At 45.3% G+C, this 569,336-nt stretch overlaps 18 protein-coding genes across 70 annotated transcripts; 10 read left to right on the top strand and 8 right to left on the bottom strand.

The window, feature by feature from the left end:
* The first annotated feature begins 31,395 nt into the window (after positions 1-31,395).
* SET (SET nuclear proto-oncogene) lies at positions 31,396-40,173 on the top strand. Its single transcript, XM_038375104.2, has 8 exons — positions 31,396-31,905; positions 33,469-33,526; positions 34,675-34,817; positions 35,396-35,499; positions 35,683-35,796; positions 37,630-37,800; positions 37,897-38,043; positions 39,234-40,173. Exons 1-8 carry the CDS (start codon positions 31,833-31,835, stop codon positions 39,255-39,257), a joined length of 834 nt encoding a protein of 277 aa, XP_038231032.1. The 5' UTR covers positions 31,396-31,832; the 3' UTR covers positions 39,258-40,173.
* A 7,595-nt stretch (positions 40,174-47,768) lies between these two features.
* PKN3 (protein kinase N3) lies at positions 47,769-73,406 on the top strand. Its single transcript, XM_038374915.2, is given in 22 exon segments — positions 47,769-48,005; positions 53,882-54,164; positions 54,800-54,954; positions 56,394-56,523; positions 56,646-56,791; positions 57,879-58,077; positions 58,354-58,545; positions 58,803-58,912; positions 59,562-59,705; positions 61,895-61,970; positions 63,134-63,323; positions 64,667-64,778; positions 65,759-65,835; positions 66,867-66,933; positions 67,629-67,720; positions 68,074-68,250; positions 68,340-68,402; positions 69,046-69,122; positions 69,815-69,957; positions 70,358-70,465; positions 71,348-71,428; positions 72,461-73,406. Coding segments are annotated over 22 exon segments (2,859 nt in total). The 5' UTR covers positions 47,769-47,981; the 3' UTR covers positions 72,674-73,406.
* A 1,126-nt stretch (positions 73,407-74,532) lies between these two features.
* On the bottom strand, positions 74,533-84,613 carry ZDHHC12 (zinc finger DHHC-type palmitoyltransferase 12). 2 transcript variants are annotated; one of them, XM_038375067.2, is made up of 5 exons: positions 84,373-84,613; positions 82,501-82,637; positions 80,031-80,117; positions 78,512-78,678; positions 74,533-77,000 (listed from the first exon to the last, which is right to left on the bottom strand). In XM_038375067.2, the coding sequence occupies exons 1-5, from the start codon at positions 84,590-84,592 to the stop codon at positions 76,691-76,693; spliced, it is 921 nt and encodes a 306-aa protein (XP_038230995.1). In that variant the 5' UTR covers positions 84,593-84,613; the 3' UTR covers positions 74,533-76,690. The 2 variants fall into 2 exon arrangements, with proteins under 2 accessions (XP_038230995.1, XP_043354810.1); XM_043498875.1 differs by having other exon boundaries at positions 84,090-84,537.
* Positions 84,614-91,399: 6,786 nt separating this feature from the next.
* Positions 91,400-115,755, bottom strand: ZER1 (zyg-11 related cell cycle regulator). Of its 7 annotated transcripts, XM_043498852.1 has the most exons (19): positions 115,506-115,647; positions 112,905-112,969; positions 112,108-112,167; positions 110,663-110,796; positions 108,113-108,399; positions 107,142-107,292; positions 106,310-106,746; positions 104,346-104,522; positions 102,963-103,077; positions 102,221-102,367; positions 101,648-101,821; positions 100,840-101,055; positions 99,192-99,233; positions 98,713-98,832; positions 97,668-97,783; positions 96,815-97,003; positions 95,564-95,661; positions 94,964-95,066; positions 91,400-93,226 (listed from the first exon to the last, which is right to left on the bottom strand). In XM_043498852.1, exons 5-19 carry the CDS (start codon positions 108,268-108,270, stop codon positions 93,169-93,171), a joined length of 2,301 nt encoding a protein of 766 aa, XP_043354787.1. In that variant the 5' UTR covers positions 108,271-108,399; positions 110,663-110,796; positions 112,108-112,167; positions 112,905-112,969; positions 115,506-115,647; the 3' UTR covers positions 91,400-93,168. The 7 variants fall into 7 exon arrangements, with proteins under 7 accessions (XP_043354787.1, XP_043354785.1, XP_043354789.1 ...); XM_043498850.1 differs by lacking the exon at positions 112,108-112,167 and having other exon boundaries at positions 115,506-115,674; XM_043498854.1 differs by lacking the exons at positions 110,663-110,796; positions 112,108-112,167 and adding an exon at positions 114,210-114,253.
* TBC1D13 (TBC1 domain family member 13) lies at positions 115,678-140,362 on the top strand. 7 transcript variants are annotated; one of them, XM_043498872.1, is made up of 13 exons: positions 115,881-116,000; positions 116,136-116,188; positions 122,487-122,560; positions 123,494-123,534; positions 124,056-124,117; positions 124,474-124,573; positions 126,131-126,213; positions 126,386-126,545; positions 128,845-129,055; positions 129,817-129,980; positions 131,862-132,022; positions 132,401-132,458; positions 133,458-138,419. In XM_043498872.1, exons 2-13 carry the CDS (start codon positions 116,136-116,138, stop codon positions 133,521-133,523), a joined length of 1,233 nt encoding a protein of 410 aa, XP_043354807.1. In that variant the 5' UTR covers positions 115,881-116,000; the 3' UTR covers positions 133,524-138,419. The 7 variants fall into 7 exon arrangements, 6 of the variants coding, with proteins under 6 accessions (XP_038231142.1, XP_043354806.1, XP_043354807.1 ...); XM_043498870.1 differs by lacking the exons at positions 115,881-116,000; positions 133,458-138,419 and adding exons at positions 139,583-139,638; positions 140,137-140,362 and having other exon boundaries at positions 116,129-116,188; XR_006276068.1 differs by lacking the exon at positions 115,881-116,000 and adding an exon at positions 139,454-139,567 and having other exon boundaries at positions 116,134-116,188; positions 133,458-133,945.
* A 395-nt stretch (positions 140,363-140,757) lies between these two features.
* Positions 140,758-148,310, top strand: ENDOG (endonuclease G). Its single transcript, XM_038374705.2, has 3 exons — positions 140,758-141,467; positions 146,568-146,677; positions 147,777-148,310. The coding sequence occupies exons 1-3, from the start codon at positions 140,946-140,948 to the stop codon at positions 148,093-148,095; spliced, it is 951 nt and encodes a 316-aa protein (XP_038230633.1). The 5' UTR covers positions 140,758-140,945; the 3' UTR covers positions 148,096-148,310.
* A 1,566-nt stretch (positions 148,311-149,876) lies between these two features.
* On the bottom strand, positions 149,877-159,911 carry SPOUT1 (SPOUT domain containing methyltransferase 1). 2 transcript variants are annotated; one of them, XM_038374700.2, is made up of 12 exons: positions 159,780-159,911; positions 158,486-158,528; positions 157,822-157,938; positions 156,761-156,920; positions 155,290-155,379; positions 154,694-154,743; positions 154,109-154,239; positions 153,407-153,479; positions 152,840-152,938; positions 151,777-151,879; positions 150,480-150,627; positions 149,877-149,956 (listed from the first exon to the last, which is right to left on the bottom strand). In XM_038374700.2, exons 1-12 carry the CDS (start codon positions 159,813-159,815, stop codon positions 149,882-149,884), a joined length of 1,125 nt encoding a protein of 374 aa, XP_038230628.1. In that variant the 5' UTR covers positions 159,816-159,911; the 3' UTR covers positions 149,877-149,881. The 2 variants fall into 2 exon arrangements, with proteins under 2 accessions (XP_038230628.1, XP_038230630.1); XM_038374702.2 differs by having other exon boundaries at positions 157,822-157,958; positions 159,780-159,860.
* A 345-nt stretch (positions 159,912-160,256) lies between these two features.
* KYAT1 (kynurenine aminotransferase 1) lies at positions 160,257-183,145 on the bottom strand. Of its 10 annotated transcripts, XM_043498863.1 has the most exons (16): positions 182,654-182,697; positions 181,870-182,008; positions 178,946-179,096; positions 176,392-176,514; positions 172,118-172,176; positions 171,357-171,507; positions 169,940-170,089; positions 167,529-167,615; positions 166,400-166,528; positions 165,550-165,670; positions 164,587-164,663; positions 164,177-164,266; positions 163,251-163,437; positions 162,625-162,701; positions 161,841-161,927; positions 160,257-161,293 (listed from the first exon to the last, which is right to left on the bottom strand). In XM_043498863.1, the coding sequence occupies exons 4-16, from the start codon at positions 176,473-176,475 to the stop codon at positions 161,225-161,227; spliced, it is 1,368 nt and encodes a 455-aa protein (XP_043354798.1). In that variant the 5' UTR covers positions 176,476-176,514; positions 178,946-179,096; positions 181,870-182,008; positions 182,654-182,697; the 3' UTR covers positions 160,257-161,224. The 10 variants fall into 10 exon arrangements, with proteins under 10 accessions (XP_043354798.1, XP_038230624.1, XP_043354797.1 ...); XM_038374696.2 differs by lacking the exons at positions 181,870-182,008; positions 182,654-182,697 and adding an exon at positions 183,001-183,145; XM_043498862.1 differs by lacking the exon at positions 181,870-182,008 and having other exon boundaries at positions 176,448-176,514; positions 182,654-182,994.
* A 37-nt stretch (positions 183,146-183,182) lies between these two features.
* Positions 183,183-213,637, top strand: LRRC8A (leucine rich repeat containing 8 VRAC subunit A). 4 transcript variants are annotated; one of them, XM_038374681.2, is made up of 6 exons: positions 183,272-183,474; positions 189,108-189,233; positions 192,990-193,361; positions 194,387-194,495; positions 198,918-201,081; positions 207,663-211,660. In XM_038374681.2, exons 5-6 carry the CDS (start codon positions 198,925-198,927, stop codon positions 207,936-207,938), a joined length of 2,433 nt encoding a protein of 810 aa, XP_038230609.1. In that variant the 5' UTR covers positions 183,272-183,474; positions 189,108-189,233; positions 192,990-193,361; positions 194,387-194,495; positions 198,918-198,924; the 3' UTR covers positions 207,939-211,660. The 4 variants fall into 4 exon arrangements, with proteins under 4 accessions (XP_038230610.1, XP_038230608.1, XP_038230609.1 ...); XM_038374680.2 differs by lacking the exon at positions 194,387-194,495 and having other exon boundaries at positions 183,242-183,474; XM_038374682.2 differs by lacking the exons at positions 192,990-193,361; positions 194,387-194,495 and having other exon boundaries at positions 183,183-183,474; positions 207,663-213,637.
* A 13,501-nt stretch (positions 213,638-227,138) lies between these two features.
* PHYHD1 (phytanoyl-CoA dioxygenase domain containing 1) lies at positions 227,139-246,375 on the top strand. Of its 7 annotated transcripts, none has more exons than XM_043498880.1 (12): positions 227,139-227,296; positions 228,454-228,612; positions 229,250-229,325; positions 229,523-229,570; positions 232,472-232,527; positions 232,696-232,758; positions 232,856-232,877; positions 233,749-233,877; positions 236,197-236,313; positions 236,695-236,821; positions 237,931-238,012; positions 244,261-246,375. In XM_043498880.1, the coding sequence occupies exons 1-11, from the start codon at positions 227,264-227,266 to the stop codon at positions 237,974-237,976; spliced, it is 876 nt and encodes a 291-aa protein (XP_043354815.1). In that variant the 5' UTR covers positions 227,139-227,263; the 3' UTR covers positions 237,977-238,012; positions 244,261-246,375. The 7 variants fall into 7 exon arrangements, with proteins under 7 accessions (XP_043354815.1, XP_043354814.1, XP_043354813.1 ...); XM_043498879.1 differs by lacking the exon at positions 244,261-246,375 and adding an exon at positions 243,130-243,330; XM_043498878.1 differs by lacking the exon at positions 244,261-246,375 and adding an exon at positions 243,162-243,330.
* Positions 243,329-245,106, bottom strand: DOLK (dolichol kinase). Its single transcript, XM_038374404.2, has one exon. The coding sequence runs from the start codon at positions 245,104-245,106 to the stop codon at positions 243,517-243,519; it is 1,590 nt and encodes a 529-aa protein (XP_038230332.1). The 3' UTR covers positions 243,329-243,516.
* Positions 246,376-252,389: 6,014 nt separating the features above from the next.
* On the top strand, positions 252,390-302,886 carry NUP188 (nucleoporin 188). Of its 6 annotated transcripts, none has more exons than XM_038374398.2 (45): positions 252,390-252,491; positions 256,568-256,622; positions 257,257-257,330; positions 259,521-259,605; positions 263,701-263,781; positions 265,619-265,663; positions 266,418-266,510; positions 266,632-266,751; positions 267,437-267,648; positions 268,188-268,302; positions 269,102-269,302; positions 270,438-270,527; positions 272,271-272,336; positions 273,276-273,395; positions 274,230-274,356; positions 274,518-274,673; positions 275,372-275,498; positions 275,949-276,036; positions 276,122-276,198; positions 276,703-276,817; positions 277,378-277,498; positions 277,695-277,761; positions 278,348-278,476; positions 280,363-280,419; positions 282,608-282,741; positions 283,457-283,563; positions 284,142-284,348; positions 284,950-285,119; positions 286,242-286,311; positions 287,285-287,352; positions 288,786-288,981; positions 289,742-289,819; positions 291,589-291,674; positions 292,198-292,343; positions 293,389-293,570; positions 294,957-295,157; positions 295,910-296,002; positions 296,228-296,386; positions 297,156-297,293; positions 297,824-297,898; positions 298,687-298,896; positions 300,328-300,459; positions 300,637-300,707; positions 301,152-301,281; positions 302,032-302,886. In XM_038374398.2, the coding sequence occupies exons 1-45, from the start codon at positions 252,466-252,468 to the stop codon at positions 302,200-302,202; spliced, it is 5,271 nt and encodes a 1,756-aa protein (XP_038230326.1). In that variant the 5' UTR covers positions 252,390-252,465; the 3' UTR covers positions 302,203-302,886. The 6 variants fall into 6 exon arrangements, with proteins under 6 accessions (XP_038230326.1, XP_043354779.1, XP_038230328.1 ...); XM_043498847.1 differs by lacking the exon at positions 252,390-252,491 and adding exons at positions 254,028-254,043; positions 257,620-257,800 and having other exon boundaries at positions 300,328-300,707; XM_043498844.1 differs by having other exon boundaries at positions 300,328-300,707.
* A 3,352-nt stretch (positions 302,887-306,238) lies between these two features.
* Positions 306,239-345,212, bottom strand: SH3GLB2 (SH3 domain containing GRB2 like, endophilin B2). Of its 8 annotated transcripts, XM_038374407.2 has the most exons (12): positions 344,807-344,967; positions 331,647-331,788; positions 331,116-331,244; positions 328,528-328,661; positions 327,934-328,026; positions 322,437-322,499; positions 316,633-316,656; positions 313,095-313,184; positions 312,377-312,477; positions 311,863-311,877; positions 308,859-309,108; positions 306,239-307,985 (listed from the first exon to the last, which is right to left on the bottom strand). In XM_038374407.2, exons 1-12 carry the CDS (start codon positions 344,867-344,869, stop codon positions 307,878-307,880), a joined length of 1,212 nt encoding a protein of 403 aa, XP_038230335.1. In that variant the 5' UTR covers positions 344,870-344,967; the 3' UTR covers positions 306,239-307,877. The 8 variants fall into 8 exon arrangements, with proteins under 8 accessions (XP_038230335.1, XP_038230336.1, XP_038230337.1 ...); XM_038374408.2 differs by lacking the exon at positions 311,863-311,877 and having other exon boundaries at positions 344,807-344,978; XM_038374409.2 differs by lacking the exon at positions 316,633-316,656.
* Positions 345,213-345,328: 116 nt separating this feature from the next.
* MIGA2 (mitoguardin 2) lies at positions 345,329-380,398 on the top strand. 8 transcript variants are annotated; one of them, XM_043498860.1, is made up of 17 exons: positions 345,335-345,500; positions 348,005-348,247; positions 350,019-350,084; positions 350,199-350,409; positions 351,859-351,971; positions 359,940-360,057; positions 360,491-360,624; positions 362,476-362,593; positions 363,404-363,504; positions 363,933-364,048; positions 364,576-364,648; positions 365,662-365,748; positions 366,522-366,620; positions 367,287-367,421; positions 368,403-368,456; positions 369,703-369,819; positions 370,600-376,172. In XM_043498860.1, exons 3-17 carry the CDS (start codon positions 350,064-350,066, stop codon positions 370,798-370,800), a joined length of 1,698 nt encoding a protein of 565 aa, XP_043354795.1. In that variant the 5' UTR covers positions 345,335-345,500; positions 348,005-348,247; positions 350,019-350,063; the 3' UTR covers positions 370,801-376,172. The 8 variants fall into 8 exon arrangements, with proteins under 8 accessions (XP_043354796.1, XP_043354794.1, XP_043354795.1 ...); XM_043498861.1 differs by lacking the exons at positions 350,019-350,084; positions 370,600-376,172 and adding an exon at positions 380,284-380,398 and having other exon boundaries at positions 345,329-345,500; XM_043498859.1 differs by lacking the exon at positions 350,019-350,084 and having other exon boundaries at positions 345,333-345,500; positions 350,214-350,409.
* A 2,219-nt stretch (positions 380,399-382,617) lies between these two features.
* On the top strand, positions 382,618-402,909 carry DOLPP1 (dolichyldiphosphatase 1). Its single transcript, XM_038374430.2, has 8 exons — positions 382,618-382,807; positions 390,652-390,752; positions 394,973-395,057; positions 395,324-395,423; positions 396,423-396,521; positions 399,336-399,464; positions 400,457-400,546; positions 401,228-402,909. The coding sequence occupies exons 1-8, from the start codon at positions 382,732-382,734 to the stop codon at positions 401,262-401,264; spliced, it is 717 nt and encodes a 238-aa protein (XP_038230358.1). The 5' UTR covers positions 382,618-382,731; the 3' UTR covers positions 401,265-402,909.
* Positions 402,910-404,827: 1,918 nt separating this feature from the next.
* On the bottom strand, positions 404,828-430,582 carry CRAT (carnitine O-acetyltransferase). Of its 2 annotated transcripts, XM_043498883.1 has the most exons (15): positions 430,216-430,490; positions 426,032-426,196; positions 424,329-424,592; positions 423,590-423,708; positions 421,353-421,406; positions 418,375-418,540; positions 416,872-417,046; positions 416,127-416,305; positions 414,976-415,076; positions 414,241-414,360; positions 413,550-413,672; positions 410,701-410,836; positions 409,547-409,609; positions 408,887-409,024; positions 404,828-408,228 (listed from the first exon to the last, which is right to left on the bottom strand). In XM_043498883.1, exons 2-15 carry the CDS (start codon positions 426,059-426,061, stop codon positions 408,013-408,015), a joined length of 1,884 nt encoding a protein of 627 aa, XP_043354818.1. In that variant the 5' UTR covers positions 426,062-426,196; positions 430,216-430,490; the 3' UTR covers positions 404,828-408,012. The 2 variants fall into 2 exon arrangements, with proteins under 2 accessions (XP_043354818.1, XP_038230356.1); XM_038374428.2 differs by lacking the exon at positions 426,032-426,196 and having other exon boundaries at positions 430,216-430,582.
* A 5,260-nt stretch (positions 430,583-435,842) lies between these two features.
* On the top strand, positions 435,843-477,812 carry PTPA (protein phosphatase 2 phosphatase activator). Its single transcript, XM_038374595.2, has 10 exons — positions 435,843-435,994; positions 439,875-439,975; positions 443,025-443,111; positions 449,551-449,676; positions 450,800-450,917; positions 453,146-453,245; positions 455,107-455,231; positions 457,523-457,623; positions 464,857-464,964; positions 473,916-477,812. The coding sequence occupies exons 1-10, from the start codon at positions 435,970-435,972 to the stop codon at positions 473,988-473,990; spliced, it is 966 nt and encodes a 321-aa protein (XP_038230523.1). The 5' UTR covers positions 435,843-435,969; the 3' UTR covers positions 473,991-477,812.
* Positions 477,813-497,023: 19,211 nt separating this feature from the next.
* IER5L (immediate early response 5 like) lies at positions 497,024-499,588 on the bottom strand. The gene has a single exon (XM_038374860.2). It carries the CDS (start codon positions 499,416-499,418, stop codon positions 498,318-498,320), a length of 1,101 nt encoding a protein of 366 aa, XP_038230788.1. The 5' UTR covers positions 499,419-499,588; the 3' UTR covers positions 497,024-498,317.
* Positions 499,589-569,336: the final 69,748 nt, after the last annotated feature.

Below are 569,336 nucleotides of genomic sequence, written 5' to 3' on the forward strand. Positions count from 1 at the left end.
GGCGCGAGAAGCGGGCGCGGGAGAGGGAAAGTACGACAGCCGCGCGCGCTATCGCGCTCCCTCTCACACGTGGCTGGTTTCGCCCGGCCTTCGACGGCTGTGCACAGGGATGGGCTGCCACGCCCCCAGGTGATGACCTTGCAGCTCTCCTGCCCCAAAACACGCTCTAGCCAGTGGCCGTGCAGCTCCATAAGTGCCTGAGTGATGGCCCTGCAGGTTTCCTGCCCAGTAACGATCTGGCGTGGTGGCCTATGCATGCCCGCTGTTGTAGCCATGCAGCCATGTTAGTCACAACATCCGCTGTGTGCAATATACACCTACCACCTCCTGCTCTGGCACAGTGTCCCGAGGGAACAGAGTAGCATGGGCTGTCTGAACTCAGCCCTGTACAATCTGTCACAACAGAAAAAGGATGTACTCTTGAGGGAGCCACCGGTAGCTATGCAGAAATGTCACTCAGAAATGGGGTTCTGGGGTCACCTGACTGTTAATCACTCATAATAATTGTGCTGCTTCAGGTTCTTTGTCCTTCTAAAGCCTAAACCCAACATGTAACATTTTCTGAAAGGTTAAACTGAGAGGCACTGGTTGGCTCCTAGAGTCGATAATTGGTTTTTGATATCTCGATTAGGAGTTCCTATCCAGGTGCAAGTGAATAACGAGCACAGGTCACTGCCATCTTGTTGCTATTTGAAAGGGCCTCTGCCACAGCTTCAAATGCTTCAGTTAGCCTGCGTCTCAACGAGCATTTAGAGAGCTTTTCAGTCACATTCAGCTAACTTGATTGAGATAGCACAGGGCTTAGGAGACTGGATATCAATTGTAAACAAATATTTTTATGTTCTGGAATTGCCGGTCATGGCTATGTAGTTACTGTTGAATTCCATTTTGCACTTAAAACATGGATTCAATCCCTTTGATGTGTTTCATCCCCAAATGTACAGCGCTTATTCTTTGAGTAATTTACACATAGATCAGGTTAGAAGGCAATTCAGTACCCTCATATGCTCAGCGCAGAGTAAGCGAACCAGAAGCTCATCTTTTCCTCTGCATTTTTCAGTCTGCTGTTTCTCTGCCACTCTCTGGCCTCTTGCATTGTCCCTGGTTCTTTTGGTTTTCTTGCTCTCTTCTTTCGCCTCGTTTTCATATGGCTCTTCTCACACACTTTACCCAACATCCCAGTAACACCTCCCTCCCTGATCCCTCTCTCCCCCTCAGATGGTTCCTACTGTTGTCACTGCACTTTCTTCAGCTTTCTTCTCTATGATTCCCACAAACAACTGCCATTCTCATCTCTCAAATTCCAACAGCCAAATCTGTCTTTCACGTCCAAATCCCAGCTCTAACCGTCACCATTCCCAACTGTCCCGGAGTGTTCTGGAACTTTTCTATTTCTAATGTTCCAGCCCTGTTTGCTGTATGAATAGCCGCCAAGAGGAAAGGAACATCACTGTATTTGGTCTCATTACGTCTGTACCATAGCAATTGTTAGTACCATGGGTGAGCATGCTTATTGGCAGTCAGAAATGAGAGGCAAGGGACTGAAAGAGTCATGGAGACTAAATTATTTTCTCCTTCTTAGGGGTGTCTCTCCAGGGCACTGTTGAAGCATATCACTGAGGAGAAACTGCCTCATTCCCTGTGTGAATCTCCTAAGATTCATTATTGTTGCTGTCTTCATCTTCAGAGTGGGTAAGTGTGGCTTGTTTTTTTCCTTCTTTAATAGCTGGCTTCAAGTTTAATCACTGGAGCCACTCTATACTGCAAACAATTATATCTTCTTGGATTGTCTCTGGCATAAACCATATATTTACCATTCACTGCAGTTCTTCAGATTTTCATATGAAGGGCTCCAAGTACCTAAAAACGTGGACATCTGTAGGAAAGCTACTTCCAAATGGGAACATCACAGTGGGAGAAGCCTCTCTATTCCTCACCCTGCATTTGAGTCTATGAATTATTTAGAGGCTTGGAAGGATTAGGTTTTTGATAGATATCAGTAAACATCTATTTCACCGTACACACACAAACTGACAAAAAGTATTTCCATCCATAATATCTGAAATATACAGGCAGGCAAAGTTAGAAAAATACTACTTGAAAACATATTAGAGTTTGATTTAACGATACATACTTTGTATATTTTGACACGTGACGCTGATGATTTGTATTTTAATGGTTAAAAGTTTGAACTTTCTGAATTTCAGTGTCTTCTGTCACTAAATAATGTTGTCTGACCACACCCTGTTGCCTGAACCTCCAATACTTTCCCACAACTGTGAACATTTAAATAGTTAAAAATAAAAAAAGCTTGAAAAATAAACATCAATATCCATTAAAATGTTTTAAAAAAAATTGAATTCTGTCAAGCCTGATCATTCAGTGTCCCTAAGTTCAGTGCATCTAAGGTCTAGTAAGTTGGGATGCGCAGTCTTGAATCCCAACAACAAGGCCAGTTCTTGCTTACAGACAGCCCCCCAACTTAAAGCAAATACTCACCAGCAACCACACACCACACAACAGAACCACTAACCCAGGAACCTATCCTTGCAACAAAGCCCGTTGCCAACGGTGTCCACATATCTATTCAGGGGACACCATCATAGGGCCTAATCACATCAGCCACACCATCAGAGGCTCGTTCACCTGCACATCTACCCATGTGATACATGCCATCATGTGGTGCCAGCAATGCCCCTCTGCCATGTACATTGGTCAAACTGGACAGTCTCTATGTAAAAGAATAAATGGACACAAATCAGACGGCAAGAATTATAACATTCAAAACCAGTTGGAGAACACCTCAATCTCTCTGGTCACTCGATTACAGACCTAAAAGTGGCAATACTTCAACAAAAAAACTTCAAAAACAGACTAACGAGAGATTGCTGAATTGGAATTAATTTGCAAACTGGATACAATTAACTTAGGCTTGAATAGAGAGTGGGAATGGATGGGTCATTACACAAAGTAAAACTATTTCCCCATGTTTATTCCCCCATCCCCCCACTGTTTCTCAGATGTTCTTGTCAACTGCTGGAAATGGCCCACCTTGATTATCACTACAAAAGGTTCCCCCCACCCCCCCCCACGCTCTCCTGCTGCTAATATCTCACCTTAAGTGATCACTCTGGTTACAGTGTGTATGGTTTCAGAGTAGCAGCCATGTTAGTCTGTATTTGCAAAAAGAAAAGGAGTACTTGTGGCACCTTAGAGACTAACAAATTTATTTGAGCATAAGCTTTCGTGAGCTACAGCTCACTTCATCAGATGAGCTGTAGCTCACGCAAGCTTATGCTCAAATAAATTTGTTAGTCTCTAAGGTGCCACAAGTACTCCTTTTCTTAGTGTGTATGGTAATACCCATTGTTTCATGTTCTCTGTGTATATAAATCTCCCCACTGTATTTTCCACTGAATGCATCCGATAAAGTGAGCTGTAGCTCACGCAAGCATATGCTCAAATAAATTTATTAGTCTCTAAGGTGCCACAAGTCCTCCTTTTCTTTTTGCGAATACAGACTAACATGGCTTCTACTCTGAAACAACACATTGTAGTTCCTGGGTGCTGATAAGAACATCCTATGAAACTGTTTACCTTTTACCAGAGCTAGCTAATTAGCATATGGGACCACAATATATTCATTAGAGAGAGAGAGAGAAATACTTGATATGTTTTGTATTTTTTCCCCCAAAAAAGGTCAGGAAGCAAATTCAGATCTGTATATGCTCCATGCAGTGAGAGGGAGCTAGGAACTCACTTCTCTTTTTGGAGGGATGGCCCAGTCTGTTATTCTTCCACTGCTACTTCTTGCTTTTTCTTTGATTCTGTTGGTTTCCCCTCTTGCTCCCTTCCTTTCACTCAGTTCTTCTGATGCACTCTTCCAAGCTTCCTAGTAATGCTTCCTCCCTGACTGCTGTTCTCTTCTCTCTTCCCCTCACTTTTATCCTTCTCATGTCAGCTGACCAGTTCCAACTGTTGCTTTCAAGTGCCATAGAACCTCCTGCTTCCAACAGGCTCTCTCTCCTCCCTTTCAAAGGGACATCACCCAACCATTCCAATCACTGTGTTTACAAAACTGCCATTGCTTTACAATTTGGTCCTGTGTAAACTGCACCAGTGATTAATAGTATATCACTCCTGTGTACCTTCCCAATCATTACAAGTCAGGGACTTTTTGCTCCTCTTCACTGTCAGATGTGACAGGGTGTAAAGTGATAGAGTAGCTCCTAAATCCATGGAAGGATGAGAGCAGAGCGTACTCCCCATTTCAGGCAGCACTGGTTCACCTTCGGTCCTTGCTTCATGCGTGTGCGCTCCCACGCATGCTAGATATTAGAGTTCAGGTGTATGTGTGGGAGAGTTAGTAGCAACACAGCCCCTCTGTAATCTGATGTTATTGTTCCTCTGTGTAAGGATCCCAACATTTAATTGCCTTTTTCCCCCCGTCTGATTGGTTTGAACACTTGATGTCACATATCTGCAGAGTTTGCGCTTAACATTTATGTCTATTTTGTCATATCAAGCACATTCTAGAGTCACCGATGCCAAAACAACACAAGTTCTTAAGAGTTTAAAAATTAAATATTCAGAGTTGTCTCCTGCCACAGATTTCCAGCATTATTCTAAAACTGTCATCTAAAGCAGTTTCAATGCTTGAATAACAATGGAATTATTAAAAGGTACATAGTACTTCTGACACATATCTCTTATCTGTTGATATTATCGGAGAAGATAAAGTGCTCATTTTGTGACAGTGACCAGCCATGCTTTTCTGAGCTCCGATTGCATCAAGATCACATTGAATATTACATGGCCTCATTTTTCACTTTTCTCTTTTGATTGTGTAGGGCTTGAATATGATACATAACATAATACAACTTTACTAAATCATGCTGCCCAAATAAGTATCTTCCCTAAGAGAGGTGAATGGGGGCTATGGCAGATTGGCAGAGTCAATATTCCTGCTCTTGTCTGAACTTCAAATTGGACCATGAAGAAATACTTACTCGTCTACATCATATTTTTCAAACACGTTTACTCTAGTGTTATCACTGGGGGAGCTAGGTTGCAGAGGAGCCTTCAGGATGGCAGGGGGCTAGACGCACTTTATCAGAGGGGTTAAGAGAGTTTATTCCCATCTGCCGGAATGCATCCGATGAAGTGAGCTGTAGCTCACGAAAGCTTATGCTCTAATAAATTTGTTAGTCTCTAAGGTGCCACAAGTACTCCTTTTCTTATTCCCATCTGCCTTTCTGTATGCCAGGACAAAGACACAGCCGGAATTATTATTAAACATCAGCAACATGCTCTACCTAGTTATTTATTCTATATCTATAACTGTGATGTCTCAGCACTGTACAAGACATACAGCAAGCCAGCTCTTGGACCAGATTTCACAGTCTGGATCCAACATCTCCCACAGGGTTCCAAAGTCTACATTCACAGGGAGCCACAATCTTTTAGAAATGTGCTGAGCCCACTACAAAAGAAAACCTGAGGCCTGATGACCCATCAAAGAATCGTAGAATATCAGGGTTGGAAGAGACCTCAGGAGGTCATCTAGTCCAACCCCCTGCTCAAAGCAGGACCAATCCCCAATTTTTGCCCCAGATCCCTAAATGGCCCCCTCAAGGATTGAACTCACAACCATGGGTTTAGCAGGCCAATGCTCAAACCACTGAGCTATCTCTCCCACCCCCCAAAGAAGGCCAGTGGAGTCCCAAAAGGGGCTGTATAGTGCCGAGTGATGACTGAAATTATGGCCAGAGAGGATTTAGGATGGGTAGAAGGCACAAATACAACGAAGAGGATATATAGTTAGCACCACTTAGGCACATGCTGTAGATTGTAAATATTCTGACAGTGCCAGTGACAATGGTGATAGCAATGGCAGAAACTTCCCTCCACCCTTAGTTTATTTTCTTACTCTAACAATTCGAAGTTTTATCTGAAGATCTGTAAGGGCAGTAGAGCTGGCAAGTCACAATTTCCTTAGCACAAAGGGCCACCAGCTAGAGCCGCAATCTTCCCAAGCCAGCCACGTAGGTTCTCATGGAGTCCAGAAAGGCAGTGTAGAATGACACCAGTTAACAGCGACAATTCCACCATACTACTCTGTGACTGGCATGACTGCCATCTTGGTTAAGGGCACGGAATTTACAGAATACCCAACGCTTCAGACAGCTACCTTGGTTAAGGGCATGGAACCTCAGGTCTGGGGGAAGGGACTAGCCCGACCTGCCATATTTGCTAAGGGCACAGGGTCTCTCTTTAGCATGTGTTGCGTGAGCCTGCCATTGTTCCCTCACCTTCTCTGTTTAGGGGGCATTTACCTCGGCTTAGACCCCGGGACCCAATGTGGGGAGGGAGCTTTCCAACTGTTCACAGGAAGTGAACAGGTAGAGGGGGGTCGGTGCCAGGAATAAAGATGGCCGCGGTGGGAGAGGCGAGGACACTGAAAAGAGGCAAAAAAAGGCAACAAAGTTCATGAGACCAGAGTTGGCAGCTCAGCAGCCTGCCTCTGGGAAAACCATCCCGTGCCTCCTCCTCAAATCCTGTAGAGGAATAGGTGGGGTGCCCTCCAGTCTCAGAGTGGAGGCGGCCCCAAATCCAACCCAAGAAAGGAGGGGGCTGCAAGGGGAAGCTCCAGAATCTGTCCTATGAGGCCCCTGCCCTTCTCTCTTCAGGAGCGGGGGGGGGGCTACGTTGTGAAGGATGTTTGAGGAGAAACTGGATATTCAGCAAATAAGGCACATAATCCTCTCTAATATCCATCCCTTAGGGATCCTCCACAGCCACAAGCAATAACAGTATTTTATCAAATTCAGCAGAACAGATACCTTAATGGAATTTGGAGATATGCCCACATTTCCAGTTCGGAGTCACACACCCAATTTTGGCTTAATTTTAATCTTTTTTTAATTAATCTTATTCTGATGATGAAGTATTTGTACTGTGTTTAAAGAGCTATTTAAATTCCACTCTTAGCTTTTTGGAATCTCACTCTGTTTGAATTGCCAAAACTGGGCAGTCAATGTCCCATGGAGAGCTCTATACCAGAAAGTTGTAGCCCTCTAACTATACCAGTCAAGTTAAAGCTTTAGAGGATGCCTACACTGCCCATGTTACAGCACAGCTGCAGCCGCACTGTGACGTTGGCAGTGTAGACACGCTTTATCGCCGGGAGACCTCTCCTGGAGATTTTTTAATTTTTTTTTTTTAAACACCCCGAATGAGGGGTGGTAGCTTTATCGCCGGGAGCCGTCTAAACAGGCACTTTTCAGCACCAAAACTTCTGTCACTCAGGGATGTCCTTTTTCACACCCCGAACGACTAAAGTTTTAGCACTGAAAGTGGAAGTGTAGACCCAGCCATACAACACCCTAGTGTAGATGCAGTTTCATCAGTATAAAGGTTACACTGCTTATATATGTGGAAATAGCTTTATACTGGTATAACTATTCCCATATGCAAAGGGGAATAAGCTATACTGGTATAACAACTGTGTCCACACTAGGGCTTATACAAGTATAACTATATCAGTACAACTTCCAAGTGTAGACCAGTTCTTTTTAACTTAGTGGTGGACACATGGGATAAATTCAGCCCTGGCATAAACAGATCTAAATCAATGCATGTACTTCATCAATGGAGTTCTTGCCACTTATTCCAGGGATGAATATGCCCCATACATAAGAATCAAGATATATGGGAACAAATTCAGCCAGGTCTATACTACAGATTTCTGTTAACCCTATGTCGGTCAATGGTGTGAAGAGGTGTCATCCCAACTCTGACCGACATACCTTTGCTGGTTGTAGCCCCTAGTGTCGACACAAACTGGCAAAACTGCGTGCGCTTTTACTGGTATAGCTTGTTCCGCTTGGTTTTACTATACCAATATAGCTGCATCCACAGCAGCAATGCTTTGCCAGTACAGTATACTGGTATTCCTCCTATTCCAGTAAAGCAGCAGTATGGCTGCACTTACAGACATGCCGGCGTAGCTTCAGAATGGACATAACTCCACTAAAGTCAAGAGATTTGCACCCAGTTATGCCATAGCTCAATTTGTTCTACTCTGGCAATCTAACAAAGAACCATCATCAGATAATAATTATACTTTATAGTAATATTTCACCCTTCTCTAGCATCTTTCACTTGAGAAAGATTAGCAAAGTAAACCTTCCAACACAGATATGAGGTAGAAATAAATATTATTGTATTCATTTTACAGATACAGAGAATGAGGGAGAGAGAGATTAAGTAACTCACCCAAAGTCAAAAGAAATCAGGGGCAGAACTGAAGTCTCCCAATTCCCAGCCCTGTGCCTTCTACCATCCATCTCCTCTGCTCCTCCTGATTTATTTAGGCCTTCATGAAACTCTAATTAGTAGATCTTTACAAAGGATGTAAATGTTACACACATATAAGCAGTGTAACCCAAACCCCATTTGAGCATGACACTTCACCACCTAATACAGTATTGGGAACAAAAGGACCACTCCTAGTTCACTAAGCCATTAATGAGGTCTACAGACATGTTTATAAACCTTGTATTTGCTATTGATGTAAGTCTAATATGCTGTAGAAACTCAGATAAAGTTATTATATTATGTTTGATATCTGCATGGATAGTATGGTGATGAGTGCAATATAAGAACCTATACAGAAAAGAATACTGCAACAATTGTATAAGTACTGGTTTCAGAGTAGCAGCCGTGTTAGTCTGTATTCGCAAAAAGAAAAGGAGTACTTGTGGCACCTTAGAGACTAACAAATTTATTTGAGCATAAGCTTTCGTGAGCTGTAGCTCATGAAATTTAAAATGCATCCGATGAAGTGAGCTGTAGCTCCCGAAAGCTTATGCTCTAATAAATTTGTTAGTCTCTAAGGTGCCACAAGTACTCCTTTTCTTTTTGTTTAAGTACTGTGTCTTCACAGAGAGAAAATAACAGGTACTAAATGGCTCTTTAATCTAATTAAGAAAGACATAACAGGAACCAATGGCCAAGAAGCTGAAGCTAGACAAACGCAAATTAGGTGCATTTTTTTTAACAGTGAGGATGATTAACCATTGGAACAAACTACCAAGGAAAGTGGTGGATACTTCATCTCTTGGAGTCTTCAAATCAAGATGTCTTTCTGGTAAACTCTATGAACTCACATGTGTACGTTTACTTACTCTGTGCCCCAGATGCTGCACCTCATGAGGCTACAATAATACTTTGTGCTTAAAACGATACTTTGCATCTGCAGATCTTCTCTAGCTTCATTAGAGAAGTGAATGGGATTCCCATTTTACAAATAAGGAAACAGGACGCACAGAGAGGTTAACTGACTTGCCCAAGATCACAAAGCAAGTCCCATTATTCTGTGGTAACATCCACTGTTTTACCAGTGCAAGCGTCTGTACATGGATTGTAATGGGCTGATATCATGAAAGCATCCTTCACCCTCATTTTCTCCTGAGTTGAATACTTCTAAAACCTGACAAAATCCAGACTGCAGAACTTCTCTTTAGATTTTCAGCAGGCCAATGTTAAGTATGATCTTAGCAATACTTTATTGCTCTGCTCCTATTATTGCTGAAATCCTAGAATAGCACTTGCTGGGAAATGCTTATTCCTCGGTACATCAGCATACTCTACTTCTTGAAGATGTTTAAGGGCATTGAGAATCTTTTTCTCCCAATGATTAAGATAATAAATAAATTTCCATATTCAAACTCAGCCACTCCACTAAAATATGCAAACTGGGTGTCGTTTACAGGGTTCTTTGATCAAAATGCAGTAAATATTAAGTACAGAAAGTAGAGTGCTTCTGAATCTCAGTTTATTGTATGCTAGACAACTTTGCTGGACAACTTTACTGAACATTTGAACCTAACTGGAAACAAGTATTTCACAAAAGTTCTCAGCAGTACTTAAGGCAAACATTTATAATTTAAAACAGAGAGTCTGCTGCAGTCATTGCTAAATTACCTTTAATCAGCATGATTTCCACATATAAAATATTAGTTTATTAATAATTATAGAGTATAAAATATATGCAATGCTTCACAACCATAGATTAAGACAGTGGTTTTCAAACTTTTTTTCTAGCAATCCAGTTGAAGAAAATTGTTGATGCCCGCAACCCAACAGAGCTGGAGATGAGGGGTTTGGGTGTGGGAGGGGCTCAGGGCTGGGGCAGAGGGTAGGGATGCAGGGGTGAGGGCTGCGGCCAGGAATGAGGGGTTCAGGGTGGGGGGGGCTCCGGGTTTGGGCGGGGCTTAGGGCTGGGGCACAGGATTGGGTCGCAGGTGGGGTGCGAGCTTACCTCAGGTGGCTCCCAGTCAGCAGCGGAGCAGAGGTGCTAAAGCAGGCCTCCTGACTGTCCTGGCACCACGGACTGTGCTGCACCCCAAAAGCGGCCAGCAGCAGGTCTAGCTACTAGGCAGAGGTGCATAAGTAGCTCCACGTGGCTCTCGCCCGCAGGCACAGGAGTGCAAAGACAGTGCTCGGGGTGGGGACAGTGCAGGGAGCCCCGTGGCCCCCCCACCTAGGAGCCAGCCCCCCGGCTGCTGGCCACTCCCAGGGTGCAGCACGATGTCAGAACAGATAGGAACTAGCCAGGCAGCACCACTGATGGGACTTTTAACGGCGCAATAAGCAGAGCTGACCAGAGCCGCTGCAACCCAGTGTCTTACATTCCCTGGTAATATGCTGCACATGTCTGAACTTCTTCCATAAGTATGAGAAGTGACCAAACAGCAAAAGGAAAGGACAAGTATCCTTTTAGAGAATGATGTTTTTGTTCTTGGGTCACTGGAAATCCAGTCTCTCTGATCTGCTTGAAAGTTTCAACATATCAGCTGTGTTTGAACAGAGTAATCAGCATTTCTTCTCTCTCTTGTGTGTGAGGCCACAAATGGCAACATCAGAAACATACAGAATTTTCTGTTTTGAGATGTTAATTCTGAACTGAAAGTGGGGTGGAATTAAGGGTATTTTAAAAAGAGGGATTTTCATCTGGCCTCACATTAACATATTGCTAATAGGTGGCATTATATTATATTATATTATATTATATTATAATGGACCAGATCAGCAACAGGAAACAGCAAGAGCAGGAAAAGACTGAGGAGGCAAACAAAACATGGAATGAAGGGGCATTGGGAGACATAACAGAAAGAGGAAGGGAACATAAGGGAGCTGAGGTGCGGGAATCAGGATATTTCTGCTCTTTAGGTCAGGGACCATCTCTTTGTACAGTGCTTAGCATAGAGGGGCCCTGATCTCTAGGCACTATTGCAATTCACTTCACAATTTTGGATAGGAGGGGAAAGTATGAAAGAGACAGTACAGATATCAATGGGGAAAGAGCAAAAACAGGGCTCTTTTTTGTTGCTAACCTTTGAGGTTTTATTACATGATTTTCCATATGATGTATTATAAATGTAACGGAATGCTAAATTTATTATATAGTTCAGCCAGTAGGTGGTGCTGTGCATAAAATACCTTATTTAAGCAAACCTCAGCCATACCTGGCAGAGCACTTATTAAAGGATCTTATAATGAACACATCTGGTCTCATGTGCATAAGCAAGCTCTGTAGCCAGTCCATATCTGATACAGAAGAAAATGAGATGGTTTCAGGAATAAATTAAGACCAGAAACAGAAGAAAAACAACAGCAACAGTTGCAAACAGAAGGAACAACAACAAAGATTGCAGGATCTCATCAACATGCACTCTTCAATGCCCAAGAGAACTTGACAAATCTTTCAGAATATACAGCCTGGAAACAATTTTTTGCAAGATTTAGTATTGCTATCAAGTTCTACAAGAAAACTGATGATATACAGGTATCTTCTTTAGCTTATGATCTGGGGAAGCAAGCAGAGCATATGTTTAAATCTTTTGACTTTACTGAAGAGTCACAAAAATGACTATGAAAGAGTTCTGGCTATGTTTGATGCATACTTTATACCCAGAGAAATGTGGTTTACCCAGAGAAATGTGGAGAAATTGTCAGAAGTTGTATAAGAGTGTGGCACATGTTGGCTGACAGCTGTGAATTTGGGCAAGCAAAACATGAAAATATCAGAGACAGGCTAGTTATTGGGTTAAGAGATAAAAACCTTTCATGCAGTGTATGCACAACTCTACCACACACCCTGGAAGAGACTAGCTACAGATTTATGCAAATTCAGCAGACATCATACCTGGTTGTCGTGGACTATTTGTCAAGTATATAGAAATAAAGTATTTGAAAGACATAACATGTTGCAGTATTACTGAAAAACTGAAGTGCACTTTTGCTCACTTTGCTATTCCAGAACAACTAGTGACAGACAATATGCCACAATTCACTGCAGCAGAATTTAAGTCATTCCAAATTAAATATGATCTGTTCAGATTACTAGCAGCCTACATTATCCACAAGCAAATGGAGAGGCTGAGAGAGCTGTGCCGACAGCCAAGAAAATCCTACAGTGGGAAGATCCGTTCCTTGCTCTTCTGTGTTTACAGATCAACATTAATAGCTGCTACTGGATATACTCCAGTACAACTCCTAATGGAAAGACAACTCAGAACTGTTTTTCCAACTTTGGAAAATAACGTATCTCCAAAGTGGCCAGACATGAAGGGAGTAGCCAAATTGATAAGAATTCTAGGAAAGCTAGAACTAGAATTCTAGAAGAGTGTGATGGTCCACTTTTACAACACGTTACTCAGCTAGAAAACTGCCAGATCTAGAACCTGCAAAAAGAAAAGGAGTACTTGTGGCACCTTAGAGACTAACAAATTGATTTGAGCATAAGCTTTTGTGAGCTACAGCTCACTTCATCAGGTGCATCTGATGAAGTGAGCTGTAGCTCACGAAAGCTTATGCTCAAATCAATTTGTTAGTCTCTAAGGTGCCACAAGTACTCCTTTTCTTTTTGCAGATACAGACTAACACGGCTGCTACTCTGAAATCTAGAACCTGGTTACCATGTTCATGTCAAAGTGAATGGAGATAAAGGATGGACAACTCAAATTGTCATAAAGAAAGAGAATTCAGCATCCAGACCATATGTGATTGAGACCAACAGCCACAGTGGAGAGTTCAACAGAAACCATCAACATCTACAGTTTGTTCCTCAGAAAGAACAATCAACAGAGCAAATGTAATCCACAAATGTAACCCATACACTTCCTGGGTATGGTGCTCTGTCCCTCTAGTGGCAAGACCACTTATCGATTAATGAATCTGATACAGCTTTAGCTAACAGCCATGTGGCTTTTAGCTCACGTAGTAGAGGCTCATGCATTTAGCTCCAGAGGTTCCAGGTTCGATCCCGTCCATCAATGACCAGGGTCTGTCAAGGTTACACAAACTCTACAGATGGCAGATGCAGAACAAAACAATAACGACTCAAGGATTTCAAACTAATCACAGCCAATTTGCATTAATGGACAGCCAGATAACCAAGTTATTATGTGTTCAGGCTACATAATTAGAAAACCAGAATGATTTAGACACACGCAACAGACTGATCCGTACGGAACTTCAAAGATAGTCTGATAGGGTATATTTTGTAAATGGAAGGAACACATAACTTAGAAGGGGCAATGTAATGGAATGCTAAACTGTGATATATTGTTCAGGTTATTATAAGTTATTTAAAACAATCTAAGCCATACCTGGAAAAGCATTAAAGGATCTTATGATGAACACATCTGGTATGTATAAGCAACTCTGTAGCCAGTCCTTATCTGGTACTGAAAAACATGAGAATAAATAGCATTAATTACCAATTTAAGTCACAGATCAATCAAGTTTGGTAGGGTTTGGGGGTTTAATCCTTTTAAATATTTTGGGCATTAATAACCTCTTCCTTTTTGCAGGTATTGCTAAACTCACATCCAAGCACCTACGTTGGAAAGGCGGCCCTTAATAAAAGGGAAAGACAAAGATTATATCCAAATGTAACAAGAATGGGAATGACCATAGGGGAAGCATGGTGTAGTGCTCACAACAATAGGGCACCAGAAATCAGGATCCCTAGATTCCACCCCAAGCTCTGTCACTAACTCATAATGTGACTGGGAAAGTTGCTTATCCACTCTATGCCTCACTTCACCAGCTTATACAATGGACACAATAGTACCTCACAGATTTGTTGGGGAGGGGGGTGAATTAACATTTGTAAAATAATTAGAAATCCTCAGAAGGAAAGTGCTATAGCAAAGTATTATTTATTATTATAAAAGCAGTCACCGCTGCAAAAGTATCATTTTTAAAAGGGCATCTAGAAACACATAGCCAAATTCTGCTCAGTTCTACTCTTGGAGTAATTCTACTCAGTCTATGTCTACATTGCAAGCACTATGGCAGTATAGCTGCAACTATATCATTGCAGCGCTGTAGTCTAGGCACTTATAACAACAACAGAAGGGATTTTTCCAGCACAGTAGTAAATCAACCCCCTTCAGAAGTGATAGCTAGGTTATTAGAAGAATTCTTCCGTTGACCTAGTGGCATCCATATTGGACTGAGGGCATCTTCATTAAGGCTTTTGACCTATATTTTGGTGTAGACCAGGCCTAAGGTTTACACTGCATTTACACTGATGAGAATAAAAGCAGGATTTGGCCAGTAGTTTCTGCCTGCTCTTAAGCAAACATTTGCTGATTTTTTGTTTATTTAAAATGTGCTATTTTAAATACTCAACATAGGATCTGAGCATAGATTCAGGCCTCATCTACACTTTAAAGTTTTACTGGCATAGGTATGTCAGTTAGGAGTGTGAAGACTCCACACTCCAGACCAATGTAGCTACTCTGGGAAAAGCCCTAGTGTAGATGCAGTGTTACTGGCAAAAAAATTCATTTTGCAAATAGACCTTATTTCATTTGGGAGACTAATATAAACTATATCAGAAAAAGAACTCTTTCTAGTATAAGCTACATCTCCACTAGGAGGGTTTGTAGGTATAGCTTCACCAGAAAAGCCTTTCTAACATAGACAAGACCTCAAAGTAGCTTCTGAAACTATAAATAAGAATATCCTACCTTTATTAGCCTCTAATTATCATTCACATCAAAGGATCTCAGAGCGCTTTACAGACTACACACACAAGCAACTCTACACAACTACTTAGCATCTTAGAATAATAAAGGAAGAATATCACACCGAGCAAAAACTACATGGGGGATTTAGGGAGGCAGAATATAGTAAATATCCAAACTGGAATATGGCCAAGATAACAATTTTAACATTCCTACTGCTGAAAAAATTGCCAAGTGATTTCTAATGACCAGAAATGGTTTTGTATTCCATCTGAAGAATCACAGGTTTCAGAGTAGCAGCCGTGTTAGTCTGTATTCGCAAAAAGAAAAGGAGTACTTGTGGCACCTTAGAGACTAACAAATTTATTAGAGCATAAGCTTTCGTGAGCTACAAGTGAGCTGTAGCTCACGAAAGCTTATGCTCTAATAAATTTGTTAGTCTCTAAGGTGCCACAAGTACTCCTTTTCTTCATCTGAAGAATGGGACACTGACCCAGCACTGAAAAGAAACAGATACTGAATCACCAGCACTACCACTTCATGCAAATTTTTAAAGGATTCCCATGCAAGTACTGACCCCAAGCTAACCTTGCTTAGCTTAGAGACTAACAAATTTATTAGAGCATAAGCTTTCGTGAGCTACAGCTCACTTCATCGGTTTTTTCATGAAGTTGACAGATTTCCACTCTATACGGCTAAATTCAGTGCCTTGCATAATGACAGGTTTCAGAGTAGCAGCCGTGTTAGTCTGTATTCGCAAAAAGAAAAGGAGTACTTGTGGCACCTTAGAGACTAACAAATTTATTAGAGCATAAGCTTTCGTGAGCTACAGCTCACTTCATCGGTTTTTTCATGAAGTTGACAGATTTCCACTCTATACGGCTAAATTCAGTGCCTTGCATAATGACAGGTTTCAGAGTAGCTACAGAGTATGCAAGGCACTGAATTTAGCCGTATAGAGTGGAAATCTGTCAACTTCATGAAAAAACCGATGAAGTGAGCTGTAGCTCACGAAAGCTTATGCTCTAATAAATTTGTTAGTCTCTAAGGTGCCACAAGTACTCCTTTTCTTTTTGCGAATACAGACTAACACGGCTGCTACTCTGAAACCTTGCTTAGCTTGTGACAGCTGGAGTAATCTAGGCCTACATAAACACTTCTAAATAGAAGCCATATAGTTGGATGATGCATTTGGAGAGTGACCTGAATGAAGTCTGGAGGTAAAACCCAGGAAGAGGGCTGTAGACTGGTCATGCCATTCAAAATGAAAGGTAGGTCTGGAAACATTTTAATGCCAAAAGGATGCAACACCTCCCCTCCCTGTTTTCCATTTGTTCCTCATTTTCACTTTGATCAGATGATTCAAACTTTCCCTATCTGTGCTACCAATGGTATAAACTATAATTTAAAGGCATTTTAACCTTGCTGCAGTCTACCCTACCCAAGTCCTTCTTATACCACAGCTTACACCATTGATAACACCAGTGCATCTGGATTGAGGCTGAAAAACAAACTTCCTCATGTTGTCAAGGCCTACAAGAGCTGATTCCAGTTTTGGGAAGTGGCAGGAGATAATTTATAAATGAATAAACTCAGGACATGTCTTTATACAGCTCCATTTCCAAAGATCTGGGCACTAAACATGTGTTAATGAGGACTCCGAGACTTCATAATTAATTATATTAGCATTTCTTTGTTATTCTCTAGGACACTAGCACCCAGTTGACATTTCAATGGCAGTCTGGTAGTTTTCTTTGTTATTATCCAAGACTAGAGTTATAACTTTACTCCCAGAGGGCAGTACTGCATGAAAATACGAAGTGTTTGAAGGAAACCATGCTGGGTGCTGAATGCATGTCAGTGAAGTCTTCCAGTTAAAAAAAAAAAGAAAAGGAGGACTTGTGGCATTTTAGAGACTAACAAATTTATTTGAGCATAAGTTAAATATGTTAGTCTCTAAGGTGCCACAAGTCCTCATCCTTTTTTTTTTTTTTTTTTTTTTTTTGAGAATACAGACTAACATGGCTGCTACTCTGAAACCTGTCATTATGCTAGTCCAGAAAGTCTCTCCTCAGATATGGACCTTCCTCTCCTCCCTTTCCCCATCCACTGTGCTGATCCCCGCCACTAGAATCCTTCCCCTAGGCTCCTTAGGAATAGCAATAGTTCAGAGTTTTCAAAATGCTGAATTCCACACATTCAAATGGAGGAGTATTGACTGAAAGTAGATAGCAATCTGGAAGTAGGAAATATTCTGACAAGCTTGACTTCCCAGTGCAGTATAAAAAACAAAAAAACACACTGTCATCAAAAAGAATCCCAGAAGTGGCAAATTTGATAACAGATGTACAGTACTAATGGGGAAAAAAGGTCTTCACTCTTCGTTTTGCCCACTTCAATGCAGAAAGAAAATATTTTCCAATCATGTCAGTGCAAAACCAAGAAACACATGATATAAAGGTATTTCCCTTGTACAAACGTGTGAGGGTTTGTGATATTTTTATTTGCAAGAAAGGAAGGATGATCTTGTCATAAAGGTGAAAGTGACTATGCTAAAATATCACTTTACATGACAGACCTGCTCCCATGTATATTCTGTCAAGTCCTATCAGTTTATGTTTACTTCTGTTTGCATTGCAGAGCTGTCCCAGCTATAGGATGGCAAGCTGAAAGACTGTAAGCTCTTTAGGGTAGGGACTGATTGTGTTTGTACAGCACCTAGCACAATAGGGTTTAGTCCATAACTGGAGCTTCTTGACACTACCACAGTACAAATAAATTAATAAATACTATAAATAAAACTATACTAGTGTTCACACAACACTAACAGAACTGTTAATTAAGTTCCACTTGTAGAATATTTCTTGATGGTGATATGTAAGGAAACATCATATTTAGTGGTAAAACTTGAAGATTAGGTGTTAGGATTCCTGAGTTTCAGTCCCAGCTCTGGTGTGGACACTTACCTACTCTGTGACTTAGTTTAATACTTTCCTCACAAAGGTGTTTTAGAAATTCTACTTTTAAATCTTAAAGTGCTTTGACATCCTAAGATGAAAGGAATCATAAGTACAAAGTATTATTATGGCATAACATTGTATATGTTAAATCCTTATCTTATATATTTAATACTTTCCCTTTTTACTCCTGGTTTGTCTTTTTTCCGATTGCACCTATCTGTTAGGGGGCTTATTCCTTCACCCACTTACTTCCCTGGTCCTTCGCGCATGAACAGAGAGCAACAATACCCGAAGTCTAAAGATGCAAACAATTTGATGTTTATTGGGGTGAACTTCCAGCAAGCATGATTCCAGTTTCCTTCCTTAGTGTCCCCCTTCCCAGCTCTGACATCACAGAGCCTTACACCTGTGTCCCTGTTCCCATTTCCCCCTTTAGCAAAACATGATTCCAATTTCCCCACCCCCATTCCCTGTTCCCATTTCCCACCCACACACCCACCCACTTCCTGACTGACTGCAGACTATGTAACAGGTTTCAGAGCAGCAGCCATGTTAGTCTGTATTCGCAAAAAAGAAAAGGAGTACTTGTGGCACCTTAGAGACTAACAAATTTATTTGAGCATAAGCTTTTGTGAGCTACAGCTCACTTCATCGGATAGTAAAACTTGAGTTCTGCTTAGCTATACCTTAACCAATCATTTTACTGATATTTAACTAACCAATCCTAACATATTGTAACATGATTATTTAACCAATTATATCCCACCATCTTAATTAGTTTACACCCAGCAAAATCAACTATACAGCAGACAGAAACAATCACAGAACCAGACAGAGATTATACAGACAAACAATAGGGAAATGGGGACTACAGAGATAGAACAACAAAGAAATGAGGATTTCACATCCCAACTATTGATAAGTGAGTTCTTGCCAGACAGGATGCTATCAAACTAAGTTTCCTTTTACATCTTCTAGGTACTTCCCTTTCTCTGAAGGTGATAGGCATTATCAGGACAGGATTGTATCCTAACAGCCCAATAGCACCTTATTTCAATGGGACTAGTTTGGAATGTGAAGAGGTGACCATTCGCTTCCCAGCTTATGGCTGCCTCTGCTGCTTAGCCAAAGATCTTAGCCTAAGCACAGGGCCTCAGACTGTCTCAGTAAGAGAAGGCCCTTACACCGGCAGACAGTGATTTTGATTCTTTCTTTTATACCACTATAATTAGCCAAGTGATAAGAATACACCTAAATTCTTAGAGCATAGGCCTTTACAGACAGGCCTGAATACATATCCTAACACTATCCAAGGCTATTGGCACACTGAAAACATTTAAAAGGTGTTGGACTGAAACTAAAGAGTTACAAATAAAACACTCACTCCTCACTGAGTGATGTTCTTTGTGTTTATTTTAATCTGATATTTCCTGGGTAGAAACAAGAGGATACTCCTCCACAGAGTGCAAATATCAACAGAATTTCTCTTTCTCTCTCTTTCCATAACAAGGGGAGTCTTTCATGAGTCCCAAGAAAACAGCTGCCCCTCTGTAAGTGGGGCGGGGGTGGGGAGAGGAGTGGAATACACATAGTATGATGTTCTTTTCTTCTTCATTGCTCGGCTCTAGGCCCAAGGGCCAAATTCTGAGATTTTACTCAATTCTTATTCAGAAATCAATGGGAGTTTTCCCGAGTAAAAGCTGAATAAGAGCTTCAAGATTTGGCCAGGACCAAAATCCTGGAAATTAAACATTTCCAATTCTTACTTGAAGAGAACTCAAGAGTTTTCTCCTAATTTTCTGTGGGGGAGCAAGTCATTTGAAAGTCTCTGTATGGGAAAACCCACATAAGGGCTTACTATGGTTCAATCCAGTACTTCTGGTCCCTCCTTTTCATAAGGACTAAATTAGCTAATATATTGTTAACAAAATTATGTGTGAGCAGCTGATACAAGTGTGTCTAGAGCTTTCTTTTTATTTCAGCATGTTTTACAAGTATCTAACACTAGTTTCCACCTGTTTTCTTCTGCTGAGTTTAGTCCTGAAATTAATCTATACAGCACCAGATCTTCTCCCTCAATAATGAGAGTTTATACAGTTGGAATTTAAGAGCCCTCCCTGTCAGAGAGAGCAGAATTGAAGGGAGCAGAGGAGAACTAGCTGTTACTCCTCCTATAAATAATCTCAAGGTCTGTCCACACATGGAAATTGTCCAGCATAGTGACAGGAGAATAAGTTATTTCACTAGAGCCATGCTGGAATAACTCCCAGTGTGGACAACAACTACTCCATTTTGGAAGACCTTTCTTACACTGGTCAGTTCCTCCAACAATATCTCTCAGAAGTCCACCTGTTATCAACACTCACTGTTGGAAGTAAAGCAGTTACTATAAAACACGGAAATTAAATGCAGGAACAACAAATCACAATCTTCAGATGAATCCACGTAAATGTCTCGTTTTCCAGCCCTTTAGTAGGAGCCTGAACACTGCCATTATAGTTAATGAAACACTCCCATTGTCTTTAATGGGAACTGAATCAAGCCTTTAATTTTCTGCAAAACTAGCAATTACGCAACTCTGCTGAGGATACAAGAACATCCAGCTATGTAAAGCCATCAAGTCAGTGAGGAAGTCAGAAATCTGCCCCTGCAAGTGAAATCAGTGCAGGTGCTAAAGAACCAAAAGAGCCATAGTTACATTGGTCAGTATGTCCTGCCACATTAAAGCTCTTATATTTCACATCCTGGATAAAGTTGTAAATTACATGCCCAAGAGAAAGATAGTATCCACATCTGGAAGTGGTGGAGCCATGTGTGGACTGCATGACAGCATTTAAATATTTCTGCATTAGAAACTGCAGCTGGATAGGACTGGCTTTAACAGCAGCTTCTGTGAACATGTCTGTGTACAAGTGTGTAGCAAACAAACATCAGTCACAAACACTGTGTAGCAGGGTACCATCTGAGACAAGAAACAGAGCAATCCAATTGCCCCAGATATAAAAAGGTGCAAGTTTAATAAAAGTCAGAGAGAAGGGAAGCTCCTCTATTCAAATGTCACCCATTCTCACTGTATAGGGCAGAGGGTCACAATTTTCATAGCATGGGCCACAAACTTGGATAAATTTTCTCCTAGACAACCTACCCCACATTCTCTATCACATAGACCACTTTCCCTCTTATTAGCAATCATACATCTTTGTAGCAACACAATTGCTTACATAGTAAAGTAACATAAGAAAAGCAGGTTTCAAAGTGGTAGCCGTGTTAGTCTGTATCAGCAAAAAGAACGAGGAGTACTTGTGGTACCTTAGAGACTAACAAATTTATCTGAGCATAAGCTTTCGTGGGCTAAAATCCAGTTCATCAGATGCATGCAGTGGAAAATACAGTAGGAAGATATATATAGATATACATACACACACACACACACACAGAGAACATGAAAAAATGGGTGTTGCCATACCCACTATAACGAGAGTGATCAGTTAAGGTGAGCTATTAGCATCAGGAGAAAAAAAAAACTTTTGTAGTAATAATCAGGATGGCCTATTTAGGGTAAAAAAAATTCAAAGTACCTAAGTCTCATGTTCAAAAGTCTCAGGCATGTAGAAGCAAGTCCCATTGACCTTCCGGGTCCCTTAGGTACTTTTGAAAACTATATCCTTACTGTATTTTAGCTGCCTCTTAACATGATTTAGCAGCTGAAAAGAAGGAGAACCAATACCAAGAGCCCAGACAGCTCTCCACAGACAACAAGCAAGTGACTTGAAATCAGACGAAGGTTTTTAACCATCAGAGGAGTGAAGTTTTGGAATAACCTTCCAAGGGAAGCAGTGGGGGCAAAAGATCTATCTGGTTTTAAGATTCTACTCGATAAGTTTATGGAGGAGATGGTATGATGGGATAATGGGATTTTGGTAAGTAATTGATCTTTAAATATTCAGGGTAAATAGGCCAAATCCCCTGAGATGGGATATTAGATGGATGGGATCTGATTTACTATAGAAAATTATTTCCTGGGTATCTGGCTGGTGAATCTTGCCCATGTGCTCAGGGTTTGGCTGATTGCCATATTTGGGGTCGGGAGGAAGTTTTCCTCCAGGGCAGATTGGAGAGGACCTGGAGGTTTTTTTGCCTTCCTCTGTAGCATGGGGCATGGTTGACTGGAGGGAGGCTTCTCTGCTCCTTGAAGTTTTGAACCATGATTTGAGGACTTCAATAGCTCAGACATGGGTGAGGTTTTTCATAGGAGTGGTGGGTGACATTCTGTGGCCTGCGCTGTGCAGGAGGTCGGACTAGATGATCAGAGTGGTCCCTTCTGACCTTAGTATCTATGAATCTATGAATCTAAGTGCTCCATACACCACTAGTGGTCCACAAACCATAGTGTTAGAGCTGCTGTCATAGGGAATATTATAGATCGGGTTTAGTTAGTTACGTTTAAAGGGGACTCTATTGAACCAACAAAAAAAGATAATTATTTATACTGAATCATTCTGCTGTATATCGACAGGTTTCAGAGTAGCAGCCGTGTTAGTCTGTATTCGCAAAAAGAAAAGGAGTACTTGTGGCACCTTAGAGACTAACAAATTTATTTGAGCATAAGCTTTCGTGAGCTACAGCCCAATGAAGTGAGCTGTAGCTCACGAAAGCTTATGCTCAAATAAATTTGTTAGTCTCTAAGGTGCCACAAGTACTCCTTTTCTTTCTGCTGTATATGATATTAATATCTCCTTGTTGACAGCCATGGCAGCACTGTGACATGGGCAGTGTAGTCACGCTTTATCACTGGGGGGAGAGCTCTCTCAGCGATAAAAAAACCCACCCGAATGAGCAGTGGCAGCTTTATCGCCGAGAGCACGACGCATGGCAATAAAGTGCTTTCTATACTGGCGCTTTTCAGCGCTAAAACTTTTGTCACTCAAGGGGGTGTTTTTTCACACCCCTGAACGACTAAAGGTTTTAGCTCTGAAAGTGCCAGTGTAGACACAGTCTTAATCACTAGGCCATCATCCTGCTTCAGAGATTCTTGTCATCTCACAAGTATTTAGATCCATGGGTTTGGATGCAACAACTATGAAGACACACGCAAGATTATTCAGTTATTATCTAATCATTCAACACTAATGTAAGCATCTGAGTGGGAGGGTCTATGGCTATTGAAAATGAATAAACAGTGGGGAGAGAAGCATTTGCCTGTTTAATATATGTGCCTGCCAAGCTGTCTTTCCAGGATCATGGAGAGTCCGTAGTTCCTGTGGCTGTCAAACAGATTACATGCAGCAAAAGAGCTGGAGCATCTCTGCCTGCTACTCAGAGTATACACTGATAGTCCCAGACTTCCCTCTCGCAGTAGCTTTAAGTGCACCCTTATATGCCCTTGCTAAGGTTTTGCAGCCTTCATCTTCTCGTGAGCTAAATTCAAGAGCCTTATTATTTTGTAACAAATTTTTTCTCATGCTGCAAGTAAGATCTTTGCTCCTGATATAGAGCCTGATCCTGCAAAGGTTTCAGAGTAGCAGCCGTGTTAGTCTGTATTCGCAAAAAGAAAAGGAGTACTTGTGGCACCTTAGAGACTAACAAATTTATGTGAGCCTAAGCTTTCGTGAGCTACAGCTCATTTCATCGGATGCATGAATGAATGAATGTATCCGATGAACTGAGCTGTAGCTCACGAAAGCTTATGCTCAAATAAATTTGTTAGTCTCTAAGGTGCCACAAGTACTCCTTTTCTTTTTGATCCTGCAAAAGCTCTGTGAAGCATGTTCCCAGCATGGATTCCACTGTTAAAACAGTTTCCAGGGCTCACTCTCAGGTGGCTGCATTTCTGGAGGGAGTGATATGAATCTTTTGTACAGCTGTTCTACAAACTTATAACATTTTTAAAGCACTGTGGGATTCTTCGGGATGAAATTCGATAAAGACGTGTAAAGAATTATATTTACAAAAAAAAATCAAATGCACAAATACAAAATGGGGAGTAACTGGGTAGGTGGCAGTACCGCAGAAAAGCATCTGGGGGTCATACTGGATCACAAATTTAACAAGAGCGAATAATGAGATGCAGTTGCAAAAAAGGGCTAATATTTTGGGTATTAAAGAGTGTGTTGAATGTAAGACATGGGAGGAAATTGTTCCACGCTGCACTGGTGAGGCCTCAGCTGGAGTACTGTGTCCAGTTTTATGTGCCATACTTTTAGAAAGATGTGGAAAAATTTGAGAGAGTCCAGAGGAGAGTAACAAATGTGATAAAAGATTTAGAAAACCTGACTTATGAGGAAAGGTTACAAAAACTGGGCAAGTTTAGTATTGGGAAAAGAAGACTGAGAGGAGGACTTGATAAGCGTGCAAAGCACAAAAGGTTTAAGGGCTTTTATAAAGAGGATGGTGACCGACTGTTCTCCATGTTCACTTAAGTAGGACAAGAAGTGATGGGCTTAATCTGCAGCAAGAAAGTTTTAGATAAGATAGTAGGAAAAACTTTCTAACTATAAGGATGATTAAGTACTGGAATAAGCTACCTAGTGTGGTTGTGAAATTCCCATAGTCAGAGGTTTTTAAAAACAGATTAGACAAACAGGTTAGGGGTGGTCTAAGTATACTTGGTCCTGCCTCCATGCAGGGGGATAGACTAGATTACCTCTCGAGGAAGGTCCCTTCCTGCCCTCCATTTCTATGATTTTTATATATGTACATTGTTATTAATTATATTAACATAATTTTAGTATATAGTAGAACCTCAGAGTTATGAACACCTTGGGAATGGAGGTTGTTCATAACTCTGAAATGCTTGTAATTCTGAACAAGTCATTGTGGTTCTTTCAAAAGTTTACAACTGAACACTGACTTAATACAGTTTTGAAACTTGACTATGCAGAAGAAAAATGCTGCTTTCCTTTTTTTCCCCCTTAGTTTACATTTAACAGAGTACTGTATTTGCTTTTTTTGTTTTGTTTTTGTCTCTGCTGCTGTCTGATTGTTTACTTCCGGTTCCAAATGAGGCGCGTAGTTGACTGGTCAGTTCGTAACTCTGAGGTTCTACTGTATACACATTTTGAGTGACCTAAATAATTCCATGAAGATGTACTGCTCTTACTTTTTCACACAACATTGTATTGTGTCCTACAGGTGGATTTGGCCTGCTTTATTCTTTCACTTGCCAAACCAACGCTCTAACAAAAACTGTCACCAAAACCGAGACCTAAACCCCATGGCAGAGTTCATGGTGGGTCATCAGACAGTGCTCAATTAGGACTTGTGATTGTAGAACGCTGGTTCGGCATCTCAGAAACTGAATATGGTGGACAGTTACAATTCTCTGTTAATCTTATAGCAACATAGCCAGCTATTGAAAAAATTATTATACAATTAGAAGGATTTCTTCGTTGAAGAGTAGATGAGGTTGGATGTCTGTCTGAAAAGGTTTTTTTTCCCTTTTCTTGAAAGCACAAATGATTTGGCTTGTAGTGAGTCAGATCCAGATTGGAATGACAGTCCCATTGCCCTGGCTAAATTTCAATTTGAGTCATTTCAGTCTGATTATATTTGTCTCCCTGAAGTTTTAATTGCATACCATATTATTTACTTCCTGTCCTAAATTAAAGAATAGTATTTCTATTAAACAGCTGTCATGACTCATGTTTCAGTGGTGGGCAAAGTGATTCCACCATATGCCTGTAATGCCCTTTGGGATCCTTTAGAATGAAGATCATTATATACCAGGGTTCTCAAACTTCATTGCACCATGACCCCCTTCTGACAACAAAAATTATTACATGACCCAAGGAGTGGGGACCAAAGCCTGAGCTCACTGAAGCCCCATTACCCCAGGTGGCGGGGAGAGGCCAAAGCCCAAGCCCAGTGGGGCCAAAGCGGCCTGTAACTTGAACCCCACCACTCAGGGCTGAAGCCCTCGGGCATCGGCCCTGAGCAGTGGGGTTCAGGCTTTGGAACCAGACCTGGACCCTAGTACCCAGCAAGCCTAACCTCAGTCCTGGCAACCCCACTAAGACGGGGTCATAACCCACTTTGGGGTCCCAACCCACAGTATGAGAACTGCTATTATATATCATTATTGCATACCATGAAGATATTATTGTTACAGGTCTGCACAAATTCTGCATCAACCAATAGCCAGCAGCAACTTCCAAAGAGGCCAATACCATACAGAAAGGCAGATGGGAATAAACTCTCTTAACCCCTCTGATAAAGTGTGTCTAGCCCCCTGCCATCCTGAAGGCTCCTCTGCAACCTAGCTCCCCCAGTGATAACACTAGAGTAAACGTATTGTGTTTGAAAGATATGATGTAGACGAGTAAGTATTTCTTCATGGTCCAATTTGAAGTTCAGACAAGAGCAGGAATATTGACTCTGCCCATCTGCCTTAGCCCCCATTCACCTCTCTTAGGGAAGATACTTATTTGGGCAGCATGATTTAGTAAAGTTGTATTATGTTATATATCATATTCAAACCTTACACAATCAAAAGAGAAAAGTGAAAAATGAGGCCATGTAATATTCAATGTGATCTTGATGCAATCGGAGCTCAGAAAAGCATGGCTGGTCACTGTCACAAAATGAGCACTTTATCTTCTCCAATAATATCAACAGATAAGAAATATGTGTCAGAAGTACTATGCACCTTTTAATAATTCCATTGATATTCAAGCATTGAAACTGCTTTAGATGACAGTTTTAGAATAATGCTGGAAATCTGTGGCAGGAGACAACTCTGAATATTTAATTTTTAAACTTTTAAGAACTTGTGTTGTTATGGCATCGGTGACTCTAGAATGTGCTTGATATGACAAAATAGACATAAATGTTAAGCGCAAACTCTACAGATATGTGACATCAAGTGTTCAAACCAATCAGACGGGGGGAAAAAGGCAATTAAATGTTGGGATCCTTACACAGAGGAACAAGAACATCAGATTACAGAGGGGCTGCGTTGCTACTAACTCTCCCACACATACACCTGAACTCTAATATCTAGCATGCGTGGGAGCGCACACGCATGAGGCAAGGACCGAAGGTAAACCAGTGCTGCCTGAAATGGGGAGTACGCTCTGCTCTCATCCTTCCATGGATTTAGGAGCTACTCTATCACTTTACAACCTGTCACATCTGACAGTGAAGAGGAGCAAAAAGTCCCTGACTTGTAATGATTGGGAAGGTACACAGGAGTGATATACTATTAATCACTGGTGCAGTTTACACAGGACCAAATTGTAAAGCAATGGCAGTTTTGTAAACACAGTGATTGGAATGGTTGGGTGATGTCCCTTTGAAAGGGAGGAGAGAGAGACAGTTGGAAGCAGGAGGTTCCATGGCACTTGAAAGCAACAGTTGGAACTGGTCAGCTGACATGAGAAGGATAAAAGTGAGGGGAAGAGAGAAGAGAACAGCAGTCAGGGAGGAAGCATTACTAGGAAGCTTGGAAGAGTGCATCAGAAGAACTGAGTGAAAGGAAGGGAACAAGAGGGGAAACCAACAGAATCAAAGAAAAAGCAAGAAGTAGCAGTGGAAGAATAACAGACTGGGCCATCCGTCCAAAAAGAGAAGTGAGTTCCTAGCTCTCTCTCACTGCATGGAGCATATACAGATCTGAATTTGCTTCCTGACCTTTTTTGGGGGAAAAAATACAAAACATTTCAAGTATTTCTCTCTCTCTCTCTCTCTCTTTCTAATGAATATATTGTGTTCCCATTTACTAATTAGCTAGCTCTGGTAAAAGGTAAACAGTTTCATAGGATGTTCTTAGCAGCACCCAGGAACAACAATGTGTTGTTTCAGAGTAGAAGCCATGTTAGTCTGTATTCGCAAAAAGAAAAGGAGGACTTGTGGCATCTTAGAGACTAACAAATTTATTTGAGCATAAGCTTGCGTGAGCTACAGCTCACTTCATTGGATGCATTCAGTGGAAAATACAGTGGGGAGATTTATATACACAGAGAACATGAAACAATGGGTATTACCATACACATTGTAACCAGAAAAGGAGTACTTGTGGCACCTTAGAGACTAACAAATTTATTAGAGCATAAGCTTTCGTGAGCTACAGCTCACTTCATCGGATGCATTTTGGATGCATTTGTAACCAGAGTGATCACTTAAGGTGAGATATTAGCAGCAGGAGAGCTGGGGGGGGTGGGGGGGACCTTTTGTAGTGATAATCAAGGTGGGCCATTTCCAGCAGTTGACAAGAACGTCTGAGAAACAGTGGGGGGACGGGGGAATAAACATGGGGAAATAGTTTTACTTTGTGTAATGACCCATCCATTCCCACTCTCTATTCAAGCCTAAGTTAATTGTATCAAGTTTGCAAATTAATTCCAATTCAGCAGTCTCTCGTTGGAGTCTGTTTTTGAAGTTTTTTTTTGTTGAAGTATTGCCACTTTTAGGTCTGTAATCGAGTGACCAGAGAGACTGAAGTGTTCTCCAACTGGTTTTTGAATGTTATAATTCTTGCTGTCTGATTTGTGTCCATTTATTGTTTTACATAGAGACTGTCCAGTTTGACCAATGTACATGGCAAAGGGGCATTGCTGGCACATGATGGCATATCACATTGGTAGATGTGCAGGTGAACGAGCCTCTGATGGTGTGGCTGATGTGATTAGGCCCTATGATGGTGTCCCCTGAATAGATATGTGGACACTGTTGGCAACAGGCTTTGTTGCAAGGATAGGTTCCTGGGTTAGTGGTTCTGTTGTGTGGTGTGTGATTGCTGGTGAGTATTTGCTTCAAGTTGGGGGGCTGTCTGTACGCAAGAACTGGCCTTGTTGTTGGGATTCAAGACTGCGCATCCCAATTTACTAGACCTTAGATGCACTGAACTTAGGGACACTGAATGATCAGGCTTGACAGAATTCAATTTTTTTTAAAACATTTTAATGGATATTGATGTTTATTTTTCAAGCTTTTTTTATTTTTAACTATTTAAATGTTCACAGTTGTGAGAAAGTATTGGAGGTTCAGGCAACAGGGTGTGGTCAGACAACATTATTTAGTGACAGAAGACACTGAAATTCAGAAAGTTCAAACTTTTAACCATTAAAATACAAATCATCAGCGTCACGTGTCAAAATATACAAAGTATGTATCGTTAAATCAAACTCTAATATGTTTTCAAGTAGTATTTTTCTAACTTTGCCTGCCTGTATATTTCAGATATTATGGATGGAAATACTTTTTGTCAGTTTGTGTGTGTACGGTGAAATGGATGTTTACTGATATCTATCAAAAACCTAATCCTTCCAAGCCTCTAAATAATTCATAGACTCAAATGCAGGGTGAGGAATAGAGAGGCTTCTCCCACTGTGATGTTCCCATTTGGAAGTAGCTTTTCTACAGATGTCCACGTTTTTAGGTACTTGGAGCCCTTCATATGAAAATCTGAAGAACTGCAGTGAATGGTAAATATATGGTTTATGCCAGAGACAATCCAAGAAGATATAACTGTTTGCAGTATAGAGTGGCTCCAGTGATTAAACTTGAAGCCAGCTATTAAAGAAGGAAAAAAAACAAGCCACACTTACCCACTCTGAAGATGAAGACAGCAACAATAATGAATCTTAGGAGATTCACACAGGGAATGAGGCAGTTTCTCCTCAGTGATATGCTTCAACAGTGCCCTGGAGAGACACCCCTAAGAAGGAGAAAATAATTTAGTCTCCATGACTCTTTCAGTCCCTTGCCTCTCATTTCTGACTGCCAATAAGCATGCTCACCCATGGTACTAACAATTGCTATGGCACAGACGTAATGAGACCAAGTACAGTGATGTTCCTTTCCTCTTGGCGGCTATTCATACAGCAAACAGGGCTGGAACATTAGAAATAGAAAAGTTCCAGAACACTCCGGGACAGTTGGGAATGGTGACGGTTAGAGCTGGGATTTGGACGTGAAAGACAGATTTGGCTGTTGGAATTTGAGAGATGAGAATGGCAGTTGTTTGTGGGAATCATAGAGAAGAAAGCTGAAGAAAGTGCAGTGACAACAGTAGGAACCATCTGAGGGGGAGAGAGGGATCAGGGAGGGAGGTGTTACTGGGATGTTGGGTAAAGTGTGTGAGAAGAGCCATATGAAAACGAGGCGAAAGAAGAGAGCAAGAAAACCAAAAGAACCAGGGACAATGCAAGAGGCCAGAGAGTGGCAGAGAAACAGCAGACTGAAAAATGCAGAGGAAAAGATGAGCTTCTGGTTCGCTTACTCTGCGCTGAGCATATGAGGGTACTGAATTGCCTTCTAACCTGATCTATGTGTAAATTACTCAAAGAATAAGCGCTGTACATTTGGGGATGAAACACATCAAAGGGATTGAATCCATGTTTTAAGTGCAAAATGGAATTCAACAGTAACTACATAGCCATGACCGGCAATTCCAGAACATAAAAATATTTGTTTACAATTGATATCCAGTCTCCTAAGCCCTGTGCTATCTCAATCAAGTTAGCTGAATGTGACTGAAAAGCTCTCTAAATGCTCGTTGAGACGCAGGCTAACTGAAGCATTTGAAGCTGTGGCAGAGGCCCTTTCAAATAGCAACAAGATGGCAGTGACCTGTGCTCGTTATTCACTTGCACCTGGATAGGAACTCCTAATCGAGATATCAAAAACCAATTATCGACTCTAGGAGCCAACCAGTGCCTCTCAGTTTAACCTTTCAGAAAATGTTACATGTTGGGTTTAGGCTTTAGAAGGACAAAGAACCTGAAGCAGCACAATTATTATGAGTGATTAACAGTCAGGTGACCCCAGAACCCCATTTCTGAGTGACATTTCTGCATAGCTACCGGTGGCTCCCTCAAGAGTACATCCTTTTTCTGTTGTGACAGATTGTACAGGGCTGAGTTCAGACAGCCCATGCTACTCTGTTCCCTCGGGACACTGTGCCAGAGCAGGAGGTGGTAGGTGTATATTGCACACAGCGGATGTTGTGACTAACATGGCTGCATGGCTACAACAGCGGGCATGCATAGGCCACCACGCCAGATCGTTACTGGGCAGGAAACCTGCAGGGCCATCACTCAGGCACTTATGGAGCTGCACGGCCACTGGCTAGAGCGTGTTTTGGGGCAGGAGAGCTGCAAGGTCATCACCTGGGGGCGTGGCAGCCCATCCCTGTGCACAGCCGTCGAAGGCCGGGCGAAACCAGCCACGTGTGAGAGGGAGCGCGATAGCGCGCGCGGCTGTCGTACTTTCCCTCTCCCGCGCCCGCTTCTCGCGCCGTCCTCGGCGCCTTAGCACTGAGCTCCGTCCGCTCTCTGCCTGCGCGAGGCGCGGCCAATGGGGGCACAGCGTGGGGCAGGCGGCGGAGGCGGGGCCCACATGGAGTCTGATGCGGCTGCGCACAAAGCTGCCCGCCCCTGGATGTTCAGGACGGAAGGGGGTGTCTACGCCTGCGCATTACAGCGCTTGTCTCACATGCCCAAGAGCGGTGTTTTCTGCGCTTGCGCTGTACGCCTCCCCTCCCCAGCGGCCGGGAGGGGGGATTGCTGCGCGTGCGCAGTGTGGCCTTCGTGCCCCCGTGCCCCGGAGGGGGGGTTGCTGCGCCTGCGCACAACGCTGCCCGCCCCTCGCCAGCAGTAGCAGCAGTAGGAGGAGGCGGCGTTGGTCCCGGCTGGGGCGATAGCGTGAGGGTGCCCGAGCGCCGCCGTTGCCCCCTTTTATCCGGGAGCCTCAGGTCCGGGCCGAGGAGGAGGAGGCGTCCCGGCCGCGGAGGGAGTCCGAGCGGCGGCGGCAGCAGCAGGAGTCTGTGCCCGGCCCCCCCTGCGCTCAGTCCCGTTACAACCCCCTCCCTCCGCGCTCCGCAGCCACCAACATGTCGGCGCCGGCGGCCAAAGTCAGTAAGAAGGAGCTGAACTCCAACCACGATGGGGCCGACGAGACCTCAGGTGAGGCCGGGACGGGGGAGGGAGGGGAATGGCGGCGGCCGCCGCGGCCTCCTCCCCGCACGGCGCTGCACCGACCGCCATTTTCCCCAGCCACACGGGCCGCGGCCGGGCCGGAGGCGGGAAGAGCGCGGGGTCGGCCGGGCGGATGTGCAGGCCTCAGCCGCGGCGAGAGGAGGCCATGTTAGAGCCCTTTTGTCTGTCCTGCCCGGCCTCCTTCTCCGCGGGCGGGGGGCGCTGCGGCCTGCGCGGAGCAGCGGGACCCCCCCTCCTGGAGCAGCATCCGCGGAGCCTCATTGTGCTCCGCCGCCGCCATGATGCTTCGCCGCCTTGTGGTCTCGGAGCCGCTACTGCTGCATGGTGCTGCCCGGCCGCGCAAGGCGGGGATGGAGCGGCGCTTTCTCCGTGGCTGGCGGGGCCCGCCCGACTGGGGAGCCACGCGCTACTCGCGCAGCGGCGGGATGCGGCTGCCCGCCCGTCCCCACGTGCGATGCGAGCCGCCCGTGTGCAGCGAAAGGTCGGTACTCGGTTCCCCGCCCCGTGGCGTGGGGTTTGCCGCCGCCGCCGCCGCCGTAGGGGGAACTTGCCGGCGGTAAAGCCTGTCGGTTCCCCCACGCACGGATCTTAGCCTGTTTGGCTGGGGGTGTGGAGGTGCTCATGGCAACGAGCCTCCAGGCCAGCCGCTCTTGGCTGTGCCCGGTTCCTTTCACACACGTGCTTCCCGCACCTGAGTTTTCATATGTAATGGGGGCGGGGGAGAGAAGACGAGCCCAATCTACCCATCTGCGGCCGCACGGTGGGGGTAGGGCTTGGCTCTGAGGCCCCCACCGGAAACAAGTACCCCGTAACACGAAATCCTCTGTGTTCGCAAAGTAGTCGGGAGAGGGGTGCCTGTTCCGCACTTTTACAGCTGCTTCCCGCTACCTTTCGTTAATCTTAAAACACTTTAGGCAAACAGCCATTGCTTAATCAAGAGCTCCAGCAGCCTCCGCCGAGTTAAAGTTCTGATTCGAAAATAGCCACTTCATAGTGGTTTTGAAAAATTTACCCGAATCTCTTCCGAAACGTGCCTCTTAATTGTGGAAAACGGCATTTCCAATTGTACTATTTTAATTAGTATTTTGTATCTTTTTCTTTAGTATTTGGTTCACTTAACTGATTCAATTTCTGTAAAAGTGTTCAGTTCAGAAAGAATGATTTGGTGTATAATTTTAGTAAATTATTAAATTATTCTTGTTTCAACAGATGGACTATAAAATACCAAGTGTATATGACTATATATTGTGAATTAGCACGGTACCTGGTTTGAGCCCTTTAAAAAAAAAAAAGCAAAGCTTTATAGCAATCTTCAGAGACTGTACTTAGCAAGTTCATTTAGTAAAAAGTGGTAGTTTTACAAGGTCTGATGAGCCTTGTTGTATCAAGTGGAAATCATTTAAATGCCATCCAGAATAGTGGTAAAAGTTGTGAAAATAAACTTTTCTGATTGTTTCTCAAGTGGTGTCATATATTATTGAGACTTCTTTTCAGTAACTTATGGAGTTTATGGATTTATTTGTCTTTCAGAAAAAGAGCAACAGGAAGCAATTGAACATATTGATGAAGTACAGAATGAAATAGACAGGTAAATTTTTTAATAAGCTTTTCAATAACTTATGTTTTAGGAGAACTGGAAAAAAATAACTTGTAATAAAAATGCTTTCACAACTGAAGTAGTGTATGTACCATAGTTCTCACACTTTCTAAAAATCTCAAAAGTATATTAGTGGTTTGACATGATTAGAAATAAAAAGCATTTATATATGATCAAAAATTTGAAGGTGCTATCTTGTTTCCTATATAGCTGTGTACAAGTAAAGTAGCTGGGCCTTAAGATAGAACTTGACTTTTAACACTTGAAACACATTGTGATGACTTTAAAATGGCTTTGACGGTATAGATCTGGCCCTCGTTGCCTTTTGCAGGTTAATACTTATTTTATTTTTGTAAGATTTCATTTCTTTGTGAAAAGCAGAACTGAAAATTGACTTAGTAAAATATCTAGATTTAATTTAAAAGTGCATACACCAAACTCTAGGCTCTTGTGTGTGTTATAAAATTTATTGAAATTTACATTGGAGCAGTAAGCTATCTTCTCAGGTCACTGCCGGCTTAGGCCCCGATGCCTGCAACCTGTTCTTGGCAAACAGACACCCTTCCCGCTACCCTCCTAAACTGACTAATGAACCTCCAAGTGGACATAGGAGTCTGCCCGGGAGGAGCATTTGCAAGATTAGGACTTTACTGTGTAACAAACCTTTTTCTTTTCTTTTTTTAAAGAGTTCTGTGGTCTTAAAAGATTCTCTTTGTGGCACACAAACTTATTTTGCTTGCTTAACTTGTTTCTCTAGCAAATAATATGAGGGGCAATGAGATTGAATCTGATCCAGTATCGTGTCAAAGTTCACCAGTCTTTCTAAACTAGATACTTAAAAATTTAATAGTGTGCTGCTTTTCAATTTAGAACCCAACCCTGCAAATGCCCCAGAGCATAGTGTTTACTAGTGGTGTAGTTTCAGTCAAGTCAGTGGGATTACTCCTGCTAGTACAAGCTAAATAGTGTTTGCAGGATTGGGCCCCTTGTTTTTGTTTGACATATTTCAGGCAGGGTTGATTAGTTTGTTTTAATAATCCATTCTAGTTTTGGACTATCTACTGATTTTGCACCTTGTTCAAACTTCAGATCCCCATGCTGTAATACAGTTGTTAATGTGAACCTTTCTTTTCCTTTAGACTGAATGAACAAGCAAGTGAGGAAATTTTGAAAGTAGAACAGAAATACAACAAACTCCGCCAACCATTCTTCCAGAAGAGGTCAGAACTGATCGCCAAAATTCCAAACTTCTGGGTAACAACATTTGTCAACCACCCACAAGGTATGTTCCCAGTGCTGCCTTTTTTGGGGGGCGGGGGGGAGAAGGACATCAAGGAAGTTTGTTACATTATGTGTGCCTTTTAATCCCTTGGTTGAGAAAATTGCTCTTAGATTTTTGTTTCCCCCGATTAACAACACTGGCTTCTGTTTGACTACATGCCTAGAACTTCCTTTTGAGGCGATAATGCTATCAAACAGAAGCAGTTTATCCATTTCTACTTCTATTGTCCCAAAGATTTTCTTCCACTTATGTTTTGAATCCAAGAACAAGCTTGATCGCCATTATTAGGACTCCACCACTATACTTTTTACCATTCTCTTAAGTGAAAGAGAATACACCTTCAACAACCTTTTCAGTGCTCTTTTATGGACTGTATTGCAGAGGGTACTTGATAGTGACCTCTGGAGAGCTGACAGCCAGTGGCTCTTTTGAGCTTCCTCTAAAGATGGGCTGGGACAAGTAAACAATATACCAAATGTCCTACTAAATCAACTTTCTGTGACAATTTCTTATAATGTTTGCTGCAAAATAACCTATATAAATAGCTTTGTGATGCAAGATTCCTAATTCTACCATAGTATCTGCACTGTTGGGGGAAGAAGATGAGGAGGCACTGCATTATTTGACCAGAGTTGAGGTGACAGAGTTTGAAGACATCAAATCAGGTTACAGAATAGATTTTGTAAGTATCATAGACAGTCTTCGTTTAATGTTGTGCCATTTTTATTTACATGTAACCTATATCAGAGAACAGTAGCATAACTTAATATTTCAAAACTTATAGTACTATAACATTTTTTAGTTAACATATCTGGTGTGCTATAGACAAGTATGCAATCCTAACTTTATTCTTTCCACTCTACAGTATTTTGACGAGAATCCATACTTTGAAAATAAAGTTCTCTCCAAAGAGTTTCATCTGAATGAGAGTGGAGATCCATCTTCAAAATCAACTGAGATCAAATGGAAATCTGGGAAGGCATGTATCTTTATTGGGGGGGGGGAATTAAATCATTGCTCCACTTGAAACAGCGGCAGTGAGTGCTCAGTGCTTTGATGCAAAAGAAAAAACACACGCAGTCAGCCCAAGGATATGGTGAGGCTGCATTTACACTGAAGCTTGTAGTTAATTCTCTCACTTTGTCGCACACCAATGGAAGTGCTAGTGAAGACCAGTTGTCAGTATTTCTACAAGCATGTCAGTTCAACTGCTCAGAGTAGGCCTAGAAATCACAGTGAAGTGTGTGCTTTAAAAAGAAAACAAATCCACGCTAGCACTCCCAACTTTTTTAGAAAATTCTCCCACAGTTGATCTAACATCAGTGCTACAGTTCTCATTGTAAACAAAGCCTAATTTAAACTTCAGGTTACAACTACCTTTCCAATTTCAATATTATTATGCTAAAAGTTTGGGTGGCCACTTGGTCTTTGTAAGGAAACTAACAAATCTTTTTATCTAATGAGTTGTTTTTCTTGCATTTGCCAGTTACCATCTATATATAGTTAATGCTTTCTTTGTAGTTCATAAGTTATATGTACATCTTGTCGAACTTCTGAATTAGGAGCTCATTTCCTGCATATCGGAAAAGTAAACTACAATATTGCAAATGAGTCTATTTGAACCTGTCATAGTTGGATTAGTTGGAAAACTGCATCATGCTTCAGTCAAAATTTTAGCTTTTTCCTCTGGTGTTCTGGGGTCTTCCCAGCAATAACTTTCATCTTGCAGTACCTTAAGGTCATCCAGCTAATATTTAAAACAAGCTGAGTTATTGCTGTCCATAAAATTGCATAAATAAGTATATACTGGGCAAAGTGTCTCAACAAAGCAGCAGCTAGAAGTCCGTACACATTAAGCAATGAAGTAAAAAGATCCAGAGTTACCTCTGAAGTCATGTTTTCCAGATGTATAAGACAGGACACTACAGAGGTATTGGTCTCAAAGAGGTGAGGTTAACTTATTATTTCCTCTTGCTAGTGAATATGTTGTAGTAGCATAAAAAGTGAGTTGAATGTTTTCCCCTTTGCAATTGCTACAAAGGAGAAACAGGAAGTTTAACAGGGGAAAACTCCAAGGATAAAAGTCTTAAATCCTTAATCTATCTTTTTTATGAAGAAAACAAAGCATGAGCCCATCCTAGGGGGAGAGAAAAGGAAGAGTGGAGTGTTAAGACAATGTCTTATAAAAAGGCCTAGAGTAGTGGTGGGCGGCCCATCAGAGTAATCCGCTGACGGGCCGCAAGACAGTTTGTTTACCTTGACCGTCTACAGGCAGGGCTGCCCGCAGCTCCCAGTGGCTGCGGTTTGCTGTTCCCGACCAATGGGAGCTGCAGAAAGCAGCATGGGCTATTTGAGAGCTGCTTAAATTGTTTGTGCTTAATGTTAGCATTTAAATAGTTCTAACAAGTCTTTGAAATTAGCACTTCAGTAAATGGTTTGAGTCATATCTTTGCCACTGTGTGGCTGGGAACATTAACAAGGTAGTCTTTTTGAATTGTCAATATTTCAGGGGAGAAAGCAAGAAATAAAGGAAGTGAAAACTTACATTCTGAGGAAAGTAGCAAAAAATTGAGGGCTTTTTTTACTAGCACTGACCCTATTCATGAGAAATGGTAACTGAAACTCATAGCTATGTGGTGTCAACTGGTACATGCCCTTGGGGCTCTGTATAATCTGTCTCCTATACTACTTGTTCTTTTTCAAGGACAGGTGTATGTGGTTGCGTAGATAAGCAGGTCTCCAAATGCATCTTGCGAAACATGGTCAGGAAATTCTTTCAGGAAAATACTTAACTTTGTCTCTTCTTTTTCAGGACTTGACAAAGCGCTCAAGCCAGACACAGAACAAGGCCAGTAGGAAGAGGCAGCATGAAGAACCAGAAAGTTTCTTTACCTGGTTCACTGACCACTCTGATGCAGGTGCTGATGAACTAGGAGAAGTCATCAAAGATGACATCTGGCCAAATCCATTACAATACTACTTGGTACGTGTAGAGTTGAGCTGTTTGCCACAAGAACACTGTTACAATGTCAGAATTAATTTGATCAATGCAGTATCATTGTATATGTTTCTAATTAAGGTTCCTGATATGGATGATGAAGAAGGTGAAGGAGAGGAAGATGATGATGATGATGAAGAGGAGGAAGGGTTGGAGGATATTGATGAAGAAGGAGATGAAGATGAGGGGGAAGAAGATGAAGATGATGATGAGGGAGAAGAAGGAGAGGTGAGAACACATTGTTTTCAAATCCAGGAGATGAATAGTCCAATTAGGAAATTCTGTTTTAGGAACAGCATTGAATTTATCTTGTTGATAAATGTTAAGGAGTTATTGACACACTGTACAGTCTGCTGTTATGTTTTTCAGAGGGGAGTTCGTATAGGTGATAACAGTTCTTGCAGCTTGAGCAATGATTTTAGTGTACTTAGTTGGTGTGGAGGGGACAAGTATTGCCTTTAAGTTGGAGGTGGATAGCTTTAGGAAACTCATTGGCAAAAATGAGGAAAATTGATCTGTTTTTGTGTTATACCCTAGTTCATCCAAAAGCCTGTTTTTCTTTCGGCAAACTGATTTTTATTAGTGAGTTACTGGGTATTTGAGTGCCAGTTTTAACCTTATTCCATAAATAGCCTTTTTTTTTTTTTTTTTTTTTTTTTTGTATGCATCCAGTTTTACCAGGTTTCACCTATTATATACACTTTACTCTGGACTGTTGCCAATTTTTCTGTAAATGTGTCCTCATTTTGGGAGTGCTAGGGATGACCTCCTCACCTCTGCTACTCTCACAATCTCCAGTGATTTAAAGTTTGGAATTAGTTCTCACCCAGTAACTGGGAATGTTGCACTGTTTCATTTGTTACAATTAATTTATTAACCACATTTGGCTTTTGTTATTGAGGTACATGAAACTGCCTTTGAGGCAAACAATGGGGAAGGCTTTGGGCGCTGTGCACATAGACACATAAGGTGCTTGATTTTAGATGCAGTAACTAAGCTCTGCTGAGCAATATTCTTGTTAGTATCTAAATAGTATTTTATTTCATCTTGTAGATTATTTACGTAGACTTTTACTACTCTTTAAGACTGCCTATTCAAAGCTCTGGGCAGTCTCTTCAATATTCACTAACAAATAGTTCTGTCAATTTTCATCCAAATCATATGTCCCAGCAATAACATGGAGATCAAACCTTACCCAGCCTTACCTATTTCCATATGGAGGGGGAGAAAACATGAGCTTTTCAACCAATCCTGCAAAAATAACTGCACAACACTTTTTGGAGTGATCAAAAATTCTGGTTAATTGCTGTTTGAAAGTCCAGGGCTGTCTGGAGTTTGAATGTACTGACTCCCGTGCCTTCCCTCTCCCCATCCTCCAAAAAGTGACTAGATTTTAACTGTTTCTTTTCTTTCAACAGGAAGATGAAGGAGAAGATGACTAATTAAACACTGATGGATTCCAACACCCACCCCTCCTTTTCTTACCTTTTTAATTTTTCTCCAGTCCCTGGGAGCAAGTTGCTGGGTTTTTTTTCTTTTTTGTTTGTTTGTTTGTTTTCCCCCACCCTTGTGCTCAGTCGCCTTGTTCTCTGAGGGTCTCTTTTCTCTCCTCTACACCATGGTTCACCGTTTATTTTGGGGAAAATACCCTGAGCAGAATACAATGGAAAAGAAAATCTCTACCAGTTTCTGTTCCAAGTTCATTTTTATCCCTTTCTGTCTCAAAACAAAAACTGTTTATGGAATCAACACACCATGTTCTGTGGGAAAAAAGAAACCTTCTGCTCCCTTCACTCTGCTGGAAGCTGAAGAGTGCTAGGCCCTGTGTAGTAGTGCATAGAATCTAGCTTTTTCCTTCTTTCTCTGTATATTGGGCTCAGAGATTACAGTGTCTCTATGTGAATATGGACAGTTAGCATTTACCAACATGTCTGTCTACTTTCTCTTGTTTAAAAAAAATTAAAAAACTAAAAAAAATGGGGTATAGAAGGTCAGCAAGGGTGGGTTTCAGATGTTTGGGTGGGTTAAGTGGGCATTTTGACAACATGGCTTCTTCTCCTTTGGCATGTTTATTGTGATGTTTAACAAACATCCTTGCAGTTTAAGATGACACTTTTAAAATAAAATCTTCTCCTAATGATGACTTTGAGCCCTGCCACTTGATGGAGAATCAGCAGAACCTGTAGGATCTTATTTGGAATTGACATTCTCTATTGTAATTTTGTTCTTGTTTATTTTTAAATTCTTTTTTTTTTTTTTTTTTTTTTTGGTTCACTGGAAAGGAAAGAAAGATGCTCAGTTTTAAACGTTAAAGTGTACAAGTTGCTTTGTTACAATAAAACTAAATGTGTACACAAAGGGACTAATGGTCTTCACTTAACAGAATATGTTTCTGATTTTTCTTGCTCATTTTTCCATATATTATCAAAAAAACATTTCTGTAGTTTCTAATTTAACACCTGTTGGTATGTGGTCAGTATATCTGTATTGCAAGATAACCTCATGGCTGTATGGATTTAACCTGAATTTAAATTGTTAGATAGTTTTCATATCTGGAAGAAGTGTTTACTTTAGGTGTAACTTACCCTAAATTATCTGATACTATCAATAAGTTGCTGTCAGACTGCCTATCAATCATTGCTATAAATAAGCAGTCATTACTGTAATCTGCACATTGTTTCTCTTTACTTATTTTTATATTCCATAAGAATGGGTTGTGGTTACATTCCTCTTAAGTTAAATTAATGGAGTCTTTAAATGTTCCCTCTTGCACCAAAAAAATCACCTGATGCTCTAATAATAAAGAAATTTGCAGATTTAAACACTCATTAGTGATGTAAGAGATACCAGAGATCTGTGGTCTCCAAGAAATCAGATCACTGAAAAGACCATACAAACTCAAGTTAAATGATCAAAGGCTAATGTTTATAATCCATTTGGTAAATAGCTTTCTCAGTTGAGATGTTAAATCGGTTTCAATTACACATTCGGGCTGATTGTACTGCTCTTCAAAAACAGAAGAATCTTATTCTGTTAAATTACATCTCACAAGGAAGTGGTTATTTTGCGTGTGGAATTTCAGTGCCATACAACCTCCAATGTACGCTGTTTTTATTTTCAAATATGTGAGCTAATAAAATACAACCTGTTTTGATTTAAAAGTATCAACTGCCTAAAATCTACATCTAGAACTAACCAGAATAGCAAGTGGTAAAGTTGATGAAACCTGTTCTAGCAATAATTAGCATTTATACAATTACTTTAAAAGTAGAATACCCTATAAACTAACCTCATTTAATGGATATTTAAAATCTGTATAGGACAATTTTAGTATTAAATCATTGTATAGCTGTCTTTTCCTAAGGGGTTCTCAGGATGGGGGTCCTCACTCTTATGGAAAAAAGTTTGTTTTAGCCTATCATAGCAGCACGTGTATTTTGTGATGCTAGAGAATTAGTGCTACGGAGTAAGGTTTATTCTCTTGAGTGGTATTCCACAGTGGGGAGAGGCACTCCTTAAAAGACAGAACCAACTCACTTTGTTCAGTGACAGTTGGGTTGGACCTACTGCCTTAGTCCATGTCCATTTTTTGCATCAATTTTAAATAACTCCATCTTTTAACCAATTTAGTTACATTAGTGCTAAAACGGTAAACAAACTGTTGCCCTTCATCTTGTATAGCCATTTATGTAGTGCACAGTAAAATGCTACAAGACTTAACTCTAAATTATGCTTATTTAGGGAGAAATCTCTATGCTGTCGGAAAGAGTGCATAAACTATCTTCCCCCCCCCCCCCCATATTGTAAGACCTATAAAGTTGCATAATCCGCTTCTCTCCAGGATACACACAATAAGGTGGTACAGCTGAATACCAAGGACAAAAAGTAAGATGAGGGGGAAGTGTGATCAAATGCCCCTCCAAGTTTGAAAACAAAAACTGATTAGTATGATACAGGTGGCAAAACAATCTCACTATTGTGCAGACAGAATATTGGTTTAAATTCCTGGTGAAACTAGGTTGCAGTTCTATTCATCACAACAGTAAGAGTAAATAACCTTTGAATTGCTAGTAATATTACTTTTGTTCTAGTACATTTTTCCCCACTCCTAGTTGATAAAAAGTTTAAGTTGAGTAGGGGTTAAAACACTTTCCAGACTTAAAAATACAGCCCTAGGTGCCCATCCAGTGCTCTACGCAGCTAGTTGGAAAAACTCCGTCAAACATACCTATTTAGAAGTGCCTATTCTTTGACCCGTTTCATTAAGCTTAGTAGATACTTGTAGTTACTTCTGTAATACGCTGATAGGTACGTTTTCAAGGGATAGAAACTTTCTTGTAACAGGATCAAATACAAGTTCTGCAATTTCATAAATTAAGACCGGAAGAGGGATCTCTAGTACATTCCTTAAAACCTTTAATCATTTTCTAAGATAAACTATCCTTATGCATCATCTTGGCAGATCATTTATCATGAGCTTCTCAACAGAGGTAAAAAGAAAATGCATCCGATTAAGTGAGCTGTAGCTCACAAAAGCTTATGCTCAAATAAATTTGTTAGTCTCTAAGGTGCCACAAGTATTCCTTTTCTTTTTGCAAATACAGACTAACATGGCTGCTACTCTGAAACCTGTCAACAGAGGTAGGAATTCTCCCATTCAAGCTAATGGAAACTGGTTTTAACCTCCAGTATGAGAGCTGTCTAAGTTAATGGTTTACAATTTAGAAGTTGAAGCATTTAATAAAGTTTTAGCACATGTATTTAACCAGTATGATAAGAAAACATATGGAAGAGCTTCCATATTCTTATGTTTGAAGTTTAATAGATAAAGGAAGCAGAAGTGTCTGCCACTCCTGTAAACTCTAATGCCAGATCTTAAACATATGTACATGGGAAATGTATATAGATTGTAGAATTAGTACATTTAGCACAATTGTGTTGGGGGGGGGGGTCATTCCAAATTTATAGCATCTCACTTACTTATTTTCTTATTAGTCTGTGTGTGAAAATGTGAATACCAGATTTCCTCTATCAACAAGCAGAATGGTGTGCATGTGTATGAATGATTAGAAATTGAGGCCTATATTTATTCATTTATTTTAACTTGCAAACACTTTACAGTTCTGTTTGAAGAGAAAGTGGACCAGGTTAATAAATTTTTACTGATGCAACACCCAAATTACACCAAACACTGTAGCCCCTGTCTATGAATTTTAAAACCATAATGCAGATCTTTGTTGGCTTGCAAGAAGATATTTTTATGCCTTTATTTCTGCTGTAACAATACTGTTAGAGTTTTCAGGAAAGCATTTGCTGTGACTGGTAAATAGATTAAAGGACACTCAAATGTCATTTTCTGGGAGAATACCCTCAATAATACATAATGATTTTGGAAAATTCCTTTTCAATATTAGTTGAGGGTATTTTTCTATACTTAATATTTATAAAGGTTAGTAAGGACCAATTAAGGGCCATATCCTGTACCAGGCTGTGTTATGGGGTAGATCTTCCAATTATGAAGTTGTTTTCTTTAGTGGGGCTCTGTGGGCTCAGGTTAGGGCTACTGGACCCTCTGGTAGGATGTAATAAAAGGACTATGCACAAAGAGCTGTCAGTTGCAAAAAGTAAACATTTTCTAAGCTTATAGTATTTTAGGAGATACTTGTCGGGTACCAAATTTTTAGAAAAACACAATTTCTGAGATTAGTGTTCTCCCTTTAATTCGTTCAAGACCAGGGAGAGAAACAGTTGCCAAAACACCAAGTTTCTACTACACTACTTGCCCTCCTTTTCTTTATTAGACACGGACTGAAAAGCGTGGTTTCACTTTAATCATATTTAAGCATAAATAAGCTTTCCTAAGGCAGCAATTTGTCTGTGATCAGAGTCACAAAAGTATCATCGGAGTCTTTGAACTCCACATCGGTGACGTGGGGTCTCCAAGGCCTAGGCTGATATGCGCATCCTATTGGGGTGGAGAAAATCAAGCAAAGGGGAATGAAGTTAGGAACCCGACCACTACAAACAAACAAAAAAAACTCACAGTAGAACAATTCCCCTCCCTTCAGTGAGATAAATTAATTTGCTCCCAGTCAAGTCCTCAAGAGTTTAGCTTCTGCTACTGGTGTACCATCCTGCCTGGACCTATCCCTCCTCCTATCCACCCCCTCCATTTTCTTCATTAAATACCCTCCACCAACCCCAAATAGTCCTCCTCCGTGTTTCAAAACATCCATGAAAGGAGTGGAATGGTGATTAGAAGAATTGGTGTTTCTCCCCCGCCCAGAGCACAAGTGAAAGAAGTTGCAGGGCCTCAGCAACTGACAGAACCATCCTTTCACTCTTCTCTCTAATCGCAATCGCTAGGGACAAAGGGACCCAGTTCCAAGACAGGACCTTAATCCCTGCCCCTTCTCCAGGAAGGTCCCCCAAAGGGGGGTAGGAAACTTAATCCAGAGACCATGTTTGCAGAGGTCTCAGAGGGACCCCGGCTCCCCTGCAGCTCTGTTCCCAACAGCAACTTGGACGTTCTTAGGAGGCAGTTACCTAGGTGTGCACAGCACCTGGGGCAGCTGGCCAGCATCCAGGAGTATCCTGGGAACCAGAAGTCATCCTCCGCCAGCCAGTGCTTGTGCACTAATCCCTGACCAGGGTGATCACTGAGTACCTCTCCCTAGTGGGATCCTGGAAGAGCTGCACAGGCACTTTGCATTTCCCATCAGTGATCGTCAGGTTCCTGACAGGGAGCACTGATTGGGGAGGAACTTCAGGTCCCAAACCCCAGTAACCTCGAATTCGCACACTTGCAGAGAAATAATTCCTCTTTCTCTTCCTCCTCCTCCTGGTCCTCAGGATCATGGGGGTTGTGCTTTGATGCTTGTCCTGGGGCACTTAGTGGCTGCGAACCTCCCTGAAGCAACCAAGGGAGAGCAGAGGGCTGCTAGCAAAGCCTGCATGCATCCTCCTCTTCCAAGCTCATACATGCACAAGACCTGAGAGTGAATAGCTATCTAGCTCCCCTTCCTTAGGACTGATAGGCTATTCATCTGATTGGTCCTTATTCAGTGGTCCAGTTCTCCAACATTATTAAACCTGCTTCTTGGGCCCTCCCATTGGCTGTTCCACCTGGGGAGAATCCAAGACCTGGTAGGAAAGAATGGAAAGATCCTGTAAAGCCAGAAGCAGAGAGCACAGCACTTTCCACAAGCTGGAGGACCAGGAAAACTAATCCTATTCTCTCCCCAGACTCCTACCCAGAGCACTCTCCAGCCTCTGACCATTCAAAATGCAGCCAAGACCCCTACCTGCTGTGAAAGGCTTTGTCTGCTGAAGATAAAAGCAGAATCTCTCTGCCCTTTCTACAGTTTCTGATCCTCCGAGTCTGAATCTAAATCCAATAACTTGACTTTTTAACTTTCCAATAATATTTCCTTTCAATGGACACAGTTTAGTGTAGAATCATATAGTACAAAACAAACAAAAATACTGTACCTCTGTTACTAATCAAGCAGCAGCTGAATAAGGGTTAGCACACATCTATCATTGTTTGCTTTTGTAATTTAATTCAGTTTGGAAAAAAATAGACTTCAGTTTCAGTTATACTTCTTGTTCCGGTCAGTTTAATTTGCTAGTTCTCATACTGTAATATTCAGGCTGCAAATCCTATAGGGGAATGCTTAAATTAAAAAAATCAATTTTAATTTAATTTAAAAAATAACTGAAACATTTATGTTTATATCAGGTTTTGTACACACTTTAAAAATAAATAAACATGGGATTATTATTAACTGAAAATATCCTCTAATTGTAAAAAAGAAAAGGAGTACTTGTAGCATCTTAGAGACTAACAAATTTATTTGAGCATAAGCTTTCGTGAGCTACAGCACACTTCATCGGATGCATTCATTTATTTGAGGATAAGCTTTCGTGAACTGCAGCTCACTTCATTGGATGCAGTGAGCTGTAGCTCACGAAAGCTTATGCTCAAATAAATTTGTTAGTCTCTAAAATGCCACAAGTACTCCTTTTCTTTTTTGCGAATACAGACTAACACGGCTGCTACTCTGAATCCTCTAATTGTGTAGCCCATATTCCAGCTGTTAAGTTGTGGAAAGTTGTGTATCACTTCAGGACAGAAATAACCTGTTTAATGGAATAACAAACAGCATTACACGTGGCTGGCAGCAGGAAGAGATCTTTAAGCACAGGGCTCTACCACTTGAACTGAAGGAGAATGTCCTTTAAGTGTTTGGAAGGTAAGCTCTAGGACTGCAGTAAATCAATTCTGTTTTTATCTATGAGGGCAATGCGACAAACACACATTGATCCAGAGGTCCAATACCGCCAAGAATCCAGAGCCACATTCCTGGACCTACAAGAAGAATTATGTAATGGAAGAAAGAGTCAAACGTTAAGTACTGAAGAGGCACAGTTTACCTTCCAGATTTTAACATCTTTCCAGACAAATAATTTTCCTAAGATGGAGTTAAAATCTATCTTATTTAAGGAGAGATTTTAAGAGGACTCCTTTGTTTTCTCATAAAAACAAATTTTAGGAAAACTGAACATTAAAAAGTAGTGTTACACTTAAAATTGATTGTACTTAAATTGAAGAGTACCCTGTCTTTTTTAATCAGTGTATCAAACTACTGCCTTCTTTAAATCTGTCAGCAGTTTATAGATACAATTAAGCCCTTTATATGTATTCACCAAAGGAGAACTTTATTAGGCTCTCCCCAAAAAAAGTATATGGAGTTCCAAATAGTGTTGTTATACTGTGAGACCCTTTGCACAGACACATAGCTACCATATGTATGGTTCACTCTGGGGCTGCAAAGTGGTGAGGCCTCACACATATATCATAGACAGGTATGTACAAAACTAAAGCCATATGTACTCCAAACTAGCTCCTCAGTTCCACAAGAAACAGAACCAGATTGTGCTTGATCCTGCAGGTTATACAGTAGGGAAAAGGAAGTGTGGGGATTGTGCTGTAGTCGTATAAGGGAAGAAGGTACAATAAGTCTTTTTTCCCTCTTGTGTAGGTGCATAATCCCTCTGTGCAGCAGAAAGCAGTTGATAGACTGAACTGCTGCTGGGGCAACTCTCCCAAAAGGACCAGAGAGAGAAGGGGGCATGCTCTCTTCTCCATGCAAAGCTAGGTTTGCAGAGCGGAGCACTGCACACTTCTCCATTTCAGAGGATGACTAGGAATTCAGGCAAGTCAGATGAATGCATGGTATAGCCTTCTTCCACCAATGCAGTCAGACTTTTAAAACCAGTCTGTTTGTTAAGATGTATGATGTTTGGAGTCACAGTCTGGCAATCCTCACAAAAAATTCTTAATCAGAATTCCAGACACAAGAGTGCTGAGGGTGGAAAGCTGGGAGATAAGGGCAGAGTTAAGGTTTTCTGACCTTAATTGTGCAGGTACATACTTTTCAATGCTCTTTTAAAAAATGTAACTTTAACATCATGTGTCCAAGTATGTTTATCTAGAAAATGGCACCATTGCCCTAAAGGTTATTTTTTCTCCCTGAAAGAACTGATGAATGTTTACAACCTTAATCCATCTTAACTAAGTTTTTGCCTGGTAATGTGTTAATATTTAGGAGGCACCATAGAGCCTCTTCCCTATTTAATTATTGACTCCTTCCCTCTTGGATCTCTGACCCCTTAGCAGATAGTACTGGATTTACACATCCTGTCAGGTGTTCTTCGGATTCCTGGATCAAGGGAAGGTGGAACAGGATTGCTGGATAAGTAGCGTTAGACCTGGGGGATCGGCGCCAGGTGAGGTACATTGGCTACGCAGATCTCCAGCCGGTGGGACCAGATCTCTGAATCCCTGGCGATGGGCACCCGATTGCTGGGTCCATGGCAGGTGACGCTGGAAATGTTGAGCTCTGTGCCTGCGATCGCGGTGTCCTAGCAAACGGCGCGGATCCAGTCCGGGCGGGCAGGGGATACCAGATCTCGCCGGCCGGGGGCGCTGGATCCCTCAGTCTCAGGGGGCCGCCCTGCCTGCCGGCAGGTGGCGCTGCAGTCCCCAGTGCCGCCAGGGGGCGCCTGCTCCCTGCGCCATAACGGCGCTTCGCTGCCGGGCTTAAGGTTGAAGTTCGAAAAGCGCCGGTTGCGAGCCCGGGGGCCGCGGGGTAAGAGGAGCCATGGCGGCTGGGGAGCCCCGGCAGGTGAGCGGGAGAGACTTGTCCGAGCGGAGATTCCGCCGCGGGGCCCGAGGGCAGGAGACTGGGCTGGTCCGGAGCCCAGAGTCCACGAGCTGGGGATCGGGGTGAGAGCCTGAGGCGAGGAAGAGAGTCCCGCGGGCCGGGGGAGAGGGAAGAGGAGAGTCGGCCGGGCGGGCGGGGGGAGAGCCTGAGGGGATTTGGGGGCGGGGGAGGAGAGTCCCGTGGGGGCGGGGGAGCCTGAGGGGATTTGGGGGGCGGAGGAGGAGAGTCCCGGGGGGGGGGGGAGCCTGAGGGGATTTGGGGGGCGGAGGAGGAGGAGAGTCCCGCGGGAGGAGGAAGAGCCTGAGGGGATTTGTGGGGGGGGGAGAGGTCCCGTGGGGGCGAGGGAGCCTGAGGGGATTTGGGGGGCGGAGGAGGAGGAGAGTCCCGCGGGGGTGGGGGAGCCTGAGGGCATTTGGGGGGCGGAGGAGGAGGAGAGTCCCGCGGGAGGGGGAAGAGCCTGAGGGGATTGGGGGGCGGAGGAGGAGGAGAGTCCCGCGGGGGTGGGGGAGCCTGAGGGCATTTGGGGGGCGGAGGAGGAGGAGAGTCCCGCGGGAGGGGGAAGAGCCTGAGGGCATTTGGGGGGCGGAGGAGGAGGAGAGTCCCGGGGGTGGGGGAGCCTGAGGGGATTTGGGGGGCGGAGGAGAAGGAGAGTCCCGCGGGAGGAGGAAGAGCCTGAGGGGATTGGGGGGCGGGGGAGGAGAGTCCCGTGGGGGCGAGGGAGCCTGAGGGGATTTGGGGGGCGGGGGAGGAGAGTCCCGTGGGGTGGAGGGAGCCTGAGGGGATTTGGGGGGGCGGAGGAGGAGGAGAGTCCCGCGGGGGTGGGGGAGCCTGAGGGCATTTGGGGGGCGGAGGAGGAGGAGAGTCCCGCGGGAGGGGGAAGAGCCTGAGGGGATTGGGGGCGGGGGAGGAGAGTCCGTGGGGGCGAGGGAGCCTGAGGGGATTTGGGGGGGGGGGGAGGAGGAGAGTCCCGCAGGAGGGGGAAGAGCCTGAGGGGATTGGGGGGCGGGGGAGGAGAGTCCTGCCGGGGCGAGGGAGCCTGAGGGGATTTGTGGGGGCGGGGGAGGAGAGTCCCGTGGGGGCGAGGGAGCCTGAGGGGATTTGGGGGGAGGGGGAGGAGGAGAGTCCCGCGGGAGGGGGGAGAGCCTAAGGGCATTTGGGGAGGCATGGGGGGACGACAACAACGAGATTTCACATTTGCAGAGGGACAGTAATTTAGAAGGGAGAGAAAAATTGGCCTCTGGAAAAATCAGCTAGTGTCTCCTCCAGCTCTTTCCCATTGTCACCTCCAAATTCTCCCTTCTTGGGGGGCTTTTATCCCGTCCCCACTCCTCAGGATGGCCACCTCCCCCCAGGAACTCATCTTGCCTTCCACCCCTACATCCACTCAGGGTTCTCAAATGTTCTCCTGGCTTGCTTGAGAAACTGGACCCCTTAGGAGTCCCCAGTTCCCTTACCCTGAGGCCTTTTTTTCTTTCCATGAGGCTGCGGTTTCTCCACCCAATATAAAGCAGTCAGTCTCCCATCCTGATCTATTGTGTACAGCCCTCTTTCTGCTCACCCCAGTGTATGTGGGGACACATTCCTCTCACCAGATTAGACCCTGTGATTTTCAGAACAGTCCGTGTTGGCTCTGAACAATGGGGTTATCCTGCACTGATGATGATTATTGGGATAGTGTCTAAAAGCCCAGGTTGGAGATTAGGGTTTCTTTGTGCTAGATACCATGCATATACACAATGAAAAAATGTTCCCTGGCCCAAGAAGAACCCCATGAATATGGGCTAAATTTGCTACAATGTGACTAAGGGAGGAATGCAAGTGTCTGACAGGTGTGAATGTTAAGCATATGGTTTAGTTATTTAGGATGGCAAAAGGGTTTTTTATAACCAGGAGAAATGGGCTGAGATGGAGAAAGGGAAAATGTAAGGTAAATAACAGGAACCGTTTTCTGGCAGTGGAATGCATTAGGTTGTGGAATACTCTTCTATGGGAAGTGGTGTGTGTGCCCCATCACTTTGGACATTTTAAAAACTAATCAGGGAAAAAATCTGATCTGGAAGTATTATATATAGTCTCATTCTGTGGGCAAGTTAGTGACAGAAAGGTCAGAGAGGTTTAATTTGATTTGTAAAAATTGACAGAATCATAATGTCACCCACTTGCTGTCCCCCATGGCCTGTCTCCAGGTCCTCAGGTTGGTGGAAATGTTGATATGTTGTTGGAAATGGGTTGAATTGGGTATAATTCAAATGCCCTTTCTTCCACAAACACAATGGTGCTAAATATGACAAACCTAGAACAATTATCTAGATACGTATTTTAGAAAATGCTTAAAAATTAAAATTATACTTTAACACAGGGGTGCATTGCTTACATATAAAATCCCTGGAGAATCCACTATAAAGAATGTTTCTGAAACAGCCCCTGGGGCAAGGGAGTATCTGATGTAATAACTAGGTCTTTCCTTCTCTCTGATTTTTTTTATTTTTTGTAAGAGGAGGGATAATGTCTGCATAATTCAGAGTAGTAAAGGGGACCAGATCCACAAGTGCTAGAAGTTGATTTATCCCAAACTGGGTGCTGTACTTTTAACTTTTTAAAATACATTTAGTGTAGGTGAAAGCTGCCAGACTCAGGCTTGGTCTAAACACAGAGTTGCACCAGTTTAACTAAAGGCGTGATTTAAAATCCCTTTAGTTAAAAAGGTGCATCGTTGTATGTGGACATTCTATATCAGTTTAAACCTTCTGTTGGTTTAGCTTGCATCTGGTGAATGCTGAATTGATATGAGCGTCTATGCAGGGGTTTGCACTGATGTAGCTGAATTGATGTTTAAAGTGATTTCAGTTAAAGCAGTGCAATGTCTATGTGTAGACAAACCCTCTGGCCCCAGCTCTGCAGTGGGTCCTGTGCTACTGGACTTCATTGCAGGTTCAGAGCTTAACAGCCTAGGAGGCTAACCTTCTCTGGGATCCACAGAACAACTGCAGCTTGGGCAGTGTCAGCTTCTTGACACCCCACCCAGCATTCCTAAACCAGCTTTGCAAAACGATCATAAAGCTCAAATGCAAATTCTGCTGTCCTACCCTTTTCTGTGTTGATTGACTGAATAGTATTTTATGTCCCCTACTGCAGTGTTCTCAACCTTTTCTTCCTGAGGCCCCCAAACGCTATAAAAATTCCTCCCTGCCTCTCCTGTGCCACAACTGTTTTTCTGCATATCCAGTAGCTTAAAAGCCAGGATTGGCATTAGGGGATAGCAAGCAGAACAACTGCCTGGGGCCCCATGCCACAGCAGGGCCTTCACAGCTTTGTTGCTCAGGCTGCGGCTTCAGTGCCGCATGGTGGGGCTCGGGCTTTGGCTTTCTGCCCTGGTTTATTTTGGTAGACCCCCCTGAAACCTGCTTGCAGCCCTGCAGGGTGCCCCAGATCCCTGGTTGAGAACCACTGCCCTAGTGCAATCACTGTTAACACTAGGTTTCAGAGTAGCAGCCATGTTAATCTGTATTCACAAAAAGAAAAGGAGTACTTGTGGCACCTTAGAGACTAACAAATTTATTAGAGCATAAGCTTTCGTGAGCATCCGATGAAGTGAGCTGTAGCTCACGAAAGCTTATGCTCTAATAAATTTGTTAGTTTCTAAGGTGCCACAAGTACTCCTTTTCTTTTTGTTAACACTAGGTATCTTTTGGCCCACAGAGGGTAGAAAGAGCCTGTAAATCACAATGCCTTAGGGTATATGTCTTCTAAATCTACTGTATTTGGAAAATGGACCAGGCAGATAGTTGACTTTCAGCTATGTGTTTGGCAGGGAGCAGGGTGGAGGAAACTTGCCCTGACACTGGCCACACTGTATCCATTCTGTGGGTAAATGAAGGATGTCAATTTCCAGCACACTCAGTCCAGTATTTTTTGCCAGCACTAAGCTCACACTAACCAGCTACCCTATAGGTTTGTCAGTACAAATGTACGGGTAGGACCAGAAAGGAGTGTTGCATATACCTATCAATATGGTTTGGGAAGAGGATAAATAGGCACACTTTTTCCTAATATTTGTTTAAAATGTAATTTTAAAAAAATCAAACTCCTTTTAGTAACTTTCTACACCCTGGACAAAAGACTTTCTGATTTCCTGACCTAGAGTTGGTATGGTTTGGCTGAGTGACTCAAGGGCTCCATGATTCAAGTTCCTCTTGATGAAACCTTTTATTATTTGTTTTCAGGAATTTGGCTAGATTCCTGGCCTTACTAATTGGGTGAGAACTTCCTGGAGTCAGGATGTTAATGCTGAGCTACTTTGTTTCATTACCAATCCCAAAGTCTCCTTTTTTGGTTGTTGAGTCTGTAGTGGACCTGACATTGGCTTAAACCACTAGTAAAAATAGAATTCGTTCTCGCTCTCTCTTGTTTTGCTACTAAACTGAAATTTAATCAACACCTGATTAATGAAGAAATATGGAGAGCCTGCTTATAAAACTAGCTGTGTGATGGGCAACACAGTAACAGCATTACAATGACTCAACAATTGTGTGTTTCTGAGCTGTTGGCACATACCTTGGGTGAATTGTAAAGTCTTAACCACCCGTGACATGCACCAGTGACCTGATAATGCAAATCCTGATGTGGTTTGTTACTATATTTATGGTCTAATATTAAAGAATATGACAGGGAGAGAGGACTCTTAGGTTCTGTTCCTACCTCTGAGATTGGGGAATTTACTGAGTGTGGCAGGAACTTTATTTTGCTGCTCTTCATTTTGTATAAAAGTGAGGATCATGGTAAATAATTAATCAGTCTTGGGCTACATATATATATGTGTGTGTGTGTGGTGTGTGATATTTATTTATTTTATTTTCTTTGATTGCTATGGAGCCCTTTAAAACCCCTCCTTCTTTTCTAGAGCCCCCTGCGTGGAGCTGCTTACTATGTCATCAGCAATGGGTGGAGCCAGGAGCAGGTCTCTGTGGATAGGTGTCTGTGTCTGGCTGCCGGTGCCTGGGTGGGAAGCCTATTCATGGGGGAACATGGGGAAAGTCTGTGCTATCTAAGCTGTATCTTGTTCTGGGGCTGTAAACAGAGCCTGTCAGTCCAGAGCTATCTCCAGTACACCTTTCACCAAAACAAATATGTTTAAAATTGACTTAAAAAGCAAAGCTAAGAGCAGACTTTAATGTTGCCAATCAATTTCAACGTGAGCAAAATTTTAAAGAAGCCATACTGCTTGCAAATCACAGCTAGGATTGGGGTTGGGACAACAAACTGTGTCTGTGTTTTCAGATATAGCTTGTACAGCTGACTTTTTGACTAATTTACAAACAGATGTCTGGATTAATTTATTTGTCTTCCTCAGTGATGAAGACTTGGTCATGCATTCACTGAAAGTTAGAGTATGGCTGTAACAGCTCTAAATGTAGCTTTGGACAACTGGCAGCTCAAGCCATATTCAAATAAAGATCTGCACCTGTTATATAATGCCAATGGAACTCAGAGTCATGATCACGATAAGAACAAATTACAGCTTCCCTTTGGTACTCATTCAGGACACATAAATATAAATTGATATTAAATAACAAGAAGACAACCTTTGTGAGGACTCATCTCATTTGTGAGTTAGTGCCAAGTTGGGGTATATTAAGATCAAAGATGGGCCCCAAACTGCAAAGTTAAAATTTAGATCTGATGTTCCTCAAAAATTTGTTAGTGATTGGAATCAAGGTTTTGGTCTGAGACCTTTTGTAGTTGAGATGAAGTGGTAGAACGCTATTGATGTGTTGCACAATCACTGTTTTGCTATCACATAATATCTCCAACTCTCTCCCCTTTGGTACTGGTTTTAGGGCATCTATCTCCTGCAAACGAGCAATGGGGTGAACCTCATGGATCCAGGGTTCCAGCAGAAACTGGAGGGTGAGAAGGAAGTAATTCGTCGAGCTATCCAGAAGGAACTGAAGATCAAAGAGGGGGCAGAAAATCTGCGCAAGGTGACAACAGACAAGAAGAACCTGGTGCATGTAGAGCATGTGCTGAAATCTTCCAATCGGAAACTGGAGCAGCTGCACTGGGATCTCCAGGAGCTTAATGCCCGGATTGTGGTAACAGAGAAAGGGGAGAGCAAAACAGGTAGGTCTTAGTACATAATTGTTGGGCATGATAGCTTCAGCAGTAAACCTCATTATAGCCAGTGCTTTAATTTTTTTTTTTTTTCTATTGGGGGGTAGTATGATGGGAAGGAAAAATCTCATCCATCTAGGAGAGGAATCTCAGCTGGTTCCTGCTTATGTCCAGGTGAGATGAACAGTGTAGAGGTATTGAAGTTTGGAAAGTTGTGATTGACACTAATTGAGATGAAAGGAGGTGATGATATAAATCAGAATGCGCAAAGGACTGATTGAGTATGTTGGACATAGGATCACCTCCTGAACTTCATCTAGGCAGATGTACAGAGCTTGGAGAGAAAATAGGGGCTTTGGGGTAGAATCCAACATGCAAGTTCCTGACAGAGGGGTGAATGTGAGATTGGAAGTTGTTGGTATTCTCAGTTAGGGCCCGATCCTAAGAAGCCAGCAGTTCTCATATTGGGTCAGTAGTAGGCTAGGATACACAACTGCTGGGAGAATTTGTCCTTCTATATTGGCCGTATATTGTACGTGTCTTTGAAGATGAAAACCTCATTTATACTACTCTCCTCATCTCATCTATTACCCTTTGAGGGAACCATGAGAAGGAGGGTAATGGAATTCGCTGTTGTTGCACAGATGGTTCTATATCCCCAGACCCTTGTCTCTGGGAAAGGAACCCAAACCCGGTGGCAAGGAGGATAGAGGCTCTGAAAAAGCAGCTGCACATTGAGATGAAAGTGAAACAGGGAGCTGAGAACATGATTCAGATGTATTCAAATGCAACATCAAAGGTAAGCATTGCTGAGTAGAAATAAGCAGGGAGCATGTCACTTTGGAACAAAATTTCTGTTAAAAGTGCAAACATACAAAAATCTTTATTCCAGATCTGGGTGTGAAAGGGAGATGCTTTAAGGCAGAGTTGTTTTAGGTTGCATGACTGAGCTCATCTGTGTGTTCATGAGCTGATGCACAGCCCTGTGACAGCATGGTGTACTATCCTATGGGGGAACAGTGTTATGAATGCTGGTTGTGTTAGGCTTATTGTCACAGGATGTCACTGAGGCAATAATTTACTACAGTTCAAATCAGTTTGCCTGCTGTGAGGTTTCTTGCACCTTCCTCTCAAGCATCGGTGCTGAACATTGTTAGAGACAGGATTCTGGACTAGATAGACCAGGGGTCTGATCCAGTATGGTAATTTATGTTCTTAGACTTCAGATACCGATTATGCTTCTGTTCTCTGATATTAGTTACTAGTATGAGACATTAGAATGGCTACCAGCATCTAACACTGGTGGTAGTGCCACTAGATTAGAAATAGATACAAAAAAAATCTCAGAAGTGGTCGATCTTGTCAGTCATAGACATGGAGTGCTGCCTCCAGAAAAGTCAATCCAGGCTTTGGGAGGTGCAATAGAGGGAGAGGAGCCAAAACATCTGACCAAAGGTAAGAAAATAAAATGCTTTGGAATATGAGCCTTAATGTGTGACACTATCCCACATCATCAAGTTTCTGATATAATGTACCAAGTTGGTGCAATACTGTTTATTTCAACAGAGACTTTAAGATAGAGCAAAGTAAATGGTATCTTTGTTTCAGAGTAGCAGCCGTGCTGTAGCTCACAAAAGCTTATGCTCAAATTTGTTAGTCTCTAAGGTGCCACTTGGTATCTTTGTGTATGAGTTATTTAAGAAAGAGCTTTTGGGGAATTTATTGCTTTCTTATTCATCTTTTTGTGTTTGGTATAATCATATTTAATATTCTGGAGGAAAATAAAAAATTTTAATTAAGAAGCTTAATTTAACTATATGAGCAAGATAAAGAACGTAGATATTCTGGTTTATTCCTCACCTCCACCCATACAACTCTGCCAGCACAATTGACTAGTGAAGCACATATTGAATCATTGCAACATCAGCACAAACTCTTAGTTGAATGTACCCACAGGGCAGGACACTGTTACCTAGCAAACTCGTCACATCTTTCATAGGTGTCACAGCATTTCACAGATCCCTCATCTGTATCTACCATGGTTGGAAATAATCAGCCCTGTTGCTTATGCATCTTTTTTGCACAATTGGGCATTGTGTGAAGTTTTAGAACTTTCTGGGATCCCTTGTAAGGCCTTGTATGTTACGGTGCCCCATCTTTGTCCTTGTCTAACACATCATTAAAATCCATTTCTCTTCTGTATGGACCTCCCTAGCCATCTGTAATCTGTCTTGCCAGGACCGGAAGCTGTTGGCAACAGCTCAGCAAATGCTCCAGGACAGCAAGACGAAGAGTGAGCTGATTCGCATGCAGATTGTGAAGGTATCTCAGTCGGCAGGTGGAATAGAAGATGCAATGGATCCAGCAAGTAAGATGCTTTGGATATCTGACATCACTCAGAGAAGATGTTGCTGAATTATGAAGGCCCAATGCCTGAGATGCTAGGCCACTTGCTTGTCTGATTGTTATATTTATCGCCAACCTTAACAGTGAAGGTGGGGGCCACCATCAGTCTCCTGGAGCTACGCATCGAGGAACTGCGGCATCACCTATGCATTGAAGCTGCTGTGGCTGAGGGGGCAAAAATGTGGTGAAGATCCTGGCAGGGGGTGCAGGATCGCAAAGTGTTGGCTGAAGTAAGCACCATTGCAGTATTGCTACTTGAAGCATTGGGGGTGACTTTCTGTATGCTGGATAGTAACCTTTTTTCAGAGGAAAAACAGTATTACGACTGTTGCCCATGAATGGCTTAGCCTTATTCTGAACAATGACATGGTGGCTCCCTATTTCAGAGTCCCATTACACTGGTCTAAATCCACCCAGCACTGCCATAATACTGCCGTCCCTGCTCATAGTGATGTTGTGGTAGGTGCTACTCCCAGCAACTGTAATAGTAGAAGGTGATAATTCCCTTGTATAACTGCTGTTACTGGCTGTTTGAGAGATTGTGTGCTTGTCATTGCCATCTGATTCGTTGCCTGTAATATGCAATGACTTTTTTTTAAAAGCCACATATAAAGCTCCCGCATCGTATGCTGTTCTTGTGAGAGATGTTACATTTCCAGAACTTGCCAACTGACTTGCATTATAAAGCTAGGACGGAAAAAAAATGAACTTGTAATAAACTAAACAACAATCTCTCTTATTTTTCTAATGGTCAGAACAGGAAAATGTGAACCAGAAATTTCACTCATTTGCTATGTAACTTTGGGCAAGTCACTTATCCTTTTTGTGCCTCCATTTACTTATCTGTACAATGAGGATAATACTCATCCCACAGGGCTTTTGTGAGCCATAGTTAATGTTTGTAAAGAGCTTTGAAGGTCTCAGATGAAAGGCTCTATATAAGTGTGAAGTGTTAGTTATAGTAATTATCCAACTTGGGCATTCTTTATACCAGCCATTTTTAATTGGAAATCTCTTGGAGTCCAAATTGGTGTCTGCTTGTAGTGCACTGGCATGTAAGAAATCAGTTTTGGATTTTTGATCCTAGTCTGTTCTTTGAGTCGGAAATTCCGTGGTGGGAGCTTATTCAGGGCAGAATCCTCCAGACCCTCAGCAGCAATGACTTGCAATGAATGAGTGATGCTGACAGTCCCTTCTTGTCCTTCATAAGCAGGATGGGGAGTTGGGTCACTTGTGAAGTGTTAGTAATACCAAGATCATGGCAATGGCTATTCATTCAAAGCCGGTACTAGCTTTTTCTCTGCTCCTTGTTACCAGGCTCAGGGTCGTTTGCAAGAATCAACTCAGAAGATTGATTTGCTGCGCTTGTCCCTGGAGCAGCAGCTTAATGAGCTTTCTTCTGATCACCCAAAGCGGGCACTCATCAAGCAGGAGCTAGTGAATGCTTCCTCTCTGGGAGCTCCACATGTCAGCATCCAGCCCTTCGCTTCATTGATCAAACCCACAGCTCTTACAGGTACTGAGGCTGGGGGGGTGGGGAATATTTCTTCCCTATGTACCCATGTCATGACTGTGGTGGTTTTTGTGATGTGGACACTTTGTCTACTAGGAATTGGCCCAAGTCCTCAATTTGTTTCATGTAGGCCACCAAAAAGCTGTCAGATTGTAACGACTTTAATCGCTACTGAAGGCTGGACAGCATCAATCTAAAGTTTCTGACTTCCTATGTGGACTGACTATAATAATAATTTCACTTTTCTTGAGAATAACACTCTTTGGTGAAATTCCTCAGGTTCATTAGAAGTGAGACTGATGGGGTGTCAGGATCTGTTGGAAAAAGTTCCAGGACGTTCACGAGTGTTTGGTTCATCTCCCAACCATGGGAGCCCAAGTGACATGAAGTCCCTGAACCGAGCACGAGCTGGGATGAGTATTCATGGCCGCAGTACTGCAGCAAAGCACTTGCGGAATGAGGAGCTGTGTAGTGAGTATAATATTCCCTGGTGGATCAGTGATGGTGTATTCTAATGTGCCTGCCACCTTTCAGTCTGGTGTGAATGTAGTGAGAGGAAACTTGGCTCCTGAAACAGGGGAAGAGGCTGAATCATTTGGTCTCCTATCCCTCTTAGTGATCTCCTGTGGTGGAAATCTGATTGGAGTGTGTGGTTACCTCCAGCAAGAAGTATATTCCAATTTATGACCATATAAAAGATTGTAACCTACACTTTCTCCTTTGTCCAGATGAGGTGCTTGCTGTGCTCAAAGTGGACAATAAAGTGGTTGGTCAGACAAACTGGGGCCCAGTTAATAACCAGGCTTGGGACCAAAGCTTTGTCATTGAGCTGGATCGGGTAAGATTATATTTCTGTAGGATGATAGGAATTCCAGGATCTTTTCAGTCTTGTCCTCAGAACCCTGTATTGTATCCCTTTGTTTGTTCTTTACTTAAGTGAATTATTTCTGTGGATTGGTGATTTACCTTGTCATTCAATTTTTGATCCATCTCTTTACTGGGACTGATAATGTGGCCTTCTCCCCAGCCTTAAATCTACTCTAAGTACAGGTTACCTCTCTGGTATAGCTTCAGTCTGAGCATTTGATGCCCCTCTTCTGTCTCCATTGAGCGCCATGCTCCATCTTTTACCTGCAATACAGCTCACTTCAGGATATTTGGGATGAGGTTCAGTCTTATGTAGGAGCAAAGTCAACAAATTACATCATGAAAATGAGCTATCTTTAAAGAAAGTTGTAGCTGCTGAAGGTCTGAAAGACCAAAAAGGTGGGAAGCAATAGGAATCATAGAATGAGGAACTGTCAACTCTTCCTTGGAGCATGTCTCTTATACACAGCATTATTTAGCTGCATGGAATTTCTACAAGGAAGGAAAAGGAACTAGCATCAGAGCTAAGGTGGAGTTCAGAATATGTAGGTTATGGGTGTGTGTGTCTGCCAGGCCATTGGCCTGATCCATTACCAAGCTCTCTGCTTCTCTTCTTCCAGTCCCGGGAGCTGGAGATTGCAGTTTATTGGCGTGATTGGAGAGAGCTGTGTGCAGTGAAGTTCTTGCGCTTGGATGACTTTCTCGATAATGAACGCCATGGGATGTGCCTCTCTCTCGAACCCCAAGGGTTGCTTTTTGCGGAGGTAAAGGCTCCAGATTTTACCTTTCTCCTCCAGAAGAGTCACTGCTCCATAGATTGAAAGAGGAAAACAAGTTTTCCTGCACTTTCGACTCACATTGATCTCTTAACTTAGAATGAACTAGTCATTAAACTGAACTAGTTGAATAAACTGAAATAAAATATATTCTTTCTGCATCTGTTGAAAAAGTTGGTTTAGCACATTAAAAAAGACTGGTGAAAGATACTAAGGGCTTGTCTACATCAACTTTCTCACTCGGGTATGAAAAACACTCCCCTGAGCGCAGCAAGTTGCAGCACTGCAAGCACCAGTGTAACAGTGCCCCAGAGCTGAGAGCTAGCCCCTCGTTGAGGTGGTTTTTTAAGAGCGCTGGGAGAGAGCTCTCCAGTGCTGTGCTGCACCCACACAAGCACGTTTAAAGCGCTGTCGCAGCAGCGCTTTAGCATTGCCAGTGTAGACTAGCCCTTAGCCAGTGACTTTCACACCAGTCAGTGATATGACTTCTTTAAAACTTGGCAGCAAACATTACTACATAATATTATATGTTTTTATTTAATTGTCAATTATTTTAATAAATTTAAGCCTAACATAGATTTCCATAATGTAAATGTAGTTCTAAATAGGTTTATTTTTAAAAAATAAACCTTTATTTAATTAAATTAAAAAAATTGATTTAAAATAAAAATCTGTTTTAAAAAACAAATTATTACCCACCCTAAGGAGTGGCCTTGTTGCTGATACAATCTACACTCAGATGGTTGAGGACAAAACAAGGAAAGAAATAGTTTAAAAAGATGAGTGTGTTTATAGCCGAAGTGACCCTTAAAGGGCCCCACTGTAAGTATCTGGGCACTACATAAAACCACAGTCTTTGACTTGCTTTTGTTCGGAGTCATCAGCAACGCTTACATTAAAGAGGGTGGCTTTAACGATTAGGTTGAATCACTCAGACTGTCTGGAACCATGGGATCAAATCCCATCAGGTTGGGCTCATCCCTTCATCTTTTGAGATAATAAAGTGCATGGAACTCAATTTGTTACGAGATCTCCGGGTAACCCTTAAAAACCAGAGTCCTGTCTCCTTTGCAGGAGATAAAAGATCCCAGGGCATCTTTCCTAAATTGGGGTCTGACCTAGTCTCCTTAGCCAAAATTCCCTTCTTGTCATCTTGTGTTGTGGAGTGACTGGCTACTGCTTCCCACTTTGGAGGTAGCTGCATTTCAGCAGTGCTTTATGTATATAATTTGAAAAGTACACTGGCATCAATGGGATGGAAGACATCTTAGAATGTAGGAGTAGGTTCCCACCAAATTCACGGTCCATTTTGCTCAATTTCACAGTCATAGGATTTTAAAAATAGTAAATGTCATGATTTCAGTTATTTAAATATAAATTTCATGGGATTGTAATTGTAGGGGTCCTGACCCAAAAAGGAGTTGGGGATGGGGTCACAAGGTTATTGTAGGGGGGGTTGTGGTACTGCTACCCTTACTTCTGTGTGGCTGCTGGCGATGGCGCTGCCTTCAGAGCTGGGCAGCTGGAGAACAGCAGCTGCTGGCCAGGAGCCCAGCTTTGAAGGCAGAGCTGCCGCCAGCAGCAACGTAGAAGTAAGGATGGCATGATATGGTATTGTCACCCTTACTTCTGTGCTGCTGCCTGCAGAGCTGGGCCCTCGGTCAGCAGCTGCCACCCTCCAACTACTCAGCTCTGAAGGCAGCAGCACAGAAATAAGGGTGGCAAAACCGCAACCCCCCTAAAATAACCTTGCAACCCCACACCCTTCCTGCAACTCCCTTTTGGGTCAGGACCCCCAATTTGAGAAATGCTGGTCTCCCCTGTGAAATCTGTATAGTATAGGGTAAAAGCACACAGAAGACCAGATTTCATGGTCTGACATATTTTTCATGGCCGTGAATTTGGTAGGGCCCTAATTATGAGCCAATCATTCTGCCTCTGTCAGCTTCTCTGTACTTCATGTTAATGGATACTTCTAATTTTAAAAATTCTGTTTTTTTTTTTTTTAAACATAGCACCTGAGGGGAGTAGATAGTATAACTCAGGCTGGAGTCTGCCTTCATATGTGACTCCTAGTTTGCTGAATGGGTGTGAATGGTCTGTTTGATCAGAAGGCTAAGCATGTGTCCAGGAGGGAAGTGAACTGCCCTGTAGAGTCTCCTCTGCTTCTCTGGCAGGTGACCTTCTGTAACCCTGTGATTGAGAGACGGTCCAATCTGCAGCGCCAGAAACGCATTTTCCCGAAACAGAAAGGTAACCAGCCTGTGAACTGACAGCCACTCCAATTAGGGGCATGTATGGTTATGTGGTTGTCGGTGCGGGAGATGCTGCAGCACCCCATGGCTTGAAGTGGTTTCCATTATATACAGGGTTTACAGTTTGGTTCAATGGCTCTCAGCACCCCCACTGTAAAAATTGTTCAAGCACTCCTGGTTTATGGTGCTTTTTGGAACGCTTCTGGGTTAATGTATGTGTGTAGGTGAGATCTATTAGAGCATGGCAATGTCTCCACTCACCAGGGAAGTGATGGAAGCATGGCTGTAACATGGAACGTATATGTAATAATATTGTTTACATCCATGCCTAACATGATTGTGTCGGGGCTATGATTAGTAGTTTCTGAACAGCGTTGTTGCTAGTAGGATCCAAGTCTCAATCTGTGTGTTCTACCACCTATGCTATCGCTGATAAGTGGCAGTGGTGAGAGATTTCCCAGAAAATTTAGATACAACCATGGCGTGGACAGGAACATTGATTGTCTAACAAGGCTTTGAAGCTGACATTTCAGCGAGGTGAATGGGTTGGTGGCTGGCACAGATCATGTGCTCTTTTTCTCCCAAGCTGGAGAGAGAGAGTGAGAATTTATATTCTGAAGGCTCTTTGCAATTGGAAAAGCTCGATTTTTTTTTTTTAAACAACTTTGATTCTGCAGGAAACAGCAAAAATCGTGGAAAGACCTTAAAAACTCAGAATCCACAATTTATTTTCACAATTTTTCTGTTCTCAGGCTATGGGACTTAAATTCAGTATGGAAGTGGGGGTGGAAAATAAGAACGTAGCACCTTCACATTATCTTTTGGCTAAGTTGTAGTAGAGTATCACTTTAATATCTGGTACATCCTCTGTGTGAGGATTATACCTTGCTATTGCAAGAGTCTGGATGTGATGAATGGAAGGTCTTTTTCAGCTCCAACTACTAGGACCTTATGAATACTTTCCTCTTTAGTTATCTATGAGTCTGTCAGCTGTTTTGATTGTCTAGGAGATGTGATTATGGTGCCTCTTGGCCCACCATCCCCAAATTGGGCCTCTTTTTGGGGTGAGCAAATGGCTGCCTAGATGAACTAGGTAGGTCAGTGGTTCAGGTAGTGCTTGGCATGGTAATCTCAGTAATGTTTGGATTTCTCCTTCTCCAGGAAAGGAGTTTCTCCGAGCTTCTCAGATGAACATAAATATTGCTACCTGGGGTCGTCTAATGATGAGCATTCTCCCTCCATGTAGTTCCATGAACACGCTAAGCCCCCCACTTTGTACTCCCATTCGTACAGACTTTACCTCTCCAGTGGTGCTGCAAACTCAAACTGATTCACTGGCCATGCTGAGCAGGTAAGTCTTGTTCCAGTTAATGCTACATGGCAAATAGGAATGGGCACAAAATTAAAATTTGGTGAAACTCCACAGCGTGGTGAAAGACCTTGGTGTGAAAGGTCTATGTAGGAAACTCAGTGTGGGCTATTAAGAAAAAAATACTGGCTAAGATGGTGTGAACTTTTATGGAACATTCAGTATTTTAGGGCCACCTCTGATTTATTGTTGACCATTAGACAGATTTCCAGAATCATGGTGGTTCTTTGAGTATATGCCCCTATGGGTGCTCCACCATAGGATGTGCATGTGCCTGGGCACTCTCAATTGGAGATTTTAGCTAGCAGTGTCCAAAGGTCTGTGCTGTGCACTATGCCTCTGCATGTTCCTGTGCAGGGGCATATAGGCAGGCGCAAATCTGTTCCTTCTCAACTGCCCTCAGTGTGTATTTTAGCTTTTAGATTTGCTCCTCTAGAAGAGGATATTTTTCACTGGTCCACTAGCCCTTGTAAAGGAGGAAGATCAAGTTGGTTATTAAGCTAAGCTTCATTGCTGTGACGCAGTCAAACAATAAAAAGAAAAGGAGTACTTGTGGCACCTTAGAGACTAACAAATTTATTAGAGCATAAGCTTTCGTGAGCTACAGCTCACTTCATTGGACGCGTCCGATGAAGTGAGCTGTAGCTCACGAAGCTTATGCTCTAATAAATTTGTTAGTCTCTAAGGTGCCACAAGTACTCCTTTTCTTTTTGCGAATACAGACTAACATGGCTGCTGCTCTGAAACCAGTCAAACAATAGATGTCTACTTTAAATTCTTCATCAGATGGCCATTTTATTTATAGGCATTTCTGTAGCTTTCGTCACTCATAATGTCAGAGTGCTAGGTATCCTGACATGAGTATAAACACCAGCAGAACAATAAAGGCTTATTTTCGTACAGTTCATTTTAAAGGAGCATACTACCTGTTGATTTCTCATAGGCTTGAATCCCAGGTGTGAATCAAGGAGTCTTGCTGTCCAGTGCATTTAGGATTAACTTAAACCTTGCTTGTGCAATTCTGGCACTGCACTATAGTGTCTGCTGTACCATGGCCCTGGAGGTTTTTCGCCTTCCTCTGTAGCATGGGGCATGGGTGACTTGAGGGAGGATTCTCTGCTCGAAGTCTTTAAACCATGATTTAAGGACTTCAATAGCTCAGACATAGGTGAGGTTTTTCGTAGGAGTGGGTGGGTGAGATTCTGTGGCCTGCGTTGTGCAGGAGGTCTGACTAGATGATCAGAATGGGCCCTTCTGACCTTAGTATCTATGAATCTATATTCTATTCCACAGTGACTTCTTTAAAACATTTCTTCCAAATGCAGTGACTATCCAGTGGTTAAACTGACATTTGGCGAGGAACCTCCCCCTAAGCCTCCACGCCTTTTTTTGACAGCAGATTCCAAAGAGGTTGCTCCATCTCCTGCAGACTCTCCGGTAAGGATCTGGGTTGATAGAGAGATTTTTGTGTTTTGGTCAGGTTTCTTTAGTGGGTTGGGCCCTGCCCTTTCCTCTCAAATGCAAGTTCTTTTTGACTTGTAACTCTCAGGAAATTAGTGACTCCTCGGGCAGATGTTGATTTAAGACTGGCTAATATCCAGGGATTTGGGGTCCAATCGGGTGACTGGGCATTGGGCTTTTGATCACTCAGAAGTGGGACAGATCTGGACTCTAAGGGGAGGAGCTCCATCTTCCTAATCCTATAAACTGCCTCCCCTTGCAGAAAAAAAGTAGCAGGCAGGTCACCTTGGGATTTCAGGCCAGAAGTGGGGAAGGGGTATCTGTATGGGGAAAGCAGGGACACAGAGCTTGCAGGTGCTGTAAAACAGGAGGGCATGTAAAGCTCTCCTCCTAGGTGACCTGAGTGGGAAGGAAGAGGGGATCTCTTTCACTGAGGGGAAGGAGCGTCGCTGGGGGAGAGGTAGAGATGTGAGTTTTCAGTGCTGTAATAGTTAAATACCTGTGCCCTGACACATACCTACCGTACTCTTCTACTTAGTGTGCGCCCATAGATCAAAGTGCATTCTCTCTGGTCACCAGAATTATCTAGAATTGCACTGAGACATGTGAAGTGATTTTCTGGAAAACCATGGTTCATCATAGACTTTTTCAAATGGTTACCCACACTGGGGTCTGACTCCAACAGGGAGATAAAATCTTCTTCTTGCATTGCTCAGTATGTAGAAATGGTCTAAGTAGCCAGAGATAATCTGTGTTTGTGTGCTCCGTGGGCCATATTCCACTCATAACAGAGATAATCCCTGTTTATATCACAAGAAGACCATTCTCTCTGGTCACTGCTGGGTGACACGATGGAGGCTTGGGTGTGGATTTTCCAGTCTGTTCTGATCTGATCCAGTGGGCCTTTGCAAACACCATTCCACAGAACTAGATGTGGTGACTTTCTCTCCATTCAGTGTCTGAAGAGGCTACATGTGGAAGAGAGGACTCGCAGCTCCGCTGTAACAGAAACACCAAACTGGGCTTCTCAGAGGTAATTGTGGACAGCGTGGGGCTCTTTTGCACACAAGAAAAGGGGATATTGAGCTGACATTTTTTTACCACCAGTCTTGAGTTCTGTTAAATAGGTAGTATGACCTCTAATTAGGAAATTAATTTCTCAGTAACGGACTTTTCATACTGTATTTATAGAGTACATGTAAAACTCTGCATTTTACCTTATTTATCCAGATGTCTGCATAGCATTATCTGTGGTAATGACCCTTGATCATTACCTTATTAACAGGCTGTGCAGTACAATTGAGTGAATCTTTCTAATAGAAGGTAAAATAATTTAACTGCCCTCAAATGGCTCCTCATTTTTAAGCATTTTAAATTCTCTAGGGCTTAAACATGTGAGCTATTTAGCTATACCTCTCTGAATACTAAGTAACATACTTCAAAAGCATCCCCAGTAGACCCCACTCCTTGTTTATTATATTAATGTAGCTATTTGAGATAAATACATACATTGACATACCTGCCTTCTCTCTGGGAGGAACATTTGTATCTTTCTAGTCTAGATTCTTAGCCCTTCAATTCATGCACAGAGGAGAGGGAAACTTCTGCTCCTAGCAAACAATGTTCCTAGACTAAGCCTTTTAACTGCTTTTTTATTTTTTCCAAGAGGTTCTAGAATCTAGTTTTAGTTTCCTTGGTAACAGCATGTGGCCAGCATAATGTTTCATGGCATCTGTCCACTCAGCTACACATTTTGTATCCCCTTTTGGCCCTCTAACACCCCCACTCTTCCCTCATCACTACCTACCCCTATCTAAGAACTAGAATCCTTCTCATCCTACCAGCACCCCAGACTTGGTCTCCTCCCATACCCCACCACCAACTTTTTGTTCTTCTATTGTTGTCCTGACAGCACCTTCATGTTTACGTGGTCTTGTCCCACCAGCTATCTTCTAGCTTCGTTGTTTCCTTAGGCTTGGCTTCTTACTGTGTAAACCTCCTTCCCTTTGGTATCCATTTCTGACCTTCGAGTTTACTAGTAGTGCTTTTTCTGTTTGCCTGCAGGAAGAGGGCTGTTCAGCTTCAGGATTTTCACTGCATCGCCATGCTGGGACGAGGGCACTTTGGGAAGGTAGAGTGGGAATAAGGGGCTTCCTTGAGGGGGGTGGGTGGAAAGCTGTTCCCCTCTCTTTTTCCACCTTTGCGTCTCATAGTTTGTGAGTGGAAATGTTCCAAAAGGGGAAGAGGCTCATTCCAGTGTAAATGGAAAAATCAGTTCCTGCCCCGCAAGGAAACAGTTGATATTCCTATTAATAAGAGGGTCTTTAGGGTGTTTAGGGATTCCAAAGTTGGAGATAACCTTTAAGGGCTGAGGATCCTCTACCTAGCCTCTTTTCACATAGCCCATGTAGTTCATATGCCTCTAGCTCCAGAGCTCATCAAGGTCATTCCTTGGATCATCCATATAGCGGTCACTGGAGAACAGCATTAGGTGCTCTTCCTCCCCAAAGATTGAGCTCACAACTCCTGGGTAGTTGGAGCACTGAGCAATTATAAAATCATAGGACTAACCTTGACACTCCAGATTTTAAAAATAGCATAATTTAAAATGAGTTCTATCTGGAGCTATTCACTGCAAAGCATTCAGGAAAAATAAAACCCTCCTTGGAGTTGCTTGGCCTTGGCTTTGACAATGACTCTCTGGAATGGATGGGAGCAGTTTGTTTAAGTACCTGCTGGCTGTGTGGGTGGGAGTCCAAATAGCCAGATGAGAGAATCTCAGAATGACTAAGAGTGCTGGATTATTGGCTTTTTATTGTCTTTCAGGTGCTGTTAGGTCAATACAAGGCAACAGGGAAGTTGTACGCTATCAAAGCCCTAAAGAAACAAGACATCATTAGCCGAGATGAGATTGATAGGTCAGTCTCTGTCCAGAGGGAGCACTTCCACCAGAGGCTGTGAGATCACCTCTCTAATCGTGTCAATCTCAGCACTAATGTGGTAGTGGATCCCTCTTAAGCATCAGAGGGTTAGAATCAAGACTTGGAGGAAGCTTATAATGGTGTTGGTCCTGGCATCCAGAAAAATAACACTCACCTGGGGGGAAGAGGAGAAAACTGGAGTTTGGGAATGACACAAGATAAATGTCATCTCCCTTTTTTGTTTCTATAAATCTAAGTGTAAAAATATCCCCCTCTCTACTTCCATCTCCAAACATAGGCTTCTCTGCAAAGCTTTGGCCATGACATTTTCTTTCTTTGAACCCCGACAGCTTGAACTGTGAGAAGCGAATCTTTGAAGTGATCAATTCCTTCAGCCATCCGTTCCTGGTGAACATGTTTGCATGTTTCCAGACGCCAGATCACACATGTTTTGTGATGGAATACGCCCCTGGTGGTGATCTCATGATGCACATTCACTCTGATATCTTTCCAGAACATGTGACGCAGTGAGTTAGCTTGTTTCAGGTTTCAAAGTACCATAGATGTTTGACTTGATTCTCAAGTCTCTGTAGTGAAATCTCTTCCTCTTTCCCAGGTTTTACACAGCCTGCGTAGTGCTGGGACTCCAGTTCTTACATGAGAAGAAAATTATTTACAGGTAACATAACAATAAAGTGTAAGAAACCCAGCAACCCAAATATTAAATTGCCCATTTAGCCACATGTGCAGTTTGCAGCTTGCTGCCATGCTCGGGTTTCTTTAGCACTCTGTCCACCTAGCTAACTCAGTGACATTTCCCTCCCACCGCTCCTGCCATCACATTCAAAAGTTAAACTGGATCCTTTCCACAGTTGACTGGAATGAGTTGGCAGAAATAGAACACATCCAAACCTGTGTCTGTATTGACCATACCAACTTACTGTTAACTATGCCGGGGAATGTCATTAAGAAACTGTCTGTCAGACATACTGCCAGTGGGCCATCCACCCTGAAGCAGTGATGAACTGGGGCGAGGTAAAGTGTGTCCTCTTTCCAGGGGCATCCTGGCAATGGGGCCTGCTATTAGCAGGACACATCCTCTGATAGCACAAGCCCCTCCTTGCACAGAGCCATTTCCTGATACTCTTAGGAAAATAAATTAATAAATACAATAGTCTGTGAAGAGCATCCTCTAAGGTGATATAGTATTTGGGAAAATGCACTCTCTATTCATTGTTGATTCTACTTTCCTCGTCCGAAGAGCTGGGGTTATGTGCCAATTCCCAGACTTCACCCCCCATTCTCTTCTCCTCTGCCTGCAGGGACCTGAAGTTGGATAACTTGCTCTTAGATGCTGAGGGCTTTGTGAAGATTGCAGATTTTGGGCTGTGTAAGGAAGGTGAGCAACTTGGATGGTACCAAGACTGAGCCATCACCCTTGCTGGAGAAACTCAGGTTCTAGGGTTTGGTAACATGTTCACAAGCGCAACTAGTGGAATTGCTGGGCTAACACAATTGTGTTCAATCCCACTTAAAGAAATCCTTCCTATCTGACCATTATGAAGTTGGGAGCAGTTCCTGTTCTTTCTCTCTGGGTAATTTATAAAGGGGGTTACAATGCACTTGACTGTTCTGAGGAGCCAAGATGCAGCATCATGCAGTTTTTCCTGAGGAGGGCCTCGTCCTTGCTATGTGGTCATATAATAATTGTGGCTGCAGGAAGTTTCTTTGCATTGCTGTTTATGTAAACAGTGTCTTTACATTCCTTCTTGCGCCTCAGCTTAGAAATACTAAAAAGACAAGCTGCTAGAGTCCTTAGTGAAGATTCCATGCTTCCTCAAGAGTAAATGGACATGGGCGGGCAAGAGTCCTGCAAGATCAGAGGCAGATCCCTCTTGGAGTAATGTATTAATGCCAGTTCTCCTCTCTTTGCCCACCTGTCTCTGCTATTCTCAGCCATGTTGTCTATTGTCCAGTATCACCGTCTCTGCTCTCATCACCTACATTGCCTGTTATGCTTCCAGAAAATGTGATGATGCATAACCAATTGAGAATGTGTATGGTGTGTTCATAAAGACATTTTCTCCACAGGGATGGGGTTTGGGGACCGCACTAACACTTTTTGTGGCACCCCTGAATTTCTGGCTCCAGAAGTCCTGACAGACACCTCATACACGCGGGTAGTGGACTGGTGGGGGCTTGGTGTGCTCATTTTCGAGATGCTTGTTGGTGAGGTGAGACCATTTTCCTCTGGGGAAAGAGAGAGGTGGGCCTCACCACATGACATGAGTGGTCACGGGCGGGGTGCACCTAACTGCTCTTTATTTATGTCTTTAAAATAATTTAAGTGACTAAAAGTACAACTTTGGGTTCCTCTTGCATTAAAAGTATAATTCCTCTAATTGCTTTTGTGGTGATTTGAAACCAGCTACAACAGCCTAACATTCCCAATTCTGTTCTCTCCACTAATGATCCTTAGTATTTATATCACGTTTTCCTCATGCATAGCACTTGCCAAACTTACCTAATCCTTCCAAAACTCTGAAGTATTATCATCCCCATCTCACAGTGCAATAAACAAATAGTAGGATACAGATACTATGCATGTCAGATAACAACATGTCTCCACTGCAGTCTCCATTCCCTGGAGATAATGAAGAGGAGGTCTTTGACAGCATTGTCAATGAAGAGGTCCGCTATCCACGATTCCTTTCTTCTGAGGCACTTCCCATACTCCGAAAGGTACTGCAATGGGATCTCCCTGGTTTTACTCAGGCCTCAGCACAAGTAGAGCCAGAGAGACACTCTTCTAACTAGATGGCATTTCCACGTGTGTGTGTGTGAGTGCATGTGTTTGTGCGCTTCCAGAGGTGTCCACATATCCTATAGGGAACCCTTAAAATACACACACACACACACACACACACTTTTATTTCTTAATTTCTCATCCTTGACACCTCCATACACACATGCCATCCATATAGCCATTGAGGATTAAGCAGGGTTCCTATTGGAGTCTATCCTGCCAATTCTCAAATGGACAGATGTTAAATAACTCTAGGGTAGGGATATCAGATTCATTCTGAGAATAGGGCTGAATTCCATTTCTAATTATCAGTGGGTCAGCATATACAGTTATGGCTATATGCTACCTTGAGTCCACAGTGGATCACCTACTGATATAAATGGGTGGTTTACAATGGACTAAACTTGAGTTTAGTGCTGACTAAATGGAGTAATGGTCTCAAGTTGCAGTGGGGGAGGTTTAGGTTGGATATTAGGAAAAACTTTTTCACTAGGAGGGTGGCGAAACACTGGAATGCGATACCTAGGGAGGTGGTGGAATCTCTTTCCTTAGAAGTTTTTAAGGTCAGGCTTGACAAAGCCCTGGCTGGGATGATTTAGTTGGGGATTGGTCCTGCTTTGAGCAGGGGGTTGGACTAGATGACCTCCTGAGGTCCCTTCCAACCCTGATATTCTATGATTCTATGACTGGTCATGGCCCTGCTCTGAAGGGAGCAAGTGGAAGAGACTGGATGGTTGCTGCTCTGTTTTCTCTCTGGAATAGTGTTCATGTCCCTCCTTGTTCCATGTGTTGAATTTGTCTATTGGTATTGCCTGCAGCTTCTCCAGAAATGTCCAGAACGTCGCCTTGGGGCAGGAGAGAGGGATGCAGAGGAGATTAAAACCCAGCCCTTTTTCAAGGTAAGAGCTCAGTCCCCTGTGCACCTCTGTGCTCATATGTCTGAGCTGCAGAAGAGCTATTTGCTTTCTGTTGCTATAGAGGCAAACTCGCCTGTTTCTTTTGGTCAAAAATGAGAATCTCATCAACAGCTTTTCTGACACATGGTCACTAAAGCCAAACAATTATCTCCATAATATATCTTTTAGAACCTCCTGATGGAAGACTGTATTTTCTGGTACCATTAGGCTTCCAAGCACAGGATCTTTATTTCAATACGTGCAGCTCCAAACTGAGTCTTAAATGTCCCTCTCCTCTTAATTTCTGGCATACAATCAAACATCTCCCCTATAGCATAGGAATTCTCTTGCTGTGGGTATACTGATGCAGGTACCATCATACAGATTGTCTGGCAATCACAATCTCTGAATTCTGGAGGAAGGGTTGAGCAGTTAGAATATAAAACTTGAACTGTCAGAGTGTTCACAGAGGAATATGAATGCTGAATAGCTTAGGGTGGAGAGGATGCTATAATCTATACATTATGAAGGAAGGCCACTGAGGTACTAACACTTTGAATACTGAAACCAACTGTATAAAACAGTTGAGCTTTATCAATGTCCAGGACTATCCTGCCATAAATGCTAGTATTTGTAAAGAGCTATGCCAGGCCCTATAGTAATGAAAACACATCTTTGGGTAGCCCCTATACAGAGAACTGCTTAATGGTCTCCTGATAAGAGCGTATGGTTCTAATTTAGTTTTGTCTCTGCTGAATAACAGTCTGAACTGTAGCTTTGTTTTTTGGCTGATATTCTGAAGAGCAGCCTTAAGTTTCATGGAAGACTGATTTAGGAGTGATCTCTCTCTTTCCTGTGGTGCACCTGATTTTGGTTATCTTGGCACTTCTGTTTTCTAGCCTTGTAGAAATCAGGCATGCAGCAGCTGATCTGGTAGGGAGGAAGGATACATAACATTACTATTTCCTACGTACTATCTCACAATTCATTAGTCTGTTCATGCCAATCTGGTTTTGTAATTTCCTCTATTTACAGGAGATTGACTGGGATGCTCTGTTTGCCAGAGCACTGAAGCCCCCTTTTGTGCCCTTCTTAAGAACTCCCACTGACATTAGCAACTTTGATGAAGAGTTTACTTCCCAGAAGCCAATCCTGACTCCTCCAGATGAGCTCCCTGTCCTGACCACTGAGGAACAGGCTGTCTTTAAGGACTTTGACTTTGTCTCCAGACACCTTCTGGAAGTCTGATTGCTGTGGTGTAAGGAGCCTATGCAGACCATTACTACAGAGAGATCCTAGAGAGGAACTTGGCACTGACTATTGGAAGGTCAAGATAATAACAGGCAAAGATTATTCATAGGTCTGGTAATATTAAGGATTGTAGAAAGCAGACTGTTCTGCAAGCTGGTTGCTCTACTACATTGTTCAGTGTGTGCACGTGCTAGTAGAGAGTGTACTGGATGTGAGCTTTAAGAAGGTTCATGCTTGCTGGCTGTGTTTGAAACAGTACCTGGCTTTACTCTGATGCCACCGTTGGATAGCTGTGGGCACTTACAATTTAAACTGGATTTAATTTAACAACGTATCTTAATGAAATAGAACCTTCCCCCCTTCCCAAACAAACTCCACTACCTCTGCAGCAGGGCCTTGCAAGTGGTCTAGTGTTCTCAGCACTGGATGATCAGCGGCAGAATAACTGGCACTTTCCACTTATTTTCCAAGAGAAGAAATGATTCTCCTTTGCAAAGGATTTAAACTTGTGTCTTTCATCCCCCTGGCTTGTTAGAACATCTCAGGAGCTGGGAGAACACAGATCTTCTGCTTAACACAGAGAGAGAGTGTTCTTTATCTCTGTAAATGTAATGTTAATACGTTTTCCCTTTCCTCCTTCCTTTCATAAGAGTCTCTGGTCACTCCAGCTGCTTGGATCTGTCCCCTTTGTATGTGTTATCCTTATTGGGGCTGTGTATGTCACTTTAATGATGGCAGGCAGGTTATTTCTCCACAGTTTTTTTTTTACCTTACTATGTATATGCTGTATTTTTCCTCAGATAATATAAAATGTTGTGGATGTTTATATTGGGGAAAAAATAATAAATATTGATTGTTAAACAACTCTGGCTAGAAAACAGCCTAAATATAGAATAATTTGTATCAAGACCAACTTCATTTGGTGCCCAAAATGCAGAAGTGTGAGTATGTATATAGAAATTAGTGGGTGTGAGGTTCTTATAGTAGCAGTGCTGTAACAGGCACTTATAATTACTATTTAAACATTACGTTCTGACTGTGAAATGGTTTTGCAGAGTGCTGTTGCCTCTTCCCAGAGAGTCAGTATGACTAGCAAGTCAAAAATAGCAACTGTTCTTTAAACACTTTCCAAGTGATAAGTATGGGGAATGAGAGTCATTCATAAACTACTGGGACAATTATAACATGGTTGCACTTCACAGTGCAGACTGAACTGCTACACATTTATGGTTGTTACTATGTGCAGGGAACAGAACTTTGGCTTGTGGTTTTGGCTAGTAGGCTAGAGAAGAAATATCCCTGCTGAAGGCTAATGGGAACATGTAGATGTTGCTTTTTCAACCCTCCATCTACAGGGATAGACTTTACCAGTAAAGGATTGTGCTTGTTCTGAAGACGGGATCTGGGCATAACCAGAGAGGAGTCCCCATTAAATCAAGATTGGCTGAAGTGCTCAAGGAGTTACTTAGGTAAGAGCTTTAATATATGTACTTGTGTGGAAGAAAAACAGCCTACCTTGATCTTAGCTCATCCATTCCCACAGTAAGGTATAACTACTGCTTAATCTCTTGCAAAGGGAAATTGACCCACACTACCAATTATCTCCTTCTAACTTTAAAGCCAGTTTAAGGCAAGATACGTGCTATACGGTGCCTTGTTTAAACAGCCATTGTCTGCTCACATTTGGCCCAAAATGTGTGTGTAAAAACTTTTACAAAATGTCAAGACTGGCATGTTTCCATGATTTTTTTTACATTCTAACGGAGATTAAAAGGTACAGCATAGTGCTACTGCAGGAGAACTAGATGACTCTATGCTGAGGGTTAAACGTGAAAAATGTATAGAGAACACCAAAAACTAGTTTTAATCTTTTAATGATTTAAATTTGACACAGTTAAGAGCATTTAAAAATGTAAACTGCAAATATCTTTCAATGGTAGCCTAGACATTTTTTGAAACTTCACCATCCCATCAAAAATATCTAACTTGTGTGTATTCAGTTATTTTTTCCATGTGATAGAGCCAACATAGCTAGGTGTGAAGTGAACTCTAGTCTGACAGATACTTCATCAACAGAACTAAATTCACCATTGAGAGGATTCTGCAATTAGATGTACAATCCAGAAAGACCCCATCTTGACATTCACATACCATAGTGCTGATAGTGTGTTCTGCCCTGTGCAAGACACAGCCCCAAGGAACCTGCAATGTTTTTCTGGTGTCCGACACAAACATAGACCCTCCTGCTGTCTGAGTTGCTTTTTCAGAGTATAACAGTATTCTAAGAGCGCTTACCTACCTTGACACCTGAGTGCAATCTGCCAATGTGATACCCATCTATTTGGCTCTTGTGTCAAGTGCTAACCCCTGAGTAACGAAAGATACTAAGGCACCAAATAAGTAAGAGTCTTTACAAAACCTGATTATTAGAAATATTTTCAGGACGAAGATTCAATGCAGAGGGCTCTCCTTTTTTGAGGCTGGGGACTGACGCATGATCTTTGCAATGCCATATAAGAACTTGTAATTAAACAGGTTCATTTCACTGTCCATGCTGCTTAAACTGAAGAAATTAATGTCATCTTAAATAAAAATGGAAATCTTCCCAGTATCTTTAATACAGTACCTGCACCTACTTTAATACTTTAAAAATAAAGAGGAGACTTTCTCCTTTTGAGTTAAAAAGTAAAATAAGTTGAAAACCTTACAGTAGTAAATATGATAGTGAGGAAAACAACATTAAGACATGGATTTAGCAGTACTATTACCAGCAGGGCAAGGAAATGAGGATTCTGGCTCCAGCCCACTGTTACCAGTTAAAAACCATCTCAGGGCATACAGAAATATCTCCTTCACTGCCACTCACCCATTTACTATTTTAATTTAAGAATATATAATTGGAACAATATTGAGGGAGGCTTTTCCCAAGCAAGCTATAGGTGAGTTAGAGCTGAATAAGTGAGATGCACAAATAATGCAGTTGACAAATGTTATTTTTCTGTTCAAGAACGGTTTAAATCTGAAGTCTATATTCACTGAAAACTCATGAATTTCTGTATCGAATAACTGAGTCTATAGTCTGTTTTAAATGTGCATTTCATTGTTTAAGTCAATGGTATTGTTTTGTTGACTTGTATCTAAGTAGCCACCCCATCACAAAGCATACGTTTAACAGTTCAAAACCTGAATTTGGTGCATAACAGCTTTTTCTCAGGTATATTAGCAGTTGTAAAGCTCAAATCTTGGTGGAAGGCATGAATCTCCTGAATGCAGTCAAACTGAGGTTTGCTTTTCATTGTCCAAATATTCATTCAAAACTTTCCACTATTTTCCCACTAAGGCACATCGGTCCCGACAGTAAGAATTATCATGAAGAAAGGCCACATTGCCTAAGCTGATTCTGGCCTGACTTATCAATAATGAACTTTTTCTTTCTGCTGCTATTCCCTAGAGTGGATGTGGCACCAACTGAGGAGGGGAGACTGAGGAAATAAGTGAAAGCAGCTATTCAGGAAGTCCCTGCATTTGCCTCGAGGTTTGATGAATATGATTAGCAAAAAGAGGTAAAGACTAGCATGCATATTCACTCAGACCAGAAATCATCCGTTCCTTGCTGCCCAGAACCAAGTCGTCCCCTTTTAATAGAAGTTATTTTACTTGGATATGAAGAATCATCATAGAGCCATGCTGTCACTTATTCTTGTAAGCAGACTTGCTCCTGCAGATGTGATAGTTGTACAAGTTGCATGGTTCATTATAGACTAAATTCCCCCTCCACTGAAGCATTAGGAAATGGGTTAAACACAAGTGCTTTCTCTAATAAATCACAGAGGTTGTTTTTAAGAGTCCTACTCTAAATTCCTTTCTTAAAGCCCTTAGCACAGATGCACCATGACAAGCAGCCTCTTTCAACAAGAGGACCTGCATTTCAGCTCACACTGTAGTTGTACTTTTCCCTCTTGTAATCAAAATTGGATTACATCATTAAATCCTGGCTGAGTTTACATTCTATAATTAAACAGGGTCCCTATCCTCCTGAAAGTATATTTTCTCCCACGTAACGAGGCGGCAGGCACAGAAGAATCTCCAGAGGTTGAGAATGACACCTTGGTCAAAGGGATTCTCTGATTCACAGTGTCGGAGGTAGGAGATGCGATGGTGTGACATGAACTCCCAGGTGGTTGTGTTACATGAGACCAAGTACAAGTGTGAAACCAGTAGCAGCATCACTACAATGGTGAATATGGCTATCACAAGGAAGGACAGGAGAAGGAAGATGTTGTGCTGCAGCCACTCCCAAGACTGTTCGAAGTAAAGGCCTGACCTTTCAATTAAAAGAGAAACATGGCTAAAATCACACTGGGTTAGATTATACAAATCAGCTTGATTTACAAATACTGCACTCCTGATTTGCATGCTGATAATATTTCTGCAGTGTTTTACAGCTTCAAAGCATTGTACAAACTTTGACAGCAGCTGTAGCACCAAGACTCAAAACAAAGCTAAGTTCTAAATACACTGGAACAGAGATTGGAAAAAGATCTTGGACATCTATATCTCTACAAATTAAGTTCTCCTGACAATTAGTGTCCACAGGCACTGCCCAAGAAGAGCTGCATGAGAACAAAGCCAGGATACACTCATAGAAGATAGGTTATGGGGAGTTTCACTTGCCTGCCATTTAAAAATATAGGTTGCACAATAATTGAGGGAAAGTTAAACAGTGACCAACAATGCAAAATTACTTTATATTCATTTAGTTTAAGCTTAAAGCTAAGCCCTATGGACTGCTACAACCCAAAATATCAAATTGCATAACTAATCACCTCATTTCTGTCAACTGAATCAACAGTACATCACTGTTGAAAGTCCCACAGTGTTCGTACAAAGTGGAAAGAATGGCAGCTGACTTTAAATGGAATATATCTACTGCCAGATGCCAAAGCCTGCTCCCCTCTTTTTCCAAGAGTTTTGATGTTGCTGTTACCTCTGGAAAAGCCAAGGTTGTATTGCAAGTGAGACTAATGCCCCGATAAACGAGGGGCAGAGTCTGTCCTATATCTCTGGTTTTAAGTGCTGTAGCTCAGGTAACTATTTGACAATTTAAGTCAAATCACATTTCCAGCTTTTTAAATGATTCCCCCATTCTAGAATTGCCTTGTCCATTTGCTCCCACTGCCTGAATGGACTCAGGCTTTTTAAGCGTTAAGGCAATTGTTCTCAACCAGGGGTATGTATACTCCTGGGGGTACATCAACGCATCTAGATATTTGCCTAGTTTTACAACAGGCTACGTAAAAAGCACTAGTGAAGTCAGTACAAACTAAAATTTCATACAGACAATGACTTGTTTATACTACATTATACACTGACGTGTAAGTACAATATTTATATTCCAGTTGACTTATTTTATAAGTATATAGTAAAAATGAGAAAAGTAATTTTTCAGTAATAGTGTGTTGTGACACTTGTAGTTTTATGTCTGATATTGTAAGCAAGTAGTTTAAGTGAAGTGAAACTTGAAGGTATGCAAGGCAAATCAGACTCCTGAAAGGAGTACAGGAGTCTGGAAAGGTTGAGAGCCATTGTTTTAAGGAACACCACACCCTCTTGCTTAAGTGGATATGTTAATCCTCAGTGGCAATAATCAGAGTGGTGCTGTGAGGAAAGCTGGTTACAGTGTACAGGCAAGGAGAGAACATACCAGGTTAACTCCAGCCATTGCTATCTTGCTCTACATTCAGCAGGATTTTGGAAGGTCCAGCTCTTATCAAAACTCTCCAAGACCTCAAAGACAAACTGTCCCTGCCAGAGGCTGCCACTTAAAGTTCTTACCATGCAACATGAAAGGCCCACAAGAGAACCACAAGCTGCACAGCCAGGTAGATTATAAAGAGTGGATGATTCCTCTCTCCTACGCAGTTCTCAATCCAGGGACAGTGATGGTCATAACGACGTACACAGTGCCGACACAGCTGGCAGTGCTTGGCTCGCATTGGTTGCTGTGGAATAAGCAGATACTAAGAATAATCTTCCCCTATCCAATGCCCTATTTCATAGAAAATAGCTGGGAAGTCATCCAGGCCAATCCTCCTGCAAAGTGAGACAGTTCCCTCTATTCTCCCTTCAAAAACAATTATTTTAATACTTGTATAATGCCTTACAAAGAAAATCATCCCCCTTTTACAGATGGGAAAACTGAGATTAAATGACTTACCCATGGCCAGTACTTTGCTATAAAACTTTCCTTAACTAGCTACAGAATAAAGCTGCAAACATAGAAGGAAAGGTATTAGCTGAAACAAGAGCTCAGTACAGTGAACTGTGGATATTTAAGAAAAAGGTGACCAAAGTCTGACAGTGAAAAACTAGGGCACCTGCCCTTCAAGGGAATGTTTTGAGTGTGTATAAGAAAAAGGTTTTTGTGTTTTTTTTTTTTTTTTGTCTTCAGGGGCACGTGGATGAAAGGGTAGGAGAGAAGTATCCACTCCTCTCCTGATATTGGGAGGAGGGCTGGTCCAAGGACTAATGGGGAGGCATAGTTGGGGAAGGGATGATAACAGGTGACATGCCCCCTTATTGAGGTACACATATGGTCTGCCAGTCTTATTTAGTTCAACAACAAGCTGGCTGATAGCTCTTTCTGCTGGTCCGTTGTCAGGTATTTACAGAAGCTGGAACAACCCTGGATTGTATAAAACTGACAGAGACTGCGACTGAAAACAGGCATTTCTGGGCTTCAGGGATGCATATTCAAGAACTAATTGGATGAAGGAGAAAGAGAGCAAACTATGCTTTTTACAGTTAAAACTAGCTTTTCTTTGCTCCTAAGCATCTAAACAAGCTCATACCTGCCAGAAATCTGCTCATGCTACACATTCCACCCAGATGAACTCTACCTTTTCAGTTGAAAGTGTCTTAGTAAAGTCAAGTCTTTGAAGATTTAGTGAGGCCTTAGTTGACATGGCAACAAGGAGGCAGGAAGCAGGGTTTTCCCCAATGTGGAGTAAGAAGAGAACAGTACTTTTTGTGAACTGCCAAGAATATTTGTATTAATCTTGAAAATTAACAGTTTCCCATTTAAAAATGTTTAGCTACACACTCTGCTTGAGTCACCTTTCATCTCAGGATTGTACCTGAATCCAAGTTTCTAATTCTGTCTGCTCCTTGGCTTTTCAACCAAGATAATACTGTAAGTTTACAAGAAATGAGTGATGCCTCCAGCCAGTTCAACAGGTGAGTGATGGCTAAGCATAATAATGTGCTGGGCAATAACAAAAGATAAGTAGCCCAATGAGCACCAGCTCACCAAGCAGTTACCCCAGTTCCTTGACCAACTGCCGTACACACATACCTTCAGCATGCAGTATCCACAGCGCCGCAGCCAAACATTGCTTGGAAATTGAGGCATCATTACTCTTTGCTCTTCATTCATCCCTACCTACAAAAAGGTGATAAGAAAAAAAGAAGGGACCTAAGAATATTTTGATATGCCAAGCTAGGGGTGATTCCCAGTTTGTACATACCTCCACACACTAGCTCTCGTCAAGCTAGCATGAGTATAAATCAGGGGTAGGCAACCTATGGCAGGCATGTCGAAGGCGGTGCACAAGCTGATTTTCAGTTGCACTCACGCTGCCTGGGTCTTGGCCACCGAACCCAGGGGGCTCTGCTGCCGGCCTGGAGTCCTGGCCACCAGCCCGGGGCTCTGCAACTGGCCCCAGCCTGGGGCTGTGAGGGGTGCAGACAGGGACAAGAGGGGGCACAGCTCAGCACCCCAACCTTAAAAGTTGTTCCAGCGCCACTGTACTGGGATAATTTTAAGTCCTGATTTGCTGTTTACATCACTATCATGCCACGTGGAACAGCGCATTGCGTTTGACGTTGACATTAGAATATACATGCAGAAACAGGAATCAGAATTTTCTGACATATTTCAAGATTTCCAGCAATTTGGCCCAATGCTTCCTTTTATAATTAAACCTGAAAAGTTCAACGAACGCGACTTGGATTTGTCTGTATTTCAGTGGATGGGTGTTGAAGATTTTGAAATGCAGCTCATTCAGTTAAAAAGCTCAATTGTGGGCATCAAAGTTTAGAGATTTGCGGAGTGCACTTGAAGCTACTGAGAGAGATTATGGGGCATCTATTCTGACCTGCTGGACATCCGTGCCCATGTTTAACTGTTTGAAGAAGATTGAGTTTGCAATGCTTTCAGCATTTGGATCCACATACCTGTGTGAACAGATATTTTCACACATGAAATCTGTCCCTCTCGGAGCCAGTTAACAACTGGTCACTCAGAAGCCTGTGTGCAGCTTAAAGTATCCAAATACGTGCCAGACACTGGAAAACTCAGCAAGGAAAAGCAAGGGCAAGGATCACACTAAACTGAGGGGATCTGCATTTTAATTTTATTTTTAAATGAAGTTTCTTAAACATTTTAAAAACCTTATTTACTTGACATACAACAAAAGTTTAGTTATATATTTTAACAATTTTAGAAGGTATTACTGGCACGTGAAACCTTAAATTAGAGTGAATGAATGAAGACTTGGCACACCACTTCTGAAAGGCTGCCAACCCCTGGTATGAACAGTAGCACAGCCATAGAACACAAGCAGCAAAGACGCAGTTTAGCGGGGCAGAGTACAAACCCGCCCGAAACTGGTATTTGGCACGGCTGCTACCTATACTTGCAGTAACTCGATAAGAGCTAGCTCAAGTACATGTACGTGAGCTGGGAATCACACTTGTTGCTCATAGTGTAGACATCCTAAGGGCGAGCAGCAAGGTTGATTTGTACTCCAGATTCTGGAGAGAGGGATGTAAAGTATCTCAGCAGCCATTAGTCAGCTGTCTCTTTTTTATACAGTATTATAGTCACAACTCTCTCATGGTTTAGGAACATTAAACACAGAGAACAATTCCTTGAGAAGTACAGAAGCTGATAAGAGACAAAGGAGATAAACCCAACACAGTGTATGACAACCTCAGCAATGCAGGGAATCCCATGAAATCCTACTTAATACATTTGATACACACACATAACTGTTCAGAGAGTGGGGCTATTTTAGCCATTGACAACCAGACAGTGTGTGGAGACAGAATGAAACTTTGGCATGGAGCCACATAGGATACAAGTAGTAATAAGACTGCTCTATCTGCCTCAAAATACAAGGGAAATGCATTTGCAGTATAAGCAGTGCTAGTTGTTATATATACAGATCAAAATTCACTTAAGTTTTGGAAGATTAAAGCGATAATGGATATTAAATTGCTTGTACAAGGCAAGATAAGGTGTCCAAGCACATTAAAGAAGGATACATATAAAATACCTGGAGATATTGCCTTCTAATTAAAGCACTCATCTGATTTTTGTACAAATAGTTCAAGAGGGATACAGTAACAGAACAATTACCTTGTTCAATAAATACCGTTGTAAGGAGTACTTTCCTTCCAGCTTGCACCTCTTTCCTGGTTTTCATATGCACAGCAATTGGCAGTAGTGAGGGAATATAAGGCAGCTATCTCTTCTTTTCAGTAAAACAAAGTGGGAGAGCACGCGAGTGTTAGGGGAAATTCAGAAAGGGGCATGGTGTGATTCCTGAGGCTCACTTTATAGAACCTAAACTCTGTGATCTCTTCTGCTTTTGTACACATTTTAAGAGTCCTCTATCCTAAATGTCAAGAAGTTTATATTGCATATTCTTATCTAGTATGTTGCAAAAAACCCCAAAATCTACAGGTTTTATAATCAGGAAGGTTGGTTCCCACTTTCCTTCATTCAGTCAACTATGATTCAGGCTAACAGAATGATTTACCTTCTCTTCTTCATCAGACTCAACAAAGCCTGGATCCATGAGAGACACTACAAAGTACAGCAAGACAGAGCATAGAACCAGTAAGACAAATATCAGTGGCTGCAGCAACTCTCCATGCTCTTCCTGCTTTCGCACATCTGAAAGAGTAAAGAGAAGGAGTAAGTCCATGTGAAATGTTTGGGGCAACAAGTTATTCTCCTTGTCCTTATTAGCTATAGGATTCAAAGTAGGGCTGAATTCCATATTAACCGTGGAAAGTATACCTCAACTGCTCAGGAAGTCGGGACCCATCACGGCTGTCTCCTCTGTAAGGGGAACTATTTACAGAGAGCCCTTACAACATACTTAAAAGATCAGCAAACAGCTTCCCATTGATTTGCAAGTCCTTCCCCAAACTCTGTCTGTACTTCAGTCTCTCTTCACCTTCTCCTGCTGTTCTGCAATGTGCTGTATAAAACTATTCTAGAATTATTATGATAGCTGCATTTCAAAAGTGTCCATCACTGCAGAATCTAGGTGCCAGAATAAGATTCAGGGTCATAAAGAATTCAGTAAAAACAGTATTTATATATGAAAAGATGAATAGTGATTATGTTAAGCATTATATTAATCAAATACCACAGAAAGTACTTTTTATTATAAACCATAGGTTTTCCATTATGCTGTGATTAGACTAGATTGTAAACTCCTTGGAGGAGTAGGCATCAGGTCTTCTCAAATGTCAAATACTAACCCTCCTTCACACCCTACAAACAATAAGAGTGAGGTTTCCCCCTCTATCTGAGTAGGACAGGGATCTAGTTGTATTGGGTAGGGATATAGCAGTTTCCTCTGCTCTCACTTCCCCAGCTTGGAGGTAATTTTTTTTCCTGCCAGATATGATGGTGCACTATTGCCAACTTCAAGTGTCCAAAAATCACAAGTCTGGCTCCATCAAAACATATTTTTAAAAATCTCTTATTTGAAGCTAATGAACAAGGGCGGCTTTCTGGTTTTTGAGTCTTCAGAGTTCATATTTTCATATTATTCTTCTAGCCCAGAGGTGGGCAAACTACGGCCTGCAGACCACATCCAGCCTGTGAGACCATCCTGCCTAGCTCCTGAGCTCCCGGCCCCTCCCCTGCTGTCCCCCCTCCCCTGCAGCCCACCAGTGTGGCTTGTGCCCGCCCATCTCCCAGGCTTTCCAACAAGCCTGTCCTGCTGCTCTGAGCGGCATGGTAAGGGGACAGGGGGAGGAGGAGGTCCCAGGGGGCAGTCAAGGGACAGGGGGCAGTCGGATGGGGCAGAGGTTCGGGGAGGGGGGTGGTCAGGAGACAGGGAGCAGGGGGGCTTAGATAAGGGGTGGGGTCCCGGCAGGTGGTTAGGGGTGGGGGGGTCCCAGGAGGGGGTGCTCAGGGGACAAGGAGTGGGGGGGGGTTGTGAGGGGGCAGATAGGGGCAGGGCCAGGCTGTTTGCGGAGGCACAGCCTTCCTTACTTGGCCCTCCATACTATTTCACAACCCTGATGTAGCCTTCAGGCCAAAAAGTTTGCCCACCCCTGTTCTAGACTATGAGGGCCAAACACTTTTTAAAAACGAAAGCTGTCTCACAATCGCCTGACTCCAGGCGATGGGGCTGTAAGAAAAGCAGCCAATAGCGCGAGCTTTCCACGAATAATAATGAATAATCCTGAGCTGGCAAAACTGGGTGAGCTGGAGAGGGACCCAAAAAAGCAAGTTCATGGCAGCAGCCAGCCCCCGCCGCCCCAGATGAGGCCGACTTCAGCCTGGGGTCCGAGGGGCTCATGTCCGGTGCTTAGGCAGCGGCTCTCCCCGGGCGCGGGGAAACCCGGGGCGGCCCGAGGCTGGCGGAGAGGAATGCCCCGGGTCTCACCTGTGCGGTGCAGGAAAAGGGCCAGAACGACGCCCCAGCTGAGCCCCGTGTGCGCCGCCCTCCCCAGGTAGCCGCCGCCCCATCCGGCCCCCTGCCCCATCGCCGCAGCACAGGACGGGGGGCGGCGTCCGCGCCCCGGCTCCAAAGCCGGAAGGGCGGCCCCGGCCCAGCCGCGCCGGATCGCAGGGCGAGGAGCGAGGGCTGGCCGGGTGGTTGCCATGGCAGAGGGGGTGGGGCTCGAGCGGGAGGCCGCGGCGGGGGGTGGGGCGTAGCCCTTAAACCGCATTAACAGCTGTAAAGCCGCGGGGGCGGAACACGCCCGGGGGCGGCCCGGCCTCGCCTCGCCTCGCCTCGCCCACGACCTGCATTGATGCCTGCGGTGGAGGGGCTCCTTCCCTCGCGCTGTGTAAAAAAGGGCTGAGCATGGCCTGCAGATCGAGGGAAGTGATCGTTCCCCATCTCTTCCGCGCTGGTGAGGCCACATCTGGAGTACTGCCTCCAGCTTTGAGCCCCCCCACTACAGAAAGGATGTGGACAAATTGGAGAGAGTCCAGTGGAGGGCAATGAAAATGATCAGAGGGCTGGGGCAGGTGACTTATGAGGACAGGGTGAGGGAACTGGGCTTGTTTCCGCTGCGACTGCAGATGAGGAGAGTGAGGGGGGGGATTTGGTAGCAGCCTTCAACTACCTGAAGGGGGGTTCCAAAGAGGATGGATTTCAGATTAGCAGCCATGTTAGTCTGTATTCGCAAAAAGAAAAGGAGTACTTGTGGCACCTTAGAGACTAACAAATTTATTAGAGCATAAGCTTTCATCCGACAAAAGCTTATGCTCTAATAAAAGAGGATGGAGCGAGGCTGTTCTCAGTGGTAGCAGATGACAGAACAAGGAGCAACAGTCTCAAGTTGTAATGCGGAAGGTCTAGGTTGGATATTAGGAAACACTATTTCACTAGGAGGGTGGTGAAGCACTGGAGTGGGTTACCTAGGGAGGTGGTGCAATCTCCATCCATAGAAGTTTTTAAGGCCCGGCTTGACAAAGCCCTGGCTGGGATGATTTAGTTGGTGTTGGTCCTGCTTTGAGCAGGGGGTTGGACTAGATGACTTCCTGAGGTCTCTTCCAACCCTGATCTTCTATGATCTCAACCAAGGCTCTGCAAATGGATCTCAGGCCAGATCCCAGCACAATTAATGCTTTTTATTTAAGCAGGCATTATAGGAAGCAAAAAACGTAGGAAGCTATCACAAGATTCTGCTCTCTCCTGGCAATGGTGCTCATGAAGGTCAAATGTGCATTATAGCAACTTGCAGCAAGGACTGGGCATCATATACCCATAACTAGGGAGTCCCCCTAAAACTACCCACAGGGATGCTTGAAGCAAGGGAAACAGGATTTTCAAGACCCTGCAGCAGAGCATTTGGAGTGAAAAGTGTAGCTCTGTTTTGTGAGATGGTCTCTTAGGCAAAACCAATTGGAATATATGCAGATGTTATACCAGTTGCTATCCATTCATTCATGATAAATTAAACACAGACTGCACTGGGTCAGCCAGACATGAATTAGCTCAACTCAGGCAGTCAAATCAATACAAACAGAGCTTGTAAAATGCCTGCTACAGCTCATGTGTGAGGACCCAAAGCATTGTATGGGTTTTACAAGCAATGATCTGTCCCAACACCTTTTCACTTCTAGTGTAGACCAAGCCTTGCTGACAATGATTTTACACTGTCATTTTTTCCATCCATCACAGCTAGAAAAAAACAACAGAGGCTTGAAAGTACCATTCTTCTCCATGCACATTTTATCCTCCTCCACATGGCAAGCAGCTGATTCCTTCCTGTTATTGTTTGAGTATAAACCAGACTGTTTATTTTCCTTCCTTGGTTGTACATCAGCATTCTTGATTATTTCAGGCCATCTGTGGAGATATAGTGAGTCAGTGCTTTCTCCGCTGGTCCCTTGACAGTAAAGTGCAAACTGTTAAAGGTGGTCAGGGTTGACTATAAATAATTTATTTGGGACAGCAAAGCTGAAATGTTGAAAATGATATTTAGAATCTCTAGTTCATTCCCCATCATGTTTTAAGAACCTGAAAGCAAATCCAGTAATCTTTTTGTATTGGAGAAAGCCTTCCAGGGGTAAGACTGAGCCTGTACTAGTGCTTTGATGATGATATTAGTTAAAATTATGGAGGAACCATCATAAAAATATGTTTCTAACACTTTTGGTTGTGCAGCAAAGCTTCTCACAGTGACCCAGTGCAGTAGTCGGGCTCTTCTTCCAGATAGACAAGAGAGGTGGGAACTGCCTTCAGTTAATCTCAATGGGGTATTGATCTGAAGCCTAAGGATGGCAATTTTAAATAGCAACAACATTAACTATTTCACTGCTGATCCCTTTAGCAGACACGTTCATCTTCTGTGTGACTGCAGGGAGCGCCCCCTAGTCTGATGAAGGGAACTTATCTTTCACCTTTGTGACTTAAACTATACATTGAAACCCGTAGTGTGCTATTTACCTTGCCCTGCAGCTTTGAAATTGGTACAGAGTTTGAGGCTTTCATCTACCTTAAAGTTTCAAAACAAAAAAAATCACCAGATGGATAAAATTTGGACTTAATTCTAGAAACTATCCTATATTGAATTGGACATGAGTGCGCCAGGGTTCTTACAGTATAAAATCTAGATTCTGATGGCATCTACTCAACTTGGAATTTTACACAAACCACATCACAGCTGGTAGAGCGCCTCTCTCAGTACATACTGAATCACTGCACTACTACATTTCCAGCTCCCTAGGGACAGTTCAGATTCATACTGTTCCCCCTTCTCACCCTGCCTATCCAGGGCCTGCTGAGAACCTGGCACTCCCACTGAATTCAATGGGAGACGAGTGTACTCAGGAGCTTGCAGGATTGGGTCCTTTAAGGAGAAAGTCACAGTGGCACTAAAGCAGTGTAAGAGAGTCCTTCCCACAGTCAGCTTCCCCACTCAATATAGTTATGCCCATGAATACTGGGCATATCCACTGCAGATAAGCCTGGTGACACTCTGCCAAGCAATCTGTATTACTGAATATTGTTGTGATTTTCCCATCCACCTCACTTCATAACAATAGTCTTCTTCCCCCACCTGCTCCCAGTGACAAAAAAACATCATATCCCTTTGGAGTCATGAAAGCAAAAAGTAACTGAACTGGATCAACACACAGCAGTTCCTTCCATGTTTAATTAGACACATAAACCATATTCACAGACAAAGAAGCAAGAGATTGTTAAGCACTAGGTTTAATACAGAACAGGTATCCCTATGGAAACAACGGAAAAGTTAATTCAATCAGAATTGTAAGGAAGCAACAGATATGCATTTTAATTTAATTAATTAATTAGCTTGGTTTCACCATGTACACGTGTTCAAACCAGACCTCTCAACATCAGGCTGATCAATGGACACAGTGAAAGCAGAAGTTGCTTAATACAACAGAAACTTTTTTAAACAAGGAAAAAATATTTGGTTAATTGTTAGCCTTATTTAAAACATTTATTTTTCTTTTTTTACAAGGAAAAATGACAGACAGTCTCTCTCAGTGACAGGTATTTGGAGTTAGAATTCAATCTGTAAGAGAGGTGTTTGCAGCAGGAATTTTTCCATCTTTACTTAAAAGCGCTGCCTTCCTAGCCAGCCCCCAATCTTGCTTTCCATCCATCACTGATAAAACCATTATTCCTCTTGTTTTATACACTTTGGTTGTCTTGGAGACAAGTGGTTCCTACTACTTTGAAGTCTATCTTTTCCAGCACAAGCCATCATTTAGCATCTCTTTGAGAAAACCCTTTTGCATCATTCCAGAGGCCACATATTTTCTTTGAAATTGAATCTTAATCCAGTGTCCACAGCCTGGTGGCTGCTGCCTCACCCCCACAGTAATTATCTTCCTGAGGGGAAAGTGCAGCACAACCAGTTCTGAAACTGCCTTAAGTGAGGCTCCACTAATTGGATCGGAAGGGCTTCATATAGAAAAGTGAGGTCAGCAACCCTCCTTACACTCACTTCCCTAGAAAGAGAGACAAACAAGTGACCCAACAAGATGCCTAATCCAGGCAACAGGAGTTAAAAAACAACCCTCTTTTGCCTGTGTGTTCACTGCACCACCACCAGGTGCTAGGATGTACATACCCTAATCTTCAGGGCTGGGTGTGCTTCAGCACAGGAACCAGAGTGCTCAGTTCCCAGGATGGAAGTAGTTAGGCCAGTAGAGGGTCTGGAATAGTTAGAGTTATTATGTGAATGGGGAAGATGAACTATCGGTAGTGTTAAGTGTTCATGGTCTCAGATGATCAGTGCTGCACCTGTCTTCTTAGCCCTGTACAAATTAACTATTCTTGTGCTATTAGGTGTTGCTAGTTAAGGCTACACATCTTGATGGGCCAATACGTAGAGGCTATTGCTCCTACAAGACTTGCTAAGGGCTGAACACCTACTGTAAAATGTCTTTCCTGTTGATTGCAATGGAAATGGAGGGCACTCAGCACTTTGGAGGCTCAAGGCTATGACATTGTCTCTGACAAGGGAGACCTCTAGCCAGGGTGCTGGTTACCTAAACTCCAGGTGGAGGGTCCCTTGTCAGTGCTGTCTTTGCTGAGAATCACTGATTTAAGCACTCATGTTTGCCCTGATGTTTAACATTCAGTGAAAATTGGGGTTGTGTAGAGGAAGGGGGTAAGCCTCAGCCTTGGGAGGATACTGTGAGAGGAGTCTCTCTGCCACATCGTTTAATTCTGTGTGCCTCAGAAGTCACTCTCCAGCTTTATTTCAATTGGCAGTGACAGTCCCTGTCTTAGTTTTCTGACTTGGCTCTGAGCAGTGCTACTCTGGTTAACTGAAATTTCCAGCTAAACAAAGGGGTGTGTATGTCCTCAGGGTTGCACTGAGGAAGCTTTATCCTGGTAGAGCAGGAAAGCCCAGTAGGATTTATCTGCATAGGCTAGCCAGCAAACTCGGGGCAGTCCTGAAAATTCAAACTCCCTCTTTTGTGAAGGGGCCAGGTGTTCCCAGAAACAGTCACAAAATCAGAATTGCACCGTGTTGTGTGCTCTGATGGGAGATAGCTGGTGATGGCAGGTCTGTCCCAGGATGGGCCCATGTATAATAATTACTTAGCACCTATTCACCTCCAAAAATGCTTTACTGTCATGGATTAAGCCTCACAGTGTCCCTAGGGAGCAGGCAAGTAAATAGTTATACCTACTGTTTTACAGATGGGGAAACTGAGGCACACAGAGTTCAATGACTAGCCTAAGGCTACAGAGACAGTACTAGAACACAGAAGTTCCTGGATCCCAGGCCTGTGCTCAGACAAAACCCTTCTCTCTCTTGTGCAAGTACCTGTCTTGTATAGATCCTGACTAGCTTATGGATATTGCCTCCCCTACTCCTCAGACATTTACAAACTGTATAGACAAGAAATCTCCTGTCAGATTAACCTGTGTGAACCTATTAGTCCTCACAAACACAGACTGACTTTGAAAAGATTTTGCTTACAGTTCAGTCTCAGGCCCATCTCCACACCCAAGAGGATCTTAGCAATCGTGCTAGGGTCTGTCTCTGAAGGGCTTTTCCTGAGTTAAGGCTCAGTTCTTGTTTTGGCATTTACTTCTCAAAGATGGAGTGACCTCTCATCAAAGGTTAGATGTGGAGGCATCAGACAAATTTAGTTCATCTCCTGCCCCCATCCTGCCTTCCCCCACACCAGCCTCTGCCCTGTCCTCATCCTGCCTTCCAATCTTCTTAAGTTATTTTAAAAGCTAGCCTAAGGGCTTGTATCCAGTGACTGTGTCAGCAACACTGGCAATAGCAGCAAGGATAAAACAATTCTAGCTAGGATGTTGGGGAAAGGAATGTGTACAGATGGATGATCAGAGGATAAGTTGTACATTAAAGAGCGTCAGTGAGCAAAGAGCAGATGAGACTGTTCCCTGACCAAGCTGGGCTCGTTAACACCATTCTCCACAAACCATGCCCCATATCTCCTTGGGCCTGGTGGAACAAGTGCCAAGCCAATGCAGATTGCAGTACAAGATCTCAGTCACATGTGGGAAGAAAGTGGTAGATGGCAAAGCTGAAGCAGGTGTTCCATCTCTCCCTGCATTCAGAAGTAGGTAGAGCAGATAAGTCGTAACAGGAAGGACAAGCCACACTGTGGGAAGCTATGAACTAGGAGCAGTGTTCAGCTGGATCCTCCTTAACTTTCCCATTGAGTTACTGATCCCTCTGGAGGTCATTTACCTCCATACAGTGACTGGCTTCTCAGGAAGCATGGGACATAATCAAACTGTGCAAAAACAGCAGCTTCCTGTAGATGTGTCCCGGAGCTGGTGGTCACACCTTTGTCCTCCAGGCTTCCACACCCACTTGTCAGATTAAAACCCTGGTTACAACACAGCAGACCCTGACACAATTCAGTCTCATAATAGATGGAAACAAGCCATGTTTTAACTGTGTTCCTAAAACACAGTGCTATCCTGCTAAAATCCAAGGCTAGACTATGATTAAAGCATCATTTGGTTCTGGCTACGCTGCAAGGCCAAATCCTGCATTAACCGTGGTTGGGAACTACCGAGCGGTATCAACTCCACCAACATAGCAGTTGTTAGTGCGCAGAGGGGACCCTATCAAGCTCCTTGTTGCTCTCACATCTGTGGTACTCCAAAAGATGGGCAGAACTGTAAGTGCTTTAGGCTATCTGCATTAGCCTCTGAGCACGGAATGGATAGTTACATAAACAAATGCTAAACCCATGCTCTCCATGGGCAGGGAGACAGATGAGCAATGTTTGTAGCTCCATCTAGTTCTGCATCTAACTGAAAGATTGACAAGCAAGAGCATGTACAAACACTTTGAAATCAGCTCCCTGTCCCAAAGCTTATTCAGATGCAAGTCCTTGGGGAGGTGGGAAAAGGGAAATACATTTTAAGCAAAGAACCTCAAAAGTACAATTTGTCAAGTTTTCCAAAACATATGAAAACAATCAAAAGTGACACAAGTATATATATCTATAAGTTTGAAAAGTACTTACAAGGAAAACAAGCAAACAAACAAAGCAAGCCCACCATCAAAACAAATGACATAGGGTTAAAAAGGAAAAAAAACAACAACATTAACACCATCTGGGCAGAAAAACTAAACCTCTCCAGGGCAGCTGGGTTCTGTCATTTAAAATGTCACTTAATGGCCCTAAGAATTGTCCATACCATCCACAATGACCGCAGCATTTACCCTGAACATTAGGAGAACCTCAGCCATAGCAGCGAATCAAATCACAGCGCAATGGATAGGAGGAGAGAGCAGAGGAAAGACAGACAGGCTTATTGTGCTGTCTCAGTGGCCTGAAATGTCCCAGCTCAAGTAGGCCAAATCTCTCCTGGCTGTTCCTGGGTACATAGCCATTTCTACGGGAAGAAGATTATCTTAACTGTGAAAGAACCAGGACAAGGAGAAGGGTCGCAAGTTTGGGTTCTGCAGGTTGCACAATGTGCTGCTGGGGGACCTAGATTTCAGGCAAACCTTGGCAAGTCATACAAATGAAGACCCTGGGACCATTGTAAATCAGGCATTGTGCTGCAATGTGTTTGATACACAGTGAGGCTTGAATCCCCATTTAACGTGGCAAATGTTGGCCCAGACTTAAGAAAAGAGAGAAAACTCCCAATCCCTCACAAATTCCAAAGTCACCAAATCATGCAGTAGTGACTGGCCTGGGTCCCAGAGAGAGTTGGCCATGGGTGAGGGGAAACTCACCCTCTGGTGTTTGCAGCCTTTACCATAAAACACAGAAAACACAATTTAAAAAAAAAGAGGTGGTAAAAGGCCTTGCATGGAGAGCTGGAGAGATTAGCCCCCTCTGTGAATGAACCTGATTCTTCATTCCACAGTATCCCTTGCAGGAAAACACCCTCCATTCTTAAGGGCAGGACAGCTGGTTTTTCAAGCCTTTCCTTCACTCTGTGGTGCCAGATGGTTGAAAGGTACCACTGTAGCGCTACTGGGCAAAGTCAAAACTCCTGGCTTTAAAGGGTTAATGGGAATGCTTTACAGCAAGGAATTTCCAGATTCACTTGATACAATCCATCAAGGTTCCACTAGTAGCACCCCTGTACAAAAACTGACTGAAATGGCTTGAAAGCTCTTTCTCCCCTTACTATTCTACTGACAAATATTCGGATTCCTTTGGTCTCAATCTCTTAGCATTATTTTTCCCCCTCGAGGCAAATAGATCATTGATCAGTGCCTACAACCCCACTGTAGAGATGTGGCCATGATGCTGGACTAGCTGTTCTTGTGGACATGACAGGACCTCATGCAATATAGTGAAGGGGAATTGTCTAAAGGTGTGAAATAAAAAAAGGTCACAATATCAATCACACAGCTAGATCGTCAAGCTCACATTCATTTGAGGCTTCTCATGTGGTCTAAAAAAGGTCAAAAGATACATTTTTTTTGTTTTTTATACAGAAATCATATACACAAAACGTCAATCCATACTTCATAACGAAAAACCTACTAATTTAAAGAAAGCATTTGTTGTGCAAAAGGTCCCCCCACCCCACCCCTGTGCACCTTCATCTACTGAGGGTCTCTCTCTCTCTCACACACACACACCCATACACATACACACACACACACACACACACAGGTTCCTTCCAACTGCCAAGTTGGTGGGAAAGAGTCCTCTCTATATACAGTGAATTAGAGAGAAGCTGGATACAGTGCTGGCAAGAGGCGTTGTTAGATCATTGCCTCTATCTGGAAGTGTCCATGTTCTCCTCTTTAAAGTTACTGCAGTGCTCTATAACTTTCCTATGGACAAAATAAGGACAAGGAGAAAAGGTTTAGTTCAAAGACTAGGAAAATAATGAAGTGGGCCATAAGCATAAGGCACTGTCACCTACATTTAAATGTAGTGTATGTATCGGGGAGCCTATCCTGAGACATGCATCAACCCAGTACCTGTGTTACAAGTATATCTCAACAAAAACAGCTCTAGTTACACACTTACAACCAATCCCTTCCAACATTAGTATACATCAGTGGTTCCCAAACTTTAACAGCCCGTGAACCCCTTTCATTAAATTGTGAAATCTCGGAAACCCCCTTCTAAAAATGAACATTTCCAGGGAGTTAAGTTTAAATTTCCTCCACACTCTGCGAGCTCCTGCTGCTGGACCCCGTTGACCGCCCTGGTCAACTGAGCTTGGGCTGCAGGACCTGCTGACTGCCGGGACTTGGGCTGCCAGACTCAACTGCCTGTCCCCAGTTTCCCTGGGGCTCAGGCTGCCAGCCCCGTGTGGAGTGCTGGGGTTCAGGCGGCCGGCTCCCCCGCTCACAGGGGCAGGGCTCGGGCCACCGGCCCCAACTGCCCGGCCCCACACGCCTTGGGCTGCCAGCCCTGCAACTGGGTCCCACCTGCTGCCTCCAATGCCCGGGGTCCTCTGGCCACCATTAGTGAAATTTTTCTGGCGAACCCCCTGTAACATTCTGCAAACCCAGGGGTTCGTGAACCCCAGGTATACATCCAGATCCACACCTGTCCATTTATCAACCTACCCATTATTCACTGGCCATCACACCCTCATCTCCCATCCAAACACTTTTCTGTCATCAACACATCTAATAATCTGCTCATCCAAACATCCATCATTCACCTACTTTTCTGTCATCTATCCTTGTACCCATATGTCTGCAATTTAGCTATTCCTTGCCATCTACTTACCATGTTATTCATACACTTTCCATTCACCATTCTTCTATTGTCCCTATCATTCATGCATCTAACCCATACACAATTCATCTACCCTATTATTCAATCTCTTACTCTATCTTCCATAAACTTCATTAATCTCCTCCACCATTTATCATTCTTTCAGCTACTGGAAGTGTCTGTCACACATACACAATACACATATTCCCAGAAAATATCCACCTATCTTTTCCATTTTCCCTATATCTATCAAGTCATAGCTCTCAACTTGCCATGGATTAGATGTATACAACTGGCTTTTAAAATCTGAAAGAATGACCTAAAAGGAAGGTTCTGATATCAAACGTCAGAGGAAGAAGCTTGGGAAAATGGTAGATTCATTTTACTATGTAAGACATTCTCCATCAATTTTGTCACGTGACTCAGCTCTTCTAGTGTAAATGATGTACAAACAGTATGTAAAAATGTATAAACAGTAAGGTAACACCAAGTTTGAGGGACGGAAATAAACGGGACGCTATCCTCATAATCAGATCTAGTTAAGAGGTATGGCTCTACTATTCATCTAGATACCTTCTAGGAGTCCATTGATACCTTACTGTCCTATCCACCGAACTCATCCACCCATTCATTCTTGTCTATTCCCCATCTATGAACAACTCTCAATTCACCTATATCCTTCCCATCTTTTCTATCTACTTATACACACTACTACTATGTTCTCTCCATCCCTAATCACATACTCATTGGCCTATATTTGATAGCTTTACTCTCATACTTATATATAAAAAATCCTAAACCAAGACTGCATGTTTAATAACGTATTGGTTTCCTACCGGGCCATTTCCTTGGTCTCCTGCCGTGCTGAAGCCATCTTAATCACCTCCTTCAGAAGGGGCATTCCACCTTCTTTGATCAGCAGGGGGCAGTACTTGTCAGCTGTAAAGAAGGGGGAAATAGAACCCTGGGAATCTTCACTCCTACTGGGTCAAATCTCTACATTCTGCAGCCTGACTCTTCTCCCAAGGCAATGAGCTCAAATCAAGAGGAGATAGAGAAGCAGTGAGAAGGTTGCTGGCTGGTAAGCCATAGGGTACAAGTTTCTCTTTCTAGTGGCTCTTAGGTGCATCCAATCTGGTTTCTATCGGAGATAGAAACCAATTCAGCACTCAAGCTTGCTAGAGTGATGGAAGCTCCAGAAGGCTGTTCTCATGCACTAAGTCTATGTTGTCTTCTTAGTTCTGGCTTAGAACATTCTTGGTAACTTCAAGGATCTGCCTTGGAGTTAGCCACGTACTCTGCATTAACCTACAGGTCTCTGAAAATAGTTTCCCTTGACTTTTCGCCACCCCTGCCGTCTAACAGGCACAGTGTATGACAATTCATAGCCCCAACCTTTTCACTGCATTTATAATGTTCTCTATGGAGGGACTTACGGTAAACAGAGACAAGGTTATAGAGAGCCCAAGTAGCCCAATGCTGGCTGACAGGAGAGATCCCTTGCGGAAGGAGTCGAAGGATCGGTTCAAATGACCTGCAACGAATATTAAAGAAAAAAATGAGAAACCCAAAAGCTGCTGTTTCAGCATCTTTTCCTGCTTTGGTACTGGAAGCTTCGCAGTCAGAGCTAATACTTTACCCAGCAGTAAAGCTCATTGGCATATCAGCTTCCAGTATCAAAGAGTCAGTCATAGTTTGTGGTACTGACAGGCTCAATCCCTGCTGTTTAATACTACCATGCAGCACTGAGAACCAGCTCTGAAGGATTAAACGGGGAATTAATTTATATCCTGTTCCAGTCACATTTCCTTAAGAAAGCTGAAATTCAGCAGTGCTGATCACTCTGTAGATGGGCTACACTTAAAGGGCCTCTATCTACCCTAGGCCAAGGTACAGCTGAGGGGACACTAATCATTGATAAACAGTGGCTGCGCCATTTGTTCTTGCAAAAGTGAAGTGTATCTACACTGCAAATCAGGTGTTGAAATCACACTTGTACAGCATCCTCACCAGCAATTCATTCCATCTGTTGTTGTACTAGTGCATTGTGGCATTCCAGAGTTCCTGACGAAGCTCTCACAGCAGGAGCCTTAGGGTTATTCCACAAATCACTGTAACATCTGAAGGGAATTTGGGGAGGCTTGTCTAAACATCCCCAAAGGCAGACTGAAGGCTGCAGCGAACCGTTTCGTGGAGACAGGGACATTCACCATAGCTGTACCTTTCATTAGGAATCGGAATTTAACCAACAGCAAGAGAGGGGTTCCTTAGAGAAATGTTTTTGAGCAGACTAAAACAGTAGGATTCCATGTTTCCTGCACAATCCAATTCCACCAGAAACATGCAAGACAAGTTCTAGTCCTACTGTGTTCCCTCAAGAGAAACTAGATATCCAGACTATTTTAATTTTCTCCATATTCTGCTTAGAAGTGTAGCAACTGCCTGTCCAGATTAGACCAATGGTTCCTCTAATCTCCAGTGGTGGCCAGTACCACATGCTTCAAAGGAAGTTGAAAAACCCCAACTAAAATAGTATGTCCACGTGGGAAATTTCTTCCTCACTCCAGGGAGAAATACTACACTTGATTAAATCTCCACCTTTCTTGCAGACTTCAGCATGCTTGAGGTTACTTCTTGGGACAATCCCCACTCATGGAATAAATGGGCCAAGATCCAACATCCCTCACCTGTAATTGATATTTCTTCTGGAGTTAATGTCCCAGCTCTGGATGGCTGCCCACATCCTGTCTACTACTTCCTCTCGGCGTGGCTCACAGATACCCCAAGCCTCTGGACCATCAAACATGATGTGGGAGAGAACCCCACATGCGTTGTAAGATACCTCAATCCCATCTGCTTTGCTCTCCAACAGGTTACTGCCAAGATAGAAGATAAGATAGCCTTATGCAGCACATCAGGGACAAAAAAAACTTAAAAAGAAAAGGAGTACTTGTGGCACCTTAGAGACTAACAAATTTATTAGAGCATAAGCTTTCGTGAGCTACAGCTCACTTCATTGGATGCATTCACGAAAGCTTATGCTCTAATAAATTTGTTAGTCTCTAAGGTGCCACAAGTACTCCTTTTCTTTTTGCGAATACAGACTAACACGGCTACTACTCTGAAACCTGTCATTATGCAAGGCAAAAAAAAACTTAGTATGCAAAGAGTGCAGCCCCTGTGAACTTTAACCAGAGCTCATCAGATCAGTCCAGTTAGGAGATTATGACTTGACACAGCAACCTATGCAAAACAGCTTGACAAACACCAGCTTCCCAAACTGGTTTTATAGATCATACTTTGTATTTAGATTGCAGCCATCCTCTGAAGATTCCAAAGCACTTTACAAACTGGGCGAGTTCCACTATGCTTTTTTCGTTTTGTTTAACAAGGGGGAAAACTGATGCACAAATGGTAAGTGACTGCCCTATGTCACACAGTGACTCAGTGGCAGTCTGGAAGAGCAGCCAGGTCTCCTGGCTCACAGTCCATGGCTCTAACCATTAGACCATACTGCTTCTTGATCAGTGATGCACCAACCTGAACACACTGATGAACTGGGAGGTCATGAGCTGTGGACGGAGCTCTTTCACCTCCGCCACATTTCCCAGAAGTCCCAACATGTTACGGTGCAGCTCCTGCTTCTCTGGGAACTCCTGAGGAAACAAAGAACATGTGTAAAACAAAAGTATGACCATTGTGACTGATGATGCAGCAAATCCAGGAAAGCAGACTATTTCCCAGCAATCAGGAATGGAGCTCTCCTCTTGGTGTGGTGAGGTTTCTAGCATTTAAAACACATGACAGGTGGGAGAGAACCAAACCACTGCAAAGCAAGCGACAGTTCTCCACTGCTTGACATGGCCACTAGAGGGAAATGCATCTCCAGGGACAGGACAGGGAGTGGGAGAGAGAGTAAATGAGGTAGAAGTGTGCTGTTTCCTTGTGCTCATAGGATGTATGTATGTGGAGGGGGAATGGGCAGAATGTGTATAAGTCTTTTCTTCTTTCTATTTGTGCAACAGATGAAGCTTTCAGCAGGGATCAGATGAGCCAGAACTCAGTCCCAAATGTGACAGTGGAGAGCATTCCTAAACAGTGGTATGCATACCATATTTCTGGGGGCTACTCATGAGAAATTGTGTAATGGTGGATTTTATTTATTAAATTATTTTATTCATTGCATTTTCATAATAGGCTACTCAGTCGAAGCTTTAAAACTCTGTGGGAATTTGTTAAATAAAATAGGATAGTTAATTTACTTCAAGATGTACCAATGAGAATACAGAAACAGAGATGTTGATTTACAGAACCCTCCACTCCAATCACCATATAGCGTGGGCTGAGTTCCCAGCAACTCAGAACTTAGTCAGGGTTTTTTTCAGTTGTACTTGTCACACTATATCTATATGTAATAGTGAAATATGGACAGATGGCTAAAGACAGGTAGTGTTAAAAAGAGCACACAAAAAATATCAGCAATGAGAAGGGTAGGGGTCCACAGGTAGCTGGTAGATCTGGAAGGGGGTACACAATAAGAAGAGTTTGGTAACCTCTGGTGTAGAGGATACTGGGCAGCACTTACTTTCAGGCACTCCAGGAAGAGCTTCATGCCACTGTAGTTGAGAAACATCTCACAGTTATCGGGGGTTTCGTCTGTGATATTCCACAGGGCGCTCCAGGAGAACTCCATTACCTGATCACACTGTCGAGCCAGAGGGAAGGAGACAGTAAAACAGTGGAATGGAGTATGTGACACAGGCAACTGAAGACAGAGTGCCTGTAATACAGGAGCCCAGTGCAAACTAATCAGAAGGATGGGGAACTGCTGTCACCTTGGAAGAGACCAGTTTTTATTGAGTTCAGACCCACCAGCACAAACATTACCATTATCCAGTTTGTTCAGAGGAGCCAAGTCCCCACAAGCCTCTGGGGACACCTGGAAAATTGCTGGTGCAATGTGACTGGATTCCTAGCACCCTTGGGCTGACCTCTCCACCTCAGGATCAGACTGAATATAACTGGAGTATATTTTGCTTACAGATTTTAAGAAGAAACACTTACTGTTTTATCTACCAGCTTCTTCTGAATCAACTTTAGCATGGTCTGTGGGCAGAGAGAAGAGGGCATGAGAAGTGTAAGAGCATGTCTGGGAACAGGCCAGGAATCACAGAGATTAAAATAACATCAAACTCAACCCTTGCATAGTCTGGCACAGCTCTCACCGAAGTCAACGGCAGTTATGCTTACTCATGGATTGGATTTGGCTCTATGCATCTGGAATCTGATTCACAAGGTGTAAACACCCCTCCCATCCCTTCCGAGATTAGTGTTATTTTCTCTGGTTCAATGGCACTGTATAAACAACGATTCCACTGGTTCACACAGCACAGTATGACGGATGACCTGTACCATCCAGATAACAAAGTCCCTGGCCTAAACAGCTAAATGCACAAAAATGCAGAATTCGGTACAGAACAGCCCAATGAGAAATAAATAGTCTGGTGTGTGCTCTTTATAGCTTCATGAAAAAGATGGGTCCTTAGAAGTTGGTGGACTTTAACTGGGATGCTGTTGCAAACTCAAGGGGGAGCATGGAAGGAGCCATGAAGTCAAGAGTGGGTGAAGGAGACCAAAGGAAAGACAGGGAAGAGCTTGGGGTATAGGAAATTTTGTTGGAGGAGATGAGGTCGGAGGTATGGGAGAGGACCCGAGCAGAGTCTTGAAGAGGAGGATAAGGAACTGGAATGAGGCAGGAGAGTTAAAGCCAGGAAGAGATTATGGTTATGTCAAAAAATGAGCAGAGTGACTACCTGTAGGGACTTCGGGGGACTTGGAAACCACCCAAAACTGTGTACATACACCTATATGCACAATTTCTGGTCCATTACTTGGACAGTGTTGTCTATCAAGTGAGACAAAGAAACATGTCCACCCAATCTATGTAACTGAAGGTGTGAAGGGAGGTCTGACTCTTGGCACACTGGAAGTGCTGTCCATGCAGTAACCACAATGGAAAGGTTCTGCATATTTTATTATCTCCAAATGGGCAGCAGCTTTTCCTATCTCTGGGGAGGCAGGAGAGCCTTCCTGACCTGCTGGGCCATTTTGTATTGAAAAGCAGGGGCAAGGTTGTTACTCAGACATGTCCAAATGAAAACCCTTACATTGTTCACAAGAGGATTGTGCTAGTTGCAGAAACAACTTTTTTTTATGAGGAGGAAAACAATACTGCCCAGTGTGAAGCCTACCCCATCCAACATTACTTTTCTTTGGGATGGTCTACCTTTTACTGATGGAGAGACTGGCACAGAGAGGTTACAGGGCTTACCCAAGGCCACATGATAAATTTGTAGCAGAGCCAAGATTAGAACTCAGGAGTCGTGACTCCTGGCTTTGTGTTGAGATCATGCCTCCTCCCCTGCCCTCAAACAAACACTAACTCTAATAGCACATCAAGGAAGCAATAACTTCTCCTGCTGGCACGTTTTCAAGGGGCTCAGCTTAAGGATGGTGAATTCCATGATAGGACAGCACTGCTAGGACTCTAGCTTTCCTTGACTGCAATACTTTTCTATGACCCTCGGGGGCTGGATTAGTTACTGGACCTACTCCACTGACACGTCCAGTGGAAGTCTCAGAAAGTATGTTCACACAGGACTCTAGCCCAGTCTGGGGTAGGAATTAGCAGCCATCCTGGGACCATACCAACCATGACAAACCCCATCTTGCCCACAGCCTCCTTATGGTCATTGTCCACTTGGCAGACCAAGGCATTGCAGAGGTGTACAGCGATGCGCTGGATGGACTCATCCTGCCGAGTAGGGTTCAGGATGTTCAGCAGCAGCTCGTTGACACGATGGTACTGGAATTCCAGCTCCTCTGGGATGCTGAAGTTACACAGCGTCAGGCAGCAGTTCCGCTGCACCTACCGGGGGGAAGCAGAGCAAGCTGTGGGTGGGCTGAAAAGACGGATCATCCTACAAGTATGTGCAAAACCCCATAAGCACATGTACAGATGCCACACAGCGTTGTCACTGTCTTCCATCTCAACACAAACACCACACACACATGCATCACTCTCCAACCCAACACCACACTGCATATGCACTCCCCACACCATAGCTTCACCAGCCTACAGCTCAACCCTCTCACCGCATGCACACTGTCCATCTGCTACCCAACCCCACCACCATCTGCACAGTCCACATGCAATCCTAAGCCAGTCACCTTTGCCACAAATACACATGCACCATTATCACCTCTTTCTTCCCCCGTATTACTACAGAACAACGTCGCCATAACATGTACAATGTAGGTCCCACATAAAATTGCACCCACCCACCCATAAAATGAATTCATGACCAGATATAGGCAACGGCTTCTCTAGCGCATGCCGTGGTACACATTCAATAGGGTCAAAGCGCCCAGAAGGTACAAAGTACTGGAAATGGCCTATTACTGGGAGAAAGGGAAGAGGGAGAACAGTGAGAGCATGGTGAAGTTGACTGAGCTCTTACTGTCACTTCCTGGTAAGACTCCATGCCATTCAGCACCACCTGGATCACCTGACGCCGCAGCTTCACGCTCTGCTCCATCCGATACTCTGAATTTGTTAGGTAGAAAAGGGCTGCGCTCCCAGTCACCTGGATGTTCTTATCGTACTTGTGACACTTGAGAGCTGTGATCACTAGCTACAAAGAAACAACGGGAGCTTTTAGTGCCATTTAGTCCCAGCTGGGCCCTCATGTAACCGTTACCATTACGCAGGAAAAGACCAATACAAGCATTCAAGGGACGAAGAGCACACAGGCACAGCTGGAACAGTCGTTCAATGAGATCATAAGACACCTCCTAAAATCAAGGACCCTATTTCCATCATGCTACTGGAAGTTCCTCTTTAGGACCCTGATCCAAAACCCACTGAAGCCAAAGGAAATGGGAATCTTTCCTTTGACTTTAATAGGCTTTGGATCAAGCCCTAAGTCCTGGGGAAAGGTTTGATTTTTGTGCTGTAAAATCCCCCTCCCCCTAAATCTGACTGTGCTCAAGGGAGCTGAGCACTGCCTGTGGGTAAGTGCCTGTGTGCTCACCTGCAGTGCTCTCAGCAGCTGGTTGCAGCGCTCAATGCGGGCGATATCAAAAAGGAGATTGATGGCCCGGGATGTGATTTCGGGCCGGTGTTCAGTGTATGCCTCGATAGCATTCAGCACCTGCTCTTCATTCTTGTCCCCACTCACCTGGCAGCAAGGAAAGAAAAAAATCATGTCCAGAGAGGAAGAGACCAGCAAGGGAGGGGGTCGTTCAAGAGAGAGGCCAGCAAGAGAATGGGGGATCCGCAGGGAGAGGAGTCTGTACGTGGCAGCTCAAATGGTGCATGCACTCTCTCAGCCCTTTTCTATACAGCTAGCAGGATTCATTCTGATGAGGCCCAAGATATCAGCACACAGGCTGAGTTACCTCTCAGCCCAACCTTGCAGGAAGTGGTTCCTGCAGGGCAGGGTGGTATCTCTTTGCAGAGTTATATATGGCTACTTCTTCTTAAGCCTCAGACACCTGTTGTCGAGTGCCCTTTGTGCTACAAGCAGGGTGGGGAATGGACAGGGTGCATGTGTGTCTTTACCAGGATCCTAGGATCCTTTCTAAACGGCTGTTTTTAGCCCTCACATACATTGCATGGGGCACGGACCTTGCACCACTGCAGCATTCTTCCAACAGGGGGACCCAAAGTTCAAAAGGCACATGGATCACTTCCACAGAGCCTGAGAGCTCTGATATGCTGGCAGACTCTCTAACTTCAGACCCTTTTTGAGAATTTTCCCATTGGCCCTTTACCTTGTAGGCTGGAATATGCGTCAGACGGCAAAGAGAGGTCTCAAAGAGGCCCAGGAACTGAAGCGGTCGTTTCAGATCTCTGAAGGGGGCAATACTGCTCTTTGATGGCTCAATGCTGGGAAAAGAAGAGATTGTCCATGTCTGAGCTCTGCTTATTCAGCTGCCTCCAGCACAGAGATAGTTACAGAGCTTCCTGCCTGCTTTGATTACGCTTCACAACAAACCAGAGTAACTGGGTCTAAATTCAGTCATATCCCATCAAAATCCTATTTAGGGTTTCTTAAAGACAATCGCATCTTTAAAGGCAGTCACATCATACTCCTCGATAGGACCTTTCATCACAGATGATCCCTACTGGTCTGCACAAGAAGTGAATGTGTCCAACAGAAACGACGGTAGGAATTCAGGCAGGGAGACTATAGTTACCCAAGTTTGGCTAGGGATACAACTGATTGTTACAAAAAGGGCGATGGGATTTCTAATGATCATAAATAGTCAGGAACCTGATTTTATGTCTCCTCTGAAGGATCGCCATCAGCTCAACATCCCTCTCATTACAATGAAGCATTGGGTCGGAATTGACTCAGAACACTATCAGCAGTGATTGCTGCATCACCGCCGGTATTCCTTGAAGATCTACAGCCAACGTTCTCCACGAATTCTGTAAAGAAGCCAGTGCTACGCACAGCAGTTTTGCTTTCACACTGTAACAGCTCAGAATATGGGAGGGCAAAATTCCTGGCTGATTTGGAGCGAGAGATAAGAGTGCTCCCTGTAGATGGTGGTTGGGATTTTCAAAGGGGCATAAGGAAGTTAGGCTCTCATTGGGGATGGTATTGACAAATCTCAATATTAGCATTGTAAATTTGAGCTCCTTAAAATACTTGCAGTTATTTCAACTGCAGAAATAATTCTTTGCTAACACTTCTAAAAACTGTTGTGTAGTGAAGCTGATGTAGGAAGCTGTGCTCCTCCCCTGAACTCACTGCATTTCAGTGGTGGACAAGAGTTATTTGAGTACAGTTTGTGGTCTTTTTGGAGGGAAGTGGATGATATATAAACTATTTTTACAGCTGTCAGTATGTGGCTAATGTATAAGGAAAAGGACAGCTGCAAAATCTATGTGGATGTGAATGAAAGCCAGGTAGGATTAATTAACGACTGTTCTGAAGCTCTCATCCATGGTGATCAATCCCACTTGGAGAGAGGTTTTAGAGTCACTAGAAATTGGTGACAAATCTCTTTTTCTTGTTGTTATTATTAATAATTCTAAAGAATTCTAAAGCCCAAGAGAGAGATTTGTCTTTGCTGCAGCTTTCAATGAAATTTCCCCTCCCACAGATCCACAGTGACCTCCATCCCTGCCTGGCCTTCTAGCCTTACCTTGTCTGACCCACTTTCTCCTCAATGCTTGAGATGGTGCAGTTCTCCAGCATGGTGTGCCCTGAGATATCTAGTGAGGAGAGGTTTACCAGGTTATCCACAAACAGGCTCAGCACCCGCCGGGTCAGCTTGAATTTGTAATAACTGGACAGGCGGTCTCGGGAAATATCCAAGTGCCTGAAAAATGAGAGCAAGCATCTAAGAGTCTGGAGAGCATCACGTGGGGCTTCCCCCATCCTTCCAGGTCAAACCCAGCCCTGCAGAGACCATTCACAAGCACAAATGCTGGTTTTCCAAGATACAGGGATGTGACTCTGTGGAACTAGCAGCAGGATGGAGTCCTGTGTATAACCTAAGTGCACGCAGTACCCTTGGATTATACACCAACAAATCCCTGGTGGGGCCTGTCCAAAATGGAGTATAAAGAATTACTCAGCTAAATAACCAGAATGGCAACTACTGTAGGCTGAGCAACCTACCTTCCCAGTCTTCATCTTAAACAGGCATCTGATCATTTCTCTAACCATGGAACTGGCTACATATCTTCTACCTGGGGCTCAAATTGCACCAGATCTTCTCATCCCCAGAAAGGTGTGTTACCTCATCTTCCAAAATGAATGACAAAAGCTCTCTGATTCCTCCCTTTGTCTCTTTCTTTTCCAGCCTGGATATTGTTGTATCCATGACACTGTACAGAGATCTTAATAATCTCTATTACACCAGCACCATTGCCCTACACTTTTAAATGTTTGATGTTATATGAAAAACACAACATAAAATTAAGTTAATAAACCATGTAATAATAGTAATACACTTCATCAGTACAACTGCCTACCCACAGGGGGCATGTGGTGGCTCCAGTACCCCCTACTGGACAGATGGTCAGGTACGTCCTTACCAGAATGTGTGAGAGATAGAGAGAGGGACTGGGTTGCACATTAGTGATTAAAGATTTAATAGGTTGGAATTTTCTAAAGGGTGTATGTGACTTAGGAGCCTAAGTCCCATTTTTAAAGTGACTTGGGCACTTAAGAGTTGAAGTTAACAAAAATCAGCAGGACTTAGGAGCTTACATCACTTTAAAAATGGGACTTAGCTCCTAAGTCACTTGGATGCTTTTGAAAATTTTACCTCTGGTGCTTCTCTGACACGTCTAATGTGTATGAACATGGTGCCCCCTAGTAACCACAGCCTACAGAGACTATAAGTGATAAGACTGTGGAGAGGCTCCTTTAATTTGAATGGTGAAGCCCTGTGGTTTTGGACCAGAAAGTCCTGCATTCTATTCCTAGTATCAAATGTGCAGTTTCGCTGGTGATTGTGGTGCTCGATGTTTGCAGCTATGGAGTCATGTGACAGCACTAATTCTCACTGGTAGGCCAGGGGTGCCTACTTTGGATGACATTGTTTCCTGGATCATCCTCTTTCTCTAACTCTGCGCTCAGAGCAGTAAGATCTGCTGCTTATTTCACATTCAATGGACTTTGGTGGTGCTCAGTGACCAGATGATTCAAGCCAACCACTGATTGCTAAATTTTTCTCTTATCTGTGAGTCAGGCTTAAACATTGGACTTCCTCATTCGATAAGCAACTTATGGGAGTCAGTTTTGGTTTCACACTGCAATTATTGCTGTGATACCAACATCCAAGTGTGCCCACAGACCAGGAGTAATTTTGACTGAGGATCAGGTATAAACATAGGGAGCCCCCTCTGAGTGCTTGATCTTGCTGTCCTTATGCAGGAAAAACCTCTACGGGCTTCAGCAAGGGCTTTGAGATGCAAAGGAAGTGAATGATCAAGTGCCTTTGAGGGAAAGTTCAGTTCTTCCACCACCACAAACCTAAGATCTGGGATGGGGAAAATGCTCTCAGAAAATCACCATAGGGGCTCACTCCTGAGCAGCTCTGAGCACCTGCAACTCCCAGTGGAGAAAGAACAAGTGAGGAGGGAGGCATCTGCTGACCTGAGCTTGCGGAGCTGTGAGATCACTTGGATGTGCTCCTCTGAAAGGTCCATGTTGTAAAGCACTAAGGAAACCAGACTGTCCTTCCACTGGGTCAGAAATGCCACATCATTGAGCTGGATCCCAGAGAGATCCAGGGCAGTGAGGGAGGCCAAAGGCCGAAGCAATGTCTCCACGTTCACCCCCTCAGTCATACGGCCCAGGTTCAGGAAGCGCAGGCGGCTGAAGCCCTCGAAGGTAAAGTCCTTGACCAAGACTTGGCGAGTAGGGTTCACCAGGCAGTCGTCTTCACAGCCTCCTGGGTTCTCTTCCTCGTAGAAGAGATTACTGCAGCCAAAGAGGCTAAGAGAAACTAGAGTGTGGCTGAAGCTCAGTAGGGTCTGCAGGCTCTTGGCTGTCAGCTTCTCACAGTTAATCAGGGACAGCTCAACAAGGTCCTGGAAGCAAGAAGCCAAAATGTTAGAATTACTTCATTGTCAGTGTTCCTACACCAGTCCCTACAGCAACTCTTGCTGGGAAAGGCTGGGTCTGGAGTGCTCAGCTCTCACACAGCCAGTGTTTCCACACTGTTCCCTACAGTGGCTCCTTCTGGGAGCAATTAGGATTAGGACTAGAGTCCTCTGAGCTCCCACAGAGCCAGTGCTCCCACTCCATTCCCTATAGCAACTCCTGCTGTGAAAGGCTGGGGATGGAGAAGCCTCAAGTTCTCCCACAGCTAGGATTCTGATAAAGCAGGTAGTAAGAAATCTATGGTTCTCCCTGAGCATTGTGAGTGGTCCCTGCTGTGGGTTGCTGTAGAGTGACAGCCAGGAAGACATAAATGCAATACCACCTGCTTTCTGATGGCTTCCAGGTCCTGGTCCTGCACTACATCCTCCCGCAAATGGATTCGGGCTAGCCTGGTGCTCCGAGGATCTGAGAACAGGGTGAAGAAGCTCTCATGGGGTTCAAAGATGCTGTCTGCATTCACCAGCTCCACATACCTATGTGAGAGGTAACAGGGTTAGCTCATCAGTGGGGTTGATATAGGCACACCTGGGAGGATTTTCATCACAGCTATAGCCACAAGAAAGCGTGCGTGTGTGAAAGACTCTCCCTCTGATCTCCTGGGATAGCCCATGGGTGGCCTGTCCAGGGAATGCCCACTGACACCACGGGCATTCCCTGGACAAGGCTGGGATGGTGGTGGAATCTGCTGACTTTAAAGGCCCTCTATACTGTAATGCAGCATAGTGGTGCCTAAAGCCAATGGAGAATCAAGCCCCAGGTCTAATACCTCACTAATATAACAATCACACTTGCATCTCAACATTTTCTTTCCTACTGTTGTTACAAGTAACACCCAAGATTCTTGGAACTGAAAGAGATCCAAGAAAATAAGTATTTTTCTTTATTTTCCACCCTGGGGTTTGAATTTTTCAATTTAAAAAACAATGTTTCCCCTTTTTTCCCCCACTACTTTTTCTAAGCTACTAAATCTTTCTGAGTTTGTTGGAGCTCTCCCTGAAGGACCAGAAAATGAGATAGACCAGGACCCCATTGTGGTGGGTGCTGTATAAACATAGATCTCTTTCCAACTATCAGTTTTCCCTGCCATGCTGCCTGTAAGGGCACATCCCTATTTGTTCTCCAGTCAATCATAAAGCTTTCCAGGAAAAACAAGCTAGACAAAAGCTACATTTCTAATGTAAGAATCAAGCAGAAATAAGTGTAAAGTGTATGCATCTCTCCCCTCGAGTCCTGACTTCTTCCCCAGCTTCCATCCCCGATGGACAGCAGCACCTACACAAGCCAATCACGTACTCATTGACGAGCTTGTCACAGATCTCACTCGGCAGGAAGACATCGGGGTGAAGCCGGAGAGTCTCGTTGTCCAATAGGTAGCAGAGGGTTCCCTCCAGGTTGCGGAGGCAGTAGTCTGTGCATAATGTCATCAGCGACTCTGGGCTGTCAGATGCCATCTTCAGGGAATAGCGGTGGTGGGCAGGGGGAGCAGGGAACTCTGGCAGAAGGAAGCTTTTCAATTCAAGGGATCCCTGCCCCCCAACCTCAGAAGATTCCCAGCTGGATTTACAGTGACATTAGGACATCTGCAGGCAGACGAAAGACAATCAGATAAAAGAAAAGTACTTTGGAAAGTACCCTGAAAATCTGCCAGTACTTAGGGGGACACTGATGGCTAGGTTCATGGACCAGTCTCCTGTTGATGGCAAAGAGAATTGCAGATGTCTGGCCATTTGCAAATAATGCCCTTAACCTCTCTATGCCTCAGTTTCTCCACCAGTAAAATGGGAATAATAATCCCCAAGCTTCCCTGATACTATAAAGGTTAGTTAGTTAATGGGACCCATGTTCATTAATTAGGTTAAACATTATAAAAAAGCTTCCAAATAGTGAGCTGCATCTGTCTGAAGATGAGCCTCTTAGAGGGAAGTGGGGGAAGCCACATTGATTGAGTCACATAAAACTAGACTGAGCAGATCACTAGAAAATATACTCTAGGGCACAATCCAGCACGCAGACTTGATGGGACCTAGCAGCTTGCCCCATCTCTAACATCTAGGATTCTATTATTTTCATTTCAGTTAAACTACTTTGCTTTGTACTTAATTTGAACCTTCCCCTGCAGTGCTGAAAGCTCCAAACCCACAGCATTATACCAGCACCCCAGAAGCAGGATATGAAACTGAGTAGAGACCAAACTGATTGGTCTACTTTTATTTTCCAAGCTGAGTGAAATGCAAAGTGTACATAGGAGAGAAAGATCAATCTTTATAACTTCCCTCCATTTTATTTCTCTGAGGTCTTGTCAGTAACAAAAGCCACATTCCTGCAATTGTTCCCTTATGGGCAGACTCCTACCTCTGCATAAAGCCCTAATGAAGCCAACTGGACTCTATGTGAGTGAACCCCTGCAAAGTCAATGGGGCTCCATGTAGGCACAGAGATACAGTTACAAGAACAGGGCAGTGACATTATTTTTAATACAATGAAGGGTCTGATCCTGTAGTCACATATACGCATGAATAATATTACTTGTGAGCAGTCCCATGTGTAAGCATTTGCAGGATCAGGTTCTCAGAGGAGCTGGGGCTTTAAAGCTGACCTGTAAAAAGAATTGGGCTGTGGGCTTTGTTTTACTTTACAATGGATAAAGACAGTCAGAAATGTTTGAGGGTTTTTCCTGTTTGTTTTTCACCTAAGAAATATCAGAAATGCAAAGTCTGGTCTTCCCTGCTGTTGCAGGAGAACTTCTTGGGAGTCTCAGAAATGTTTATCACATATTATTTGAAGGAGGATGTGAGAGAGAGCACGAATGAGGGCAAATCTTTAACATAAAACATATTTTTGCTGAAATTTTCATTAGCTATTGGAGTTAAGTGTTTTAAGCAGCTGTACTAAAAATCCCTTCCCTTCTCCACTGCTCAGCTTTCACTCTCTTGACTCTTGGGATGGCCATGACAGACATCTGAATTTCTAGTGTAAAATCAGAGGCACACACAAAACCAAAACTTTTTTTTAAATAAACACTTTCAGGCCTTCTTTATACATTGTATAGAAGCAAAAAACAGGCACTAGAAACCTTGTGGATACTTTCAGCCAGAAAGTGCATGAGATGGGTGGTTATTAGATAAGGTTGTACCATACAGAAGTTTTGTTAGCTGTTGCCATCTAAACATCAGAAAGAAGTTTCTTGACAAGTGTTGAAACTAAGGGCAACAGCTAAAAAGGCATTTGTGGCATCTTCCCCTTCAGGGGCAGACATTTAATCTGCACCCTGTCTTAACAGTTTCAGATTGCCTATGTTGCTCCAGGCCCATCTGTACACCCCTGAGGATTGTGTCCCAAGCCACCCTCTCCAACTACCTGGCTAGTTGCTTCCTAATAAGGCACAACTCCAGACCACACTCTTGATCCACAGCTGCACTCTACATCTGGGAGGAAAGGAGAAGGCTCCTCTGTGGTACCCTGTTAATGGTGCCTCATGGACCAGCCAGCAGGGGGTCACCGAGCAGCAGTTAAAACATCTTTCTCTCCCTGCTTCTGCTTCCAGCTTGAGCCAGACCAGGATATCACCCACAAAGCGATAGAAATCTGCTCTCTCTTGAATCCTCTGCTGTCTTCGTTTCCATACAGCACAGCATTTGCATCATGTTTAGTGTCTCATTTGGGTTTTTATAGAGGGCCTTGCACTGCTTTCTTGTGTGTGCACAATAAACACTGAGGTTACATGCTGCATACCATCACTGATGTGGGATCTTGTACCCCCATCTTCCTTTAGCTATAACTTTTCCCACATGGGAAAAGCAAAGCGATGAAAACCCGAGATGACCACGAGCACCAATAACTTACCTGGGTTGTGCCAGAGACAGAGTTAGGTGCCTGAGACCGTTCTTCTATAGCAGCTTTCATCAAAGGTTCTCAAAGCACTTTATAACCATGAATTAACCACCAGCACCCTGGGAAATAGAACTATTCTCTCATTTCTATAGATAGATGGGAAAACCAAGTCACAGAGAGTTGAAGCAAATTCGTCTGAAGTTATGCATGGAATCTATGGCACAGCTGGGAATAGAACTCGTATCTCCTGACTCCCAGGCCTATGCTTCAAACCCAGGGCTATCACCTAGAGCCCCCCAAATAATTACTGACAGCTGAGGTGCAGAGTTAGCTGATTCCACCCCCAAAGTACTGTGCAAGTAGTGATCATAGCCACTGAGGAGTCTGATGGCCATGCTCCTTCTCTCCAGTCCCACCTCTGCTGAGCAGCTGTTGCTCTGGAAGGTGTTGCAAAATGTCTTTAACATCCAGTCTTTGCTTTTCCTCATGGGATTCCAGAGAGCAGCATACTCAGTGCAGAAGGACAAAACAGCAAACATATTGACTCAGTCTCTCTCCCTGTCCCTCCTCTCATGAGGATTCATTCCTTAAAGGATTCCCAGGCTATTTTCTTCACCATCACCATGTTATAACTAACTCCAACTGCATTTTGACAGGTTTCAAAAGAGTAGCCATGTTAGACTGTATTAGTAAAAACAACCAGGAGTCCTTGTAGCACCTTAGAGACTAAGAAATTTATTTGGCATAAGCTTTTGTGGGATATAACCCACTTTGTTATATCGCACGAAAGCTTATGTCCAAATAAATTTGTTAGTCTCTAAGGTGCCACAAGGACTCCTCGTTGTTTTAACTCCAGTTGGATTCTCCACTGTAGCCACTGCCCCACAGGAAGGCACCAGTCAGATGGATCAGGCAGGTAGATCAATCAGGAACCAGCCCCATCCCCTCAAAAGCTCCAGTCAATTAGTCTGCTGCTTTGACCATGACTTCAGGGATGAGGTAACCACTCAGATTCAGGAACTGAATGGTCCCCATGGGAGACAGGAGCACAGCTGTGGCTTAGCTTTCCTATCAGCCCAGGCTCCAGCCTTCTGATCCCTCCCTTTGCTTCAGGACAGATTTCTGTGCAACCTAGGTGGCAGCAGGAGTTGCAAATCAAAACTCCGTTCTTCTTTCTGTGTCTCATTAATTCTCCTTTAGAGAATGCACTTCAGTGCCAGGAACAAGAGCCAAACAAGTAATTAACCCTACATGGAAAACGACTCAAGAAAAAAGGCAGAGATCAGCAGAACTGCTCTTTGTTTCGGAACAGCCGTCCACCTAGTCTAGCCCTAGTTTCCACAGTAGCCTCTTTGAATCAAATCTGGGCCTGGTGTAAGTGGGTGCAACTCCACTGACTTCAGCAAGAGCAGAAACTATGGCTGAATTTGGCTCCTGTATTGTGGATCTGCTTGTACCTGATTCTCAGCATCAGATGATATGAAGTGGTTTGTGTCTTCTCCTTTCCATGAACATCCCTGGAAATAAAATATCCAGGCAACGGGCAGAATCCCCTCCCAAAATTTCAAATGCAAAACTCTCATCTTAACCTACTGCATTCTGACATAAAACCCATTTAATAAACTATCCGGTGGAGAAGCAGGTTGGGGTCTATCTTCTACCCAGAAGCTACCTTGTGCCCAAGGTACAGAAATGTTTCAGAATGAGAACAGTTAGAAATGGGCTTTACAGAAAGAAAATTAAACCCAGCAATCAACAAAAATCTTTTATAGGATCTGGTTAATTCAGACGATGGTAATGGGAGATGCAGCCTTTCACTTCTAGTGATGGTCTTGCAGGTCACACAATTCTATTCCGGGCCATGTTGGTAGCAACTGAATGTCATTACCTCCCAATGGCGGCTTGATGGCTCCAATACCCCGGTGATGGGTGCAGTATAAGGAGCTAAAGGGATGTGAAATGAGTTGGTGGGTCTCAGTCCAGTTCGCAGAGGACACAGACTGTGTCTTTCTATATGTTTGTATATCGTCTAGTGCAATAGGGTCCCAATCCTGATTAGCACCGTTGAATGCTACTGCAATGTAATCAGATGACTCTGATATTTCATAGAACTGGGGCGCAGAAACGATCTGTGCTTTAAGCCCTTAGCTTCCAAGAACCACCACTATTACCATATGCAAAAGGCACCGCACTCTAATCTAGGGGATAGAGATTAAACTGTCACAGTAAAGCATCACTACAGAAGAGCACTCACCATTATGTGTATTAGAGTAGTGCCCAGAAGCTTCAGCTGAGATTTGGGCCCCATTGTGTAGGACACTGTACAAACACAAAAATAGAAGATCCTGCCCTGAAGTTCCTAACTAGGAGCACAAGGGGACAGGGAGTGGGGAAATAAGGGGATCTCTGATGGGAACACAATGTTGCATGCTTTTACTAAGAATAGGCGCCATATTTGTAAGCAAACTAGAGATACTGCCTAGCCATAATCATAAGGTGTGGGCTCTTCTAGACCACTCAGCTGGCTGGCTGGTTGTCTACCTGGCTACCAGATTGTCACCCATGGTTTCCAAGGTGGGCAATTAACTGCCTGGTATGTGTGAAAGGTCAGGGATGTGTGTGAGGAAGATGTGCAGAGGATCCAAACAGTGACGCACTCAGTGACCAAGAGACCACTATAACCCAGCTGCACAAGTCGAGTACTGATTTCCCACCCTGGCAGATCCCCTTCCATCTTGGAAGAGGGTAGATCCAAAGGGACAGAGTTATTTAAAACAGGCTTGTTAACCAATGTGCCCCATGCTGGCTAGAGCCATCAGCCAAGACACCACCCTCTTAGCAGGTTTCAGAGTAGCAGCCGTGTTAGTCTATATTCACAAAAAGAAAAGGAGTACTTGTGGCACCTTAGAGACTAACAAATTTATTAGAGCATAAGCTTTCGTGAGCTACAGCTCAGCATCCGATGAAGTGAGCCGTAGCTCACGAAAGCTTATGCTCTAATAAATTTGTTAGTCTCTAAGGTGCCACAAGTACCCTTTTAGCATTCATCAAAATGAAGAAAACTGAGACACAGCATTCCTCCACCTCCAGTCTCCCAGATCCAAACAGCCGCTTCTGTGGGTGCTGCTCCTCTATGAGATACATCTGCATTTTTAAGACATTCCCAGCTTCACCCATATGTGAGACCTAGTGCTGCTGTTTTCACACTTAGGAATGCCTGTGTTAGAATTTGTATCTTGGACTTCAGATCAATCCCTTCTTCTATTACAGGCTCTCTTCAGCCTGGTACTCGAGGCTAGGCCAGATTCATTGTGGCTCAGTGCCAAGATGCATAACCTTCATATTTGCTACTACAAAGATGACTGGCAAGGCTTTCAGCATCATGAGTTTGCCGACAAAGAGGGCATAACAAATATTAGCATGAACAGATCACAAGGGATTATTTAAAATAACGATTGAATGTAAATCCAGAGCTCAGCATAGGTTACATTATGAAGGAAAACTGCATGGCTCATTTAAATTGCATTTACACAGCACTTCACAGTTCCAGAGCACTTACCAAGTACTAACTGATCATCCCAACTGATGCAGGAGATATCATCCCTATTTTACAGATAGGGGAAATGAGGCACAGAACAGTTAAAATATTCATAGTGTGCTGAGAATTTAGGAATTCTTTGGTGCTCATCCTTTGCTCAGACCACACCAAACATAATAAATCAGATAGATTATAAACAGGGAACAGGTTGCCATTTGTATATGACTATGGCGCAGATACTCCTTTTAAAGTTAAAATACAGTACAAGATTGTTGCTGCTGTTTGCAAAGGTCACCCACCCAGTAAAACATCTCCAGAAAAGCCTGTTATGATTCGCATTAACACTGTGCATCACCAGATCACAATGGCCTCCAAAGGTATTTTGAGCTGTTTCACCAGCCTGCAGAATGGTTCCTGTCAAAATCAGGTCTTTCTGTCCCTTGAAACTCCCTTCTGCGATACTACCTACATCTGCCTCTCCGGAAGAGCTGCTGTGCCTCTTCCCAATCTGTTTCAAAGGTCACCCCATAAAACAGCTTCATGAGAGCTGCCACCCTTTTACAGGTTTCAGAGTAGCAGCCGTGTTAGTCTGTATTCGCAAAAAGAAAAGGAGTACTTGTGGCACCTTAGAAACTAACAAATTTATTAGAGCATAAGCTTTCGTGATGAAGTGAGCTGTAGCTCACGAAAGCTTATGCTCTAATAAATTTGTTAGTCTCTAAGGTGCCACAAGTACACCCTTTTACAGGATCTCTCCTGCAGGACATTGTATTCCAACATTGTCATGAATGAGTCATTTACACAAGTGCCCAAAGTCATTTTGGGGCTGCTTTAATGCCATTCAAGACGTGCAGAGGTGCCACGGAAATCGGCTCTATAGCTTAGGTGCAGATCATGGATCCTCCTCTGTCATGTGTCAACCCCAGGAAAGGAGGAGGGTCTTTGCTTGCTCCTTTCCAGTGGGCACGGGTCTGGCTGGGTATCCCTGGTAATGGGGGGACGGTTACCCCTCTCTTAGGGGGTCACCCAGAATGGGGAATCACGTCTCCCGAGGATCCAGAGGATACAATGCTCCCTCCCATGCCGCCCATCCCCGGTGGGTGGATGGTCAAGAATCCTCCCCGGGGCAGTGGTGGCTGTGACAGGTCCCGTCCCTCACCCCGCGCAGTGGGGTGGATCCTAGGTCTCTGACCCGCGGCAGCTTGGGGATTGGGGCCCCGCAGTGGGTGGATCCGGGATCGGGTCCCCCCCCCCCCCGGGCGCCGGTACCACTAGCCAGCCCCGCATGCTCTTATCTCCGATCTCCCCGGCACGCACCTGGCCCGAGGCCCCTGCCCGGCTCCCTGGGTAGAGGGGATCCAGGTTCGTTCCGGTTCCGGTCCCCGGGGGCGGGGGTCTGTGAGTCCTCCTCAGGGTCCGCTCCCGCCCCCCTCCTCCCCAACAGCCTCCGCTGTCAACAAATCCACCCGTCACTTCCGCCAGCCGGAGCCCGGAGCCCTAGACTGCCTTTCCCGGGAAACAGAATCCCCAAGCAGAACGTTCCGCTGCCTGGGCAGAGGCCAGAATTCCCCCATCCCACCCCACCTCGGCGGCCCCTTTCGCCCTAACCCCGGGGAGCTGAAGGGTTCCAGACGGACCGGAAGGGTGACACCTCCCTCTGTGCCTTATCCCCTGGGCACCTGGGAAATCCTATCGCATTGCAGCCTTCCCTAACGCCACAAGATGACATCACATCATGAGAGTTTCCTTGTGCAGCACGGTGACATCATGGCACAGTGAGATGACATCACAGCCTGATGGTGTCCCGGCGTGGTGAGAGGACATCACGCTGAGATGGTGGCCTGGCGTGGAGACATACTAGTACCTAGCTCTTACTTACATCCAGTTTTTTATCAGGAGATCTCAAAATGCATTATAAAGGAGGATAATATTATTGCCATTTTACAGATGGGAAAACTGAGACACAGATGGGGGAGCGATTGTCCAATGTCATCCAGCAGGTCAGTGGCAGAGCAAGAAATAGAACCCATAGCTCCTGAAACTCAGTCCATTGTCTTGCCAACTAGGCCACATTGCATTTTAGCAGGATGGGTGGGAGGAATAGCTCAGTGGTTGGAGCATTAGCCTGCTAAACCCAGGGTCGTGAGTTCAATCCCTGAGAGAGTGATTTAGGGATCTGGGGCAAAAATTGGAGATTGGCCCTGTTTGAAGGTCCTTTCCAATGCTGATATTCTATGATAATATGATTGCAGTGTGGAAGTATGAAATTGTTTCAGTGTTGTGTCAGAAATACAGGATGTTGGGATGATGTTGCATTACATTGTATCTTACCACAATGCTGTAGCATTGTGCCACATTGATTTTTATTGCAGTGTGATGACATTCTATAGCATGTTAACTCGGGCTGTCAAGCAATTAAAACAATTGCCCAATTAAAAAAATTAATTGCAATTAATCTCACTGTTAAACACCCAATAGAATACCATTTATTTTAAATACTTTTGGATGTTTACTACATTTTCAAATATATTAATTTCAATTACAACAGAGAATACAAAGTGTACGGTGCTCACTTGATATTTATTTTTGATTACAAATATTTGCACTGTAAAAAAATATATTTTTCAATTCACCTCATACAAGTACGGTAGTGCAATCTCTTTATCATGAAAGTCGAACTTACAAAAGTAGAATTATGTAAAAAAAACTGCATTCAAAAATAAAACAATGTAAAACTTTAGAGCCTACAAGTCCACCCAGTCCTACTTCTTGGTCAGCCAATCACTCAGAAAAACAAAGTTGGTTACAATTTGCAGGAGATAATGCCGCCTGCTTCTTATCTACAATATCACCTGAAAGTGAGAATGGGCATTTGCATGGCACTGTTGTAGCTGGCATTGCAAGATATTTACGTGCCAGATGCGCTAAAGATTTGTATGTCCCTTCATGCTTCAACCACCATTCCAGAGGACATGCTTCCTTGCTGAGGGGTTCTGCTTGATAACGATCCAAAGCAGTATGGACTGACGCATGTTCATTTTCATCATCTGAGTCAGATACCACCAGCAGAAGGATGATTTTCTTTTTTGGTGGTTCGGGTTCTGTAGTTTCCCCTTCGGAGTGTTGCTCTTTTAAGACTTTTAAAAGCATGGTCTACACCTTGTCCCTCTCAGCTTTTGGACAGCACTTCAGATTCTTAAATCTTGGGTCGAATGCTGTAGCTATTTTTAGAAATCTCACATTGGTACCTTCTTTGCATTTTGTCAAATCTGCTGTGAAAGTGTTCTTAAAATTAACATGTGCTGGGTCATCATCCGAGACTTCTATAACATGAAATATATGCAGAATGCGGGTGAAACAGAGCAGGAGACATACAATTCTCCCCCACCTAAGGAGTACAGTTAAAAAAATAATGTGTCAGTTAAATTTGTAATGAGCATTATCAGCATGGAAGCATATCCTCTGGAATGGTGGCCGAAGCATGAAGGGGCATAAAAATGTTTAGCATATCTGGCATGTAAATACCTTGCAACAACAGCTACAAAAGTGCTATGTGAACGCCTGTTCTCACTTTCAGGTGACCTTGTAAATAAGAAGCAGGCAGCAGTATCTCCCATCAATGTAAACAAACTTGTTTGTCTTAGCGATTGGCAGAATAAGAAGTAGGACTCAGTGGACTTGTTTTACACTGTTTTGTTTTTGAGTGCAGTTATATAACCCCCGCAAAAAATCTGCATTTGTAAGTTACACTTTCACAATAAAGAGATTGCACTTCAGTACTTGTATGAGGTGAATTGAAAAATACTGTTTCTTTTGTTTATCATTTTTGTAATAAAAAAATATAAAGTGAGCACTGTGCACTTCGTATTCTATGTTGTAATTGAAATCAATATTGAAAATTTAGAAAAACACCCAAAAATATTTAATAAATTTAAATTGGTATTCTATTCTTATAAGTGTGGTTAATCGTGATTAATTTTTAATCACAATTAATTTTTTTGAGTTAATCACGTGAATTAACTGCGATTAATTGACAACCCTAATGTTAACATTGCATTTTACCATATGATGATGTTGCATTTCACCACAGTGACTTGTGTTGCGGTATGATGACATGCTGTGACCTGATGTTATCACATTTCTATATCATGATATTGAGTTGCATCATGATTATGATGGTTTACTTTGCACCATAATGAGGTGGTGTGATGTGAAGAGATTGCATTGGAGCATGATGTTGTTGTAGCTGAGGCCTGGCCTGACATGAGTAATTACCACATGGATGTTGTGATGCAGCATAATAAACCTTAAGATACACGTTACTTCCAGCTGTGATGACACTTTGGTGCACATTGCTGCATGACACAGTTACATTTTGACATGTTTGCTTCCGAGTGAGGGATAATGTTTCTGCCAAGCATGACAATACCGAGTCATAATATCATCCTGTAGCACTGTGTCTTGTTGACTGACTGTCTCAATATGCCAAATTGATTCACCCTTAGCACAACAATGCAGGGGATGGAATGAGAAATATTGGCCAAGGATATAAAATCTAACACCCCAGCTTTTGAGTAGTGCCTCAGGATCTTCAACATGCACAGCAAGCAAGATCTTAGCTTTTAAATTCATGGTCAAAAGACTTCCACAGAATAAACTGCCTGGAATGCATTTTCAGATACTTCCAGTTTAATTATATTTTGTTCACGAAGAGCAATGGATTTCTCATCATCATCTTCATTGTGTTCCTTCAGTGAATGTGACCATGAGTTCATGCTGCCACAGCAATACTTTGCCATCAACTTCAGCTGCTATATGGCTTGAGCGCAAAATAGGAAATGATCCTTTCCTTAGGAATCTTTCTGGATGAAAAGTGCCATGTGTGTAGTGAAATCCTCCACTATTGAAAAATAAATATATATTTATATGTTAAATGTGATATATACCCACAGATGATGTCAGAGGATTCTTTGAGCCAAGAAATGAGTGAATTCTGGCTGCGCAGACCAGAGTTGACAGCTGAATTTAAGAAAGGAACCAAAAAGCTCCTGAATTATTAAAGGAGGAAAAATCTGGGAGAATTCAGTGAAAAAAATGACCTTACAGAATGCAGACTGCCATGCAGTCCCAGCTGAACTGAATCATTTCACACCCTAGTGGAAATTCTAGTAGACTCCATTCTGATCCTTCAGTGAGTCTCTTGGTTTCGTTTGAAGGTCTAATAAGCTCATAATGTAGTAGGCTCCATTGTTGATCTCTGAGCTGAAGCCCCCCTATTTAACAGCTGTGTTAACCCAACAGGCCCAACAGTGTTTGGCACCTACAGGCCCTTTTCCTCCAGCCTGTGACAGAAGCTGATTAAAATGATCCACACACAGATTCTTCAAAACCTTAATTTTTCCTAGCAAATTTTGGTAAGCCCAATTAGCTCCATCTGTGGTTTGGGAGAAGCTGCAGTATGCTCTCTGTCTCTCTCTCTGACACAGAGACTTGTTTCCACTCTAGCTGCTGCTAACAACTCACTCAACCCCCTTTCCTCTTCTAAGCCTGAGTCCTTTAACTATTTAGCATCCCTTTTCATCCTAGACTTTGGCCTAGAAAGAAAAGGAGGACTTGTGGCACCTTAGAGACTAACACATTTATTTGAGTATAAGCTTTTGTGAGCTACAGCTCATTTCATTGGATGCGTGTAGTGGAAAATACAGTGGGGAGATTTTATATATACAGAGAACATGAAACAATGGGTGTTACCATACACACTGTAACAAGAGTGATCAGGTAAGGTGAGCTATTACCAGCAGGAGAACGGGGGGAGGGGGGGGCTTTTGTAGTGATAATCAAGGTGGGCCATTTTCAGCAGTTGACAAGAATGTGTGAGGAACAGTAGAAAAAGTAAACCTTGCTAGTTTGATGGAGCCAGGAAGTGGGCATCCTCAATTAATAGCCCCCATTGTTTTCTTAAGGAGCCTTATTTCTGTAATTGTTTCTCCCACTTTCTTCTCCCCTAACAGCCTCCTTTGATTTAACTTTATGCACTCAAACAGGTAAACGGAGGTGTATATATTTATAAAAAAACAATACACCGATCTCCCTCATTCTTCATAGGCCCCAATCCCACACAGGGCCTGGAGGCTCTACTGTAATACAAATCACAATAGTAGTCCTGTCATGACAGCCCACAAGCCAGGTTTGAATTCAGACGGGACCAGGGAAAATGTGTTCCCATCCTCTTTCTGACAACATTTAAATGAATTCGTTCAATAGCTATCGGGAGAGGATTCAAAAGGAAAGCCAGTTCTCTTGCTAGCCAAGTCCTGTGGACAAGCTGGGCACTGTGGCTGTATCCAAGGTGAAAAAGAAAAGGAGGACTTATGGCACCGTAGAGACGAACACATTTATTTGGGCATAAGCTTTCGTGAGCTACAGCTCGCTTCATCGGAGGCATCCAATGAAGCGAGCTGTAGCTCACGAAAGCTTATGCCCAAATAAATGTGTTCGTCTCTAAGGTGCCACAAGTCCTCCTTTTCTTTTTTGCGAATACAGACTAACAGGGCTGCTACTCTGTGCCCAAGGTGCTTAACGCCCCCTGCCTCAGGCTGCAAGTCTGTAATTCAGGTGACTTCTTCCCTTTCGGGCTGGTCCAGGCTGCTGCATCTAAATCGCTCCCCTCCATTGCAGGCTCCAAGGTAGCATAGTCTAGCGCCTCAGGGAGGGAGCCAGGGCCCAGCAGGTGAGGGCTCTGGCTGCGGGAGGCGGGGCCAGGCAAGGGCGGGGCGGGGCCAGGCAGGGGGCGTGGCCTCTCACCCAGGCCCGGGGCGGCTATTTCCGCAGGGCCCCGCCCCCTCCCCTGCTCTCCTTCCCGCCGCCTGGGGCCAGGTTTCCAGCCGGACCGTTTATTCGGGGCGCGCGGCCGCCGCGGCGGGGGGGGGGGGAACCGGGAAGTCACCATGTCGAGTCTGCACAAGAGCAGGTGGGGGCCCGGGCCCGCCTTTCCCCATCCCCGAGTCGGGCCGCTGCCCGCCGGGGCCTGAGGAACCCTGGGGGAGGGGGCTCCGGCCCCGAAAGCGGCCCCCTCCTTTCTCTGGACGCTGGTCCCCCCCCCAGCCCGCCCCCTCCCCGGGGCGAGGGGTCCCCCCTCCCGGCCGAGGGGGCGCCCCCATAACCGAGCCCTGGGGCAGGTGTGTTTGGTCCCCACCCTCCTGTGGGGGAGGGGTGGCCTAGCCAGGAGGAGGGGGAGGCGGCTGTGGGTAAGACCCCCCCCCTTCCCCTATCTCCGAGGGGGGCTCTGCTTGTGGTTGGCGGCTTTCAGCACCGTGTGGGCTGAGGAGTGAGATGCTGGGGTGGCTTCCCGGCGGGAGGGGGGGCACTTCAGAAAAATTGGGGTGTGTATGGGTCAAAGTGGTGTCGGCAGATAGGTCTGTTCTATGTGATTCTGTTCTGCACAGTTGGGGTGGGGGAAATGGGGCATACTGACCTATGAAAAGTTCGGGTGCTCCATAGCACATGATGGCTCCTGCCTAGGGCAACAAATCTGAGCCAGAGCACAGCATTACAGCCCGTTTGTGATGTGTGGCTCTGCGTTTAACGGAGCTACAGGCTTTCTTCCCTTTGGGTGCAGCTTCACTAATGCAGCATTGTGGAAGTGCTGGCACCAAAAATTAGGGGGCTTTGAGGATTATTCAAAGGTTCCCTAAAGCTGGAATGTCCCAGCCTTTCGGTATGGGTGTAAGATGGGAAACTTCAGTATTTAGAGACTGAGGTAGGCACTATTACATATGGCTGTTCGCTTTTGTAGTCTGCCTCACTTATTGTACTTGAAACTGAAAAGCAGCTGTGATTAAAAAGTCCTTATCAGAACAAAAGCAAAGCATGTTTTTGTAACTATCTACAATGTATGTTTTGTAATGTAAGTGCCCTTGAAATAAGTAATCTTGAGTGCAAGCCAGGGATAAGATTGATTCAGTGAGAGAGAGCGAGTGCAAGCCAGGGATGAGATTCACTCAGTGAGAGACATCACAAACCTAAACTCCGGAGAACTATACAGATTTCTAACGGTAACTGCCTATTCTGAGTGTCTAGGCAAGTCCTCAGTGTATATATCTGTTATGTCTAGCTGTAACCAATGGGGACAATGTGGCAGGAGCTTTGATGCCTGGCTGGCAGAGGTATTTGTGCTGTGATCATTTCAGGAAAGCAAGATGCAATATAATTCTGATACCTTCACCTAATAACCTGACTCACCCTTGAAAGTCTGTCACTTTTATATAATTTGTGTGTATGGCCATGCTTCTTTTGTAGGATTGCAGAATTTCAGGATGTCCTTGGGGAACCCAAGATTGTTCTGCAGAAGCTCCGTGAACTCTGTTTTAGTGGTAAGTGACTTCTGCAAAACTTCGTTGCATGGGCAACCATGAAGCTTCTACAGCAAGAATGTCCAATCCAGGCCTATATTGACAGTTCAGTAACAGACTTGGCTGTTGCACCTATTTTGCTGTAATAGGATTGAGCGAGTTGTAGATACTCAGTTCAAGATGTAACACTGAGTGATGGGGCCTGTAGTCTCTAGGCTTTGCATTGTGGGTCGTATTTTAGCCACACTTGGTCTGAAGGTCTACACTCTGAAGCCCTTGATACCACAATCATGAGTGCGGTGTAATGCCTAGATGGTGGTTGCTTTCATCCAGAGCTGCTACTATCTTTCCAGAGGATAAAAAGAATTTGAAATCTTAAGCATAAAATGTCAGTCTCCACTAGATGATTAGCTAATGTTAAATAAGCAAACATCATCTGTGCTACCACTAAGTTACCAATGTCATAAATGTTTAACAAAGCAGAGCATGTCACAAATCAAAGACTAAGGGATGTGATTAAAAGAGTTACCAACTGTTTGAATGATTTAGAGGCAATTTTAACTGTACAATATAAGGTCTCTGAAACTTCAAATGCAGACAAAAAACTCTTCTTCCTTCACTCCCTATAAAATATCCACTAATTCCTTCACTCTAGACACCATCTGCATATTTCACCTGAAGCATTCCTTCCTTTGCTCCATGGACCATATCACTTTTTCCCTTATGCTTAGCCTAGTCATCTTCCCTTGCAAGAGCCAGATATGCAAGTCACTTTTTAATTGCTGTATTTACTTCTTTTGGTATGCCCTAGAGCTTCTCAATATCTTTGTAAAACTCCTTGCCAGCTTGAAAAGTGCTGTGCTCCTGTTTGCTTGGTAGCATCAGCGTAAATGCTGCATAATGCGTGAAAGGGCTGGGACTAACTTAATTGACTCTGCCTGATGTATTTCACAGGGATTCCTTTTGATGGTGGGCTGCACTGCCTCTGCTGGAAGGTGGGTTTTGCTTGGGGCTTTTCTTGTCTTCTGTAAGTTACCTTCTGGATTGTTTGATTCTGCAAAGTTTTGGGCATTTAAAAAACACAACAAATTGGCTTATCACGACCTAAGAGGCTACTGTGAATCAACAGCTCTTGGCTTGCTGAACAATCAGGGAAATTTATTCTAGCTAATCTGAAATGCTTTTGTGGGGGAGATCATTTGGGCAGGTTGTTGGGTGCGTCTGTACAGCTTTTGTGCATGTACAGCCCCCACTATTGAACCCAGTGGGGTTGAGCTGCTGAATTTGCCACTTAAGTGGAAGGAATTTGCTATGCCTTTTTGCAGGGTGATGTTAAAATGTATCCTCCAGACATTGATGGCTACAACTTGATAAAGTACCAGGCATTCTTCAGGAAGATTCCATCTTCCTCAATGAGCCAGTTCTCATTCCGGTCACCCCCTCATTTGTTTTGCTGAACTTCTTATTGTTAATACCTTCTGCTTCAAGGAGTAATGTGTATCTTCCTTCTGTCCAGATCCTCTTGAACTACCTCCCTTTGGAGAAGGCCTTATGGAGCACCTTGCTGAAGAAGCAGAGGTGATGATCTCTGTACTCTCCAGCCCTAATATCCTTGTGGAGTAGAGGCCCACAGCTTCTTAGCTGTCATTAGCATTGAAAAAATATTCCTATTTCTAAGGGAGCCTGTAAAATTAGCTACTTTTGTGTGGAAGGAAAAAAGTATTGCTCCCCCCATGTTAATTGTACAGACTGTCCCGGAGGTTAATGTGATGACCTTTCAAAGTTGAGCTGGACAATTCTCGTAGAAGAGTTCAAATGCTCCCTTTCTGAGCAGGGGGGCACAGAGGCACCTGTCTGGGTTCAGGGCGGATGTCTTTTGTTTCATTGTATTTATCTTCTAGTTTCTAACATGACTTCCTCCTCTCCTTGTTAAGGGAGCTGTATTCCCAATTCCTGAAGGAAATGATTATCCAGCCTGGGATAGCAAAAGCCAACCTTGGTGTCTCCAGGGAGGATGTGACCTTAGAGGACCATGTAAGTATAGTTTGGTCTTCATGCGGAAGGCAGTTCTTGTAAGTTTCAGATGGATCTTGGGATGATCCATGGTGATCCTTCCTGCTGGCTTAATAGAATAAAATATTTTGAAAACCTAGAAATGGGGTGCTGAGCCCTTATGAGGGTGTCTAGCTCAGTGACATCCAGACTGAAAAAAGCTGAAAAATACTGTCCTAGGGTAACTTATCCTTTCCTTTTTCCCTTTCCCACCGCCATCCTCAATGAGCTGCATGTCTATAAAATAGACTTCAGATGGGAGTAAAGGATCAATATGATTAAAGGCTCAGTGGAGGGAGGTCACAGCGTGGAGCTGCTAGCAAAATGAATCTCTCCATTTAACCTGTAAAATCCTCTCCATGGATGGAAGGCAAAATGGGCCAGTCTGAAACCAGAGTATAAGAGAAGCAGCATTGGCTAGTGGTTAGACTATGGGATTGGGAATCAAAAGACTTTTATTCCCAGTTCTGCCACTGATTTGCTATGTGACTCTGATGGTCACTTCACCTCTCTGTTCCTCAGTTTCCCCTCTGTACAATTGGGTTAACAGTAATCCCCTTGCAAAAGTGCTTTAAGAGCCACTTATGAGAAGGGTTATTACACTGAAGGATCCATTTTTATTTTTTTAAGTGGTCAGGGAAAAGTGCAAAGTGGGATAACTGCTCACACATCTCTTCTCCTACCCCAGCCTCTCCTGTTAGTAGCCAGTCATCTATGTCAGTGTGATCTTTGGAAGGGTTCATACTGTGCCTGGCATGTCTGTGATACTCTGAGCTTCAACTTATTTGTTACTGTGACCTTTGAAGTTCTTGGAATGTTTGCTTTTTTGTGTTGTTTTTTGCCTCAAATGCCTTTCAGATGAGTGTTACATTCCATTAGTACAGTTTTGGAAAGTCCTATATTTGAGCTAGTCTTATGTGTATGTTGTGATGTCCTATGCTTAGTCTATTCCACACTTCCCCGGTCTTGGGTAAACTTGCATTAACTAAACTTTGCACTAATCCACCCAAGCTGGTAATGTTTCGTCAGGCTTCTCGGAGTTCAGATAATCATTACACTGTTATCGCTTTAACTATGCAATGCATGTATACAGTGACAGTACCTCTTATAGTGGTTAACATGGAAAATCTCCCTTGCACTGATTGGGGCTGTAACCAGAATTCCTGTTAACACAGGTTAGTGAAGCCTGACTGCAGCAGTGAATCCACTAAGACAGGTGAGAATGGATTTGGGAGAGTCTGCTCATACTGCTCTGTGCTGGTTGAAAGTAACCACATAATCTTCACTGGTCTACCAGATGTGTGCTGACTCATTTGAGGTGGGCCAGTGCCCATAAAGTATCAGATGCCCAGAGAAAGCACCCCCATCTGTCTATCAAATCAGGCTTTAAACATGGCTCTCACTAGAAAGGCAATAGCACAATTTTCCTAATCAGTGTAGGCAGAGCCAAAAGGCCTCACCTCAGCTTTCAGCAGTGACAGGCTCGCTTGTCAGTAAAACATGAACTTACCATGTTTTATGTGACGTCTTTTTGTGCAGCCACTCAATCCGAACCCAGACAGCCGATGGAACACTTACTTCAAGGACAACGAAGTGCTGCTGCAGATAGACAAGGATGTCAGGTGTGTGTAGATAACTGGGCTCTCTAGAAGGGAGGAATAACAGTGCAATTTATGTACTTGCTGCATCAGGAATACAGAATATTTCATGTTATCAGGCCTGTTCTGTTTCACATGGCACCACTCTGCTTCTAAAAACCCCTTTTAATTTGGTTTCCACCTTTTTCTATCCCAGGAGGCTGTACCCTGATATGGCATTCTTCCAGCGTCCAACTGACTACCCCTGCTTGCTAATCCTGGACCCCCAGAATGAGTTTGAGACTCTCCGCAAGCGGGTGGAACAGACGACACTCAAGTCACAGACAGTGGCAAGAAACCGGAGTGGAGTCACAAATGTAAGATCTGACAAGAAGCTTTCCCTGTGCTTCTAGGATGGGGGATGAGTATGTTGTGATGGGGAGAGGGGAGGTGTGTGCACTTCCGTGGCACACTTGCCAAGATAGTTGCCAGGCTGGCTTGTTAAAGATGCTCTGCAGTTATTCCTTCCTCCACTTCTACATATGGTGTGGGTTCTTGTATTCCTGCAGGAGGGTGACACATCTCCCCTTTCTCCAGAGGGATGGGCTTGACTGAAGAACACTTCTGATAAAAGTTCTACAGCTTCAAGCCTCTCTCACTTCCTACCTGCAGAGAGAGGCTAAAATCACCCTGGTTTGTGGACAGGGTGCTAACAGTTGCTAGTCAAGTTGGTCCTGTCTAACTGCAACAAATGTCACAAGCTCAACAGTGATCCTATATGAGTCCCCCATATCCACTCACAAGTAAGAGTACACATGTATAGCATACAGTTCCAGGCAAGGAAGAGAGTCCTGCAGATCTTGAACTGCTCTGTAGGTGGAAAGGAATTATCCTTTCTCCGTGTGTTGAGCTCCTGAAATTTCCTGCTTATCCAACAGGTTTTATTTCTCTTTTTATTGATTACATGGTTCTTCCATACTGTGCTGTTTGGCATGTTTGACAGCACAAAGGGAATTGAAGGTAGATGTGCTGCTTTCTCTCGAATTGTTTTTTGTTCTGGCTTCTGTTGGAACAGAATCTTTTCTCTTGAGTTCACTGAGCTCCAAAGGAAGTGTTCACAGCTCTTATTGCCCCTGATTTATGTGTTCCCCTGGTTGGGCTCTAAGGGACCAGAGGGTGTAATAATCGAGGACAAACTGATCTAGTCTCCCAGAGCCTGAGATGCAACAAGCCAATACGATTCATACACTTGAGACAGCATTGCAGTCAGCTGCCATTTATCTTCCTTATGCAAACATCACTCATAAGAACATAAGAGCTGCCAGATTGGGTTAGACTATAGTCCATCTTGCCCAATATCCTGTCTCTGACAATGGCCCATACCAGAGGTTCAGAGGGAGTGTACAGAACAGGGCAATTTAAGGAGTGATCTACTCCTGGCTTCTAGTAGTCAGAGGTTTAGGGTCACCCTGAGCATGGGGTTGCATCCCTGACCATCTTGGCTAACAGCTACTGATGGACTTATCCTCCCTGAACTTATCCTGTTCTTTTTTGAACCCAGTTATACTTTTGGCCAGGACAACATCCCAGGTTAGTTGTGTGGGAAAAGTATTACTACTTGTTTGTATTAAATCCGCTGCCTGTTAATTTAATTTGATAACCTCTGGTTTTTGTATTGTGAGGAAGGGTAAATAACACTTCTCTCCATTTTTTCCATACTGTTTGTGATTTTCATAGACCTCGATCATCTCCATTTATAGTTTTTGTTTTTTGTTTTAAGCTGAACAGCTCTAATGTTTTTAGTCTGTCCTGGTATGGAACCCAATTTATATCCTTGATCATCTTTGTTGCCCTTTGTACCTTTTGCAATTCCACTATATCCTTTTTGAGATGGGGCAAACAGAACTGGAGACAGTATTCAAGGTATGGCACACAATGGATTTATAGTGTCATTATGATATTTTCTGTCTCCCTTTCTGTCCTTTTCCTAATAGTTCCTAAAATATTGTTAGCCTTTTTGACCACTGCTATGTGTTGAGGGGAAGTTTTCAGAGAACTAATCACAGTAACTCCAAGATCTTTCTTGGGTGGACACAGCTAATTTAGACCCCATCATTGTATACATATAGTTGGGCTTATTATTTTTTCCAAATGTGCATTACTTTGCACTTACCAGCATTGAATTTCATCTGCCATTTTGTTGCCCCATCACCCAGGCTCATACCTGCCTAGTGCTGCTTTCCCTACATGCATGTTGCACTTCCCAGCATCATTCTAGAACAGATACAATAGCACTAGTGAATGATGAATACCTTGCTAATGTGACAGATCACTTCTCTTCCTGCCTTTCTAATATAGTATGTCCTCTCTCACATGGACACTGAGCTTGTGTTTTTGACTCAGGGTAACTGTCCATTGCTGAATTAGTTTTTGTTCTTGGAAAAGACTTGCCATCCTGGCTTCCTTTGTATTTTATGGCAGTAAGTCTTACAACTGACATGGCCACCATCTGGATTTAAGGATTAATTACTCCCTGGAAAGGGCATTTGCTGTTGGTTAATGATTATCCAGGGGAGCTGAGTGCCTGAAGTTAAATGCCTGTGTCATGGAAAACGTATTGCCTATGCAAATTGGGTGCCAGAATAATTTTTCTTCTGTGTTTACCTTACCCTTCAGGTGAGTTCCCCTCTTAAAACATCTGCTCCTAATTCATTGAGTGAGTATGAAGTTCTGCCTAATGGCTGTGAAGCTCACTGGGAAGTGGTAGAACGAATCCTGTTCATCTACGCCAAGCTGAATCCTGGGATAGCATATGTCCAGGGGATGAATGAAATAGTGGGGCCTCTTTACTATACCTTTGCTACAGATCCCAACAATGACTGGAAAGGTAAGAACTTAGAGTGCTTGAGTGACTTACACCATTCCTGGCAGCAGTTGTTGCAGGGAATGGTTATCAGAGCAGATGAGGAGGAGACTGACAGGCTTTCCCCATACCAGGTCCCTGATGAAAGGGGTGGTTCTGAGAGAGTGCTTGGAAAGAGCCTTCTGGGAAGTACGGGAATCCTCTGATGCACTTCTGTGACAGCTTGGGAAATCTATCTGTCGAAAACTTATGAATTCTGGTTTTATGAACTCTGTGTCAATATGCTCCATGTATATTGGATCAGACCTTTGCTAACGGGGACTGTCAGGTGCTTCACAGACCCTACCTACAGAGAGCTGTTAAAGGATCGTGCAGACTCATTAACATTTACTGTGGCCGTACAATGAGTTGGCTATAGGGACTGGCTGAATTGCAAGAAACCAGTTTTTCGAGTGGGTAGTAATCGAGCAACAGATAACCTGAGGGGGCGTGGAGGGGCTGATCAGAAAGGTTGCATGACAAGGTATTGGAAGGCTTGGGAGAGCCGATGCTAGCTTTCCGGAGATAGGCAATTGGACTGCATGGTCTGCTACTAAGAAAGTTGTTAGACATGGGGTTTGTAATGGAGTGTGTGCCTGCTCAATCCCAGCAAGCCAAGAACACATGGGACCCATGGTTGGAGTTCAGTATCACATGCTGGTTAGTGTCTAGCAGGGGAAGCTTATCAAGGTTGCAACAGCTTCCTTCTGCACTTCTGTTATACTGCTCCTGTGTGTCTCTTTCAGAACATGCGGAAGCAGATACGTTTTTCTGCTTCACCAATCTAATGGCTGAGATCCGGGACAACTTCATTAAGAGCCTGGATGATTCTCAATGTGGGATCACTTACAAGATGGAGAAGGTTTACTCCACCCTGAAGGAGAAGGATGTGGAGCTGTACTTGAAACTGGTGAGGAATCAGACATTCATCTTGCCCCCCCCCCATTGGAACGAGGAATAAGATATGTGGTGGATCTTTGTCCTATTTCCAGATAGAACTTGCTCTCCATCTTAATTTGTAACAGTGCCCAGGTAGTACAGTGATGGCTGCGTAGAAGTGGTATGATACAACTAAAGAGCTTTTGTTCTCAGGGATAGGTTATCTTGAGAGTGATGCAGGGTTGAGTATCTGTAGGACAAACTGCTCTTGCCACATTGAGCATCTAGCCCAGGTTATATTGATGTAGCAAATACTTTGTCCTCTTTTTAGAGGTGGAAATCTGTAACTTATTTACTCTAAAGCTGCTAAACTGTGGCAGAAAGAGGTGGTTTGCCCAATATCTCTGGCCACCTGGGTCAATGGCTTAGCTGGGAGTGGTGAAACTCACGATCTCCTGAGTCTCTGGACTCTGCTTTTGTAATTAGGCCAAACACACATGCTCTTGCAAAGTACCTTTACAACCTGGAGTTACAGGTTTTTTCTCAGGGAGAACAAATTCCTGTACTTTACTTCTATTGCCATCATATATCCCAATAGCATTCACTTTATAAATTACATTGAAAAATTATGGCAGCTCAATAGTAAATCAAAACTTGGTAATAGTAACGCTATCCTGTATATGTAATAACGTTACCTTCCTGTAGCACCCTTCCTCCGAGGATCTCAAAAACACTCTGCAAACTCCTAATGCTCCTGTGAGGCGGGTAGAGGCGGTTGCAGACCTTATGGAATGCAGCAGTTGTCTAACAGTACAGCAATGCAACACAAGTTTAGGATGGGAAGTGTAGAATATTGTTTCTTAATGAAACTGAAGGGAGAACTTATGGGAGGCAAAATGTAGTTACGAGAGTAAGAATCTGGTGAATGTTAGGCTTCAGCGTGTGTGTGTGTGTGTGTGTGTGTGTGTGTGTGTGTGTGTGTGTAAAATGAGATCTTAATATGACTTCATGTGGTCATGCTCTCTTCTGTCCGCACATTGTCACATCCCGCCATGCTGGTTCGGGGGAAGAGTGTCATCTATTTAGTCACTAGCACCACTTCCTGCAGGCCCCCCAATAGATGTTCTGTAGAACTCTCCCATCTGTAGAGTCCTGGAAATCTGCAGATATCCGCAGACCATGTTTGGAAATTGATGCAGATCCAAATTTTGTATCCAAGCAGGGCCCTACCCATCTGAATACTGAACTGACTTGATCTTCCTGAATTTGTGAAATATGTGGACCACAGTAAAAAGTAGCTAAAAGCTTTGAGTTTCAATCTATTGGCTGCCAGTGTAAACTGTGTCTGGAGAACTCTGGTCTGTGCGGTTTTTATGCTAACCTTCCAATAATCATCTAATCACTAGGGGATTTTTAGAGTCATTGAACGGAGAGGAAGTACTTCTGATCTAAACCCTTAGGGGAAATGAGGTGTGTGGGACTTTTTTTTTTAAAGGAGAAATGAAATTGAATTAGCTTAAATGTCTGAATTGCAATTTATGAAAGTAATAGTTCCTACGTTCCATGACTTAGAAACTTGGGCATGATTTCTGCTATCTGAGCCATAGACACTGAAGATATATGATGTATGGAGAGCTGTCCTTCAGAGCACTGTAATTTGGGGATGGGGTGGGGTGTTGTGGAGAGGCTTTGAAAGGAGACATGGAATAGTATCTCATAGCATGAGGTTAACGAGACTTTGAAGCAGAGAAGTGTAACTGTAAAGTACGGGCAGATTTCTCCGTATTGCACTGCAGGATGCTAGCCTATAACCAGGTTACTAAGAGGACGCCAGGGAGGCAGCAAACATCCGTCTGTCTTTTCCAGTTCACTACAAGCAATTAATTACTGACTCTGTCTGTCTATCCAAAAGCAAGAGCAGAATATTAAGCCCCAGTTCTTTGCCTTCCGTTGGCTGACGCTGCTGCTGTCCCAAGAGTTCCTGTTGCCAGATGTCATCCGTATCTGGGACTCTCTCTTTGCCGATGACAACCGCTTTGATTTTCTGCTGCTTGTCTGTTGCGCCATGTTGATGTGAGTGCTGTGACAGCTGACACTGAGGATGTTGACTCTAGTGTGCGCTCCCCTGCCCCACAATTCACATCTTGTCTCCTAAAGCTCAGTCTCCTCCATGCTGGGCAATGCAAATATGGGCTGTGTGCTCCTCCACCCCATTCTGTGCTTGAATCCACAGATATAGGAGCCTCTCTTGTAGGCAAGAGATATGCCAAGGGGGCTCTGATGAAAGGATGTAGCCATTCTTTTCACAACTGAAAAAGAAACAGGGCTGTTAAGGAAGGGTGGGAGGCATGTGGTGAGCCGTACACACCTTAGTTGCTGACTTTTGGGATATTTTTGGACAAGGTACTAAAGAGGCAAAAAGTACTTGGATTAACATACCCTCTCTTTCAGACTAATCCGGGATCAATTACTGGAAGGGGACTTCACTCTGAACATGAGGCTGCTACAAGTAAGTACTAAAACACATCAGGAATGCGGAGGAGGTGGAAGAACTCTTTAAACAGGAGATTTTCCTCTTGTACAATACTTGGATATGATAGAGGCAGCCCTCCTGGAATATTTTTACCAACCCTCTGCTGATCATAATGAAACCATGTTTGGAAAATCTAAACACTTAGCAAACTTCATGGTGTGATATAAGATCAAGCATTAACTTCTACTGCATGCTCCCCTTAATTGGAAAATCCTGTGAAGCCACTCCTGGCCAATAACTCTTAAGAACAATACTTCTATTTACTGGCTGTGCCTTTCAGGTGTTTAGGCTTCTTGGGATCTGTCTGATGCTGCTTCTGATGGTTTGCTCGTCTAACAGCAGCCTTCGCCTCCATAGCTGATTTGCAGAAAGTGGCTGTATGGCTACCTGTTCCTGGCTGTTAATTTGCTCTTTCAACTTCAGTTATAAATGCTGGACATCTTGCCACTAGCTGTAGGTTCAGTGCCTGCTCCAGAATAGAGGATTCCTTCTCCTAACTCCTTGGTCAGTCTAGTAACATGTTGGGCCATCAGCTGCTCAGAGAGCAGCATTACTATTAAAATGTTGTCTCTTAATTAGGAGTCTCTCAAAAGAGGATGAAAGGCCATGTGTTGGAAGGGACCTGATTAAGAGAATTCTAATTTATTACATACAATAAAATGTTATTTTGGATCCTTGCATCCTTAATACAGACTTCCATAATGGAGCTAGTCATTGCATAAAGCCAACTTAACCCCACACTCGGGACTACCAAAATAATCTAATGTTCTGTAGGATGTAAAAGACTGATCAGTTACAAAACATAGAACGAAATTGTTTATTCCAGGTGACTTTAACTATGGAGGTAACATCTAATTTATAAACACCAGGGCATTCATTGGGCTGGCCAATGATATTGCAGAGTCTCTGCCCTGTTAAAAGGTAGAATAGGTGCAACGAACATGAAGGAAATAAATCAATTCCTTTTTAATGCAGGATTATCCCATCTCTGATGTACGCCTGATTCTGAAGAAAGCGAAGGAGCTTCAGGACTCCAAATAGTCCATAGCCCTGGCAGTGTGCGAGAGAGAAACTGTGCAGTAGTGTATCCTAGGAGACTCCCTCCTACATGTGGTGCATCATCAGAGCCCCTACGATCTCTGCTGGGCATTTGGTTTTGTGTTCCAGTAATTGGCCTTCTTGAAGACTTACTTCTACTCAATTAAGTCAAAGACTGCCTATTTCCCCAGCTAGTCAGGTCCTGCACTCCAGGTTTTCCTAATCTCAGACAACTCCACACTGCCTGAGCAGTGCTTTGTATTTTTTTTAATGACTTTAAGTTTGGGGAGATGGAAATTGTTTAGCTACATATCTCTCAAAGTCTTATGAAATGAACTTTTGTGATCATAGCATTATGGAAACATGTTCATGCACAGGAACTTCTGAATTAGGGGAAGGGACAGGCTGGGACCAGTGGGATTTCGGTGAGTATAGAGAGAAGAACGTCTTCATGTAAATACCACATGTCTCTTTGACATCATGCATCCTGCTGGTTTGAGTAGCTGCTGGATGCATCTTACCATCTCCTTTGGGTGCACAAAAAAAGTCCAGTTTCCTCCTGGTGAGTGGCAGATGAGGATTCAAAACAGCAGAGTCTCTTCCATGGGAAAGAGACTTTAAGAAGCTGGGATTGGAGAATGCTATTACCGCTGGCTGCTTTGTGCAGCGAGATTTGCTGTCCAGCAGAGTCTGCCCCAGGATTGCCTTATCAAGGAGTTGTCTCCTTGGTGCTGACTTGACTTGGACATTGGAACTAGATATGTGGTTTTAATCGGTGTAGTTCAAATAAACCTTATGTTACTCATAGCCTTAGAGCAAGGTCCCTGCTGCTGCTGCTGAGACTGCTTGTCTTGAGCTGTGTTCAGTGCCGCTGCTATGGATCATGCTTTACCCTAATTCAAAGGCAGGATATCTAACTTCAAGCAGGCTTATGAAGTACAAGGGAAAGGCCTCCAGTCCTGTGCTGAAAACATAGGTATCTTCAGAGGAGACTTATTAATAGGGATAATGATGGTTTTGCTCCTAAACTGAGTTTTTTTGCATAATATTTCCCAGAACACTCCAAGCCTTCTAACTAAATCTGGATAAACTCTAGTCCCGTAATCTTCATGTTGTCCTGTGGTATTCTTTGCTGGGAAGTGACTCAAACTCGCAGATCAGATTAACATCAAGGCAATCTCTGGATGTGATCTACTGGAGCAATTCAGTGGGAATACCTGGACCCTTGGGAGAGTCTCCTTTCTTGTGGGCAGTTCCTGAAGGAGGGAGAGCCACATGCCATGGGGTCAGTAATACAGAGGGGGATATTTATTAATGTACTCCATTCAGATACAAAGGAGTGGGCCAGGTCTGCATAGTTTGAGATTAGTAATAGGGTAACCTGTAGCCTGCAAATAGCTTTGGAACGATCGGAACTCCTGACCCACAGTTCGAGTCAGGGTAGTGGCTATGGAAGAAACTTGAGTAGCTAAATATTCCAGCTGCTGCAAGAGCTCCCAAGCAAATGCTAACCTGAGGTGCTTTACTCTCGTTGTTAGTGAAGTGCTGGATTGCCTCTGCATAGCTGTCAATGTAGGGACTGTTCTGTATTTATATAATCTTAAGTGTTTTGAATTATGTCTCTTTTTTATTAGAGGTCAATTTTGTGCTTTCTCAGAGGGCTGCTCACCCTGCTTATGAGACCTGGTAGCAGTCTAGCCATAATTGTACCATAACTGGGGGGCTGTCAGCCTTCAGATGTCAGGTTCATGCTGTGTTCCAACTCCTAAAGCCTGGTCAAAGTTCTGCGTAGCTTAGTGAATTTCTAGAGGGACAGTTTATCTTTATGTTGGTGTTGGAGCTGTTAGCAGCTCTGATCGTGTCTGACGTTTTTACTCTTGTGCGCCAGTGTTGCTTCAGAGTAGCAGTTTCTGTGAATCAGAATAAATGTGCCAGTAATGAGGATGCAGCAGAATCTTTCTGTTTGGATGTGGGGGTGGAATTTTAAACAAAGTGGGTGATGGCCTCCCCTTCTATTGAAATCCTTCCAATGGGATAGATTCTTTCCATAAGAAATGGGGCGGTTGAGAGAATACTGTAGCTATCACAGTTTACGAGCAACTATGGCTTCTCCCCATGCCTTTTAATCAACGTGTGTCTGTTGGGCAGCGGCTGTTCCAAGAGAACATGTGATCCATCTACTGAACTCCCCTGTGCTAGAGAGGCCAGTACTAAGTAGCCTTTTGTAATTGTAAAGACTATTGCTGCACACAGGCATTGAACTGGATGATCAGGCCCTTAGGCACAGCACCCTCTAGAATCATTGAGGTTTGCCTGAATGAGGACTGTAGGATTGAACCACAAAAGTGGGAAAACTTGTCCAATATGCTCTGGCTTCAGAACTGCCCAAGATGTCCTTCATTAAAAGTCCCTGTCCCCCCATAATTTATTTATCTGAAACTTACATATGGTCTTTTGAAATGTTTCATGGTACCTGGGCTGTGTGGGTCACACTTGCCTTAAAAGGAATCCTCCCCATCCTTCACCAGTACCCACATACACACTCATTGGCATGTCAATATGGTGACGGTCATGGAGTGTAACTTGTTTCTTTTAATAGTGGGTGAAAAATGGTGGTAGTCTGAAGAGTAAAATTTTTAATACGCTCTGAAATTCTACGTAGGTGTCTTTACAATATTCATTTGCAATATTGTCATGAATTAGGTCTAAAAGTTCGGCTTGTGGGTGGATTGTTTTTCAGTCACAACTCTTGTATTAAATAGAAACCCTTTACAACTGTAGGGGGAATGAGAATGTATTAAGTTTCCTATTTGGATTTAAATATTCTCCTGCTGTGTCTGCAACTCAAATGTTGCAGCACTTTGTTGGTGTATGAGAACTTGAAAGTGACTTTGACTATACTATCCTCTCTGCTTATTCATTCTGGAGGAAGTGAAGAAAGCAGGTGAGTGGCATGAGTTGATAAAAATTTCAGATGGTTGTCAAGGAAATGTCTTTTAAACCTGATCACCTCCTTTTTAAAGAAGGGAACTAAAAAAAATCAAATGGTAGCCTGGTTTAGGGCCAAAGCCAACTTCTGCTGAAATCAATCAAGTCTTTCTATTGATTCTGTTGGGAGCTGAATCAGGTGTTTAAGGAACAGTACCACAGATGTGAGTGAAGAGGCTTGGAACTGATTCAGTTGTGTAGCTTTCTGCATTGCTGTATGAGATGCTTGATTTTGGGTCTTGCTGCTGTCTTCATCCTCCCAGCTGGCTGGGATGCACTGCTTAGGATGGGGTTGTAGTGTCACCACACAAATCCTGTCTATTCATTTTAAAGAGTGACAAGTGGTTCTAAATGGAAATCTCTGGATTGGGGTTGTGGCTGTAATTGACGATGAGAATGGAGATCCTCACCTTTCAGTAAAGGGTTACAAATGGCACCCCAGCAGAAAACAAATGGCAGAAATGCACCTTAGATGTCTGCCTCAGAAGAAGCTTTTGGCTGTCAGCCCAGACTCCTTAGTTTTTGCTGCTCGTTTTGATTAAACTCCATTTTTGGGGTCTCCTTCTCTTTGAACATCATAGGGCTAGAGAGTTTTATTTATGATGGTTTAGTGAGTTGGAGCTGAACGTCTGTAAAAGGAGAGGTTCTCTAGTTGACAATGAAACAAAAGGTGTGACAGCATAGAAGGTGTGAGGAGGAGAATGAGGGGAGCTCCCACTGTAGTTCCCAAAGTCAAGACTAGGTAACTTGTAACAACACACTCTGATACAATTTGTGAGGCTGTTTGTTTCCTACTTGAAAAGGCCTCTCTTCATTAGTAACCTAGATCCCTTATTATTCTTTAAACCTTTGGGCAGTGGAGGGTTTGCTGTGTTGATATTCTAAGGGAGGGAGGTTGTTGAAAGGACTCATTAATTTTTTCCAATGGTACTTTTAGGTTATAAATATGGCTGACTCTTACTGTAGTGTGGGGCTTATTGTTCACTTTATGGAGCAAACAAACACTATTAGTTGGGAGGAAAAAAATTGACAGTAACTGGGAACCTACTGTCATCCCTTCTGATTAGTTACCCTAACCCTTATTCCTCAAATAATTTTAAAGCTGGACAGTATTAACTAGCCCATTGTCTGCTATCTTTGTGCATATAGTGGCTGCCACAGACCTGTGGGATTCATGTCTCCAGAGCCTTCTCTGTGACAGGAGCAGCTGTGAAAATTTTAATGCATAGTTGCTCTTCCTTGCAGTGCTGTGGTGTTGGGGGGGGGGCAAATACACAGGAAGAGATTTAAATACCTTAATCATTGAATTCATTAGCTGCTCACTGTATACAAATAACTCATAAAGAGCAGGATCATTGTCACTTTGGTGGAAGCTTTCCTCTATCGGGAGGAAAGGCAGGAAACTAAGCTGGCTGGATCAAGAGATGGGGATTGGTCATAAGGAAGAAGGCCAGCACCATGTGCCTTCCCTCCTTGTTTCCACCCACCCCCTCTGGAATCTTTTAGCCTTGGCAACTGGGAAGAAAAAGGAAATGGGATAGTGAAGAGAATAATCCTGAGGTTGGTCATGTTTGTTGGGGAAAGGTGGAACTGGTGGTGTTTTTTTTTTTTTTTTTTTTTTTTTTTTTCAGAGCAAGTGTTGTTGGCTAGATTAATTTGTGGCTGGAGTTTTGAGGTCCAAGCTTGAATTATTTACAGATCAGCAACAGGTGGAGTGAAAGTCAGAAGCTGCTATAAGTAGCACAGTGCTGTTCAGGAGTACAAGGGCTATTGTTCCTTTTAACTGACCATTTGGTGACTTTTTGTATGTTTTAGCCATTTAGAACTTTTTTTTCCTCTAAAATGCCCTTTTGCAAAAGGGCAAATCTGGTGATTTATACAAGTTCAATTTTTTCTCTTTGGCTGTTTTTAGAAAAAAACAAACACACACTTCTAAAAAGCTATGGAGAACACATCTGTATCTCATGCTTTTTCCATGTGTTTAAAGTTTTTTTGTTAAACACTATTGATTTTGATGTTCCCTTCAGCTAAACAGAGGGTTGTATTGATGTTATCTGCTGTCCATAACAATATGAGACTCCCCCTAGCCACAGATTGTGCTCGGAGTTAAAGCTGCTACATGTGATTTATTACAATATTTCTAAATACCCTCTTCCATAGTAACTGAGGGATGAAACAACATGTGCTAGTTAGATGTCAGTAGAACTAATCTCAATCCACTCTATTCTGGGAGTCTGTCAGTAGCACAGGGTTCTGCATGTATAAGCTAAATCTACCCACCACCACTGCCTTACTCTTTTTCTTAGCAAGATTATCCTATTTGGCTTGTTACTCTGAGCCTTTGTCTATTTCTGCAGTACGATGGTATCTAGTGAGATAGGAAGTGGTGGTGGTGTGTTAAAGGAGGTGGTCCAAACTTGAATTCACAAGGCCCAGAGTGTATCCTCTGATTATCTACAGGTAATATGCTTAGCAGGGAACAAGCATTTGCAGACAAAGCTGTTGCTTGGCAATATTTCTGAGGCTGCACAAATGTTCCTAAAAGGAAGGCCTGCTTCAGGGTCACTGATTTTGCACTACAGATCTAAGCATCACTGTACAAGCCTGGACAGGTAGAAGCGAAAGCTGTTTTTCTGTTCCCCACCCTCCACCCCTCCAGGACAGTTGCCACAAATCCAGTGGAAGGAACATGCTGGTACCTCTAACTGAAGAAGGGAACAAAAGATCCCTGATATACAATGCCATGTAGAAGGCTAGGAGGTGGATCCTTTACAACACAAAACTGGTCCTGGTGTTTATTACCTTTGCTTTTTTATTTCTATAACTTCTCCCATGAACTACAATTATCTGTCTGTAATTCTTTTTTCATGAATGCTGTTCTGTTGATTTGTCATAATAAATATTTTTCTTTGCAAATACTGATAAGATCTTTTTCTTTCCCACAGTCTCCTTTGACAGTGTCGGTACAAGGAGTTGTCTAATGTTTGTGGGGGGGTCACGCTATTCATGGTGTGAAAGTGGGCTGAAGAAACTGAAGTAGGAAAAGAAACTGTTGTAGTCTCTTTATGCTTTAGGAGCTGAGAAGGAGAGGAGATAGACTCTAACAGATCCCATCCAGCTCTAGCTACAGGTAATGCATCTTAGGTTCCTTGTAAGAAACTAAGTTTTCTGTACTTGCAGAGAAAAACTTGAGAAACATACCCAAGTGTATTCTGAATGGGCATAGCGGAGCAGGCTAATCAAAGGAATCCACCATGTATTTTATATCTCCATTTTAAGAGGTGTGGTTGTTAGTGCTAATTGCAAAAAGAAAAGGAGTACTTGTGGCACCTTAAAGACTAACAAATTTATTTGAGCATAAGCTTTCGTGAGCTACAGCTCACTTCATCGCATCCGATGAAGTGAGCTGTAGCTCACGAAAGCTTATGCTCAAATAAATTTGTTAGTCTCTAAGGTGCCACAAGTCCTCCTTTTCTTTTTGTGAATACAGACTAACATGGCTGCTACTCTGAAACCTGTCGTTATGCAAGTGCTAATTGTATAGCTGCCTCCCACTGCCTCTAGGTACAGACTTGGGTCTTCTGAACCACTGTACTAAATACTGATTATTTGTTTTTCTTCCCCCAAGCCACTACAAATGGGTAAAGGGAGGCACAGCTGTGAAATGACTTATGCCTAAGGCTTCGATTTAATCATGGATTCCGTGACTTTACTGGGCCTCAGTGACTTCTTCAGCTTCAGCAGCTGACGCCAGGGCTGGAGGTGCCCCCCCTCGCAGCTTCCCAGAGGATGTATCCTCCCCCAACAGCTGGCGTTGTGTGCCTGGAGCTGGGCCTCTGTGCCCTTGCCCCGCAGCTGTGGCCAACTCTGGAGGGGGGGGGGAATATGCGCCCCCCCTGTGGCTGCTGGGGGGTAGGGGGGCTCAGCCTGTCATTCTCCCTCGCCCCAGCCCCCCGGTTATTTTCAGTGAAGTCACAGACAGGGCCGGGGCTCCCCTGAATTTTTGTTGGTTGCCCATGACCTGTGCGTGACTTTTCCAGCAATAGCCCGTGACAAAGTCGTAGCCGTCCTCCGGCCTAGCCCGAGGCTACGGCAGGGCCTGCTCGGCGTGAGCCGCGTGGACTCCCGCCGGGGGCGGGGCTTGTTCCTTATTAGCCCGGCACGTGCCCGCGGGAGCTTCCCGCCCCGGGGCTCAGCGCGTTAACTCTTAAGGGGGCGCTGCTTCCGCTGGCCCCACCGGGGCCTTGCACGGGGCCCAGCCGCGCGGGGGCCCAGCCGGCGGCCGAGTGTCGCACCTGCCTGCAGCCGGCTGTGGGAGCAGCTGCTCCCCTCAAGCCGGCGGCTGCGGGTTCCGGCGGCGGCCCCTTTAAGGCCCCGCTTCTCCCTCGGGCCGAGGGAAGGTCGCCGCCCGGCAGGCGGCGGCGGCGGGGCCCAGCCATGCAGCGTCTCCGGGGCAGCAGGTGGCTGGTGGCCGGGGCCGCCTTGGCCGTGGGGGTGGGGCTGGGGCTGGGGCTGGCGGGCGGGAGGCGGCAGGGCGGCGGCGGCCCGCCCGCGGCGGGTCTGCTGTCCCGGCTGCCCGTGGTGCCGGTGGCGGCGGCGGCCGCCGAGCTCTCCCCGCCGGCGCCCGGGGCCGCGGCCCGCGGCGAGCTGGCCAAGTACGGGCTGCCGGGGCTGCCGCAGCTGCGGAGCCGCGAGTCCTACGTGCTGTGCTACGACCCGCGGAGCCGCAGCGCCCTGTGGGTGCTGGAGCAGCTGCGCGGGGCGGCGCGGGGCGGCCCCTCCGACCGCGCCGCCTGCGACTTCCAGGCGGACGAGTCGGTGCACGAGTATCACCGGGCCACCAACGCCGACTACCGCGGCAGCGGCTTCGACCGGGGCCACCTGGCGGCCGCCGCCAACCACAGGGGGAGCCAGAAGGCCATGCAGGACACCTTCTACCTGAGCAACGTGGCGCCCCAGGTGAGGAGCCCCCGCCCCGGAGCCTGACGCGGAACCCCCGGGTCCCCTAGCCCGTGAGGGAGGCCCCCGGGGGGCTGGCACCGGCGAGGTAGCGCTTCCCCTCCCCCGGTGTCGGGGACCCGGGTGTGGCCCTCCTTGGAGTTCACGACCCCCTAAAGGCAGCAGTGCCTTGGGAAGGAATCCTGAGATCTTCTAAAAACACTCAATGCTGGGTTGTTTTTATTTGCCCTTTATTTGTTTTTATTGGGGCTTTAGGGAGTCGCTTTTCCAGCCTTTTTTCTGCAACTATGATGGCTAGAAACTTTTTTTTAAGGGACGCTGAGGTTCTTATGTAATCATATGACTCCAGGAGCTGGGGCTTTAAGGAAAAACGGGGAAACATGAGAGCTGGCAACACTGCCAGGTTCCTCCCCTTAGATGGGGGAGAGGGACACCACCAGACTGAGTTGCTCTGCTCCTCTCTAAGGAAAGGGGGTCTGCTCCCCATGCCATGTGAGCAGAAATCCCTCTCCCTGAAAGGTGAAGAGGGACACCATAATTGAAGAGGCTGGAATAGAACACAAGAGTCCACTTCACTTTTAAAACTGCTTTTTTTATTTTTACTAACTTCCAAAACACCATGTGAGTAAACATCCCACATTTTCGCACACAGTGCTGTATAGGACTGACCTTAACTACTAAGGTGAACAGTGACTTAAGGGTTTGACCCCAAACCCACTGAAGTCAATAGAAAGCAGTGTTGCCAACCTCAGAGCTCTAATTTTAGCCAGTTGTGTGAGAAAAAAGCCCCCAAATTGCCATTTCAAAAGAATGCATAAAAAGGGAAGTGGGATATACCAATCTTTCTGGACAGGAGGCATAAAAATGTAGGGCTGGAAGGGACTTGGAGAGGTCCCCTAATTCCCCCCCTCCCGCTACGACAAAGATGGGCAAACTACGGCTCGTGGGCCACATCCGGCCCACTGGACCGTCCTGCCCGGCCCTTGAGCTCCCAGCAGGGGAGGCTAGCCCCTGGTGTCCCCCCTCCCCCACACTTACGCTGCTGTGCTGGCTGTGCTCTGGGCAGCGGGGCTGCCAGACATGCCGCTCTGAGCAGCATGGTAAGGGAGCTGTGGCTGGCGGGTCCCAGGAGGCAGTTGGGGCAGGGGGTGTTTGGGTAGGTGTGGGAGTCCTGGGGGGCCTGTCAGGGGGTGGTTGGATGGGGCGGAGGTTCTGGGGGGGTAGTCAGGGGACAAGGAATGGGGGGGTTGGATAGGCATGAGAGTCCTGGGGGGCCTGTCAGGGAGAGGGGTTGTGGATAGGGGTCGAGGCAGTCAGGGAGTAGAGAGGTTTGGATGGGGTGCAGGTTCTGGATGGGGCAATCAGGGGATGGGGAACAGGGGGGGTTGGAAAGACGTGGGAGTCCTTGGAGGGCCTGTCAGGGGACAGGGAGCAGGGGGGTTAGATAGGTGGGAGGTTCTTAGGGGGGCAGTCAGGAGCCAGAAAGTGAGAGGGGGTGGGTGCCAGACTGTTTGGGGAGGTACAGCCTTCTCTACCCGGCCCTCCATACAGTTTTGCAACCCCAATGTGGCCCTGCCCTATGATGAGGCAGGACCAAGTAAACCTAGACCAACCAACCTTAAAAACCTTCAGTGAGGGGGATTCCACAACCTCCCTTGGAAGCCTATTCCAGAGCTTAATTACTCAGAGTTAGAAAGTTTGTCCTAATATCTAATCTAAATCTACATTGCTACAGATTAAGCCCATTGCTACAGATTAAGCCCATCTTGACCTACCTTCCAGGAGAGAGTGTCTGCCATGTGGGAGGGAGGAAGTCTATACAGGGAGAGCGGGTTTCTCCTTCCTAGACAAAGGTAGGAAAGGGGAAGCCTAAATCCCATCCCTCCTCCCCCCAGCAGGATGGGGTAAACTGTTGCAGGAGCAAGCAGAAACTAAAGTGCTGAAGTAGCGAAGCCCAGTGGAGTTTGGGGGAACCCATGGTCCCTGCTGAATGGGCTTATAGGTGGTTACCCACTAACACACTCTCTCTCTCAATATGAATGACAGAACTGTGTTACTCGTGGCCCGGAAGCCTAATTTCATCCAGCAAACTCTCACACAGTGCAATTCATTCTGGACGTAGCTGTACTTTTCACAAGCGTTAAGGGCTTTCCCACTGTCTATTGCTTGAGTGACCTGCTCAAACATTCTCCCTCTTCTGAGAATTACTTTTGCTCCAAATCAAGGAGCGGTGTGTATGTCAGTGGTGTGTATGTACTTCAATCCTAAAGTACAATCTTCTGGCGGGCTCTTTTAGGATAAGCTCTCCTAGATCAACTTTCCCGGAACTCCCTATTGATGACAGAGAATCAAAGAATTTGACCGATGCTAATCTTCCAGCCAGTAGTGTGACTTCTGATTCTGCACTATGAGGTGTTTGATTTCGTTAGTCCAGGATTTACTTCAGCTTGACAAATACCAGTGAATCCCTCCCCCTGATGTATTATGGGACCCTAGTCAGCTATCTTGGGATGGTGGCCCCCATGTGACCACCTAAGACCCAGTTTGTGGTTAGGTAAGCAAACTAGGACATAACTTGCTCCAGCTTGTTGTCCGTCCATTGCCTGGAACACCTGCTTAGTATCAGGCTCCTCATCTGTTGATGGTTTCTTCTGACTTTCCAAGTTCTACCACATATATTCTTACCTTTCTTTGGCTCTACTAGCTGATGCTTTACCATCCCCACTTTCTTGGGAACGATTTCTTGTTGGAGGTTAACTTTCTACCTCCCAACCGTAGCTCAGTTTTTCCAGCCTCCAGGGCATAAATGCTGCCTGGCAAATCAGAGATCTTTTCTCTGCCTCTCTGGGCCATTCTTCTGCTCACTACTAGTGCCTTCTGGGCTGGAGTGAAAATTTAGCTCATGGGGGTTTTATGCGACTCCTAAATCAACTCTGTTCTTTCTCTCACGTAGGTTGGTATCTTCTACAGCTACTTCATATGAGGGTGCTGGTCTGTATTTACAGCACCACTAGCATTTAAGCAAACCCACCTCATTTCTCCATAGAAGGACCTGTAGGTGTTATCCTTACAAAAATCTTGTAAACCAAAGGGCGGGTTTATCTATGCATAGTAGTTGATTAGCCTAAGGCATGATTTTTCAAAGTTCTGGCTGCTGTTTGGGGATGGGGTTTGTGGTTATTGTCCTCTTTAAAAACCTAATTTTATCATTTTCTGAAACACCTTCAAAATTTGCTAGGGAAGTTTTGACCATAGTAATATGCTCATGAATTTGAGCTCCCTCCGTCTGGGAGTCAAATTTATCAATATTTAGCTTTCTCGAACAATTCTTTTCCTTCTGGGCCTTCAGGTATGGGGTGCCCTTCCCTGGAGGACTCCAGGAGCCTTTACAACCTCCACTTAAGAGTACGCCTTTCTGACAACTCATGGTTCTTGTCCTCAATCCTTCTACATTCTGTAATTTTCCTATCCACCCTACTGTTTGTCCCTCTGAAGGCCTCACTTGATCTGTTTCTACCCATAAGCTGTAGAAACTAACCTTTTGTTTTTCCTCTCATAATTTCATCTCTTTTCTTTGACCAATTCTCCATCAATATTCTGTTGAACAGAATGGAACCACAAGCATTACAGGAGATAGGATCGTCCTGCAGTATAGTACCTACCTGCTGCCACATCTTTAATGATTTGGCTAAGGGTTTCTTGTAACCGATCGAAATCTTGTCTCCCCATTTTGAGGGGTCAGACCCTTTTATCTTTCTAGTTAGATAGTTTACAGTGAAGGAAGTTACCTCAGTTTCATGTTTCAAATGAATTGGCTGACACTTGTTAGTTAATTCCAATCCCTAAACAATCTCACAATCCAAATTTCTCTCTGTGTAGGTACGTAGATGGCCACCATCAACAGAGTTACTAATGGCATGTCTAGGTGGGGAAATTTACCAGCAGAACTATACTGGTACAGCAGTTATAGTGCTAGTTGTAATGGTATAACTCCCCCTGTGGACACTTATTCTCTAATAGGAGTGTCCACATGGGAAGTTGTACTGGTATAGCGAGGTGTAGAGAAGCCCTGGGTGCTTTGCAATCTTTAATGTTGTTGTCATCCTAACATTCCTGAGATTGGGAATAATATGCTTCCCTTTTTACAGATGTGGAACTGAGGCACATAGTTACACAGGAAGTCTGTGTCAGAATGGGGAATGGTTCTCCTGAGCCCCAAGCCAGTACAGGGGTTGTGAACTGCTGGACAAACCTGCCTCTGTAAATAGAGGATCATCTAAATTAACTCAAGGGCTACATGTATTTCCTACCAAACTAAGGCCCTGATCCTGCAAACACTCCCATGCGTGCATAGCTTTACTCATGGGAGTAATATCACATTGAAATAAATAAGATATTCACATGTAAAGTTAAACACAAGTGTTCACGGCAGCCTGAAACTGTATCTCTGGCCAAGGATTAAACCAAAGTGACTTCAGATATATAAAGCATTTCTGTGAGATAACTCAGGTTTATGCTTCACAGTCATGCTGAAAATGATTAAAAACCATCAGATAGATAAACTACCCTATAAACTGTGTGGCTTAGTAGATGGACTACTGGACTGGGCTACCCAGTCCAGTGCTTTAAGGCCAGATGGGACCACTATGATAATTGAGTCTGACCTCCTCTATAGATGCAAACCAGTCTGAATTTTTCTATCTTGTTATACCTTTTGTCTGGTAGATTGAAGAGCTCGTTACCAATATTCCCCCTGTAGGTAATTATAGACTGTGATCAAGTCATCCATGCACCTTCTCTTTAAGATAAACAGATTCTCAGCTCCTCACCTGACTCTGGATCCTTTTCCTGGCTCTGCCTCTGGCCTGCTGGCTGACTGTGGCAAGTTATTTCATGGATCTCTGCCTCAGTTCCCCTAACTGTAAAATGGGGGTGATGATACTGAACACTTTATAAAGTGCTGTGAGATCTAATAAAGCTATTATTTTTATTAACTCAAGCTGGAAAAAGCTTAGGACGTGAGGTGCACGGAAGAGAGAACAGAGCTCCGACTGACTTACATACTTGACTTTTTCCTGGCTGTATTGTTTTTGTTTCTAGGATCCTCATTTGAACCAGAAAGCCTGGAATAACCTGGAGAAATACTGCAGGAGTTTAACAAAGTACAACAAGAATGTATATGTCTGCACTGGCCCACTCTTCCTACCCAGGTAAATACCAGAGCTGGATTGAAACTGAACTTAAAACATGCATCATACAGGGAAATTAAGATGGGTTAAGAATGTGATTTATCATGCTCTCAGAAATAGCAATAGATACTGTTTTAAACACTCCCACATTTTCCATGTATGCAGGTAGGAATTTAGTGGGCTAGTTTGTTATGCTTGGGATTAGTTTATACATCTTTCAATTGAATAAACCCCTGTAGGGTAAGATCAGATTTAAAAATTGGATAGAGGAACTCTGATTACCTGGGTAGGTTTAAAAGGTAAATAATTTAACTCTGATTTATGTTCCATCAGTGCTTTCTTTTTGCATTTAGTTTGGGAGAGTGACAGTAGCTTAGTCATCTTGCGCTGTATTTCATAGTCAGTTTTACAGTCTGGCTGTCTTGTTAGATCTGGTACTAGTAGTGCCACAGGCTGCAATAAAGGGCTAATCTATCCTATTGCATAGTCATGTTTTCCAAATAAAGGTAGAATTTGTGACTGCAATCACTTGAACAGACTCAGTTAAACAAGGACCAAATTAGATATGGTGAAAGGGGTGATGGCGAGTGGAACTTGTTCATTCCTGTTTTACTATGTGTAGTGTCTCCCAGGTTAGCTTGGGGTCTAAATCCTGCTATAGCATTTAACTTTAAATCAAGAACTGATGTCTGTTTCTAAAAGAGATACTCTAGCTCAACTATGGGCTTTATGCAGGAAACACTGGGTGAAATTCTAGTCCTGCGTTATGCAAGAGGTCAGACTAGATCAGGTCCCCAGTGTGGTGCCCGTGGGCACAGTGGCACCCATTGGGTCAGTTGTGTGCGCCTGCAGGACACCGTGCTGCTGAAAAGCATTGCCATTTCTCAGCAGCATTTCAGTGGTGGGGTGTTTGGCGCCCACCACAGTCTTTTGGGAATAGGAATGTGCTATTCCCACAGAAAGGTTGGGGACCACTGGACTAGATGATCATAAGGGCTCCTTCTGGCCTTAGTCATGCATATATTGATCTAAAGCCATGGAAGACAGTCTGTGCTCTGAGGGGTTTGTGCTCATGAGTACTAAGTAAGAGGCAGCAGTAAAAGAATCTTGTTTTGTGTAGGATGGAGGCAGATGGGAAGATGTACATCAAGTACCAGGTGATTGGCAAGAACAATGTGGCGGTCCCCACGCACTTCTTCAAAGTACTCATCCTAGAGAAGCTCAATGGAGAGATTGAGCTGCGCTCCTATGTGATGCCTAATAGCCCTGTGGAGGAAACAATCCCACTTGAACGTTTCCTGGTTCCTATTGAGAGCATCGAGCGGGCATCTGGGTTGCTGTTTGTTCCTAACATCTTGAAAAGAACAAATCGTTTACAAGCCATCATGCCTGGACACACAGCTGAACTCACCCAGGGAACTCATGACAGAACACTCTGAGGTGAAGGCATCCAGGGGAAGGGACTTAACTGTAGTAATTATTTTTCAGGGGTATGTATGGGCTCAAATTTATTTTTTTTTCTCCCCCAGCTATTTTTTCATGGGCCTGCAATAACTAATAGGGTGGCCTGTTTCCTGAGGATGCAAATACCAAAGATGCTGTACCCTTGGCCCTAAAAATGGCTGCTGGAACTTAATAAAAAGTCAGTGCAGTATTTAAAAGTGCTTTTTCCTCTGCTGTGCTTAATGGGTGTATCTCTAGACCCTGCCCACAAAGCCCCATTGCTATATTTACTCAGTTAGGTGGACACCAAAGGAAATGCTCTTACTGAGCTATGCTCTGAGTATGAGGCACAGGGAAACCACTTGGTTCCCAGAATTAACTTAGTGCTGCCCCATTCTTTACTGTTATTCCTGTGGAACAATGTATTTTGTGCCATTTTCACTGAAAATCCATACTATGGATTAGTTTCTTACTAACAGCCAGTACCAGGATGGTATACTGGACTCTTCCAATTATTTCTCTGTTCCTCATTGTTTTAACTTGCAGACTTAATGGACTCTGCCTGTCCTTTAATGTAAGCAGCTTTTAAGGCTCGGGATTTCAGGTATGGAGCCAACTGCCCTCAGGAAAGCTCAATGCTGTCTTAAGTGTGAGGTCATCGCTTGGTGGCTAGTGTGGCATGGCAGCTTACAAGGCCCATGATCCTAAAGGACCCTATACTTCCTGTAAGCAAGTTAACTTTGTAATAGCAACAGCCTCCTCCCAAAAAGATTAGACTTGACTAAGCAGCTATAGTATTTACATCCCTTTTACATAAGGGAGCTAGACACTTTTCTGTACAGGTAAAGGAAGGAGCATTTACAGTACAGTGTAATGGGTTGTATACCTACTGTAGTTGGGCCAACAGCACCCTTGTTGATTGCAAGAAAGTTTTAGCACTAGTGAAAGACTTACATCAATAAGAGGTTCAGGTGGAGTACAACCATAGGGTTAGTTGTGACACGTCCACTAGGAGGAAAGTCCCTTGCATTGGCTAGATCTCCAGAAACTGATACTCACAAAGGAGGTGAGTACCTATTACTGTAAGTTTAAATGGTCATGGTACTGTTCAGCCTTGCAGCAAGAGAGTTGCTCTTCAGTCAGGCAGAGTGACTTGAAAAAGGGGCACCTCCTAGCCACAGAAGTTACACAGCACCATTTTGCATCAGTTAACTTGGAGCTGCCCCACAGTGTCCAGAAGCACTCTACCTCACCATTACTCTTGAAAGGCCCAAAATGCTCATTAGCCACTTAGACCATGCTCTTTAGGGGTGCTGAGAAAACAACTCCTAGTAGCTTTCAGCAGGCATTCAATGCCTTTGCCACTGCCCCCACTTTTAAAAACTCCAGTGCATTAAATATGACAGTTCTGTTTTATTTTTTTCAATACCTCTCTTGGTGCTGCATGATCCACTGACAGGCTTCCCATGCTGTTTGGTCTAGGGAGTGTGCCCCCCCCCCCCCCAAAGAAGCCACAGCCAGTGCTTAATCTGAGTCCCAGGTTTGAGTCAATGAAAAAGCTGTAGCCATTTTGGTAAGGGTACTGTGGTTTTCTTGGTCACTCTCAAAGAGGCTGGAGGGTGGCAGGCTACCCTGGGGACTTACCCATCACCCCCAGCAGCTCTTCCTAGGTTTAGGGTTAGCTTAACTTGGAATGAGCCATCTGAGAACAAGGAAGAGTGCTGGTGCAGGGGAAAGCAAGAGAAGGTAGGTTCAGTTCTGTACATCAGTGTTTTTCCCCCTTCAGCTACCATGGGCTTTCCTCACAGCCTCATCTATGTGGGGTCTCAGTGCAGATAGAGAAATCAGTAGTGCTTCCTAGAACCAACAACAGAAAATAGGATCAGATCCACTGTTCAAAGGATGACACTTCAGCACACATCACTTAATACAAACAAGTTTGATGATTGTTTGCAGAAGGGTAGTAGTGGGATTCATGTACCTATAACAGATATGGCTGCAAAAATACATTAGCCAAGCCAGATTCACTATTGAACTTTTAGCCTCTACAAAGAGCTTAATTGCTAAAGGGCAGTTTATAAGCTCTTTGGACCTGGAATCTTTTTTTTTTGGGGGTGGGGGTTGTAAAGCACCTAGCACAGGGGACTCCTATATACTGCATTACCACAAAAAATAGTATCTCCCCCTTCAAACACTGCACCTAAAGATCTGTTTTAAAAATAAATAAATGTATTTTAGAAAGACCACTTGTATAACTGGAGCTAGGAGGGTACTACCTAAACCACTTAGTTCACAGCTAACTGAGACAGCTTCCCTTTCTTAGAGGGAAACACTAGTAGGGGATTGATCCTTAGGACGAAGGTGCTGTCATGCATCATACCTCTGTCCTGATGGTGCGGCTGCCCTGGCTGGGACATGTGTTTAGGTAAAGGTCAAACAAGACACTTGGGTCAGTGCTCTCCAGGTTTGGGTCACCATCTACACTAGCCTCCAGGCCTTGGAGACCTCCAAATACTATTAGAACATGGCTGGAAGAGAGCAGACACACACAGGTTTATAGAACAGGAGAATCCTGGATCCTACCAGCAGTACTGGGTCAGAAGAAATTAGTGTTGCCCCTGCAATCTTTAACAACGCTACTTAACTCTTACATAGCATTTTTCATCAGTAGATCTCAAAGTGCTTTACAAAAAAGGTCCAGTGTTACCATCCTCATTTTACAGATGGTCAAGTGCCCCCATTTCCCTAAGGTCACCCAGAGCAGGCTAGTTAAGAGCTTTTAAAAGCTGTATGCAATCTGTTGAAGCCAGCAAAAGTGATTCTGGGTCTTTGAATGTGCTGTAGAATAAGTTCAGAACATAAACAGTGTCTAGTTCTCCCAATACACTGAACAAAAACACCATTCAGCTACATAACCAAAGCAGAGAAAAAAGGAACAGATAGCCTTGGAACTAAAGCTGCCCTTGCCCCCAACTGTCATCCAAATAGCTGCAAAAATATCCTGAACTGTACTCCACAATGACAGCATCCAGTGAACTAATTTAACTCTTGCTTTGACAAATTTGATCAGAAGATCCAACCCATGGAAATGCTCACGGTTTAGTTTTGGCCTGGTGTATGGGGAATACATGTATGGAAAGAATATCTGAGCAGGTAAATCAGGGCTTATCACACATACAGCCCTGCACCAGCACAGCTGCATTGCTGTAGTGCTTCACAAAGACACTATCTACCCCAATGGGAGAGCTTTTCCTGTTGGCATAGTTAATCCACCTCCCCAAGAGGCAGTAGTTGTGTTGACAGGAGAAGCCCTTCCATCAACATAGCACTGTCTGCACCAGGAGTTGGGTGGGTATAATTCCATCACTCAGGGATGTGGAAAATCCATCCCTGAGCAACCCAGTTATATAGACATATGTATGTTCTGTAGCTTGATCTACACAACAGAGCAGGTTGGTGCAAATCCCACCACAGTGAATGGGAATTACATGCTTGCATCCGAGGACATGAACCCTACTGCTGCAGAGGAAAGCCTTGCCAGGGAGAATATTCACACAGCAGCACTGGCTACTGCAGTTATCTCAAATGCACTGGTTGTTCTACTGCAGGCATCTTGCTCTTGGGGCTGGTTTGCCAGCGGAGGGATGGGATGAACAGCAAGGAATCAGTCCAGTTACCTGAAGGAGGGGAGAGTTGCCTGGTCCACACAGGACCCTCGCTCAGAGGTTCCAATAGAGAGATCATAGCCTTCTTTAAAAGGGCATTCAGCAAAAACAGCACCTGGGAAACAAACAAAAGGAAAGTAGGTGGTGGCATCCCCTGCTTTAGAGGGTTCTAAAACAGTAGTTTTAAGCATTTCATATTTTATACACCCAAAGGTTAGTAACTAAGAATTGCTTCTACTGCCTCCTACATTTTAGTGGTATCTAGTAGTTGTACTGTTAATTAGTGTACAAATCACTCATCTTTCTCACCAAGATGCCTCCAAATTCCATCAGCAGAATGGCACCATAATTCCTCTTTCAATCTTAGTATCTGTCCTGAAAAAATATTGGCTCTTACATCAAATGCTGAACCAGCCCCCGGCTGGCATGTCTGCCAGGAATCACTCAGTGGTTACATACAGTAGGGTGATACCTCTAGTATTCAAATCTCCTACTTCTGAAGGGGCTCTACAGGGATCTTGTAAGTTTTGGAACCTGGTCTGCGGAGGAAGGTCCCACTGATCAGCGAGGGAAAGCAGAAGAATTACTAGGGCTCTTAGGAAGCTGTGACACCTGAGCTATTGGTGCTTAAGGGTGAGAATGTGTAACTAGCCAGGGTCGGTGCAGAGTATTATCTCTTGCCTGCATTACTATGATGGCGATTAGTTTCCCTTCCCAACAGTCAAATTCTATCAATGTTCAGATATTGGATCATTCCCCATCTTCTGCATCAATGAGTGAATTACTAAATCCAGGGGGCAGAGCAGGTGAGTACAGGCTCATTACCATACAACCTTATAGGGTCAAGGAAACTAGAGATGGAAAATACCTCTTAAATCATCAATGGCAGCACATGGGCCCCAAGAAAATGGAAGAGGATGTTAAAGAAACAAGCATCTGGCTTTTGCTGCAGGTTTGCAGCAAGTACAACTAGAATCCGTGTAGAAGTGTGTATGGAGAACTCAGAAAAAGTAGATCCAGCTACTGCTGCCCTGGCCCCAGCAGGTAGGTGACAGAATGCTATGTAAATACTTACTCAGGCAGGAGGCTAAGCGGATATTGTAACCCCAGTACAGGCCAGACACAGTCCGTGGATGGTTCGAGGACACTACAGTGCCTTTCTGTATTTTACTGTCTGAAAGCAAAGCCAGTGGGTTAGCATTGGAGAACTGCAGTTCTCCAGACACTGCTGGAAGTCAACCAGCAACACCCTGTGCCATGTTCCCAATGCTCTTCCCTAGGGCATAAACAAGCTCCACTCCTTAAATTTATAAGAAAAACCTGTAAGAGTTTAGTCCATTCAGCTCTGTCTATACATTGAAGCTCAAAATACTGTTGAGTTCTAAACAGCGCAACATTAAGATAGAATAAGTTAGTAATTAACTCTCAAACTGAGGGGCATGGAGCAAGTAATTATTCACTATAACTGGGTATAATGATTCCTGAACATGTTTAAAGACATCGTGTCTGCCACATGGCACTGCCCGAAGGCTGAGGGAGTTCAGTGCAAAGACTAACTTCTGCAGGACTAAGGCTATACTACAGATCACATTAGTAGTATTACCCGTCTAGCCTGTCCAGAGGCACAATGGTAGTGGATTACCTGGATTCTGCTGCTTGTCCAGTTGAACAGTGACTCGAAGACCAGACTCTAGCTGTCTGTCTATCTGTACCTCCTAAAATAATACAGCACAAAGGGTTTTAGATGCAAGGACACCCACCCACAAGAAAACTACAGACGACAAGCAAAAACAAAACACACACACACCAAACCACTTTTGGGAAAGCAAACTACACTATCAGCCAAGACCACAAGTTCCACCACTGAGCAGAGCTGTTCAGTTAGATTCCACACTCTGTATAGTGGGGAAATGGACTCTATAAAACCTACAGCCCTCCAAGACACTCGGTTGGCTTAGAACAATTGCAATGGATGATACATTTCCAATTCAATATGTTGGATAACAGAATAAGTATTTGTTAATTCAGGCAAATGCTAATTGGAGGATTTTGCCCTACTGCAGGACTCTAAGAGGCACTGACACCTCTACCAGGACCCAGCAGAGGGTGCTATCAACATTAACACAGAAACCCTGATCAGAGGGGAGACTGAATGAAATAAAAATGGGGATCAGGAACCATGTGTTGCTAGAAACTGTGTTCCATTCCATGGTGGGATATGGCCCTTCAAGAAACTCATTGGTAGCTTATTGTCATCCCAGTCTGATTGTACTCGACCTTGAAAGGAATGACTGATAAATGGAAAAAATTTACTCTGGGTATCTAAGGGGCAGACAGGCCATACCTTCCTCATCCCACAGTTAACGAAGGAGCCTTTGCCTGGCTTGGTGGGCCGGGCTAACACCACTCCTTCTCGGTATTCCGATTCCTCATCTAACCGCACATGATGAGGGCTGTCCAATGGGTTCAGGAGCCCTGAAAAACAGTACAGAGAAAAGTGTGGGGGGGGAGGGGGCGGATGGGGATGTATTGAAGGACAGATTGCACCTGGAGGCAGATTATACAGGGATTCATCCTGATTCTCCAGTCTCCGCCCCCATGCTCATCACTCCCTTCCCACTGATGAAAAACAATGAAATGGTCCACATGCATGCATGGGCAGAGAATCATCCTAGTTATGATGAGGAACACAAGTGTATTCTCTCGGACAAGGAAAAGCCTTAGCAACTGCCACTCCTTACAGACCATAAGAACACTAAGGCCAGGATCTCACAAACTGGAATGGCGAGCAGGATGCCCAGGTAAGTAGGTATGTAGAGTGGTGGGAGCCCCATGTCTATTTACTTCACGGGGGGGGGGGAGGGGAAGAAGGCGGCTTGTGCCTTAGGGATGGGAACGAGGTGTTAAGGGGACATAATCCCATCCTTACCTGCAAACTGTAGATCCTGGTGTTTTGGGAAAAATGATTTTCTCAGGTATCTGTTCAGAGAAATTGAAGTCTCAAAATTGTAACAAGCTGATTTCAGGCTTCATTTTAATTTCAGATTTCCAGCTTTAATCAGGAAATCGGTACCATATACCCTGGAAGGCAAAAGCTCCTACGGAATGTAAATGGGGGATTAATACTAATACTGATCATTTTCACCCTACACATTTCTGCAGCTCTTTCAGTTGCCAAGAGCTTTTATTTCCTGGGAGTTTAGCTCTGAATTCTAAGCAGAAGTCATGGCATCCTAACACTGGTAATGCACAGTAGCCCTTTTTCCCTGTACAGATCTCATTCTTCCATATACTAAAGGTATACCTGAACTCAAGAGTGTGAACATAAGTGAATCAGAACAGAATCTATCTCCAGATAGCACAATATAGGAGTATATAAAACGTTGGCCCTCCACTACCCAACACCACCCAACACCTGCTCCTGCAATCTTTGAAAGATGTGTTCCATAATGCCATGTTAATAAGCTACAGCATTAAACTAAGATTGAATCTGCATGGTGTGCAAAGCCATAATATTGGTCTTACTGAGGACACTCCAAATATTGTAGAATCCGAGCCAGCTGCACGCAGGCCTGTCCTTTCTTTCCAATCCCGTCAAACTGCCCTTCCACAGTCCTGAAAGAAAATGAATGCAGTCTGTGATCTTCCAAGACATTTACACAGCCCCTAGAGTGAGTAGACTTCTACATGAGGCCACATTCCATTCCTATTTAATTAAAATGTATACAGCTACAAACAGGACTTTAAAAAAGTGATTCAGGATATAGAGTCCCTTACCCTTGTTGCCAGTTCAAGTCTGACCCAGGTCAGAAAAGAACTTACATTATAAAGCAGCCATCAGATGCTAGATGGTCTGTGAAAGTGATATCAGACCAGTTCTGACTGGATGGTTGTTGGTCACAGAACGGTCATCCTTGTTGTTAGTCTAGGCCAATGACTGGACCCTCCAAGTTAGGGAGGAGGGACTATGTGAAAGCATGACATTCTGCTATCTAGTCTGTGTGGGGGATAAACAGAGATTGTTAGTTTCCAGGGCTGTCACGACAGCATCTTTTCTCAGCACTACAAAATTTCTTCCTATAAACCTATATGCAGGGTTTCTGTAGCTGTGCAAGTCCCAGGATATTAGAGAAACAAGGAGAATGAGGTAATATCTTTTATTAGACCAACTTCTGTTGGTGAGAGACAAGCTTTCAAGCTTGCAGAACTCTTCTTCAGGTTCCTGTACATCTAGTATGTGTTTGTTGCATGCTGGTGAGATCCACGCACTTCAGCGTTTACATGAAACCTACTCGCTCATATGCGACTTAAGTGTCCTATGGAACCAAGCTATTTCTTGGTTTACATATAGGGTCCAAATTTGCTCCAGCATTGGGCATTTTTACCTTTATCACAGATTTAAACTATAAACCGGGCGCTGAGCTACTTATGCCTTGTCACTTGGTCTGTATGGTTAAGTAGTCACAAAGAACCTAAATCTGAATGGATTTAGTGCTTCTCAAAGATGGCAAAGTGTCAGTCTCCAGAGCCATTTTCCCCACACACTGGAACTGCTCCATCTAGTCCTTTGTTTTTTTTTTTGCTGAGACTGTAAACAAAGACGCCAATTGTTTAAACAAATGCAATCTGGACACCTGTCCACTAGCACCTGGACACACCACCAGTTCATCTCACAGGCCACCGAATAGTCACCAGGTGATGGCTTTTGGTCACTACTTCTGTAGACTCAGTGCAAAATCGTTATTAACAACCCCCTAGAACCATCCAACCTATTTTATTTCAGTCGTTAATCTTGTTGTTTGGGGAATAGCCACTGCTGCACCCCAGTGCCACACACACACAGACAAGACTAATGAGGGAGATCTCATCAGATGACGCATTTGACAGGGAGAAGCCACAGCTCTGTTTCCTGCTGGCCTTCATTTGAGAAAAGATACACAGAAACTGGAAACACTGAGGGACAGGTTCTTCAGGGAAGACAATGGGTCACCCTTACCTTGAATCTTCTCCTTGCTCATCAAACACCACAATCTCATCCACACAGAAGATGGCACAGGCCCTGGCAATCTGCCCAGCAAGGTATGTCCGCAATTCTGGAGACTGTGCATTGTTCAGGATGGAACCTGGCAGAGCTATGCTAACTGTGTAATGACGTCCTAGAAAACAAGAGTGGGATCAGACAGAAGAGCCAGAGGTTGGCAGTTCTACTCCCATTTGTGCTGCTAAAGGGACAGCATTAGCTTTTGGTTCTTCCATTTTAAATTGTAAGCTCTTCGGGGTAAGGACTGCCCGGTGTTTTCATGGCACCTGGTACAAAGGGGCCCCAATTCATACTGAGGCTTCCACGCTACAAATAAGATTCCAAAGCACTCCGATACAGTGTGTTTTACAGAATAAGGGCCCCACTCCTCTTCCACAGAAGTCAATTGGACTTTTGCCATTGGGTTTAAAAGGAGCAGGAGAGGGCACCAAGTCTGAAGTATTGACTAGACTCTAGAGAACTGATCAATGGACACACAGGAATTTTATAGAGGATTGTGCAACAGGCTAGCTAGTTTAAAAGTAACAGGGACTACTGCATTCTTCCTACATGAGTACTAAATGCTTCATCATTTTGTACTGTTGAATACACATTTGTCTTCCTCTTTTTGGCACAAGAATGGAAGGAGGATACAACAAGGAGGGATTAAGGGATACTGCGACTGAGTACAACGAAACCTATATTTAGCAACAGACTTTTGCTGGTCTCTTTAGTGGCTACTTCTTAGAGGTGAAGCAGAATTGCACTCTGTACCCTTGAAGACATTTAGGAGATGTCTTAAGACAGCAGGTTGTCTATTGAGTGGTCTCACATACACCACTCACTGTACTGAATTACTGCCTACCTGTGTATTTGAACTGGTATGTGATTATACCAGTTTGTGAAAGTTTAGCAATAATACATCCTTTTCTGCCTATACAGCTGAGATGTATCTCAAGCAACTAAAATCAGCACCTCACACATTAGATTCTCCCAGCCCTCACACACAGCCCTTCTCATCAACTCAAGGCTGTTACCTTTGTCTTCCTTTGCCCTTTCTTCTTCTTTTTGTTTTTCTATCACCTCCTGCATTCTTTTCTTTTCCAGTTTTCTCAATAGCTTTATTTCCTTCCATTTTTTCTTCTCTTCTTTTTCTGAAATGGAGAATAACCATCTGGTTTAAATAAGAAGAGACAAAATAATGTAATGGTTTATCACCAGAATTCAGGTAAATTCAAAAACCTACTATAGTTAGGGCAACTAGACAGGACCTGGTGACAGCATGTGACAGCAGAGAGAGACAGGGGAGGTAAATAGGAATCAAATATGACATCGAGGTTGTACACCTGAGTGCCACGCTATCAATAGTAAGGCAGAAAGGAGTGTTTGTCTTCTTTCCTGAGACAATCAACAAAAATGCTAAATCAGGTCTAGTTTTTTGTAATGTGAAAACACATCCAGTAGAAATTTGGCATGCTTGTCACTTCACACATGCTACCACGCCAGTCCTCAGATGGCAACTTCTTTATCATGAGCCAGCCTAGTTTGGATTTGAATCATTGACCCACAAGTAAAAGGGCTCTGGATTTCATTAAGAGCCTGTCCTCCAGCTAGTCAAGCTATTTGATGGATGTTTGAAGGTTTCTTTCTAAAAGCACTGGAAATTATACACATAATATGTACAAAAAAGTGTCTCCTTACTTTCTTGTTTCCATTTACGCCAGTTAACCTTTTTCTCTTTCTCCTAAAAAAGAAAGAGTAAACTATTTACATTCCATCAGCTGGCTAACAAGAATCACAAAACTTATCAGTACAACAAAAATTCATCCAGATGTAGAGCTATCTCAACAAGCAAGGCATTGGGAGAGACAGGTTAAGGAAGTGATGATGCCTCTAGAATCAGAGGTCCCTCTCTGCCTTGTTTACAGAAGCAGCATTAGGGCCTTTACTCCAGTTAAGTTGTGCACTCTAGCATTCAAGGGCTTCTCTACACTAGTGAAATTTGTACCCATTTTCATGGTGTAGTAACATCAGTATAAACTTTTAAGGTAGGCATATTGTACTAGTGCAAAACAGGGCATGTAAACATACCCGTTTCACAATGGTGTATTGCATCCAAGCAAAGGGTTTGCACAGAGTAGCTACATTTACACCGCCTTCCTTCCTTCCCAACAAGCAAAACACAGTATAGATAGGGCAACACTTTCATTTCTGGCCCTTCTAGGACATGTCTACATTGCACTCTAAACCCAGGCATTCGGGACCTGCACTTCCGGTGTTTCCAAGCCCTCGCTTTGAGCACCCTAACGGCATCATAAATCTGGGTTTACAATTGCTGGACCCAGGTCTGACAACCATGCGAAGGCATCCATACTGCACTATACAGACCTTCTGACCTGGGTCTGTCGCTTAAGCTGCATCCACACTACCAGATGACAGGGTTTGGAGCAGGTCACACTGGGACCTGGGCTCAGCTCCCTGGCAGGACCTAAGACCTGGGAGCTTGCTGATCGGAGTCAGACAGATGTGTGTGTGTGTGTGAACAGTAGCAAGGTGGGGGGGGGGGTGAAGCTGGACTCGAAGCTGAGCTGCTGAGCCCGAGCTTTACACTGCAGTGTAGACACACCCACACGTGTCTGCGCCCAGAGCAGCAGGCGCCCTCGGCACAGCCCCTGACCAGCCTTCAGCGGGGAACGACCAGCCTGGGCCCAATTCAGATCCCACCCCCGCGTCACTCCGGCCCAAGCCCCCAGTGAAGACCCGGGGCTCCCTGGTGGCAGAGCAGGAAGCCCCCCCCCCCATACGGACCCCGCCCGGGGAGACAGCCCAGCACATGGCGCCCCCGCGGCGCAGAGGAAAGGGGAGAGCGCGCAGGGCTGAGGGGGCCCCCCCGGAGAGCGGGCCCGCGCTGAGGCACACCCCTCCCCCCGCCACCATGACCCGCCTCGCGGCCGTTTAGCGCCACCCACCATTTTTCCCCGCCGCCATAACCCACCTGCAGGCCTCGCGGCCGTTTAGCGCCACCCGCCATTTTCCCGCGCCACTTCCGGCCTTCGCGGATTATTATTGGACGAAGGAACGTCCCAGGCCCCGCCTCTCATGCCCCTGCCCAACGGCCCACGCGGATGAGTCACGTGACAGCGGAAGCGGGTCCTAAACAGCGCGGCCGGGTGAGGTGGCCATGGGCCAGCCCCGCCCCCGAAACGACTCTGTCCGCCCTCGCCCGCCTGGTCTGCTAAGCTAAGCAGGGTCTAAGTAGTTCCACCCGTGGATGGGAGACTCTGAATGACCAGGTGCTGTTGAGTCCTGGGAGGAGGAGGGGAACTCAGCGAGATAATGTCTCCACTAACTCAGCAGGCCTGTATGGCCCTAGTATGACCATAGACTCTGGCTCCAGGCTCTAGGGCAGGGCCATGCATACACAGGGATGCAATGCATAAGTAAGCAGCAGTCATGGCAAAAGAAAATGCGATTTTAAATCCCATTCTTTTTTATTGTACTAATCTAACAATTCCTTTATCCTCACGCTTTTGAAATATACAGGAAAGTGATAGGTATTTTAAGCTAGTTGGTCAACCTCCCTTGGCCTGGTCAGCAAGGCGAATTCTCTTCTCAAGCTCTGTCCCCAGTGGACTTTTGTTGGTAAAACTTTAGTCATTCAGGGGTATGAAACTTCCCCCCTACCCCCGCACAACAAAAGTTTTACCATGAAAAGTGCCGGTGTGAACAGTGCTTTGTGGGGAGGAGAGCTCTTCTGCCAACAAAGCTACCGCTGCTTGTGGGTGGAAGTCTTTTGTCGGTGCAATAGCTCTCTCCCACTGACAAAGAGCAGTTACACTGTGCACCTTTCAGTGGCACAGCTGTGTCGCTAAATGGTGCGTAGTGTAGCCATAGCCTCAGTGTCTCTGGTGCAACCTCCATAGCTTCAGCAGAATTGCAATGGTGTAAGAGCAGAATTTGGCCCTTGTCTGTAATTCAGCAGTGTCAATGCAGCCCCGCTGCATTCAAGGTAAAATATTATTGATGACCAGAGCAGATGAAGAATATTATGGGCGGGAGAGGGAGCCCAGCAACTATTTTTGCCTTGTTTTTTAGCTGCAGGGAACCCAGGATAAATAAGTCAGTGAAGCTTTTGAAAGTAAAAAGAGGAAATAAAGTTTTGCCAGTGTATATACAGGCTCACAAGTCCCAAGGAACAATAAAACCTTTTCGCTAGTGGACAGCAATGAGAAGCTTTGAACTAGATCTGAGGGCTGACAAACTTCTTGCCCATGTGCATGATAGAGAAGGTGACCAAAATCCAATGATGCAATAAAGTGTTAAAATAAAGTCAGTAAGCAAAGACTCTATAGCCACGATGGCTGCATCAGGGAGAGCAGGACATAGCAGTAGATCAGGGCAGAGTGCAGGCGAGCCTGCCTGGTATTCTGTCCAAAGCATTCACTGGCCCGTTTTCTCCAGACTCCATTGTTGCAGTATGTCTTCTGCTGCCTTCAGCGTAGCTTCCTCCTGAGCAAACACCAGATTGTCAACCATACCAGGCTCCATGCCCACACCCTCCTTCTCCACACTGAATAATAAAATACAGTTATGTAAGATTTATATCCCCCGTTTCATCCTGAAGGATCACAAATGCTGTATATACAGCATTACTAAAATGCAGCCACTGCTGGGACAGAGGGCAGCAGCTAAGCAGGCACATCAATCTCTAAACAGTAATAGAGGATGAGAGGAACTTTTGGCCAGATGCACTGGGGTGAAGCTCTACTCTTATTCACAGTGCACTAGGATCTTTAGTGATCATGAATGAACAGAACCTGGATTAGGATCTCACATGAAAGACACTCACAATGACTTCATTTTATCTACCTCTGAGGGCTGAAAAATTGAGGCAGTCCTGCCAGACTTTGAACCTGTGGTTCCTGGTTATTGTTTGGTATTTTAAGCCCCAAGTCTTAGCCACTTATTCTTTCTGGCATAGGCCTCATTTACAGCAGTAGCCCTGATCACTACCTGAACTTACTCCCCTTCTTTCATGTTGCCCCAGATGCCTCACCTTCACAAAGCAGAAGCGGATGAGATGGTCAAAATTCCTCTTGTGTGGAGTGCTGTAGAAAGCGGAGACTGGAATGGCAGCTAAACCCTGTGAAGGGGAGGGAGGAAAAAGAGGGTGCATCCAGGGTTACTTTTTTCTCAGCTTCTGCACATTGCCTTGTGCTACTCTCTGATCAGAAAAAGACCCAGTAAATTCATTGCTCCTGGACACCCCAGGTTACTGAGCAGACATGAGCCACGCTTCCAGCTGCATGCTTTTCAAGCTCAGAGTCAAACATCTCAACAGAAGCCATCTTGCCACCCAGCAAACCAGGCATTATCCCTCCCGCCTGCACCCTGTGTCCTTGGCGGACATATTGGTGGCTCAGCCTCCGTGTCAGGATGCTCACAGAGCCAATCGGCAAGATGAGGGAATGACACGGGCAGCAGGGTGTAACAAGATGATCATTTGGTGCAGAAGGACATCACAGAGGGGGCATCATACCCTGACTTCTGAAGGAACATGGTGGAGGGTGGAGATATAACCAGATGGCTAATCTAGGGGATGCCATTAATGTGCTCCTTTGGTATGAGACAGGACACTAGAAGGTAGAGGATTTGAATTACAAAGGCCATGTACTTGACTGGGTGGGGCAATGGTAGCAAGCCTCAAGTAACAGGTCCAGTGATTTCAAGTCAATGCTCCACCATCACAAAATCCAGCTCCCTCAAATCAAACTGGAGCAAAGAGAACAGGGAAACCTTCCCAGAAAACAAGCACCCTGGAGCGAGACAGAGGCCTTTACCTTGTTTATAATCATCCACTTTATAAACCGAGAGTCGTAGGGTTCATCAGAGTCCGGGAGGTCAGGTACTTCACTTTCTGCAAGAGACACACACCAGAATGGGCAAGGGGAATGATGGAACAAATGGGACACAGATGGATTTCCCAATTGAGCCAAGTACCCACATGGCACCAGATGCCATTGTGGGCAAGCACAGTAGTGTGTCCCCTTGAGGGACTTGGGTTCGAACTCTGGCTCAGGTCACAGGTGAAAACATATATGGCCATTTCATCCTTACCAGTTTAACAGAGTTGTCAGTCTCTGCTCAAGAGAATCCCAAGGCCAGGAAAGATCCTCGCACAGAGGTGGTCACAGGCCACACACAGGTGAGTTTGTAGACGTGTGGGAGACATGGCATAGCACATTCTCATGCTGTGCCCAATTTTGATCAGTGCTACTAGATCATCACTTCATTAAGCAACAAATTCCCCACCACCACCTGCCATTGTCTTTCCTTTCTCTTCCCCACTCAAAGTGAAGAAAATGGACCAGGCTTTATCTTATTCTAGACTCTGCAACACCAAGCTGTGAGCTCCATCCCTTTAATGTGAAGGTCAGAAGCAGATAAAACATTCACATGAACTTACTGAACTCTGAGAAGTCTGCCATCAGGAAGTAGGTGCCCTCAGGGACAATGGGTTTCATGCCCCCGGCAACTAGACTCCGAACTAGCCAGTCCCGCTTCTGCTGCAGCTCCTGAGCCAGCTGAACAAAATAACTGTCTTGCTTCCCATAGTTGTCAAACTCTCTTTGGAATGCCTGAGCCACTGCTTCCTAGAGAGAGAGTGGGGGGAGAGGGGGGTAGATGATGGAGAAAGACCCAGGCAGAAAGAATCCCCTGTGTGCACTCAGAGCATCAGAAGGACCCCTTTCCCCAGACAAAAGCAGCAAAATGCTCAGTTCGCGGTAGCCTTACTTGCAAATTCTAGAAGCAGCCCATGAGCTGGGGTTTTCGCTTTTGTTCAGATGCATAGTAGATAACAGGTGGGTTAAAACACCAGGCCTAGATCAATAAAATCTTAGCTTCCCACCCCTCAACAGAAAATCTCCTCCCCCAGCTCTGGAGACAGCCAATACTGTGCAGAGAGCATGCTTGACAAGTTGGAGTTACTCTGTCCCCTGCCCTCCAGGCATGTTGTGAAGTGATTTGAGAGGAAGATAACCTGGGTCACAATGCATCATCTTGTCTGTTTCCTGGGCTGACAATGACCAGCTATGCCTCCGGCTGTTCATTTGCCACTTCCAAACCATAGACAGGAGGCTTGAGAAAGGACATTGGAAGAACACCAAACCTATTATACCACCCCAGGGACTGAACAAGCTTTCTGGTTCTGCACGTGCTTGGGGAAGTTGCCTCTTACCTGGATGGTACGTGCGAGTGGGCTCTTACCTCTAGGCTCTGCACAGTTGTGGTCTGGGGAGACAATTACCAGATCTCTCCCTGGAGGGACTCTGCGGCTTGCATCAGACATCTGATTTGAGGCAATGCCTCTCCAGGTGTATGGCCCCTTACCTGAGCTGCTGTCGGACAGTGATACACAGAGTTCTGGTGGACAGTTCTGAGGTGTTTCAGAAGGCGATCAGGCCCCAAAGTCCAGCCAACCTGTTACAACACAGAGATGGGGGGATGTTTCAGATTTCCAGGTATCTTAGACCTGCTCCACTTTATTTACATACTGCCACTTCACACTATATTCTGCACAAGACCAGGTCCATTTGTAAAGCGTCCAGTTACCTCTGATCCCTCCAATTTAAAGACAAACAGAGATTCCCCAACAATCAGAGAAATTTCAAGAAATAGAAGAAATGGGTTTGATTTCAGGGAGACTGCCCTCAGCCAGAGTCTTACACTGGAACAACTGAATCAGGGGGAAGAAAGGTTTTATGTGAGGGAAATTCCCCTGCCACTCCAGAATCCATCACCTTCCATCCTGTGGTGCTGAAGGTTTTGCCAGCACTTCCAATGGTTATTGTGCGATCCCACATGCCCGGCAAGCTGGCTGTCAATGAAACAAGAGAGAAAAAAAACAGCTGGAAGATCACACAGCAAACAATATAATTTGTCCTTGTATTGTATTTATGACACTAGGGTATCTTTGTGCCCATTCCAATCCACACAGCCATCTTGCATTTATAAAATGCCTTTCATTCAGATGGACCCCAAAGCCTTTACAAGCAGACAGCCATGTTTTCAGAAGGCATTTTTTTTAAACTAAATTATAGGTGCTTCAGTTTTGAGATACCCAACTCAGGGCATCCTAGGCCTGATTTTCAGTGCTGCTGAGCACACGAAGCTTCTAATGACTTCACCCTACTGCAGCACTTCAAAAATCAGGCCCGGCCCAGAGTATCAAATTGGCTACCCAAAAATGGAGGCACCCAAAATCAATAGCCACTTTTGAAAATGTTGTCCAATTTTACAAACTAGAAGTGAAATCCTGGCCCCACTGGAGTCAATGGGAGTTTTGCTATTGACTTCAGTAGGGCCAGGATTTCACCCTGTGAGGCCATTTCTCCACTCGCTCCTGACTGACTCCAGGATCAGAAACTCCACTGGATTCAAACAGCTGAGATAACAGTTGGTTAACAGTGGAGGCCAAGACTGAGATGCACTGGAAGATCTCTGAGTGGGGACCCAGGCATGGCATAGCAGGGAGTGCTGCAGGCCAGGAGATAGGTAATAGTGGCAGGGCTGTATGACCCTCACTTAAATACTCAATTCACCCTCATATGTTGTGGGACAGAGCAAGTGAAATAAACGTGACTGGTCACTGTCTCCCCTCCAAATACAGCAGCTTTGATAAATGCTTCTCTGTGCTCCCAAAGGAAAGAGCTGCAGACTGAGAGGATGCACAAGCTGAGACACAGACAAGCCATGCTCCTTACCAATCCGGATGTGCTCCTTCCCATCATAGACCATCCATTCGTACACTTCATCACTGAAGCACAGGACATCGTGTTTCACGCACAGGTCTGCGATGAGCTCCATCTCCTCCCTGGTGAACACCTATACCAAGTAGGCAGAGGAGAAGGGGCAATCAGGCACAGCATTTCTGAGCTCCACAACCCCACAGTGGGTTCTCAGGCTCAGCCCTAGGAGGCTTGTGGGCCCCAGACCAGCATCTCAGCCAGATGTTCTCTCCCTGGAGCAGGCAGACAATTGGCAGGAACGGGAGACCTCCACCAACAGGAGTGCCACTCTCACCATCCTTGTTACAGTAGCAGCATCCACCCAGACCCAGTGACCAGGCTCTCCTCAGGGCACTTCCTCCTCCTCAAATTACCCAAGTAGGACTATTCCTGCTGGCTACAGGCTGAGGTGCTCCCTCCCACCCCCAGACAGCTGTGTGTCATCTCTGGAGATATTCCCTGTCAGCCGGGAAAGACGATGCTGCTGTAGCCCATCTCTCCTCGCAGTGAGTGTAATGTGCTAATGCTAGGTCACCTGACCAAGGGAGGCTAAAAGCTATCCCTCCCTCTCTCCTGCTCCTACATTCAAAGGCTGCTGATACAAGAGCTGCAAAGTGGAATCATCAGCGGATCATCTCACAAACATCCCCCAGTTTCTGGAGCAGCCAGATTTTCTGAGAATCTTCTTCAGAAAGAAGGAGCTGACTGTGGGACCCCATCCAATCACTGACTCTAAGGAGACACCCAGCACAGGCTTCCTCATGTAATTGTTTTCAGGGTCCCTACAGAGGGAAGGGGGAGCTCTCCCAGCTGCTAGAGGTACTACCTTCCCCAGCGGGTTGTTGGGTGAGTTCAAAACGATGGCTTTGGTTTGTTTGGTAAATTTGGAAGCCAGCTCTGCTGGATCCAGCTGCCAGTCTCCACTGGACATCAGTTTTCCAGCTTCTTCAGCTTTCTGGAGAGGACAGTGAGGGAATCATGATTAAAAGCAACAAATGGTTAGGTACCTGGGGCAGCCTTGCCCCCTGCTCTGACTAGGAATCTCTCTGAGCTCTTAACAATAATACATTGCCCATCTCCAGCCCCCTCCTACTGACCATCTCAAAGCACTCCGTGAACATTAATGGATTAAGCCACCTCACAAAACGCCTGGTGAGGTAGATGGATGTAATTACCATGTTTTACAGATGGGGAAACTGAGACACAGAGAGGTGCATGGCTTGCCCACAGTAACACAGCAAGTCAGTGTAACAGAAAAGAATAGAACCCAGGAGTCCTGCCTGACTTCTAATCCTGTGCCTTAACCTTCAGTCCATTCTCTTTCCCTCTCTCTTTCTGTTTTAGAATAATGGAGGTTGGGTAGTCATGAGAGGTTGGAAACAAATCCACCATCCTCTCTCCAGCCAGGTCAGCATGCATATACTGTTTCCAATACTCAGGGCTTTCTGTCAGGGAGTTGCTGAAGTCTTGAGTTCCAGGTAATGTTCAGGATCAGCCTTATGCACAAAGCAAGAGGCTTCTTGGGACCTGCTCTTTTAGGGACCTTCTCTATTTACTGCAAGGTCTTCAACCCACAGGCTGACATATCTGCATCCGTGGCAGCAGGACCAGAGAGGAAGGAAAGTCCCCTCTATCAGGACCCTGACAATGGGATCATTGTGGAGAAGAACAAATGATCTGGTTCCCCATTTCCAGCAACTTGGGGCACCACAAATCGTGGCATTGGCCCTGATGAAACTGCAGGCCCTATTGAACCTGACCTGGGTTCTTATCACGCAGAAGCTAGTTCAAAGCCAACCTTACCACTCCTACCATCAAGTTTCATTCAGGACACATGTAAAGCTGCCTCTCACCCTCGTATGCCATTTCCATTCAGAGACGTTGGAGAGAAAGAGAGCAGCAGGCTTTTTAAAGTCTGCAGACCTCATAGCGGCTTTGCTTTGATGCCCACTTACTGATCGCAGTTGTATGAACACAGGAGTGCCCCCAGCCATCTTCACCATTGGCTCATAGCAGTCAAAGAACGGCTCAATGATAATCACCTGGGAAGGCACCAGAGGGAGTGTCAGAGAACTCACAGTCCTTCTTTGATCAGTGGTGATGAATGCAGGGAGAGGTTGAAGGGTGTTACCTATCAGCTCTGTGTTCTTGGGGAACCAGAAAAAGAAAAAGAGTACTTGTGGCACCTTAGAGACTAAAATTTATTAGAGCATTTATTTATGCTCTAATAAATTTGTTAGTCTCTAAGGTGCCACAAGTACTCCTTTTCTTTTTGCGAATACAGACTAACACGGCTGCTACTCTGAAACTTGGGGAACCAGGACGCAGTACCCAGCCTGACTCATGAAAGACCCCCCCACCTCCCACCCAGCCTCTGCTTGAATCAAAACCGATTAGAAGAAAGACTTACAAAAAGCAATGAAAAGACAGTGGGAGACACACCTAAACACCTGGGATAAGGGTGACAGGATTAAGGAAACTCCCCTGGCCTCATTTGCATTGAAGATGGGACAAGGAGGTATCTCCATTAGCATACAGAATGGAAAACAGAGACTCCAAGGAAAGAACTGCAGGGAACTCTGGGACCAGAAAAGCAGGGAAGCACTGCATGATGGGGGAATCTCTGCTCCAGATGTTAATGAACCCATGCCTGCACACACCCAGCTCAGTAGTTATCAGACCAATTCTAGTAATAAATCCTGTACTGATATCCAAAATAGTGAAGCTCCCTAACTGCATTCTGAGCTTCCTCCAAGGAACACCGCCCATAGCCAGGAATGATCAGTTCCTATTGTCTAGCCTGAACAAAACAACTTTGGTATACTCCCTTGAGCCATCAGTTTACCCACAAACAAATCTAGTGTTCTCCCTTGAACCATTGTTGTTTCCCCTACAAAAATCCCTACCCATGCTCAAGTAAGTGTTCTGATGCTTGGATCCAAAATCTGCATCTGTATCATTGGGTCTTCTCCTGACTGATCATGCTGGGGGCTCTGCCTGTCTCCAGCACTTTGGACCCTCAGCTACCACCACCGCCTGGGAATCCCGATGGATTCAAGCTTCATGGCATTGTGAGAAACCAGCTTTCTCTTTCTCTCTCGGTATAGCCTTCTGATCCTGACTTGTGTGATCAGTTATATTTTTCTAAACCTGACTTTTATAATCAAATTTAAGTTATATTTAATATTATAACTGTTTTGTTTGTTTGGCTCCCCTATGGTTATTATCTGGCAATAAATAACTTTCACAGTTAAGCTGGTTGCTTCTCTCTCTCTCCCCATCGTGGGTGTTTTTTGGCTTCCTCATTCACTCTGCAGCAACACTCCTTATACCTAAGCTAAAAGATCTCTGAAGCGCCCAAAAATCCTGTGGGGTTTGCTCATCAAGTGGGTTACGACCAGAACAATTGTACCATGAAAGTGGGGATAGGGACGTGCTGAACCTGGGACATATGAGGGTGGCAGCTTGAAAGTGCTGCTCGACCCAGCCTGCTCAGGCATACTCTATTCCAGTGTGATGTCCATGGCATATTGAGGGTGACAGTTTGGAGGTGCTGTTTGACCCAGCCTGCTGAATCCAAGGGCCTTTGAGGGTGACAGTTTGGATATGCTGCTCAACCCAGCTTACTGAGTCCAGGGGCATATAAGAGGTCAGCTTGGGAGTGCTGATTAACCCGTTCCTTTCAGACATATTCTATTAATGTGTGTGTTTGTCTGATTCTGGAGCTGGAAGAACCCAGCTTTGGGGAACCTAGGTCATGTAGGATAGCTCCACTGGGAGGGAACTTACAGCAGGGAGAAGTAGAGTTCCATATGAGAATACAGTGACACAAGCAGTACGTTAATAGATTTACAGAACACTTCCCCCTCCCCAAAGAGTAACCCTAATAAATGAGCACACCCCAAAGTAACAGGCAAATCTGGTAACAAGGGGGCAGAAGACTTCACTCCCAGCTCTAAGGTCATTACTTTATGCTCTGCATCTCAGATTCCAGAGAGGCTGGGTACCAGAAAGGAGAACAAATTGAGTAGGGGAAGACTTGCCACTCATGGAAATGAGAGTGTTAGTGAGTGCCCATTGGGAGATCTGTCCTCTAGTGAGAGAGTGTAACAGCTGAGGGCTGAAGAGGACAAGGATCCACAGAAACGTGGGTTTGGGTGTCCTGCTCCAGAGGCAAGGTTTGGACTAGCATTCCAGGCTGCCCAATACAAAGAGAAACAGGTGGGAAGCCCTTCCTCAGTGTCTGGGGAGCCTCCATAAATGAGTAAGAGCCTCCAGCTTCCTTCAGATTCCACAATATGGTGGGGTCAGAACAAGTGCATCTGTCGGGATTTAGCTGTGCGACAGATGGAGAGTCCTTGATTACCTCATCGCCTTCATCAACCAGAGCTTGGAAACAGCAGAAAAGAGCTTCGTATGCCCCGACCGTCACCAGCACATTGGTCATAGGATCAAGTTCTTGCCCTAGCAGCTTCCCAAAGAAGCGGGCCAGGTTCGTCACCAGTGCTGGATGTCCCTGTAGCAAGAAGTCAGGGAAGAGAGTCACACAGCTCCGCCTGGATCATTAGGACTTAGCAAAAAATAGGAGCAGGACTTTGTTAGCAAGGTAGCTGAGACAACCCCCCCCACCCTGCAAGTGTAAGCTAGCCCAAGGACAAAAATGTAATGCTCACTGGAGTTTGTAGCCCGGTCAGTGCTAAAAACATTTAAAGGAAACATTGGTTGAGCTCCCTCCCTTCCAAGTGGCTCAGGGTCCTTGTAGGCCAGGTTATTAAGAATAAGCCAGTTCAGCTACCTTGAACTCGCTGCGCTAACCTCTCAAGAGGGTGCAGATATTAACTTTGCCAATTATCCCTTTTGCTGCTGACTCCCACCACAGCCTCTGTGCAGCAGTGGAACGCAGAGGTCTTTTTGGAGATGCTGAGATTCCATTGGGCTATTGGTATTTCCTAGAGGAAGGGCAGACATCCGGTCAGGGTTGGAGGCATTTTTTGCCCCATGTGATTTGCATGGTAACAACTTCACTGCTGCCAAATGAAACTTGAGGTTCCGTCTAACTTTCTTAGGTAGTTATATGGCCCCATCACGTACTATCTGAGCACCTCACAACACCCCTGTTAGGCAGGGCTATGCTATTATCCCCATGTTGCAGAAGGGAAACTGAGGCCCAGAGAGACTACATGACTTGCCCAAGGTCACACAGGGAGTCTGTGATTGAGTAAGGAATTGAACCTGTCTCTCCCAAGTCCCAGACCAGCACTTTAACAATTGGATCTTTCCCTCAACAATAACCTCAGTAAATTTTGATATTGTACCGGTGGAAGGCAATGCTCTTGTTTAAACAAGGTGGAAATGGACTGTTCAGTCAATGGAGCAATATAGTCAATGGATGATTCCAGGGCAGTTTAGAGTGCTGCTAATCTCCCTTTCCTCCCACAGCCCCACCTGCAAAGTTCTTGCACAACTGCCAGACAGCATGAAACTCCTTGGATGGCGAGTGGACGAGGATGTGGGAAGTGGGGGTTGAGGTGACATTGCTTCCCTACTGCCCCCTCCCCTTTTCAAAAAGAACTTTCAGCTCCTGCACCACTCTGCTCCCCTCCCCTCCCAAGAAGAAGCCAATGATTCCCCAGCTCCACTCGGCCCAGCCAAAACGTCTGTTTGCTCTGCACAAGGGAGTTTTTCAAGCCTGGGCCTATTTAATTCCACGGTGAGCTGTAAGGGGCAAAGTCAATCAGGCAGCAACATCTGCTCTAAAAGAAGGAAGTGGATCTCTCACGCACAAAGGCCCGGGTGTACTGGTGCAGCATGATGTTCTCCCCACCAACGGCCTTCATAAACGCCTCCTTCACAAAGTCTGGCGGGGGAAAGTCAGGGAAGCCCTGGCCAAGGTTCACATTTGGATAAGTGGCAGCCAGTTTCACAAATTCCACCCTACAGAGAGAATAACAGGGTTTATAGAGGGTCCCAGCCTGCCCACGCTGGCACACCACTCTTCCTGCCAGGAGCCCTTTGTCTGATAAATTAACAGAATAGCTCTTCCAGACGAAGGATATATACAGGGAAGCAATTCCAGTGCCTAAGACTGCATAGGGCCCATCTTAGGAGACTACAAAGCAGCAGCAGCCCACCTACTGCCACAACAGCCCAGCTGCTGTAACAGAAAACTTAGGGGCCTTTTCTAACGCATCCTTAATGATCACACTGCAGCTAAGGAAAGTTACAGAACACGACCCAAAACTATTCCCTAGAGCCACCTCTATGTCTAAGGCTGCATTGGATTCTCCTTAATTTGTCCCCTCTTCCAGGATGCTTACCCATAGCTATTTAGATCTCTGCTATGGAACCTTGTCTAAAAGCTTCTTGAATATTGAAATATACTTTAGCCACTGAGAATCCATTACCAAAGCACTTAATCTCTGCCAGATACTCCAAGGGGTTAGCATTACCTCTCTTGCCTGAGTCTATGCTGGTTATATCTTATATCAGACTTCCAGGGTCTGCTCCATTGAGAGTTGCCCAGCCCCAAGTCATGCAGACTTACCAGATGTTCTTGTCCACTCCTTCCAATCTTCGAGCTTGAACCAGCCTTGACATTTTTGTCTGCAGAGGGAAGAAGAAAAAGTGTTAAAAGCTTTCACTAATGCCAAGATGAAATCCATATCCAAAGAGGCCAGTACCTCCCTCAGAGCAGCCGATACCTTAGAGTTTTGCCCAGTTGACCACAAATTGTGTGTTCTTATCCAGGTTTTCATAATCATTGACTGGGCAGCTGAGAAGAAAACTGTAACAATGATAGTTTGCCCTAGTGTAATGTCTCCCATCTGAGGTACAGGGACTTTACAAGGAAGCAAGATGAGAAAGATTGAAATTGGCAGAGAATTAACTTTCATTTTCAAGTTTCAGAAGAGTTTAGAAAACCATGAATGTACAAAAAAAGGATGTAAATTCTGACCAGGCAGCTGGCAGTGTCCTTTTAAACCTAACGGCAGAAGGAATCTGAGCCTAGATATATTGGGCCAGCTCCTCAGCTGGTGTAAATCAGCAGGTGAAATGAAAGGAGCTATGCCAAAATACACTAGCTACAAATCTGGCCTATCATTTACAGGCTGCAGTTTCTTACCTTCAACTGTCCTCCCCTCAGGCTGTAGGGAAGATCCTTCAGAAGGAACCTCCAGTTCCCTACGGAACACTATTCTCCCCCTTTCTGCATGAACAACTTCTGTTTTTATTCCTCAATATCCATATCCTGGACCAGCCCCCAATTGTACTAGGCGCTGTACAAACACAGAACAAAAAGATGGTCCTTGCCCCAAAGAGCTTACAGTCTAAGAAAAGAGACAGCAGTTGGATAGATGGGGAAGAACAAAGAAACAATGAGATGACACTGGTCAGCATGATGGGCAGTAGTCCCAGCAAACCATCTGCCTAACCAGTGTCAATTTTTTTGTAGGCCTTAGCAAAGGAAAGTTGTAAGGAGGGTTTCAAAGGAGGATGCGTTGGCTTTGTAGATGTTTATGGGGAGCTCTTCCCACGCATGAGGAGCACCACAGAGGTGATTCTTGAGAATTTAACAAGCGGGTGATGGTGGCTGGGATCATTGGCTGACTGAAGGCGGGAACTGAATTTTCAATAGTGTATGAGAGATGAAAGGTAGCATGGGGGTCTTGAAAGGGTCTTGAAAATAAAAGACAATTACCTTAAGTTTGATGCAATGGAGAAAGGGGAACCAGTGAAGGGGTGCAAAGAGAGGTGTAATATGGTCAAAGTGAAGAGCTAAGAAAATGGTATTTGTGGCAGCATTTTGAATTAATACGAGCAATGCAAGAGAATCACAGAAACACAGGGCTGGAAAAAGAAAAGGAGTACTTGTGGCACCTTAGAGACTAACAAATTTATTTTAGCATAAACTTTCGTGAGCTACAGCTTATGAAAGCTTATGCTCAAATAAATTTGTTAGTCTCTAAGGTGCCACAAGTACTCCTTTTCTTTTTGCAAATACAGACTAACACGGCTGCTACTCTGAAACCTGTCATTATAGGGCTGGAAAGCACCTCGAGAGCTCAGCAAGTCCATTCCCAGAGGGTGTTGCAGTAACTGAGATGCAAGATGAAGAGAACTTGGACAAGAGTTTTAGCTGCCTGGATAGACAGAAGAGACCATATCTTAGAGATGTTATTAAGTAATTCATTTGTGGCTGGGAAGCCAGGGAAATTTTGTGCCCCCATCCAGGTTCTCTGCCTCTGAATGCTTGATAGCTTCCCAGCCAGAGAATAAATTTCCCCTCATCACCTTCTCTCTGTAGTTTCCCAGGGGGTGCATTATTATTTGGAAAGTGTCACAATGCACTATTACCTCACTCCAGAGTCTCAAGACCTTTATACAGCTTCAGCCCTCATGAGGAATTTTACAAGTAAATCATTGGACAGCATGGTCATCATGATGACTCTGCCTCTGGTGGGAGCGCTGGGCTCAGGATCTATCATGAATAATGCCTTATGATGAACTTTGAGCTCTTCTATAGCTGCTAACGCACAGTGCCCTGGGTATATAGACTCACTAGCTGTCTGCATCCCTTTGCAAGATTAAATGACTTAGGACAGGGGTGGGCAAACTTTTTGGCCCAAGGGCCACATCTGGCTATGGAAATTGTATGGCGGGCCATGAATGTTCACGAAATTGGGAGTTGTGGTGCGGGAGGGAGTGAGGGCTCCAGCTGAGGGTGCAGTCTCTGGGGTGGGGCCAGAAATGAGAAGATCAGGGTGTGGGAGGGGGCTCCAGGCTGGGGTGGGGGGTTGGATTGCAGGGCAGGGGGTGAAGGCTCTGGCTGGGGATGTGGGCTCTGGGGTGGGGCTGGGGATGAGGGGTTGGGGGTGCAGGAGGGTGCTCCGAGCTGGGACTGAGGGGTTTGGAGGGCGGGAGGGGGATCAGGGCTAGGGCAGGGGGTTGGGGCGCAGGAGGGGGTCAGGGGTGCAGGCTCCAGGCGGCACTTACCTCCCAGCCAATGGGAGCTGCAGGGGCGATGCTTGGGGTGGGGGCAGCGTGCTGAGCCCCCTGGCTGCTCCTACACATAGGAGCCGGAGGGGGGACATGCCGCTGCTTTTGGGAGCCATATGAAGTGGGGCAAGCCCCTGACCCCGCTCCCCAGCAGGAACTTGAGGGCCGGATTAAAATGTCTGGAAGGCCGGATGCAGCCCCCAGACCATAGTTTGCCCACCCCTAGCCTAGGGGAAGACCAATGAAAGCCTTAGAACCTCTCCTGTACACTTGCTTTTAGCTCTTTCTGGACCAGCTCATGAACATGAGAGTTGGTGAGATGATGAAGCCTGTTGCTGTTTCTAGTGGGAATAAAGGGAGCAGGGGCTAATAGAGGATACTGATAACCCAGCAAGTAAGAGTAAGTTTAAGATTAAACATTAACAATGCTTGTGTTCTGTCTTGTTTCACTCATTTACAAGATAAAGTTCTAGGTGGCAGTGCAGGTGCTTGGCCAAGATTCAGAACATACTGCTTCATTAGCAAGGAAAAGTGATCAACAAATCAGTAGGAATACATTACCTTGAAGTAAGAAACTCCAAGGCTCAGAAATCCCCTCCAAGCCCCCTAAGATTTTGAAGGAAGATAAGAAGCCCTCCCCACAACTTTTCCCTATACTGGCTTCCTCTTTCCCCAGCCCCAGTTTAGACCAGCCATTCCTCCAAACCTGCCAAACAGAGACCTCTTCACTTCAGCACAGACACCACTAGGCTGAAGGGCTTGTCTGGAACTTCACTATGACTGTCCACCACTTTTGGAGGCAGCATGGAGAAAGGATTGCTCAGCTCACCTGTTGGCCTCTGAAGTTAATTCATTTGGAGGGAGGGATGGATATCACTTTTCAACAGCACTCAGAACTCCCTCAATTCCCAAATTAAGTAACCTATTTCCTTAGCTGCAGTTGAGGCAAAGGGGAGGAAAAGATGTTTTTATGATTAATGCATAGGAATGGGAGTCAGTAGATCTGGATTCTATTCCCGACTCTGCCACAGATCACTGTGAGATCTTGGGCACATGACTTCACTGCTCTGTGCCTCAGTATTCCTGCATAACAACACTTCCCTACCTCAGAGGGGTGTTGATATTTGTAAAGGGCTTAGAGATCCTTTAATGATGCAAAGAAGTGCTAAGTATTATCATCTCTGCAAGAAGGGGCTAATCTTCTTGTTAGATGCACAGAGACATCAAGGATTCACTCCAAATTAGAAGTACTGACCTCGTGCTCATTAGATGAGTGATACTCAGACCTCAGTTGTTCAGGAATCAAATTAGCAATCAACATTACCCAAAAGAGCCACAGTAGTGTGAATTCATTGTTTCATTTATATAGCACTATATATATATATATAAATAAATTCTCACAGCAATAAGTTAATAACTTAGAGCATGTTGATAACTTAACTGGTTAATAACATAGTAAAAGCATCCTGACTGGTTAATAACTTAGGCTGGTTAATAATTAAATCACACAGTGTTTTAATATCATGTGTTGCAAAGAGCCACAGGAGACACATTAAAGAGCCACGTGCGGCTTGTGAGCCTCTGTCTGAGTAGCACCACTTTAGATGTTCCTTTTAAAAGGGACACACAAAAGTAGTTGGGCAAAGAAGAGTTTCCATTAGTTATTTCTGTGATGCCATGTCTGCCACTGCTGTTGATGCCAGTTCACTGGGAGACAGAGCTTTGTACTACAGGCTTGACGGGGTTGTAGATCTGTTGAAGGCATCAGCTAGGCATTGGGCTAAAAAACCCCAGAGAAATGCAGTGCTGGGTATTCAATACCTTGTTGAGGTACCAGCTAAATCTAGCACCGTTCTTCCTTCTCAGAAAGTAGTGACCCAGAGACAGTCCAGATCTCCTGAGCATGCCACTGCAGCCACTGACTCCAGTCCTAGAGAGAGAAACCTGCATTTCCCCCAAGACAGAAAACAAAGGGATGAGATCATCACTTCCATCATTGCAGATACAAAGTAAGGACTCCATCTAACTATGGAAACCTGCCCAGGTCTCTCATTCAGCGCTAGAGCTTTAGTTATTCTACATTCAGATATCAGAGTAGCAGCCGTGTTAGTCTGTATTCGCAAAAAGAAAAAGGAGTATGTGTGGCACCTTAGAAACTAACAAATTTATTTGCGCATAAGCTTTTGTGAGCTACAACTCACTTCATCGGATGCTTATGCTCAAATAAATAATCTCTAAGGTGCCACAAGTACTCCTTTTCTTTTTACATTCAGATAAAGTCTCTTGTGTGTGCTCCAGCTGCCCTGTGGGGAGAGGGAGGGGGTGTGTGTGTGTGTGTGTGTGTGTGTGAGAGACCTGGCAGGAAGGAGATGCTTAACACTTCTTCACTTTACACTTTAAAGACAAACACAAGATTGCTCTCTGGTTCTGTGACACATGCAAAGCCAGGATCACATAGTAAAGCTTAGCCACTTACTCCTCTCCCTTTTTCCCCCACCAATTCTATGCTCTCACCAGATCTTGATGCTTCTTCCTCTACTTCAACCCATCCTTTTCTCTTCCTTCCTACTAGTTAAGGACAAAATCATGGCCGTAGCCCTACCATTTCTGAGAAACCCCCATCACCCCAGCTGCCACAGCTCTTAGCTATTCAATTCCAATTTCTATCCCATTTAATAGGAAATCTGCTTCCTGCTCCAGTGGTTTCAATATTTAGATTCAACTCAAAACCTCAAACAAATTAATTTTCATTTCTGATGTTCCTTTATGTCAGATCTCCTCTTCTGTTGTACAGCAGTCTTAAGTGTACGATACTGATGAACTAATATAACCTTGGCTGGCTCACTGGTTTGGCAAATTAATTTAAGTCCAGTCCAAATAAAATGGGTTGCTTCTGTTCAGAAAATACAAGTTCCTTTATACTGATACAATGCAGATTAATTCACATAGCTCTTAAACAGTACACTAAATCAGGGATTTCAAGATGAGGAATTAACTTGAAATTACAAATAGAATCATTTTCTGTCCTAAAGATAGGACAGGAGTCTCCACTGCTTTCCCACCTTACGTTATCATTGACACAACTGCAAGGTGGGTACAGATTGCTATCAAATAAGAACAGTAGCATTGTACACTCACTTCGCCCAAGACATTCAGGACAACAATGTTGCATAGCATTGCTGGGGACTGTTAAATGGCTGCTTTATCTCTCTGCAGAGAGTGTTTGGATTTCCGGTGGGGGGGGGGGAGTGAGAAAGAGAGAGACACTTTGGGTTAAGATGAACTATATATTAGACATAATCATTAAGGTGCTACAGCTTCAGATGATGCAAGCTGGTCTAATGTCATGGTAATAAATGGAGCTATGCAGTTCATGCCACCTGAGGATCTGGTCCAAGATGTGTCTACAGATCTCCGCACTCTCCCTTCCTGTTATAGATGGTGTGCAAAGACTTAAAGATATCATTGAGGATCCAGTTTTTTCAAGTTAGTACAGGTCTGGGATGCTGAAATCAGGGTGGAGAAAGATTCAGAGGACTGGGTTACACTATTGTCACACAATTTTGAGGCTCTCCAGTAACCTACTCCGTGCTCAGACAGTGAAAAAGGAGGAGAGGGAAAGGCTACTTAGGTGGGTGAAGACTCAGGATTCCCCTTTAATTTAGGCATATTTTATTCAACCAGAGAGTCAGCTTAGCTCCCAAAGAAGAATGAAGCAGGCACGGGACTCCTCTATCATTGTGAAGCAGTGCAAATCTGAGCTGGGAAGCTGCACACAAAGGGGTTATGTTATAGCAGCCCACAGCCTAATAAGGTCACCCACAGAAAGAAAAGGAGTACTTGTGGCACCTTAGAGACTAACAAATTTATTTGAGCATAAGCTTTCGTGAGCTACAGCTCACTTCATCGGATGCATTTGGTGGATTTTCCCCACTGTATTTTCCACCAAATGCATCCGATGAAGTGAGCTGTAGCTCACGAAAGCTTATGCTCAAATAAATTTGTTAGTCTCTAAGGTGCCACAAGTACTCCTTTTCTTTTTGCGAATACAGACTAACACGGCTGCTACTCTGAAACCTGCCACAGAAAGAGGTCATTATTATTTCCTATTGCTCCTTTGTCCTTCTGTTTCTTGTGCTCCTTCTTTGCACCAGTGAATCAGCAAAAAGTAAAAAATAGCGCTGTAGTAACTCCTGCTCTAAAAATAACCCAGCATGAGGGACTCAGTCCCCATGATTTCCTATCCCCTGAGAAGCAGCAGGGTAAACGTCTTTACCGTAAGATGAAGAAGGAAACACGGAGAAGCAGCCAACACATACAGACCGACAGTCTAATACAAAGCAGCTCTTAGAATGGGAAAGGTAAATCCACTTACTCCAGTCTTACTCTGCACAGTTCAGTACATAAGCACAAGTCTAGTCTTCTTTCATTCTCATTCCCCACTCTCCACCCCCACTTTCTGATTGCTTCAGCTCCTCTTGTGACTTCCTGGGAGGAGCTGAGGTCTGGAGCGCTGTTGGGAAATGCTGCAGAAGGGCAGAAGCAGAGGCAGAATTAAGTGGGGGAAATCTTTCAGGAGCAAAAAGATCTGAGGGAACATTTCAAAAGTGCCAATGTGGCTTAGAAGCCAAAGTCTCATTTTCCAAAATGATTAGGAGCCTTGGGCTGTTAAGTGCCTAAGTGCTTGTCTGTCTGCACAGCGAAATTTCCTGGCATAGCTATCCTGGAATAATTATAAATCCCTGGGTGTATGCACTCTATTCCAGAATAAAAGTAATTTTACTACAGAATACTCTGCTTTATAAGTAGGCCCTCCAAGAACATGTACAGGAAGGAAGACAATATTTGGCATTCCAGGAGTTTGTCAGGTTAAAAAACAACAACAAATAAGCAAAATTAGAAAAACAACAATATATTTTCAGGGCTTCATCATAAAGAAACAAAGAGGACACAAACAATTCCTCCTCATAATGTCATATTTGAACAAGATATAGATATAAATACCAAGGAACTTACTCGTATGCCTGTGCACCACTGCCTTCTATTGGATAGAATAATAACTACTCAAATGCACATCCTAGCACCCATAAAGCTAACTGCTAGCGCAGCACAGTTGTTGGATCATATTAAAGAAGTTCTGTATTAAAATCACAAATTAGTTTGATTCCCCATAGTTTAAATTCCAGGGTATTACTAATTAAGAGGTTTCTTGGTTTTTGATACTGTTTCTCTCCCTCTGTGTGAAACTTGCAAGCTGTTAATTGTGTTAGTAGATTCTAAGACAATCTGTTCTCAAAGCAATTTTTTGTAACAACAACTATTCACGCAGAGAGAGACTCAAAGCAATACTCTGTAACAATAGAAACAGCACCCAGAGACGCCCCGCCCTTTTGTTGAATTCATCTCGCTTTGTTAACAATTTTGATTAAAATAGAGATAGAGGATGTATGTGGATGGATGCTTGGTGTGGATAATAATTGAATGATCAGGGAGGTGCCAGCCTAAGAATCCAGTGTCCATGGGCTGAAGAAGGTGTCAAGTGGAAATAACCAGAGGACCCCCGGAGGGCAGACTGGAATCCACCCAACAGCCTCAAGAACGGGAGAACCAAAGAACAAGATAACATCTGGCAGCACGGAGTCGTCAGGAATGTGCCATCTGCTGATTGATTCAGCAACAGCATGATGAAGCAATTCCCATAGACTGGCCTAGGAAGAAATTCCTATAAAAATGGACTCTAGAAAGTGAGAACTTTGGGGTCTGATTCTGCAAACCAACTTCCAGGAGCATCAGATGTGCATCTGACAAGGCCCTGCTCCCTCCTCATGTCCAGGCCACTTGGCCAGTGGCTTGGCATGAGCAACTCTAAGGCTGGTAACTATGATAACAATCCTGCAGAATGTGTGTGTGTGTGTGTGTGTGTGTGTGTGAGAGAGAGAGATATGAGATTGAATGGAATGTTATAGCTATAACTAACGGCTTACTATGATTCTTTCTCTATTTACAATAAATATGGTATTTTGCCTTTTCCCCTTTAATAAGATCCTGCTGGTTTTTATTTTATTGGTATAACACAGTGACAAATGAAAGATCCTAAAAAGCTACAGATTTGTTATATTTTATTATGGAAATAATAGCTGGCATAAACCAGTTAATATCTACTACTCTCAAACCCTTAACCACTCCAAATTTCATCTTTTGCACTAATAAGATTATAATGAATACCTTTCATCTTTCCTTTATGAATTTTTTAAAAAATTACTATGCAGATCAATATTCTAAAATGAGTCAGTCTAGTTAAAATAAACCTCAGTGAATCAAGTACTGTGCCTAGAAGCCTGCTTCTACTGATGTTACAAAATTACCATAGGACATAATTGCAATTCAGCAATCGTGTTACTATTCAGGGTGCAGTACAACAAATGTTACGTTACCAAGTGGCCTGACAGTGGCGAGCTATTGTAATGGAAATATAGTGGGGTTTTAGCAATGTTCCATTTTGTAAATGGATGTAGATTAGTCTTTATATGGTCCAGAGGGAAAAGCTATAGAATCTACATCTTAAATTAATTCCTCTTTATTACTGCAAACTCTCTTTAAAAAACACTCATTTTACCAACTTTGTATTTTGAAACCCATTTATATGACAATACCAACTAGTGTTACTCTAGCTACTGGTAACTGACACACATACACTGTTGTATGTAGTGTTGTTGTAGCTGTGTTGGTCTCAGGATATTAGAGAGACAAGGTGGGCAAGATAATCTATTTTGGACCAACTTCTGTTGGTGAGAGAGACAACCTTCTGAGCTGAAGAAGAGCTCTGTGTAAGCTCGAAAGCTTGTCTCTCTCACCAATAGAAGCTGGTCCACTAAAAGATATTGCCTCACCCACCTTGTCTCACACATACTGTATATCCATCTATTTTATTAGTGATCATGCTGCATGCAATAGTTTATCTCACTTGGGAGTCTCTGGTCCTGATTATCCACTGCCCTGCACTTTGTGCAGTTATTTACACCAGTGCAAAGTGGATGGGGAAAGTGGGAGTAAAATGCTACCAGATCAGAATGGTAGTGATTTGTTATTCACTTTGTGCTGGTGCAAATGAGTGTACATGGTGCAAGACAGCAGATAATCAGGTCCAGAGAGTGTAGCATACTCTCCCAAGTTAGCCAAGCTATTGTCTAAAGCATGATCACTAATAAAAGAGATACAGTTAGTTTTAGACATCTAACAGTTTGCGAAGAAATGGGCTGATAAAGAACAAAAACGTTTTTGTGCTATAAGAAATATTACCCTATGAAAGTTCAGAATAAGTAAGTGTTTGCCTCCACCAATGAGCTGCACTTTGGATTTCGTCTAGAGCTCATGAAGGAACCAAGGCTGATGTAAACTGCAAAACTTCCATTGATTTCAAAGGGAACACAACCTAGCCCTAAATCAAAACCAATAAAGAACAGATTTACCAAGAAGCCATTAGATCTCATAATGGGAACTATGCAGCATCCTCACATCTACCAATTTGAAGAGGAAGCAAGACAAAATCAGCCAGATAAACAGGTTACTCTTCAGGGTAGGGTCCGTTTCCTTGTGTCTTATACAGCACTGAGCATGCTGTGAACACTTAACAAATCAAACAAACAAACAAACAAATAAATAATAATACAACTGCATCTGCGTTTTCTATGGTATGTGAGCTCCTCCTTAATGTCACATAAGTCACAGAAGTCTGAACAAAACTCTGAGGTTGTCCTTGGGTCCTCCTGTCTTTGTTTCCTACTTTTCCTCTTTGAAAGATGACGAGTTAAACTGGCATATACTGTTAGTCACTGGGCACCATCCCCCACTTATCAGACGTACATGCTTTAACCCTGATTTGCTTACACTTAGAATTAAATTAGATCATTGTAACAAACCAGATTATGACTAGATAGTAACATTTAACACTGATAGAGCGCTTTTTAATCATAAAATACTTTACAAATTATAGGGCCACAATCATCCCTGGTGTGACATTGCAGAAGTCATTGCAGTGGCTCTGAAGTCAAGAGAGTAACACCAAGAATTAATTTGTTCCTACCTGTGTACAGCACCAGTGAAATGCAGCCACTTCTGGGAAGAAGGGCAGCAGCGGGCATACAGAAGAGAAAATATTTCAGCCAAGGGTGTTGCTGCAAACCCTGGCTCTTCTGAAAGCTGCCCTGGGATCCATGTAGATCACAACCTTGATTCTCTTATCCGAAATACTTGCACTTGGTGAGCCATAGGATACCTGGTTCATCCACCTTGGAAGGATGAAGGGCTGAGTTGGCCCTGGGAGGATTTGAACCCATGATATTTGAACCCTGAGCCTCTCCCCTTATAGGACTCCACTGACCCACACAACCCAGTCTTTATGGCCTTAAAAATAGTCCCTGTTGCACTTACTGCGAGTGCAGGCCCAGGACACTCAGAACCTTTGGCTCAAGGTCTTGGGAAAGTGGAGGCGTCCCTGGGATCTACCTGGACTTGTTGTTTCGAAGAATTGAGTCACTGTCCCTTTAAGCCGCCACGACCGACGTAAAGATGGCGCTGCCCTTCACAAAAATGGCTACACCCAAGCCCCTCCGCAGCCAACAATAAGACGCGCCCTCTACAAACATGGCGCCCGCGGCTTAATCAACGCGCCCTGCACAAAGATGGCTGCACAGCCCGAGCACGCCACCAAGGGCCCTGCATAAAGATGGCGCCGCCCCATCCCTCCTTCCTCCCCCGCCCAGACCTGGTTCAGGGCGCGCGGGAGGCGCCTTTGCCGGCCGGCCGGGTGAGGTCAGTTCCGGGGCGGAGCAGCTCGAGTGGTGCAGTCAGGGACAAACAAAAGGAGCTGGAGCGAAGAGGCCGAAGCCGGTCTGGCGCTGCCAGGTGGGTGCGGACGGAGGACGAGGGCTCCTCCGCTCGACAGCGGCCGGGCTCCTGCGGCGCGCCCCCGGGGCTGGGCTGGGCTCCCCTTCCGCGCAGCCCGGAGAGGAGCCCGGCTCCCGGGGAGCGGCGTAAGGGGGTGGGCAAAGAGCGGGGTTAAGGGGGATGGGAGAGGAAAGGAGGCGAGAAAACGGGAGGAGGTGACGGAGAGGAAAGGAAACTGAGGCAAGGGAGAGAGGTGACCTGAAGGAGGGGTCGGGACCCTGGGGCCAGGGGAAGAAGGGGAGGTCGGGACCCTGGGGCCAGGGGAAGAAGGGGACCTGGGGGGAGGAGGATTTGGGGGCTACAGTTTGCAGAGTCCCCCTCTCCTCTGGGTTTGACTTACCTGTAAGGCTGTTCTTTAGGAGCCGGTTGCTGTGTAAACGCTCTGCGGCTTACTGGGCAATCTCACCCCGAAGCTGTCCCTACCTGGAAACCTGCGCTGCTAGCTGTTGAGGATCTTGTATTGGTGTGGGGGTGACTGGCGACACGCCCTCCCGCTAGCTGCTGTAGGGTTGTGAGTGGGGGAGTGGACTCCAGCACCGTCAGGGGGGCACCTAGGGCCATGTGCGGATCTGGGTGCTGGGTGGGTGAAATGACCGCTGATGTGTTTAGGGGTGGGGGAGAGAAGGGAGGGAGCAGGAAGCTGTCTGAAAAATGTTCAAAGACATGGCTGGGTGGGTCCTTGCACCAGAAAAGGAGGTGAAATATGCAGTGTGGCTAAATTCCATTGCATTATAGCTGAGGTCATGACTGTCAGGGTTAGAGGGGGAAAATGGCTGACTAATCAGATAATTAATTTGTTTCCCCCTTGTTTATATGGTTTCTATGTCAGGCTCTTGTGAAAGCTAGAGTTTATTAGGTGGTGGTAAACTGGAAAAGGGAAGCGAAATAACTGGGAAAGTCTGTATTTATAGGGTTAAGCAAATGAGAATTCAAATGCGTATAGGTGGCTGTTAGTCTTAATGTTTAGCCTGGGCTTTGAAAGACCCCTTGGTGAGGGAAGGAAGTCTGTTCTCCACATCTCTCTTGGCAATACTGGCATCAAGAGCTTGACTGTGTTGCTTTTCCAACCTGCTTTGTAGAGACCAGCTCTCAGAATTGGGAGGTGGGGTTGCTATAGTAGCTTATAATAAGCAGAGTAGGGCGCTGTGTGGACTGCGCATCATATGTACTCAAAGCAGAGAGCTCAATGACAATAACAAGGTGCCCTGTTGCTGCACCTGCCAACTATGCTGGGGTAATACTAGTCTTTTTTTGCGGGAGGAGATGCTCTAAATGGAGGTCAGTAAAACACTTTAAAATATTTGAAGTAGCCAGTCATAGCTGAAATTGAGAAGCTTAAGAAATGCAAGAAACTATGGGGTGAAGACTTTGGAGGATTCCTTTTAATGATTTTATAGGAGCAACCACATTTATGGCCTACACCCACATTAAAATAACATACTGTAGATCAGGGGTTGGCAACCTTTCAGAAATGGTGTGCCGAGTCTTCATTTATTCACTTTAATTTAAGGTTTTGCGTGCCAGTAATACATTAACGTTTTTTAGAAGGTCTCTTTCTGTCTATATATTGTATAACTAAACTATTGTCATATGTAAAGTAAACAAGGTTTTCAAAATGTTTAAGAACCTTCCTTTTAAAATTAAATTAAAATGCTGATCTTATGCCGCTGGCCTGCTCAGCCTGGGGTTCCAATCACCTAGGCCGGCAGCAGGCTGAGCAGGGCCTGTGGCCGGGATCCCGGCTAGCAAGGGGCCGGCAGTCAGAACCCCAGACTGGTAGCGTGCTGAGTGGGGCCTGTGGCCAGGATCCCAGACTGGCAGTAGACTGAGCAGCTCAGCCTGCTGCCACTCACCCTGCTGCCAGTCTGGGGTTCCGTCCGCTGGCTCCTGCCTGCCAGCCAGGGTCCCGGCTGCTGGCCCCACTCAGCCTGCTGCCAGTCTGGGATCCCAGCCCTGCCCATGTAGAGTGGGTACCTACCTTCTCCCTGGTTCTAGCCCATTCTCTTTCTCTCTGCACTGAGCTGAGGGTGGGGGTGCACTGAGCACAGGGCTGGGGGTGAAGGAACAGTTTGGGGTGCAGGGTCTGGCCAGGAGCTAGAATGAGGGAGGGGGCTCAGGGTTGGGGCAGGAGGTTTGGGTGTGGAGTGCTTACCTGGGCAGCTCCCATTTGGTGCTGAGGGTGGGGGTGGGAATGTGGGGGGTGCAGGAGTCAGGGCTGGGGGTGTGTGGGGGGATGCAAGAGTCAGGGCATGGGGTGGGGGGGCTGGGTATATGTGGGGGGCGGAGGAGTCAGGGCAGAGGGCTGGGTATATGTGGGGGGTGCAGAAGTCAGGGCTGGGGGTTTGTGAGGAGGGTGCAGGAGTCAGGGCATGGAGTGTGGGAGGTGGTGTTGGAATCGGGGCAGAGGGCTGGGAGTGTGTGTGGGGAGTGCAGTGGTCAGGGCAGGGGATGTGGGCTAGGGTCGTGGGAGTGCTCCAGCTCCCCGCCTAGAGCGGCTCACGGCAAGGGGCTGGAGGAGATGAGCCCTGATTCCAACCCCCTTCCCCAAGGCCCCGTCCCCACCTCTTCTCCGTCTCCTTCCCCAGAGCAGCAAGTGGCTCTGCTTCTCCTCCTCCCTGGCAAGGGCCATCAGCTGATCGGTGGCAGGGAGGGAGAGAAGGGGCAGGAATCCAGCATGCTGGGGGAAGAGGCGGGGGAGGGGGAACTTGCCTGCCCTGCAGTAGCAGCCAGCAGGACCAAGCTTCTTCACCTTGCCCCTGCTGGGATCGGGGGTGGAGAAGAGCGGGCTGGGGCGGGCAGGATTTTTAATGACATGCTGCTGCCTGCCAGGGGCCTGGCCCTGGCCATGCTCAGCCTGCTGCCAGTCTGGGTTTGGCAGCGGGCTAAGTGGGGCCAGCGGCTGGGACCCGGCAGGCAGCAGTGCGCCATTAAAAATCGGCTTGCGTGCTGTCTTTGGCACGCATGCCATAGGTTGCTGACCCCTGCTATAGATAGATGATTGTACTTTATGTGAATTGGGATCAGGAAATGCATTGTTGGATTATCTTTTAAATAACATTTTTCCAACTACGACAAAATACCAGATTAATCATAATGCACAGGATAAAGAAAAATGATTTGGATTAAGGAAGGGAGGGGAAGCAACATAGCTAACGCAGACCCTAAAGATAATCATAGACGTCTAAAACGTCAGCCCAAATGGCTCTGAATTTTCCAGGCATTCCCTTTCTGCAGAATTTCTGTTGTCTATTAGCAGTCAGGGCAGCCATATCACTGAGTCAAGCATCAATGTTTGGTGGGGATCAACTATTCCATTTTTGCAGGATTAATTTTTTAGCAACCAAAGCTGCACATTGGAACCATGCTGCCTTGTTATCAAATAACCACCAGGTATCAGGAATATATCGAATAAAGAAACTTAATGGGGAGGGCTCCAATTTAGTGTCCAATATCAAATTGATCCTTTGATCCATCTCGTACTACAAATTCTTGATACGGGGCATTCCCAAAACATATGAACTAAAGTAGCACCAAGGGAATTACATTTCCAACAGCAGTCAGCATTTGAGGCCCATTACTATTAACCTATGGAGGGACCAGCATATTTGAAAACATCTTTTTTGTGAATAAGATGTAGTCTCAGGTCTATAGTTGCTTTTGTAACATTAGATATGATTGTATTCCATTGGGTCAGAGAGCTGTGTATCAAAAATCTCTGTTCTAAGCAACTCTGAAATTATCAATCTTTAGCTGAGTTTTTTGGGGCTAGACAGTTGTAAAAGGATATCGCTGGCCAAATAAATCCAGGAAGTTTCCTCCAACATAATAAAAGTTCTGGAGCTCCCAATGCATCCAGCCCAAATATGTTTGTAAATTAGATCCAATTAAATTTATTTATTTCTAGATCTGAAGCAGGGCAGGCAAAATTGTTGCTGAAGACCCACAAATGGTTTAAATTTATTGCTGTCAATTAGCTGCATCGCAGTTATCATTCCTCACTCCATCCAATGCCTCCACATCAAGGTTTTGCCGTTAATTAAGGATAGCACTGCTCCATAGGTGCATTTTACCATGAATGGAAGCAGAGCTTTCTAGCCAAGTTTGACCAAGCTTGCTTCACACCTATTATTGTGGGAGCTCTGGAGCCATTGAATTTATACTAATTTGACAATACAGTGCCTGAAAAAGGGAAAGGATATATTAATGCTCATTCAGTCTGAATCCAAGTTGGGGTCTGTGCAGTCATATCTAACAGCCACAAAGATGCCTGGTTTAATAAGAGAATTTTTCAAGGTAGAAAAATTAAATAACTCCAGAGATAGGAGGCGCTCTGATTTGTTCTGAACCAGTCTAGGTTTCTTACCTGCACCCCTAGAAATGTTCTGAAAATATTATTGAATTTCTTAAAATAAATTTGAGGAATAGAAATAGGGAGACTCCTCAGGACATAATCCTTGGATTCTTGAGTATCTTCCCCATTTCCTCCTTCAATCTGATTCCTCACCATCAGGCCTCTTCCAGCCCTGGATTGTATGCCCTCTCTTCTTGAGCTGGACATGCTCTGAAGTCATAGAATATCAGGGTTGGAAGGGACCTCAGGAGATCATCTAGTCCAACCCCTGCTCAAAGCAGGACCAATCCCCAATTTTTGCCCCAGATCCCTAAGTGGCCCCCTCAAGGATTGAACTCACAACTCTGGGTTTAGCACGCCAATGCTCAAACCACTGAGCTATCCCTCCCCCCAACTCCTTTTCTGTTTTGTCACTGCAGTAATGTGTTGAAGATCAGCTCCTGAAAGCTAAGTCCACCTCCTTGCCTATGGTTCCACCCCTGCTTCCCACAAGCAAAAAAAGCTAAAAATCTCACTCTGATTTTTGTAAGTGGTGGCAAGTTGCAATCATTGATCCAACCCCCATTTTGGTTGGAGTAATAGAAGTATAATCCTTTTTGTAGCTACTCAACTAAAGCAAGTGGATTTGTTACTGAACACTTGTACCTGGAAACAAGGACAGTAAAAAGAGTGTGAACTCTTACAAAGATTTGTCAAATAGTGGTGTTCAGAGTGGCTTCAAAGTTGGCTGGCTGAAAAGAACCTTAGCAGGCAGAGAGGCTGATATGGTGAGGAATCCTGTTCCTCCTCTACAAGGCCTTAACATTTGTAGCTCAGAAATAACTACACTAGTTTCATGGTAAAGAGACCTAGAATATTTATAATGAAAAGAACAAAGTCAATGCTGCTGGAAAGAGGTGAACCTCTTAGCATCAACTAGACTCAATTAGGTTGTGGGATGCTAGTAAACATCCAGGATTTTCTTAAACGTGCTTGTAATACCTGCTTTCTCTGTTATATTCTAATAGAGCTTGGAGAGGATCCTTCCTGATAGCTAGCCAAGTTGCCACCTCCTAAATTTCTACTTGACGCTGATATTTCCAGCTTTCTTAGAGGGTCTCTTCCTGGATCTCTGTGACCACTTTAAAGCACTTAAATACTGACATACTAGATACCCTTTCTCAAGGTCTTATCAGAGTTAACCTTGGGGCCTCTTAGACACTGGTACTTTCTCTGCTGATAAGACTTTGTTTAATTTCAGGGAAGCTGCTCCCATGGCGCTTGGGGAATGCAGTGTTTCTGTGCTCTGTCAGGATCCAGCACATATGGACATCATCTTCTTCCAGCACAGAGAACTGAAGTGCAGATAGCAGAACCCAGCCACAGGGTAAGATTACGGCCTAGTTCCTAAGTGGGGAGTTGTAGTCATATGAAATTCCTGGTGGCACCAGTTGAATGTTGACTGTCCAAGTGAAGTTTCAAAATATGAGTGCAGAGATGACATGCCTGGCATGAGACCAAATGGAAATGATGTGCGGGCCAGATGGTGATGGAGACCGTAGTAGTGGGCTGATTATAGGCTTGTTACCCATTAGGCACTGCTTGAAGATGGAAAGAGTAATGGAACTGAACACCATTCAAGTTACAACTTGATTGCTACGTTTAACTAAGTGTCCACCTCACAGTCATAGGAACCTGAACCTATCCTCAGACTAATCGAGTAGATGTCTATAGGCAGAACGGTGTTGAACCACTGCATTACCATACAGGCATCTCTTGGTCCATTCCTGGTAATGCACTCCATGTGGAGGCATGAATTGAGGCTGCTGTGGCAATGGCATGCTTTCCACTCTGGTATGAATGGTTCCATGCAGCTTAGCAAGCAAACTCTGTGGTCAGTCAGGGAATGTCTAATCCTCTTCATCCATGAGAGCGAATGCAAAATCCTCTGCATATGTTGATCATGTTCTGAGCTGTTAGGGACTATGCGATTTTGTAGGAGATGCACAGCATCTCTAAGTGATGTATCTGATGTTCCACTGACCCTAGTTATCAAAATGCATGTAGCTTCTTTCTGAATAAACCATAAATACCATCATGGCACTCAAAGTCCTTAACCCTTATTTTTAACTGTTACCAATAATCTGCATTAAACAGTTGCTTAATTAATCCTGCTAAAGGCTGAGGGTGTGATAACCATGTTCTGGACTATGGACTTCTAATATTATATTGAGCACTGGGTGTTGACGGACTAAAAATCTGTGAGATGATCCCTTGCCCAGTAAATTACAGTATAGTTCAGATGAACAAATTACAGGGTGGCCATCATGTCATCCAATCTTGGAGCACTGCACTGGAGAGCTTTCTTTCTTCTCCTTCAGTGGCTTGTTGGGCTTTGTGGATGGATTTTGTTAAAAGGGGCATTGAATGAAGAGAATTGGTTTGGCACTTGAGGGAAGTGTTCCAAGCATAAAAGGTGGACTCGGAAAAGGATACGAAGGGAGCACTGCAGTATAGGTAGTAAAGTTTATAGAAGTTGTACATAAGTAACATTTTTTGTTTGCCCCATGGTTTTTAAAAAAACAAACACCAGATACAGATCACCAGCTCAGCTAGCACCTTATAGAATGGGTAACTGGAGGCAATGTAGTGAGCCTCTTGATTGCATAACATCTCTCCAAATGAGTCAGTTGAGGTGTAGCACAGGCTTAATAAGTACAAACTGTTATCAAGTCAGATTTATGACCGTCCTTCTTTATAGGAAGGAGGCAGAGCCTATCAAAAACTTTTGGGACACTTTTAAACTATTTTGTGTATAGTTTGTATTGTGACTCGGAATCCAACTGAGCTAGCTAGGCTGTGCAACCCTTTTTAGTTCTTGTTGGTATCAAATTGTTTGAGACTAAAAATTACTCTACCATGCCCACCCTGTTGTAAGGAATAGGTGCTATTTTTACATACTGAGCATCAACGTTCACTGCAAAATTAACTTTACATATTGCATGTAGTGCTAGTTCAGAGGTGAGCAAACTACGGCCCGCAGGCCACATCCGGCCCGTGCAACTCTTCTGCCTGGCCCCTGAGCTCTTAGCCTGGGAGGCTAGCCCCCAGCTCCTCCCCTGCTGTGCCCCTCCCCCGCAGCCACGCCACCAGCGCAATGTTCTGGGCAGCCAGGCAGCACAGCTGCAGAGCTGCAGCCTGACTTGGCGCTCTGGGCAGCGTGGCTGTAGCACCACCAGCCACCTGTGCTCCAAGCAGCACGGTAAGGGAGCAGCAGGGGTTGGATAGAGGGCAGGGGAGTTCAGGGTGGTGGTCAGGGGGTGGGGATGTGGACAGGAGTCAGGGCGGTCAGAGAGCAGGGAACAGGGGGGCTGAATGGGGGCAGGGGTCCTGGGGGAGCAGTCAGGAAGGAGGGAGGGGGTTGGATGGGGTGGGGGGTGGGCAGGGGTTCTGGGGGCAGTTAGGGGACAGGGAAGAGGGGTGGTTGGATGGGGCAGGAGTCCTGGGGGGGGGCAATCAGGAATGAGAGGAGGTGTTAGATGGGCCGGTGGGCACTCAGGGTACAGGGAGCAGGGGGTGGTGGATGGGGCAGGAGTCCTGGGAACAGGGGAGGTTGGATGGGGTAGGAGTCCCTGGGAGGCTGTCAGGGGCCAAGAAGCAGGGGGGTCAGATAGGGGTTGGGGGCCAGGCCATGCCTGGCTGTTTGGGGAGGCACAGTGTCCCCTAACTGGCTCTCCATAAAATTTTGGAAACCTGATGTGGCCCTCAGGCCAAAAAGTTTGCCCGCCCCTGTGCTAGTTGCTTTTCCTCAAGACCCAGGCTCTGTGCATAGCAAGGCATTGATACTGGCCTTGGTAAGATGCTCTCTTTTACACTTTTGTCCTCATTGACTTCTGGGTGATCCATGTGGGGCAGTTCAGAACTCTGATAGCTTCTCACTAATGAGAACAGGTTTGGTGGTGGTCAGAATTTGGTGTCAGTTGCTGGATTTAGAATACTTGGAATCTGTGTTCTGGAATACCCATATCCTGAATGCAAGACTTGTAGGACAAATAGGTGATCATATGATTATTCCTCCTCCTTTTTTGAAAGACTGAGGTTACGTATCACAGGATAGCTGGTGTCTTATTTCTCTTTCCACTGCTGCTGTCTGTCCATGCCTGTTGTAGCAGCCTTTCTTGAGTTTACCACTGGTTATCCATCCTGAGTGGATCTCTGGTCATGTTATCTATCAACCAAGAGAGATTTTTGCTTGTTTTCTCTGCTTATAGTTTAAAAAATCTGTTGCACTCTTGCTTTCCTTCTCATTGCATTCATCTCCATGGTCGAACTATGAGATCTGAATAGTCTCACTCAATGACTGCTTGGAGATGCCATCTCAAAGTTTGATACTTGAGGCTTCCTATTCCAATTTAGTGATCCTGTCCTTTACCTAGAAGTTAGTCACACAGTGCCAGTCGGTTCTCTTCATTCAGTTATTCCGAGTGGTCAGGAAAAGGAGACTTAAGGGCTGTCTAGGTATCTGAACAGCACAAATCACAATTTTGCCTGGTGCTTTTGAACGTTGGTTGACATTACACCAGTCCAAGGTTCCCCTGCCTGCTTCTTGGGTGTATGATTTATATGGAGGATGGAGATGATAAACCTTGTGAATCTTACTCTGAATTTGTTACAACATGGGGTTTAAACTGAGAGGTTTATATTTAAACTTCTCTGTGGTGCTTGAAAGCCTCAAAGTAATGCAGAGATCACTTCTCTGCCAAAGCACACGTAGTATCCTGCTGGAATAAGATGGTTGAAAAATTCCACTGCCCTTGAAGCACTTGTAATCCCCATAGCTAAAAGAAAAGACCAGCTCTGGATAGCCTGCTTCAGTCACTGATTTGTATATTTATAATTCATAAGCTCACACAATCTAGCGCTTGTCTCTTTGGCTTGCATCATTCTAGTAAGTCATCAGAAGTCACCCTTGTTTGTGCAGCTCTGCATCATGCTGATATGATTGTTGCTCCAGTTTGGACTGCACTCTTATCACCAATTCCATGGCTCACTTCCTTCCAGGATGGGGTGGAATGCCTCTGAAAGGCATAAATCAGGTCATGTGATCAAAGCTCCAACCTGAATTTTCTCTGTTCTCCTGCAGATGTTCTTCGCTGTACTTGTCAGGGCAGGCTTGCTTGTGTGCTGAGTCAACCATGAGTCACATGCTGCTGAAACAAGAACTTGCTGCCAGTGCTGACTCTTGAGGGAACTGTCTTGCTGAAACACTTAGGCAAATACTCTCTGGGACTGGATTGGGATTATTCCTCTCCTCCCCAGTCCTACAGGGAAATACAACTCCTCAGTCAACCCGTTTCCTACCCACCATACCAGCAACTCAGGAACTGCTGAATGTTCCATGCCATCGGTGACAGGCTGCATGAGAATCTACCCATCTGGCTTTCAGCATCTGGACTTCACTTGGCAGTAGGACTCCTGTGAAAAATGCAAATACTGTGTCTGCAGCCACTGCTTAGTAAGGGCAGTTTATCTATGTGATTCAGAAATGGTGATTATGTGGTTGGGAAGATGAATGCTGCATTTTAACCTGGCTGGCTTGTGTTGCTGTAGCTAAGGATCTGTCATTCCCACAGTGTAAAACACAAAAGTCCAGGGGATTAATTTAATATCATTCTGGGCTCAAATTTGGCACCTGGTGTCATCCTCAAAGGGAAAACCCAGGATCTTCAAGCAGAAGGCTGACTTGCTACCTTCGGTCTGCACCCTTGAGTTTGAAAATGGAATATCTGTGTTAATGCTTTACTTTTCCTGGCTGTTGGTGTAACACTAACTCTTTGGAATAGAGTCGCTCTAATTCAAAAAAAGAAAAGGAGTACTTGTGGCACCTTAGACTAACAAATTTATTTGAGCATAAGCTGTAGCTCACGAAAGCTTATGCTCAAATTTTAGTCTCTAAGGTGCCACAAGTACTCCTTTTCTTTTTGCGAATACAGACTAACACGGCTGCTACTCTGAAACATCTAATTCAAAATGCTCCATTTTAAACCTCTCATTTTAGCTGGAATGAAGGGTGATAAGGAGCCTCCAGAACTTGTGTTATTGAAGGAATTGTCTATTTTTGTCTCAATTGGAAGGGTGGAGGAGGCTATTTATCTCCTGCTGCTTTAAGCATCCTTCATTTTTTAAAGTGCTCCGAGACAGGATGGATTACGTTACTTAGTTGGTCTCCTCTGCTGCCAGTTTTCAGGCTTCTCCAGCTGGGCTCACTGCTATCCTTCTGCTTGGAAAGCTTTTCTGAAAGATGGCTGGAAACTTGGAGCTGCTTCCAGCTCCTTTTTTCTTTTAACTCTGGGGCAACTAAACATGTGGTGGTGGGAAATCTCCAATCCTGCTTCTGGCCTGAGGAGGTTTTTTTTTTTAATTGGACTCTGGTGTCTGAACAAAAGGGGCTTTGTGCTGCTGTCCTCAAGATTTTGGGGAGGTGAAGAAGCGGTAGGAAGGGAAGAGAAGCTGTGCTCTGCTGACTATTTCTTGTAACAGGTCTGTGGCTCACCAGCAGGAAGAGCTGTACTCTTAAGAGGAATACATCCTTTCTCTGGTTCAGACCCAGGCACAATCAATCTTTATATCTCTGTTTCTCTTCTTGGAGGTAAGTAATCCTATGGGGCAGCTGTTCACTTCTAGTTTCCAGCCCACGTTTTGGGAGGAGAGCACCTTACATTATGAGTATATTCAAAATGGGCTAAAGATGGAACTGAATTATTGCAAGGGCAGAGAGGCAGATATGATTGCAGTGCAAGCTGGGTTCCTGTATTGTATGCTGCATCTTTAAGGGTTAGGACCTGCTAGGATTTAAGGGTTCCTGGAAGAGACAGCCTAGGAAATTTAAGGTGACTTATCCAAGGACATCCTGGCTCTCTGGTCTGTAGTCACAGCATTTTTCTTGTGGTTACATAGCTGTAACCAGGGAGTGAGTCTGGTCAAGTGAAGGGTCAGATAATGAGCCAGCTTATCTCACTAGTTTGCTGAACACATCCTCCAAGGAACACAGTCAGCTTGAATCAAGGCTAGCTACGTGCTGCTTTGTAGGGCCTGAGACACCCAGAGCTTCAGATGTGCAGTGTGTTGTGGGTTTTTGTTTCAGTTGATACTGACTGAGTCTACTTGCCCAGGGCATCCCAGCTCTTGTCCTCCATGATAAATGCCTTGCTGTGCGTCTCTGGATAAGAGATGGCAGTGGCATTTGGTGACACTTGTGTCTGCAGTGATCCCTGTGGTATGGCAAACCAGTTGTGAAAATCCATTTTTGCTGAACCCATGTCATAGTAGCCAGTGTAGCACTATCCATACAGCTCTGTGAATCTTCTACACATCATAGGCTGGTGCACTGTAAGTTCTTACTAAAAGATTTAGAATGATTATTGTAAATGCAATGTTTAGTAAAGGAAATGAAATGTTTCCACAGCCAATTGGTTAGAGAGGTGAATATGATGGATCAGGACACCACATTCAGATGAACTTGTGAGGGCTAAAAAGACTCCATAGCAAAAGGTGCTCTTTCATCTAAATTTGGAGGCTGATGGTGATGTAGGGACCCTAGGAAGGGGTAGATTTATGGGGTGGGCTGGCATGTGGATTATTAGTCTTGTTGTGTGCTTACACTTGAGTGAGGATGTAGTCTGCAGCCTTTCCCCTACCTTAGTAGAAGCAGGAGAGCTGCGTATCCTGGAAACAATCTGTGAGGTGGCATTGAGTGAGCAATAGCAGCAACCAAAATACGCTTGGAGCTGTCAAAGAAGTAGCCTGTTCCTTTGGAAAAGGTTACTGGGGGGACAAGGGGAATGCTGCAGTACTATGAAGAATTAAAACAAAAAAGCAGCTTTGAGGCAGATTACCCTTGTGAGATTATTTCCCTCTCCAATGTATGCTGTTTCCACAGCCTGCCTTGCATATATACTACTACAGCCAAAAGGTTTCTTTCCTTTGTTTCTGATACGTGAAGGACCAGACATCTAGTGGGTCCAAGCCAGCTGTGAGTTTGCAAGCACAGTGAAGACTAATTTGACTTTAAACGTGAATTAAACTAACTTTCTAGAGATCACTTTACTACTTCCCTTAGCCTCCATCAGCAGAGCTCACAATGGTGTAAGTGCCCCGTTTCTCAGCTCTTAGACTGAGAAGCTTCTGCAACTGGAGATGTACAGGGAGGGCACACTCGTCTTGCATCAGTAGACTTGCCACTGGTATTTACTTCTCCCCCATCTCTAATGAGACAACTGAAACCTGTCCTTAAATCCTTAATTATCTCTTCCCAGATTGAGGCTGTCAAGGCTCTGTCACATGGATTGTGGAGTGGCCTGGAGAATTCACATCCACAGTCTTTAAGTGCATGAGATAAGAGGCTGTTTGGTGCCATTAACACTCAGATCCTCTCTAGCTATATATCCTGAATGTTGCCGCTGGAACTGTCACAACCTGCCCCACTTTACCTCTCTAGGCTGATGCCAGTCTGAGTGTACTCAACTGCTGGATCCCATCTGCTTCTCAGCCCCTGGGTCTGGGTAATGACTAGTCACTGGTCCTAGCTCTGGGTCTCTCAGGCAATCTCCTAGGTGCAACCCCCATGTCGTCTGACACCCTTCTTGAGCAGTGGCACCCCACAGTCCAGTTACCTTAGACCCTGAAACCAGTGCTCCATTTCTCCTGAGCCCCAGTTGCTTAGACAAATTCCCAGATCTCCCCCTAGCTGTGAGAGCTCTGGTTTCTCAGTTAACCCCTTAAGGATTGTGGCAGGAAATCACAGAACACTGGCTTAGCAAAGGAATTACTTCTAACAGCATGCCATACAGCTACAGACATTTGGAAAATAAGTCCTGAATGCAGCCCCTAGGTCTGATCTCAACCCTCCCTTGAGTCCTGAGTTTGATCAGCATCCTTAGGCTAGGCAGCTTCCTTCTCCTCCAACCTTTTTTAAAATAAAAAAAAAAGGCAGTGAACTGACTTGGCTTAGAAAAGCACCCCAGTTTTAAAACTGTCCATCTCTTGCCCATGTGCTTCAGCTGTGGAAATTCCAGGCTTTAGCTCCCCCTCCACTTCCATGTAATGCCATTTAAAGTCAATGGCCCTACCAGTAGAAATCTTTGTTCCAATAGAGGGAGTCATTCAACTTTGGTGGCCGTTGATTGCTATGTCCTAGCTTCTCATAGCCTGTCTACTAGATATCAAACCCCGATGCAAAATAGATGATCAAATCCAGGAAAGAAGGCTGAAATGTAACATGAGTCACACCACAATGACAACAGCGAGTAGAGCCCTTGAAACAAAATGGGATTGTCTTTTTGCCCAATCCCTCCCATCCCAAAGCCACCTGAGGGGAAGGGGGTCATATGTTACTCTCCCATCTTCCCTAGAATCTGCACTTCAAGGGTGGTCCGGTAAAGCCTGCAGCTCCTGCTTGTAGCTTTCCCAAGCAGCAACAAATCAAAATTGGCATCTTACCATCTATTGTTCTGGAAAGATATGAGCCGCAAACCAGGTGCTAAAGAGTTCTACCTGCAGACTCAGGAAAACCGTGCTGTATCAGTTTACTTTTGGAAGGCTTACTTTGCAGCTCTCTGGGTTGAAAACGCTTCTAAAATGCAAACTTAAATTCAGAAATGGATCGCTTCCATGCTCCATTAATCAGAATGTTTCCAACTTGCCACTGGAGGCTTTTGGGTTCTCCCCCCCCCCCCCCCAGCACCTGTGATAAAGATCCTCTGAGAAAATATTCTTCTTGTAAAGGTGCCTTCACTGGTGGGAGGAATGAAGGGGCTGGGTCCCTGTCTCCAATATCTTTACTATTTAGTTTCCCTCAAAGTGGCTGAAAGATTAGTGCTTTGTCACTCCTGATCTTTGCTTGTTTCCAGCTATTTTGTGGCTGTACCACTGCTTTCCCCTTACACCTAGAACTGAGCATGATGCTAGGAGCTCAATGAAAGCTCCTGAGTGATGGACCAGGAGGCATTATAGTGAGTTCAATGTTACCCAGGCTGGTCCTGGGGCATCTTCAGGGTTTTTTGTAGTTTACAGGCTTAAAATTCAATCAAAAACCCTCTACATCACTGAACTACAGTGTAAGCTGCATACTAATGTCTCTGCTTCCCAGAACTTGTGTTCCCATGTGATGCTTAAACCCCATGAAGATGTGTCCTGTCAGGTAGGAATGGCTGACTGGAGAACTTAATTTAATTCTCTGTTAATCCTCCTCCCTTCCTCATCAAGTTAATGGCAATACAAGAAAATGTAGAGAAAATATACATTGGAATCTTGTAACTGCATCCCACACAGAACAAATAACTCAATCCTTTTGCAGGGATTAGTGTATAGAAAAGTGCAAAGTCCTGCTAACTGGAGGGGAAAAGCATGACATCCAGCCTTTCCCACTGTCCCTGTTTTCTCTCTCCTCTGTTTCCTCAAAGATGATAGTGAACTTCCTTAGTGAGGCAATCCTGGCAAATAGTTCTCTATTTTCCATGCAGTTTCAGACAACTCACCTTTCCAAGCTTGTGGGACAGCAGCACTCATGCAGAATTGATTTTTTTTTTTTTCCAGCATGTTCGTGCACTCGGAACATAGTGTGAACATAGTGCTTCTGAAAGGTGGCAGGCTCACCATCTAGAAACTGCATTTCTTAGCCATGGAATTGGTGTAATAGTAGGGCAAGCCTCTACATGCCAGACTATCAACATAGCTAAACATGGTCCTGGTGACTATCTCTAGAGGAGAGAGAGTCCTTGGTCCCTCAGACTGTTAATTAAGGATGCAGTTGTGGTGGCTTATGATGGATACCAATTTGTCAGGAATTAAGACCACATACTAACTTCACACAAACCTCTAAGCAGCTAACTGCTTTTGCTCATTATGGAACTTCATTTATTTATCTCAAAATTGGACTTGAAATTGTGTGGGGGTTTTTTGACTGAGCCAGCAGATACCTTCTTTATATAATCTGATCTCCCTGCTTTCCTTGTCTTCACTTTAAAAACAAACTGTTTTCTTCTAGTAACATCTGCCTGTGGCTTCTTTTTAGGTGAACCATGATTCCTGTCACTGAACTGCGCTATTTTGCCGATACCCAGCCAGCATACCGCATCCTGAAACCATGGTGGGATGTCTTCACAGACTACATTTCCATAGTCATGCTGATGATTGCAGTGTTTGGAGGGACGCTTCAGGTCACCCAGGACAAAATGATCTGCTTGCCCTGCAAATGGGTTACCAAAGACTCCTGCAATGACTCTTTCAGAGGTTGGACAGCTGCAACTCCAGACCCCACTTACTATAACTCTAGTTTTGTCCCATCTCAGGACACTGGGCCTACAGGGATCCGATATGACCTAGACCGGCACCAGTATAACTATGTGGATGCAGTGTGCTATGAGAATCGCCTTCACTGGTTTGCCAAGTATTTCCCTTACCTGGTGCTGCTACACACTCTGATCTTCTTGGCTTGCAGCAATTTCTGGTTCAAATTCCCACGGACCAGCTCAAAGCTGGAGCATTTTGTGTCTATTCTGCTGAAGTGTTTTGACTCTCCCTGGACAACAAGAGCACTCTCTGAGACAGTGGTGGAGGAGAGTGATCCCAAGCCTGCCTTTGGGAAGATGAATGGCTCCATGGACAAGAAATCTTCCACAGTCAGTGAGGATGTTGAAGCCACTGTCCCCATGCTACAGAGAACAAAGTCGCGGATTGAGCAAGGGATCGTTGATCGCTCTGAGACGGGCGTCTTGGACAAGAAAGAAGGGGAACAGGCCAAAGCGCTTTTTGAGAAAGTTAAAAAGTTCCGCACACATGTGGAGGAGGGAGACATAGTCTATCGCCTCTACATGAGACAAACCATCATCAAGGTGATCAAGTTCATCCTGATCATCTGCTACACTGTCTACTATGTCAACAACATCACGTTTGACATTGACTGCAAGGTGGACATCGAGAGCCTGACAGGTTACCGCATGTACCGCTGTGCTCACCCTCTTGCCACTCTCTTCAAAATCCTGGCCTCTTTCTACATTAGCCTGGTGATCTTCTATGGACTGATCTGCATGTACACACTTTGGTGGATGCTGAGGCGATCCCTCAAGAAATACTCCTTTGAGTCCATCCGGGAGGAGAGCAGCTACAGTGACATCCCTGATGTCAAGAATGACTTTGCTTTCATGCTGCACCTGATCGACCAGTACGACCCCCTCTACTCCAAGCGATTCGCTGTCTTTCTGTCTGAGGTGAGTGAGAACAAGCTGCGGCAGCTGAACCTTAACAATGAGTGGACCTTGGAGAAGCTGCGCCAGAGGATCACAAAGAACTCTCAGGACAAGCTGGAGCTGCACCTCTTCATGCTGAGTGGCATCCCTGACACAGTCTTTGACCTTATCGAGTTGGAGGTGTTGAAGTTGGAGCTCATCCCTGACGTTACTATCCCACCAAGCATTGCTCAGCTCACCAGCCTTAAGGAGCTATGGCTCTACCACACGGCTGCCAAAATTGAGGCCCCAGCCCTTGCCTTCTTGAGGGAGAACCTGAAATCTTTGCACATTAAGTTCACAGACATCAAGGAAATCCCTCTGTGGATTTATAGCCTAAAGACCTTGGAGGAGCTCCACCTGACAGGGAACCTGAGTGCAGAGAACAACCGTTACATTGTGATTGACGGACTAAGGGAACTGAAGCGGCTCAAGGTGCTTCGGCTAAAGAGCAACCTCACCAAGCTGCCGCAAGTGGTGACGGACGTTGGTGTGCACCTCCAGAAGCTCTCTATCAACAATGAGGGAACCAAGCTCATCGTCCTCAACAGCCTTAAGAAGATGGTCAACCTGACAGAGCTGGAGCTGATCCGCTGCGACCTGGAACGCATCCCACACTCTATCTTTAGTCTCCACAACCTCCAAGAGATCGACCTGAAGGACAATAACCTCAAGACCATTGAGGAGATCATCAGCTTCCAGCACCTACACCGTCTCACTTGCCTTAAGCTGTGGTACAACCATATCGCCTACATCCCCATGCAAATCGGCAACCTCACAAACTTGGAGCGCCTTTACCTTAACCGTAACAAGATAGAAAAGATACCCACCCAGCTTTTCTATTGCCGGAAGCTGCGGTACTTGGATCTCAGCCACAATAACTTGACTTCCATACCAGCAGACATTGGGCTACTGCAGAACCTGCAGAACCTAGCTGTGACAGCTAACAGGGTAAGTGAGGAGGGAGTGTGGTGGAGATGCATGGATTGGATAAGGCTGCATTCTAAGATTCCTGCTGCCTGCTATGACATGTATTGGAAGCATTTAACTGCTACAATGGGGTGTGCAATATCTTGTCACTACCACTATACTTAACCTTTGTTCCTTGTCTGTACACTTTTCTTAGGATGAAACTTTGCAAAACAAACCCAAATCTTCAATTCGGTTCTCTTTTCACTGTTGGGTAAATTGCAAACACAGCTGTTTTGACTGCTCTTCAGCAGTTTTTCCCCTTCTCTGGTTTAACTGAAATGGCTTTTAAAAGACAACTTAGTTTGTTTCATAAATCCTGGCCTTTTCTTGTGGTTTATTTAATGTAGATTTTTAGTCTTTGGATTGACATGGGACTTTAGACTTAGAATAGAGAACTGAGAAATTACACTTAAGAATGCAGCACTATGGACTTAAACCATTTGCATTTGTAATATAAAATGAGGCAATTAGCCACCCATGTGTGTCTGCACAGGACTGATGTCAGGGTGTTTGTATGGTACTATAAGTGTACATAGTCTCTACAGAACACATTGAGACAGGACCTTCCTTGAAGAGTTCGCAATCTAATATCAAATACTTCCTCCATGAGAAGCTTGCTTGGGAGATCAGCATATAGGAGGCTTTGTGAAAAGTGGCTTGCCACACAGCACTGGGCTACCTATTGCCCAGGAAGTGACTGTTTCAAGAATAGGGGGCAACATGAATACAGGTAGAAAGCTGAGAGTGGGAGGACAATGCAAATGGAACACTTAATGCGAAAGAGCAGCATAGGAAATAAGGGGACGTGGGATGTAACTAGCTGCCTGTATTTTGCAAAAGAAAATAGGTAAAGGTGGAGCTGTGTAGAGACTTAAAGGTGTGGTATGCTACAAAGACCTTGATCCATTTCTTATCATGTAACTCTCTAATATTAATCCCATAGGAATTTCCTGTAGATAACTGTTTGTTCATTAGTTACTCACTGGGCAGGTAACAGCGCTTTGGAAACTGGTATGTGCATGATCTTAAAAAAAACTGACAGACATGCAGCAATTGCTTTGTAAATTACAAACCCAGTAGATGCTGTTTATACATGTTGGCTTATGGCTGCTCCTATCCACACAGCTCACGGTGTAGAACCACCTGTTGACAAGTAGTCGGACTCTGAAGGAGCCCTTCTAGTGTCTTGTACAATTAGAGACACTTATTCTGTTTAGCCTTTTCTCTAACTACCACTTTAAAAGACCTTTTGTGTGTAGTACCATAAGCAAACTCGGAACTGAAATAGCTGGGTTGGTGCACTGTCCTTAACCTGTATCGTGCACTCAGTCAGGCCGGGTCTACAGTACAAACTTATATTAGTATAAGTACATCTCTCAGGGGTGTGGAAAAGGTGCAAGCCCCTGATTCCCATTGCCCCAGCAGGCGTGCTGGACAGAGTGGGTGGGAGTTCAGGTGTGCATGTTTTTATGGGGCACCCCATTTTTCTGGGAACCCCTGGCCAGAGCATCTATGCCCCTGCCCCTGCAAGGCCAGCTGGAGCGGAGGGAGAAAGGCAGATGGATCGCTCCTACTCCTCCATCCCCCCCCATCACTGCCCACCCACCCAAGTGTCCCCTGCTACCTACGCCACTGCTGTACCAGCAGGTCCCCAGTATGTGTCATTTTGGATCCGTCGCCCTCTTCAAGAACACAACCCCAACATATACCAGGGCCCTGCTGTAGTGCTGTCTGCACCAGGTCTTAGGTCAGCCTATTTTGATAAGGGGCTCTTTTCCTGGCAGCATTGTTAATCCACCTCCGGGAGAGGCAGTTGCTATGCTGACAGGAGCGGCGCTCTCATCAGCGTAGCAGCATCTTCACTGAAGCGCTACAGCGGCACTGCAGCGTTAAAGGCCTGAGGGCAGGTCAGATCTTAACCTGACTAATCTCTGACTGATACAAGTGCATGTGTACCTTCAGACTACAGCAAATGTGATGTCATCTCCTCATGTAAATCCAGGCTCTGGTTTAACACAGTTGCAGTTTTTCTTTCTAACTTGCAAGCAGAAAATGTATTGCAATATGGGATCAGGAAGTTACCTTGGTCCTAATGAGCTTCCACTTAATTGCTTAGGAGCAGCAAAACTTGGAAGAGATGATCCGATTGTGACGTGCTGCTTGATGTTGCTATGACATACTTTCACTTCAGTAACTCCTCCCAGTGGATTATCCTGTAGTTCTGAACCTGGGTTACTTTATAAGCAATTTACAGTATTTTATATATGTTGAATTAAAGGCTGCATTTGGCTTATTTATATTTTGAAGATCCACTGATGCGTTATAGAAACTAAAAATACTCGTTTCTTTCTGTCCACAAAACCAAGGAGGCTTTGTTGCTAGGGCCATGAGAACAAAATATTTTGCAGCTTTAAAAATCCATTGGATTATTTATTCCCACCGGAAGTCACAAAGAAGTCTGGTAACATAATTGCACAAAGAGCAACCAGCCGAGATGCAGGATTATGAATTCAGATGGAAATATGCAGCAAAATCCTGTCTCTTATGAGGATACCTAGATTTTTCCAGTCTGAAATAAGGCCTCTAAGGCTTTAGATACAACTTGACAAGTCAATACTGTCTAATTGATGTTACCAAAAAAGTCTTTTATAGGGAGAACTCTGGAGGCAAAACCACTTACAATTGTATTTTAAATTGTAAAGGGAGCTTCTAAAATTCCCACTAGCTTTTGGTGGTTTTTCAGTAGACACCTTGCTTCTAAAAGTGACATTGCAGCCCTGGAGCCAGACAAGTGGTGCCCATTCTGCATTAACTTTGATCTCTACCCTTCAGAAAAATTAAGCTAAAGAGCTAGTGTTTAAGAAGCCATTCTGTCTGTTAAACCATCCTTAACGCCAGGTTAAGCTGTGGCTAACCCACCATCCCTGGCATTGGGGAAGGTGTGAGGCATTGTATAGCCAGTCACATTTCAGCGATAGGTTTAAAAACTAAAATCCTCCTCCGTGAGTAGGAGGCTTCAGTGTAGCTTCTGTCATCTGATGCTTGCTGGATGCCACACTAAGCAAAGTGAAGGAAGCTTTTAAGGCTCTATTTTAAGGTGAACTATACAGGTTTTGAACGGTACTATTTTTTTGGTAATTGTTCAACAGCCCAGGTCACACAGGGATAAGACAAGATGTGCATCCTCTGCAGTCTGGGGGTGGAGCTTCTCTTTTGGATGAAAAGAAGCTTGAGGCAGCTTTGTTTTTGCAATAAAATGTGGAACCACCCATCTTGCTCTTCCAAAGACACTAATGCAACATGAAGGCTAGAAGCAGCATTCTCTTTTCTGCCTAGCCCCCTGTCTCCTGGAGATCCAGTGGAACAGCTACTCAACTCTTGTTCCCTGCAGACATGCAGGCAAGGCCACAATTACCCTTGGGCTCAGGAAGCCTGGTTATTTACAGGCAGCAGCAGAAAATGCAAGTGCTGATAGAGTGGCATTTCCTGACCCTAAGAATTCTATCTCAAAGGTCCCCTGCTAGCCCAGCAGCCCTAGTAAATAGCTACTTCTGGAGCTGACTAGGACAACTCGGTCTTTCTGGGAATCTGGTCCAGTTGTAACAGAACTTCCTTCTTTGATAAAGTCCACTCCTGTCACTTGAAAACAAGTGATTGCGTCTTATTAGTTCTATGACTACCAGGCTGAATTTTGCAGCTTGTACAGAACAATGGTTCTAAATAACAATGGCTGAATAAAGCTGCTGTTTGTTGCTGTTGCCGTTCCATTGGCTCTAACTTATTCAGAACTTTGGCTGTTTGTTAAAGCCTCTCTGTAGCCAATGACTGCTCCAGGCAGATCTTGTGTGCATAATTAAAGTTAAAATAAGAGTGCAATTATGTTTTTAAACAAAGGATAGGCTGAGACTTTCACTGAATAAAGGGGAAGGTCATGAATTGATGCCTGAATCTATTGAACCAAACCTCATAAGCTTTTATATTTCTATTGCTAGAAATCTTGCTGGAAGAAAGCATGGCTGATTTAAAAAAAAAAAGTCTACTATAGTGTCGTCAGACTACAATACCATGACAGTCTGATTGGATTAGTAATCTTCCTGTCTGATACTTGGCTATCAGTGCACAAGTCGGGGGGAGCCAGTCGTGCTGGGTATTAAATTTCTCTTGTGTTTTGACCCTGTCAAAAAGTTGAGTATTGTGGTAGTGCCTAGAAGGTCCCTGATCAGGGCCCCATTATACTAGGTGCTGCGCATGCACACAATGAAAGCATAGTGCTTGCCCAAAGAGCTTTCCTTCTAAGTAAAATGAAGGAATAGAGGGATACAACAGACTGGGAAGCATAAAAATCTAGCATTCCAAATAGACACTAGAATATGTATATGACTGGAAAACCTAATGCATGGCTTCTCCCCTCCTTCTCTAGCATACTGTGGATCAAAGATGGGCTGTACAGGTCAAAATCAAATATTACACTGAATTCCCATCATCCATTTCTTTTAATGGCTCTATAGCCACTTAAATGCTCACAAACCACTAGCCTGCTGTTCTCCATTAGTAAATCACTCCTAGGAACACAACTCACCATATCAAATTCTGCTACCATTCCATTTAGTGAAGTTCCTAATTTCCCATCCAGGGACAATACTTGATACTTCAGAAGAAGACAAAAATGCTGTCACCCTGTTTCTGCCAGGCTTTTAAGGGGAGGAGACTGTTTGCAGCCCATCCTCAGGATTAGAGCGGGACAGCTCAAGGAAGAAGCAGAATGTTGCCTCCCATACTAGCAGTGGGATCAGAGTACTAATGCTTCCATGACCTGAGGGAGCAGATGTTTGAAGGAGAAGCTCATTGGCCACCTGAATTATTGTTTGGACCTATGTGCTACACAGAAGAATAAGACCTGTTCTCTGCCTCAGTTACAATGCAAATGATCTCTGTTCTTGCAGGGTAGGTGCTCCAGTGAGAGAGAGAGAGAGAGAGAGAGAGAGAGAGAGGGGCTAGGAGGAGGACCCTAGCAATGTGTGTCCATATAGTACACTTGGTGCCTTTTTGCTTGCCTCTGATCTTGTAGATAGAAAATGAGTGGTGGGGAAGGGCTCCCTGTGTATTACAACTGTCCAGATAACATAAGGCAGGGCTCCCCAGGCTGTTTACTTTGGAGCAGCTAGAAAGATAAGAGGTCACTTACATTTCCTTCTTTAGAGGACAGAACTGGCAGGCTCAAACTACCTCAGATGTTTCAAGGTGAAAGTTGGGTCAGTCTTTCGGAACTGACAAAGCTGTGCCAGTTAAGTTCTGGGGGCAGGGAAGGGGGAAAGCTGGGAGAGCAAGAGTCCTCCATTAGAGAGAGAGAGAGAGCTACATTGGTCTCTAATTCTGTAGGAGAACTACAGAGTGGTGAGCTGTTCAAATACTTGGCACGATCAGTAATTGCAGTAGTTAGGGGTACTGTGGAAAGCACTGAGATGTGGTTATGAAACTGGATTATAACCAGGGGATGGAGGGATGTGCGTGCTGCAGATCATAACTGAACCATGTAGGGAATAGCCTGACTTGTGTTGGGAATAGCGAGGTGGTGGTGTTTTTTTGCAGGTGGTTAATTGACTCCATTTTTAAAGTTTAGTAATCTGTCATTTTACTTTTATTATACTAGCACCCTATGGCCCTGATCAGGATCAGAGCCTTACGGTGCTAGGTGTCATACAAACATGGAAGGGCTGTCAATGTGAAGAGCTTAAACTCCAAGTGGGAGAACCAATAATAGATGAATGGATTCTGGGAGGGGACAAAAGAAACACTGATGGGAACGCATGGCTGTACAGACTAGCTGTGAGGTGGGTTTCAGATCTCCCCTGCTTCTGTCAGTAATCTATTCGGCTCTGGCCTAGCCATTTTCATGTGGCAGGTTACTGTAAATAGTATGGTAGAAGAGGATTTGCATGAGGACAAGGTAGTAGCTTTACTGTATCTTGGGGAAAGCATTGCATGCATAAAGGTCAGCATAGAAGAAAGCAGAAATGTATTTGAGGCTGGTGCTCTGTTTGGCTACATCATGGTATAACATGATTTTGGCAATTAATTGATCTTTATTCCTGGTAAATGGGCCCAATGGCCTGTGGTGGGATGTTAGATGGGGTGGGAACTGAGTTACTACAGAAATTCTTTCCTGGGTATATGGCTGGTGAATCTTGCCTACATGCTCAGGGTTCAGCTAATCACCATATTTGGGGTCGGAAAGGAATTTTCCTCCAGAGCAGACTGGAAGAGGCCCTGGGGTTTTTTCGCCTTCCTCTGTAGCATGGGCACGGGTCGCTTGCTGGAGGATTCTCTGCACCTTGAAGTCTTTAAACCATGATTTGAGGACTTCAATAGCTCAGACGTAGGTGAGAGGTTTATTGCAGGAGTGGGTGGGTGAGATTCTGTGGCCTGCATTGTGCAGGAGGTCAGACTAGATGATCATAATGGTCCCTTCTGACCTTTAATCTCTATGAATCTCATCTGCTTGCCTTGCCTTGCCTTGGATGAGCACATCACATTTGTATCTCTCTGGTTTCTCCTTTCAGATTGAGAGTCTCCCACCTGAGCTCTTCCAGTGCAGGAAGCTGCGGACCTTGAATCTGGGAAACAATGTGCTGCAATCACTGCCATCTCGGGTGGGCGAGCTGACCAACCTGTCCCAGATAGAGCTGCGAGGGAACCGCCTGGAGTGCCTGCCAGTGGAGCTGGGGGAGTGTCCTCTGCTGAAACGCAGTGGGCTGGTGGTGGAGGAGGACCTGTTCAACACCCTGCCTCTGGAGGTCAAGGAGCGGCTGTGGAGGGCAGACAAAGAGCAAGCCTGAGCTGCTGACAGGAAGGCAGGGAAACCTCTGATCAACTAGACAGGAAACAAAAGGCCATTCCATTCCAATTCCATCTCCCAACCGCCCCAGTCAACACCAGACTAGCTAAGGAGATCCTTGAATAACCAATGTGACTGGGAACAAGGCTGCTTGCTCCCTTGGATGCAGGATGGGGGAGGTTTGGAGGTAGGGGGTGACCAAGGCAGAGTGGGTGGCTCCTCTACAACAGCAGGAACAGAAGAGGTGCTGCTGTTCTGCAAGACGAGAAGTGGGATAATGCCAAAGCTGCCATGGAGTTAACCAGAACTGCTGGTGGAGCCAACTTAGTTCAGAGTAACTGCCTCTGACTATCGGGGAGAAAAATGTGCTGATCCAGTTACACTGCTGCATCGCCCTAGATAGGGCTCTTACATGCATCAGGGCCTGAGGATGTCTTAGAGTCAAAGGACAAAAGTCCAGGGAGCCTCTTTAAACTCCAACTCTACTTTACTTTGCTGTGACACTTTGTATAGTTCCACACTACTTGCTGATTTGATCAGTTGGGGCTTCTCTTTGAGGGCAGTGGGGATGGCACAGCTTTTTTATTTATTTATTTTATTTATTTTGAAAGATGCTGGTATTTTTTTTTGGTAATTTTACCTCAAATATCAACTTGGATTCAGGACTAAAGTTTTTTTTTTAACCCAGTTTCCATCTGCTGGCTTGAGGTTGCACAGTCTTTTCAGATTCCAATCCTTTTTGCTGACCAGTAGATCACATAGCCTGCTTCCCTAGCTGGTATTACTGGAGGTATTGCCTAAATGAGCAGTTCCAGAGTGTTACCTAGATTGGGCTATCTGTAGGCTGAATTCCAGTTCTGTTTAGTAAATGGGACAGGAAGGATGCAGCTCAATGCATCAGATAAGACGTGGGTGGAAAGCAGTAAGACTGTTTTCTGCAAGAAGCACTGAGGTACTTAAAACACTTCTTAAAATCTAAAGTCTTTGAACTACTTTTTTTGTTCCCCACCCCCACCACCCCTCAGCATTTTGTCTGGGGTGTTTAAAAATACAAACACACTGTTAGCCAGTGTTAAGTACAACTCAAAATAGAGGAGATGGTGCCTGTAGCAGAGAGAAATATTCAACATGCTTCTTCCCTACCCTTGCTGTGGATTTTTTTTTGAGGTTTTTGCCAGCATCTTTTTATAAATAAAATCTACAACGCTGCTTGTTTTTGTTCCGGTCTGTTCAGCTCTTGATTTTCAGCAGCTGTCATTCTTGCTGCTCCTCTTGGCCTATGTGATCACAAGAGGCTAATGCTGATTGAACTTGGTGCTTGGGATGGTAACCCTGTTCTTCTCTCTGCCCCCCGTTAAGAAAGAGCATAAGAATCCTCCCTGGACTGGGTTCCTCCAGCCCCCTGGGAGGGGAGGCCCCACAGTGAGGGGAGAGGAATCTGTGTTGAAACAAGGCTAATTTATGACTTCAACAAATCCCCTTCTGCATTTGCAGAGGCAGCCTTAGCTTAGCGATAGCTACTCATAATCATGTCCTCAAACCAGGGTGGTTAAAGTGTGGCTTACATTTCTACCAGTCACCCCAAAGCCACCTTGTGTTCATTAGAAGGGGAAGCCTATAGACCCTACACCTCCTGTAATGCAGTGCTCCACCTTGCCCAGCTGCTTGGATCCTCCAAGACTGGAACCCTGCCTGTTGAGATATGTAGTATTTGCAGGCCCTGCCTGCTGAGATGTGTAGTATTTGAAGGCATTACCTACATATTAAAAAGGGGGGTGGGGGGGGGACACTGTGTTCATCTGGGTCCTGGCAAGCTGCTACTGAAGCCCTGCGTTGGGCAAAGCATAGACACACTCTCTCTCTTTCTCTCTCTCTCAGATATTCCGGGCAATAACAAACACTACAGCTTCCCTTTCTGCATTAGATGTAATATACAAGATACGCACACTAGAAATGCTGAAACAATATGTTAACTAGGCTCTGGATTTGTTGATGCTCAGATGTTTAAATAAAGCTACATTGAAAGCTAGGAAAATTTTAGCTTGTTTATAGAAATGCTTCTAAGAAGGGTATAAAATCTGCCTCCCTTAGTCCATTCATCATGAAAACTCAAACAATCCAAAGGGATAACACAATCAACTCTTGTTTGCATGTTTTCCCAGCTCTGACTCTTTCCAGAGGAAAAGGTGCTGTAAAAGTTCTTCTGGATGACAGGTTCACATTTCTAACCATATTAGTGTGTGTTGAAATTACAACAGAGATGGGGCTATTGGTGAAAGGAAGAGATCTGGGTATTTCAAAATGTACCGTATCAGAGATCAAACTGGGATTTAGAAGTGTGATACTGATAATTTGCAGTGTGGGATTTACCAGTCATGCTAGGGTTTTGTATTAACAAGGAGGGCAGCGAACCTGCTGGGGGGACTTGAGACTTACTCAGAAAAAATGAGCTGTTTCAAGATGCAGTACAAAGGCTGCTTTGAACTAACACTCCATGGTCAGAGTAAAGACCTTTCAGATTGGGGAGGAAGTCTGTCTTTCCTACTCTGCCAGATGAAATCTGGTGTCTGCAATTCTTTACTGAGCCCTGAACCAGTTCTGGGACTGTATGATTAGGACCCATCTACCCTACAGCAGTCATGGTACCTAGCTAGTTGTAGCTTACACAGACCTAACTGGTCCTTGGACTGTGCAGAGATATAACATTGCTTATGGAAAGTGGGCTAAGGGTCCACACCTGGCTTACCTGGCTCTTCTGGCTGTAGTGAAGGTGGGCTCTTAGTTATATTTAGGTCCTGAAGTGTTTGTATAAATAGTCATACTGAACTCTGGAAAGTATGCTATAAAGTGTCTAGAAATCTGCATGGTAATATGCAGGCCTCCTGAACTGCTATATAGCTCATCCTTAGGACAAACCACCATCCTGCTAGAGGGAGGAGACTTCCTCTTTTTAGAGTTTTATTTCCTACTGTTTTTGAAAAATAAGTATCTGCCTATGTTTGATCCAGCTCCACAAAGCAAATGTAAGACCAGTATTGATCATGCATGGAAACATGAGCTGCTTGCTGCACTTTAAATATTTCAACCAGGACTGTTACAAGAGGTCTAGATAGCTTCCCCCATCGGGAAAAATCAAAATGAATAAAGAGTTTTTGAAAACTTGTCATAATAGAAACCAAGGTTATATTGAAATGCCTCATCATGAATTGGTGAACTGGCTGAGATGCACTTTTCCTCTTCCTTCAAGCAGATGTTGGACCTACACTAGCAGATCTCGGAGGCATGAGGTGGAGAAAGCTTGAGAATTTTAAGTATAGGGTCAAAACCTGAGCTGCTGTGCACCTACTACAGTTGCTCAATACTTCTCCAGAACTTGGCCCATAACAGGACAAGTTCTCATTTCCAGTATACTTCCCTTCCTCTTCCTGATCACTCAACCCTTGAGTGACATAGCAAACATTCTTTCCCAGTTATAGGCACATCAATCAATGCTCCATTTTTTTTTTTTTAAAGTGGGCGGTCGTGTAGAAGCTGAGTTGGGCTGAGACTGACCTGTGTACTATCCTAGGAATCCTGTTCAGGTTACATAGACCAGTGAGGAGCTGGTTAGTGGCAGTCTTCTCAAAGGATTCTAATAGTAATAACCAAGATCATCTGTGTTAGCTGCTAAACTAAAAACAGAACTTGAATTAAAGCCAAATGTCTCCTAACAGCACTACTGAGTTGAACTAGTTCTTGGGGGCCTCTATTTATCCCAGGTACACTTGTGCCACAATAGGAACCACAGTTCTAAGCTTTTTGGTAAACTGAATTCTAGCAGTTATGGTAAGTGGCCTGATGTTTAAGTTGCAACTAATAAATTTGAACCAACCAAGGTAGCAGAAGCTGAATGTGTTAAATCTTGCTGTGCTTTGAAACAATGCACTGGAATGTCAGTTGTGGTTTTGGGTTTTGTTTTTTTTCTTCTGTTGAACTTACCAGTTGGTCCACTGTTAACCCACAGGTGGAACTAATTTACTGTGCCACTCTAAACTGTTTCATCGGTGTTGTAGGTATTCTTCATTATTTTTATTTCTACATTGTATTAACTACTTTGTCGCTCCCCTGTAGCATCCTACCTCAGAACCTTTTTCTCCACCACTTGTTCTGTGCTCACTTTCATGTCTTAATTTTAACAAAACCAAACTCTTGATGTTTATCAGCATGGACAACCTTTTAAGATCACTTTCAGTCTCTGAACCACGTTTAGGTCCTCAGGTTTTGTTCTAACAGATGAGAGTAGGAAACTGGAAGATATATTCATGTTTTGCAGCAGATGAGGTATGGGGAAAATGGGCTCCAAAATCTTATTGGATTGAACAGTGGTGAGGGGGTTAAGCCTTTTCCATTTCAGCCACTTCCTTTTGTGAAAGGGACTTGAGTGAATAAATATTTTGAAAGCTCATTTAGTCTCTGATTTCCATTCTCTTCCAGCTCTTCTGAGGTAGGATGAATCTTTTGAATATGTGGGGTGCCTGCTTTAGAGATGCAATAGGATGATTACTCTAGTGATGAGTTTACTCATACTAGAGTTATTCATGTGGCCAGCTGTTCTTATTGGCTCTGTTCTTTTCCAACAACAATCTTTAAAATGTTAGTATGATTTCTATTCTCTTCACCGGAGAACAAAATGGTCATATGCCTTAAATTGTAACATCCCCTGTGCTGAGATGTTACTCAGCATTTGCAAGAGATTGAAAACTTCAAGTACTAACATAGGCTTTAATCTCATTTAGTACTGTTCAGAAACCTTTGGCTACACCCTGGATGCTGCAATCTTGCTGGCAACCATCCAGTTTAAAAAATGCTAGATCTGACAAAAGAAAATGGGTTCTGTCTATCCTATCTGCATGGAGTTGAGCACCAATTTGGCAAGTAATATCAGGGGGAAGTGCACATTCCCTCCCCACTTTCTCCAGCTGGAGACTAATATATATTGCTTTGAAACACTTCTGAAATTTGACTCATTAACTTGCTGTTTAAAAATAGCAGGTAGCTATATATAGCCCTAGCTGAAAGTGGGGTCTAGCATGTCAAGATGGAGTAAAGCTGACTGGCAAGAAAAGTTGAATGTGGGATTTCTAGAAATCCCACATTCTCCCCTGTTCTGCTCTTTCAGGAAGTCCTATGAACAAATGGTGAGCTGTGCTAATTGCTCTTGTCTAGAGCAAACTAGTGTGGGCTGTGTGGAAAAAAAACAAAACATGACAGGACCTCACATTAAGAGTGTCTGTACAGCTGATATGTCCCCTGTGTGATATGTCACACAGGGGACATATCACACTATGGGCTGTGTGAAAAAAACAAAACATGACAGGACCTCACATTAAGAGTGTCTGTACAGCTGATATGTCCCCTTCCTCAGAGCATAACTCATGTCTTAAACATTTCACACAGCTTATAAAAGTACTCTCACAGTTGTGGTTTGGTGTCCCCCACACCCTGTATGGCATTTCAGAATTGTGAGTTAAGCCTTAAGTATGTTGGATTATGTTTAGGCAGGTAACAGCACCTCAAGTACTGAAGGCTGCTATGCTTTCACTGAAAGACTTGTAAGATTGGACACTTTAACAAAATAAAAATTTTAACTTTTTATTTCCATTTTCCCTTTATTTTTGTTCCTCTAAAGTACTTTGGCAAATACAGCATTTAATGTTCCAAGATATGACTCCTGCTATTGTTTAGGAATGATTGTTCCCTACTTCCCCCTGCAGTAAATGAGCCCTTGTGGATTGGGGGACTCATTCCAGGTACTGGAAAAAGAAAATCTAAGAGCAGACTTCACATGACTATACAATGAATGGTTGGAGTGGGATGACTACACAGTCCCTTACATACTTTCCCTTTGTTTCTAAATGATAGGCAGAAAGTAATATAAATAGTTGGATCACTGATATTACAGTGAATGTAGAATTGGTGAGTGCAGTCTATTAGTGGCATCCTATAGCGCTGACTTGGATTTTTTTAGGGAGAGGATTTCTAAAAGCACTCTGTTCTTTTCCCATTGACTTCATTCCCTGACCCTTTCAGAGGAAAGGTCTGCAGAACAAACAAAAAACTTCTGCCAGTCAGCGTACAAATATTGCTCCTACCCAATTAACTGTATACCTCAGCATGCAGCACATCTACCTGCCTAAACTGATGTACGCACGCATGCATGCACACACACACACAGGAACTTGGGTGCTGCTACACTCCCTGGCTTGAAGTGGTTTCCATTATATACAGGATTTACAGTTTGGTTCAATAGCTCTCAGCATGCCCTGTATAACAGTTGTTCCAGCACCATTGGATATAATCTTCCACTCTTTCTGATGGCTTCAAAAGCAGTAGACGTCACTTTAACAGCTGAACATATTTTGGAATACATTAGAACTAGACAATAAATTCAGCCCATATCTTTCTGAGAATTAAAGTGAGTACTGGGTGTGTGTAATAAATATCCTCTTCTGTTATGTTTGTAAAAGTAATGGGTTTTGCCCTGTTGCATTTTTACAAGCAAGGGAAATTGTTGACTAGTATGCTACTGGCCCCATTTCAGGGGCGGATGTAGATCTTTTGGGAAATGTGTTGGAATGAAAACTCATCTTATTCAGCAGCATAGCTGGGTTTTAACCAAATGCTTTTAGTAGCAGAACTGAGCTGAGAAAGGGGAGAACAAAGATGGCTCTTTGTCATATAAAGCTCAATGGGGCTTCAGAACCCCTTTGGCAGTTTTCAGAGTAGCAGCCCTGTTAGTCTGTATTCGCAAAAAGAAAAGGAGTACTTGTGGCACCTTAGAGACTAACAAATTTATTAGAGCATAAGCTTTCGTGAGCTACAGCTCACTTCATCGGATGCATTTGGTGGAAAAAGCAGAGGAGAGATTTATATACACACACACAGAGAACATGAAACAATGGGTTTATCATACACACTGTAAGGAGAGTGATCACTTAAGATAAGCCATCACCAGCAGCGGGGGGGGGGGAAAGGAGGAAAACCTTTCATGGTGACAAGCAAGGTAGGCTAATTCCAGCAGTTAACAAGAATATCAGAGGAACAGTGGGGGGCGGGGTGGGGGGGAGAAATACCATGGGGAAATAGTTTTACTTTGTGTAATGACTCATCCATTCCCAGTCTCTATTCAAGCCTAAGTTAATTGTATCCAGTTTGCAAATTAATTCCAATTCAGCAGTCTCTCGTTGGAGTCTGTTTTTGAAGCTTTTTTGTTGAAGTATAGCCACTCTTAGGTCTGTGATCGAGTGACCAGAGAGATTGAAGTGTTCTCCAACTGGTTTTTGAATGTTATAATTCTTGACGTCTGATTTGTGTCCATTCATTCTTTTGCGTAGAGACTGTCCAGTTTGGCCAATGTACATGGCAGAGGGGTATTGCTGGCACATGATGGCATATATCACATTGGTAGATGCGCAGGTGAACGAGCCTCTGATTGTGTGGCTGATGTGATTAGGCCCTATGATGGTATCCCCTGAATAGATATGTGGACAGAGTTGGCAACGGGCTTTGTTGCAAGGATAGGTTCCTGGGTTAGTGGTTCTGTTGTGTGGTGTGTGGTTGCTGGTGAGTATTTGCTTCAGATTGGGGGGCTGTCTGTAAGCAAGGACTGGTCTGTCTCCCAAGATCTGTGATCAGGGTCGTCCTTCAGGATAGGTTGTAGATCCTTGATGATGCGTTGGAGAGGTTTTAGTTGGGGGCTGAAGGTGATGGCTAGTGGCGTTCTGTTGTTTTCTTTGTTGGGCCTGTCCTGTAGTAGGTGACTTCTGGGTACTCTTCTGGCTCTGTCAATCTGTTTCTTCACTTCAGCAGGTGGGTATTGTAGTTGTAGGAATGCATGATAGAGATCTTGTAGGTGTTTGTCTCTGTCTGAGGGGTTGGAGCAAATGCGGTTATATCGTAGCGCTTGGCTGTAGACAATGGATCGAGTGGTATGATCTTGATGAAAGCTAGAGGCAGGTAAGTAGGAATAGCGGTCAGTAGGTTTCCGATATAGGGTGGTGTTTATGTGACCATCGCTTATTAGCACTGTAGTGTCCAGGAAGTGGATCTCTTGTGTGGACTGGTCCAGGCTGAGGTTGATGGTGGGATGGAAATTGTTGAAATCATGGTGGAATTCCTCAAGAGCTTCTTTTCCATGGGTCCAGATGATGAAGATGTCATCAATGTAATGCAAGTAGAGTAGGGGCACTAGGGGACGAGAGCTGAGGAAGCGTTGTTCTAAGTCAGCCATAAAAATGTTGGCATACTGTGGGGCCATGCGGGTACCCATCGCAGTGCCGCTGATTTGAAGGTATACATTGTCACCAAATGTGAAATAGTTATGGGTCAGGACAAAGTCACAAAGTTCAGCCACCAGGTTAGCCGTGACAGTATCGGGGATACTGTTCCTGACGGCTTGTAGTCCATCTTTGTGTGAAATGTTGGTGTAGAGGGCTTCTACATCCATAGTGGCCAGGATGGTGTTTTTAGGAAGATCAGCAATGGACTGTAGTTTCCTCAGGAAGTCAGTGGTGTCTCGAAGATAGCTGGGAGTGCTGGTAACGAAGGGCCTGAGGAGGGAGTCTACATAGCCAGACAATCCTGCTGTCAGGGTGCCAATGCCTGAGATGATGGGGCGTCCAGGATTTCCAGGTTTATGGATCTTGGGTAGCAGATAGAATACCCCAGGTCGGGGCTCCAGGGGTGTGTCTGTGCGGATTTGTTCTTGTGCTTTTTCAGGGAGTTTCTTGAGCAAATGCTGTAGTTTCTTTTGGTAACTCTCAGTGGGATCAGAGGGTAATGGCTTGTAGAAAGTGGTGTTGGAGAGCTGCCTAGTAGCCTCTTGTCCATACTCCGACCTATTCATGATGACGACAGCACCTCGTCAGCCTTTTTGATTATGATGTCAGAGTTGTTTCTGAGGCTGTGGATGGCACTGTGTTCTGCATGGCTGAGGTTATGGGGTAAGCGATGCTGCTTTTCCACAATTTCAGCTCGTGCACGTCGGCGGAAGCAGTCTATGTAGAAATCCAGGCTGCTGTTTCGACCTTCAGGAGGAGTCCACCCAGAATCCTTCTTTTTGTAGTGTTGGCAGGAAGGTCTCTGTGGGTTAATATGTTGGTCAGAGGTGTGTTGGAAATATTCCTTGAGTCTGAGACGTCGAAAATAGGATTCTAGGTCACCACAGAACTGTATCATGTTCGTGGGGGTGGAGGGGCAAAAGGAGAGGCCCCGAGATAGGACAGATTCTTCTGCTGGGCTAAGAGTATAGTTGGATAGATTAACAATATTGCTGGGTGGGTTACGGGAACCATTGTTGTGGCCCCTTGTGGCATATAGTAGTTTAGATAGCTTAGTGTCCTTTTTCTTTTGTAGAGAAGCAAAGTGTGTGTTGTAAATGGCTTGTCTAGTTTTTGTAAAGTCCAGCCACGAGGAAGTTTGTGTGGAAGGTTGGTTCTTTATGAGAGTATCCAGTTTTGAGAGCTCATTCTTAATCTTTCCCTGTTTGCTGTAGAGGATGTTGATCAGGTGGTTCCGCAGTTTCTTTGAGAGTGTGTGGCACAAGCTGTCAGCATAGTCTGTATGGTATGTAGATTGTAATGGATTTTTTACCTTCAGTCCTTTCGGTATGATGTCCATCTGTTTGCATTTGGAGAGGAAGATGATGTCTGTCTGTATCTGTGCGAGTTTTTTCATGAAGTTGACAGATTTCCACTCTATACGGCTAAATTCAGTGCCTTGCATAATGACAGGTTTCAGAGTAGCAGCCGTGTTAGTCTGTATTCGCAAAAAGAAAAGGAGTACTTGTGGCACCTTAGAGACTAACAAATTTATTAGAGCATAAGCTTTCGTGAGCTACAGCTCACTTCATCGGATGCATTTGGTGGAAAAAACAGAGGAGAGATTTATATACACACACACACAGAGAACATGAAACAATGGGTTTATCATACACACTATAAGGAGAGTGATCACTTAAGATAAGCCATCACCAGCAGCAGGGGGGGAAAGGAGGAAAACCTTTCATGGTGACAAGCAAGGTAGGCTAATTCCAGCAGTTAACAAGAATATCAGAGGAACAGTGGGGGGTGGGGTGGGAGGGAGAAATACCATGGGGAAATAGGTTTCAGAGTAGCAGCCATGTTAGTCTGTATTCGCAAAAAGAAAAGGAGTACTGGTGGCACCTTAGAGACTAACAAATTTATTAGAGCATAAGCTTTCGTGAGCTACAGCTCACTTCATCGGATGCATTTGGTGGAAAAAACATAGGAGAGATTTATATACACACACACACAGAGAACATGAAACAACCTGTTTCATGTTCTCTGTGTGTGTGTATATAAATCTCTCCTCTGTTTTTTCCACCAAATGCATCCGATGAAGTGAGCTGTAGCTCACGAAAGCTTATGCTCTAATAAATTTGTTAGTCTCTAAGGTGCCACCAGTACTCCTTTTCTTCATGGGGAAATAGTTTTACTTTTGGCAGTGATTATCTTTATTCACTAGCTCTCTACAACTTTGAATGATTGAGGGGGAGAAAAGTTAAAAAAACAAAACATGACGGGTACGAAAACAACTTCTGCTAGCAGGAGTGTAGGAGGGTTGCACTGAAGTGAGGTGGGGAGTCTTAGGGAAACCTGAAGTAATATCTTCACTGCAAAAAAGTATTTCGTTTTTACCTCTAGATAACTATCTCATTGTAAAAAATCTAGTGGACGCAAGGCCACAGGCAGGCTTTAATCTTACTGAAGCTAGTCAAGGTCAACCTAATACTCACACCAGCTGAAGTTTAGATCAGCTAGCTATGAGGAGGTAAAAATTAGTTGTTCCTGTCTCCACTACAATTTTACATTAAGACAGTTATCTCAGTATAAAATCACCTTTGGTGCAGTAAAGACAGCATGGGCTGTGCAGCTACTGAAGCTTGCAAATACACCTATTCAAATGCTTACACTTGTTTAAAAACAAAACTCGAACTAAATTCTTTGTAACTTTGCACATTTCCAGACCCATATTACCACCTCCCCCCATTGTTGTTCTCCCCATCATCCCCTCTCCCCATAACTTGTTCGTGATCACATCCAGGTTCTATGCTCCTGCTTCCTATGGTTGCTAATGACCCCACTTGTATGCAAGGTCTTGGAACAAATTTTGAAAGAGGAAGTAGTTAAGGATATACGGGTGAACAGTAATTGAGATAAATTATAACATGGTTTTACAAAAGGTAGATTGTGCTATACCAACATATCTTTCTTTGAGAATGTAACCAATTTTCTATATAAAGAAATGCAATAGCTCTAATCTACCTGGATTTCATTAAGGATTTTGATACAGTTCCACAGGGGAAATTAAAGTTAAATTGGAGAAGATGGGGATTAATACAAGAATTAAAAGATAAGGGTAAGGAAATGGTTAAAGGGGAGACTTCAATAGGCCATACCGAAAGGTGAATCATCGGGCTCGAGGGTGGTTACTAGTAGAGTTCCTCAGAAAGTGGCCTTGGGACCAATCTCATTTAACATTTTCATTAATGACCTTGGCACAAAGTGGGAGTGTGCTAATAAAACTTGTGGATGAGACAAAGTTGGGAGGTATTGCCAATGTGGAGGAGGACTGGAATATGATACAAGAAGATCTGGATGACCTTGAAAACTGGAATAATAGAAATGGGATGAAATTTAATAGTGCAAGGTCATGCACTTAGGGACTAATAAGAAGAATTGTTTGCTATAAGCTGAACATATGTCATTTAGAAGTGCCAGAGGAGGAGAAAGAGCTGGATGGACTGGTCAACCACAGGATGACCATGAGCCATCACTGTGATGTGGCCATGAAAAAGCTAATAATAAAATCCTAGGATTCATCAGGTGAGGTATTTCCAGTAGAGGTAGAAAAGTGTTATTACCATTCTGTAAGGTTCTGGTGAGATCTCATCCAGAATACTATGTGCAGTTCTGGTCTCTCATGTTTAAGAAAGATGAATTCAAACTGGAACAGGCAGCAGAGGAGGGTAAGTAGGGTGATCAGAGGAATGGAGACCCTACCTTACAGAGGAGACATATGGAGCTTGGCTTGGTTAGCCTAACCAAATAAAGGTTGAGGGGAGATATTACTCTCTATAAATACATCAGAGGGATAAACACCAGGGAGGAAGAGGAGTTCTTTAAGTTAAGTGCCAATGTTGGCACAAAAACAAATGGATATAAACTGTCCAACAACTACTTTAGGCTTGAAATTAGACATAGGTTTCTAACTATCAGAGGAGTGAAGTTCTGGAATAGCCTTCCAAGCGGAGCAGCGGGGGCAAAAAATCTAACTGGCTTCAAGACTGAGGTTGATGAGTTTATGGAAGGGATGGTATGATGAGATGACCTACAATGGCATGTGGCCCATCTGCGAATGCTGGTAGCAAATATCTCTAACAACCAGAGATCGAATGCTAGATGGAGAGGGCTCTGAGTTACTACAGTTAATTCTTTCCCAGGTGTCTGGCTGGTGCGTCTCACTGACCTGCTCCGGGTCTGAGTGATCTCCATATTTGGGGTTGGGAAGGAATTTTCCCAGGTCAAATGGGCAGAGACCCTGGGGTTTTGTTTTTTTTCCTGCCTTCATCTGCATTGTGGGGCATGGGTCACTTGCTGGTTTGAACTGGAGTAAATGGTGGATTTTCTGTTCCTTGAAGTCTTTAAATCATGATCTGAGGACTTCAGTAACTCATCCAGAGGTTAGGGGTCTATTACAGGAGTGGGTGGGTCTGTGGCCTGTGATGTGCAGAAGGTCAGACTAGATGATCAGGATGGTCCCGTCTGACCTTAAAGTCTAGTAGCCTATTCCTGTAGTTTTCACTCTGCTTACCCCAAGACTCCTGGCAGTCCAAACAGCAGCAATGTCTGCCAGAGCTCTGAGCAGCTTAGCAAGCTCCCCTCAGCCAGTTTAATTGGCTTTCCTCCCAGTGGTATCAAGAGGAATTATTATTGTAACAGAGAGGAAATTAGTATAATCACTTCAGTCAAAAAGGCATTTGAAATGTTCATGCCTGACCTACTGCTAGATTGTTCATACTACAGGAGTCACTGGGCCTCCCCCAGCTATAAAAATGGGATCATTCCTCCCTCCCAGGGTTGCTGTGAGCCTTAATTAAAGTGCTTTGAAAGCCTCAGATGGAGGGGACGATATTAGTGCAAACTGTTATTTCTTTTCATGGGTGTGGGAGTATAGTGAGAGGAAATGGTGCAAGGTTCTGCAATTGGATCCAAGGGAGCAACTGGATCCAATTGCCCCTGGGCCATGAGGCTAGGGGTCTGCCCACACATATCAATTGCAGGATTGGGGGCTTAATGAGGCCAGCCAGCTTCCATCAGCCACTGCCTCGAGTGTTAGACTGCTGGGAGAGGAAACTGTCCCTTTAATCACTGTGAAATCCACATTTAACTCTTCCCCCCCCCTCTCCCCAAGAACTCTACTCCTGGTGTCCCCTTTGCCCTCACATCTGCTAAAAGAATGAAAGGGATACTGACAACTTGAAAAGAGCAAAAAAACAAAAACAAAACCACTAATTTCTACCTGTATCCTTTTTTGTTTCTCCCTTAATTAAAGTTAACAACTAAACTTAACTGAAAGGAGTCAGCAAAGACGACATTTTTCTTTTTCAGCTTATGTACTTTGTGCACTTCCCCCTAGCTGAAGAGTCCTTTATAAACATCAAAAGGGAAGAAAATAAAAACTAACCCCTCTCCCCGCATTCTTTTTAAAAGGAATTTTAAAGAGGCATGGTCCTTAAAGGCCTCCTCTATCAGAAAGTACTTCCCTTCTAAATTAGTTTTAAAAAATTCATATTGATGGTGTCCTTTTAAGAACAGAACAAAAAAATTTGAAGGCAAAGGCCCATCTTCATATAAGCTTTTCACACTCCCTCATTTTCTAGTTCACGCTTCCCTGTATTTTGTCCTTTATTAGATGGTGCTGCAAGCAGCATTTCGGGGCGAGTAAGTTACAGGTTCTTTCAGTGAAAGTCTTGAATGTTTTCTAGAAGAGTCAAATATATTTTTCTCTAGATAAAAGGCTTAAGATCTCCCTTTCTGCACCAAAAGGACACCCATTACATAGTGAAGGATGCACTGATGGTGAATAAAGAAAAGGAGTACTTGTGGCACTTTAGAGTATGATAAAACCCATTGTTTCATGTTCTCTCTGTGTGTATATATCAATCTCCCCACTGTATTTTCCACCAAATGCATCCGATGAAGTGAGCTGTAGCTCACAAAAGCTTATGCTCAAATAAATTTGTTAGTCTCTAATGTGCCACAAGCCCTCCTTTTCTTTCTGCGAATACAGACTAACACGGCTGCTACTCTGAAAACTGATGGTGAATGTCTATGCTGGGTCTCTTGTATCTCTCAGAAGTAGTTAATATTTCTCTCACACTTTGTTTCAGCCTCTGTGGCCTGCCTAAAATGACTACTCCTATACAGCTGACACTGAAGGGCTGTGCATCAAGCAACAAACTAAAACAGCCAAAGAGCAGCTGTGAATGAAGATGCCACACTTGTCTACCAAGAAGCCTGTTGAATCTTCAATAACAGCCCCTCAGCATTAGCCCCTCAGTTTAAGCTTTGTAGTGTTGAACTTCACTGCCTAAGTGCATTTTAGTGCTATGTGCACTACACTAGGAGGAAAGAAAACTCTTTAAAGGGCTTGGATTTCCACTCACTTAAATCCACTATCCAGCTCTTCAGTGGACTTTAGTTCTCTTCATCCTATTCCCCATCAATGTCTGTTGCACCTAGAACTGAATCTGTATTTGTCACCTCCCAACTGCTGTAGATTCTGTTTGACGCATTAAAGCTCTGTGACTCTCCCTGAATCTAAGAGCTGAATTGAGTTTCTCATTATGCTTATGCTGTTTTTCTTCCCATTAAAAGACAAACTTTTGTATACGCCTTATTTCTGAACTGCACAAAAGCCCAGATCCACACAAGTATTTAGGCTCCTAATTTCCCTTGAGTTCAATGAGACAAGATGGGTGAGATAATATCTTTTAGTAGGCCAACTTCTGTGGTGAAAGAGAGACTTGAAAGGCCATGTCTACACTACCACTTATGTTGTCAAAAGTTATGTCTTCGGGAGTGTTAAAAAAACCACCCCTCTGAGTGACATAAGTTTTGGCAGCATAAGTGGCAGTGTGCACAGCGCTATGTCGGCATATAGCTACCGCCTCTCAATGGGGGGCTTTAATTATGTCAAAGGGAGAGCTCTCTCCTGTCGGCATAGATGGCTACACAAGAAATCTTACAGCAGCACAGCTGCATCGATACAGCTGTGCCGCTGTAAGGTCTCTAATCATAGAATCATAGAATATCAGGGTTGGAAGGGACCTCAGGAGGTCATCTAGTTCAACCCCTTGCTCAAAGCAGGACCAATCCCCAACTAAATCATCCCATCCAGGGCTTTGTCAAGCCTGACCTTAAAAACTTCAAAGGAAGGAGATTCCATCACCTCCCTAGGTAACGCATTCCAGTGTTTCACCACCCTCCTAGTGAAAAAGTTTTTCTTAATATCCAACCTAAACCTCCCCCACTGCACTTGAGACCATTACTCCTCTTCCTGTCATCTGCTACCACTGACAACAGTCTAGATCCATCCTCTTTGGAACCCCCTTTCAGGTAGTTGAAAGCAGCTATCAAATCCCCCCTCATTCTTCTCTTCCGCAGACTAAACAATCCCAGTTCCCTCAGCCTCTCCTCATAAGTCATGTGTTCCAGTCCCCTAATCATTTTTGTTGCCCTCTGCTGGACTCTCTCCAATTTTTCCATAACCTTCTGGTAGTGTGGGGCTCAAAACTGGACACAGTACTCCAGATGAGACCTCACCAATGTCAAATAGAGGGGAACGATCGTGTCCCTTGATCTGCTGGCAATGCCCCTACTTATGCATCCCAAAATGCCATTGGCCTTCTTGGCAACAACGGCACACTGATGACTTATATCCAGCTTCTCATCCACTGTAACCCCTAGGTCCTTTTCTGCAGAATTGCTGCCGAGCCATTCGGTCCCTAGTCTGTACCGGTGCATGGGATTCTTCCATCCTAAGTGCCGGACTCTGCACTTGTCCTTATTGAACCTCATCAGATTTCTTTTGGTCCAATCCTCTAATTTGTCTAGGGCTCTCTGTATCCTATCCCTATGCTCCAGCGTATCTACCTCTCCTCCCAGTTTAGTGTCATCTGCAAACTTGCTGAGGGTGCAATCCTCACCATCCTCCAGATCATTTATGAAGATATTGAACAAAACAGGCTCCAGGACAGACCCTTGGGGCACTCCACTTGATATTGGCTGCCAACTAGACATGGAGCCATTGATCACTACCCGTTGAGCCTGACAATCTAGCCAGCTTTCTATCCACCTTATAGTCCATTCATCCAGCCCATACTTCTTTAATTTGCTGGCAAGAATACTGTGGGAGACTGTGTCAAAAGCTTTGCTAAAGTCAAGGAACAACACATCCACTGCTTTCCCTTCATCCACAGAGCCAGTTATCTCATCATAGAAGGCGATTAGATTAGTCAGGCATGACTTGCCCTTGGTGAATCCATGCTGACTGTTCCTGATCACTTTCCTCTCCTCTAATTGCTTCAGAATTGATTCCTTGAGGACCTGCTCCATGATTTTTCCAGGGACTGAGGTGAGATTGACTGGCCTGTAGTTCCCAGGATCATCCTCCTTCCCTGTTTTAAAGATGGGCACTACATTAGCCTTTTTCCAGTAGTCTGGGACCTCCCCGGTCGCCATGAGTTTGGCCAATGGCTCTGCAATCACATCCACCAACACCTTTACCACTCTCGGATGCAGCGCATCCGGCTCCATGGACTTGTACTCGTCCAGCTTTTCTAAATAGTCCCGAAATACTCCTTTCTTCAAAGAGGGCTGGTCACCTCCTCCCCATGCTGTGCTGCCCAGTGCAGCAGTCTGGGAGCTGACCTTGTTCGTGAAGACAGAGGCCAAAAAAGCATTGAGTACAATAGCTTTTTCGACATCCTCTGTCACTAGGTTGCCTCCGTCGTTCAGTAAGGGGCCCACACTTTCCTTGACTTTCTTCTTGTTGCTAACATACCTGAAGAAACCCTTCTTGTTACTCTTAACATCTCTTGCTAGCTGCAACTCCAGGTGTGATTTGGCCTTCCTGATTTCACTCCTGCATGCCCGAGCAATATTTTTATATTCTTCCCTGGTCATTTGTCCAATCTTCCACTTCTTGTAAGCTTCTTTTTTGTGTTTAAGATCAGCAAGGATTTCACTGTTAAGCCAAGCTGGTCGCCTGCCATATTTACTATTCTTTCTACACATTGGGATGTTTATTCCTGTAACCTCAATAAGGATTCTTTAAAATACAGCCAGCTCTCCTGGACTCCTTTCCCCCTCAAGTTATTCTCCCAGGGGATCCTGCCCATCAGTTCCCTGAGGTTGTCAAATTCTGCTTTTCTGAAGTCCAGGGTCCGTATTCTGCTGCTCTCCTTTCTTCCCTGTGTCAGGATCCTGAACTCGACCATCTCATGGTCACTGCCTCCCAGGTTCCCATCCACTTTTGCTTCCCCTACTAATTCTTCCCAGTTTGTGAGCAGCAGGTCAAGAAGAGCTCTGCCCCTAGTTGGTTCCTCCAGCACTTGCACCAGGAAATTGTCCCCTACCCTTTCCAAAAACTTCCTGGATTGTCTATGCACCGCTGCATTGCTCTCCCAGCAGATATTAGGGTGATTGAAGTCTCCTATAAGAACCAGGGCCTGCGACCTAGTAACTTCCGTTAGTTGCCAGAAGAAAGCCTTGTCTACCTCATCCCCCTGGTCCGGTGGTCTATAGCAGACTCCCACCACAACATCATCCTTGTTGCTCATGATTCTAAACTTAATCCAGACACACTCAGGTTTTTCTACGGTTTCATACCGGAGTTCTGAGCAGTCATACTGCTCTCTTACATACAATGCAACTCCCCCACCTTTTCTGCCCTGCCTGTCCTTGCTGAACAGTTTATATCCATCCATGACAGTACTTCAGTCATGCGAGTTATCCCACCAAGTCTCTGTTACAGCCTTTCTCAGAGCTCTTCTTCAGGCCTGAAGAAGCTTGTCTCTTTCACCAACAGAAGTTGGTCCAATAAAAGATATTACTTCACCCACCGTGTCTCTTATATCCTGGGACCAACATGGCTATGTCACCTCAGCAAATATTGATTTCAATGAAAGTTAGGAGCAGAGCTGGGCAAAGAACTAAGCGGCGGGGGGCAGGGGGAGGAGAAGGAAGGGAAATCCCTGATTGTTTGGATAGCAATCTGGTTCCCAAGTATTCTCTATCACAGAGGTGGGCAAACTATGGCCCACGGGCCACATCCGGCCTCCGGGACCCTCCTGCCTGGCCCTTGAGCTCCTGGCCCAGGAGGCTAGCCTCTGGCCCCTTCCCTGCTGGTCCCCCACCCCCGCAGCCTCAGCTCACTTGCAATGCTCTGGGTGGCAGGGCTGCGAGCTCTTGCTGTTCAGCACAGCTGCAGAGCTGCGGCCTGACCCGGTGCTCTGTGCTGCACTGTGGCGTGGCTGCCTGTCTTGGTGCTCTGGGCGGCGCGGCTGTAGTGCCGCCAGCCATCAGTGCTCCAGGCAGCAAGGTAAGGGGGCAGGGAGCAGGGGGGGTTGGATAGAGGGCAGGGGAGTTTGGGGGTGTGGATAGGGGTCAGGGCGGTCAGAGGGCAGGGAATAGGGGGGTTGAATGGGGGCAGGGGTCCGGGGAGGCAGTCAGGAAGGGGGGGTTTGGATGGGGCAGGAGGGGTGGTTGGATGGGGCAGGGGTCCCGGGGGGGGGTAGTCAGGAATGAGAGGAGCGATTGGATGGGGCGGCAGGGGGCAGTCAGGGGACAGGGAGTTGGAGGAGTGGGTGAGGCAGGGGTCCTGGGGGGGGCATCAGGGGACAGGGAGGGTTGGATAGGGCAGGAGTCCCAGGGGGGACGTTAGGAGGCGAGAAATGGGGGGTGGGGAGGGTTGGAGGGGATGGGGGACGGGCCACGCCTGGCTGTTTGGGGAGGCGCAGCCCCCCCTAACCAGCCCTCTATACAATTTCAGAAACCTGATGTGGCCGTCAGGCCACAAAGTTTGCCCGCCCCTGCTTCATCACATGCTGTTGAAAGGATCACGTGGAGCGGGGGAAGTTAGCTGGCCAGGGCGCTGGAGGAATTACTTCGTACTGATGTAATCAAAAGCTTATGCTCTAATAAATTTGTTAGTCTCTAAGGTGCCACAAGTCCTCCTTTTCATTCTGGGTCTGAATCTGTAATGGCGTTTGTAACCGAAGAACAGATCCAACAGGTAAGGGAGGAGAGCAAGGAAGTACTGCATCCAGCGAGGGAGGTGGGGTGTGTGTGTGAGAGAAGCAGGCTGACAGTGCTGTACTTGTGAGAAGGGAACAGATTTCACTAACCCACATTCCTGTCCAGTTAACCAGCACTTGTGTTTAGCAAAGTTTTGCTTTGGGAACCGGTGATAGCTAATACAGTATATAAAAATGGAGTAGACTGAGCACTTATTTAGGACTACAAGTGGCTCCAGAAACGTGGTTTGTCCTACAGAGTTCCTATTTGAAGAGTTACTTTCTTTCTCACTCTCTCTCAACTATGAGGCAAATTTCAACTTTAAGAATAAGGCTGTCAGAGGATAACCTGCTGTTTTTTGTTTTGTTTTTTTAAATAAAGGGGCAACGGTTCAAGTCTGCAATGTCCAGAGAGCTAATTTCATTTCATAAGGGATTGATCAATCACCATAAGAAATCAGCACACATTCTTAGTTAAATTTAGAACAAGTACTTTTTCCAACTTCTCAGTAATCTTGTTCTAATCCTGAAACAGAACAAAACTGCGTTGTTCATTTTGGTAAAGTTTGTGTTTAGCAGTTACTTAATTTCCTCCTTTGGGGAACAGAATTTTAAGCCATGAGGACAGTAACAAATGCATATTTCATTTGGTTTCTGGAGCCTGCTGCATGTAGGAGTTGTAATCACTTTCTCCCTAACTGCAGTCTTGTGAATCTCTTACTGAATTATTTGTTTTTTTCCAGTAGAAATCTCCTTTTTTAAAAAAAGTGAGAATACAAACATTACTCATTAAGGAAATTATTAAAATGAATCTGTAAAAAACTTGTATAATGAGAAAGGCTGGTTTGTGTGGGATTGGAGGGTCAGGCAATAATGCAGATTATTAGATGCGTATTAAAAGAAGTCCATGATACGAAGTACAGTGTATGAAAAATGCACCTTGCTCTACTGCATCTCCACTAGCAGAGAGGATCTCCATGAATGTAAGTCTGATCTAGCATCTGGACGCAAAGCCCAAGAAAAGGTGCATTACATCAAACTGAAGAAGACTGACAGCCAGGAGGTGCACCTTTATTGAATATACCTGCTGTCTACTAAGTGTACCACAGAATGCTAGCCACACTGTCCCCACCTAAACTCTAGTGTTCTCTTCTAGTTCCATGAAGATGGTTTCCTTGTTTTGGAAGAGTTTTTCACCACAGAAGAATGTGATGCCATGAGGGAGCAAATACATAAGATTATAGCCAAGATGGATGTGCCACCCCACTGCCGTACAGAGTTTTCCACTGGTGAAGAGGAACAGCTCCAGGCACAGGTACAGATAGGTGCTTCAGATAGAGGTGAGAAAGGGCAATCTAAATCTCAAATTACTCCTGAGGTGGTTAGCAAAGGGCTAGTTTGTAACACTAGGCAGTTCAGGAAAAAGGGTTTTGTTCTTGCAAGGAGGCATATCTGAGCAGGTGGCTGAGAGCTAGGTACTGCTGAACTACAATCTTGCCTCTGACGACCACCCTCTCTGGTGCCTTGGGCAACATTTTGTTGGTGGTCTCAGGGAAGGCCAAGAGAGGAATGGGTCACAGAGGCTGAACGTGAAGAGTTCCTGCAGAAAATGGCTGAATGTGTGAAAGCCTCTATTGTTACTACCTATACTATACTGGTTCCATGGTTAAAGAATATCTCAGTCTCCAGGGCTGTCAAATCAACACTTCTCACAAACCAAAACCCTTCTGTTCACCCTATATTGGGTGCCTGCAAAAGGCAAGCTGGAGCCCAAGAAGTTTAGCACAGTGAAAAGCCTCTGTGTGAATTACTAATGTCTTTATTCTACTTTATTCTTCCTGCTCTCTTAATGGGGAGAAGATGTAGGAAAGTACTAGCTCCTTGCTGGAAGTGTTCACCGAGATATACTCTCTAGGATATTACCATTGGTGGGTCTCTCTTGTCTCCGACAGGGCAGTGCAGATTATTTTCTAACCAGTGGAGACAAGATCAGATTCTTCTTTGAAAAAGGAGTTTTTGACGAAAAAGGTAAAAGTTACCTACCATCGGCTGTAATGGGCTTGGGGGTGGATGGGAAGAAATGTAAGCAATCTGCTAGTGAGCCAGGAACTTTCTTAAAGGGATAAGGTGGCTGAATGACTATTTGGGAGAGAGGGGAGTTCTAGGCGCTATTGTTTACTCTTTGTTTTGTTGCATCCTCTTTAATTCAGCACTTTGTTTCTTAGGTGACTTTCTTGTTCCAAAGGAGAAATCTATAAACAAGATTGGCCACGGTATGGATGAGCTGTGATGCTTTTGGAGAGAAAATATGGGGTGTATTTTCCAGAACTAAGCATTCTTTCAGACTTGGCTATTGTGAATAATGTCAGCACATTACAAAGAAACTGTTCTCCTGAGTTAATGTTCTAGCTAAACATGGATTCTGCCTATGGTATTTTACCACTAAAACAAGACATGTAGATGTAAATTCTCTTGCCTTGACTATAGCCTCCTCCTCTCTGTTCTATTGCTTTTGCCATGCCCCAGTCCACTGAAAATTATTGAAAAATCCTCTCCTCCCACTGTGGCCTCCCCTCTTTGCCACCTTGCTCTGTCTCTTTCCCTCACCAGCATCAGGTTCAGGTTCATCAGATTTAACTCTAAGCCTCTGCTCAGCTTCACCCTGCCCACATACCAGTTTGCTTCTTCCTGTGCCCCTTTTGAATCCTTCCACTCTTGTATTTGTGCTTCCTTCTGTGTTACCCCATGCTAGGAAACCGCCCTGTCCTTTGCCAAAAGGCCTCTCATTTCCCATTTAAATCTCTTTTCAAAAGCCACTTGTTCCACAAGGCTTTTATAGTTTTTAAAAAGAATCATTGACCTATATTGGCTGAAGTTCAAACTTGCGAATCTCTTATGCAACAGATTGTTTGAGCTGTTTTGTTTGTGTCCAGTCTAGGTTGTTAAGATCCTTAGAACAGACTGTATCTTCTCTGTTCTGAGCACACTGCTGGCGCCCAACAAGCTGGGATTCTTCACTGTGACATTGCCAGCAGTTTCTCAATCTTACAGGTTTCCAATGTGTCCTATTTCCCCTCTTCCAGCTGCTAAAGAACTAGCCGTATCCCTTTTGTTTTCAAACAATACCCAGAGAAAACATAACGGGGTTCAGCATTTTTATCTCACAAATGCAGGAACCTTGCCCAGATCTTTCTCCATTAAAACTTGAAAATCCAGTATCTGATATCACAGTCCTGCAGTCTCTATAGGGAAAACAGTGTCCCTAAAAAAAACAAAACAAAAAACACACAACTCTTCCCACCCTCTCTTTGTCCTTTGCTGTACTGGAAGTGCTCCTTCAAGAGGAAACAGAAAACAAAAATAGCATCCTCCTCACTCAGGCTCAACAGCAATTCCAAGAGGAGGATTCATTTTGACCTATTTTTCTGCAATTTATCCACTTATTTTCTGTCTAGCCACTTTCTTGCTCTGTAGCAGTCTCTGCTGGGTTGAGTAAGCTGACTAGCAAATTCTGTCATCTTTAAGAGTGATCCTGAATCCAAAGCATTTGTTTCCAAGTTAAAAACGCTAGGGCAAGTTAAGGCATTCAAAGAGCACCGAATTTGTGCTCCCAGTTCTTAATTTTACATATGATGAAAATTTGATGCCCTACGTTTCATCTATGCAGAGTTTTCTCATCATGCTATATTCAAATTCTAAGAACTGTAATACTCTGAAGGACACATTCAGATAATTGACTGAGCTTGTGAGGCTCAATGCTCAACTTGGTGGCATTTCTGTCTGTCTGTAATGGGACAAGTTTTGAATGCAACAACTGATCAATTCCAAAGTTTCCAGGAACGTTCTAGGCTTCCACTGCCAGAACCCTACTGATTTGGAGGACAATCGGAAAACTGAAAGGGGGAAAATGCATAGATGGAGCCCCTGCCATCTCTTTAGCATAATTACAACTTCAAGCACTTCTGATATTGTCTATAGATCAAACAATGGATTGTTGGCACCCACTAATGCCTTCAGCCATAACAAGTCTGTTTCATCTGTCACTGTGCCCATTCTCCCTATAGTTCAACATGCTGACAAGCTGACAGACTTCTCTCCCAGACAAATAATAATGGTGTGTAGAGGGAAAGGGGAGCAAGAACACAGTGCCAGGCCTGGGAGGAATAATGGGGGATCCTGATATAAGGGGCTCACAGAACCCCTGCTGGAGGGAAAATTAGGGGACCCTTGTATGGAAGGAAGGGGAGATAGAGGGCTCACAGCCACTGCCATTGGTGGGAAGAGGAGTGGGGACCATACAACCCCTGGTGTGGGAGACTGGGGGACCCTGGCATGGAGGGGAAGGTGGGAATTGGAGCACACAGAGCCACTGGCATAGTGTAAGTGGGACTGGATTGCAAAAATAACTGATGGCATGCGAGGAGAATGGAGGACCCTGATATGGGAGAAGAGGGGAAAATGGAGGCCACTCAGAAACCCTGACAGGAGGGAGATTGGAGGGGTGTTGCAGGGAAGGCCTGAAATAGAAGGGGATGGGAGAGCATCACACAAGGAGCTTGCAGATAGAATGCAGAGATGCCTGGAGCGTGCACTGAGTTCAGCCTATAGAAGCAACAAATTGTGCAACCCCTTAGTAGTATTCATTTATCTTAGGGTTGTGTATAGTGCTCCCCATCCTAATATCTAAGCTCTTAGTATCTGGAGCTCTGTATAATCTATTTGGTTTTCCTTCAGAATATACCCCAGAAATCTCTTCCAAGTTATTTTTTTGGTCATAGACCATTATTTTCATGTAGCCGTAGTTTGTTGTAAAGGACTGATTACCGTATATCTCTGTCCTCTAAAGAAATTCATTATATGATTTGCAAATGTCAACAGCACTTATGTGTTATCTCCATCTGATGAAATATTTTGCCTAATTTACAATCCATATAAAAAGCTTGAAACAAAAGGAATTTGTCTAACCCAGACATTTTAGCAAAAGGAACAGGGCAGACATGATGGGCACTGTGCACACTAAACTGATTCCTGAAAGGGATGCAGTTTGAGCCGGACCGACTGCAGTCTTCCCCTTCAGAACGTAATACCTGTCATTGTGCTTCCTCAGAGTTTAAAGGGTCCCTTCTGGAAAGCAGTTCTAGGATTTTCACTAAGTGACAACTTCTTTTCCTCAGCTTTGCATGTTTACGATCCCATCTTCAAGCAAATCACTCACTCCTCCAAAGTGCAGGTGAGTAGTAGCTTGAGTCACTTGAAAGAACTCAACTATGTGATAGTTTAGTTTAAAAACTGTATGATGAGCCCTCTCCCCCTGAAAGGATTTATAAAAATTCTTAGCAAGCATTTGTTAAATACTGAGCAGAGAACTGCGGTGTTATAACTTTGGGATATTCCACAGGAGTTGGGAAGAAAACTGGGCTTTGAGAAACCAGTAGTTGTCCAGAGCATGTATATCTTCAAGGTACAGTAACCCCAATCTCCTATTTACTCATGAAAGAAGCCATTTTCATATTTTCCAGTTTAACATTCTCCTCTTCTCTCTATTTGTCCTCTTCCAGCAACCTGGCATTGGTGGTGAAGGTAAAATTCATACTACATCTGTACGAGGCTGCAGATATTATGTACAGATACCAAGGTTTGGAGGAAGGGAATTCAATTAATAGGAGAGGTGGCACAAACTAGTCATTCAGTGAGATTTTTCAAAGCTGCCTAAAGGTTTGGATGCCCAGTTCCTGTTAAAAATTACTGGGAATGGGGTGTGAAAATCTCACCCAGGGTTCCTTTCTGTTTCTGTATGGGCAGGCAAAGGGCTAACTTACATCCTCACCAGGTTGAAAGGTGACCCACTCTCATGTGTTATGATTGCAGTGGGGGCGACTCTCGCAACACACTTGAGATTTCTAAAGTAGTAAGATGTCAGGAAGATGGGAAAGGACAAGTGATTGAAGGAATTTCCTAACTGTATGTCCAGTTTCCTTGTCTTTCAGGGATTGCTGTAAACCAAAAGCAATTCCCATAAGCCTCAAATTTGACTTGGAATATGTTATCCTTGCAGTACTCCCCTTAGAATAAATGGGACATGAGCTGAGAACTTATTGGGAAGGGGACAGTATCAGTCTCTCCCTGCACACTATCATTAGATATACTCACCCACCCCCCACCTCTACAGAGGTGAGATTCTCCAGGTGATGGTGTTTGTCTGTCGGTCTGTGGAGGCTGGTGGCGATAGCAGGCACGCAGCCAGTGAACTTCTGCATCCCTGTGACTTGGCTGAAATGGAAGCCAGCGCTGTCAGGAGCGTGCATACTCACTGTTGTCACTTCTAACAGAATTCATACTGCAGTCACAAGAGGGCAGAGAAAGGAAAGGCAGAAAAGCCCCAGAGACCTTCCATTACTCTTAATTCAACAGTCTTTAAAATGTAAGGTAACCAGGTGTCTGTTGGTTTCAGTGAGACCACACCAGGATGCCACATTTCTGTACACAGAGCCGCTGGGCAGGGTTCTGGGCCTCTGGTTAGCTCTGGAGAACGCCACGCAGGAGAACAGCTGTCTCTGGTTCATCCCTGGCTCTCACACCAGTAAGATTCATATTACTCTGCCATACAGTGAAACGCACCCTAGTCTCCTGGTTAAAGGTGGAAAGTAGCACAGATTGTACTGTGTCCTCTGAATCATACAGTGGTTACGTGACCACATCCAGCTAGTGGGGCCACCATCATGGTTCAGGGAACCTTTGTTTAAAGCAACATCATTCCTTTTGTACTTTTAGGGGCCAAATTCATAATCCCATTTTTAGCAGGCTGGCTCAAATGACTCATTTCCTTTGCTGCTGGTCACTAGACCAATGATCTGCGATTTAAATCCAAAAACATTCCTGGAAATCAAAACTTGACATTATTTCTGACTCTGACACCAAATGCCCAAGTTTAATGCTGTACTATACCCATACAATCTACTTAAAGTACAGAGACAGTGGTACCCACAATATTATTCAATTTTTACTTATTAAATCCAGACCTTGCAACGTTAGGATCCACTGCTGGTGTTCCTGAAATCTTTTCAATTTAGTATTACTGAGTAACTTCCTTCAGCAAGTATCTGACCCTTCCTTGTTCAACAAGATTTGAGCCCTTCACAACTACTCTTTGATCCTTCCAAAGAATGTCTTCTTTGCAGTGCTACAGACCCTTACTTCATTCCAGAGCTTCCTACAGCAGCCTTGAAAATGCTTCTCCACCCTGACCTGGGCTGGAAGGAGCAGTTTCTCCAGGTTCCCTCAGGTTAGGGATAAGGACAGTGAAACCATTTTGCTTATTTTTGTTTCTTTAATAAAACTTTGATGCTGCACTAAATTATTTATATTGACACCCCCATGACCCACCCCCCAGCTTTAAACACAGATCCCTTCAGGATATATACCCATTAACCTTTTCTGTTGTCCTGGGTCAAGTCTAAGAATATTGCTACCCCAGCTTGCTCTGTGTAAGAGGAGGAAGAATAAAAACCTTGCACTTACCCCCTCAACACTGGTCTAAAATTCATCAAACATGCAAAACAAGAATGAATTGGATAGCATACATGAGATCAGAGAACAACCAGTGGACTATGGCAACACATAGATGAGGCCAAAATCAAAATAAGATCTGTGTTTCCGCTCTCTCTCGACAGATGGAAGTTGCCATGGGCTTCTAACTATTGGTGCACATTTTACACTTAGTATATTTTGTATATGTCTAGCATGGGAACTAATTAGCTCCAGGAGCACTGTTTATCCATTTCATTTCAAACTTTAATGTGCCTTAAAACAGGTACAATCCTCAGGTCTCTCTTAAAAATACATAAATTTAAAAAAAAAAAAATCAAGCAAAAGACATTCTTCCCTGAGAAATCATAAAGCTTTGCACTTTGTTGTACATCACAATTTGTGCCTAAACTCAGCATAAGGCTCTGTAGCTGCAGTTAAACATCTGTACTGTTACAGAAAGGAGAGCGATGCCAAAGATGCGTTTTGCTTAAGTGGAGGACTCTGCTCAGAAAGCACTGCATGTTTTTGCAGATAAGGCTAGCACTTGTTAACGTGCCAGGGCACAGATGAGAAAGCAGACAAAAGACAGCAGTGTTAGTTTCTGTACTGCCAGATAAACCTTAATCTTTTTTTCAATGAAAAGAGAAAATGAGCAAGGAAAGAATTTTCATTAGTGAAATGATGGAGGGTATATACAATGAAATGAGAGGTTTAAATTTTCCATTCAGTGCAGAGGCTATGATTGCAGAGGTTAACCAGAAAGTATTGGTAGCTAACAGTATTTAGTAGATATTACACATTTTATAGGATCTGCTAACTGAAGAAGCCCTCCCAGAAAACTCTATACTAAAATATATATATATATATAAAAAGCTGTGTGTAAGCTTTTATTCTTGGCGTATGCAGAGATTATTAAGCACAAAATAATATTATGCTGAGCTTTGTTAAAGTAATAAGCAACTATTACAATTGATGCAAGATTGTTAAACTAATTAGGTGCAGATGCCCAAGAACCTCACACAGTAGGTGCAAAATGCATAGGAAAGGAAAAGTAGGGATCATCATGAAATAAAGGCATTTAGAGAGTTTCCTGTGCATGACAAATGGGGTATAAATATAAGGAGAAGTGAGTTAATGCTTTGGAACAGAGCAAAGATGTCCTTTCTCCAAAGCATGATTTCTAGACTGGTAAAGTATTAACTCTTTCCTGTTTGTATTGTGCTGATTAATCTTTGATTATTAAACTTGATCAAGCTTTTGTTATTTGATGGATTAGATAGTCTAAAATTGAATCTTAACACGGGTTTATTTACTGTCAGGTTAAATGATGATTATTTTTTTTTAAAAAGTTTTGTCTACTGTGGAATTGCAGATGGCATCACACGTAGAATGGTCCGAGCCCCGCCGGGCACCATACCATGCACACAGTTCATCGGCTCTGAGCAGACTTATCAAGATAGCCAGTTTATTCCTGTGCCCATCCACAAAGGTAAAGATTCATCTGTAGAACCAGTGAAAATGCAAGAGAGATAGATGCAGTGACACACGTTCAGTTTTAAACCACAGGCCCAGAGGGAATGCAATGATGTATTGCCAGTGCAGACCTGATGCCCCAGCTGCTGCCAAAGGGTTACGTGAAGAGTCCACAATGAAAGAAATGGATCTCGTAGAACCAAAGCAACAGTATGATACATTCCTGGAGTCTTCCCAAACAAATTCTTACCATAGGAATCAATGGGCTGTATTCCCAAGTCTGACTTTTGTCTCGTTATCATGACGAACCTTTCAAAGACAGCAACAGCTCCTCTTGTATGGCACAGAGGAAGGAGACATTCAAAATGAAAGACAGATGTGTGTTTATTTCAAACAGGTGGCCTCATTCTTATCCATGGAGAAGTTGTCCACAAGAGTGAGATGAACAGGTCAGAGTGGTCCCGCCATGCGTACACTTTCCATCTGATGGAGGCCAAAGACACCACCTGGAGCAAAGAAAACTGGTATACAGAGATCCTTGAGTAGCAAAAAAAACCTGCTGGGCATGGGAGGCTTTTTAAAGCTGTAACCATTTAAGAAGCTTTTTTTCCCCACTCAACAACCCCAGCTCTTATCACCCCATTTTTGTGTTACACCTACAGGGTGATACACACAACTAGGTTCCCTCTATATGGCTCAGAACTGTGCTAGCTGCACCTTTGAACACCAGTGTCAATAGCAGTTTCCCAGGACAATTTCCCTGGCCTGTGTAGCCAAGGATTGTTTTTCTGCTAGCCATGTTATAACAGAGCTCTAAGGTCCTCCAGCAAAGGTGCAGTAGAGAGTCTTACAACCATTCATTAAGCTCATAACACCCCTTCAGGGAGGATAAATACTAATATCTGTAGTAACTGTGAAATTACCCACTGCCACAGAACAGGATCAGCTTGATTCCTGCCACATACAGAGACTCTCTCTTTGTGCAAGTCTTCTCCCAGTAATAGAGTTGCAGAATGACAGGCAAGGATCTCCTGGAGGCCAGCATGGGAGAACAATCCCTTTTAAGAAAGTAGCATAAACAATGAAGAATATGATCCTCCCAGCCTAAACTGAAGCTTTCATAACGAGTATACTGATGAAAGCATGAAAATGCATACATCTGACAGAGATTAAATGACTTATTCAGGGTCATACATGATATCTGTAGCATAGCTGGAAATGGAACCCAGATTCTGGTCCTGTCTTGATCACAAAACCCATTCTCCTTACAGAAGTATGCAACCTATGTCTGAAGCACCTTCTGGGTACAGAGTTAGATTAGAAAAAAGTAATTAAACAAACACACTGGGGAAAGAGGTAATGATTTCTTAGAGTAAAAGGTGATGAATGCAGATGGAAAACCAAGACGTGAATCTCGGCTTAGGGACGTTAAGAGTTTTGTAGAGTTTCCTCGTGTAGCAAGGGACTGAACATACTGGATTGGATCTGAGGAAGTGCCTGTTAAAGACTTCCCATCAGAACTGTTCATTTTTGCATCAGTGGTACCCAAGCTAGAACTGATTCTGTGTCAGGTAGACCTGAGACTGATTCTGGAATTCTGTTTTTACTTAAGTGTTTTCTCTTCTCTTGTCAGGCTTCAGCCAACTCCTGAACTGCCTTTTTCAGCTCTCTACACCTGAAGCTAACGTTGGCCATTGGAGTCAAATGGTTGATTAGCAAGTAGATTCCATTCATCTTTCTCAGCCACCTGATGCTGTTCTCTTCAGATACTTCACCCCCTGCTCTCATCTCCCAATATTCATTTGTCCTCAGCGCAGAAGGAGTAGCTTCAGCCTGTGTGCATGACAGAAGAATCTTCACCCACACCCGTCCAGCGCTGGCCTTACTCAGAGCATCTCTGCTACGTGTACACTACTCATAGGGAGAACAGTCACCTAAAAACCACTTTTGATTGGGAAATCTCTTTAATCATATGAACTATTAAGAAGCAACTGTACCTCAACTCTGGGACCCGCCAAGAGGCACCTCCTTTTCAGGATACTCAAAATCTCAGTATTTTCCCCTTGTACAACCTAAGCCAGGAAGATTTCTATTATGTTTATTCCATCTCTGTTGTATTACCCTCAGGTGTACAGAGTCTTTTGGAGGTTATGTAGAGGGGTTTTGTTGTACCACAAAAAAGTTAAAACCTACCCTGCTGCAATAGCAATAGATTAAAAGAAAAGTCTAGAATGGGTAGACCAAAGCAGGGAGCCTAAATTTCTTATTTTTCCTTTTAAAATGCTAAGTAAGAGTTACTGGGGAGTGGTATGTGAGGAGATAACACAATCCCTAGACTTGTAAACCTTTACTCCATACATTTTCAAGGAGAACTGAGTAACTTTTGATGCATATTGAAGTTAATGAGATGTGGGAATATCAAGAATAAAAATACAAACAATTTCTCTGTTTGAAGATGATAGTCCCTGAAACCTTCAAAAAGTGTTAGACCACAACACATAAGGGTAAAGATATACAGTGATTATGCTTTTAACTCACAGCATGCAGAACAGATGCTAGCAAAGAGCACATAATGTCACCCTTCTAGGAAGTATCATATATGGGCTGCATTACATCAATCTGAATATTCTAAATAAAAAAAACTCATTTAAACAAAGTGACAGAGTCCATTTTATGTTCCTACGTACCCTTCTAGTACTATCACTGAATAGTCAAACTTTAGCTTTTTTCAGCAAATCTATGAAGAGTTACTAAATGAAGAGAGACAGGACTTTTCTTCACAGTTTCAGTTGTGGTGGAATATATTTTATAACAAATAACGAAGGATGCAGTTACGTATTTTTTTTTTTAAAATATATACGGAAAGAACAGCTACTCTTTGAAGTACCCATACACAAGACTGGAAATATGCTTCATAAATTTTCACATCACCAGTATATTATATAATTGACATACCCACAAAAGCCAACTTCCAAGCTCATTACAGGGATGCTCAAGTAATATAGTTCATAGTTATCGAATTCACTGTGACAGGGAACAATAATATTTCACACTTATCTAGTACTTTCCCACCACAGATCTGAATGCTTTACAAACACTAAATAATGAATCTTTACAACACCCCATGGAGGTATTATCCTAGTTTTACAGATGGGCAAATTGAGGCACAAAGTGGGAGTAGGTCTGATTGTGGAGCCCTTACTCGTGGGAGAAGTCCCAATTACTTGAGTAAGTGCTCACTAACATGAACAAGGGCTTCACTATTTAGCTCTCAGTGACTTACCCCAGATCACACAGCAGGCTTGGGAACAAAACCCCCGGAGTCCTGATTCTTATGTTCTACCCTCTAAACAATATTCCCTCCTATTTATTATCCTTTGAATGCATAATATCAGTTTTTATTTTAAAGCTGAGCTATCAAACATTAAGACAATAGAAGCAACATGCAAATTAGAGGAAGGAGGGATTGGAAGGTGGATAAAACTGGTGGCAACATTATAAATGGGATTATATAGGCAGCACGAGCTCTAGAAACATATGCAAATATAACAAAAACAGGAAAAAAGACTGAGTAGCAGTAGTAAATTTTATTAATAATTAGTCTCCATGGGTGAATTTTGTGTTCAGAGAAATTGCAAGAGCATGTATTGTGGATCAGTTTAAACCCTTAACATCAAGGGTTTTATTGCTAAAATTAATGCATAGAGCCCAGCAGTATCTTCATCATTTCAACTTGATTTAAAAGTTTTAAAGTCATCTATAGAAATTAATGTTAAGCCTTTATCTTAAATGAAAACTAGATATTTTGCTTATTTTAAATAGCATTAGCATTTCTAATTGGTGAAAGCCATTTACCTTAAAAAAAAGAAAAAAAGAGAGACAGCTGTACCTGACTATATGGGGTTCCTATGCAAATATATCTCTGGACTGATATTTAATACACTTGGGAAAATACACAGAAGAACTTCAGACAGTTTCTAAGAGGTCACTTGAATAGAATAATCTGTCAACAGAACAGACACCCTCAATGGTGTTCATAAACTAGATGAAAACAAAATAGTGCAGATGATCTTGCATTGTTGCAGGTGGAATGTACTGAGTGACCTAAGACATCCTATTGTCTCAGGCTCTGTATCAGATTAAAGCAGGTTAGAAATGGATTTCTGCGACACACGGCTCCAAGCCTTATTGCTACATTACTTTTTCTAAGCATGATGCCTGCCTCTGGTATTTGTCTCAAATACCAGTTGCAACGAAGAAATAGATTAAATTCTTGAGTTTATTTATGGTAAAAATGGCTCTTAAGTAATGGCTGGGACTTTGCTGGGTGGAACAAGAATGCTAGTTTTAAACTGAGCAGCTAAAAAAGGTTCTGTAGGTCAAACAGGATTTTTTGATGCATCTGAAATCACTGCAGTAGCAGGAATGAGTATGCTGGGTAGGGATAACAGTGGTAATCTTGCTCAGATTCTATTAGAAACAAGAGTCTGATCTTTCCTACCTTTTTCAGACCTTGTTTTGATGTCAATAAGCAGGGGACAGAGTAATCTTCAGTTCATCTCTCTTTTCCCTTCTGTGCTCTGCTCAATGTGATTTGAAGACAGATGTAGAAAGAATGTCCTACTCTGTCTCACAGCTGGAACGTGAGAATTACTAAGCTGTGCAGCATGTTGGATTCACTGTTCCTAAAGGTCACTGTACTCTTGCACCATCCATCTCTCCAGGGCTGTTTCCTTGGAGCAGTGCCTCACAGCCTATTGCTCAGTTAATCACAGTCATTTTCTGACTGTTCTTAAAGTCCTAGGAGAGATTCTGTGCTGTGTGTCTCAGGAGGCATGGTCCAGAAAGAGAAGGCCCAGGGAGTTGGAGGGTGGGCAAATGTGATACTCTCTGGGTTGTTCCAGGGGCCAGTGCATCCCAGCATGATTGGAGGTGGTCTGACTCTGCAGCAGAGAATAACCAGAGCACAGAGTGCTCTCTGGGCAATCCTCCTGCTAACACCAGCACACTCCCAGGCCCAAACTTGGGGCCACACAGGATGGTGCTAAGCTGCCTAGTTTGCCCCATGTTGCCCTATGGCTGGGGTTCTACCCCAGGGAACCAGTGTGGCCTCTTTACACAGCAGAAATGCCATAAAGATGCTGTAGTAGGGACCAGAATCAACTTCCCTGGACAAGAATTCTTGCAAGCAAACACCCTACCAGGTACTCTATGGGAGGGTGGAAGAGGCAGGATATAAATCAGCTTAATCTGGTCCTAATGGAAATTTTGCATGCTAATGAGAGAGGACTCCTAGAAGTAAAAATGTTTCAAAGGATTAAATATACAGAAATGGAAAGGTTTGACTATAAACAGTGAATTGTTTTAGGTATACTGAGTTATAATCCTAATTAAAGGGGCAGCAGCAGGTAGTTTTACATTTTAATAGAAATGCTTTCATGGATGATTTTTAATGAAAACCATTTGTCTGGATTTAAATGTCCCCCCTCTCCCTCCTTATGATTTACAGACCAAACAATGTACCCTGTACTAGTGCATATATGAAAACCAGAACATTACTTACTATAAACAGCTGTCAGAGTAGCAGCCGTGTTAGTCTGTCTTCGCAAAAAAAGAAAAAGGGAGTACTTGTGGCACCTTAGAGACTAACAAATTTATTTGAGCATAAGTTTTCGTGAGCTACAGCTTATGCTCAAATAAATTTGTTAGTCTCTAAGGTGCCACAAGTACTGCTTTTCTTTTTTTTTATATACAGCTGTGAAACTGACTTCAGGTGATTTTCTTTGTTCAAGCTGAGAGAAATGCAAGAAGTAAATCAAATTGTATGAGTAGCAGAGAAGCACATTGGATTGTTAAAATACTTTGTTTTAATAATTTAATATTACTAGTAATACAAGAAAGGATTTTAAATTAGTTTTAACCTAACCTCTCTTTAAATTGTATCTGGAAATGGGACTCTTTTCAATGGAGATTAATTTTTTAATGTAGCTTTTTTTTAAATAAAAAAAGAAGATCACATATAAAGCAAGTTTTGTTCAATGTAATTTCAAGAGATCAAGAGCATGAAAAAGGTAGAACTTGGTTTATTCCAGAGAACTGGCAAGTAAATCAAAATTTTAGCCACAAAGGCTATTGTTTTCACCCTGCAAGCCTATCTATCCATGCTCCTCCAATAAACTAAGTTTGAGATTCTCTGTATTTGAATAATTTGTTAGTCTCTAAGGTGCCACAAGTACTCCTTTTCTTTCTGTATTTGAAATTACTTTAAACAGAATAAGCATTAGTGCTGTTTTTACTCTAGTTGGCAGAGGTCTTCTAATTTTGCATCAGGAAACGAGAGATGACGTGGCAGTCTTCATACAACTTGATCCTATGCTACAGGTAGTGCACACCCTCACTGCAACAGCATGCTTTTACTGAAAGAGGCAGAATTCACATGTGCAATAATACAAGATACCAGGACTCAACCCAGTGGCAAGCCAATACAGTGCACAAGCTTTGTAGGAGCCTGTGCTGGTGAACAGAGAGACAAGGTGGGTGAGGTAATATCATTTATTGGACCAACTTCTGTTGGTGAGAGAGACAAGTTTTGGAGCTACATGGAGCTCTTCTTGAGGTCACCAGAAGAAGAGCTCTGTGTAGCTCGAAAGCTTGTCTCTCTCACCAACAGAAGTTGGTCCAATAAATATTACCTCACCCACCTTGTCTCACTAACATCCTGGGACCAATATGGCTACACCACCACTACATACAACTGGTGAACCATGTCTATTTCAAACTTCTAAGGTAGCAAAACCAGGAAAATACAATGACCCCATCTCTTCCTTTCTAGTGAACTCACCTTTCCCACCCTTTCTGCTTCAGTGCATCCAGAAGAGACTGGAATGGAAATAAAATCACTATGACTGTATATCTAATTCAGCATCACCAGCTATACGAAACACAGTATCACGTGGATGGTTTCCTGTTACTCCTCTGAGAGGATGCAACAGTTAGTGCTGCTTTAGCTATTAAATAACAAACAAAAAACAAACAGAAGCCTTTACTTTTATTGTAAATTAGGAGTTGAAGAACTATTTCTTTTCTGAAAGTAGCTGTTCTACCCGCTATACCAAATATAGCATTTCATACCAAACTGGCTCTATTGAGCTTTCAGCAGGAATGCATGGCTCATTACCACCCCTAGCTAGAAAGGAAGTCTCTGTTCCTGGCAAAGTCTCTAAGCCATGAGCAGTATCTGGAGGTAGAGAGGTAAGAGCAGATTGTCTATCTGGGTAGTGTAGGCTTCCAAAAGGGAAACTAAGCTGATAGACCCCAAAATCCAGGCATAGCTGGTGTTCAGGTTCACTCTGCCATCAAATATCAGAATAAGAGCCACAGCAATGATCTGAGCAAAGATGGCAGTCACTGTCCCTTCAAACGTCTTCTTTGTCCCAGGCCATTTGATTTCCCCTATTGTACTGCCAAAAATTGAGGCTATTGTGTCTCCCACCCCTACTGCCAGTACCCCAGAGTAGGGAACCAACGCTCCTGCCCCAGACAGGGTACCTTTCGGAGCACAAGGCCTGGGGAACAACCACACTGGAAGGGACATCCCAACAAGTAGGTAAATGTGAGTCAAGATCAGAGGTCCACTATCTCGTTCATCCAAAAAGAGAGTGAGCAAGTGCCTGAGTGTTTGGCCAAATGGCTTGATCCTGAAGTATCGTATGTACTCTAAAAGGATAAAGACTACCAGACACAGCACTGCAGCAATGTAGAGAAGCTGGTGGTCATAAATTAGCCCAGGGATGTAAGTAGCCACTACGATGAAGTGGAAATATTTTCTGGTTATGGTTGAAGCTTGGTGCTTTTTAGATTCAGATGATCTCTTGGAATTCTGGTAAAGAACCACCATGCACGCAGAGGCAGCCAACAGGGTCCAGTACACAAGGAGGTAAACTCTTGTCTGTGTCTGAACCAGAAACTGGAGCAGCCAGACCAAGGGATTCCTTTGGATCAGATGGTAAAGCCAAGGCATGAGGACCCCCAGTCCCAGCACTGCTGTCATCATGTGGAAAAACATGGAGGATGTCCAGGTTCCTGAATCCATGAAGAAGAATAGAGCAGTGAAGAAAATCCCAAGAAGGACCACCCCAGCCACTGCCACTAGAAGGACGAAGTCTACAGGATCCCCTCTGCCCTCTATCATGTTCAGTGAGCGTTTAATGAGCTGTTTGAGGATGAAACTTATACTCCCAAGGACTAGTAATGCCTCCCCAGGAGTAAAACATCGAGGTAATAGATAAAGCAAGATCATACTGAGGTAGACAAAAATAAGCAGCACTTCCAGAACCTCTATCACTTCAGAAACAGTTAAAGAATACTTCATGGTATAGAGGATTATACTGCCAGCAATGCCTGAAAATATGCAGGTATTAGTTGGCACAGGCCTTGTGATGCCAACTGCTATAACAGATAGGAAGAGGGCTACCACCATGCCCGTGGAGGCCACAACTATGCCAAAACGTTCAAAGTACACAATGCCGGCAGCCTTGCATCGCTCCTTCATCACAATCCCCAGGAGTGGGATGACCATACTAGCTGGTAGGAAGCCACTGTTAGCTGTCGTCCGAAACTGGAATACGGCCCCACCCAGTCGGAGTAGACGGTCCCATTTAAATTGGACATAAAAAGCCTGAACAGCAAGAGCAATAGCACACCAGGAATACCGGTCCCAAACTACTGTGTGCACACACAACACAATGATGAACACGATCAGGGATTCCAAAAGCACTGGTTTGTTTAACATGGTTCCAGTCAGCGGCATCCTGTGATTTCAGAATCTTTACAACTGTCAGATTCCAAAATTTTCAATACAGTCCTTGATCCATTAGTAAACGTTCACTTTCATCCTACTGCAACGCCTATAAAGATAAACAAAATAATAAAATTAAAGCAACTACTAGAACACCTGTGGCCTCTTCCTCATTATTTTTTTTCTGAAGCTCAGTTGAAAGCTTTGATTCCTGTCATGAGAAAAATAAAATCAAGATGGAAATAAGTCACCCAGCATTTTCTACTGCTTTCAAGAATCAGAAAACTCAGCTTGCAATGCCATAGCCAAATCTCACAGTATTTTTATTCACATGCAAATACTAAATACTTCTATTGCAGTGCCAGATTTTTCCTCTCTCTCCTAAAAGTAGAGAAGGAATGCTTTATATTCTGCAAGGAGTGTATACAAATACTAAGTGGCAGCACTCACAAGAACTGCATTGGAAAGGGCACTTGGACATCGCTGCAAGTTAGATAAAGACAGAAGAGCTTGGTGATGAGTTTGTTACAGAATTAAGTGAAATTAATGCACCCACATGCTATGGTGCTATATAAAATAAATATTAAAGAAGAGATGAAAATATGCATGTTACATAGGCAATCATGTTATTGATAGAACTGACAATACTGTTTCTACTACAAGCAACAGTTGATCTTTTAAAACATACCAATCATAATAAAAAAAAACCCACAGTTCAAATTAACTGAAACACAAAACAAACAAATCAGAAGCAAAAATGATATAAAAAGGAATTGACAAGGTCAACTTGAAAATTGGTCAATTAAAAAACAAAAAAAGTTAAAGGTCACTTCAGGTCTTCCCTTTGCCTCCAACTCCTTTCTTCTGATTTTCTGAGGATTTAGAGTCACATTGTCCTATTTTTAAAAATATTTTCTCCCCAGTGTTGCTGTGTAAAAGGGAAAAGTAATGCTACACAAAGCACACAGTCATATATATAATATAAACAAACTGAAGAGAGATGGTATGTTTTCTCCAAAATCTTTCAAGTTATAGTAATCTTAGGGGTTATTTCTAATTTTGGTAAGTAAAATTATTCAGACATAAATGTGACAAATCTAATGTCCCTTTAAAATAGCAATTCTCCAGCATTTTAACCCATCTGGCCTTTCTCCCCTGATTAACTAAAGTTCTTTAGTAGTACTAAATAACTTGGAATTTCTATCCAAGCTGATACTTTCTCTTCAGTTATAAGTATTAGCAAAAGATCCTAAACAAATGGAGAAAACTCAAAACTTGGAGGAAAAAGCCTCTGTGATGGAACAAGACATTAAATACTCCAGACTATGGTGCAAACTTCCACTCATCTTCATGTACATCTGTCCACCTTTGCTTCAGAGTATCTCTCCTTCCATCTGCTATTAGCTTTATGACTCACTGCTTTACTTATTGCACCACCTTCTTTACCTCACTGTTTGTTCTCTCAAATAAGCAATAAGGCTTTCAATATATGAGTGCAGGAGAAGATATCACAGTCATAAAGAAAAAGAAGTGGTCACATGGGTCTAAACTGGACAGATTCCACTGTTTTTTGGAACTTGGTTGATCTTGGCAGGTCTAGTGGTAGCTAAGGACCAAATACAACATATTTCTGTCTACAAAGGGACTACACAGTGTCCACTGTACCTTTGTATGAAGCTGCTTAATAAATTTTGTTTGTTTCTAAAAGAGAAGAACTGCTGGGCCACATTTGTTACAGAGGGGACAGCTTGCATGTATCTAAAAACACAGCTCAGACTCAACCTGAAAACTGGCCACAGTGTTCTATTTTACTTTAGAAAATGTTCTGGAGATACAGTTTATACATATTCTTCCAACTCAGTCTGAGTAAATTTACATTTAGATGCTTAAGGAGTGGTTTACGCATCATTACAATTCTGAGGCGAGGCATTTGCTCCTATCCAGCTCATCCTCTCCCTACGCTTTGCCTCAGCCTCTTTCCCTCTCCAATTCTTGTTTCCCATTTGCTTAAGGTTAGAGTTTCACAGTCTTAGCTAGTCAGTCTCTTCTGCAGAGATTAAACAAAACCAATACTTTTTGTCATTATTAACATACATTAATTTTTCATCCAAGCATTAACAAATCTTATTCATAACCTGCAGTTGTTACCTTTAAGAGACCCATTTGTGTTTGGCTAATATCTTTCTCTGTGTTTAAGTCTGTTCAGATTTCAAACATGGTAACCACAGATTATAAAAAAAAATCTACTTATATAAGGCTCTGTCATTTTTTAGCAGTGAAAGAATTTCCAATACTTTATTTCTCCATGTCACTAGTGTTAGGAGATCTGTCCTTTTTCAGGAACAAGCTATCATGCATTTGGCTGCTAGTAGCAAAGGTGTTCTCAGTAGGGCCTTTCCTGACTCAATGGCCTCTTTTGGACCGTAACCTAATAGAATCGCTATAGGTTCTGTGGGTAGCCTAACTTTCGTTATTTTGCAAATTCTATATGCTACTTTCCTCCAAAATACCATTATTTTAGGGCATTCCCACCATCTATGCAGAAAGGTTCCTATATCTTCACATTCTCTCCAGCATTTGTCTTAAATATATGTATATATATTTTCTTGAGCTTAAATGGAGTGAGGTACCATTGAAAAAAATATTTTGTAATAGTTTTCCTTAGTGGAAAGTAGTTGAGGTTTTTGCTTTTCTATTTCTACTGTTCCAAAGGAATATCTGTTTTTAGATCCTTTTCCCATTTTTCCATAAAGGTAGCCTTATCTCATAGATCCATCAGTAACATTTTGTTATACCATGAGGAGATCAGGCCCTTTAAAGTGGCCTTTTCCTGTAATTCATGTTTCTCCCTCTTTAACAGTTTCCTAAAATGGGCTTCCTGCATGGGATATGCTATAATGGCTGCAAATAAGTCAAGACTGATATATTAATATTCCTCGAGTTCTTTGATGGTATTAATTTCCATATTTTTATCATTATGGATTAGCTGACCAAGGGTTGACCTTTTCACTCCCATACATTATAGATTGGATTAGATAACCTCAGTTGAAACTCTAGATTGCTTCTGATGAGTTTAAGTAGGGAGGGGAAAGGAGCTACTTCTTTTCTGTATCAAATTCCATATGTGAGGTGTAATTATGACATTTGGATTGTTTCTCTTGTGTTCATTTAAATCTTTTAGGTAACAAAAAATAACAAAACCCAACAATTTACAATCCTGATTTTTCCATCTAGTATTTATGGGTGTCACCATGGTACCAGGCTGAAAGTGATCTTAATTGAGCTATCCAATAATATTTTATTACATTTGGTACTGACAATCAATGACCAACAATTTCAATGCTGTAATGAATGAAGCAGCAATGGGCATCCTTGGAAAACACCGTAAGATGACAAAACCTTAGGTCACAAATGAAATACTACAAATGTGTGACATTAGAAGGGAACATAAGAGAGACAAGAACAGCCCCGAGGGAGCTGATAAATACAGAGTGATTGGCAGAAATATCAAGGAAGGAATGAAGGTGGCCTAAAATTGAAAAGTGCATCAATAATAAAAATAGCAAAGGAGCCTTCCAGATTGCAAGAGATCTGCCAAAGGAAATGGACCAAAGCTAACGCAATTCAAGACAAAGAAGGGAACAGTCTTACAGAAGAAAAGGACATTATCAATAGGTAGACAAATTACTGCTCTGATCTGTACAACTAACAGACAAATGGAGATCCTAGTGTCCTAGACCACCAGATTCAATAGAGGAGGATGACTTTCCAATACTGCGTGAAGAAGTGGCGACAGCTGTGAAATCACTCAAGAACAAAAAGGCTACAGGTATTAACAAAATTTCAGCTGAACTGATGAAATTCAGAGGAGAAATAGTAATAGATGTACTCACCAAGATCTGCAACAAGAACTGGCAGACTGGTGAGTGGCCTTCCACATGGACACAGTCACTAATCATCACTCTGCCAAAGAAAGGCAACCTGCAATTGTGTCAAAATTACTGGACCATAAGCTTAATGAGCCATCCCAGCAAAGTGATGTTGAAAGTCATATTGAACAGATTAAAACTACAAGTGGAGAATATCATCGTGGAAGAACAGGCTAGCTTTCCTTCTAGTAGAAGTACCAGAGAACAGAGCTTCAGTCTTTGTATTCTATTTGAGAAGTACTTACTACATCAGCAGGACATCTACCGCATCTTCGTGGACTTCAAGAAGGCGTTTGACAGAGTATAGCATGAAGCTCTCTGGGCAACCACAAAGAAGTACAATGTTGGTCATAAGCTTATTATTACCATTAAACAACTGTAAGACAAGGCCAGCAGTGCAGTTCTCATCAATGGCACAATAGGAGAGTGGTTTCGCACCACTCTTGGAGCCCAGCAAGCCTGCCTTCTTTCGCCCACACTGTTCAACATCTACTTGGAGCGCATAATGACTGATGCCCTAGAAGATCACGTATGCACAGTCAGGACTAGGGGGTGAACAATCTCAAAACTTCGGTTTGCTGATGACATTGGTGGCCTGGCAGATAGCGAAGATGAACTTGCCAACCTTGTGAAACGATTGGATGAAACCTCCACAAAATATGGCATGGAAATCAGTGCAGAGAAAACCAAGCTGATGCCAAACAAACATGATGGGATCAGCTCACATATCTCTGTCAGTGGACAAGAGCTGGAGACAGGGAAACAGTTCAAGTATTTGGGGACAATCATTACTGATGAAGGATCAAAGGCAGAAATTCTGGCAAGAACTTTGCAAACAACAGCAAAGCTAAAGTCAATTTGGAGGAACAAGAACATCTCCCTGAATCCAAACTGAAACTGCTGCATGCACTGGTCATCTCCATTTTTCTGTATGCATGCAAGACATGGACTCTTATGGCAGAACTTGAACGGAAAATAGAGGTAGTAGAGAAGAGATACTTCATAAAATCCTGGACATCTCCTACTTCGACTATGTCACTAATGAAGAGGCCCGCAACATCATCACCCAACGTGCTGGGTCATATGAAGAGCTCCTGACAACTGTGAAGAAGCGCAAGCTGAAGTGGTATGGCCATGTAACAAGATCATCTGGCCTATCCAAGATCATCCTCCATGGGACGGGACAGGACAGGGGAAGAGAAGAGGTAGACAGAAGAAGAGATGGATTGACAACATAAAAGAGTGGACAGGAATGAACTTTATGGAGACTCAAGCTCTGACACACAGTCATCATGGTTGGAGACAATTGGTTGATTGCTCATCCGTGATGGTGCCCCAACGACCAATGCAGTTATGGGAGTGGTGATGATGATGACGATGACTGACAATCCTTTTTTCAGAGTGGGTTTATGCAGAGTTTTATTTGATCTTAGCATTATAAGTTTAATAATCCTTGTTTGAGTTTCCTCTAGAGGTTTTTGGAATTTATATTAACCGGCTGAAATATTAATTTAATTTTTGGCAACCAATATATTTTTATTGTTGCTATACAGCCAAGCTAAACTAAACGTATTTTTCCCCCAATCCAACAAATCATTTTTCAGTTTTGAAACAGTGGGAGGAAAATTAATTTCATATAGTTGATTGAGGTTAAGAGAAGTAGTCTGTGACAATTCTCCCTCACACAGGGCCAATACTGGCTTTGAGCAGTCTGTTTAATAGGTCCTTACCCTGTTTTCTGTCAGTGGGAGAGGGCAGGGAAAACCCTATATGCAAACCAGAGGCAGAGGAACAGTTATTGACCAACATGGACATTGAGCTCCAGCCCCTACAGCACCACCACCTAACTACCGCACCCAAACGGGCAAGTAACTAGTTCTGATGGTGAAAGCACCTTGAGAGGGCTGAAATCCCATGTATGAATTTACATGTCTACTATTTTAATGCAGCTACAACATAATTTGAAAACTACATGCCTGTAGATGTGTAATGAGGGCAATTTTATCATTATCTCCTCTTGTCTCAACTGTTGCCATTCCCCTCTCTATGATCTCTCCAAATATGAGCTCTTCGAACTCCAGCATGCTGGGGGGGAGGGGGGGAGTCCCACTTGCTCACATACAGAACAGACCATGTTATTCTCATATTCAAACATCTACTTTTTGTTTTACGGACTTGTCCCTATTTGCCTCATGGGTCCTACCTCTTTATATTTGTTTCAGTTAGTACAAGCCTCCTTTTCTTTCATTTAGTTGCATGACTTCTTTACAGTTCCTGACAGCTAGAGCAGATTTAATTTCTCTCTGCACCTTTGATATTCATCTCACTTCACACATCAGCTAAAATAGAAAACAATTTCATTCTTAGACATACTACTCAATTTCTTTCTCTCTCCACTTTCTACTTCGTTATTCAACTCCTACTATGGTACTTTGGGACACTATACGGAAGACACTATGGAAAACAGAAGTGTATTTATGTGTTCAATGAAGCAACTAACGGCATAAAAAATAATCCACTCCACCTGGAAGGTACGGCCACCTGGTATAAAACAAAGTATCACTGTATTAAATAACTGAGCTCCCAAGACTCAGCTTTCCCATCTGTTGGAAAGTCCATAGTGTGTCTTTTCTCACTGGCTTATATAGGGTTTCACTAGGGGTATGTCTTCCCCGCAAAAAGAGGGGTGTTCTTTACTCACGTTCGCCAACTACCTCCGGTTAAAATAGTAGCGAAGGCACAGCAGCTCGGATTTTCGCTCGGGTAAGCAGGTCGAGTTCAAGCCTACAGGGGAGTTTGGGGTTGAACTCGAGCTGCTCACCCGAATTAAAATCCAAGTGAGTAGCAAACTACGGGTCAGGGAGAAGACTCGGAGCAGAACAGACAAAGCGACCCCACCCCTTCAGGATCTTGCACCATAACAGGCTCACCTCCCCGGTATACGTCTCTTGTTCACCTTCGCACCCCACAGGGGGCCCATGTATAACACAACACCCGCAATCTGCCCCTGTAGCGGACTCGCTCCCCCTCAGAGCACTCCTCTTACTCTCAGACACCCCACGGAGCCCCGCAGCGCACCTAGCCCCTATCTCGCTCCACGCTAGCCCTGCGCTACCCTGAGCTTTGCACCTATACGACTCTATAGCAGCCATCTCGAGTCCTGCACATTCGCGTACAGCAGGGCCCCCTATAGCCACCCCCACGCTACATTTCCCTTGGCCCCTACAGGGGAGGCTTGTTGGAGTTGTCGCCATACAGCTTCCCCCACCCCCGTCTATGGCAGCTCCCTCACTAACTCACCCCGCTGGACGCCGCCATCTTGCGGTCTGAGTCTGTCACATGATGGGGGACCCTTGGGGCGAGGGAAGAGCGGGTCCCCGTCACGTGATGCAGGCGCCAGGCTGGTGCGACGGGTAGCGGGTCACGTGAGAGGGGAGCGAAGATGGCGGCCGGCGGGCTGTGCGCGAGGTAGGGGAACGCGGGTGCCGCTGAGGGAACTCCCCGCCACCCGCACACACCGGGGATGGGGGCCGGGCCGGGCCGGGCCGGGGAGCTCGTAATTAAACGGCAACCGGGGTAGGGGGGAGAGGGAGCAGGTCCTGCCCCCTCCCCAGTGCACCAGTCTGGTGTTTTCCCCCCAAAAGAGGCTCCTCCCCGTGACCCCCAGCCCATCCGACAGGCTCCTCCCCGTGACCCCCCCCCCAATCCTGACCCCTTTCAACTGCTCCCCAAGCTGCCCTTCTCAGGAGAGGCCGCTCCCCGTTACCCGCTCTAGCGGCTACTTCCACGGAGCTCTCATCTCTTCCGAGAGTCCCCTCCCACTCCAGTGACCGCCTCTCACCTGAGGCGAATCCTGCCCTGGAGCAGAGCTCACCCGCTGCTGCAAACGCACCCCCGAGCCTCTGCACCCAAGCCCCAGGGAGCGGATCGGGTCATGTGCTGGCCCTTTCTAAGAAGTTGGGGTCGCTGATTGGATGGCCTCGTTGGTGCCCTCAGATTGGCACAGACTCTGTTCTCTGCCCCCCGTAAGATGGAATCTGCCCTGGCACCAGAATCCCTTCTCCCAGCCTGCTGCGTGGCTGGTCCTGTTACCGCATCCCACTGGGCTCTAATGAGACCCGCATGCAGGGCTGCTCTGCTAGTGGAAATCCCTGCTCTGTTTCTCACCTGTCTAGATGAGCTGGCCTAGGGACTTCCTCCGGTCCTGTTTGCAAATATCAAAACAGAGGGTTCTCCGTGTGGTCATGAAATCTATATGCACTTTGTGAACTTATTCCATTGCGGAGCTCTTGGAAATAATGGTGTATGGGGGCTGAGGAGGACTATAGACCCCAGGTGTACTTAGGGTATAACCTACTTCTATTTGGTTTTTATTTGTCCCCTCAGGATGTAATGAACACATCCCTGTTTGAGACCTTTTCCTGCTTAGTGAGTGTGTGAAGGGGGACTGGTGGGGTGTCGTTGTAGAGCTCCAGGAAACGATCTATTTTTACTAAAATAACATCAAATCTATTTCAGCATTTTACCACAACAGATCATGGCCAAGTTGAATATCAGTTTTCATGCAATCCTCTCCACCTTCCTCCTCTCTGTAATAAAACAAGTGGTTCCTGATCTCTTAGGGCCACTGCAGCAATTTATTAGACCCTTAATATCCCAACCATACCAGCAAGACCTCCCATTTGGCTGTGGACACTTATTCTCTGGACCTTGGGCTCCCCTAAATCTTAGTCTTGGATCCTAGTCTGATGAGTTAGAGCATGTACAGTTGAACGGAAGGTGGAAGTGGTGGCATAAGAGAACCTGGCCCGGAGGTTCAAGATTAAGTTGTCTGAATGGAGTATGGGAGAGCCTGATGGTACCAATCACCAAGTTTTTGTAAACACCTAACATGAAAATCCCAAGTAAACTACAATCCAGCTATGATATGAGCTGGACCGGAGAGCAAACACTTCAATAATTAATGATGCTGATGAAGTGTAGATCTGCCTCATCCCTCCTGATTTAAATGTTTGGAAAGGTAATATGTTCTTTAGAAGTGACAGGAACTATTTGGGAAGATGGCACAGGGATTAGCAGTGAATTAACATTTTCTTTGTGACAGGTTTCAGAGTAGCAGCCGTGTTAGTCTGTATTCGCAAAAAGAAAAGGAGTACTTGTGGCACCTTAGAGACTAATAAATTTATATGAGCATAAGCTTTGTGTTTCTTTTGTTCTCTTGCCTTTTTTAAAAGGCTAAGTGCAAGTATGATTTAACAAAAATAGAACTACTCTTTAAAGGGGTTTTGCTGCCAATTTGAAATCTCTATTTACATCAAAGTTTGCACATCTCCAGAAGGGGACACGTTGATTGAGTTGTTGTATGTCTATACACAACATTCCTGTGTGTATGACAGACACAAAAAATTATGTTACTCACTTTGCTTTGCAAAATGTGATGCAGTATAGTCTGTTCTTAGAGCTTTAACTTCCAGAAGTTTACAAAGGCTTGAGGCCAGAGATCAGATTTTTACATCACAGGGATAGTTTTATGAGTGTGATATTCTGGGAGCTGATTTGCCCTTTTAAATGAACACTACATTTCCATAAGTCTATGAAATATACATAGGATTTTTTTGCTCTGAATAAGATGCCTCATGGGCCACTTTGCACAGAAGATGTCCTCATTGTTTTGGAAATGCTTTTGAGTCTTACTGGAAATGAGTACTGTAACACCTCCAAAGTCAATGGAAAGAAAGCCTGACTCCAAGTAAGATTTTTGTTGTGTTATTTGGATTATTGTAGTGCTGAATCCCCAGTTGGAAGAGAACCACTGTTTTGCTCTATGTAAATATATAGTAAGAGAAAGTCAGTGTCTCAAATAGCATAGAGTCTAAATAAGTAAATTTGCCCAAATCAGAGGCCTGTTTTAATCACAGAGAAGGTTTGGCAGGAGTGGAAATGAGACGGAGTTGGCTCAGCCACATTGATGTTCTGCATTACAAAGATTCCTTTCTTGGGAGAACTCTATGATCATTCAGTTCTCTGCATAGAGCAGAGGGATTGCACCCATATTTTGTTGCTTAATCATATCAGGATATGTTCTTTAGCAATGGATTCTAGTGCAATTCCAGATTTAGGGCATGTCTGTATGAACACTTACTGCACAACAAGCTGGCGTATAAATCTGTAGTGCTCCAGTGTGCCACGCTTGAACTGTCTGTGTGGATTGTGTTGCTGTGCACAAAAAGTTCCCTTGTGCACATTGACGTTTTGCGATTTGACAGCAGTATGTCAATGTGCAGTAGAGAACCTTTAGTACTCAGCAGAAGGGTCCACACGGACAGTTAGTGCACAGGATGTTGGAGAGCTGTAGATTAACACCCCAGCTTGCCATGCAGTAAATGTTCATGTAAACATTGCCTTAATTTACTCAAAATAGGACTCTTAACTTCCCAGGTCTGTTTTGAATGGTAGCAAATCAGGCTGCAGATATTTCATTCTTTAAGTCTTACAAAATAATGCCTCTGGTGGCTTTTGGTACTTTCTCTGGAGGTGTAGATGACTTCAGAGCTGCCACTTTCATTCTCTGTTATTCTAGATATCCTGTGAGCTCATCTGCTGATTAGGTTCTCTAGAGGGTAATCTGAGAAACTGTCAGATGAGCATATTTCACATAACCTGTTCATCTCTAGACAGACCTTGCATAGCAGGCTTTATTGCTTAGTTTAGCTCCTGACTTGGATTACATTGCCACCAGAACATCAATTCCTTAAACTCCAGAAAGCGGTATTTTGGAGGTTGCTGTTTGCACAGCTGTTTTAAATAGATAGATTTTATTCATGACATTTTGCAGAGTTGCACCTTCCTTTCTGAGATCTGGTAGGATAAGGATTTGATCTGAAATACTTCCTAACACAGACTGATTGACTTTTCTTCTGTGTTCTTAGTGGGTGAATGGGACACAGATACAAAGAAGAGGCTTAGTTTAGCTAAACTATGCTGAGTAGTTCTGGCAAAGTTTGTGCCTTTTGGGAAACTGGTGGAATTTCTCACCTTACTTTGATATTGTTCCACCCAAGGAGGAAGCTATGAACAGCAGTGAACAAAACTGAATGAAAGATCTCTACATGCTTAATTTGCATAATCACAGGTTTCAGAGTAGCAGCCGTGTTAGTCTGTATTCGCAAAAAGAAAAGGAGTACTTGTGGCACCTTAGAGACTAACAAATTTATTAGAGCATAAGCTTGAAGTGAGCTGTAGCTCACGAAAGCTTATGCTCTAATAAATTTGTTAGTCTCTAAGGTGCCACAAGTACTCCTTTTCTTTATGCTTAGTTTGGTTTCCTTATACTAACCATAGGCATCCAGGTAGCAAAACTGGATTGAACCAATTACAGTAGCTGATATAAATGTGCTTTCCCTTTGGTTTAGGTTTGCTCATTATCTCTTACCACTTTATCTGCTCTAAGTGAAAACCAAGTTTAAAAGCTTGTAGGCTGAACATCAACCTTGAGTGATGTTTAAATTAGAGCAAGAACTTTTGTTTTTTCTCTTTATTTACAGGAGCAGCAGAGAACTCTGGACCATTCTGCTGGGCAGATCGGCTTTGAGGGAACCTGTAAGTAGAGGTCTTGCTAGGCAGCTTTACTTGTTACTGAACAGACATGTGCCCTGATAACCCTTCTGTGCTGTGTGAAAGTGGCTGAATGCTAGTGAATCATGTTTTGCTGCTCTGCCCCCTCTTCACCCCCAAAATATTCTTACTGTAAGTTTTTTGTTCCTCTACTTCCATTCCTTGTTTATTCTCTCGTTAGCTGCTGCAGCACTGGAATGGTATATGTGCAAAGGTGGTTCCCTTTCTGGAGTAGACACAAATGCTGCTTTCCAGACTGGCTGGCTTGGGGTATTCATGAGTGGAGTACCCTGCTTCCTTACTCTTGGGATGGAGTCCATGATTTCAAGAATGTTCCCAGAGGTTGGAAATCCAAATCCATTTCTGAGCCTAGCCTGCTGTCTCTTCCTTCCCCTCTCCTTCCCACAGTTAGGCAAAGCAGCAAGCTGTTCTTTCTCATACAAATCTACACCTTGAATCAGAGTCTGAATCACAGATGTTCTTCACGCTGGTCTTGTGTTGTTGCTGTCCTGTTCTGTGCGTGGTGTTGGAATTTCATTGCTTAGTTTAAATTGAACAAATCTGATATTGGGCAGAATAAGGAGATTTGTCCATTCAGTGTTGTTTTATTCTCTTCTAGGTTCAGATTGCAGCAGAATTGAACAAACATTGGCAGAGGCTGCTAGAGGGGCTTTCATACTACAAACCTCCCAGGTACAGTAATTGGTTGATGTTAGCATCTGATAATAGGCGCCTAGATACTACTGTGATAGGTGCATTAGATAAATAGGCACTGCTTAGTAGAAGAACGTGCTGAATATTTCCCAGTGATGCAGCAAAAATATATTCTACCCCCTTCATATGCCAATTACTGCCATGTTGCAGGGGGTTCATTATTCACATGGAGAGGAGAAGTTTAGAAGGGGTGCTTCAGTGCAATTAATATTATTTTGGCATGAAAATAACATGTGTAGAAATAACACAAGTTCTTGTCTTCTCCCAGCCTATGTTAGATACCTGTTCATCCCAGCCTCTTGCTGAGTTACAATAATCGTGTATCAGAATCTACAGTGCAGTAATAGAGCCTCTATAGGTTACCTAAAGATGAAGCTTCAATGCAGAGGAACGACTCCTCTTGATACTGAGTCTGCTCAAAATGAGATCCAGATTCTCACATTGAAAGAGTGAGAGTGATTATCTATCTATGTTTATTATAGCTGTAACTGTACCTTGGTTTGTGCATTTTTGTAGTCACTTGGCATCTTCATTGATAAGAGCGATGTCGTCAGCAAAGTCTAGATCAAATAGCCTTGTATTATTCCATTTTAGGCCATGTGTACAACTGTCGCATTGTTTTAATCCATAGTCGATGACTAGCATAAACAAAAATGAAGACAGGATGCACCCCTGCCTTACATCTGTCTTGATGCTGAATGGCTTACTCAATCCATTTTCTGTTTTAATTAGCATTTTGACATGGCGTAGAATGCCTTCATAATGTTGATTAATTTTGTTGGAATTCCATATTGTTCCACAATTTTCCACATTGTTTCTCTGTTTACATCATCGAATGCCTTTTGAAAGTCCACAGAATTGATGGCAAGACTGCCTTGGAATTCAACTGTGTTCTCAATAATCAATCTCAAGGTGAAAATAGAATCTGTGCATGATCTCCCTTGTCTAAATCCAGATTGTTGTTCACGTAGGATGGTATCCATCTTTCCTTTCATTCTGTTCAGGAGGATTGCTGCTAATACTTTTCCTGTGACAGATAAAAGTGTTACTCCCCTCCAATTTGAACAATTGTTTAGATCGCTTTTCTTTGGTAACTTGATTAGGATACTGAGGGTCCATTCTTCCAGCACTTTCTCCTCTGTCCATATTTTGTTGCACAGCGAACAGATGACTGATTCCACGTCTTCGCCTCCCTATTTAAGCATTTCAGGCTGAATGCCATCCAACCCAGATGCCGTGTTGTTTTTCAGCTTCTGCAATGCTTTTTTTTTGTAATGGAGAAGATAGGTTTGAGATATAATGCAAAAAAATGTAAAGTCATGTTTATGGGGACTATAGGGACAGAAATCAGAATTGAAGAAGAGAAACTGGAGAAGGTGAACAGTTTTACGTATCTTAGAAGTACCAACAGCCAAGATGATCCTAGTTCCGAGGAAATAAGAAGAAGAATCAGGAAGGCAAACACTGCATTTGGAAGACTCAAAAACATCTGGCAACTCGTAAACATCTCCCTCAACACAAAACTGAACAAAGCAATTGTTATAACCGTCACAACATATAGCAGTGAGATATGGCAACTTACCAAGAAAGATACGCAAAAGCTGGATGCATTTCATCACAAATGTCTGAGAAGAATATTGGGAATAACATACAGAGGTAGGAAGATGAATGAAGAAGTGAGAAAAATAACTGGACAAATCACCGTCTCATAAATAATCTACAGAAGAAGACATCAGTGGCTGGGACGTGCTGAGAACGCTTACCAAATACCGCCCTTGAATGGAAGCCAGAAAATGCAAGAAGAAAGAGAGGAAGATGGCGAATAACATGGACATGAATAGTTCTGGACGACATCAAGCACCTCAACATGAAATGGGAAGATTTGGAGAGAAGGGCAGTTGACAGGCAAGGATGGCAAATGTGAGTAGTCCAATGTGTAGCAAAGCATGGGATGGACTAAGGTCTAACCGTTCCTTGCATTGCACATGAAGTGAAATGTGCCAAACAAGTCCTGCACTTTCTATTAAATATAGAAAAGCCAGAACAATCACTGAAAAGTCTGATTTTAAACTGACAAAAGCCGGGGATTTTGGAATTAAGCCTTTTTGTTTTGCCTCTTTGTGACTTTAATGCATTTTCATGACTAAAAGGATTTTTTTCTTTCTTTAGTGTAAGTTCAGCCGAAAGAATAAAAGCTGATAAAGATGTGGCTGCTCCACTGAAGGAACTGGGCCTGAGGATCAGCAAATTTTTGGTGAGCAGTGGTCCAAGGCAGCTTAATTCCTGCCCTCACACTCAGAATGCAGCCAGAGATTGGGTTTGTGCTTTCTGTTGTTGACATAGTATATCTTATCTCTGAAAAAGATAACTGAAGTGTAATCTTTTCTAATTTATCTTCTGCTACCTGTATAAAGAGTTACTTTCTCTATGCTAAAAGAAAAGGAGTACTTGTGGCACCTTAGAGACTAACAAATTTATTAGAGCATAAGCTTTCGTGAGCTACAGCTCACTTCATCGGATGCATTTGGTGGAAAAAACAGAGGAGAGATTTATATACACACACACACAGAGAACATGAAACAATGGGTTTATCATACACACTGTAAGGAGAGTGATCACTTAAGATAAGCCATCACCAACAGCAGGGGGGGGAAGGAGGAAAACCTTTCATGGTGACAAGCAGGTAGGCTAATTCCAGCAGTTAACAAGAATATCAGAGGAACAGTGGGGGGTGGGGTGGGAGGGAGAAATACCATGGGGAAATAGTTTTACTTTGTGTAATGACTCATCCATTCCCAGTCTCTATTCAAGCCTAAGTTAATTGTATCCAGTTTGCAAATTAATTCCAATTCAGCAGTCTCTCGTTGGAGTCTGTTTTTGAAGCTTTTTTGTTGAAGTATAGCCACTCTTAGGTCTGTGATCGAGTGACCAGAGAGATTGAAGTGTTCTCCAACTGGTTTTTGAATGTTATAATTCTTGACGTCTGATTTGTGTCCATTCATTCTTTTACGTAGAGACTGTCCAGTTTGGCCAATGTACATGGCAGAGGGGCATTGCTGGCACATGATGGCATATATCACATTGGTAGATGCGCAGGTGAACGAGCCTCTGATAGTGTGGCTGATGTGATTAGGCCCTATGATGGTATCCCCTGAATAGATATGTGGACAGAGTTGGCAACGGGCTTTGTTGCAAGGATAGGTTCCTGGGTTAGTGGTTCTGTTGTGTGGTGTGTGGTTGCTGGTGAGTATTTGCTTCAGATTGGGGGGCTGTCTGTAAGCAAGGACTGGTCTGTCTCCCAAGATCTGAGAGAGCGATGGCTCGTCCTTCAGGATAGGTTGTAGATCCTTGATGATGCGTTGGAGGGGTTTTAGTTGGGGGCTGAAGGTGATGGCTAGTGGCGTTCTGTTGTTTTCTTTGTTGGGCCTGTCCTGTAGTAGGTGACTTCTGGGTACTCTTCTGGCTCTGTCAATCTGTTTCTTCACTTCAGCAGGTGGGTACTGTAGTTGTAGGAATGCATGATAGAGATCTTGTAGGTGTTTGTCTCTGTCTGAGGGGTTGGAGCAAATGCGGTTATATCGTAGCGCTTGGCTGTAGACAATGGATCGAGTGGTATGATCTGGATGAAAGCTAGAGGCATGTAGGTAGGAATAGCGGTCAGTAGGTTTCCGATATAGGGTGGTGTTTATGTGACCATCGCTTATTAGCACCGTAGTGTCCAGGAAGTGGATCTCTTGTGTGGACTGGTCCAGGCTGAGGTTGATGGTGGGATGGAAATTGTTGAAATCATGGTGGAATTCCTCAAGAGCTTCTTTTCCATGGGTCCAGATGATGAAGATGTCATCAATGTAGCGCAAGTAGAGTAGGGGCATTAGGGAACGAGAGCTGAGGAAGCGTTGTTCTAAGTCAGCCATAAAAATGTTGGCATACTGTGGGGCCATGCGGGTACCCATCGCAGTGCCGCTGATTTGAAGGTATACATTGTCACCAAATGTGAAATAGTTATGGGTCAGGACAAAGTCACAAAGTTCTGCCACCAGGTTAGCCGTGACAGTATCGGGGATACTGTTCCTGACGGCTTGTAGTCCATCTTTGTGTGGAATGTTGGTGTAGAGGGCTTCTATATCCATAGTGGCTAGGATGGTGTTTTTAGGAAGATCACCAATGGACTGTAGTTTCCTCAGGAAATCGGTGGTGTCTCGAAGATAGCTGGGAGTGCTGGTAACAAAGGGCCTGAGGAGGGAGTCTACATAGCCAGACAATCCTGCTGTCAGGGTGCCAATGCCTGAGATGATGGGGCGTCCAGGATTTCCAGGTTTATGGATCTTGGGTAGCAGATAGAATACCCCAGGTCCTGGCTCCAGGGGTGTGTCTGTGCGGATTTGTTCTTGTGCTTTTTCAGGGAGTTTCTTGAGCAAATGCTGTAGTTTCTTTTGGTAACTCTCAGTGGGATCAGAGGGTAATGGCTTGTAGAAAGTGGTGTTGGAGAGCTGCCTAGTAGCCTCTTGTTCATACTCTGACCTATTCATGATGACGACAGCACCTCCTTTGTCAGCCTTTTTGATTATGATGTCAGAGTTGTTTCTGAGGCTGTGGATGGCACTGTGTTCTGCATGGCTGAGGTTATGGGGTAAGCGATGCTGCTTTTCCACAATTTCAGCTCGTGCATGTCGGCGGAAGCAGTCTATGTAGAAATCCAGGCTGCTGTTTCGACCTTCAGGAGGAGTCCACCTAGAATCCTTCTTTTTGTAGTGTTGGCAGGAAGGTCTCTGTGGGTTAATATGTTGGTCAGAGGTGTGTTGGAAATATTCCTTGAGTCTGAGACGTCGAAAATAGGATTCTAGGTCACCACAGAACTGTATCATGTTCGTGGGGGTGGAGGGGCAAAAGGAGAGGCCCCGAGATAGGACAGATTCTTCCGCTGGGCTAAGAGTATAGTTGGATAGATTAACAATATTGCTGGGTGGGTTACGGGAACCATTGTTGTGGCCCCTTGTGGCATATAGTAGTTTAGATAGCTTAGTGTCCTTTTTCTTTTGTAGAGAATCAAAGTGTGTTTTGTAAATGGCTTGTCTAGTTTTTGTAAAGTCCAGCCACGAGGAAGTTTGTGTGGAAGGTTGGTTCTTTATGAGAGTATCCAGTTTTGAGAGCTCATTCTTAATCTTTCCCTGTTTGCTGTAGAGGATGTTGATCAGGTGGTTCCGCAGTTTCCTTGAGAGTGTGTGGCACAAGCTGTCAGCATAGTCTGTGTGGTATGTAGATTGTAATGGATTTTTTACCTTCAGTCCTTTCGGTATGATGTCCATCTGTTTGCATTTGGAGAGGAAGATGATGTCTGTCTGTATCTGTGCGAGTTTTTTCATGAAGTTGACAGATTTCCACTCTATACGGCTAAATTCAGTGCCTTGCATAATCACAGGTTTCAGAGTAGCAGCCGTGTTAGTCTGTATTCGCAAAAAGAAAAGGAGTACTTGTGGCACCTTAGAGACTAAAGCTGTAGCTCACGAAAGCTTATGCTCTAATAAATTTGTTAGTCTCTAAGGTGCCACAAGTACTCCTTTTCTTTTTGCGAATACAGACTAACACGGCTGCTACTCTGAAACCTTTCTCTATGCTGAGGCTTTTGCTGCAGTTTTTCTTCTCCGATTCCCAGCTAGACACATACTTTTTTGTGCAGTGAGAGTTGGTCAGGTCAAGTCATATTTCTCACAGGTATTTAACTAAAACAATAAAAGTATTAAATTCTGAAGCTCAGTTAAGTTTAATAAGCTGTTTTAATGTTCAGTAGAAGTGAATTTAAGGCTATTTTCAATCCTGATTATTCTAAACTAAGTTATAAGCAAGAACTGAGGCAGTAAGCTAAAATTTTCCAAAGTGACTAGTGACGTTTGGGTTCCTTACTATTTGGTACCTAAATTGTGACTACCTAAAAAGCTGTTTTTCAGGAAGTGCTTACCCTTTGAAAATCGTGATTTTTTTTTTTTAAGGCATTTCAAACTGGACACTCAAAATCCCATATCATGTTGGAAAATCCTGACTAATAACCGGCAGAATTGGGTTCCTTCTAATCAGACGTAGAACAAGGTGATCACTTTATGATAGGACCCGTATTTAATTGATCCATTATACTCCTGCTGGAGCTGAACTAGCCACATCTATATTATTTGAAAACGTACATGTTCTGCTTTCAGAGGAAACCAGTTTAGTGACACTTTTTGGAAGAATTTATTCCAAATTTATCCCCTTATTCCAAAGGGAAGAGATGCCTGAATATTTGGAGTGACTTTACACCTTTTGGTAAACTTAGCTGCCTTGTCTTATTCCTCTCTGCATCTCTCTCTTGTTTCAGGGGCTGGATGAAGAGCAAAGTGTGCAGCTATTGCAGTGTTATCTTCAAGAGGATTACAGAGGGACCCGGGATTCACTTAAGGTCTGTAGTAGGTGCCTGCATCATGCTACTGTCCCTTTTCCTCCTTAACCCCAGTGGTTCATTGACACACATGGTTGTGCATGATGCTGAAATCCAGATTTGGAAATTATTTTGGGACTTTTTCCCCCTTAATTTCTGATGTTCAGTACATTACAGAACATGAGGTGTCTGAGGTCCAGGTCCAATCTTCTAGTATATCCTGCCTGGTGTGAGTCTGAGATTTATTTGAACTGGAGGGAGGTTACTAGTGGAGTTCCTCAGGGATCAGTTTTGGGACCAATCTTATTTAATCTTTTTATTACTGACCTTGGCACAAAGAGTGGGAGTGTGCTAATAAAGTTTGCAGATGATACAAAGCTGGGAGGTATTGCCAATTCAGAGAAGGATCGGGATATCATACAGGAGGATCTGAATGACCTTGTAAACTGGAGTAATAGTAATAGGATGAAATTTAATAGAAGTGTAAGGTTATGCATTTAGGGATTAATAACAAGAATTTTAGTTATAAGCTGGGGACACATCAATTAGAAGTAACGGAAGAGGAGAAGGACTTTGGAGTATTGGTTGATCATAGGATGACTATGAGCTGCCAATGTGATATGGCTGTGAAAAAAGCTAATGCTGTTTTGGGATGCATCAGGAGAGGTATTTCCAGTAGGGATAAGGAGGTTTTAGTACCGTTATACAAGGCATTGGTGAGACCTCACCTGGAATACTGTGTGCAGTTCTCCCATGTTTAAAAAGGATGAATTCAAACTGGAACAGGTACAGAGAAGGGCTACTAGGATGATCCGAGGAATGGAAAACTTGTCTTATGAAAGGAGACTCAAGGAGCTTGGCTTGTTTAGCCTAACTAAAAGAAGGTTGAGGGGAGATATGATTGCTCTCTCTAAATATATCAGAGGGATAAATACCGGAGAGGGAGAGGAATTATTTAAGCTCAGTACCAATGTGGACACAAGAACAAATGAGTATAAACTGGCCACCAGGAAGTTTAGACTTGAAATTAGACAAAGGTTTCTAACCATCAGAGGAGTAGAATAGTTTTGGAATAGCCTTCCAAGGGAAGCCTTCCAAGGTGGCAAAAGATCTATCTGGCTTTAAGATTAAACTCGATAAGTTTATGGAGAGATAGTATGATGGGATAATGTGATTTTGGTAATTAATTGATCTTTAAATATTCAGGGTAAATAGGCCTAATCCCCTGAGATGGGATATTAGGTGGGTGGGATCTGAGTTACCCAGGAAAGAATTTTCTGTAGTATCTGGCTGGTGAATCTTGCCCATATGCTCAGGGTTTAGCTGATTGCCATATTTGGGGTCGGGAAGGAATTTTCCTCCAGGGCAGATTGGAGAGGCCCTGGAGGTTTTTCGCCTTCCTCTGTAGCATGGGGCATGGTTGACTTGAGGGAGGCTTCTCTGCTTGAAGTCTTTAAACCATGATTTGAGGACTTCAATAGCTCAGACATAGGTGAGGTTTTTCTTAGGAGTGGCTGGGTGAGATTCTGTGACCTGCATTGTGCAGGAGATCAGACTAGATGATCAGAATGGTCCCTTCTGACCTTAGTATCTATGAATCTATCTATGAATCTTAGCCATAGGAATGTATTGACAGGTGTCTAAGAGAGAGGGGTAGGGGTGAAAAGGGGAAAGAATGAAAGGAGTGAGCAGTAAACTCATGCTTGCAAGTGAGAATCTGTGCTCTGTAACTCTGAAATCTGTCCTCTCACAAGAAATGATGTCTTGTATGCCTTTCATTGGTTTTAGTATGAATTTTTTGGTGACTAGTGTAGGTGCATTAAGGCCACTTCCTTATTCTGTTGTGTTTTGATTGCAGACTGTCCTGCAGGATGAAAGACAGAGTCAGGCTCTGATGCTGAAGGTCAGTAGTTTTCATTTTTATTTTCATTTTAAAAAGAGGTATTGGCAATGAACTAATTTTGTTTGCTATTGGTCAGGAAAAGCTGGGAATGGCTGAAGTGTCCCTTCAGTGTCAAGAGCAAATCTGGGGGGATTTGTCTAATTCATCTGTGAAGTAGTAGTAATACCTTGCTCTTTATATAGCGATGTTCATCAGCAGATCTCAAAATGCTTTACAGAAGAGTGGCTGGCCATAGACTAGAACAGCATGAGCAGTTACTCTGTACAGGGACCTTTTGGCTGTGTTGACGGAAATTGGACCATGAAGGAATAAGCACTCCTAGGATATCCACAGCTTTGCATTCATGTGCTCAGTTGTCATCCTAAGAGATGACTTTGGAAAGGGGACTGAAGATCACATCTATGTAGTTATGGATCCAAGAGGATAAAGAGATTGAAATCTCATCTCTCCTTGTTTGCTCTATCTTGTTCCTTTCTTTTTCAGTTAGCAAAGGAATGACAGAACCTGTTTTAATATATGAAGGGGGTGTGCGCGAACAGGCAAAAGAGTGAACTGGATGCTTTTGTCAGATGACTTAAACTATCTAACTGAGTCAAGCCATTATGTTGACGCGTCCATTGTAGGTAGTGTATGGACGTAAGTTTATAAGCATAGTCACTGCAGTTTGGTGGGAGGCATCAGTGATGAGATAAGGGGAGGGAAGAGAGAGTTAGACACAGCAGCAAGTGATGCTGATGACATTGTGTTTTCACAGCTTGCTGACTATTACTATGAAGAAAGAATGTGCATTCTGCGCTGTGTCCTCAACCTACTCACTTATTTTCAGGATGAGAGGCACCCCTACATGGTGAATACTTGAACCTTTTCCTGAATCTGATCTCACTGTTAAGTGACGCACTGTTTGTCTGTCTATGTATCTAAAAAGCTTATATATGTATATGTGTAATGTTTGGGTTATTTTTTGAAAGGCACAATACTCGCAGTGTGTTGAGAAGCTGGACAAGGAACTGGTTCCTAATTACCGAAAACAGTTTGAAGATCTATACAAAGCAGAAGCTCCTACATGGGAAACACATGGAAATCTCATGGTATTTTGAAAATTATCAAAAATTATCCTTTATCAGAGTTATACGTTCTTTCTTCACTACATTGTTGGCTAATTAGTACAAAGTGAATATGCTTAAATGAAATTAACAAGGACATTTCCAGCCTTCTAAGGAACTTAAGGAAATTGTGTCCCTTTGGTAATACTCTGAACACATTTAGTTTCAGGGGCTAGGCTCTAATCTTGAGATCTGAATTCTGATCCCCTTTGTTAAAAGCCCATTGAGCTGTCACTAGACCACCAGGGTTTTGGAGTGGTGCATAATCTGTTTTAAGCAGCCAACTCTGTTTACTCTTAGTAGTGTTTTATTTAATTTTTAAATAAAACCTGCAGAATTGTGAAACTGAATCACCTGGCATCCTGGCAACTTGGGTAGTGTCTCCTGGGATAGGGTAGGTGGTTTTCCTGTCTTCAGCTATGTGGGCTGCATAAGGATCACATAATCCCAATGTCATTGATTTTTACTTAATCCCTTAATGCTATATGTTGTGGGATGCACCAACTGCCATTGAGGGGATGACTTTTAAACAGCGTTTCCAGTGTGACGTAAGAGCAGGTTCTCTCACTCTTGGAGCAGACTGATTTGCCCCAGCCGCTCTTCATTTCAGGTTGCTTCAACTGACATGCTAGTTTCAATATATAACGGTAGGACTCTCCTCCTTGTACAGACAGAGCGCCAGGTGTCCCGCTGGTTCGTGCAGTGCCTCCGCGAGCAATCCATGCTCCTAGAAGTCATCTTCCTTTACTATGCATACTTTGAGATGGCACCCGATGAGCTGCTGGCCTTTGCCAGGCTTTTCAAAGAACAGGGATTTGGCTCTAGACAGACCAACCGACATTTGGTGGATGAAAGCATGGATCACCTGGTAGATCGTATTGGGTAAGTATTGTGTGTATGTATGGGATTAGTGTGCAATTGAACAAATCTCTTGTTCAGTACAGAATATAGATGTATTTCATGATGGTGCCCTCCAAAATCACTATTTGTGTAAACTTTGGCTGCTTATGACCTTTGGTTTAGTTTATAAAAGGTTTCTTCAGATTGGACTGAGAATCAGCCAGTGGCTATCTGGGCATTGAAAACGTGCCATGTGGCATGTAAGGTGGTAGAAATAGGCAGAGGAAGAGAGGCCATCTTCAAATCAGAATAAATAGCTTTCCTATTTTGTGACTATTCAACCAGCAGTGGATAATTTTGAAGACCTAACTTGTCATTTGTTGGCACATCAAAATCCAAGAATTTATATTCTTTGGATTATTGCTCTTAATTTCACATAATTTTTTGCTTTATCAAGGGATTAATAGGTAAATGTAAAGCTGATGGACTTTTCCATTATCCAGCCTTTACTTCCCTCTTTCCTACTGAATCTTTAAATTGAGTTTCTTTTTCTTGCTTCTTTCCCCTGTCTCCCGTTCCAGCTACTTCAGTGCTCTTATCCTGGTGGAAGGCATGGAAATTGACTCCCTGCATGAGCGTGTGTTGGATGATAGGACAGAGGAACATAAATTTGCCAGTAATGGGCGTATGCACCAGGTAAACCTTCAATAAGTCTCTTGACATTTTGAGCTCCTCTGTAATTAAAGATGGTTGTGATTGCCCAAGGTAGAGCTGCGGGAGCTCTGTAGGCAGGACTTTTCTGTGAGATTCTGGGTTTGCAGATCGACTGAACTAACGTCTACATTACAATATGGGGCAAGTAAGAAGGAAATGAATTATTAATTTCTATTTATCTCATAAGAAAGTGGTTTATCTTCAGAGTTTCCCTGAAGGTTTTAGGGAAGGGTAGGGAGGAGCTAAGACATGGTCTTCACATGGACATCAAAATGGGGAGAAACTAAGTATCTGTGGTGTAGTATATTTCAAAGGTTTTCAGGGAAGAAAATACGTGGGAGCTAGAAAAGCAGAGAGAGGTCATTAAGTTAAGGAGGAAACCACTGGTTTTGCTCGTGCTCTGACTGATCTTTGCACACGTGACCTGGAATTTCACATTTGTTATAATTTCACTTTGACACTTATAACAAAACAACAAACTTCGATTTAAACAAGGGGCTATCCATTATTTTCATTAGAGTTGTGTGTCCTTTATTTTTGTGACCCTCTCACCTCCTTCCTCAAAGTGTATGAATCAGCCTGACAGAAAAAACATGCCAAGCAGTTTCTTCCTGAAAGTACAACTTGGTCAACTCTATAGATCCTTGTTTTTATACAAGACATTTATCTGCATGACTTAGGTGATTATTGGAGCTAAGCCTCAGTCAGCTGAGTGCTTGCTGGGTCAGGGCTTCTTTCAGTCTATCTTGATTTCTTTGCTTGTATCCTTTCTTCTGAGCAGGAAATGGACCATCTGCTGCTGACTTTAGGGGACATCTCTCATCATGCCCCTGTGCTCTTGGCCTGGGCTTTGCTCCGTCACACAGTAACCCCAGAGGAGTCGACTAGTGTGATCAGGCGAATGGGAAGTACTGCTATCCAACTGAATATATTCCAGTACCTCACAAAGCTGCTCCGATCACTTAGCAGTGGGGGAAAGAATGTAAGTTTCTCATTGTCATGTTTGTAGTCTCTTCAGGGTGAGGGGGCTCTATGGTATTGGTAGTGTGAAGATGTGGGGGACGGTAGGTAGGTTAGGCCATTGTTTTTTGTAAGTCCAATTCCAGCCCTGAATAGAGCGCTTGGAGAAGTGTTGGCCAGAAAGTGACATCAGTTTTGTTGTTTCAGCTCTTTTCTGTGTAGAGTGGAAGTTAAACGAAGTGTTTGTAGGTTTAGAAGGTAAATTAAAAATGTATTTCCCCAAGTCATTCTGCTAGGGACTAGATCTGGCCGGAGAAGGTCCAGATCTGGCCAGTGATTGGAAAATCTGCTCTTTATATATATCTGTATGTGTGTCTCAACATTTCAAGAGCTTTGTGAATTGATGCATCTTGGGTCTCTCCTGTTCTGTGCCTGTGGAACACAATAATTTTGCTTAGTCTCCTAAGGACTGTGTAATATTTTGGTCTGATTCTGTTTGTTGGGGTTAGTTTGGAGGTAGCTGTGTGGTGTTTAGTGGACTGAAAGACGGAAGATCAAAGAGGATAATCTGGTGGTCCCTTCTGGCCCTAAACTCTATAACTTCATGAGTGTTCAGTACTATTATACTTATGTTGTTTATTAAGTTGACTCCACAGATGCACCAGCAATTGCAGCTTTTGGCTTCTGACACCATTTTCCAGTTTCACTAGACACTGTCGTTTACAAGAACAAACTATTTCAAAGCTCCAGTAGCTGTCAGTCAGCCATACACTGGGGGAAGAAGAGCCCTCCCATTTTTCTGACCATTGAGTGTTTCTTGATATAATTGTTTTGAAGAGGATTCTCGGCCAGGGTGGGGGTGGCAAGGTGGCTTTAGACAGATTGACTCATAAAAATGTAGGTGGTTTTGTGTGGCACTTCACTACCTGCTGTCTTCCCATAGATACATTGGCTAGTGTCCGAGGTGGGGAGCTGTGAAGCTGGTGATCCCCTCTCTTATATACCTGCAGAAAGGGACAGTGGCTCAGAGACACATGTCCATGATGTGCTAAGGAAACTGAGGGCTGTTGCATGTGTTCTGTAATGAACTATATCTGGTTCTTGAATAGGATTTATAGTCTCCACTATCACTCACTGACCTGTCTTTTGCATTATAGTGTACTGCCAGCACAGCTTGCATGTGTATTTATGGGCTGCTTTCCTTTGTTCTGACCTCGCTGGAATTACATACACTAGGCAATCAGCAGGTAAGTGTCAAAGGCTTATTGTGTTCCTTATCTTATTTATTATAACCTACCATAACCTAACATTCAAAACTGGCCACCTGTACTCTGGGTGCAAATTCTGTGTTTGGGATTGTATCCACTGCACAATTTAGGTAGACCGTTCTGAAAGTGTGGCCCACTGTGTTTTACTCCAAGTGCATAACACAAACTTTATGGTTCTTCCAACTCTGAAAACTGTCAACATCTCTGCTGGGTACTGATTAAAGATACAGAGTAGTGTTTCTTACATTTTGATGGGCCAATGGTTTCAGAGCAAATGCTGGAGTACTGGTCAGAAGGAAATGGGGATAAGAGATAACATAATGGCACTGAGCTCCTAGGGTGTGGAGGACAGTATACTCTCTATTACTTCCATAACAGATTTACCATATCCCATGCCAGTCAGTTCATTGGCAGTGAGTGTGGTTTTTAGAGACAGTTGATGTGTATTCAGGTAAAATTGGCTTATATATTTCCTCCTATTTAGCTTAGGGTGTGCAGTTCCAATTTAGGGAATGACTGATGCCACACTGTTTGGAGTGGCTCACAACTGTGAGTGCCTACCTCAGGGCTGAATGTCAAAAGCAGGACAGGTTTCAAAGAAGCAGCCATGTTAGTCTGTATTCGCAAAAAAGAAAAGGAGTATTTGTGGCATCTTAGAGACTAACAATAACACAGACACTAAACTGGTGGTATGTTCTGTAATTAAATTGCATCAACTCAGTACCAAATGTGAACTCTTGGATCACTGTAACAGTCTTATAGTGAAGTCACAGACAATCTATCTTGCCACCCAGACAAACTGGACTTAGTGATATATGGTCTTTTATGTCAAAAATCACAAATATCCAAGTTACTTCCAGTCCCCAGAGACCAGTCACTCACTCAGGTCAAGTTGCATTCTAGTTCTCACACCAAAGACAATGCTAGTAGCTAATTCTGTAGTAAACTAACTATAGGTTTATTAGCTAAGAAAAGGAAATGCACTATTGAGAGGCTAAAGCCGGTGAAATATATGTTTTAGGTGAGTCACAGTCTATAATTCCAAATGGTGGTAGAGATGTAATAAACTACTAGTTTCCCAAAAGTCTTTTCAGGGTACCCATATTGCTCTGGATCACTGCTTTGCATCAGGTACCATTCCGGGTCATAGTCCAAACGGTCCAGAGATCCCGGCTCTTTCCCTGAATCCATACTTATAGCTTCTTCTCACAGAAAATAAGCTGACAGTGTGCTCTTTCTTTAATTGGTGGAGAGAGTCGAGTGCATTTAGAATCTTTGATCTCTGATCATCACACACAATGACCACTTGCCTTCAAATGCACACAGATTAGTACTTTCCTGCTAAAGTTCTTCATCTGCATTACACAAAGCTTTTTTCTCATTTGATGGGTTATTTAATTACAGGAGTATGTACAATGTAAATGTTTGCTATTACATTATAACAGGATACAGATAAGTGAAAACAATACATGTAACATCCCATAGTTTTCATGAAGTGTAAACCTCAAATACATACTTATACAATTAAGAACCACTTTAATCTGCACTAATACACAAGTGAATTGGCCTGGGAGTTTAGCATGAGCTAGCACTTGGTCTGTCAGCATCACAAATGTTACTGTATTGAATCCTGGATTCCAAAAGAGGTGACAAGATTTGGTTTGGAAGGAAACTGTCAGTATAAAGTAATTTTCATTTCTCCCCACCCTCTTTCCTTTGAAGGACATCATTGATGCAGCCTGTGAAGTTCTAGCGGCTTCCAGCATTCCCCAGCTCTTCTGGAGGACTGTGAGTACTTTGGGACTTCTTTGGCCTTTCCTGCTTGCTGTCATACCCTGTTGAAATATGCCCTTTTAAGAAAGAAATGGGGTGTTCATATTCCCTTGGTTGTAGTTTCTAGCAGGGCTTGCAGAGCTAGTTTCCATTTGCATCTCTTATATGGCTTGTCCTTAGCCCCTCCCCCCATTTTGTTAAGGTACAGTCTGTGGCTGCATTGTTGATCCTGAAACAAGTCGTAATTTACATGGTAATTTAAGGCATGGCTGGGATTGTGTGGGTGAACATTTTGCTTCCGATTGCAACCAGCTACATTAGAATTAAATGCTAGAACAACACTGTGTGCTGATATTGCTCTTGTGACAGAAATGGCTGAGATGTAGTGGTGTCAGAGATTAAGTCACTTTCCCTTGCATAAAACCTCTAATCATGCTTCATTACAGATTTGCTCATCCATTTCCATTTCACCTTCCTACATTATACCCTGCACTCTCTCTCACCCAGGGGCATTAACACTAGTTGCCCATCACAGCAAAACTAAGGGCTGGAGTGATGCTTTTGTTCATGATTAATAGTGGGTGTATGTTCCATAGAGATGAAATTAGTGGTCTTTTGAATAGATCTATTTGCTTAACGTTTAACAACATGAGGCAGGAAATAATGGAAACCAAGCATCTCTCATCGCCACCTGCTCTGATCAGGGAATTTGCTTTGTTAATTTGAGAAGTTTAACTTTCCACTAAGGGTCAATGAATGATACAAATAGTTGAGTGTTGTTTTTTCTCTAAACCTTTGAATGCTAGGATTTGTAGATGCAACAGGAATATTTCAGCAGCAGGAGCTCTAAGCACATCCCTCGCTAAAGTTGCTTTGCTGCATTGACCCAGCAGAAGAATCATGTTGATAATTTTTTGTTTAGTAACAGTTTTTCTTTTGTGTCTCCATGGCCAGGAGCCAACCGCAGGTCTGGGTATTATCCTGGACAGTGTGTGTGGGATGTTCCCACATCTTCTTTCTCCTCTTCTGCAGCTGCTCAAAGCCCTTGTATCGGATAAATCTACTGCAAAAAAGGTATGGAACTAGCCTGAAATCTGGAAGACAGTTTATATCTGGACAGAAAAGGAACATTGTGTCTGACCCTCTCCTTTTGCTTTGTACACACATGCAATCCTTGATGCCTTGGGTAACAACCATCAACCTTTTGGCCAAAGAGGTCTGGACAGGACTTTCTTCTGAGCCTGCCAGAAGGGTTGCTGTTGCATGATATAGGGCACACACTCGCTCTAGTACTGAACTTGCTGCCTTCATAGCACGGACAATCCTAGGGATCAAGATAATAGGAACTGAGCCCAGGTCTCCCACGTGGCACTGTAGGGTAATGTTGCTTGGGCCTCAAACGTATTTTATGCTTTGGAACTACCTCCTGCTCTGATGATTAATATGATGGTTCAGGGAGGCTAACACAAAAAACAAAGTTCTGAGTATAACTCAGTTGCTGTTTTATGATGTGCAATCAGTATACAAGAGTTCCAAGTAATTTAGACACCAGATGATAAACCGGGGAAGCAAGGATTTCATTGCAACTTTATGGGAGCCACTTTGCCAGAACCCAGAGCTGAAGCGCTACTCACAGATTCTGACAATTCCCTTGTGTCAGGATGCTATCTTTTAGTGCTTTACTTGTAATTAGTTCCTGTCTTCCTGATTCACTAGTTCAGAGAGGAGTTATTTGGGCAATTCCATGGGGACAGGATGGTGTTATTTCTGCTTCAGTAAGAGTTGGCATGTTGGAAACAGACTATGCATTTCAAGTAAACTTACCTATCCCTAGAAATGGCCTGGCTTAATAGTTCCCTAGAATGCTCTAGTTCTCTGGCTGTATTCTGTAGCTCTCTCCGTTTGCAGGTGTACAGTTTCCTGGATAAAATGTCCTTCTACATTGAGTTGTACAAACACAAGCCTCCTGATGTGATCTCACATGAAGATGGCACCCTTTGGAGAAGGCAGGCGCCAAAGCTTCTCTATCCCCTGGGTAAGGAAATATGGTGGGTTCATTCACCCTTGGAACACTTTCAGATCTAGTCTTTTATTGACCAAATTGCTTGCAGGTTTTAATTGTGAAGACTGGCTTCTGATCACATTCGGAAGCTTCTGACTTCGTTTTTGTTTCACTTTTTCCTCCCCCTCCCTTAGGGCTGGGCCAGACAAACCTACGAATACCTCAGGGAACAGTGGGCCAGGTGATGCTGGATGACCGGGCATACTTAGTACGATGGGAATATTCCTACAGCAGCTGGACGTTGTTCACCTGCGAAATTGAGATGCTGCTCCATGTTGTATCGACAGCGGGTGAGGCAAGATGGGAATTGGGGCGGATGTTACGGGGGAGAGAGGAGTGTGACACATTAGTAACATTAACATAAGATGAAAAAAATCAAGAGTAATTTCAGTGGGATTGAAACAGGTCCTAGGCACATTCTCCACTTCCACTGGAACAGTCTGCCGCTGAATGTTCCAGAAGGGCATTGTGGCTGAGTCTAACACCACATTGGTGACTGTGACAAGGGGAGGGAAGCAAATACTAGAGAAGAAGAGTAAGGAGAACTGGAGAGATAGGAGGAGGAAGAAAGGAGAGAAAGAAAGTAGGAGAGAGAGGAGAGAGTCAAATACTCCTTTCCAGGAGGTGGAAAGGTTTCATTTTTTGTATCATACTGCTTTCGTAAAAGATATCAGGAGGTGGTAAGCGCTTGTAGGGAGCTGGACATATTTAAGATGAGAGAAAAATGAGCATGAAATATACCCCCCCCCCTCACATTTCTGTCATTGGTCATTTGAGGGACATGGTCCCAGTTTAATCAATTTCTGTATTGTACCCTGGAAAGTAGACGTTCCTTTCATTAGAGATATGGAGTAATCTGAGAAGTAACTTACTGAAGGTTAGGACCTCTCTTGTAGAGATCATAGTAGATCATCCAAGGAGTGGAGAGAGAGAGAGTAATGCTGCTTTTGTATCTCTCCAGATTGTAATACTAGTTTTCTTTATCCAGATGTGATTCAGCACTGCCAGAGGGTCAAGCCAATCATTGACCTGGTTCACAAGGTCATCAGCACTGATGTGTCGATAGCAGATTGTCTTCTGCCGATCACATCACGGATCTACATGCTGTTACAGAGGTAAGTAGCTGACTAGCAGTGATAGCTAAGGCACCCCTAAAGTTGCTAGAAATGAGAAAAATGGTCAACAACAAATTTTACCAAAGGCTATTTAGGAAGTCTGTCACAGAGCTGGGATTAGAATTCTGGAGTTCCTGCCTTCATGTCCTGTGCTTAGACCACTAGACCACCTTGCCTACACACAACCGTTGTATTGCTTTAACTATAATGATATAACAGTACAACTCTCCCTAATGTGGATGCAATGGCACCTGATATAGCTATCCCTGAAGGGAAGGGGAATACCCTTTACCAGAATAAGGCACCTATATAACTCTGTCCACACTAAGGGTTGCACAGAGTTAACTATTTCCTCGGAGAAATCACAACCTCTCTATACCAGTATAAAAACTGTGTAGACCAGACCTAAGTTCTGAAGATTTTATCTATAATACTCTGGGTTTTTCCTAGGTTAACAAGTGTGATCTCTCCCCCGGTGGATGTTATTGCTTCTTGTGTCAATTGTTTGACTGTATTGGCTGCCCGCATGCCAGCTAAGGTGAGGGTATACCTTCTGATTTTTTTGAAATGGATATATATATATATATATGGGGATATATTCAAACTGCTCTCTCCTCTTCTAGGTTTGGACTGACCTTCACCACACAGGATTCTTACCATTTGTTGCCAATCCAGTTTCCATTATGAGTCACATGATTAGGTAATTCAGTTTTCTCTTGTGCCTTTGCTTTCCTTGATAATATGCCTTATGAGTAAGTGTTTCACTAGTGTGAATTCCAAACCTTCTAAAATCCAGACACCTAATGTTCCATTCTTACATAATAAACTGACAAAATCCTTATTCTAAATTCAGTTCCACTGAATCACATGTGACTATAAAGTGTTTGAGCTCCTTATATTTTCTATAAGTAGAAAATACATTTAGACACACCCTCTGATCATAAATATGCTTAGCTTTGCAGCAGAAGCAAGATTAATCAGACATATAAAATACAAGATACTGCCCTTAAGGAGAAGTAAAATACTTCTTAAGTGGAAGGGTGATTTGTCCTGAGCTTGGTGAGTCACCTTTTCTCTACTCAGGATCATTCCCCCATGTGTATTAGTTAATGGGATCCCCCTCCCCACTGCACATGTGTGCACACCTCTCCATCATGCTTGGTTCCTATTGTACATACAATGCATGCTCTTGCTCCTTCAACAGTGCAGAGGGAATGAATGCTGGGGGCTATGGAAACCTGTTGATGAGCGTGGAACAGCCTCAGGGCGAGTATGGTGTCACCATATCCTTCCTACACTTGGTCACAACTCTTGTCCGTGTAAGTGTTTCTGAAATGCTCCTACATTTTCAGGCAGCAATAGATTACTACTAGCTGAGGACGATGAAGATGAGGTAAAGGTGTGTACTGAATGTATTAGGTTCCCTTGGGTGGGCCGCCTCTGGTATCCACTTGACAACATACCCGCCTTTTGTGCTGGGGCTCCTGCTTTTCCCATGTTTTGGTCTTTCCAACAATCATCTTCAAGTGGCAAATTGCACTCGCTCCCCAATCAGGGTGGTGGGAGTGCTCAGTCTCTTTCAAAACCCATTAACATTGCTCTGTGTAAGCAGGAAAGGAAAGCTCTTTGCTGCTTTTCCTCTTCTAGAGATCCAAGTGTGTTTACCTCCCTAACACATCTGATCTTCACTTGCTTTGAAGTGCAAGAGAATAGAAATTGCTCATAAACTTCTGTCCCCATGCTGCATTGTGCAATACTGCTGGCAGAACTGTTCTGGCCCCTATTTCTGTCTTTGGAGTGTGAGCATTAAATGTCTTCCAACCAAAGATTTCACACCTTTGAATTAGAATCGGAACTGTAATGTTGCTGTTTTTTCTAGGGACAACTTGGCAGCACCCAGAGCCAAGGGCTAATGCCCTGCATTGTGTTTGTGCTGAAGGAAATGTTACCAAACTACCACAAATGGCGCTATAACTCCCATGGAGTCAGAGAACGAATTGGTAAGGATAGCTCTTCAAGGGAAGCAAAGTTGAACTCAGTCTAGAGAGAATGTGTCTTTCTCTGTTTTTTTTCCCTTTCATTATAAATGGCTAAGTGAGCACTTGGATTTATACTTTATAATGTAATGGTACCTATTGCTTCTGAACTCAACAACTGTTCTCTCTGAAGACTGAATCGATTCTTCCTGCTTTTCAGGGTGCCTAATCCTGCAGCTCATCCATGCTATTCTGAATCTCTGCCCTGAAATGGATCCTCACAGTGGGTAAGGAGGAAGAGAATTTCATACATCACTGTATATGCAACAGCCCCATTTACAGTGCAGAAGATCTCAGTCACTGTTCTTTTGTTTGCAACCTAGAATGTGAAATATTAAACTGGCAAGAGTATAGTGTGCTGCTTTGTAGTCTTGATGCCCCCTTGCTTACACTGAGCCCAGGAAAATGCAGAAAGGGGTGGGAGAGAGGGCAAACCCAGATGGTCATCCCCGCTGATGAGGGGAAGGAAACAGACTTAATTTTATTCTGCTTCAGATGTACACATTCCAGGGCCCGTTAGACTGCCATCCACTTCTCTGTGGTTGGTGTGCCCACTCTGAGGGTTTGCACCTAACATATTGGAGAATGGGGGAGAGATGAGGTGAGGGGATGGTATAGAAATTGGAAGAAGTTACTTTGTGTTAACTTGCATGGTGGATTAGTAGGACCTTTCTATCTTGCGCATTTCTAATGTGCTCATCCCTGTAGTGTTTGGGCTGATGCTGGTACTGATAAATGTTGAGTGTATCAGATCAGGCAGAGAACCTTTCCTTTGATTCCTTGCTTTCCATTGTCTGTGTTCTTGTCTTGCAGCAATGCTCCAAGCCTGCAGTCCTTATGCATCTTCAGCCTGGCCAACACAGATGCAGGACAGGCTGTTATTAACATCATGGGCATCGGTGTGGACACCATTGATATGGTCATGGCCTCGCAGTCCTGTAGGTGAGTCGCATGTTCCACTCTTCCATGGAAGAAGCAGCAACAAATAATACTTGAAATGTGGCTTTACTGGGTTACATGTTGCTGGGACTCAGTGGAGCTGCCAGTCAGGGTAACCATCTCTGATCAAAATTCTGAAAAAAATTATCAAGAACCTGCTGCTTATTCACAGCTTTCTGTTGCTGTGCTTATTCTCTTTGTATACATTCCCTAATTCCTGCAGTTGCTTTTCATTTCTGATTTTGCTTAGCCTAACTGAGTATTGCACTATGGAAATGAGATGTGGGTATGCTTGATTGTTTCACACTTGCTTGTAGTAATGCTGTTATAAAGAAATCACTAGATTCAGCATATAAAAGTACCAAATGAAGTAAAAGGCAGGAAAATTGTAGCAAAAATTCCAATTTTCGTGCCTCCAAATCATGCCTGAGTCCAGTACAATCCACTAGCTTGAGTAAACTATTACAAAGTTTGAGTTGCAGTGTTAGAAAGTCCTTGTGGTTTCTTGATTAATCAGTTTCTTATATGTGGATTCCTGAAGGCAGTTCTGGGGGCTGCTTCACAACTTAAACCTCCTCCCCAGCCAGTTATCAGGACAGTTACTTCTGAACACTTCAACAATGGTTAAATGCCTGTATTTATTAGTGTGTAACTAAAGGTCCTTCTGTGCTTTGAAAAACTCTCTCTAGCCCTTAATAATGTGCTCATGGGACCCACCCAGCCTTTCTGGCTCGGGACAGTTAACTCTTCAGATACTTTAACAAATCTGTTGGGGAAAGAGGGAACCTAGAATACAATGAAAACAAATAGAAATATTGAATTAGAGGTTTTTCACAGACTGATGCCACATGACTGCAGTACAGATAATCTGTAGTAGAGGCTTTCAGACTTCTTAGTCTGGACCTCAAGTGTGTGTGCGTGCGCGTACGGAGGACACCTGTCCTTCCGATTGTGATCTTGTGGACCCCATCCTCTCTCATTCATGATAGCATAAAATCTCTCATGAGTATAGCAGTTGCTTATGTGGAAAAGTAACATTAGGAAAGTATCTAAGCATTTTAGCTGCCTTTAATGTGGATTGCCCTTTGTGAAGAAAGTTAATCAAGCTGCTTACTTTGGCTCTTCATTTCATCTAACCATCCTATCTGTTCTGCTCCTCCTCCACCTGCACCTCTGCACATACTGCTTTACCATGTAGTCCTCCTCCCCTTCACATTCAGGAAGCAAGGAAGAGAGCCAGAACTGTGTGGCTTGCTGTCTCTCCACTGATCACTAGCAACTGCTTCCCAGACCACCAGTGGTATACAGAGGTCAGAGATCCTCAACTCTTTGATCTGTCATAGAGACACATGACAGTGCTATAGTTGGTTATTTCACAGTAGCTGTCTGATACTGTCTCATCACCCTGTTCATACAGCTTGGCTCTTTTTCCTTAGCCAAGTTTGGTTTAGTCAAAAATAGTTCCTTAACAATAGTGTTCTCCCTTTTCTCTCCTTAAAATGACAATCACTTATTTATATGCAGCGTTGTTGTAGTCGTGTTGGTCCCAGATTATTAGGGGGACAAGATGGGTGAAGTAAGCTTTATTGGACCAACTTCTGTTGGTTAGAGAGGCAAGCTTTTGAGCTTAAACACAGCTATTTGGACAGTTACCCTACATGTGTATCAAAGATAGCATGCATCAGCAGTTATGTGTGCTCTTGTTTACCCGTCTATGCCAAGGACATTTTAATCTTTATGATACTCTTGCTTTTATACATTAGTCCTTGAATTGTCCTGGCTGTGCCTCTGTATTTCCCCTTTCCATGCTTCCTGTGACTTGTTTCTATAAAAATGAAGTAGCATGATCTTAGAAATTTTAGATTTATTTTACTTGTTTGGTCCAACAGTTATACTCACTCATTGGAGAATTTCAAGGGAATTGCACGCATTGCAGATTTGTGGAAGTAAGTGTAATATTATGCAAGCCAGAACCCCCCCACCCTTCCAAAAAACCCTTATGTTCAGAGAACATGCAGTGTCTGACTTATGACGAAGACTATCTTATCTCATCCTCTTGTCCCTGTGTATTATAGCCTTTGTAATACGTAAGATCACCCATAATTTGGAAACATACATGACATTGGCATGGTGGGATGGGTTAAGGATAAAGCATCAGTTTCAATTCTGAATTGCCTCCTTGTTTTCATGGAATTATCTAGACATAGTAATAACTCTATCGTTCAAATTGTAACAGCTGCCATTATAAGTCTGATCTTGAACTTGGCTCTCCTCTGTGTAACTTTCTGTAAATTTTCCTTTCTTCCTGAAATTTCTTTTCCATAGTCTCTTTGCATAGTAGAATCTTTTAGCAAAGTTTTGAGGTTAGTTTCTTACTTATGGGAGTCTGAAGAAATAAAGAAGGGGACTCAAAATTGTTACAACTTGTTTTGTCTTTTCATAACTGAAAAATGGCTTGGTCTGAAAACTTCACATTTGTTTTACATGCTAATTTTCAGTTAGAACTGACACACAGGACTGTTACTAACAAGCTGAAGTGGAAAAGCTCGTAATGACGAAGGGTCAGATTTTAAGGCTTTAAGTATAAGATGATTTCTGTGACAGGCTTTGTGGCAGTTGTAGGTAACATGGCATGTATCTGCAGAGTTTCATAAGAGGAACTAGTTAGAGATTTGAAGAGGTTATAAGCTCTGCCTGTTGCCTGAAGGAGATCTCAAGCAAATCACCACAGACAGCGGAGGAATTGGGTCCTGCTACAGCAGGGGACCTTTGCTCCCTCTTTGTCCCAAACTAAGCAGCTCATAAAGCAGCTGTCCAGCTCAGGGGAAATACTGGTCTTCATACTGAGACCCCATCTAGCCACCACCCAAAACTGTGTGACCCTACTTCCAGTTTCACTGTGAGACACTGAGTAACCCTCTGCCCCATGTATAGCAACCTCATCTTCCTATTTCCTTGCCATGACCATTCCCGTCTTAACGTGCCTGCTCGTTCCTAAAGATAGGTTGTGATGAAAAGGGTTAGGAGGTTTTAAGGCTCATCCCTTCCATCTCTGCTTTGTTCCAGAACAAAAGGGAAGGGGGAGCCTGGGCTTGTTAGGAGGAGGTGAGATCTGTTGGGAGATTGTGGCATTAATCTCTAAAAAGTTGTCCCTAAACAGATGAACTTTAATAAGGATTAAAAAGGTTAATAAAATTCAAAAACCTGTTTTTTCTTTGTCTGACTGGTTTGGACTCCTTATAAGTGAGACTAATGGTAGAAACAGCCCCTTGCTGATTTGAACATCTACTGTGAAACCAAAGGCCATGTGGATCCTCTAACATCCACTGATATAGACAGCAAAGTTTAGAACCTTCAGGAGTACAACGTTTACAAGAGACTTCTCATGCTGCACTCATTGGAATAAAATGTGTTAACAGCCAGTGGAGGTTTCTGCTTTTAAAAAGCCATCATAGGAGAAAAAAATGTACTCTAAAGGGTGGGTTTATGTTTCATGCAGAAACAGGTGAAACTTTCATGGGAGGGTGAGCAAGATATGGGGAGAGAGTTACTGTGGGTGAAGGAATCTTAACTTCAGATGTCTTTGCTTTCTAAAGTTTAAGTGAATTATGTCTCAACCTTAACTGTATTTCAACAACTTTTTTTTGTCTGGTAATTAAGTTTTTAGCTTAATTTTTGTTGGTTTTAATTTCCCTCCTCCTACTCCTTGGCAATAATGGACGATACAAGAGTTTTAAATTTTTTGGGTTATTGGATCTGACTGAAAACTGCTTTTTGCACTCCTCAAACTTAAAAACTTATGAGCTAATTTAACTCCAACCTAAGGAAGAAGTAAAATCACAGTTATGCACCCCAAAGAACAGCTATGCACCCCAAAGACAAGGGTTTAGAACAGAAACACTCTCAGGCCCTTGTGCTACTATTATAAACTCAAGATTGGTTGTGCAGTAGTTTTTTGCATTATATTGCAACACTTACATGGTAAGTGAGAGTAAGTGGAGTTCTCTTACAACCTTTGCTGTTGCATGATAGAACCACAGAATATTGAATTTGCTATTTGAATACTGTACAGCTTATGAGCATCATTTGAGTTGATTTTAATGTATTCCTTTTGGTTTCTGTTTGGCAACACAGCGATGAGTCACTGGGCCAGGGCCAGCTGCTGATCCAGACAGTAAAGCTGGCATTCTCGGTCACCAATAACGTCATCCGGTTGAAATCCCCTTCTAGCGTGGTATCCCCACTAGAACAGGCACTTACTCAGCATGGTATGTACCTCTTTGTTGGCCAGCCCAGGCAGTAGTGTCTGTCCCTCGCACACAGATAATGTGTAACTTGCTAACATTGGATAGAGGTATGACTTCTCTGAACAGTGCAGTTCTCATCCAGCGTACTTGTGAGGGGAGGGTGCCAGAGGGCATTCTCCTCCTCCAAGGGATTAGCCAAAGGACATTTAGTAAATTCCCTGTAATGTGGACTAGGATAACAGGTTTTCCCCTCGCATTATAACCTTTACGGAACCCTCTTATGCAGTGATGCTGGGTATGTGACACTGGGCTCACTTTTGGGAGGGTAGCAGAATTGTTTTTCTCTTGCTCTTCATCCTCTAGGATCTTGGTGGCACTGATGCTTCTGGTTCTTTGCAGTTCTGAGAGTAGTGTGGAAGCTTTGGACTATATTCACATTGTTGGCTCACCAGGACTGCTTTCAAATAGCCACCTACTGTTATTTTCACTTCTTTTGTTTACTGCTTTCTAACATGAGACAGTGCTGAACAGTATGGTAAAGCAGCTGCCAGTAGTACCTATGGCCAGACCCGTCTGTTGTCCTCTTGGAAAGCTGAATTCATTCCCTCTCACTCCCTTTCCATTCTAGTATAGAGTACAATGCTGCTACTGATAGTTGCTGAATAGTCTCTCTCGAAGAGCCCTCATAGGAGACTATTCCAGTTTCTCACCTGTGATTTAATTGTGTTCTCACCAGGTGCTCATGGGAACAATCTGATTGCTGTCTTAGCCAAATATATCTACCACAAACACGACCCAGCACTGCCACGCCTTGCCATCCAGCTGCTCAAACGACTTGCTACGGTAAAACTAGTTTCTCACAAGTGCTTTCCCATGCTTTCCCTTTTTGTTGATTCCATCACTTAAACTGTCTCCTGTGAGTGTTCTTGCTTTGAGATATCCAACCTTGTCAAAAAGGGACCTATATTAACAGTTATCTAGGAACCCTGTATTAAGACTTATTCTTTACCTATTGTACTAACACTTTTTGGTTGTTAAAATCTGAAAGCGCCTCTGGGTTGTATTTAAGCATTTAAATGTTGCAATTTTGGGGATATTTATTTTAACATGTCTCAACCCAAATCTATGTAGCTGTCTGTCTGTCTTCTTAGGTTTTGCCCCTTTCCTTTTGAAATAGACAAGGAATGGAGCAGAATTCCTAAAGAGGCAACCAAAACTCAGAACGATTTGACAAGTTTCTATATTTTCCATTAAAATCAAAATTATTTCTTGATTTCCTCTCTCCCATGTGCCTGCGCTCAAGGGTGAGAATTTTCTGGAATTTCAGTTTAAAACAAATATCACAAGCCTCATTTATATATTGAGAGGAAGCACCATAGTGTTTATCTACATGTTTTTAGTGTGTTTCTTCCCTTTTGCAGGTGGCTCCAATGTCTGTTTACGCCTGCCTGGGGAGTGATGCTGCTGCCATTCGTGATGCCTTTTTGACCCGCCTGCAGAGTAAGATTGAGGATATGCGCATTAAAGTCATGATCCTGGAGTTCCTCACTGTTGCTGTAGAGACACAGCCTGGGCTCATTGAGCTCTTCCTGAACCTGGAAGTGAAAGATGGGAGTGATGGGTCAAAGGTAAAACAGCAAGTGTCTACATAAGGATTTACTGGAGTAACAGGATATTCCTATCTTTTCATGTGGCTTGGAGCTTTCCTGGCTTTGTTCCTTATTTTAGTAAAGATCTCTAAGGCTTTACTTTGTCTTCAGTATGAGTGTCTTTGTCATACACCCCGAGGCGCCTTACAAGATATTGAACATTGGTTTTAATGCTGTGTAGCCTGATTCTGTGATGAGAACCTTATGACCTTCTGATCAATTGGTAAAAAGGTTCCCTTCGACCAAAGAGAAATCTTCCTGTGTTCTCCAACGACTATGCAAGTGCCTCCTGTTTCAGCATGCTATTTAATTGTACCTACAAAATACACAGGAAAGTAAAGCTTTTTTTCTGCCCCTTGAAGTAATCTGACTTATAAAAATAATTTATTCCGCTCTTCACTGTCTTTTTAGAAATTCCTCATAGGTGTTATATATTACATGTATGTGCATATGAAACACACACCTATACCATGTGCTCAAGCTTTACTTCCCTGTGTATTTTGTCGGTGGAATTAAATAGCATACTGAAACAGGAAGTGGTTGGATGTAGATGTTTCTCATTTTCTCCCTCTTGCTTTAGGAATTCAGCTTAGGGGAATGGAGTTGCCTCCAAGTGGTCTTGGAACTGATAGACTCCAAACAGCAGGAAAGATACTGGTGCCCTCCCCTCCTGCACCGGGCCGCCATTGCATTCCTTCATGCCCTGTGGCAGGACCGTCGGGATAGTGCCATGCTGGTCCTGAGGACCAAGTGAGTCATTGCTTTTCTATGCTGTCTTTAGATGTGGCCTGTATGCCTTGTTTCTAGTGTATAACTTTGGCTGTTTTCAAAATGCATTTTGTTTGAATGGGCTCAGATTACCAAGCTCTCCAGATCTCTCTGTATGACTGCCGTGTCCTCAGTATTTACCATACCTCCAAACTTTGTGTCATCGGCAAATTTTATTAGCAGTGATTTCATATTTATTTCCAGATCATTGATGAAAATGTTGAATAGCATCAGGACTAGTACCATTCACAGGCTGATTGAGAATGGGCTGTTTTAAACTCTATTTCAGTGAATAGAAATAAACATATCCCACCAGTTCTGACAGGTTGGAGGATGCCTTTTAACTGTAACTTAGATACTGGTGGTCAGACTCAGAGGCTTCTCAGCTAACAGCTGGTTAGACCTCTTCCTCCAGTCTCCTGGTAACCTGCTTTGCAGGCGAAACATTGGAGAAAAATTCAGTAGTTAGGGATGCTTATGTTAGGGAAAAATTAAACTTTCTGTTGTGAAGCACATATGCACAGTTCTGTTGAAGAAACCCTCCTCTTTCAGTGTGCTCTGCACTGCCAGGTGAGTAGTGTTACTACATGTGTGAAATATCTCAGACAGTGGAATTTGCAGTGAAAGACTGGCAGGATCAGACTGTTCCTATCAGATGTGCTGTGTAGGTCTCGGTTCTCAACCAGGGGTACGCAGAGGTTTTCCAGGGGATACATCAACTCATCTAGATATTTGCCTAGTTTTACAACAGGCTACATAAAAAGTACTAGTGCAGTCAGCGCAAACTAAAATTTCCTACAGACAATGATTTGTTTATACTGCTCTATATACTATACACTGAAATGTAAGTACAATATTTATATTCCAATTGATTTATTTTATAATTATATTGTAAAATGAGAAAATAAGCAATTTTTCAGTAATAGTGTGCTGTGACACTTTTGTATTTTTATGTCCGATTTTGTAAGCAAGTAGTTTTTAGGTGAGGTGTAACTTGGGGGGTACGCAAGACAAATCAGAGCCCTAAAAGAGGTACAGTAGTCTGGAAAGGTTGAGAGCCATAGGAGAAGTATGGTAACTTACAGTATTTTTATGTGTTTTTAGGCCAAAGTTTTGGGAAAACTTAACCAACCCCCTCTTTGGGACCCTTTCTCCCCCCTTAGAAACATCAGAGGTGAGTTGTTTATAAGGACTGACAATAGCTGTTTTTTTCTGAGAAGTGAGTGGTGTGTGCAACTTCCTTCCTTTTGCTTGTTGTCATCTCAGAGGAAATATGGTTAGGTAAAGCACAAGGGGGAGTTCTGAGAGTGGGTTTTGTTTCCAACGCTTGCATGGATTAGCTGTGTAACTTTGGACTAGTCTCCTGAACTCTCACTGCCTCTGTTTCACCATCTGTAAAACAGAGATAACATCTACCTAACAGGGATGATGATGCTTACCTCCTTAATGTTGATAAAGAACTAGTACACTAGATGTGCAATATAGTGTATGTATATACGTGTACAGGATATTTTGCTCCTGTTCCCAGACATCTGAACAATCTCTCCTCCTTAGTGGGCCTATCTCAGACTGACTTGGGTTCCTGAGGATTTTGCTATTCTTCTGCTTTGGAAACTTCTGTCTTCCCTGTGAAAATCTTAATCCCCCTCCATCCAGCTGCCATACAGATTTGAATATGGTGCTCTTCCCTTGTTGGCAGAGTAGATGAGCACTGTCTACTGAGGCAGCTGTTCTTACATAAGGCCATTTGATCCTTACTCCCTCCTAACTAGAGAAGATGGCTGTGGCACTCTCATGGGAGAGACAGTTCTCATAGGAAAGTGCCATGCCATTCACTCTGCCTCTAGGTGATAAGCAGGCCAAGTCTTGCTTCCATCCCTGTCTCAGCCCCAAGGAGGCCCAGAGGGTTGCCTTTGTGCTACTCATAGGCCCTGTTGGCATAATGCTCAGGAATCCAAGGGTAACCGGAAAACGGGGGCCACTTGAACAACACAAGGGTGCTTGATTGATAGTGTAGGTGTCCTGTACTTTTTAGAGTATGGTCCTCAACACTCTTTGTAGGACAGTGCTTGGGACACAGTGCTGCCAGATTTGACCTGGAGCAACAGATAACCTGCTCATGCTCTGCTTTTATTCCCTCTTTGTAGCTAAGTGTCTTGGACACTTGTGCCTTAATCATGAAAATCATCTGCCTGGAGATCTACTATGTGGTCAAGTGAGTCGTTGACAATCTGTCCTGTTCTAGAGTTTTCAGTGATGCTAGGGGCATCTGAAAGTGAGGGCAAAGTCCTGCACTGTGTGTGGATTAAATCCTAAGAGATTATCCATGTTTGAGGGGGAGGCAAATTGGAGCTAACAGTTCCGTGGAAGTGCTGGATGGACAGTCAATAGTTTACCTATGGCTGCTGCAGCTCAGAAGAAGCAAGTTTGCCTCATTTGATTTGAATTTCATGCAGCCATCTATTAGAGGAATAGGTGTCATGAGAAGACTCTCTGTGGCCTGTAAATGTGACATACTGGGTATGGATCTCAAAAGAGGAATATCTGTCCTGGAATAATGAGACTTTAAATATTTTTAAGCTCATTATGGGACTATTCTAGCCACACGTAATACAGTGAAATGTTCCCATCATACACTGGATGCTTGGACTAAAATTTGGACAATCTAGCTTTTCTCCAACTCTGTAGTAGTGCATAGTATTGAATTTGTGTCCATGACGTTTATGCCAGAAAATTTTACTTTGCTTCAGTAGGATTCTTTGGATAGAGTGGGGTAATCATGTGTTTTAGAAAAAAGTTTCACCATTTTAACCTCTATAATTATAGCATGACATCAATTTACTACTTTAGCTTTTTGTAATGTTGTCTGTGTCTTTTTTGGAGGGTGGGGCAAGGACATTCTTCTGTTGGGCTAGCATCGCCAGATATGGTATTTTATGGTATGGAGGTAATACGACATAGAGTAGCCCCTATTAAGCATATTTAGTTTGATGAGCTTATTTTTTGTTTGAAGTGTGTATCAACTCTGTAAAATAACACTGAGGGTGTTCAAGTTTGTGTGTCTGACTTCTAAATCAAACTTCCTCAGCTTATAAAGGAATGGATGATTTTCTAGTTTCCAGATTTGCAAAACATATCCTGAGGTTTCGAAGTTCAGATGTGTTTTCTCTCTCACAGTCCCACCAGAAATAAAATTCTCAGTAGGATTTAAAATTAAGTCTGAAACATGATCCAGAATGGGTTCCAGCTTCTTCTCCCAGAGCTGCGCTATTCTGCAGAGCTAATAGGAAGCAGTAACTTACTTTTATCCCTAAAGTCAGCAGAATACACAGACAGGGAGCTGATTTGCTGAGTAAGAATGTGACTCTCTTATATACTGACTTCCCTGAATGTAACTACTGTTCTGAAAAGTCAGGAATAAATAAAAATCACATGTTTAAAAAGATGAGTTGTTTCTCTCCAGCGGTCACCCTTCTTCCATACCATTTAATGCAATCAGTGAGATCCCCTTCTGAATTCACTCTGTGTGGGACAGTCTTGCCCCACAAGCTGTGCCCATAACTTTCCATTCTGAATATTAGAAGGAGCGTGTTCTCTGATTAAAGAATAAATGAAAATGTATCTGATTTCTCTTCTTGGCTTTGTCAGGGGCTCACTGGACCAGTCCCTGAAAGACACTCTGAAGAAATTCTCCACAGAAAAGCGTTTTGCTTACTGGTCAGGATATGTGAAGTCATTGGCATTGCATATGGCAGAGACAGAGGGTAGCAGCTGCACCTCCTTGACAGAGTATCAGATGCTGATCTCAGCCTGGCGGATGCTGCTGATTATCTCCACCAGTCACGTAAGAGCCATCTTGACTAATAATGTTTTGAATAGATACGTGCCCTGTTGTTCAGGCCACATGTGGTGCAGTGAGGGATCAGGCTGTTGGCTTTTGTTTCCGTTATCTTGTATATGTACTCACAATCTGAATGGACACCAATACCATACAGCAGAATTACCTCAGTGAGTTTTGTTTTGCCAAGTGATCAAAACTAGCATACTGTATGTGTGTGGCGTGGGAGTGAGGGGATGTTGCATCATTTCTATAATAAGTGTAAAGAAAGCCAATAACACTGTCTATACCCAGAGAGAAAAGGAGTACTTGTGGCACCTTAGAGACTAACAAATTTATTAGAGCATAAGCTTTCGTGAGCTACGAAAGCTTATGCTCTAATAAATTTGTTAGTCTCTAAGGTGCCACAAGTACTCCTTTTCTTTTTGCGAATACAGACTAACACGGCTGCTACTCTGAAACCTATACCCAGAGAGATGCAGTAGATACTTATAGTAAAGTGTGGTGAAGATGCCCAGTGTATACTCTGTTCCCAATTACCTGTCACTCAGTGTTGACTTTTTGCCCCTTGCTTTTCTAACAACTAGTAATTCTTCATTTCTTTCTCTATAATTGAATCATCCAGCAGATGCAAAAGCCTATGCCACCTTGTAAATTAATAACAAATACAAAAAGGTGGGGTTGATGTTGGATTGGAAAAACGAGGGTGTGTGTGTTGTTGATGTAACTTTCACTATGGTGTATAATTAGTCTGATCTGTCTCTAGGCAGATATAATGCACCTGACTGAATCTGCAGTTCGGCAGCAACTGTTTCTGGAGGTGCTAAGTGGGACCAAAGCTTTAGTAAGTGTTTACATTTCAATTTGTAGCTCTTCAAGGAATCTGTTTCAAAACTGGGCACACAATTGTCCAACTCCTTTGTGGAGCTCTAGTCCTGTATCTATTTGTGGTTCTGATTTTCCCTGATTCTGTGAGACTAGACTGAAACAAGAAGGTATCTCTTAGAATTACTTTGCTCTCCATAAGTCTTTATTCTCCAAATTATATATGATTTTCTTGGCCAGCGGGTAACACTGCAATTAGTGCTATCTAGTGATCCTGCAGCGTTGCCAGCTGTTGAAAGGCAGGCATGGTCATTGGCTGGACCCTGTGTACTCATTCCAGCTACCTGCGGTGTTGCTTGCTATTGAAGGCAAGGTTGATTACCTACTAGATCAGAGGTGGGCGAACTACAGCCCGCGGGCCACATCTGGCCCGTGGGACCCTCCTGCCTGGCTCCTGAGCCCCTGGCCTGGGAGGCTAGTCCCCATCCCCTCCCCCGCAGCCTCAGCTTACTGTACCACCGGCACAATGTTCTGAGTGGCGGGGCGGGGCAGCGCAGCTGCAGAGTCCAGCCTGACCCAGTGTACTGTGCTGTGTGGAGGCCTGGCTGGCTCCAGCCGGGTGGCGCGGCTGTAGCACCACCAGCCACCGGTGCTCCAGGCAGCGCGGTAAGGGGGCAGGGAGCAGGGGGGTTGGATAGAGGGAAGGGGAGTTTGGGGTGGTGGTCAGGAGGCGGGGGTGAGGATGGTCAGAGGGCGAGGAATAGTGGGGTTGAATCGGGGCAGGGGTCCCGGGGCGGGGGCAGTCAGGAATGAGAGGAGGGGTTGGTTGGGGCGGCGGGGGTCAGTCAGGGGACAGAGAGAAGGGGTGATTGGATGGGGGAGAGGTCCCGGGAGGGCAGTCAGGAATGAGAGGAGGGGTTGGTTGGGGTGGCGGGGGGCAGTCAGGAGTGGGGGTTCTGGGGGCAGGGAGCGGGCAGGGGTTCTGGGGAGGCTGTCAGGGACTGGGGGTTTGGATGGAGCAGGAGTCCCTGGGGGGGGCCATCAGGGGGCGAGAAGCAGGGGCGGGCGGGGCCCAGGCCTCGCCTGGCTGTTTGCGGAGGCACAGCCTCCCCTAACCAGCCCTCCATACAATTTCCGAAACCTGATGCGGCCCTCAGGCCAAAAACTTTGCCCGCCCCGTGCTAGATCTTCAGTTGCTTCACTGGCTGATGATGACTATAACAGATGTTTCTTTTAGGTGGATGTTTCACCTGGGAATAATTTCCTCTCTTTCCTCTTGAGATAGCAAGAGGGAACTGTGGTGCATAGCTTTACGCCAATTAAAAATAAGTGTGCCACAGCTTCCATTCCACGTAGGTTGCAAATTGAGATGTAGAATTTATAAACGGGGTCTTGCAGTTGATCCGTAGAACACTGTGACCTCACTGCTGAGAGTTAAGTTCTGTTGACCAAATGGGCTAGCACTTAGAATGTGCTGTTAATATCTATGACTCCACACACCTTTCTTAGCAGTCGTGGGGATGGATCTCTGCTCCCATAGCTCTGTGGAAGGACATATTGAGTCGCATCATCTTAATGGGGATAGTACCATAAACCTCTTTATGGCTCTTTGTGCACATATTCTGTTGACTACCTGCTCTGTACACAAATCTGCTTGGAATATAGCAGCTGGGCAGGGGTGGGGTCGGGAAGCAAGCTCTCAGTGCTCTGAATGTCTGTGTTGAGCCTATTCATCTTTCATTCATGTGTGAATGTTGCAACTGTAACTGTTGGGACATTTCTCCTTAGCTGCTGGTCCCCATGTCAGTGTTGTGCCTGCAACTGGGGTCCATGCTGTGCACCCTTCTGCTGATCCTGCTTAGACAGTGGAAGAGGTAGGTGCTCTATTTGGATAACTCTTCATAAGTAAGCTAATAGTCACTGATGAATGTAAGAACTTGGAAGAAGATGTCTGAGTTGCTGTGTAGACTGAATTGTCATGGTGATCGGGGAATTAAAGCAATACCTTATTGTTGTACAATACTCATTATCTTGCCAGGCCGTGGCTTCGGAGACTGTGGAATCGTGGGATTCACATTGAGGGTGGCATTGATGATGGATGCTGCTGCTGAACTTTATTGTTAAATAGTGATTCTATGCTTTTGTGAGTTTACTTTCACTGTGGAAAAGTGGGACAAGGAAACTTAAATTATAATGAGCCTGCAATCTCACTGTATTTCCACCACACATTTCTGAAATGTCCATGAGGAGACCCTACTGATGACTTAAATTAAGCAAACTGTATCTGTGCCCCTACACACACATCCCCTAGACATGATTTGCAGAGATCAGTCACAGCCAAGATAATAAGTGGGGAATCTTGTCTCATCTGACGAGCTCTCCCTTTTTCGTTGTCAGCGAGTTGGGTTCTGTGGATAAAATCATAAACTCCTTGACGCAGATTCTGGAGGGAGTGCTGCAGGCAGATCAGCAGATGATGGAGAAGACCAAGGCCAAGGTGTTCTCTGCTCTCATCACTGTTCTGCAGATGAAGGAGATGAAAGGTGAGAGGGCCTGGCAGAGGTTATGAAGATCAGAGCTGCAACCACTGGAAACACTTGTGTCCCAGTCAAACATTTTTGAGTCAGGAATGCACACATTGTTGGCTGCCAGTGCAGGACAGTGACTATACTTGGTAGCAAGTGGGATTTTTCTGTTTAATTTATTTTATTATTTGTATTATGGTACCTCCCAGAGAAGCCCAGTCAGCATCCAAGTCCTGTTTTGCTTGGCGCTGTACAGCACAGAGTCAAAAGCACTCCCTGCTCCAAAGAGCTTACAGTTTTATCGCTTAATCCTTTTATATGGCCCTTGTCCCCACAATGTGAATGCTGCAAGGCCCGTCTCTATGCACTTTTGGGGAAGAATTCAGGTTGATCATGAGAGGGCTTAATTTTAGTTATATTAGCACTTGTGCCCATCAATGGGTTATTGTCAGCTATAATGATAGGGAAGGGTGATGCAGTTCATAAAGTTGGAGTATGTATATGATGGGAATTGAATATTTTAAGGACTCTCAAACATGAGCTGGGTGTTCGTTGAATGAGAGAAATGTAGGAATTGCTAGACTAGACCACATCCATGGTCCTTCAAGTCCAGTATCCTGTCTCTGACCATGGCCAGTACCAGCTGCTTCAGAGAAAGGTGTAAAAAACCCTGTAATGGATAATTATAGAATGACTGCCCCACTAATGACTGGTTTATACTCTGAATTATAAGAGGTTTCCAGCCATTTTTTCCCCCCCAAGAGATCCAATTTATTATGATTGTACATATTGTCATTATCCAGATGAATGTCTAATCCCTTTTTGAGTCCTCCTAAGCTCTTGGCTCATTTGGCTGGCTTTCTTAGGTCCCTCTGGAGTTCCTCACAGTCTCGTGTAGGTTATAAATAGATATTTGTAGAATAATGAAATGCAAAGCGAGTAAGTCCCCTCTCTGAGAGGTGGAGGCCCCAGCAGTGCTACCAGTGCAGTAGTTAAACTGAAAACAGAAGTGCGAGGGGGATGAGTTAATCCATTGTGTGCTCTGTGTGTGTGTGTGCCACAGTGAGCGAGATCCCTCAGTACTCCCAGCTGGTGATGAGCGTGTGTGAGACCCTCCAAGATGAAGTAATTGTGCTCTTTGATCAGACACGACACAGCCTCACATCTGGAGATGCTGTAGATGACAAGGACAGCATGGAAACAGATGATGCCTGCAGGGGTAAACACAAGGACCAGCGAGATGGGGTAAAGGCATCATTTGCCTGCTCTGCAGCCATGTTCTCTTTTTGTAAACAAAGTTACTTGCAGTGTCCACTGTACCATAAAATGCCCCATCTGCATCATATCACTAGGGAGAAAATGGAGTGTCTTGATGCTTTATTTTGCCAGATAGGGTTTGCAGGCTTATTCACTTCCTGGTGGCAGAGCCCCTGTGATTATGTCCAGACATAGGGGATAGGTTATTGAGACATGCGTCTCTTGCTATACTACAAGTTCTGGGAAAGTGCTCTTCAGAAGTCTGCTTCTTCTTGTGTGCAAGCCTGTTTGAACTTTAATATGAGGTTCCTGAAAACACATGGAGCCTGTTCTTAGCAGGCATCTCTTCAAAAGTATTTAGTTAACACCCTCTGATTTCTCTGGTATCTACGGGAGTGTTTAAAAATATTCCCTACCATGTGTCTGCTGACAGTGTACATGGCTGGCTTGTTTCTCTATAATGCAAGTCAAAGACCTTGCCTCCAGCCCCTTGCATCTCCTATACATCAGACAGGTCAGTTATTAGTGGCAATATATGTACCTACTGGGATAACAACCCCAGGAGAGCAAATCTGGAAGTCTGATTGTATCCGTCTGTCTGTCCAGCATACTGAATTTACATTTGCCAAGTAGCAGATAGGTCTGAACTGCCCTATAGACTACAGTAAGTGGGATACCAAGGAGGATTGTGGTCTTTTTGTTGGAGTTGGGGATTTGGGGTCAGGACGCCTGGGTACCATCTCTGCTATTGACAAGCTCTGTAACCTTGGCTGAGTTACTTAACCACTCTGTAAAATTAATCTTATGTTTACTACCTCCCAGGGCATTGAGACTATTAATACTTAAAATTTGCTTTGAAATATTCATGAAAGGTTTTATAAGAGCAGTGTGTGGTGGTGGTCATACAAGCAGTTAGGATACTCTCACCTCAAAGGGGGAAGGGTGAACCCTTGAAATTGTGGGCTCAAATGTGCGAAAGTCTTCAGTGGCCTCTGTATAAGTTTCACACCTCGCTCCTTTGTGATCCATTACCTCTAAAGAGACTGTGGGTTGGTCTTGACTGCAAAGGACTATTGTAGCTGTGAGTCTGGTGGTGTCAGGTCTCCCCTGAGTACATTACTGTATGAAATTGATTGTTACTGCTTCTCTCCCAGATCTGCTTTAAGGAACTTTGCTACTATGCAGCCCCGTAAGTGTGCACAGTGCCACACCCAGGGTTTACTGATGCCATAATTCATGTATGTGAGAACAGTTACAACTTAGATCCCATCTACCCATTTGTTTTTGGACAGTCTTTTAATGTCTGTCTTTCCTCCCTATCCCCTGCTCTGGGATCTGTCCTGTCCCATTCTCCCTCCTTCCCTGTTGCCGCAGGTGTGTGTTCTAGGGCTGCATCTGGCAAAGGAACTCTGTGAAGTAGATGAAGATGGAGATTACTGGCTGCAGGTTACTAGGAAGGTCCCTATGCTGCCTACTATCTTCACTGCCCTAGATATCAGCCTGAGAGTTAAACAAAACCTTCACTTCACAGAAGCCTCATTGCATCTACTGCTGACCTTAGCCAGGACACAACAGGTGAGAGAGAGAGAGAGAGAGAGAGAGAGAGACAAATGAGAGCTTCTTGCCGGATTGTTGGCTCTATATTTAAAATGCAGTTCATCTCATTGCACTGTGTGTCGGCAGCATCACACTCTACAGCTGAGCAGTGCATTATGCCTAATGGGTGCCATTAAAGCCCTGCCAAGGGGGAGGAGTTAGTTGTAGGTCTTGTACAAAGAGCTGCTTGGTATTTCCTTTCCTTGCTTTTCTGGATAATGGAATGTCTGTGCTGGAAGAACAGAACCAATCCTGCCCTAGTGTAAACCTATAATTCAAAGCAAGTGCTTTCCCTGCAAACACCCCCCTCCCATCCAAATGTAGCCAGTACAACCAAGACAGCACTAAAATGCAGGAATCTGTTCTCCCTGTAGCCATAATATAAAGCAATACTTGTTTATTGAGACCTCAGCACTGTACAGGGGGAGGAGTATATAAGGTTCCTTTCTTACAGGAGCTTTCAGTCAAAGACAGAGGGGACACACAGGGTACCAGGAGATGAGGAGGTGTGTTCACCACACAGCCATGTTGGGGGAGGGAGATGTTGTTTTTCATTTTAATGAAAGAAAAGTGGCATTGTCTGGGATGATGGAATTCAGGTTTCTGGGCTGCAGGGAAGAAGTGTCTGAAAGAGAAGGGTAGATGTGTAGAAAACAGAAGTGCTAGGGGCATCTCCCCAGGCTGAGAGAAAATGGTGGTACCTTTGACAGTGACTTTTCTGTGTTGTGCAGGGTGCAGCAGCTGTGGCTAGTGCTGGTGTCACACAGAGCATCTGTTTGTCCCTCTTGAGCGTATACCAGCTCAGCACTAATGGAACAATTCAGGTGAGTGGTGCTTCCTCTTAATGTGGATTTGAAACTCATTGGGAAAGCTGTGGCCTGCTTACCCTTTACTGGCTCTGTACTGTAGAGCAGTCGTGGGAATAGAAGAGGCAAGCACTGTCATGTGGCCCTGGAGCACTCTGATGCCATTGTGAGGAGTGTGGGTGTATCTGAGGGAGCAGAAAAACAAATAACTATGTGTCTTGTTGTTGTGGCTGGTCTGTTCAGACACCTGCTTCATCTCGGAAGTCTCTTGACGCCCCATCCTGGCCTGGGGTCTATCGTCTCTCCATATCATTGATGGAGCGCCTTCTTAAGACACTAAGGTATAACTTCCTGACAGAGGCACTGGACTTTGTGGGTGTCCATCAGGAGAGGATTCTTCAGGTATGTCCACCCCTTCCCCTGTAATGGCTCAGTTGTCATGTATGTAACAGTTGCAGCCAGAATGTGCTAGACACAGAAGACACAGTCCCTGCCTCAAATAGCTTACATTCTTCAAAAAATAGGTGAAGAGTTGGGGAAAGGGATACACAAGCAAAGGGGTCAGGCAGGTGATGGATAGATGTCTTGGTAGCTGTTAGATCCTGGGTTGTTAGCACTCATTCATTGCTCTTACTCTTGGGGGATCATAATATTGCTACAGCTGTTTCATGCACTCACTCAATGCAATAACAATTGTGGGTGCTGGGTGAGAGCCTAAAGTCTGTAACCATCTGGCTGGAAAAGGAGAACTGAAAACTGTTCTTAGAGGTGACCTCGCTCGGACTCCATCAGTTAATAAAGTGGTCCAGTGTCCACTTAGGTGGGTAGCTTGAATATTGAATACTTAAATCCCTGTAACAGCTGAACTTTGTCAGGGCAAATTTGCTGAAAAGCCCTGTTCCTAAGTAGATGCTGAATTGTCCCTGTGTTAGCAAACTTCTTAGATAAAGAGCTCTCTTGTTTTGGGGCAGGAGCACCTGCTGACTGAAACTGGCTAACTTGTAAACCTCAATGCTAACTTGTAAACCTCAGAATGTCACTGCTGTCTGTATTGGAGCTGGTAATTCTCCTGCTGATTTCTCCTTGTGTGTATTCAGCTCTTCCTTCTAAGTAGGAGATAAGTATTTTTGTGCTCTGTCCATCATGGTCTGGATCATTTCTTTCTCTCCAGTGCCTGAATGCAGTACGGACAGTGCAGAGCCTGGCCTGTCTGGAAGAAGCTGACCACACTGTTGGCTTCATTCTTCAGCTCTCCAACTTTATGAAAGAGTGGCATTTCCACCTTCCACAGCTCTTGAGGGACATACAGGTAGGATCCAGAGCATTCCCCTGCATGCCACATTTTCCCACACACTGCCTAGCACAGCAGGACAGAGAATGTGGCTAAGGGAGAGAGCTTGTAGATAGTTCTTTCATTGAAGCTGTTCTAATGGGGATCATAACGGCCATTAAAGGCAGGCAGCTCTTGATCATGAAGAGTTTCTGGACCTTACAGTCACACAGCGAGGTACAATTAGTTGAGTCGGAGAAATTGACTGGGAGTTGGAAGTGACAACTTTTGGAGGATTGACTGTCTTCGTGCATGTGGGTTGGAACCTCAGGGTCAAGAGAGTTAAGGAAAACATTGGTAAAATCTGACAACCCTGCTGTTGCCCATTCTCTGGGATGAAAGGTTCTATTCAGACTGGATTTTTAAATTGTTAGGGTATACTATTAGTATAATTTAGTCTTGTGAGGGGACTCAATAATGGAGAATTTGGATGCTTGTTTAGGCTGCAGCTGTGGAGAGTGTCAGCTATGGATGGATCAACTTCCCCCCCTCCCCGCCTCTCGTTTCAGGTGAACTTGTGTTACCTCTGCCAGGCTTGTACCTCCCTCCTGCATAGCCGCAAAATGCTTCAGCACTACCTGCAGGTGAGGATGGGGGTCCCTGGAAAACTGAAGGGGGGAGTTCTGGCCTTGGGTCCCTCACCCAGAACCAAGCAAAAGATCAATCAATATCCAGTCATTGTTTCCAGTGACAACTGCTGACCATGACCAGCCCGGGAACCAGGGTTTAGTTAATTATACCCCTCCACAACCAAAACCTACAAAGAACAGCTCTGAAATAGGAGACGTTTTGTGGGCCAGTCATATTAAGCAGAATATATCTGACGTGGAAACCGTAGCCACTGCTTGAACTCTTATTAGCTAGTTCCAAACTACCAGCTGTGCAGGGTGGAAGCTGTGTCCCAGCAGTTATTGTACAACCCTGCCTCCTAAGAATGGGGAGACAGCAAGGACTTTGTGTCCTTGGGTTGATTTAAAGTGGTGGTGAAATACGGCTCCTGCAATTGTGTTATCTCTAGATGGAGTTTGGGTGCGAAGGTGATGCACTTCAGGCACCACTTGTGTTGGGGTTAAGGTTCTTTCTGTGAACATTTTGATTAGAAAAGCCCTTTCCAGAATGTGGTCACTGAACACATCTGCACACTGTACCCTTGCAATAAAGACAAGGCTGCTCCTTATGATGCAAGCTAAGCATAGACCTCAGGCTTCTCGTAGGTTGCCAGCATGGCCCTTAGCCGGCCAAAGCGTGAGTATCTTGCTTTAGGGATTCCTGTTACTGGTAACTTGTTTTTCTGCAAAGCTTAGTCTTAAACAGCAAAGTTGCGTGCGTGTGTGTGTGTGTGTGTGTCTTCATTTGACTTCCTTCTCCACAGACAAAAAATGGTGACTCCCTCCCATCAGCTGTGACACCTCGAGTGCAACGCACCCCCCAGACCTCCTCCAAGCATCCAAGCCCTGAGTCAGAGGCAGCCGAGCAGAAGGCACTGCGTACAGTGCAGTATGGCCTCTTGAAAATCCTCAGCAAATCTCTAGCTGCCCTACGCCACTTCACCCCCGACATCTGCCAGATCCTCCTTGATCAGGTACAGGAATAGGAGAGTGATGTCTGTGGGGGAGGGAGTTTGAAGCACCCTAACTGATATTGTGGGGGTCTCAAGGGAGCCATAGCCTTCCCATTCATACAGGAGACTAATCCCTCCCCCTAAAACACACAGAAGTCCCCATGTGCACCCCAGACCACCTAAACTGAATTGCAAGGTACATCCCTAGATCTTAGGCAACCAGAACGAGTATTTTATTGCTATTCGTCAATGTTTGTGTGTTTGATTCCATCTCAGGTGGTGAAATAGGACCTTTGCACCTCTATTTACCACATGAGTCTTTTGATTCTAAAGAGCCTAGTAGCCAGATAGCTCTTTGGCATGGAGAAAAACTCATGTGCTATGCAGATGATACGATAGTGTCCCCTCCTCAGACACTTGACTTGTCTCAGTGTGCAGGATAAACTGAAGGTTGAGACTCGCTTTTCTTATTGCCCCTCTAACACCTTTTTTACCCCTAATACCTTAAGCAGGGTAGTGGCCACACCCAGACCTTTAGCACTCACATTAATGAAAACAAAATGCTGGCCCCAGCTGTCACATCTGTATCTGCCGGCTGTTCTTTGAAAGGTGGAGCCCAAAGCAGGAAGTCAGGGTCCACGAACCCTAAGGAATCAGACACGGATCAGTCTGAAAGGAAGTCCTGTCTGCGCTTTCCTATTGAGAGGTGGAGGTGCAGATATTTTCATAGCTTTCACTGGGATTGTTTAGCACAGTTGTATGTGTGAGAGAGAGACACCCACACACATCCCACCCAATTTACCAGAGCAGACTAATGCTCCAGCTAGTCTTACATCCTACTCTGGCAGTTACACATGCCTCACGCTTCACAAAAAGGCATCTTCCCAACATCCACTCTGCTAGCCGAGTATGGATCCATACTAACACAACGTAACCTAGAGGGTAGAGCACTGGACTGGGACCCAGGAGATCTGGGTTCTGTTCCTGATTCTGCCTCCTGTTTATTGAGTGACTTTGGGCAAGTCACTTCCCCCTTTGTGTCTCTGGCCATGTCTATGATGCGGCGGGGGTCGATTTAGTGGGTCTAGTGAAGACCTGCTAAATTGACTGCAGAGCGCTTTCCTGTTGACTTCAGTTCTCCAACGGAATGAGAAGATTAAGGTAAGTCGACGGGAGAGCATCTCCCATTGATGCAGCACCGTGTAGACACCATAGTAAGTCAACCTAAGCTATGTCGACTCCAGGTACGTTATTCAAATAACTTAGGTCGACTTACCGTGGTAGTGTAGACAAGGCCTCTTTCTCCAGCTGTGAACTGGAGATGATGATGAGACTGACCCTGCTTTGTAAAGTCCTTTGAGATCTATAGATGAAAAATGCTGTATAGAAGCTAGGTGGTGTTACAATGCGTTCCTGCCATTTGGATTCACTCCTGTCTCCTCTTCCCTCCAGTCACTGGACCTGGCTGAGTACAACCTTCTCTTTGTTCTGAGTTTTACTACACCTGCCTTCGATTCAGATGTCGCTCCCTCCTTTGGGACCCTTCTGGCCACTGTCAACGTGGCCCTTAACATGCTGGGAGAGGTAGGAGTCCCAATTCAGGCTGTGAAAGCCGAAAGGGCTGAGAAGAGGCACAGCAGTTGTGCTGTTTTCTGCGCTCTGGTCAGCTGCTGTTTTAAGGAGGAGTGGGGGCTGACCCCGGTAGCTCTCCTCCCTTCTGCATCTCCAGGCTCTAATACAACTTTCCTCTTCCCCCTCCAGCTGGATAAGAAGAAAGAGCCCTTCACTCAAGCTGCAGGGCTGAATACACAAGAGGAGACTAAAACTCTTAAGTAAGTTTCTGGATTCCTTTACTTCCCTATGGCTGAGGAACCGAGGCCCAGTGCTCTTCGCCTGACCCAGAGCATAAGCTGTAGGTATAAGTGTAGCTTCTGCCCACCTTCTTCCAATTCCATGTGCAGCAGTTCAGCTTTCCCCCTGCTCCCTCCGAACACATAACCCGGAAAGCAGGCAGGGCTCTTGGGAGGCTGATATCCAAGATCATCCCATACTGATTCAGCTATTGGTGGGCACAGGAGAAGAGGTGGTGGTTACTTGGTACCCAGTCCACTGTAGCCTAACTTACCTGTGTTTTAGGGTGACTTTTCTATTGCTCCAGCATGTAACCAGTTAGCAGACAGTAGCTCATGGGTATGTCTGTGCTGGAGTACAATATTCCTGCTGTAGTGCAACGGCACTCTCTTGCTCCTGCTAATTTGTGGTGTTTCCTTGCACAGGTCTTTGCTCATGTTTACAATGGAAAACTGTTTCTACCTGCTCATCTCCCAGGCTGTTCGGTATTTGAGGGACCCAGCAGTGCATCCACGAGACAAGCAGCGGATGAAACAGGAACTCAGCTCTGAGTTGGTAAGCATTGTGGAGCTGGTTTCCTGCCTTTGATGCCTTGTGCTACATCCCTCTTTCTCCTTTTAGCTCATGCAGACTTGTCTGTTGTGGTGCCCAAGGGCCATCCCTTCTCAGCGATAGCCTGGCCAGTCTAATGGAAACAGATGTGCCCAGAATCCCAATAGATTTAGTGCTTGCAATTAAAGTATTCAGACCTTTCTACCATGGCTGTCAAGGCCATGTAAGTATCCTCCTGTGTGTAAGGCTCAGTGATACTTTAGAGGATAAATACACAGAGCTGCATAGAATCTGCAGGAGAACAGATGAGACTAAAACCCAGAACTGGGTAACAAACTCTATTCCTGGATTTGTCACATAATAGAATACTCTTTGAGCAGGGGCAAGCTGGTTAAATATGCCAGTTTTCCCAGGCATTAAGGGGTAATGTTGACTTGCCTCACAAATATCAAGAGGCTTAAATCATGGTGTATAAAGCACATTGCGAGCCTCAAATTGGAGGTGCAGTGAGAATGGGACAAGGATTTAAGATGTGCTTCTGCAGTGCCTACTTCTATCTTGGTTTGCCCCTTTGGCTGTGAATGATGCAGTATAGGTAGAGGACCATTAGTTCTTGACTGGTCAATGGCAGCCAGTTCCTGTCTACAGTAGAATGCCTCAAGACCTCCCGCTTTGGGTCACAAAGTCAGGTGGCACAGTCTCCCAGGATTCCTGTCCTGGGGAAGCTAACTCATTGTGCGCTTCTCATTTCAGAGTACACTGCTCTCAAGCCTGTCTCGTTACTTTCGCCGGGGCGGACCCTCTTCTCCAGCCAGTGGGGTTCTTCCCTCCCCCCAGGGAAAGTCTGCCTCCAAGATTGGCCCTGAGGGGCAGGAGCCTTTGATTCAGCTGGTACAAGCCTTTGTCAGACATGTGCAGAGATAGGTTATGTGCTATTGCTGCTATTTCAGGATTGCACCAGAACTATTCATTTCCACAACAGAAGGCATCATGCTCCGTTGGGCTCATAACTGAATTGTAACATCTGCTGGGGAGATAGATCCTGTTGAATGCTTGCACCTGAGCAGGAGAGCGAACAAAAGAAGGTCCAAGAATGTTGTCCTGTTCAAAGAACTTCTGAGTCCATGCATGCTCCTTGCCTGCTGCTCCACCTGCTAGAGTGATCTGGCTGGGTTTAAGTATTGACCAGTCAAAACCTTTATTTTTATAGCTTATACACAGCGGTCGGGTCGGGGAGAGGAGGCAGGTTTTTAACTGTTTTCCTTTGGGCATTAACTCTGCTCTTAGTACGAGGTGCAATCTTCCTCTCCCCATCAGTACGAGTCTGGCACAGGGTCGTGAGCAGCCAGCAATTCAGAGACCAGCTTTCTATTGCTATTTTTGTATCAAAGGGGTGCCAGGCACTGCTGCTGGGTTGGCAGAGCAAGGTAAAATGGTGTGTGTGTGCACCCATCCCCCTCCTGCTGTTGATTTGCGTGATATGTACATTTCTGAAGACTAGAAGGCCGCCTCCTCCAAAAGGTTTTTAAGTCAGAAGTCCACAGCTCGGGTCTTGCATTTTTTGTAACTGTGCCCTATTTATACTGATATTAAAACATTTATAAACAAGTTGGACTTATGGCGCTTTGTCTGGGGCACAGCAGCAGCTCCCTGCAGTAGACTAGGGCTGTCTGTTGACTTAAGACTCTCAATGGTGTATGCAGTGTAATTGTAGGTGTGTCAGTCTCAGGATAGCAGAGTGGCTCAGGTAGTATCTTTATGGGACAATTTCCAAGCTTGCCTCTTTCACCAACAGAGATGTGAAGAGCAGCAGTGTAAGCTTTTCTCTCTTATGTCACCCACAAGTCGGTGATATAAAAGCGATTACCTCACCCACCTACACTTTCACAAGGCAGTTCAGATACCTGTAGTATAAGTGCTAGCTGATACCAGCACTACACCCTGGGTTAAGTTAAGAAGTAGAGGAAAAAGCCTTGTGTGTGAAGCTACTACTGTATGTTTTTAATTGCATCACCCCTTAATTTAACCCCAGGCCCCTGCAGAAAGGTGGGGGATGTTTACTACAAGTGAGCAGGAACCTAGTTTCGTTAGTGCCTTTTAAAAGACAATTTCTCCCTACAACTGCACTGGGGGAGTAGTTACAGGAACCTGCTCCTCCTTTAGCTATGTGTACACTGCTGTCAGGAAACGCGATTGCAGCATGTGTACGCATCCCCCACTAGCTTGAGTAACAGCAGTGAAGCTACAGCAGCATGGACTAGTCCTGTCAGCCTAGAACCCTGGCTAACTCAGGTCTGTCTAGACAGTCCTACAATTACCACTTCTACTTGCAGTGTTGACAGATGTTCTAGTCACTGTTAAGTGGGAAACCCAATAAAAATGGTTAAATTTTATCCCATTAGTAAATCTTAGTTCAGGATTGGTTCTGTGCTTAACAATATACCACTATTGTCCTAACTTATTTGCAGCCATGAATGGTATAGCTTATAGCTAAGGCTATGTTTGTGTCATGGGTACTTTTAGTAAAAGTCATGGACAGGTCACTGGCAGGCAACAAAAATTCACAGCCCATGGCCTGTCCATGACTTGTACTGTATACCTGACTAAATTTTGGGTTTGGGGAAGGGGTGGGGTAGTGTATGGCCCAGGACCCCCTTGGGTGCTGAGGAGGAAGTAGGGGACATAGTGGCCCAAGACCCCCACTGCTGGGGGGGGCAGTGGCCTGAGATTGCCACAGCCAGCTGCACTAGCCCCTGTAGATGTCATGAAGGTCCCAGAAAGTCACAATCTTTGACAGACTTGCAACCTTACTTATATCTAGGGAAAAGTCCTAGACTAAGTTAGTGACAATCATTCCAGGCATTTAACTGCTGCCATCATCTCACCCTGAGTTTACCAAGATCTTTTTTTACTGCCTTAGCAGAGATGTGAAGGGGGGGTAATAATTCACAAAAGGGAAGTGCTGTGGCCAGTGAGATAGGGGAAGATCAGACTAGGTGAGTGGTCCTGCAACATACAGACTAAGGCCTAGTCTTATTTAGACAACACTAGTACTTAACAGGTGCAGCTGAATAGGAAGAGTTAACACCAACAAGTTCACAAGAGGAGCTAGCAATAGAAACATGCCTAGTGCATAGAGAATCAACTCTAAAGGGGCAAGCTTGGTGATTAGGGAAATACTGACAGCTGTATAATCAGCCTCTGCCTGCTTCTCTCCCTTTTTACAGTGGAAGACAGGTGGCTCATGCTTTTAGTCCACCTGACAGTTTACAATAGAGAGCACACTTTATGGTTAATGACTTTCACCTGTGGAGTTAAGTATTTATTTTCTACAAGGAGTGGTGCCTGAGGAATTTATAGCAGCTGTTTTAAACAGACAAATGAAATTGAACATTCATTTTAGTCTGGGTCAGTGAAATAGCTGTAAGTAGGGCTGGTACTAGACAGAGTAGCTTGCTACTGTGAACAGTATTTAGAAGTAGATTCTCATGAAGTTACTTTGAATATGATGGTTTCATGACCCCTCAGCTGCAGGATGGTCAGTCTGAATTATTCAGAGAAGAGCAATGAAGGGTGACAGAGTTTCAGGGTGTCAAGAAACTAGAGGAATGAGATGAAGGCTTAGGAAGTCATAGAGCAGGTTACATTGCAACAGTCCACTAGAAAAAGTTAATCTTTCAACTAATATTGAAAACTGAACAGTGAATTAATTGTATGTATAAAGTAGATGGGGGAAAACAAACCTGTATCGCTTATTAAGCTTAGTAGTTTTGCCAGGTTGGCAGTAGCATGCACCTGCTCTAAAGCAGAGAGCCAAATATTAAACCAGGGGCACAAGAGCACTCTTGCATGTTCCTCCCCCCAAAAAAACACCTGATTCTGAATTACAGCCATAAAGCCCCCAGGAGTGATCCTGGGCATTACTCTAAACAAACAGCATGTATCACATGATGCTTTGAGTAGTAACTGGTTCAGCTTCTCTCAAAGCAGCTTTTAACTTTAAGGCACACAAACTTATGCCCTGTGTATGCCTGTTAGAGGCAGTACTTTTCTACACAGCAGCATAGCTGTTAACTGGATTGAGGTTTGCTTAGTCACTTTCACATCTAATCAAAAAAAGTAGGGCTCCATTGGCAAGGAGGAAGAGTCCTTGAAGCTGTTCAGAGGAACAAGATCAAATATTTGTTCTTAGCATTCAGCCCGTGCTTTCAATGAAGCTGTTACTTTTGACTTACCTGTGCCAAGAGCCAGTACCTGTTGGGAGAGGCTTTTGCCATCATTAGGAGATATTCAAGGCAATACAGACTACAAGCCATATTATGGCTTTAAGTCTGGCTTACTGCTGAGGAACAGCCTAAGATGGGAAGTTAGCACCTGTGTCCATGGTGGTCACAGGGATCATTAAAGGCTAAGAGCAGCTTGGCTTGGATTGTCCACTTGATTTTTGTATTTGTTAAATGTGAGACAAACACTTAAGGAAGCCAAGTGAACAAATAACAGGGTATTCTTGGAACTTCCCCAATATGAGGAAGGGATAAAATTTAGGATAAGTCAGCAACAAATACAGTGCTTATATTGGCAATGAAGGAATAATCAAGCCCAGAACAGCAAGATTGGAAATGTTACCAGACCAGAGTGTGGCTGCTGTATTCTTTATAAACCACACCTGTGGTCTGGACTAGGGAAGCATAGCTTAGAGATAGCCACTTATTTTTTAATTCAAGTTAACCTGCCTAGTTCACTTCTATACCAGAATTGACTCCAATGCTACAAGGGGAGGGGTAGACTGTGCCTTCCCCAAACCCCACACTCAGAGCAGAGTGCAGAACTGAATGCTATTAAGGACGTAGCCTACTCCCACAAGCAGACACATTAAAACAGTACTAGCACATCTGGAAAGCTTCACATTGAACTTTAGTTTAAGCTAATAGGGTGGGAGATAAAAAGGAGAAGTGCCATAGAGGATTCAGAGTCTTCTTTAATCTCAAACTTCTTGTGACATCCAAGTAACAATATTGCACTCTTAAATTACCCCACTGAGTATGTTCACTGGAAAGTGAAGCAGTATGGAACCCACACAAGATTCTGAGACAGGAGGGCAGACTGGTTGTTTATTGGCAAATAAATGCTGAAAACCAAGAGCCCTATATACACAGGTGCTCTGTGCCCTATTACATTAGGATGGTCACAAAGCAGTTGAGTGCAAGAGATCAATGGATAAACAAGCAAGTTAGTGTCTTTCTAGACACTGGGGGAGCAGTAGTGAACAAAGATCTTGGTGCAGTTGAATGCTTCTACACAGGGTTTGAGCTGCTAAAGCAATTTTAGCATCTAAATCCCTCAGCTGTTGAGCTCATCACCTCATAGGGAGAGCTTTCAGACCAAAGTGCCTTTATTACTTCATCCATTCTCCTTGGTATTTGTGATGGTTCAACTGGACAACAAAATGGGAAGGAGGGATGAGAAAGCAGAACCAATTACTACCTGTTGGCATATGAAACAGTAAAAAGCTCACTGTGAATATACAAAGTATAAGAGGACCCATCCCACATGCTGTGCTAGGATGTGCCAGGTCTGTTCACTACCAGCTGGATGGGACAAGAGCATTTAAATTAATCTCATTGTTAAGACAGACTAGCAGGCTAAATGCCACCCCCCACAAAGCAGGCCTGGAAAAACCCCCATCGAGAAGATTAGTGAGCCTGAACACAGCAAAAGCTTTTTTTAAAAGGCTTGTAAGCTCAGTCCATGCCCAATTGCTTGGAGGAAATGCAAGCAAGATGCACATTCCCTTGCACTGAAAGGTGGTTTAGTTCTTGCAGTACTGGCCTTGGGTCATTAGATTAGTGAAACTGGAATAAAGTTAACTAGTCATTCTGGGCCAGGCAGCAGCCATCAAACACCATTATAGTAGCCCTGCTTGGCATTAAAGTCCTGCTTTATTGTTCCTCCATGGGAATGGAGTGCTTTGTAAGAGAACAATTCCCCATCCAGAGACATGCTATCCAAATACAGCAATATTCCATACAGCGCCTCATGGCCTTGGCCTCTGTTCTTGTTAGAACATGCCAGTGTTAGCATTTTGAAAAAGACCCAGTGCCTCTGCCCCACTGGAATGCATATAATGATGTGGCCCAAGCAAGAGTACCCTGGTAAAGAGCCTCTGAGAAGACAAAGGGAGGGAGGGGAGACAGGTGCAAAGATGCCCAACACAAAAGAAAATAGTTTTGGTCTCAAACACCACAAGCAGCTTTTGAGGAGAAGAGACAGGGCTGGTTCCTGGAAAGCCAGCACAGTTAAACACAAGCAGGGCAGGGGAAAGGGATCAGTAGAGGGAATCTCAACACCACATGACCCTTACAACTAACCCTCAAAGCAGGCTGCGTGGACAGTTAAAATGAATTTAGCTCCAGGGGCCTTGAAAGGTGAAGTGACCCTTCCTCCCCCACCCACCAGCTAGTCATCTCTTCCTAATTCCCATGTTAGTTGTGAGTGAGTTGACCCTGAAGAGAGCAATGGTCTCATGAAGGAATTGGCATTAAAAGTGCCAGGACATGGAGCGTTGCATTTTGCTTGTAGATTCTCCTTCCTGGCAGCATTTAACTGAGCAGTTCTAAGTAGGTGACAGGAACTTTGCCCTTCTGGTTGCCCCTCTCCCCTATGAGCCAATCTGGATCCATCCCTGGCAGGCTGTACACTGTGATCATCTGGGAGAGGGGAAGAAGGGAAAAAAAAGAATTAGATGAAATCTCATGCCTCAGATGGAGCTAATAGAATTAGGTTTGTGATTTATTTTATTGCCTGCAGTACCCATCTAGTTCCCCCTAGTGTTTCCCAGCATCTTTAGTCCTTTCCCCAAAGCCCACTTTGAGTTAATCCCACTAGTAGACTCTTGCCTGGGAATTCCCCAAGGACCTTTCAGTGGCTTCCAAGTTCGTATGTTTAGTCATGGCAGGACTTTAAGCCACCCCACATTGTCTCAGCCAAGCACACTTGTGTCAGTCTGCAGCACTGCACTCAGACATTCCCCTTCACTGATGGCAGTAGGGAGTTGAGGCATTGCCATGAAGTTGCTTAAAACTTCAGCCTGCTCTGAACTATTAATGTCTTTCCATGACTTTTCTACCCATGCAGGGGTTGAGGACTGTCCCATTCAGTCCTCAGCACCAGAGAGTTAAAGAACAAGTGATTGGCCTTTTTATCTAACCCCCTGGGCTTGGTTAGGTGAGACAAGGCAGCTGAAGGAATTCTTTGGGTAACATATCCAGACCTTCATGCATTAATGGCAAGAGAGACTTCAGGGGGATCAAAAGGAAGCAGCAGGGGTGTAGCCATCGGGTTGACCTATGGCATTGCAGAATTTGTATCCATTCTCTTCTCCACTGCTATCATTCTACTAATTGCAGTAGGAATTAGTCCCAATTTACACTGGTGTAAATGAGAAGCCAGGCTCACTTACTAGCCCCACTAGTGAAATGGCAGGGGAGTTGCTAGTCCCAGCACCAAGCCCTCATGCAGCACTTCTGTGCAGCAGTGCCAGACGGAGTGCAAGTAGCTGAGAGTTCAGGGCAGATACCAACCTCATCTGCTAATAGCGCCAGCTCACGGCTGTCAGCTGCTTCGTAATCATAGAGAACTCTGGCCTTCCGGGTCCCGCTGGCTGGAGGCTTGACATCATTCAGGTTCAGTGCCCCCTCAACAGCTGTGGCAGGGTTAGGTGCCCTGCCTACGGTGGGCACAACAGGAATGGTGGCAGCAACAGTAGTGGGAGAGGTGGTAGCTGGGGGAGGCGATGTGGACCCTGCATTGCCCACAAATGTACCTGGAAATCTTAAAGAGGAAAAGGCAAGTTAGTGAGGCTCCAGCATTGCACAAGAGAGGTAGCCTGTTGGTTCATGATTCTGACTAGGTAACTGCTCCCTAAGGGGGCTCTAAGCCATCAGCCAGGGTAACTAGAGATTCAGAAAGGACATGCAGAACCTTCTGTTGAGTGTCCAATCAGGCAGCTCTGTTTGTTTCTCTCCTAATGTTCACATTACACAAAATGTGCTTGATTGTAGCTTATGGGGACAGACTTGTCACTGAGTCACACTTTGGAGAGCAGTGTTAATGTTTACAAGAGTGTAAAAGATGGTTCTCCAGTCCATTGCAGTACTGCTCTACAGCATGGCCAATGCACCTGAATCCTCAGCAGCAGCACTGGCCATCCTCCCCCTTAGGAGGCTCAGCAGAAGCCATCCCCAGAGGGACTGAGAGAATGTCAATAGTTTTAACCCAAGACAGATTTGAGAAGATTTCTTGTGGTGAAAGGGTAAAGTGAGGCAGTGTGGACAAGCAGCTAGAGCACTGGACCAGCACTCGGGAGACTGGGCTCCACCAATGGCTTACTGTGCAATCCTGGCCAAGTTACTTGGTCTCAGCTCATTTGTCTTCCACTTTTTGTCCACCTAGATTGTAGTCTTGTGTGCAGGCAGCACCAGCACAATGCTCCCTACCCCCAAACCTTAGCTTGGGCCTCTAGGCTCTACTGTACTAGATCAATAGAGGGGTAGTTTAATAAGGTTGTGGATCTCACACATCCATTAAAATTAAACTGCACCCATGGCTGGTCATGTGTAATGTGCCATTAAACTGCTGTTAAAGTGTTAGAGAGCAGAGAATTCATTTAGCTTCTCTGCCAAAAATAATAGTTTGATGTAACAAATCAGAAGTACTGTCCCAAATTGAGGTGTCAATAGAAGAGGCTTTAGAACCGATTAATTAAAAACAGTAATAAATCAGGACCAGATGGTATTCACCCAAGAGTTCTCAAGGAACTCTATGAAATTGCAGAACTACTAACTGTAGTAAGCAACCTATCACTGAAATCAGCCTCTGTACCAAATGATTGGACGCTAACTAATGTAACACCAATTTTTTTTAAAGTAAGGGCTCCAGAGGAGATCCTGGCAATTGCAGGCTGGTGAGCCCAACTTCAGTACCAAGCTAATTCTGCCAATTTGACAAACATTACTTGTCAGGGAAGAGTCACAGCTTTGGGGAGGCATGACTTCCCTTTACAAATCTATTAGAATTCTTTGAGGGAGTCAATGAGCACATGGATGCAGGTGATCCTATCACTATAGCGTACTTGGACCTTCAGAAAGCCTTTGACAAGGTCCCTCACCAAAGGCTCTTAAGGAAACTAAGGTTTGGTTACACTACAGCTTAAATTGACAAATTATGTCTCAGGAATGTGCATTAGTCACCCCCCCAGTGATAATTTATGCTGATATAAGCGTCAGTGTGGACAGCCCTATGTTAGCAGGAGATATATTCTCCCACTAATATAGCTACCGCCACTTGCATGGGCTGGAGTAATTAAGCTGTCAGGAGACAGCCTAAGTAGCCATAGGAATAAGAGGTAAGGTCCTCTCATGGATCAGTAACTGGTTGACTAATAGGAAACAGGGTAGGAATAAATGGTCAGTTTTCACAATGGAGGGAAGATGAACAGTGGGGTTCCCCCAACCCCCAGGATCTGTACTGGAACCTGTGCTGTTCAACATATTTATAAGTGATCTGGAAAATGGGGGTGAACAGCGAAATAGCAGTGTGCGCCAACAATACAAAATTATTCAAGATAGTGTAGTCCAAAGCAGATGGCAAGGGTCTCAAAACTGGGTGGATGGGCAACAAAATGCCAAATTAAATTAAAAAAAGGCACACTGGAAAGAGAATTACATCTATACATACAGAATAATGGGTCAAAAGCTAAAAAGTATTTTAGGAACTACTAGGAAAGGAACAGGAACAAGACAAAATATCATGCCACTATATAAATTCATGGTGCACTCACACCTGACTATTATGTCTAATCCTGGTCGCCCCATCCAAAAAAAAGGGGATCGTGGAACTGGAAAGGTTCAGAGAAGGGCAACAAATGTGATTCAAGGGTATGGAATAGCTTCTGAATGAGGAGACTAAAAGTATTAGGGCTGTTCATCTTAAGAGTGCTAACTCTCTGGGGGAGGGGGAAGATTACTGAAATTATAAAATGATTCACAGTACAAAAACCAGGGGTCACCTAATTTAATGCAAACAAGAGAAAGTACTTTTTCCTACACAATGCACAACTAACCTGTTGAATGCATTGCCAAGGGATGTTGTGATGGTCAAAAGTATAACTGGGCTCAAAAAAATAAGATGGACAAGTTCATGGAAGATAGGTCCATCAATGGCTATTAGCCAAGATGGTCAGTGATGCAGCCGCATGCTTGGGGCAGCCCAAAATCTCTGACTACCAGAAATCAGGAATGAGTCATTTCATAATTGCTCTGTTCTGTACGCTCCTTCTCAAGCTCTGGGATTGGCCAATGTCGGACAGGAGACTGGGCAAGACGGATCATGGTATGACCCAGTACAGCAGCTCTTACATTCATGCTCAGTGCAAGACCAAGTCATGTTCAGCACCATTTCAGTTAGATGCTCTTGGTGCCTGTGTGTACTAACAGCTATTCCAGAATCCACAGTTAATACATGATTAACATGAACAGAGAAGATGAAGAGCTTTCCTGGTTGTATCATCTAGGGCATCTTACTTACATTTCTCCTCTGGAGCTGCAGGCATGGAAAGGAAAGCAAAAAGTCATTCTGCAGCAGACCACCTGGTCAAGTCAGACTGCACTGGCTATTAGCCAAGGAATACCCCTCACCCCCACCCCACAGCCAGCTCTCCAGCAGTTGCTCTGACAGTGCATGCAGCATATACAGAATATATAGAAGCTCACTGCATGGGTACAGAAGTTAGACTTCAGTGGAAAACAGTTCTACTTGCAATCCAAAGAGCTACTAATTCAAAGTGGCTCCAAGTTGCTTATAGGTCCATTTAGAAAGGTGAACCCTGAAATTAAACACATAATAAAACCACCTCCCTTTGGGCCTAGGCAGCATGATCATGATTCCCCATTATAAAGGTTGCTCAGAGGAGCTCTCCCAGAAATAAAGCTTTAAGGGCCTGATTTTTAAACCTAACCTCAGGTTTGTGTGTGGGTGCAGAGATGGAGAATGCCAAGACCAGGAAATGATGCCTCAGAGGCAAGGAGGCCCCATCCCATACCTGCCCAACTGCTTCTGCAGGTCCAGCATGTACTGGTAGCCCTGAGCATAGTAGGTAGTCTGAGATTCTACAAACTCATGAAGACAGCGAAGGTGATTCACCTGAAGGGAGAAGACAGATTGTCAGCTTGTCTGTTTGTGATCTGGAGCCAAGGTGCAGCGGCACAGAGGAACCCCTCCCTACAGACAGACATTTCCAGTATAGGGAAGTGGAAGCAGAGACGCATGGGCAGCAAGGTGCAGGATAGTATTTAAGATTTGATCAAGAGGTGTTTTTGAACAGAGGCTTCCATCTAGGAGTTTGGGACTCGGTAGGAACAAGTGGATGGGGCCTCTTCAACTGGAGCCTGTGCCTTGTGCTCTAGCCAACTGAGCACAGGGTTAGGAGCCCAGCTAGTTAGTCCCCACAGCTCAAATTACTCCCTCTAGATAATAGGAAGAGCCAGGCTTCTCCACCTTGGCGAAGTGCATTGACACCTGCAGAGCTGTATGTGCCAGGTAGAATTTGGTTATTTTTATAGCACAATGTACAGGTCTCATTATACCCCTGACTTGAGCACTCTAGGTTTGCACTAAGGCCTCAGTTTACCCCATGAACTTGGGCATCACATTTGGGTTCCTCCCAACCCTCTACAGAGAGGCTCAGCATCATCCCAGTATCCTTCTAGAAGGACACTATTGGTCATCGGTCTCAGACCACTTGCCCCTTGGGAACTCACATGTGTGCTGCTGATCCCCTCCAGCAGGAGGCGCGTCACTTCTGCCTGCCGATCAAAGTCAGTCTGGGCCACCCGGAGCTCATGTTCTGCCTGCAAGACAATGAGAGCATGAGGTGTTTCCTGGGCTGCAGAGAGGAAGGCTGAGTCCAGCTTCCTCTCTCTCCTGGAACTAGCTGGACACCAGCTATAGACTCTTCCTGTCACCCGAAGGAGAGAAGTAGGGACACATTTACAGGTGGCTACTGATGAAATGCCTCCTTTTGTGGAGCCTGACATCAGATGCATTGATCCTGGCATGCAGCGGTGCAGAGCGCCCCTGGACTCCCTGGGAGCCGTGCTTGCTCAGCACTCTAAACACCTGGCTTATGGCAGTGGTGGGACTGGGCTTCCAAGAGTCAATGGCCACTCTTGAAAGCTAGGTCCCAAGCCTCCAGCAGAGTCTGCAATGCAGGTTTATAGCCCATCACCTCCTAGATCAGGTCTTCCCCAGGACAGTGGCAACCTGGAGGCCATGGAGACTAATCCATGATGGGAAGCAGAGCAGGTGGTGTAACCCTCCCACCCCACTGAAGTCAGAGCATGGGCAGGCCTTATGGATCTTGAAGCATCCAGAGGGCCAGTCCTCCACTAACCCCCACCCCATTGTCTATGGTAGAAGAGCTCCACTTAGAATTGGACAGCCAGTGCATCTCCATGGAGAGGGTCACTATATGGAAGGGCACCTGGCAGGGGATGCGGCTACTGAGAGAATCTCTCAGTTCTGCTCCTTCTGCCCCCAACCTAAGCCTAGAGAACCACAGGGATGGAGGGGTTTCCACAGCCCAGCTGGGAGGAGGGTCTTACTCTAAAATTGCCCAAGAACTGCTGGGGGGGAGTGTTTAATGGGTAACTAAGAATTTAACACTAGTCAGACTCCAGAGACTTCCAGGGAACTGCTCTGAGCTCATGTTAGCACATGAGCTACAAGAGACAACTCTGCAGCAGAGGCACTGGGAGGAAACACCCACTCACCAGCACTGCTGCCCATGTGGGAGGAGAGATTGTACAATTAGAAGAGGGCTTTAAATGTAAAGGCCAAAGCCCTGCCAGGCAGAGTGATTAATATGCAAAATCAGAGCCATAATTGGCCTTGCAGACAGCACACTTGCAAATTAATGGGTGGTTTGCAATGCGGGAACCATGCCCAAACAGATATTGCGAAAATAGCATTCAGTGCAACTAGTGCAGGCGGAGGGTTTGTTTTGGGGCTGGGGTGAGGGGAGGACATACCTTGATAGGAGAGAAGTGGCGCACGCTAGCAAAGAAAATGTGTATTCTCACCCAGGAGGAGTCTTTGTGAGCTTCGACAGTGCTACCTGGGCCATGGCCAGTTTCCTCTTAGGGCTTGAGGACATAGGGAAATTGACCAGAATAGCTCTATGCTTACACTATTTTGGAACAGACCCCCTTTCCCCTTCCTCCCCCCCTCCCCCAAGTAAGTGTCCACAGAGGGAGATATTGCAGGATAGTTCTGCTGGTCAGTTTCTCTACTTAGTCAAGCCCTTAATAGGTTTTTTAATAGCTTGAGGCTGGAGCTCAGTAGTATTTCCTAGGATGGGTCACCTCCTCCAAAAGAAGTCCAGTGTTTATACATGCAAATCAAGCTTGGTTTTAAACCAGAAAGCTTGCTGGATCCAAGGCAGTGGGCCACAGTGTTACTCTCTAGCACAGGGGTTCTCAAACTGGGGGTCACAAGTTATTACATGGGGGTTTGCGAGCTGTCAGCCTCCACCCCAAACAATGGTGTTAAATATGTAAAAAAAGTGTTTAATTTATAGGGGGTCCACACAGGCTTGCTGTGTGAATGGGGTCACCAGTACAAAAAGTTTGAGAACCACTAGCACAATGTGGGTTAGAGTACTCCAACAAATGCTCTTTAAAGAAGACTGGTCTCTATTTTAAGCCAACCAGATTCAGAGGATGCAAGAAACTGTTCAAAGGAAGAGATTTAGGGAAAAAAATTAAGATTTGAGGGAGCATCAGCAGTGGTGTATTATGCACCTGCAGTGAGACCTTTGGGAAGTTGGCTATAGACAGCTGAGCATTCTGCCAGGCAACCCTGGCTCCATTCCCATTGGGCAGAGCCAGGGATTTTGTTGGCAGGCAGAGGTGACAAATCATGCCACATAAGCCACAGAGTTTGCTCTCACACCCAGCGATTGCGGCCAGCAACAGGGGCTGTGTGTGTGTGTGGGGGGGTGTCTTTTCCCATCCAAGATCTGGTGATATCTTGGGGACATCCTGACCTGGCTCCACACCAGCATGTTTGCCTAGAGATCTGAGGAACATTAAGAGTTTTATCATATAGGGAAAGTTAGGGGGCTAGTAGCTAGTTCATATTTTGGTGCTGAACATGACCAGTTACATGTGTCTAATGGAAGAGACCAGTGGCCCTGATTGGTACCAGGTGTGGTGCAAAGGAATTATTAACACTCCTCCTGCACAATTCTACCAATGCATTTCAGCCCTAACCAGCTTGTTCAGTCTGCTCTCTAGAGGATGCGATCATAGCAGGCCAGGCTCCCTAGCCATTTGGGGCTCTGGACACATTCACTAGGGATTAGGTTAAAAATGCAGAGATAAACAAGAGCACTCTGGATGCCAAGAGATGAAGTATCACCACTTTAGATACCTACCTAGAACAGAAGGTCTGTGACCATGCTCAGATCTCTATTCAGCACCCTACCATTCCGAGGCCCTATACAAGAAGGTCAATACCCAAGTATGTGCGGTCACATACCTGCCGCATCTCTGCCTTTTTAGATTGTGCATTTATGCTGCTGAATATACAAAAGGAGCAATTCTGGTTTATTGTCCTGGCTTGGGGGGGCATGTATGTGTCTCCTACACAGAACCATCTTTACTCTGAGCCAGAGTATTTCCCCTCACTTTTCTGTGCCAGACCAAAAACTTCTCATAAAAGGACCATCTAGGGTGTTTGTGGGAATTCCTTCCTCTTGGTTACTTCAGTCTAGACTCAAAGCTCCTTGTCAAACTCAATGCCTCCACAACAAATAGAAGAGATGGCTCTTAACGGTGCTTGTATATTGAAGTGGGAGGAGTTTGTGCTGCAGAAAAAGAGCTGAACTTACCATTATAGTGCAGTGGCTCAGCTGCTAGCATGGCAGCCCAGGGAGCACCCAAGACGGCCTTGTATTATACAAAGGGAGCCTAATTTTTCCAGATGCTGAGGCCTTATTTGGCAAGGCAAATGGGCAGGACCTGGAGAGGTGTAGATGTGGTCAAATTGCTTCCTCTCCATTCCTACTAGCAGTAGAGTTAGCTTGTTATAGTTTTCTTCATGACCTCCCCATTTAACCCCAGTGGGAGGCACCCAGGGGGCAGAGCTAACATCTCTGCTTTCAGCCTGCAAAGATCAGTAAGACACCCTTGATCAAGCACCCCCTCCACATTTGGAGGAAGAAATCTGCAGTATGTGCGTTCTGCCTCCCTTCCCACTCATTAACATTTCCAGCACTTTTTTTGCCTGTGTACTTACTTTTTCCACCTCGTCGCTCCAGAGCTGGTGGGGCCACAGAGCAACAGGAAAGGAGATCAGTGTTGGAGACTTCAAGAAGCACTCGGCAACAGCAATTGGTGGGGATACTTCAAAGATGCAGCAGGCTACCTCCAGGAACAAGCCAGCCCTTCACCCAGCAGCAGCAGCCTTCTGCCCCAGACAGGACACCTCCTTCCTCAAGGAGCCCATTTTGCACTCTCCTACCTCCCCTGACCCATATCCTCAAACTCAGGAGATGTCTAACACATGGAAGATAGTCAGGAATCAATGTGTTGAATTCATAACCCACCTTATTCTGGATTTCCTGTGTGGATGCTCTTATTGCAGAGAATCTCAGACTAGACTACATTAAACCAGAACAATTTAACAAGACTAGCTTTCCAGAATGACTCCTCATGTAGCCAAGCCTTAATGTGACTCAGAGGAATCCTCGTAGTTGTGTACAGCACCTAGTGCTATGGGGCTCCTAGACAGGGAGTGGGCTTCTACAACACAAGTATGAAATAAGCCCTGGACAGAACAGAATGCAAGAGCTGGGATGGGCAGAGGTGGAGGGATGGATAGAGTGAAGATCTCTGAACAGCAAGGTCAGAATAGCTCTACAATGCAATGATCTGCACCCCTGAAGCTAAGGTGGGGCAGGAGTTGGAGAGCTTCTTCCAGAATGCTGGTGGGAGTAGGGGGGCATGGATGTAAAACTGAGCAAGGTCTGCAGTGAGACAGGGCTAGTGCAGACAATTCACTGTGGCCTGAGGGGAGCATGTGCAGCCAAGTGAGTGGTTGTGACAGTTTAAAGGAGTCCCTCACCTTATTGATCTATAGCTTGGGAGAACAGGAAAAGCTACATGGAATCCAGGCTGGTCCGAGGTTCTGGCTAGTTCAAAGCATTCCATGGGGTGGGGGGCAGATATGGGTGTTTGTAGCCAAGCTTGTCCTTCATAGGAGGAAGGCAACATTGAAACCCAGCTCCCTTCCCAGGCCTGCTGGAGCTTGCAGCTTTGCCTCTGTCAGAGGAAGAGGCTTGCCCACTCCTGGCAGGAGTCATCTCCCATCCTCCCCACTAACTCCTGGGGCAGGGTAGCAAAGTCAGCTGCTCTGGGATCTGGCTTGGAGGCATGAAACATAACAGTCAACACAAAACAAAAAACACAGCAACAGGAGAGGGAAGAGACCAGGCAGAAAAACATATTGATCTACCCCAGAGGGTCCTTGGCCTTGTCTTTCCTCATGGTGAGGAGTTTCCCGCTCCAGCACAGCCACACATATTACTATTGACTAATAGGGAGGGGTGATACCAAGGGAGCTGAGACAAGAACTGCAGCAAGCTGGGAGAAGGGTCTAGGGGCCTGGAAGCCAGAAGGCTGAGCTCCAGCCTGGTAAAGCCTGAGATACTGAACTGGGACCTAGTTCTGGGGACTCCCTACCTAGGAGTGTGACTGAACTGGGGCTGGGGCATGGAAGACCAGTGTGTAATGACTCCAAAAAAAATGGGACCCCAGGAGGGGAATGTTGTAATTACTCATGGACTGAGTTCATGGGCCCTAATGAAAGAAATTAGCAGCAGCTGGCCCTATTAGGATGCAGCACACTCCTCCTGGCATTTGCTTAAGCTTGACCACCCATAACATTACCTTGATGTAGAGGAATTTTAAGTTACTTTTGTAGCTACACTGTATGCTGTCACCACTTAAAATTTCCTGGTCAAAAAGTCCCAAATCCTCCTGATGTAGAAGTGAAGACCCTTTTACAGAAAGACTTGGGCTAGAGTGGCATTTCCAGCAGTAGAGGGCCTATGATTCAAAACTGCTATCTTTGTATCTATCCAGTAGAAGGTAGTGGTACACGCGTACTAGCCCATCTCACGATAATACCCTGCATTGAAAGCCAGAGCTGTTTGTGGACAGTGAGTGACTCCAGAAATTTGACAGCTCCATGGGGCTCCAGTGCCCTGTTCTAGCACTCCAGTCTCAGACACAGGTTTGTCCATTGCTTCAAGTATGTGCTCTCCCTCCCTTCTAACCCTATGTATTAGTGCACTAGTCACCAGTGCTAGTCTTTAATCCAGCTTTGTGCTGCCTAAACCAGCCCTGGAGAGCTTCCCCCACCCCATACTTGGGGGGGGGGGGAAAATCAAGCCCTATTCCAATAGCCATATGCTCTCATCCCAACCCTGGCAGCCACAGAAGACAGTGGGGGGGGGGGCCAGGGCAGAGTCCATGTGTGGACCTCATGCAGGCTGTTAAAGCAACACAGGGAAGACTAGCAAATACTCTTTAAAAGGCTTCTATCAAAAGGCAGTAGATGGAAATCCAACTCTAGCACACATACATCAGTACAGGGCTTATGACATTTGTTTAGCCTTGTGGAGCACACATCTTCTGCCTCATGAGGTTTCCACAAGCACCAGCCCTCCCTTCCACAGGGTTTAGGTGGAGATCCCCTACCTAATGGGAAGTATTATTCTAAGCAGGAATTCATGGGTTAATATTCTCATTCTCCTATGAGATCTGTCCAGCTAGAAACAGCTACTTGCTCAGGAGAGGCAGTGATAGATCTCAGATTTGTGCTGCTCTTAGTAGGGAAGGTCTGACCTCTCCACCCCACCCATATACTATGTAAGTGTACCACTGCCCTTCACCAGATAGAATCTCTGCCATTTGCTCACGGTTTTGAGGAGCCCAACTGGCTGAGCTTGTGAAGTTACCCAATTAGGACCCTGTACTTCTCTGGAGTGTAAGAGTTCCAAGCAGGTGTGTGGCTGTAGGCAGTAATGCATTTCAAAATGTCTCAGCAAGGCACCAGATCCCTCCAGCGCCATTATGGGCAACGAGTGGCACAGGGCTGATAAGAGACCAGGAGAGGCAGAATGCAGTGCTACCTTAACCTTTCTACCCCCTCCCACACGGAGGGACAGCTCAGCTGTTTCAGCAGAAAACTCCAACTGACGTTCTCAGAAGCCTAGCTGGAGCCCAAGGAATGCTCCTTCGGGCTATGCAATAGGTTTTCCTTAGAGCCTGTCCTAGGGGTACAGAGCATGGTGGGAGTAGCCAAGCCAGCATCCTCCAAGAAGGGAGACCTGATCCATTGGAGTGCAGATTATTCTGCAGTCTAACAGAGCAAGGGAGAAAAGAGCTAAGGAGCAGCCTACACAGCTCTCAGGACACAGCTGAGAGACTAGGGGTATGGTAGCCTAGTTATTAACTAAAGTTTTCCCTAGGCACATCCCTTTGGAGGATCAGATGGGAGGAGGTCATCCAGGACCTTTGTATGCCTCTCTCCCCCAAATAAAGCCATAGACTTTTAAAGTCTGAGTCCAGCTCTGTCCAAGTTGCATCTGGCTTGCCCAGAATGTCTGCAGTTTAGAGTCATGAGAAACTGGGAACATGCTGACTTATTTGCTCATGCACAAAAACCAATCTTGTTACCTTCTGGAGACAACAATCCCCCCCTCCAGAGAGGAGGGGGAGAAAAATGCAAGATTAGCTGCTACAACTGCAGGAGTGAAAGGGTTATCAGGTCACAAACATTAGAGGTGCATGGGAATTCGGCCTAGAAAAGATGCAGAGTGACAGCACAAAGAGTTCCTTCCCCACTGGGATGCCAGGCCTTTTGGGATGGATGCTGGTATTCCAAGCTGGCTAGAGAAGCCTCTAGTTACTAAGGTGGCCCTGTCTGCACTGGGCAGGAAAGCTCAATTAGCATCTTTCCAGCTAGCCAGGGTGGACTAAGCCTTCCTAGAGGTACCACCCAGTATCCCTGCTCAGTGCAGGCAGGGGCCAAAGTGGCACTTCCTCTCCATCCACCTTCTTGTTGCTGCCAGCTGAGGCTACTAGTTGCAGAATAAAATGCCACAAGCACTTGCATACACACAGAACAAGCAGCCAGAGCCCTATCACTGCAACAAGCACTTCATGGAATAGAGACACTTGCCAACCAACTCACTGGGCTAGGAGTGAGTATGGGCAAGGCCCATGTACAATTCCACTAATAGGCAAATACAAAAGAAAAATCCTGTAGGAGGAGTTTTGATTTGACATAGTACAGAGTTTACGACCAAGCCTTCTATTACTTCAATTCCCAGGGCACACTAGTCTCAGACCTGGTCTTTTAAATGGATTGAGCTGCTCACTGCAGAGCTAGTTCTGTGCAGTGCTGAGCATGTTGTGGATAAGTCAATGGAGTTGCATCAGAGAGGAGTTTGACCTGAGCTTTGAGGTGGGGAGGAATTCTAATGGGCCAATGCCATGATTAGGCATTGCAAGCCAAATCTGCAGTTAGAGTCTAATCTCTGGCTGCAAGTCATGGAAATCTAAGACACGGATAGGTTGTGTCTTCCAAGAGTCTTGGCTTCTCAAGTCTCTGGTCTGCAGAAGCACAGGGCATGCTCCAGTATTTTGATCTGATCAGAGATGCCCAAATGCTAGTAAGGAGCTAGTCCTGTTTTGCCCTCTGCTCTCCAGTACCCAAGCTAGTTTTAATCACAATGGAGGTATTTTGATTACAAGTCTCACCCTTCACCAAGGGAGCCAGAGCTGTGAATTGATTGGAAGTGCCACTCTAGAGGAGAAAGGAGAAATCTGCAGCAATTGCTCACTCAGTCTCTTCCATAACAGATTCTTAGCTGGACAGTTACTGAATTGGCCTATTGGAAACAATGTTGCACCAGCATCACGATCTAAAAAGGTCAGGGCAGATTCCCTGTGGTACCAACACTGATGTTTCAGCCCAGCCACTTCTCCCCAGTTTGGGTATTGCATATTAGATATGCTGAACTAACAGCTGCTAAATCACTCCCATGGGGCTGTGGTTTGCTTATGCATTGGGCTTCCCCATTTTGGGCCTACACAACCTGTCCTCCAACCTCCCAGTCCCAGGTCACTCCAAGGCTGACAGGGCATCAGTGTTGTTTCACAAGTGGTTCAGAAAGCGAGACAGTCACCAAGTTTTCAACATTTTAACAAGAGATTGGATATCATGCAATGGGGAGCCTTGAGCAAAGCGCTGGACACTGATGGTTCAGCCACACTTGATGCAACATGCTAGAGAGGCAGTGGGCAACTCATCCACTCCCAGCTCAACTTGATGTTGTCATCTAGCCACCAAGATCTCCCACCAGCCAGGGACTCCTGATGTGGGGGAACCAAATCAGTGAGAGAGTTTTGAGGCCATTTCTCTTCCACTTCAAAGACAAAGGCCTTGTACTGTTGGCTTGCCATCTCTTGTACCACAGGTAGTAAACAAGCATTAGGAGTGGGTTTGTAGGATTACTCCTTGCTTGATCAATTTAACTAGAAGCCTTCTGAACTTCAGTATGCTGGTGGCAGTCCTGATCTGGTCAGGGAGCCACATACACTATACTCCACCAGGGCAGCAACCTTGCATTAGCCCCACATGGATGGAATAGTCCATGGGGGGGAGGGAGGAAGCCAGCTCACAAAGGACTATATTCCTCCCTCTCTCCAGTTCCTGGAGATGCAACCAAAACACTGGTAGAGGATTCCCCATTTGGGCTGGGAAAGAACAAAGAGGGCCAGTAAAATATTCAGCTGCCAGTCACTGACACTATCTCCACCCACAACTTTCTGCCTTAGCCATCAAGCTTTATCTGCAGCACATCTCTGCTCCCACCACTAAGGGCAACAGTCAGGTATGAAGGAAGGAAGGAATCCTGGGCAGCCCATTTCACATTAAAATGTTGAAAACAGCATAATGCTGGGTCAGAGTTGAAATTGGGTTGGGAGAGAGGTTAGAACGTAGATGTCTAGAAGAGCAGGTGATCTTACCGCTGATGCGCTGGCGGAGAGAATGTAATTACGAGGTCTAGTCTCCTGAAAGTCAGGCACAGCCTAGGGAGGGGGGGGGAATAGAGTTTCATGTACAAAATCATGCAGAAGAGTCAATGGAAATCAGTCCTCCCTATGAATGGGGAAAAGGGCTGGCAGTGCCCTGAACGTTAGCTCCTAAAATAGTGGAGGACACATTTGAGGTCTCCTAGAGGGCTGTGGGGTGTGAGGTAGCCTGACAACTATGCCTTTGCTGCAAGACAGACAATTAAAAGCTTCCAGCTGAATTGAGGGCCTTGCATACACCAGGCTCATTTGTCAATTAAGTGACCAGTTACAGATCCATTTACACCAACAAGTCAAACCAGAGTCGGAGTGCTTTGAGCCTAGCCCTAGACATGAAGGCCATTTGTTCCTGGTCTGGCTGACTAATGTGGGAGGATTTTAAATGGTCTTGCTGGACCTACAGTGAAGATTCAAAACACAATTCCAAGCCCAGTGCATATAGGGCCTTAGCATCTCTTGTACTGACTCCAAGGTTCCTTCTCACCTGCAACCTATGGATTCACATGTTACGAAGGATGAATATGCAGCTAGTTCAGCCACAGAATGGGGGTATGAGGAAACTCATAACTGGGCAGAGTCTGCTCTAGTGTCCTGCATTATGTTCATGAGGAAGTGCACTTACTCTATCCATGATATTGTTAGCATGCACCATGTGGAGACATGGCCTCATCTACCAGCTCCATTCCCTCCAGGGTCTATTTCTGCCAGAGGCACCAAACCTCTCTTCATTGTGCTCACATCTCTGGTATTAGCACCTTGAGACCCATGCTTTTAGTGGGAAGGAAGGATACACAAATCAGCCCTCCACCTCCACCACATCAAAACCTCCTAAGAATCCCACCTTCATTGTGCACAGGAGCATATCTGGTCCATCGCCTTGCTGGCAGAGGCTCTATTCAGTAGCATTTGCAAACTCTCTACCTGTACTTTATGGAAGTGGGTGGGGAGAATAACCAAGCCATCTTTGGCCATAGCTGGACCCCTGCTACTGAGACAGTAGGACAGGAAGATTAAACTGCAGATTCTTCCCTTGTGGGAATGTGGAAGATGCCCAAGAGATGACCATTTCATGCCCTATATACCATGTTCTCATTAGCCACTTCAGCATCACAGAGCAGCTGTAGTTTGGATTGGGGTGGAAGGCACAATGTATCCAAGACTATTAAACTGAAGGCCATAGCAAGAGCAGCTGGCTCTAATGGATTGAGTGATCCGATGAAGTGAGCTGTAGCTCACGAAAGCTTATGCTCTAATAAATTTGTTAGTCTCCAAGGTGCCACAAGTACTCCTTTTCTTTCTTTGAGTGATGTCAGTTACTCCAATATAAGCTCCTCAATTTCTGATTTGCACAAGCATAACAGATCAGAATATGGCCCAGCAAGTTTTGATCATGCAGCAAGCTGGTGTGCGACAGTCATATGATCCAACATTTCTAACCCCAGCCAGATCTCTAGTTCTCTGGGCCAAGTACATCCCACCCATGCTAGTCTTTTTACTGCACACTCAGCTCGACTTAAATGAATTGGCCCAATTTGCTCAATTAGCAGCACCACTGAGCAGATGCACAACTCCATGAGATGCAAGGGCCGATTCAATACACAAGAGGATGCAGCCAGCCTCTCGTCAATAAGGGATTTTATCTCATGGGTTTTATGGGGGTGAGAACAACCTAAGCTGAAGGGGGTAACAATTAAAACAACCAAAACCAAGAAATAAATTAGCTGATTAGGTGTTTGAGCAGGGCACAGCTGACCAAATCCACACTCCCACTGGCCAGATGTGAAAGTTAGGAGGTGCTCCTCTCCAGAAGACCAAGTTTCTTATGCCTCAGTTTTCTGGGTAAAGAAGCCAAGTTGAAAAGATCTCCCCCCACCCTCCATGGCCATCCCTTTGTCTCCAGGATAGCTTCCTTGGACTCCCAGAATTGGTCTTTCAGCACATGGTATGGAGGAGTCAAGCAGCTATCATGCCCCTGTACACTGGCAGGGTTCATTTGCAAGCAGTGATCAAAAGGGAGCATGAAGACTGGATGAATGCTCTTCTCCCCCACATCCCAATGTTGTGGTGGGGAAAAAAGAGGGTAGAGCTCTAGAGCTTAAGAAGGGACAGTACAGCACTGCAGACCAAGTTCAACCACCACCCATCATTGTTTAATTTTTAGATCCTTCTTTCCCCAAGGAGGGAGACTTGTTCTCCAACCCCACACTCAATGTGGAGCCAGAGGTAAGAGCCACAGTCATGTTTGTACATGGGACTCAGCCTCCTTTGAACACTGCTCACAAGAGGCTTTAATGGAAACTGACTACACACTCCTGGAGGGGCTGTAGAGAACCAGGAGGTTTCCATTGTTTTTTGGGCACCCTTTTGTCAGGCAGCCACAAGCCCAGACTGCTGCTGGACGCAGGAGTGGAGTGGTTTTTAAATGGGAGAGGGACAATGAGAGGCACTAAGGAAAGAAGTCACAGCACTATTAACACAGTTAATACTCACATCTCCCTCACACTGAGCAAAAAATTACAGAAAAACAAAAACAAAGGTTAGTGAACAAAAACACCATCAACATCAAAGACAAGCAAGAGCCCCACAAAGATTAGAAGGGACACAAGCCAACCCATGAGACAGAACAGCAACTCTGATTCGGGGATACCAGCTTCAGAGGTTCAGCACCAAGAGAAAACAAAAGCTGAGGGGAACAAAGTGGACACGCACAAGATCTGCACTATCCAGAGGGGGACATTAGCACGAAGTTGGGAGGGAGAGGAGTTATCCAGGAAGGGTTGTTTGACAGTGGACTTCAGGTCAGGTTTTAAACATGTTTATCAACCTGACTGCACTAGAACCAATTGCTAGTTAATGTACATTTAAAACTGGACTAGAATCCAGAGACAACATATCCCATGTTGGCACTTTCTGCCCACCTACTACAAGGGCCTTGCACACAATAGTGACAGCCACAATAAGAAAGCACAGAACCCTACCTGGACTCAGCCGAGCTATGGGAAATCAGTCTCCATAAACTGGGCTGGATAAGAGGATTCTTAACTATGCTAGTAACCAAGGTGGCCACCTGGGTCAGGATTGCTCATCTACAAGAGACGACGAGTTATGTTCCCAGGAAGCAGGGTTATGCATGTGCATTTCTAGGGTTGAGGGTACTTGGGACTCAAGCTCAATACCCCAGCAACAAGGTTTGTGATCTCCTGTAATGTGGTTTGTTGTAGCTGTAGCACGTAAGGGCAGATGCCTGACCAAAAGTAGCCCTACCAGAGCATGGATTACTGCTATACACCAGCAGAGCCCTGGACAAAGCCTAAGCCAAAGTCTTTTAGGGCACTGAGCTACTGAGTCATTGTCCAGAACTTGTGCTGCCTGTACAACTGAAGAGAGGAAGGAAGGTCTAATTCTGCTCCAAGAGAACAAGGCAGGAAAAGAGAAGGGGTTAGCATTTGCTGACTAGTAATCAATAGCTTTGGGCATCATGAGCTGGATGGGGTGTGAGTAGAAGGATGGGGAAGTGACAGACTTTCCACCATACTCGTATCTGAATTTGGACCCATACCAGTATTCCCCATTTACCTCTTTGAAACCAAGATCATGTCCCTCACCCCACCCCCTGCATGTCTTCACATGGGGAAATTGGCGTTTCTGAAAGTTGTATATCTGGGAGAACAAGAGTCACCTTAAGTGGTAGTGGGGAGATGGAGGGCAAGTTTTCATGCAATCTCAGATATTCCATGTTGGGTGGAACCACAAACTTGGTGACTAAACAATCTGCAGAGCAAGAGGAGCTGGCTTCAGTTAGGGTATTGATAGCCTCAGGACTAGAGGATGTGTTCAAAACCACCTTACCCAGGGGACTATAGAGCACATGTGTTCTCAAGTGTTAGAACTGGGACAGACCTGTTGACTGAATGCCTTTGATATTACCATAGCTACCCATGCTCCTCAGTTAGAGGAGGCCACCCAACAGGAACCAATGCTGGAAAGAGGGAAGTAAAAGTCCCTAGGACATAAGTATCTGGGACATGTGGAGAAGCCAAATCAAACCTAGCTGCATTGATGGCTGGCATGATGGGTCAGGCCAGGACACCCATTCTGGTATTTTGTAGCAGGAAAGAGCCAGACTGGGTGACAAGGATTCCAGCTTGTTCTGACTGTGGCCATTAGTTCACTGGGTAGAGCTTGAAGCCTCACTGCAAGACTGAAGGCTTGAAGTTGTGTGTGGGGCATATCCATGTGTCCACTTTTAACTTTGGCTCTATTGCAGATCTGTTGATCAGGATATTCTGAGGGGCCACCTACAGCTGCATCTGCACTAGCTTTTCCTTCCTATTTCCCCAACATGGCACTACTGCTTGGGCTGCTCTAGCAAAGAGCATTTGTGTAGTCAGCACCCTGGTGTTTTAGCCATCATGTGACCCAGGTGCAGGCACAGGCATCTGGTCAGAAGAACATTTGTTGGAGATTCTCTCCAATTGCTTCCATAGTTCAGTCTGAGTTCAAGAGTCCGAACAAGACCCCCTGCACTCCAGTGACTGGACCTGGAGTTTGAGTGGTATTTGTCAAGCCCTTCCCTTCTGTTTCTGTAACTAGAGATTCTTGAACTAAGAAAAATTTACCAGCTAATTCCCAAGCCAGAGTGGAGCAGCCAGCCTGCATTTTTTTCCCCCCCAGCTAGATTATCAGTGCCAAGAGAGACTGCCAGCAGTCTCATCAGCAAGCGAAGCAGACACGACTTGGGAAGCCCAGGGAGCAGCTATCAAGAGGCGCAAGTACAGTCACTTTCCTGACTGTGCTTCACATGCTCCTTATTGGTGGAGCCCAGGGCAGGCTAGAACTTGCAGGTGGAATGCTGCTCTTAGTTTTGAGCCCTCATTTGAGATTCCAGGACTCCTGCAGGCTCCCAGTAAAATTTACAGTTAATCCCCACCTCCCCAGTGCTTTCAGTTGATTTTCTAGGGGAGAGCCCCAGATTCAGCTTGGAGTCCTTATTTTCTTACTGGAATTTTACAAGCCTTCTGACAGGACAGTGTCTCTGGTTACTGGCACAAGCTTCAAAGAGCAGTCCAGGAGTGCTTAGAGGCAATCCCTCAGAACAGCTGGGAACCTGGGTCAGCTAATCAGACAGCAGGGTTTCCTCAAGGACCAGACTAGACACTCACCATTTCCAAAGCTCCCCAGCACAGCTGTGCCCATGAACCATGTCTCCCCTGCAGACAACAGGTGCTGTACAGCCAGTGCCTCACCATGCTGAGTTGTTCCCTTCCCCCACTTGTGGGAAAGTCATCCATACCCCTACCAGATGCAGTACTGACAGAAGAGCAGGCAGTACAGACCAACTCTGGGTCATGAGAGCACTTGGCACTCCCTCTCACATGAGGGCCAAGCCCTGGTGTACAGAAAGGAGGAAAGGAATTACAGGAGAAATTACCGATGCTTTTGCCTCAGCAGCCTTGGCTTTCTTCAATCTGGCCTTGCAGGCATCCAGATCCAGACGGCGGTTCTCCAGGATCCTCCTCTCTTTCTAGAAAAGGAGCAGAGGGACAAATAAGGAACAATGTGCTTAGAAATGATCTTTCCTGCCTATGAGAGAGTGTGAGAAGCCACCTAGGAATCAAGCTGATTTGTTTGGCAGCAAGAAAGGTAACAGCAGATGCACTGGCACCATTGGTAGGAGCTCTGGATAAGGCTAAAGGACCAACCTTTGAGAGCAAGAAGCAGCTTCTGGTCTGGCCAGCCTGGCTATAAAGGGTTAATTTATTGTCCTATCATCCCCACAAGGGAGGCAAGTAGCCCCATTCCTCCCTTCCCACACACAAATGAGTGAAGCCAGTGGGAGAACTGGGATTAGAACTCCTGAGTTTGTAGTTCTTATTCCCCTACCCTGACAGGGTTGGAGGGGTGGGGGAGTCCTCTGGCCTTGTTTTCACCCTTCTCCCCAGTTTCCTGAAAGGGAAGAATGAATGTAGAGACACTCTTCCCTCCTCCCCACCATTAGTCAGCTCCCCCTTCCTCTCCTACTCACAGAGATAGTTCGCCAGTCCCCTTCCAGGAAGCTGCGCAGAGGATTCAGGAAGTTGATGGAGGCAGAGTGCATAAAATCACGTTCGGCTCCCCCTAGGCGCTTTTGGGTCTCTCCAACTTTGAGTAGGGTCTTCCCTGCAAGTTGCCAGAGCCCAGATGGGAGAGGCATTAGCTTCAGCAGGTATTGGATTAACACTATGCCTTAGCCTTATCCTAGTTGCCCAGCATGTTTAGGTTAGGATGCTCTCACACAGTACATTGTTCAGGTGTGTACACTGTGGATCAACTGTGCTAGCTGGCACCTAAACCAGGTGGTTATGGCTCACTGCTTGCTGACAGCCAAGCCAATCCTAGCCTAGCCAAGGAGGGGGCAGGATGTTCAGTCAGTGCTCACTGTGATCTGTGACAGCTGAAAGTTAGAAGAGAAAGTCAATGTTTGATTTCAGAGTCTATGAACCTAAAAAGCAGTTGGGTCCCTCCAGTAGGCTTAGGGTTCTCTGTTGGCTTTGAGGCAGAAAGATGTGTTATTGTGTGTTTTGACATTAACACATCAGGGCTTCTGGCTAATGCTACAGGATAGCAAATGCCAAAGTACAGAGTTTGAGTTAGCATCCCCATCCCCCACAAAGGAAAAAACAACAGTTTTTTAAAAGAACTGTGCATGGTTCCCTTCAGGGTTTGAGCCTTTAAGGCTTACAGTTTCAAGCCCTCATGGTTGTGAAGAGGTTTTCAATTGTAAAAATGAAAATGAATATTCTGTAAAGCCTCTGCTCTTGGAGTCATATGAGGTGGCCACTCAGACTGTGCCAAGTTGATTGAGACAGCCCGAAAGCCAGGAGTAAAGTACTGAGATCTGCAGCCATTTTGTCATATCCTTAGACATTTCACCTTCCAACTACTCACTGCTCAAACACAGTAGTGCAGTCTGCAGCTACTGCCCTGCATTTACTGCATCCTGCCAGGACATGCCAACTCCAGTAGCTACCCTGGTAAGTCTCCACACTCCCTCTCCACCCTATCAGGTAACCATTCAGCTGAGAAGAGTAATATGGGGAAACTCACTGGTTCCCAGCCATTCTCTCTGAAAAGTTTGAGAGAGAGCTAGAAATTAGATCTTCCTACTGCAAAAGGAGAGGCCCTTACCGCTTAGGCTAAAGGAGACTCCATTAGCAATACAAGGTCCATGATACTCAGTTCGGCTATTCCAGTTATGTGGAAAGCAGTGCCCCACAGTGGCCTGCTTGCCTCCTTTTAACTAAAAGTACGGGGGGTAGGGGGTGTGTCTAAACCCAGCACCAAGGGGGAGAACATTACTCAAAGCACAAGTTAGAAAGTGAAGGGGTGGGGGCGTAGGTTGGAGGGAGAGAGCAGATAAAATTTGAGCCACCAGAATAGACTGCAAGTAGGACTCACTGCAGCTTTAAATGCCATCTTAAAGATGGTCTTTAGACACCACCTGTAATCTGCTGCTCCTCCAGGGAGCTGCAGCTCATTTCCAGCATATGGAGATCTCTGGCTCCAGAGATGAGTAGATTTACTTAGAGACTTTGCTCCCAGCATTAGACCTTATGGAGGGGAACTTGTGCCAATTTGTCTGTTTGCCCCATCTGTTAATTGGCTCCCAAGCCCTGAGCAACAAGCAAGCAACTGCTGACCAGATAACTATGTGGAGGAGGTAGAGAAGAGCAAAGGCTGAAGGAAAAAAAATAGTTTGTTCAGTGGAGCCAAGGAGAATTGAGACATGGCTTGAACCAGTTACTGGTCCTCTCTTCAATTCAGAAGTCTGGTAATGGCCCAGTAGAGTCAGATTGGAGATCAAATTTTTAATACTATGGATGGGGAAGCAACCCTTTGGGTCACATGACCACTATTAGGGAAGTGAATGGAGCAAACTGATTCACTTGCATATCATAGCCCTTCAGATACCTTTGGCCCTGTGTAATATGCATGGCAAAGCTGCTGGAACATGCATTTAGTTACAAGGTATTCACTCTGGAAAGCTAATTTCTAGAACCATTGGCTTTTCCTGGGAGTTCTGCCACTCATTTCTTATTGTCTATAAAGGCACTAGAACATTAGGAGCTGATCTTGCCCAATATCACTGCTGTGGCACCTAGGATGTAGCAACTTGAACCCAGTTGTGTTTAGGTAGAGGACAGAGACTGAAGCCAAAGCAAGAGTTTGTGGATAAGAGCTTCCCCATCCCAATATAGAAATAAAAGCAGCTGTGCACAATCACCATCTGAAGTGCTACAGCAAATCCAGCTTATCCACAGTGCATCATGTGTTCCATCTTAGTAGCATCCAAAATTCTTCTATTTGAGAGTTTATCACCAAGAACCTATCAGCATGTCAACATTCCAGTTTGGTGCTTGCTTACACAAGTGTATTAGATGGTACACAGTGAACACCATAAGTTTTCCCCAGAAGCCTGCCAGTGTTAACTGGCATTGGAAAACAGAAGGCATCAGGTCTCATATCTTTGGGCTGGGTGGGGAGGAGAGAATAATTTTAGGCACTCCAGTAAATTTGGAAGGACTGAACCAAGCACATAAGACATTGCCCACTTGCCAATGCCATGTAACTCACCATATGGAGTCCCTGGCCCAAAGTCATTGGCTGCCTCCACCATGTACTGGGCCAGCAGCTCCCCATTGGTAACACGAGATGGCACCTTCCGGTCTAGTTTCTCATAAAGGAATTCTTCCACTCTGACACCTGGAATGAGAGTGCTGTCACAAATGCAACTAGGGAGAGCAGAAAGGGAGATGCTCCCACCCACAGAGCCCTCACATGACAATAGCCAGTATAGGAGGCCACCATGCTTGAGACAGAAGCATGAGTAAAAGGAGAAAGAGGGAGGTCAGTTCTCATTTCTTGCCCTCTTTGGAATCTATGGGCAGGTTAAGGCTACTGAATGCCAACCAGATATTGACATACTCCATCTTTCTGCCTGTCCCTGGGGATGGTTGTATCTTTGCAAGCACCACCCTCAGATTTCCCCCTGTAGATCTGATTCAGCAGAAATCACTAGCTGTCGGGAATTTCTATTAACTCCATTGCTGTTGTGCCAGTTAGAGCACCAGCACTGTGCAAACTTGCCACAGAATCAGTGCTTACTAGGGTTTGGCTGCAGCAACACCTCAGTCTGATGCAAGATCTTCTCAGTCCAGTTCTTTGTGCAGTCTGCCTTGGCCAGAAGGTTTTCAAAGTGGGCATCTAGTTCAGTCTTCTCAGCCTGGCCCAGCTTCTCCTCTGTGAACTGCAGAAGCAGGGGAGAGAGAGAGAGAAAAGACATTCTAAGGTTTGCTCCACTGAAGCCAGGGTGCTAAGCCATTTGAAGAGGTTTCGTGAGACCTGCCACATCTAGTAGGTTAGACATGCCCCCAAAGAATGTTCAGGGAATGAGCCCATTAAAATCCTCATTACAATTCTAATGCTTTTTTTTGTCTGTAGATCTCCAAGAACCTTACAGGTGAGGGCAAGTATTGTGTACTGTCAGCATGGTAGAGAGCATTGCCATTGCTGAGTGACTGGTGGAAGAGCTAAAAATAGAACCTGGTCTGACCTGCATTTAGGACTAGCCTACCTCCCTTTAGGAGTTAGTTATTAAAATCCAAATTAATTGGAGGATAGAGTCTAATCAGATTGTTTCACAGTTTACATGTCAAGCACTAGATAGTTTGTCCCACAGATATCACATTCCTTTATGAAGAATTAATGTGCTCCAAATTTAGGGCCCACTTCTGCAACATGCAGGCTTCCCCCAACTCCCACTAATACTGAGTACCTTGCAGAATTAAGCACTAAGTTTTCAAGCACGGGGAGAAGGTCGAGAGTCATCTCCAGAGTTTACCAGCCAATGTTCCCAGATGTGGAAACTTTCTTACTGAGGTTCTACCACACAGAATAGTTTAATGTCTAATTTTATGACCAGGGAACTCACTTGCCATATTCCACATGCTGCTTCAGTGCAGCATCCCACCCCAGCTCCTTTGCCCAGATATTCTGGGCAGCTAATAAACCCTTCAGGCCAGCGTCCTGGGGAGAACTCTCAGCCTAGAGCAGGGGTTCTCAGACTTTTGTACTGGTGACCTCTTTCACACAGCAAGTGTGTACATTGAGAACCATGAACCCCTGTTGCTGGCCCTCTAATTTACTTTCTAGAGTATCAGGACCCACTAATGTTATTGAAACATTGAAAATACCTGGTACAATCACATGACAAGATTAAGGACATGGAACCTTGAGTACAATGACAGTCCTGCCTGATCCTCCCTATTCTACCACCCCTTCCTGGCTGCTTCTCAGGCTTCTGTCTCTTTAGCCTAGGAGAAGAGCCTGAAGCTGGGAGTCAGACTGGAAGGGCCTGAGCCAGAAGGCAGTGCTCTGAAGTAAAAGCAAGCCAGAATTTTGCAGGCATTAGCTTGAGCCTCAGCAAGAAGCACAAGGAGTGTATGGAACCTGGAAAGGAAGCCTGGAAAGCAGAGGGGCCTGATAGAAGCAGGGAATGCTGGGTGTGGGCAGCTAAGAGATAAAGGCTATAGGAGATGGTGATTCTCACTGGAATAGGCCTGAAAGACAGTTGAATAGGGAGATGAGACAGAAGGTACCAAGACAGTGGGAGGCATGGGTTCTCACCATAGTGAGCCCAAGTCAAGGTTTGATCGAATGCTGGGAGTTGAATGGGACTAGAAGTACTGGAGGTGGGATTTCTTTGAGTAATCTGTTTAAGATCCTGGGTGAAGACTTGGGAATCTTGGTATACCTGAGGAAGTGAGACTGAAGGGACTGGAACTTTGGATATTGTTGTGGGCTTTGAACTGGAGAAGCCTGGAAGGGGCGGGAACAAAAGTGTGACTGGCATGAGGGCCAAGTCATACAAGGCAGACTGCCCCAGGGCCAGAGTGACTGTTGGGAGGGGTTGCTAGACAGGAAAGTTGCTACACCATACCCAGCCTCAAGCTGAAAGGAATTCACACTTCCACATGTTGACTAAGAATTTTTCCTGCTGATGGCAGAATCCATATCTGCCTTTAAATAATCTTAGCCAGAGTCACCATAACAGCAAACTAGGGCTCCTCTGATATTTGGCTCTAGGCTATCAGCACTTTTTATTAGAGCTTTTAGAGATGAGGACACTGGGGAATCTTTGGCATTCCCCTGCTGAGGCACTCCTCCCTTGCAACAGGAGAATTTCTCATCTCAAATTTAAGAACCTGAATGAAGAGTCCCCCTCATTCCCAGAAGGGCTAGAGATACCTGTGAACAGCTTTGTGGGGAGAGCCCTACTTCTATTTCCAAAACAGTCTCTGCTTATTCTCCAGTCTAGAAATTCCTGCCAAGCATCTGCACCAAGAGGGCTGGTGTGTTTGATTGAGGTCTCAAAAGCCATTTATGGTTTTTAGGTTGGTTATATACCTGCTGAAAAGTCAGACCTCTTCCAGAGACAGCTGGCTTCAGACAGCCTGCAGATGAATGGCTGTTGCATTCCCTTTAGCACTGCCTCCTCTAGGCTTTCCAGTGCTTTGGGACTTCACCCATTACTTCCACAGGAAAGGCATCACCTCCAGGTGTCATTGCACATTTACAGCTCAGGTGCTACTTCCTTAAGTAAACATCTCTTCCCCCCCACCAGTCTGCTCCATTTGACAGAGTAGTAGATTGACTGCTCATGGCCCCATACCACACAATAGCTACTGACACTTAACACTAAGTCCTTCAATTCATGCATGCAGAAAAAGTTGAACAGCCTATTTTGTTTTGCAGTTATCCTTCTCATATGTGCTGGATGACTGTTGCAAACCCAGGCTCCAGAAGGAAGCAGGGCAGCTGGGGAATCTGACAGAGCCTGTGACTCAAGTGTATGTAAAAAAGTGAACTTTCAGATTTCCCTGAGAGTGTTGCAACACACAGTAGCAAGTTCAGAGGCAATGCATGATTTGTCATTAAGTGGATGAAAAGGCATCCAAGAGACTGTAGTTCACATACAGCAGTAATGGCTACTTTAATTTGCCTATTCTTGGCTCTGCTAGTTGTGTCCCATTTTCCCCCTCCAAACCTCATACGTTTCTTTTCAGGCCCCTCAGGATACAAGTTACACCAGCTGAGACTCCATTACACTAACAGGGCCAGATTGAGGGCTGGCACATACCTCCTAGGTGATACACGGCACTAGTGTGAGAGGAAGGTGCAAGTTCACTTACTTGAATCTGAACACCTAAGAATTGCACTTACCCCTGAAATCTAAACCTTGCTTTGGGGCCTGTATCTACTCAAAGCATCTCCCATGTGAGACTACTTCTAGAAGACCCAGAACAAACAGCATCTAGAAGCAGCTGTGCCAGTATCCTATGACTGCTGCACAAAAGCAGCGGGGAAGAAAACAGCACAGACATTATCTACAATGCAGTAGATTTCCCCCTGCCCTGGCACTGCTCCCTAAGGATGTGAGGTCTAGGGATAACCCATAACTCCTGAAGTCCAGCTGCTAGATCCTTCTATATCCATTTACTGGAACCTGATTGTAAGAGGAACTGGTCCCAGGCCTGAAATAATTCAGCTACCTCCTGGGAGTCAGTGGGCACTGCACACTGCCAATTGGTACATAAGGATCAGCTGATTGCAGATATTTCTTTTTTCTGTCCCCCAGGATGATGCTCATGCACCTCTGACCCAGTTAAGTATCTGGGCTTGTTTTTGTGCAGGGAAGCCAACATGCTAAATGAATAATGCAGTGCAGTCTTCCACTGAGTGCTACTCTCACTCGACCAGGGAAGAGAAGGGTCATGCTGCATTCCAGGGCCTCAATAATTCATTGAGGGGTTGGGTTTCCTATTGAGGCTTGGGCAATCAGCAGGAATAATCTGTGCATTGTTAGTGCTTATGGAGACAGAAGCACAGTGAGACAGTTTATGGGACCCCTCAATTGGGGAAAGCCTGAATGAACCATGCATGTTAGGAAGAGGGCCTAGCAGGCTCTGCACAGCAGCTAGAACAGCATTCAAACCCCTGGGGACAAGAACTGCAGCTTGCTAGAATCCCCATCAATTCTTGTGATAGAGATAGGAGATGCTATACTTGCAGCATGGGAGGAAGTCCTTTTGGTGTTCAGTAGTAAGGTATTAGACCAGGTCCTAGAGACAGGTTCTGTCCACAGTCCTCATGGCTCAGGTAGCAAGACAATCACCTGTGGTCAAACATGGGATGTACCATTTTCTTTGGTCAAGTAATTTAGTGTTTAAAAGCTTCCCAAGGTGGGTCAGTGGCACCTACTCCCTGAGCTATACCTGCACCACATTAGTCATACACTGGCGTATGCAAGGCCTTGACATTTACAGCTTTAGCTGAGGAAGTTACAATCCCTTGGAAAGCCACACTGCCAAGCATCTGTAGAAGATTTCTGCCCTTTCCTCCTTAACATGGTGCTCCGAGAACATCTTGCTGTACAACACTCAAGAGGGCAGGCCCATGTGAGAATGGCGAAGATGGACTGAGATGCAAGGCAGAGTTAAGGTCAATGCAGGAATCTTAAATTTAGATTTCTTTACTTTTAGTGTTGAATTATTTTACTGAGATAAGGTTTAAGGTATATTCCCCACCTTAAACCTTAAAACAAGAAGCAGCTTAGAGGCCTTTGAAATTGAAAATGTGGTTTTCTACAAGCTACTGGCAAGTAGAACATGTGACAAGGCTATATCTTGGAGGTCCTGCCAGTGGGTTTTACACAGTGCCTGTGACATTGTGTAAGCCAATTGCCCTTGGCTGCTGTACCTCTGCTATTTCAGAGACCACCCACAGAGGATTAATAAAGTTTGACACCTAAAGAAACTAATCTAGGCAAGCTTCATACAACATAGGCAGTTGTAGTAAGGAAGCTTCACACTGCACTCCCCCTGTGGAGCACCACTTTGAAAAATGCTATTGCAGCTCACAATATGCCCTCAAACTGAAGCCTAAACCCAATTTGTATCAAGCTCCATACATAGCCTTCTTAGCCAACCGTGAGTCAGAGCAGAAGAATGGGATCCAAATGAAGTGCTTGTGTTGAAGTGATATGAAAGCCATTAACACTAGGCTAGTCTTGCAGATGCTGGTATAGTGTTAAATCCATTTTAAAATGCCCCTTCAATTTTTTTTTAAGTCTAATTGAGTATACATTGCCTATTTGTTACTGTCAGAAGGACCATTTGTGTTGGAACAAAAATAGACGGATAAGAGGCTGACCAAATTGCAAAAAACAGTAGCCACACAAGATCTACTTGATCCTGCTTAAAAGACTGTCCATTGAAAGTACTTCCTATACTTTCTCGTCATTGATGTTGGGAATGGGGATGTCCTTTTCAAAAGGAAAAGGACAAGAACTGAGCCTCACATCTGGCTGCTAGTATTAGTTGTACTACTGGGAGTTAGTGTCTGAGTTTATGGGTTAATGATACACATTATGCATTATTTGAACTTTAATAACCAGTTTCCATAAATATAAAAAAGTAAAACCAGGTACATCTGCTCAAGTAATTATTTCTAGAAACCCCTGAATAGAGAAACATCCACTTTTGCTACCTTGGCAGAGAGACTAACACCAGCCACTTGTCTGCTTTGATGTTCAAAACAGTCCCTTTTAATATTTGAGATTCCCATTTCTATGGCAACAGAGCCCACTTACAGATCAGTCCAGGGCCTCACCATCTCTGAGAGCCAGCATGTCTATTATTCTGATCAAAGGAAAATTAACAGAATGAACTGTTTGAAGACAGTCGTCAGCAAGCTGTGCCAGAAAGCATCTCCCACATCCAAAGCATCCTCCAGAATCCCAGTGCACTGCATCCAGTCTCTGGAGCAGAAAAAGCTCAGGCTAGTCCATGAAGCTCAGGTGGTTGGCAATTGTGATGCAGGAGCACAGCATGGACTGTGGTACAACTCCATGCCAGGACCAGGCCTCATGCACAGTGAGGCCAGTGCAGTACTGGAAGGTGTTGCACTGTTAGGGCCCTCCATCATCCACAGCAGAACTACGTTAGCACTAGAGTTTAGCTATAAGTACTGCTAGCAAGATTATGGGACTGCCGTGCTCAGAAATTTTATTTTAAGGGGGGAGGACAGATGTGTTATAGGCAAAACCCTTTGGATCACATGGTGCATTGGACCCATTATATGATGAGTCCTTTCCCAGTCAGTCTACCCCCCTCCCCCAATTTATGGAGCAGAGCAACACTTGATTATGCTGCAGTGTTAATTGGTTTATTGTTTCTCAGACTGAAGGCTTGGTCAAACTGTAGTGCAGTCTTTTACCAATTACATAACCAACACAGCTTACTGGTCTGCATGCCAACAGAGTAAGATCACACCTGTGGAGCTCAGCTCTGCAGGAAGGGAGCCTTTCTGGACTGTGCAGTCAAGCTAATGACATGGGGGGGAGGCAGGCAGTGACATAAGGGACTCCCTCACAGCAAGGGAAGGCAGCTGCCAGAGAGCTTCTGAGCCATTCAAGAAAGGAACCCCATTTGCTAGCAACTGTCTTCACCAGCAAGCCTTCCACTAGTCTTCTTCAGCCTCCTATTCCAGAGAAAGGCCAGCAGGGCAGGTCACTCCCTAGCTGCTGTGCTGAAACTCAGATCTAGGAGCTGCCTCCTGCTCTGTCTTTCTAAAGGGCAATAGCATAACAGTCAAATGTGGCCCACTGAATGTTGCCTTATAGGGAAAATGAGGAAGGAAGAGACTCACCCAAGATGCAATAAAAAACAAGATGCCAAGAAGGGGACTAACACGTAAAATTTACCTTTTCTGCCAAGATGCTGCACAACTTCAGTACTGCTGTAGCCACCTCTGCTTGAACTTGCAATATCTGGAGCCCATGGCTTCATCTGCACTGGGAAATTTACAAGCCCTCCTTGCTTCAGAGCACAAGGCAAACAACTTTGCCTGTGTGCAGGAATCAATGGAGTTCAGGGACCTGTTGTAGCAGTAAGTTCAGCAGAAGTTGGTCATAACTCTGGTTGAGCTCAGCTGATTTTGTCTATGTCATGAGGCCAGACTTTTTACACAAGACTCCACAAACAATTTGATGGGGGCATGGTGCGGTTGTATTTGACGCAGGTTCAGATAATGGTTTTCACATTATGGACAGAACCAAGGGGTATCCACCCTTAAGGGGGAATGTTAATGAGTTCCTTTCCCACATTCTAGTAGGGGATGGAGATTCTATGGAAACAGGAGTTAAAGATCCACTGTCTGGCTAGATGTTCACTCTCAGCCAGACAGCCTGTAACATGAGTGATAGCCGAGTACATAATGGCTAGTCCATTTGCCTCCCAGCCACTGCATTTCCAGAAACATTTTGTTAAATGCCTTGAGCAGCAGGAAGCAACACCAGGTGCTTTACAAAACTGAGTTCTAGTCTAGCCAACTCAGAGTCCCTTCCCCAGGAAGTTTGCTGTGCTGAAGAAAGGCAGCTACAGACCTGCTCTCCTTTCCACTCCCTCAACCATAACAAAATAGCAAAGATAAGCAAAGATACCTGGGGGGGGGGGGGGAATCACGTTACCTCTGCTCACAACCATTTACCCCTTTGTGGGTGTATATATCTGCCTGTCTGGCACCATGATGCAGGAGTCTATGCTGTGACTAGCTTTTCCATCCAAATACCAGGCCTCTACTTGGACAAGTCAAATGGGACTAATCTCACTGGTATGTTTTAGGGGGAGGGTTTTTCCATGAGCACTATTCAACTCACCCTATCTTCTCCCACCTACCAAAAACCTCACAAAGTCACTCCCCTGCTACCAATTGCCCTATGCTGGTTTCTTTTAATTATGCCTGTAATTAATGTGAATATTCATATGCAAGATATTAAGTGGGCGTAGTAGCCAAGAAATGATTTATAAACTCTTCTCTGCACACTAAAAATCACTGATGTGAAGAGCTGCTCATCCCTAGGCTGGCTCCTTCCTACACCCTGTACAAGTCTTTGATAAATGATCTTTATAAGGCCTTCCAAATCTAAACATGACATATCTTTGCAGCATTTCTCCTTCCTTTTGTTACCAAGATATTTGCATGAGAACAGGATTGTTAAGCTTTCCATCTGCTCCTTATTCTGTACCTGAACTAACTATTTGTCTTTTCACTGCATCTGACTCATTGCCATAATAGACATGTTTACAATCAACTAGCTTCTTGAGGAGCCTGCATTCTTGTTGACCTGATGAGATTGAGCTTACAAAGAGCTCTTCATCTCTCTCACCAACATAAGTTGGTCCAAAAGATATTACTTCATCAACCTTGTATTATATCCTAGGTCCAACATAACTACACCACTGCATGCATTCTCCTGTTGAAACAGGCAAGTACACAACATACTTACCCAACCCCCTCCAAGTTAAGCGATCAAGAGCGCCCATGTGCTACATCAGAACTGTCTTAAGTTTCAGTTCCTTTAAGCCAGTTTAAAAACTGAACAGAAAGTTCCACAGACCCCTTTTTGAAGGCTATAGCTGGCACATGGGAAGGAACAAGCTTCAAATAATTGAGCTGAAGCTAGTCAAGAAGAATGGAGTCTTACCACCCACTACACTGACTGGGGTTGTGCAACTGGCTACCCTTATAGAACCAGATTTTGTTCAACTAAGGACCACTCTGAAAACATGCCAGGAAGCAAATAGTAAACCTAGTTTGCCAAAGCTGGGCCATGTTTCAGTCAGTTACCCCAGCATTCAGTGCTCACTCAGATCAAGCAGGATCACTGCATGCCACAGCCTTTCTACAGCTGTAGGAAGGGAAGTCAGACAGTCTGTTTTCACTAACAAGGTCAGCTCCCAGACTGCTGTGCTGGGCAACACAAAATGGGGAAGAGATGGCCAGCCCTCTGTAGAGATAGAGGTGGTTAGGGACTATTTAGAAAAGCTGGACGTGCACAAGTCCATGGGGCTGGACGAATTGCATCCGAGAGTGCTGAAGGAATTGGCGGCTGTGATTGCAGAGCCCTTGGCCATTATCTTTGAAAACTCGTGGCGAACGGGGGAAGTCCCGGATGACTGGAAAAAGGCTAATGTAGTGCCCATCTTTAAAAAAGGGAAGAAGGAGGATCCTGGGAACTACAGGCCGGTCAGCCTCACCTCAGTCCCTGGAAAAATCATGGAGCAGGTCCTCAAAGAATCAATCCTGAAGCACTTAGAGGAGAGGAAAGTGATCAGGAACAGTCAGCATGGATTCACCAAGGGAAGGTCATGCCTGACTAATCTAATCGCCTTTTATGATGAGATTACTGGTTCTGTGGATGAAGGGAAAGCAGTGGATGTATTGTTTCTTGACTTTAGCAAAGCTTTTGACACGGTCTCCCACAGCATTCTTGTCAGCAAGTTAAGGAAGTATGGGCTGGATGAATGCACTATAAGGTGGGTAGAAAGCTGGCTAGATTGTCGGGCTCAACGGGTAGTGATCAATGGCTCCATGTCTAGTTGGCAGCCGGTGTCAAGTGGAGTGCCCCAGGGGTCGGTCCTGGGGCCCGTTTTGTTCAATATCTTCATAAATGATCTGGAGGATGGTGTGGATTGCACTCTCAGCAAATTTGCGGATGATACTAAACTGGGAGGAGTGGTAGATACGCTGGAGGGGAGGGATAGGATACAGAAGGACCTAGACAAATTGGAGGATTGGGCCAAAAGAAATCTAATGAGGTTCAATAAGGATAAATGCAGGGTCCTGCACTTAGGATGGAAGAATCCAATGCACCGCTACAGACTAGGGACCGAATGGCTCGGCAGCAGTTCTGCGGAAAAGGACCTAGGGGTGACAGTGGACGAGAAGCTGGATATGAGTCAGCAGTGTGCCCTTGTTGCCAAGAAGGCCAATGGCATTTTGGGTTGTATAAGTAGGGGCATAGCGAGCAGATCGAGGGACGTGATCGTTCCCCTCTATTCGACACTGGTGAGGCCTCATCTGGAGTACTGTGTCCAGTTTTGGGCCCCACACTACAGGAAGGATGTGGATAAATTGGAAAGAGTACAACGAAGGGCAACGAAAATGATTAGGGGTCTAGAGCACATGACTTATGAGGAGAGGCTGAGGGAGCTGGGATTGTTTAGTCTGCAGAAGAGAAGAATGAGGGGGGATTTGATAGCTGCTTTCAACTACCTGAAAGGGGGTTTCAAAGAGGATGGCTCTAGACTGTTCTCAATGGTAGCAGATGACAGAACGAGGAGTAATGGTCTCAAGTTGCAATGGGGGAGGTTTAGATTGGATATTAGGAAAAACTTTTTCACTAAGAGGGTGGTGAAACACTGGAATGCGTTACCTAGGGAGGTGGTAGAATCTCCTTCCTTAGAGGTTTTTAAGGTCAGGCTTGACAAAGCCCTAGCTGGGATGATTTAACTGGGACTTGGTCCTGCTTTGAGCAGGGGGTTGGACTAGATGACCTTCTGGGGTCCCTTCCAACCCTGATATTCTATGATTCTATGATTGTTCCAAGTTCCCAGAAGGATACTTGCATGCATCTGCTATTTGACCTCGTCCAAGAGATGATCTAACAGAACCGATCTAGTGCGACTCCAAGAGCAGGGATCACATTTCTATCTCAGAACCTTGCTTTGCTCTCCAAGAACATGGGGCAAAACCCAGCCATTTTACCACATGTATGGGCACAGTTAAGACCATCATTGCAGAGCTAAAGCGTCTCCTTCAGAGTTATGATCTAACAAATATTGCACTACAGCACCTCCAAAGCTGCTCAAGCTACTGTCAGTCATCCTCCTCCCTCTTGCTCTGCCACCCCTTTTCAAGCCACCTCTGTTTAAAATGTGAAGTCTCTGGGATAAAAAGTCTTTATGAAGTGCCTTGCACATTTCCAGGTACTGCATGGACAATAAGAAAAGGAGGACTTGTGGCACTTTAAAGACTAAAATGTATTTAATGCTCAAATAAATGTTACTCTAAGGTGCCACAAGTCCTTTCTTTTTGCGACTACAGACTAATACAGCTGCTACTCTGAAACCTGCATAGACAATAGGACTTTGGCATACTAAACTTGTCAAACAAGGCAGCAGCCTGCTGCCCCTTGCTACCAAAGGGGATGTAGTTTACTTAAGTTCTTCCTTCTCAACGCTCCCAGTTTGTTCACCACCATTCAAGACACAGCCCAAAGCTTGGTATTCTTTGAGCACACCCACCCACCCCTTTTTCAGAGAGTGGAATTACAATTCAGATATAGAATACAGGCAAATCACCGATAAAGCTGGTGTTAACAGTTTCTCTCTGATCATAACCCGCACTTTACAGTCTCTTCATTGCATGATTTGACACTTACTTCGCCTTTCTATAGGGCCCTCCATGCAAGAATCTCAAGATGATTTACAAGCATTATATGGCTTTGGTGCAACTGCACCTGCAATGATGTTGAGTTCTGAGTACCCCATTTCCAGAATGGTGGATTAAGACCAGAGGTGGGATAAGAGTTTGAAAAACAGCAACAAAGTGATGAGCAGACTAACTTAGAAGGAAGTACCAAGCAAGCAATTTGGTGGTAGAAAAAAAGAATAGGAACTCAAATCTCACCCATATGCTCTAGCATTAACCAGTTTCCTCTCCAATGACCTGAGGCCCACCACCATACAAAGGAGGGTGCCAGCCTTTAGGAGTTTTGTTCAAGCTGCTCTTACTCTGGGGCAGGAGAAATTCTTCTTGCCTGCTTGAAGCAGACACCACAGTCCTACCACAACTCACATGCAGGGACTCAAAGCTGCTTTACAATAGAAAAGTCACTGGAAATGCTAAACTGAGGTTACCCTCCCTATTTCTCATTACAATCCTAGCCCTCTTTTTCTGGCATTCAAGGGAAGCTAGAGAGGCACCTCCTTCAGGGGTAGAAGAGGATTTATCTAGTTCACACTTTCATAGATTCATAGATACTAAGGTCAGAAGGGACCACTCTGATCATCTAGTCCGACCTCCTGCACAGCGCAGGCCACAGAATGTCACCCACCACTCCTATGAAAAACCTCACCCATGTCTGAGCTATTGAAGTCCTTAAATCATGGTTTAAAGACTTCAAGGAGCAGAGAAGCCTCCCTCCAGTCAACCATGCCCCATACTACAGAGGAAGGCGAAAAACCTCCAGGGCCTCTCCAATCTGCCCTGGAGGAAAATTCCTTCCCGACCCCAAATATGGCAATCAGCCAAACCCTGAGCATATGGGCAAGATTCACCAGCCAGATACCCAGGAAAGAATTTTCTATAGTAACTTGACCTAGAAAGGTGTAGACAGGAATGCTAGTGCCTACCACATAGGTAGCTTCCCCCATAAATGTTCTCAGTCATTCCATTATTCCCACTGACATAAGGGAAGCAGTCACTTCCCTTTGATGCACCCCCAAAAGTCTTAGAGTGAACGTTATATATGCTAGTCTGTGGTGGAGGCTAACAGGAAGAGTCTCCCCTACAAAACCCCTAACCATAATTCAGGATGCCGACTAGGATGGAGAAGCCATAGGACTAGAGGACAATGTTCATAGTCAGGATGCTTATACAGGAGGCTCTTGGTTTTTATGTCCCCTACTTCCCCCCCCCCACTCCTGCCCCAGCATTTCTAGTTATGGGTCTTGCCAAGAGCAGGGTCATTCTACGTGCCAGGCATGGGGAGCGAGAAGCCCATTGTCATCTTTCCACGTACTCCCAGGCTAGGCTTCAGAGGCAGGGCAGAGTCGCGTAATGGGCTCACGTCCCCTTCAGGAGCAGGATGCCCTGCGGCATAAGGGTAACGAGAGAACCTACTTGACACACACGCCCCCCCCCCCGCCGAGTGCGGGCAGCGCTGCAGCCGTGCCCCAGAGACCCCCCCCCCCCAAAAAAAAGGTTCAGCCTCACACTCGCTCTCCTTGGGAGCCCGCCCCCCCGCACACCACGGGTTCGAGCCAGAGGTCTGCCTGCTGTAACCCGAGGCAAGGCAGCTAGTTGCAGGGGGCTACACCGCACCAGGCTGCCGAGCAGGGGAGGGGGGGGACCCCGCTCCACCCGCTCCTAGAGGCGACACAGGTTTCTCTCCGCCGTCAGCCCCTCACGGACCAGCCGGACGCCCCAGGACTGAAGACGCCGCTTTCCAGCGAGGAGGGGACCCGCCGCCAGACTGCAGAGCCGGCGGTGGCGGACCGCGAAGGGGGGGGGGCGGGGGCGGAAACCCCCAGAGTCGGTTTTTTCAGGGGGGGAGCCGAAAGCCCCGGAACAGCCTCTTCTAGGACCCACCCCCCGTGGGGATGCGCAGCCGGAGGGACCCCCGCTCCCCCTCCGCGCACCTGCACGGCCCGGCTGAAGAAGACCCCCGCGTCCGAGGCCAGCTTCTTCATGTTGAAGTCCATCCCCCTCCCCGCGCGCGCCTCCGCTCCAACGCCTCAGCCGGCAGGGGAGACTAGAGCGAAGCCGAGTCAGCCTTCGGCGCACCCGCCCCTTTATAGGGCCCAACGACGCCCTCTGGCATCCTCGCGGCTGCCTCTTAAAGGGGAAAGCACCCGGCCCGCCACCCCCTGCCGGGCGGCCTCGCTGTTGTCCTGTGTGCCATGGCAGCTTCGTGCAAGACCAGGCCTAGGCCCATGGACGCAGCGCCGGAGTCCTATTGGGCGGCTGTGTGGGCCCTGAGCTCTGGGGTAAATAAGGAACCTCAGGTCCCCGAGGATGCCGCTAGCTGACGCTGCCCCTTTAAGAGAAGCCCCTCCCCTTTCCCTCTCAGCGTGCCCATCACAGTCAATCAACACTGACATGTATGCCGTCCCACAGGGAAGACTGCTCTTTGCTGCTCAACCGCACGCTCCTCTGTCGCCGCTGCCTGGCCAGGGCAGCCAGCTGATTGGCCCGCCCCGGGGCGGCACGCTGTTCTGATTGGCTGGCGGTAGGCGGCCTCCTCCGCGTTCCTCCGCCTGGTGGCTGTCAGGTTAGGCTGCGGCGCGCCGGGGAAGGAGACGCTGCCCTTCCGAAGCCATGGGATGTGCCTGGGTGAGAACGGCTCAGCCAGGGCTGCGGGCTCCCCCTGTTGGGGGTGGTAGCGCCCGGGGTGCCGGGGGATGCGGACTCTTCCATTCGCGCGGCGGGGAGGGTTATTGTCTCTCTGCTGTAGGGAGGACTCGATGGGGCCAGAGGCAATAGGGACCCGCGGGGCGAGCAGCCCCCCAGCACCTCTCGGCCCCCTGGGACAGTGGCCCGGGGGCTGCCCAGCGCGGGGCCGGGGGTTCGTGCCGTGAAGCAGCTCGCTGCGCTGGGGATCGGTGGCTGGCCGGCCGGCCTGGGGTGCGCCCTGGGGACGGGGCTGTGCCCTGCTGGGGTTTATCATGGAGCAGCCACGGAGATGGCTGATTTGTGCCGGCCTCGGTGGGGTTTGTGCCGCTGCAGCAGTGGCGGGGAGGCAAGGGTTAGACTCCAGGGGAGCGGGGTGGCTTAATAGGGCAGGGAGGTGGACACGCTGCACCGTGGAATTGATTCTGGGGCTAGAAGGAAGCAGCCAGAAAGGAGCAGCTTTGGAGCAGCGTCTGTGCAACACTGAAAGTTAGGAGGGGGCAGCAGCAGCAGGGTTAGGTTCCCACAGTGGGGTTCATAACAGAGCACTGCAGGAGATGCCCCCCACTTCTAGAGTTTATGGGAGTTTGTGCTGGAGAAGCATCTACCTAAGGGCTTATAAGAGAGTACCCAAGGAGATTGGTGATCCATGCTCAGGTTTGTATTAGGGCACCTCAGGCAATATCAGAAAGGGTTTCTGGGGTATGGTATCTGACTTACTGTATCCCTGAAAATAGTTTGCTTTGCATCCGTTTTAAATTTATGCTTTATAAGTAATTGAACTCAGCATCCCACAATAACGGACACAAGAAATTAAATCACCTTAAATGAGTACAATAGTAATAAATCAAACCATAAAACAAAGTAATTCCAGAAGACCTGACCCTTTAAAATCCTTAATTTTCTCAAAAGGCATATTAATTGCCATAAGCTTGTAGCCCAGGAGGGTATACTGCATTCTTTGTTAACTTATGACATTCCAGTAGAGTCCTAGACAAAAGAAAATAACTGTCCTATACACTGTTGGTTATGCTTTCTCTGCTGATATAATTGAAGCAATATGTGTTGCTGTCGCCTGTGTTACCAGCCTCCAGAGATGGGTATCAGATAGGTTTTTTTAAGTTTGAAAATAGTAAGACAGTTTTTGGCTGTTGGTCTCATTCATGCTGTTGCCCTTTAGGCAGTTGTTACAGTTGTGATCCAGTTATTATTCTTCATTGCTGCTATCAGTATTTTTGGTGTTCTTTTCTATCTAATTCTGCCATTTGAAGGTCATGTTGTGCTGTTCCAAACAGATTTTCCTTTTACAGTCCGAGTAACACCACTGCGCCTCAGCTTATGCTGTCTGAGGCAATGCAGAGAAGGCAATCCACGCTTTGATAGCTTGCAGACTGGAGTGCTGTAACCCATCACTCCATGGATTAGCAGATGCATGTGCTCAAGTCCTCCATGTATTCAAATTCTCAAGTTGTTTTCTTGGTGTATATATTGACTAAATTTTGTATTTAACACAAAATTGTTCTGTTGCCATGGAAAACATTTCTATCTGTTTGGACCTGTGTATTCTAGACCCTTCTGACTTCTCACTTTCATCTGCATTTAAAAGCTATGCTTATGCATAACTCAGCTTCCAAATCTGATCGGCTGCATCCTGGAGGCTCCAAGATCTTATGTCTAGGTCATTGGACTTGGCTACTGTGGGCTAGGAATTGTTTTACTGAACTGGTTTAAAACATGACAAGTTTGGCTTGTTAGTGAGAGACAGGGGCCAAACAATGGAATAATTGGATTAAAGAACATGCTTTAGTCAAGGTACAGACCAAGGCTATAATATTTAACACATTTTGGTTATACGTGCTGGCTGAACAATGCTTGTTCAAAGCTAGTTTGTCCACAACTGTACTTAAGCATAGTTTAAATGTGGCTGTGGTTGAATTGGCGGGTGGTTGGGCACCCTGGCTGTGGCCAAAAAGTATTATAATTATATTCTATTAAAAATAAACAAACCTGTTGTAGCTTAGTTCTGTGCCTGAGCTAAAGCAGTTTTGTTTCAATCAGGTTGTAATGTGACTTGGCTGCTGTCCCATTGGCCGGAAAAACTGTATTTAAACCAGTTGACCCTGATCTACTATAAAAGCCATTCAGCTAACATACTTCCTCATCCCTCGTAGATTGGGCCATTGATCTAGTCTAAAAATCTTTGGGGTCGCAAGCTCCAGAGCTACTTGGATTGGGAATTCTCATCCTTGTTTTGTTTGAGAGGCAGACATCACTGTTTGTAAGAATAAGCTGAATATCTCTTTTCTGTGGTTTATCCCATTATAGTTGTCTTGCTATTTTAAATGGATTGTAATGTGCTTTCAGATGCATTGTATGGAAATTTCTTTATCACAGGAGATTGTACTGTTCTTGCTACTATTTACCGTATATTTTCCTCTTCCTTGCAGAGAGAAAATTCCCTGTTGGAGACTGATTCTGGAATCCCGAGGCACATTTTGAAACAAAGTTGGATTTCTTTGTGAACTCTCTGAGCAGTTCCCATAGTGTCCTTCCCACACACTGACTCCTGTGGGTACTCTGAGCCTCATTCAGACATGGCCTTTCAGAGAACGGAGGGAATGTCCATTATCCAAGCCTTAGCAATGACAGTGGCAGAAATCCCTGTGTTTCTTTACACGACATTTGGACAGGTAAAAAAAAAACAAAAAACCACAGCTGGATTTTCTGCAGAGTTATTTGGGGTTTTCTTTTACAGGCTGTCTGCAGCAGTTGTTTTGGAGGGTGATGAAGAGAAATAACGGGGTGGTGCTGGGGCAAGAGAAAGGGAGGATTTCACACTTGCTATGGGTGATTGCACTTGTTTGAGGGAGTGCGGAAGGAATTGGGAATAGAGGCTTTTTCAAGAGGTCAGGTGTCATCAGGGGAGGTTTGGGGAGCATCCTGCAGATGAGAGGGAAGGAGGGACACTTGTTGGGGAAGCTTTGAAGGTGGGTTTGGCAGCAGGGAGGGGGGGTGTTGAGAGGAAGGCTGGTCCAGTAGCTAAGGTCATAATCTATGCCTTGGGAGACCTGGGTTCAATTCCCTGCTCTACCTGCATAACTCTGGACAAGTCATTTAGCCTCTCTGTTTCTCAGTTTGTCATCTGTAAAATGAGGATAATAGAATTTCCCTATCTCACAAGGGTGTTGTGAGGATAAGTACCTTAAAGATTGTGAGGTGCTCAGCTACTGCAGTGATGGGGGGGCCACATAAGTATCGAACAGAGAGGGGAATTTAGCTGTGAAGTAGGGAAGGGTAACAGGAAAGTTGAGGGTTGCAGGCAAGTATAGTTATATGCTGGGGAAAGGAATGGGCGCTGTACAGAAACTGCTCTGTAGAGAATATTCGGTGTATATTGCTCTGTGTTCCAAGAGCCAGAGTTTTTGTGGAAACACCAAATTTTGATAACTCATTGGGCTGGTCATAACTGTACTGAATTTTGTTTTAAAAAGATCACCTTTGGCCAAGTAGAAGTTGAAATTTTAGTCCCAAGTGTAACAGCTAATTTTATAAACTTCTGAAAAAGTGGGGGTTATAATTATGGAGGTGACACTGTCATAAACTCCAAAATTGCTAATGCCACATGCTATTCACCCCACTTTTCTCTGTACCAAACAGAACCTTTGGCTCATCTTTAGAGACACTCAGATATAGTTTTTGTTTTTGTTATAATAAATGGAAAATATACTAATGCAACAGTAGGGATAAGACTAACTGCCCCAAAATTAGGAAATCCAGAGAGCTGAGGTTAATAACAGTAACTGTCTCACCTATAAGTATTACAGTAAGTGCTTTCCTAATAATAAATGTACTGCTATTTTGCATTTATTTAAGATTTTATCGTGAAGACTTAACTTGACTACATTGAGCTTTAAATCAGGCCCTAAATGGCCCAGACCTAACCCACCTCCCAGCTGTCTAGGCCTTCCTGGACATGCCATCTACCACTTCTTAGTCCTCAGAATGGTGTCTCGGGTACCTCTGCCTGGAAAACGATGGAACTCATTCAGAACGCTGTAGTGGGACATGTATATTGTCCCCTCCACTCCCCATCCCTCTTTAGCTGGACGTAAAATAATTTGTAGCATTTGTAGTCTAACTGATATGTGCGTGGGTGAAATCCAGTCCCCATTGAAGTCACTGGGAGTTTTTGCTATAGACTTCAGTGGGGCTAGGATTTCACTTCCGGTTGTTAGTCTGGACCTAGAATCTTTTGAGCAGGATCGCTGAGGCAAACTCCTTCTCTTGTGAAAAATGCCATGGGATCTTTAATATCCACATAGAGAAGGCAGCCCCGGAGGTTTCAAGATCTCATCTGAAATGATTATACAGAGAGAACTGCATGTAAATCTTACAGGACTCTAATTCTATCTACAGTCTATCCAATAAGATATTCTCTCCTTCACATCTTGTCCTGAACAATTTAGCATTGCTGGGCACTATTGAACAGTTGCTGCGTTCTACCCCATGGATGTCTGCATTTCATTGGTGGGTAAATCAGTGCCTGTAAAGCACCTTTTGGTCCTAGCTGTCCTGGATTAAAACTGCTATACAAATGGGTGGTGCAGGTGGTGTTACATTGTTGCTCTCTTGTGTTTAAAGTCTGTCTTCTCTCAGCTGAGGCTCTCCCCAGGCCTGAGGAAGGTGCTGTTTGCTACGGCTCTTGGGACAGTTGCCATAGCTCTTGCTGCGCACCAGCTGAAGCGGCGTCGACGTCGAAAGAGACAGCTCACCCCAGAAAAGTGTGGCATTAAGCCTGGAGGAGTCCCTGCCCTCTCTTTACCAACCAAGAAGGTCCCTTCAGTGAAAAAAGGTTGGTATTGCAAAAGCAGATGCTGGGGGAAGATGCAATGCAATGTTAAAGGAACCTTTGTGTAAGCATAATTGGCTGGGAGGAGAAAACTATAGGACAGAAGCCCAGGTAGTTCCAAGCAGATGGGTGGATCAGGTTACTAAAGTGGTTCAAAACACTATACAGAGGAAGAATGAGACTGGGAGGCAAAACTAATCGGACAGTAGCCTAATAGGAGCCACAATGCAGAATAGATAGCAGAACGGGCAAAATCATTACCCTAGAGCACAAGTGATTGAAAAGCGGCTGCAGGGCTTTACAGTGCGGTTTGCTATTGCCATCAACTTTAATACAAAAGGAGACTATCTACCTCACTGTGCAATACTTTTACTCGATGTGTGTGGCTCCATGCATGCAGTGATCCACAACCCACATCTGTGTATTGATCTTGGTGACCATGATTGGCTCCATTTGATGCCTATTAGGTGTGGCAGTGGGTTTCTGACAAATTGGTAATGTCATCTGCCCAAAGCATGAGCATTGGCAGCCCTGCCCTGAAATCACTTTTAGCAGTCCTTGGAAGCAGTGAAGGAGGCAGTGTAATCTGGAGGAACGAGGACAGGACTGGGAGTCAGGAGGTTGTGTTTTAAACCCAGCTTTCCCACTTACTTGCTGTGTGACTTGGGCAAGTCACTTCACTGCTCCCTTGGTTCCCCATCTGTAAAATGGGACTAACAATTACCCAGCTACTGCAGGGAGTGTTGTGAGGATTAATTATTGTCTGTACAGCACTGTGAAATTATGAAGCTCTATAAAAACATTAATTACAAAGTCAAGCAAGTTTGCTGGCTGTATCCTGGTAAGTTTGCTGCTGTGTTTATACTAATGACACTTATTTTAATACTGTACATGGCAGGAAAGAAGTGAGGCATTGATGCATATTATTTCTCCAATAACACTTTCCACTTGCATATGTCCTTTCATCCAAAGAGGTGAATAAGTATTCATAGTTCCATATTCGATGGGGAAACTGAGTCAGGGGTTAAGTGACTTGCTCAAGGTGACAAAGCAAGTTAGGAGGGAATAGAACCCTGACTCCCAGCTGTAGCTATTAGAAATATGCTTCCTCCTCCTTCTGCACATTCCTTAACTCAGCAGATCTATGCTCTGTCACTAACTAATCACAGTTCCCCTCATCATCCAAGGCTGCAATGAAGCCATTTTGCTTTGAACCAGATTTTTATGTGACTGCTACCTTTCTCACCTCACTGAGAACTGATTCTTCTGGAGATGGCACTGCCCTCTCAGCAGCCTTCTGGAGACCCTGCTTCCAGTGGTGCTAACCTGGGGCAGCACAGGACAGACTAGAGTGAGCTACATCACATCTGATTGCATAGATTCCCTTTTCCGATTGCTGTAAACAGAGTGGGAAGACCTAAAGGCTTGTTTTTACCCCCCTTCCAATTACAGGATACTCCAGCAGGAGAGTACAAAGTCCTAGCAGCAAGAGCAATGACACACTCAGCGGGATTTCCTCTATTGAGCCAAGCAAACATTCCAGCTCCTCCCACAGCCTAGCCTCGGTAAGAAACCCTAACACCATTGCTGGGTGCTCTAACCAGCAGAGGAAGGAGACACACCTACCTGCCTACACTTAACAATATTGGTTTCAGAGTAGCAGCCAAAAAGAAAAGGAGTACTTGTGTCACCTTAAATGTGTTAGTCTCTAAGGTGCCACAAGTACTCCTTTTCTTTTTGCGAATACAGACTAACACAGCTGCTACTCTGAAACCTGAGTCTAACAAATTTGAGCATAAGCTTTCGTTTGTTATTAGTCATCCAGGACCAGTAGAGTGGGTGGAATTTACTTGTCCTGAAAATAATTTGTTTTATGTCAGAGGTTTTGTAGCCCTGTAGGTTGAAGTATTGGCCCTTAAATTCCATCATTCTGATTACCAGTATGCTTTATTCCTCACCCCTCCAAATGTCAATTCCAATAGGATTTTAGTGGCTACTGATTGGAGATCAGCCAGAGTTAAAAACCAATTGTGATACTGTACCTGGCCATTTTGGGATGTCCCCAATGACCAAAGTAAGAAAGGGAAAGCTTTATAGCAGAGAGAGTAGATGTTGATCCAACATAAGCACTGCAGCCTGCACCACTGTACATTGTCAGATCTCCCAGCAGTATAGCTCCATTGTGAGTGCAGTCTGGATGCCAGCATTTCTATCGCCGTGTTATCTAACTCTACTCAGTACAGGTCTAAATGATGCTGCGTCCTGTCTACACTAGTGCTCCCATGAGTGGGGCTGTGAAACAGTGGGAGAGTTGCTGAAAGCTGCCAGGGTAGACAAGGCATTCGAGTGGAAATTACTTGTTAGATCTACTACCAATCCAACTGAAGCATAGGAAGATTTAGGCAGTGAGTTTGTAAAACCTTAGTTTGTAAGATCTAATTTTCTAGCTCCACACTAACTCCTTCAATTCTCCTGTCAGCCTCTCCCTTTATCCATAGGAGAACTGGTTATATAGCTCAAGACTTTTCCATCTTTTTGCCCATTCCCAGCCAACAGCAGAAGTTACCAAATAGATGTACATGTCATTTTTCTTTGTCTCAGAGAAAGGGTGGGTGGGAATAAACCCCTGCCAGATTTTATTGTTATTTTGCACGGATCACAGCTAACTGGAGAGTGAGTAAAAAAGGCTTTTGCACAGCCAGGGCCTAGCTCAAATAGGCAAGGCAGGGGGAAGGGGGCACACAACAGCCAGTGATCTCATTCCATCGCCTTTTACCAAGCCAATGGCAAAGCAGCAAACTGAAGGAGTGGGGGTGGTGGGTAGGCCACCCCCCCCCTTTCCCATGGATGTGTTTCTTCTCTCATTCCCTGGTATTCTTGGTTTCAGAGAAAGGATGGGTGGGAACAAACCCCCCTCCCATGTTGCCAGACTGCACTGTACCCAAATAATTGGGCTAGTTAATTTGATGTGGTGGGGGAGAATAGCAGAAAAATGATCTTCCACTGAAAGCTAGTTTTGGAACCTTGACCTATTTTATTGGGGAAACTTAGGGTGAAACACTTCTGTAATGGGTGAATACAGAGCCACTTCAAGATCCACTTCTGATGTTTGTGAGAGACATGAACAGGGGTTTCTACATGGTATATATTTGCCTCTAACCTAGGGATATCAAACTGACTTGGGGGGAGACCTGAATTCCATTTTTAAGTCTGGTTCATAGGTACAGATATACATTTAGGATCAGATACTTGGCTCTATTCACAGCTCATCTTCCACTGATGTCAAGGGGAGCTTGCATAGAGATCAAAGGTAGAATCTGAATTTATGTAGTAACTAAATTTTTACTTGTGATCATTATGTATTAGTTCAGTACTCTATTGTCACATTTAGCATTGCTCAGAGGGAAATGTTCATTTTTAATACAACAGCTGTTTCTGCCCTTTATTTCTTTTCTGTCTTCTGTGTGTGTCCCTCTCTTTCCTTCCCCACTCTTGTGTCTTTCTTTCCTTTTATTCCCTTTGCATTTCCTTCTCTGCAGTAACTCCCAGTTCCCACAGTCTGGGCTTCCCTTCCACCTCCTTACCCAATGCATCTGACAAAAGGATCTGCAATGATAAAGCTAACTCTGGCCTTTAAGTACTGTCAAGATTACAGTCTAACAAGATTAATGGGTGGTGTGGAGGGAGTTCACACCTCTTGGAGTGGCTGTTTCAGGCTGCCTGTGGATTCAGGCTTGCACTTAAATACTAGGGACACATTTTGAAAGTCTTTGTTATTTCTTTACAGTCCTGAGGGTTAGAAACCACTTTTTAAATGGAAGTGGAGATTCTTCAGAATCTGCATATGTAAGGTGGCTAGATCCTGTCTGTGGACCAAGGGTTTGACACCATTGCTTTAGCCAAAGGTCCTGAAGATGGGGAGGGGATAGTGGGTGAAGCAGTTTCTATTCTTATCTTCAGAAATTCCCACCTTGTTAAGGTGAACAGGGGTGGGGAAACTAATCATTGGTGCTATTGTTTGGTGGTAGGTTCCTGTAAGGCTGCTGAAGTGCAGGGGCAGGCTCTGCCATCTACATTTACCAGCAGTCATTTCATAGTAGGTAGACTGGAAGGGAGATACCAGATAGAAGCAGGAATGGAATCTGAAACATGGTGAGTGCAGTACCTATTCAGAGACAGCCTGCAGAGCAGATATATTCTCTAGCATACTTGGACTCAAAACCTTGGGCCTCAGTTTTGTGCAAATCAGGGTAAGTGGACTCCATCTACAATAGAAAAACAATTTAAATGCAGTTTGACTTCTTTAAAACATACAATTTATAGTTAGTGACTTCTGAATCTATATTTTTTTCATGTACAGTCAAATACTCTTCAAATAAGTGAGCCGTTCTGCTCTCTAGCATTTTTTTGGCCAGGGGAGTGCAGGGCTGCTGAGATTTCCCCCTTAGGCTTTGTACTAGTTGCTTCTCCAGTGCTACTCTGCTGTTCTGTAAATCAGGATTTACCAACGGAATGAGTTAGAAAGCACAGTAAGAAGCTGATTTAAGAGATGTGTAGGTTCAAAGAGAGAAGAGAATTCACTTTAGACAAAAACATACCCTAACTTCTGGTAAGCTTGACGACTCCTCCACTCCCCGTTTCCCTTTGACAAAAAGTCTTCCAAGACTCTAGCTAAATCCATTCTATACTTGGTGAGTTCCTGGGAGAGTTGAGCCTTTGTCTTTTTCCTTGCAACCTCCAGAAGTTCAGGTTAAATTTATTTCTATGGAACTATAGTGTTAGCCAGGCTTTGGGCAATACTGATCATTCTTTCTGGTTTTCTTGACTCTGGAATTAAGGATACCTTATCATTAAACTGCTGAGGTGAGTTCCAACTCATTTGGCTCTTGAAACTCCATCCTTGAGCTCTGAAGACAGGAGAGCAGAATTAGCTTCTCTAAAACACCATACCGTATTCCCGAGATCATATCCTCCTCCTCACATGGCATCCCCTAGAGCAGCAGTGCAATATAACCACCTGGGATCCATACTTTTCAGTAATGCAAAACATAAATTATAACATAATGGTTCATGAGAGATGGGTAACTAAAATCACATCTGAATTGCATGTGGGGAAGTGAAGTGGTAATCAGAATGAAGTGATTTTTAAATCTCATATTTTATGACTTGCTGTGGCTAGAAACAACTGCTGTACAATCACATGCAATGTCAGTATCCTACAGCCTTTAAACCAGCCCTGATGGCTTGCAATATCAGATCTTAACATGCTTTTATGGCACTAGCCCAGCACACTGAACTAAGACCTAGAATGTATGTCTCTTGCTTCTGCTCAACCCCCAACTACAGAGGCAGTTTAAGATCTATTCGGGTCCTGGGCACAAAGAACGTTGGGGGTGCCAATGGGGGGCAGAGGGTCCCTAGAAGGGAAGATTACAAATATAGGGAGCAAAGGAGCAGTGTGTATATATATATTTAAAAGAAAGGGGGGATTTTGGCTGTCTAAAAGGCCTATTCAAATAGGGAAGGAATGAGTCTGAGTGAGGGTGAGAGGGGAGCAGAGAAAAGCCTAGATAGCTTATATATAATGTATGGGGCTGGCAGGAAAAGTCTTTTTTTAAAAAAAAAAAAAAAAGGCTATGGGGGAAAACCAGGTATTTAATGAAGACAACAAAGGAACCGTGGATAGTTGCTGAACTTTATTTTACTGCCTTTTTTTTAAATGAGTTAGAACTGCCTATTTTATTGCAACTGGTTTAATAAAGAAAAACATGTAATGATTTAAAATACTTCAGTTATTCCTGTTTAACTTAGATACAAGATGTAAATTTTCCCTTTTAAGTGGTTTGAGAAGCTGATGTAGTCAGAGCGACTGAACACAAGCTATTGAGCCAGTAAAATGAGTTCTCTTCCTTGCTAGGTGATCGTTTGCTTGTTGCATAACTGCATTATCTGAGTTTCCACATCATAAAAGTATTTTTACTTACTTATCTCCCAGCAAGGAGTGAGGATTAATTAGTTAGCTTTTATAAAGAATTTTAAGTTTAAAAACACTAACTATAAGCTACATATTTATTGGAAAAATACTAGATTGTAAGCTGCTCAGGGTGGGAGCCTTGGCTCTTTACATGTCAAAGAATCAAACACTATAAAACAATATAAACTAGGCAGCATAGAAATAAATATGAATGAAAATAAATGATTAAGTGCACTAAAAATGTGGCTATCTTAAAGTTTCAGAGTAGCAGCCGTGTTAGTCTGTATTTGCAAAAAGAAAAGGAGTACTTGTGGCACCTTAGCGACTAACACATTTATTAGAGCATAAGCTTTCGCATCCGATGAAGTGAGCTGTAGCTCACGAAAGCTTATGCTCTAATAAATTTGTTAGTCTCTAAGGTGCCACAAGTACTCCTTTTCTTTTTATCTTAAAGTTGTCATCTTGTCAATTGAATTAATGACCTAGCTGATACTTGTGTCAATAGCTTTGGAGCCTGTAGTTTCAGGTGAGTGAGTGGACAGTTGCAGCTGTCTATACACATAATACAGGATTATGCCAGAGAACTCTGCCTAAATGCCAAATATTGGAATAGCAGACACATAAGGTTTTTTATTGAAATAATATCTATTGGTAAGTGTTGGAAACTGGCAGTTAGGACTCTTGAGTTCTCTAACTAACAGTTATACTTGATTCACTTTGTGCTTGACTGTAGGCAATTCACTTAACCTCTGTGTTCACTATATCCATGTGTAAAATGGGGGGAGGGAGAGGTCTTGGGAGTCCAGCTCCATGCAGGAAGGAGAGAGGCTGGGATGGGGCGGCCCAGCTCCATGTGGGAAGGAGAGGGGCTGGGGGGAAGGAGAGGGGCTGGGGGGGCAGCTCCACACAGGGGGAATATGCCCAGTGCTCACCCTATCACAGCTCCTGTGTCTGGCCTGGCCAGAGGCAGGGTCTCAAGGGGGAAGAGGAGGAGCAGGGTGGCAGGGCCCTGGGGGGAAGGAGAGGAGGCAGAGGCAGGGGGGCAGAGTTCCAGTTTGCAAGGGGCCCCCAGGCATGAGCCCATTCAGTAATCCACCATTGCCCACTGTGACAAAGCTCTGTCCTTGCCTCCGTGGGTCCCATATTTCCTGGCGGATTTTGCTAGCCTCAGAGGCTCACTGTGACCCTCCACGTAACCCTTCTTTCTCTAGGGACAAGGGTCACGGTCTATTGAGCCATTTTCATCATAAGCCAGCGAGGGAGGTGAGGAGAAGTTATCCTTCCTTGCACAGTCCCTGTTGTCTCCCAGCCTCAGTGATTAAAACAGGGGGAAAAGGTGGGGGGGGAGCCCAGGGCCACCCTCTACTCCAGGCTCCAGCCCAGGGACCCTAATAGTATCAGCTATGGTAGCTGACATGTACAATTCCCTGGGCTACTTCCCCCACAGCAGCCCTCACTTCCTCAAGTTCCACTTCACCCTTACCTCAGGGCCTCCTTCCTTGTGCCTGATATGGTGTGTACTACTCAGCCTCTCCAACAGCACAACTTCCTCCCACAGCTCCTGACATGCACACCCACCTGACTGACTGGGAGGCTTTTAACTAATTTCAGCCAGCCCCTGATTGGCTTCAAGTGTCCCAATCAACATAGCATTCTCCCTGCCTTCTGGAAAGTTCTTAATTGGCCCCAGGTGTCTTAATTGACCTGGAGCAACTTCCATTTCACTTAACCTGGTACCAGGGATTTGTTTAGTCTGGAGCTAATATATCTATCTCCCACTACTTTTCTAGCCATCTGGCCTTGCCCCGTCACACCATATAGGAACATTTGATTGGAAAGAACAGAATGGAGTTAATCTCAGGCACAAGTTCTCTCTCTAGTATTTTTCACTGATAACCTGCTCCCTCTTTTGTTTGCAATTGCTTCCCCATCTATTGCCTTCCTCTTTAAGTGTGGCTTGGGGCCACCATTTATTTCCATGCAGTCCTTCCTCCCTTCCCCTTCTTGTAGCAACTGTCTTGGTGTTCTCTCCTTCCCTTTTTTATCGCCCTCTCCAGCATTCCAGGCAAGCATGCCAAGGATATGTCTATACTTTGAGCTCAGAGTGTGATTCCCAGCTCAAGGACATATACCTGTACAGCCAAATTTAAGCTATGCTTAAGTACCATTGTAGAAATTAGCTTGGAACAACCATTGGTCAGACAGCATCTGTGAACAAAATGTGTTAAATCTTCTGGCCTAGGTCAGTACCCGCAGTAAAGCATGTTCTTTAAACCTTGTTGTTCCATAGTTTGGCCCGTCACACTGACAAGCCAAACTATTGCCATGTTTTAAACCAGTTCAGTAGAACAAGTCCTAGCCCATAGTAACCAGGTCCAATGACCCAGACTGTAGATCTTGGAGCCTCCAGAGATGGAGCCAATCATATGTGCCTATGGTCTCTGATGGGCACCTACTTGGGGTGGCTAGCCCCTCCTTCTGCAGCTACACTCTATTGTTAAAAGAACGAGGAGTAGTTGTGGCACCTTGGAGACTAACGAATTTATTTGGGCATAAGCTTTTGTGGGCTAAAACCCATTTCATCCAGATGCATGGAGTGGAAAATACAGTAGGAAGATTTATAGATATATATATATAGATAGATAGATATATACACACACACACACACACACACACAGAGAACATGAAAAGATGCGGGTTGCCATACCAACTCTAACTCCATGCATCCAATGAAGTGGGTTTTAGCCCACGAAAGCTTATGCCCAAATAAATTTGTTAGTCTCTAAGATGCCATAAGTATTCCTCGTTCTTTTTGCTGATACAGACTAACACAGCTACCACTCTGAACTCTATTGTTAGCACTTGATCACAGCTAGTGCAGATGTATCTCCTTAAGCTGAGGAATCACCCACCCCAGCTCAAAGTGTAGACATACCCCAAAGTGAGCGTGGCTTGGTCATTGCTTTGTAGTGGGGTCAGGTAGAGGGTATTGTACAAACACTGCTTTCGTATCTATGTTTAAAGAGATTATCAGGCTCCTGGCTGGAGGAGGGTGATACTCTTCACCTAGTGAATGGATTTTGTCTGTTGTGTTAGGACCTGGTGAAGCATTGGGGGCCCTCTGCAGCTCCCTGTGAAGTAGCTGTTGAGCACCAATGTCTTGCACTAAACTTTATGGACACGCAGAACTAGGATGGATTTGGATTGCACAGCACCGATATCCCTGCCATCTACATCTTCAGTATTTTCACCTTGGAAAAGCAAGAGATAACTGAAAATAAGCCTGAAAATTGCAGGAGAGACTGAGGCCATGTCTACACTATGGGCATGACAACAGCACAGCTACGGCCCCATAGCTATGCTGCCATAGTGTAGATGTTTCCTACAGAGATAGAAGGGTTTTCCATTGCTGTAGGTAATCCACCTTCCTGGCAGCAGTAGCTAGGATGATGGAAGCATTTTCCCATCAACCTAGCTGCGTCTACACCATATATCTACGGCATACTTGAAGGAAGTTCTAAAAGGAGCTGCTGTTCTTTCTTCTCTCTTCACTGGATAGATAGTGGTTGTGAACTCTTCCAGCCCAACACCAGCATCTACAGGGCCCTGGGAGACGAGAGCAATGGAAGATCCTGGAGCAGCTGGCGACTCTAGTGCTGAAAACCTCTATATTCAAGGTAAACAAAAATTAACCTTAACCTGAAAGACTACTCTCACAACATAAAGGGATTAGGAGTACTGTCTCCATGTTCATTTGGTCCTTGCTCCACCAACAAATATAAACACTGTCTTCTCCCGTGCTTAACATCAACATTGTTCTACCAACTAACTGTTGTTCACCTGGAGAAATCAGTTTCCTCTCCTTGGATGAGGAATGGTGATGATTTCATTGAATCCTAACCCAAATTAGACAACCTCCAGAAGGGAAAGAAATATCTGTTACTGCCTTGTATTCTATTGGTTCAGGCTGCAAATGGGTTTGGGACGAGACTTCCCTCTTCTCTTGAATACTCTACCTCACAAATGAGCAAGGCGTCTTATTGGTTGCTACATCCTTTTGCTGTATAAATGGCTCTGATTTCACTGCTTATGTTCTGTTGCATTGCCCAGGGATGGAGCTATTTGAAGAGGCGCTGCAGAAATGGGAGCAGGCATTGACTGTAAGGCAGAGAAACAACACTAGCACGCCAGTCTCTTGGGACAACAAAAAACATGAAGAAACTATGTCTGAAAAGTTGCCTGAGGTACGTACCAACTTCTCTACATTATCCAGCGAGTGAACGGTTGTGAAGGGCCAGATTGGATGGGAGAAGGGGAGGTCATCAGTAGGAGACTAAACATTGAAAAGCAAGTTTGGAGGAGAGTGAACTAGACAAGGGAGTATCTGGTATGGCTAGGACCTATCCTTAACCACTTGTAGTTTCATGATACAGCTTTGTTGGACTTCGAGAGGATGTGTTTCTAACATTTTTGGCTAAATTTTTTTCCTAGTGAGTTTTCCACCAATTGTAAACTCACAGTGACTTACGCCAGAAGATTTGTTGTCAAACTTCAGAGTTAGTCATTGTTAGGAAAAGAACATGACAGGGCAGCTTGTGTGGTCTAGTGGCTATGACGCTGCATTGGGACTCAAGAGACCTGGATTCACTTCCTGGCTCCACCACAGCTTTGCATCTTTATGCAAATCACTTACCTCTTTGTGCCTCCATTTCCCCATCAAGAAAATGGGGATAATACTAACCTCCTTTGTAAAGCACTTTGAGATCCATAGATGAAAAGTGTTAACAAAGAGCTATGTATTATTAATTATTATTAAATACAGCAACAAACTAGGTAAGAATAGTTTGTCTTGCCCAATGTTATTTCTCTTTTTAATGCCTTTAAAATGGAGGGTCTAGCTAGGTTGGTTGCCAAGATTGTACTGAACTGTACTGAAATGGAAAAGCTAACTAGTTGCACATTTGTCTTACTAGAGGAAAACAAATTTGTGAGGATGGACAACTATCTCAGCCATTAGAGAAAGGGAAATTTAAGAGAAAATACATTCCAAAATACTCACTTAGAAGAAGAGAGTTGCAGGCTTATCCAGTCACCTACAAAATGGACAGTCTAAGGTTGCAATTGGCTGTCTCCCCCAGATTTAAAGGGTCAACTACCATAGGAGGGAGCATGCTGGGAAAGGCTCTTATAAAAGGGTACACCCAAAGTAGAACATTTTAGTGGTGACTAAATAGCTAAAGAGATAGCACCTGCAAGTAATGAAAGAGGCTAAATTCTGAACTCTGTAGAAGTTAGGGATACTGCTGTAACATATCCTGAGATTCTTATAAAACAGAACCCAGTGTCTTCATTATGTGGGATGTTTATCTTTTGTGTTCTATTATGTTTATGCAAGTTAAATCTGGATTCTTTTTGATATTTGCTGTGTGTGCTTGAAGTGTCCCCTTGTGTTTCTACAGCTAAATTAAGAGTTGCTTCATAATCAAAATAGATCTGGTCGTTTTATTTAACTCTTCTAGCTGAGGGCTTAGATCTCTATGGATGTGAAGATCTAAGCAAAGTATAGTGAAGGTAGACATTGTGTAAGCTTTTCTTTCACCCACTCACTGATCTTACACAACTGTGCGAACAGCAGACTTCACTCCTGTCTAATAACATAGTGAAGTTGATCTGCATTATTCTGGTGTCTGGCCTGTGAACAGAGCAAACTAATGCAGACTTTATGGAATGAACAAACCTCTACTTGAGACTAGACTGAGATCATTGAATTTGTCCTTGTGACTGATAGCCCATTATAACTGTTTCTACAGGTGATAGGTTAATATGCTATTTCCTCTTAAATGGATAAACAGCAGAAGGAAAAAGTTGTAATTTGGAGTAGATTGCATTCAAGCTGCCCTGGTTTTATTGCAAGTTTAACCTGAAGTGAATCTTCCATTAGTTCAGTTCATGAACTTAACTATAATTGGTAAATCATAACTGTTGACGCAAAATTTCACTTCAGTACTTTGCTGTAAGCATCTCTAACAGTGATCAATTGTGCTATGTCAGCAGCACAACTGGCTATTGAGCGATAGCGTCTGCTTATGTTTAAGCAGGAGTCCCAGAAAAAGGAGTTTGCAGAGAAGCTTGAATCTCTCTTGCACCGGGCATATCACCTTCAGGAAGAATTTGGGTCAACGCTCCCTTCAGACAGCATGCTGCTAGACCTGGGTAAGGTGGGTCTGGGAGTCAACTATAGGTGCAGCCATGAGAATATGCTAAAGCTACACCGGGGAGTAGAACTGAGCTCCAGAGCATCTTAATAGGAGATGAGTATCAAACCTTTCCATGAAATTCTAATTTTTTGTTTGCCAAGGCTTCAACAAATTCCTCCTGGCAGGGTAGGGATGGCTGTTACAATAGTGTTTGAGTTTAATGGTGTTATAGAATGGACAGATAAGAAGATAAAACACCTTGACTTGTGTGCAACCTGTGAACAACAGCAGTGGAAACATGCAGTGCATTGTAGTCTACCAGCTGCTGGTCCCGGGTTTCAAATTATGTCTTTGCCTGCTAGACTGAGGAAACTAATGAATCTAGCTCCGAGACCCTTTTTTTTTTTTCCTAGTTGTAGATAAAAGTTGGTGGGAGAAAGACTTAAAGAAGAATACAGGTTTCCAGTGGAAAACAGTATTTGAATTAGGAAGCCATTGGCTTAGTTCCATATTATTTCTTAATAGACTTCATGTACCATATGTCTCTCCTGAAGGCCCGCCAGATCTCTTTAGTTGAGAATGTCAAGGAAGTGACAAAAAGAAAAGGAGGACTTGTGGCACCTTAGAGACTAACAAATTTATTTAAGCATAAGCTTTCGTGAGCTACAGCTCACTGCATCGGATGCATGAACAGGAATTTCAAGATGGCCACAAAGGGGCACTGCTGCCACATAAAGACTTGCATATAGGGAAAAGTGTGCTGGGTGGGAGGAATGGAGTTTTAGCAATACAGTGCTAAACATATACTTTTCTCTGCCCCCTCCAGAGAGAACTCTCATGCTTCCCCTGACAGATGGGTCACTGAGACTTCGGACAGATGACGAAGACAGTTTGACTTCTGAGGACTCCTTCTTCTCTGCTGCAGAGGTGACTCAAACTCTATCCTTTGTAAATAAACCAATCAAACATTACTTAATTTGCTGCATTGGGAACTTGCCCATGCTGGTGGTTCTGCCATGTTCCTAATGCTGGGTAGAGTATGAAGATGGCCATGTGTTTATTTCATTTAGCAGCATGTAGTAGTAGCTAGAAAAGTACTGTAAAAGCAGCTGCAGCACTCGCTATTATGGCTTGTACTACAGATGTAGTAGAAGAAGGAGTTGGGCCATGCTGGGGCTAAGGAAGTTGTGATCCAATCAGAATTCGAGTTCCAGTGATGTCTGAATGTCTTGGTGTGAAAGGGCGCATACCAATGCCTTCTCAAACTGATTGACTGTAATCTCTTGTTTCTGAAGTCCAGGATTTGCACAGATATAACAAAAATTTTCTTCTGACCTCTTCTGCTTTCTCTGCAGCTCATTGACTCCCTCCAGATTGGGAAAATACCTTTTCAGCTTTCCAAGCCAGCAGCTGCATACGAAGAAGCTCTACAGTTGGTGAAAGAAGGGAGCGTTTCATGCAGAACACTAAGGTGAGGTGCTAAAAGGAGTCTTCAATCCGTATGACAAGACTCCTTTGACTAGAGGTATGAACTCCTCAGGTTACTTAGTAAGAGCTTGGCATGGGGGTTAGAATACAATTTTGAGAGAGAGAGTTTTTTAGCACCTTCTCTGCTGGCTTGGAAATTCCAAGGGGGTTTTAAACTAGCCCAAGACTTCAGATAGTGCTTGGGTTTGTTTAATTTGATTCAGGCTGGATACATCCTCATATTGTGAGAAACACTCTTAAGATTACTAGTTTCCTGGGGCAGTGAGCTACAGCACCTTTCACCTCTGGGTTGTTGACTCAAATCTAGCCATGGAATGTAATGATCAAAATGACTATCTGAAAGTGGCTCAGTGGCTTACATGAAAGGAGCTAGTGGTTTCAGTTAGTGCCTACTGAGATTTTCAAAGGGGCCTAAGGGAATCAGGAGCCCAAATTAGGAACATCATCTCTGCCTCTTCAGGAGACTTGTTTTGTTACTGGAGTTTGTAAGATCTTGCTTTCCTCTCTTAGGACAGAGCTTCTAGGCTGCTACCATGATCAGGATTTCCTGGCAAAACTGCACTGTGTCAGGCAGGCATTCCAGGTAGGAATTTTCTAGCTATCAGAACTCCGTTGCATCTGCACTTGAGAGGCTTCCTGACTGTTAGAATATGTGTCACTTCCAGTATCTGTCCTTGTGAATTAAAAGGGGCTGTCAAGCCTGTCCTAGACACTGAAGTCCTCCACTTCTACAGAACAAGTAAAGCATAGAAAGCAGCAGTGCAAACTTCCCTTATCCTACATCTTCCCCAATATGTGTTTCAACCCTTACTCTAGGAGTGAGAGGATAGTTCAGGCTCTGTGCCCATTCAAGATGTGGCTTTGTAGCCAAGGCAGATTCCAGGTTTGCATATAGCAGTTCTTATAATAAAGTTCTTGGCTATTTGGGAACTGTCTGGAGACTACCAAACTTGCTTCACCCAGGCTGCTTGATGGTAATTGGCCTGGAGTTGAACCTGGGTGACTGAGGCATAAAAGACTTTCTATCTCCAGCCCCCAGAGTAATATCTTTAGGCTGCAGGTGACTGTGTACTTCCCAGATCCTTGCATCATCATAGTGCAAGAGCTCACATACTTTTTTTTTTTTTTTTTGTCTTGCCACTCCCAGACTTTTCCAGCATTCTATGCCTATATCCTACAGGAAGGAAGTCTTTTACTTCTTCTTCACCTTTACTGTGTGACCTTCCATTTTGCTTTTATGCACCTCACCTTTTTAAGCCTTAGCACTGTGATGATCCTCTTTCCAGCCAGGGAGGACTGGATACTTTTTCTTTACGACATATCTGAATAATCAGTAGTTGATATGAGGAGTTGCTGAGTGACTTGAAGTTACTAGATCAACTAGGAGCACAGGCTTCATAGAGTTCATTGCCTTGGGCTGAATAGATTCCACTATTTAAATTCATGTCTGCTCTCAGGACAAGGAAAAAATTGAAATCCACATTCGCCTCTTTCACTAGTGTAGGAACCCTCCTATTGTCTCCTGTCTCCACTGTCATGGAATAAGGACTTATGTTTACCTAATCAGTGAAAGATTCTTCTTTGGTCTCTTTATAGGCTCTTCTGCAGGATGAGAGCAACCAGTTGTTTTTTGGGGAGGTTGGAAAGCAGATGGTGACAGGACTAATGACAAAGGCTGAGAAGGTAGGAGGGCATGAGTGTGGGAGACCACTCAGTTGCACCTTGTATGAGCACCTTATAGACACAGTTACTCAGTCCCAATTTCAAGCTAATCCCTGTGATTTCCCCCTCCCCCGTCTTTACTGCGATCACCCACTTGAAAGGGAAAAAACAGTTCCCATGTTTGCCCTCTCTTTACTGGTTCTTCCTGGGAGAAACTCTGTATGCAACCTCCCCTCCAAAGCCACCATCACTGATGTTGAGGTTCATCAGTGCGAAGAGGTTCCAGGGGGCTCCCAGCAGATGCCCACTGGGAGGCAGAAGGGGAATCAGGCACTCTGTACAGTGCATCTGTTCTGTAGAGGTCAATGAGTGGGAATCTTTAACGTGGCATTTATTCATTAAACCAACCTTTAGAACAGTAAGACTATGCTGCCTTGCTAATGCATGGAATGGTAGCTTGTTACTGGAATCAATTAGTCATCTATAAGAATGTCTGCATAGATACTTATATAGCTTTTATCATAGTATCCAAGTGCGTACAACATACAAGCCTCAAGTGGTGGTGGTCTTGTGGCCACCACACCTTCCAGAAATAAAATCCTTCTCTTTCTGCAAATGATTGTTGTCCAAAAAATTAAGCGAGTAAGTAAGTGTAATTAATTAATTACACTTAATTATGTGTAAATCATTGTGACATATTCAGATCAACAGGCTAGAGAAATGCTTTATAGTAACCTGAGACTGTGTATCGCTTCTATTTGTTCCCATTGTCTCATTTTCCTTTTCTCATGAAGAACCCCAAAGGTTTTCTGGAATGCTATGAGGAGATGCTACATTACGCACTGAAGCAAGACACCTGGCCAACTACTCAGCGGGAACTGGAAGGACGAGGGGTTTGTAGAGGAACTCTCTCTCTAGAAAGATAGAGCAGAAATGAAAGCCTGAAACAATGTACTAGAAGGACCCAACTGCGAACAGAAGTTCTAAATTAAATACCTTGGTACTCACCACTTGGTGTCACTGGACCCCAAAGCTACAGTGGTTAACTTACAACTATTTTGCAATAGTTTATGGGAGGGGAAACTCCAGCTCAACACCAGGAAGTTAAATTGTGGCAACTAAAACTATCCAATATTCCAACTCTTTCTCTGCAAATGGCTTTGTAGTTAGGCCTGTAACACAGTGAGTAGGGAAAATACCTATCCAGGGCTGTAGCTGCCTTCAGTATAACTTAATACAACAACAAAAATCTGATATAAATTCTTTCTGAACCTATTTCTCCTGAGTGGCACTACTACAGTTGTAAAGCTTGCAGCTGTATTTGGTTTCAGTTGGTTTTGAATCTGCTTATCCGTAACACAAGACTAGTAGGGCAAACTCTTGCTGGTTTAAACTTCAAACCATTGAACTGAAATCAGTGGAGTTGTGCCCTCTTACACCACTGATCAGTTTGGCCCTTTTTTAACTAAAGAATTCATAATTCGTTTTTCAGATGGTCCCTCTTGGGTCTGAGTTCCTTTCTATAAGCTCTTGTCTGTGACTCGTCTGTTCTCTGGCAGGTGGTGTGCATGAATTTCTTTGATATTGTGTTGGACTTCATTCTCATGGATGCTTTTGAAGACCTAGAGAACCCTCCTTCCTCTGTCCTAGCCGTCCTGCGCAACCGCTGGCTCTCAGACAGCTTCAAGGAGACGGTGTGTTCAATGGTGGTTCTTGTTCCAAATTATTATTTCATTATTAGAAGGACAAAAAAAAAAAAAAAAAGAATCAGGCTTTCTGATTACACAGAAGTCTCTTAAAGTAACGGTCCTCTTTTTCTGTCCCTCTAGTCAACACATGAATTGGCCAGTCTCTTGATAGATCTGAGTAATTTATAGGGAATCTGTGTTCACTCTAGCAGGTTCATTCCTTTAGCAGTTATTCTCTGTAATAACATTATGTTAAAGAATAATGTGTGTAGACAGCAGACACTTAGCCATCACCTTCCTAGCTATTAAGGAAATAATACTTTTCCCTGCTTTGCAACTGGGAGGGTAGTGGCTCAGTGTCTACTGCTTTGCAGGTCTTTTTCCATTGGAGACCCTACCAAAGTGAACCTTGAGTATTAATGCATTTTCTTACATCTAGCTGTCCTGCATACCTTAGACTGTCTAATCTGCTGGGAGCCCCAAAAAACGTATCTGGTTAGAAACCATGGCACTCTTACTGAAGTTCCTATGATTCTGGTTTCCAGTCTTGCTTATTGAAAAGCAAATCTCAATATTCCAAATTAACTGCCTACAATACTATACAGGAGCAATGGGCACAGACTTCACAAGTTAATAGTGTTTTCCCTTTTACATGGGCTGTTTCATTGCTGGTGAAGTGATGGACTAAAATTCTGTTTATGATCTGCATTCTGGAGTAACTGCCGGCCTCCTTCACTGGATGGTATTAGGGGTATTCATAAGCACTGTGGCTGATCTGGAATGGATTTGAAGTGATCAAACGTGCTTTCAGTTTACATAAGTTTAACTTTGGAATTTAGCAGAGACCCTATCTGTCACTTGGTAAAGGGCTGCAGAATGGTGGGAACAAGTAATGCTCCATGCCATAGTGATGGCAATATATTGGTAAGTTGCATCCTGTTCTCTGGAAAGGCTCACACCATTAAATGATGGGTTTTTTAATTGCAGGCCCTAGCAACTGCCTGCTGGTCTGTTCTGAAAGCAAAGAGGAGGCTTCTAATGGTAAGTAAAACATAAAAATAAGGTGTTGTAGGTGAATGTGTGAGAGAGATGGCGGGGGGAGATACTGCGGGGTGGGGGGGAGGGAGGAGGAAGGAACACAAGGCACCTGGTTGTCACCAAGATATGATCTGGACCCTGGTGAAGCATGAATCTAGATGTAATTTTTACAAGAACAGACTAAAGTGTCCTATTACCCATATCTGAAACAGCAGGAGTCCACTGACACCGTTGCTGAAGGGACCTCCAAGATACCAAAGCACTCTTACTGAAGTTCCTATGATTCTAGTTTCCAATCTTGCTTATTTAAAAGCAGATCTCAATATTCCATATTCATTGCCTACAATATTATAGTAATGGCCACAGACTCCAAGTGAATAGTGGTTCCCTTTTATGTGGCCTGTTTCTTTTTTGGTGAAGGATGGACTAAGGCTACTTATCTGCACCCCTGCTGGCAGCATTGCTGGGTGGTTGGCTGATTAGATTTAGACCACTGTATTTCCCCTTTTCGTTAACTCTCTGCTGCTTTCCAAACGTGCCCTCTCATCACAGATGAGCCTAGGAGACTGAGAGTCAGGATCTCATTGAGTTCTAATCCAATTCTGCCACTCATTCCCTGGTCTCTGGGAAGTTATTTAAATACAGTGCCATAATCAGTCAGTAAATGAGGATAATGCCTGCCTCACAGGGGTAATGCAAGCTTAACTAAGATTTGTAAAATGCCTTGAAGGTGTACTGCTCTAAGTAACTATTAAGTACTGGTGCTGTCATGTGGCAGCATCTCCAGGTCCTTACTGTAGTACTAAAAATCATTCAGACCACAGGGGACTTAAATTACTTCATCTAATTTCTTGTGTTAAAGTGGAAAATTAGAGCTCTTGAGCAGTTTCAGGACCATGAAGATTGCCTGATAGCTGAAGGACTCTTGCAGGCCTCCGTTGTCTTTACTACTTTCTCCATCGAAGGGCAGTTTAAAAACAGCAAGATATAGAAGTTCTGTAAGATTTCAAAGTATCTTCAGTACTTTGGCTGAATAAGTCTCTTTTGTAGCTTCTCTTTCCAACTTCAACCTCTTAAATGGGTGGACTGTAGCAGTTGTTTTAACAGTATGTGGTAACACAGCGCTGCCTTGTCATGCACAGGACATCTGCATTTAAATTATCAGATGAGGATGCCTAATGTAAAGTGGATTAGCTTGTAAATTCTCTCTCAGAGCAAAGATGAGATCTGGATTTCTTTCCCATGACAGGTACCAGATGGCTTTATCTCTCATTTCTACTCCGTATCGGAGCACGTCAGTCCTGTTCTAGCCTTTGGTTTTCTGGGGCCCAAACAGCAGCTGTCTGAAGTCTGTGGTTTCTTCAAGGTAAGCTGGCCCTCTGTACCTTACTTCTTTATATATTGGTTCCATCTTCTCGAATCTATGACCATGTATTCATTGAAGGGCCTCTATTGGAGTAACACTAAGGAACTTGGCTTAGTATAATCTGGTTTGTCTTTGCTTTTTTTAAATCAGCAGCCTGCATGATAAGATTTCTAAGAATTCTTATTAGAACTTGCTGCTAACTATGCTACTCCTGTAAGAACATGCAAAATGAGACACTTAACAAAATCTGTAACTTCAGAATAGATTAAGGGCACACATGTATATATTCCATTTTAATGTATTTCTTATCAACTCAGAGGTCAGCCAGAAGCTTAAGATCATGTGGGGCCCATATTTGATCTTTATATTCTAAATGTCTCTGTTCTTTCTAGATTCTTATTTGACTCTGCCTAATGTGGAACTTTTTTCTTAAATGTTAAGCTTACAACACCATGGCCATGAAATATTACCACAGAGTGCGATCACATTCCTGACTCCAGGGGCTCTGCTCTGTGCTCCCTCCCTCCCCTATTTTCTTCAAGGGATGTCAATCTTTGTCTCCTAAAACAAAATTTCCGACCTCACAGGAAACTGACAGGGTTGCTTTAGCAAGAGAGTTGGTACAGTCTGAAATAGACCCTTTGTGTGTCTGATGGGAAACTTGCAGAATCCCATATGGAATATACTCTCCTAGGGCTAGGCAACTGACATGTATCTGCTTGACTTTGGGTATGGTGGGGGCACATCTCCTTACTATAAACATTCCCCCTCTTTTTGCAGCACCAGATAGTGCAATATTTGAAGGACATGTTTGACCTGGACAATGTGAGATACACAACAGTGCAGTTGCTGGCAGAAGACATTCTGCAGCTATCACAGCGGCGCAGTGAGATCCTCCTGGGATATTTGGGTAGTGAGACGACCCCAGAGATGAATGGGACACTGTCCAGTGAAAATGAACCCTTGGATGAGCTCAACTAATATTCAATTAGGGGAGAAAATCCATTTTCTTAAGAGACCTTTTTCTAAGAGGTAGCTATACCACCTGTTGTGGTAATCAGTGGCAACAAAACTATTTCATCCCCTGACATCACTGGGCCTGCCAAGAACTACTACTTTTTGTAGCCAGTAGTGTTGGCTGGCATAGCTCCAGGACCACTCACAGGCCTTATGATTTGAACCTCCTGTTGTTTATACCATATCTTCTATTTTTTTAAAAATTTCTTTAATTGTGACATAAACTGCCTGTGCCCAAGATCCTACCCTCCCACATTAAAAGGGGCAGCAGACAAGCACCTTCCCTCCACTATGTGTTCTCTAGGAGCAGATCCCTGATACTTGCAGGGAGTAGGTGCGTAGGTAAAATGGTGACAGGTTCTCGCCTTGGTCTTACCTCCTCTTTGATTGAGAAGGTATTTTTAAAAGTGACTTCTCTGCCATTCTCTCTGGACATTACTGCTGATTTTAACTTATAAATTTTATGGTATACAATGCTACTTTCAGATATGATGGAGAGGAAGAGAAATAATTGTTTCCTGTGGGGAAGAAAAATGCTTCTGTAAAGCACTGAAAACTAAAGAATGGAAGTAAAATGCAGATTTTGTAATGACAGACACTGGAAGGGAGTTTGTCCTTCATCCCTATGTATTGTTGCTTTTGTAAACTAGACCCTTTCACTGGGGGTCTCATTGAGATACCATTGCAGCCTATAATAGGCAGCCTGAGAATGGTGGTTGTAGGAAGGGGTTGGACTTGCATCCTGATTATGCATGCATAAATATTTCCTCCAATATACATCAGAGTGCCTTGCTGTATTTCAGAATTAGCCAATAATAATCAGTCTCTGTCACTGGATGGGTATCACAGGATATGAAATACACAGGTGGAGGAAGGATGTGTAAGATGGCACCCGCTGCTGTTACTTGTAAAATGAGCAGAGTAGGAGTTTAGATACGAAATACAGAAGGTATTACATGGTGCAGTTATTTAAAGAGCTGGGATTCTGGTTGAAGCTGCTGGAGAGAAGCTCTTAAATCTCTAGTTTCACCACATTAAACAATGTAGTGGTTTTTACAGTTCTCTATGGAATGAATATATACATGTTCTAAAGACGGACATTCAGAAGTGCTGTCCTGCTGGAGTGAAATTGTTGATCATTAACTGTCAGCAGCCTTATGATTGAGGTTAAATTGTGGCTCCTGCTGGTGATGCAGGGTTTGGACATTAGTTTAGCAGCATGCAAGTAACTTGGGTTTGAGACTCCCACAGTTCTTGCTGAGAAGGGTTGCGGATGATGCTCTCAATATGCTGCCACCTCCTACTGTAAAGCCACAAGAGAAGTCTCAGGAGACTACCACACATCTCTTGGTTTGCCTAGATTTAGTTCAAGTCAAAGATAGTGGCCTCAAAGAGAGGACATATCCAAGAGTGGAAAAGCAGACACCATAACAAGAGTATTGATGCCAATAGGGTTCAGCTTTTAGTGTGACTGGCTTTTCCAGTTCTGCCCCAGGGAAAGGTTGGCTCCTTTTAGTTCAGGAGCTTCATGAGCCTTGTCTGGCTGTGTTTCGCAAATGATGAGAATACAAAGATCTTATAGAAGTTGGAGTGAGTGAACTGAGAAAGTTGTGAATTATTCCAGTCCTCTCTATTTTCTGGGCTATAGTCAGAGAGGTTCTTCTGCAAAGACATCTGTGATACAGTTTCTGATAGTAAAAGCAGACAGAAAATAAGCAAAAAAAGAGTATGAGAGAGGATATGAAATGAGGAGATACGGAGTTCCCAGACACTTGCAAAAAGCCAAGTGTAATACTCATGTAGCATTGTGATCATGATACTCCACAAATGCAAGAAAAAAAAAATGGTGTGCCCCAAAGACCTGACAAACATAATATACGAAGACAATTGTTTAGGCATGAGAAAGTGAGACGCAACAAACCTTAGTGAGGTCTCGTCTGCACCTAAAAATTAGACTGACCTAGCTACGTCTCTCAGGCTGTGAAAATTGTTGTGCCCAGTGCAACGTAGTGAGGTCAAGCTAACCCACACTATAGATGCAGCTAGAATTCTTCTGTTGACCTAGCTCCCACCTCTTAGAGATGCACTAACTGCATCAACACAAAAACCTCTTCTTTCAGTGTGGGAAGCCATCTACAATACAGCAGCACAGCTGTAGACATTAGTAAAGGCATACCTTAGACTTAATGAAACAAGGGCTGTTGATTTGAGAGATGGCAATTGATACCAGGAAAGCTCTTCCAAGAATGTTTTTCGGCTCCTGCCAGCAGAGGATGCTGGCAACCTTTCATACCCATATTGATCAGAATTAAAATGTAGGTTGAATTCTGAAAGCAAGTTACTTTGACCAAAAAAAAAATTTTATACCATTTTGTGCCCTTGCATGGCTATTTTGGATGAAAGATGAACTCCAGCAGCTTTTTAGTAGCTGAAGAGATGCTAATGAATGTGCAGACAAATAGAATAAGGAAGGATAATTGTAATTCTAAATAATTGATGCTATTCGCTTTAGGTTTTTAGAGTTTTTGTTGTCTGTGTATTTGCTGCTTTGAGTGTCTTTACCTGAATGAAGATGAGTGGATCAGAAGCAACCTATCTGGCACATGGGTAAGAATATTAGCTCTGACTTTCAAATCCTCATTGGAGAGGAGACTAAAACTGGTGTGTGTGGGTGGGGGAGCGGGAGAGGAGGGGTGTTGTTTTTTATAAAGCACAATCCTATACTTGTACGGTCCTTCTTAAGCTAGGAAAAGTTAATTTCTAATCAGTCAAGAGAAGGTGAGGGGTAGGAAGTGAACCCTTTACTCCCCTTCTCATAATCTGATGTGCTGTCCTTTTGATGAAGGCAAAGAATTCCTCTTCAAGGGTAATAGTGGCTGGTAATGCAACTCAGTGTAGTAGTATTTATTTTTGTTTCTCTCCCCTTTTCCCCCCCCCTTCCCTAAAATGCTGACCTATTCCATGCACGCAACAAAGTCTAGGCCTACTTATATGATCTGCCTCTTGCTCTAATAGGGGAGGTAGATCTTTAAAAAAAGAAAACAAAACCCCATTCCACCCCCGCACCAAAAATCCTCCCAGAACAAAACAAACCTGATGCAACCTATGAGGGGATAGTAGCCTCAAGAATATTGTTCAAAATAGTTAAATCCAAAGGAGATATTCTTCCAGGAGTAACCAGCACTGATCTACAGTCTGTAGATAGAAATGGTATGCTGCTTTGGATATAAACCTCTGAAGGGATTCAGGGCTGCTCTTATTGACCTCAGTGCAGTGCAGATTTGGGCCCAAAAGAAAGATAATGTGATTTGTATCACTTTTCAAGTTGCAAGACCTTAAGGACCTGTCTGGTTTTATATTTAAAATATTTTGTGGAGTGTCACAGCGCTCGATTTGTAAATGCACAACTGATCTAGTTGCCATAGAATCTATTTTGCACTAGTACATTATTTAGTGTTTGTGAAATTTCACCATATGCTGTGTGTGTGAAAGTCCAACAGATGAAGCACCCACCTTACTACATGCCTGTATGGAGAGTTCCTAAGGGATTCAGTTTTGTGATGGGGGAGGCGGGCATGAGGGTTATGAATAAACAACCTTCTACCCACCAGCTTAGTGAGAGATCTCTCTAACAGAAAATATTTCCCAGCACTTTGTATTTAGAGCAAAAGATACTTTAGAGTCTAACCAAATATGTCTCACTTGCTATTAATACTAGAGCAGGGGTGGGCATCCGGCCCTTCAGACGTTTTAATCTGGCCCTCGAGCTCCTGCCAGGAAACAGGGTCAGGGGCTTGCTCTATGCAGTTCCGCTCTGCACGCTGCCTCCGCCCCAAGCGCCACCCCTGCAACTCCTGTAGGCCAGCAAACGGGGCCAATGGGAGCTGCAGGGGCAGCAGGAGGGGGGAGACAGAGTGGGGGACATGCTGCTACTTCCAGGAGCTGCTTGAGGTAAGCGCCACCTGGAGCCTGCACCCCTGACCTCCTCCCATGCCCCACCCCTGATCCCCCTCTGCCCTCCGAACGCCTCGGTCCCACCCTCCTGCACCCCAGAGCCCACAGCCCCAGCTAGAGCCCTCATCCACTCCCACACCCCAACCCCCAATTTCGTGAGCATTCATGGCCCACCATACAATTTCCATACCCAGATGTGGCACTCTGGCCAAAAAGTTTGCCCACCCCTGCTCTAGAGATAAGTGGTGTTAGCATTTTTTTTATAACAAACCCTTATTTTCAAGAGATTAACATCTCTTAAATACATCAATCTGGGCTAAAATGTACAAGGTTTTCGCCTTGAGGGAATGTTTTAAAAAACATGACTTGAGTATTATGAAAATAAAAACCTGATGCTTAAACTCAGCACTGCAAACATGCATGATTATATTTCCTTCTTAAACTGAAATTTGACCTCAGTTAATCTGGAGTGAGAGTTGTTGTGATGAGCTCCACTAAGTGGCTAATGTGCCCTTGCACTATTTTAATACATTTAGAGAATAGACTACAGCAGTGATTCCCAAATTGTGGGGGGGGCCCCGACCCCATTTTAATGGGGTTGCTAGGGCTGGTGTTAGATTTGTTGGGGCCTGGGGCCAAAGCCCAAGCCTCACTGCCGTGGATTGCACGGCTAAGGCTTCAGCTTCAGCCCTGGGCAGCGGGGCTCAGGCTTCGGTCCCCCCTCCTGGGGTCATGTAGTAATTTTTGTTGTCAGAAGGGGGTCGCAGTGCAATTAAGTTTGAGAACTACTGGACTAGAGTATGTCTATACAGCAATTAAACACCCACGACTGGCCCATGTCAGCTGACTCAGGCTCAGGCTATGGTGCTGTAAGAGTCCCAGAGCCTGGGCTGGAGGCTAAACCAATGTCTACAACCCAATTAAATAGCCCCAAAACCTGAGTGCTGCAAGCCCAAAGTCAGCAGACAATGGCCAGCCATTGGTGTTTAAATGCAGCACAGATATGTTCTAAACAGGTCTGTCAGGCAAATATATTTTTCAATCACAAATTTATGAAATTAAAGAAGAGAAAAACCTGCTTCAAAATATTAGAGTTCAGAATGGCTTTGAAGATGAGCATGACCCACACATTCATGGCAAAGGAGAGAGGATGTGAAATTCTGCTTTCCCTTAACCCTTTTCAATGGGACATTCCTCTGCCAGATCTGAAACTAAAGAATGTGACCTTGTGACTGTGGATTTTTTTTAACCTTTATTTCCTGATGTGTAACGATTCATCTGTTCTTGCGCTCTCTCTCCCCCTCATTCCCCCAGCTAAAATTTTTATATCTGTTTTGGATGTGGCATTAAATGCAAATGAAATAAATCTTTCCTTCATTATATATGGTTTTGGTTTCTAATTCCATCTAGTGGGTTCTGAATTATGATAAAGGCTCTTGTAACTTCTGATTTAGATGCCAACCTGTATGTTATTCTGAATAGTTCTTTTGAGAGAGAATCCACTTATAATCTGCAGGCAAACAGAGGCTTATTTCTAGAATCAGTGTGTTAAGAACTGATAGCAAGTAAATTCTTAGGGCTTGTCAACATGGGAAAATGTTCCAGTATTATTATATCACTCTAGTTATACTGGTATAGAAATGCCAAACTTCCATATATAGACAAGCACTTAGATTTGATTTCTTGACCATCCTATGATCCATTTTATGTACTTTCTGCAATGGTTGATAATCCATATGCTTCATCTGCCAGGATTTTCCCATTCAAAGGTGACCTCATCTAAAGGAGAATTGTAATATTGTGTTAAAGAAAGAAACTCAGCAATTAACCTCATGGTCTGTGTGGATTCTTATACTGCACACATTAAAAGGTGTCTGAGAACTAGGTCTGAAAGACAAGAGTAAAGATTTGTAGAATACTTTTGAAAGACTTAAAAATGTCTATCAGCTGAGACCTGCTGAAAAGTGTAGGTTCCTTTCAGTAGGCAACTACAGCACATTAAAACTTTCATTTTCAAGCCATGAAGCAACTACGTTGAACCAGAATAGCCGTATGCTTCCACAGCTTTTGGTAGAATATCGCATTTGTAGAAAGAAATAGCTTCTTTAAACAGAACATATTTGATGTGTGGAACACACTGTCACATGCTAACAGTGAGGTGAAAAGTTTAGATATATTCAAAGAATTAAACATTCATATGGATAAGAACATTGACAGTTAAATAAGACAGATCACCACCATGCTTCAGTACATAATCCAAACACTAGCAGAGGTTAAGAAGAAACTTTATCTATGGATAGGTTAATTGTCTGGGGGCAACCTCTGAAATAGCTGGTTCTGCAAGACACCAGACAGAATAAGCCACCGAACTGCTTCAGTGTAGCAATTTCTTATCTTCCTCTTTTTAAAAAAAAAAAAAAAAAAAGAGGCCTTGCAGGTGCTGCATGCTAAAGCTTTGGAAGAGGGAAAGAGTAGTGAATTTAAGAATATAGGGGGAGAGGCCTGAAAACTGCAATGCTGTTATTTTCACAAGAAATGGTGGAGAGGCTCCTGTTCTGTGCTCTTGGTTTGAGCTATGGGTAGGGTGACCAGATGTCCTGTTTTTAAAGGGACAGTCCCATATTTAAGCCCTCCTGCAGGTTATCTCGACTTTTTCTCAAAAATAGGCATATTGTCCCATATTTTCTGTCTCCACCCCCCATTAGTACTGACAGGTCCTGCTGCTGCCAGATCCCTGCTTGCCAGTCGCCCACCCACCAACGGTGAGTGGGGGAGTCCAGTGGCTGACAACGGGGGTGGGTGTGCAAGGCTGGTGGTGGGGTGAAGATGCTACTCCCCCTGCTGGTTCATCAGTGCAGCCCCTGCTGTGTGCCGGCTCTCGGCTAGCAGGGCCCCACCTCCCCATCCCATTTCCAGCCAGCACTTGCTATGAGCTGCAGTGGCTGGTGAGTGTGATCAGGCAGTGGCCCATTACGTGTCACCTCTGCTGCCCACCCATCGGCCCTTTACATGTTCTCCCTCTGGCAGTCCTCTCCCTGCTTTACCCCTTCACCTCATCCAGCTTCTTCATATCCCCGCCGGCAGGGCACTTCCCACTCCCAGTGCTGTGCGGAAAACCAGCCCTTGATCGGAGCGCTCAGTTCACCAACAGCCTGGCCAGCAGGCTTCCTTCCGCCATTGCCTCTGGCTGGGCCGGTGCCCCAGAAAAGCCCAACACCCTTCAGCCCAGGACACTGGCCAGGAGGAGCCAAGCCCAGCATGTGCCAAAACCCCACACAGTGCTGGCACAGTGGGAAAGGGAAGCGATTTCCAGCCTGTTCAGTCCCAAAACCTGCAGGCTCCACAGCAGCCCCCCAGGCAGGGGCTTACACACACTCCCCCCCAGATCATGCCCCCAGAGAAAGCAGGACTGCTCCGTCCCGTAGGCACCCTCCCCTGCTGAGCCACATCTCTGGCCCAGTTTGCTGAAGCCCCTGCAGTCAGGTTCCCTGGGCTCTGGTGCACAGTGCATCCTTAGGACTTAACCCCTTCCTGCCCGTGCAGTAACTGGGGGTCGGGGGGGCAGACAGGAGGTGGCTGGGTTATGTCGGTGGCCAGCAGTAACCTGGAGATGTTAGCTGCCCTTCGAAGCTGTGCATGCAGGAAGGGACAATCTGCTTCCAGCCGGCGGGGATGGGGGGGAGAGAGGAGAAGAGATGAGATGACCCCGCCCCTCAGCTGGAAACAGCTCCTGTCCTTTCCCTCCCGCACTGTGACAAAAGGCTGCTGCTGGCCACATTCTGGTGTGAACCCTGACAGAAATCGGGGGGGGGGGGGATGTGACCCAGCGTGCCCCTCCACGTGTTGCCATGGGAAGATGCAGCACCAGGAGAGGTGGGTCCATCCCAGGGGCCAAGGCAGGCATGGAGGGCCGAGAGCACAAGGCAGGAAGGGTTGGGTCAGTCAGTCAGACCCCCCCTGTCCGAGGGAGGTGTACGGGAGTGTGTGTGTCACCTCTCCCTGTGTGAATCCTAAAGCCTTAAAGATAAGAAGGTAAATAAAAAGAATCAAACTATGCCATATTTCTTTTTAACAGGGGCTCAGTCAATTTGATGTTAATTTGAACATTTGTACTGCATAATTCCGATTGTTTGCCATTGAACTTGCTTGAATACAAGTAGTTTTACCACATGTCCCATATTCAGCATAGGGAAATATGGTCACCCTAGCTATGGGTCAGTTCACACTTATGTGCTAGAATTTATTGCTAAGATACTTATTCAATCTGCACTTTAGATGAATCTGCCAAATGAAACATAGCTGAGGCTGAAAAAGTGATTAAAAACCTTTCACAGATAGCCTTGTGCACTCTCCCTTTTAATAGATAGGCTGCCTCCATGAGCATTACACAGATCCCTTCAAACCAAACTTTAAACAGGGGTAGATTAAGAATGACCAGCGCTTTCAAATTAAAGTACAATGCATGTTTTAGAGGTTAGAACAGAGAACTATAGGTTGACTCATCTTGGCTTCTAGTCCTAGCTTCTTAGAGATAGGGACAAGTCCCTAAAGCGCTGTGCTACAGTCTTCCCATCTGTACACTGCGAATAATGCTTGGCTGAATTATGATGAAGGCCCTCTTACAGGGATACTGAGGATTACTTGATACTTCTAAAACATTAATATTTTCCTGTTGAATATTGGATTACCGTGAGAATCCCATTGTGTCCAAGCCTGCTCAGAGGTGACTGATAAGGAATAGGAGCACTTACTGTATCATTTACTGATTTAATGTTGCTACAATTTCCTTTCCACTAAACATTCTCATTGAAGTACCTCTAGTAACAATGTCCAAGAGAAGTTTCACTGCTTGTCACATTATAAATATAAACTGACAAATCTTTGACTGGAAAACCTTTTAATTATTTCTGGAAGAACAGGATCTGTTTGGCTTTCTGTGGCAAAAGGGAAATCCTTCACACTTCCTTAATTCAGTCTTTTGAAGAAGACCTACCTTTTGCAGTAAACATCTACTCTAAATAGAGAGTGCCTATGATCTATAACTGCTACCTTTTCTCTTGGAAAGCCAAGCGGGAAATCCACTGTTTAAATTAATTGGGCAGGATCATAATCTCCACTTGAAACTAATTACATTAGAGCTGCAAAGAGAGAGGAGTAGTTCTCCTGTCCCTAAAATAAAATATTTAAAAGATTTAGCTGAACACGATCAAGGGGTAGATCTGAACGAATCCATACGTTATTTGGCTGCCATCAAACAACAACAAAAATAAACCAAAAAACCCGCTCCACTCTTACCTGGGCTGGCTTAGCGACTTCCTCCACAGTCTAGTAAAAAACATTACATGAACAGGCCTGTTTTCTTTGCAGCTTTTAACCTGAGTGACCTTACCATTCCTGAAATTTTCTCTTCACAAGTTTCCTTGTGCAAATGCTTCCAGTACATACGCCTCTTTTGATATAGCACATACCCTTTGTATTCTTCTCCCTACCCAGGACTTCCAAGTGAGGGGTGTTTAACATACACAAATACAGAAGAAAAAACGAGGAGTCCTTGTGGCACCTTAGAGACGAACAAATTTATTTGAGCATAAGCTTTCATGGGCTATAACCCACTTCACTGGATGCATGGAGTGAAAAATACAGTCGGCAGGTATAAATATACAGCACATGAAAAGATGGGAGTTGCCTTACCAAGTGGGGAGGTCAGTGCTAACAAGGCCAATTCAATCAGGGTGGATGTGGCCCATTCCCAACAGCTGACAAGAAGGGATGAATATCCACAGAGAGAAAATTACTTTTTGTAGTGACCCAGCCGTTCCGAGTCTTTATTCAGGCCTAATTTGATGGTGTCCAGTTTGCAAATTAATTCCAGCTCTGCAGTTTCTCGTTGAAGTCTGTTTTTGAAGTTTTTTTGTTGAAGAATGGCCACTTTTAAGTCTGTTATTGAGTGTCCAGAGAGATTGAAATGCTCTCCAACTGGTTTTTGCATAGAGACTGTCCTTTTTGGCCAATGTACATAGCAGAGGGGCATTGCTGGCACATGATAGGAGCAGCACTCAGTTCTCTGTTAAAGTGACAGTATTAAATCCCTTACTGCTCACATTTCCTTTTTTAGTGCCACCCAGGAAACTATCATTACTTGCAAAGCTATAAAGTAGATGTGGATGTAATTATAGTCCACTGTGTCTGATCATAAAGAGGAATTCTGTATTCTCCATGTCGCCAAATACTGATAAAATGGGTAGTTTCAGTACATGTAGGAATTTGTCAATCAACCATCTTTCTGCAGAAAAATAAATAATAGATAAAATAAAATCACCCCGCAGTCTGAGTGGCATATTTAAGCTCTAACTACTTGTTTCCACTGACACATACCTCCCACGCTTCTAGTCTGCCCTGCTTGCTGCTAGCAGACTCTTGTTTCAAAGGGTGGTTCCTTGGCATGATATTAATTCACAAGTTCCACAGCAGTTTTGTGTGTGTGACTGTACTCTCAGATCAAGATGAAGCTGTTCAGCACACCACCCTGGCTGTTCTCATATTCACTCCCTAGGTTTCCAGCTGCGCTATCTTCACCAGTCTTCCCCACAAGTAAGAGCTGGTTGTTACCCTGCACTTATGGGGAGCCTCCCCCACTTGCAAGCCATGAGTTGTAGAAGCTACCACAGCTTCCCCCCAAAACAACTCATTTTCTTCTCTACTCTTGTCGCCGACACCACATTTTGGGCAGTAGAGGAAGGGGCAACACATGTCCCAATTCTCCAACCTCTTTTCTGACAGTGGAAACAGACACTCATTCCCCAATTAATCCAGCTTCCTTTTCTGGGCCTGGAGATGGAAGATAACTTTTTCCATAGTTTCCCAAGCCCTCGATTTTCACAGTAGGGCAAGAGGCCTCCATTCCCCTTCTCTTTTTTTCAGGTCCAGGGAGAGAAAACTCACAGCCCCATTTCCTTCTGTTGTCTCCCCATTTTTTGGCAACAGGACCACCCAGGGAAGCAAGCCAGAGCCCCTGGCCCCTAGATCCATTATCTGTCAACAGGACCCGTGAAGGAGGCAACTCCTGGGTTCATTCTCTCAGGTCCAACTTTCTATCAATGGGACTGGGGGTGAATTAACTCTGGTCTTGGTCCCCAAACTCCTGTTTCTGTCTATGGGATGGTGGTGAGGTAACTCAACCCCCCATTCCCCTGTTTTCTGTCAGTGAGCCTGGGGGTGAGTTAACTCTGGTCCTAATCCCCGCATTCCCTATCAATGGGGCGGGGGCTGAGGTAAATGCCCCTAGTCCCCCATTTTCTGTCAACAGGACTACTGGGTGAGGTAATTCTGGGCCTCCCTTGCACTCATGGCCTCATAGCTCATAAGCAAAAAGAAAAGCAGTACTTGTGGCACCTTAGAGACTAACAAATTTATTAGAGCATAAGCTTTCGGTGAGCTACAGCTCACTTCATCGGATGCTCATAAAGCTGCTCTTTGAGAACTACCCCCATGGAGTGAAAGGCTTTTGCTCTGCTTGGGTTGGGGGAGGGGCGAGGAAGCCATTTCAACTCAAAATTGCCAGCTTGCCCCCTCACCCCTTAGACCCCTTATCCACCACCCATCCAAACATCTGATTGGCTAAGAATGAGACCAAGGCCACCTGCTGATTGGTTAATCTGCATAATTTTGTTCACCAATCATAAAACATTATAACCCCCGCCTTTATCCTGATTGGGACGATAGCTACCTGTGTCTCGCTTGGATTGGACAGGAGTACGGACATCTCATTGGCTATCGCGCTGTCCGGATTGGATATTTAATTAGGTTTTTATTGATTGGTTGGCGCCTCACCTGCCGCGCCTAGCCATTGGTAATCCAGATTTATCTCCCCGCCCACTGGCCGCTCCGCCCCTTGCGTGCGCTCCGATTGGCTGTGGCGGCCCGGCCCGGTATCCGGGTAAAATGGCCGCAGTCGGAGAGTGCTCGCTTCCTGCTCCCTGGCGTCCAGTCTCTCTCACCCATGTCGAGTATCTTGCAGGTAAAGCTCGCTTGAATATCTCTACAACCTCCGTGGTCCCCATTCCGCGCGAGTGGATAGTTCTTAGCTTAGGGTGAATGGGGTCCCAGCGCCCGGGTGGCAGTTGCCAAATAGTGAGCCATTGAACAACAGCTCAGGGCCGGAGAGACGCGCATGCGCACTGGTGCTGCGGGACTTACTACCAGATAGTGAGCTCGGTGTGCTCCATATTGCGCATGTGCATGCCCTAGGCTCTGGACTTCTAGCCTCAGGGCAGGGGTTGCTGAGTGCAGGGAGGTGACGGGGTCCCAGGGGACCTGCTTCAGCCCCACTGCAGCAGGCTCCCAGGGATCATGGTGTGTCACCATGTCACCCCTCCACATTGCTCCCTTGTCTTGCCATCTCTCCTTACAGTGTCTTCTCGTTATTCTTTGTTATGATGTCACTGCCATGTGCTAACGCCAAGGGTGCACCTCTCCTCTCGCAACAGGAGGTTACAGCATCACTTCACTGTACTCCTGTGTCATGGTGTTGCTTTGTCACGACATCACTGTGTCACCCTTCTCCCTTGTTGTGTTCTGAGTTGCCCTGGTGTAGAGTTGCCTTAGTGGCACAGAGATGCTGGGATGCAATGTTCTCATATTATGATGCTGTCATGACTGAGAGAAATGTTGTTTTGTGGTGCTGCAGTGATGTTATCCTGGTCCTGAAATAGTTTTCAGGATTATTTTTAGTGGGTTCTGAGTAGGCAGGACTGTGTAAGCAGACAATATTTTTGGAGGTGTTGAACTTTGTCAGATAATGATAGCATGTTTCAGAGTAGCAGCCGTGTTAGTCTGTATTTGCAAAAAAAAAAAGAAGTACTTGTGGCACCTTGGAGACTAACAAATTTATTTGAGCTTAAGCTCAGATGAAGTGAGCTGTAGCTCACCAAAGCTTATGCTCAAATAAATTTGTTAGTCTGTAAGGTGCCACAAGTACTCCTTTTCTTTTCATGATAACATGCATTCCCTGGTGGGAGATGTACAGATTACAACCTCTGGGCTTCCTGCATGGAAACTTTTATAGGGCTTGATTTGGGGACTTGAGTAGTACTTAGAAGGGCAGCTGTCAAAGTCCCTTCAACAGCTGTTAACCTCGCAGGAGAGATCCTTCCCCAGCTGTTGCATCATTGTGATTCAGTGAGATCCCATATTGTTTTTTGACGTTTCATGTTTGCAGTCCAGCCTATTTTGTGTTATGATGATACTAGTTCTCTGCAGCTAGCAAGGGCAGGTTGGGTCGGTACTTTGAATTTCTCTAAACAGTACCTCTGGTGGTGTTTGGTTTTTTTTTTAATTATTTATTTGTTTGTTTATTTTTGGTGACGGAGTGTTAGCTTGCATGACCTGGTGAAATTCCAATTTTAGTAATTATATGCTCTCCTAAAATTCTTCCTGAAGACGCAGTAGTCTGATGCACTGTGGCAATGGTCCTTAAAATCTCTCGTCTCAGGAGAGCTTTAATGTGGCTGGAGGCGTGCTGCCATCCTGTCTTTCAGTTGCCAAAAAATGATGCTCCCTGGTTTTGTATTCTAGTCCAGAGTTTCCAGAGGGAACTTTTTGACCAAACAGCTTTTCTCTACCCCTGGCATAGCTGCTCTGTGTCTTTGTTGAGTGTTCCTCTGGTGTAATTCAAGAGTGATCATTTACCACATTGCATCTAATTTGGAGAAGTAGCAAATACACTGTGACAGAAGAAAACTGCAAAGAGGCCTGGAGAGATAGGAGCGGTGGTGGCTGCAAGCACCAGTCAAAGAGTTATTACTAATAAATGTAAAATCCTGCATGCTGGAAGGAGAAATAAACAGTACAGAAACATAATGGTGGGACATAACTCAGCAGCTATTCCCATTGTATTAAAGCAGATTTTTTTTTCAGCTTGTCTTAATGCTGTCCCAATATCACTTTCATGTATAGTCCTGGAACCTTAAAATTCTGTCTGTCCTGTTAAAGGGATTTCCTGTCTGCAGGGTGAATTCCATTAGAGAAACATTGAGTTCCTGGTATGTGTGCATGTAAGTGTAACCCACACACCTTCTGGGTGTGGTGTTCTGTCCCATCTAGTGGCACTGAGACCACTTAGAGAGAGAGAAAGAGATTGAGTCTGCTCTGCAGCCTTAGTTAACAGCCAGTGGGCTTTTAATTTATGCAGCAGAGGCTCATGCACTAAGCTCCAGAGGTCCTAGGTTCTGTCCTGCCTGCTGATGACCAGAGTCTGTCGGTGTTAAATAAGCACGTGTGCGTGTTTTTCTTCAGGACAACTGGGATTTTTAACGATCTGTGACTTCTCGTTTCTTCAAGAAAAATGAAGGGAGGTGTCTGTAAGAGGCTCTGTTTTGAGAAATTGACCTTGATATAGAAAGATGTGGCATAGCAACTCCTGTACCTAAAGACATATGGAGAATTTTCTAGTTTCTTTGCGTAAAGTACCCTTTTAAAAATTCGTAGTCTTTTGAGAAGCTAAACATGTTTAGGTGATGCTGGGCACTAACAAAATTAGTGTGTATAATTAAATGAGGCATATAAGCAAAGGGTTGTGCATGTATGCACACATTTAAAAATATTTGTTTAGCACTTAGTTGTTGCTACTTAACTAACTGACTGTATGTTCTATAAGAATTTTTATTCTTCCACTGTTCTTTATTGTGACTTCTGCTGGGACTGTAGCTCTTCGGAGCCAATGCTTCTTTCATATCTTAGTGCTTTAAGCTTGGTCTTCCAGCAGAAGTGTGTCATGTTATGATGTGAACCTTGTCATGCCACAGCATCACATCATCCTCAAAGAGAGCTTGAGACTTTTCTTAATGTCCTGCAAGTTGTACTGGCAGGATATGGACAGTCCCATGAAAAATAAGACAAGTGACAACACTTCATGCATTTTTCATCAGTGTAGAAAGCATTGATGGAGTGGAAAGTATTCATATCATGAAACTGACAAGTCTGCAAGTAGCTGCTTTTTCCGCAAGTTTGTGCGATAAACAGCGCTGCCACAAATAGACATTTCTATAGGAAACAGTGGTGGCGGCGGTAAAACCAGACTCTGATAGGATGTGGTAACAGTGCCATTAATTCATATTTTCACGTTGCATTCAGGTTATGCTAACGTGGTAAACCTCAGATCTTTCCAGTCAGTGCCAAAAGGATGCTGGGTAAAAATCATACTTTAAAATAAATAAATATATAAATGTGGCCAGAGGCTAATGTAGAAAATCTAATGTGTTTTTCACTATAACTGCTGCTTCATCCATTTGCATTTTGGATAACTTAAAATAAAGTAAACAGTTTCATCTTTTAGTTCTTGAGCCCAAAATGCTCTAGGGAACTTGCGAGTTAAAATAAAACTTAATATTGAGTTCTTATTTTTTATTTTTCATTGAATCATTCTTCTTATCAACCTTACTCCATCCCTTTTAAGCTATTAGAGGTTTGGGAAGTGGGGAAAGTCAAAAATAGTTGCATAATCTTGTTTTTAAACCAGGTCCGTAAAAGCACTTAATTTTTTAGCCGCTTATTAATTTTTCCCTTGGAATAAACTTCTGTAAGAATAGATAATATATTATCTACTTGTGCCACTTCTAAAACTTGAAAACATTATGATATAAACATAGCTGGCCTTGTTTTCTCAGATTCCCCTTCCGCCCCCAATGCATTATTCATCGAAGATTTAAAGCCCTTTCCTCCGTTGGATCAGAACTGCACTAGCTACAACCATCTACTAAACTAGTGAGTACATTATTGCTAGCAGGTTTCTAGCATGATTTACTTGACCAGTGTGGACAGGCAGGGTCTCTCTTTCCTGAGAGCCAGGTAAGAAACAATCACTCACAGTCAACACATCACTACTTGGGTACCTATCCACCTACCTAGTCTACTCTGTAGTATGGTTTTAGAATATGGCTCTGCTAGAACCCTGCTGGTATTAATAGTGTTTATGATTATAGATAGCACTGTTCTGTTCCAAGTAGGGCTGTCGATTAATCACAGTTAACTCGTGCGATTAATTCAAAACAATTAATCGTGATTAAAAAATTTAATCGCGATTAATCACAATTTTAATTGCACTGATAAACAATAGAATACCAATTGAAATTTATTAAATATTTTTTGATGTTTTTCTACATTTTCAAATATATTGATTTCAATTACAACACAGAATGCAAAGTGTACAGTGCTCACTTTATATTACTTTTGCTTATAAATATTTGCACTATAAAAATGACAAACAAAAAGTATTTTTCAATTCACCTCATACTAGTACTGTAGTGCACTAGTGTACTAGTAGTGCAATCTCTTTATCGTGAAAGTGCAATTTACAAATGTAGATTGATTGATTTGGTTATGTAACTGCACTCCATAACAAAACAATGTAAAACTTTTTAGAGCCTACAAGTCCACTCAGTCCTATTTCTTGTTCAGCCAATCGCTAAGAGAAACAAGTTTGTTTACATTTGCGGGAGATACTATTGCCTGCTTCTTATTTACAATGTCACCTGAAAGTGAGAAGAAGCGTTCACATGGCACTTTTGTAGCCAGCATTGCAAGGTATTTATGTGCCAGATATGTTAAACATTTATATGCCCCTTCATGCTTCAATCACCATTCCAGAGGACATGCTTCCATGCTGATGATGCTTGCTTTAAAAAAAAAAAAAAAAGTGTTCATTAAATTTGTGATTGAATTCCTTGGAAGAGAATTGTATGTCTCCTGATCCATGGTTTCACCTGCATTCTGCCATATATTTTGTGTTATGGTAGTCTCGGATGATGACCTAGCATATGTTGTTTGATTTAAGAACACTTTCACTGCAAATTTGACAAAACACAAAGCATGTTCCAATATCAGATTTCTAAAGATAGCTACAGCACTAGACCCAAGATTTAAGAGAAGTGCCTTCCAAAATCTGAGAGGGACGAGGTGTGGAGCATGCTTTCAGAAGTCTTAAAAGAGCAACACTCCATTTCAGAAATTACAAGAACCTGAACCACCAAAAAAGAAAATCAACCTTCTACTGGTGGCATCTCACTCAGATAATGAAAATGAACATGCATCGGTCCACACTGCTTTGGATTGTTATCGAGCAGACTCTGTCAACAGCATGGACGCAGGTCCTCTGGAATAGTGATTGAAGCATGAAGGGACATATGAATCTTTAGTGCATCTGGCACATAAATATCTTGCGACGCTGGCTACAACAATGCCATGCAAACGCCTGTTCTCACTTTTAGGGACATTATAAACAAAAAGTGGGCAGTATTATCTCCTGCAAATATAAAAAAAAAAAAAAGTTTGTCTGAGTGACTGGCTGAACAAGAAGTAGGACTGAGTAGACTTGTAGGCTCTATAAAGTTTTACATTGTTTTATTTTTGAATGCAGGTTTTTTTTGTACATAATTCTACATTTGTAAGTTCAACTTTCATGATAAAGAGATTGCACTACAGTTCTTGTATTAGGTGAATTGAAAAATACTATTTTGTTTTTTTTTTTTACAGTGCAACTATCTGTAATCAAAAATAAATATAAAACGAGCACTGTACACTTTGTATTCTGTGTTGTAATTGAAATCAATATATTTGAAAATGTAGAAAACACCCAAAAATATTTAAATAAATGGTATTCTATTGTTGTTTAATAGCACGACTAAGCGCAATTAATTTTTTTAATTGCTTGACAGCCCAAGTGCTGAACAGATTTTTCAAAGAGGATTCAGATTACCTAAGTAGATGATTCCTGTTATACTTCTATACAGCATTCTGTGTCTGAGGTTCTGGTTCATGGATTTTGGCCTCAGGTTCTTCCGCACGTCACCAGCCATTGCTGACTAGTTGACTTGTCGTATTGGTTCTACAATGTGATATTGGTGGGATCTTTGTTATGCTGTCTGTAGTTCTACTTTGTATCCACTGTGACTTTATCTAAGACCAACTACCTGTAAAGATATTCTTACACCATCTGTGGGAGAAATATAGTCCCTCCTGAGAAAACAAAGTAAAAATTGTCTGCAATTTCTTTATTTTTTTTAAATTAATTTTACAGTATTTTAGTCTAACCAAATTTTAAAATTTATATGTACTACAGATTAGCAAAGTGAATGCTGTGATAAACAATGATCCCTGAACTAGAGACCATCTCTAATATATAATCCTTGAATCGAGACTACTTGAAAGCATACCCAACACTTCAGTAAAATTTTGGTTGTCCAGTAGTCTAAAATTCTCAAGGCATCTGACGTTAACAGTCACTTAAGGTGGATTTCCTCTTGCATTTATGTAGTTCTTGATCAGTGTTTAGATGTAAGGAGCCTGATTCTCTGTTTTCTGGCACCTTGTACTGTCACTTACACCAGTGCAAAGTGGGCATAAAACATTACCATTCTGATCTGGTAGCATTTGAAACCCACTTTGCATTGGTATTAATGACTGCACAAGGTCATTGAGCCAAAGATCTATTAAGGGACCCCAGGTTAAATTCAAAACAAAAAATTTGTTTAGGGCTCTTCTGCAAATAACTCCAAATTCCCATTTGGTTTTGCAGAATGAAACTCTTCAGCCTGTTCTCTTGGTGTTGATGCTCTTGGTGCTTCCCAGTTGTGACACAGAACCTGCCATGGGAAGAGAGTATGCACCGTGTGTACAACCATCTTGCAATACACCCAGTAATGTGAACTTTGTAACAGAATACTTTTGTTCAAGCATTGAAGTTAAAGTTCATCACGTCAAATGCTGTTCAGCTCAAAATGAGGCAACTAGTGTGTGTTATACAGTGGAAGGAAGTGGAATTGATTTAGGAAGGAATCAGGTATTTAGTCATGCAGAAATATCCTCTTTTCTTAGCTGGTAGGCAGGAGGGATCAGGTGCTTAGTAATGGGGATTGATCCTTCTGTGGCCATGTGGTGAGATAGGAAGGATTTTGCTGTCTTTTGGAGACTAGCATTAAATGGCTTTGACCTTCTCTTGATTCAGCTGATACCAGGGTAGCGTTTTTAGTGTCCTCCTTTAAAAATATCTCCACTGTAGCAAAGCCTTTTGGGACGTCTTTTACCCTGTGAGTTTCATATTGACTCTCTGCAATGATGATTGGCATCTTCAAATGATGCTGCTGGTTTATGTATCTTTTACAGTATCTTCTATTAAAAATAAAATTTAAAATGGAAAAACTTCTCTTGTGGTGAGAAGCTGATCTTGGAGCAAAATAACTTTGGTGATTTCCTGTTTGCTTTGAGCCTATGCATACCTTTTCTAAAAGAGTTTGTGTGGAACACGTGTTCTTTTAAGTAAACAAATAGATATGGTGCTTTGGCCACTAGGCAAGGATGATTTGGACTGAGTCATATAGTGTGTACCATGTATTGCCATTCTTCACCTCTGACATTTGTCTACCCCTGATCTATTCGATCCAAAGCCATCACAGATGGCTCTTAAGACACTTTATTTTCTTCTGTGAGATTCTGTAATGCAGCTTCCCAACTCTAGCTATTGGAGGCTGTCTAGGTGGGAAACTACTCAGCCTCTCAATACCTGTTGTAAACTGGCAGACAGAAATTGCAGTTGAATTATGCTAGGCTCATTTCATTTCCCTTTGGTCCCAATCCTGAAGCTAATAACTTCCATTCTTGCTCTTCAGCACCTTCAGTCCCTGCTAGCACTTGGGATGAAATGCTGAGTCCAAGGAATGGAGCCTAGGTCAGACATATAATGCTAGGCAGTTGATCTAGTGAACTCACACCTTTGCTGTCAGTGAGCTCTGAAGTGCTAGCAAATAGCAGTCTCTATGGCAAGCAAGCACACAATGCAGGCTGATTTGTTTCTCTCGTTTGCTTCCTCAGGTGATTTCTCTGGTCAGCTCTTAGCCTACTTGAGTCTCTGTCCAATTTTCATCATAGTCGGCTTTGTTACACTCATCATATTCAAGAGAGAGCTTCATACGGTGAGTCTTCCTTTTCCACCCCAGGTACTTCACATGGCTGGAGACACGAGAAGGGAGGCGAGGGCAGGAGAGATTTGCCGTTGCAGAACTAGTATAACAAATGTGACCTCTTTGCTGAGAGGAAAGCACAATTAATTGTGATACTTTTGAATTACTGTCAAGCCTTAGTTCACTGCCTATAGTGTCCCTTCCCTGAATTCCTGGACCAGGACATGCCATATATTTCAGTGACTGTTGCAAATTTTCTGCCTCTCTTTGTGAGAAACTAAAGTGGGACTTCAATATCATTATTATTGCTGTGATCCCATGAGCTCTTGGGTCATGCAGGATGAACGGGAGATACAGGAATAGGAAGAATACCCCATGTGCTGCAGGAGATGGTATTTGTAATTCTGTGGAATGCACTTTCCCCTCTGTGACAGTAGTGAACAAGTGCCTTTAGTATGACTTTGGGAAGGGTTGTTCTGATGGAGGTGCTGTCTCTTGGATGAGATGTAAACATGGGTCCTGATCACTTGTGGTCATTGATACATTTTTGTAAAATGAGGAGGTATTAACAGTAGTATACTAGCTGAACTTCAGTCTGGATAATTATGTTTGGCCTCTCTAAATTGTCCCTGTGGTATCAGTTGGATACAATATTCTTCACTTTTTCTCAGCTGTTTGTCATGTTGCCTTGTTCTGTTAGACATCTGTCTAAGATTGGCTGCATTTTGATGGAGGATGAAGTGATTCTTGTATCTCTTATTTTTCTCCCGGAGAGGTTGTGAAGCTTTATTACCCAATGTTTAAGTGATTTTATTTTTCAGATTCTTTTCTAAATGGGTTTCCCCATGTCATTGTCTTGGTGCTGTATGTTTGCATTAATCTATGAAGATCACTGACTCTGATGCCAGTTTCAATAAGTGGCAGCCTTGCCTGTCATCTTATTTGTTAAGGGTCAGATTTTTGGGAGTGTGAGTGCCCACAAGTCCATCTGGTGTTGTGAGTATTCAGGACCTCTGGAAATCAGGCTGAGTGAAAGAGTGCTTCCCCACAATTTCCCAGGGGAAGCAGCGTGCCTGCAAGGTCCATTTTGTGCGTGTGCGTATGCGTGAAAAACAGCAGGAGTGACTCCTACTTCTCTCCTGACCAGAAGCTAGTCTTTTCACGACACAGCATGCCACAAGGTCTCTGCTATTTGTCCTGACAAGTAGCTAGGATGGGATGGCTGAGTACATTCCACAAGGGATTACAAGACATTTGTAATATTTGCCTTTTGTAAACAGACAGGTGAAATGGAGTTAGTAGTAGGATTATGACATCTGGTTTCTGATATTGCTATGTTTATATAAAGCAACACTGTCATGGGAACTGAATGGCTCAGGGGATTAGTAATGAAACCTCTAGGTTACTAGTGTGATTGCAGCCCAAGGAAGTAGCTTCTGAAAGTCATAACTATCTAAAGGCTTCTTGGAAGCCTATGTGACCTGAATTGATCATTCCAGTCCAATTTCTAATGGGCAGTTTTCTTTATCATAAAAAAAAAATCAAATTAGGCACAAATTGGCCTCCCCATTTTAGCAATCAGCAGAAATACTGAAGATAGAATCAGTCATAAAGACTGAAAGTGTCTTTCATTTCTAGAGGTGATACCTGCTGAAGATTGGGGCACTTTGGCAGGGGGCATGCATGTGGGGGGGGAGCTTGCATTGCCACTGCCTGTGTTGTATCTGCTCTGTAAACAGAAGACAGTTTTAGGACTGTGAATCCAGCTTCCTTAAGTGAATTTAGGACTGATCTTTATATGGTGCCTTTCATCCCAGAAGATCCCAAAATACACACACACAGACACACACACACACTTTACAATCTCTCGCTCTGTCTCTACATAGAGAGAGATTGTAAGGTAAGTATATTGGGCCCTTCTGGGGGAGAGATAGATATAGATAGCATGAGATATATTGTATAATGTGTACATAATAAGTATATTGGGATAGATAGATAGATATAATTGTGTGTGTGTGTGTGTATATATATATATATATATATATATATATATATATATATATATATATATATATATATATATATATATATATATATATATATATATATATATATATATATATATATATATATATATAAAATACAGTAAAGATCATAGAGATGGAAAAGGCTTGTTGCATCCGTCCCCTTGCTAGGGGAGGTTATGGTGCCTTGATAGATGAAGCACCAGGTATTAAACTGCCACTGCACTTGACCTGTATATACATGTTACAGTTTAACATTCTTTTAAGATTTTTTACAGTTGCAAGGTAAAGCATTCAAAAATAAGATTTCTCCATGAAATCTTTGCATGCATAAGGGGGTTATATTTATTAGGAAGTCCACGGCGAAGTCAGGAATAGACCAAGCTGTACTGGGACCTAGCGGAGGACTGAAACACAAAATAAAATATTTTTTTTTTCTCTTCTTGCAACCCTCTGCCTCATCCACTGTCTCTCCTGTGCAGTGAATGAGGCAGGGATCCTCTAAAACAAACAGTATGTGATGACGTAATTAAAGACCGTATCATGAAGTGTATGAACAAGGAGGCTGAATTAAGGTTGCATAAACAACCTTAATTTTGGCATTTCCTAATGTTGTTGTTTTTTGCAGCCTGTGGAGTGCAAAAAATTATAAGCACACTAGATAGTAGATCTGAGACTAAAACTAATGCTGTCCTGGTGGTGCCCAGAACACCTTCCTCCAATGGCAAAATTAAATTGAATTGTAATGGGGAGCTCTTGCTGCACCAGCCAAGGAGGAATGGGTGCTGTGAAGGAATGCTTTTTCTCTAAACTGGGGAAGACACCTTCTCCTCTCGCTCAGTCCAGAGGGGCAGTGAGCAGATGCCGCATTGTCCTCTGTCCAGAGCTCTAGCTCCGCCTGGTAGCATGCTCAGTTCAGTTACCGTGTTAAAAAAGCTCTGCAGGGCTGTAGTATTCTCAGTGCAGATGGGATGTTCAAGAGAGTGTAGCAGCAAATCGCTAACACTCTCTACTGATCTTGTGCAAATGGCAAAGCCTGGAGGCTTATAACTCATCCATGTATCTGTAGATTTTCATAGAGAAAGCAAAAGGTACCTCTCTGAATCCAGGACCATCCCCTGGAAGATCTCGCCTTCCTGCTCCAAATGTGGAGGTGCTAGAGCTCTCCAGAGAAACCATTAATTGAGCCAAAGTTAACATGTTTTTTTCCTACCTTTCTCCCCCAGTTTCATTTTCTCAAATGGCTGATCCGTGTTTGTTTAAATTTTAAAAACAAAACGTGCAATCTGAGCAGAGAACAAGCCTGAATGGCCAGCGTTCAACAAAGTTATAAGCAACTGAAAACTGGCTAGTACTAAAAGTGTAAGCAACTAAGCAAGTATTCGTGATAATGCTGATTACTAATTCTACCTGTAGAAAGGAGCTACCATTGGGTTGGAATGTGACAGCTCTTCAGCAGCACACAGTATACTGACCCACAGTTTAGCTCAGGAAGTGAAAAATCCCATAACTATTTGAAACTAGAGGAGGAATTTAGGGAGGCAGAATATGATTATGCAGAGGTATTTGGCCAGGATGCTAGGGCTAAGAGAGGGAAGAAGTATTCTGGACTAGAGAGTGAAATTGATACTATGCTTTTATAATCTGGCCAGGCCCAGAAAATGCCTTGCCTTTAAAGATGTTAGAAATTTGTGGGGAACAGCTTCAGGATAATGATTATTTTCTGTATGTTGTTCACTAAAGAGAAAAATAAAATAAGCTGCCCTTTTAAGCAGAGCATACCAACGGCATCATATGTGCACCCTCTGTTGTCCTGCAGCAAACAGCTGAAGATGTATTGTCTATTTAAAATCTAGGCAAATAATAAAAAAATTCCAGCTATGACACTACTCTTGGAGTCTTTCTGCCAATATTTTCTATTTTATTCTTTTCTCTTCTGTTGCTCTGTGAAAGACTTCAGCAAACAGGGGAAACTGAATATATAGTCTTTTGGTTAGAGTAATCTTGAGTGTTGCTTATAACTGTAGTAGTTTTTAATAAAAAAAAAAAAGTCAGAAAGAAAGTGTGGTTTTGTTTTAAGTTGACTGTGTCCCTTTAAAGAAAATTCATCGCAAAGGCTTGATGAGATGCATCACCATTGAGATGACACAGTGGGAAGCTGAGGGATGGATGCAGGGTCATAGGCTGACACAATTTTCTCTTTCACAGATATCTTTCTTAGGGGGGCTGGCATTCAACGAAGGAGTGAACTGGCTAATAAAGAATATTATCCGCGAGCCACGGCCCTGTGAAGGTAAGTATGGCCTGGTGGCTTGGAGGAAAGAGCGGGTACATGAATTATCTTTGAACTGTTTGACAATAATTGGGTTGAAGGGTGGTTTTGTCTCAGGTCTGATATGTTGTGTTTGCACATTCACATGGGGTTGGGAACAGTCCAGATGATCAGCTAAATGTATTGTAAATTCACACACTCAGCCCAACACTGTGACCTGACTGGATCTTTGAAGTGTTCGGGCTATTGCTGTGTATTAAGCATACTGTTTCTCCTTCTCTTCCCAGAAGCCCATTCAACAGTGACTACAAAATACGGGATGCCATCCAGTCACTCTCAGTTTATGTGGTTTTTCTCTGTTTACTCGTTCCTGTTTCTTTATTTAAGGTGAAGCTTTTTCATTAGGTTTTGGCTGTTTTACACTTTGACCTCTGGGGCATTTGGAATGGGTGGCTACCTGCTGGTGGCATGCCTTTCCTTCTATTCAGTCAATTCCTGTAGGTAGAGCTGAATTCCAGGACCTGTGCAATCTGTTCTGTGGTGGGGTGGGATTCCCTGTGGAGTGAGCTCATCCCAAATTGAATATAGGACTATGGGCTCTGCTGCAGCCTGAGAATGTTTATTAAGGAGAGGAAAGCAAGAGTGAAGGGAAGGTGGCCCCTGGTGCCCTCGCTCCCATAGCATGAGTCCATCAAAATATGACTGCTGATGCAATCTCTTTTGAATCATGCTAAATTGCAAGACTGCCAAAATTCATGCTGGAATGCAATTGGGGAACTAGGAAGGAGGCGAGAGAGGGAGAAGAGCTATCTTTTCATGGGGCTATTCTCCCTTGTATTAGTGAGTTGTCCCTGCAATCTCTCTAGTGATTCCTGCTGCCCTCTCGCATGACCCATTCATGGTTTGTCTCTGCTGCTGGTGCTAGGCTTGCATTCTCTGGTGTGGGGCTCCCCTTCTGAAGTCCTCTTTGCTCAGCTATGGCTACCTCCTGCAGCTCTATAATATGAAGGAGCAGATGAGAGACCAGACAACTCTCCTATACTGTACTCAAGCACAAGTGGGCAGCTATAAGGAGATCTGAGGCAAGATGGTTGCATATGCACTCTATGCACCTCCCATAATGGTACCATGGGCACATTGGCTCCCTTTTTAGTGATCTCCATTAACACCTGGACACTGGGGTTGGGCTTTCTCACTTGCATCCTCTTGGCAGCAGTTGGATACATCAGCAGTGGGTTAATAGGTTATCCATGACATCAATGAGGGCTATGTCTTCCTTAGGTCACTGTAATTTGGAGGGGTGGGATATAGGGACTGTTCCGCTCCCTAACACCCTCTCTTTTCCACTACACTAATGGCTTTTTCCCCTGTCTTTCTTTTTTCCAGAATGCACCAAACAAACAATGCCAGGTTTCTGGATTTATTGTGGCGACATGTTCTGTCCATCTGCCTTGTCACAGTGGCCTTTCTAGTCTCATATAGTAGGTATGGAACAACCTTTTGTCTTTCTATTTTGTACTAACCCTTGGCCTTGTGGGTTTTTGGCAGCACTTTATCCTCCTCCATTTGTGGTTCAGTTCTTGATAACTATGCCAGAAATACCAAGGGCTGAGAGAGTCCTATGTTACCAGGGACTCTTCAGAATGGGAGCTCTTTCATTTTCTCTGGATTTTTTTTTCCTGGTCTAGTTATGTCCCTCAATAGTCACTTCAAAAATTGCAGTCCAGTGGGTGGTTTTAAGCTTATATGATTGCACTGGGGCCCCATGGCTGCAAACCCAACTATGTGGAGGCTGGATCATTGCGAAGAGAGTTGGTCATAGATGGGAAGGGACTTGCATTGAGCCCTGCATCTCTGTCTTCACACATGGATCTGCAAAACTGAAGACCAGTGTTCCCTCCCCATTCTCTCTGGCCTCCATGTCCAGGATATGGACAGAGTCATTTTGTCTACCTCATCCCTTTTCTGCACTAATCCATAAAAGCATTGAGCTAGATCACGGGCCAGTACCTTTTGCAGCGTGTGAAGTATTTAATGTTGACTCAAATGACTTCTTGTAGAGTCAGTCTAAATGTAGTCACAATTGTTTGGCTTCCATCATCTTGCAGTATGAACAGACTTAGTCTGTGTGAGTAGTGTCTATGTGCCAGGATAATCTAATAGATCATAACCACTGTGACCACTACCAATAAAAAACTATACTCTGTCTGCAGCAATGAAGCCTTCACACTGCTAAATTTGAGGTCACCAAAAAACCATGACAAAACAAGTTCCCATCACGCTATATATTCTGAAAGCCTTTAAACCCAGGCTTCGGAGAGTTACTGAAGGAGCAAGTTGACCTGCGGCTGGCTCTGGAAAATTCTCTCCTGGGATCAACAGTAAGAGGCCCCCAGCCAATCTGAACTCCTACTGTGAGAAACATGTAGACTCCTTCTTAGGTATTGGGCTTCTCAGATTTAGGAGTATTCCTAATCAGAAATTTATGTACACAGAGGGGTCTAAATTGTTTCCTGATTATCCATTAGTGGATGGGGGGAAGCAAAAGATGTAATAGATCTTGATTTTTAATAAGGCTTTTGACACAGTCCCACATAACATTCTCCTAAGCAAACTAGGGAAATACGGTCTAGATGAAACCATTAGGTGGTGCACAACTGGTTGAAAAACTCTACTCAGAATAGTTATCAATGGCTTGCTGTCAGACTGAGAGGGTGTATCTCATGGGCTCCCACAGAGTACAGTCCTGGGTCTTGGTGCTATTCAGTATTTTTATTGACTTGGATAATGAGTGGAGAGTATGCTTATAAAATTTGCAGATGACACCAAGTTGGAAGAGGCTGCAGGCATTTTGGAGGACAGAATTAGAACTTAAAATGACCTTGACAAATTGAAGAATTGGTCTGAATTCAACAAGATGAAATTCAATAAAGACAAGAGCAAAGTATACGCTTAGGAAGGAAAAATTCAGTGCACAACTACAAAATTGGAATTAACTGTCTAGGCTAGAGGTGGGCAAACTATGGCATGCAGGACCGGCCTACCCAGCCTCTGAACTCCTGGCCAGGGAGGCTAGCTCCCGGTCCCTCCCCGCTTTCAGGGCCAGGGAGTCCTGAGGGGCAGTCAGGAGACCGGGAGCAGGGGGCAGTTGTATGGGGCGGAGGTTCAGGGGGGGCAGTCAGGGAAAGGGGAGCAGGGGGCGTTGGATAGGGGGTGGGGTTGTGGATAGGGGTCAGGGAGCAGGGAGGGGTTGGAAAGGGATTGAGGTCCCGGGGGGCAGTTAGGGGCGGGGGGTCTTGAGACGGGGCAGTCAGAGGTCAAGGAGCAGGGGTGGTTGGATGGGTCAGAGATTCTGAGAGGGGCGGGGAAGTGGGAGGGGATGGATGGAGGCACAGTCCAGGCTGTTTAGGGAGGCACAGCCTTCTCTACCTGGCCCTCTATACAGTTGTGCAACCCCAATGTGGCCCTTAGGCCAAAAAGTTTGCCCACCCCTGGTCTTGGCAGTAGTACTGCAGAAAAGGATCCGAGGGGTTATAGTGGATCACAAATTAAATAAGAGCTAACAATGTGGTGCAGTTGCGAAGAAGGCTAATACATCCCCAAATTATATTAACAGGAGTGACGTATGCAAGACCTAGAAGGTAATTTTTCTACTTTAGTCAACACTGGTGAGGCCTCAGCTGGAGTACTGGATCCAGTATTGGGCACAGCACAAAAGATGTGGACAAACTGGAAAGAGACCAGAGGGGAGTAACAAAAATGATAAAAGGTTTAGAAAACCTGATCTATGAGGAAATGTTTAAAAAAGTCATATTTAGTGCTGAGAAAAGAAGACTAGGAGGAAGCACCAGACAATAAGTTCTTCATGTTCACTGAATATCAGACAAGAAGTAATCAGCTTAATCCATAGCGGGGAGATTTAGATTGGATATTAGGAAAAGCCTTCTAATATAAGGATAGTTAAACCAAGAAATAGGTTACCAAGGGAGGTTGTGGAATCCTTATCCTGTGCGGTTTCTCAGAACAGTTTAGATAAACACCTTGCAGGGATAGTCGATGTATACTCGTTTGCCTCACCATGGGAGGATGGGCTGCATGATCTCTCAAGGTCCCTTCCAGGCCTACATTTTTATGATTCAATATCTTTTAAATAGGTGCCACTTGGCTGTTTCACATCTGGAAGATAACCTTGCTCTGGCCTTTATGGGGGGCTGTAAAACACTGTATCCAGCTGTGTGATGCCCTCATTTTGTTTGAAATCCTGTCTCTAGTAATTTTCCTTTCTTGTTTCCTCTGAAGGGTCTATCTGCTCTACCACACCTGGAGCCAGGTCTTATATGGAGGTGTTGCAGGAAGCATCATGGCCATAGCCTGGTTTGCATTCACACAGGAGATCTTAACTCCTTTGTTCCCAAGGATAGCTGCATGGTAAAAACCTTTTACGCTATTTTGTGTTGTTTGTTTTAATCCCCCAAGGCCTCACCCTCCTGCAGAATCAGACACTTGTCAAGCACTGTATGCCTCAAGTTTACTGTGTGCCACGAAAGGGACCACAACAGTGTTTACCTCTTGAAATGTGCTGAACCTACTGGTACCTGGAGCAACATGACACCCTTGCAAGGGAGTAAAGTCCTAGTTAACCTGCACAGGGATAGAGAATTTATACCACATGGTGTAAGAAAACCAATCATGGGATACTTCAGTCCGTAAAACCAAATGATTATTATGATGTTCTATAGGAATGCAACCCCCAAGTAAAGGGGTTTAAACTGTGCACAGTTTCCCAATGGTCTAGAGGTTAGAGCAGGGGACTGGGAATAGGGACTCCTAGATTCTGTTTTCTGCTCTGCTTACTGATGCCCTGTGTGACCATGAGCAAATCATTTAACTAACTTGTGCCACCATTTATCCATCTGTAAAATGGGGATAATACTTACTTCCCTACCTTTTGGGGGAGGAGGACTTGTGAGGCTTAATTGTTCATAAAGTACTTTGAGATCCTTGGAAGAAAGGTGCTAGAGGATTGCCCAGTGTTATGAGATAGCACCTCCAGGAACTGCTACTTCCTGACCTCCCCATCCATTTCTCCAAAGGCACTGTAATGGAAAGGCTGATTCCAATGGATCAGATCTCTTCTTACCTACACCAAACCAAAAAATGAATAAAGAATAAAGTGAAATGGCAATTTAGTTAAATTTAACTAGACTAGAAACCTTCCTAATAAGGGAGGGAAAATGGCACTTTTCCTGGTAGAATTATATATTGCTGTTTTCTAAATGCACAAAAACCTGTCCAGATTTGCCTCACAGGTAGCAGTGTTAAATTTCACACTATTTCCTCCATGGCTTATCAGAATTAGGAAAGAAAATGTTTTAATTCTCTCCCCCTTTTTTTTCTCCCCCAAACCTTGTTAATTTTAGGCCAGCTTCAGAGTTCTTTTTAATCAGAGATACCAGCCTCATTCCCAACATCCTGTGGTTTGAATACACAGTCACCAGAGCAGAGGCAAGGTAAGCAGGATGGTAGGAGGTTATGCACACAGGGAGGTGTATCTAAGCTGTTACATGCACTAATAGGGTAATGGTTTATTTACCTGTATCAGTTGTGATTTATTTAATTTATATATGAAAATTAAAGTAGCTGATGTGGATAGCTTTTATGGACCGGGTAGTATAGAGTGTGAAAAGAGACCAAATTGTGGGTTGACTTTAATAGAGCGTATCGTTAAAATATAGTCAGTATGAAATGGGAAAAAGTGATAAACAAGTACAAATGATTCCAAACACAAAGACATAGGGGACTGCAGCAGTGGGGAGAAACCAAATGTTGTAACCCATGTTGTAAAGGGTCTCTCTGGATGCAGTAAAGTATATAACTTGAGCAGAATCATCTGATGAGGTAAGTCTCCATTTTGTGCTGTGTGAGGTGAATTTGGTATTCCATAAAAAGGGAGTCACAATAGGGTAGCCACTGTGTAACCACGTCTAGTCTCTCAAATACACCTCTTTGCTAATGCACTTCAGTTGTGACCTACAGACCCTCTGGTTATTCCAGACCTGAGCCTGTAAAAAGGGGGAATGACCACTCTTGACATTGGATGTGGTGGTCCTCCCACCTCTTTAGCCAAGGAACGTACTGTACCTGGTGATGGGGATCTACCTCACTCTGCCACCTCTACGTTCTCATTGCAGAAACAGACAACGCAAGCTAGGTACGAAGCTCCAGTGACTCAAGGCATGGGAACAGAATGCAGGACTTAATGGAGAAGGACAAAAGTAGAGACCTGTACAGACCTGGGAGCAGCAAGGAGTCTTCAGAGATGGACCAAAGGAACAGGCAGAGACCATACTCAAAAGCCTGGAGGCCTTTGCTCTGGCTTTTGCAGCTAGCTGGATGCTCCCTGATGCATGTGGGACCATGCAGGAGCAGAACCTCATTTACAATACAAACGCACATTGCCAGTTGGAATGTACCATCGTGTCTGAGTCGCAGGAGGGGGGAGAAAATACTTGATGGCTTGTTTGGGGGAGGGAGAACCCAAAAAAAAAATCATATTTCTGTGACTTTTTTTGCAGCATGAAATATACACACTATTTATTTATTTTTTTTTAATTGAACTATTATTTTTGGGGTGGGTGATGCATTGATTGTGTGTTTGGAAGAAGACAAAACCAAAATTAGGTCTGGCCTAATTTAGAGGTTTTAATTTGCGGGGGAGGTAGCGTGGCTTAAGCAAGAAAGGAAGAAGTATTTCTTTCCTTTCTGCAACAGTTGGGAGATCAAAATCAATTCCCACTGCACTTTGTAATGATATAAAGAAACTACTAAAGATTTGCTTTTAAACACTAGTGACATTCCTGTGCGCAAGCCTGCACGGATACCACTGGGGGGGGTTAAAACACAGAGGAAAACCTAAAATACACTTTTTTTTTTTTTTTTTTTCACTGCTGCTCCTGTTGTGTAATTAGCCAGGTTGTTTTTACGCAGGCCCTCTTCTTTTTAAGTGTCAATAACTTGGTGTACACATTAAATATCCCTTCACTCCCTCTTCCTTTTGTACTTTTATGACCCTAGAGGTGCTGGGACCTCTACAGTTTCTGTTGCTGAACTTAAGCCAGACTCTGTTATTGATTAAGGACACCACTATTAAGTTTAAATAACTGCTAGTTAAGGCACAACTCCATGCTTTTAAGGATTACCCCAAAGTCATTAAAAAAAAGCTTTTACTGGTATTAAAAGTTTGTATGATCAGTCTCTGCCCTAAACCCTCTTTCTGATAATGAATCTTCCCATTGAGCTTTTCAGCCATCGGTAAACTTTTTATAAAAATAAAAAGTTGATGAGTGCTGAAGACTGGCTTTGGCATTGCATGAATTATTTTTGGAGAGTCCAGTTAGATTCAAACACAGGTTATTGCTGAAATGAGGCAGTAAGTTTTAACCCTGGCAAACATTTCCATGGGTCATGCTGATTCGTTTTGGGTTCTGCAGTAGTCAAGACTATATTGCAAAAGTCTGCACCAGCTCCCTAGAATGCATAACTCGGAAGGGGTCTTGCCCTTACTCTGTAAGGACTTTAATTTCTCCTTCCTTTTTCATTTTGACTGTTTTTCAAGTGATGAACTTCCTTAGTCTGGAACTCCGGACAGTAAGTTCTGCTGCTAAATGTTTGGGTACCATTCTCCTGTGATAGGATATCTGACAGCCTCTTCAACCCTGCCAGTACTTAGATCCTCTGCAATAGGCTGGTAAATGTTTTGAGAAGACTATACTAACAGTGAGTCAGCAGTGCATCCTGAATGTACTTCATGGCTGTGCAAAGACTGTTCTATTGCACTTTTTAGCCTATAATCAAGACATTACAATGAAGTTCAGCAACAAGGTGGAGAGACTCACGGTACAATTGGCTTGAAGTTTCATAACAGGGGAAGGCCAGGGCAAGTACAGCTACCAAGCTGAGTCAAAAGAGGAGTATGTTAGCATCTGTCTATATTGTCATCTGTACAGAGGGATGGTGACTATGCATAGTCATCTATGTCTTGCTGCATGTTTTACTAGCTTCCATTAAAAAGCTTTTGAGGCTTCATAGAAAACTCATTGGTATGTACTGATGCAAGATGTGATTTTTGGTTCATATCTGATCATCTCTGTATTTTTCTGCCACCTTAATTTAAAAACAGCATTTTAAAGATTTCATCTGCTCCTCTTGCCATGATCCTCGTGTGTGCGTGTGATGAATTGATTGCTGTAGAACCTATTTTATCCTAATCCCAGAATTTGGCCCAGGAGGAGATAGTCCTTTTATTTTAATGTAGTGATTAAGAATGAAAACCCTTTAAAAACATACTTGTTCTAAACTGAATATATCTTTCTCTGTAGCAGCAGTTCTTTAGATTTTTTTTTTAAACTAAGGATATGGGGAATTTTTGTCTATTACAATAAATTTCTCTAATTTAGCACTCGTTGAAGTGATCTAATATGAACTCTCCACACTGAGATTTCTAGTGCATTTGCATATAAAATAGCACTTTTATTCCCCATAAAAGCACTTTGGCTGGGCTAATCTCTCTCTCTTTTTGAGCTGTGGGCTGTGATTTTAACGGGCATTAGCTCAGGCCCATAACTATTCCATTAAAAAAGGCCATGGGTAGGTGAGAGAGGGGAAAGGAAGTGTGAGTAGCTAAGTTAGTTAGATAATAGGGTAGTGTAGTAATGAGTTAGGCACCAGAGTAGAATGCAGTACTAGTTGGTTCTTTTTCTTCTAACCACCAACTGAAAAGCAGAGCCAAGTAAATAAAATGTACCACCATTCTTCTCCCTCACTTAAAAAAGGGGGGGGGGGGAGTGGGCAGTTGAGTCATTTCCCCAAAGCTGAGGCAAAAAATGTAAATTGCTTCAAAGGTAATTAACACATCCCTCACCTCTTCCAGGGAGACTGTCATCCTAGAGAAGTGGAAAAGTCACCTTAAAAACTACATTTACTTTATTTTCTAATTATTAACATACTCTGGCAGTGTTTGTCTACAGTGACACAGTGCATTAAATCCTACAGCTTGATAGCACCATCAAGGCAGTGCTCTGCAGCCTGTGGTGGGGAGACAGCCCTATGCTTCTCCAGCACAGTTCCTGCCATCTGCTTTCTCTGGCCATTTATACTATGGGTTTTTCAGCAGTATAGCTGTGGCACCATAGCTATGCTGCTGTAACTCTAGCATAGATTCAGACTAGAGCAAGTGAATGGTTTTTTCCCCATTGCTGTAGGAACTCCACCTAAATGACTGATAGGAGCATTCTTCCATCTTTCTAGCTGTGTCTACAGAAGGAGTTAGGTCACCATAGCTACAGTGCTCAGCGGTGTGTGCTGTAGCTATATTGATGCAAGTTTTAAGTGCAGACTGGGCTTCTGTCTGCTTCTGCTTTCTTTTTCCATCCCCCAGGAAGCTGCACATTGTTTGACATAGTGATAAAGGCCCCTTGTACATTTTTGGCCAAGTTGAGCAGCCTAGGAGGTGAGAAGAGAAACTTCAAGTAGCCTTCTGCCTTTAGCTAGGTGGACTGAAAAGGAGCAAGGAAGGTAAATGACTGCCCTCAGAGAACTATTCCTCACTTTCCAAGTAGCGGATCTCTTGCTCTGCTCCCTTACCATGGCCTGGGATGGAGATACTAAAACAATAGGAGGAAGATGATAAATTCCTCTGTGATCTATTGTTCTGTGACCCATGATGAACATCCTTCTGTAAAGACAATCATCAAACTTATACCTAGAGCATTTTCTGCATAGAATCAACCCTGTTGGCAACATTTATACTTTTATTTATGTTGGAAGAACATCACCAATCCTTGCAGGACACTGATTACATTATCAAAAAAACATGTAATGCATTTAACTGGCCGAGCATGCAAAGTCACTGGCTGTGCCATCAACTACACCTCCAATCCAAGAGTTTAATTGTACATTATAAATCTACATATTTCCCTAATTATTCAGTAAATCAGTAGTTTCTTCATAACTTTTACATAGCCTTTAAGACCATGGACACTTCTTGGGTAAGTGACCAGCTAATAAAGGATAAACAAACAAATTGGCACTCAAAATAACTGGTCATTGGAAAAATAAGTCAAGAAGTGATGAGTCAGAGGGACATCACCACAGCTTGAAATTAGCAACAGTAAGAGGAAAAAACACTTTTAAAAGAAAACCCTGTAAACAGTTGTAATGTAATAAAGCAGCTCCCCTGTTAATCCTGCTTTCTGCCCCCTACATCCTAAAGAGAGAATGCACAAGCTGGATAAGAATCTTTTGTGTGTTTCCCTATGCATGGCACATAAAGACCTCCACTCCACAGCTGGAGAAATGCCACTGAGATCTCCAGCTCTATATCTGATTTAAGGTTAAAACCAGACCCATCCCCGGTATTTTTCCATTAATAGCAGAGTGCACTTCCACCTCATCCTTTTCAGTGGGCACTTGCCTTTGGGTGATTACTTCTGTCTTATTGAAGGGGGGAGGAGAGAATTCTTAGTTTCTGAAATTAGCCTTGTAATAATAAGACATGCCAATATGTAGCAATGCTGTGGTTGAAGGCACTTGGTCTTTGGCCTCGTGGCTAGAGACCACAGTAGAGTAGCATCAGTTATCAACAGGCACTATATTGACTCATTACATACAGGGAGGAAAAAAACGTTTACTTTGTCTCTGGAGAAAGGAATCTCTTCCAGAATAAAAGCCTCCCTAAAAAGTAGTGTTTTTTTAAATCTCAGTAGGACCGTACCCATTCCAATTCATCCCAGAAGGGTGCAGTCTCTTAAATGGTTATATAAGTACTCATTACATATAATAAATATTAATACAGATTAAGATTTTGGGTGGCCTCTTGTAACTTTCAGTCTCGTTCATTGTGGAAGAATCTGATCGTTAGAGTAAGTGTGTTTGTACCCAGAGCCGTGCGTTACATGATCCCATTGCTTTCTAACCATCTCATTCCATTTATAATTTTTTTTTTAAACTTAAATTTTTTTAATGGAGGTTTGTACAATCGTTAGCTGTGCAGGTGAGTTTCAGTAAAACTTTCCCCTCAATATTTAGTTGGAGGGGTGGAATTTAAATGTAAAACAACTGAGAGCAGCTTTGCATCAATTAAAAAGTGAGATGGGGTGACTAAGTGTTCATAAAAGAGGTTTTCAATACTACTAGGATGAACGTACTTCAAATTGGTCACACACCTCTACCAAGGCACCAGGATTGTGAATGCTCTCGAGGCCCATCACCAGAAGAGCAGCAATGACTCTACTGGTTGGGTGACTTTGTGATATGGACAAGTGTTTGTGTGATAAAACAGACTACAAACTCAAGCTATTCCTTGGTTCAGAACTATTGTTATCCCACTGCAGGAATAGCAGCGGCAGGGGCAAACAATGCACTCTCTTCTATAATGGCAGTAGGGCTATGGTTTCACATGTTGCCCTAGGAAAGATATTGGCAGTTTTATATTCCTTTCTTATTGTGTGTCAATATTTTCTAAATTGCACACTTATAAATATAATTCCTTCATTTCTAAAGGTTGTCAAATTAACACAGCTGTGACTATATTCCACAAAAGAGGGAAATTATAAATCACCATGGGTATAAATAACATTAAGGCAAGAAGAAACCAGGTTCTGATGAAGAAACGCTGTTGGATTCCTGCGGAAAAGACAGTTGTTTTGGGCAATGAACAGACAGAGTCTGTACATCCTAGAGTAGACTCTTGTGCTTTCTTCACTACCTCCCTTATTTTAGAGGAACCACAACCTTGGTAGGAGTTGATAATATATGGCAGGGGAGAAGTGTCATGCTGCACCTTTTTTTCCTTCAGCTCCAACGTATATCACCTATGCAATCTGGAACCTCTAGGCATTTTGGGAAACTTGATTAGAAAGGCTAATTAAGTTTCTTATGCAGCATGGAAAACAGTGCATGATCTCTCAGTCTGCAAGTAACAAAGGGCAACATGGTTCCCATTTGAAAGAGAAGGGGCAGAATGAAGAGGACAGGTTCTACAAACAACATCAAGGTCTATATAATCTCTCCCCACTACATAATATGTAAGTGCATAAAGTCAAGGCTAGGAGAGCCTGCATAATTAAAAAAATCAATTAAAATGTTGAGTAGAAGCAATACAAGAAAGCCAAAGAGGCTCAAGTTGCAGAGCCTGAAGCTCTGAGAGGGAGACCCGCCAGCAATCCATCGTTTTATGCTTCAAACAAACAAAAGGCCAGAGTAGGGGAAATGAGTTCAGTTGTAGCGATGGTGTTCCACAGTTAGTGGAGAAAGTGAAGACCCAAGTGTTAGAAGGATGGGGAAGGGAACATTCCTAGCTGTGAAAAGCACACAAAGACCAGCCCCCTAGCAAGGTTATGTTAGGAAAACAATTTTCTAGAAAAGCAGCACAATGCATCCTAACAGGACTGGATTTCCTCCGATTTACAGCATTTATCCCCCCCACCCCAGAGTTCAATGGCACTGATGACACCACTTCGAGAGGCATAGCATGGCCCAAAAGACATATTCCCGACCCCTCCAAAGCCTGAGCCAGCAAAAATATCCAAGTGGTCTCAGACCCACTCAGCCAGGAGAATACTCCCCCTAGTGGATGAAGAGTGAAGGATGGGATGAAGAATGTGCTTTCTCTGTTCTTTCCACTGTAAATTCAATAAAAAGATGTTGCTCCAGTATACCTTCAAGGGAAGAAAGGTACATTGTGGGACAGGATCTCTGTCAGATCTAGCTTGGAATAAGGCAATGCTTCCTTTCACCTTGTGGTCTGATAGTTGGAGATTACCACTCCTTAACTTCTCTGCAGAGAGATGCGTGCCATATGCTCTTCTAGATTCCTAATAGAGCCCATCTCCTGTTGCCCAGTTTTTGGAGAGCTGGGAGCTTCTTGTGCACATGGGGCAGCTCCTAAAGCTTAGGGGCTGTGAAGGAGGTTCATTTCTTACAATTTTGATTTGGGTGTGGATTGGAGCAGGAGCCGCATGTCCAGTAGCGCCTTCTCCAGGTAATGTGCCAGGCGGGCAGCATTGGTTTCGGCACAGCTGTTGTACGCCGACATTGCAAAGTTGATGTGGTCATCCATGGGGTTGTAGCAGACTCCATAGCCATCTGGAACCACTGGACCAAAGCACATCACACAATCTGTCTTTGCTGGGACCTACAGTGGGAAACAACCTGGTTAAACACCTCCGTACCCAACTAAAAACAAACAAACAAACAAACAAACAAACAAAAAGAGGCAGAAGATCACAAGAGCTGTTGGAGAGGATAAATCAAATGGAGTACTCCCAACTAACATCCCAGCTAAGTTCTTCAGGGCAGGGGCATGATATTCAGACCCATCTGTTCAGCTCCTCGTACACACTGTGGATGCTTTATAAATAAATCAATTGTTTCTGCTATTCCCCAGCAGTGTGCTAGTTCTTCATATCACCCTCTGAGGAGACTTGTGGAGGAGCAGTTATCCACTGAAGCAGACTCATAAGGATAATGAGCCTCATGCAGTACTGCTGCTGTTACAGTGTGCAGGCAGGGCCTCCACATTACCACAGGCACTTGGTATCTACCTGGCAATGCACTGTCCAGCCTGGGGTGGAGAAGATAATCTGTTAGAATGGCTCTAGCAATGGTAAGGTCATAGTCCTCAGCTTCACCTCACAACCTCTTTAAAGGTCCAGCTCAGCTTGTTGTGGGACTAGATTCCTATGGCACTATATACAGAGCAGTTCCTCAAGGAAGGAGGTGGTGGAGGAATGTGGAGAAGAAAGGCAGAAAGAATGATTGCAGCACTCTCACGTTGGTCAGCCACTTCTTACCTGGCTGGTTGAGAGGTTGAAGTGCATGGCAACGGCGTAGGCTGTATCCATGAACAGTTCTGGCATGCTCACTAGATCCTCAATGGCTTGAATCTTCAGGCCTAGCAGATGACGGTCTATTGCATTCCCCTTTATTGCCTGAAAGGAAGAGAGAGTCTGGATAAGAGATTGGAGAGGCAGGGAAACAAAAATCAGCACCATCTTCAGTCTGAACCAGATTTTAAAAATCCTCTTAAATTTAAAGTAGAAAGGGGAAAAAAAAAAACTGACTGTCCATTAAGAGCAACATTTGACAGACAGATGGAACTAAACAAACCCTATAACTTCTCAGGATAGGATCCCTGTGATTTTAAAAAAAACCCTTGTGCAGCCCTGGCATCTACAGACCCTGGTGATGGGGAGAATAGGAATTCTTCAGAGTATAGCTGCAGACTTGATTTTTTCTCTCCTTTGCCCCCAGTCACCAGGGATACTGAAGGAACTGTGCAAAGAGGAAGAGTACAGTCAGTCCTTCAAAGCATTAACTGGTCAGAATCAATCCTAGGGGCAGTATTAACGGGCTGTCTTATATGTCTAGCACCATAAATTGGGATTTTTCTTCCAGCAGCACCTGGCTTACCTCTGCACAGTCCCAGCCTTGGAGCTGTATGGGACACTCACCATATCTGTGTAAGCTCTGTGTGCCTGCGTAGCTCTCCTCAGTAGTTCCACCTTCTCTTGGTTCTAAGGAGAATGCATGGAATGGACGTTAAAAATTTGCTGCCCAGTGATTTCAGTAGCTCACCTGCAGGATGGCATTTCTGCCTTCAAGCTATTGTTAACTTAGATCATATTGTTTGGCTGAATTATTTCTCTTCCTTTCCAGCTCATAAGACTATTCTTAAGTGATTCCATAGGAACTACCAGTTGTGGCCCTTTATCCTGGAACTGTTGGAAGCGGAGATATCAGTGGGACAATTCAGATGACAGAAGGACAATTCAGCAAACAAAGGAGGCAAGTCTTTGCAAGGGGATTACTACAGAGATTCTACAGCCTACAGCAAATGGTTGAACTCTGATTCAGAACTCCATCCCCAGTGAACTGACTCATCACTTGCTAGGTTCTAGTCTCGATTCATTTTCTTCTAAAAGAGTGAACCAGAGTCCCTATCTTTTTCATGGAAGGACTGAAATGAGTCCTGAACACTTAGAATCACAAATCCTCTCTGTGAATCTGGATATACTTGGAACCAATAGTGTTTCTGTATCTCCAAGTTTGGGACACCCAAACACTATACTGTTTGGTCAGGAGCTTGTTTCCTTATTTGTACAACTCCCCATCCAGAAAAACTGCATTAACTTCTAAAAGTTTCAATTAAATATAGCATCGTACTAACTGTGTTCATCCCTATTAATTTAAACGTATTCTAGCAAATCTACTCCCCAAAATAGTACATTTGTTTGCCTGTATATTATCCAAAGTTCATAGGTCAAAACCAAAACAAGGAAATGACCCTTTGAATGATACATTGAGAACCTTCAAGTCCAATAATCTAGTACTTGGGACCTGACTGGCTAGACATTCAGACTGGTCACATGTGATATAGGGTTAGAAACACTCACCTTGGATTTACAGAGATGTAAAAGGAAAGCTGAATGAAACCCAAGATTTGTAATCATATATTCCAGATTGTACCTTAAAACAACCTCAGATCAAATGCAGTTTTTGGCTGAGACCAGAAGATACAGATGCTACACTTCTAGGGTAAGTTGAAAAGCAGTTCTCCTTTTATTTTGGGGTGAAGTTAATTCACTCCATCTGTTGGAACTCTCACCTGCTTGCTAGGGTTGTCCATTGCCTCTACAAACTTCAGCGAGTCCACAGAGGCAGAGCGGATGGTGTCTGTCCGACCCAGGCGGAACATCCTCAGTGAGGCACTCTCATATGTAGCACAGATCTGGCCATACATCCTGAAAGACGGGGAGGAGAAGCAGTCACAGGGGAAGAATTGTCCTTGACAAGAAGGGGCTATGCAAATCTTATCCTTTGCAGGGAAATCGTGCAGGTGAATTTCTGGTCCGAAGTATGAAGATACATCTGTTGTATTTCTCCCTTGAATCCTCCCCACCTCCCAAGGAAGAGTAAATTCCATGCAGGAAGGATGAGAAAGCTCAGAAGAAATGGTAATTACATGGACCAAGCTGCATCCCTAGCTGACTGACCCTCCTCTACTGGTATTTCATGCACTGCTCTTGGAGGGGCTAATCTTGCCCACTCCTTTGTGACCACGAAGGGCCCTTCACAGAGCAGAACTAATGCCATTCCAGTGCATGGGGAAAGGGCAGGATTTGGGATGTCTGCACATGGCTCTAGATCCATCAGCCATCTAACCCTCCCACATGGAGGCATAGCGAAAGAGTGGGCTATTGCAATATTGGCTGTATTTCAAGGAATCCCTGTTGAGGTTACAGGGACAAACCATCCCGATGAGTCGAAAGAATAGTAAATATGGCAGGCGACCAGCTTGGCTTAATGGTGAAATCCTAGCGGATCTTAAACATAAAAAAGAAGCTTACAAGAAGTGGAAGGTTGGACATATGACCAGGGAAGAGTATAAAAATATTGCTCGGGCATGTAGGAAAGATATCAGGAGGGCCAAATCGCACCTGGAGCTGCAGCTAGCAAGAGATGTCAAGAGTAACAAGAAGGGTTTCTTCAGGTATGTTGGCAACAAGAAGAAAGCCAAGGAAAGTGTGGGCCCCTTACTGAATGAGGGAGGCAAGCTAGTGACAGAGGATGTGGAAAAAGCTAATGTACTCAATGCTTTTTTTGCTTCTGTTTTCACTAACAAGGTCAGCTCCCAGACTGCTGTGCTGGGCAACACAAAATGGGGAAGAGATGGCCAGCCCTCTGTAGAGATAGAGGTGGTTAGGGACTATTTAGAAAAGCTGGACGTGCACAAGTCCATGGGGCCGGACGAATTGCATCCGAGAGTGCTGAAGGAATTGGCGGCTGTGATTGCAGAGCCCTTGGCCATTATCTTTGAAAACTCGTGGCGAACGGGGGAAGTCCCGGATGACTGGAAAAAGGCTAATGTAGTGCCCATCTTTAAAAAAGGGAAGAAGGAGGATCCTGGGAACTACAGGCCGGTCAGCCTCACCTCAGTCCCTGGAAAAATCATGGAGCAGGTCCTCAAAGAATCAATCCTGAAGCACTTAGAGGAGAGGAAAGTGATCAGGAACAGTCAGCATGGATTCACCAAGGGAAGGTCATGCCTGACTAATCTAATCGCCTTTTATGATGAGATTACTGGTTCTGTGGATGAAGGGAAAGCAGTGGATGTATTGTTTCTTGACTTTAGCAAAGCTTTTGACACGGTCTCCCACAGCATTCTTGTCAGCAAGTTAAGGAAGTATGGGCTGGATGAATGCACTATAAGGTGGGTAGAAAGCTGGCTAGATTGTCGGGCTCAACGGGTAGTGATCAATGGCTCCATGTCTAGTTGGCAGCCGGTGTCAAGTGGAGTGCCCCAGGGGTCGGTCCTGGGGCCCGTTTTGTTCAATATCTTCATAAATGATCTGGAGGATGGTGTGGATTGCACTCTCAGCAAATTTGCGGATGATACTAAACTGGGAGGAGTGGTAGATACGCTGGAGGGGAGGGATAGGATACAGAAGGACCTAGACAAATTGGAGGATTGGGCCAAAAGAAATCTAATGAGGTTCAATAAGGATAAGTGCAGGGTCCTGCACTTAGGATGGAAGAATCCAATGCACCGCTACAGACTAGGGACCGAATGGCTCGGCAGCAGTTCTGCGGAAAAGGACCTAGGGGTGACAGTGGACGAGAAGCTGGATATGAGTCAGCAGTGTGCCCTTGTTGCCAAGAAGGCCAATGGCATTTTGGGATGTATAAGTAGGGGCATAGCGAGCAGATCGAGGGACGTGATCGTTCCCCTCTATTCGACACTGGTGAGGCCTCATCTGGAGTACTGTGTCCAGTTTTGGGCCCCACACTACAGGAAGGATGTGGATAAATTGGAAAGAGTACAACGAAGGGCAACGAAAATGATTAGGGGTCTAGAGCACATGACTTATGAGGAGAGGCTGAGGGAGCTGGGATTGTTTAGTCTGCAGAAGAGAAGAATGAGGGGGGATTTGATAGCTGCTTTCAACTACCTGAAAGGGGGTTTCAAAGAGGATGGCTCTAGACTGTTCTCAATGGTAGCAGATGACAGAACGAGGAGTAATGGTCTCAAGTTGCAATGGGGGAGGTTTAGATTGGATATTAGGAAAAACTTTTTCACTAAGAGGGTGGTGAAACACTGGAATGCGTTACCTAGGGAGGTGGTAGAATCTCCTTCCTTAGAGGTTTTTAAGGTCAGGCTTGACAAAGCCCTGGCTGGGATGATTTAACTGGGACTTGGTCCTGCTTTGAGCAGGGGGTTGGACTAGATGACCTTCTGGGGTCCCTTCCAACCCTGATATTCTATGATTCTATGATTCTAATAGGTCACCACCCTGTAACCCTCTGGTGTTTGGGGTCTTTCCCCAAACCCAGCTAGTTGGGTTTGGTGTTGACCTCTAGTCAGCAGTTTCGTGGAGCAGGGTAAAAATCCCCTGAAGCTCTTTAGAAGGGAGATATAGGGGCTGGAAAGCTAACTGCCTGCAGTGTGCTCCTTACCTATAATAAGCCAGCTGCAGGGCCATCTGAATAAAGGCATCTGGACTTATCCTCTCCAACTTGGGGAAGTTTTTCCCAAAGTGGTGAAAGACCATCACCTTGATATCCAGATCTTGCACCATTCTGCAGAGAGAGAGAGGGAGAAGAGAAATTCTTCAGGATGCTCCTTGCTGTTACATGGCAAAAACCCAGGCCCCAGAGCTTTCGTGAGCCCCAGAGACATCAATCTGCTCAGACCAAATCTGCACAAGGACAAAGGGATCTGCCCCACCCAATCTTTTCACAATGAGCTCAACCTCCGTAACTTGACGCAGTACGTGAAGCACTGTGCAACTGGTTAGATGCAAGGGATTTGTCCACTTCTGGAGACAGGATCCAACACTAGTTGGCCCAGTGGTTTGATCTAGTACAGCAGGTCAGGTTCCTGATCAGAGACATCCCTCTTCGTAAATAGATTGGGATGAATAAGCAGCAAGTCCCCTTTCAGCACAGCAGTCAGGAGGAGGCTCAGCAATGCACTTTTCAGCCACATACAGTATAGTTTATGCCCTGCAAGACACTGGGCAGGCTTCCTGAATAGTGCACTGAGCACCATAGAGCACTGACATTTTCCTTACCACCCAGCTCTCCAAGTAGGCACAGGGATTATTCTCTCGCTCACTCATTGAGCTCTTCCACCTGCTTTACTCACATGTTGAGGTTCTGCTTTGCCTTCTCTATGTCATGTTTGATTTCTGGGGTGATGTTAAACCGCAGCTTCTTAGGCATTGGCAGAGGAATCATCGGTGATCTCACCAGCTCTGGTTTCCTCCTGCACAGAGAGACAGCATTGAAACCATTTAGCTAGACCACCTTTATCTCCAGCCCCTTGGCCTATAGGATTCTGGTGCCCAGTAGACAGACTCAGATCCCACTGTAGTGAACATAGTGTAAATCCCTGACTATGACATTTTGGGTCTGTGTCACCCACTGCAAAGCCCTCTGTCACAAATCTCAGCCTTCCTGATTTGACAGCTGCTCCCTCCACATCTGCTTCTGATGAAAAACTAGGAGAATAAATGCAGAAGTTTGGATCATAGTGATTCCTTCACCAAGAGATTACAGGTCTAATGCCCTTCGAACCCTTTAAAAAATGTGCTATAGATTCCATCAGAAGCAAACATTCTGCCACCCGACAGCCATATTAAACATAAGCAGTGGCTTCTCCAGAGAGTTCAAGCAGCAGCAAAGTTTACCATTCTCAGCAGGTGGCTAATCCCTGGTCGTTGCTCCAAGAGCTGCAGTACCTAACTTTAGATACTGTTAAAGCGCCTCCAAAGCAGATGCCTGGGAGTGAGGGGGGAAATGAGCTGGTGAAGGGGAGCTTTACTGTGGATGGACAGTTTGAGATCCGTGTCTGACTCAGAGACAAGTGAGCAAGCCTCACGTGTACTCCACGATGTGATCCAGAAGGGCAACGATGGGCGGGCCCTCCGAGGGAGCGTGCTCATACACCAGGCCACAGGAGCCGTCCTCAGCAACGATAAACTGCCAGGGAAACGAAAAAGGCAGTGAAGAGAGGCCTCCTCTACAGTGCAAGCACCAGCCCAAGAGGGGCCTCAATGTCTCATTGCTATGTGCTGGAGAAGACCTCAATCCCATCAGCGCATGGTAAACTGCAAAGCCATCAGCCACCTCCCAGAAGAAAGAAACTCCATAACCAACGCTAGGAGGATTTGGTATCATCATTATATTCAATGAGGCAGATGGAAGATGATCCCATTGACAGAAGATGCATCAGAGAAGCCAGTGTACCCTGCAATATGGTACAGCTTCAAAGGGTTTGATTTCCTTGGAGGCTCACGTAACACAGCAGTAACATCCCCCACCAGTTCTGTGCAGACTTTGGTTAATTGCAAAGCTAGAAGAACTTGGCATTGCCCTGTAAATAAGCAGTGCCAAGCAGAAGCTGAACAACCCAAAATGTTGTTAGGATTATAAGAGTCCTGTCAGAGCATGGGCAAGCTCCCTGAAAGGCCCAGAGATAGTCTTCTAATGGAGGATGTGGCCCTTGAATGGTACCATTATACAGATAAAGGGAGATGGGGATCAAAGAAATGTTGTGGGATGGCAGCAGATGCCTGAAAGAAGCAGGTTAGCTTCTGGCAGAGACAAACAGGGAGAGCAACAATCCCATGGGAAATTCAAGAAACAGACCTCGTTAGGCTTGGTCAGCCTCCAGACAGACAAGTCATTTTACACCGCAGGTAGACAGTTAATTTACGAGTAATACAAGGAATAGCTTGGTTGCACTGAGTGAGTGCTGCCAGGAACCTAAGAAACAATGAGAGCTTGGTAGACCTAGCAAGAGAGTGAGAACTTGTTTGATTGTGGGAGAGAATCCCAAACATTCTCCACCAAGCCCACAGGCACTTATGCTGTTGACATCAGCCTCTTGCTCTTCTCACTTCCCATGCCCCTTTTGATCTGGGAAAGTCTCTTACTGAATGATTTGGGGGCCTACTGGCCCTTCCAGTTTCAGGAAGTTTGTCTCCCCCAGACCCATGCCTCTAGTTTCTCAAAAACCCCAGCACCCACCTGAAGGGTTTTGTCAAACCATCGGTTCCCACTGTTCCAGCGACTGCCTCCACCATGCAGCATCTGAGCTGCCACCCGGCTCTTGTAGATGTCGTCAGACACCCGAGGAATGGGTGAATCCAGGCAGACGGTGAAAATGCTCTTCTCGATCGAACGCACGGACTCCTTGTTGGTCTTGTCTGAGAAGGGGGGAAAAAGTAGAAGATGATGGAAGCAGATTGAAAAACTGCATTTAATTGGAGGAACGATAAAATTCAGGAGAGCAGATTGATGACACTCGGTGCCCTGACTCCCTTTGTAAGGAAGCATCTCTTGACCATGCTGCAGTGGTATTCGAGTGTTGAAGCTATGGGCTAGATGGCTGTAATAGATTGGAAGCTGTGAGCCTCATAGGGATGCTCCTTCTCACTTGTATCAGCTCTCTGTTTTTGTTTAGCTTGGTTATTGGATTTCATCCATTTAGGGGGTGAACTACTACATAACTTCAGCTCTGTCCTGGACCAAACCTTGAACACTTAGAGGATGGGTGTTTAAACAGAAATAACAATGCTTTGCAATGGGTCTAATCTGGACACAACCCAGCTGGATAAATACTCCCACACTCAGACTGTTAGAAAGCCCAGTTATCTGGTCAGTGTCTGCTTGCAGAGGGCTTGTAAAGGAGGGAGAAGCCGGGGGCGCACAGCTCTGCATGGAGGGCAGCAGTCACCAGCATGGTGATCCACGTGGGTGGGGCAGGACAGACCTTTGATAAGGTTGTTGTAGGCTTTGGCCCAGCTGTTTCGGTGGTTGGTGGTGAGGATCCCAATTGGCTCCTTGTTTGTTTGGAGGGACGTGTTCCAGATCTTCTCCAGCTGGATGAAGATCTGATCGGTGGTGAGGGGGCTCCCATCGCTGCTGTAAACATCCAGCTCAAAGAACTGGAAAGGAGGGAGAGACAAAGGTTTATAGCAGCCAGTCACACAGACTGACCACAGTCTCATCCAGGAGGCAAGAGCAATGCTGAGGGCTCAGCTAAGGGGCTGATGATTGGTAGGTGGAGAGGAAGGATGACCCAGTGATTAGGGCATAGCCTGGGAGGTGGGAGACCCAGGTTCAAGTCCCTGTTATGACACCGGCTTCCAGTGAGACCTGGGGCAAAGGACTTAACCTCTTGGTGCCTCAGTTTCCCATCCATAAAACGGTGTAATAGCACTTCCCTACCTCACAGGGATGTTGTGAGGACAAATATATTAAAGATTATCAGGTGCTTGGATACTGCGGTAATGAGGGCCAGATAATTTAAGACAGACAGAGGAAAACACTCTTCTCGTAACACCTTCCAGGTTCTACAATTTCTGAGGCTTGACCATGACTAGGGCCCTACCAAATTCACGGCCATGAAAAACACGTCATGGATCGTGAAATCTGGTCTTCCCCCATGAAATGTGGTCTGTTGTGTGCTTTTACCCTATACTATACAGATTTCATGGGGAAGACCAGCATTTCTTAAATTGGGGGTCTTGACCCAAAAGGGAGTTGCGGGGGGGTCACAAGGTTATTTTAGGGGGTTTGCGCTATAGCCACCCTTACTTCTGCGCTGCCTTCAGAGCTGGGTGGCCAGAGAGTGGTGGCTGTTGGCCGGGCGCCCAGCTCGGAAGGCAGAGTCCTGCCATCAGCAGCGCGGTAGTAAGGGTGGCATACCACAACCCCCCCATTATAACCTTGCGACCCCCCTCACCCGCAACTCCTTTTTGGGTCAGGACCCCTACAATAATAACACCATGAAATTTCAGATTTAAATAGCTGAAATCATTAAATTTATGATTTTTAAAATCCTATGACCATGAAATTGACCAAAATGGACCATGAATTTGGTAGGGCCCTATCCATGACCATTGGGTCCATTATCCCCCCGGCCTCCCAAACCAGCAATTTCTAGCTCCAAATCCAGAGCAGGAGACCAAACTTTCAGGGAATGGAGCTAGAAGGGAAAGAGATGTGGGAATGGAGCACTCACATACAGCTCACACACACTGCAGTCCCAGCCATGGGGCCCAAGCCGGGGCCCAAGCCTGCTCCCAATTAATAGCAAACCCACGACTGACTTCAGGGGGAGCGGGACTGGTTTCCTGGGGAGGCAAACCTCATACTCAGAGCTTTATTGCTTCTTCCTCTTCCTTGGCAAAGCCAGCCAAAGGGGGCACTTAAATCCGAAAGAATAACCTGGCCTTCCCAAGACTTCTACTAAGCCCTGGCACTGCTGTACCTGGAAGTTGTGAACCACAGTGATGTGCGAGGGCGGCTTTTTTCCTTTGGTGTAGTTCACAACGGAGTCGTGCTTCGGGCCCGGGATGCGACAGGATGAGAGGATCTGGTAGTACTGGTTCATGCAAAGAGGTTTCCCACCCAGGTATTCTACTGGCAGGTTCTCACTGGAAATATACACAGAAGAGAGGAAGCAGGGCAGGAGAGGGAAGAAAACAGCAATCAGAATGCCTGCCTTCCAACGATCAACACCTGGCATGCTCTTCCCATGCCCAGCGCCCTATCATGGCTGCTCCAGTGAGAGACTAAGGACTAGTCTACAGTAGAATCATGACAGGGGTGCAGCTGTACTGATGTCGCTGCACCACTGTAGTGCTGCTAGTGCAGATGCTCCATGCCAATGGGAAAGAGCTCTCCCATTGGCATAATTACTCCACCTCCCAAGTAGCTATGCCGGCAGGAGAGATTGTCCCATGTACATAGCACTGTCCACACTGTTGCTTAGATTGGTGTAACTTACATCGCTCAGGGGGGTGGTTTTTAAGTTATATCAAAATAAATGCTAGTGTGTACAAGCCCTAAAAGATTTGGATATTAGAAGTCTCCTCCACTGGGGGCTGAGCATCCCCTGCACCCCCCAACTCTCCGAGCAGAGGCTACCCAGCATGTACATGAGTTGGCTTTTGTTTTATATAGGGGCAAGGTCCTTTTCTCCACATCTGCTAGCATATGAAAAAACAGACCCTTGGGCCTACACTGCAGCTTGCCCAACTCCAACAGGAGTTGAGGCCTGGTATACTTAAAGATGCAGGGAATGTAGACCCATTGTTTCAAGGGGATTAGCAGTGGGTTACAGGTCACAGGTTCAAATCCAGGCCTATGTCTGGAGTGACCACTAGTTGTTGCCATCTGATTCTTTGTGTGGTGGGTCTCAGTTCATAGACTCCCAAGGCCAGAAGGGACCGTTGTGATCACCTAGTCTGTCCTGCTATATAACACAAAAGTCAGAGACTGTCCCTGAAATAATTTTAGAGCAGATCTTTTAGAAAAACATTGAAAATTAATTTAAAAATTGTCAGATGGAGAATCCACCACAACTCTTGGTAAATTGCTCCAATGGTCTGTTACTCTCACTATTAAAAATTTATACCTTATTTCCAGACTGAATTTGTCTAGCTTCTAGCCCTTGGATCATGTTATACATTTCTCTGTTAGACTGAAGAGCCCATTATTAAATATTTGTTCTCCATTCAGGTACTTATCCACGGTAATCAAGTCATCCCTTAACTTCTCTTTGTTAAGCTAAATAGATTGAGCTCCTGGAGTCTATCACTATAAGGCAGGTTTTCTAACCCTTTAATCATTCTTGTGGCTCTTCTCTGAACCTGCTCCAACTGGACAAGGGATTCCAGCAGCAGTTGAACCAGTGCCAAATACTGAGATAAAATAATCTCTCTGCTCCTACCCAAGATGCCCAATTATGCATCCAAGGATCATATTAGTCCCTTTGGCCACAATGTTACACTGAGAGCTCATGTTTAGCTGATTATCCACCACAAACCCCAAATCTTTTTCAGAATCAGTGTTTCCCAGGATAGAGCCCATCTCCTGTAACTAGGGCCAACATTCTTTGTTTCCATACACATTTACATTTAGCTGTATTAAAACACATATTGTTGGCTTGCACCCAGTTTACCAAGTGATCCAGATTGCTCTAAATCAGTGATCTGTCCTCTTTATTATTCAGCACTCCCCATGTTATCAGTGATGATTTTATGTTTCTTCTTTCTGGTCAATGATAAAAATACCTAAATAGCACAGGGCCAAGAACAAATCCCCGTGTGACCCCACTAGAAACACACCCACTTGATGATTCCCTGTTCACAATTACATTTTGGGTACGTCTATCCAGGGATAAAAGACCCGCAAGACACGTCAGCTGACTTGGGCTCGTGGGTACACTGCTTTTAACATATGCTAACCTGGCTGGGTTAAAGTCAGGGCCCACCCTGGGCTTTAAAGTGACTGGTTTAGCATGTGTTAAAAGCAGTGTGCCTGGACTGCGCTAGGCTTCTCAAACGTGTTAGCTAATCTGCTAATATCACACCTGCAATCCTAGGTCAGACAAGGCCTTTGCTGGCAGCCTCATTTTAGAGGCCAAGGACTGAACGAGGCCTAGAGGACTGGACTCCTCTCTCACCTGTGGGCCGCTTGCGACCCAATCAGCACACAGCTGCAGCGCATGTGACATCCTCAGGGCCATGCAGTGTTAGAATATATATTGTGTGGATGCAGCACACATAACATACAGATATGTAGCCCACAGTGGTAAATAGGTTGAGAATGCCCCTGCAGGTGGGGACTTGAAACACATTGGAAGCTTGTGTGTTCTTGCTGTCTGAGCTGGACCTGTTCTGTGGATAAATTAAGGATGTGAGTCTGCAGGGCTTCAGTCAGGCTTAATTCCCTCCAAGTACACACATAAGAGCCTCTCCCAAAACACAGTGTGAAGGGAAAAGTTTTTGTTGCACTACAGCTTTGCAACCCTAAACATCATTACATGAGATTCAAGAAGCAGAATAGACCAGGCTCATTTCCATATCCAGGTGGAGTAGGAGGCAGAAGTAAATAAAGAGCATAAAAAGGGAAAAGTCAGTTTGCTTTTGTACAGTCCTGTCAGTGACCCTGGCTGTTGTCAGTTACACTGATTAGAGGCGCTATTCTTTAGACATATGGATTTTTATCTTGACTGTTTCCCTTTGAGAGAGAGAAACTTTTGATCTGAACATCCCCTAAGTAAAGGCAGCAGGGGCATTTCAGTGTGCCAGAAATGCCTCTAACAGAAGACGAGCTTGGTGTAAGCTCAAAATCTTGTCTCTCTCACCAACAGAAGTTGATCCAATAAAAGATATTACCTCACACACCTTGTCTTTCTAATATATGGCGGCCAACACAGCTACACTACTGCATCCAACTTACTTGTCAATCATGGTCTTGAAATCCAGGATGCCCTCAATCAGCTTGGCAGCAAACCTGGAAAAGCCAAACATAACGACCAGAGAGATACTGAAATCCTGACCCCCTAGAAATAATAGTAGTTTGGATTTCACCCCCTCTGCTGAGAGAATGCTGGACTTTGGGGACAGCAGAGCAGAGCGAGTTCCTAATATCTTGAGCCCTGGCCAACTGTGGCTGTGTTTTGGTAGCTCCAATGAAACACTTTTTTTGTTCACTGACTCATTCAGTTTTTTTTTTAGTATTTGTGTGGGTGTAGCACCGAGAGGCTCCAACCAAGAGTTTGGCTCCCTTCTGCTGGACACTGGGCACACACAACAAGAGAAGAACCCTGCCCTAAAGAGTTAAAATAGACAAGACAGACAGGGTGTGTGAAGGGAACAGAGGCACAGAGCAGGACATCACACTAAAGTCTCCTGTTGCACAACTTGCACTAGTACCTGAGCTCCAAGGATAGTAACAAAGGCTCAGCTAGCCTAGAAGGGGCTCAGGTAAGTCATCTTGGAGCTGCTCTGTAGCTGAATTTTTAAAAAATTGAAACTGAAAGAAACATTTCCACGAAAGATCCAATGGAGAAAGTTTTTAAAAACAACCCTCCTTCCCCCCCAAGCTCCCCCCCAACTGTATATTCCCTTGTAGTGTCTGAAAACTAACTTTGCTGCATTTTGCATTGCCCATGCCTGAGAAAGTGAAACCGACTAGAACCAAAAGTAAAGCCAACTAGCCTTTCATCATAAAAGCAGAGACGAAAACAGAGAGTAAAGGGCATGATAGCAAGGTAGTTGTTTTGTTTTCTTTTTAAATTCCAGCACTGCAATGCCCAAGCATTCAAAAATTATGTCAGGCCCCATCAAAAGTCATGAGATAAAAGGAAGTTGGATTCTTTTTATTTGCCTTCTGGTTTCTGAGCTGTTTTCAAGTAAAATACAGTACCAAGTATCAGGAGAGTTGGCAACGTTGATTTTAATAAATTTCAGAGTCAATAATATAAGGAAGGGTTTTTAAAATAGGATTTTTAGCCCTTCCACTGTCTCTTTAAGACATCCTCCCCACTCACTGCGATGGGATAGATTTGGCCAAGTGAGCATACAAGACCTTGCATCAGAGAGGGAGGGAGGATTCTTTCACTCTTATTTCTCTCTCACACACACTTCTCTGGTTGGCTGATATTTTTAACCCAGCCAGAAGACATCCTGATGACAGGAGCAGGTGATGATGGGTAAATGTGGAAAAAGCAACCCTGTATAAAGGTCAATGCTATGGCTTTGAATCCACAGAGCCTCGACTTCCCAGAGCCAAACCCAAATCTAAGACAAAACTTCACATGCATGAAAACAAACAGCAAAAAACAGGGACTAAGATCAGCGGCAGGCTCCAAAGAGGGTGAGAGAATCAATTCCGTGTGTGGGGATGACTTCAAAACACCAGCATCTGCAACATGAATTAGCAGGAGGGAAACACACAAATTGCCAGTGTTCGGTTGCATACAGGGCTTGAGTAAGGGGAAGAAACACACTGGAGACAGACAGCAGCTGTGGATTTGACTTGTGCAGCTAATGACAGAACAGTGGGAAGCCCTCTGCAAATGCACAGAGCCTGAATGAATCGCAGACACACACAACATTAGCTGAGTAACCTAGTCTGTCTCTTCCCCCAAGCCTGCAGAATCTAAAGTCATATTTAGGGTCTCTTAAAGTATCTTAGGTACTTTGTATGGCTCCTGTCACCATTGTATCTGAGCGCCTCACAATATGTATTTATCCTCACAACCCCCGCTGTGAAGTGCAATTATCCCCATTTGACAGATGGGGAACTGAGGCTCAAAGATTTATGTAATTTGCCCAAAGTCACAAAGGAAGTTAGTGGCAGAGCAGGGAATTTAATCTAGGTCTTCTAAGTCTCAGCCTCTTCCTCTAACCACTGGACCATCTTTCCTCTTCCATCTTTCCCTTTTGAGGGAATCCTGCTGGGAGAAGCCCTCAGCCTCCCTGTAACCAGCAATCTTACCTCATTCCCTACAGTGCTTCCTGCTGGGAGAGGCTGCAACTGGAGTAGCTGTGAGCCTCCCCATGGCTAGCAGTCATCTAAGCTGGGAGAGACTTGCTAGTACTCGCCTCCTCCCATCAATCCAAATCAACTCCCCAGCAGTCCAACTAACAACATCTGAAACTTTCGGGAAGAACAGCCAAAAAGGCCTTTACCTGAGCTGGCCTTGCTGATCCAGAAAATCCTGTTTTGGTAAAACCACGCCAGGGCTGGAGTGAACCACAACCGGCAGGCGATATTCAAGGTAAGCCGTCTTCAGCCACCAGTCAGAGAGCTGGGTACAGAAACAGGAAGCATGGAAGAATTGGGGCTCCGGGTTGCAGAGAGCAGGATGCCCACTCTGCAAGCATGAGTGATCTGTGCCCCACAAAATGGCTGGAAGACCATTCTGCAACACATCATATCCCACAATACTTTGCAAGTGGAGAAGATTGTGGGATTTGGGTCATGGAATGATTTTTCGGCCATTTTACAGAGTAGGTAGAGCAGGGGGCTTGTGGGATTGGGGGTGGGGCTGGTACTCCGTGGATTGGAGCATTGGGCTTTCCCAACCTTCTGGGGGCAACTATCATTTTAAAGGACTAAGACTTTAGCTGTAGCAGTCAGTGCCCATGACTTCCCATTCAGCTGCATGTGCCTCAGCTCGACATGGGGCTTGCGCAGCTCTGTGCACACAGCGGAGAAAGAGACGGGCAGCAATGCATGGTGCACTAAGTCTCAGCACAGAAGTGTGTGGGTGAGCCTAGATTACCAGTCACAAAAGCACAGGTGCCAGTGGCTGGGAACCACTGGCTTGGAAACCAGGATAGTGATGGCCCTTATAGGACTTGGCTCAGATCCTGCCTCCATCCTCTCCTCTACTGACCAGGGCTCAGGGAAGTAGCACCCACATACCCAGTTCTCAGTTTTCCTAGCTCTCCTCTCCAGGCCCTTCTGCAGCCTTTCCCCAACGCCACCTGGTTTCCGGAACTCATCCACCAGCCCCTTGGTGTGGGTCCATTCCTCCTCGCTGATGATGGGCTGCAGAGCTAGCAGGTAGCGATCCAGGGTCTGCTGAAGGGGCGGCACCGGCAGACATGGCAGTCCCTCCTGGTGGGCTAAATATCTGCCTGTGAGCTTCCTCAAGGCCAAAGGCTTCAGCAAGACAGATGGCTTTGCCTGCAAATCACAGAGCACACATAGACAATCTTCCCTGCAGTGCAAGAGGAATCAGCAGCTCAGATACATTGAGTCCCCTGTCCCTGACAACACATGGAAGCCTCATCAGGAGCAGAGAGCTCAAAGCACAAACACCAGACATTTATCGACTGGTTACCAGAGTGAGAGGATCATGAGACATCCAGAACAGCAGTAGAGACACAGCCTCCAACAGGGATGTCAATTCTCAGCCGACTAAAGGAAATGCCACTGGGATAACAACACATTTGCCCTTCTCCGAGGATCTCCTAGCACTTTACAAACATTAATGGGAATAAGTCTCAGAGTATCCCCTACAACTATACAGTAGGTAGGGAATATACACAGGGACTGTTTTGCCCACTAATGAAATGCAGCCATCTCTGAGGTAGGACACAGCAACGGGCAATGCTACACAACAGTTTAGGATAGGAAGTGAAGAGGACTCCTGTAGCCAACTGAAACTGCTGGAGGAATTTAGCCAAGTTGGAACTGGATCAGGGTTAACAACCCCCATCCGGGAAATGACTGTGCAAAATCAAGTATAATAACTGGAAGCCTGACTGTGGAGCTGGACATTCTGGTGACAGGAGGAGCTTGGCTATGGGATCACCAAGCCTCTCAGGTCAGCAGCGACCCCAGTTACTCATGTCAGAAAAGGTAGCTCCAAAAATGATTCCCATCCAGCCCTGCACAGCAGGAGACTGTGGAGGGAAGGAGGGGGGATGTGTGTGGGGGGGAGAAAATATAGGGAGAAGTTTTTAAAGAAGGGGGAAATTGTGGGTGAATCAGAGAGGCTCATGGGGGACAGGCTAGGACAGTTTTGGCAATAAATGCTTCCACGGGGAATATGTGCTGTGACAGTTTCTTTAGGCAGAGAAAAAGAACATGAGCAAGCAAAGAGCAATACTAGCCTTTGACCAGGAGAAGTGCTCTCGCCAACCCTCCCCCAAAACTTTGAGAACATCCTCTTGTTTGGGCAGAAATTTAACAAGGTTCTGTTAGCGAGGATTTAAATCCTGTTTTCCATACCCTCTTCCCCCAACTTCCCTCCTGTTTCATTCCCTCCCAGTGGTTTAAAATTCCTTGCTAGAGACTTCTGACTATGGATTGGAGGGAAACAATACCGGCTAGAACATGCCCTTTGGTCTAAGAAGCAGTCAAGGGAGGGTTTTCCTCAGGGTCAAGTGCAGAGAAGCACAAAGTATCCAATCCTGCAAGGTGCCAATCATCTCCTGCATGGTGCTCAGCCCCTCAAAGAAAGTGCTTGGCTCCTTGCAGGATCTGGCAGCACAGAGGGATCAAGATCTCTGGGAAGGTTAAAAGAAAAACTAATCATTAAGCCTGAAGAAAAAGTGCACGGTTGAAGAGGAAGGAAGGGGTTAACCTGCATAGTCTAATGATAATGTACCATATTGTACCTTCTCTGACTGCTGCTGCTTCCTCTCCATGGGTGGAATGAGAAAATTGTAAAACTCTCACTCCCTCTGCCTCAGACTTTCTCTCTAATCTTACCCTGTTCTATGGTATATACAGGGAGTCACACACTTTGCAGATAGCAACCTTTGCCATCTGACTGCGCTATTCTGTTGAGAAAACACAAGACCAGATATTGCAATGCAAGCAGTTGGGTGGGAGGAGCAGCAAACCACCTCCTACGTGCTGGCAAGACACTTTTTAAATTTTTCCCCTGCCCGCAGTGACAGCAGGAGCTTGAAATCGCTTCCTTACTCTACCCCCTGCAACTGGATGGTTTTACTGTTTATTTCAGGGCTGGGGAACTGTATATTTCAGGGCTGGGGAAGGGGGCCCAGCTGACAGCTCTGGAGAGAGAAGAGCCCGGTCTATGCACAGGTTGTGTGGGTAGCAGATAGGGTGACCAGATGTCCCGATTTTATAGGGACAGTCCTGATTTTGGGGGCTTTTTCATATATAGGCATCTATTACCCCCCACCCCCATCCCAATTTTTTACACTTGATATCTGGTCACCCTAGTAGCAAGCAGCTGCGTGAGCTTCCTTCAACAAACTGATCAGGAGGCAACGTCTGTACTGATGAAAGTGGAATCCAATCTCCATGGCCTAGTCAGGCTTTTCCCTCTCCGCACAGACTGCCAACTGGGGTGGCCACTGCAATGGCAGTGTTCCTGATGTGAACAGTTGTTCACCAGGAGCTAAACCAGGGGTGGACAAACGTTTTGGCCTGAGGGCCACATCGGGGTATGGAAATTGTATGGTGGGCCATGAATGCTCACAAAATTGGGGGTAGGGGTGCGGGAGGGCGGGAGGGCTCTGGCTGGGGAAGAGGGGGCTCCGGACTGGAATCGAGGGGTTTGGAGGGCGGGAGGAGGATCAGGGTTGTGGCAGGGGATTAGGGGCTCAGGGTGGCACTTACTGCAAGCAGCTCTCGGAAGCATGTCCCCCCTCTGCCTGCGAGGCGTGGTCAAGTGGCTCTGCACACTGCACCGTCCGCAGGTGCCACCCCTGCAGCTCCCATTGGCCGGGAACCACGGCCAGTGGGAGCTGCGGGGGCGGTGCCTGAAGATAGGGCAGCGCACAGAGCCGCCTGGCCATCCCTAAGCTTACTACATAGGAGCTGGAGGGGGGTCATGCTGGCTGCTTCCTGGGAGCCATGCTGAGTGGGGCAAGCCCCAAACCCCACTCCCCAGAAGGTGCTGAGGGCCGGATGAAATGGCCTGATGGGCTGGATGTGGCCCATGAGCCATAGTTTGCCAACCCTTGAGCTAAATAGAGGCCCACCAACCACACAAATCAAACAGCCATCACATGGGAATGAATTCAGTCCCTGGGCTGGGGTTGAACCAACAGCCTACTGACAAAAGGCCGTATCCTGTAACCAGTCTCCAGAGTCACATGCACACTAATTTAGTATTATAGCACTGCACATCACCAGTTCTGAGCTGTTGGCAACTTTGTTTGTCATTAGAATAACATTACATGGGCATTCCAGACATAAGGAAAAATAATAAGATGAATATCAGCCTCTTCCAGTCTTAACAGGATGTGTTTAACTAAATGTAATTAATAAACCATCAGCCTTTCAAGCCATCAAATTTTTATGCAACAATATTCCAATAAGAAACACCATGAGAGAGCTATTTTGTTTGTTTGGGATTTTTATTAAAAGGAAAAAAAAGTCATGGATGAATCACAGTGAAAAGGTGAAAAAGAAAAATAAATAATGAAAATATCACACCCACACAAACTTAAAATCTGAGCATCACATCTGGATATTACCTCAACTAGCCCTTATGTGTTCATTTTAGTGCCAGTATCTACCAGGCATGTACCGAGATCCCAGTGAATACCTAAGCCCAAGAGAGCTGCCATTGCAGCATCCAGCTCATCTTAAGGACTCATCTGTTTGTTAAAATAAATGGTCTAATCCAGGAAAAAAAAAAAAAAAATCAGGAACATAGGAGCAGTCAGTAGATTGCCGACTCTCTCTTCCACATGAGGAAGGGAGGCAATCCACACATACCAGGTGACCCTCCATCAATGCATATATCCACAGGGAATTCAGTCTCATGTATGTTCTGTGCCAAACCTTGATCTAGCTTTGCTACCAAAGTTACTTCTCTCCCAAGGCCAGACTCATGACACAGCCCTATTACATATTAATTGGTTTAATTTAAGGTAGGGTGTTGTATTAGTTTGGTTCCATCCCCACAAACCAAGCCAACCTGTGTTAATCAGAGCCCCTGTGTACTCTTTGCCATGTAGATTGGCCTTTCATGTCCTATTTAGGATTTCACTTAGCAACACTTGTGGGTTTGGAGTCAGAAGGAAGGTCTAAGTAATGTCTGATTCACTTGTTACCATCACATCCACCCAGCCACCTGCAAAGTGTCAGACAATATGGATCTTTTTAAAGAAAAATTAAAAATCCCAGAGCCCATGAATCCTGGGACAGACAACACAGCTGTGATGTGGAGAAAAGGGGATTCTTTCAGCAGGTGAAAAAAAATCCACAGTTCTCCATTCTCCTGAGCTCTGTCAACTATGTTTCAAACCATGCTAGTTTCAACCATGGTTCAACAGTGATTCTGACAGAAAGGTTCTAATATAATTTCCCCCTTACTGGTGTGGAAAGAGATTTATTAAAGGCATGCCCTGCTACAGGTACCCACTTCCTTAGAGCCTTGGCTACATCAGGAAATCAAACTGATGCTGAGACTGATTTTCAACCATGGTTCCCCTTCATCTGATATTGAAAATGGCCTAAGTGTTGTCATGGAACTGACAAAAGCCATTTCATTGCTGCTTCAGACAGCATGACTAGGATCTGATAGAAGCACATGTCTTTTGCATGGTTTAGTAAACACTGGTACAATACAGTTGTAACTGAGGGAAAATAGAAAAGGAGTACTTGTGGCACCTTAGAGACTAGTCTCTAAGGTGCCACAAGTACTCCTTTTCTTTTTGCAAATACAGACTAACACGGCTGCTACTCTGAAACCTGAGAGAAAATATTCATCCATACATCATGGAAAGCCTCTGAGAATCCTGCTAGCAGCAGCTATAACCCAAACAGAACCATGGAGTCCTTTGCACTGAATGTTCAGCACTCTCATGAGTAGAAGTCAATTTGCAGGACTTCTCCCCTACATCGCAGGTGGAGAACTTTAAGCAAATTTTGGCTGAATGATGCAATTACTATAGCCATGAGTTCAAGATTCCAAAATGAAAGGAAAGAGTCCAGTTAAAGTACATGGTGGGGCAAATGCAGAAGATTTCACTGACATATTCCTCCTAGAATATGTGAATATTTTCTTAATCAGTTTAAAAAAAAACAAAAAACGGGCAGGTACATATCAGCCCCGCTATCAGTTCCTAAGAAAACCAAGAGGGCGGCACCCAGGTGAAAGGATGAATAAATCAGTAACCAAACTCTTGGCAGAAGCTTGAGTTGATAGAAGGCACATAATCCAATTCTGCAAACTGACAAAGGTTACTCCCAGCCCAGGGGAAGACCTAGGAGATGTTTTGCTGGCAAAAGACACCAGGGGGAAAAAAAATTACAAAATCAAAATCCTCAAGCGGAACAATATTCACAGCCTTTCACTGACTGGGTCAAACCTGAAGAGTGATTCTGGCACTGGCCAAGAGCATCCCATCCCCTTAGTGAAGTTACTATGCATCAAAAGGAAATCCCTGTCCCTTAACTGAGAGTGATACCTAGCAACAATCCTCCCCCGACACCCTCTAATTTGTAATGATCTTTCTTGCAAAACATTTTTGCATCCTGTAAGAAAATCACACTACAGCTGCATTGGTACAAGCCAGATCTTCTCCTGCATCATCCTCCCTTCCCCGCCCCATAAAATCAGTGCCAGACATTTATCTCAATGTCCCCCTCAAATCTCACTGAGCAAAAAAACTTTCAGGTTTCTCCCAACTCTGCCAGTTTCTCAGAGACTCTGGAAGCCCTGGTCTCATCCTCACAAGACCATATCAGACACCTCTGGAAAAGGCCATGGTCACTGTCCCAAGATTGTTCAAAGCAGGGAATGCTCCCCCCCCCCGCACCCCCTTGCTATGAACATTAAACCAGCCTGCAAAGCAGGGATCAGGCTCTTACTTACCATGTTCCTTGCTATGAAGGCCAGCATAGCCCCGTGTATGCACCTCCCTGGCTACCAGCCACTGCACTGAGTGAGCAAAGTCCTGCAAACACAGCAGCCCCGGCCTTGATCTTGCTAGACACAGGGACAGTCAGCTACAATGTAACTTCAGCGGCAGCAGCAGCCCAGATACAGCGTAACGAGCCCACACTGCCTTCCTTGGCTCAGCAGCCGTTAGGGGAGGGCACAGCAGAGCAGCCATCTTTGTGAGGGGCACATCCCTCCTCTGCAATGACCAATAAGCAGGGGCGCTACCATCTTTGTGAGGGGCAGGGCCCTGCTCTGCATAGCTCTCTGATGACAGCAGATCCCTTGCCTGAACTAGTGCAGGCATCTCCGTCCTCTTTCTCTCTTTGTCTCTCAGGGGGTGAATTAGGGAGATGAGATCAGCAGAGGGAATGGCTCTGACAGCTGGGACTTGTGCTTGCAGAAAGGCGTGTTCATTCAGAGGAATGTGTATTCCATATCCCCCTCTGGGCTGACTCACAGAGGTTATGACAGCCCCTGCTGATGAGCCGTGTGGTCTTTAGAATCATAGAATATCAGGGTTGGAAGGGACCTCAGGAGGTCATCTAGTCCAACCCCCTACTCAAAGCAGGACCAATCCCCAACTAAATCATCCCAGCCAGGGCTTTGTCAAGCCTGACCTTAAAAACTTCTAAGGAAGGAGATTCCACCACCTCCCTAGGTAACGCATTCCAGTGTTTCGCCACCCTCCTAGTGAAAAAGTTTTTCCTAATATCCAACCTAAACCTCCCCCACAGCAACTTGAGACCCTTACTCCTTGTTCTGTCATCTGCTACCACTGAGAACAGTCTAGATCCATTCTCTTTGGAACCCCCTTTCAGGTAGTTGAAAGCAGCTATCAAATCCCCCCTCATTCTTCTCTTCCGCAGACTAAACAATCCCAGTTCCCTCAGCCTCTCCTCATAAGTCATGTGTTCCAGTCCCCTAATCATTTTTGTTGCCCTCCGCTGGACTCTTTCCAATTTTTCCACATCTTTCTTGTAGTGTGGGGGCCAAAACACAGTACTCCAGATGAGGCCTCACCAATGTCGAATAGAGGGGAATGATCACGTCCCTCGATCTGCTGGCAATGCCCCTACTTATTCATCCCAAAATGCCATTGGCCTTCTTGGCAACAATGGCACACTGTTGACTCATATCCAGCTTCTCATCCACTGTAACCCTTAGGTCCTTTTCTGCAGGACTGCTGCTGAGCCATTCGGTTCCTAGTCTGTAGCGGTGCATGGGATTCTTCCGTCCTAAGTGCAGGACTCTGCACTTGTCCTTGTTGAACCTCATCAGATTTCTTTTGGCCCAATCCTCTAATTTGTCTAGGGCCCTCTGTATCCTATCCCTACCTTCCAGCATATCTACCTCTCCTCCCAATTTAGTGTCATTTGCAAACTTGCTGAGGGTGCAATCCACATCATTCTCCAGATCATTTATGAAGATATTGAACAAAACCGGCCCCAGGGACCCTTGGGGCACTCCACTTGATACCGGCTGTCAACTAGAAATGGAGCCATTGATCACTACCCGTTGAGCCCGACAATCTAGCCAACTTTCTATCCACCTTATAGTCCATTCATCCAGTCCACACTTCTTTAACTTGCTGGCAAGAATACTGTGGGAGACCATGTCAAAAGCTTTGCTAAAGTCACGTCCATTGCTTTCCCCTCATCCACAGAGCCACTTATCTCATCATAGAAGGCAATTAGATTAGTCAGGCATGACTTGCCCTTGGTGAATCCATGCTGACTATTCCCGATCATTTTCCTCTAAGTGCTTCAGAATTGATTCCTTGAGGACCTGCTCCATGATTGTTCCAGGGACTGAGGTGAGGATGACTAGCCTGTAGTTCCCAGGATCCTCCTTCTTCCCTTTTTTAAAGATGGGCACTACATTAGCCTTTTTCCAGTTGTTCGGGACTTCCCCTGATCGCCATGAGTTTTCAAAGATAATGGCCAATGGCTCTGCAATCACATCTTTCATTCCATTGACAGCAGTTCATGCGTTTAGCTCCTCGGTGTGTTGTCCAAGGTGGTGGCAGCCATCACACATGGTCACTTCACTGCAGTCCATCCGAACTGCTGTCGGTAAAATCACCTGCTTGTCTTGCCACTCTGACCACACAGCTAGGCTTGGCAGGATTACATTTCTATGTTTTATAATTTTTATTACTATCTCTGTTTATTTTTAAGCATGTCTTTAGATGTTTATCAAACTTCTTACAGTTGCGGTAAATTAAAGGGGGAGTTAGACAACTATTTATTTAGAGGTTTCAGAGTAGCAGCCATGTTAGTCTGTATTCGCAAAAAGAAAAGGAGTACTTGTGGCACCTTAGAGACTAACAAATTTATTTGAGCATAAGCTTTTGTGAGCTAAAGCTCACTTCATCGGATGCACTTGATTGAAATTTAAAAAGGTCAAGCTTTGTAAACATTCAAACCCAAACTGTGAACATCATGTCAAAATGCACAAAATAAATATCCCTAAATCAACAAATCAGACCTGTTTTTACTATTCATTTGCTAGCCCATTTGTAACAAGCCTAATTCAAAAGTCAATGGATTTTAATCTAAGATCTCAAACTATGTTTTTCTTACTTTGCATATCTGTAAATTTCAGTTATTGATGGGAATATTTTTTCCTTGGTTTGTGTGTGCAGTGAAATAAATGTTTGCTGACATCTACAGATAAACATTTAATCCTTCAAATCCTACATATAACCTTTCCCCTCCCAAGCTGTTCAGATTCCTTCCCTGACTTTCTCCTGCAGTAAACTCATGTTCTTCTTCTTTACCTTTGCAATTCTGCAAAATGCTATCCCTTAACTGTTATTTCTGCTCTCTGTTCCTTCCTATTCCCCTTCCACTAGGCAGGGCTAACCCATTGGGGGCCCTAAAGAGGAATATTTTGGGGCTCCCACACAAAACACATACTCTTAATTAATAGGGGGCCCCATTGAGCTGCTTAGGCCTCAAGGCAATTGCTTAATCTGCTTATGCTTAATGCCCTATTTGCCCTTAGGCTTGCTGACTATGCTCCATCCAGCATTATCCCACTCTTATCTATGCATTTTTTTCTCTGTGCCACCCCTTATGCTTGGGCCAGTCTCTTTCTCATGTGTTACACATTCTTCCTTTCATAGATTCATAGATTCATAGATACTAAGGTCAGAAGGGACCATTCTGATCATCTAGTCCGACCTCCTGCACAGCGCAGGCCACAGAATCTCACCCACCCACTCCTATGAAAAACGTCACCCATGTCTGAGCTATTGAAATCCTTAAATCATGGTTCAAAGACTTCAAGGAGCAGAGAAGCCTCCCTCAAGTCAACCATGCCCCATGCTACAGAGGAAGGCGAAAAACCTCCAGGGCCTCTCCAATCTGCCCTGGAGGAAAATTCCTTCCCAACCCCAAATATGGCAATCAGCTAAACCTGAGCATATGGGCAAGATTCACCAGCCAGATACCCAGGAAAGAATTTTCTATAGTAACTCAGATCCCATCCATCTAATATCCCATCTCAGGGGATTTGGCCTATTTACCCTGAATATTTAAAGATCAATTACTTACTAAAATCCCATTATCCCATCATACCATCTCCTCCATAAACTTATCGAGTAGAATCTTAAAGCCAGATAGATCTTTTGCCCCCACTGCTTCCCTTGGAAGGCTATTCCAAAACTTCACTCCTCTGATGGTTAAAAACCTTCGTCTGATTTCAAGTCTAAACTTCCTGGTGGCCAGTTTATATCCATTTGTTCTTGTGTCCACATTGGTGCTGAGCTTAAATAATTCCTCTCCCTCTCCTGTATTTATCCCTCTGATATATTTATAGAGAGCAATCATATCTCCCCTCAACCTTCTTTTAGTTAGGCTAAACAAGCCAAGCTCCTTAAGTCTTTCCTAGGAATCCCTCCTTAAAGCAGCTATCATTCTAGGAAAACTTTAAAGAATAGTAAACGAATAGAAAAGTATAAGAGAAAATATCTGTACTGCAGGGAGATGAGACCCATAGCCCATGTGTTATATCTCAGTGTCTCAGTGATTCTGATTGCCAGTGACTTGGACAGGGACAATGTCTGCCTCTTGATCCTGTACAGCACTGAGCATTCTGACTGTGCTCAATACTGAGTTAACAAGAGAGGGGATCAAGCTGCAATAGTTGGACCTGTGTCTGGATTTCCAGCCCTCCTACAGTTTAGATATGTCTGGTTCTCTTCCCTCATCCCTCCCTTAATAAAGAGAGGAGCCATCTGCAAATTACAGGCCAGAGCTTGGGTTGGGTTTTGGGGGTATTTAGAACTGGGGGTTTAGTTTATTATAGGCAGAATTGGTAGTGGCATCTATAGTTCAGATTACTTTATACTTTCCATTTTACGATAGTTTTCACTTGCTTATACCACAACAAACTTCAACTATTTGAGCTGAAATGTTTAGTGTGGGGTGTCTGCCACAGGCTGAATATTTTGGGAAAGTTTCAGCAAAAATAACCAAGCCATTTCTGAGAATGAGATTAGGGAAAAAATACCTTGTTTTGCCCCTGTGAAAAATTATTTTGCAAGGATCCTATGGAAACAATACTCCAGGTTCCTGTAATGAAAGGCTGTAGTGTAATGCAGATGGGCAAACAGGCAGAACCTTAATTCTGGCATTTATGACTTTTGTGTGCTTCACTTTGAAATAGGGTGACCATATTTCTGAAAATAAAACTGGGACAGCCTGGGGCTTGCCCGAGGGCGTCCCCCCCCCCCGCCTTTTCCACCACGCACAGGATGCCAGAACCACCCTTCCCATGCCGCTTGCAGCTGGGGCTGAGCGCCCAAGCCCCATGCCACCTGCAGATAGGGCTGACCTCCCAAGCTCTGCACCACCTTCTCTGCTGCTGCTGGCGGGCACCATTGCTTTCAACTGCCCCCCGGGCAGCAGCCACTGCACTCCGCTCTGCCTTGCAGCCGGGACAAATGCCCAGTTTTCTCAAAAAAGTAGGGATGGCTGGGACAGAGCGGAAAAAGGGGACTGTCCGGCCAAAACGGGACATATAGTCGCCCTACTTTGAAACCTTATTTGTCTTTGAATGTAGCTGTTTTCAGCAAAACACAGAAGAGACCGCCCATGAGATGGGAATCCGGAGCTGGGCTTGATTCTGACGTGCCACAACCCCAGATTTTAGAGCATGAAGTGGGCTCTGGTTCTGAAGCACACACATCCTGATTTTGGGGGTGCCCAGATCCAGATCTGCCTTACATCCCACCCCACAGTAACCCAGGTCAGAGGCAGGTGGGGGAGTCCCCTAGCTCCTCTGACTCGTGTTCCACAGGGTTATCTACTTCCTGGAGGCCTGAGATTAAGCCAGCCCCCAAAGGTTCCTTACATGACACCAGTGCCCCGCACAAACATGGCCGCCGGAGTAGGTGGGTGGACTCCGGAGCGCCCCGCACAAACATGGCCGCCGGAGTAGGTGGGTGGACTCCGGAGCGCCCCGCACAAACATGGCCGCCGGAGTAGGTGGGTGGACTCCGGAGCGCCCCGCACAAACATGGCCGCCCGAGCTACTTTTGAGCGCCCCGTGCAAATATGGCCGCCCGAGGAGCTCTATGGTGGATGACGTGCCCGGTACAAATATGGCCGCCCGACTGTTCAGTTATGCTAAGAGGTGAAAGGTGAAAGGTGATAACGGCGGGGGCCTCGTTCTAGGAAGATGGCAGAGAGCGAGCGGCAGAAAGGTAGGGGGAAGCCCTGCGAGGGGTGGTTGGTGGTTGGGGGTTGGTGGTGGAGTAGGGCGGCCCTGGGCGGGGGTGATGCCTTCTATGGGGGCAGGGTCCCGTGCTCCGTACTGGTGTGGGGGGGGAAGGGTGGGTGATGCTCTCTATGAGGGCAGGGGGTCTCTGTGCCCCACAGTGTGTGTTGGGGGGGGGGAAGGCTGGGTGATGCTCTCTATGAGGGCAGAGGGTCTCTGTGCCCCACAGTGTGTGTTGGGGGGGGGGGAAGGCTCGGTGATGCTCTCTATGAGGGCAGGGGGTCTCTGTGCCCCACAGTGTGTGTTGGGGGGGGGAAGGCTCGGTGATGCTCTCTATGAGGGCAGGGGGTCTCTGTGCCCCACAGTGTGTGTTGGGGGGGGGGAAGGCTCGGTGATGCTCTCTATGAGGGCAGGGGGTCTCTGTGCTCCACAGTGTGTGTTGGGGGGGAAGGCTGGGTGATGCTCTCTATGAGGGCAGGGGGTCTCTGTGCCCCACAGTGTGTGTTGGGGGGGGGGAAGGCTGGGTGATGCTCTCTATGAGGGCAGAGGGTGTCTGTGCCCCACAGTGTGTGTTGGGGGGGGGAAGGCTGGGTGATGCTCTCTATGAGGGCAGAGGGTCTCTGTGCCCCACAGTGTGTGTTGGGGGGGGGGGGGAAGGCTCGGTGATGCTCTCTATGTGAGCAGGGATCCTGTTCCTCATACTGTGTGTGTGTGTGGGGGGGGGGGAAGTCTGAGTGATGCCCTCTATGGGGACAGGTGGTCTCTGTGCACCAAAATGGGGTGGGGGTGGGGAGGGCTGGGCTCCTCATGAGTCCATGTACTCTGGGATGGGAAGAGTGAGTGGGGGGATTCTGTAATGTAGGTTCTCTGTCCCTTAGTAGGGATGGGATCTTACTGTACTCTTTGGGGGACTGTTCGTGTGCTTGGAGCCTCATAGTGTGGGGCAGCAGGTTGTGATGCCCCTTTTTGAGATTATTATTCTGATGGCCCATACTGGAAGCCCCAGAGAGACTGATGCTAACTATGGGGGGGGGTTAGTCTCCCCCTCTGCAGCCCCCACAACTTCACTTTTGGGCCAGGGGATGTGGAGGAATGGTGAATTACTGAAGTTGTTGGCACCTTGGGCCTTCTACCTGACTGTCACTGGCTGTTGCTATCCTGGGGATAGACCACTGGCCCAAAACAACCCTTTTGCTGCTGCTGCTATTATTAATTTGTATGGGCACTCCTCAGCCAAGTGTCTCTCTCCCACCTATATTAAACATCTCCTGGTGCAGGCCATTTCAGAATCTAGGCTGGTGGTTAGAGCAGAGGATTGGGAGTCAGGATATCTGGTTTTTATTCCAGCTCTGGGCAAATTACTTAGCATCTAGGAGCCTCAGTTTCCTATCTGTAAAATGGGGGTAATACCTACCCTTCTCCCAGGAATTAAGTATATGTGGAAAATACTTTGAGATTCTTAGAGACTATGTGCTATAGAAGTGAAAAGGATCCAAAGAGAATTTGGAGCAAATGTACAGAGGTGATTCAAATGTAGTAGCGGTTTTTGTTCTGAAATTCAAGTGGAATTTGTGTGTCCCCCATATATGACAATTGGAAGGGAATTAACAATGCTACTTGTGTCACTTGTGAATAAAGCTGTTAATTAATTCTTAAAAGAATCAAATACAAGAAACAAATGCAGAGCTGAGATCCAGCAGCTCTCTGGCTTCTGACTGAAGGGCCAAGGTATTCTGTTACCTGAGAAGCCTTCTCTCAGCTGGATTAGATCCAGGTGGATAAACTGCATTTTCCTTGCGGGGAAAGGATTGGGAAAGTCTCCATTGTCAAGGTCAGTTCTCATCAGAAAATACCCTCTTCTCCACCCCAGAGCACAGTTTCTTGCTCTTGCCTAGAAACACGTTATTATGTATATACGTATTACAGTAGTCCCTTTTGTGCTAGGTACCTGGTAAGAGACAGTCTGCTCCAGAGAACTTGCTTTCTAAATAGACAAGGGGTGGGTGGGGGGAAGAAGCAGAGAGATGAAGTGAGTTGCTCAACAGTGACAGAACTGGGACCATAGCTCAGGCCTCCTGAATCCCAATCTAGTGTCTTATCCCCAGGCTATCCTGTCTGTGAATCCTCCTTTGTCCTGTTACAGGTGATCAATCTTTTTGTTGGTCAAAGTTTTCACATCTTCCTTTATCAGTGCACTGGGGGTTTATTGAATTTGCTGTTTGTTTGTTTTTAATTTTAAAGCATTATTTAAAAACCACTTACAATAACGTGACATTACTGAGATGTGAGTTTGGTAAGCTGCAGCTTTTCTGAATACAGATAAAATTGCACGTGCATTGCACCTTCATATCCGGGGCTCTTAAAGTACTTTACAAACATCTGTTAACTAGCCCTCCCATCACCCTTGCAAAGAGGTAATGGTATTGTATTGTAGAAGAGGAAATTAAGGGACAGAGAGGTTAAATGACTTTCCTGAAGTAGCACAGTGAGGCTGTCAGAGTTTGCAATGGAATGCAGGAATTTTGACTCCTAATCATCTGTTGTGATTCTAGACAGTGCTACCTTGCTGGAGAAAAGGGAAGAGCTGGTGAACACTTCTGGGCAGTATTAACTGTGCAAGTGATTATAAACATTCTTCTTTTAGGCAGTTCAGCTTTTGTTGGAAAACGATGTTTAGAATTTGCCATTAGTGCTAAGAATGATTATTTAAGTGTTGTCTGGGTGCTCGGTGCTGGACCAAAGGTTTGAGATTTTCTAGGGTTGAAAGCATTACTCAAGGGACTATGATCTAGCTGTTAATTTCATGCTAAATACCCTCTTGGTTTTCTGATTCACTGTTTGCTGTATTGCATCTTGATTTTAAGTTTGCTAATGGCAATGTGACGCAAATATGCATTTAACCTTGTGGCAATGTTTCCAGCTCTGCAGTGTCCTCGCGTGGGACTGCAGGCTGAGACTAGAACCGGTTGTTCACCTTGGACTGCAGAGGAATTAGGAAATAAACCCTGACATATGGATCACTCATTTCCTTTTTGTGAAAGCTCGGGAAAGAGGGTTCCTGACTAACTGTGTACCTGAGTCGGGGAGCAGGAATGCTGCTGATATGCATTAATTATTTGCATTTCTATTGTACCTGTCATCCCAGGATCTCAAAGTGCTTTATAAAGAACCTCAGTTCGTACTTCCCAGCATCACCCTAAAGCCAACCTAGGGACACTAGTTGAGTACTGAGAGAAGAGTGCCACCTACTGAATCACTGATGCTTTGTTTTCACTGCAAAAAGAGGATGTATTTTACATGGAGATGGCTCCCAATGTAAAACCACACTTTTTGCAGTGAAGACCTAGCCTAATGCTATGATTGCCATGACGCCTACAAAACACTGGATGATGATTAGGCCGGTAGTGTGCTGAGACCACTGCCTATCATGCTGACCAATATAGTCTCATTGTTCACTTATACTCTCCCCTCCATCTGTTGTCTCTTGTTTTATACTGATATTGTAAATTCTTTGGGGCTGGACAGGTCTTTTTGTTCTGTGAGTGTACAGTGCCTAGCACAGTGGGATCCTGGGCCACGACTAGAGCTCCTAGGTGCTATGGTAATACAAATGATAAATAATAATGCTATTTTCTGAAGTGTCCTGGGATTTCTTAGGGCTCAGCCGTCAAGGTACTGAGCAGACCTGATGCTGCTTAGCATGTGAGACCTGATGGGATCAGAACACAAGAGTGAGAACAGGTCATAGAGTTCAGTACCTTTTGGTCCAGAAAAATGAATGTTGCCGTCTAAGAAGTGGCTAGGGTTAAAGGGGGAGTCTTTACTATCTGGCTATGTTTGACATCTCTCTCTTCTTTGTCTTCCAGGCTCTCCTGAGGAGGCAGCGCCTCCCCTCTGCCAGAGCTTCATGATCCCCAAAAAGGAAATACACATGGTACCCGACATGGCCAAGTGGAAACGCTCTCAGGTATGGAACTGGGTCCAGGGCCAGTCTTTTAGGTTCCTGATGTGCCTCTGAGGCAGCATTTGCATGGAAAAGGCCAACCCTGGTTTGGGCCTAGCTAATGGACTGAATGGGGTTGGGTTGAGCTATGTGGAATAATTCTTTTTAAAAGCAAAAGAGCAGCATGGCTAATGCCACGTGAATTGTCATAAAGTAATCTACCCCAGTAACCTTTAATGACAACAATAGGGGGCTTTTGGATACTGACAGCTCTTGCTTGCGGAGTAATTTTGTGATGGCAGGTAGGTCTTGTCTACGTTGACACCAGTGTATCCTGTAGTTCATCACTAGTGGCAGCGGTAGGGTAGACAAAGCTCAGGTGTTTTTGCCAACCTGTAGGATTAGACAACACAGTGGTAAAATGCTTGAGCCGGGTCTACGCTCTCACTTTTGCTACCACTGCTGGTGAACTGTTTTTCCTCTACAGAAGTGTTGAAGGGATGAGAGCCTGAAAGAGGAGAAGAGAGATCCTTCTGTGAGCTCTGATTAACACACAGGCATGGTCTATGCTGCAAGGAGATCTGTACTCCTCATGATCATGTTTAAACATGTTGCTAGCAGAGTTCTAGGCATGTTACTGGTGCAGATAGGGTGTAGTCTGAGAAACGTAATTGTGGCTGGAGTGACTCTGATCTCATTGGGACCAGGGTATTAAAACCTGTCTACAGATGCTAGCAGTTGTGACGTGAAAAATATTCTGTCAGGATCTGGTAAATAAGAAGTGTAAGGTCTCATTTATGCTGCAGCTAAAACAGAATCAGGGGATCTGGTTACAACATGGTTAGAAGTAGCAGGGTATAGCTTTGGCCAGTGTAGGGCTTTAGTCCAGTTATGGAGAAAGAAGTCACCAGGTACTCAGGATTTAATCCTAACCGTGTTGTAATGGGTACCTTTACTCAGGGCTAGTGTAGGCAGAGCCCAAAGTGCCATGGTGAGTGGGCTAAAACTATTAGAATTGTCCTCCCGTAAGCGTTACCCATTCCTGCATAGAGTCTAGGCTAGAAAGTGACTTTATAAGAATGACTATAACTGTCTTGATATGTCTACCCTGGCCCTTCAAACCATGCTAGAACCTGGTTTACCCCCGCAGTGATTGAACTGAAGTTTGAGATGGTTTCAAATATAGTTTTCCCTCTAGTGTTGATAGGGCCTGTGATTATAGCCCTGTCCACAGTACAGAAGTATCCATGCAAAATTTGTTTTTGGGCCAGCCATGATAGAGTATGTTGTCTCCTTTTCTGTATGACCCTCCACGTTTTAACCAAGTTCAGAAACAAAATTTTAAGTGTGATCACCAAACATAGTTTCTTAATATTGTAATAACATAGCTTTCCATCCACAGTTATGTTTATGATCCACCCTGCCATGGTATAATATGAACCCTGATATGGTAGTTCTTGATCTTGAGGTGGCTGGCAGTCTAGGTACTAAGCCAAGAAACTGAGAGAAGTTGGCCCTTCCTAACGTTGGTGTTGGAAAAGGGAGATGATGAAGATATGGTAGTTCTGCTGGTGTAGAAGGGCTCTTAGCAAAAGTTTTACTACTAGCACAATTGCAGTTGGTATACTGCAATACATTGAGATAACTTCAGGCTCTCTGTGCAGTTGGCTTTTCCCGGTGTTCTATCCATCTCGCTGTGTGCGTGAACTTGCAACAGTTGGTCTGTTGGTCAGCCCAGCTCCCTTTGGACTAGATTGAGGCCATCCTCTTTGTCAGCAATACTGTTTTGTTGAGATTTTAGCCTCTCGTCTAACTGGCCTGAGTGATGTAATGAGTTTGACAGTTCTGAGCATTTCTTGAACTTGCTGTCCACAAGCAATATGGTGTCTGCTCCAGCACATTGTGGCTGACACCCTTTTTGCCAGTCTGGTGTTTTTTTGTTTTTTTTTAAACTTGTGTGGAAGAGCCAGGAGAAGAGATCATTTTAAAGGGCTTAAAAAAAAAAAAAAAAAGAACATCAGTCCCGCTTAGAGGGCCTGTAGTGGCACTGGAATGGCTGTTTTTAGTGGGGTCTGCTTAGCTTGGTGCAGAAGAAAGGGCTGCAGAGGTAAAGCACATAGTTCCTGAGGTAAATGTTTAGGCTTGAATCCCAGAAACTGTCAGGATCTGTATTCTTGTGTCAGTGGTCCAAACTTGCTGCTGAGGGGTGGAGACAGCAGGGTGGGAATAGCTCTTGCACAGGGACCAAGCTATGATGCCACCAAGGGGTCTTAAATGATAACAAGGTCTTCTTCCTGAAGCTTCCTTTGTCCCCTTGCTTGGGCTTTGTCTTATTTCTGCCCAGGGCTTCTGTGGCAGGAAGTCATGGTGGTAGCAGTGACAATGAGCTCGTCCAGACATTTGAAAGTGTCTTCCCCAAAAAGAAAAAAGCCATTCCCTACTCCCAGGGCTTTGTGGCACTTTCACCTTCGCCACTGTGTTTTCTGAGCAGCCTGACTATATTCTGTACACGGCACTTCACAAGCAGTGGGGTTGAAAGAAGAGAGGAGAAAGGTATGTGTTTGGGGCAACTTTTGGCCACTTCTCCTAATTGCAGGTAGCGTGAAAGAAGGCCTGGCACAGAGAGCAGGAGAAGTAGATAAAGGGAGAGGTTTGGGAGAAGTAATATGGAGTAGGAAGAAACAAGCAGTGATGTAGACAGGGCCGAGATTGTGCAAAGCCTGGACATGAGGAGCTTGAACGTGGTGGGTAAGAGACAGGAACCTGGTAAGGGGATTCAAGGAGGAGGGTCGTGGTTTGGGCTGTTTATACAGAGTTTGCTCAGTGTGATGTCACCACCAAGGGCCCAGGGTTCACTTAGTGCTGTTCCAGGAGTTCCCATTGGTCTAGGAGTCCCCAAGGACAAGGCAGTAGCAGCAGAACTAGCCGTGTCCTGGGCTATCCCAGGAAACTGATGCAGTGGGTTGGGCATTGTCACTTTGGTTTGCTCTAGGCTTCTCACACTGGCGTTGCTTGCCTCCAAAGTAACTGTCAGTGCTCTGCTAACGCCCCTTCCACTTGTGTTTGTTTGCAGGCATATGCAGACTACATAGGCTTCATCCTCACCCTGAACGAAGGTGTCAAGGGCAAGAAGCTAACCTGTGAATACAAAGTATCTGAGGTGGGAAAAGGGTCCAGCCCTGTTATTTCCAATCTTGCATTTGCTCTGCTTTTGCTGATGTGCCTTCCACAGCAGGGCCCAGGGCTGCAATGGCTGCTTTCCTGGTGTCCCACAGAGAATAAAGTGGAGCCAAACTGTAACTACTTTCCTCATTAACAGTGGTAGAGCAGCCTGTCGGGACTACAAGTACAAGCACGCAATGCTTCATCCGGTAACAAGGTGCCTTTTGCTTACTTGCAAAACTTGTAATTGAGCAAACTGAGAGGAAGCTGCGGTATATAGGGGCTTGGGGTGAAGAAGAGGGGCCCTGTTCTGTCCACACCCACTGTGCTATTGCTGCCTGCTCTCAGCCAGAAAACAAGAAGCCATCTTATTTAATGGCTATAATGGAGGATTGGGAGTCTTGGGTTCTCCTCCTGTGGTCCCACTGACTTGCTGTGTGACCTTGGGCAAATCTCTTAACCTCTCCGTACTTCTGTGTCCCCATCTCTCAAATGGAGTTATTAGTAGTGACCTCCCAGTGAGGGCTCATTCATGTTTACTTTGAGCTGAAAGATGCTACAGATGGGCAAAATATTGCTTCCCCCTTTGCCCTCGGTGCCATCGTTCTTTTGGTTTCTTGTCTTCACCCTTGAGGGGACAGTTAGATTCTTCAGACTGTAACAAGCTCCCTTTCCTGCGCTGTTGTCTGGGCAGCAATTACAGCCGCTCCTGCCCCTTGGTGTGAAGCCTGTCACAGTCTCTAATCTCTATTGTTTGAACAAGGGGTGTGGTGCAGAAAGGTTTACCCTGCATCCTTCCATGTAGTAGCCGTGCCCTGCCGTGCCTGAACTCTGACTGAGCCCTGCTGGGCCTTTCTTGAGCACCATTGGCTTCTGTGAGCTTGGGGCAGATTTCTGGCTAGGTCCAGATTGTCAAATGCTGCACTTTGTGTTCTTTTAATCTGATTTATGAGACATGAGCAGAGCGGAGACTGGGTGGGGGAGGGGGAGGGAAGAGATGAGTTTGGACTGAGGTGCCCTAAGTACTAGTTCAGAGGTGTTCAGCAGGCCCTTAGGGGAAGGTAGGGCATTAGTGACCTGGTTTCCCTGGGAGAGTTGTGTGTGTCTGTCACCTGGTGGCACTTGTAGCACTGCAGCGCCTCGTGTGCAAGTGTGCTGGAAGTTCTTTCAGCATAGTGGAGTCCATCCTAACGGTCTCCAGGATACTGAGGCCAGAGGAGAGATTCAGAGTGGACTCTCAGGGTTATACTGCAGATTTGCTCTTCATGTACATTACCTGCCGGAACTTGTCATGTTTCCATCATTATTCCAAAGTAAGCAATGGTGAAGCACTGACCTGTGGTTATGGTGTCAGTCGCTGAACTCCTCTTCCAAGCAGCGCTGGACTGAGTCCAGTGCAGAGTGACTAAGAGAATTTCTCAGGACCCTCTTAGCTCTTTTCAATTATAACCAGTCACAACTGTGCAGGTTAATGGGGCTGCTTAAAGGAGACCGTCAAGTGGCAGAGGGAGGAATGGACTTGTGCCTTGTCTGGCTGTGGCTTTCTGGGTGGATAAGGAGGCCTGGAACGAACTTTTTTTCAACATGCTGTTTTTTTTGTTAGAGATCTTGGGCGTGCCAGGGCTGGCTATCCATGATCTAGATTTCCCTTGAGGAACTGGACATGTGGCTCAGAAACTCACTCGCCCTTTGCTGAAAGAACAGGGGTGTGGAATCTCTACCAAAAGCACTTTTCTTCCTACTTTTGTTCAGGCATTCAGTTAAATAGGAGCTGCCAAAATCCCATTTTAAACAATCTGAATAAAAACCATTCCCCATTTCATTTGTTCAGGATTTGCCTGCACAGTGTGCCTCTGTCATAACCATGTTGGTCTCCAGTCATCACTAGAGTCTTACAGGGAAAAGAGGGTAGCAAGACCTGAATTTCTAATGTATAAAACAATCTGAATAATAACTTTAAACCCCAGCCGCCCACCCTTTCAGGCCTTTAACCATCATAAAGAAGCAGAAAAAGTATGAATCTGTTTCCCCCCCCCCCCTTGGCAGATCCTCTTTAAATGGTTTTTGTGCAAGTGACAAATACCAAATGTGATGTCAACAACTAAGAAAATTTCCTACAACTTACCTTGCTGCCTTCATGCTGAGCAGGGTAGAAACCTATGACTGAAGGCAAAATGAATCTGCTTTCCTCTGGGGTGGAAAGTCCCATGGGTTGCCCTGTTGATGAGGCTGCATCCATTTTCTTCCTGCTTCCCTACTCCCTGCTGAGGTTCTTTCTGCATCTTTATACCTTTCTTGCTGATCAAACATGTGGAACTCCTTCCTGCATCTAACTCTCCCTCATATCCCTCCTGTGCATGCACGTCCTCCTTGCAACTGCTCACTTGTTGGTCCACCAAAGAAAGGACTGTTAGGTGGTCTGGTTTCTCCTCTCCCAACAGTCTCCAGGATATTGAGTGGCTGAATCCTGTTGTGTGTCTGACTTAGGGTGTGATCCTGCAAAGTGAGCACACTTAGGGTGTGAGCAGACTTAGCGCCTGTTGAAATCAGATGAAGTCACTGGGGGCTGAGTGCACTCCACACCTCTCAGGAAGGGCTGATCCACCTTGCAGGGCCAAACCTTCAGACTGTAACCTCTGTGGCACCGGCCTGGGCTTTCGTATTGCACTGAATACAGGCTGCACTTAATAAACGAGAGGGCTGCACATCTGCCTGTGGGCTGCGTATGGCTCCCACAGTGGAGGCTGAGTGTCTGGCTGCTTGCTGGGAGATGTTCCTGGAGCTGCCTCCCCAGCCAGTCTATAGTAACAGCTGTGGCTTTGGCATGCAGGTCTAATGTGGTGGAAAAAGATTATTTTGAGCTTCCGAGTGAGCAGCATTGGGGCAAGAGAACATGCAGCCTGCAGAGAGGTCTCCTACCCTTTAAATAGTCCCTGTGATTCCAGATCACATGCATTTTTCTGGTGTTTGCCCACTTCCAACTTGCATTTGGGAATCTCCTGCACTTAAACGGCTGCCATCCAGCTCTGGGGTGCCTTGCTTGGATTCTAGGAGGGAAGGGTGAGAAAGAGGCAGTCACTCTTGACACACCAAGGAGCCTGACTGCTTGGGCTCTAAAGGGGACATTACCATCTGATCACCTCCAGTTGGCTGGCTGGCTGCTCACAAGAGATGCTGTCAGGTCACTGTTCCATAGGAGGCTACAGGGTTCACCTTTGTGATCACAGGGCAGATTTTGGTCTGGGAGGGCAACAGGATGCAAAATCAGCACAACAAAAAGAAGAGCGGTGGTGAGGGGAGGGGGAGGATTTGCCCTTGCTCTGATGCCTGGGAAGGTAAAGTAAAAATAGAGCCTAAAAACTTAGCCATCCAAGACCATGCTGCAGTGGTTCTGATTGCTGAGTTCCTGTGAGCCCTGCTGTTTCCCCTGGTTGAGTTCACCCCTGGCAGTATGAGTTTCCTCTGCAATGTTAATTCTGCTGGGCAATGGAAACCTGCCCCTTTTAATAAGCCCCTTTTCAAAGGGCCCCAAGCCCAAAATGAGCTGTGTCTCTTTAATTATTTATTGGCATGGCTGAGCCAGCAGCTGGGTCCTGCTCTCCTGCATTCAGCTGGGCTGTTTTTTAATCCCTTTAAAGCAGGCAAGTGAGGAAGGGATGCGTGTCTCTGCCTCCCCTTCCTGAGGCCTGGAGGCAGAGACTGCAAGGGGGACAAAAGAAGAAAATCTCTTGCCAGCCATTTATCCAACCGGCACCGAGCGCCACGGTCACAGCTCGGTGAGAGGGTTTGAAATACGGGAGCTGCTCGTAATGAGCTGCTGCTGCTGGCGGATAAATCACTGGCGTTATTTAATTATTTAACAAAAGCCACTGCCGGGGCCTCTGTTGTTAATTGGAAGGGAGTGCGGTAGCCAGGTCGGGCTGAGCTGAAAACCAAGCCCAACTCCATTGGGGGAGGGGGCCTGTCTCTGTGTTATGGATTTGTACAGTGCCTAGCGCCATGGGGTTCTGATCAACGACAGGGGCTCCAACACCGCAATACGGATAATAATAATAGTCTCATCCCACTTCGCTTGAGTCACAGGTGCCGCCCTGTCACTGATTCCAGACTGTGATCTTACAGTGGCTCGCAGGTTGCGTGTGGCCTGTCGTCTTACCCAGTGCATCTGCAGATGCTGTGCTTAGGGTCCCCCCTGTGCTTTCTCTGCTTTAATCTGTTCTTGTCCACCCACCAATCGCAGCCATCCTCTTTAGACCCCTTCACTGCTCTGGATTTCGGGCTCCTTTTGCAGCAGATAAACCCTAGATTCCTGCTATATGGCTCTATGCTGCACCCTCACTTGTTTCCAGCAGCCCCTCCAGAGCCAGTGTCTGGACAGGCACCCGCTAAGCTAGCTGCAGATGTCATGAAAGACCTCCCTGCAGTGGAGATGGGGGGGGGGGCCTCACTGCTGGTTTAAAGGCAGAAAAGCGCTGCCTGCCTGTCTCTCCTCCCCCACCCCTCCAGTGGCGCTTCAAGGGCTAGAAACTTGCTAGGCTCTGCTGTTTCCTAGTCCTCTTCTGACAGGCAGCATGAAGAATTGAACCACAGCCCAGGAGACCAGCCAGCTTCACACGGTCGATGCCTCCAGCAAAGTCAAACCAGCCCCTGCCTCGTCTGCCCTCTTTCTCTCCTTGAAGGAGGAATCCCCTCTTGAGACCATGGTGCCTCTGTTGCCCAGGGCCCGGCCGGCTCTGGCTGCTCCAACTTGGGAGTGGAGAATCCCAAATGCGTTGGCAGGTGAAAATATCTCTCGGTTGTTAGAGGGGCCTCCTAGTGCTGCCTTCTGCAGCTTAATCCACTGATTGGGGTTTGGACAATGATCCTGCCACCAAGTTTCTGCTTTGCAACTGAACTGGGGTTGTAGTGCTGCCCTCAGAGGGCTTCAGCTCTGGGCCCAGGGGGCGTATGCATGTTCTGGGCTCAAACCCTAAAGCTCTTCAGCAGGCTGCATGTACCCGCGCAGTGTTGAACCACGCTCTATATTGCCTGCTGGTCTCTGCCCCCGTTGTTGTCTCTCTCGCCCAAGGCTCTCCACTACTTAGAATCCTGCTCTCCCTTTGCTCTGGCCGTATTAGCCTCTCCTTTAACCCCTGCCCAGGCTGCCTTTCTCTCTTCACATCACAATCAAGCTCCTCATCTCTACCTTCAAGGGGCTGGACACTTCTGCCTTTCTTGCTCCTCGGTGTCCTCTCACTGCTCCTTCATCATCGTCTTCCATTCTCAGCTTCATGCCATCAGTCACACCTCCCTCCTCTTTGGAATGCCTCCTGTCCCCCCTGCGCCAACTGCTTTTCCTCCCTGCTTTCAGGTCCCTCCTCAATCTCTCCTCCTGGGAACCCTCCTTTGCATGAGTGAGACTGTTGGCTCTTCTGGGCGGCAGCCGTGTCTCGTATGTACACGTTTGTGAAGGGCCATGTGCACTGATCGTCTGACTTGCAGAGAGGATTGATGCCGCTGGAAATCAGACTATGACAAGTATTAGGTGGTGATCCTGATCAAGGTTGGGTCCCCTTAGTGCTAGGCATTGTGTAAACACCTAGTAAGAGAGAGACTCTGCCCCAAAGAGCTTACAGTCTAAATAGACAGGATAGACAAAGAGTAGCAGGGAAACAGACTCCAATTCTCAAAGGTATTGGGTGTTTAAGTCCTATTGAAATAATCTGGAGTTAGAAACTTAAATGCCTTTGAGCATCTGGGTCAAAGTGACTTGACCAAGATCAGTCAGTAGCAGTCAGGATACTTTCTAAACAGTACACTGTGTCCTGTGGGGAGCATTAGATCTAAAGTGTGTGGTGCAGAGCCCACAACTGTGTGTCAGAGACCCCTGAAAGATGTGGCCCTACCCCCCCCCCCCCCAGCCTATTCCTACCTCCTCTGCTTCGGTCAAGTTCTCTTTGCAGGTATTCAGGCTAGGGAATTCCTTTTTTAAGATGAGATCTTAGACTCTGGAGTACAGTTATGTGACCATTTAAAAAATTTGCAACAATAGAGTATCTTATGTGGCCATAGTATTGCATTGTACATGGGTCTTTGAGTCCCTAGAAGAGATGTCTGCCTGCTCAAGCTGCTGTTAATGAGTGGCTGTATCTGGGCTCTCGGAGAGTATGGGATGTAGGTTGTTGTCTTTTGGACTGGACTGACCTTTCCTGATGTGAAGGGTTGGGGCTGGCCACTGTGGACCTTAGAGAGATGATGTGTGTCCTATTATCCCCTTCCATCCCTTGCAAGGTCCATTTGGAGGTCTGCGGCTCAATGCCAGGAGAACACTGGCAAATGTGGGTAAAACAGAAATGCTAGAGCGTGGGGCAATGGTTTTAGGGTGACTGGCTTGTGCTTGTGTGTGAGACTTTCTCCTCCTGTCTGATTGTGAGCTGTCACCCGTTCTGTCCCCGTAGCCAATTGAAAAACTGGTGGAGCTCCTGGATACCCTTGACAGGTGGATTGATGAGACCCCACCAGTGAACCAGCCCTCTCGCTTTGGGAATAAGGCCTTCAGGACTTGGTATGCCAAACTAGACCAGGTATGTAGGGGTTAGGAGAGAGTCTCTTAGATGATGGACCTAAAAGGGTGGCTTCATCAGCAAGAAGTATGTCCTACAATGATCATGGGAAGGCTGCCATCCTCATGTTGTATCTGGGCAGTCGGGAGATTCACCCACCAACTTGCAGGGTTAGATGGGGACTATGTTTCACGTCTTTTGATCTCAGGCCTGGTGCTGGTCTTGACCCCCTATGGGAGCACAGCTCCCCTTTACATGCTATTTGACAGAGTCTTTGTCCCCTGGAGGTAATCTCAAGGAGCTTCACTGACTGCTCTCCTTCTTTAACCATCTGTTGTGTCCACCAGCCTATAGATATGGCAGATGGGAGCAGGCATGTGACAGCCCATGGCAAAGCTTGCCTGCGTCAGCTGAGAGTGCTTACTCCAGAGAAGGCTCCGTGGAGGTCACGGAGGCAGAGCGCACTGTAGTAGACTACAGTGCATTTACCCATGGGCTCCTTCTGAGCCCGTAGATACACTGCGATGCAGTTGGTTAAAGTTTTGGTTCCAGGGCACTGAGTGCTGGTGAAAGGTTCTAGGTTGATGACTTTGGAAACTGAAGTCCTCTCTCTCCAAAAAAGATACAGGCCAAGCTGTCTGCACACTGTTCCCCAGCGTGCCACAATCCTGCCCTGGAGAGACCACCTCCAGCAATTATAGGGAAATTCACTCTCCAGGTCATCTAAGCCTGGAGCTCTCTGCTGAGACTGTCAACAAGTGGGGCATCTGTATCAATGACTTATCAGAATGGATGCTTTTTAAGTGGAAGAAGTCCTAACAGTGGGCAGGGGAATAAGTCTCTCTCTCTCTCTCTCTGTGACTAAATCTCTGCCACCCCAACTGGTGACCTACAGATTCACCAGCCTGGGGACAATGAATGCTGCTCCTTATATTGGCCTGTAATGGGTGCTTTTGAATAATGTTGGAGTTCCTTATTTCCCCTAATCAATCTGGTTTGTTGGAGGGGGTGGCTCGCTCCATGCAAAACCAACTCCAACCAATAGTGAGTGTGTGTCCCTCCCCACATTGGAGCCTTGTACCCACCTTTTGGCTTGTGGCACATCGAGGTTAACACTCGGGAAACTTTTGTTATTGTGTTTAAGGAAGCAGAAAACTTGGTTAAAACAGTGATCCCCGAGCATCTGGCTGAAGCTGCACCAGAGGTAGCCGTGTACCTGAAGGAATCCGTGGGGAACTCCACCCGCATCGACTATGGGACAGGTACCTTCACGTGCACACTTAATTCATCTAGCTTTGCTGGGCTTAGATTCCCCAGAGTGAATTCACCCCTACAGTCAATATATGGCATTGCAGGGAACTGTTCTGGATCACGCCAACGTTAAAATTGGCCAGGAGAGAGAAGGGGATCAGAATCCGATTATACCAGAGCTGTGATTGATGTAGATTCCTGGCTGTCTCCACTTCAGTCTCAGGCATCTTAAGTTTTTCAAAAGAAGCATCTTAGCTTCACTATAGCATTTTCATCCAAGGAGCTCAAAGTGCTGTAGAAACATTAATTGACCATTGCAACCACTGTTGAAATGCTGTCACCCCTGGGATGTACCATGGGAGCTGCTTAACAGCGCACAGCAACACTGCATGATGGCATAGAACAGGAAGCGTACATGGAGTATTGTGTGAAGCTGAATCACAAGGGGGAGTTTAAGGAGCTAAAACGTAATATCTTGGGTTGGAATCAGATCAGGAAATGAGTTGGTATTCATACTCTGCGAGAAGTGTCTTCAGATTGTAAGTGGCCAGAAATGGTTGCTATGTGTGTCATAAGTACCAGATAGGATCTTTGAGACCTAGTGTGAGAGCAGAATCGGGCCCAGGGAGAAATGTCAGAATCAAAAGCTGGAGTAATTCCACTGGCTTTAGTTAGGTTACTTTGGATTTACATCAGTGTGAGAGCATGGACTGAAACTCAGGAGTCGCACCTGTGTGTATTGGAGGGAGAGGGCTCAGAGAGGAATGTCCAGCTAATGACTTAATCAAATAGCTAGAGTGAGGGTCATTGTAGCGTTCCAGGAACCTGAAATATGTGACTTCTGTAATGTGCTGGGTAAGGAGAGGAGGAGGAGAATTGAAGTAAAGAGACTAAGAAATACAGGTATGCAAATCTCATCACCAGCTGTGCAGCAGCTCTTGATCGCCAGGGGGAGATGTTGCCTTTGGTAACGGACCTGTTGACTTAGACTGTCAGCTGTAGCTTGGCAAGGGAAATCCAGTCTTTCCATGACTCCTCTGTCTTGAGCATTGGGTTCTGTATTCTTTCAGCACAGCTAGACCTTAGGTGCAGCTTGTTCATATCCCAGCAACTGCACAGCTTTATAAAGTGGAGCCACCTCCTTTGTTTGTTCTCTTTATTGCCGTAGTTTCTCCCATCCAAGGGGAAATAAAAGCACCTTTCTGCATCCAGCCCCAATATCTTATGGGCTCTTCTGAGTGCTGTGTTTATTCTGCGCTCTGCATTGTTAGCCAAAGGACAAAGCTGCATAGAGCGGGTGGTCCATAGCTGACAGTTGGGCACCTTTGGGTGGTGATTTTTCCCTGGGGTGGAGCAGGGCTAATGTCCCTCTGACATGGGGCCTTTTGAAAGTAGGAGGAAATCTGTTTAATTGCTATTGAGTGTTTGTGTCCATCCCCGCATTCCCAAACACACACTCCCTGCAGAGCTCACTGGATTATTCTGGAATCCTCCGGCTCCCCATCCTCTTGCTCAGCTCATAAGAAAGGGAGTTGCTCCAAACACTCCAATCTCTCAGTGCCTGGCTCTCAAAATATTTCATTCTGCTGGTAAGATGGCTCCAGGGGCCACTGAGCCAATGGGCCATTGTGGGAGAACCACAGAGATGAAATTGACATCTTAATTCCCTAAGTCTGAGCAGGGAGGGTGTTCATGTGTGGGTGCAGGAGAAGTGTTGTCTAGTGATTCAATTCCTGGACTAGATTCAGGGCTTCTGAATTCTGCTACTGATTCACGGTGTGATCTTGGTCAAGTCACATAACTCTTCTGTGTCTCGGGTTTCAGAGTAGCAGCCATGTTAGTCTGTAGCTGCAAAAAGAAAAAGAGTAATAAATTTGTTAGTCTCTCAGGTGCCACAAGTCCTCCTTTTCTTCTGTCTGTTTCCCCATTTTATAGATGGGACTAATCCTTCGCTACTTCACAAGGATATGTGTTTAATTTGTTAATGGCTGTGAAGCACTGTGGATCCTTGGATAGCGGGTGCTATGTAGGTGTGAAATATTATTGTTGGGTGTTAAGAAGAGGAGGAGTCTTTTTTGTGATCTTATCCAAATAAGAAGGAGCCTTAGTTGGTTGGGGCTCTGCCACTCATGGGGATGTGATTGCTGTGTCCTCCAAAGAGCCATTGTAGCACCTTCAGAGAGCTAATCTATGATGGGAACTGCCAGTGTTTTGTCTGTCTCCTCTTCTTCAATCCCAGGTCACGAAGCGGCATTCGCTGCCTTCCTCTGTTGCCTGTGCAAAATTGGTGTTCTTAGGGTGGATGACCAGCTGGCCATTGTCTTCAAAGTGTTTAATAGGTGAGGCAATGCAAGCACAGGTGAGGTGGAGCTGTTCCTAGGGCATTTTCCCCTCAGATCCGTCTGTGGTTCACTGGTCATAAAGCATGTGGCCTGCAACCACCAGTCCACCACACCTAATTCTCGCTACCATCTGGTCATAATGTGCCCCCACACCCTTTGTGTTGTCACACTGTCTGGTGTACAGTAATTTGTGTCCCCACTCCAAATCCAAGACCAGGAGGTGATTTGATCACTGCGTGTATATATACCTTCATGGAGAAAACATACCAGTTGCTAACCGGCTCTCTAACCTACTGGATAAAAGCATAACAAGAACCAGTGACTCAAGGTAAAGCCAGACACATTCAAATGACAAATAAGGGATAATTTTTTTTACAAGTGGGGAGAATAACTAGTGGAAGAAACTACCAAGGGCAGTGGTGGATTCTCCATCTCTTAATGGCTTCAGGTCCAGACTGGACTGCTTTCTGGAAGATACACGATAGTCAATACAAGTTATTAGGCTTAATATAGGGGTAACTGGATGAAAATCTGTGGCTTGTGTTACGCAGGAGATCAGATTAGATGATCTGATGGTATCCTCTGACCTTTCAGTCTGTGAACCTGCCAGCCCTCCATAGCTCCTCTTGACAGCTGCCACAATGCAGGAGGTGGCATTTGTAGTGGTGCAAGCAGAGAACTGGCCATTGGGACTTCTACGTTCTAATTCCAACTGTTCCACTGACTCACTGTGTGAACTTGGGCAAGTCACTTCTCCTCTCTGCGCTTCACTTTCCCCATCTGTAAAGTGGGGATGATCAATCCTCCCTCACAAGGACTGTTGTACAGCTTAACTCGGGGATATTTGTAAAGCTTTGCGATCCTCTGGTGAAAGGGACTAGACGTGGGGAAAGTGTCGTTATCAGGCAACAGACAGAAAAATTTTGCAGCGAAGTAAAATACATAGGAATGGTGTTCAAAAGCTGCTGCTCCCTTTTTTTTTTTTTAAATTGAATTCAGTAAAAACCTCAGTGCTGTGTTTGCTATTAAATCTATCATCAGGCCAATTTTCTCTATGGTCTTGTGGCAGAACATCTGTCGAGTATGCAGCGTTATGCAGGGCGCTGTAGGCAAGTTATAGATCCAGGGTTCTGATCCTGGTCTGTAAGGAGCACCTTTAAAAAGCTTACTCCCTCTTGTCTCCTCACAAATGGACGCAGAGAGAGGATGCAGAGTGATGGGCATGATGGAATATGTTCTACAGTGAGTCAGAGTTGTCATCCACAGGTACTAGCTCTATCTTCATCAAAAGATTCAGGGACTCTGCTGCCTTTTATGCTGTCACCATCACCCACTTACATTATCTCCTCTGGGCAAAGTGTTGATCCTTGATTTCCCTACTTAGCCTCTTATGTATAGTTGAATGACCAAAATAGGCTCTGGGTACCTCTTCCTCCTGAGCAGGGGCTCTCTGGGTAACATGAGTAGGGAAGGTTTATTTATACTAGTGTATCCTGTCCTCTGGTTAATCAAAAGGTAAAAATTTGGTACAAGAATACCAATATCAGATATCTGTTAGCTGTAAACTTAACCCTGCTGTGAACCAGACTGAGTCAAACCTCTGCCTTTCACAAATGGGTTGTTATTTGTTTCTCCTCCAGCATGGACTCTTGTTGTTCACTCAGCCAGCAGGCTGTTGGACTGGATCAGGTGCTTGTGCTGGGTCCAGAGAGAACGAGCTTGGGGCATCTGGTTCTCTCCTATATATGTAGATGGGCTTTCTGATTGGAAACTCACCATTGTTTCAGCAGGGAGGAGAGGCCTTGAGCCTTTACGTCTGATGTCTTCTATTAGCCCTTCCCTTTCTTCTTTACCTTAGGTACCTGGAGGTGATGCGGAAACTCCAGAAAACTTACAGGATGGAACCAGCTGGTAGCCAGGGAGTGTGGGGCCTGGACGACTTCCAATTTCTGCCCTTCATATGGGGCAGTTCCCAACTGATAGGTACAAACAAACCTACCAAACTCTGGTCTGTCTGTCTCTCCTTCTGTCCTTCACTGGGAAGACCATCAGTGGTTTGGGATATTTTTTGTTTTTTCCAGTTAAGTGTGACTTTAAAAAAAGCTGATTTGAAACGTTTGCTTGAAGTTAAGAATTCTTGTTCTCTGCTTTCAAAAGAAGCCAGTTGGTCAGACTGTGAAAAAGGAGGGTTACAGTGGAAATGCTGAAACATCTTAAAGTACACCTGTTTTTTATTGAGACTCCTTTGTGTATTTTGGTGCTGAAAAAGACAGTTTATGCTCTGAGTGGGACTCAGATTTGGGTTTAATTTCCAGCTCTGCCATAGGCTCCCAGGACTATCTTGGGCAAGTCACTTAATATTTCTGGGCTTCATTTCCCTATCTGTAAAATGCACGTTTCCTTTGTTCTGTCTGTTTAGATGGTAAATTATTTGAGGCAAGGACATAATGTGTGCGTATGACACCTAGCACAAGGGGGCACTGATTTCAGCAGGGACCTCTAGGTGCTACTGTCAACAAATAATAATGCATACTCTAGTCTGATCACAACAGGCAACATGCATCTGACACAATGCACTGGTCGGTCCACAGGCTAATTCTGCTTTGGAGCTGTGCTGTGAGATACCATTGATAGGAGCCCTCATCATATTGTTCGTTGCACCAATGTTATGGACCAGGACGTAGCTGGTCAGGTCTGGTGGACGGAGCAGGCATACAGTTTGGGGAATGAAGGCGAGGGTCAGCAGCAGAGTCAACTGCCAGTTACCAGAGCTTGGGGTCAAGCCAGAATCTGAATCAGGAATCAAAGCTGAGGGTCAGAACTGAGATCAGATGCCAAATGCCAGAGCCAAGGGTCAAGCTGGAGTCAGGGTCAGAAGTTAGAGGCTGGGTTCGGAACCAGGATTGGTCACTGAGGATTGGCGGTGAGGCATAGGGGCAGGAGGAGAGGCCAGGATGAAGCATGGTGGGAACAGGAATGAAGGCAGGGGTAAGGGAGGAGCTAGGAGCAGAACAGGAACAGGGTTGAGTGCAGGAGGTAGATGCAAGCAGACTCCAATGCAGGCACAACAGAAAACCACCTGGTTACTTGGATAAACTTCCTGTTCCTACTCCTGGCTTAAATAGCGTAGTTGGACCTATCGGTGCAGCTGGGCAATCTTCCAATCAGAGCTCCTGTAGGTGGGTGCCTTGGCTGGGGCTACAGCCCTAGTACCATCTCAGCCTACCTGGTTTCAGTAGCCACTGGGTGGAGGCCAGGATATGGCAACTGTCTGTGGACTCCCAGGCCTGGGTTCAAGATCCAGGACATCACAACTCATCCTATTTACTTGGGTCTAGAGACAGTCACTGAACCTAGTGCAATGCCTTCATAGAGTTTAGGGTTAGAAATATGGCCTCTAGCGATTGAAGAATGATCTGAGCCTGATAATTAACATCCACTAAAATCCACTTCAATCTCTACTAAAATAATGGAGCAAACATTAAGAAGAGAGTATCTGTAATTATTTAGGGGATAAAAAGCTGTGACCAATGAAGTCATGGGTTTATAAGGAGCAAATGTTACATTTTTTGAATTTCAAAATCAGTAGGTGAAAGGAATGGAGTAGTTGTAATATAACTTAATTTTGGTAACGTGTCTCATGAAATCTCGTAACTTGTGTTGTCTTTGCTGGTAACCACACAGAATGGATGGAAAACTGGCTGCATGGGCATATACAAAAGCCAAAAAGAGATCTGAGGGAATACTTTAGAAATCAGTGTTTGCTCGTTTACCAGACAGATGTAGACAAACAGAGAAGAGCCGTGGAGGAGAGCAACCAACCTGGTTAATAGGTTGATGAAAGATTAAAAGGACTAAATGTATGTAGCTTTGCTAGCTCAGGGCCATGGGCTCCTCAACCTACCAGTATTTTAATGGTACAAACATCAAGGAGGAGAGAGAGATGACATGGGGTGGCACAATGAAAGGATGAAATGAAGACAGGTCACACATCAGGAAACCTGTGAAAGTGTCTGCCAAGGGAAGTGTGTGAAAGTCCCAACTATGGAGACACTTAAACCTCCACTGGATAAAGCCCTATGCAAGGTATGGTTGGTAGGAACCAATCCTTCACTGATGCCTGTGGTAGGTGACCTAGTATGAAACTTCTGTCTCTAACTCACTGGAAGGTATTGAAGTGGATTGTGTCTATAATGAGGGGCTGGAGCAGGAAGAGATCAGGCGGTTTGACATTGGTTGGTATCTGAAGGACAGACATCTGAATTTTTTTTCAGAACACCCAAACCTGGAACCTCGGCACTTTGTTGATGAGAAGGTAGTGAATGAAAATCATAAGGACTACATGTTCCTGGAGTGCATCCTGTTCATTACAGAGGTGAGGGTGGGGATACTTATCCTATCGAGAGACTTCTCAGCTGCATTGGGTTCGGATTATTGGGTGCCTGCTGTGGCTTTCTCCTCCTCCTTTTGTATTTTTGTGGAACATGTGGCTGAGCCTTTGTACAAGCCCCTGACTCTCCTCTCGAATGAGTTCGGCGGGGATGTTGAGAGTGAATGTGACGAAGCTGCATGGGAGGTGGATCTGGGTGATTTAGTGGGATTTGCCACGGGCGGTAAATAAAGCAGATATATAGCCTTGGACACCTTTTTGGATAAGGTAAGGTGTATATGATTTCAGAACACGTGTGCTAGAAGGGTTGAGGTGGTGGTCCTTGTTAAGTCAGGTCCTTGTGACTGGTACTCCAAGCTATACCTCCCTCGGCAATAAGCCTCTTGACAGGGACCTAGTGCCTCTGAGTCACCTGTGTGTGCTCCTAACCCACCACAGGGCCTGGGTCGCTCCAAATCCCAGTCTGGCCATTGGCTCTCTGTGGTAAAAGATATTAAAGATTAAAATTAAGATTATTAAATGGCCATTCTTGTGAGCTAGTGAGGAGAGAGTCCCTGGCTGATGATGCGGCCAGAACCATATCCGCATTAAAGTGTATCATGGAATCTTGGGATGGGGGAAATAATGCTGGCAAAAGGTTTGGGAAAGCCCCTCTATAGTAACATCAGTGTACCTTCACTAGAGGGCGCTGTTTCTAGACAATGGTGCTTACTGCCTTCTGTCTGCAGCCACATGGTGTAAGTGTCTTGTCTGACTAATCTAGGCTGAGAGAAGGTAGGTGAAGTAGTAGCTCTTATTGGATCAACTTCTCTTGGTAGAAAATTACCAGTTTTTGAGCTTCACAGAACTCTTCTTCAGATCTGGGGAAGGTAACTAGAGTGTTAGACCTGCTACTCCTGAGGGCATTCTGTGCCAAAAAATTTAAAATTCTGCGCACAATATTTAAAAATGCTGCAAAATTCTACAAGTTTTATTTGTCAATAAATAAATGAAGAGGCTCCAGCATGGCAGTGGGGAGCATAGGCCACTGGCTGCACTAAGATGGAAGATCACCCTGCGGCCTCCACACCCCAGACTCAGTCGTGAGGTTGCATCTGACTCTGACACAGCACAAGGCCTGGGCCTGCTCCAGAAACACCCAGGGGCCCTGCCCTTCTGTGCCAGGCACACCAGGTGTGGGGAAGGCAGGATCCCAGTGTGGGGTGAGAGGATTCTGTATGGGACAATCTGTGTGCAGGCTGCTCAGTGGGGGATCTAGGTGTGGGAGGATCTGGATGCACAGAAGCTCGTTGGGGTGGTTTCAGGTGCAGGGGCAATGGGACACTGCAGGGGATTCCAGGTGAAGGTGGTTGGGGCTCAGTGGAGAGGTCTGGGTGTGGAGGTCTCAGCAGGGGGGTCTGGTGCTGGGGGAGTAGGGCTTGGTGGGGTGGGGGTCTGGGTTCAGCTAGTTGGGGGTCAATTGTGTGGGGGTCTGGATGTGGGGGCTCAGGGTAGTGTAGGGGGTGGGGCTTGTCAGGGTGGGGGTTTGAGTGCAGGGAGCTTGGTGGGGGGTTGTCTGGGTGCAGGGGTGGGGGTCTGGAAGCAGGGGTTCTGGGTGAAGGGGGCTCCAGATATAGGGGTTGAGGTTCAGTGGGGTGGGGTTCAGGTATGGAGGGTTGGGGCATACGGGGTGAGGCTTGGCAGGGGTGTCTGAGTATGGGAGGTCCAGATGGGGGAGCAACTCCCTGTACAATTACCCCCTCCCCCCTCAGCTGAGGGGTGATGGGAGCAGGAAGCAGAGGAGGATGCTGAGCTTTTCTGCAGCTGGGGGTGGGTCTGACACTCCTTACAGGGAAGAGGAAGTCCCGTCCTCTACTACCTCCAGCCCAGACACTGATCCTGGCTCAGGGTAAGAGCCACTGAGTGGGGTGTCCCCAGCCCTGCAGTGATTTACCTGTCCGCTGGCTGCTCTGGGTGCCTGAAACAATGTACCTGTGCAGCTATGGAGTGGTGCGTGACTGCTCTTGCAGCTTCCCTTTGTTTCCCTATCAGAAAGTCATTTTTCTGCAGTGAAGCAAAGAAATCTGCAGGAGACATCATTTCTGCACACTTGCAGTGGCGCCGAATTCCCCCAGGAGTAAGGACCTGCAGGAGAGCTCTGTGAAGCTTGAAAGCTTGTATGTTCCACCAACAGAAGTTGGTTGAATAAAAGATATTACCTCACCTACTTTGTTTCTCTAATGTCCTGGGATCAACATGGCTACAATACTGCAAATAGTCTGTACTATACATGTATACGGTGCTCATTCCCATGAGGTCTCAGTGGGGAGAGCAAAGACTGTGCAATTTATTCCAGTTAGCAATCACTTTTCTGGTAACCTGCTAGAAATAGAGGCTGACACAATTTTTATGCATGCAGTGCCATTCTTTTCTTGCTATTCTATGCCTCTGTGCCCCCTTCTTCTCCATCTCTTCTTGCGAAATTAGTGATCAAACAGACAGGTTCACATGATATGACACCCACCCCACTATAATCAACAGTATAGTGAATTCTTAAAAGTGGCATATAGCTCCCTTTGAACCAAATCCCGAGAGGTGCTGGGACTCCCAGCAGATGCTGCTGGTTCTTAGCATCTCTCGGAATTTAACCCTTGATTTTCAGTTTAAAAATAACCTAGTGGAAACCAAATATCATTGAGAACATGCTAATGTATAATGCCAAAGAAAAACAAATTGTGTGGGTAGGGGGTGAGAATCTATTTGTGCTTCCTGCTCAGGGAAAGCTGAAGCCAAGATGCTGTAAGGTTTATTGTTTACAGTGTTGTTGTAGCTGTGTTTGGTCCTAGAATATTAGAGAGACAAGGTCGGTGAGGCAATATCTTTCATTGGACCAGCTTCTTTTGGTGAAAGAGACGAGCTTTTGAGCTCATACAGAGGTCTTCTTCAGGTCTTCAAGAGCTCTATGTAACCTTGAAAGTTTGTCTTTCTCCAACAGAAGTTGGTCCAACATAAGATTTATTTTAATTCTGGTATGCATAACTTGTTCCTGTATTGAGGGTATATTACAAACACGCATCTCTATGCACAAGTATAGAAAACTATAAGCAAAATACAGATGACACTTGATCGATTGAAATGGATTTTTAAAACCTCTTTAGTCATTTTATTTTTTTTTCCTTGCAAGAATTAGCTTTATGGCTATTGTTAAATAAATAAATAAATATTTCTCTGTCCCACAAATTTAATGGGAGCTGGTGGAATCTGGATTTTTAAATGTACCATATTTAGCTGCTATAGCGCCACCTAGTGGCATGAAAAGCTGCTCTGGGCTCTTGTTAGGTGAGCAGATAAAGAGTCGGGACAACCTGAATGATAAAACATGAGATATTTTTAACCATATTTTCTCATAAATATTGTTTCAAACAGATTTATCTTTTGAAATGTAATTGTTTAGTTTCATGGACAAAGGTTGCTACTGCCACTAGGTGGAGCTATAACAGCTTTTAATACCAGCTTTCTGTCCATTAAATCAACAAGCTGAACAAACAACAAATATCATGGTAAAATAACAGGGGAAAAGGTTTTAAAACTTACTTTAATGCTTTTTTTTTTCTTCTGATCCCCTTGATTGAAAGCCTGCTTTCCCTTAATAACATTACATACACACAAAGCAAATGTCACACGCTTATAGTCCTAGATTGAGTGCATTTTATAGGTACTGGATCATTACTTGCTTTTGAACTGTTCAAAAAACAGCAACTACTATGGTGGGGTTTTTTTTTTTAAATGTACAGTATTTTCTCTGAGTTCTCCATTCCTTTGCCTTTATGTGATGTTTCAGTAATATAGATACTGGATTACATTATTTTTATGTGTGTATTAAACCTCAAACTGTTAAAGTAACAGTAACACAATGTCTGATCTGAATCACTAAAACTCTTCTTTAGTGTTCCCTGTAATCTATGAGTATTGCAGCAAATGTTATATAAATTATAGGGTGACTTTTAAAGATGGCTCCTTAAATGGCTTTGGTCCCTAAATAGGAGTTCCCTGTATGTAAAGGGAAGTAGAGTGTTGTGTAGGGGTTAGAGCAGGGGACTGAGAGTCAGGAACCGTGGATTTCTCTTCCCCCCCCCCCCCAGCTCTGTGGCAGAGGGCAAGTAATTTAAAATGATTGCAAGATCTTTTGCGCAGGGTCTGTTTCTTTGTATGTGTTCCTACAGTGCCTAGGACAAGGGAACTTTAAGTGCTGCTGCAATGTTAAGAGTATGAACTGAACAAATCTGTGCCTCAGTTTTCCTGTCTGTAAAATGGAATTAACCCTGATGTGCTGGGTGGGGAAATGTGAAGCTTTATTCATGTATGTAACAATGTGTGAAATGTGTCACTGCAACGTTGTATCACTACTACTGAATCAGGTCCATAGGACTGGCTCATTCTCTGGTTCTAACTTCCATGTTCAAACAGCAGTGCTTAAAAAGAGAATGGCAAAAAGCAAGTATCAGAACATCACCCCCACCCCTCCTCAACCAAAAAACCCTTCAGAAGAAATAATCTTCCGTTGCATAATCTCCCCCCCCCCCCCATCACTGGTGAGCTGTGATATCTCTGGGTGCTTTGAATGGTGGTGTATGCAGTGTAGTTGGAGTTGTCAGTCCCAGGATATTAGAGGCAAGAGGGGGTGAGGCAATCTATTTATTGGACCAACTTTTGTTGGTGAGAGAGAGACAAGCTTTTGAGCCCCACAGACCTGAAGAAGAGCTGTGTGTCTCGAAAGCTTCTCTCACCGATAGAAGTTGGTCCAATAAAAGAGATTACCTCACCCACCTTGTCTCTCCAGTGCTGTTAGTTATCTGGTGCCTACAGTATGCAGAGCCCTCTGCAAGAGATAAAGATAAAGCTGGTCCCTTGTTAGATCTCCAGTATAATCTGTGGGACTGTGGTACATATAGGGGAAAAGCCCAAGCATTGTGTGTGTGTGTGTGTGTGTGTGTGTGTGTGTGTGTGTGCTGAACTGTGCAGAGGGCTGAAGCCTGAACAAAACAGGGCTGTGTTCCTTTAAGAGCCAAGGGCAGGCAATGAAGAATTTCAGTTTCAATCTGGCTTCTAAATTTGGAGGTTTGGGAAGGGAGGGCTCAAGTTTCAGCTGGAAGGGAAGGAACTGACAGGAAGGCACTGCACAGAGCCGTCCCCCCCCCCTCCCCCTCCAGTTACTGACAGAGGAACCATTTACAAAAGGCTGATTCTCTTGGGAACAGAGAGGCAGGAACGCAGCGTCTGTGAGTAATTTCCTGCTCAATATGGCTGCTCTGACTCACTACATTCCCCTGGGGTCACTGCGGGACTGCAGCGCTCTTGCTGTCTCTCTCGCTCTCTCCAGCTCGCTCGTTTTCTCTCTCTTCTCCCTTTGTGGCTAAAATGAGCTAATTTCTTTTCTCTCCCTCTCTGCCCTCCCTCCCCAGTTCGAAACAATAGCCAAGTCTTCTGCTGGAGCGGACACGGGTTAGGAAGGCCGCGGTCACAGATGCGTCAGGTGCTCCAGGCGCCCAAATCCTGTATGGCTTGAACGTGGGTCTGGCCATCCTAAGCGGCTTTTTTCAGAGCTTCCCATCTGCCTTAACTCTTTCAGGCCAGGAGCAAAGCCAAAAGGGTTGATCAGGGCTGTGCCAATCTGAACGAAGGAGGGACCGGAGAACAGAATGAGGCTTGTCGCTGCAATGCATGCATCAGAATCTTCCATGAAGGGAGAGATGCTTTTAAAACCTGCCTTGCAATGCATCCCAGGCACATGAGACTTGGGGCATGTCAGCTGGACTGTGCCAAGCATCGTCAGTATAACCCCCTGACATGCACAATTTTTCCAGTCACCCACTGGTCATGATGAGATGCCAAATCTTTGTACTTAATAACACACTAGCTCCATTTAATTTTGTGTGTTTCATCTTGTATCTGCAAGGAAAACGTGTGTGCGCGCGCACAAAACGAAGGGGAGCAGGCATGGTTTAGTGGCTCATCAGTCATTCCCCAGCTCAGAAGAACTGCAAAGAGGAAGCAGAAATTCATCTGCGTTCTCATCGCAGCTGTTCAGAGCAGACAGAACTACAGAACCGTTTACCCACAATGCTTCAGCTCTGAGGTCAATGGAGTCTAAATGTTGTCCTCTGAGTGATTTTTTTTTTTTCTTCTTCTTCTTCCTTGTAAATTGCTGCCACTTTGCCTCTGCACAAGGACAGCAGTTTCTCTCAAAGGGATTGATCAGTTTTTTTTATAGCAGGCAGCTTCAAAAGCATAAATACTTTTTCCCCGCTTGCTCTCTGTTTGTGTGTGTGTGTGTGGGGGGGGTTAGTTATTAAAGACCCAGGGTGCTCAAGATAGTCAAAAAAAACTCTTATTTCCCCATGATCCTTTTTAGCCTGAGCTTTGGCCTTGTGGTTTATGAAGTCATGAGAATTTCACTCAGTCAGATTGGCTGCATTTTTTTTTTCTCCCTGAGGGTCTGTTTATTTGGTGGAGAGTGGCAAACAGTGGGATAATCTAGAGACAGCTGTCCCTGAGTTTAGCTCCCTCCACCCCCCAAAATCTGGACAGAAGCTAGCATCAATGATTAAACACTATATAGTTAAAAAAAAAATCCATTTCCCGTTTGCTGCATCTACTGTAAGTGGAGCCTGCAGCTTCACCAGCAACGTGAAATGCAGGAACTTTAAAGAACCATCAGACCCCCCTGTAGCCCATCTCGGCTCATGGCAGGTGCAGTGTTTGGATCCAAGCGCAAGAGCTGCTGCCAACCTGCGTTGCCCTCTATTCGTGGTTGGCGGCGGTGGTGGTGGCTGCTGCTGGTTGTTGTTCTGAATGGAGAATGAGTCATTTTCTTGGAAAGCCCAGCAGCAGTGTTGCATGGGGAGGTTTCTGGGTAGAATGGGAGCAGCGCTGAGCTGGACTGTTTGCTCTTTAATGAATTCATATAAGGAGAAGAAAAAAATGTGATTAGAATAGAATGTGGGGCAGAAAATGCTTTTAGGGTGTGGGGGCTTAGGATACCCCCCTCCTTGGGTGGTAGTGCTGTTGCAGGAGGGCATGTGGAAGGAAGGAGGTGCGGGCACAGTGACATGGACGGTGCTTGGGTCACACAGCCCAGCAAGAATGTTTGTTGAAGTGAGCGTGACTGTGAGTCACTGGGCTGGTGCACAAACTTCCCTGTTGGCTCGGCTCCCTTAGCTCTCTTCCTCTGTGTTTTAGATGAAGACTGGCCCTTTTGCTGAGCACTCCAACCAGCTGTGGAACATCAGCGCAGTACCTTCCTGGTCCAAAGTGAACCAGGGTCTCATCCGCATGTACAAGGCAGAGGTGAGTGAAGGGGAGGGAGAGATGAGTGTGGTCTCACTGGATCCGGCATGCAACTCCTGCCTTGCAAATCACAGCAAACTTTCAGATCAGCTCTTCTGTTCTTCTGCTGGTGCATCACTTCCTACACAGCACCTCCTACAAGCTGAGTGTAGGGCACTTTGGAGCTCCTCCGGAGCCAGTAATCATCCACTGACTGTTTGCTCCAAGAGGCTAAGGCTTGCATACTGCACCACTCTCCTACACTGTTCCCCATAGTGCCCCCTGGTGGGAGAGTCTGGATCTAGAGCCTGTGGCAAGCTCCTCCATACATACACTGATACATATAACATCTCTTCTGAGAGGCTGGCCTGGAGTACCTATGAGCTTCCCCCAAAGCTAACACTCTTACCAAAGCTAACACATCTTTAGATGATGATTGCCTTCGTTTGTCTCTTTGGTCTCTCTTTTTCTCTTGTGCTAATTATAGATCTCCAGGTTCAGAACTGTTGCTTGGAGCAAATATACTGCTGATCTATACACGGGAATTGCCCAAACTGAACTAGATCAATTGCCAGCCCCCCTATGTGGAGACTCCTGAACCAATCTGAGTGTCTGCTCTTGGTTGGAGCTTGCCCACATAGTCAGAAACCAAATCAGTTAAATCAGTGCAGCTTTGGTGTATAGACAAGGTCACAGCCTGCCTTCCCCTCAGGGTATGTCTACACTACCCACTGGATCCTCGGGTAGCGATCGATCCAGTGGGGGGTTGATTTATTGCGTCTAGTCTAGATGCGGTAAATCAACCCCCGAGTGCTGTCCCCTCGACTCCTGTACTCCAGCTTGGCGAGAGGTGCAGGCAGAGTTGATGGGGGAGCGGCAGCAGTCGACTCGCCGTGGTGAAGACACCACTGTAAGTCGATCTAAGTACATCGACTTCAGCTACATTATTCACGTAGCTGAAGTTGCGTAACTTAGATCGATTTCTTCCCCCGCCCCCCAGTGTAGACCAGGCCTAAGCCCTGTTGCTCCACTGTAAACCTTGAGCTGGGGGGATTGCGCAGCTGTGGCTGTAACATATCGCTCCTTCCCCCCACCCTCCCCACATGTGCTGCAAGAGGTGTACTTAAGGAAGCTGGCCAGGAACTTCCACCTATATTGGGCCTCCAGGGGAAGGGCGGAAGGAGTGGGGAGCTGTAGGCCGAAGGACCTGTTCTCCTGCTGGGGAAGCACATTGGCATGGCTCAGCAACAGGGGTTAGAAGACCTCGGGATGCCATGAGCTAGTGCCCTTCCCTTCCTGTGTGGCTCTGTACTACTCTGTACAATGCAACTGCCTGGCACTGGAGGCACCATCGCTCCCCAGGTGTAGGTTTTGAAGGGGTTAATATCCTGCTCAGTGCTCTCGGGTCCAAGGCAGGCCGTGCCCCTATCACCAGGAGATACGGCAGAGTCGTGACTAAGCAGCACCCCTAAGTGCGAGTGCATGAAAGGGTTAACTGTGCCTATCCTCCTCCACTCTCTCCCTTCCCTTTTTCCCCTCCCCCTTCCCTTCCTCTGAGCTTCACATCCTGTGTTTAGGTTCCAGCCCACATACCTCTCTAATCTGTGAGGCGTCACTCCCAGGGACTGAGCTGGCTCCTTCCGGCTGCAGCTCAGCTTTCCTCTGAAGATCTGGGATCACCAGGCAGTGGGGTAATGCCCCCCCCACCGCTCCCCTGCTTCTGTCTCCTTCAGCTCAGCAGCTTTGTACTGCCTCCTGTGTGTAAACCAGAGCTACAGCAAGTGCCAGCACTGCTCCCTGGGCTGGGGCCTCTCCCTATAAGAAACCCGAGGCCAAATTCTCTGGGGTGACCCATCCTAGCCTGTGGTTACCATAGCAGAGGATTTGGCTCCAAGAGGACTATTAAAGCACACTGGGGTTCTCCATCCTACCAAGGTGTGAGAGTGACCTGCTGGCTGCTTACCCCTTGCCCTGCCTTTGCCTTTGGGCCATTTTCCTATACTGCTGTTCCAGTACTACTACTCCAGGCTAGTGCTCTGAGTGCATCCAATCCTGCCTCTGACACAGACTCCTCTTGGTTTTGCAGGACTGCCAAGGATCTATGTGCATTTGTGAAGCACTTTTTGAGACTGGGAAGTGGTCATGGTGTCTGGTCATTTCAAGGGGTGTGTGCTAAATGTATCCCCATCCCTGACATCCTTTGGGGGCTGTGACCAAGACACCAACGTTAATAATACTAAATCTTACATCTGTGTAGCGCCTTCCTTCCTTCCTTCAGTTACTGACTGAAATGCAAACTGCACACAGGCACCTGGATACCATACTAGTGGGTGTTCTTGAAATACCTAGAGAGATGCATCCACCTCTGGGGAGAAATGCAGAAGCTTTTAAACTGTGCGCGATATGATACAGTAGTTTAGGACAGGAAGTGAAAAATGCAGAGTACAGTTGAAATTTTCAGGACTTATTTTGACAGGATAATAGGGTTTTGACAAGGACAATAGGGTTAATGCTTCAGTTAAAAAGTGCTATTGGCTCTCCAGTAACCACAAGTGGCTAGGATCTTATCTTCTCCAAAAGCCTGGGCCCTCCTAATGCCATGATGGGCCCTTAGCTTGGTGTAGATACAGGCTCACCAGCACCATTTCCTGCTAGCTACTTTTGGACATCTCCCATTCAACTACTGATCCCAGCATTTCCTGCTCAGTTTGTGAGATCAGACAGGAGCATAGCAGATGATGCTTTTGGCCATAATGGTGTGGGGTGTTTCGGTTTTTTAATTTTTAATGAGGGGTTTTTTTAGTATGGCTGAGAAAATTTTAGCCAAGAACTTCCAAAAGTGATGAGTAATTTTTTAGTTTGGGTGTCCAACTTGAGACACCTTGAGATAGCAGTCAGCCTCCACCCTTTGAAAATCAAGCCCCCTCAAGATGTCTCAAATTGGGCACCTAAAATCACTCTTGAAAATCTTGGCCCTTAGCCACTGGTCCCTGAAGCAAGTTCCTATTTCCCTTTCCCAGCATCACTGCATTTGCCAACCCTTCCTTCTGCCATCCCTACCTTTCTCTGTCTCTCTCTCTTCACACTGCCAATGGTAGCAGACAGTACTTTGGTAAATGGAGCTCCTAATTGCTGGCTTGAATCTCCGTTCATCCCCCAGGCAGGCAGCTGCTGTTGACAGAGCTGGGGGGGGACTTGCATTCATGTTCTCTCTCACTTGTGCATGTGCACACTCTCAGGCTCGCTATGATCTGAGCAAGGCCCCTGACTTTTTCTTCCCCCATGGCTTCTTGCTGTTGATTAGATTACATTAACTTAATCTTCAGTATGGAGGCACCAAGCCAGCAATGTTCCAGCTATTTAACAGCTTCTCAGGTATATATCAGCTGTGATTGATGGTAAGAAGCATCCAATGTCATCCAGACACTGAAGTGCTGTCACGTCATCCTATCAGGCAGGTGGAGCCAGCAAGAAGGAAGGGGAAAGGGTCATTCTTTACCAGTTGTCCTGGAGAAGATGGAAGTCCATCCACTCAAAACTATTTGATGCCACATAACAATATGGGACAACTGTCAAGAATAAGATCTAAGATCCGGATCATTTAGTAGGCAAATTGGTTGCTTTTGTCTCATCTTTGCACCTCTCTGTCTGACTCTTGAATGCAGCAAACCTAAAATAGGAATGATTCCCTTGCAATTTGGATCTGTTCTCTAGATCCAAGGATTCTGGGTACAAGGCCTGTGGATGGGCAGTGGGTTGCAAACAAAGCATCTTCTGCCTTTTTGGTTTTTTGAATGGATGAAGTTTTTGGATGGAAGTGAGAAGGACTTTTCTTAGCCTCTTTTTCATCAAAGGACCGAGAATGGAGCATGGCTCAAGCAGCAGCTGTGGTGTGCTCTCCTGAGCCTACTCTGAATTTCCTACCCTTTCCCTGTCAGCTGCAGTCAGATGGGGAATACTTTCCATCATGATGAGTCTAGTCCCAATCCCATCTGCAAAGGCTGCAGGAGAAACACTAATCCTGCTTCTGCTGGTGCTGGAGGGAGAGAGAGATCTCTGCTGAACCCATGGCCTCACTTTCCAGCAGGATGGCTGGAGGAGTCGTCTCTGCCTCTTGTGGAGCTCCTCAGTTTACCCTGCACATGTCTGAGGCCCAGGGTGCTGGACCAGAAGTAGCATGTAGTGGCTAAATACCCATGTTTTGATTTAGTGGTGGAATCTGTTCAGCAGGAACCCAAACCGGCCAAGTTCTACAGCAGCACATCTCCTGTAGAACCTCTGGTGTCTGTGAGGATGCTGGAAGCCAGCTCAGCTCTGCCCACCACCGTCTTAACGCTTCAGTTTGCTCTCTCCTTCCTCTGGGTCAGCTTCGCCTACATGTTCTCACTGCTTTCCAGCTCTGCTTCCCTGAAGGCTCCTCTCAGCATTTGCAGTGGCTTCTTCCATGGTTACTATTTCCCCAGCAGGTATTCAGCCCTCCTGCATCCCACCCCTGGTCTCAGAACTTTTCCAACTTGTTTTGGCTTCTGCGCATTGTGAAGAAGTTAGATTCTGCTGGAAGCAGCCTGACCTCTGGCCCCTGCTGGAATTCCACAGGCCTGGGGGCCTTCTCAGAAATCCCACTGCTTCCCTGATGACGACAGCACCATGGCAGCTTTCTGCCTCTGGCTGTAAACCCCATCTGTGCTCCACATTGGGGGAGGGTGGGCTGTCCTCCTGGAAATACCGGTTCCTTTCCCCAAGGAGTGAGGCAAATGCTTGCTGGTTTCTGGCATGCCAGCAATGGGTCCTTCAGCTCAGTTAGTGGAGACGAGGGCCCGCCCGCCCACTGTGCTGGTACAGTGCCAGGCCCCTCGCAGGTACTGACTCCTGCCTCTCTCTCTCTCTCTCTCTCTCTCGCAAATACAAAATCAAGACTGCTTTAAAAGAAGTGACTGCAGCAGAAGTGTTTGCCCCCTAGGCAGAAGGGCAGGGGGAACTGGGGCTCTCTGAGGAGTTTGAGAAGATCCAGATGAACCTCTGGGAAAGAGGTCTGGATTCCCATTTTCACATGATGGGATTGTTCCAGTTCTGCTGCAATATGGTGAGCAGCATTCCTGACTCATCGTCCCAGTCCTCCAGCATAGACAAGGCCTGAGATGGCTGTGCCTGTGATGTGCCAGGGAACCATGGCTGGGACAACGAGTGCACAGAGTGGCTCGTTCTCTTGCTTATCCTTATGGTTCAGCACATCGTCACAGGAGCGTTGCTTCTGCCAGCGCTGTGTGGAGCATTCACATAATGTGTCTGCTGTCACCAGTCCATTCTGGGATTCCTGGAGCACTAAGGAATAGGTCCTTAGCTTCATTGCTGGGAATTGGCTCTTCTGGGAAACTTCCAAACACAAGGCACTGCAGGGTGCAAGGGAGTTAAGACAGGCTGCAGAACTCATGACTTCCCATCCACGCTAGAAAGAAACAACGTCCAACTGCATCTGCTCAGCCTCACCTGAGCTAAAGATCGTGTCTCAGGTATTGCAGTCAGCCAGTGTGACGGCTGCTTGTCGAACATTTAGGACAAATGTTCAGCGTGGCCTCAGGGCCTTCAACCCAATGATTGAGTTCGGTGCACCTTTACTTAGAGTCCAAGTGGAATACCCATCTAATGCAACGAGGCCTAAGCCCCATGCAACCAGTGCTCAGATCTTCATGGCTTCCTCCTTTAAAGTTAGTCAGAGCCCACACTAAAGGGTCTGTGAGACTGTATTTTTTATTTTTAATGCGTAAAAATACCCTCCTGCCTCTGTCCAGTTTCCCACACTCAGTTCTCCATTGAACAAGACTTCAGGAGACAAATGCCTACTGCTGCTAGGAAGAGTAAAGCTCCCTCTTCTAACTAGCCATAGAACGACTAGTGCCATGGCACAAATCTCTTCCATTGAACTCCTGGTGGACAGATGATCTCCTGTTGGGGGCGGGGGAACCCAAACTAGGAATTTGCTCTCAGCTCCCTGTAGACTGGGGAGCAGACTGGGGAGCAGGGGGGATGTGGTAGCATTCTTCTAAGGGCAGTTCTACACCTAAACGCTGCATCCGCTCCACTGTAGCGATTCAGTGAAGATGCTACCTATGCCGACGGGAGGGCTTCTCCCATTGGGATAGGTAATCCACCTCCCCAAGAGGCAGCAGCTAGAAGAATTCTACTATTGACTAGCCCTGTATGCTCAGAGTTAGGTCGGCTTAACTACGCAGCTCAGGAGTGTGGATTTTTCCCACCTGTGCATGATGTATTTAAGGCAACAGTGTAGACCAGGCCTTACTCTGCTCACACTTTTTTTTTTTTTTTTAAGGTTTTCTTCGCAGCCCTAATAGTGAGAGCTGGCTTTTTTTTTTTTTTTTTTTTAATTGGAATCTACAGCCTGGTCTACGTGAGGAGATTAGGTCGGTATAACTACATAGCTCAGAGATGTGAAAAGACCACTTCTCTGAGCAATTTAAGCAGACCCAACCCCTCGTGTAGACAGGGCTAGTCAATAGGAGAATTCCCATCAGTCGAGCTATTGCCTTTTGGGGAGGGGGAGTTACCTTGCCAAGGGGAGAACTCCTCCCTTTAGTGTAGGTAGTATCTTCACTGTCACAGACAAGCCCTAACATTTTGGAAAGCAAGTTAGTAGCTTCGGGGAGGTGTTGACATGGTGTATTGGTTGTTTCCATGCCCTGTCTGTATGCCAGTGCAAATGGCTTCCACTGGGTAACCAGGCTGGAGAACATCCTAGAATGACCAGTCTAACCCACATAGGCAGGGTCCCCAGGCCCTGCTGCGAAGACAAGAGCCCAACTAAAAATAGCACCAGCAGCAGCTACCACTGCAGAGTGAAGTGTTCAGTCCCAGTGCTGCAAGCGGATTGCTCCTTCTCTCTCTGTCTGAGGGCACTCCTCTCTGCTGCTTCCTGGTCCGTCTGTGGTCTGGAGTGCTGTGGGTGCCTGCTGCCATCCCTGCTGCATTGGGAGAGCGCCTGGCATGCAGTCTGGTTCACATTCACCCCATGAGCGTTGTCCTCGCTTGTTGAGAGTGGGTGTTGGTGTGAGGCAGTTGAGGGACCTATTTGCTGGGGCAGAGGAGCTGGGTGTAGCCCTGCTACACCTCTCATTTCATCTACTGCCCTGTAAACTAGAACTCCCCAGGATGTGATGGTGCACACATCCCACTGGGCCATAATGGAGTGAGCCCTTCCCAAGCCTGTGTTCCCTGTGCAGGAGCGGATACCCCTCTTTGTCCTTCTTGAACATCCTTTCCATTTATTCTACTCCCTTTCTGCAGGGGGCGGCCATTTTAGAATTTAAATGTTGCTGCCCAGTTCTGTTGGCACCCGATCAACTGCATGTGGCCTAGCAAAGGAGAACGCCCTCCAGCCCTGCTCTCTGTCCCAGTTCAGAGTGTGACTGCTCCTTCTGCAGCTGTTGTTGTCAGGCACTGCAGAGACGGATGCACATGCAAATGTAAATCTTGCATGCCCCTCTGGGCTATGACGAGGATCAACTTCATACCCCTCCATAGGAAAGGCCAGGTGCTGAGAGACTGCTACAAAGGTGCCAGGTCAAAGATCCTTTCCTTTGATCCAGCTCGTTCCTCCTGACGCTTGGCCTTGCCCATGGAGAAGTATCCAAAATGAATCCTTTTGTTATAGCGCATAGCTTCACCTGCTCCCACTCTCGGCCATGCACCCTGCTTTGGATTAAACCCACTGGCTTTTCTTCTGTTCTCTTCAGTTGTGTGGAAGCAGGTCACGTTCCTCAGCTCCCATTGTGGCTGTGCAGCTGTCTCATTCCCAAGGTTGCAGGAAGCAGTTGTGTGGCCTGAGGTGTATTGCCTGGTTGGAGAGCCCTACCTCACAGTTAGTTGCTTTGCACATCCTTTTCCCTTCTAGGTGGTCATCTTTCATTCCTTGGAGACTCTCTCTCTCTCTCTCTTCCTGCCTTCCCTTTTCTTTCAGGAATAGCAGGAGGGAGCAAGCACACTCCTTTACATGCTGTCCCTGCATGTTCATTGGGGAAGTTGGTATTGTACAGCTGGGTCTCAGAGGAGCAGCATCTCCTTCCCATGGCCATCCCATTAGCAAGTGGCCTGAGTTACATCAGTGTTAACAGAAAAGGTCATATGCTAGAAAATACAATTCCAAATGGTGCCCAGTGCAACTGAAACCTTATCTAGAGGGCCCAAAGATGAGGTGCCTAAAACGATTAGGGGCATGGAGAACCCACTTTGGGAGAACAGAGTGAAAAGACTTGGTGGTTAGGGGACTGATAAGAGAACACAAAAGAGGTGTATAAAATAATGAATTGGATGGAGAAGGTCAATCGACACTTCTGTGTGTCAAAATAAGGGTGCAGCTGAAAGGCAATGGATCTAAAAGTTAATTTTTTTTTTTTTTTAACGTGGGAAACTCATTGTTGCAAAGCATTTGAATCCATGAGACCAGAACTGCCAATCCCAGAGCTGAGGTGGCAAATCTCTTCCCCGCATAGATTTCTGTAACTCCCCGTGTGTTCTTTTCCCCTGAATCTTTGTTGTGGCAAGGTGGTGAACTTAAAGGTATTGATAGAGACATGGCTACTGAGGTAAATCGCCCTCCTCTGCTTCCACTGACACTCAGGGACTGAATATCCAAAGGCCTAAGCTCTCAAAGTCCAGCTGAAGACAAGGGGTACTATGGGCACTCAGAATCAAGCCCATGGTGTCTCTGGAATGAGCTGAGGGCGAGAGTCATCAAGGTGGCTCCTCCTTGGCAGCCCCTCTGGATCTCAGAGCTGAGCTGCCCTGTCTTTTTGTTGCCCACATGGGTTCCTGAGCCCCAGTCTCAGCCTGGAATTGGGTTAATTCTGGGTTGGTTGTTCAAGTGGAAATGTGCTCTGGTTTTCTCTGCTTCTGGTGGGAGTGATCCCCTGCCTGCAGCATGCTGGTTTTACATCTCTCCTTCTTCTCTGTTCCCGCAGTGCCTGGAGAAGTTTCCTGTGATACAGCACTTTAAGTTTGGCAGCCTGCTTCCTATCCAGCCTATCGCATCTTAAAGAGGCTATGGGAGGAGTTGATGCAATGGAGACGACAGTGCGACACTCTTCCTCCTCCTTCCTTCCTTCCTTCCTCCTCCTCACCTCTCCAGCCCCACAGCCCATTCATCCCTTTGTATTTACAACTAGAGAAAGTTACAAAGCACTTAGTGACCTTGTAGGGAAGAAGTGACCAAGAGCAGCTGCTCATGCAAGTGCTCCCCACACAGACTAGAAAGTGACAGAACCAGCGCTGTGCTTCTAGCCTCCAGTGCGTTCAGTCTTACACTGTGCGTGGCTCGACGGGCTGCCACCTACTGAGCTGGGCGTGAGAGTGGCTTGAAAGGGGTTTTGGTCAGGGATACTTCTAGTATGGCTTTACAAGAAGACCTCTGCTTTGATCCCCTGGAGGAAGGGGGTTGGGAAGGGGCGGAAGGTATGTAGTGGGGGTGGGGCAGTTACAGTTTCACTCTGAGTTTCACTGAAATCTTTTGCTGTCTTGTTTGAGGAACCCAAGGTGTGTAGACCAGGCCTTCAATTCCATTTAAAAAAAGAGCCAGTTCTCGCTATTGTGGATGTGAAGAAAACCTGAAAAAGAGGTCCTGGGGTGTGAACGTGCCTGGGTGGCAGGAGGCCCCAGTGTCTATACTGCTGCTTTTTGCTTGCAAGGGGCTGTTTTTAAAGGGGTAGAGGAAGTGTTAGGAAATCCCTGTGGGTCACATGAAGTCAGGGTGCCATCTCTCTCCTAGCCCAGGTAAGAAAATGCTTCTTTTTCCTCTTCCAACCCTATCCCTGGCTGACTTCCTTTCACACCATCTTGTCTTCTCCAGCCCCACCCCTGCAAGCCTAGGTCCTAGAATGCTGAGCTGGCTTTGGAGCTGGAGATGGGCTCCAGGGAAGTCTTTGGACACTAGCCGGTTGCATTTATGTGGGAATGGCTCTGCAAAGCCACTGTTCTAGCAGGCTGGGATGGCCCCGTTCTCTACACACACCTTTTCCTGTGCAGTGCTTAGCAGCCACTAGAATGGGGGCAGCCTTAATGTCCTCACTGTAATTTATCATGGCTGCTTTTGCTTGATTATAAGTTGTGGTGATAGCCCTATAATAAAGGGATTTTTCCCATTAAGTAGCACATCCCTACACACTGTAGACTTTACTGTAGGGAATGTAGCATAGGGCAGGCATATTGGCTTTAAATCTATTATTTAACTGCTTGACACACATTTTGTTTCCATGTCCTGGGGCAGCCTTTTGCATTCTTAAAAAAAAGTCTTTCACCTCTCTCATTCCCTGCAAGAGCTGCCACCCTACTGGGGCAAACTGTACAATTACTTTTACCAAAACCCCATTAAAGTACCAGACATGCCAAGATGTACAGGTTGTTTAGAAGGCTTACTCAGCATGCTTAATTCATACAGTGGTTCTAGACTCTCATTTCCAGTGGTTTAGACTTAGGGGCATCTCTGATTAAATGAGGGGCTTAGACATGCCTTTGGTAATTAGCAGTGCTAGAAAAGGAATGGCAGAAAACGGATGGGATGGATTTGAGGTGAAATCTTACATGTTCCCATGGTTTCTGACAAAGATTCTTTTTAAGTTCTTAGCTTGAGAGGGCACATTTACTCCCGCGGTATTAATAAACATTGGTTTGGAGTGTGGCAGGGGTTAGCACCAACTGTGCCCTTGCTAGCCCTGCTACACACTTTTTTGCTTGGCTTTCTTAGCGAATGCAATACCAATTTTTCTCCCGCTGCTGTCATCTGTGGCCAGCCTAACCTTTTCCATCTGAGCCCCTTGATTGCTATTAAATTATTGGAAAAAGTTTATTTTGCTCAAGGAATTGGGTTTTTCACAATTTTCTCTTTGGCTGCATCCCCTGGAATGAGCCTCTTCCTTCTCCAAAGCTTGTGCCCTGCTGCTGGGGAAAGAAGGGATGAGAAATGCATTTAAATTAAGATGCAGTATCTGTTTCTTGGGCTAAAAAGGCAAACCCTTGCCAAGCTGCAGCTGTCCCCTCTATCCTATTGCTTTGGGCCTGAGCTAGTGCAGTGTGGGACAATTACAGATGAACTGAATCTGCTGTGGGGTGTTTTTTTTTTTATGTAGTGGCTTTGTCAACTTACATTTTAAATAAAATATGAAAAAAAGACCCCAAATCCATCCCCGTTTTACTACCAAATCATTAACAGGATGTCTATGTAGAGTTAAATTACAAATAAATCCACTGGGAAAGTGAATTAGGAAGACGTTAACCTGCCAGGACCCCTGAGCATTCTATGTTCTGGTGCTGTAGTTAAAAGGATGCAGTTCAAGGACCAGAGCACAGTGTTCTAGACCGAGGAGACCTGGTTCTCATCTTGCCCTTACTGCCTCGTCGCATGACCTTTGGCAAGTCCTACCATGCAGTAAAACAGGTCTAATAATAGCTTCCTGGCAGACTGGGCATGACTTAGCCTGAGATTCGCAAAGTTGTCTAGGAGATTTGGACACCACATTCCCTTTAATTTTAATGGGAGTTAGGCTTCCCATTCAAACTAAATGGAAGTCGAGACCTCAATGTTTGCAAAGCTCTCTCCGAGCCTTGGTGAAAGATGCAATAAGAATGCAAAATAGAGCACCAAAAGGGCACATTCCTTTCATTGCATTAGGTTTTAGTGATGCCACCAACCTTTACTGGGGCCAGCATATAACTCTGGACGGGGGACATAAGGAGGAGCTAATATAGAGTTACTTATTTATGGACCATCTAAGTCTGCACCCTCATTCTGTTAAGGATTTGGAATCTTAAGCAGCTAGTGTTTGTGTGAATCCTATTGGTCCACCTTTAACTTGCCCTCAATAATCTGGCACTAGGCTGCTTCCATTCTTTGGTCATTACTGTGAGTCCCATCAGATCTCAACCAACGGCCTGTTTGGGTTTTGTTCCTTTCCCTGAGTGGTTCCACGTGCATGCATCACATGACCTGAAACACCACCTGGCTTCCCCCGGTCTGCAAAAACAATACCTGAACATCCCACCTCCCCATGTTCTCCGATATTGTGGTTTTAATTAAAAATCTGTGTGTTTTGCACCTGGTGATTGTGTTCAACTGTGTTGGAATGGGGTTAGCCATTTGGTGGCTCTGCTTCCAAAGCTAATGGCTGCAGCTCTGACTCTTCTTGTGTGCTTTCATTGATCTCTCGCACCAAAAATGAATAGCCCTTGTGCTTAAGGATACACTTGCCTCATCCAGTTCACTAATCAGTCCTCCTCTATTTGCATCATTATTGGATCTTTGTGTAAATTTACTGCAGAACATATGCAACCAGAAAGGCATGGAGGCCCATTCCCCTGCAGGCAAATACCTCATGGGGATTTCAAAACTCTCATGGGCTGAGACATTTCAATGGTCAGGTTTATTCTGAAGCAGGGTAAGAGCTGAAATGAAGACATCTCCCCTGTGAGGCTGGCCTGCTGTGGGGTTGTAAAGCATGGCTTTATGGGATAGTTCAGGAGAACAGTTTTGTCTAGGTCTAACCTGAAACCCGTGGCTGGATCTTCTCAACAAGATAAACTGAAACTTGCAGAAGTTCTAAATAAATTCTAGTGTTCCTGTCAATAGGTTATATCCTTCCCTTCTGTATGGCCTGCCTGGCCTGGGTTTTCATGCTGCTCAGGGTGATAGTGTATCATGGGGAAAGGACGGGGCAACTGAGCATCAGCTGTCACGCATATCTCTGTTTTCTTTAAAGGTACTTGTATTCGCCTTAAATATCTCCCTGGGAGAATCAGCTGCGTTATTGAAAAGTACAGGTACTCTGGGCTTTGACCATCTTTCCCTCACACCACAGCCAAAATTCTTCCCCCCCCCAAAAAAAATTAGGCAGTCAGAATCTCTTAAACATCCATTTATCAAGGATTGGGGAATGTTTATATCAATTGCATTTAAACAGTATATTAATAAATCTCTTGCTAAAATCAGAACAAAGTCATTTCCACAAGCTTCCAGCTGTTGTTTATTGCAGTTGCACTCAAAATCCCTAATCAGGATCAGGGCCCATTTGGGTTAGATCGTGTAGAAATACACAGGCGGACCTGGTCTCCGCCCTGAAGAGTTTGCAGAAGGTGGCCCTGATTCAGCAATGCACTTGTGCTTAAGTCCTTATATAAGGATGGACTTAAGCACATGCTTAAGTGTTTTGCTGAATCTGGGCCTATAAGCAAAGGGACTAGAAAAGGCCCTTGAGGAGTTGGCATCTTGCTAGGACACCTAGGAAAAACATTAGCGCTCACTCCAAAATTCAAGGTAGCCAATTAGGACAAAACGTAAGCTCTGTATTTTAATATGCAAATGATCCCTGAAAGAGCCCCACTTGGTGCTAGTCATAGCAGCCAACTCCTTCGAAAAGTTGGGAAATGATAAGGTTACAAATTTAAGCCCCAATCCTGCAAACGCTTGCATATCAATGGGACTAGTCACATGGATAAAGTTAAGAATGTGCATAAGTGGCTACAGGACCAGGGCCTTAATACGTCTACACTACAATAAATAACCCATGGCACCGAGTCTCTGAGCCCAGGTCAATGGACTTGGGCTTGCAGGGCTTAGGCTGCAGGTCCTAAGAATTGCAGTGTAATTCTCCTCCCTCGCGGGGTTTCAGAGCCTGGGCTCCAGCCTGAGTCTGAATGTCTACCCTGCAATTTTTAGCCCCACAGCCCAAGGCCTGTGAGCTGGAGTCATCTGACCTGGGCTAGCTGTGGGTCATTTATTGCAGTGTAGACGTATTAAGGTCCTGATCCTGCAATCACAATGAGGACAAAAGTAAAACCCTAGCACTCAGCAAGCTTACGAACATAAGAGGTGCCATTCTGGGTCAGACCATCTTGCCCAATATCCTGTCTCTGACAGTAGCCCATACCAGTAATATTCCCCTCAACGGGAATACTACTACAGGAAGAGTGCTAAATACAGCTTCTGAAAACAGACACATTTTACATTCCTAAGAGTCAATGTATCCTGTAATGGCACAGAATTCTCTAGTGTGCTGCTTATAGAAAAAATCCAGCAAAGTTTAAGACATTGGAATATATTCCTCAGATTGACGCTGGCCGGGTATAAGACAACTAAAAGGAACATTCTGCTGAGATCCCTTCTTTTATTTCAAGTACATTCTGACAGTGTATATCTTAATTTTTTTTTTTTTTAAAAAAGATCAGTTCATGTAGTACATAGCTTCTTTGAAAAAAACACTCCCTGGTGGGCTAGAACTAAACTTCCTGAAAGGCTGTAACACAGATCATCAGCTCTATTACACATGTTGCAGTATGAACCTCTAGCACCAGAGTTTATTCCTTTCCAAATTACAGTCGAGGATTTGACTGTATCTTGCTGATCCATCCACATTTTAATTTCCTCTGAACAGATACGTCTTGCAGGATGCTGGAAATCCCCAAACCCACTGGAGCTGCAAGACTGGCTGTTTTGGCCTGTAGTTCCAATAAAACATTAATGTATACTAATAGCAAAGCAAAAAGGATTAGGGAGAAACCTCGGAAGCACTGACTTTTATAATGATCAGGACATCTATGTTGAAAAAGAGTTGGGAGCAAACTGTCAACTATTGCACTGTCATGTCAACACAGGAAAATAAACCTTTCAAAAAAAAAAACAGCCCCCAATTCCCTGCTAATTTTTACTGTTTGGGGCAGGAGAGGAGGAAAGATGATTTCCTGGGGACAGGCCCAACAATTTACCAGCATTGGGGAGGCAGCATTGTCTAGTGGTTACGGTGCCTGGAACTCAGAAGACCCAGGTTCAAGACCCTGCTCTCCTAAGGACTTTCTGTGTGACCTTGACCAAGTCACTTGGTCTCTCTGGGTATGTCTACACTGCAGCTGGGAGGGAGCCTCCCAGGCTAGGTAGACAGACGGGCCATGATGGGGTTCATGCTAGCATGCTAAAAATAGCTGGGTGGACGTGGAGGCACTGGGCAGAAGCTCAGGCTTCGCTGCCTGCACTTGGACCCAGGGAGCAGGGCAGAGTCCCCACAGCTATTTTTAGTGCACTACTGTGAGCCCTTCTAGCCCCCACTTGTCTACCCGGGTTGGGAGGCTGGCTCCCAGTGGCAGTGTAGACGTACCCTCAGTGCCTCATCGGTAAAACGGGGATAACCGCACTTCTCTACCTCACAGGGGGGTTGTGAGGATAAATGCATGAAATGGGGCTACATAAATACCTAAGACACATCGCAGAAAACCCAGAACGGTGGTGTGAGCATATACCCCTGCAAGTTTGGGTCTCTTGCCACTTTCTCTGCTCAACTGTACCTGCTCACAAGTTCCATCACCTATTGTAAACTCAAATTTAACCCCAACTGAAGCCAACCTGGTAGCCTTTCACTGTTTGCTGCAGACTAATGACATCAACCATGACAAGACTCCAAACTGGAGTTAGAGAAAAATGTATATTAACCCCATCTCAGTTCAAATCCTGTTTTTGTCATTCTTCATGTTTGGCCTTTGTTGCACATTTGGGTCATGCAGGATGGAAGGTTCCACTTTTAACCAGCTCCAGGACAACCCACTCGCCAATGTTTGATGGTATCAGTAAAAATATCAGAGATTGTCAAAACCAAGTCCCTTTAAAACCATCTCTCTGAGAGATTCTAACCCAATCCCAGCTGGTGGGTGGCTCCATGGTTTACACAGAGTCCGTGGTGTGTGGCCAGGGGAGGGAGAATACTGAGAGACACCGAATTGTTTGTTGTTTGAAAGCGAGTGTCCCAAAATCCAGGGATTTTCAAGTATCAGCAGAGCCACCATATAAACCAGAGGTGCTGCATACATAATCAGATGGTTGAGGTGCCAGATATAAACAGAATTTCCATGTAAAGGCTCTTTAAACAATGTTAGGCTGAGTTAATCTAACCACAGCTGAATTCCTGCCCTTAATTAATATTGTCATTGAACAGGAGGCGCTCTAATGGCGTATGAGAGAGCATTAGTCATGGCTATTGTAACCTTTTATTTTATGTAAAGTGAATTTTGTAATGTGGTATTACACCACTGTGGATTCGGCTCTGGTGGCTACAGTTTCAAGCTTAACAGAGTCAAAGTCACCTTGCTTTAGAGGTAGAGTCTTTAGGAACACATAAAGACCCAGGGTAGTGACCACACAGACAGTCACAAGTACAAGGTCTAGACCAGTGGTTCCCAAACTTGTTTCGCCGCTTGTTCAGGGAAAGCCTCTGGCGGGCTGGGCCGGTTTGTTTACCTGCCGCATCCGCAGGTTCGGCCGATCGCGGCTCCCAGTGGCCACAGTTCGCTGCTCCAGGCCAATGGGAGCTGCAGGAAGCGGCGCGGGCCGAGGGATGTACTCGAGGCCGCTTCCCGCAGCTCCCATTGGCCTGGAGCAGCGAACCGCGGCCACTGGGAGCCGCGATCGGCCGAAACTGCAAATGCGGCAGTTAAACAAACCGGCCCGGCCCACCAGGGGCTTTCCCTGCACAAGCGGCAGAACAAGTTTGGGAACCACTGGGCTAGACTGTTTTACAAGTTTTATTAAAGTTACAATTAAAGTTCTGTTTACCCAAGCATACAGAAATGTTATACAGACCTGTGCACAAGTTACAAATATAGTTATACTCACATGCTTAAGTGTTAAGGTCTGATATGTCTCTCATGGCTTGATCATCGGTAGACGAATGGTTCCTGCTGGAGTCTCCCATAGGGAGCTCAATTTTCCGTTTGGGGCTTCCCCTTTTTATAATGTGGTTCTGTTTATAACTACATTCTGTGCATGTCCATAAAAGTGTCAACCATCTTTTCTCTTATTGGTCTGTGTCCCCTGGAAACTTAAGGGACCCCAGTATTCTATAGGCTGTGTAAGTTCCCTTTATTCTCATTAGCATTGATGCACAACCTGTATGCTATGGTTAAGACACATGTTGGAGACAGATGCACCTTTACAGCATTTTTATGATCTAATATTAATCTTCTGCAGCGGTGCTGGAACAATTTTCATAGTGGGGGTGCTGAGAACCATTGAACCAAACTGTAAACCCTGCATATAATGGAAACCACTTCAAAGCAGGGGCTACAGCACCGCCCCGGACCCCTAGTTCCAGCACCTATGATCTTCTGGGTAATTTTTCACAGTATTACTACTTGGTACCTCTTTTCCCATAATCTTAGGACATCAGATTATTTTCCGGTTACTTATGTCATCATTTCTTGTCTCCAAGGCCTTAAATAGCAAAGCTAAAATCTTGCAGGTCTCAGCCTACAGGTTCTTGCATTTCAGCTTGTCTTACTCATGTCTAATACTTGGTTCCTCTAAATACTGATCAATCTCATACTTTTATAATCCCACAAATTAACATACAATGAATATATATAATATATTGATTAATCATAACATCACACAATAAATGGATAATAAACTAAAATCATTGGCTTCACTATTAACTTTCTGGCTCGTGGCCCTTTTTATCCCTTTCTTGTCTTCCGATTTGTAATTAAACTGAAGATTCACGATCATTACAGCATAACAGAGAATACACCTGCATGGTCCTCTCTCGGGGGAGAAGGAGAGCCCATTGCCGGGACTGGAAGCGTGTCCTACTCTGGGTAACATTTATCCAAGCTCAGGTATTGGAGGAATATTTCATTGGCATATGAGATATCTTCTGCCTGGTGCCTCTACCCTGCCCTTGCAAGGGGGAGAGACTTGATGATCTGACAGGCCTTTCCCATCGTCTGAGCTCTGATCCTATGATTGTTCCCTATGATAGGGTTCCCAGAACTTTGCTGTAAGCATTGCCTTCATCCTCAGAGCCCAAACAAATACTTAGGACTCAGCTGATGAGGCAAAAGCCTTCAATAGGAGCAGGATCACCTTGCGTTTCTCTGTTCTGTTAGGTTCCTCCTAGTCTGGTCTCAGCAAGGGCCTGAGCCAACGCCCACTGGGGAGATTTTCCGTTGACTTCAGTGAAAGTTGGATTTGGCCCCCTCATGAGGTACTGAGCATCTTTCTCCTCTCTATCCATTCAGGCTCTATGGACGTCAATTAATCTTTGGGACCAGTGTCTGTTTTTCAAGCCCTAAATAAACAAAACAACGTTCATTTCAAAGCAAATAAATACATTTCCTCAACGTGGCTCGAGTTGCCCCTGGAGGAGGCTGAGTTCTGGTATATTAATTGGTAATTTCATAAATTTCCCTCAACTTTCTCACAGTTAGGCTCACAACTGGGGTAAGCCTACTAGGCCCCAATTATCACTGTCAGGAGCTATGGGCTAGAGTTCCCTCAGCTGAGCCTGGCGCTAACCCGCTCAGTCCTCAGCCTGGTTAAAGAGACCACCTGGCTGTGGCAGAATCTCCTGATTGGCCCGCCCACCTTAATGGCTGCAAGGAGCCAACAGGTCTGCATTTAAGCTCAGCTCCAGGCTTGTTCCTAGTCTTGTTCCTGATGCTGGCTTTGAACCTTGGTTTATCTCCTGGTTACTGACTCCACCAGCTAAGTTGGCCTCTGACTCTACCCACTGGGCTGGGCAGCAGTGCTAACCATTGGGACAGCCTCTTACTCTAACCCAGGGATCGGCAACCTTTGGCCCACGGTCCGCCAGGGTAAGCCAGGCCGGTTTGTTTACCTGCCGCGTCCACAGGTTCGGCTGATCACAGCTCCTCCTGGCCACGGTTCACCGCTCCAGGACACTGAGGGCTGCGGGAAGTGACATGGGCCGAGGGATGTGCTGACCGCTGCTTTCCGCAGCCCCCCATTGGCCTGGAGCAGCAAACCGCGGCCAGTGGAAGCTGCAATTGCTCAGACCTGCGGACGCGGCAGGTAAACAAACTGGCTTGGCCCACCAGGGGACTTACCCTGGTGGGCCGTGGGCCAAAGGTTGCTGATCCCTGCTCTAACCACTAGGTCAGACCAACTTATCCCTGACAATCACTACAGGTCCCCCCAATGAGGCCTGGATCACAGCTTGGGAAACATTGCTCTAAAAGGATACATGATAAAGGTAAAGAGCAGATTCAGATTAGTACACTCAACTACAGCAACGAGGGTGAAGTAGGATGACTGGATGTCCCCATTTTAAAGGGACAGTCCCATTTTTGGGGACTTTTTCTTATATAGGCGCCTATTCCCCCCATCCCCTGTCCCATTTTTTCACAGTTGCTATCTGGTAACCCTAGGGCAAAGTACTGTAACTCCCTGTTCAGTGTGTGCGCCATGTCTCCCCCGAGGCCTGATCCATAGTTGTCAGGAACCTATCACAGTTCCTCATTAGGAGCTTATTTCTCTAGCTCAAGCAGTGAAGGTCACCGCTCTTTGTTCTGAAGATCTTTGTTCAATCCCTCCAATAACTAAGACTTGTGACAGAGACTATCTTTTTGCTCTGTGTTTGTACAGCACCTAGCACAAGGGGATCCTGGGCCATGATGGGGGGCTCCTAGCTACTCCTGCAATACAAATCATTAATAATAAGAAGATGATGTGGTGACAAACACATTGGAGTTAATAGTCAACAGTAAAGAGAAAGAGATGTGTGTAAGGGAAGCATACTGGGCATTCACTCACTAAAGCTCTGTGAGAGAGTTGGGACAAAACATGAAAAGCATGTGAGGGCACTTGATCTTGCAAAAAGGAAATAAAAACATGCAAAATGCCATGACTTTTTTCCCCTCAAAAGGAGGTGATTTTTTGAGCAAATGTTCCTGGTTTAAAGCAAAACTTTCAACACTTCAAAATGCTGTTGAGGTCAGCATCAATGCTCACATTATAGAAACACAGGTAAATAGTCCCATGTTTCAATGCAAAAGCCACATTTTGGAGAGGGGGGGAAAAATGAAGCTACATTTGCAGATGGTTTAATAAAAAATCCCAAAATGAAATTGTGAAAATGTTCATCAACCCACTGACAGTTTCCCTCAGCCCTAATGCTCATGGGGACACAAAGTTGCTTCTAAGCCAGCACTGGAGGAATATGCCTGTAGATGATCCAGCAGGAGATCCGTTACAATTCTAACCCAACCCTTAGGTGATGTGACTTTGTTTTTACCCCGGTTATAGATAATTAAAAGCTGATTCGATCAACTTCAAAGTAGCTCTCTGTTCCCTATACAGCCATCATCCTGATATGACAAGGCTTGGAGCAGGGGTACTGCACAAACACTGCCCACGTGCTGTGAGTCTGCACAGTTTGGTATGGCTCTGTGACAAGAGAAAGTACTCTTTCCCACCCACTCCTTATGTTGCTGGGATTCTCTTTCAGCTACAGTCCACATATGGGGCCCACAACCAGCTGGGTTGTAGGGACATCATTCCATGACATGTCAAGGGGCAACGCTTGTATCCCAGAGGTACCTATTTCCTGTCCAGGGCCCCCATGAGAGAGGGAAGTATTATCACCCATTTTACAGCTGGGGAGCTGATACACAGAACAGCTAAGTGATTTGCTGGAGGTCAGTCAGGAGGTCTATAAGAGAGCAGGGACTTGAACCCAGGTCACCTGAATCTCAGGCCAGGGTAGCACTCCACCCTCCAAGCTATCCTTCCTCACCTTTACCTCTCCTACTGCATGTATTGATCCTGTACAAGGGCTAGTCTGGTGGTGCAGTGACAGCACAGTGCCATGGCCAGGCAAGGACCAGAGACTAGGGGTGAAATCCTGGCTCCATTGAATTCAATAGGAACTTTGCCACTGACTTCAGTGGGGCTGCTGGGCCGCAAGGAAGCATCTTGTAGCAGTTGCTCATGCGTCCCTCTTGCAAAGGATTTCTGTTAGGAGTCATGGCCAGCCCTTTGCTGGAGGGAAGGTTTCTGTACTGGCATCTTGGTAGGAGGAGAATAGTCATAGGGTGTGTGGGGCGTGGGATGACTTCTCACCAAAAGAAAATCTCCCCCCATTCTCCCTTGTGCAGGCTCTATCTGGTTTCCAGCAAGCAGGGGGTTAACTCTCTGCCTGGCCCTCACACAGCTCTAGAGGGTGGAGTAATAAGCCAGGGCTGGGCCAATCAATGTCCCAGTAGGAATATAAACCAGGATAAAGGCAGCTGCTGTAGAGGCAGGCTTCAGGATAGGGATGGGGCTTTTTACCTGCTCAATGGGACTGGTATGAGGCTTAAAATGCAGGGGTGTGAAATGAGCTGCTTAGGTAGAACGGGCCCTGGAAGGGTAAAGAGTTTATCCAAAGGCTCCAAAAAGTGAGGTGGAAAAAAACTGTTACAGTAATAGTTGGGATCCTTCTTTAGGGGGTGTGGGGGCTTGCCTGCTTCTGGGGAAGTTCAGCTTCCTCTCTGGGTGCTGCTAGCCTGTCCCAATACCCCTGAAAAGCCATGCTTTTTAACCTGTGAAATGCACCAGATTGCAGTGTGGGGGGGGATATATTAAAACAAAATATTTTTGGGGTGGCCAATTGCCCTGAAATTTTATTCCCATCCTCAAACACATGGTTGTACATCCATAGATCTTAAGGCTAGGTGGTACCATTGTGAGCATCTAGTCTGACTTTTTGCATAATACAGGTCAGAGAAGCTCCTTGTTTGTTGAGCCCAATAACTTGTGGCTGAATGAGAGAATGTCTCTAAGATATCTAGCCTTGATATCCAAGACTGCAAGCAATGGAGAATCCTCAGTTTCCTTTGACAGTATCCCAATGGTTCACTACCCTCACAAGTAAGAATTTGCACCTTATTTCTAGTCTGAACTTTGCAGACTTCCAGTCATGGGATCTTGTTTTAACTTTGCTAAAAGAGAGCCCTCTGGCATCAGATCTCTTCTCACCACATACGTAATCATAGACCATGACCACGTCCTATGCATCACTTTGTTTTGACTACTGACCAGTGTGTAGGGTCAAGAAAAACTAAGATGTGACCATAAGGGAAAATTACTTCAGCCCCTGCAAGTAGCTGAATTAATATTCACACTGTGAGGGTTTTGTCTACACTGGAAATGCTACAGTTCCCATGCTGAAGCTGTACCGCTGTATGCTTCAGTGTAGACACTACCTATGCGGACAGAAATCATTCTTCTGTCAGTGGAGGTGATCCATTTCCCCCAGAGGTGGCAGCTAGGTTGACAGAAGAATTCTTCTATTGACTTAATGCTGTCTACAGGGGGACTTAGGTCAGCTGAACTATGCTGCTCGGGGCTGTGGATTTTTTACACTCCTGAGCAACGTAGCTGGGTCGATCCAATTTTCTAGTGTAGACCAGCCCTAAGGCCCTGTCATCCTGAACGATGTGCCCTTATCTCCAACCTGGCACAATCCAACATCTCCGGAGCTGTGGGTGATGGTGCCTCTCCCTGAGAGCTGCCATTGCATTGATGCTTCCCAGTAGCCAGGCTAGTGTGCTGGAGACACAGGAAGGCTGGGGGGAGAGTGTCTGTTGGGGACACAAGAAGTGGACCTGGAAGCAGGAGGAAGACAGGCGGCTTCTGAAGTTGTTGCAAGGTGAGTTCTGTGATTGATTTGTATTTATCTGGTTATGTTACATTAGCTGTGGTTTAATGATTAATAGCGGGTAGGAACACAGGCAACCTACCAGAGACAAGGGAGTACAAAGGCATACCCATTTGGGGTTCACAAACCTTCCTTTGGGGACCCCAACTTATCTTTTGCTGTGCAAATACTGATGTACTTGTAGGCAAATAAGAGACAGCATAAACTAGTGATTAAAGCACAGACTTGGGGACTGTAGGTTCTATTCCTGGCTCTGCCAATGACTTACTGTGTGACCTTGGGCAAGTCTCTGCACTGCTCTGTGCCTCAGTTTCCCCCATTTGTAAAGTGGGGATAGGGATAGTTACCTATGCATAGTTAGTTCCCAGGGGTGTCTGAGATATGCATCATTCATGTCTACATACTACTCTCAGATCCCTAGATGCCAAGTGCAAAGAGCTCTTATTAACTTACCTTTAAAAAACATTGACAGTTTCTTGCTATTCTCATGTTTCAAAAGCTGAGGATTTCTTCCTGTGTCCCAAATGGTGTCATTGTATTGTCAAGACAGTTGTTTTGTGGCTAAATATTAATTTCTTACATGCAAGACCATTTTAATTGTAATTTTGTTGAATAGTTTATTCCTTTGTGATTAGATGCAGTGGTTAGAAAACATTTTCTATAACTCTGCAGCTTCCCTTTAACTTTCCAGAGAGACAAAATAAACCTTTAAATCAAGGGATAGGATTAAATCAAAGAAGAACATTAATCATCAAAAATACTAGTAGAATACAGAGATGTCAATGTGAATAATTACTGCTCAGATGCTAATTATAAACCACTACACAAACATAACATATTAAACACACTGCTAACATGAATGGCCTCTCGACCATATTGCTTGTCCCTCACAGCTATCCTACTGTTCTCTCTGCATGGGAGTAATTCAAACATCTGCTAATGTAGGCACATCCCAAAATATATTTCTGCTAACCCTCACACAAACTGGGGAGACCTTAGCAGACAGAAAAGAGAAAGGGGAAGAATCTGGAACTTGGACCTAGGGAGTCTATGGAGACTTGGGTTTAAGGAAGGGCCAATCCTGGGGAGCGTCAGATAGAAAAGTGCTTTTACTGGCCTGATCCCAGATACATGTGTGACTCCCTCCTTGTCTGACCTACAGCTTAACAGGTGTTGAGTGGCCACTTCCGCTACCTTTGGTCGGAAAACTCATTTCTTGGTTTCCAGCTTTTTAATAATGGGCCTGATCCAGTCCCTCCTGGAGTCAAAGGAAAGATTCCCTTTGATTAGAATAGGCCCTGTATCAGACCCTAAAAGAATTGAATGCTGGTGAAGGTGCTGAACAGATATCCCTGGGCGTGCTTCTCTGCTATCCTGCACTTTGTACGGTCACTTACGTGTGTGCAAACTAAGCACGAGTAACATGCTGCTGCAAATGAGTGGAGAGCTCTTATCTGACTGTATTTTACATCCACTGTGCACGTGTGCTGCTCTTCTGTGCTTGCCCAGCGCCTGGCACACTGGGGTCCTGGCCTGTTACTGGGGCAATACAAACCACTGGCCAAGCTTGCAAGGCTGTAAGTTCAACTCAGTGGTATTTCTCAGTGTCTGGAACGCAATGACTTTTGAACACCACATCCTAACAATTCCAACATTTCAGGGACTGTTCTATGAATGCACAGAACCCTATTGATTTTGGCGAACATTGGAAAACCAGGAGGAGGAAGTGGGGCATACATGAAGCCCCTGGTATCTGGTTAGCAGAACTAACACCTTCAACCACCTCGGTAATTGTCTATAGAGAAAAGAATCTTAAACGGGGAGAAAAGCCAAACGTTTCCTTGAGCTTTGTCTGTTGTATTTCAGTGCTAACTGTTACCAGCTGTGCTCCACTCTTTATATTGTCCCCAACCTACTCAGAGTCACTGCCAGGATGTGGAAGGTTGGTCTTGTGGCTAAGGCACTGTTAGACTCAAGAGACTTAGGTTCAACTTCCACCTCTGCAGCAGACAGTTTGTGTGACTTTGGACTCGCTGGGCCTTAGACTCCTGATCTGTAAAATGGGGATAGTAACACACCCTCTGTGTTTTAGCTAGGTAGACTGTAAGCTCCTCAGAACTGCCTCACTGTGCGTGTGTGCGTGCCTATTCAATGGGGTCCTGATCTTAGCTGGGGCCTCCAAGTGCTACCAGAACTCGTCAAAGAATAAATTCTAGGATGGAGGCACAACACCTGCATCCTCTGAAAGGGGCCTGCTACCAACCTATGGCACTGGGGCCAGACTCAGAGCAGCTCTGCCCTGCACTTGGCCTGGCTTTATTTCCAACCGGTAGCTTTTGAAAGTGTGGCAGAGTACAACAAAGATGTAGAGACCCACACTTGGAAGGCACTGGCCTCCAGGCACAAGCAGCTTCTTAAAATGACTGCTTTCCAAGCAGGCACACCTGCCCCTTCTTAAAGGGGCCAGCGTGTAAGCAAGCGCTCTCCCTCCTTTGTTAAGGAAGAATCTCCATCTCTACTCCCTAACAGAGCAAGGTGACTCCTACCAGAAAATGCGGGATTCTGATAAGAGACCCTAAAGAGGCCCAGGAGAGACCTGTGCATTTGATCTAACCCGTGGGAGCATTTTGAGTGGAAGGGATTTGCTTGCTGCTATTTTACAATAGCAGGTTAGGGTCTAGGATTTGTTTACTTCTTTCTTTTTCCCAAGGACAGACAGTAGAAGCTCCAGGGAGGGAGAGATGTTTATGCACAGTAAAGAACAGGCTTTTTCTCTCTGCTTTTGTTCGTCCACAGCCATCAGTCTGGCCTGGCTCAGAGGCTCTGTGGCTACTTTTGCTGCATGGAAAACTGGCCTTCTTTCTCTTTCCTCATCTCTCCCCAGAATTCCCTCTGAGTTTTTTGGTTCTGCTGCAAACCTTACTAATCAAGTTCCCTTCCTACTAAGGTCTCAGCCCCAGTCCTGGAGAGCACCAGGCTAGATCATTAGGTCACAGCAGTAGTGGCCTTGAGGCCGCCTGGATGTGTGTGGTCCTCCCTTTAGGTTGCATTCCCCCCCACCCCCCAACTCCAGTGATGTGGCCACATTGTTGCTGCTCATGAACAGATCCTTTTACTTTACTGCACAGACAGCCAAGAATGAAGGGCATGGTCCCTGATCTCCACTGGTCAAGGACCAAAAGTGGAACAAAGCCTAGGAATGAAAGAGAAATAACAGCAAGAAGGGACGGAAGGAATGATTACTTCAGGATAAATAGCAATGTCTCTAACCTCTGCTCAGTGATGCCAGGTCTCTGAGGCTGGAAAGCTTTCAATCATGGCAGCAAGAGAAACCACAAGATCAGTATGGGAAGGGAGCAGATTTGGTACTGAGATGAGGGATGTCCTCTATAACAACAGAGGGGTGTGTGTGTGAATGGCAAATCCTCCCCCGCACTCCCAAGGATTTAGGAGATGTGCAGGCTTCCTCTGGTAGCAGATGAGATCAGCCAGACCCTGTGTCCTTCCCCTCACTCCAGCCCATCTGTTCCAGCCTCTTTTACAAGCATCTCTAAGGGATCAGAGGCCAGAAGGGAAGGCTGTCAAACAGGGGAGGCAAGTTATGCCCTGTCTCGTCAAGGTGGCCACAGCTCTCCTAGTCTGTAGTCTGGGAGAGGCTGTAGATTCCGGGCTTATGATGAAGGGACAAAAATTTTCTGGGGAAGAGAGAGAGAGACACTGTGTGTGTGTGTGTGTGTGTAGGGGAGCAACCTTACACTGTCGCCTCCCTTCCAGCCAGAATGCTACTGACATCATGATTAATTTATCAGGTGCTTATGAATATGCAGATGAGGCTCCAGTTTCTAGGCTCCGCTTTCAGGAGAGAGGCTGTGTGATGAGGTTGCTGCTGTGTCTGCTGCCTTCTTAAGAAGAGAAATGTCATGTAGTGGTGTTTCAAATATATAAATAAATGAATTCACCTCCAAATAAGTCAGGAACTCAACAGTCCCGCCTGAGCTGGGAGAGCTACTTATTTCCCTTTGTGAGTGGGGTTCTTACCCAACCAAGGAGTCAATTACTTTTTCTTGTGGGGGGACACATCTTTGTCAATGTTGTGAATTGCAGCCTCTTGTCTGTTTCAGTCCATAGGAGAAGGCAAAGAAACTTTTATCCTGGGAAATGTGGCAAGGCTTGATTTGCCCATAGGAATGAGGAGGGAGGGAGCTGACTACAGGTTGTGGGGGTGGGTAAGGCTGGGGGAAGGTATCCGGCTACTGGAGCACAGGGCCACAGGGTTCCCCAGGAGGTGAAGCCTCCACCAGCCACTCCTTCCTCTTGCAGTTGCAGCCCTGGAAGGCAGAGGAACCGGTTGTTCAGGCAGCCTGTTTATACTGAGGGCCTTGAGGAGGGAAATGCTGGTGTGTGTGTGTGGCAGGGGGGCTGGTTAAAACAAGCTTCTGATGCAGGCTGTGGGACTGACTATCCCTGTCCCAAAGGGACAGTGGCAGCACGAGAGAGTAAAAACGAAAGGACTGTTTGATGCACCAGAGTTTCCTGGAAGGTGGCTTGATTGGGGGAGGGGCTGCAATAGACAGAATTAGGCCAACTAGTTCATGGGAAGCTTTCAGTGAACGGGTCATGGCTGCAGGTCAGTCACTTTGAGGGTTTGGTGCATGTTCGGGGAACGAGGGGGTCCCCTCATTAAAGTGGAGGATTGGGACCCAGATCTGACTTTGATTCCTGGTTCTGTCACATCCCATCACAGCTTTGTGCCTCAGTTTCCTCCTCTGTAATCTGGAGGTGGGGGATAATCCCCTCCTGCCTCAAGCAGCAGGGCTGTTGTGAGGCTGGATTAATGAGGGTGCCTACAGAGTTTGGCAATTCCCTGATGGAAGGGACTGGAGAAGGGTGAAATATTATTTTCCTCCAACACAGCAAGGAGGCAGCTCCCACCCTCCCGAGATGACTAACTCTCACACAAACTGGGGAGGCTGGAGCAGGATCCATTAGAAAGCAAGAGAAACCATATGCACCACCGCTGGGCAGTGATGTATGGCGGGCTTCATGTTACAATTCTGCCACCAAACTGAACAGAGGGTTGGGGTGATTTGACTGACTCTGGGGAGCCACCGCTTCTGTGGATGCTGCTAAGCCATTCCCTGCAGAGATGACTGGCACTGGGGGTGCCCCGGAATAGGTCTGAAAAGCTCCAGGTCTCAGCTCTGCTGCATTCTCACAGACACCGGTTGGCTGCTGTGTCAAACCACCTCAGCACAGATCTTTTCAGCAGATGGCACTTGGTCTCTTTAACAAATGGGGTCAGTTCCCTCCCTTGGTTATGGGAAAATAGGAAAGTGGAGAGATTCTCCGTCCACTCACTCCCAGCTCTCCGGGAGCACTGACTGAGTCATGGGTTTTGCCATAAGTGAAGAAGGGTAATGCCATTTGCTTTGGGACCCCTGGTCTCTGATTACTAATGGGCAGAGAGCAAGAAAAGCTGCACTAGCAGTGACTCCCCAGAGCCGATGGATGGGCAGGTGGGTTTACACCTCCATAGCTCCTAAGATCTGAATCCCGCCATGGTATCCTTCCAGGGTGATGTAACACAGCTAGCACTCCACTGACATACACTGCACTCCCCCCATGGACCTTCTGTGCCCTATGACACACTAGCCAGGGGAGGTGCCATTTGTCCCAAGAGAATTGTGTCCCAGAGCAAAAATGTTCCCTTGCAGTTTTTTTTGTGGGTGGGAGTCAGCAGATCAGAAGAAAATATGAAAGGAGTGATGAATGGCTGCCCATCTCAATAGCCTCATGGCCTGCAGTGCAACCATAGGTGAAAGATGCGGCAACATACGCCTCCTTCCTCCCCTCCAGCTGTGGGATTAGTAACATCACACTAGCGATACCAGGTGGAAATAGTCCCTTGCTGCTGTCACAGCTCTGTGAGAGGCTCAAGAGACCTGGGTTCTATTCCCCCTGTATCCTCAACAGACGTTGGGCAAATCACTGAAGACCAGACCTTCCAAAGAGCTAAGGGGGTCAGATGCTGAACTAAATTCTCCCTCCAGTGTAAATTGGGACAGTACTTCTATAGTGCTCTCCATCAGGGGATGCCCCAGCATCTTGTGAATATTAAGTATGCCTCAGGACATGGTAGAAATGTACCAAGTGGGCATCCACCACCCCAGCTTCCACCCTGGAGGGGGCAGGACTTCTCATTTCCCCAGGGGAAGGCAGATGTTTGGTTTAGAAAGGTTTGTCTTGGGATTTCACACACATCACCAATAAGCCTCTCTCTCTCACAAGGTGCATGGGGGAGAAGTCACCAAGAGATGACCCAGAGAGAGAGAGAGACTCAGAGATCCCAGGAGAGGTGGGATGAGTTAGCCAAGCAATTGCTCCTGAGCAAGAGCCCAACTTCACAAAGCATGGCCTGAAAAAGTGTAAGTACCAGCTCCGAACCCTTCCCAATGGGCCAAAGCACCTATGACCTCAATGCTTTGCCTAGACACAAAACCTAAGCAGAAAGAGAAGTGTCAAATTTCCTCCCATTGGAAGAAGATGCTTTGTTTTAACTGGAGCCACGCTACCATTCCAGGATCTACGTTAGAGGGGGTGGGATGTAGGTTTCGTAGTTCTGGAGCATAGGTCCAGGAGTGACTATTAACTAAGATGGTCAGGGACACAACCCCATGCTCTGGGTGTCCCTAAGCCTCTGACTGCCAGATGATGGGAATGGATCCCTCCATAATTGCCTGTTCTGTTCATTCCCTCTGAAGCATGTGGCATTGGCAACAGGTGGAAGACAGGCCTAGATGGAGCCATTATGGCTGTTCTTATGTGCTAGATGGAAAGCCCATTGTAGATGGCTCTCCAGGGCTGGCTCTTGGTTTTCAGAAAGCCTTTGCCCCCATTCACCTTCTTCAAGGATGGAACAGCCCAGAGCCTCTCTGGTAGCACCTCACTGGTGCCACTCTTGGGAGGAAGGAGGTGTTGCACCAAGTGAGGAACCTAAGCAGGGGTGCTGCTGGGTCCCTATGGTAATTAAATAGGAGGCAGACGCTTCAGGGGGCCAGCTGTGGCCTGGGCATCCCAAACCCAAGACCTGTAAGATTCTCCCAACCACCCTAGAGCTGCTGGCGGGGGAATGGGAACCAGGTGCACCCATGACCAGCAGCGTCTCTCACCCCCCCCCCCCCCCAAAATCTGGGGGAGGGGCCGGGGCTGCTAGCAAAGAGCCGACTTCTAAAGAAGGCCGTGTGCCCTTTAAAGGGGCAATATCGAGAGGCGGGTGCGCGGGGCCCCTCGCCCCACATCCATCCTCATTAAAGCTGAGCGAGGAACTTCAGTCCCACGCTGATCTCTCTCTCTCGCTTTCCCCCGGAGCGGTTTGTGGTGTTACGGGCAGGGGGGCCGGGAGGCGGGGAGACCCAGCAAGCGCCTGTTCAAGCCCTGGCCCCAGGGCTGAGCTCTGCTCTGAATCCCGCTGCTCTCCGCTCGCCAGCCGCTCCGCGGTGCAAAGTGAACGGGGCAAGGGGGGCAAAAGGTGGGAGCTGGAAGGAAGGGCGCCGGGTGGGTTTGTTCAGCTCTGCAAGGGGAGATGGGCCAGTTTTTGCGCTTCTAACAAAGGCTCACGGTGCTGCTGCTCCCCCGCCCCCTTGGCCATCCTCGCTGGGGCCCGGCCCTCGAGCCCCACCGCGATCCGGGCGCCCGCTCCCCAAAACGCGCCTGTGCCAGAGGGGCAGGTCGGAGCGTCTGTTCCCATTCCCCCAAAGTAGCGGGAGGGCTGCAGTGCTCAAAAACTGGCGCTAGGGGGAGCTCTGACAACTGGCTTCGCCAGAGAGCCAGGGTAGGTTTTAATGGAATAAAAATCACAATAATAATAATACAAAAAAGATTTCGGAGACTTCAGAAAGAAAGAAAGAAACCCTTCCCCTGCAGAACAGGAGACTCCTGCACGCAAAGCCAGAAAGTTGGTGTGGGGGAGAACAGTTAAAACACCCAGTGAAAGCCCCCCCCCCCAGTAATTCCAGGCTGACACAGGGCGATTTTTAACTTTAAGGTGGGTTATTGGGTACACACACACATACATACGTTGCTACCTTGTAATTAAGCTCGATATAATCGACTAAATTTTTGCTTGACTAATCGGAGTCTCCTGTTGTTTGTGCCGTTCCAATGCGATTTTTTTCAGCCCTTCCCTCCCTCCCCTCTGGTCAATCTCTCTGGAGAGGAAAGCCCAGTACTTCGTTGCGATCTCTGGGGGGTTTTCTTAGGTCGAATCGTTGCAGCCATCAGCTCACAAGAGAAATCGTGGCGATTCTGTTGTAAAAGAGCTGGACTAGCAGCGGCACCGGCGGTGGATTTTGCTCGAAACCTGCAGGCTTGTGGTGGGGGCTTTCAAAACCCTCCTCTTCTGTAGGTGGTCAGGGAGCCTTGACGACCCTTCATTCACTGGGGTTTTTTAAAACAAAACAAAACAAATAAATAAAACACCACCACCAAGTGGCACAGCGTGGTGATAACAAACTGCAACTTCAAACAAACAAACAAACCCCAACTTCACAGCAGGGAGGATGAAGCTGCTGCTGTGGCAGGGCTGGGGATGGAATTAGCCGAGCGCTCCGCCTATGCTGAGGCAAGGAATCAGCTTTGTGCACCCATTTTTCAGACCCTCTCCACGGCTGGTTTTTTTCAGCTTGTGGACGAGGAGGCCCGTTGCTGGGCTAAGGGTATGTGCGTATTCTGGGGCTAGTAGTTTTGTGCAAATCAGTCACGCTGGGTTTTAGCTGGTTTAAAGCAAGGAGCAGGCACTTGGCTATAGGAGATCTGATTTATGTGGCTGGAACATCCCTGTCTCCATCCCGCTATTGTCTTGAAGTAGATGAACGGTTAAGACCTGGTTACAATATAAACCTAGGCAATTAAAAAAAAAAAGCAGCGTTTTTTACCTCGCTGTTGTTGAGTTGAGGGTCTCCTAGTGTAGGTAGAAGTGCTGTTCTCTTGATAGTTCAAGGGCCTCTTAGGCAAATGCTTGAGCTCAGTTAATCTGAGTGTGCAGGGGTCACCTGAGAATCGCCCACATGGGAAACTTTGAATAAGTAGCATCTCTACTCAGCTGAAAGCTAAAGATTTGTCAGCTCTTTCCAGTAAAAGACTTCAGGCTAGAGCTCTCCCCTCACCCCAATAATGTAGGGTGGGATCTACAGATCCCCCAAAGAGCTTAGGGGGAATCTATAGATCCAGCCCAAAGCGGGAAGCCCTTTGGTACGAGGATTCACATAGCCAAGCTGTGAGCCCTAGCGATTCCATCCACCGTGTGCAAAACCTCCCCCGAATAGTCCTTGGGAGAGCGAAGAGGGTTAAGCCCACTTAAAAAAGACCACCACAAACTTTATAATGGACTTTTTATTAAGATTATAAATTTAAACAAATCTGAACAGTTTTACCCGGTGATATACCATTCAATCTGCACAAAAATACAGGGATACAAAGAAAAAGAAAAAAAACCGTTTGGCAAGGCGCCTCTAGTCACATAGTGCTTGTAGGGTGAAGGTTGGGATGATAGGGCTGCAAAGGGGAAAAAAAACCCACCTTTTTACAACAAAAGGTTTTTTTTAAAACAAAATTCCCAAATAATAATAATAATAAAGTGGTGGGGCGAGTCAAGGGGCCACACCTCTGGTCACAAGGAGCAAGCAACGCTGGTTTTAGGCTTTGGAAGGCTGAAACCAGCACAGTCCAACTTTAAAACAACCCCCCCCCCCCACATTGAAAGAGACGTTAGAAGTAGGGGTAACACGTTTACCTGTGGCCGTCGCATAGCCCTAGGTGAAGGTACACAAACACACAGCGAGGGTGGGGGGGAGAGGACTGCAGAGCACTGCATGATGGGAAATGTAGTGTGCCATGTTGTCCCCAAACCCACCGTGTCCGCTTACAAAGCCGTGGCCGGCAGGACTCCAGGTCCCATGGAGCAGCCGGACGAGTGGAAGGGGGAAAAGACAAAACCGCCCTTTTTTCTTCCCCAAGAGAAGCGATCGTGCTCTCTTGCGTTACCCTGGCACTCCCGGTGGGCAGAGGGTCGCAGCAGACAGTTCTCCTGGCGAGGGGGGGAAAAGTTGAAATGTTTTCATTGCTGCCTTTCCCCCCCCCCCCCCCAAGATAAAGGGAAAAACCCCAGCGCAAGCAAGAGGAAGGCTGCTCGCTGCTGGAGGGTCTGACCCATGCTGCTGGTGTTGGAAGGGGAGAAGAAAAACGGAACTCAAAGAAGTAGTTTGAATGGGGGGCAGAAGGATTTAATCCGCCCCGCGAGCTATGCACCTTGCAAACGCGCCGGGGGTCCGTCTCCCCCCAGCCTGGGACCGTTAGTGAGCGTGTCAGTGCCGCGGCAACAACAAAAACAAACTCGAGCCCACTCTGCTCCCCCTTTTTCTGGGGGATCATTCTCCCCGCTTAGCCCCCCCCCGACCTGCAGGCAGAATGCCCCCGTCCCCCAGCTAGTCCAACGGCCACTGCAAGCTTGGGCGTCTCTTCCCACCCCCCCCCCAGCAAAAGCAGCTCCTCCAGGGACAGCGAAGTGCAGCTTTCCAAACTCTTCCCCGGCACACAGGGCTTCCTCCGGCCAGCAGCCCTGGCCTCACGTGGCATGCTCCCGGGTTGGAGGCGCCCCCGCACTCAATACAAAATAAAGCCCGAGCGGCCCCACGGAATAGTTAAATAGGTGCTTTTCATCTCTGCAAAAATAAAGTCCCAAGATCTGCGATTTTTATTGTACAGTTTATAAAACATGAGCTCGGCTTCCCCCTCCCCCTCCCGCCCCAGCCACCCGCCCGCCCCTCTTTGTTTCAGGGGCCCCTCTGGAGTCCGTGTCCCTTGGATCGCCCCCCCCCCCCTCCGCGTCCATCCCCGCCCCTAAAACGCCACGATGGCTCGAGTCCAGGCTCCCAGGCTGGCCAGCGCCTGCTTGCCGCACAGCTGCCCGTTGAGGGGCTGCTCACAGTCCGCCTGCTGCCGGCTCACCAGCCCCGTGAAGCCGGAGCCGAAGATGGAGATCAAGTTGGAGATGTTGGAAGAGTCCGGGGGCTGCTCGGGGCTGAAGTCCTCGAAGCGGGCTCGCTTGCTGCCAGGGGAGAAGGGGGAGCCGCCGCCCCCCACCACCACCCCTCCCGGGTCCCCGTCCTCCTCGTCCTCCTGCCCCGGGTAGTACTTGCGCTTGGCGCCCGGGGTAGGCGGCGGGGCGCCGAGTCCCGCGGCGCCCTGGCAGCAGCAGGGGCACTGCGAGCAGCAGTCCTGGTGCAGGTAGCCGTTCTCCACCGTGGTCACCACATGGGTGTCCAGGTCCAGCACCGTGGTGCGGCTGCTACAGTGCGCCGAGGCGCCGCCGCTCGCTGCGCTCACGGCCGAGCCCGGAGGCGCCGGGCTGCCGAAGTCACAGCTGGCCGGCACCTGGTAGAGCAGCCCCGGAGAAGCGCCGCTGCCCCGGTAGAAGCCAGGGGAAGAGTCTCTGCGAAGCGCCGAAGGGGCCGCCGGCTGCTGGGGCGGGCTGGGCTGCAGCTCCAGCGGCTCGTCCTCCTGGGGCGCCCCGGGCAGGAGCGCGGCGCACACGGGCACCTCCAGCAGCTCGCCGCCGCCGCCTCTCCCCAGGGCTGCCCCCGCCGCGCCGCCCAGCCCGCAGCTCCGCGGCTGCTGCATGCCCGGCTCTGGGTCCTCGGGCTCGGCCGCCAGCTGGAGCGGGCTGAACTCCGGCGGGATCCCCCCGGCGGGCGCGCAGCCCGGGGGCGCCCCGAGCAGGATGCCGCCCTCCTGGTAGTGCTGCTGGCGGCGGCAGAGCTCGGCGTAGCGCTCGCTCAGGTAGAGCTGCCGGGCGTTGCGGAGCACATAGGAGACCAGCAGGTTCTTGTGGAGCTTGATGCCCCCGCGCTGGGTGCGGGAGCTGTGGATCTTGCGCAGGGAGAGGCTGATCAGGCTCTGGGCGTCCAGGGCGCACTCCATCCTCCTCCGGCCCCCCAGCATCTGCTCGCTCCGCGCTGGCAGCCAGACACCCCGGCCCGCATCCACACGAGCCGGGAAGGGGCTGGGGGCGGCTGGTGGGGTGGGGGTCTGTCTCAGGGGGTCGCCAGCGCCCCGAGGGGAGCCACCATCGCCGTGCGCCTTGCGCCCCCCTCGCCACCCGCCCGCACCTTGAGCGCACAGCAATGAGCGCTCGACTCCCCAGCCCCCGCTATTTATATGTCCTGCCCAGCCCCGCCCCGGGCTGCCGCAGCCTATCGCCGGGCCCGGCCCGGCCTGACGGGCAGGCGCCTCCCGCCCAGGAGAGACCGGGCCGGCCAATCAGGGGAAGGCGGTTCCTTTGTGCTATTCAAATACCTAACAGACTTGGGGCTGCTGCCTGGAATGTTCTCACGAGAGAGGAGCCGCCGCGGCAGCCCGGGCCGGGCCGGGCGTGCGGGGCTGCAACGGGGGCGGAGAGGGGCTGGGGGGGGGGGGCGCGCAGGTGCGGGGACGGGCACCCAAGGGATCCCCCACCCCCAACTCCTGGTCATGCCCGTCTCGGGGTGGGGAGGCTGCTTTCCCCGCGGCTGCGCTGCCTCCCCTGGCAGGTGAGCGGTTACCATGTGCGGGGAGAGGGGGCTGGCCTGAGACGGTGGGTGGCTTCTGGGATTCTCCCTCCCTCCTCCTTCCAGCAGGTGGAATTGCGGGGGATGCAATAATAAAAATACTGAATAATTAATTGCTAACAGCATCCTAGAGACCAGAGCTGGAAAATCCCTCTCCCGGGCGTGTGATCCGGCCCCCACCTGGCCAGGCAGGGAAAGCACATGGCTCACATCCGACCTACGGCAACATTGAACATGTGAGCGCCCTAGAAGACCGGGGAGTTCACCGGGCAGGGCCAGGGATGTTCCCACCCCGCTTCAGTTCCCACGTTCTTTATGAAATGTTAGTATCCACGGAGACGTTACAAAGAATTACCTTCCTCGAGGTCTCTTCGCCACGGGGTGCTGGGCTTCGGGAAAGCCAGCTGTGGACACGATCCTGCAACCCTCTCGGCCCCGATCCTGCCACGCGCGCTGCGCCAGCGGAGCCCTGCACCTGCACGGATTTCCCAGTGACTTCAGAGGGAATCCGGCCCTGATCCTGCACCGTAGAAGTCAGTGGCAGTTTTGCCACGGACTTCAATCAAAGCAGGATCAAGCCCACAGGGGGTTGACTGCATGGAGCTTGTGGCAGAATTAGGGCCTTCAGCAGGTGTGTACATTTACTCCAGTGTCTCCCTCCTTTTAGGGCAATCAGTGCCCCCCCCCTTTTAAGGCAACATTCATTCCTGACTTCAATGGAGTTCCCTGCATGGCTCCAGTTTCAAGGTTCAGGTCCTAGAAAATCATCTCATCCATGCCTCTGACCATAAAGGGAAACCTCTTATTTGCATTTATTTATAAAATATGATTATACCAATAGAATAATAAAAATAGTTTACAAATGAAAGACCATCTCAGGGCCTTGCCACTGACAATGTTTGCAGCTAACAGTATTTTATGCACTCTTGGTGCATTGCACAAGCAGTTAAAACATAATACCCTTGAAAACAATCTATAAAATCCAAATAAAAGACAAGTAGCAAGAACAGGGTGTGGGGAATAGCTCAGTGCTTTGAGCATTGGCCTCCTAAACCCAAAATTGAGAGCTAAATCCTTGAGGGGGCCATTTAGGGCTCTGGGGCAAAAATTGGGGATTGGTCCTGCTTTGAGTAGGGGGTTGGACTAAATGACCTCCTGAGGTCCCTTCCAGCCCTGATATTCTAGGATTCTAAGTTGCGTGTGGCTGCATCTGCTCCATACCGGGGCACAATATTCAGTTACCGCATATACAACTGCTATTGTTTGCAGATGTTCGCAACACTGATGCCGATGCCCCCCAGGTTGTACCGGCTAGTTTCTGAATTATGTTGCCTCTCATTCTTATCTTTGCAGCTACCTCCTTGCAGGATCAATCTCAGATAAAAACAAGAGCCCCCTTAACTTCAGTGGGTCTGCTCCAGTAATAAGGGTGGTTTTTGTGGTTAAGACTCAGGACGGAGACTGAAGAGACCTGAGTGCTACTCTTTGTTTTGACACATGCTTCCTATGTGACCTTGGGCCAAATTTTTCAAAGGAGGCTTCCTTCTAGATTTGGGTGCCTCCATTTTTGGGTGCCTCACCTGGTACCCATTGGGCCTGATTTTCATGATTTCTCCTGCTGCTCCCAGTTACTGGAATTTTGGGGTGCAGCTCTTCTGAAAATCAGGCCCCGGGGCTCCTAAATTGGACACCCCAAAACAGAGGACACTCTTGAAAACTTCTGCCCAGATCCTCTAAACATTTAATCCGAGTTTAACTTTAATACCATGGGCACTGCCCTTGATTTTTATGGGGCCCTCACAGCTGCAAAATTAAACATGTGCATAAATGTTTGCAGGATTAGAACCTCTGGCTTTAATCGTATTGTGCATCAGTTCCCCAATTGCAAAATGAGGATATTAAATACTTCCCTACCACACCAGGATGTTGTGAGGATAAATTAATTCATGTTTCTTGTGGGATGCTCAGCCACTCTAGGGATAAGCATCATGAAAAATAGTATAAATATTATTTTTGTATCACATCTTTCATACAAGCTAGATCCTACAATGTATTATACAGTTACATAATACAGCTAAAAAGTTAAAATAAAAGTATAGCTGAGGGAGAGAGAAATGAAGAGGGGTAAGCAAACGAGGAAGCATACGCTTTCAGCTGAGATTACAAAATAGATGGGGAATTGATGAGATGGAGAGTCAAAAGAAGGCTAATCTAGAGGGCAAGTGCTGCAGAGGAGAAGGCTCTTGCACCAAACTGGCAAGATTATTGTTTATACATTGTAGTAAATGTACATAGGGCTTTAGGCCTCTGTTCACAAGGTTCATAAATAGTTCCACTGGCTTCAGTGGGAATTCTCATATGCTTAAAGTTAGGCATGTGCTTAAGAACCTTGCTGAGCCCTGGGCCTTATAGAACCCAGGAAAGTCAGGGAGCCTGGTTCTTCACTCTTTTACGGTGGTGTGAATGGAGAATCAGGACCCAATGCCTGAAGAACTTGGACCTGCTCCTGCGTCCCTTACGCTCCTTAAATGCCCACAAATCACTGGGTGTGAGGAATGTAAGTTTGGGCCCCTTTTGTAAGTGGGGGGGGGAGAGAGAGAGGAGGCCTGTGCTAGGGACCTTCCATTAAAGCCAGTGGGAGGCTTTCGATTGACTCCAGTGGGTTTGGATCACAACTTGGAAAAGCAAAGGGAGTAGGCTGGAGAGTGGAGAGAGAATGAACTAACCCCGAAAGAAACAGGACAGCAAAAAGATGCTAGTATAAAAACCAGGGGCAATGTCTCAAAATGCAACACAGGCAGATCCAATCCAACATACAGCAAAGTGATTTCTGCTACAATACAAGAACAAACCTTACTTACATGTGCCAAAAATGCTAATCAGAAGTTGTTTGTGAGCTACATTAAGGAAATAACCCGTACAAGCTGTTCAGTGGTTTTCATTATAATTTTCACAGCCAGGTGTGCAAGAGCTTGTTTTTGTTTAGTGTTTGGTTTTGCTTTAAAGTGAGAACATGCATTTAATTCTGGTTTGAAAACATATTGGGATTGGTTATACAGCAGGGAAAGGAGACCCTATCCTTCTAGTCATTCTTTTGGAGCTTAGTATTTGTCTGGTCGAAGGTATGTTACAAATCTACTGTAAAAACACTCTATACGAATCCATTCCTGCCCTTGTTTTGACATCATTGGTAGTTGAGGTAGGGGTGCCAACTGTGATGCATCCGGTGAAGTGAGCTGTAGCTCACGAAAGCTTATGCTCAAATAAATTTGTTAGTCTCTAAGGTGCCACAAATACTCCTTTTCTTTTTAATTCTGACTGAAGCTATTCCGGGACATTTCCTGCGCCCCCCCCCCAGCCTGATGTAATGTCATTTTCTTAAAATCTCCTATTAAAATCTCTTGGATTGCTTTCAGTAGTCACTGGGAGATCAATGCCAATTCCAGGAGACTCCTGGCTAATCCCGGACGATTGGCAACCCTAAATTGAGGGTGTACAGCTCCTTGCAGGATCAACCCCATTTTTGTAAGCAATATAATAATAATACCTAGATCTTATTAGTGCTTTTATCCAAGCGCTTTGAAAATCAGTATTTTAGCCCAGTTTTTTACACATGGAGAAACTGAGGCACTAAGCAGGAATGTGACTTGCTCCAAGTCAACCAGCAGGCTGGTGGCAAAGCTGGGAATAGTCCCCGGGTCTTCTAGTGTAAAAACAGGGGTTTTTACACTAACATAGCTACACTTGTAAAAACGCCTAGTCCACTAGTGTGATGTATTCCCATTTGAAACTTTTCACCTTGGTGCAGAGCAGCTACAGGAGGGGTTTGCACTGGTGTAGCCGCATGGCTGTAGCTACTCTGCTGTAAACCTCCACCCCCGTGCATGCAAGCCTTGAGATATGTCTTCCCGTTCTGCTGCTGTCCATTGTTAAGGGTGAAAATCTAAGAAGGCAGGAACAATTTTGGAGTTTAGGTGGTTAAAACACTCATTTCATTCAACTCCACTTCCATTTATTGACTTATGAAATCTTTATTAATCCTTCTCAGTGCATGTGCATATTTGTTTTTTAATTTTTTTTAATTGTGTAGAGGCTAAGCTGGTATTAAAGAGACTTGTCAAATAGAATAGGGTCAGGATTTGGATTTGGTAAAAAAAAATGTTTCTACAAATATTAAAAGAAATATTTTGTTAATTTTCTTTTGTAGGGGAGAATGTTAATGAAAAAGTGTTTTCATCCCCATTTTGTTTGGACTGAAACCTCTCTGGCAGGGTTTTAACCTCAGCATTAGGCTAGTTCATGAAACCCCGAAAGTGACTAGAAAACCCCCCACTGAAACTGACAAATCTATATTCATTGTCCAATAACCAAACAGACCAAATGATGAAAAGTTCTTTCAGCTTTAATTCTCTAAATCAATCTTGCCAACGTTTAGGCGCTGGCTTAATTTTAAACAGGTGAGTACCACTCCTCTGCTTAAGTTAAGTCTTGGCTTAAGGCCCAAACCCTCAGAGCCTGGCATTTAGATCCCCGTCTTCCAGCGATTTCAGTGGGAGTTAGAAGCCTAAATACCTTTGAGGATCTGGACCTAAACATTTGCTGGATTGGGACATGAGGTATTTGTGTAAAAACTTATTTTTACAGATATGATTGTGAATACATATAATTTGTTCTGCTATTAATTATCATTATATTTTGCACATCTCCCAGAACTGAGCCATGCACCTCACAGCACAAATAGCACAAGGTCTCTGCCCTGAAAGGCTTACAGTCTAAGACCTCAACCCTGCAAATATTTACCCATGTGAGTAATTTAGGGCCCCAATGCAGCAAAGCACATGAGTACATGCTTAACTTTTAAGTCCAGCCTTATTCAGCAAGGCATTTTATAGCAGAGCGTGTTAGCCCATTAAAGCCAATGCCTGGTCACCCCCCTATGAGCTTTCAGCCCTGTAAGACCCAGCAATAAGGGTGGGTGTGGTTCCCAAAGGGATCATGTGACCAAAAGGGAACCACATGACTGGGCATGGCTCTATAAGAGCTAGCCTGTTTCCTTCTTTCTCTTCTTAATGAAAGAGGTGCTAGAGATGAGTTAAGATCTGGTTTGTGCTCTAGGGAGCCGTCCTGGAAGGACAGCTGTAAAGAAGCTGAGGGGGGCCTGAACAGAGACTGGTATAAGAAAGCGTGGCCCTGGGAAATAGCGAAGCAGATTGTCTTGAGTATAAGACAGACTGCTGCCAGTGGTATGGGGACCCACCTAGCAGAGGCGGTGGTTAACCTGCCTGTGACCGCGGGGAAGGGCTTGGGTCTAGGAAAGATCTCGGGTGTTTTCTGAAGAGCTCTGTTCTGTTTGGACCCTCGGTTGCTCCAGCATGAGAAGACTGCTGAGTTGCTAAAGTGCTCAAGAAAGGGGGGTGCTGAAGAGAAATTGTTGTGGACTGGCCTCTTTGGACAGGTAAGAACCAGTTATGCACTTAATTGTGTAAGGAGTGTCACTGAAGTTGGTGGGGCTAACACTGCGGAGAGTTACTCAAGCATTTATTTCCGAGTCAAGGCCTAAGCTTTTGACAGCAGAACTACATGGGGGCTATTCACGGGGTGAGTGTTGGCTTCTGAATCCCAGAGGAGCTGACAGTATTGGTGCACTGTGCAGGGATTTCTATATAGCCCTACAAGAATGGGATGACAAGTTCTGGGGTAGGAGAGTTTCTGTAGCCTGTGTGGGCTGGTGGATAGGCAGGGTGGGGAGAGTTTAAAAGAGAACCAAGAGCTTCTTAGAGAAGGTCGGTGGGTAACATGGCTTCTTCATGCCAGTTGTGAATCCTCTTGTCCCCCAAAGGGCTCTGTGCCAGTTGCTCATGTTGCGTGAATTTCACCCATATATGGAGGGCCCAGGCAAAAACCTCTGCAGCCCTTATGCACTGTGGTAGGGCAGGCTGAAGAGAGGCCATGGGCTCTGCGCTGGTGTGGAATCAGTGGCTCAGACCCGTATCCGAGAGGGGATGGGGGGCTTGGTGATAGAAGGTGCCTTTCATGCTGTGTTGGTGGGGTGGGGGATGGTGCATTTCACCTGAGGGCCCAATCCTGTGTTCCTACACCTCACTGTAGCTGAAACCAGTGGGAGGTTTAGGTCCGCATGGGCAGCAGGGTCAGGCTCTTAGTGGATGATGTGACTCTAGGAAACAAACACTTGTGTATTTTCCCCCAATTTCTCACCTGCTGCTGGCCGTGAAATTCCTTTATGTGCCACAAAGGCAAAAATGTCTCTTGCCTGGGCATGAGTAAGTAGGAGGGTGACTTACCTGGCTGAAGCAGCTTTGATTCTTGTATTGTGTGCTCCCGGGTAGGAAGGGGGAAAGCTCCCTCTGCATAAGAAAACAAGTGAGAAGGCTGTCTTGTTACTGATGGTGTACGTGGCAAAGAGAAGGGCTCTCTCCTCTAGCCTAGGCAGAGTGTGACAGCTGAGGGTTTGGATAGGCAGGTTTGAGGAAATGCGTGCTTGCGTTTTGAAGCCTCTTCCCTCTTTGTTGCAACAGTAGGTAAAATGCAGTCAATTGTGCACACAGATCTAACTAGCAATGTAACTGGTGCTAATGGTTACTCCCTGCCTGCACGAACAAACTTCTAAACCCAAGTAACCGAAGGCCTAGTTAAGATTCCCATCCTCTCTCCCAGCGAGCTACATAGGCAGCTGAAGTCTGCTGAGGCGTGCTCATTAAAACATCTCTAGGTGTAGAGAGACTGTCTGAGGGCTGCATTGTGGGCATTCCCAGTGGAGGATGCTTGACTCCATCTTGATTGGCTTTTCCCGACTAGTCTGACAGCCTGAGCTTTGTGGATCTTCAGGGCTTGTTGGAAGGCCAACCCCTTCTCTCCGGTGTTTCCCTGAGCTGAGGGATTGTAGCACAGGCATCTCTGTGCTATGGGCTGGCAGTTCTTAATCAGTGTTTAGCCAGGCTTTGTGAGAGGCTTGGGAGGCTGAATCCACCCTGGATGTCTGGGCAAGGCACCCTCTCAATGGCCACTAGATCCCCACTGTACTAGCGGTGCGGTGGTCTTTGTTTGTTAGTACAGGAAAGGCAAAAATCTCTTGCCTGGAGATGGGTAGGTGGGAGGTAACTGGGTTATAAACTCTGCTTTACGCTATGGCTTGTGGCACAAAATCCATGTTCTCAAGGATCACCCCCGTCTAGGTCTGCGCTACTATAAAGGGAGCTGTGCAGAACCCACTTCCACTGTATGCAAGGGGATGGATTTCTTTGCATGCCCACTCTCTGGCTTTGCATGGTAGAAACATGCTGGCTCAGCTGCATGGGTGGCCTTGCAAAGTCTCTGCTATGAAGGAGGAGAGTAACCCAAGGAAATGGGCGCTTGCATCAGTGTTGGGGAGAGGACTGTGTCCTAAGGCCCTGGCATATGGGTGAGAATGGAAATCTGTGGGCTCCCAGAACACTCAGTGCCTCCTTGCTGGGGAGGAATGCTCTGTATGGACAGATCCACGTGTCCACATGGCTGTTCAATTCTTTCTACTCTTCTGTTGACCCAGGGCTGCCTTTGTTCCCGTGGCCCATTTTCTTTGCAGAGCCATAGACTCTTTGCTCAGGTTCCCTTCCTCTGGTGCAAAGTCTGAAAGCAAGAGAAGAGTCCTCTTTAAAGGCATCATTCGTGGCTGGTGTATCTGAGGGCTTAGCCCCACTTCAATCCCCTGGTAACAACACTCCCTTGTGGAAGTCACTTGGCATTGGTGCCCCACCCCCAGGGGTGGCTGAGTTCCAGTGACAGGCAAAAGGATGTTGGTTGTACCCTTTTCCCTACCAACCAGAAGTTGTGGGGCTCAATGTTTGTGGAGGACTTTTGCATCCAGGGGCAAGAGGTGCTACTGAGGACTATGGCCTGCCCCACGTTGAGTACTGACGTGTGTGTGACAGGCAAGTTGGGGGAGATGTATGTTCTTCTGGGGCACTCAACAGAGGGAGTCTTCACAGCTTGGCAGCTGGCCATCTAGACCAGCCTGACTTCCATACCCAATGGCATCATGCAATGGGAATGTGTTCATTGGCTCCAGTGGCCTTTGCATCGGGCCCTGTATGCCCAGTGGAGTAGGTGTGCAATTCCTGAGGCTTCTCCAAGTCCAGTTTGTCTATGGGGCATGGTGGGTATGTTCTCCACTGAGGCTGGCTTGGTTTAGATTTCCCAGCTCAATTTGACTCTGCCATCAGCACCCACTTGCTCCCCTTTCCTGGTAGCCTGCCGAAACCACCCCAAAGTTCACTTGCTGTTGACTAGCAAAGGGGGGGGGGGAAGCTTGGTCCGAAACTTTCAGAAGTGGCCATAGACTCAGTGTGTGTCAACTGTTGGGAGCCCAACGTGAGACCTGCCAGCCTGTATGCGGCGTTAGGTGCCACTCAACAGGAGAGACAATGTGACTTACTGGTGTAGTTCGCAGAAGTGCTCAGCACCTCTGGAATAATCCCAGTGGTTTCAGTGGGGTGATGTAGGGTCTGATGCTGTTGGGTGGCATGAGTTGGCATGGGGCACACATCTTGGACTGGGCCACCCCAAAAGCAGCGTTCCATTAGGCTGCAGTGAGTATTGGCAGCTGGGCTTGGTCGTGGGGAAGGATGAGCAAGTCACTGGACTTTGCAATGCGTATTCTGCAAATGTCTGTGTTTATACAAGAGACCTGGATAAGCATTGTGCAAAATGGCTTAGGAAAAGGCAACTGGTGAGGAGATGGGCAGTTCAGTCTTGGCCATTTTCCTTCTTGCTTACAAGGAGTCCATTTTGATATTCACACCTTCCAAAACCAAACCCTGGCTAGCATGTGGGGCTGGAACTTTCCCCAGATATGCTGCTGGGTGATCTGGGGTAAGTAACTTTATCTGTGACTCAGTTTCCCCATCTGTAAAATGGGAGTAATAATGCACCACCTTTGTAAAGTGTTCGGAGATCTAGGGATGAACAAACTAAGTGTTCCCCCAGACCTGGGTGTTTTCTCCCAGAAGTATCTCACTCTTGCCTTTTCTCTCTTCCAGACAATGTCTGTTTCATCCTGGCATGCTTTGCTAGATAGCAGGGTGTTCCCCAATGCAGTTAGCTGCCTCCAACTTTTGGCTTCTTAATTTTGCTTATGAGTAACATCTTTAGTTTTTGTTCTACACAAAGCAGTGGTTATTGGCCCATGTGAACTTCCATTCAGATCTGTGAAATGGGAATAATGATATTTTGTAGAATCATAGGACTGGAAGGGACCTCGAGAGGTCATCTAGTCCAGTCCCCTGCACTCATGGCAGGATTAAGTATTATCTAGACAATCCCTGGCTGGTGTTTGTTTAACATGCTCTTAAGTCTCCAATGATGGAGATTCTACAATCTCCCACGCAGCAGTGTTGTGGGCTAATTCATGAATATCTGTAGAGCGCTTTGGAAAACCTCAGCAGGAAAGGGCCTTACCAGTGCAATATGTTGGCATTATGAATTTAGATGCAATTATCTGCATGCATCACACACATGCATGTTTGTTCCTGCAAACACCTGCTATAGGTATGTGAAAATTTGTTTCACCTACTATGTCATCTGAAAACTTGTTTTCCTATGTCAAAAAACCATGGGAAGGTAGTGGAACCTAGCATCAATCTCAGCAATGCCCACAACAAAGGGATGTTAAGCAGCTAACGTAGTGCTGATGCTGTACAAATAGCCACTGAGACTAGAACATGTCACCAGAATTCTTTCAGCAAAGTTTATGAAGAAGACCCTCATCTTGCTGTGAGCTCTGTGTGGGCAAACCTCAGTACCCATCTGGAGCCCTGTTTCAGAACTGGGGCATAACATGGGACCCTTGGACTCTTCCTTTTGTGCTTGGTACTTCCACCTGGTGCTGTATCAATGGGGGAACTTTTTTCAGTGGCACTTAATGATCCTCTCAATGGGTTCGTATTGATGTAACTGGAAACAAACTGAGAAACTCCTTCACTGTCTGACCATGAAGAGGGTCTAGCCACTTCCTATTGGGCAGTTGGTTAGAGCAGTGTTTCTCAACCTTTTTGGGCTCAGGACCCATTTGTAAATGTTTAGGACATAGTAAATAGTCTGGGGGTGGAGGCCCTAGGATGGTTTTGATTGGATCCTGCCTCCCAGATGGGTTGGGTCCTGCCTGGCACTCACCCCACAATGGCAGCTCCTGTGCTGTGAGGCTAGCTGGCCTTGGCTCTCTGCCCTGAGCATTGCAACCTTTGGGCTTGCAGCGCCGCTCAGGGTTGGCCCCATGTCCCTGACTGGACCGAATTTGGTCCTAGTGGAGTTGTGACATGGCTCATGGGGTTGCAATGCCATTCATTCAAATTTGGTCTATCCAGATTGCAGTCATCACAATGGCTGGGCCAAACCTGAGTGGCACTGGGACTCCAGAGATTGCAGTGCCTGGAGCAGGGAGGCGAGCCCAGCCAGCCCCATGGGACACAAGCTGCCACGCGACCCTTTGAAATGTTCTGTTTATCCAGGTTTGGGTCCTGACCCCACGGGTTGAGAAACCCTGGGTTAGAGAACACAAGGCAAAATACAATCTGCTTGATTGACACCCTGGTGTCAGTGCAGATGATGGAGTTAGCTTGGTGTAAGACCAGATAAGTCAGCAGAGTTGCAGCCCTTTTAAATTACAAGTATATTAAAGGACAATGTAATTCAACAGGTCAACCTTATTAAAGCATGATGTTGGCAGTGTTGTCTAGTGGCCGGAGTCAGAAGTCCTGGGTTCTGTGCCTGGCATGCTGGTGTGAGATCTGGCAAGTCACATGTAGCCAAACTTGTCACCAGTTTGCCAGGTGGCTGAACTGAGACTGCTTGGGCCTCGCATCCAAAGGGCATGAGCACCTCTAGCTTCTGTGACCCAAATGGCATTGTGGGTATTGAACACCACTGACAATCAGGCTCCATGTGTCTAAGTTGGGCACCTGGAAACTTTGGCCTTCCCTGCCTCAGTTCCCTGTCTGCAAACTGAGGCTAGCTCAAGTGATTGCTTCCTTTAGGAGTGCAGAAAACTTCCCTGGTTAGTGAGGAGGTGGGGCTTGAGCCCTAAATCCAAGGGCTTTGAGTCTGTACAGGGCCTTCCAGAGCATGGCAAAGTCTGACTGTTAAACACCTCAAACTCCCTCCGAACTGCTGTGAAACAAACTGCCTGCCAGATGCAGGAAGGACGGGACAAGAGGAGGAGAACTAGGTGTTAATCACAGTGTATAACTGTAAATCCGTCTGTGGGAAACCAAGCTCTCTGTTAGCCGGGAGGCATGGTGGAGATGGATATTCTGCCACTTTTTTTCTCACCTTGAGTAGTGCCCTGCTCCACAGAACCCCACTGATTTTGAGGGGTACATGGTGCAAGGGTTGGGGAATGTAACCCTAAAAGTTTAAAGGTGGGATTTTTCCAAAAGTGCCTAAGGGAGTCAGGCATCCAGCTCTCAGTGAAAGTCAATGGGAGCTCAACTCCCTGAGGCACTGCTGAAAACCTGACCATAACTGTAAACTGCTCCATGATGCGAATCCCCACAGTACTGGATGGTGAACCCCTCCTGCCCCAGGAAGCCTCAGACAGGTTGGGCACTGCACTCTCCTTTTGCCCCTTGACTTAGTTGTCTCCAGTTCAGGCTGAAGACATGTTAGCAGGGTGATGTGGGGAGGCTGGTCTGAAGAGAAGTGTCTCACTGGTGTCTCATCAGCACTGAATTCACTCACTCTCCTCCCTTCAGTCCTGGCTAGTCTAGGAGAATGTTGCATTCCTGACTTTACAGCTACACTACTTTCAAGTTTAAAATATCTAACTGCCTAGGGAGCAGAGGAGCTGGATGCTGGAACATATGTCCCAGGAAAGACTACTTAAACTTTTTCCTTGTTCTCCCCTGCCAACAAACCTTGCTAATGGTGCTTTGTGGCTAGATGAACAACTTTTCCACTCACTGTCTGAGCCTGCAATGAGAGCCATGCTATGGATCAATGCTGCAGGGGTCTGTCTGAACCCTAAAAGAGGAATTCTGTCTTACTTCAAGGTAACCTTTTTCCAGAAGAAAACAGGTGCCAATTGCTAAGGTGACCATGTTCCCAAAATAAATGGGGTCACAATACTCATACAGATGTGTATTTCTTAAAGTGCATGGTCTTGCTACTCCCAACACCTCACTCAACAGCGACAGGTGCATCTTTCAGAGTAGGAGGGTTTTTTCCCCATAACTCAGTGTTTAGAATGAGATTATCATGAAACACCAACCCAGTGTTTGCCCTTACTCTGAGCAAAACAGCAGTTCTGATCTCAGCTGTGCTTTTTGGACTTTGCTCCAGACACTATTCAGCATATCAAGTGCTCCTTTCCCTGGATTGTTTCTTATAGCAAACACAGATCAAATTCTAATCCATATAGAGAGGGGCCTTGAACACTTTTATCACAATATTTTATAAGTACAAAGAGAAACTTGAACACACCAGCAACCACACACCACACAACAGAACCACTAACCCAGGAACCTATCCTTGCAACAAAGCCCGTTGCCAACTCTGTCCACATATCTATTCAGGGGACACCATCATAGGGCCTAATCACATCAGCCACACCATTTGAGGCTCGTTTACCTGCGCATCTACCAATGTGATATATGCCATCATGTGCCAGCAATGCCCCTCTGCCATGTACATTGGCCAAACTGGACAGTCTCTACGTAAAAGAATGAATGGACACAAATCGGACGTCAAGAATTATAACATTCAAAAACCAGTTGGAGAACACTTCATTCTCTCTGGTCACTCGATCACAGACCCAAGAGTGGCTATACTTCAACAAAAAAGCTTCAAAAACAGACTCCAACGAGAGACTGCTGAATTGGAATTAATTTGCAAACTGGATACAATTAACTTAGGCTTGAATAGAGACTGGGAATGGATGAGTCATTACACAAAGTAAAACTATTTCCCCATGGTATTTCTCCCTCCCACCCCACCCCTCACTGTTCCTCTGATATTCTTGTTAACTGCTAGAATTGGCCTACCTTGCTTGTCACCATGAAAGGTTTTTTCCTCCTTCCCCCCCCCTGCTGCTGGTGATGGCTTATCTTAAGTGATCACTCTCCTTACAGTGTGTATGATAAACCCATTGTTTCATGTTCTCTGTGTGTGTGTATATAAATCTCCTCTGTTTTTTCCACCAAATGCATCCGATGAAGTGAGCTGTAGCTCACGAAAGCTTATGCTCTAATAAATTTGTTAGTTTCTAAGGTGCCACAAGTACTCCTTTTCTTTTTTTGAACACACCAGGTGTCCCAAAAGTGTGACATGGTATGAAAGAAGGACTGGGCTGGTAAACTGAGTTCCTCTTAACCATTTTTTTTTCAACCTGTGGTCCATGGGCCCCTGGGGGTTCGCAGACTAAGATTTCCAAAGTGGTCCACGCATCCATTTGAAATTTTTTAGGGGTTTGCTAATGAAAAAAAGTTGAAAACCACTGCTCTACAAATTGCCCATCTGACTGCAAAGTACTCTTAAAAGAAGCAGTTGGTGTATGGGAGAGGAGCTAATGATACTCCCCCCATATTTGGAGGATCTGCCATGATTAGAAGATTGGATGACCTCATCGTTCTGCATCTTGTTTCTAGGATTCTACAGTAGCCCTAATTTGCCTAGCGTCAGACCTACAGGGGACTGGAACTAGCAAGTTCCATGGAAGGTCTGGTCAAAAATGCTCCAGGTTTCTTAAAGACTCACATTGGGACTCTAGTGCCTTGTGGTCCTAGTCCACTCAGGGGATGGTGTGAAGAAGAATAATGCACAGAAAAAACTTCTCTCAGGCCCATCCTTGGTAGCTGATGCTGATTCTTGGCTCTCATGTAACGCTTCTTCGAGACCTGGGAAAGCTACAGAGGAGAAGGAAGGCGAGAATCCCTGTCTCCATATTAATTATACAGGGTTGCCAATTTTGGTTGGCTGTTTCCCTGGAGGCTTCATCATAGGACGTAATCTTTAATTAAGGAGACTCCAGGAAAAGCCTGGAGGGTTGGCAACCCTAGTTACATACAGAGAAAGTGAAGCAAAGGTATGAAGTGGCATGTTCAAGGCCACAGTGCAGGCAGTGGCTGAGCCAGGTCTCCTGATCAGTGCTCTAGCCACTGGGCCGTTTTGCTTTCCAGTCTCTATTGCATTAGGTGTAAAGACTTCCCATAGGCTGCACAGTGGCCTCTTTGAAATATGTTGGAGGGGGTTGTCCCAGGCTGGTGGCAGGTGTCTAAAGAACAAAACAACACCACTTCACTGATTTGGTCCCTTTATTGGCCAGTCTGAGGCCAAGGACTGACTGAAGATGCAGTCTGAATGCCCTTTTGATCCCCAGAGTGGGTCCTTCCAGGTGCAGAGCTGAGGCAGAGTGGCAGGGCAGCGCAGGGGATGCTTCCACTCGGACTACCTGGGCCATGTCTGTTCTCTGGCTAACTGGAGAACGGCAGTCTTGTCAAGCTAGAAGTGCTGCTCTCCTTTCGCACCCACTGTTCCAAACCCATCCTGCACTGGAGAAGGGCTAGGTATCACATGCCTTACCTGGGTGCAGCTGTATTCCTACAGGAGAGTGCCTTGGATTCATGATTCTTCTTCTTTGTGTGCTTCAGAAAGTCAGTGTCACAGCCTGACCTGAGCCCCTGTGAGCGTTGTAGTGTGAGTAGCTAGTGATTTGAATGTAAACACACTTATGCTAGCCAGGAGGACACCTCAGACTGTCCCTTCTGACTTGGTGTCCCTGGGGACAGAGTGAGAGGGTACTCCCAAGGTCCCGTCCAGGGGCTCTTGTGCTTTCTGCTTCAAGATCCCAGTGCCATCTGCAGTAAATTCTTGAGTCCCTCTATAGTCCTTCCTTTCTGAGGATCTCAAAGTGCCATACAACGAATGGATCAATGACCACGATACCTTTGCGAAGTAACTGCTCAAGCTGCCTTTTCTGCTTCATGCATCACCACAGATTCTGGAGTCGAAATGTAGCAGAGAGCTCGGAGTGAGGCAGAATGGGGGCTATGCAGCCTTTCTCCCAAAGGTACGCTAGCTGGGCAGTGCAGCTTCCCCATTTGCTGGGCAGGGCAGTGGATGATACCGATGTTCTGTCAATAAATGAAAACAAATCACTGCATCTGTCCAGAACCTTGAAGATTTTGTATGGTATCAAGGGGGCCCTTTCTGGCCATAAACCCCAATTTAATCACAAGCCTAGTATTTATGAGAAATGCTCGATTGATTTTTTGGGAGATGGCTTATCTACCGCACCGCTCCAGCGTAGGCATCGGCAGCACAAGCTTCCCCACCAATGCACTTTAGCTTTTCCCTGAAGGAGATTAGTGCAGACAGTTTTCATTAACATGCGACACTCTGAGCCCAGGATGGGTGCTTGGAGTAATCAAAACGTCCCAGTAGGGATACGACACTCCAAGGCCATTCAGTCCTTTGGCCTGAATGCTGTTTTCTGGGCTGTGGAGTTTAACCTACTAGAATTAGGCTCTGGCCCCTCAGCTGCTGGTAATATTGTTTTGGTCATTACTTCCCTATGTTACATTATAGGTTTAAATGCAACTGCCAACAGCTTTGTATATCTAATTAGCAAGCCCCAAAATCATTCAAACTTGACCGTAGTCTGTCTTTGCGTCCTCCTCTCGTATTTGCTTGAAATAGTGCAAGGGCATTTTTGTAGGCAATCGGCCAACTGCTGTGACTTACACGGCCATCATCTTCAAGGCCAGCCCTGCGGTCAGAGATGTCTGACCAGTACAAGAGAAGTTTGCTTTGGGCTGATATAGAGGGCCTTATACCCGAGGAGATTGAAGCGCTTTACAAAGATTAATGCGTTAAGCCTCACAACCGCCCTGTCAATAGCCTCATTTTAGATAGGGAGGCGAGGGGGAGATGAGGGACTGGAACTATATGGTTGGTGTCCTGTTGTATAACCTTGGGCAAGTCACCCCTCCTTGTGCCTCAGTTTCCCTCGCACTTTTTGTCTTGCTTTTGTTTTTAAGCTCTTCAGTGCAGGGACTGATAGACTTGAAGGCCAGAAGGGACCATCATGATCCTCTAGTCTGATCTCCTTCACATTGCAGGCCACAGGACCTCACCCCACTCCTGTAATAGACTCCTAACCTCTGGCTGAGTTTCTGAAGTCCTTTAAATCATGATTTAAAGACTTCAGGTTAGAGAATCCACCATTTACACTAGTTTAAACCAGCAAGTGACCCCTGCCCCATGCTGCAGAGGAAGGTGAAACCCCCCGCAGGGTCTCTGCCAATCTGACCAAGGGAGAAAATTCCTTCTTGATCCCAAATCTGGTCATTAATTAGACCCTGAGCATCTGGGCAAGACCTATCATCCAGACACCTAGGACTTTCTCTTACTAAGTGTGTGTACAGTGCTGAGGGCAAAAGGGGCCTGGAGCTACTAGACTGTCTTTGTTCTGTTTGTTCAGCACCTACCATGAGATGGTCCGGTTCCTGACTGGGGCTCTGGACACAACGATAATGCAAATAATAACAAATGATCAATAAAAGTGAAGTGTCTTGCAGGAGAAACACAGCAGGCTACTACCAGCGCTGGGAACAGAACCTAATCTCCTAACCCCCAATCCTTTGCGTTAGCTAGAAAACTGTTTCCCCCCCCCCCCACGCTTGCCCCAGTACTTACCCACTAGCGATTAGGGTCTCGATTAGTGGAAGATCTGGGGAGCAGGGGTGGTCATCTGAGATGGAGACTCCTTTAGAACTGAAAATCTGCAATAACGCTTCAGAGTCGAGCTGTTCTTGAATTTCAGAATTCCACTGGCCCTAGCAACACGGGACGCCCAGACCCTCCCTGCTTGTGCCCCCATCCCGAGCTGGGCATGATAGTCTCCCACTCTCCAACTTCACTCCTTACAGGAATGCATCCGATGAAGTGAGCCGTAGCTCACGAAAGCTTATGCTCAAATAAATCCTTAGTCTCTAAGGTGCCACAAGTCCTCCTTACACAGTGCACTGTCTTTATTCTCTGGGGAGATTAACAGACTGAAAAGTGTAACCAGTTGGGTCAGAGGCAGGGAAATGGGGTTGCAGGGTTAAATGTGTGTGGTGCTGCCTGAGGGATGGAAAATGCAGCGTTCCCAGGGAGAACCTGGTTCTGCTCTGCCGGCTGGGGAGGCGGGGTCCCTGCACTGCCCCTTGGAAGGGCAAGTCAGTTAAAAACTACAATACCCAGCTGGGAAGAACAGTCCCCGCCCCCATCTTGTAGCTGTGAGCAGGGAATTCTGGGAGTGGTAGTTCATCCCCCTGAACTGGGGTCCCTGCTGTCACTGGCTGGGGCGGGGGGACCCTGAGGGAATGTACAGACACTGGGAGGAGCCAGCCTGTTCAACCACTTTGTTGTTAAATACCTTAAAGGAACAGCAGCTGTGCCCAAGTGAGCTGCCTTGTGCAGCCTGTAACCCGGGATGTGGGCTTTTTAAAGATAAAAATCGCTAGTCCTGCCCTTCTGTTGTCAACGAGCTCTGGGACTTCGAGTAACCCTTGTGGTGCCTCACCCTCCCTAGCAGTCGCTGCTCGGATTCACGCTGCTGCGTGCAGTCTGTGGCTGCTGTGGAGCTGGCTGGGGTGCAGGTCAGGGAAGTATCTGCCCCTTTGTTGCCCCCCATATATGCTGCATCCCCTGGGACTTGAAATCAGGAGGGTTGTGGCTGAAGAGCCAGTGCGGACGGGTCAGCCCCCACCAGACACATGGGGCGGCTGTTTCCTTGGGGGGGGGAATGTTAGTGCACAAGGAAGTGCCGGCTGGCTAGCCCTGGAGATTGTTCTCTAGCTAGGAACAGCGCAGATGTTGCATGGGCAGTGGTGCCGGTTCCCACTGCTGCCGTGCCGCAGCTGGGACCAATGGCTGCCACCCCTAGTGTAATTCAGTTTATTGGCCCATACAGCCTGTCCCTAGCCTAACAGCCAGGCCTGGGCTCTGGCACGTGCCCAGCCAGACACCCACATCAAAGCACCCAGGACTTGCCCGTTGGCACATATCCTGCTGGCACTCGCATCTCAGCTACTTACATGAACCTGGGGGGACGATGACATCAAAGCAGCCAGCTCTGGCTGCTGGCACCTTGTTAATAGGTGCCGCAACATGGGTGTGTGCTAAGTGAGCGGTAGGCACACGACAGGGCAAATGCTGGTATCGAAGGAACCCAAGTATAGTTCCTGCCTGTCCCTTTGACGCAATCCTGTGAATTTAAAACCTGCCCAGAGGTTTGTGGGCTCGAATTTTCTCCAAAGAGAAACTTGACTAAGCGCTTGGGGCCAGGTTCTGACCCCCTTTGCACTCATCAGTGAGCAGCTACTTGCCTGGGGACAGGCCTGCTGACTTCAATGGATTACTTAGTGAGTCACCCCTGAGAAGTGGGAGTCGGGCTTGCAATCGGACACTTGCTCTGGATATTAGTTGTCTAAACGTGGCACATGTTTGTCCTGCTTTAGCCATAAGAAAAATCAAATTGTACTTAACTGGCAGAGGTACTGAGCACCCTCCTTTTAGAGAACAGACACTAAAGTCAGCCTTGCTAATCTTAAAACAGGCATCTTTGGCCGTTCACAGAAACGTAGGGCCCAATTACACCAGTGCTGCATAGTACCGTACCCTTTGCTTATTTCCATGTGGGATGAGGTGCAACTCACCAGGGGTCAGGGTGGCAGAGTCTGACCCACAGACAGCAACAGGAACTAGTAAAGAGGCTCTTAAAATTAGATGTTTTTGGTACCTTTGCTCAGGTGAATAGGATTCTATTCCATAAGTACTTCTGCTGAAGTCAGCTGTCTGACTCATGGAGTAAGACACTACTCAGTGTAAAAGTACCGGAATCTGGCCCTTCTATTGCAGTCTGTTGAGATGACAGGGTAGTATAGTCATTATCTTGGGGTACAGCTGTTGGATTCTGGGGAGGCTGATCTGGGACAACCAGGTAGAGAATCATGTTTCCTAGGAGAGTCCATGCTGGAACGCCTCAGGATTATACATGCTCACTCCCTTTTGTGTTGCACTAGGGTCCTCTGTTTTCACGTTCCGGCTCTAGAGTGGTGACCGTACTGACAGCAAGATCTTGAAGGGCAGAAGCATGCGTGTGATAAATAAACATTACGTTTGTAATGACTCTACTGGGAGGTTTCAGTGTTAGTATCAGTCTGTCAGGATAAATTCACTTGTTCTTTGCCATTGCTGCTTGCACACTTGTTGGTCACATAAAAGACCCTTATGCTTCATGGTAGATTGGAGCATACCTATTTAAGTGGCTGATGGGCAGCAGAGACTGGGGCCCACAAAAGATGCACATAATTAAAGTAGGGTGTTGACACGGCTAGAAGCCTGTAGTACCTGGTACTGGTTTGCTGGGAACCATTGGTGTAGACTTGCAGATCTGAGAGCTGTCCACTCTGAAAGGCAAGACTTCAGCTCACCTCTGGAAGGTAAAAGGGCTGAGATCTTAAGGGTCTGTTCTGAAGCAAATTGAACTCAGTGGAAAGGCTCAGTGGGATTTGGATCAGCCCCAACTTTTGTGGGTGGGAGTAGGCAAGACATCTGGAGAAACAGTGGAGTGGTCCATGCAGAGTTGGTTGCTGTATTGAGAAGCCCTCTTATGCAGGCTAAAGAAATACTTACTGCTGCCTTCACCTGTGCATCTGGCATGTGGATCACTCCATTTCTCAGATGTCTGGACCAGGCTCCTAGGGAATGGAGCAAACGAAAGACAATGGCTTGAACATTGGCATGTCAGGATCCCATAACAGCATGACCACTTGCTGGCAAGTCAGGGCCCTTTCCTGCTAGGGTTCCTGATTCTGTATGATCAGGTACTGTAGGCTGATAGGAGCACCCTCCCTTGTATCAGCACATGGAGTTGTGCACTGATCCTTGTTAGCTGGTGGATTGGACCTACTGATCAGTCTCTCAGCCAGCAGGTTGCTCTCCTCAGTCCTATTCTTGAGAACCAAGAAACACAATTCTTAGAGGAAGGATGCATTTTGTGAACAGGAATTCCTGGCTCTGCCAAAGATTCGCTGTGATCTTGGGTAAGTCACTTAATCCCTCTGGCTTGGTTCCCTGTCTGAAAAAATGGATAATACTTGCTTTGTCTTGTCCAGTTAAACTGTACACCTGGCTGTCTCACTGTATGCACAGCACCCAGCACACTGAGGTCTCAGCTGGGGCATCTTGGGGCTACAAGAATGTGAAAAATGCACTTCATATACAAACAAGGAATCAAACAGCCCAGGCTGGTTGGGGACTCGGTAGAATAGCCAGTGGGTATGAACCGGGACTGGCTTGCAGGCCTCTCCCCTTTCTGACTACTAAGAGGGCTGCATCTGCAGAACTCTGTCATGGCGTCAGAGGAAAGCTGGGGGTCTTTAGTACCCAGCCCAGCATCAACTCCATCCTGTGGGAGAGCCAAAGGGTTAACTCCTGGCTTGTGGGATGCTCAGCACCATGCCACCACCACTCTGTTTCTAATGCTGTGTGAAGGGCCCTCTTTTCAGTGGTTTAGACCAACTGTTTGTGGAATAGGGCTGGGGTTGCCTGATCTCACTGGATCTTTGGCTATACAATCCTGGGTCCCACCAAAGAGCCAGGGAGGAGGTTTGCTGTCTCTCACCCCCTCAGTGATCCTACAGGAAGGAGGGTGTCGTCATGCCAAGGTGAGACCTGCAGTGTCTGTGGAAATGCACTCACTAGACAGAGGACACTGTATAGGTGCAAGTCTCAACCAGTGAAAGGATGATGGCCACAATGCCTAGCAGGAGAATTTAATGCTGTGGCCAAGGGCCAGCTTATCTTGGGTGAGTTGTTGGGTTAGGGAGGATGTCCTTCTTCCTGAGCAGAGAACTCAGTGCACTGATGAGCATCAAGGTGAAATGAGCACAGGTCCCAACTGGATGGGCTCAGCCTTTTGTTCTTTAAAGGTAGATAAGTGAGTCCTTTGCAGTTTGCCTGTAGTCATTTTGTTTGGGACCTTAGAAGATGAGACCCTGGCTGCTTTGTGTGGACATCCAAGATCCAATGGTGCTTTAAGCATGGGAGCTTGCCCAGCCATTCAGTGTGCTGTGAATGAAATGCATTTCTTTCTGCTATCTGGTGTTCCATTGGGTGGGGTGTGGCACACCTCTTCCTTTATGGACCCCTGGGCAAGCAATCTACACCCAGGCTCCAGAAGGAAAGTGGAACCCATGCGCATCTAGCAAGCCTCCACACAAACTCTTTGCCTCTGGATTGGTCCCTTTCTCTGCTTGCTTCCCTTTGGTTCCGTCTCTCCTTCCTGTCTCTTGCTATTACCCCTCTTCTCTCTCGCCTTCTTTCTCTATTCCCCGGCATGCACAGCACAGTTGGTAGCAGATCACACCAGCAGCCTGGGCAGCTGTCTAATGCAATGTGATAGTTGTGCTGTTGTGAGAGCTTGGGAAGGACGGCCTACCGAAGTGCACTCTGCTCCGATTCCTGTGATCTGATCACTCCTGACAAACTCCCCACGCTCTGCTTCCCATTAGAATCCAGATCGCTTCCATTGCTGTGGGTTTGAAAACATAGGTGCTGGAACTGGGAGTGCGGCAGTGCCTTGACGTGATTTCCATCCTATTCAGGGTTGAATGGCTCTCAGCACCCCCCTGTTTGAAAACCTCAAAGAATTAAACATCTAAATCTAGTTAAAGGCTGAGTGGAGAGGAAGAGTGTGTTGAGGAACCTGAGGTTAAGTTGCATTCATGAATCATTTTTTCTTTTGTGGTTTCTTTGAGTGGTACCTGTGATTTTTTTCTCCCCCCCCCCCCCGGCCCCCTTCCCCCAGCACGCACTGTAAAAACTGAATGGAACTTTTCTTTTCTGGAAGCTACAAAAATGCCTGAACAAACGTTTTCTCCCAAATTAAAATTAAACGTAAAGTTGCCCAAATGCCAATCCTACCAATAAGATCTTAAACACCAAGAAAGTCCTCCCCTAAAGACATCCCATCCAAGCCAGTCTCGACTCCCTTGCTCGACCCCACAGCATCAGAACACCAACACATTCAGCTCTCCGTTCTAACACCGCCAGGTGCACTGAATGCCTCCAGCTTCCAGCAGTCGCACTCAAGCACAGGCTGAACCCCACTTTCCTATTGTGTTGTGGACGCACAACACATGGCTATCCCAAGAGGGAGGGTGGCCTTGTGGTTAAGGGAACATGGGGGAAGCTTTCATTGTTTTGTGGATAAACTACCTGATTCCAGCACTGGGGAGTAGAGCCACAATTTGTGCATAGTTTGAAAACCCAAAACAAACCCCTAAACCCTCCACACTCGAAATGACTCTTAGAATGAGAACAGGCAATACCAGTCAGGGAGGATACTAGTGAAGGCTGACCCCGCTCTAAGTGTGGCTAAGCAATATGCTGCAATAACATCCAGAACTGTAAGTATTCACTTTGCAGGGACTTCGGATGGGAACAGCCATGGCTAGGAGGGAACCAGCTGTGTGGTGAATTTACCCATGATGTGCTGGAATTTGTGGGCCCACGATACCATTTGGAAGCTTCCTGTTTGTGGCATAGAATGGCCAGATCTGTGCAATCGAAGGCATTACTGTATCATAGCCCTCACCTGCTTTCTTGTGCACAGAGAGCCTTCGAGTGTCAGTACGATTTGCGCTCGTCAAGGGGGCATAGTGTAAATGTACAGGGTTGCGGTCTTATTTTTGTTTAGTTGCAGTAACAGGCATCTATCTAGTACAGTGGTTTTCAGCCTGTGGTCTGCAGTCTCCTGGGTTCTGTAGATTGTCTAAGATTTCCAAAGGGGTCTCACCTCCATTTGAAAATTTTTAGGGGTCCGCAAATAAAAAAGGTTGAAAATAACTGGTTTAGTACTATCCTCCTGAGGCTCTGAGCCCTTTGTACCCATTAAGGGCAGACCAGTCTTTACCTCCATTTCAAAAGATGGGGAAAACTAGGGCACAGAGGGGAAGTGGCTTGCCCAAGGCTTCGCAGGGAGTCTGTGGCAGACCTGGGAAGAGAACCCAGATCTCTTTTTCTCCCAGTCCTGGGGTCGTAGCACAAGACTACCCTTGCCTTTGTAGTGTAGCTTACCACTTGCCAGGAGCCCAAAGGGGAAATGAATGGAGCATTAATTGCTGGGGGTCACTCCCTTTATCTCGTCCTCCCTCCAAGTGTTGCAGAGCCTGGAATTCTGAGAAACGGAGGATTCTGGTCTCTCTCCAGATGTTGCAGCACCAGGGGCTGGGGAGACAGAGCAGAGCTTTTGCATGTGCTCTCTCTCCAGCTGTTGGAGTGCCCAGGATCTGGAAGCAGGGAGGAGTCTGTCCTATCTCAAACACACTGCTGCAGTGCTCCAGGGTGGGAAGAAGCGCTATAGCTGTTCAGTCTCTCTCACAATATGCTGGAATGCCAAAGGGGCTGGGAAGCAAAGGGGCTTCTGTTTTCCTGGCACATGTTGCAATACGGGATGCAGGGAGCCTTAGATTTTCGATAGGTGTTGCAATGCCATATCCATTCCCGTCACACTGTGCTGGTGAGCTCCAAGGAGTGGAGAAATGCAGTGCTAGAAATTGAATGCGCTTGTTTCCTTCTGCCCTGGAAAGTGTTCTAGCCTGAGACTTGTCTAGCCCTAAACCTCTGTGTATAGAGCTGGATCCTGCAGGCTGATCCCTGAAGTCAGTGGAATTGCAGACACTCAGGACCTTGCAACATTCAGCCCTCCAATCACTTTTCATCAGCCTCCTTTCCTATTTCAAACTGGTACGTCCAGAAGTTCATCATGTGATGTCTGACCCTCTGCTGTAAAATCCCATGGCCCCTCTGAGGCCAATTCAGACCCACTGAGGAGCTACCTCCTTATTTTTGTAGGGGTGCTACTGTTATGCCTTCCCAAAGACCTTCCCCCCCCCACCACACACAAATGATGGTGCATCTTAAGATGCTTAAATCGCCCCTGGCATTGTTCATCTTCAAAAGGCTGTTCAATATCACCAATAGTCACTGTACTTTTGGGAAGGAGGGAAGCTTTTACTGTCTTACAGCCGGGTGGGGTGGGGAGGGGACTGCAGAGTGAGCAAATGAGTGTTAAGTGACTTGTTCTAGGTCAGAGTGATGCCAATTCCTGGCTCCAATGCCTGTACTCTGGTAGATCCTGCTTCAGTGGGCTCTCGACAGTCGGATGCATTCTGTCATCCGGTGTTGACCCCACCTGGGCCTGATTCTCCGCTCATTGGCCCTGGTTTTATATTGGACTTCAGTGGAGGCGTTCCTGAGGTGGGCTGCTGTACATGAGAGGAGAATTGGGATTCGTTAGGAACAGAAGGCTGGCTTTGTGCCTGTGCTCTCTGTGCCTTCAAAAGTCAGCCCCTCTGTTCTGCTTTGGGGTTTTCACCAGCACTCTCCGTGGTGATTGTCAACTTGTCAAGCTTGCAGGAACCAGGCCTCTGTAAGCTTAGGAAAAAGAAAAGGAGTACTTGTGGCACCTTAGAGACTAACAAATTTATTAGAGCATAAGCTTTCGTGAGCTACAGCTCACTTCATCGGATGCATCCGATGAAGTGAGCTGTAGCTCACGAAAGCTTATGCTCTAATAAATTTGTTAGTCTCTAAGGTGCCACAAGTACTCCTTTTCTTTTTGCGAATACAGACTAACATGGCTGCTACTCTGAAACCTGTAAGCTTAGGGAGCATCTATCGCCAGGTTTCTCTGCAGTGGTTTCTAGAAATGGCTGTTCTTGCAGCCCACACCATGGAAGGAGGGGGCCGGCACTTTGGCTGTGAAGGTGCCGAGATCCACACTCGCTCTGATCTCAGCTCGGTGTGAGCTCCAGCACACTGGGCTGGTCTCCAAGAAAGCAGTCTCTTCCCTGCATGAACTCTCCTCTTGTGGTGAGTTGGTTCCATTGTCCTGGCAGACAATAGCTGCACGGGAGGGTCTGATTGTGCAGGCTGAGGCTGTTCTCCAGGTAACCTGGGCCAATCAGATGGAAAGTGTTGAAGATCAGGACAAAGCTTACCGTTGACCCTGTGTTCAACAGGGAGCCAGTGCGGAGAGAGGGGCACTGGGCTCAGAACACAGCAGTCAGGAGCACATGTTAACTGCAGCTTTTTGTAAGGTACCCAGGTACAGCGAGCATCTTAGTTACATTTCCTTTGCTTCATTTCACATTATATTCAACCCACCATTTATAAAAAATGTAGCATCCCAACAACAACTCTGAAAATCTGCATTCAAGCGCCCAGGTGCATTTCCTGTGTCTTAACCCATATCATCGGCATCAGGACAGCAACTTCCTGCTTTTCTTTCTAAATCCCAATTAAGCCACTTCAAAAATGGTTTTTTTGTGCGCATGTGTGCACGCGCATTCATGATAATGAAATGGATTTATGAAAGTTGCTGCTGATGCTAACCTGGGAGCTGAAATGACCATGTTTTCCCTGCTCTTTGGAAAGGATAAAATGACATTGGAAAGCTGGAGAAGGATAAATTCAACAGATATTCAATGGAAGAGGGGAAAAGCTCCAAAATAAACTTACCAAGGATGGCAGTGGACAGCACAAAGGATGTGTTCCAAGAGGTAGGTAGGCTATCAAAGGCCACCGTGGTATTGGACTGCATATAGTACTTTCACGTGAACATAGGAATTTCTATAGTCTGAGTGCTCTGTCTAAGTATCTGGTCTTTAAGACTGTCCAGTACCAGATGATTTAGAGAAGTGGCTCTCAATCTTTCCAGACTACGGTACCCCTTTTAAGAGTAGGATTTGTCTTATGTACCCCAAGCTTCATTTCACTTAAAAACCACTTGCTTACAAAATCAGACATAAAAATACAAGTGTCTCAGCACACTATTACTGAAAAAATTGCTGATTTTCTCATTTTTACCATAGAACTATAAAATAAACCACTTGGAATATAAATATTGTACTTGCGTTTCAGTGTATAGAGCAGTATAAACAAGTCACTGTATGAAATTTTAGTTTGTATTGACTTTGCTAGTGCTTTTACTCTAGTTTGTTGTAAAAGTAGGCAAATATCTAGTGGAGTTGGTGTATCCACTGAAAGACCTGCATACCGCCATGGGTATATGTACCCCTGGTTGAGACCACTGCTTTAAAGGAATGTGGGAGTCCTTCTGTTACTTGAATGGACTTTGGATCAGGTCCTAAATGGCTCTGGTGCAGCAGTCCAGGTTGCAAGTATTTCATTACCAGAAAGATGCAGACAAAGTGGGAGGAGCTGAAAGAAGAGAAACGCAAATAACTGGCAAGAGGGATTGACTTGTTAGGGAAGATTATCCGAGCTAGATGTGTGTAGATTGGATAAGCAGCAAGAATGGGGAGACTTCAGCGTACAAACAGGGTATAAACACCAGAGGGAGGAGAATTTAGCCTGATGTATAGAGATGTCACGAGGAGTGATCATGCGATAGAAAAATAAAAAAAAGCAAATGTAGATTAGATGTGTGTGTGGGGGGAATTTCTCATAGTGAGGTCTGTTGGGTTATGGATTGTTTCCCAAAGGAAGTGGTGGAGATCTTAGCCCTGGAGATTTAAAACTAGTTTAGACAAAGCACTGGAAAATTGTAAGGAATAGTACTGGATTGCGTGTGGGGGACGGGTCAGGTAACCAAATTAGTCTGTTGTACTGCACAACCCCATGGTTTTATATAGTGCTCAGAGCCTCTTGTATATTATGCTGCAGTTGTCCTCCTCTTCTCTCAATTCTACATATGGCCTTTCCATTTTAGGGAATCCCCTGGTATATTGCAGTTAGTGGCATTCCACTGCGGCCTGTAGACTTACTGCCTCTGAATATGCCCCTATAGGATCTGTTAGATCCAGCTACTACTGGATTAAGTTTGGGATCTATTCTAAAGGATTCTTAGCTAGAACTCGCTAGCACCAGGGACTGACTGTTCTTCCAGCACATCCAGCTGCCCCTTGCATCCCTCCTGAAGGCTTTATTGATAGCTACAGAACTGCTTAATCTCTAGTTTGTTGGGGGAAATCTACCCATTTTTCCTTAGAGACTATTCCCTCCCCACAGTCGGGGTGGGAGCCTTTTCCAAAGAACAAAGCCCAATCTTGATATCTTGTGGCCCTTTCTCCTCTTTTGAAATGCTCTCTCAAGGCTGCGGGGTTGTCTCAATTCTTCTTGAGTGGAGCTCCAGAAGGCCAGCTGCTGCTGCTAAAAATGTCTGCTCTGACAACTTCCAGCAGAAGTAGGAGGATGTGTGAATGGAACCTTGTGGTGTCTTCTTCCAAACCACAAGTGTTTCATGTCTCGTGTCTCCTGCCCCCTGCCCACCCCTTTGTTGCTGACTAGACTCTGCCTATGTCTTGACCTCAGCAAGGTCCAATGACACCTTGAGGAGGTAGGGCTCTGGAGGAATCATTTCTCAGGGGCATGTTATTCCTGTCCCTGCCTACTGGAGGGTTGCATTCTCTGATGCAGTGGGCACTGGCCACTGTCGGAGGCCAATGCTGGATTATACAGACCCAGTATGAGCCAATCTGGCAATTCCTACATTTCCAAGTGTCAATGGGTTCTTTTAAGGGCCAGTTTTGGCACTTGTATTACTGCTTTGAGAAATAATCCATCTCCAGCCAAGCCCTTGACTATACATGGGGCATAATATGTAGTCATCAGTATGTTCCTTTGAAACTACTGACTGTAACTAAGGCCTGTTCTACACAAGGCAGCTTATGTCAACCTAACTCTGTGTCTACACTAAAATTTTGCTCTCACCAATGCAACTGCCCTGTGACATAACTCCACCTCCATGAGAGGTGGAGAATCGGTGTCGAGGTAGTTAGGTCGACACACTATCAGTGTACACACTGTGTTGCTTACATCGACTGTTACTGGCTTTCAGAAGATGCCCCACGCTGACAGTACAGTTGGTACAAGCACTCCTGGAGAGGACACGCACCGCTGACATGAGAAATGTAGTGTGGACCTACAAAAGCAATTTAGTTCCTGTGGTGGCTGTATGCTGATGTAATTTGGGTCGACATAATTTTGTAGTGTAGATATGCCCTGAGTCATGTGTTAATCTGAAGCTGAACTTTCCAGAAGACTGGGGACTGTTAGGATCTGGGATCACAACCTGGGCATGTCCCTAACGATTTAAAATCTAGATCTGGGGTGGAAAATATGGGCCCATCATAGAGGCCAGGAGGCCGAGCTCTGGGTTTGAAAGACATTCCCAAAGACAGCATAGCTAGCTGCTTTGTGGACTCGCCAACTGGCATTCTTACCTGTAGTTGCCCCAGTTCTAGGCAGACGGGAATAGGGGACCAGTGGGAAAGTCAGGCAGAAGGGATGTAGGTCTTGAGAGCCCCTGAACATAACCTCACCAGGGTCTCCTAAAATATGATGGGACTTCCATGAAGGGAGAGAAACCTCTGGGTATGAGCAGAAAGAGGGACTGGGCTTAAATTCCTCAAGGTCAGCTTGCCCAGCTGACCTGCCATTATTTGTTCATATCAGGACACACACTGAAGATTAGCTTCCTGTTATGAGCAAAGGCAGATGGGGGTGGCCTCCCCTTTGACACATCCATGCTCCAGGCATGCTTGGCTTTAGCCTTTTTCCTGGACAACTGCTGAGCTCCTTTTGGTTTGGGGAGCTGCCCGGATATAGATACCATTGGGGTAAACCCTTCCCTGCCTTAACATAAGGATGTAAATACACTGTCTACAAGCAATGGGCCAGCTTCTCAGTTGGCGAGTTCACTAATGCCAGAGACCTGTGGTGGGAGTTCAGTTGGTTCACAGCAGCTGAAGACCTGGCCCTACATTGTCTGACACTGGATGTGGGTCTGGCTGCACAGAAAAAAGATTCTGGCCTGTGGCAAAGAGGATTCCCCGGGAAGCATTAGCAATGGAAACCAGGAAATGAGGGGTGCTTGACAGCTATTGCCACTACAGGGCTTAGCTTGTATTTTTAACATCCAGTCCCATGATCCTCATTGGCTCGTTAATCAGGAGAGGTGCCGACTGGCAAATCCTGACTCCCAGGCCCTGCCCTCCACAGCAGTTGAGGGCTGGCTCAGCCTGCCTGCAGTGTGACCAGTGCAGTTCAGGACAGGGTGCTGGGATACTGCATAGGGTCCAACGCATCAGAGCTCATTTCCTGCTGGCTCTTTCTGTGCTGCCATGGAAGGGAGCCACGGTGAATCTCTGCCACTTCTGCATGCACACGTGCATGGTGGAAACACAAACTGCTGGAGCCCCTAGTAGTGGGCCATGTGAGGGAAGGCTATTCCTCATGCCCATTGTAACCATAGCCTGGTTACTTTCAGGTGCTGGGACACCAGGGGGATGGTGGTAGTAATAGAATGAAGGTACCGTTCCAGCAAGACTTGTGAGCATGTGTTTCACTTCAGGCACGTGACTGGTACCATTGACCTCAATGAGAATACTTGTGCTTAAAATGAGGGGTGTGCTTTGCTGGATTGGGCTCCTAGATTGGTTTGAGGAGATGTACCCAAAACAGAGCAGGAACAACACCCTGTTAAGATTATGATTTTAGTTAGAAGGGGTAGTCCACAGGTGCCTCAGTGCTGAAATGTCTTTTGCTGATCACATTTGAGAGCAGTGTCAGAACTGCTGGCAAGAGTTGGCACTGCAGGATCAGACATATTTCCATAACGTCGTCTTTAGCTCTTACTAAGCAGAGTGAGACTTTCAAGTCTCACTCCTTGGAAGCATGTGAAGGCGAGAACCTGAGTTGCAACAAAGTATAACTTGTCTGTTCCCTGCATTGTTCTGTGTGGATAACACAGGGTCATGGAGGCATGGTTCATTTCAAATATTTGCTCCTACAGTTTAGTAAAACGGATCCTGGGCTGATAACCCAGGATCCCTTGTCACACTGTTCATACTTGGCTTCCCCTTCTTTCCTCTCCCTGTTGGTCTTCATAGTCTCTCTTGCTCTCTCTCCCTTCCATCTCTGGCCCTGCTCTGTTTTAAGTTGGTTTAACCATTAGACTTGCTCTGTTGATCTGATCAAGGGATTATGGGGATTGGGTTTGATCCTGAGAGGTGCTGATCACTCAGCTCCTGTTTGAGTGCAAGGCCAGAAGGGACCACCTGTCATTTAGCCTGACCCCTTATATATCAGCCACTAGCACCTGCATGCACACAACCCAACCAGCAAAACTAGTCTCCTGTGGGCTGTAATACTTTGGTCTATGTGCAACAGGAAGAGAATCAGAGGGACAAAGGTGCACCAGTGCAAATTGAGCTTGCTGAGCAGTTCACTGGGCTGGGCCCTAGGTTTGCTGGAGGCAGCTCCAAAGGCCTCATTATCTTAAGTGGAAGAATAGGACTAAAATCTGGGAAGGATGCCGCCAGGCAAAGGCGGAGAGCTGACTGCAAGGAGCCAAGGCCTTACTGAAAGGGGGAACAGAGGATTGTTCATTCAGCTTGTCTGAATTCATAGAAAGATTTCTTTGGTTTCGTGTTTTGGATTTAAACCACATCAGAGCCTCAGTGCACCCGTTAACCACAATAGCGTGTGCTGGTTTCTGTTTTTGCTGCTGCCTTGGGACCACGCATGTCCATGTTATGGCTCCACCACTGAGCTTTGGAAAAGCTCTTGGAACAAGACTTCACTCACTGGGATGGGGTGATGGGCTTGCTGGATGATGGGCTGGAGGTGTCTGATGTACCTTCCTCCACTGATGGTGGGGGGCTCTTCTGAGATGGCACAGCCTGCCTCAGGCAGGACAGCCTCTGTAACCTCTGGCACAGAACATGATTCCACAATCCCTTCACTCCAGTGGATTCTATTACAACCCCTCCTTCCCACCCAATTTCTCTTGCATGTGATTTGTTGACTATATAGTTGTACACATGGCAGGGGAGGGGGGGAGTAGACAACCCAGATCCTCCGCTGATGGAAATCTGCATAGCTCTGAAGTCAATGGGGTTTTGATTTACACCACCTGAGGATCTGGTCCACAACAGCTTGCTTGTCAGTCTGCAGAGGCTTAAATGTGGGGTGAGACTCCAAAGTCTGAGGGCTCCGATAACAGAACAAAAGTTTAAATGATGTGGGGTGTTTCAAAATCAGTGCCCAGTAATGAACGTGACATGCACTGGTGCAGTGATCCCCTTGTTCTGTAACCCACAGCCCTTGTCACAAAGCTGTGCTATACAGTGGGGGCTTTAAAAGCCCAGCGGTCAGTTGTCTTGACTTATGACCACCCTCGCTCCGCCCCCAAACCAGCATCTCTCCCCTGCTCAGGAGTAGAGGAGCACTTACATCATTTCAATCCACAGCCCTGAATCTCGCACAACAAGCTGCTCATCCCATTCCGATAAATCCTCCCCCAGCAGGTATAACCATGCAAACAAAGCCTCTCCTGTGACATCCATAAAAACCACAGCCCTCTCCTCCTAGCAGTAACCACGCAGGAAACAGTGAAGGTGTCTCAGATACTCCTGTTATAAATCAGGGGTCCTGCTCTGGTATGTGGGTTCCTGACCTCCTATTACAAGCCCCTCCCTGCTCTCCTTTCCCATAAGGAGCCTGCATAGAATACCGCTTGATGGGCTCTTTCCTCAAGCATGGGGGACTCCATGGACTCTTCACAGCTCCTCCCTCCATGGTAATGGAGATCAGAGCCTGTCACTGTTCCCTTTACAACATCCCAACCCAATTCAGAAGTTCCAGCAGCATACCCTCTCCAGCTCAGGGGAGCTTAGATGCTTTTTTCCCCCTCTCCTGTGTTTCCCTACATTATTCTGACTCTGGACAAACAGATGTGCCCTAGGATTGCTCAGTTGGCCATGCCATTGGGTTTGTTTCCTGTACAGTCCTGCTTTGTTCACACACTTTTCTTCCATGGGGTAAACAGGCAAAGCAATGTATGTGGACTGCAGGTGGCCATTGACTGCAGGTTGCTTGGCATCTCGCATCCTAGGTTGCTAGATATTCCAGATGGGGGGATGCTTGCTGGATACCCATTCAGGGGTTTCTGGGTATCCCACCCAAGGGTTGCTTTTAGCCTATCTATACATTGTTGGGTCTAGTATGAACACCTGAAGGTGTTCAAAGTCCCGATGCTACAAATCCAGACAGATGTGGAGAAGACAGCAATCCGTGCACCATGGCTTGAGTTCCTGAGTGCACCTAGCACAGGCTGTTGCTGCTTTGTGGGATGGCTTGATTGGAGGAAGATCCAAGCTGAATCCCTGGATACACACCAGGGACGTGAGGAAGGGATGGAACTCCAACTAAAGGCATCTTGGTGCATGGGCTCCCCTGGCTCTTGCAGACCTGGAACTGCTGTGGAGGAGTTCAGACTGGCAATGCTGCCAAGTGTGGTGGAAGCTGGTGGGCGGTTTCAGGGGAGTGATGTTTGTAGGCGTGTGGGGGGGTATGAAACGGGCACTATAAGAACCACAGTTCCCTGCAATGCTTTGGGTTAGGGCTTGGTGAGGAATGGCAGAGGGCAGGGCTCTGTTGCTGGATGAGATCCTGTTGGCTTGATTTGGGAGCTTCATCAGGAGCAGTCAGTCACTGAGCGACAGTTGTCTGCAAAGGAGGCAAATTTCCAGGGGGAAAAAAAAGGCCTATATCGAATGGGTCCAATTCGGTCTTGCTCTTTGCTGGCAGCGGCCATGATATAATGCAACAGAGGCCATCTGATGTGCAAGTCAAGGGAGGCCAGGGTCTGTGGCCATAGACTCTGCCCTGGGAAGTCTTCCAGCCCCTGCTCCCCGCACCAGGTGTGGGAGGGTTTTGTGGTGGAGCTGGTGGCTCCATCACTGAATCCTGTAGCCGTTCCTTGGAGAAAGGCAGCACTGTGGCCCTGCAGTAGTTTCACTGGTGAGTGGATTCCTTCTCCCTGCTCTGCCCTGAACCCCTGGGGTCTCCTCTTTGCCCAGCATGGCTTCTTGGATGATGCAGCGGGTTTAGGATTTTCCCCAGCGGTTGGGATGGAGTTTGGATGGAGAGTCACCAGTGTGCCCTGGAGATCACAAGTGCCGTAGAGGAAACTTGCTTTGGCTGGATTCTAGGCTTGATCAGATTGGCATTTCCATCACATCCTGGAAATTGGAGCTGGAAGGAACCTGAGGGGCTTCTAACCCATCCCGCCTGGGGGCTAGCCCAGGATTGCTCCTTGCAGAATGTCCCTTGCTTTGTCCTGTGTAGTGCTAAAGGCTGTGCTGACCCACTTGCCGTGCTTTGCCAGGGACTCGATGTGGATGCTGCTAATTTTTCAGCACCACATTTTCGGGGTTGCTAGCTGAGCCCCACCCTCACACCATAGAGAGGCCGCATGATCCAGTGGGTAGAGCACTGCACGGAGACCAAAGACCTAGATTCTAGTCCCCACTCTGCCAGGGACCTTCAAATCATTTAACTTCCCTTCCTTTCTGTCTTGCTGCTGTTGTGTATGTACAGTGCCTAGCATCGAGAGGCCTGGATCTCAGTTAGGGTCTCTGGTGCTACTACAATAGAAATAACCTGCAGGTTGTTGAACACTCCCACACAGGAGTCTAGACTTGCTGTATTCCCAGTCTCATGCTCTGTCTTCTTTGTTACCCATTCTATGGCTAGGGCCCTACCAAATGCATGGTCCATTTTGGTAAATTTCAGTCATAGGATTTTAATCATCTTAAATGTCATGGTTCAGATATTTAAATCTGAAATTTCATGGTGGTATAACTGGGGGTCCTGACCCAAAAGGGCTGGGGGAGGGGTCACAAGGTTATTGTAGGGGAGTCGCAATATTTTCACCATTACTTCTGCACCGCTGCTGGTGGCAGCGCTGCCTTCAGAGCTGGGTGTCCGCACAGCAGCTGCTGCTCTCCAGCCATCCCACTCTGAAGGCAGCGTAGAGGTAAGGGTGGCAATTCTGCAACCCTCCCCTCCAACGGCCAGATTTCAGTCCATGATGCGTTTTTTGCAGCTGTGAATTTGGTAGGGCACTAGCTATTGCACATCATCAGACACATTGAGCAAATGAATGCACACTCCTGAAACCATCCCCTGCTTATTGGTGCCATTGGAGAGCTGCCTTCTGGGGGATGATGGGGTGTGTTCTGGCATGGGGACTGTCCCCTTATTCTCTCTGGCCAGAGTCGGTCTCAGACTTGTGCAATGGGTTTTACTTTGCATCCAAGGCCCGGCTGTGGGTAAAGACCTCAGGCTTAAGGACAGGACACAAAGCAAGTGCGCGCCTTGTCTCCATGGGGAGGTGGATGCTGGAAGACTAGCAGTGAGTTGCCCCAGTTTGGGGAGTGGACATACCTGATGTGGATCAGTTACCCCACGAAGAGGAGAGTAGCCCTAGGCTTGTGGGGGGGGGGTGTTGGCCCATTAGGGCCCCACCCCATGAAGAGCAGGGCAGAGGGTGAGCCCTCTCAATGTGTTAGCACTAGGTCCAAACCAACCCTCACCCATGCTCGAATCAGAGTCAAACTTTGCAGCTGCTCCCAGTGTCCGGACTGGGCTGAACAAAACACCTGGCGCTGAAGCCTTTTGGATTCCAGATCCGTGGCCAAACTGTGACTCAGCCCCTCTCTGCCTTTGTTTCGCTTTAGAAATGCTCCCGCCACAGCTGGGAATCCAGCGAGTTTGTTGTCTCCCTGCTTTTTTCCCCATTCACACAGCATGGCCTGTCTTTCCTGCTCCGCATCTGCCAGTGTGACTCAGTCGGGTGCTGAGAACGTGTCCTTTCCTCTAGCGCTGTGAGCAGAGCACGGCACCCAGCCATCTCTCCCTTTCAGTTCAGACAGTGCCTGGTGCTGCTCTAGACACAGCGGAGTTTTGGGCGTGGGCGCGCTCTGAAGTCCTGTGGTTAAGCAGCAGAGTTCAACATGAAATGCAGTGTGAACTCAGGATTTCCTTTTGAAGTTTGACACCAGGGATTTTCCCCCACCCACTGGGAGGACTGAAGACCAAAAAAAAATCCCCTTTAAACTGCTGGCAGCAGCATGTAAAGAGGCAAAAGTGGGGGGGGGGTGTGTGGGGGAGAATGCCTCTGGTCTCTGCCTGGAAGAATGGCTCTGACTCATGAGCACATTGGCAGGTGAAAACCCTTGCCTTCCCTGGTCAGCTGGCTGCGGCAAGGTTTCTGAATGATTCCTCCCTCTTCAGGGGAAGAGGAGAAGGGCTTGTGGCGTCGGGATGAAAATTTGGAAGGAGAGTAGCTAGTAGCAGACTTTCTAACTGAAGCTGCTCTGGGTGGTGATGGGCCCTGCACAAAACCTATAGACCCCAACTTTGTAGTGGAGGGGAGTCAAAGGAGGTGGGAACCCAGATCTGGATTTTTCGCAGCTATCCTGTAGCTCTAATGTTTTGATCCAGGGTTTTGCCTCAACTCTCCCCTGAAAGTTGAGTAATCAGAGTTGGAATCTGCATCTGCATTTTGCAGCTGGCCCAGCTCTGTAACAAACTGAAAGGCTGGGGGTATCCCAAGTTGTGAAGTATGGGGTGGAAGGCTCCTGGATCCAGAGCCAAATAGGAATTGATGCCTTGAGCCCTTCTTGCTTCTGATCCTGCAGTCTGTCCTTGGGCAAATCTCCTTGGGCTGGATTCTGACATCCCTACTCGCCTGGGTAGAGCCTTGCTCCACAGGAAGCTCATCTGCAGTTAAGGGATCACTTGTGCAGGAAGGTGCTTTGCAATGTGAGGGAAGAGATCAGAATCTGGCCCTGGTTGATTGCACAGTGGCTTCTGACTAAGGCTTGCAGGATCAGGCCCCCTTAAATGATAAAACCTCACTACTCCATCAAAGGAGAAAGACCACAGAAGAATGGTCCAAGGGCCAGGCAAGAGGTATGTGTGGAACTCTGGTTTCTTTCCACATGGATATCACGGGAACGTTTTTAGCTCCCCTTTGCCTGGCTTGGTGCTCTAAGGATATGCTTGCACTGTAGTCACAGGTGACTGCAACTTGTGTAGACATACATGAGCAAGCTTTGGCACCAGAGCAGAGAAGCCCCAGCAGCGCAGGCTGGTGCATGGGTGGTATGAATCTGCCAGGATCTCTGGATAATTACCCATGGGCTAGCCCATGCCCAATTTCATGCCACCATGTCTTCATTGCCCCAGTAGCTGAGCTAGCTTGATCACGTGTACACAAGTTGCAGTCACACTTGATTGCAGTGTAGATACACCTGATGCAGTGCAGACATGTTGTGCTTTGAGCCCTCAAATAGAACTAGTTTGAAATCTCCTTTTTTGGGGTGGGGGTATTTAATCTACCAAGGCTAGAAAATTCTATGACTGCCCTGGAATTGCTAAATGAACCTGGTCTTGAGTATTGGGTTTGGTCCCTGTGTTGCACTCTCACTGGGAGCATAAGCACAGCTCTAGGTGAGACCTAAACAGCTGAAAGGAAAGGACCATGGGATCCTAAACTTAGCCCCCAATGGTCTTTAGCAGAGATGGGCTTGGACTGTGGACTGTGGATTTGAATACAGACTCCCCAAGGGTTTGGAATTGTCTGGATTGGGGGCTGCAAAGTCCAGGTCTGAATCTGACCCTGAAGCTGGGAGGATACAAATCTGCACATCTGTAGTTCTTAGCCGTTGCAGCATGCATCCTATGTGGTCCTATGGCACAGGTTCTTCACATATGGCAGTATGGATTCCACTGTAGAGGCTTATGTGCCTTGTGTCCAGAGTGTTTGAATAAGTCTGTTGTGGCCACACATGCAGCCAGTGTCTCCTTGTGCTCCCAAATGAGGGCCTAAGGGTGGGGCGGTGCTACTCTCCCTCAGTTTCCTCTTACTGCCCCTGGCAGCAAGCTGAACCTGGAGAGTGTTGGACATGCTAGTTTTTAGCTCTGGCTAATTCTTCTAGAGAACCTCAGGACTCTTCTGATTCTTTGGTTTTATGACTGCAGTCATCTCAATCGATCTGTTTGGGTTGAGTATTGATGGTTAGCCCCCCCCCGCCCCTGTACAATTACTTCACATGACAGACTCAACCTGTGGGCTTGAAGCCCTATCAGTCCTGCAGTAGGCAAATTCCCCTGAAAGATGGACACATTGGTCTCTCGTTTTTAGAGAATCACGATATAGAAGCAGATACTTGGTATCCCCTTTGGTCTCCACAAGGACGCGTGTGTTGTGAGACGTGAGGCTGAGGCTCAGTCTACTGGTGTGATAGTGAAGTTTTCATCCAGACCCTGAAGAGATGAGCTCAGAATCCTGCTAGTGGGCAGGCCAGCCACATTCAACCCCACTCCTACAACAAATAATCACGTTTGAGGGGATTGTTGGAAGCCATCTCTGCTGATTCTGCTGGTAAGACCAATTCCTCGGAACGGAAGAGATTTTCCATTTAGCGGTACAAAACAAGACCCCAATATGGAAGATTGTTAACTATATGCTGATCCTGACAGATGCAGGACTACCATTTCACTATTCCAAGGTTCACAATGAAGCAACGTTGGCATGTTGTACTCTGACAACCTCTGTACCGATCTTCTTGTGTCCAATGGTATCAGAACTTCTGAAGGGCCTCCTTTATACTTATCCTCCAGTTAAAGACCTGGCTTCTAGGTGGAACCTTCACGTTCTCCTCCTAAAACGTAGCCCCCTTCTAAACGACTGCGTACTCAGTAAGCTACCTTGCCATCACCTCAGCACAAAGAGTTAGTGAGCTCCAATCTCTCACTATTGGACCACCTTACATATCCTTCCAGAGAGTCTAACAGGAGGTGTTGAGACCACACTCCATGTTTGTCTCTAAGATGATCTCTGGTTCAGGTAGAATTCCATCAGACACTTTGCCAGTCATCTTCTTTTCCTCCCTTGTCTCACATATTCAGGCAGAGTTCCCCTGGGCAGTGTCCACTGGCTCCCTAGACAGCTTTTGAAGGGTTTTCTACTCAGGGGTTTTCTACTCGGTGTCCCTCTCTGGATCCCTAGTTTTGAATCTTTGACCTCCACTCCTGCCCCTGTTCTTCATTTGTCCCCCATATTCATTTGGATCCTGGGTCCAGTGGCTCCTTCCATAAGGCTGTGGGAGGAGCTTTTAGATGTGGGCAGGCTTGCACTTCCCCAGAATTCAACAAGGCCAATCTTCTTCCAGAAGCTGCACTTGACGCCAGGAGGAAAAAAGCTGCATGCTGAATAGGACTGGGCCTTTCTGGCTTTCACCTCACTACTTTGGCCATTTCCAGCTAATTGAGAGGCCAAACTCCTCAAACTAAGCGGTGCTCAGTGGTGTTTCCAACTGCTATTAGATGGCTGGCAAGCCTCTCCCTTCGAACATCCACCAGGGCACAGGCAGCATCTTCTGCCTGCTTCAGGAACGTTCCAGTCTCAGACCTGAAAGGCTGCCGTGTGGAGCAACCCACTGACTTGTGTTAACCCTTATCCCGTTGACCTAATGGTGAGTTCGGGAGAGCAGTAAGGCAATCACTGTCCAACTGATGCTGCTGAAATGCCTCAATCCCACCATCCAGGGAAGACAGTAGTTACTCTCTCAGACAGTGAGAGCCACACTGATATATATGCCAAGGGAGGAGAGAATGGTTACTTACCCTGCAGTAACTGTGGGCCTTCAAGGATGCTATCAGTATAGATCCCAAGACTTGCCCTCTGTCTCTGGTCCTAGGAGGCTCTGGGAACACCGGCTATGAATTGCAAGAGAACTGAGATGGTGGCAGCTGCCCCACCCTTGATCCTCATGGAAGCATGAGGAGGTACAGGACACATGCACAGCCCTGCTGGACCGGGGTATTAAACTCCAGTCTCTCCTGGATGGGACACATTGCACCTGCTGTAGGAGCTACATGGACTACAAGATCTCAAACTCCGTTACCGTAAGATAAGTAAATGTTCTGTCCCACATGGCACGGGACCCTGCTGCCTACATTGGGAGTTTACTTTGCAGGCAGGCTGCATTGCTACATGGTAAGCACAAACTTCTGTGGATTCATGCCAGAGAGGGCAACTTTTTTGAGTGGCTAATACCACTGGGTATTTAATATGTTTGAAAGGCTGTACAAATATTTAACTGGTACTGCTTGACTTGAGAAGACCCTCTGCATTGGCAGATGAGTCTAGGGCTAGACTGAGATGCAAGGAAGCTTTCTGGTTTGTAGCAGCTCTTGATAGAAATGAGTCTGATCCAATCATCTCTATGCTCTCTTGTGAGGGGGTTTATATCACAGCAAGTAGGTCGTAGCTAGAACTAGAATGTGGCCATTGCTAGCTCCCTTCCCATGCTCTATCCACTAGATTGGGGTGGGCAAATGTTGTGGCCCGAGGGCCACACCTGGGTAGGGAAATGTATGGCAGGCCGTGAGTGCTCACAAAATTGTGGGTTGCGGTGTGGGAGGGATCTATGGGCTGGGGCAGATGGTTTGGGTGCGGGGGGGGGGGGGGATTTCCTTATTAAGGAATGAGGGCTCTGGCTGGGGGTGCTGGCTCTTGGATGGGGCTGGGGATGAGGGATTAGGGGTGCAGGAGGGTGCTGCTGGTTAGGATTGAGCGGTTCGGAGGGCAGGAGGGAGATCAGGGCAGGGAGTCGGGTGCAGGCTCGGGGCTGCACTTACCTCCAGAAGCAGCAGCATGTCCCTGCTCTGCCTCCTACACAGGGGCATAGCCAGGTGGCTCTGTGTGCTGCCCCATCCGCAGGCGCCACCCCTGCAGCTCCCATTGGCTGCAGTTCCTGGCTGATGGGAGCTCGGGGCAGCACTTGGGGGGGGGCAGAATGTGGAGCCCCCTGACTGCTCCTATGCATAGGAGCTGGACGGGGGACATGCCGCTGCTTCCAGGAGCCACGGCACATATGGAGTGGGGCAAGCCCCCAACTCTGCTCCCTGGCAGGAACTTGAGGACCAGCTTAAAGTCTGAAGGGCTGGATGTGGCCCCTGGGCCGTAGTTTGCCCACCCCTGCACTAGACTATGCTGCCTCTTATGCCAGGCCAGTCATGATGACAGCTCTGTCTGCGCTTTGTACTTTCAAGGGCATGTGTAGCTTTGGGAAGAGATTCTCCCTATCCCTTTGGGAACTTTACTCTTTCGTGCTGTCTTAACAGAACCCCTCAAGAGAAGCTGGTTAACTAGACCCTCATCTTCCCCCCACATAACCTGTGTGCCTGTAAAGCTAGTTATCCACCACCTACAGTAGGAGCCTTTGACAGAAGAGAGGCAGAGAAACAAGGTTACACCAAGACTTCAACTCCCATCACTAATTTGCCAACAGTTGGGAGCTTTTTTCTAAGCTCACCTGTTCGGGGTGGGGAGGAAGAAGGGGCGTAAAGGCCAAGAAATGGCCCCTTAGTGGGCAGATGTGAAAGGTGTCTTCCCTGGACAGCTTCAGGAGGGCCCCCAAAGAACAGAGGCTGGGGAGTCACTCTGAGGAGGGGGCAGCTGCTTCTCTGCCCAACTGCTTTCCAAGTGGGAGGGATCAAGTCACTACCCACACCCTTGTGATGCAGGCTGGCTAAGCACCTCTTGGGGCTCTTTTGTAGACACCTTTAATGAAAGAGCGCAGTTCTAAAACCTAATCCTCTCAATTGGGGACTTGCCTGTTTTTGCTCTGCCTCCTCCTAAAAGAAGATGGGCTGAGAATTCTCTCTCCACGTATTGCAGCTATGAATCCTATTTGAAAATAGTTCTCAGTTAGAATTGGCATTAAGTTTCCAGCAAGCAGATCCCCTGCTGCTGAGTGAGGTCATTTTTATATGCAAGTGGTACTGAAAATATATGGGCTGCTTGCATGTGCATTCTCAAAATATATGGGCTGCTTGCATTCTCTGGCTTGCATGTGCAGCTGGGATCGAATGCGCAAGCATTTGCATGCGCACTTTTATGTGCACATTTTTGCACGCACTCTGCTTTCCTGCTTCAGTCCTGTTGGTGAAAGCAGAAGAAAAACTGACATTACCATATCTGGAGTAGGTTTGCATTGCACTTTTGCTTTTGGTTTTTAAAGCATGATTGTTACTTTGACCCCTGAACTCTAAGATGGTGCTGGGTAACTCATGCTTCCCATGACCATGTGTGCTCATGACTTTGAAATCCGCTTTCCACTGGTGGTTCACAGACAGCGAATGCAAAAGGAGAGTGAACAGGGTAGAGCCAATCATCCAGCTCTAAGGAGGTGTAACTCACCCCTTTGCAGAGGACCAACATAGGGCTTGCTCTAGTGGGACTTAAATGGTGCATAGGCTGGACCTATCCCTGAGGCTAAACTTCTTCCTGCATGAAAAATTGGGGCAAACGCCTCTGAATGAATTGCAGGGAATCAGATCCCTGGAATTTCACACATCTTGTGTTTTCAATGCAGCAGTGGGGCTGGTTATAACCCTAAATACTCAGCACTTAGGCTAGCTATATTAGTTTATCTTCCTGGATAAAAGCATTTGGAATAAGACAAATGGACCATTAACAAGAATGATTAGGAAAACATACATGATGAAGATGATTAATACTTTACCTTTCCATCCAAATTACAGTACAGCTGCAGTAATGCATGGATTGAGTTGTGTGCGCAAAGCATTCTGAGATTGGAAAGTGCTATATAAGTGCAAATGTTGCAATATAACTATCTGATTGCAGGGGAGATTGAGACTGGCAGACTTGTCCTGTAAATTGAGAAAGTGACTGGCAACAGGATCTAATGCCTTAAGCTGATGGGTGAAGGCGTTATTGACCACTGGAGGTCACTTTCTCAATAATACAATACAATTTAACTTTATATTGTGGAGTATCTTTCATGCAAGCTGCTCTACTACGTTAATGAAATACAAAGTGAAGATGAACGTATAGCAGAGGGAGGGTCGGCTTGCAGATGAGAATCAAAAAGAGGTGGAGTTGGAGAGATGCAGAGAGGCTACTCTGGATAGTCTCTGTTGTAGGGGAGACTGCTTTTGTCCCTCAGGAGAGTGGGATTCTGAAGGGAAAGATGACTTGTGGTAGATGGGGTGAGAAGCTTTCATATATAGACTTTGACAAGGCCACAGAGCTTTTAAAAACAAAACTGTTTGATCCTGCAATGAGTGGGGAAGCCAGTGGGGCTGTTGAGGAAGTTAAAAACGGTACAAACAGGTGGGCAAACAGGAGCTGGTTGGGAAACGAAAAATGAAACTACTTGGGCTTGTTTTTAAAAAAATGACTCCCATCCCTGGTTGTTCAGAGGTTCTAATGCACATTCTGGATTGCTGGCTGCAAAACTGCATCTCAAAATTGTTCGTTGGCTTTGAAAAGCAGCTGCATTAGGAACCACACCATGGGTACCCAAGCCCTCTATCGCTCCCAGTCTTCTGAGCCAATCTTAAGTTAAAGCAGTGACTCTCAGACCTCAGTGGTTCAGGAGCCAAATTAGCGATCAAAAGTACCCAAAACAGCCACAGTCGTGTGAATTCACTATTTCATTTACTAGAGTACTAGTCGCACTTTAAAAAATGTGACGGGAAATATTTAGGTTTTTATATATATTATTGCCACAGTAAATCAGTTAATAACATAGTAAAGTTAATAACTTAATTGGTTAATACAGTAAAAGCATCTTGATTGGTTAATAATTAAATCAGTGTTTTAATCATTGGCTGCAAAGAGCCAGAGGAAAAGCATTAAAGAGCCACCGGCGGCCCATGAACCATGGTCTGAGTACCACTGCGTTAAAGGCTGCATTCCAGTCGTAACCAGAATGTGGGCCCCCTTCTAGAATAGGCTCCCACCTAGCACCAAAACTGCAGGGACAAGATTAAGTCCAGAAGTCTTGCGCTTAGTTACTGGGAGTTCCCCAAGTCAAGGCACCGAGACCTGATGGCGTGGAGCTTGCTGTCCACTGATCCTGTCTGTGGGACGGAAGAGGTATGTAGATGGAGGGGCTGGGTGTGGCTATCCACATAGAACTAGGGGCCTGATAGGCTTCCATTGTCTTCCCTGGGCTTTGGATCAGGCCCTAAATGGCCAGAATCCCTGTCCCTGCGCACATGGGGCAGGCTCACTGAAAAACCTGCAATATATTCTCTGGGTGGGGAAGGGAATGTTTCTTCCTTGGTGGTTCCAAATCCTGGTCAGGGGACTGGAGGGGGTGGGGGGCCCTGGCACATGTAGAGTTGATACATCACAAACCTCTGCTCGCTCCCGAATTCGGGGTTCAGACTAGAGGTTCTGGTTTTGGCTCACTGTTAATTTGATAGCACTGAGAAATCATGGGTTCTTTCAAGAAGGGAGATGCTCCCTGTTCCAAGGAGCTGAGTACAGGCATGGACAGACAGGTTGATGGAAGTTAGAGAAGCAAAAAATCAAATTAAGGGTTTGCCAATTCATCTATCACTTAAACTATTTTTATCAAATGACCCCTCCTCTCCCCCCCTTCCCTGGCTAGGTTTTTGTTCACCAAGGGTTTGTCTACCCAGCAACAAATCCCCCACAGCAGCGAGTCTTGGCGCTCAAGTCAAGGGATTTGGACTTGTGCTGCAGGGCTAAAAATAACAGTGTCAATGTTTGGGCTTTGAGACCTAGTGGGTGGGAAGGGTCTCAGGGCTTGGGCTGCAGCCCAAACATCGACATGGTTTCTAGCCCTGCAGCATGAGCCCAAGTCAGTTGACACAAGCCCTGAGATTTGCTGCCAAGGGAAATGCTGATGGCCCCAATGGGCTCCATAACTGTGTCTCATGCCTATAATAAACTGTTCCACACGGTGCATCCTAGAAAGTCAAGTAGGGACAGTGAAATTTTCAACCCGCCTTTCTCTTCCAGCTGCCCAGGTCTCGTTAGGTGGAACTAATGGGGTTCCTGTTTTCTCTTCTCATGCCCATTGATCCAGTGCTGGCAAAAATGGTGTGGTTGGCTATCAAACATTGCTTGACATTTACTAAGACACACAGAAGGCGAGTGACTCACCATTCCCCTTGGGTTTGCAACCCACAGACTGCTGTTCATTTCACAGTCTACGTAGGCAGATGAGTGGAGTAAATACAGACTCGGCCTTCTGAAAAATGGGGTCTCCTGTCTCCAAACTGGCAGCATGTAGCAAATCCCCACCCTTTAAATTCTGCTTTCTTTTGGGGGAGTTCCCGGTCCCAACCTCAAAGGTGGGGGTTGCGTGTGTTGTGGGGATGTCTCTTTCCCACTGGAGGCCTGAGGGGTTGAACATGCACACAGCATCTGAAAAGAGCAAATCACCCCCCCTCTGTCACATGCCAGCTCTGGGGATAAGATTCAAGAAGCCCCCTTCATCACCCACTGGGCTGCACCTCTGCAGAGGCACCAGGAAAAGAGCTGTGGTGAATGAATACTGGACATTCACAAATTGGTGCCTTTAAACAATGGGGGCCCCAGGAAAGGGGGGTTTGGATCTGGACCTTGTAATGGCTGCCATTAAAACCATGGACCCTCTTGTTAGAAGTGACTACGGTTACTGTGGCAGTTGCCGCGCTCCTATTGTGAATAGTGTGCAAATACTCATGGCCTCTAACAGGCAATGGTAGAGATTGCAATGGCCACCCCTTTCCATAAAACACAATGGGCCCAGATCCTTTGGGTGCACATGGATTTTAATGCATATCACTGATTTTACACTAGTTGAGGCTGGCCCAGTTGTACTTCTCAGTAATGTACGGACGATGGGATGTCACTTTCCCTTAGTATTGTTGGTCTCCCTGTGTGAGCTCCTTGAGCATGGGCTGGCTTCCTCCACGCTTGGCAAGTGGCTCGCACATTGGGGGGCACAAGTGAAATGCAAATCACAAGGATGTCCCGGGTTGCTGGCATGGTCTTGGGTTTGTGTGGTGACCTGGGCGTGCCCAGCACTTGAGCTCCACTGAAGTCAATGAGAGTAACTGTGCTGATCACATGCTAAAGGCCACCCTGTGCTTGCAGTGCTGTTGGATTGAGGTTGGGGGGGCTCTGCCCCTTAGGTACTTGTTGGGTATGGGAGAGTCTCCTCTCCCCTTTCCACACTGAGAAACATCACCTGGGAGCCCAGGACAAAGTGATCACACCTTATGTCGACAATTAGTTTTGCATACTAGGTGCGGAATAATGTCTTGCTTTTCTCCCTCTGAGCTCTCCTTAGCCCTTCCCCTGATGGAGCTGCCTTTTCCATTTGCTGTCCTGCATGTGAATGCTTGACAAGAGGGTGGGCCTGAGCTGTGGCACTGGAGTCCTGATCTAAACATCGCAGTTTGGATCTCTGCTCCGGTTTCTTGGCACTTTTCTAATACCTTCCCACTGATCTCTCTCAGCTCTTTGTGAATGTGAATTAATTGTGCCTCATTGTGAGGCAGCATTGTCCCCATTTTATAGATTGGGGAGCAGGAACAGAGGCTCAGATGTTTAGGGACTAGCCCGAGGCCACCCAATGAGCTGGGGCTGGGAGCTAGAGTCCAGACTCCATGCTCTAGCCCCTAGATGATTTGCCTTGCCTTTCCTTGGATCTAATGGGATGACTCTCCGGAGGGATGGAGAGCATGCATTAAGGCATGTTTCAGAGACTAGCCCCAACCCCGCCCATGGGCCCTGCACTGCCTTCAGTAGTGTTCCACCAGGATTACGGGAGTGGTGTCTGACCCACTGTCTCTAGAGCTGCCTTCCTGGATGGTCATCCTTCCCCAATTTGTGCTCCTGATAATACAGGCCAGCCTTTGTCCTTGCTGAGCCTCCTTTCTGGGTGTTTTCCCCTGGAGCAGCTGTGTGGCTGCTTTAAGTTATGCTGCAGATGGTGTTCGGTTGCCTGGAGGGAAGGGAGCTGCTCCCACCCCCTGCAAGGCGCACAGGAAAACTCTTCCAGCTGAACAGACGCTGTGGTGGTGACAGGCTGACCTCGCCCAGAGTGATTGCGACAGCCGACCGGGTAGCAGCCGGAGAACTGGCCAGCCCTGAGCAGTGTGGACTGTGAGCCCCCAGGAGCAGCACTAAAGGCAGCGTTAGGCAAAGGCTGCTACCCCTCAAAGTGTAATGGAGCAGCTTCCCTTAAAAGCCATCTGCAGAAAAACTCCCAACTCTTACAATACGGGGTGGTGTTCCAGCTGCGGGGGGGTGGGGGGGTGGTTCTGTAGAATGGCGCTTTACCCTCACGCTGGCTCTTTCTGAGGGCTGGGGACCTTTTTTCCTCCCTGGGTTTGTTTACCCTGGGATTTCTAGCCATGTCTTTACTGTGTAAACACCCATGTGAACTGGAGTGTAGACATACCAGATGTTGGTTTCACTCCTGGCTAGGATCAAACACAACTAGGAGTAAATCATCAATTATAGGACTGGAAGGGACCTCGAGAGGCATCTAGTCCAGTCCCCTGCACTTGTGGCTGTGTTGGGCCTGCACTGAAATTTGCAGGGGTTAGTTAGAACACATTGGAAAAAGAGCCCACAAACACTGCAGACAAAAAAAAGAGGGAAGACAAATCCCCTTTCTTCCCCTGGAATTTTCCAATCTCCCTCTTTCAGTTCCTTTCTCTCCCCTCACCCCCATTAATCTTTAGTTTCAGTTCTCTGGTGTGATCAAACACAGACATGGCACTCCTATTTAATGTGGGCAGTCTGAGACTCGGACATGTTTTAAGACCGAACGATCCCCTTCCTGACCATAAGTATCCATCATGCATGAGTGTCCTTTTCCCACATGCCCTCTTGACTCCCTGATTTCTTCTGAATATATAGGCTTAAATCCTGCTCCTCTGAGCACCGAGCTGTGCATACTCCCAGAGAGCATCTGTTTTAAAGCCCATGAAAGCTCCTAGTCATTTTAATGTGGTTTGGATCAGGCCCATAATGCATAAGACTGCCAACCATGCTGCCCAGTACAAAGATGCTGATCTGTGCCAGACACCCTTATGAGTGTGCGTTCGTCCCCTGGCTGGATCGAATGTATGCTGCAGACTTGGTAAGCATTATTCAGAAGCAGGAAGTGGTGAACTTTACTCCCACTCAGAGGAGCGACATGGTGAACTCTAGTGTGTGTTGCTGTGGCCAGTCCTCCAATCAATGGCGGGATTCCTCTGGCAGAAGAGATGCTGGGCTGTCTCCCTGTTCCTCCTTGCATTGGAGGGCGTGATCTATGCTGGACAGCAATGTCAGGGTCAGACTTGCTGTGTCAGCCTGGCTCTCCCTTTGTGTGAGCAGATTCCTCTTGTGCCTTATCGATGGCCAGACAACTCATAAGTTTGGGCTTGTCCACAGCGGTGAACTGATGCTGTCAAATCGAGGAAGGTTCAAACCTCTAGTAGAACAATCTGCATTGTTAGACTGTAAACTCACGAGGGCAAGGAGCATATCTGCTGTGCAAAGTAGAGTAATGCACAGGATCTCTAAACCAACCTTCTCCAGTCTGATTCCACAGGGATATCCCAATGTGGGACCAAGCTACTCCGTCACTGGTGGAAATACAAAATCATGCTACTGAAGTCAGTGGCCTCTGAATTTATACCAGAAAGCTGACTTTTTTTCCTCTCCTCCTTTTGGGGTTGTATTTATCACATTAGTTTACCTTACAGAAACTTAAGGGTTGCCTGGTGATTCAGGCACAGGCCTGGATTTCAGGATATCCCTGTTTTGCCACAGGCTTTCTTGTGTGACCTTGGGCAAGTCACTGCTGTGTCTTGCCTCAGTTCCCTATCTGTAAAATGGGGATACTTTTCTCCTACCTTTTTGTACACTTTCCTTATTAAGACTATAAACTCTTCTAAGCAGGGACTGTGTGGCTGTTTGTACAGAACCTAGCACGACAGGGTTCTGACTTCGGCTGTGGGCGCTACCGTACTCAAAATATTTGGAGGTGATCAGACTGATATGATTTGCAGCAGCTTCAAGAGGGAGAAGAAATTGGGCTATGGAGGGGAACCTCCTGCTTAAACCCAAGGGTTTCTCCTGCAGACTGGTCTGTGTGGGGTCCCTCCCATTGCAAAGCAGTCGCCAGAGGTAGCCAGCAGGAGCCCAGAAGCTTTGGCTAATTACCTAAAGTGAGCAGAACTTCAGGGAGGGAAATAGGTGTGACATCTTAGGAAAACTTCACTCCAGAAGGAAAGTTGCTCATGAAAGTAAGTGTTCAGGAAAGGGCCAGCAAATACGAAAGCTTAGACTCAAATAAATTTTAGTCTCTCGTCTCTAAGGTGCCACAAGTACTCCCTTTCTTTATACCACTTCTGGCCTTCCATAGATTCCTCCAAATATCTCTGCTTAGTTTACAGAGTCAATCGAAGGTTTCTCTTCTCCCCCTCCCCGCCCCCCCGCCAATTGCTGATTCTGCAGCTCAGCGTAGGATCTGCAAATCACAAGCTGTTTGATTCCTGCTCATTCCATCCCTTGTAACCAGTAATAAAGACTCTGGAATTGTGGATTAACTGGTAACTTGGTTGAAGCATAAAGCAGAACAGATTCTACAAACCAAGTTGTCGTCTTGGTTATGCCAGGGCCGTACTGGTCACCTTCAGTGGGGTCAGCCTGGTGCATTGGAGAGGAGAATCTGGTCCTATCCTGTGGCTTGTTCTTCAGCAGCTGTAGTGAAAGCACGCCAGGGCTGGCTGCAAGGAGCCTTCAGTAACTGAAGCAGATGTGACTCTGAAGATGTGTAGGGAGCAAATATTTGAAGAACCATTTTTATAAAGTCACTTCTGGCCATAAACCACATACCCAACCTCAGCTGGTGCAGTTGCTGTGAACTCGACTGTTTGCTATTCCTGCTGCACTGAGATTCAGTGGGATTCAGCCAAACATTCTGGGCTTGTCTTCGTGGATTTTTTCATTTTTGTTTTTTTGGAAACAGTATTTTGTTCTGTACCAGGGTGAAATGGGAAGTGATTGCTTTAAATAAGGTGGTGAGATCCTCTCTGCCTTCCCACAGCTCAGTGGCTCTCCCCTTCCAGCATATGCAATAGGTTTCTGGCTGCAAGATTACATTTTCCGAGGTCCCCCCTCCCCCCCGATCTGCTTAGAGTGGACAGAAGCTGGCCAGAAATGGCTGAAGTGCCCTTGCGTTGGGGAAAGCTTTGCTGGTGTAGGCACCTCCTTGTGCTTGCTTCCAAATCCCTGGTGTAGGATGTCGTGAGAAGGTGTGGGTGTGACCCAATGGAGCTCTGCTAGGCCAATCTATCACTGACCTAAGGTTATTTCAGGATGCTTAATCAGTGGCATAAACTAGATTTATTCCTCAGCAGCTATAACTAATGCTGAGGCTGGAGGTGCAAGATCAGGGAGTTGCAACTGTCTCCGTGGTGCCTCTCCCATTCCCTGCATACAAGCAGAACTTGAAAACCCAGCTTGGGGTCTGTACCCCGTCAATGTCCCACACATTCTCCTTGGTGATGTGCTGAATGAAGCCTCTTGAGAAGCAAGGGCTGGGTTAGGAAGGAGGCCCGTCAAAGACAGTCTCTTCAGATGCTGCAGAGAAACACTTCAGAGGAAAGTCTCGTGGCTGAGGCATCTGGGTTCAATTCCCACCCCTGCCACAGACGCCCTGTGGGACCTGGTGCAAATCACTTTAAGGCCAGAGTTTGACAAGGGCTCATCAGCCAGCAGCTGCCACTGAAAATCCGCTGTACCTGACCACTGCTAAAATGAAGCTGCCGGGGAAGAGCTGTCAGCTAAGCCTTAAACTGTGAAGGGGCAGAGAAGAGACAATCAAAGAAGTATCACTTTTCCAATTCTGCAGGGCCAGGCTTACCGGTGGGTGACGTGGGTAACCACCCAGATTGCCATGGTCAAGAGGCAAGGAGCAGGGCAGGCCTGAGAGGTGAGGCCATGGAAGGGAGCTGAGGGGAATGTTGGAGGCAGCGGGGCTTGAGGGTGCTGGGGGAGGCAGCAGTGGCCAAGGTCACCAAAAGAAAAGCTTGCCTAGGATGCCATTTTCCTGTCCCTGTAACTATAGATGGACTTGTGGGGTATAAGAGAGGCAGGATTGACCAGTGGTTAGGACACTAGCCTGGGATATAGGAGACCTGGGTCCACCATAAACTTCCTGTGTGACCTTAGGCATGTCACGTAGCCTGTCTGTGCCTCCGTCCCTTGTCTGTAAAATAGGGATGCTTCCTTATTCCACAGGCATGTTGTGAGGGTAAATAAAGCTGTGAAGTGCTTTGAGATCTACTGATGAAAAGCCCCTGTATAGAGAGAGAGAAAAAACCTGAGCTTTCATTTACAGGTGAAGCATGGAAAGCACATGATAACATTAGATGCTAAAACAGTCATGTCCCTTCAGAATGTGTCCTGGAGTCTGGTACTCTGCAAGGAAGAGCTCACTACTTGGTTGACTTTTTTGGGTCATTGTCCGATTAGTAACCTTTTCTCTGATGTGTTATTGGACTGAGTTCTGTGCAGAACTCCCTGTGAAGTTGCTGAGGGTTTGACAAAAAGAAAATGGCCCAGAACTAAGCCCCAGGTCTGAGACTGGATGGATTGTGCTGTGCAGGGATTCTGTGACGTGAGCAAACATCCACTGGGAACTTGGGTCATCCCGTCCAAAACTTCCGCTTGTGATTGAATTAAAAGTAGTACCTAGGTTTCCAGGTGTCGCTCTTACTCTGTGAATCTGACTGAAGAGGATTCCCTAATATTGTGCATGGAAACATTTTCAGTTCTTTTCAAAATAGTTTAACTTTGAAAGTCAAGCCCACAAAATAAGCTTGTAAGCTAACTTCTAATTTGTGAGATAAAACCTATCTTAGATCAGAAATATTTCCTCCACTTTCTTCACCCAAGTCCTGGACAAACCCTCTTGATCCCTTCCCTTGCATTTAGTAAGGGGGTAATTATGAGGGCACATGTTCAGATGCTTGATCATTTTTGCTAACTGCAAGGACCAAAGCTTTTCCTAGGGAGAAAGCAGCATCTTGTGAACATCAGGATGCTGGAGTGTTGATTTCATGCTGTTGCTGCGGCAGCCAATACAATGCAAGTCTCCTAGTGGAGGGCTGTCTGTATGCTGCTGTAGTAATGCACGCAGCTTAAAATCGAATCCATTGAAACTGTATTGTAAAGCAAAACGTGGAACTAGTGAGGTGGAGGGGAGGAGAGGTAGGGGGTATGTAGGTAAAGTACAGACCTGGGAGTGAGGAGATCTGGGTTCTGTTTCCACTTCTGCTGCTTGACACACTGTGCAACCTTGGAGCAAGTAACTCCAAGTAGTTTGATAAGGGACTTAGTAAAAATAGTATTGGGAGGATAGGGTGGGTGGGTTGCATCTTTATTGTGTCTCATTGACTTTCTGTATCAAATGTGCTCAGTTTCCAAATGTGTAAAAAATAAATAAAATAAAATAAAAAAAAATCCTGGTATTTGGCTGCCCTGCAAAATCAAGCTAAAATTTGAGTGACAAAGTGAAGTAGGTGCTTCTTTCCTTTGGTTACAGCTGTGTAACTCCATCACCTTCCGTCTATTCCCTCAATGATGCCTGTGCTACCCCCTTGTTGTCAATGGGTTTACATGGGTGTACTTGATGGCGCTTAGTAAACAATTCTGCCGTGGATGGAATAAAGTCCAGCTCCCTGTCCCTTATCTGTATTGGCTGTAGAGAGCCAAGCAGAGTAAAAGCAAGCAACGCATTTTGTCACTAGAGTCAAGCTCTGCTTCTGAATACACAGAAGGAGCAGATATCTTGAGTCCAAGAGCCAGATTGCTACTCTAACTTAGTAGTTTTATTTTGGATAACTCCATTGACTTCAGGGTAGTTACTCCTGATTTACACTACTGTAAAATCATAATTGGACCCAGAAACTTTTCAGAATCAATCCACGTAGAATCTCCCTGGGCCTCCATTTTTTCCCCTTCTGTAAAATGCTGCTGAAACGATCGTGCCTCAGGGAGGGTTGAGAGTGTAACTGTGTAATGTCTAAAGTCTTTTGACCTCCTTGGATGGAAGTGGCTATAGAAGTACAATATTTTTAATATAATTTATTGTGCATCCTCACAGTGAGAGTTTGAAGCAAAAGTTACCAAAATTGAACTTTTTGTTGCCAAAATTGAAAAGAAAGCATATAGGTATTTTGCATTTATAAAAAAAGTGTGCTCTCTAAGTATCTAATGATGGTCTTGCTTGCTAAAGCTGATGGTGAAGATTGGACAGCTCAACTGTGCTATACAGAAGGAGAGCTTGGTTCATTGCCCATAGAAATCAGTGGAATGACTCCCATTGACTGCAGTGGGCTTTTAATCAGGCGCTGCAAAAATCAAATGTCTTGATGGTCTGACGTGGATGTCAGTCACCGAGCAGGGGATGCTGAGAGTTTGCATGATCTTAGGTGTAGAGTAGATTCAGGGCATGTGAATTAGGAAATGGAATGCCCATAACATCTGAACAAACCACAAAGCAGCATATGCTCTTGTGGAAATCAAGATAGGATGGCTTCAAGGGAAGTCTCCATTAGTTGCCAGAGTTTATGTAGATACCTCCACCTATATAGTATCTGTCCTGCCAGTGCTTTGAAACAAGATGGCTGCCTCTGGGTCCTAATGGAGAAGTTGTGAATGGTTTGACAGCAGCAACCTGACTGGGCTGACGGCTGAGAAACAAGTTACTAGTATTTGAAGTCCTAACTGCTAAGGATGGAGAAGAATTAGTTTGAAATAGTACAAAAGGCTAAAAGTAGAAGTAACTCTGTGTGAAGCTGATGATTTGGAAGAATTTTCCAGTGGTGAGATCTGTTGGACCCAAGAGTAGATTCCCAAGGGAATTGTGGGAAGGCCCTTGGTTTGAGATGTTTAATACTAGGCTGAATGGAACACTGAAAAATGTACTTTAGGGAATAACTCTGCATTGGCCAGGAGGCTGGAGATGGACTACATGCTGTAAAGGTCTTCCCCATCTAACTTCTGTGCTTCTGTCACAGGTGAACAAGTTTACCCCTCATCTCCCCGTTCCCTGCCCCAAAAAGCTGAAATTGGCCTGGAAATGAACAGAGAAGATACTACGGTTAGAGAATACAGAAATTCCCAGAGGATGTCATCAAGAGATTTGCCAGTACTATAGACCAAATGAAATATTACAAAATGATAGTGGTTGAAAGGCTAGAATCCTGGGCATTCCCTTTAGGTTGAGGTGGATTTATTTTTCTGAATACTATTGTGGAGTTACCAGATCAGAATAAGAACACAAGGGCTCTTCAGCCATCCGATTTCTACAAGGGTCCTAATGGGAAGATCCAATCTGAAGAATGGACTGGCTATCTGTATATAGCATCAGCTGCAGACTTCAGGGAAGAAACCATGGCAAGTGGTGTCGTCCTGCTTTATTAGCAGAAAGCTCCCTTTTTGGTAGACCTTCACCTGACACTGAATTGCAGAAGAAGGGGCTAGCCAAAACAGACTTTTCAGGAAGAGAACATTGCTGCTGCCCTAATGTATCCAGCAATGCTTGGGTGAACCTATTGAAATACGTTCCTGGCAAAACTCTTGAAGTCAATGGGACCAAGATTTGTTGTCAGGTTGATTGTCTGTTAGGAACTGAACTGATACAGATGTCCCCGTGGGTGGTGGTGGGAATAGTCACTTAGGTGACAGTTAGTAGACTCCGCTGTGAAGCTGAGGGAATAGCCTGGAGAGCAGAGTTTCCCCAATCTGGAGTCCATGTAGCACCTCCAGATGGTCTGCATAAAATGGCAAAGCAACTCTTGGTTTTCAAGCAGCGGCGCTTTCTGGCAATTGTCACCCAGTCCAGGATTTCTCAGCAGTGCCAGTGTCTCTTCTAATCAATTTAATATAAAAAAAATAAAACATCTCCATCTTGCATGGTGTCTTCATGCCTTTGTTGCTGGTTCCTTTTGTGCAAAATCATCAGTGAGCAAACTTGTAAACACCAAAATTCAAGAGGGAGAAATAAATACAGAAGGATAGAACAAACTGCTGTGACAGAGGAGGGCTGCAGACAACCGAGGGGGGTGTGGTACTAACAGATGGAAAATCCTGCCTCCAGAGACAGGAAACCAACCACACACACACATGGGAGGATGTCACCAAACAGCCCCACCCATTGGAATGAGAGGTTCATTTCAGTCTTGTCTAGTAGTGTCCTGATGTGACTGCCATGTATCCAGCAATCTGTCAGGGAAGTGTGAAATCTGGAACGAGAGCCTGGGGAAGGAGTGGTCAACAAAAGCATCTGTCTTCTAAGTAATTATACTGAGCTCTCCATTTGTAGTGTAACCCACATGTAGGTTGTGAGGTATTTCATGGTAGTGGGCAAGTGTCATTATCCCTGTTTCAAAGATGGGGGAGAAATGAAGGTTGAATGAAAGGTCACATAGCGAGCTAGTGGAAAAGCTGGGGAAAGAGGCCAGTCTTCTGGCTCCCAGTTCTGTGTGGGGTCCACAGTGTGTGTGCGTGCGTGCTTTTTTTTTTTAAGAACTACTGTAGTGATCTGACTAGTGAATGAGTAGCTGTCAATTCAGCCCTTTATTCTGGATTAAATTCACTTTTAAAATACCATATTGGGTACCAAAGCTGTTTTAGTATAGACAAGCCCTTAGAAAAAAGGCTTTGCTGCTTAATTGTATTGGTAAGTTATGCAGCAAACTCCCTAATGTGGACACAGTTCTATTACATTAGGAAAGTGCTTATTCTCATGCAGGAAGGGGAATAAACCATACAGATATGGCACATGTTATACCAGAATAACTACACTGGTAAACCACCCCCCCAACTGACCTATACTAGTATAATTTTGCTAGTGTAGGCTAGGCCTTGGTAACCACTTATGCGCGGCACACTTGTTACTGTAGGTACCGATTGTTATCATTTGTTGCTGGTAACTGAAACTTGTTATAAACAAATTTAGTCCCTCCCACCTGGACATGCCAACGTGTTAAATGTTTTACCATTCTTCCTGGTGGATTTCTTGCCTGGTCGCGAATGACACATCTTGCTTTTTAGAGGAAATTTGGACACTTCTCTGTCTTGCATTTTTTTATACAAAACTTGCGTAGTATGAGAGCAAGGTCTCTGGCAAGTGATGGGTTTTTCAACCCTTACCTGTAAGTTGTGTCTCAGGGAAGTCTCCAGTGACTGGTCTTCAATAAGTAGCTATGTAAAAAAAAATGCCCAATTCTCTCTTGAAAATCTAGCTACTTTATTTAGGTGCTTAAATGTGGGCCAGGCTGCAGGTGCAGAGCCCTCCTGAGAATTCCAGCCTGTGTGGCCAGACTTTCGAAAGAACTCCGCATGCTAAATGCTGAGCTGTAGAAAACCTGGCTCTTGTTTAGGTGGCTAAATGGGGACTGATTCCTTCTGAAAATCTGCCTATCACGAACAGTGTCCCAGCTGACACAGGCATGTCCCTGCAGCTTTCCTCAGCAGTTCTCAGACAACCCACACACTGTGCGCATATCTACATTGCTGATCTCTGGTCAGTTGGTTCTCTTGGCTTGGCTGAGCTACCTGGCCTCCAGTTTGAAAGAGCTGCAGTCTTTGGAGATGTTTCAGAGTAGCAGCAGTGTTTAGTCTGTATTCGCAAAAAGAAAAGGAGTACTTGTGGCACCTTAGAGACTAACAAATTTATTAGAGCATAAGCTTTCGTGAGCTACAGCTCACTTCATCGGATGCATGTGATCGTTGCTCTGGTTTGGTGCAAATGGGGGATCCTAGAGATTGGGGACAAAAGTGACGGGAGACTACAGCTAAAAAAAGCTTCTAAAATGTGGCTGGTTTTCTCACCCCGCCCCCATGCTCTTCCAAAAAATCTGAGGAAAGCAATGAGTGAGGAAGATAATCTGTGCCATGGCCCTTGCTCTGAGTAGGCTCCCAGCTTCAGCCTTGAGCATGAGAAACAACCCAGTTTCTGCCTCGGCATTACACAATCCTCACGCACTCTGACCTCGTTGCTGGGTTCGTGAGGCATTCTAATCCAGTCACAGCCCCCTGGACTCGCCACCCCCGTGACTTGACACAGCAGCCTCTGGTTTGCTGTCAGCCCCTGGACCCTGCCGGATGTCGGGCAGCCATGTATGCTGCAGCTGAGCTCCCAGCCTGGAACAATGGAGCCATTGAAGGCTGGAGCCAAGGGTTAGACTCTGACTGCCCAGGCTGTGGGCTGCAGATGAGAACAGCTGAAGCCTGCTTGTTCTGTCCTGACCATATTACAGCCCAAAATAGGAGCCTGGTGGAGATTCTCAGGCTGAGCTGCTTCAGCTGAAGGCCTGGTCTTGTTTGTTTGCTGGTGTTCCCCCCCCCCCCCCCCTCAAGTATTTATGGATCTGAGGCGGGGGAGGGGGGCTGAGCTGTTGCGTGTATTTATTTTTTGGTGTTAAAACGCACTGCTTATTTAGTTTCTCTAACTAGGAGGCTGACGCTTCTCTGGGAACTCTGCCCATGCTCCGGGCCCATGAAGGTCTGAGGGAGTGTGTGCCCAGCTATGTTCGCTCACCTTCCAGGGCTGGGGACAGAATTGCCTCTACATCTGAGTTGCAGATGGGCACCCCATGGGGGAGAGCAGAACTGGGCAAGGCTGCTGTGGAGGGAGGTCCTACAAAGAGCAGTTAATCTGGGAGGATTTATGCTTCATCACTTCTGTCCCATTCGTTGAGATGCACCATTTATATTTGGTGTCAGCTACATTTGGTAGCATGAACAACTCAGGGGTCTGTCTTGCCACTCAACCTGGCTAACAAGCAAGCCTCAAACCACCCTGGGTACCTCTGTGCTCCCCCCTTCCCTTGTGCTCATTCCTTCTGTGTAAAGGGACTTGGCCAGTGGATGGGGGACTAGACTGCAACTTAGGAAACCTGGCTTCATTTCTTGCCTCTGCAACTAACCTACTATGTAGCCTTGTCTAATTCACTTAATCTTTGCACCTCTTTCCCCTCCAACCTGTTCTGTGTTGCCTGTCTAGATTGTTTTGGGGGCAGGGATTCTCTACGGTGGTTTGTACTGTCTAGTGTAGTGAGAGCCCAATCTCTATTTGGGGCTGTGGGGGCAGGTGTCTAGCTGCTACTGATACAAAGACCAGGCAGTGAGCCACAACAGACCCCAGATCTCCTTTCTCCCAGTGCTGTGCCGTGCCAGAACCACAGAACCAAGTTCAGGGGTTCCGCTATTCTCTCCCCTTCTTAAGGGGATATGGAGACTGTATGTTTTGGATCACCCTCTGGTAGAACATTATCCAGGGTAACTCCTTTCAACCATCCCTTAGAGTTCCTAATCCCATGCTAAAAGTGAAAGATTTTTAAGATCAGATACAAGATGCTGATGGGGCAGCTTCCCACACTTTTCTCTTTGAACGACTTTAAAAATTAATTCAGGAAAACCATGTGGCTAGCAACTGTTCCTTGGTGCATGGGACACCAGGCCCCAGCAGTCCCTGTGTCCCATAGCAAGCCTGAGGTTGATGTCTGCATATGGCTGACCTGATCCCAGTTGTGCCCCATGGCAGGCCAAATGCCAGCTCTGCCCTTTGTCCTGATTGCAGGCTGTGTGCTGGCTGTGCCTGTATGCAGGTAGGTTTGATGGCTTTAGCCCAGTGGCAGGGTTGATGCCATCTCTAGCCTTTTTTTCAGCATGTCTAACGGGCTCCAAGCTTGGAGAGTTTTTGTTGGGTCTTTTGGGCAGCTCTTTGTGCACCTGTAACTCACCTGTGTGTGTGTGTGTGCGTGTGTGTGTGTGTAACCCCACCTAATGCTGATACACAGGAAAGGATAAGAGTCTACTACAGCTATTGGAACATAGTATCGCTCCAATGGCAGATGCTGGTGGTTTTTAGAGCTGAAAGTCCTGCATTCAAACCCAGTGATGCCCCAAGCAGAGAATGGGGATTAGTTATTGATTGTATAGGGGAAAGCCCTCTGCCTTTGTCCCTTCTGTTGCTCTCCTGTCTAACAGTTACACAGCTTTTTTTGGTGGGTTAAGGGGATGTTAACCTGTGTCTTGAAGTGTTGGTCTGCTGTACAGTTGCAATATCTATTTTATCTGACCACGTTTAGTTTATTCTGGGGTTGTGGTGACCCCTTATGAAAGATGCCATTGGAAATCTGATGAGGGTGTTGGGTGTGTGTAATTTACCTGTGTTAAGTAGGTGTTTATAATGAATCTTTACACAGTTCCTGGAGCTCATTGGTGAGCTGGGACACTTCAAAAATCTAGGCTGGGATTTTCAAAGGATATTGGGAACCCAATTTCTGTTGAAGTTCAATGACTGGGTACCTAACTCTCCATGGCTTTGAAAATCCCATCCCTAGATAACGTGGGGAATGGGGTTGGCAGGGAAACTCCTTCACTGTGGTGGGGAATTGAATAGTGAAGGCTGGTGCAGGGATATCTGCTGCCCTAGGACCAGGTGCTTATAACTGAAAGGACACCAGAAGTCTGAGCTATGTCTTTCGTAGCATCTTCTGTACTGGAGCTACCTGAAAGGAGAGGCTAGAAAGTGATGCTGGGTGGGCCTTACTGCAGCTTGGCTAAGCCCTGCGAGATGCCTCCTGGAAAATGGAGGCCCTGTCATCTCACAAACTGTCATCTCAGGACTCTTCAACAGCCTCCGTTAACATCTGCTCTGGGTGTCTGAAAAGGGACTGGTTTCAGAGTAGCAGCCGTGTTAGTCTGTATTCGCAAAAAGAAAAGAGAACTTGTGGCACCTTAGAGACTAACAAATTTATTTGAGCATAAGCTTTTGTGAGCTACAGCTCACTTCATCGGATGCATCCGATGAAGTGAGCTGTAGCTCATGAAAGCTTATGCTCAAATAAATTTTTTAGTCTCTAAGGTGCCACAAGTTCTCCTTTGTCTTCTTGAAAAGGGACTGAACCTATCCCCTCATGAGATCTGTTTGTCAGCACTTGATGGCCTCCCTCAGGGCTGCTGTGCTGTGAAGATGAGTGAACAGGGGCAAAGTGTAGGAAAGTTTTGGTTACTGGCAGTAAAAGGAATGTGTAGCTGTTTGATTTGATTTTTGAGATTCAGGAAGGCACAAGCATTAGCTGTGGAGCCTCAGGATGAGGGGTCTGTTAGCTCCTAGGGATGACGTTAATCCAGCAATTAACATATCCCACACCTCATTCCCCATGTGTCATTCTGATCACTGACTCAGGACTCCTGTGATGCTTTCAGTACTCCCATTTCTGCACATGGGCCAGTGTTTTCACAGCTGGGTGACTACAGTTAGGCCCCTAAATCCTTATTTAGAGTAGATAGTTACAATCAAAGTGGCAGATTTTTGAAGACACTGAACATCTGTAGTTCCCTTTGACTCTGAAAATCACACCTCTGACATTAAGTGCCTATGCAAGGCTTTATGAACCTAACTTTGGACCTCAAGTTTGGAAACTTTGGCCTGAATCTGATTCTGACCAAACTTATGCTGGTGTAAATCAGGTGAAATGGCACTAGCATACAACTAATGTGAGTTCTGGGTTGGCCCACTAATTGCACTGGCTCACATTTTTCACTCAAATCTGTGTGTGCAGCTCCTAGTGAAATCTGTGTAAAATCTCCATAGCACATCGAAGGATAAGATTTGTCCTGTTCTGTTCACATATTGCAAAAGAACCAAAGGGTTAATGCCTGACTTCTTTGGGACTATAAGAGTCATGGGTCCCCTTCGCTTTCACAGATAAAGTGAAAAGTAGAACAAGACAAAGCCTTGCAACAGAATCCTTCGAGTAACCCCACAGATCTTCTTGTGTGCTGCAAAATGCACTGTTGCAGCTGGCTAGCAAGGAACCAGTTTGGAAAAGTGCCTGATGTAACATGCAGCTCCAGATTAAAGGGCTTGTGTGTGCCGGAGTTGGGTAAAAGGTTTCGATTTGCTCCTTCCTCACGTTCTAGTTGTAGTTTTCTGGTCTGTTTGGAGCTGCTCCTACCTTTCTGGGTGTCTTAGTGTTCTATCCCCACCCCCCTGTTGTGGTTGAGCACTCTGATTGGCTGGTGTTTCTATGGTTACCGCAGCTCCTGGGAGCCCGGGAAGAGCAGTTGGATGGTGGAGCTGGCAGCATCAGCAGCCTGACACATGTCCCTCTGGATGGTCCAGGAGGAACTTGACTGTGTGTGTGTGAGAGAGAGAGAGAGAGAGAGAGAGAGAGAGAGAGAGAGAGAGAGAGAGAGCAGGAGACAAAGAAAGGAGGAGAGAGAGAGAGAGAGCACGAGAAGGCAAACCTAGTGTGTACTGGGTACCAGGGTTGCCCCCAACAGGTTATCCTCTGAACAGGCTTTTACCAAAGAAAAAAAAGAATTTTTGTTTAGTGCTGGGCTAATCGAGACATCTGACAGGCTTCGTTCCTGCTGCAACCGAGACCCAAACAAACCAAGCCTTAAACATTACATGAGTCTGACTATTCCTGAGCCAGTCTGGCTTGTCCAGCCACTTCTGCTCCAGCTCTCCTTCTCTGGGGTTCTTTGCTCTTCAGGGAGTGTTCATCTTAATGTGATTTCAAGCATCTTTTTATTTAAAAAAAAACTAGAAGTGCGGTGGATACTTAGCAATTTTCTAGTGTATGATCAGCCCCATTTGTTAGCAGGTCTCAGTCTAGCCTCTGACTTCACTGGCAGTTTTGCACCTGTGACTAATTTTTGCAGATGTTTGCCCTTGCAATTTGTTGCAGGTGCAAGTGACAGGATCGAGCTGTCTAGATCTGCATGATTTGCAGGTGCTGTTGCCTGGTTAATGGTAAATCCTGTTACTTGTATCCTGAGTTAATTGTGGCCCACCAGGATATGGGTGTAACAAATGGTGCTTGCAAAATTAGAGGCAGCCTTTTGAAATAGACTCTTAAAAAAAAAAAAAAAAAAAAAAAAAAGCTCTTTGCAAGCTGTAGCTCATTATTCTTCCCCCAAACCCCGTGAGACAGGGAGGTGCCTGTGGTGGTGGGCTCTCCAGAAGTGCGAGCACAGTAATAAGCATCTTCATGCTTAGTTTTTATGGATGGCGTAGTAATGTGGGGATCTCACAGGAATGGGGGTGGAAGTGGCTGGCCTAAGGGCCTTGACTCTCACTAGCTCAGGTAGCACAGAGGGAGCAGAAACCTCCAACTTCCCAGGTGAGGAGAACCCTTGGCATAGGGAGTCCCCGGCAGGTGGAGGTGTCAGGGATGTGGTGCCCAGGGGCTATAGCTATGTCTGTCTTGGAGAAGAAAGAATACAGCTGCTTGGCTAGACACAGGTAAAGGGACTTCTAGCCAGCATTGCAATCTGAGTAGCAATGAATCCCAATAGCATTAGGAGGCTGGGTACTGTTACTCTCCCATACACCTGTTGAAGAAACCTCAGCACTTACTAACAGGCCACACAGGAGGGCCAGCAAGACTACCGTTCTCCTGAGCTGAGTTTGAAAGTTCCCAGCATACACTGGCCCTGGGCTGTGTAGTGCTCTGGGCCTGGTGTGGTATTGCATTGCTCGAGGGGAGTGGGATTTCACCTCTGGAGGCGGGCACACTCATGCTCACACACGCCCCCACCCCCGGTGCAGCTGGGTGTCCCTTAAGGTGACCAGCATGCTCGGCCCTGTGCCTGGCTAGCTCTGTGGAACATTGGCTGTGTCTAAAGGGATTAAAAACCCAAGGATGGCCCAGGACAGCTGATGGAGCGGAGGGGGGGGGGGGCTTGTGCTCCAGGGCTGAAAAATCTGTGCAGACATTCAGGCTCTGGCTGGGACCCTGCGAGGGGAGGAGGGTCCCAGAGCTTGGACTCCAGCCTGAGCCTGAACGTTGACACTGATTTTTTTTCCTAAGCTCCACGAACCTGAGTCTGCTGACCTAGGCTGTGCTGCAGCTGTGCCCTAGGCCTCTTATCTTTGTGTAGACATGGATGTGTGGCCCTTCCCCCATTGTCCCTATCTCTCTTCCTCCATTTTTTTGGGAGGTCGGAGTCATTCCTGGCCCAGGAACTGCACCTGTGCTTTGTGATGGATAGTGCACAAAGGCTTTACACCCCCCACCGCACACAAGGTCGAGGCAATGAACCAATGTCAATATGGAAAGGAGGCTGGGTTGGGTGACTAGACCTCAGGGCTTCCTGGCAATGTCGTAGGACTGCAGTGAAACCAGTGTTCTGACCTAGCGTGATTCAGTCGTGCCCTTCCAGCTCACCCATTCCTTGCTCTTCAGTCTCTACTTGCAGCCTTCATTCTGGCCTTATATTTATGCTTTGTACCAGGCTGAGGACTGATCTGCCCCGGGGGCCAGGAAAAAAAAAATCTACATGGCTGTGAATTACAAGAGCCAGTTTTAGTCAGTCTACCCTGGTTTTGTGGGGTTGTGGGTGGGTTTTTAAGAGGGCTTTATAAGGAAAATAATATGTGGAGATGAGTTCGGCACTACCTGAATGCCCTGGGTCAGGTACCAGCATGCACTAGAACAGCATCTTTCAAACTTCATTGCACTGTGACCCCCTTCTGACAACAAAAATTACTACCCAACCCCGGGATGGGGGACCAAAGCCTTAACCCACCTGAGCTCCACCACCCCAGGTGGAGAGGTGTGTGTGGGGTCCCAAAGCCCAAGGACTTCCGCTCCAAGCAGGGGCCCTGTAACCTGAGCCCCATTGCCCAGGGCTGAAGCCCTCAGGCTTTAGCTTCGGCCCCAGCAGTGGAGCTTGGGCCTCTGCCCTGGGCCCCAGGAAGTCTAACCTCATCCCTGGCAACACCATTAAAATGGGATTGCAACTCACTTTGGGGTCCCAACTCACAGTTTGAGAACCTCTGCACTAGAATCCATGTGAAACCTGGGCTGGATTCTCTGGGATTGGTGTCTCTGGTTCCCGATTCCTGGTTGAGACTCTGAAGGGGGCATGCAAAGGGCATTCCGGCTGCCTACTATGTCATTTTGCATGCTTGGTGCTGTACAAAACATAAGCCCAGCAGCCTTGCAAAACTGTCATGAAAGTTCACCGGAATGGGTACCAAAAGCACTTACCCATCCTTTGGGAAAGCAAACAGTCTTTTTACTAGTAAGTCAAAAGAAAATGATTCCCTCTAGAGGCATAGAATTTTGTCAGAGCTATGGAAGCAAATGCAAAACCAATCAAGAGCATTTCCCCTCTTCCCCCCACCTCCCACTCTGCCAACTGCTGGAGTACAAACCTCCAGGGTGGTGATTGAACTGAATGCAAAGCTATCCCCCCAAGTCAAGAGATTAATGAAGGTTTACAAAGGCTGTGGCAATCACACTTTATGAAGAATGGAGCTATTACCAGAGAAATCACACAGCCACGTAGATCTCCTGTAGTGGGGGCGGATGTACAGAGCGGCCCTTCCATAGGAAAAAGCTGCAATGGCCCATTATCATATTAGCACTTTGCGTGTGTGTATGTGTTGTGACAAAGCTCTGTCCTTGCCTCCATGGGTCCCACGTTTCCTGGCCAATTTCACTACCCTCAGAGGCTCACTGTGACCCTCCATGTAACCCTTCTTTCCTCTAGAGACAAGGGTCACAGTCTACTGAGCCATTTTCATCATAAGCCAGCGAGGGAGGTGAGGAGAAGTTATCCTTCCTTGCACAGTCCCTGTTGTCTCCCAGTCTTGGTGATTAAACAGGGGGCAAAGGTGGGGAGGGGGGGAGCTTGGGCCTGCCCTCTAGTCTGGGCTCCAGCTCAGGGACCCTAATAGTATCAGCTATGGTAGCTGACCTTTTAGAAACATGACATGTACAATTCCCTGGGCTACTTCCCCCACAGCAGCCCTCATTTCCTCAAGCTCCCCTTCACCCTTAGGGCCTCCTTCCTTGTGCCTGATATGGTGTGTACTACTCAGCCTCTCCAACCACCCAACTTCTTCCCACAGCTCCTGACATGCACCCCTACCTGACTGACTGGGAGGTTTTTAACTAGTTTCAGCCAGCCCCGATTGGCTTCAGGTGTCCCAATCAACCTAGCCTTCTCCCTGCCTTCTGGAAAGTTCTTAATTGACCCCAGGTGACTTAATTGACCTGGAGAAGCTGCCATTTCAATTATCCTGGTACCAGGGATTTGTTTAGCCTGGAGCTAATATATCCATCTCCCACTACTCTTCCATAGCCATCTGGCCTTGCCCCATCACAGTGTATATACAAATAAATTATAAACATACTTTCAGGTGGTGTGTTCTTTGGTGTGGGCACTGTTTGTACAGCACCTAGCACAATGCAGCTCTCATCCTGCTTGTGGCCTCTGCTCTGGTGATTATAAAATGTCCTAGCATCTTTCATGTGACGCTCTCATTGCTCTTTATAAACACTAAGCCCCCTAGTTCCTGTGCGGTGGGTAAGGATGCCATACGTGACAAGGGGGGAAGGAGGGATGCAGTGACTTGGGGAAGGTCCCACAGAGAGACAGATTCCAGGAGTCCTGACTCCTACCTTGTGGGACTAACCACTAGCCAGGCACGTTCTGGTGCTAGGGAGTGGGCAACTGTCCAGGAATTCCAAAAACCAGGCTTTCCCCCCACATAGTGCTAGTGGGAATATATCTGTGTACCCTGTTGGCTGCAAGTGGGTCAGAGGGCTGAGTCTTTGCCTGAGTGGGTTCCCGGTCACTGTTCTAGTCCTCTGAGAGTGCAGCTTGAGCCCCTAGCTTTGAGTCACCTTCCTGGGTCTTGGACTGCCGGGACTTGCAGTGGGAGAAATGATGTTTACTCTTCCTTCTTTGTCTCTCTCCTCAGGCAGATTAAAGCCTGACAGGAAAGGGCGGATTCAGCTCCTCTTCGACAAGTCTCTGCAGGTGGGATGGGAGCTGCTTGGCGCATACACCTGAGCCACCTGGCCTCTCTGCTGCATTAACATTTTCATGCACGCAGCCAAGATCTTGCCTTGCTGCAGCTGTGCAGCTTTCCAGGTGGATTTAAGCAGCTGGGCAAATGGGGGGGGGGGGAGTACCTGGGGCTCCTGATAATGGATCTATAAGACCCTGTACAGGAAGAGGGAATAGTATTGCTGTGATTTATAAGGTATCCCCTTCCTCTCGATGCACCCTAAGGGGGTGCAGCTCTGTGCCACACTCGGGAGACGCCACTGGCTAAATGTACCAATCTCTCCCTTGGGGCTTTAAAGGCCAACAAGGACCGGTTGACATCAACTTACTTTTGTATAGGTAGCTATGGGAAAGAAAACAGACCTATGGTTTCCACATTGGGCCCTCTCCTAATACTTGGCTTTCCTGTGCCTTGTGCTGACATTTACACTGGTGCAAAGTGGGTGCAAGTGTTAGCAGTTTGTTTTTTACATTCACATTGCACTGGCATAAGACTCAAGATTCAGGGCTCAGAATCAGGCCCCATGAACATATTCTTGCTACCTTGTCATGTATCTTGTACTACAGTCTGGGCACAGAGGTGGCACACCATGTAGAGAGGGCATGACCAGGACACCCCTACTCTCTCCTGGGAACCCAAGAGTGTTCCTTGCCCACCTAGCCCAATGGGCCATGCACAAAGGGCTTCATTTGAAAATGTCCAAACCTGGGCCTAGATCTGAATCTTGCAAATGGCTTCTAATGGGCTGAAACCCAGATCAGTCCTCTTTTGATGGTGGGGTGACCTGACATTCAAATCTGTGTCTCTAGTTTAGAGAGCACCCAGGCTTCTTGGGGTTGCTGCTGCTGCAAAGATCCTTAGGCAGGTGAAATTGGGCATTCACTGAGTCTCTGGTCTTCAGAATTGGGCTCCCATTAGAGCTGCTTTAAATTCTTCCAATGAAAAGTTTTTGCTTGAAAAATGTCCTTTACACACACATCATGAAATATTTTGGAAATATTTCATTTGTCATGATTTTTAAAATTTCTTTTTACTATGGAGATGCTCTAAACATTGTTTAATTGACAGCCTAATTTTTGGTAAGCAAATTGATCTGCTTTCAGCAGCTTAAGTGAAAATATTTGGGGGGGATAAAAATGGCTCTGTTTTGACCCCGCCAAGGGGGAAAACGTTGAAAAATAAATAAACATCCCTCCCTCTCCCTCTTTTCTCCCCCCCAGTCAAAAAAAAAATCTACTCTGCTCTAGCAGCTAGGCTGGGAGTATTCCACTGTCGGTAAACCATGTGGATTTGAGTTAAAAGTTCAGGGCTGTCGCTAACCTCTACGGTCCTGTTTCTCTCAACGGCCTTATAGCTGTGTTGATCTGCTGTTCCTGAGGTGCCTAATGGAAGCCCAGGAGTGTGGATCCAAAGTTGAACACATACAGGCCTACGGGCACTTCTAAGGCTACAGCTCAGATTTTTCCCTCTTTTTCTTTGGGCTCCCCGTCAGGCTGTTCGGTTGGGGTTTTTTGGTAAATATTTAATCCTCCTGAAGGCAGAGCCTTGTACAAAGAGAAGCATGGTGGAAATCGATGGCTAATGCAAGCGAGCGTCCCCAGGCTGATTCAATGGGGGAATGACTTTGAATAGACTTGTTGCCTTTTGACTGGAGAAAGTTGCCCTTCCAGGGAGAAGGAGCCTGCAGACAGTAACTCCCTCCAAGAGGGGCCTATCTGATGCTGGGACAGACTTTTAACGCTCCACCCTGGTTGGGCTTGATCCCACAGATGCAGACAGTTTTGTACTAATACTGGCTGAACAGTGCTGAGCCAACAGTGTGAGTCCTGAGCCAGCAGTGAGAGTCCTGGGGCTAAGGGAGCATGTCCACCGCACCACATGATGGATTCTTCCTGCCCAAGGCTGCTCTGGAAACATTTTATTTTTGACTGGATTTTTAGATCATCCAGCACACAGTATAGTAATTCAGCACATCCCGTGTCCCTGAGATGCTGTCCCACAAATGCAAGTCTAGCATGCCACTGTCCATCCTGTACCTAGGCTCCAGGGAGGGGGCTTCACTCCAGGGCGGGAGCTTCGCTCCAGGGCTTTCACAGTAGCCCCTTTCCTCGACCATAGCTATAAAGAGCCTCTGTCTTGTTTTTACAGGGAAATTTACTGTCTGGATGGGCAGGTCCTGCCTAACCCTAGGACATGAGTGGGGTTTATCCAGAAGCAGCTGCCATGATGCTAAACACCATTTATCCCTGTCTACACTGACCGCAAAACACCATGGTAGCAACTGTGACTTCTCCAGGTCATGTTCTGATGTGACCAAATTGTCTAGTGGAGCCCTCCTAGGCATCAAATAACAAACTTTTTCCTTGCTTAAAACCGCAGCCATGTGCACTGGGATGACTCCAGCTCAGACTCTGGTGGTGAATTGGCAGGGCGTCCTGTCTTGCCTTGCAGGAGCAAACCAGGGAATGGCGGGAGTGGCATGTCCTTGCTTTCTGCTGCACCAGCATCAGGGCAGATCCCAAAGTGCTGTGGCCTCCTTGCCCATCGAGTGCCACCTGGCTCTATCTGCAGGATACCGGAATGGCCCTTGTGCCAGTTTTCACTGGTCTTTCTCCTCAGACTTGGCCAAACCTTTGGCCCTGTCAGCTGCATGGGCCATTGACTGAATAGTTGCAGGTGGCCCTGTAAAGGTGCTCCTCATGAAAACATACCACCCCAGACGGCCTAACGCAAAACAAATAAAGGAGACCAGTATTTCTCAGTCTGAAGATCCCTTCTCCCCCTTCCACACTAGTTGCCAGGGCCAGGAAAGGGGGAAGATTTGTGGTGAATCCAAGCAAGTGGCAGGCATGTAGTAATGGATGGTGTGTCACATCCTTGGAGGAAAAAGTGGGGGCCTCTTTTAGGCAGCTCTGAATGCAGAGGAAAGCTGTCAGGGGGGCCTCTCACCTTAGAGCCTTGCTTGTTGTAGAGTGAGTTACACCAATGGAAGGTTGGTGTAAATCAGGATGGTAGCGTTCTGGTCTCTCTGCACTGATGCAAATGACTCTAGCCTCTCGAGGTATGTCTATGCTGCCATTAAACACTTGCAGCTGGCCTGACTCAGCCTTGGGCTGCAGGGCTCAATGTCTGGGCTCGGGGCTGGAGCCCGAACTCTGGGATCCTCCCACCTCGTGGGGTCCTAGAGCCTGGGCACCAGCCTGAGCCCGAGTGTCTACAATGCAATTAAAGAGCCCGTTCCCCTGAGCCGAAGTAACTGCAGTGTTGACATGCTGTCAGATCCCAGAGCTCATAGGCATTGCGGGAGATGCTCAAACACCACCCCTGAGCCAAGATTATCACCTGCTATAAATTGATGCCGCTCCATTGAGTTCGGCGGAGCTATGCTGCGTTAGACATACTGATCTGGCCCATAGAAATGTTTGGAACAAGCTAGGGTCCATTAGTAGGCCAGGGTCCTATAAAGCTCCCCTGTGTGAGACAGGAGCCATTTTCCCAAGATTAGTGTGGGGCAGCCCATCAGCGTGTGGGCCAAAGGTAGGATTATGAACCACACATTTCTCCCCTTTCCATTTGGGGTGAAATTCAGGCCGCCCCCCCCTCCTCCACAGGGCCAAAAGTCTGTCAGCTGTTCTTGGGGGACCAGGGCTGCTTCCACTTATGCAGTGGTCTATGCAATGTACAGACCTATTTCCATGGAGAATCACAAAGATTCAGCCAGACTGTGCTTCCATTCCTTATCCCCTGATGTCTTTGCACGAGGGCCCAGGTGTGGAGGAAGAGGCTGTGGAACTGTTATGCTTTAGTTCCCTGCTTTCTAAGCACAAAACAGCTATTCTGTTTCCAGAGTAGTTCTAGCTTGGTAGAGGAGAGCCACACCCTGTGCTCTCTCATGGAGACTTTGCCTATTCTTTTGATTGCCAGGGCCTGATTCAAAGCTGCTTGACTCTGAGACTTTGGATCATGTCCCAAGTGCACGTCTTGCTTTGTGTGTATGGAAACGCGTCAGAAATCCTGGTGACGATGATGGGATATAAAACAACCACAGCATTAGTTTGTAGCTGTGTACACTGCACCATGGATAAATGCACAGGCAGATTTGAATGCATGGCAGTTTAAATGCAGCAAGAATGATTCAATGCATGCTCATTTCACAAATTTTAGTTGTATGTTTCCTGTGCAACATCTTGAAAAAGTAGTCCTGAAGGCACGTTTTCTGTGCAAAGAAAATTATTTTGTGTCCAGAGGCCTTAGTCAGGATTGGGCCCTTATTGGGATAAGTGCTGGACAAATATAACAATATACTGTTCTTGCCCTGAAGAGCTGAATCTAAAGAGTATGGAAGAGTTGCTTCCCTGTTTTCTTTATACCTTTCAAACAGACGATTACAGGGAGTGAGGAAAGCAAGGGAGAATGATATTGGGAGGAAAAGGGAGATTGGCTATATTGACACTACAGTCAGAGAGATGACTGCAGCATGTGTAGACAGACTCAAACTAGCTTTGATCTAGTTAGAGCAAGTACCAACAGCAGTGAAGCTGTGGCAACAGGGGCCGTATAATCCCTCCCAGGGCTCTGGGGATTTACCCAAAGGGTGAGCCCATGCTGTGTGGTTGGAGCTAGCTAGCTCCAAGCCAACTCGGTATGTCTACACATGTTGCAGTCTGCCATGTCGTTATACCCTTTTGAGATTTCGGCTCCGATTCCATTCCTATTCAAGTCAA

This window comes from Dermochelys coriacea, chromosome 16 (genome assembly GCF_009764565.3).
Source record: "Dermochelys coriacea isolate rDerCor1 chromosome 16, rDerCor1.pri.v4, whole genome shotgun sequence".
In the NCBI taxonomy this organism is placed as follows: domain Eukaryota; kingdom Metazoa; phylum Chordata; order Testudines; family Dermochelyidae; genus Dermochelys; species Dermochelys coriacea.

Bases quoted from the DNA above. Each gene is read 5' to 3' on its own strand.
- PTPA (XM_038374595.2), top strand. From the start codon at position 435,970: ATGGCAGAGAGCGAGCGGCAGAAAG. The intron at 435,995-439,874 runs GTAGGGGGAAGC...TTTGTCTTCCAG, and splicing joins AGAGAGCGAGCGGCAGAAAG to GCTCTCCTGAGGAGGCAGCG. The intron at 449,677-450,799 runs GTATGTAGGGGT...ATTGTGTTTAAG, and splicing joins GGTATGCCAAACTAGACCAG to GAAGCAGAAAACTTGGTTAA.
- LRRC8A (XM_038374682.2), top strand. From the start codon at position 198,925: ATGATTCCTGTCACTGAACTGCGCTATTTTGCCGATACCCAGCCAGCA. The intron at 201,082-207,662 runs GTAAGTGAGGAG...TTCTCCTTTCAG, and splicing joins TAGCTGTGACAGCTAACAGG to ATTGAGAGTCTCCCACCTGA.
- ZDHHC12 (XM_038375067.2), bottom strand. From the start codon at position 84,592: ATGGCAACCACCCGGCCAGCCCTCGCTCCTCGCCCTGCGATCCGGCGC. The intron at 80,118-82,500 runs GTAAATCATTCT...ACCTTTTTGTAG, and splicing joins AGTCTGATGAAGAAGAGAAG to GTAGGGATGAATGAAGAGCA. The intron at 78,679-80,030 runs GTATGTGTGTAC...CTTATTCCACAG, and splicing joins GTGGATACTGCATGCTGAAG to CAACCAATGCGAGCCAAGCA.
- DOLPP1 (XM_038374430.2), top strand. From the start codon at position 382,732: ATGGCCGCAGTCGGAGAGTGCTCGCTTCCTGCTCCCTGGCGTCCAGTC. The intron at 395,424-396,422 runs GTGAAGCTTTTT...TCTTTTTTCCAG, and splicing joins TTCCTGTTTCTTTATTTAAG to AATGCACCAAACAAACAATG. The intron at 396,522-399,335 runs GTATGGAACAAC...TTTCCTCTGAAG, and splicing joins TTTCTAGTCTCATATAGTAG to GGTCTATCTGCTCTACCACA.
- KYAT1 (XM_043498862.1), bottom strand. From the start codon at position 182,711: ATGCCCGCTGCTGCCCTTCTTCCCAGAAGTGGCTGCATTTCACTGGTG. The intron at 170,090-171,356 runs GTGCGTGAGAGA...TTCTTGCTACAG, and splicing joins ACCAGTACACCCGGGCCTTT to GGACATCCAGCACTGGTGAC. The intron at 165,671-166,399 runs GTAGTACCTCTA...TACTTGGTATAG, and splicing joins CCAACAACCCGCTGGGGAAG to GTGTTCACCAGGGAGGAGAT.
- SH3GLB2 (XM_038374407.2), bottom strand. From the start codon at position 344,869: ATGGACTTCAACATGAAGAAGCTGGCCTCGGACGCGGGGGTCTTCTTC. The intron at 322,500-327,933 runs GTAATTTCTCCT...CCCCCTCCCTAG, and splicing joins CTGCTGAGGCAAAAGCATCG to GCTGTGCCTGACTTTCAGGA. The intron at 316,657-322,436 runs GTAAGATCACCT...TGGCCCCACCAG, and splicing joins TCTCCGCCAGCGCATCAGCG to CTCTGGAGCGACGAGGTGGA.
- ZER1 (XM_038375212.2), bottom strand. From the start codon at position 108,270: ATGGCATCTGACAGCCCAGAGTCGCTGATGACATTATGCACAGACTAC. The intron at 103,078-104,345 runs GTAAGGCTAGAA...TTCTTTTCCCAG, and splicing joins GAGAAAGTGGGTCAGACAAG to CATTGAGCCATCAAAGAGCA. The intron at 102,368-102,962 runs GTAAAGGGCCAA...CCTTGCTGCCAG, and splicing joins CGCATATTCCAGCCTACAAG to GTGAGTGGGGACAAGAATGA.
- SPOUT1 (XM_038374700.2), bottom strand. From the start codon at position 159,815: ATGGCGGGTGGCGCTAAACGGCCGCGAGGCCTGCAG. The intron at 154,744-155,289 runs GTAAGACCAATA...TTCTCTGAACAG, and splicing joins CAATATTTGGAGTGTCCTCA to ATACCTGAGAAAATCATTTT. The intron at 149,957-150,479 runs GTATGATGCATG...TGTTGGTTCTAG, and splicing joins GCCGCACCATCAGGACAGAG to GAAGCACTACTGATTTCTCT.
- NUP188 (XM_043498844.1), top strand. From the start codon at position 252,466: ATGGCGGCCGGCGGGCTGTGCGCGAG. The intron at 283,564-284,141 runs GTAAAACTAGTT...TCCCTTTTGCAG, and splicing joins TGCTCAAACGACTTGCTACG to GTGGCTCCAATGTCTGTTTA. The intron at 297,899-298,686 runs GTGAGGATGGGG...CCTTCTCCACAG, and splicing joins TGCTTCAGCACTACCTGCAG to ACAAAAAATGGTGACTCCCT.
- SET (XM_038375104.2), top strand. From the start codon at position 31,833: ATGTCGGCGCCGGCGGCCAAAGTCAGTAAGAAGGAGCTGAACTCCAAC. The intron at 34,818-35,395 runs GTATGTTCCCAG...ATTCTACCATAG, and splicing joins ATTTGTCAACCACCCACAAG to TATCTGCACTGTTGGGGGAA. The intron at 38,044-39,233 runs GTGAGAACACAT...TTCTTTCAACAG, and splicing joins ATGAGGGAGAAGAAGGAGAG to GAAGATGAAGGAGAAGATGA.
- MIGA2 (XM_043498856.1), top strand. From the start codon at position 348,152: ATGGCCTTTCAGAGAACGGAGGGAATGTCCATTATCCAAGCCTTAGCA. The intron at 348,248-350,198 runs GTAAAAAAAAAA...TTGTGTTTAAAG, and splicing joins TTTACACGACATTTGGACAG to TCTGTCTTCTCTCAGCTGAG. The intron at 360,058-360,490 runs GTAAACAAAAAT...TGCATTGCCCAG, and splicing joins TGAAAACCTCTATATTCAAG to GGATGGAGCTATTTGAAGAG.
- PHYHD1 (XM_043498880.1), top strand. From the start codon at position 227,264: ATGGCGTTTGTAACCGAAGAACAGATCCAACAG. The intron at 232,878-233,748 runs GTAAAATTCATA...TGTTGGTTTCAG, and splicing joins ACCTGGCATTGGTGGTGAAG to TGAGACCACACCAGGATGCC. The intron at 236,822-237,930 runs GTATACAGAGAT...TTCTCTTGTCAG, and splicing joins ACCTGGAGCAAAGAAAACTG to GCTTCAGCCAACTCCTGAAC.
- DOLK (XM_038374404.2), bottom strand. From the start codon at position 245,106: ATGCCGCTGACTGGAACCATGTTAAACAAACCAGTGCTTTTGGAATCC.
- ENDOG (XM_038374705.2), top strand. From the start codon at position 140,946: ATGCAGCGTCTCCGGGGCAGCAGGTGGCTGGTGGCCGGGGCCGCCTTG. The intron at 141,468-146,567 runs GTGAGGAGCCCC...TTTTGTTTCTAG, and splicing joins TGAGCAACGTGGCGCCCCAG to GATCCTCATTTGAACCAGAA. The intron at 146,678-147,776 runs GTAAATACCAGA...TGTTTTGTGTAG, and splicing joins GGCCCACTCTTCCTACCCAG to GATGGAGGCAGATGGGAAGA.
- TBC1D13 (XM_038375214.2), top strand. From the start codon at position 116,022: ATGGTGGCCTGGCGTGGAGACATACTAGTACCTAGCTCTTACTTACAT. The intron at 122,561-123,493 runs GTAAGTGACTTC...TGTATTTCACAG, and splicing joins CCGTGAACTCTGTTTTAGTG to GGATTCCTTTTGATGGTGGG. The intron at 123,535-124,055 runs GTGGGTTTTGCT...CCTTCTGTCCAG, and splicing joins TGCACTGCCTCTGCTGGAAG to ATCCTCTTGAACTACCTCCC.
- CRAT (XM_043498883.1), bottom strand. From the start codon at position 426,061: ATGGAGAGGAAGCAGCAGCAGTCAGAGAAG. The intron at 417,047-418,374 runs GTACAGCAGTGC...CCTCCTTTCCAG, and splicing joins CTGTGGTTCACAACTTCCAG to TTCTTTGAGCTGGATGTTTA. The intron at 415,077-416,126 runs GTGGGTGCTGGG...TTTCCCTGGCAG, and splicing joins GGTTTGACAAAACCCTTCAG to TTTATCGTTGCTGAGGACGG.
- IER5L (XM_038374860.2), bottom strand. From the start codon at position 499,418: ATGCTGGGGGGCCGGAGGAGGATGGAGTGCGCCCTGGACGCCCAGAGC.